General features: G+C 47.1%; 2 protein-coding genes and 3 non-coding genes across 5 annotated transcripts; 3 read left to right on the top strand and 2 right to left on the bottom strand.

Moving 5' to 3' along the window:
• Positions 1-163,770: 163,770 nt before the first annotated feature.
• MEGF11 (multiple EGF like domains 11) lies at positions 163,771-413,534 on the top strand. The gene is made up of 25 exons (XM_052646651.1): positions 163,771-163,868; positions 168,185-168,286; positions 172,856-172,956; positions 217,094-217,186; positions 331,079-331,325; positions 332,843-332,963; positions 339,444-339,580; positions 343,366-343,578; positions 351,169-351,343; positions 379,338-379,458; positions 380,389-380,552; positions 381,623-381,725; positions 387,564-387,710; positions 388,066-388,200; positions 393,418-393,546; positions 394,545-394,673; positions 395,161-395,289; positions 396,054-396,182; positions 397,524-397,760; positions 399,242-399,360; positions 401,613-401,679; positions 402,331-402,432; positions 404,962-405,018; positions 412,534-412,740; positions 413,374-413,534. The coding sequence occupies exons 1-25, from the start codon at positions 163,771-163,773 to the stop codon at positions 413,532-413,534; spliced, it is 3,423 nt and encodes a 1,140-aa protein (XP_052502611.1).
• TRNAG-CCC (transfer RNA glycine (anticodon CCC)) lies at positions 175,808-175,880 on the top strand. The gene has a single exon. It is a non-coding gene; the product is annotated as a tRNA-Gly (tRNA).
• On the bottom strand, positions 365,140-365,246 carry LOC128054875 (U6 spliceosomal RNA). Its single transcript, XR_008200026.1, has one exon. It is a non-coding gene; the product is annotated as a U6 spliceosomal RNA (small nuclear RNA).
• Positions 413,535-423,951: 10,417 nt separating the features above from the next.
• Positions 423,952-442,846, bottom strand: RAB11A (RAB11A, member RAS oncogene family). Its single transcript, XM_052646498.1, has 5 exons — positions 442,692-442,846; positions 436,160-436,355; positions 435,507-435,700; positions 434,491-434,571; positions 423,952-424,175 (listed from the first exon to the last, which is right to left on the bottom strand). The coding sequence occupies exons 1-5, from the start codon at positions 442,729-442,731 to the stop codon at positions 424,036-424,038; spliced, it is 651 nt and encodes a 216-aa protein (XP_052502458.1). The 5' UTR covers positions 442,732-442,846; the 3' UTR covers positions 423,952-424,035.
• A 356-nt stretch (positions 442,847-443,202) lies between these two features.
• Positions 443,203-443,274, top strand: TRNAQ-CUG (transfer RNA glutamine (anticodon CUG)). The gene has a single exon. It is a non-coding gene; the product is annotated as a tRNA-Gln (tRNA).
• The last annotated feature ends 73,327 nt before the right edge of the window (positions 443,275-516,601 follow it).

Below are 516,601 nucleotides of genomic sequence, written 5' to 3'. Positions count from 1 at the left end.
TATTGGGTGGGGACCCTCTTCTGGGTTTCAGACTTCTCTTTGACTCCTCATATGGCAGAAGGGGTTACAGATCTCTCCAGAGCCCACCCTTTTTTTTCTTTTTTAAAAATTTTATTTTTATTTTTAATTCATCGATTCTAATTGGAGGCCAATTACCTTACAATATTGTGGTGGTTTTGGCTATACATTGATTTGACTCAGCCACAGGTACACATGTGTCCCCCATCCTGAAGCCCCCTCCCACCTCCCTCTCATGCATCCCTCTGGGTTGTCCCAGAGCACTGGCTTTGAGTGCCCTGCTTCATGCATCAAACTTGCACTGGTCATCTATTTTACACATGCTAATACACATGTTTCAATGCTATTCTCACAAATCATCCCACCCTCGCCTTCTCCCACATAGTTCAAAAGTCTGTTCTTTACATCCGCGTCTCCTTTGCTGTTTTGCATATAGGGTCATCGTTACCATCTTTCTAAATTCCATATATATGTGTCGATACACTGTATAGGTGTTTCTCTTTCTAACTTACTTCACTCTGTATAATAGGCTGCAGTTTCATCCACATCATTAGAACCGACTCAAGTGTGTTCTTTTTTATAGCTGAGTAATATTCCATTGTGTATATGTACCACAACTTCCTTATCCATTTGTTTGTGGCATCTAGGTTGCTTCCATGTCCTAGCTATTGTAAACAGTGCTGTGATGCACATTGGGGTACATGTGTCTCTTTCAATTCTGGTTTCCTCGGTGTGAATGCTCAGCAGTGGGATTGCTGGGTCATAAGGCAGTTCTATTTCCAGTTTTTAAAGGAATCTCCACACTGTTCTCATGGTGGTGGCTGTACTAGTTTGCATTCCCACCAACAGTGTAAGAGGGTTCCTTTTTCTCCAAACCCTCTCTAACACAGACCTTCTTTTCTTTTTTTTTTTTCAGAGCCTCTTTTTTAAGGCACTAATTCCAGTCTTGAAGGTTCCACCTCATGACTTAAGCAACTCCCAAAGTTCCCACCTATTAATACCATCATCTGTGAGGGTTAGGATTGCAGCATATGAATTTGTCAGGGGGACACAAACATTCAGACCATAGTACTACCATAACGCTCTATAACAAACATTTGAACTCAATAAGTTATACTTAAAACCATAGTATTTATTAAGTTTCTGAGAGCAGCATAAATGACTTTCTTAAAAAAAGAAATGAGAGAACCAAGCTAGTAATCCAGAGGCTAAATGAAAGTAAATGAATGATAGATAATGCTGCTTTGGTTAATTCAAGCTAAGTAGGAGAAAACTCCACCAATACAAACCTACACTCTATTAATTTTTTTTTTTTAAGTGTTTATTTGGCTGAACTGGGTCCTAGTGTGGCATGTGGGATCTTTAGCTGCATCATGTGGGATCTAGTTCCTGAGCTAAGGCTCGAACCCAGGCCCCCTGCATTCAAGCACAGAGTCCCAGCCACTGGACCACCTGGGATGTCCCTCTATTAATCTTAAGCAGCACTGATTTACACGGAACCCAGAACCTACTAAGGATTCATTGCATAGAGCCCAGCCCCCTTTGCTAACACAGGATCATCTTGGAGAGGGTATCCTGGAGGGCGATCTGGTGGGTAGAACCATCTCCTTTTGTTTTACCCCTTTTAGCTGCTACAGAGGAATGATGCTATATCCACCCCCTCCCCCACCCCTGCTCCCAGATTAGGATCCTCTCTTAAAATCCCACTGTGACAGGTGATAGGAGGCCTTGGCATTTTTGAATATTTGAATTTTAAATTTAAAGTGTCATCTTCATTACAGGCGTCTTTCATTGTGTGGCTGGCTACCATCATCAAACCCAGGAGAGTGGGAGGCTACTGGTATGTGCTGTCCATCTTCCGTGTAGATTGTGAAGGCGGTCAGAGCCACGATTAAGGAAACTTCTCTGATTGCAGTGTTTTGGTCGGGGAGAGCAGGAGGGTTTTCTTTTCTTTTCTTTTTTTCTATTAAATCTGACATTTTAAGAGGGATCATTAAAAAATATTCTCCTACCCAGGAGAAAAAAAGCCTTGGATCTTGGATATCTTTCACTGAAACCATAAGGCTCTTGTTATGTTTATCATTTTAGCCTTCAAGGCCTTGTCTTTTCTGACTTAGAGAACTAGAGGCATTTTGATCCCCTTCCAGTTCTACAAACAATGTTCTTTAATCAGCTGGAGGCATCACTGTTGATCAGAGAACAGTACTTCCTCCCTCCCTAATGCGAACAGCACCTGCCTATCCCCCATCCAGAAGCAAGAGAGAAGGGCTCTTCTCTGAGCCTACAGAGGACTGTCATCTCAAACGTACATTAAACCTTAGAAAAGAGCCTGAAACCTCATTAATAGATGCAGAGCACAATGGTGCATAGAGATAGAAACCAAGCTCACAGACCCACATGTACAAACAGCATATTTGTTTATTTACGGCCATTGTCATATGCCTGATACTGACAGCATGGGGTTTTATTTCCACTAGCATTAAGCTCATCCTCTTAGTGAAAATGTTAAAAGGGTAAGTAAGTAAACAGTGTGTACACAGTAAGTACTGTGTATTGCTAATTGTATCGTTGATTAATACAGAGCAGGCCGTAATAAACCACACATTTTTCTTTCAAACCACTTCTTTTAAGCTTTCTCCAATTTTAGAAGGGTACGATACATATATGAAAACATATAAATGTATATAGGTATAAAAATATAAATGTGTGTATATATATATATCACGTATATATTGTATATGTAAAATCAGTTATGATTAGCTGGGTTGTGCTGCGGTAATAAACAACCCTCAAATCTCAGTGATTTAAAACCGCAAAGCTTTATTTTTTGCTCACACTATTTGTCTCTCCACTCTGGGGTGTCAAATGTTGTTTTTTGAAAGAGGGGCACACCGGGTGGCTTGTGAGATCTTAGTTCCCTGACCAGGTATTGAGCCTTTGTCCTCAGCAGTAAAAGCATGAAGCTGTAAGCACTGGACTGCCGGGGAAGTCCCTGTCCCTGCACTCTATGTCATCGTTACCAAGACACCTGGACTGATGGGGCTCCTTTTAGCACTTCTGCAATTACTTTGCAGGGGAAAAAGAATGAGACAGTTGTGGACTTGCTGTTAAAGATTCCAGTTGGAAATGACAGCAGTGACCTCTGTTTACATGCAAGTGTATGTGCTTAGTCGTGTCTGACTCCTTTGCAACCCCATGGACTGTAGTCTGCCAGGCTCCCCTGTCCATGGGATTATTCCGGCAAGCATACTGAAGTGGGTGACCATTTCCTTCTCCAGGGGATCTTCCTACCCAGGGACTGAACCCACGTCTACCCCAGTCTTCTACATTGCAGGCAGATTCTTCACCGCTGAGCCACTAGATCACTAGCTAAAGCAAGTTATTTGGTCACACGCAATCCCAAGGGCAGAAGATATCCAGAAGTATTTGGTGAACAGTATTAATTCTCTCTCTCTCACACACATATACATGCTATATATGTTTCATACGTAGGTTGAAAAGGGAGGGGAATAACTTCACTTGTAGCCACATGAAGAGAGTCAACTTTGATTTATCATTGCAATATTGTTACTAAGTTTAGAATCGTTGGAAACAATGGCATAAGCTATGTTCATCGAATATACTGCAATCATTTAGAAGCATCAGGCAGATCTTTATGTACAGACATGGAAATATCCCTCAGAAATACTGAATTTTAAAAAGAACAAATAGCAGAATATCATACTTCCATTTATTAAAAAAACACAGACATATAAATATATTTATGTGCATATGTCTCTGTGTGTGTGTGTGGCATGCACAGGAAAAGACCTAGGAGGGCTATTACCAGCAGTTACTACTAATTGGGAGCACAGAGGGATTTGTGTGGCAGGTAAGAGATCATCACTCTTTTTTACTTTACTTAATCCTGTATTGTTTGAATTAATTACATCCATTTGCTCATGTATTGTTGTGTTACTTTCCTAGGGCTGCCTCAACAAATTACCACAAAATTAGCAAAACAGAAATTTACTTTCATAGTTCTTGAGGGCAGAAGTCCGAAGTCTGGCGGGACCGTGCTCCCTCCCCCAGCTCCTGGGGAGAACCTGTCCCGTTCCTCCTCCAGCGTTGGTGGCTGTTGGGGTTCCCTGACTTGTGGCCTCATCCCTCTGCCTCCAGAGTCACACCGCTTCCTCCTCTTCTGTGTGTCTCCTCTGTGTGTCTCCTCTAAGGATATTTGTCACTGGATTTAGGAGCTACCTGGATAATCTATCACGGAGGGATGACTCTAGGTTTGGCGCTAGGAACTGGGACATCGGTGGTGCCACAGGCTAAATTCTCATCTCAAGACCCTTAAGACTCCTTTTCCAAGTAAGGTCACATTTATAGGTTTCAGAGATTAGGACGTGGACATAACTTTTTTAGGGGAAAGTGGAGTGACGGGCACCACCGTTCAACCCACTACACCTATGTAATGTGAAGAAAATTAGAAAGGAAGAGATTTTTAAAAAAAGAAAGGAAATCATTATTAACAATGATTACTTCTAGGAGGGAAAAATTTCCAAGTTTTCTATAGTGAACTCATATAGCATTTATAATCAGTAAAAGCAAACAAACAGACAAAATAAGAGAGCAGTAATAACCACCACCACCATAACATGAAGCAAAACACAGGCAGGTCCTAACTCACACATAAGCTGCTGCTAAGTCGCTTCAGTCATGTCTGACCCTGTGCGACCCCATAGACGGCAGCCCACCAGCCTCCCCCATCCCTGGGATTTTCCAGGCAAGAACACTGGAGTGGGTTGCCATTTCCTTCTCCAATGCATAAAAGTGAAAAGTGAAAGTGAAGTCGCTCAGTCGTGTCCGACTCTTAGCGACCCCATGGACTGCAGCCCACCAGGCTCCTCTGTCCATGGGATTTTCCAGGCAAGAGTACTCATACATGTATACCCTGTTATCTAATATCCCTGACACATTGGAAGGGAATGGAAAGGTCCTGTCCTCACACTTAGTGATGGGGCCAAGTGTGGGGCTTAGATTTAGGCCACAGGGTCCTATAGCAACCTTGGGCTCTAAGAACCCCAGAGATATTAGCCTTCAATCATGCAAGGTAGAGCCTTAACCTAGGACTGTACCCAGGAAGAGCCACCCATGTTAGCGGAAGAGAGAAAATAGTTTCCTGTTGGCTTGTAGAAATTAGATGAATGTCTTTTTCTCAAAGAAGCAACATTATTATTATTTCTGGCTGTGCGGTGCAGCATGTGGGTTCTTAGTTTCCCCGCCTGGGATTGAACTCACACCCTCTCCAGTGAAAGTGCAGTTTAACCCCTGGACCACCAGGGAAGTCCAGGAAGCAACATTATTAAGTGGAGGTTGTAAGCATGAGCCCAGTTTCAGCAGGACAATGTGTCTTATTTCATCTATACTGTGTATAAATATTTTTCTAATTAGTTGCCAACTATTTTCAGCTTAAGATTTGGTGTTTGGCTTCTCCTGATCTGCACTGGGCCTGTGGGCAGCCACATGGCAGCCTCTGCTGGGGCTGGGGAGGGGCTCCAGCATGTGCAGATGGGGAACCCATTTAGATGGGGCATGTGCAGCGGTCTCCCTCATTCCCTGGTCTCCTGACCTGACTCTCCTCATTTAAATTGTCCACCCCTGCCTCCGTGGCCACCGCAGGCATTTGAGTTTGCAAACCTCTGATGAATAGAATGAAAACCTTTGCGGTATTAAAGCACAGTACATTATGGGTTAAGTGTGCTTGGGCACACTCTTGCTTCCAGGGAAAAATGCCTTCTGAGTTCCAAATAGCCAACAAATGAACTTGAAGTGGGCAACCCGTTAATAAATTGGCGACTCCTCTACAGTGATGTTTTATAGTCTGCGTAAACAAGTAATGGAAAATGCATATCAGTATATGCACTCAGATATCAGAAATTCAATTCCATAGGCTATTTGGGAACAAAGTTTTAAAATTCTGCTGAGGATGATTATGTATGTCTGAATCTGCATGTAGGCAAGCATGTGTGCACCCTCAGGGTCCCAGAAGTGCTGTTGCTCGGCTCTGGCCAGAGCCTGTTCTCATAACCCTACCTGTGTGGCTTGTTGGGTCATGAGCCAAAATTAGTCTCATCGTGATTGGGTCAGATCCGGGGACCTTTACAGAATTTCCTCTCTTCTGTGTTGCCTCCTGGTGGGTGTTTCCAGTGAAGCTCTTGAATTTTTAATCCGAGTTGAGCCACGAAGGTGAGATGAAGTGGGTCATGTGGAGGGTTGCCTCAACCAGGGCTGAAGCTTTTTGGGAAGGCAGTCCTTTTCTGTAATTTCCAGAGCAGACTGCTGACTTTCAAGACCTTCGTGAAGAAGAATTCTCTGAAGGTTTTCCTCTCGTTTAATGAGCACCTACTCTGTTCATAGCAACTGATTAGGGCACACATGCAAATTAAGATGTGGACAGTGCTTGCAGACCAAGAAGCTTTCACACTGATCAGGCAGTGGAGACACAAGAAGGCAAAACGATGTCGTGTGAAACAGATGAGATGCCACAGGTAATGAGCCATGAATTGCCAAATGGACATGTATTTGAAAAAGAGCATTGCTAAATATACTTGGAGATTCTAAGTATAACAGTTCAGGCCAGGGGATGGCCAAGCAGTGGAGGCGGTGGCTGAACTGAGTGTAAGCAGAGAAGAAGGTAAAACATCAAGCCGACACACGACAACAAGGGAATGGAAGGTGGCTTTCGCTGAATGACCGGTTACCCAATCCTGGGCTTTGTGGTATAAGCAATGGAGACCCCTGGAAAGCTTTCAAGCAGAGGAGTGGTACGATCCCAGTCACACATTGAGAGATCAATCTGGAGATGATGTCAGGATGGTTTATTCGAAGAAGGAGGAGGAGATGAGAGCAGGAAGGAGACTGGAGGGACGCTCCTACAGAGGAGAAATGGTTTCAACTTGGGTAGATCAGAAAGTGAATTGGTAGATCAGAGGGGATGGGAAAGAAGGGATAGATGAGGGAGGGTCTTGAAGGACTTGAGAGCAGGCAGATTGCAATGAATGGGGAGGAGGAGGACCAGCAATGGCATCACGGAGGGATGGCTCTAGGTGTGGAGCTGGAATCTAGAAAACAGTAGTGTCGTGGGCTGAAAGATTGGCCAAGTGTGGCAGGAGGTCCGCTGAGAGCTGACGAGAAGAGCAGGCTGACTTGAGTCCTGCCCTGAGGCCCTCACGGGGCACCCAGACGGCAGTGACCCAGCTCTGATGCCATATTCTCAGCTACCCTATGGTGCTTTTCATCTGCACGTGTCCGTCTCTTTACTCACACTCTCTGGGCTCAACACCAATAAGTGGATGGAACTTATCGTAGACGCTGAAACTCACTTGGTAGATCTCCATGCCCCCACTGCTTCCTCCAGACAGTGGTCAGTAGTCGCAGGCCCAGCAGACCGAACTCCACACAGCATTGCCTGGTTGGGTAAGGATTTGTACCTGAATGATGTGAGAGATGTGGGTGGTTATTCTAGTCTGAATCTCCACCTTCAGGAAGACAGACCCACTGCTCTGAAATTCAGTGAGCTCTTTTATTATGCTTCCAGGGTGCAACATTCCTCACTGTCAGAAAGCCCTTCCTGATGCTCACTTTACATTGTTCACACCAAGCTTGGACCTTTGCAAGGAAATTTCTGTCTTCCTTTTTTCATTTTGGCTTGCTCTGAGGCTTGAGCGATTCTAATTCCCTGACCAGGGATCAAACCGTTAAGAGTCCAAACCACTGGGCTGCCAGGGAATCCCCCGCAATGGATTCTCAATATGGGCCTCCTCCCCTGCCCACTTTTCAACTAGGCCCCCTTGACATTTATGAACTCACGTGGAGGGGAGGGGGAGTAACTCCAGAAGAAGAAATTCCAGCAAAGACATTGTTATGTTCCCGTTGAATACGCATTACTGCAACACCTTCATCCGAATGGGGGAAAGCAAAGAAACCAACACCCTGACTGTTAGGGGTTGAGGCTAAATGCAGGGACAAAATCACCAAGTGAAGCCTGTTCTTCGATCGGATTGAGGATGCATTATTTAACGGGACTCTGAGTAAACCCATCCTCGTTCCTTTTTATCCTCCGCTTCCCTTTGTCCTCTTCAATTTCCTCCTGTTGGGCATCAAGTCATTTCTCTTTGCCCTTTGTGCTCCCTCCACTTCAATCCTCGCCTCCCTTCCTTACCCCTTTGATATTTATTCCAAAAAAATTACCCAGCCCATTCTGCAGTGGAAAGCCAAGCCCAGGGGCGGGTGCAACTGTTGGAATATATAACCATGACTCTTTTTCAGGTAGCATCTAAGATGCCAGTCTTAGCAGCCTCATTTAAAAAACTATTTATATTCACAAAAGTCTATAATAGCATTTTTATTGTGTACGCCTGCGATTTGGGCGCCTTTTTTTCCCCATGCCAGTTTCTTATTATCATTCAACACTGACTACAGCCCTAAATGATAATGAAAACAGAAATATTCTTTTTAAAAGGCGATGACTGCTTTCCATGTCCTTTACTATACGGGTGCTCCCCTGCCTGCAGGGGCTGGTTTAGTGTTTAAAACCATCCTCACCCGGCTCCCTCAGAACCCAAGTTCACATCCTTGCAGCACTGAGTCAGCCTTTCATTCTTCTGCAGAGAATAAATTGAATACCAGGCTATTTAGTGTGCGGGCGTCTTTCAGATGAGCCCTGAAAACCCAAAGGCTCTCTTTGGCCGCTGGGAATGTTGGAGCCCTTCCTGTCTTGCTGTCCTTGCCTTGGGTTCCAGAACCTGGCCTGCTCCCAGATGTCACACACTCGCCTTTGAAGACAGACCTTTCTTTGGGCCTTTTTTCCCCCCTCAGTTCCTGCTGTTTCTTTGCTTCTATATCACGACCTGCTGCTTTCACCCCTTGGTTTTCCCCTGCATTAAAAAGAAGAAAAAATAGAGTAACAAAACAGTTTTCCGTCAGAGTGAAAATGCTACAAATACAAGCTTGTTATCTTTATTCCATTCTTATGAATAACTCACCAACTCTCATGCCATGTGTATGATTGACTTACAATTATGGGTTGTATTTTTTTACAGCGACTCTGAATGGTATTCTTCCCTGTCTGTTCCTTAAGCCAAGCCTGGAACTCCTGGGTCACAAGAGAAAGGGTGGATTATATAGACTCCACCCTGTCTTCGTTGTTTTTTTACCCAAAGCCTAGATATTGGATCTGTAATTAGTAATTAGTGATGCAGTAATAATACCTTCCATTTGCCATTTTGTGCCTTTTCAAAAGTTCTTTATGAGTTCTTGTGATTGATTCTCACAAAAATGCTTTTGGCACAGGGAGTGCTGATATTATGGCCTGATTTTATAAGGAAACATACAAAGCGAGGTTAAATGACTTGTCCAAGTTCTTCAGTTCAGTCACTCAGTCGTGTCCGACTCTTTGTGACCCCATGGACTGCAGCACACCGGGCTTCCCTGTCCATCACCAACTCCCAGAGCTTGCTCAAACTCATGTCCATCAGGTTGGTGATACCATCCAACCATCTCATCCTCTGTAGTCTCCTTCTCCTCCTGCCCTCAATCTTTCCCAGCATCAGGGTCTTTTCCAATGAGTCAGTTCTTTGCATCAGGTAGCCAAAGTACTAGAATTTCAGCTTCAGCATCAGTCTTTCCAATGAATATTCAGGACTGATTTCCTTTAGGATGGACTGGTTTGATCTCCTTGCAGTCCAAGGGACTCTCAAGAGTCTTCTCCAACACCTCAGTTCAAAAGCATCAATTCTTTGGTGCTCAGCTTTCTTTTAATTTCATGGCTGCAGTCACCACCTGCAGTGATTTTGGAACCCCCCAGAATAGTTTCTGGCTGTGTCCATTGTTCTTATAGGGAGTTCTTATAGCAAGCCTGAGAGGGGCCCGGGATGGAACCGGATTTCATGATTTCAAGATGTGCGGCTTTCCTATGGCCACTGTGTTTGTGATGAACTCAAGGCAGTTGTTTTACATACAAGATTTCATTTGATCCTGTGATGAACTTACGAGTGAGCACCTATTATAACCCTCACCTTCCGGAACAGGAAGGAGAAGGCCAGAGAGGTCGAGTCACCAAGGTAATATGGTGATAAACAACGGGCTGGATTTGACCCCAAGGCTTCTTAACCATTTCAAAGCATGTAGCTCAGCAGGCGTACATTCACATTGTTGTGCAACCCATCTCCAGAAATCTTCATGTTGCAGAACTGAGCCTCTGTACCCATTAAAAAGCTCCTTAACCCTTCCTTCCCCTTATCTAGTCCCTAGCAACCAATATTCTAACTTTCTGTTTCTACGAGTTTGACGCTTCTAGTACTTCATAGAAGTGGAGTCATACAGTATTTGCCTTTTGGTGACTAGCTTGTTTGGCTTCGCATGATGTCCTCAAAGTTCATCCGTGTTTCAACGTGGGTCAGAACGTCCTTCCTTTGGTGGTTTCTGCCTTTGGGCTATTGTGAATAATATTACTGTGAACAAAGGTGTACAAGTAGCTCTTGAGGCCCTACTGTCAATTCTTTTGGGTATACACCCAGAAGTGAAATTGTTGAATCATATGGTAATTCTATTTTAACTTTTTTGTGGCACATCATACAAAGAAGATTTTAAAACATACATGTTGTCACTCTCTTGCTCAGAACCCTCTACTGACTTCCCATTACTCTTAGAATAACATCCAAGACCCCTACTCTGACCTACAAGGCCTGATGTAACCACCTCATGGTCAGCTCACCAGCCTCCCTTCTCCCTTTCTCTGCTCCAGGCATCCTCAGCATCTTACTGCTCCTGGTGACCGCAGGCATAATCCTACCACAGGGATTTTCCACCTGCCATTCTGTCTGCCTGAAATGCTCTTGTTACCAGCACGGCTCTCACCCTTATCTTATTCAGGTTTCAGTTCAAATGTCTTTTCCTTCAGAGAGAACTTCTCTGACCACCCCCATCATCTCTGTGTCTTTATTTTCAAAATTTTAAAATTTATTTTTATTTATTTTATTTGTTAGGCTGTGCCAGGTCTTTGTTGCAGCACCCCGGATCTTTTCGTTGCGGTATGTGAACTCTTACTTGCGGCGTGCATGCTAGGTCACTTCAGTCATGTGCAACTCTGCAATCCCATGGACTATAGCCTGCCAGGCTCCCCTGTCCATGGGATTCTCTAGGCAAGAATACAGGAGTGGGTTGCCATGCTCTCCCCTGGGAACTCTTCCTGACCCAGGAAGACCCATGTCTCTTGTGTCTCCTGCAGTGGCAGGCTGGTTCTCTACCACTAGTGCTACCTGCTGCTGCCGCGAAGTCCCTTCAGTCGTGTCCAACTCTGTGCGACCCCAGAGACGGCAGCCCACCAGGCTCCCCCGTCCCTGGGATTCTCCAGGCAAGAACACTGGAGTGGGTTGCCATTTCCTTCTCCAATGAATGAAAGTGAAAAGTGAAAAGTGAAAGTGAAGTCGCTCAGTCGTGTCCGACTCTTCACGACCCCATGGACTGCAGCCTACCAGGGTCCTCTGTCCATGGGATTTTCCAGGCAAGAGTGCTGGAGTGGGGTGCCATTGCCTTCTCTGGGTGCTGCCTAGGAAGCCCTTAGTTGTGGCATGTGTGGAATCTATCCCCGGCCCTTTGCATTGGGAATGCAGAGTCCTTAGCCACTGGACCATCAGGAAAGTCTCTGTACATCTTTATTTTTAATTCATCGCTTTATCCCAGCAGGTAAGTAGGGAATTTATATTAATGGCACACACACAAAACACTAACCATGTGCCTAGCTCTGTTCTAAACACTTTACATAGATTAAATGTAAATATGCTAGATAATTTCCCTAAGGCTCTACAGCTAGTAACTGACACAGGTGGGACTGAACCAAGGCAGCGGGGGTCCAGAATCCACTATATTATACTTACCTCAATATAAATGTCTCTGTGTAAAATCTGTTTATATCATGTATGTGCTTTGTATTGTCTGTCCCTCTCACTGGGTGTAAGCTCCAAGAGGACAGGGACTTTGCTTTGTTCACTGTTCCCCAGGGCTTAGGACAGCATCTGGCATGTATTAGGTTTTCAATAAAAATGCATTGAATGAATGAGTGAATGAATGAAAGGGTTATTTGTATATCATGAAAAGACTCTCCATAGTTTTTTCCAATAGTTTAAAAATATATATCTATTTATTTGGCTGCACTGGGTCTTAGAGGCATGTGGGATGTAGTTCCCTGACCAGGGATTGAACCCAGGCCTCTGCATTGGGAGTGCTGAGTCTTAACTATGGGACTACCAAGGAAGTTTCAGCTCTCAGTAGTTTTTCCTCTTGAAGTTGATGGCATCCCCAAAGCATTGCTAGCCAAGAGCAGTCACACAGAGTAGGTGTTCAATACTTACTTATTCAGGGAATGATTTGTCAGCTGCCTGCGGACACAGACCTGTGTCTGTTTTATCTCTGTCTCCCCCACAGCCCCAGTCCACGGCTGGGCTGCCCAGCCTTTGTTGCTGTCGTGGGAGAGAAGAACTTATTGAGGGAACCTCATCTCCTGTGTTGTGGTAGTGAATGGGGGCAGTTGCTTTGGCGGAAGTAGCTACAAGGAAACTGAGCGTGTGAAATACAGGCCAGAGACTATGTGCAAGAAATACCGTTTTGGGAATCTTTTATCCTTCTCAATCCTACACCCCTAAAACATCATTTTCCATTGGATTTAGAGTTAGCTTATTTTAGACACTAAAAAAAGTTTGTCAAGTGGTTTCCAAAAAGAGTGTTTCAGAAAATATCCATCATCTTCTTTGTCATTTTCCGCCTCTCTTCCATGATGCAAAACATATCTCCTCTTATTAGCTGTGGGAGAGCTGGAACTTCAGAGTTCTGCCTGGTGCCTTGCACAGAGAAACTGCTCTAGAATCAAATGCCAAAATAACAAATTTTTAAATAAATTGTTCTCTTTAGAAATTGCTATGAGGGATTCTGCTTTTTTGTCAACAAAGGTCCGTCTAGTCAAGGCTATGGATTTTCCAGTGGTCATGTATGGATGTGAGAGTTGGACTATAAAGAAAGCTGAGTACCAAAGAATTGATGCTTTTGAACTGTGGTGTTGGAGGAGACTCTTGAAAGTCCCTTGGACTGCAAGGAGATCCAACCAGTCCATCCTAAAGGAGATCAGACCTTGGTGTTCATTGGAAGGACTGATGTTGAAGCTGAAACTCCAATACTTTGGCCACCTGATGCAAAGAGCTGACTCATTTGAAAAGCCCTGATGCTGGGAAACATTGAGGGCAGGAGGAGAAGGGGAAGACAGAGGATGAGATGGCTGGATGGCATCACCGACTCGAAGAACATAAGTTTGGGTAAACTCTGGGAAGTTGGTGATGGACAGGGTGGCCTGGCATGCTGCTGTTCATGGGGTCGCAAAGAACTGGACACAACTGAGCTACTGAACTGAACTGAACTGAACTGATGAGGGATTCAGTTCCACAACTGGGTAGTTTTTAGTTGAGGATCTGGTTGTGGTTCAACATTTTTTTTTCTCTCTCTAATTTCTAATATACTTAGGAAAGTCCTTCCAGCTACATTTTTTCAACAGATTGTCATCAAAATGAAGGTCAGAATTAAAGGAGACAGGTATCTATTGAAGAGTGGCATCAATGCATTAAAAGGTACCCTGGTGGCCTTAAAGACTTAATGCGGCTTTTTAAAATAGCTAATTTATACACCAGGCTACTCTAGCTCACCCTGGCACACTAGATCACATTATACAGAAAAGTAGATGGAACACACATATAATAGGCAATGGCCAGGCTCCGTTATGACCTTATTTTCACTGATAAAGACAAATCTCATAATTCACTGGTAGCACTGTCAGTCTCTTATCTTTCCCTGGACTCATGAGGATACAAGTCACATCCACTGAGTCCGCTCTCTGTGTGACAAGGAAACTCAGGCAGCCAATCATCGCAAAGGTGATTCATTCATCTGCATTCAGAAATCCTGTTGGTTAAAAAGCAATAAAAGTGTTAGGGACTTTTTTTTTTCCCCCCCTTTCACTCTATAAAAAGTGGCTCACTGCTAAAATATATGTCTTCACTCATCTCTCAGAGCTGCTGTAAAAATAACATTTGGCAGTGGGAAGTGGAACTTTTGTTCAAAGAACTGACGTGTGTATATAGTATTTGTATATTTCTTAGATGTCCACGGACACTTGTCAGTGCTTTTGTGTTTCAGAGACTTGCATGGATAAAATTTACTACGGCGTGGGTTCTTGATTTTTAAAGTGTTTGTGAGGCTTTGTAGAGTGCGGGGTTGCAGAATGAAGTGATAAGAGAAACAAGGGGACCAGAGCAGTAGGATGGGCCACATGAAGTGAAATATCTAATTTGACTCTCACGGACCAGTTGGTTGTAAGAAAACCCTCTGCTCTCTTTCCCCTGCCCGCTGCCTGCTCTTGCTCCATCTCAGAGTCCTGGTTGCCCACCTCTGCTTCACCCTCTGTCCTGTTCTCTGAGCCCTGATTTGGCCACAGAGGCCAGTTGAGGGCCAAGCAACTCAGACATGGCCTCAGAACACACAGCAGATTCCAGAAGACCCCGAGTTGCTCAAGGGAAACAAGAAAGAGCATCAGAGGGGTGGAGGGTTGGGTGTTTCCCTGTTGCTGAAGGGGGGTGGGTTCCACCCAGCTCCCCTCTGCTGGAGCATTAATCCAATAGGGGAGCCTAGATGTTTATTTTCAAAGCAGGAGCTGCATCTTCCTTAGTGCGCTGCACTGTGCTAAGTGCAATGTTGGTGCTGGATAAATGTTAATAACAGCAGCCATAACGATGATGACAATCATAACGTGATAATCCCACTTCCTTCATGCCAAGGGAGTTTAAGAGACTTAACCATGTATTGTGATTGATGTTAATATATCCAAGGGCAGTGTTCCTTGTCTGGCAAACTCCGACCCACTGGTATTTTCCTGTTCTCCCATCTGATTGGGGAAAGCAGGTAGGAGGCAGGAAAGAGACCCCAGAGCCCAGGGTTTCATGGGCATTCATCTTTAGAACTGTCACTCTGAAAATGAGCAAATGCCTCTCATGTGTCTTGTCTGCCAGTCAGACCCCTCTGTCCGCTGAGACCCTATAAAAACAATAATGATACCTTCATTTTAATTATTCTCTCTTTTAGTTCCACTTCAGGAACCTGCCTTTAAAATAAGCTACACCAGAGCGTCTTCTCTCTCATCTTGCTCCTAATTAAGGACAGTAGGGGGTTTTCTTTGTTTTTGTTTTTTTTTTTTAAACAGTTTTAATTACACTGATCTTAGCTTAAAAGAGGACCCATTTAAATGCTGAGAAGATATGTATTTTCTGACTCAGTGAGGGTTTTCCCCTCCCATTCCTTTTAGAAGAGGACAGAGTTGAGGACCCTTCTCTGAACACCAAACCTTAACTAAGCTTGCCTGGCCCTGGATGAAGGACAAGAAGCCTGGGTGGGGTCCCGGGCTGCAGCAGGAGAGAGGCCTACAGCTTCAGGAGAAGTGCCATTTTGCCAGAAAGAGCAGCCATCATGCTGGGAAGCCAGAGTTGGGGTGTTAGCTCTAGGAAACACTGAAGCTGCAGCGGTGGCCATCTCAAAAAATGAATGATCCACTGGGTGCCCTTCCCTGCACTCCATGGCACTTGCCAGGTCATGCATAGAAAGGTAGTCACCAAGCCACTTCCTTTCCTTCTCTTCTTTCTTCTGGATCCTGGTCTAGCATGGCCTTGGAATACTGCTGCTTTCTGCTTCTTAGAGTCCATATGATTCAATGGTAAAAGACTATGAGCACTGAAGAAAGACCAAGGTTTGAAGCCCAGCCTGGGCAACACTGGTGATGTAGTCTTCAGCAAATGATTTTCCCGTTGAGTTTTGGGATCCTTTTCCATAAAAGGGGATGATGATGCCTTCTTGGGAGGGTAGTTCGGAAGGATGCATATGGTAACGAATGCTAAGTGAAGAAAGCCTTTTGGCACAAGGTTAGGGTTCCCTAGATGTTTGCAGCCCCTCTCCTTTGTCTGATAGGTATAAGGAAGTAGAAGGGTGGGCAGATATTTGAAGCCCTGAATAATAAAGACAGCAGTTCACAAACACACACACAATAGCTATCGCTGCCTCTCTGCCTGCCCACATCCCATTCTTTTCTCATGCCCTGTTTCACTGCCTCCTCCTTCATAAGGTTAATTCTGATTATTTTGCCTACATGGATCCTGCTCAACTCTTATGTACTTATTGTCTTAACCACGCAACTTAACATTTCATTATAAAAAGTCATGGTTTATATATTAAGATCTCTTTCTAATAAGGTACGGAGAAGGAAATGGCAATCCACTCCAGTATTCTTGCCTGGAGAATCCCATGGACAGAGGAGCCTGGCCGGCCATGGTCCATGAGGTTGTAGAGAGTGAGATATGCCCGAAGCGGCTAAGAACTAATAAGGTAAGCTCCTTGGGAAGGGACTAAGCATGCTTCTTTTTCCTGTGTCTTTGCAGCGTCCAGCACAGTGCCAGGCATGCAGTAAATGCTTAATAATTGATTATTAAGTACAGTGCCATTCCTAGTCCTACCTGAGGGTAGAGGCTGTATTTTATATGTATTTCTTGCATCTCCACAGTAGTTTGCCCAGTGCTAAGCATCTAGGCACTCATAGGTACTCAGTAAACATTTTTCAGGTTGAAATTACCTTTTGCTGTTGAAGGAAGGTGGGTCTGAAGGGTAGTTAAGCCACTGATATGAAAAGTATAGTAAGAGACCCAGGCAGTAAAAACTGAATCTACAGAAGGTTGTGAAATGCCTGGGATCTGGGGAAGACATAGCTTCTTTTATAACAGTTTGTAAATCATGTCCCGGTAGGGCAGAAAAACAATAGCAAAGGCAGTTTGGAGCCTTGGAATCAGGTTTCAACTGGGACATTTTATTGAATATTTGATATGCACATGGGGGCCAGGTCTGGAACCAGGTGGCCTTTGGCTTATAGTAAAAAATATGTTTTCTCCTGACTCGGGGGCCCCCTGGAAACTTGTCACCTCTTGGTGACCCTGGTGACAGCTCCCTGATTCTTCTGATAGCTTTGATCTTGGCCCGTAATCCTTAAATAGACAAAACTTCCAAAGAAGCCAATTTGCAGTGAACTGAAAGTCAATTGGGCCACCTCAAGAATGTGAAATTAGGCCTCTGGGGATGGAACGGTAGCTATTTTTCAATTATCCACAGGTCAGAGGCAGCAGTGGGGCTGTCCATCTGGAGTCACACTGAGAAGGTGACCTTCTGCCTCCCCTAAGTGTGACGGGAAACTCAGCTGGACTGCTGGACTATCTGTCCCCCAGCCCATCATGAGGCTCATTGTCCTGTGTGTGTACATAGCCCTGGCCCCATCCCCTTCCTGGACCCTGACTGAGGGTCCCCCTAGACTGGTGGCCAGTGTGTCCCCTGAACACGGGAGCTCTGTTCTACAGGCCTTTGTGCCTCTGTGTCCACTTAACACAGCAGACACTACAGGAACCTTGAAATGCAGTCTTGTAGGCTGCGAAACCCAGTAAAGTCATAGCCCCCAATCCTGCCTCGGTGCTAGCTTCATGCTGTTCTAGTGGCAACAGGCAAGGGTGGCCTTAAACGCGCAGAACCAGGGGTCAGGGTAAGTTCCACATTATTGTTGGTGTTCCACACAGCCTGGTTTCTCTTTCCCCCAGCCCAGTTTCTTCCAGCCGTCCTTCCCAGCATCCCCACAGTGAAGGGCAGCCAAGCTCGGTGGGAGTTCCAGGGCAGCCACGGAGCCGTCCTCTCCTCAAGTTCACAGCCTGCACGCTTCCATTAATTCACAAAGCGCTCTCCACCAGGGAGCCAGACAAGCTGCATTATTATCATCATCAATCCTCCCGCGCTGAAGAAACTGAGGCAGCTGAGGAGAGGAGGGCTGCCTGAGCTGGCTCATCCAATGGGAGGAGAAGGAGGAGAGAGCGAAAGTGCAGGCAGCCTGGGCTTGGCTCCCTCTGGGGAGCTTGGAGGTGGGCTAAGCGGCGGCCGCTAGAGCTGCATTGCAAATCAGGCACCTACCAGGGCCATCTTCATTTTGGGTCTTTACATCGAATACATTTTGATTCAATTTGGATGTTCTGGATTAGTGGAAGGGAATGAGGTTTAAAAGAGGTCAGTTCCATTACTCAGCGTTATTAATGATGTTGTCGGCCGCTAAAATCTCAAAAAAACTAGGAAACTAATAAATTTTACATATTGAAAAATCACAGATGGATCAGGCAAATGGATAAATTCTTAAAAGTATTTAATATCTGTTAAGAGGACAGAATGATAAATTCAATATTGAAAACCAATATCAGATTCACAATTACAGGCCATTTATCATAACCAACTTGCATGGACAGCATCTTACTGCGGGGAGCATGGTGTGATTCATAAGCAGAGACCCGGAACAAGTCCATATGAAACGAGAAATAAATCTGCTTTCCATATTGGAAACTTATTTCCACTTCCTATCTTTATTGCCAACAATAATGTTAGCTTTCAAGAACAAATTGTTACACATTAAATCCATGCATAATGAGCCCAATTGAGTCAGAAACTTCCCTAAAAAGAGCTTTAAATTATTCCAAATTGGGTTATTAGCTTTAATTCTAATTCCTCTGAGAGAGCCCACCAATCTTATAGTAAGTTTCATCGTTTCAACGGTTTGTTTCCCAGGGTTGGGCCCCATTCTGGGTTGTTTTTTCCTCCTTCCCCCCTTCCCCTCCCCTGAAGAATTAACACAGTCAGTCAAAAGAACAAAACATGATAACATTTAACAGAAGTGTTCAACAAGCTGTAAGAACATCACAATTTATATTTTTGATTTTAAGATGAATGATTCTGCTTTCTTTGAATCTTTTTTTTTTGTTGTGTTGTTATTTGTTTGCTCTGGGTTGTCGCTGCTGCACGCGGGCCCTCTCTACTTGCCGTGAGTGGGGTGTCCTCTTCAGTTTTTGAATCTTTTTTTTTTTGCTATTTCTTTGGTTGCTCTGGGTTGTCGGGGCTGCACGCGGGCCCTCCCTACTTGCCATGAGTGGGGTGTCCTCTTCAGTTTTTGAATCTTTTTTTTTTGCTGTTTCTTTGGTTGCTCTGGGTTGTCGCTGCTGCACGCAGGCCCTCCCTACTTGCCATGAGTGGGGTGTCCTCCTCAGCTCTGGCGTGCAGGCTTCTCCCTGCGATGGCTTCTCCTGTTGCCGAGCGCGGGCTCTAGGGCTCAGCAGCTGTGGTGCAACCGGCTTAGCTGCCCGTTGGCATGTGGGAGCTTCCCGGACCAGGGATTGAACCTGTGTTCCCTGCATTGGCAGGTGGATTCTTAACCACTGGACCACCGGGGAAGTCCTCTTTGAATCTGTGAGTGACTGGGATGATTTGAATTCAGACCCTTGCCTGTCACAGCCCAGATATCAGCTCAATCAATGTTTTGGCATTTATGTCCTGGCATCAAGTGGTGGGAGGGGATTTGGCCATGAATTCTCTCATTTTACCTACTGCTCAGGCTGACCCAGCTGACATGACTCCAGTCAAGATACAAGATGGGTTTTTTAAAAATTTTTTCTTGATTTCAAGAATGAGGTGCTCAAATGTATTAATAGAAAATCTGGATGTGTAGGGGGATAAAGCTCCTAACTTCCTTATGGAGGCCACTGCTTAATTACATTTTTGGGGGGCTGTGCTGGGTCTTCGTTGCTCGGGCTTTCTCTAGTTGTGGCGACTGGGGGATACTCTCTGTTGCAGTGCACACACTTCTCACTGTGGTGGCTTCTCTTGGTGCAGAGCGCAGGCTCCAAAGCACCTGGGCGTCAGGAGTTGCAGGCACAGGCTTAGTTGCTCCTCAGCATCTGGATTCCTCCCAGACCAGGGATTGAACACGTGTGCCCTGCATTGGTAGGTGTACTCTTATCCACTGTACCGCCAGGGAAGTCTTTGATTATATTTGACATGTGTTTTCCATTGTGCTTGTGTGTCTGTATTTTTTTTTTTCTGTGCATTTTTCTTTACACAGTTCAGATTATATACATACAATTTTCTATCCTATGCCAGCATACTTTTTCTGGTTATATAATACTCCATTTTATTAAAACACCCTTTCGCTAATGCTGGTCACTTAGTTTGTTTCAAACCTTCCTCTGTTATAAATAACATTGCAACAATCATCTTTGTGCATACATATGTGGGTGAATTTCTGATTTCTTTAAGATTTGTTCCCAGAAATCTCATTGCTAGATTAAATAGTGTGAACATTTTATGGTTTTTGATATATACTAAGGCTAAAAAGAGGATTTTATGTAAACCCCTCATTCCCAAATTTTTAAATTGTACAAGTTGAAGCCACAGCCTATAGGTTAAAATCATGGAGTTTGAAGTCAGATCCATTTGGATTGAAGTTCCAGGTCTGTTATGGATTAACTGGACGTCTTAACCACTCAGAGTCTTTACTGCCACACCTATAAGGGCATCATGATACCTACATCTTGGGGTTGTTGGGAAGAGAAAATGTGACGATGGTTTTCACCTGCTTAGCATAGCACCTCTTGACACACAGTAAGTATTCCATAAAAGGCAGATGGTATCGGGCTTTACTTTTTTGTGTGTGACAGAATATTATATGCATTTTAAAAACAAAATTGTATAATAATTAAAAAGTTGACGTATAGTTGATTTACAATGTTGTGTTAGTTTTAGGTGTACAGCAAAGTGATTCAGTTTTAGGGACTTCCCTGGTGGTTAAGAATCTGCCTTCCAATATACAGGGGATGCTGGTTTGATTCCCTGGTTGGGGAACTAAGATCCCATATGCTGTGGGGCAACAAAGCCTGTGTGCCACAGCCGGTGCCCCGGAGCTGGAGGAGATGCCCGTGTGCCACAGCGGGAGAGCCGGAGCTGGAGGAGATGCCCGTGTGCCGCAGCTGGAGAGCTGGAGAGCCGGTGCCCCGGAGCTGGAGGAGATGCCCGTGTGCCACAGTGGGAGAGCCGGAGCTGGAGGAGAAGCCCTTGTGCTGCAATGGATTTGCATGCTCCAACTAAGACCCGACACAGCCAAATACATAAATAAATATTTCTAGAAGTGATTCAGCTATACATATATATGTATATGTAATATATGCATTTATAACATGTATAATATATACATAAAGGCATCATATAATTTTAAAACACTTAAGCTTTAATAATAGTAATCTCATCTCCATTATCTCCAGAATAAAATTCTAGCTCCTTGTTCAACATCAGAGCCCAGCTCTTCTCCCCCGCCTTTTCCTCCCCTTTCCTCTGCAGTCACATTTGCTCCAGCTGCCTGTGGCAAGCATCCTTCACGGCCGCACCATCTGTCTCCAGTAGCTGCGCTCTCGCCACTTCTCTCTCCAGCCTGTCCTTTCCATTTTCTTCGCTGTTTGTCAAACTCTACTCATGGACTTCAGCTTGGCTTAGGCATCCCCACTTCTGTCATGCCTTCCCAGTGCCTCTCCAGACAAGAAGCAGATGCATGTCCTCTGTCCTCCCGTAGCACCCTGTGTGCACCTGGAGCGCAGAATCTCTCCCTCTCACATTTTATAGGAGGTAAGGTATGTTTCAATCTTTCCCACTACACTGAGAGCTCTCTAAAGGTCAAGATCATGTCTTATTAATCTTGGTTTTCTTTAATGCCTTCTACAGTGCCTGACACAATAGAAGGACTCAATAAAAGTTTGTTAAATGTAACATAGGTAGTGGGTTTGATCAAAGAAAGCCATGAATGGCATTTAAAGGCAAATTGAATTGCAACTGAATTGAAAGTTGATTGGACTTTAATTTTTTATTTACCATGAGATTTTAAATACAAATGCATTTTGCACAATTGTGAAGTGTTTTCTAAGCCTTGAAATACTTAATGCTATTTGCAAAGCATTTCTATGCAAATTGTGGAGATTTTAAAATGTGCAAGGAATTTCAGAGGACCCCATATAAACATTTATCAAAATATCTCATGAGAGAATACAGAATGTATTCAGTATGTGGGTGGGGACCCTGAAGCCCAGGGAGGAGAGACCATGGAGTTATTAGGACCTGGATTTCCTGCCTTAACTTAAATAATATGGTTAAAGCTGAAGTATAAAACAGGCTTCATATTGACTCTACACACCACTTAACTAGCCTGGTGAAATATCTGGGTCGTGTCTAATTGACAAGCACTATCATTATCATTATTTTTGTTTGCTTGACTCAGTGCTGGCTCTCCAATACCTAGATAGTGCTTGGCACATCATAGGCCCTCAATCAATATTTGCCAAGTGACCAAATGAATCAGCAATCACATTTGGTATGACCCAATCTGCATTCACTTGAAGTTGTTTAGTTCAACCTGACAAATCTTTATAGAGTGCTTTCCACGTTCTGGACACTTTGCCAAGGAGCTGAGGGTATGAAGATGAATAGCATATGGTTCCTGTCTTCACAATCTCAAAGTCTAGTGTAGAAAGCAGACACACACAGATAAGTGCAGTGTGCTGAGGTTGGTGATAAGAAGAAAGGCCTATATAGATGGTGTCAGGTAACCCAGAGGAAGGGTGTTCTGTCCAGCTCAGGTGCTTCAAGGAAAACTTCCTAGGGGAGGCCATACCTGAGTTGCCTTGCTGGATGAGCAAGGGTTAGGCTAAAGAAAGAGGGAAGGACACTCCAAACAGAGGAGACATCACTAACAGAGATAAAGGTATGACGTCTTGTCCATGAATTCATCTCATCCCATTCATGTTGATGGAATGAATGGCCTACTATGTTTCAGATATCGTTCTAGGTGCTGGATATATGGTAGCGAACAGAGCAAAGTCTCTTTCCTGGGGGACCTTGTGCTCTGCTGGATTCAGAGCCCACGGGCCTCTCAGTATTGCTGGAGGACCCACTGGAAAGCAGGGAGTGATGGTAGGGGACACTGAGGAGGAGGAGGACGGCAGTTTGTTTTCTGTGGAAGAATTGAATTGATACCTTACCTACTTCCACAAGGAATTTGAGGCACTTACAAAAAGCTAAGGATTTGCCAAGTCCAACTTTCACTGGGCAGGAATCCCAAACCCCTTCCTGAGGAGGAGATTCTTCTATCTCCCCCGAAGTCTCTTGATTGCTGCACGGAGATTGTCAATAGCGTTGGAGAAAAGAGGCTGCTCCTGGACCCTGTGCACTAACTAAGGGGTTAGGGTTGCTTCAGTCATTGGATTGCGACCCAAGGCTGTGAGTGGAGAATCTGGAACATAGCGAGAACTTCGTAAATGTGTGTTGAATGAAAATATGAGGGTGAGGACTTTATCTGTAAAGTAAAGGAGTGGTTAATTCTTTTGAGCTCTGACTTCAGCCTAAGACTGAACGGCATTATGAACTTCCTGGAAAGTCAGATGGTTCCTATACCAACACTCTGTTCAACTCAAGTCAAAGGATAAAAAAAGTCACAAGTAAAACGTACATGGTTTTATTTCCAAGTTCAACAAGCCATCCACCCATCCATGCATCCTTCCAACATGGCAAGGCACTGTGCGAGACACTGGGGATACTGAAATGACTTCATGGAATTCACCATCCAGTTCACCACTGTCAAATAACAGTGAGAAAAGTGCCAACTGAAGTAGGTGAACAGGTAGGGTGAGGGGGCCAAGGGGGGCTTGCCAATGAGCAGACTTTTGAAGAATGAGACTGGAATTTGCCAGGCTTGAGAGAAGCTGGGAAAGGCATTCAGATACTGAGAATAGAAAAAAATAAAACTAGGGGGCCCAGAACACTGTGTTGAATTCAGTACATGCAGGTAAACTGGTATGGGTATCCGCTAAGAATGTAAGGGTTGGTAGATTATTGAAGATGGGGAGAAGGGGGAGTGGTTAGAGATATAGGGTTTTTTTTTTTATTATCTATTGCATAGAAAATTAAAATACTGTAGTATTGAAGAAATATGGCAATATTGACTTGAGTCAGAGGCTTACTCTATCCAATGGTTTTATTGTAGCTACTATTCTTTCGGCAGCATTTGTTTACATTTGCTTTGGACCCCAAATTAAAGCAAGTAGGAATGTGACAAGGGTGTGTGGGTGAGATGAGTTATTAAGCAGTTTATATCCTGCTGACTGCAGACTGCTGTGGTAGAGGGGCTATTTCCTTTGATTTAACTTTTGCCCCTAATAAACCACATTTTATAATGACTTTTTATCTAGAGAGCATCAATGATATAACGATAACCTACGTAAAATCTGTGGGCTTCCCAGGTGGCGCTAGTAGTAAAGAACCTGCCTGCCGATGCAGGAGACAAAAGAGACAAGGGTTCAGTCCTTGATTCAGGAAGATCCCCTGGAGAAGGAAATGGCAACCCACTCCAGTATTCTTGCCTGGAGAATCCCCATGGTCAGAGGAACCTGGTAGGCTACAGTCCATAGGGTTACAAAGAGTCAGACACACCTGAAGCTATTCAGCACACACACAGGAACGTAAAATCTGCACATATGGATATGCTAAATTCATTCATTGATTTTCAGACTCTCAAATCCTCCAAGGATTTTCCTGAATCTCCATTATACCTCAGAAAGCTTGTTTTGCATCCAATTGTCTTAGTTCAGTAAAAACGATTCAGAAATTCACCTTGCTAGTTTCCAGTGTACAAAGCAGAGCTCTTTCTCTTAGACAAATTGGTCTTGGGCAAAGTATGCCACATAAATTGCTTCCAGATCATCTTGAGCCTGTGGGATGACTAAGGGCTTAAGACAAGATGCATTTCATAGCATCATTTTGTACTCTTCCTAGTAAACATGAAGGAAAGAGAACAAGAGATCCAATCTGAGTTTGCCTGGATGTAAGGAAATCTGGCATCTGAATGACACATTTCTTGGGACTGTATAATACTCTATAATAGCGGAGCATCAAAACAAGTAATAGCGTAATAACTTCATGATGATAACCTATAATTTAAAGAAACCCATGAAGTGTAGAATTCTGAGATCTCCAGCACTAGCCTCTGAGAGTGAGTCACAAACTCAATTCTCAATTCAAAGCAATTGGCACTTCTGACGTTTATGTGTAAATAGATCTCAACCAATCTCATTAAATATTCAAAGTTATTAAATATTGAACATGATTTAATAAATACAACCAAGTTAATCAATTCTTCGATTGGTGGTTGTGGGTTCATAAAAAGCCTGTGAAAAGAGTCATTTCATTAGAATTTTTCCTGTTTGTTTTTTTTAAGATGCATTTACTTATTATGGCTGCTCTGGGTGTTTGTTACAGTGCACGGGCTTCTCACTGCACTGGCTTTGCCCAGGCTCTAGGGCACATGGGCTGCGTAGTTGCGGATTGCGGGCTATAGAGCTCAGGCTCAGTAGTTGTGGCTCATGGGCTTCGTTGGTCCAGGTTATGTGGGATCTTCCCAGACTAGGAATTGAACCTGTATCCCCTGCATTGGCAGACAGATTCTTAACCACTGGACCATGAGGAAAGTCCTCTCCCCTGTTTTTAAGTGAGTGCAGGAATTGTACCATCTGCCCATATGGGCATTTTGTGTTGTGTTGGGATGCACGTAGGTGTGTTGAGCTGTTAGCTCTTAGAAAGTTGTGTCCCGGGCAGGATCATTGTGTGTAGGTCTTCTTGAGGATGTGCTGGGTGGACTGTTATTGTGTGTCATGTTAACAGATGTAACCCTGGTGAGTCGCCTTACATCCTGCCTGCTCCACAGCTTCTTCTTTGCACCTTGTCAATGGCTAGGATGCAGGGACCCCACATCCCCTCTAATTCTTTGGAAGTATCCAAAGGTTGATTTTTCTCAGGGTTGTGCAAGGGTAGAGTTGGCCCTTTGCTCATCTTACTCCAGCCCCAGCCCTGCAGTGAGAGACACTGTAGCATGGAGGACAGAGCTTTGAAAAGGCTGGAGTTCAAATTTGGGTTTGTCACTTTCTAGCTACATGAACTTGGGGAAGTTACCTCTTGTAAGGCCTTTATCGCACGCTTAGTTGCTCAGTTTTGTCTGACTCTTTGTGACCCATGGACTGTAGCCTGCCAGCCTCCTCTGTCCATGGGATTTCCCAGGCAAGAATACTGGCGTAGGTTGCCACCTCCTTCTCCAGGGGATCTTTCTGACCCACGGATTGAATCTGTGTCTCCTGCATTGCAGTGGATTCTTTACCCTTTGAGCTACCAGGGTAGCTGTACCCTGGTACCAGTCCCAGTCTTTAGTTTTTACTTATTCTTTTTACAAGGCAAGGCCTGATGTGAGGCTTTGTGATAGACATGTAATAGGCATGAAAATACCTTAGAGTCTACTGGGAAGATAGACATTTTTTTCAAGTGCTTTAATATGGCAGATGTCATTTCTGGGCTTGAAAGATCTTAGAAGTTCCAAAATTTTTCCACCATTCACAGATTCCAGCCATCCCTGGTGTGTGTTGGATGTTCTTCCCTGGGACTTTGAACTGGAACTCTGCAGGAAGAGGAAGGGGGGAAAAGGGATCCCTCAACAAAGAAAGGAGGGAGAAGGAAGGAAAATGAAGGGAATTTCCCACAAGCTTGAGCAAAGGGGGGTGTGGACCATTATGTTCTGAGCTTGGACACTCTGCCCAGCATCCTATCCTTCTACCTACTTCTGAGGAGGAGGACCTATCTTGGTGACCAGATTTTGACCTCCTTATCTCCCACCACTGTCCAGGCTGAAGGGTATAGAGGTGGAAATGGACCTGGGCTTCAGATGCCACCTCCCTGGGGAAGAGATACTCTAGAACCGTGTAGAAAGAAGGCTTAGAGAGGCTGGGAGAAGAAGGTGGAGGGTGGGAGCAAGGACTATGACGTTAATTCTGCTTGACCTCCATTTACTTTCTGTGTGACTCTCAGCTGGGGAATTCTTCTCTCTGAACCTTGGTTTCCTCCTCTGTGAGATGGGGGTGATAGCAGTGCTTACCTCATTATCATTCCCATTTTGCAGATGAGAACACTGAGGCATAACCAGCTCAAGACTACATAGCTGACAAGTGAAGGGCCTAGGCTTTGAACTCAGGCAGATGCTTCCAGCGTTCCTGCTCTCTGTCATCTCTGTCAACTTTTCTGTCTTATGTCTTCTTGCCCCAGTTAGAGTGGAAGCTTTTACAGAGCAAGGCTTATAGCTTGGAATAGTGGACTTTTGTCTTCCGTTATGCCTTCAGATGAATAGTCTGGTCCTAGATGTTGTCATAACTTCCCAAATAAACTTGTTGCAGTTGGATTGAAACTTATACAGCAAGAGGATGTGCACAGCAGTCCTTCCCATAAGCAGGCTCTCAGGGATTGAGAAATGAATGATGCGATGCTGGGCTCCAGCATGACCCAGAGCCGACCCTCAGAGATGTTTGCTAAAAGTGTTCCTGGCTCTGTTGGGACATGTGTCCTTGGAAGCCTGCCAGCTGGTGGAGAAGGTGCAGCTTTATAGATCCGTGTGGGTTTTTAGAGTATGGCAGAAAACCAGGCAATCCTTGCCCAGTGTGGAGGGCCCAGCAACCCTCAGCCAGGCAGTTCACACCAGGCAGTGTGGGAGTGTGTGTGAGAGAGACAGGGAAGTGGGTTGCTTCCCACGCATTTGCTGTAGGGGGGTAGGAAGAACTGCCCACCTCCCCAAACCTGTTATAACTGAAGTTTGAGAAGGTGGGAGTTGCAACTCATAATCCACAAGGGAATATGAGGATGAAGAAAAAACATTTGAAAACCTACCTTGCATAATATTAGTTGCTAGTAGTGCTAGCTGTTCTCAAGTGTGGCTACATGTAGCATTTGGCTTATTCCTCACTGGGCTCACAGGATTATCATTGTTCCTATTTTACTGATAGGGAAACTGAGGTTGGAGAGGATAAGTGGCTGTCCAATGCCACAGTTAGTAAGTAGTGGAGCAGGAATAGAAACCCAGAAAGTTAGAACCCATTCTTTTAACCTTTGGCATTTCTGATACCCACAAGCTGCAGTTGCTCAGAGCTGGAGAAACCCTTGCTGCTGCTGCTGCTGCTGCTGCTGCTAAGTCACTTCAGTCGTGTCCGACTCTGTGCGACCCCATAGACGGCAGCCCACCAGGCTCCCCCGTCCCTGGGATTCTCCAGGCAAGAACAATGGAGTGGGTTGCCATTTCTTTCTCCAATGCATGAAAGTGAAAAGTAAAAGTGAAGTCGCTCAGTCATGTCCAACTTTTAGTGACCCCATGGACTGCAGCCCACCAGGCTCCTCTGTCCATGGGATTTTCCAGGCAAGAGTACTGGAGTGGGGTGCCATTGCCTTCTCCTTAGAGAACATCTATTTCAGCCTCTTCAGAATCAGGTGGAGAAATGAAAGGCCAGAGAGGGGTGGTGATGGACCCAGGTGACACAGCTGCTTGGTGACAGCCCTAGGATTTGACTGCAGGACCCAGAGACTGAATGCATCCTTGACTTTTGTGCCCTAGGTGTGTCTCACTGGCTTCAATATAGTCCCAGCCCCGACCAGACGCTTCTTCTGGTTGTGTGATGTGAACAACAGAGGCCCAGGGTTTCTTTATTTGATTTGATGTCCCACGGCAGGGAACTCAAGGTGGTACTTGTGTGGGGTTTTGCCTGGATGGAGGGTCTGCTTCTGGGTGGTACCACAGAAGGGACAGTACTGAAGGGGAACAAATTCTGGCCCCAGCAAGTAGGGGTGAAATTAGGAGAAATGTGATCCTGTCTTGACCAAGCCGAGCTGCCGAAGGGGTTCCATGGGAACCAAGATGCTGCATCTCCTCTCCGGACCCCACTGGGCTGAAATGGGGGTAGTGCCCGGAAAAGCCTCTAGGGGTGGGACTTGCCCCACCAGACCCGGAATTAAGTCCCTTATGAATAGCTGACCTGAGAGGGCTAGGTGCTCAGACACATGTATAGACATGCATTTCCCAAAGCCTCAGACAATATGTCTGCTTTATGCACACACACACACACACACACACACACACACACACACACACTTATTCTCCTGGGGCTTCCCTGGTGGTCCAGTGGTTAAGACTCTCTGCTTCCACTTCATGGGGTGTGGGTTTGCTCTCTGGTCAGGGAAGTTCCACACGCCGCAAAATAAATAAATAAATAACAACAATAATAAAGCAATCTCCTGAGGGGTGTAGAGCACCTTTTCCCAGTCTGGGCCTTCCGGGTCTGTTGTAGTTCAAGGAGAAAAAAAGACAAACCACCACAGGGAAGCACCTTGCTGCTACTCTCTCCCTGATAAGCAGGAGTGGTTGGTTAAGTTGGTGGGTGGGAAGAAGGGGTTCGTCACCTTTGTCACTTGCCAACCAGGACCTCCCCTTCTGCCTGGCTTAGACCCCCTAACGCTGTGAGGCAGTGAAGTGGCCAAAGGTGCTCTTGGAGGAAGAAGGCTTTGTCCCAGTGGCCCTGGGAGCTTGGACCAGGCAGAGAGGCTGGAAGGAGTGGGTGGCCTCCGGCGGCCTGTCCCCCACTCCCTTTCTGGGGGTCAGTGGAGGAGACCTTCCCAGACCACGGGGAGCAGTGGTGGTCTAGGCCTTGCCTGTGGAGTGGGCCTCAGCAAGGCGAGTCCTGCCCTCTTCTCTCTGGGTCTGTTTCCTTACCCACCAGCGCTCAGTGCGGCTGGGTCTTGACTGTCTTGAGTTCTTGGCCTTCTAGCCTCCTCCCGCCCTGGCTCGTCCCTGTCTCTCCTTCCTCACCCTGTTAACAGCACGACCCCCGGGGGCTTCCCCCCTCCCGGGGGGTGGGAGTCCCCGACCTGAGCTGAAAGACTGAGACGCCTGGCAGGCCACTCTTAGGGAGGAGAGAGGAGGGTAAAGGTGGGAAAAGGTTAAAAGGAGGAAAAAAATAGTGAAACGAGAGAGAAGAGGAAACGGAGAGAAGAGAGTGAAAGAACGGAAAGCTGTGTATGTGGGGGGGTTGTTGGCGTTAGGTGAGAAGAGAGGTCAGGAAAGGTTGAATCGGAGAAAAGGGAAACCAAAGGAAAGCTGGAGAGAGAGACGGAAAGAGGAAAAAGAACAAGCGAGCGAGATCGAGAGCGCAGGGTCGGAAAGGAACGAAGAGGGAGAAGGGAAAAAAAAGAGGCAGGAGGTGGGGGTGGAGGGGTAGAGAACGGAGGGAGGGAGCCGCGAGCAGGGAGGAGGGAGGCTGGCAGGGAGGGAGGGAGGAGGGACCGAGGGACGGAGCGGGTGGGGGCAGGCTCGGTGGCGGCAGCAGCAGCCGCGGCTCCAGCCGCCCGCCGGTTCGCGCTCTCGCTCGCGGTTCCCGCAGCTCGCCCGCCGGCTCTGGACTGCCAGCAGCTCCGGCTCCTGGCCCGGCGCTCCGGCGCGGCTCGGGCTCCGGAGGACAGGACCGCAACTGGCCGGCTGAGCCCCGGGCGGGCCGCGAAGCAGGTAGATGGCTAGGCGGGGACGGCGAGGACGCGGAGCCGTGGAGCGCTGGGGGCACACGGGGCCGGGGGTGGGGGGTTCTGATCCCGGGGAGGGGGCTGTGCATCCCCTCGACTAACTTTCCACTGGCCCCGTGGATCCCCGATGCTCAGCCGGGGTCCGGGCTGCGGAAGCTGAGTTCGGTGCGGGAGGAGGTGAGTGTGGATAGAATGCCAGGGGTCCGGGCAGGACGTGGGGCGCCCCGGCGCGGGCAGGCGCGGGCTCTCTGTCCGCAGTCGGGACGCAGCACCGGCGGCCGGGGAAGACCCGAGCGCAGCGGCGCGGCGCGGTTGTCCCGGGGAGGGCGCCTGCCCGCCTCTAAGTCTGGGGACTCCCACCTGCGAGCGGCCCCGGGCGCGCCGACGTCCGCGCGCAGATCCCCCACGGTGGCTAGCCTTGCCCCTAGCTACATGTAGCCGAGCCCAGGCTGGTGCCACGCGCACTTTTGCTTTTTGGAGGCGCGAAACCGAACGTCGATTTCCTTCCTTTCTCGTCCCGGAGTCCCGACTCTCTTCGGGGAACTCCCGGACGCCCGACCCGGGGAAGTCCGGGTGGATTCCCCGGAGGTCTCTACTGCCCGCGGCCGTGACCCCAGATCCCGAAGTTCAGAGAAGCGAATCACTGACAGTGCGCGCCTGGAGCGCGGTGCTGAAGTTCCCAACTTGCCGTCTCGCCTTGGGGGGTGGTGTTGGGGATGGTTGGTGGTTGTGGCCTCTTGGAGCAGCAGACGCAGACGCTTCCCCCCTGCACTTCGTTTATTTTCCTGATTTGCTTGAAAAAATACGACGAAAAATATGCAAAACCGTTCCTCTCGGGAGTCAAACATTCATGTGTGGGACGGAGCCGCCCCCTCGGCTGGAACCTGGGAGCGCGGAGCCTTGGCTTGACCGTTCTTCGAGCCCCGGCTCTTTCTCCTGACCTGGACTCCCGAGGTCCATCCTAGGGTAGCCGCTTCTCGGGATCCGTCCCCGCTAGCCCGCGATGCGAGGCTGGTCTGACTCCCTCTCATGTAGTCGTGTTCTTTAGAAAAATATTTCGAACTGTCTCCGCTCCATCCCCCCGGCACTGCAAAGAACGCGGCCTCGGGCAGGTTGGAGGAGGCCTTCGGGTGGTTTGGGCTCCGGGCCATCTCAGCTCGCTCTGGCCAGGGTACTCGTGCCCGAACATCAGCGGCCCTTCTGCGCTCTGCCGGGAAAGCAGGGGTTAATGCTCCGGCCAGGTGGCGGCGAGCGCAGCCTTGCGTGGGTCGGCTTTCGGAGCTGCCCGGAGCGCGAGTCCTCTGGTTCTGAGTCCAGTTCGGCAGGCTGGACTCAGCACAGTTCGGCTTCCTCGGAGCTAGCGGGACCCCGGCTTCGCAGCCCTCTTTGTTGGGAGTGCTTGCTGTTGGAGAGGTTCTTTTGAAGGGTTTAGAGCCTGTTTAGTGGGACCGACAGCTGGGGGCTTTTGGAGAGGGTCCCTCGGCCCTTGTCCCCTGCCAGTTGGGCGGGGTCCCCGAGGGCGTCGAATCCACCGTCTAAGAGCACCCCATCCTCAGCTCCTTCGGCGGGTTTCCCCTAGTGCGCATACCGCTCTCCGCGTTGCTCACACGTTTTTTAAGCCGCTAGAAATTCAAGATCCACGACTGCAGTCTCCACCTCTTCCTCCCAATTCACAGATCTGCAAACGAGGGCCCAGAGAAGTTGGAAGGATTCGCTTATGGCTAGCTAAGGGTGTAAGGGACCGGTAAACCAGGTCTCTGGACTTCTCATTCAGGGATTCCCCGCCCGCCCCACCCCGCCCCCCCCATCACTCTGCGCTCTCCTTACCACTTTCTCAGCACAGGGCCAGTGTTCCCAGCCAGGCCACTGTCAGCCCTCTGCAGGCTGCGGGACTGGCTGTGTGTGAGGCTAGCGGCAGAGGGCTGGTGTCTTGTTAGGTGCTGTGCTTTGATCACCCCCCACGACAAATCACTTAGGTGACAGTTGGTCCAGTATCTATCCTGTGCCCGCACTGAAGTCTGGGGGTAAAGGGAGCTCTTAAGACTCTGCCCAGTCCCCAAACGTGCAGTCTATAGGGAAAGAATAGTCACTATTTCGTAGCCAAGGGAGGGAGTACAGGCTTCCCAGGTGAAATCACTGTTTGGAGGGGGAGGGGCTAGGGTGGTTCTTGGAGAAAGGAGGGTTTGGAATTGAGCCTTGGGTAGATTTCTAATTGAGGGAGTATGATCACCCTGGCATGGGCACGAGGCTGGAGTCCTGAGAGGGTAGAAAAGCTCTTAAGTGTTTGGTCAGAAGACAGCAGAGTCAGGACCAGTGAGAATTGGCCTTTGAGTGAGAAACAGGAGGGCAGTTAGAAGACCCACTGCTTAGAACTCATGCCCAGAACCTGTGGTCAATGCCTTCAGCTCTCACCTCTCCCGCACCGCACGAGGATTCTAGTATGCAAAAACAAAAGACATCCAGACCCCTCGGAAAAAACCCTGGCCCAGAGGTCTTCTAGTTCCAGATCCAAGGTGAGCAATTGGCTGAGTGCCCATAGAGCCAAGGGTTCTGGCTTCAGCTGGGAAATATTCAGGCACTTGCTTCTCCTTTTCCCTTTTCTCCTTGTTCCCTGGGGTTTGGAATAGTTTCCCTGCCCCTTTCCAAACATAACTTTTAGGTACTTGAGGTTTGGGGCTTGTGATTGGACTTACTATGGACAGGGCATTTAACATGCTAGGAAAATTTAGTCAATAAACAGTTCTTGAGCTCTTAACTTTGTGCCAGGCACTGGGCAGACAGCCAGGAACCAGTCAGGCAGAGTCCCATACCTCACAAGGCTGACATTCTAGGTGTCAGTTCTCAGGCTTAAAGTCTAGATGTAGAGTGGAGGCAAATATAAGCGATGAATGAAGAACTGCTGAAATGGGACAATAGAACAGAATAATCCTGAGCCTCCTCTCTCGTGGTTCAAGGCTCTGAGGTAAAAAGTCTTGAGGCTACTGGCTATGGCATTTCAAAATTCTGTGGGCTACCATGACTCTGGCTCCTGGTTGCTAAGGATAACCCAGAGGCAGCTGCATTGATGACCTTAGATGTGGCATTGGAGGACTGCTCTGCAGAGCTTCTGCCAGTCAGAGTGTGGTGGGAGGGAGCTGTTGAGTACTGGCAACCATGATCTTGCTAGGTATCCATAGAGACTGGTGCCAGGTAACCATGTACTTCTTAAATTCTAGCACCCACAGCTTCTTGGTGAACACTGTAGCCCCATTGTGCAGATGGGTAAATGGAGCCCTACTCTGCAGTTTGAGACAGTTATGCAGAGAGGATCCCAGGCCCTGAAAAGTCCAGGTATCCCTTATCCCTGATTCAATTTAGAATAATGCTCTTTCCTTCCTGTTTTGTAGACCAGTGCTTCTCAGACTTCAATGCAGCATGCTTGCTTGAACACAGATTGCTGTGCTCCACCCCCAGAATTTTTGATTGGGCAGGTCCAGAGTGGGCCCAGTAATTTGAATTTTTAACAAGTTCCCAGGTGATGTGGATGCTCTTGGCCCCAGGACCACAATGAAAGAACTGCTATGTGAGAACAAGGGAAAGTGAGTGATTTTCCTGAGATGATGCAGTGAGGGAGCCTGGAACAAAGACTGTGATTTAGCTCTAGGAACTCCAAGAATTTGCCTAGGGATGATCCCCTTCCCCTTACCCACGAGGAGGCCATAGAATTAAGAGAATATTTTATCTTCATCAGTACACATACAGAGAGAATATATCCAATATAATTAGGGAATAAATAGGTGTCCTGTGCTGGGATGTAGGCTCGATGCCCTGTGGCTCTGTGGGGGTTTATTTTAGCACTGATATAATTGAAAAGATGTCATCCACTCCAAGAGCCCCTCATGAAACTTTCATGGCCCCAGTGGTCATTGTCCAAAGACGCATCTCTTCTTCATTTAAAAGAAAGTCAGACAGATTGCTTCTCCTGCTAATGGGACTATCTTGTGTATCATTTGACAGCATCTATGTAATGTGTTCATAGGGGACAAAGAAAAAGTTGAATAGTTGAACAGAGAGGCATTGGAGGAAGTCCACCTCACGAGTTTACAGATGTTTGTGGAATATTTCATAATGTTTTGAAACTGTCTGTCTGTTTCACCTGTGTCTCTGATGTGAAGCTGTATCTCAGCAGGAGAGTTTGTTTCACCTTAGCTGGTTGGGTAAGTGTAACAACACATTTTATCCCCAATGTGTTAATTAGACCCAAAAGAAAAGAGTCATAAAAGAGTTGTTCTCCTAAATGCTAGCATTTTTCATCTGGATTCTATTTATTGATTATTTTACAGTTGAGAAGGAGCAAAAAAAAATCCATGTTTTTATAGCAAATAAAGCTGGCTGCAGTAATTATGCAGGCTCAACATGTCTGTTCTGGAGCAGGAAGTTGGAATTCAGCCTGACTCTCAAACATTTGGGTGAGATCTAATTGAGAAAGACATTTCAAAGAACAAATATTTAGGAATGCGGACTTTCGGTGATGGTCTCTGTGGGTGAAGCGGGAGTCCGTTGCTTTTGGCTTGATCCTTAGAGGTTGGGGGGAGGTGATGGGGAAGGACCTGGTAGAAATGTTGAGACCACAGTGCAAATGTGAAGCTGAAACTTAAAGATAATCAGTGAAGCTGAGTAAAGGGAAGAAAGATAACTGATGAGCAAAGGGAGAATCAATTAATCAAATATAGATTGAATACATATTGAAGGTCCAATCTTGGGAAAGGCACAATGAGGGCAAGGAATAGGATTTTACTTGTTATGTATCTCCCATGATGCTTAGCTCAGGCACCATAGTGACAAAGCCCTTGATTGGTGTGGGTATCAGTCAGGGTGCACGTAGCAAAAACCTGAATTCAACTGGCTGAAACAATTATGGCTTAGCATCTCCTACTACAACAGATGTGGGCCATCTGCCCCAAGCCTAGTTCTTTCAGTGGTTCAATACATCATCAAAGATACAAATTCTTTTCATCGTTTCTTGGTCTCAAGGTCACAAGTTGGCTGTAACAAATCCAGGTATTACACCCTTACGATTATGTGCAGAGGCAGAAAAGGCAGGAGGGGAACCTTTACCAGAAGGCTCAGTAGACTTTCCCTCAAGTCTCACTGGCTGAATTGTGAGTCACATGTCCATGCATAAGCCAACCACAAGCAAGGGAAGGAGACTACCATAATTGGTTTAGAATAATCTTGATTTGTTGAGTCTCAGAGATGAAAAAATTTCGAATGCTTTTGGAAAAAAGAAAGGAGCAACCAACAATACCTGCTATAGCAGTTAAGACTTGGGTTTTACTTTTCTGTACTTCTTCGTAGCCCTGTGACTCTGAGCAAAGTATTTTACTTCTTTGAGTCTCAGTTTATTCATCTGTGTAATGGGAATTTATTGGGAAACTAGATCTGATTTAACTCAATAATCGCACTTGATTAGTATGTAAGAAGTGGAAAGTTATTTGATCTCTGATGTCCAAGAACTATAATCAGTGCAGCAGACTTGTAAGGTCTAGACCATGTAGGCGATCAAATAATCAGAGAACAGAACCAGAGAGTAAATCAATGACCGCGACTTGCAGGCCAACCGTGGGGTGAGGAGTGTAACAGCAGTGGGGGCCACGGAAGTTAGAAAAGACCTCCCGGAGGAAGTGGTTCGTAGAGCATACTGGAACTGCAGCATCTTAGTACGGATGGGTCATGAGCTTCTGCCCGGCTTTCTGTACTGCCTCTTGGTTTTCTTCTCTCGGTGGTGAACTGGGAGCTTAAGCCAAGTTGGGTTCTCATCTCTTTTCTGTCTTTGACAGTCCAAATATGGTCTGCAGCTCTGGGAGGCAGTCACCGTGACCTCCTTGCCAGTCTTCAGTTCCTGGTTTCCACTCCTTTGAACGGCCCATCAGTCTACACCTCTCATACATTCTGGTTGCTGATTAGATACTATTATTATTAGGATATCTGGCTGCTATCATCAAGTCTATATGCTTAAAGTGGAATCTAATGTCTTCCCATCTCTCAAGCCATCTGCCCTTCTGGATTCTTCATTCTTGTTGTTGGCAGCACCATCTTCCCAGATGCTTGGGCTCAAAACCTTAGCAACACTTCTGATGCCTGCCTCCCTCTACTTCAAATATTAAAGCACCGACTTTCCTTTCTCTTCATTATGTTTCTTGAATATACGTCCTCCTTTCTGGCATGAGACGTTCCCTTTGTGCAGGTTCTTTCTATCTCATGCTGGGTGATGGCGGTAGCCTCCTGCTCTGATCACCCAGCCCCAAGCCATAGTGCCTTGGGGTCGTGGGGACAAACGACCAGAGAATAAACCAACAATTGGGACTTGCAGGCCAACCACGGTGGGAGGAGCATCAAGTCTCCTACAGGAGCATTCTTTTGTGTTCGGCAAATAGAATGGTCACTTATTCGAGTACAGAGGTGGTGATGAGCCTAGAATCCGTGCTGCAGACACATTATGTTCCTTGAGGTGCTATTTCGCAGCTTCTCATATCTCCCTCCTTCAGGTCATCCCCCAAAGTCATTTTTATCCACTCATTATCTTACATTTTCCCCCATAGTACTCACTGGATGCAGCCCAAACTCCTCAACAGACCCTGTAAGTCTCCACAACTTGCCTGCGTCCTTTCTCCTGGTGGTGTGGCTCACTATCACGTCTGACTCTGCTTCAAGTTCTGCCTTTCTCTGTGTTTAAGTCAAACCACCCTTTCCTTCAAGGCCAGGGTTAGAGCTGCATCCTCATTAGACCATCCCAGACCACCAGAGCCCACAGTGATCGCGAAGCATCAGTCTCTCCTTCCCCTGAATTTCTGTAGCAGTTATTGCTGACAGCACAAATTTGGTACTTAACAATACACTCTGGGGTCATTGTTCATACTCTGGGGTCATTGTTCAGCATTTTATTGCAATGTTCCTCATCTTCCCAATTGGATGTAAGGCCATCAAGGTCTGAGATGGGGTGAAAGCGAATCCTTCTTTGTATCCAGTTGAAATCTGCAAGCACAGGGCACTTCAGTGAATATTTATTAAATTAATAAATCAGGAATAAGGGGAATAAGATTATTTACCTGAAAAGTCAGTTCATCCTCACCCTTTTTTCCTTAACCTCAATTTGGAGAAAAGACTCACTTTGATGAAAGCCTGCCTGCTGTATGCCAGGCACTAGTTTAGGTGATTTTTAGGAGCTGTTGGAACTCAGTCTTGTAAACACCCTTGAGGCTGGGATTATGGTTGTCATTTTACAGATGAGGAAGTGGAGGCTGGGAGAGGTTAAGCGGCTTCCAGGCTTACTCAGCAGCGGGAGGCAAAGGGAGGGCAAAGTCAAGTTCTCTCCTCTGCGCTCCATTTCATGCATCTTCTGGATGTTCTCCCGACCTGTGGGTGCCCTGTTGTCCCAGTCTCTTTTCCCCATTTGCTCTGTCCCCCTACCTCCTTCCATCTCTCATCTGTGATGAGACTCAGGCCATCTCTGGTGTGCTGGGGGACTTTTAAAACTGTGATGTTTACCATGACTCTTTCCTGAAGACCTTCCACCCCCTGTTATGATGTGGCTTCTTTTGACCTCTCACTTTTTTTGAAAAGAGATATTTAATTTATTTATTTGGCTGCATAGAGTCTTAGTTTCAGCATGCGGGCTCTCTAGTTGTGGCTTGCTGGCTTAGTTGCCCCATGGTGTATGGGATCTTAGTTCTGCAATCAGGGATCAAACCCATGTCCCCTGCATTGGAAGGTGGATCCTTAACCATTGGACCACTAAGGAAGTCCTGATCCCTCATCTTCTTATTGATACCTTGACTATCTTTCCTGCCACGCTCAAGCCTGATCCTGAGATTCCTTTAAGAGCGAAAAAAAAAAAAAGATGTTCTGCCAGTGGGATCAAGCTGGATCTGAGCCAGCTCTTCTGAACCCCAAGCCCTCCCTTTACCCCCATCTGACCCTGTGTACCCATCCAACCTCACCTGGTACACTCCTGTTCTGTGTCCCCAGCATCTTACCTGTGGAAGGAAAACACTGCTGACTTACTAATAGGAAGGAGCTCTCTGCTACCTGCCGGAGCTATGAGTGGTATTCTCCCACCCTTTATAGCATTCTTCTTTCCTTTCATTCATTCATTCTGAAGACACTGATCATTGATCACATATTCTGTATAGCAGGGAACAAACCAAAGCCCTTGCCTTCAGAGTGTGCGCTGAAGTGGGGGAGACAGGTGGTAAAAAAGTGAACATACTATATACTTTGTGCTGGTTGCAATGAAGAAAAATAGCAAGGCAAAGGGCATAGATGGTGATGGAATGCAGTGTGGTCAGGGAAGGCCTCTCTAATGGTGACATTTGAGCAGAGACTGAGAGGAAGGAAGCCATGTGGATATCTGGGGGTAAAGGGCACCTACAATGCAGAGGGAATAGTGAGTGCAAAGGCCCTGGGGGGAGAATGCCTTTGGTAAGTCCAAGGATAAGCAGGAAGGTGGCAGTGGAGAGAAGGAGGGGAACTTGGGAGGAGGTGAGGGCTGCCCATCTCTAGCCTCTTCAATGCCTCAGAAACACTGTCACCTTCTCACAGCTGTGACCACTGGCTGAAATGACCACATCCGTCCACTCAGCCAGGTCCCACTCAATCTTCACATCTCAGCTTTGGCACCCCACCTTCTAGGGACTTCCATCTCTGCTCTCTCTCATTGATCTACCTCTTTCCTGAGTTGCTGTAACTCCCACCTCGCTACTGCACAACGTAGCTCTTAATTACCTGCCGCCTGGTTCACCTTCACTGGGGCTCTGTCTGTGTAGGTCTCACCTTTCTAACAAACTACCTCTTCAAAACTGGTTTAGTCCTTCTCCCCAGGAGCCAGTCCTGAGCTGGCCTCTCTGTCTACCTATCGGAGATGCTGGTGGCAGAAGTGGGAAAGGGCAGGCTCTGCAGAGATCTGTGGTGGAACCTTCTTCATACCATTCATTGTCCCTTCACAATAGACAGGAAAACATTTATTTTGAACCTCCTTGGGACACTTTGAGCTGGGAGCCTCTGCTTGCAGCGGGCATAGGAATCTTCCTTTCTTCAGGACTTGGATAAAAGTTTGGCTCTGCTCGGGGCGAGGGAAAGAGGAACCGGGGTGCAGAGAAAGTCACTTATTAGCCTTTCTTGTTCAGTCAGAGTAGAATAATATGCTTCAGGAGTGAAGGAGGAAGGAATTTACCTAAGATTCCTGAGACTTCCCTGACATCCAAGGTCGGGATCCTGAGTGTGGAGACTGACCGATGAGTGACCTTGGGCAAGTCACTTAACCTTTACCTACTGCAGTCGCCCCTCTTCCCATCCATTGTAGAAGAAAATGAACAATAACCCTGATTTTTAGGGACTCTATCTACTCCCCAGGTTGTTCTCTGCATTAATTTTTAGGCCAATGGTTTTAAAACTTGAGAAATGTACAGATGGTTCCATTTTAAAGGGAGAAAATGCTTCCCACAGACCTCTAATATTGTCTTAAATTACTAATATAATAATATTTAAATCTATATAAACAAAAAATTAGACAGAAAACAGCTTCGGCTTATAACTCATACATAATCTCAGTGCTCAAACGAGTTTATAAATTAAAATGCAAACTACAAAGCCATTAACATTCAGATTAACGATATTAATTTAACATGGTAGATGCCGTTATAGTGCTAAGACTAAATCAGCCCCTGTGACATGATCACGGTTTGGGTCGCTTGCTCCACCACATGCCCTGTGGTGACTCAACTCTCCAGTACTCTTCTTAGCTGGAATGTTTGTTCTTACAACATGCTGAGGGATCATCTGGCCAGACCTTGGCACAAAAGCATTTGTGTGTTAGGTGGCCGCTTTTTTTTTTTCACGTTAGCGCATGACAATGAAAGGAGCTTTAATTCTAGTGCACCAACAGACACTGACCCAAAGCTGGGTCTTCAGACTGAGTGTGGCTGCTTGGGCACTGAAATGAAATCACAACGCTAGTGTGGTGCTTTGGTGCCTAAGGAACTCTGGCTTGAGAAACAAATGTTGAGCGCTCCGAAACAGCGCCCCCAGTGGTTTGAAAGAGTTAATGCTAGAAGTGAGGCTGATGGCTCTGCAATCCTTTAATAGAAATGTTTGGTACTTTTGTTATGTAGCACTGTCTCAAGGGGTAGGTAGAATAGTGTTAGCCCCATCGCACAGGTGAGAAACCTGAGGCTCAGAGAGATTGAGCAGTCAGGGTCCCATTGGACACTGGGGTCATCTGGACTCCATGCAGGTCTGTGGACTCAGAGTCCCTGAACTTGCTAACAGGCTTCACTGCCCCCTCCCTACAGACCCTCACCAAGGTTCAAGGTGCTTTGAGTGATCAGAATACAAGGACTCTGGAGTAACTTGAGAAACACTAGACTGTCTCAGTAGATTCACAGCTTTCTGGGAGTAGTCAGGGTGTTATTTGGTGCAGAAAAGAGGAGTGAAGGCAATAGAGACGGGATGGATCATGGTTCTCAGATCCTCCAGTGGATGGCAGTAGCAGGAGATGGTGCCTTCCCTGACGGCACTTGGGAGGAGTGGATACCAGTGAGCTCAGGAGAGAAGATATCCTAGCAACTGCTACCTTGATTAGGGCTTCACACTTTAACAAGCAGTTTTTTGGTGCATTTATTTTCAAGTTTGTTCTTTTTAAAAAAAATTTATTTTTATTGTGATAAAATACACATAATATAAAATTTGCTACCGTAACCATTTTGAAGTGTACGTTTCACTGGTATTAGATACTACATAATGTTATGCGACCATCACCACCATTCATTTCTATTACTCTCTAGTGTGTATTTTACAACAACTTTGCAAAAAAGGTCACCATCCTCAGAAACGGGGGCTCAAGTGACTTGTCCAAAGTCACACCTCAAACCTGTGTCTGCCTCTCAACTGTGACCTTGAGTAATAATGGTGGGGTTGGTTTCCCAAGGGCCTGTTGGGGGGCCTTGTGGGATGGCCAAGCTTTCTGAGGTCGGGGCTGAATGGGATGACCTTGAAAGAGCCGTCCTGGAATTGATTCTGCTCATTGGTCAGGGTCAGGATGACTCACCGCTGTGTATCTGGGATATGCCTTTCCTTGGATCAAAAATTATTATCCTGCCCTTGGAAGCTGCCCTTCCCCTGCCTGACTTGATTGGTTTATCATCCAAGCTTAAAATAACTACAATAAATAAAAACACCCCAAAACTTTTTTATCCTGCAGTGAATGAGCAACAATCTACATATGCAAATAAATGGCAGGCCTGTCCCTATGAATATTAATTTGGGAAGAGAGCTCAAGGCCCTAAAATACACTCAAAACCATCAGTGTGGCATTTTGCAACTGTTCTAGCTTGCTCTGAAATCACAGCCTTATTATATCTTAAGGTATTATAAAATATAATAAGCTCTAAGCTGACATCCCTTTTGAACCTCTGAGGCTACCAAGAGGACATAGATATCTCAGGTAGGCAAGCCAGAGGCCAGGGTTGGTGGCTGAATCCTGACTCTGGGACTGTGGCTGACCTTGTCCTACCCTGGCAGGGCCCAGGCCTTAGCTCTTCTCAGATCCCAGCATTAGCAGTGAGTCCCCAAGGTCAGGGGACAGTTCTGGGGAACACTGAGGGGCAACTACTAGCCTCAGGGAGATAGAAGGTGGGAAAGGGAGGGTCCTTGAGAATTAGCTAGTCTTACCCCCCAAACAAGGCAAATGAGGGAATTGAGACCCTGGGTCAGTGGGTGACTTAACCCAAAGTGACATGGTGACTTAATAGAGAATGAGAAATCTTATTCATATTTTGGTCTGAAAAGCACATTTCCTTTTCAGTGTGTGTGTGTGTGTGTGTGTGTGTGTGTGTGTAGGAAGTGGTGGGCAGAGTGGCATTTAAAGTTTGTATACTTTGGGGGAAAGCATTATTCTTCTAATGTGAACGTTCACCCTGAGACAGGCAGAGACTGAAAATCTAGTCTTGTATTCCATTTGGATGGAAAGAAATGATTGCCTTCCTCCCCCAGGAAACCTCCAAATTAGATTATACAAAGGCCAGAATTAATGTAAGGTTGCATGGTAGGGCACACCCCAGGCAGAGTGATGAAAGGGCCGCATGGAGAAGGGCAGGAGTGCCTCTGAGGAAGCCAGAGGTTAACCATTGGCCAGGGAGGACCACAGGGTGGGGGAGGAAGAGCTGGCAGTGGCGTCTGTGCTCTCGTCCAGGGGAGGCTCTGCTGGGGGAGCGGAACGGGGTGGCTCCTTGGTGCCCTCCCTAGCCGGATCTCTCTTTTGTGCTACCCTACTGTAAGCTCGAGCCTATAGGCTCACCTTTGGGCCTCCTTTTCCAAGTCAGTATTTAAATATCGGAATATACGCGCCCACCACTCCATAACTTTGCTTTGTGAGGATCAACTGAGGATTTCAGGTTCCTGCACCTTGCCTGGTGCAAAGCAGGGATTCAGTTGTCCTTGTTGTTTAGTTGCTCAGCTGTGTCTGACTCTTTTGTGACCCATGGACTGTAGCCCGCCAGGTCCTCTGTCCATGGGATTTCTCAGGCAAGAATACTGGGGTGGGTTGCTATTTCCTTCTCCAGGGGATTTTCCCCAGCCCGGGATCGAACCCACGTCTCCTGCTTGGTAGGCGGTTTCTTTACCACCAAGCTAGCAGGGGGCACCTAGGCATTCAGTACCTCTAGATTTCTTTCTTTTCCTGGGAGATTTATTAGACTAGCTGTGCTGGGTCAGCATGGAGATGTGTGCTTCTGTGTTTATGTCTGTGTTTGTGTCTGTGTTAGTGGGTTTCTACTAGTGTGTGTGTGCATGTGTCTGCTTTCATCCATGTTTGTCTTCAAGTGTGTGGTGGAGTGGGTAGCTGTGTGAGTCTGCATTTTGTGAGTGACTGGTGTCTGTGTGTCAGAGTTTCATGGCAGCGTGTCTATTTATGTGTGTTTCTATGAGAGTTGTGTGGTGACAACAGTGTTGTGTGTGTGTGTGTGTGTGTGTGTATGTGTATGTGTGTGGTGCATTGTAGGTGTGACAGGAAGAGTGCATGGGGTTTGGAAGGTTCACTGTGCCATGGACCTGGGTCCCCTCTAAGGTGCTCCCACCCAAAGCCCTCACCTGGTTCTGACTGCAGGTCCTAACTGCCCAGGTCCCCTCGCCACTACCTCCCTCTAGAGGCCACTGGGTGCCTTCGCCCTGGCCTGGCCCTGGATTATTTGTATTTGAGTTTGCATATTACATGCATATTATTTGCATTGTCTAAATAGACTCTGCTTTCAGTTCTGCATTTTCAAGGTAAAATGGAGTTGCTCCTCTTCAAGGTCATTATATTAACAATTGCTTCTTTTGCTTTTACTCTTTCTGGTCCAGGACTCCCTCTCAAAACTGGGCGACTAGGGGAGGAAGAAAGCTCAGAAACCTCTGCTTGTCCCTCCGTTGAGCAAAGGGATAGGTTGGTGGGTAGAGGCGCTGGGACCCTGGGAGGAGCAGCTAGGGAGGACACTTTCTTTCTCCACGGTAGTTGCTTCTGACCAGAGCCAACTGTGTCAAATCAGAGCTGGAGACAAATACACTCCGACTTGTGCCCTATTGCCTGCTTCTCAAGCACCCACCAACACCCCCCTGTGGGGGTGTAAAGGAAGGGTCACTTTGGATGTTTCAGCACCTTTGTACCCATATTTGGCTGGGGAGGACCTTATGGGAAACAAAGGAGCCAAAAATGTTTTTTCTATTCAAACACCTAATACCTTATATACACATACACACACATTCACTTATTTTCTTCCAGTTTTATTGAGCTGTAATTGACATATAGCCCTGTGTAAGTTTTAGATGTGCAGCGTAATGGTTTGACTTACATACATCATGAAGTGATTACCACAGTAAGTTTAGTGAACGTCCATCATCTCATATAGATACAAAATTGAAGAAATAGAAAAAATGTTTTTCTCTTGTGATGAGAACTCAGGATTTATTCTCTTAACAGCTTTTGTATGTATCATAAAGCAATGTTAATTATATTTATCCGGTTGTACATTACATCCATACCTAGTACAGAATTAATAATATTTCTAACACCACAGTAAATATCAACCCCAAAAGCTTCCTTAGGAAGGCTATACTCCCAGTGTGTCTTCCTTATGTGCCATCACTGTGCTCTGCATTACCCATTTAGATATAAGCGTTGAGTCCTGGCTGCGTGCTTTCTAGCATGTGACCTAACATGTCTGAGCACCCATTTTCTCATCTGTGAAAGGGACAGTAATAATAGTACTTAATTCTTATAGCAGTACATAGGGTTGTTGTGAAAATTAAATGAACAGCGGAGGTAAAGGGCTTAGCTTAGTGCATGGGACCTAATAAAGACTCAGCAGATGAGAGCATCACCAGTTCTCATGGGCTCCATTTGAAAGCAGAGGCTCTGTAGTATGTCTTTTACTGCCTAGTAGGAATTGTTTATCAGATGCGCCTCAGCCTAGCAACAAGCCTGAGTCCCTTCAGTGTTTTTCAGGAAGTCAAGTTCCCTTGGCGGCGTTTACTTTTCCATGGGTGGAAGGATTTCCAGAAGCAGCATGGGAAGCAGGAGATTCTTGGCCTGTGTCTCCAAGGATTTGGGTCACTTCCCCCATCAAAGGGGTAGCTGTGTCTGGTTTCCTTCTCCAATTCATGATTCCTCTTCTCTTTGGATCGTTGAGTAAAGCCCTACTGGCACCAAAGGCCATCCACGATTGAGTGGAATTTAGCTTCCCAGAAAACAGAGATTAAGGCAAAACTTGGTGCTATTGCTTCCCCTGGGGTAGGGGTGCAGTTCCAGGGCAAGGAGGGTGAGAAGACAAGGGAAGCTATGCAACAACGGGGGAAAACAAATGCCAGCCAGCCACAGCTTCACAAGGAAGTGAGGGAAGAAGGCCAGCTGCTTCCTCACACGGGATGTTTGTGGCTAAGCCCAATGGAACCAGTGTGACTCAGAACAGGTTGCTCAGGGTGGAAGGGAGAGAATCTGTCTGCCAGCGTCTTGGCCTCTTGTTGCTCCAAGTTTTCCCCATGGGGAAACTCCCTTGCACTTCTGGGTCATATCACCTGGTCCCTCTGGGCAGCCACTGGGGAAGCCAAATCCCAGACCCTGTAGTATGGTGTCTCAGTGAGCCCAGAAGTGAGAAGAGCCAGCCCCTCTTCTTCCAGCGGACAGAGGACGGAGCCTGGGCTCTGCTAGGGGAGGCTGTGCCAGAGTCGCACCCCAGGGGAGCAGTGGTAGGGTAGAGGTGGTGTTAGAGGAGATGCTGGGGTGGCAGCCTGGTTCTCCTGTGAGAAAGCAGCTGGTGGATGGTATGGGAGGCAGCTGCGGCTGAGCAAGTCTGGGGAGGCACCAAATGGGCTCCGATTCAGCCACTGTTACTCAGTTAATTAGTGCACATTTGGGACCAGGTGCTGGAGTCTGGACCTTCCCCTGCAGGCAGTGGGGAGCCATCAGCTTTCCTGAGCAGGTGAGAGACCTACTCAGTGCTCAGCGATGACAGAGTATGTGAGTCTGCTCAGACCGCTGTAACACAGTTCCATACACTGGGTGGCTTAAACAACAGAAATCCATCTCCTCGCAGTTCTGAGGCTTGAAGTCCAGGATCACGATTCTAGCGAATCTGAGTTCTGGTGAGAGCTCTCCTCCTGGCTTGCAGACAGCTGTCTTCTTGCTCCGTGCTAGCTGGCATGGCTTTTCCTGGGTATGTGCTCACTCACAGGAGGTGGCAGGGGAGAGAGGTAGAGAGAGTGCTTTCTGGTGAACTTCCTAGAAGGATGCTAATCCTATTGGATCAGGGCCCTACCCTCATAACCCCGTATGTACGTGCGTTCTTGCTAAGTCACTTCAGTTGTGTCTGACTCTGTGCAACCCTATGGACTGTAGCCCACCAGGCTCCTTGTCCAATGGATTCTCCAGGCAAAAACACTGGAGTTGGTTGCCATGCCCTCCTCCAGGGGATCTTCCTGACCCAGGGATTGAACCTGTATCTCTTATGTCTCCTGCATTGGCTGGTGTGTTCTTTACCACTAGCACCACCTGGGAAGCTCTCTTATGACCTCATTTGACCATGATTACTTCCTTACTCCAAATACTTACTCCAAATACAAGACTCTTGAGAGTCCCTTGGATTGCAAGGAGATCAAGCCAGTCCATCCTGAAGGAAATCAGTCCTGAATATTCACTGGAAGGACTGATGCTGAAGCTGAAGCTCCAGTACTTTGGCCACCTGATGCAAAGAACTGACTCATTGGAAAAGACCCTGATGCTGGGAAAGATTGAAGGTAGGAGGAGAAGGGGATGACAGAGGATGAGATGGTTGGATGGCATCACCTACTCAATGGACATGAGTTTGAGCAAACTCTGGGAGTTGGTGATGGACAGGGAAGCCTGGTGTGCTGCAGTCCATGGGGTCACAAAGAGTCGGACACGACTGAGTGACTGAACTGAACTGGACTGGACTGAACTGAACGGAACTAAACTGAACTCCAAATGCAACTGCACTGGGGTTAGGGCTGCAACATAAGAATCTTGAGCAGGGAGGAGCACAAACTTCCAGTCCATCACACAGGGGTTATTTGGAGAAGGCCTGTTTTCTAGTCTGCTTGTCTTTGCCCACGAAAGGTCAGATGGGGGGCGGGCGGGACTGCTGCCAGAAGCCCTGGTATTCCCATCTCAGATCAGTGTAACAGAGGCTGAGAGATCACGGTTGCCCATGGAGTTTCACGGAGAAGGCAATGGCACCCCACTCCAGTACTCTTGCCTGGAAAATCCCTTGGACTGAGGAGCCTGGTGGGCTGCAGTCCATGGGGTCACGAAGAGTCGGACACGACTGAGCGACTTCACTTTCACTTTTCACTTGCATGCACTGGAGAAGGAAATGGCAACCCACTCCAGTGTTCTTGCCTGGAGAATCCCAGGGGCGGGGAAGTCTGGTGGGCTGCCGTCTATGGGGTTGCACAGAGTCGGACACGACTGAAGCGACTTAGCAGCAGCAGCATGGAGTTTCATTCAGCAGTGGGAGAAGGTCCTTTCTGGGTCAGAGACCAGAGTGTCTGGGTTTGAATGTCAGCTCTGCCATTTGGAAGCTGAGTGACTTTGGACAGGCAACTCAACTTCTAGTTATTCAACATGTGTTCATGGAACACTTATGTGCTGAACCCTGTTCTAGCTGCTGGGGATACAGCAGTGAATGACACAAGATGAACAGATTGAAACCCGTGCCCTTGTGGAGCTTACATTCTAGTTGAGGCAGCCAGCCTATGAGCAAAGTAAGCCAGTCGATGACAGAGCATGTCTGAAGGCGACAGGGAGTGATGGAGTGGGGATGGGAACACAGTTTTAGGTAGTGGTTAGGGAAGGTCTCAATTAAAAGGTGGCATTTGGGGCTTCCCTGGTGCTACAGTGGTAAAAAATAAATCTGCCTGCCAATACAGGAGACACGAGTTCGATCCCTGATCTGGGGAGATCCCACGTGCCACAGGGCAACTAAACCCACGTGCCACAACTGCTGAGCCTGGGAGCTGCAACCACTGAGCCCACGGGCCACAACTGCTGAGCCCGTGCACCCTAGAGCCTCTGATCCACAACGAGAGAAGCCGCTGCAGTGAGGGGCCCATGCACCGCAACCAGACAGTAGCCCGCACTCACTGCAGCTAGGGGAACGCCCACGCAGCAACAGCGCAGCCAAAAGAAACAGCATGATAAAGAAGATGAAAGCACCAAGGAGGCGAGAGAGGCGCAATGCTACTCTCTCGGGGAGATCTTTTTGCGCCTCAGTTTCCTCACCTATACAATGGGGTTAGGATAGCACCTGCTGCACAAAGCTGCTTTGAGGGGTAAGTCAATCCATGCAGGGCCTTAGCCCAGGCCTGGCACACCAGAGACACTCATTAATGTTGCCTGGTATTCTTGTCACTGCCCCTCAGGTAGGATCCTGTCCCTGCCACCTCCGGGCAGCATGCTACAGGGATTTTAGACTACAGGGGTTTCAGTGGCCTTCATCTCTCCAGGAGTCAGAGCAGCTCTCCTCCAACCCTCCCCATCTCCTCATTAAAAGGGGACACGCACCCTTGCAGCTTGAGAAGCAATACATGCATTTTCTTTTTACTCGAACATCTAACTCCCAGAGGGAACTGCAGAAGTGCCTTTAGCAGTATCCAGGCTTAGGAAGCAGCTTCCAGCCTTTCTCTGGAGCATCTGCAGACTGAGCTGAGCCGGCGTTTATGGCCCAGTTCAGGGCTGGGTTGCGGGGAGGAGTCACCCACCACGAAAATCAGACTCCCAGCAGTGGGGACTTGGGACCCTGTCCCGTTTTCCCCGCCCCAAGTGACTGAGCGGCTGCCCGCTTCTCATCAGCAGGCACCGGGAGTTCCTTCGGCAATTGGGACACCATTATTTACTGTCGCAGAGATTTTTGTGGCTGTAATTTACCATCACTGTGAAGCCAGGGACCTGAATCCCAGTAGCCCTCAGTATAGATATTGCATCTAATCAATCCTCTATTACTATGCAAATACATCCTATAGGTTACTGATGTCTTTTCCTTTCAAACACTTAATACATAATTAATGGTATTTCTAATGCCATGGAAGACACCAACCCCAAAAGCTTCCTTCTATAATTTATACCCACTCAGACAAAAAGATTGGTTTATTGGTTCACTTATCATGCAGTAGGGTACCTCTCCTTGCCCTCCCCAGGAAGGGCCCCAAGTGTGGATGGACCCAGGAAGCACTGGGAAGGCAGCCTACCCTCCAGGTGGCAATAGCAGAGCAGGAGGTTGGCTACGTGCGGGAGGGCACCACGTGCCAGCTTCTTTATTGATCGTCTCATTCAGTTCTCTCACACTGACCTATGAGGGAGGCCTTCCTGTTATCCCACTCTGCAGATGAGGAAACTGAGGCCAGAGAGGTAATATGACCCAAGGGTAAACGTGGGTCTCTCTGCAGGCGGGGGAATGCACAGGAGAGCTTGGAGGTCCAGATTCAGACTGTGACCTGTGTGACTTGGGCAAATGGCTTGACTTCTCTGAATCTTAGTTTCTTAACCTGTAAAATGGTGGCCAGATTTGCTCCTCTACAGGATTACTGGAGAATTAGAGATAATGGCATGTGTTAGGCACCAAAACCATGCTTGCCGTTTTCCTTTTCTCCGAGTGAATAGTAGAACATTAAGTTTTTTTGGCCCTGCCATGCAGCATGTGGGATCTTAGTTCCCTGACCAGGGACTGAACCTGTGCCCCCTGCAGTGGAAGCATGGAGTCCTAACCGCTGGACCATCAGGGAATTCCTGAGAACATCACTTCTGAGAGTATCATTTTGGCAGCATGGTGGTCGTTTTTGGCAGAGAAAGTGATTGGGACGGAGACAGGTGTTGGACAACCTGTCTTCAGGGAACACACCTTCTCTGGGCAGACTGGGCTCCATGAGAAAGAAACCCCATCACCAGTCCACGTGGGGAGGCTCTTCCCCAGGCTCTGAGCAGCACCAGCCTTAGGAATGAAGGAAACGTGGCTCCCATCATCAAGGAAGTGCAGCTGGTGGAGATGGACAGGCTCAGTACCCAGTGCGATGAGGTGTGACGGGGGTCAGCACACAGGCGTGGGCCCTGATGGTGGGGGCAGTCGGGTGGGGGCATCAGTGCATGGAAGAAGGGGGTGCTGAGTGGCGGGTGGGGTGTGGGCCAGGCCCAGCACGAGGAGGGACCTGAGAATAAGGAAGGAGGTGAATTTTGAATGTGAGATGGTAGGCACTGCAGTCCAGTCGTTCCCAGGCAGGGGGTTGGGGTAGGTTGCCCATCTTGGCTCTCTCTCTCTGCCCCTCTGCTCTCACAGGGAGGAAATGGACCTGGGTGGGCAGAGCCTGCTCCCCAACCTAGGGCAGGAAGAGAGATGGAGGCTGGGCAGAGGCAGGAGGGACTGCGGATGATGAGGAAACTGCCTGTGAACTGTGGCCAGCTAGGTGCAGGGGCTTACAGGGCACCCCCTGCAGCTCAAAGAACTGAGAGTCAAGTTGCTTTCCTTCTCACCATGCCCCTCCTCTCCCCAGCCTTGGAGCCCGCAGGCTGCCCCCCACTCTTCCTTGTTCGACCAGTCTAGACCCTAGCAGACGTGGCTTATGCCTCCAGAACAAAGAGCTGCTCCTCATTCAGGGGCCCTCGACTTTGCCTTGAGTCTTCCCCATGTTTTGCTGGGGGGCGGTCTCCCTCACTGCTTCCTGTCCCCCTAGTCCACACTCCTAATGGCAGGCAGAGGGATTGTTCTAAAGTGCAAACTGGACCATGTCCCTGTCTTGTCGGAAACTTCTTAATGGTTCCCTGTTGTCCTTGGGATAAAGTCAAAACTTATTAGCACAGCAGTCAAGGCCTGGCTGCCTCTCTCCATCCCCTCTCCGTAATCTACCCTGCGCTTTATGCTTGGTGATAACGACCTGCTTCCACTTCCCCTCTCCCAGGGCATGCAGTGCTGCGTCACACCTCTGAGCCTTGCTCAGGCTGTTTTCTGACTGCAGTGCCCTTCCCTGTTGCCTTTGTCTGGCTGCCTCTCACCATCTTTCAAAATTCAGCCCAGATACTGCCTCCTCCAGGAAGGCTTCCCTGAACTCCTCTCCCTCCACTGGGTGAAGTGGCCTATATTCCTGCTCCCTTGGCACTCTTCTTATTACAGTCTTGTAACTGCAAAACCATAGCGAGGGACTTAGAAGCAGGGATCTGGTCAAAAAGGGACTCAGTATCTAGTGCCATCCTTGGCACCTAGGGCTAAAAATGTGCTGTTAGACTGAACTAGGACAGTCCTCATCCTTGATATGAGGCCCTGATGCCGGCTTGTGGCTCTCCCTGGCTACTGGAGAAGAGGTGGGATTTGGCTGCTGGATTTTAGAGTCTGTCAGTGTTCTGAGCCCCTGGAGGGTCTTGGGGAGTGATGGGGTGGAATGATATTAAGGAACCCTCAGAGGCTGGAGAAATGAAGAGGATGATCCAGGAAATTGAGACAGCTGGGTGGGTGAAGTCATTTAATACACTGTTTCCATTTTCCCTTCTGTTCATGTCTTTGGATGTGTGATGTATCATATTTGGGATTTGAATTGTTTTAATCAGCTTCCTACTTTTGATCCCCAACTTGATCTCCTCTCCCCACCATGTACAGCAAAAGGGACATATAAAGAGGAAATCTTCAAAAAGTAGGAGCCCCTGCAATGGTCTTCAGGGAGACAGTGGCACCCCTTTTCCCACTTTGGGCAGAGTAGGAGTCAAGAGGTGGCTGCGGGGGAAGACAAGGCAGTGTGACATCACCGGCTCCTGAGCTCCAAGGTGGGAAGGGCAGAGAGGGCCTGGTTCTAGGCCAGGAACTGCTCCGGGGCTCCCCACCAGAGGCTCTGTGTCCTTCTGGGTATTTTCCACCTTTAATTTCTCAGCATTTTATGAACAGGGAGTAAATCAGGATCCCACACCGACTGCTTCATGTAAAGGATTAATAAACTGGAGATTTATGGGGCAGCGGCTGAGGAAGGCAGTGAGAGGGAGAATGAAATGAGGCTTGGTTCCAAAGGGGCAGGGGCTGGCTCCAGGAGCTCCCTCCATGGTGTGGGGCCTGCTGAGGGCCCCTGCTGGGACCCTTGTCCTTCAGGGCTTGATGGCCAGGCTGCACTTTGGCCTGTTTTCTACCTAGGTTTGACTCTGACAAGCCCAGACTCGAAGGGATGGAACTGTCCTGGGGTCTGTGGAGCTTGACAGACCAGGTTGGTATCGAATCTTTAGAGGGGCATAGAGATATAAGGTCTGGGCCTGGACTCTATCTAGAGTTCACATTCTCTTTGTTACATTGCAAATAACAGAAAAGCAGGACCCCATCGAGGTACACAACAAGAACCTAAATCCTTTCTGCCTCTTTGGCTGCTCTTCTCAGCGTGTTGGCTCATCCTCCTGCTAGCGCCTCAGGGTGATGAGATGGCTGATGTCGTTCTAGTCATCACCTTCATAAATGACAGTCTTCCTTGGAAGAAGGGGTTGCCCATCTCTTACTGGGCCTCTCCTTTTATAAGCAAGGAAACTCCTCCGATGCCCTACCACAGGCCAGAATTAGGTCATGTGCTCCTTCCAGTCACCAGCATAATGTAAGGAATTACTGTGATTGGCTTAGAGTAATAAAATTCCATTTGGGTTATGCTTCCCTGAGTCATGGTGGAGAGGAGGGGGCACCTGGACAAAAGTCAGGCACTCTGGGGATAAGGAAGTTGGCATGGCTACAGGGTAGGCACTTACTGCAGTGACTTTGGGTAATTTGTTTTAGCTTGTTGAACCTTAGTAAAGTGATAATAATAGTACCTGTCTTATAGTGTTTTGAGGATTAAATGTGATAATGCATGCTGAGTGCAGACCCAGGTGCCTGGCATACAGTATGTGTTAGTTAGGTGTTCATTATAGAAGCAGCTGAGTGAAGCCAAGCCCAGATTACCCTGTTTGTGTCAGCACTGTGTCAGATGAGGGTGGTGGTATCTGTGGCGGGCTCACATCTGCCGGGTTTATTATGGCCCTAACCCCATGGCATCCTTGATGGCAGCATGGACTGGGTCCTCCACTCACTTGTGGCTTTGGTGAAGTCAGTTCACTTCTCTGAGCCTCAGTTTCCTCCTCTGTAAAATGGGGACACTATTACCCCATAAGGTAGTTGGGCATGTTAAGGAAAGGAGGCAGGAAGTATGGTCCCTTGCAGGTGTAGGCCCTGCATGCTATGACCTCAGTGAAACTCCCTGGCCTTCCTCTCCCACTCCCCTCTTCCTCCGAGTGCTCATTTCAGAGACTGGAGGTCTAAGGTCATGGTCCATTCTCTTGGGGGTGATAAGGTGAAGCAGGCTATATTAGTCAGTGTTCAGGTCCCTAAGGGATTGGGATGCCAGGCAGCAAACAAGGCCAAAGCCCAGAATTTTAGAGGGGCCCACAGACCAGGGGCAAAGGGAAAGCCAGAGCTCAGATGCTGTGCAGCTGCCCAGAGCCCCCAGAGGACTTCACTTACCTGTTTGGCTTTGCTGGTCATAGTTGCAGGTAGGATCTTTGATTATTTTTTAGTTGTGACATGTGAACTCTTAATTGCATCAAGTGGGATCTAGTTCCCTGACCAGGGATCGAACCTAGGGCTCCTGCCTTGGGAGCATGGAGTCTTAGACCCTAGACCACCAGGGAGGTCCTTCTCTGGGGGTTAGATAATGAGTGTCTGATTGCACAGCTAATTCTAGCCCCCACCATCTGCTTTGACTGAGGCTGGTCCAGATGCAGGGAAAGGCCTTCGTGACTGTGGGTGACCAGGACTGGGTGGGGAAGGGGACAAAGAAGCCAATGGGCTGGGAAATTGCTGGGCTTGATGGAGGTGGTCTCTATAGCCTGGGGGTCTTGGTGCCTCTGGGCCATCCTTGACTCCTAAGACCTGCACCTGGGGCGAGTTCAGCTCTGCAGGCTCTGGACCAGAGACCGTCAGCTGGGGCAGTTGAGCGGACTGGTTCTGAACAAGGCCTCCAAGGCCTGCACCCTCTCCCTGGATTCAAAGCTCAGCTCTGTCACTCATCATCTGGGTGATGTGGACAGAATCCCTTCACCTCTGTGTTCCTCAGTTTGCCCAACTGTAAAATGGGATGTAAAACAGAACCCACTCCAAGGGTTACTGTGGGGAGTACATATGGGTAGACAGACACCCAGTGTGGGGCCTGGCACACAGTAAGTGCTCAGCGAGGATTAGCTGTTGTTGTTTGAGGATGATAAACAGATGTGTTTCCAGCTTTCATAGAGCAAATCATATTTTCTTTTCCATGGCCCATGGCTTTGCTACCGAGGAGGAGAAGGGTGGAGAGGAAGAATGGAAAAACCCTGCTTCATTAGTGATTGTCAATACAACTGTCCAAAGGGCCAGAAAAGCAGGTGTGAGCACAAAAGGGTCCAGAACTGGAGGATTAGCAAAGATGGGAGGGGTGGCACCTTGAATCAGCAGCTCAACTCCTGGCCCAGGAGAGGTTTGAAGCATTGCTCCTATAGAGAGCTCTGGGGCAGCCTGTGCATGAAAAGCACCCCCAGGCCTCTTCCTCCTAGAGGAAGCCTTGTGGGGCCCTGACATTATTTGGGAGCCCGGAGAGCCAGCCCCTGTTTGGGCCCCATGTACCCTCTCAGCGTTGCTGACAATGCCTGTTCTGACTCAGCCATTAGCTAGAGACTGTCCCGCATCCCATAATAGTCCCTCACTTTCCTGGCAGATTATGTTTGTCCATGTTTTGTCACCCAGGGCTCTGCACACACCCAGCAGGGCTCATCTGTGGTGCAGGTTTTCACGTGGGTTTTGCTTGCTTTGGGTTCTGATGTCTGGAAAGCCCTGCTCGGGGCTGGCAGGGGTCTGGGTGCACTACAGGGCTCTTCTGTGTCATGGGTCTGACGTAGTTCGACGTTTCCCAACTGTGTTCTGGGGAACACTGCTCTACAGAGCGCTCTATAAAGGTTCTGATGGGTCCTGCAGGAAATGGATGGGATTGCTTTGTTTAGCCCCTTTGTTGAACTTGTTTAATCACACATCTTAGTTTCTGGAGAACCCTTTTAACATTCTAAGGAAATGGTGCTAGTGGGACCCACTTTGAGTAACAGTGGTGTAGAAAAGAGAGCAACTGACAAAAAGCAGGGGCGCCACCTCTGCGTTCCCAGTCACGGGGGTGCACACAGGTTGAGTGATGCGGCCAGCCGATCCCTGTCTCTGGGTTTCAGTATCTTCAGCTTTAAAATAAGACTGGTGATGACCACGCCTTTTACTTGGCTTACATAGTATGGTGGTGGTTTTTTTCCTTTAAACTCTTTCCAATGGAAAATTTCAAATAGATCCCCAAGTAGAGAGAGCAGTGCAGTACACACCGCATCCACATCACCCTACTTCAGCGGTAATTTGCATTTTGCCTATCTTGTTTCATCTATGGCACCCCACAAACTTTTTATGAAGATGATTTTGAAGCTGATATAAAATTAAGTCCATGAAAGCGCTTTGCAGTCTTCAAAGTGCTATTCAAAGGTAAGACATCTATCTTTACTCTTATTAGGTTTATTATTTCTTATGTCTAAGGTTCAAAGAGCTGCATAAACGTAAGGCATCTTTCATTGTCATTATTATTCTGCTTATAATTTCTACCCAGTCATATCACCAAAAATGCCCAATCGTGTGGATACTTATGGCACTCCATTTGTAAGACGATATGGTGAGCTTAGATGGGGTGTAAACCCTAAAATCCAGCCCTGCTGCCGGAGGGGCTTACAATCTGGTGGAGGGATGAGACAGACTGAGTATCTAGAAGACAGCCTGGCAATACCTGGTGGGACCTGGGCAGTGCCAGATGAGGGATTCAACAATTCTGAAGCAATTCAGGAAAGGAAACGAGTAGAAGGCCCAGGGATGTCTAAGGGTTCAAGAGTTAGTCACTCGTGTCCAGCTGTTTCTGACCCCGTGGACTGTAGCCTGACAGCTTCCTAAATCCTTCAAGCAGGAACACTGGAGTGGGTTGCCATCTCTTCCTCCAGGGGATCTTCCTCACCCAGGGATCGAATCCATGTCTCCTGCATTGCAGGCAGATTCTTTACCAACTGAGCCTCCAGGGATGTCTGGTTGGAGCCTTTTCCTCCTTGGAGAGATTTTCCTCTCCTAGTGAGCCTGGAAGTTTGGCTGAGCCTGGAGACAGCTGGAGGGATAAGATGCTGTTTCTAGAACTCAGGCGTCTAAGCACCCAGTGATTGGATGGTTCTGAAGGAGGATAGACTACATCAGCCTTTGTGAATGATGCTGAGTTGCCTGTCTCCCAGGAGATAAAGATGCTATCATCATCTTCCCCATCAGGATGGGGCCTGCACCTCTGCAACTTTCAGAAAGAACTTGACGCATCCTCAAAACAGAGGTCGGTGCTAAAGAAGTGAATGAAAGAGCAAACAAGCCCCAAGTAACCCGGACCTTTCTGAGGCTGATTCATGGCCCAGTGGGTCACCCCTGCTAATCACTGCAATCCAGTTCCTCATCTTGCCCGGCTCCCTGTTCCTGACCTGGGGCCATTGGCATCACTGCTGATACTGCCCATCTTTCCTTGTGGTCTGAGCTTTGCCGAGGGCCTTCAGCCTCAAGGACCCTTGCGGGCCCTTTTCCTTCCCCGAGGCAGAGATTCAGAGTTTGCAGCCTTGGCAGGGCCACCAGAGCTATCATTGCTCCGAATTGTCTGCACGGAAGATGGAATCTCAGTATCAGAGTGTAACTTGTCAGAGAACAAACAACTCTCTGTTGGCTGCAGATGCGTTTGGCTTGAGTTTTGCTTTTAAAACATGTGAGCCAAGAGAGGATTTCACATAAAAATAGGTATTTCCAATTTCCTTTGAATAATTAGAAGATCTGCAACTCCAGGCCTGCATTCCTGCCTGGCCACAGTGGAGGGAGCTGAGTGGTGGCTTCCTGTCCAGCGAGGGTACATGCTGTCTGGGTCACCACGGTGCCTTGGGAGTCTTGGACTCACTGACATCTCCGGCTGGGTCCTAGTGGGCATTCAGAGCGAGGACCTCATCACAGCGAGCTCCGCTATATGCAAAGCCATAAGGCCAGGTAACCCCAGAGTTATTTCTGCCTGACTTTTTTCTGGTCATGATGATCTTGTCATGATTCGATCAAGAACATTCTCCCTGAGTGATATATTAGGATCCTGAGAGGAAGCGGGTGGCACACTCAACCTGGGTAATTTGATGAGAACTTAATAAAAGGGCTGTTCACAAAGGTTTGGGAAATTAGCAAAGGACAGTGCAGTATCCTGAGACCAACAACCGTGTGAGCAGTTAGCACCCCAACCCCTGGGCCCATGAGGACTTGGAGAGGGTACTGCATACAGAGGGCTGTCTGAGAAGAGCGCGGCTTTGCAGAAAGGATGCGGCCACATCTTAGTGATCCTGCTCATTCTCCTCCAACTCCCTGCTGGCTGTCCCATTGGCAGAACCCAATTGATCATGGGTGAACCCAGAGATCAAGGGAGCCTCTGATGCAACCCATACCTGTCAGCCTCCTGGAACCCAAAGCAGAGGGAGAAATATGCAGAGAAGATCCACAGGAATTCATGGAAAATGTCCAACACAGTGTTATACTAAGTTGACAAATCCAAATCCATCCAGCTGTAGTAGGAGATGGTTCAGTCTGCGTGGCCCAGTCTCAGGGAGCAGCCCCCTCTGTTGGGGGGGGCTGTTATTCCTGGAGGCTGAGGAGCTTCTCTGCTGCAGGCCCTGGCCTGGTTTTCATCCTGTCCTCTCCAGTGTGTGTCTGTGTGCATGTACAGGTGGGCGCTCACCCCCTCCACCAGCCACACCCTTCTCTTGGACTCTGTGGGTGTCCGCAAGTGGCCCTAAAGCAGCCGTCCCCAACATTTTTGTCACCAGAGACCTGTTTCATGGGCCAAGGGTTGAGGGCGATGGTTGCAGGGTGATTCAAGCATGTTACATTTATTGTGTACTTTATTTCTATTATTATTAATATATCAGCTCCACCTCAAATCATCAGGCATTAGATCCCGGAGGGTGGGGATGCCTGCTGTAAAGGGGAGCCCGGGGGAGGAGGAGGAGGAGCAGGCCTGGCTGTACGTGAGGGCTCTGTGGTTGGGGGCAAGGCTTGGGCAGGGCAGCCTCCCTTATGGACATTATTACCTGAACACTCTCTGTGTGCAGCGTTTTCTGAAGAGCCTTCCTGCTGTGCTGTGATTTAAAAAGCTCCCTCACCCCAAATTACCTTACTCACGAGCCTGCCTTGGATTTTGAGATTCTGGTAGCTTCCCAGCCTCCGAGAGTGTTATAGCGTGATAACCTTCTTGTCCCCTCATTGAGCAGAGGGCAGATGGAGACCCAGAGAAGGGAGGTCCAAGGTCGCAGGGTGGTGTTGGTCTAAAGCAAGAACAAGAACCTGGACTAGCTCTTGGGGTCTTGTGCCTCCACCCCTAGTTACTCTGGCGGGTGTTTGAGGGGGCCGGGGCAGTCCCAGAGGCTGGGTAGTTGAGCCCAGGAGGCCTTAGGAGGAGGAATCTGAAGCATAAATGGATCTGCTGTCTCGCTGGGCTAGGGCGATCCTTCCCCGGGAGGCTCAGGCAAGAAAGGGGATGAAGAAACGGAAGCTAAGAGCCATTTCAGAGCACGTCCCAGACAGCAGAGCATGGACCATGTCCATGGAATGAACTGGAAGGAAAGACATCGTCTGCTTTTTCCCTTCTCCTCTACCCCTCTGCCCGTTCTTCAGGAAGATGTGGAGAGGCAGGGAGAAGCTCAAAACGTGGGGCCAGGCAGGAGATGCAGCCCCCTGGGGGGCAGTGGGCATGGAGAAGAGGAGGGAGTTCCCTGAGGAAGGGGGCCCGAACCCAGTTCTCCCATTAAGCCGTGTGATCTTGGGCACAAATCATCTGAAGTGCCAGTCTTTTGTTTTCATTTATACAGAATGAGGAAAATAATGCCTCATGGGATTGCTGTAGGATTTATTCTTATTATTAGCCAATATCCATAATAATGTCAAGAATAAAAGCTATTGTTTACTGAGGCTTACTACTGCGGCAGGCACTGGGTGCATCAGTTTCCATGTATGGTCTCATTTAAGCTTCATGCATCTCCATGGGGAAACTGAGGCTCGAGATGATTCTCGGGTTAGCAGTAGAGCAGGGGTTTGAGAGGTAGTAACGGAAGACGTTCTCCATAAATGGAACTTCTGGCATGTTTTCTATGGACCTAAGGAAGCTATCTCATCCATATCAATCTTAGCTCCCCGCGGGCTGTGGGCATGCTGAGTCTTCTTCCACTGTGGGCTTTGTTCAGAGGTCTTTATGGACCTGTGTGTGTTTCCTGCTTCTTGCCGCCTCCCTGGGAATCTTGTCCAGGTAACAATTTTCTAAAGGAGGAAAAGGGCCCGGCAAATGGGAAAACAATCTTCTGACTTAACCACTGGCCCCCTGCAGCCAGTGTGCTCAGCAGAGCCTGGGGCCTGGAGGGCTGAACGGCTGCCGCTGGGTAAGTGTGTAAGTGTGTGAGAACATAGGTGTGCTTGTGGACCTGCGTGAGTACCCGCTTGCATGTTTATGCGAATATGTAATATATGCATGCGTGTTTGTGTGAGTCTGAGGCAGGCTGTGGGTATGAAAGTGTCAGGAAGTAGATGTGTGGTAGGAGCATGTTTTCATGTACGAATGTGTGTGTGTGTCTGACGGTGTGTGTTTTCAGACTGTGTGTACTTCAGTGTGTGTGCCTGTACGTGAGTGTGTGTCACAGTATAGCTGGGGTCTCAACCTCTGGGCTGAGCACTGGTACCTCCTGTCACATCAGTGGCAGCATTAGATTAGAAATAAAGTGGACAATAGATGTAATACACTTGATCATTCTGAAACCATCCCCTCCCTGCTGGGTTTGTAGCAAAATTGTAATTGTCTTCCAGGAAACCAGTCTCTGGTGCCAACAAGTTGGGGACTGCTGGTGTATAGGATAGTGTATTGTGTGAATGCATGCGCATGTATATCTGTGTGTGTGCATCTGTGATCATGTATGTGTGTGAACTATTTATGGGAGTGTATTGAGTGTGTGCTTACAGCTGTGTGTCTGTGTGTGAGTGGGTGTGACCCTGATGTGACCCTCCAAAGGGCAGTTGTTAGGGAAGCGTTTTAATGACCCACACCTGGTGGGTGGATGAAGCTGGTGGGGTGTAGAGTGGTGTCACCTGCTGAGTGCTGGTCCCCTGATGCCTCACTGGGGCTGCTAAAGCCACGTTGCCCTCTGCACAATTCCTCAGACATCACCCTTCCGGGGTGAGCACTGGGTTTTGATGCTGTTCTGAAGCAGTGCGGCGTGTGGACAGAGGGCAAGCACACTGCAGAGGCCTCTCTTTGGGGTGGGGCAGGGCAGGGCTGCTCGAGTTTCTCCCCCAGGAGGAGAAATGTCTCCTAGGCTGGGACTTGGCGCTGCTCCCTAACAGGCGCTGGTGGAGGTGCTGGGCTGTGCCCTAGTGCGAATCCGTGCCAGGCCGCTCACCTCCGCGGGGAGTGCAGATGGCAGGGCCAGGCTTCTCCGGCCGGCTGCTCCACTGCCCAGGGCCTGTCTCTGCCGCACACTTGCCTCCTGTCTCAGGGTCTCCGAGATGCCCAGGGTACACGGCTGCATTTTTTTCTTTCCTTTTTAAATTTTTTAAACTTATTTATTTGTTTTTGGCTGCACCAGCTCTTTGTTGCTGCGTGTGGGCTTTCTCGGTGCAGCGAGCAGGGGCTACTCTCTAGCTGTGGTGCTCAGGCTTCTCGTTGTGGTGGCTTCTCTTGTTTCAGAGCACGGGCTCTAGTGTGATGGGCATTAGGAGTTGTGGCTTATGGGCTTAGTTGCCCTGCAGCATGTGAGATCTTCCCGGACCTGGGATCGAACCCATATTCCCTGCATTGACAGGTGGACTCTTAACCACTGGATTACCAGGCAAGTCCTGCCACATTCTTTCTTGCACTCATATCCTCTATGACCAGGACCCTTCCCTGTAGGGGAAGAGCTAGGGGTCTAGTTCTTGGGCTAGGGGCAGAACTGTATACCTCCAGGAGAAATGGGTGCTTAGAAGTGAGATTAATATGAGTTTTTTAAGACTTGCCCATCACTAAACCAAGCCATGAGATTCACTTCTCCATCTTGGGAAATATTCTAGCTAATCCTTGTATAGCTAGATAATGTAAAGTCAAGTCTGATGCTATAAAAAGCAATATTGCATAGCAACCTGGAATGTTAGGTCCATGAATCAAGGAAAATTGGAAGTGGTCAAACAGGAGATGGCAAGAGTGAACGTCGACATTTTAGGAATCAGTGAACTAAAATGGACTGGAATGGGTGAATTTAACTCAGATGACCATTATATCTACTACTGTGGGCAGGAATCCCTTAGAAGAAATGGAGTAGCTATCATAGTCAATGAAAGAGTCCGAAATGCAGTACTTGGGTGCAGTCTCAGAAATTACAGAATGATCTCTGTTCATTTCCAAGGCAAACCATTCAATATCACAGTAATCCAAGTCTCTGCCCCAACCAGTAACGCTGAAGAAACTAAGTTGAACAGTTCTATGAAGACCTACAAACCTTCTAGAACTAACACCCCCAAAAGATGTCCTTTTCATTATAGGGGACTGGAATGCAAAAGTAGGAAGTCAAGAGATACCTGGAGTGACAGGCGACTTTGGCCTTGGAGTACAAAATGAATCAGGTCAATGGCTAACAGTTTTGCCAAGAGAATGCACCGGTCATAGCAAACACCCTCTTCCAACAACACAAGAGAAGACTCTACACATGGACATTACCAGATGGTCAACATCGAAATCAGATTGATTATATTCTTTGTAGCCAAAGATGGAGAAGCCCTATACAGTCAGCAAAAACAAGAACAGAAGCTGACTGTGGCTCAGATCATGAATTCCTTATTTTGAAATCCAGACTTTAACTGAAGAAAGTAGGGAAAACCACTAGACCATTCAGATATGACCTAAATCAAATCCTTTATGATTATACAGTGGAAGTAAGAAATAGATTAAAGGAATTAGATCTGATAGAGTGCATGAAGAACTATGGATGTAGGTTCGTGACATTGTATAGGAGGCAGTGATCAAGACCATCCCCAAGAAAAAGAAATGCAAAAAGGCAAAATGGTTGTCTGAGGAGGCCTTACAAACAGCTGAGAAAAGAAGAGAAGCTAAAGGCAAAGGAGAAAAAGGAAAGATACACCCATTTAAAGGTAGAGTTCTAAAGAATAACAAAGAGAGATAAGAAAGCCTTCCTCAGTGATCAATGCAAAGAAATAGAGGAAAACAATAGAATGGGAAAGACTAGAGATCTCTTCAAGAAAATTAGAGATATCAAGGGAACATTTCATGCAAAGATGGGCACAATAAAGAACAGAAATGGTATGGACCTAACAGAAGCAGAAGATGTTAAGAGGAGGTGGCAAGAATACACAGAAGAACTGTAGAAGAAAGATCTTCATGACCCAGATAACCACGATGGTGTGATCACTCATCTAGAACCAGACATCCTGGAATTTGAAGTCAAGTGGGTCTCAGGAAGCATCACTGCTAACAAAGCTAGTGGAGGTGATGAAATTCCAGTTGAGCTATTTCAAATCCTAAAAGATGATGCTGTGAAAGTGCTGCACTCAGTATACCAGCAAATTTGGAAAGCTCAGCAGTGGCCACAGGACTGGAAAAAGTGAGTTTTCATTCCAATCCCAAAGAAAGGCAATACCAAACTACCACACAGTTACACTCATCTCACATGCTAGCAAAGTAATGTTCAAAATTCTCCAAGCCAGGCTTCAACAGTATGTGAACAATGAACCTTCAAATGTTCAAGCTGGATTTAGAAAAGGCAGAGGAACCAGAGATCAAATTGGCAATATCTGTTGGATCATCGAAAAAGCAAGAGTGTTCCAGAAAACATCTTCTTCTGCTTTATTGACTGCGCCAAAGCCTTTTACTGTGTGGATCACAATAAACTGTGGGAAATTCTGAAAGAGATGGGAATACCGACCACCTGACCTGCCTCTTGAGAAACCTGTATGCAGGTCAAGAAGGCACACTTAGAACTGGACATGAAACAACAGACTGGTTCCAAGTTAGGAAAGGAATACGACAAGGCTGTATATTGTCACCCTGCTTATTTAACTTAGCAGAGTACATCATGCGAAATGCCAGGCTGGATGAAGCACAGGCTGGAATCAAGATTGCAGGGGGAAATATCAGTAACCTCAGATATGCAGATGACACCACCCTTGTGGCAGAAAGTGAAGAAGAACTAAAGAGCCTCTTGATGAAAGTGATAGAGGAGAATGAAAAAGTTGGCTTAAAGCTCAACATTCAGAAAACTAAGATCATGGCATCTTGTCTCATCACTTCATGGCAAATAGATGAGGAAACAATGGAAACAGTGAGAGACTATTTTTTTGGGCTCCAAAATCACTGCAGATGGTGACTGCAGCCATGAAATTAAAAGATGCTTGCTTCTTGGAAGAAAAGCTATGACCAACCTAGACAGCATATTAAAAAGCAGAGACATTAGTTTGCCAGCAAACGTCCAACTAGTCAAAGCTATGGTTTTTCCAGTAGTCATGTATGCATGTGAGAGGTGGGTTACAAAGAAAGCTGAGCGCCGAAGAACTGATGCTGTGGTGTGGGAGAAGACTCTTGAGAGTCCCTTGGACTGCAAGGAGATCCAATCAGTTCATCATAAGGGAAATCAGTCCTAAATATTCTTTGGAAGGACTGATGCTGAAGCTGAAGCTCCAATCCTTTGGCCATCTGATGCGAAGAACTGAGTCACTGGAAAAGACCCTGATGCTGGGAAAGATTGAAGGCAGGAAGAGAAGGGGATGACAGAGGATGAGATGGTTGGATGGCTTCACTGACTCGATGGACATGAGTTTGAGCAAGCTCCAGGAGTTGGTGATGGACAGGGAAGCCTGGCATGCTGCAGTCCATGGGGTTGCAAAGAATTGGACACGACTTTGCTGTCTAGTCAAGGCTATGGTTTTTCCAGTGGTCATGTATGGATGTAAGAGTTGGACTGTGAAGAAAGCTGAGCGCTGAAGAATTGATGCTTTTGAACTGCGGTATTGAAGAAGACTCTTGAGAGTCTCTTGGACTGCAAGGAGATCCAACCAGTCCATTCTGAAGATCAGCCCTGGGATTTCTTTGGAAGGAATGATGCTAAAGCTGAAACTCCAGTACTTTGGCCACCTCATGCGAAGAGTTGGCTCATTGGAAAAGACTCTGATGCTGGGAGGGATTGGGGGCAGGAGGAGAAGGGGATGACAGAGGATGAGATGGCTGGATGGCATCACTGACTCGATGGACATGAGTCTGAGTGAGCTCCGGGAGTTGATGATGGACAGGGAGGCCTGGCGTGCTGCGATTCATGGGGTCGCGGAGTCAGACACGACTGAGCAACTGAACTGAACTGAACTGAGTGACTGAACTGAACAGAACTGAATCTTTTTATAGCATTTATATTATGACCAGTCCTTTATGTGTATCAATTCACTTTATCTACACAATGGCCTTGTGAGGTGGATTATGTTATTATCCTTTCATTTAATAGATGACAAAAACCAAGGCTCAGAGACATAAAGTAACTTGTGCAAGGTCACACAGCTGGTAACAGGCAGAGTTGGGATTTGACACTAAGTGGTCTCATTTTAGAAACTTCTCTTCAGTTCTATAGTATTTTATTTCTCAAAGCAGCAAGTGGTCCTGTTGTTGATTGAAAGAGGTCAATCACTGTCTTGTTAGGCCAAACAGACATCTTGAGGGAGGTTATAATAGTGGACGAAAGAGGCTCCATACTTACCCACCCTGAATAGAGTTGCGTCCAGGGGCTCTGGCTACAGGGGCTTTGTCCTTGCATTGCCCTCTGCCCCCGCATAGTAAGTGCCCAACAAATGATTTTTAAAAATTTGGCAATAGCTTTATTGAAAAATAATCCACATACCATACAACTCATCATTTAAAAGCATACAATTCAATGGTTTTAGTGTATTATTTATATTTATACTTACTTATTTGGCTGTGCTGGGTCTTAGTTTCACTGTGCGGGACCTTTAGTTGCAGCATGTGGGCGCTTAGTTGAGGCATGTGGGGTCTAGTTTTCTGTCTAGGAATCAAACCCAGGCCGCCTGCATTGGGCTCATGGAGGATAATGCTGCAACGAAGTTTGTGTACACGTCTTTGCACGGATGTGTTTTCATTTTTGTTGGGTATATATGTAGGAGTGAAATTGCTGGGTCATATGGTAACTTTGTGTTTAACATTTTAGGAAGAGCCAGACTGTTTTCCAAAATGGCTGCCCCATTGTACATCCCCACCAGCAGGGTGAGGGTTCCGGTTTCTCCACATCCTCGTTAACACCTGTTATTGTCTGTTCTTTTTTTTTTTTTTAATTTAAAATTTACCTATTTTTTTAATTGAAGGATAATTATAGAATTGTGTTGGTTTCTGCCAAACATCAACATGAATCAGCCATGGGCATACATATGTCGCTTTCCTCTTGAATTCTGTTCTTTTGATAGTTGCTATCTTGATGGGGGTGAGGTGATATCTTGCTGCGGCTTTGATTTGCATTTTCCTAATGATGACTGATGTTGAGCATCTTTTGTGTGCATATTGGCCATTTGTATATCTTCTTTGGAGAAATGTCTGTTCAGATCCTTTGCCCATGTTTTGATTGGGTTCCAACAAGTTTGTTAAAGGAAAGAAAGGAGTGAGTGAGTGATGGAGATCCTGGGATGTCAAGATGAGTTAGACTCAGTCCTTGCCCTCAAGGAGCTCACAGCTCAGAGCTAGAGACACACACACACAACTGAGGATTCACATGGGTGTGGTGAATGCTTGAGAGGCAATGGGTGTGAGAGGCTGGGTCAAGGAAGGAAGCTTCCTGAGGGACTGACTTCTCCAGGGAGATGGGGGTGAGTGGGAATGAGGAAAGTCTATTGAGTTGGAAGAACTTGCCCTGGGAGGAGAAGGCATGGGTGTAGGTGGGGAGCAGCTGGGAAATAAACAGCAGGGGGACGGTGAGGCAGGTGGGTCCAGGTATCTAGAAGATTGTATTGAATCCAAGGAGAAACCAGGAGAGGTGCCAGCGTGGTTGATGGTGTAGAGTGGCAGAAGCTTAACATGGCTTTAAATTTGCCATCCAAACACTGCTTGTCCTCGAGCCCTCTTGACAGAATTGCTGAAGCTGCCGTTGTGGTACCGAGTGGGTCCTTTTATGTTTTAGTAATTATTCTGTCACCCACCAAAAATAATTTCATCCTGGGAAGAAGGAAGGTTGGGTGGTATTGAAAACTGCTGCCGCATAAGTGCAAGTGGCCTAATTGGGATTCATAAATCCACTTTTTAACAAGCACAATTAGGAATACTTCTTGCAGGCCAGCTTGAGGAATTCAGGAAAGTGCTATTAGCAGGAGCAGCTTTTATGTGGCTTTACATAATGGGGGTGGAAGACTTGGTTTGATCCTGGCATCCCAATTAATCACAAGGGGAGCAAGCCTCAAAAGTGGAATTTTACCCCAAAGTTTAGTTCTGAGTAGGTTATTAGACAATGCTATCATGGGATGAGGTATGTTCTAGACTGTCCTTTGGGGGCATGCATGGAGTGGCAAATCCCATAAGTGTGGGGAAAGATAAGAGAGATCCTCCATAAGCGGTATCATATGGACAAGCCATCTGTGTTCTATCCACCCTGCCACACTTTTTTGATTTTCTGTTCACTCAGGTAGGTCAAGTGCATTGGAGAGGGTGGTGGTCTGGCAGTAGAGGGAAGATTAAACTAAGGGTCATGATGATCGTGAAATCATATGAGACTTGGCGGTATCAGGGGAATGGAGGGCAGAAGCAGCAGTGATTGATGGAAGGAGAGACCCTTGTGGGCTAGAATAACCTGGAACACTTTCAGGGGAAAAGCAGGATTGAGCTGGAGCTGGGAAGACAGGCAGGATTTAGGAGTGTGGAAGGGAGAGGGAGTCCTGTAACCACTGTGAGCCCCTGACCCAGGCAGCCAGCAGAGATACCAGGAGGGAGACAGGCAGATCTGTTGGTGGTGATGGAGCGATGCTGTGTGGCGGCCTGTGTGGGGCTGGACATGAGCTAGGAGGTCTGAGGGCTAGGCCTGGTCCTGCCACTTGTCACTGTAGAGCTGGAGGCAAGTGCCTTGCTCTCTGGATCTCAGAGTCATCTTGAATGCTCTCTGAGGGTCCTTCCAGCCTTGACACTTGACACAGCCAAGCCTCCAGCTGTCTACAAAGTTGGGGAGCTGTAGGAGAAACTTGGAGGGCAAGGCTGAGAAGCGATGGTGGGGTCATTGCCTAGGGAAGGCAAAGGATGCTCCTGGGAGATCCCAGCATGGAAACATAATGCAATAAGGACAGGTTGAGCCTTTGGGGATGTAGAGTGAAGAGGGGCAGCTGATGATCCTCATGTGTGTGCTGCCAGAGCGCTCGTGGGTCTGGCCAGCTCAGGAAATCCCCACAGAGAGGAAGGATTTCCAAGTGCTTCTTGATAAAAGGGAGTGTAATGAATGAATGGATGGATGGGAGCATGATGGACTTGGTGCCTGGTGTAAAGGAAAAATCCCTGCTTTGGAGTCAGGCAGGCTTGGGTCTGATTCCCATTCTGCCTTTATGAGCTGTGTGTTGTTGGATATGTTACTTAACCTTTCTGAACGGAGGTGTTTGATCTGCAAAATGGAGATTTAATAATACTTCTGTCGTTGTTGTTGAGTCTCTAAGTTGTGTCTGACTCTGTGACCTAATGGACTGCAGCATGCCAGGCTCCTTTGTCCCCCATGAACTTATGGAGTTTGCTCAAATCTAACCATCTCATCCTCTGCCGCCCCCCTTCTCCTTTTGTCTTCAATCTTTCCTAGCATCAGGGTCCTTTCTAATGAGCCGGCTCTTTGTATCAGTTGGCCAAAGAATTGGAGCTTCAGCATCAATCCTTCCAATGTATATTTAGGATGGACTGGTTTGATCTCCTTGCTGTCAAAGGGACTCTCAAGAGTGTTCTTCAACACCATAATTTGAAAGCATCAATTCTTCAGCACTCAGCCTTCCTTATGATCCAACTCTCACATCCCTACATGACTACCGGAAAAACCGTAGTTCTGACTATATGGACCTTTGTTGGCAAAGTGATATATCTGTGCTTTTTAATATGCTGTCTAGGTTTGTCATAGCTTTCCTTCCAAGAAGCAAGCATCTTTTAATTTCATGGCTGCAGTCACCATCTGCATTAATTTTGGAACCAAATAAAATCTGTCACTGTCATAAACTTATAATAATCACATGAAAGAAAATGAAGTGCCTGGCATCCAGTACGTGGTTGATTGTGCTGGTTCTCTACTTCCTAGTCCTCACCCACCTCCCCGATGTGTACCTCTTTGATTTGGAAAAGTGGGATTCTTACATTTGCTCTGCCTCCAGCTAGGGTCTTGCTGGGACCCTAAGAAGGCATAACACATGTGTAGAAAGTACTGTGTACACTGTGTTTTGCAACCATAAAGGAACAACTCTTGTTTTGGCAAGACCATTGGAGTGATAGCTAGGGTCAAGATGGAGAAGAAGAAAGGGAAGGGATGGTAGTTGGGGTCTCTGAGCATGGAGGGTTATCAGCGGTACCCTATTAACATTGAGGGTCAAATGGCAGGGGAACTTTGCAAAGCTTGGCCTGCATTACCAGAAGGGGTGCTGATTCCACGGAGGTCTGAGCTTCAGGTGCAGCCCTGCCCTCAGGTGGACCAGGTGAGGGATCTGGAAGACCTGGGCATTAGAGGGACCTGGATTTTCGGGAGAAGCTTGTCTGATCTTGAAGAGTGGAATCAAACACCACAGTAGGACATGAAGACAAATTGGAGTTGTGTTGGTTGAGGTAAAGATGGACACTATGTGACTCCGTTACGGTTGCAAAGTACAGATGCTTTCATACGCAGCATCTCATGGGTAATATGTGCACTGCATGTCATTATTCCTGTAGAGGAACTTACATGTGAAGAGCAAGAGGCTCAGAGAGGTGAAAGGACTTGCCCAAGACTACAGAGTTTGTAAGTGGTGAAGCTGAAATGCTGGCTTGGGTTTGTCTGCCTTCAGAGCTTTTTAGGAGTCAACTTTAAATAGTAAAGACATCTTTTTCTTTACACTTGTAAAACATATTGAATCCTCCCAACACTCCTTTTAAAATATCTTTAATTTGAAATAATTTTAGGCTCATGTAGAATTTGCAAAAATAGTACAATTCTCAGGTACTCTTCACGGCTTCCCCCAATGATAGTATCTTACATAATCACAGTATAAGTAAGAACACTAGGAATTGACATTGCCACCATTCTAGTAACTAAACTACAGATCTTATTTGGATTTTGGCAGTTTTTACAAGGACGTACTTTGTGCATGTGTGTCTGTGTGTACCAGAATTTTATCATATCCATAGATTTATGGAACCACTACCACAATCAGGATACAGAACTATTCAATCACCCCCACAGCTCCCTCGTGGTCCCCTTTTATAGTCCTGCCCTTCCTTACCTGCTCCCCTGGTGACCACCGATCTGGTTTCCATCACTCTAATTTTGTCATTTTGAGAATGTCATATAAATGGAGACACACAGTATGTAACCTTTTGAGATGGGCTTTTTTCACTCTGGATAATTCTCTGGAGATTCATCCAGGTTGTTGTGTGGCTCAATTTGTTCCTTTTTATTGCTGAGTAACATCCCTTGGTGTGTTAGTTCCTAGGGCTGCTGTAACAAAGTACCATAGACAGGGTGGCTTAAAACAACGGAAATGTATTTTCTCACAGTTCTGGAGGCCAGAAGTCAGAAATCAAGGTGTCAGCAGGGCCATGCGCCCTCAGAAGGCCCTAGGGAAGAATCTTTCTTTGTTTCTTCCTAGACTCTGCTAACTGTTAGCAAAACTTGGTGTTCCTGGCTTGTAGGTACACTCACTAATCCATCATCACCTGGCCTTCTCATGAGGACACTGGTCACTGGATTTCAGGATTCCCTTTGTCCAGGATGACCTGATCTGTTTTATTTTTAATATAAATTTATTTATTTTAATTGGAGGTTAATTACTTTACAATATTGTATTGGTTTTGCCATACATCAACATGAATCCTCCACAGGTATACACATGTTCCCCATCCTGAACCCCCTTCCCTCCTTCCTCCCCATACCATCCCTCTGGGTCGTCCCAGTGCACCAGCCCCAAGCATCCAGTGTCATCCATCGAACCTGGACTGGCGATTCGTTTCATATATGATATTATACATGTTTCAATGCCATTCTCCCAAATCATCCCACCCTCTCCCTCTCCCACAGAGTCCAAAAGCCTGTTCTATACATCTGTGTCTCTTTTGCTGTCTCGCATACAGGGTTATCGTTACCATCTTTCTAAATTCCATATATATGCGTAACTATACTGTATTGGTGTTTTTCTTTCTGGCTTACTTCACTCTGTATAATCGGCTCCAGTTTCATCCATCTCATCAGAACTGATTCAAATGTATTCTTTTTAATGGCTGAGTAATACTCCATTGTGTATATGTACCACAGCTTTCTTATCCATTCATCTGCTGATGGACATCTAGGTTGCTTCCATGTCCTGGCTATTATAAACAGCGCTACAATGAACATTGGGGTACATGTGTCTCTTTCAATTCTGGTTTCCTCGGTGTGTATGCCCAGGATTGGGATTGCTGGGTTATAAGGCAGTTCTATTTCCAGGCTTTTAAGGACTCTCCACACTGTTCTCCATAGTGGCTGTACTAGTTTGCATTCCCACCAACAGTGGAAGAGGGTCCCCTTTTCTCCACACCCTCTCTAGCATTTATTGCTTGTAGACTTATGGATCACACCCATTCTGACTGGCATGAAATGGTACCTCATTGTGGTTTTGATTTGCATTTCTCTGATAATGAGTGATGTTGAGCATCTTTTCATGTGTTTGTTAGCCAACTGTATGTCTTCTTTAGAGAAATGTATATTTAGTTCTTTGGCCCATTTTTTGATTGGGTCATTTATTTTTTCTGGAATTAAGCTGCAGGAGTTGCTTGTATATTTTTGAGATTAGTTGTCAGTTGCTTCATTTGGTATTATTTTCTCCCATTCTGAAGGCTGTCTTTTCACCTTGCTTCTAGTTTCCTTTGTTGTGCAGAAGCTTTTGAGTTTAATTAGGCCCCATTTGTTTAATTTTGCTTTTATTTCCAATATTCTGGGAGGTGGGTCATAGAGGATCCTGCTGTGATTTATGTCGGAGAGTGTTTTGCCTATGTTCTCCTCTAGGAGTTTTATAGTTTCTGGTCTTACATTTAGATCTTTAATCCATTTTGAGTTTATTTTTGTGTATGGTGTTAGAAAGTGTTCTAGTTTCATTCTTTTACAAGTGGTTGACCAGTTTTCCCAGCACCACTTGTTAAAGAGATTGTCTTTACTCCATTGTATATTCTTGCCTCCTTTGTCAAAGATAAGGTGTCCATAGGTGCATGGATTTATCTCTGGGCTTTTTATTTTGTTCCATTGATCTATATTTCTGTCTTTGTGCCAGTACCATACTGTCTTGATGACTGTGGCTTTGTAGTAGAGCCTGAAGTCAGGCAGGTTGATTCCTCTAGTTCCATTCTTCTTTCTCAAGATTGCTTTGGCTATTTGAAGTTTTTTGTATTTCCATACAAACTGTGAAATTATTTGTTTTTAGCATGCATTGGAGGAGGAAATGGCAGCCCACTCCAGTGTTCTTGCCTGGAAAATCCCAGGGATGGGGGAGCCTGGTGGGCTGCCGTCTATGGGGTCACACAGAGTCGGACACGACTGAGGCGACTTAGCAGCAGCAGCAGCTCTGTGAAAAATACTGGTAGCTTGATAGGGATTGCATTGACTCTATAGATTGCTTTGGGTAGTATACTCATTTTCACTATATTAATTCTTCGGATCCATGAACATGGTATATTTCTCCATCTATTAGTGTCCTCTTTGATTTCTTTCACCAGTGTTTTATAGTTTTCTATATATAGGTCTTTAGTTTCTTTAGGTAGATATATTCCTAAGTATTTTATTCTTTTCGTTGCAATGGTGAATGGAATTGTTTCCTTAATTTCTCTATTTTCTCATTATTAGTGTATAGGAATGCAAGGGATTTCTTTGTGTTGATTTTACAGATTACTTATTTTGGGCTGCTCTGGGCCTTTTTTCTGCACGTGGGTTTTTCTAGTTGTGACAAAGGGGGGCTGCTCTCTAGCTGCAGTGTGTGGGTTTCTCATTGCCATGGCATCTCTTATTGTGGAGCACAGGCTCTAGGGCCCACAGGCTCAGTAGTTGTGGTACTCAGGCTTAGCTGCTCTGTGGCCTGTGGGGTCCCCCAAGACCAGGGGTTGAACCAGTGTTTCCTGAATTGGCAGATTCTTTCCTGAATTGGAGATTCTTAACCACTGGACTACAAGCAGAGTCCCTGACCTCATCTTAACTAATTATATTTGTTAAGACCATATTTTCAAATAAAGTCATATTTTGAGGATCTGGGTGAACATGAATTTTGGGGTCACCTCAGCCTCATCCACTTGGTATTGGCGCACTATAGTGTGTTTAACCAGTCACACACTGAAAGACATTGGGTTGTTTCCAAGTTTTGACTGTTACACATAAAACTGCTATAAACTTTCTTGTGAAGGATTTTATTTGAATATAAGTTTTTATTCCTCTGGGATAGGTACCCAAAAGTGCAACTGCTGGGTTATATGATAGTTGCATGTTTAGCTTTTTAAGAAACTGCCAAGTTCTTTTCCAGAGTGGCTGTATTATTTTCAATGCCTCCAGCAATGCATGAGTGATTCAGTCTTTCTACATCCTTCCTAGCATTTGTTCTTATCACTAATTTTTATCTTAGCAATTCTGAGATGAGATCCTGAGTGATATCTCACTGTGGTTTTAATTTTCATCCCCCTAATGACTGATGATGTCAAACATCTTTTCATGTGCTTATTTGCCATCTGTATATCCTCTTTGGTGAAGTAGTTCAAGTATTTTACCCATTTTTTCCACTTGGATTGTTGACTTCCTACTGTTGAGATGAGAGAGTTCTTTATAGTTTCTAGATACCAGTACTTGTTTTATGATGTGCAAATATTTTCTCCCACTCTGTCTTTTCATTTTCTTAATGCTGTTTTTTTCAGAGTGAAAGATTTGATTTTTTAAAAATTTATTTTGGCTGCCATGGGTCTTAATTGCTGTGCACAAACTTTTTGCTGTGGCACATGGGCCTCTCTAGTTGTGGCATGTGGGCCCTGGACCACATGGCTCAGTAGCTGTGGTACAAGGGCTTAGTTGTGGTATAAGGAATCTTAGTTCCCCAAGCAGAGATTGAACCTGCATCCCCTGCACTGGAAGGCAGATTCTTGATCACTGGACTACCAGGGAAGTCTTGTTTTTAGCAGTATCAGTGTATCTAAATAAGATTTAGGTCACGGTTCACTTTTTGCCCACGAATGTCTCATGGGTCTGGTATCATGTGTGGAAAAGGCTATCTTTCCTGCCCCAGCACGTTTAAGCTTCAAGTTGGTGGGATAAGCAGGCCCTTTAGAATGATTTTGCTGACAGGAAGTTATGCTGCAAATTATGTGGGAGCTAAAATCTAGGTTTCCATGGTCTAAGGACATCCCCACTTTAAAGATGAGAAAACTGAGGCCAGTTAGTGGCAAAACAGACCCTGGATTCCCAGCAGGGACTATCTTTTGTAAAGCAAACAGACAAGCAAGCAAACAATAAAAAACGAGAAGTTGGACACTTTGACAATAGAACCTATGACCCCCACCTTAGATCCCGGGACACCTATTGAGCCCCAGCCGGCAGAGTGGGGTGACGGGCGGTCAGCAGTGATCTGAGAAGTTGGTCCTAAATGGGAATGAGGTTCAGGTGCAGATTCCAGGGATTCCCTCCTCCTTGGCTTTGAGGACTCTTAACTCCTGCTGGAGAGCTGGTGTGCTGGCTGTGTTTGGGAACTATTGCCATGGCCCGAGAGCAGGCTTTTAGCTTAATTGAACTGAGTGTCTTAAAATGGCAACTCACCAGCCAGCTTTCATTTTGTTCCTTTCGTTTAATTGTATTTTCCTCTAGAGACTAACCAAATCAGTGTAAATGCTTGGTGATTCTGGTTTTTTCTGCCATCTTTAAATTTTGGGGACATATAGACAGGTGATTGTTGACTGTAACTAAGGCAGCTGCGAGCGAACAGAGTATCTCATTCCTTAGCTGACCATGCGTGCATGCTTAATCACTCAGTCGTGTCTGATTCTTTGTGACCCTATGGACTGTAACCCACCGGGCTCCTCTGTCCATGGGATTTTCCAGGCAAGAGTATTGGAGTGGGGTGCCATTCCCTATTCCAGGGGATCTTCCCAACCCAGGGATCAAACCTGAGTCTCCTGCATCTTCTGCCTTGGCAGGTGGATTCTTTACCACTGAGCCACCTGGAAAGCCCTTTAGTTGAGAAAGGTACCTAATAAGTCTCATAATAAAATGGTGGCACTGATGTCTCCTTCTGAGAAGGATGCTGGTGAGATGTGCCAAGAGATACTGAGAGATATGGAGAGTGTTTTGGCTGTAAGGGCCCACAGAATGGCGGAGTGAAAGCTGGAGTGAGTAGGGACTGAAAAGTGAACTCCCTTAATTACTCTTCTGGGGCTGAGCCTCCTTCTGGGGAGGCCTTACCTTTCTGGAGGGTTCCTGGGGAAATATGGAATCAGAAGGCCTGCATTCTAGGGTAGCTCTGCCATGGACTGGCCGTGTGGACAAAGGCAAGTCTCTTCCCTTCTTTGGGTCCCCTTGGCTCTGATGTGAGGGACTAGACTGGACAGGGGACCTCATGTCACCTCAACTTCAATGGTGCCTGCTACATCAGGGCTTGTCTGCTTCATGCCCCCAGTATTAGCATCTATGGAGGGTAGAGGCAGCAAAGTGGGGCAGAGGGAGGTGTTGGGTTGTGATGCAGTCCCAACAAAGGCTTCAGCCACCTGGGCTTCTCTGGTGGCTGAGTTGCGACCTGCAATGCAGGAGACCTGGATTTGATTCCTGGATAGGGAATGGCTACCCACTCCAGTTTTCTTGCCTGGGAAATCCCGTGGACAGAGGAGCCTGGTGGGCTATAGTCCACGGGGTCGCATAAAGTTGGACATAAGTTAATGACTATACCATCATCACCACCCTGTGGGGCAACCTTGCCGCAGGGATGGCCTATAGGATCATCCCACCTTGTGGCTAGAGGCCCACACTTTTATGACCATCCTTTCTTTGGCCAACTAACCAGCTGCCTTCAGGTTTGGGATGTGACCTTGAGAGCTCTCTCTGGCTGGGAACAGTTCCCAGAGAGGAACCTGGGAATGAATATCTCACTCCTGGAAAAGGCATCTGGATCAACAATCCTCTCTCTAGCCTCCCCTCTTTAGCTACCCTAGCCTGAGATGCATCAGTCTCTGGGGGGTGGGAAACCTGACAGTCAGCTGCCTCTCACCTGGCCCAGGGCCTGAGCAGAACTGAGTTCTAGGGCTTGCCTGTCTGTGGCCTCTCCTCTGTGGCTTGCCTGGGACCTGAGCTGAGACAGAGAAGAATAGGTTTGGTGTGAGTTTGTGCAGCAGGGCCCTGAGAAGACAGGCAACATCTTGTTGCTTAGGACCGGCTGGCTGCCAGGAACTGGGCATGATGTTACTATGGGAGGCAAAGTAGGTCCTGAGTGTGACCTGACTGCTCTGTGCCTCAGTGTCTCCTTGGAGTGATGGGGTATCTTTTACAACCAAAGCCTCAAATATGGATTCCTTACACTGGGGGGATTTTAAGTGTGTAGATCTCAAGGGGATCTGGTATCCTTCCCCAAAAACCCCACCAGGCCAACGACTGCCACTGAGCGGCCACCCATCTCTGCCTTAGCATCGATGGAAATTCCAATTTACAGACTGTGGTTCTGGAAACACTTTGTGACAGAAGCCATCAATCTCTGCATTTCAAATGTATTTTATTCTTCCAGCCTGGTTGCCTGTTCTGCTGTGAACTCTATCTGTCTAATCAGCTTGCAGGCAGTTGAAGGAGAGTGGGTGTCCCCTTGATCTAGGGGCTTTCTGTGCATAATTTCCTTTAATTCATCTCAGGCAGAGCTTGGAAAGCCAGGGTAGAGAGTGATTTTCAAAGTCTCTCACTGGAGTTCAAAGATGCATCTCTCCAGCTGGACCAGTAAATTACAGGAGTAATTGGCCATGAATTTCCAGTGTGAAATGATTCCCAGGTCCTCCCAGGGGCCCTGACTCTCTTCTTCCCTCCCTCAGTGGAGGTGGTGGCTGTGCCTTTGTGCGTCTGGAGAGCATTTCCTTCCAATGCTGACCAGACCCCAGGTACCCCAACCTGTTGGCCTTTCTGGCCCCTGGTCCCCCATACCCTCCTGCTCCCCATTTCCATTTGGTCTTGAGCCTGTGCTGATGTCTCATTTGTGGGAGGACTCCAGGTCAGTTGTGCACTCCGTTGCTGACAGAACCTTTATCCTGAAGGCATGTCTTCCCACTTTATTTGCCTGTATGACAAATGCAATTTCTGCATCAAGACTATCAGTCATTTTCTGATGTGATCTATGCAGCTCTGCGTGAATTGAATCAGTTCCTGTATTATTGTGACAGCTTATTTGGTAAGGAAATAAGATGTGTAAACTAAAGTGGAGGTGTGCATGGTGCCATGTGGAAGTTCCAGGGGCTCAGTCACCCCTGCTGGGCCCTTCCATTTCCCCTCTTCCTTGCCCTGGCCTCCCCACCCTTCTGCCCTTGAAGCTCAGGAAAACGATCAATGCAAGGACATGAAGGTGTCCTTTTCAGGAGAGGTAAATATGCTGGGATGTGTCAAAAGGCAGACAGATAAAAAGATGCATTGAGACTAGAATTTGGGTTTAGCATTTTGGTCTTAATGCAAAGGGGTGGGGAAGGCATTGTAGCTTCGAGTGTGAGTGTGAGTTTGTGTGTGCTCAGTCGTGTCCGACTCTTTGCAGCCCCATGGACTGTAGCCTACCAGGTTCCTCTGTCCATGGAATTTTCCAGGCAAGAATACTGGAGTGGCTTCCCATTTTCTACTCCAGGGTACCTTCCCGATCCAGGAATCGAGCCTGCATCTCTTGTGTCTCCTGCACTGGCAGGGTTCTTTACCACTGCACCACCTGGGAAGCTGTTGCAGCTCCAACTGGAAGTTAATGGTGGACAGACATCCTGACTCTTTCCCTGGATTCCCTGTGTGTCTGCCCCCACTCTACTCTTCAGCCCTTGGGACCATGGTGACTGGGGGTAGCAATCCTGTTCTTATTCCTTCTCTCTTCCCCCTGCCCCGCCATCATCCTTCCACACATATTCATTTTGCATCAGCTCTGAGCTGGGTCTTGGTCATGGTGTTATGTGGGAGGGAGGTGTCCACTCTCCATGTAGGAAGGATGTCCACAGCTCCCTGAGCTCCTCTGGGGAGAAGCAAGACTTGGGGGTTGAGCTGGTGAGTAAGCAGACACCACACAATGCGGCGAGGAGGAAGATGTGTGGGAGTCTGGAGGAGAGAGGAGGTCACTCTGCCCGAGGAGTCCATGACATCACTGGATTCTACCTGGCCGGCTTTCCACACAAGAAATCTCAATTAACCATGCCACCAATTTCCTTCTCCCTGAGGCCTGCCCCGTTTCTCTCTGCTATGCAGAACAGGCCTGGGCCAACCCAGGAGAACAAGGGATTGGTGTCCCCCCTGCCACTGGCCCCACCCCCCTGCCTCCCCAAGACCCTCCCCTGGCCAGAAAGCATGATGAGAATGCTTGCTCCCTGCAGTGAGAGGACCAGAGCTGGGAGAGGTCCGGCCTCCCTGGCTGGGAGGGAGAATCTGCAGGAAGCAGGGGCGAAGTTTTGCCTTCAGAAGTAGCTAGCTCATCCTCAGTCTCTTCTACTCCCTGGATGTATCCAGTTGTTTTGGAGTCCCAGATAGCGGGGTGGGTCAAGAGCCGTTTCCTCCATCTTGGACAGTGGTGGGGGACTACCCTGGGCCTCTGATTGTTCCCTGGAGGCAGTTGCTGGCAATGTTTCCCCAATGGATGGGGAAGCTGGTCTGCTCAGCTACTGGCAAAATAGAAACAGAACTTACCAGGCTGAGTTCTCTAAAATGGCATGGTCCAAAATTATAGCTACTAGCTACATGTGGTTGTTAAATTAAAATTAATTAAAAATAAATAAAATTTAAAATTCAGCTCTTGGATGGAAAGAGATATACCGTGTGAATGTTAATTAGCAGAAAGCAGGAATGGCTGTATTAATATTAAAGTCCACTTCAGAGCCAAGAAAATTACCATGGATGGAGAGGGATATTATATAATGATAAAAGGGCCAGTTCTCCATGAAAGTATAGCAGTCCTAAACATTATGCACCAAACAGCAGAGCTGCAAAACATATGAAGCAAAAATGTCAATGTTTAGTCACAGTAATTAAATTTCAAGTGCTCAAAAGCCACATGTGGCTAGTGGCTACTGTACTGGACAGCGATGGGAATATTTCCATCACAGTAGAGCATTCTATTGGGCAGCATTGCTCTAGATTGTTAACCCCATGGGGAGAGAAATTTTACCATTTTGTTCACTGCTATATCCCCACTACCATCTCTAAAAGTCCCCAACATATACTGTCATAGTTCAGTCACTAAGTTGTGTCTGACCCTTTATGGCCCCATGGACTGCAGCACTCCAGCCTTCCCTGTCCTTCTCTATCTCCTGGAGTCTGCTCAAACTCATGTCCAAAATCACTGCAGATGGTGACTGCAGCCATGAAATTAAAAGATGCTTGCTCCTTGGAAGAAAAGCTATGACCAACCTAGACAGCGTATTGTAAAAGCAGAGATAAAACTTTGCCAACAAAGGTCTGCCTAGTCAAAGCTATGATTTTTCCAGTAGTCATGTATGGATGTGAGAGTTGGACCATAAAGAAAACTTAATGCGGAAGAACTGATGCTTTTGAACTGTGGTGTTGGAGAGGACTCTTGAGAGTCCCTTGGACTGCAAGCAGATCCAAACAGTCCATCCTAAAGGAGATCAGTCCTGGGTGTTCGTTGGAAGGACTGATGCTGAAGCTGAAGCTCCAATACTATGGCCACCTGATGCAAAGAACTGAGTCGCTGGAAAAGACCCTGATGCTGGGAAAAATTGAGGGCAGGAGGAGAAGGGGATGACAGAGGATGAGATGGTTGGATGGCATCACTGACTCGATGGACATGAGTTTGAATAAGCTCTGGGAGTTGGTGATGGACAGGGAAGCCTGGCATGCTGCAGTGCATGGGGTTGCAAAGAGTTGGACATGACTGAGCGACTGAACTGAATTGAACATGTCCGATGATTTGACGATGCCATCCAACCATACTAGGTGCTCATTATTTGGAGACTTGAGGACTTTTGGCTGTGGGACTGCTACTGTCCTGCTTTTGTGACTTTGCTTTTAAGATTTCTTCTTTTTTTTTTTAATGTGGACTATTTTTAAAGTCTTTATTGAATTTGTTACCATGTTGCTTCTCTTTTACATTTTGGCTGCGAGGCATGCTCCTTGTCCAGGAATTGAGCCCTTACCCCCTGCATTGACAGTCCAACCACTGGACTGCCAGGGAAGTCCCTTGCTGTGTGACTTTATCTATATTGCTCCTCCTCCCAGTTTCTCTTCTCCCATAAATTGGAGGATTGTGCTTATCTCTGAGATCTTGTTCAATTTTAATGAGCTATGATCTTAAGTAACTAGTTGGCTGATTTTCTTTATTCACTAGCAAGGGGTCAGAGAGAGCAGGAGAGACTGAGGGGGCAATTTTTTGAGTTTTAATTTCAGGTCCGAACTAGCTATTGTTGGAAGTGTTAGTCACTCAGTTGTGTCTGACTCTTGGCGACTCCATGGACTGTACCCGCCAGGCTCCTCTGCCCATGGGGTTTTCCAGGCAAGAATACTAAAGTGGGTGGCCATTCCCTTCCGGGGATCTTCCTAACCCAGGGATTGAATCTGGGTCTCCTGCATTGCAGACAGATTCTTTACCGTCCAAGCCACCAGGGGCCAGTTCTCCTCTAATGTAGGGTTTTCAAGCTTTTCCTCCCATCACTTTTCCTTCTTGCCCTTTTCCCTGATCGTGCCAAACAGCTTCTTGGCCCTCTCTAGCTTCGCCCTATGCCCCAAGATATGCATGGCTGGGAAGTAGGGCTCACCCTGCTCACAGAGTCTGGCCTGCCCTCCCTTCAGCTGTCTGGAGAATGCAGCTCTTGTTCCCTCTGGATACCTCTTGCATCCTGTGGTTTGAGGCAACCTGCCTGAGCCTCTACTTGAGTCCTGATTCTTCCCCTATAGACTGAGGGGAGTCCCTGGCAGTGGAGACTCTGATCTGGTGGCTGCCTCAGTCCATCTGCCAGCAAGCCTCTGGGGACAGTCCCTGCCATGGGGACACTGTGTTTGTGGGTTGAGACCAGGCAGAGAGCTGGCACCAGAGTGGGGGCGGGAAATGCTGTGTTGTTGGGGGGCAGTGTGCCAAGAGGAGGAAAAGGTCTGTAATTACCTTGATTACTGGGCTTCTGGCAGAGAACAGGGCCAGCCCAGCCTGGCTGCAGGTCTCTGTGCGCTGAGGATTTGACAGTGTTAGAAGATACCCTCCTTCACCGTCTCCCTTTCCTGGGGGCCTGGGACAGGGAGGGCATCCTGTGGCTTCCCCTTTGCAGGCAGTTTCCCCTGGACACACCAAAGCTGTGCCAGGGACGACAGGAGAATGTGGAAGACGGCTGTGAGCTGGTGAGCAGGGTGAATCTTGCCGTTGTACCCCAAGCCTGTGGTCTTGGTGTCTAAGTGCCATGTGTGATGAGTATCCTCTGACCCAGGGGTCCCCAACCCCAGGATCTAATGCCTGATGGTCTGAGGTGGAGCTGATGTAATAATAATTGAAATAAAGCACACAGTAAATATAATGTGCTTGAAGCATCAGGAAACCACCCCCTCCCCCTTGTTTGTGAAAAAATTTTCTTCCATGAAACCCGTCTCTGGTGCCAAAAAGGTTGGAGACTGCTGCTCTGCCCTGCTAGGTCTCTGTCTGCCTCTCTGCCTCTTGGTTTGCCACTGTGTCTCCCAAACACATCCCTGCCCTTCTGTGTCCCTGCTCTATGCGTGGAGTAGGTCTGTTTGGCCTGGACCCTTGGATTTCTGCTTTCTGGTTGGGTTTGGCCAAAGCAGGCTCCTATGGAAGATTGGGGAGTGGAAAGAGAAGGAGATGGGGGGTGGGTTCTTCCTGACTCCCTTCCTGCCCTGGGCTTCTGCCAGGGGCTGTGTCCCTCCACAACTGCAGTCCCTTCCTCTCTGGCTCCTATCACTGATTCTTCACTTTGCTCCTTCAAAGTGACCAGTTATCAGGGTGGTCATGTCTTCCTACCTAGGCGAATCTCTGAGTGTTTTAACTAACATTCCATGTGGATTCCTTTATCCTACCCTCACCTGTGTAAATAGTCCCTTTCAGTAAACTCTGCTCAGTTAAACACTTCTGGGTGGAATACAATGATCTTTTTGAGTCGACGTATGTCTGGGGATATCTGTGTTTTTATTTAACCATGCTGCACGTGAGGATCTTTGTTCCCCAGCCAGGGATTGAACCTGCCCCTATGCAGTAAATGGGAAAAGTCTTTACCACTGGACCGCCAGGGAAGTCCTGGGGATATCTGATTTTGTTTTGCTAGGCCTGTGCCCTGGGTCTGTAAAGTGATCAGGGTCCTTAGGGCAGTGAATCAGCGTGTTTTTTTCTCTAACTCTGCTGGCAGGAGGAGTTATGTAAGGAAGGGAATATATCCTGGCATTTTGAATATACCCAGAGGAAGGGAGGAACTACTTCCACATGGCTCCCTTATGGACCATGTGGATCAGGAGAGTATCTTACCAGCATTGTGGTCAAAATATTTGACAGTACATCATAGCATCAACCAATCAGAATGAGGCATTGACCAATGGGAACGGGTTCCTGACAGAAAAGTGAAAGTCGCTCAGTCGTGTCCGAATCTTTGCGACCCCATGGAGTCCATGGAATTCTCTAGGCCACAATACTGGAGTGGGTAGCCTTTCCCTTCTCCAGGGGATCTTCCCAACCCAGGGAATGAACCCAGGTCTCCCGCATTGTGGGCGGATTCTTTACCAGCTGAGCCACAAGGGAAGCCGTTCTTGATAGAGTCCAGTACAAATGTTGGCCTGAACACAGATGCTTGGGCTAGTTTAGTCAAGGTGCGGAACATTTCCATAGCCACAAGGATCCCTCATGTTGCTGTTTTATAGTTACACCTACTTCCTTCCTACCCCCAGCCCCTCATTGCATGCACGCTAAGTCACTTCAGTTGTGTCCAACTCTTTGCAACCCTATGGACTATAGCCTGCCAGGCTCCTCTGTCCATCGGATCCTCTAGGGAAGAATACTGGAGTGGATTTCCATGCCCTGCTCCAGGGGATCTTCCTGACTCACGGATCGAACCAACATCTCTTAAGTCTCCTGCATTGGCAGGATTCTTTACCACTGCACCACCTGGGAAGCACATTATATGTACGTAGTTTATCATTTTTCCAGTTTGAGTGAAATATAGAAATCTTATTTCCCTTTACATCCTCATCCTCATCCTTATTTCCCTGTAACTCCTCATCTGTAATATAATAATCTTAAATATTTCCTCTGCACATATTTAATACCAACTTAATTTAAAGAGTATACAAAAACTTTGCTCCTGTGTAGATCCATTCCCCTTCTCCTTTGCGCTGTTATTTGTTATATAAATTACATCTTTATACATTGTGTGCTCATCAACATGGGTTTATGATTATTGCTTTATACAGTCGTCTTTTAAATCATATAGAAGAAAAAAATTACAAACAAAAATAGACTTAAACTGTTTATTTTATTTCATTTTTTAATTACATTCCCATCACTTATTTTGTAACTGGAAGTTTGTACTTCTTGACCCCTTTAAAACTGTCTTTTATCTTACCTAGGTACTTACATTTAGTGATGTTCTTTATTTCTTTATGTGAACTCAAGTAACTGTATACTCTTCTTCCATTTCAGTTCAGAAGATTCCTTTTAGTATCTCTTATATGGCAGATTTGCAAATGATGAGTTCTCTCTGTTGTTATCCGAGAATGTCTTAGTTTCTTCATTTTTCAAGGGAAGTTTTGTTAGGTATAGAATTCTTTGTTGATAGTTTCTTTTTCTTTCAGCATTCTGAATATATTATCCCATTGCCTTCTGCCCTCTGTGGTTTCTTATGAGAAAATAGCTGTTCTTATTGAGGACCCCAAGTAATGAGTTGCTTTTCTCTTGCTATTTTCAAGAGTGTCTCTAAACATTTTCTGATGTGTCTAAGTGTAAATTTCTTTGATGTTATCCTACTTAGAGTTTTTTGAGCTTCTCAGAAATGTAATAATTTTCACTAAATTGGGGACATTTTCAACCATTATTTCTCTCTATATTTTCCTGCCCTTTGCTGTCCTCTCATTTTTGGAGTTCCGTTATACATATATTGATATGTTTAACAGCGTACCACCGGTCTCTGGGTTCCTGACATTTTCCCCCATTTTTTTTCCCATTCAGACTGGATAGTCTCAATTGAATTATCTTCAAGTTCTCTTATTTTCTTATGCCTACTCAAATCTGATGTTTTTTCATTCCAGTTATTTCACTTTTTAACTCTTGAAGTTCTATTTGATTCATTTTTATGATTTCTGGCTGCTTGCAAAGTTTTTTTTTTTAAATTTTTAGTTTTCAGAAGTTGACTTATTATGCACCTTGAAGTGGATTTCTTCAGGTTTATCTTGTTTGGGGTTTGATCTTGAATGTATGGGTTTCCCAGGTGGCTCAGTGGTAAAGAATCCACCTGCCAAGCAGGAGACATGGGTTTGATTCTTGGGTCAGGAAGATCCCCTGGAGAAAGAAATGGCAACCCACTCCAGTATTCCTGCCTGGGAAATCCTATAGACAGAGGAGCCTGGTGGGCTAACGTCCATGGGGTCACAAAGAGTCAGACATGACTTAGAGATTAAACAGCAGCAACAACAGTTTGAATTTATGGATTGTATCACTTGGTGAATCTGGGATGTTTAGTCTGTTTTCTACCTGTTGTTCATATGGTAATTTCTATTGTTCTATCTTCCAGTTTACTGATTTTTTTTTTCCTTTGCCTTGTCTATTTTGCTGTTAAATCCATCTGGTGGGATTTTTATTTTATTTATTGTTTTTCAATTTTAAAATTTCCATTCCATTCTTTAAATATCTTCTATTTTTTGAGGCTTTTTATATTTTCATTTGCCTCAAGTATGTTCATAGTTGCTCAAGAAAACATTTTTATAATGATTGTTTTAAACTGTTTGTCATATAATTCTAATACCACTGTCATTTTGGAATTGGCATCTGTTGACTATTCTTTTTCATTGTTTGGGATCTTCCTGGTTCTTGCTATGGGGAGTGATTTTTTTTTTTTTAATTGAAACCTGGTCATTTTCATGTTATGTCATGAGCTCCTGGGCCTTATTTATACCTGTGTTTTAATTAGCTTTCTCTGACAACTCTCTGGCAGGGAAAGTAGGGATTCCTGCCTTGTAAATGTCAGGTAGGGTTAGAAGTCTAGATTTGGCCCCCATTGACACCTAAGGGTAGGGGTGGGTTTTTGTCCCTGCTGGGCAGCAGTGAGACTTCTGGCTCCCAACATGATCTTCACTTGTACTACAAGGGGCAGTTTGTTACCAGCTGGTAGGGATAAACATCCTGGCTGCCTACTTAGCCTTTTTGACATTATCCCTATGGTGGGGGTGGCACATTGGAGTGCTTTATTATAATCTTGCAAGGATGGAGGTTTGGGCTCCCCACTTAGCTTCTGCTGATGGGGACCACCAGTTGGTGTTTGGCTGGAGTACAGTGGGTATGGTTTAAAAGTTTTCTGCTTGCTAGACTGCCTTCTTCCTGGTCCTTTGGCTGAGAGAGCAGGCTTTTGTTAGTACTTGCTGTGTATGCACCCAGGGGCAATTCTGGGTTCCTGGTGTCTTCAGTTCCAAGTCTGGGACATATAAGGCCAAAAGAAAACCCAAGGAACTCATGATAGTGTGTGCTTGTGAACTCACTATCATGTGAGGTCTTGAAGTTTCTAGTTGTTCTGGCATTTTCTTTTTATTTTTCACAGTCTTCTTTGTTTTGCATATAGTGTCTGTGGTTTTCAGTTGTACTTAGCAGGAGGAATAGGGGGAAATACACTTACTTTATCTTCCTGTAAGAGAAAAATTCTTAAATTTTGCATCTCATTGCTACACACTAGGCCAACCCTCTAACCAAGCAGGGAGATGCAAAGAAAGGACAAGAATGAACATTTATTGAGAACCCACAGGGTGTTATGTGTTTCTATGTGCAGAAGTTGATTGAGTTCTCACAACTTAGTCATGATGGTTTTATTATTCCTTCTTTATAGATAAGAACAACTTGAGGCTCAAAGAAAATAAGCTTAGGGAGAGAGAAGGGGCTGAGCTGACCTTGAACTCAGTCTCTCCAACTTTGGTGCAGGTGCCCTTTCTACCAGAAGTCACTCAGCAGCTAACATCTGGGTTTGCCACTGGCAGCATGAGGCCCAGAAGCATCCTTTGGGACTTTTTTCCCCCTGCCTTTTAAATGGTACTGATGAACCAATTTGCAGGGCAGGAAGAGTGGTGCAGATGTAGAGAATGGGCTTGTGGACCTGGTGGGGGAAGGAGAGGTGGGACAAATTGAGAAAGTAGCACTGATGTATATACACCACCATGTGTAAAACTAGACGGCTAGTGGAAAGCTGACTCACAGAACAGGGAGCTCAGCTCGGCGCTCTGAGATGCCCTAGAGGGGTGAGATGGGGTGGGGGCGGGAGGGAGGCTCGAGGAGGAGCGGGTATATGCATATGTATAGCTGACTCATGGTGCTGTACAGCAGAAACTGACACAACATTGTAAAGCAATTTTATGCCAATAAAAATTAATAATAAAAATGAAATAATTTAAATTCTATTCCTATCTCATAAACTTAAAAAAGCATTTGTTTTTTTGTTAAACGTTTTATTATGAAAACCTGCAAAGGTATAGAAAATTGGAGATAGTAGTACAATAAAAATCCATGGACTGCAATCAACATTCAACAATTGTTAAGATTTTTCTGTTTGCCTCATCTATTATCTTTTTCACGGAATCATTTGAAAGTAAGTGACGAAATCATGATATTTACTTCTAATCATGTCAGCACAATCTCCAAAAAAAACCCCCATATTTTTAATATAATTATAAGAATAATATCACAACTAACAAAATTAATAATATCTAATGTCTTCTAATACCCAGTTCATATTAAAGTTTCTCGGTTGTCCCTCAAATGTCTCTTATGCTGCTGCTGCCAAGTCGCTTCAGTCGTGTCCGACTCTGTGAAACCCCAGAGATGGCAGCCCACCAGGCTCCCCCGTTTCTGGGATTCTCCAGGCAAGAACACTGGAGTGGGTTGCCATTTCCTTCTCCAATGCATGAAAGTGAAAAGTGAAAGGGAAGTCGCTCAGTCGTGTCCGACTCGTAGCGACCGCATGGACTGCAGCCCACCAGGCTCCTCCATCCATGGGATTTTCCAGGCAAGAGAACTGGAGTGGGCTGCCACTGCCTTCTCCGAATGTCTCTTACAGTTGTCTTTTTTCCCAAACTAAGCTCCAGTTAAGAATTGTGCATATCTGTGGTGACCTTAATGGGAAAGAAATAAAAAAAGAGAGGATATATGTGCATGTATAGCTGACCTGCTGTACAGTAGAAACTAACACAACATTGTGTAGCAACTATGCTCGAATAAAAATTAATAAATTTCAAAAAAGAATTGCGCACAGTTGCACTGCCTGTTTGCTCTCTTTCTCCTGTTTCATCTGGGCGACTGTTCCTAACCTTGAAGAGTCTAGTTTTGGTAAACTTGGATAGAGTGAGAGGAAAGAGCAGAGGTGATTGGGGTCAGAGCTGGGACTGCTTGACTCATTTCCCCCTGGAGTCAGAATTCTCCTTGGGATCATATCCTTCTTGTAAGCAGGTAATTGTGGCGCAGGAGGGGGTCTGAGAAGTAACCCTTCGTGTATTCACAGGACATTTAGGAGAGCTTAGATCTTGTGCTCGAGTTCCTGCATTGGGACCCCAGGGTTTCCCTAGAGCCCCCAAGAGCCCCACCTCCTCCTTCATCGCCAGTTTCAACTAGAAGACAGGAAGTTGAATCCTGCTGCCTCTTGAGAAACCAGATGAAGTGGTGGGTGCAATGCAAAGTGATCTTCCCCTCTTGCTGCAAAGATTTATCATGCTCCACAAGCACTGCACAGTGGCCTGTGTGTAAGGCAGACCCTCAGAATCAATGGATCCATGTTCAGATCTCCACCAAGGTCTCAGTTGTGCTGCCCCACCTGGGCATTGCAGGAGGTGCTTTGGGAGTGCTGGGGTGGGCAGAGGGGCAGGGGGTTGAGGTGCGTGGGAAAGGGGGCTGGTGTTTGCAAGTCAAGGCTCTCAGAGCCCCTCTCCCTGTGGCATGAACTGAGGGTGGGTTTTTTTCCAGTCGTGAGTGGGTTTTTCATGCATTGGAGAAGGAAATGGCAACCTACGCCAGTGTTCTTGCCTGGAGAATCCCAGGGACAGAGGAGCCTGGTGGGCTGCCGTCTATGGGGTCGCACAGAGTGGGACACGACTGAAGTGACTTGGCAGCAGCAGCAGCAGCAGCAGGGGTGGAGGACGGCAGCTGTCTTGCACGGCCAGATGCTTCTGGTCAGTTCTTTCAGGCCCTCGAGGGTAGGAGGACCAGGTCACCAGGGCTGAAGGAGAATGGCGTCTTCCTCTGTCACTGTTTACATGTGCCCTTCAGACGTATGCTCCGGCACTAGCTGTGCCAGACTGCCTGCCTCTGATGGGACGCTTGCCTCCCCTTGGGGAGCAGAGCTCCAGGGGAGAGAACACAGTCTGGCAGTCAGTCCAGAAGGAAACCCGACCACAAGTACCAGAGGAAATTTCCAGAGAGGGAAGGGCTCCTCAGAATCCTGTATTGGATGAACCATTGGGGATGGGGCAGGGCGGTGTTGCTGCTCAGACACTGAGAGAGAGAGAGGGCAGTTGGGGAGGGCCAGAGGCAGACGCTGTGGGGCCAGGGAGGCCCTGGGGAGGTTGGGAGGCTTTGGGGGCTGTCTGTCAGGCAGCTGCAGTTTGCTCTCCTCCTTGAAGGGGCAGGGGCATGCCCCCCTCTTTTCACTCTGGCTGCGGGGCTCTTATGAGGAGAATAGGACTTGACCTTAGTGTGGAAGGACACAGCACCAACTCCCCACAGGCATGATTGCCCTCCATTGCCATTAAATATGTTATTGTAAAAATGCAGAGGTCCATTTGGGCTGCCAGGAAGCTGGCACTGGGCTTTGATTGCTGTGAGGGCTGATGGCTGTGCTGAAGACATATGTATGTGTGCATGTGGTGTGTGTATGTGTGTGGTGTGTGTACACATATTAGTGCCTATGTATGTGGTGAGTGTGTGAGTGTGCATGCTTGTGTCATGTGTGTCTGGTGTGTGTGTGCATGTGTGCACACTTGTGTGGTGTTCATCGTGTGTGTGTATGTGTGTACCCACGTACATGAGAGCCCCAGCACTTACAATGGCTTTGGCCCCCATCTGCCATGACACTTTGCACCCCAGTGGCATCAATGTTAAGGTCAGGATGCAGGTTTTTAACCATAGGAAACATTACAGGGTGTTAAAGGCATCCTTCAGAAAAACAGTGTTCGGGCAGGGAGTGTTTGCATTCACTGCAGAATCACAAGTTCTTTTGTTCAGGCTTCCCTGCTCCTCAAGCATCAATGGGGTTTGTTTTTTCTTTTTTAATTGGAGTTTGGTTGCTTTACAATGTTGTGTTAGTTTCTTGCTGAACAGCTAAGTGAAGCAGTTATATGTACACACACATCCACTCTTTTTTAGATTTCTTTCCTCTCCATCGGTTCACAGACCCTTGAGCAGAGTTCTCTGTGCTGTACAGTAGCTTCTCATTAGGTATTCATTTTATACCTAGTTGGGTTTATATGTCAGTCCCAACCTCCCAGTTCGTCCCACCCTCCCTTCCCCTCTTGGTAGCCATAAGTTGGTGCATCAGTGGTTTTCACAACCCCTCACGTCCCCCCATCATCCATAAACCCCCTTAGACAGCTCTGCTTGGTCTCAGCACCCCTGGGCTCTGTGGGATTGCCCTGCTGTTTTTCTTTCTGGTATCTCCTACCGTGAAGAGGTCTATCCTCCCCACCCCATTCTGAGGGCAGCTACAGGGTGGGGGCTCCTTCCTTAGTCTTGAAACAGCCTCTCAAGGCCCCACTTTTAGTCTGGAGGAATAAGAGGAAGCAGGCAAAGATAAGAATGTGGGGAGGGGAGCTGAGTCCCTGAGGTTAAGGCCAGGAGGAGGAAGGGGCAAAAGAGTGAAGAAGGATGGATGCACTGGGGTCAAAGGTGGGTGAGTGAAGAAGCATGGGTTTTATTGGGGTCCTAGGAGTTGCCAGTGTGGGTTACCCAAGGTGCGAGGGCTTCTGTTTGGGCTTGTCACGGGACATCAGGTACTGCCCCTTCAGAGACGCTATTTTTAAAAAATACTTATTTACGCATTTTTTTCGGCTGTGTCAAGTCTTAGTTGCAGCATGTAGGGTCTGTGTTGTATCATGTGGGATCTTTGGTTGCAATGGGCAGGCTCCAGAGTGCATGGGCTCAGTAGTCATGGCCCAGAGGCTTAGTTGCCCAGTTGTATGTGGGATCTTAGTTCCCCAGCCAGGGGTCAAACCCACAACCCCTGCATTGCAAGGCAGATTCTTTAACCACTGGACCATCAGGGAAGTCCCCAGAGACTCTTCTGACCCCAGGTGGCATGAAGGCCGTTTGGTCTTGACCACAGCCCCTCTCTGATGAGGTGTGCATGCCGGGGCAGCCCAGCCCATTGGCTTTGGGTTTGTGCCTAAATACTTCTTTGGCAGAGGGGAGGCTGAGGGATGTGTTGGCTCTCAGCGTTATCCTTAGGGATAAGACCCCCGCCAGGACTCTGTAGAGGCAAATTGGGATCTTAGGGCTGGAAGGAGGCTCCATGCAGGCGTCCTAGACTTATCACTAGAACTTTGTACCTTTTGACCACCTTCACCCATTTCACCTACCCTACCGCCCCCACCTCTGGGCAACCATCAGTCTGTTCTCTGTATCTATGTGTTTGGTGATTTTTCTTTTTAAAGTCCCACATATAAGTGAGATTGTGAAGTATTTGTCTTTCTTTTTCTGACTTATTTCACTTAGAATAATGCCCCTAAGGCCCATCCATGTTGTTACAAATGGCAGGATTTCCTTCTTTTTTTTTAATGGCTGAATAATACTCCATTGAATATACATGTGACATTTTCTGTATCTGCTCATGTAGTGATGGACACTTAGGTTGTTTTTCCGTTTTTCAGCTTTGGGAATTATCTGCAGTGAACAGAAGTGTGTAGATATCTTTTCAAGACAGTGCTTTCATTTCCTTCGGATAAATACCCTGAAGTCTACCTTTTGGATTGTACGGTGGTTCTATTTTTAGTATTTTGAGGAACCTCCATACTGTTTTCCATAATAGCTGTACCAGTACACACTTCCCACCAACAGTGCACAGGGTTCTCTTTTCTCCACATCCTTGCCAACAATTGTTATTTCTTGTCTTTGTGATAATAGCCATTCTAACAGGTGTTAGACCTCAGTGAGGTGTTATCTCATTATAGTTTTGATTTGCATTTCCCTGCGATTCATGGGGTCGCAAAGAGTCGGACACAACTGAGCGACTGAACTGAACTGAAGTGATGATTAGTTATGTTGAATATCTTGTCTTGTACCTGTTGGCCATTTGTATGTCTTCTTTGGAGAAATAACACTTCACATACATTTTGAGTCCTGCTTTTGTACTTGATCTTATAGCTTGAGGATTTCTTCAAGTTATTAGAAATTTCTGGAAAAATGGCTGCAAAACAGACTTATCTTGTACATATACTGTAATTTTTCCTCCCAAACTCTACTGATAGGTATTTAGATCGTTTCTAGTGTGGACTGCATTATACAACATTTTAAGGGGCATTTTTATACTGTTGGTATGTTTTGACTATTCAATTACCCACTTAAGTACCAGTCTGGGGCTTTGAGCTGGGCTGTGGTCCCAGGAACAGGGACTGGGTGTGGGAGCTTCTAGGACTGGCCTGGGAAGAGAGGGTCCAGGCCCTGCTGATGGCCAGTGAGTATACAGGGGCTTCTGAAACACCATGTCTAGGAGACTGGGTAGGGAGCAAGTCAGAGGTCTGAAGGAGACAGGTATGGAGTGGAGATTTGAGAGAGGTAGCAGCCAGAAAAACACCCAGGCAGTAGGGCTGGGGGTGGGAAGCAAGGAGGGATAGAAAAGAGGGTGAGGGATGGGAGACTATTTCCAGCAATGGGATCCATGGTGTTTGAATGCCTGGGCTTCCCTGGCGGCTCAGACAGTCAAGTGCTTGGACGCTTAGATGTATCCGTCTCTTTGCCACCCCACGGACTGTAGCCTGCCAGGCTCTTTTGTCTATGGGATTTCCCAGGCAAGAATACCGGAGTGGGTTTCCAGTTCCTCCTCCAGGGGATCTTCCCAACCCAGGGATTGAAACTACATCTCTTGTGGATTCTTTACCACTAATCCCACCTGGGAAGCCCCAGATGGTGAAGAATCTGCCTGCAGTGCAGGAGACATGGGTTCAATCCCTGGGTTGGGAAGATCCCCTGGAAAAGGTAAGGGCTACCCACTCCAGTATTCTTGCTGGAGAATTCCACTTACAGAGGAGCCAAGCAGAGCCCTACAGTCCATGGGATCTCAAAGCATCAGACATGACTGAGAGACTAGACTTTCCTAAGAAAAGTATTGAGCTCCACTCTGACATATATAAATTTATTAATAAAGTATATGCATGTACTGCTTGTCAATGTACACTAAGTATTTAATAAAAATTATTTTTCACCTTTGAGGTAAATAATACAAATAGATTTAATTTTTTTCCCTGGAAAACCATGGGTCTTTCTGGTCACTCCTCTTGGGCAGGAAGCTGGGCCAGGGCCATGCAGAGGGTTGCTGGGACTCGAAACCATGAGGAGGACATCTGGATGGAGAGGAAAGGGCCCTTGGGTGGGTTCAGAGTCACACTCAGTGGGTTACTCCTGAGATGGTTATTTAACATTTTTACATGGGATTTGAAAGTCAATATTCATGGTGAGCTTCAGGCTTGCTGATGACATCAAGATCATGTGGGTGAGGGACTCCCCTGGTGCTTCGGTGGGGGTGGTGCCTGGGTTCCATCCCTGGTCAGAGAACTAGATCCCACATGTCACAGCTAAACATCCTGTGTGCCTCAACTAAGACCTGGCACAGCCAAATTTAAAAAAAATAATAAATATTTAAAAAGATGATGTGGGTGGTGAAATACTAAGATGGGAGCAAATAAACTGTAGGGAAAATGGAAGAACTTTATGAGAGATCAGAGAAATGGTAGATGAGGAACAAAGTGAGTGAGAATAAAGGAATATATTTAGCAGTGGTTTCCAACCTGGGGTCTCTTTAAGAAGTATTTCCAAAATTTCAAAAAGAGCTCCCTCCTACCCTGCACTGAACATTCGTGCACGTTAAGAGACCATTTTCTCTGCTTTTATCTGAAATGCTGTTAAGTTCACATGGCAGGTAGTTTCATGCTGATCAGAAGCTCTGGGCTTATGAATGCCTTTGATTAATTTAAAGTTGGAAAAACTATTTTAATTATTTCTTGGCAAGATTTCTTGAAATCCAGGGGACTTTGTTGAGGAGAGGGGCTCAGATGGAATTGACAAAAGGGGTTCTTATGGGAGGAAATGTTGAATTCTTGCAGGCTGATAAGATGTGAGACTCTGAGCTACCCATTGGGTCACAGTCAAGGACAAAGGCATTTTGAAGACTTGATAGGTGTAATTAGAACCTAAAAACACCAGCTCAATGAGAGACAATGGCCCAAAAGACAGAGAAAATTTACATTTAATGAATCTGGAGATGAGACTGCAAGTACTGTCCTACTGAGAAGACACAATGCATTGAATTGTCAGATCAGACTCTCATGAAGCACAGGTTTACCCAGTATGAAAATGTATGAATAATTTCAGGGATACGGGAGGCACAAGTGAAACAAGGAGAGGTGTGGGACCATTAAAGCAGCCCACTAAGTCCTTTTTCATCACCTTGGGATATGATCTGCCCTGATTTATATATGAGGACTCTAAGAGCTGTATGTCGGAAAAGGCAATGGCACCCCACTCCAGTACTCTTGCCTGGAGAATCCCAGGGACGGGGGAGCCTGGTGGGCTGCCGTCTGGGGATTGCACAGAGTCGGACACGACTTAGCAGCAGCAGCAGCAGAAGTGACTTAGCAGCAGCAGCAGCAAGAGCTGTATGTAACTACATTGCTCCCACAGAAGGCAACTATTTTGGCTTTGAAATATCTCCACTTTATACTCAGTTACATAGCTTAGGTGACAAAAGGGATCCATGCTCCATAAATTCGTAGATTTCTGTATTTATTTACCATAAGCAGTACTACCTTGCGTGTGTGCTAAGCCGCTTCAGTTGTGTTCTACTCTTTTCGACTCTATAACCCGCCAGGCTCCTCTGTCCGTGGGGATTCTCCAAACAAGAATACTGGAGTGCCACGCCCTCCTCCAGGGGATCTTCCTCACCCAGGGATTAAACCTGCGTCTTTATGTTTGGCTGGCTGGTTCTTGATCCCTAGTGCCACCTGGGAAGCCAAGCAGTACTAGACACCCAGGTAAACCAGGTACATATGTTAAAAAACATTCTGTAGATAAGGACTCACTCTTAGTAAACACCATCAGTTTATTGCCAAAGATGAGTCATTAGCCTGTCTCCTATGAGGTTTGACCAGTTGTCTTCTTTCTTTCCTAGGAGGCACCCCCCTTCTCCTGCTTACCATTTCCTTCCCAGGAAACCATTTCAAACCATGATATGTTTACAGTTGCTGCAGGCATTGAACTGTTTCTGGTTTTCGAGCTCTTAGTTCCTGGTTGAAAGTAGTTGGGATGAAAGCTACATTTTAGGAAAGTCACAAAATAGCCATTCTTTCTATTCCAGACCCTATCTTCATCAAGTAGGTAAACCTTTTATTTTCACTATGTATTTATTTATTTATTTTTGGCCATACTGTGTGGCTTGAAGGATAAACCTGGCCCTCAGCTTTGAGAGCGTGGAGTCCTAACGACTGGACCCACCAGGAAATTCTCCTAGTAAACTTTTTAAACACGAATTTGTTATGGGTCTCTCCTTAATAGTAGAAGTAGTGTTAGTTGCCCAGTCATGTCTGACTCTTTGCAACCCATGGACTGTAGCTTGCCAGGCTCCTCTGTCTATGGAATTCTCCAGGCAAGAATACTGGAGTGGGTTTCCATTCCCTTCTCCAGGAGATCTTCTTGACCCAGGGATCAAACTCAGGTCTCCTGCATTGCAAGTAGATTCTTCACCATCTGAGCCACCAGCAGAGCCCCTATGGGTCTCTCCTTACCGCTGCTTAAAACCCTTCAATAGCTCCCATCCCTCTTTAGCTCATATTCCAAATCCTTAAGATGGGTGTGTATTATCTGGTATCTGTCTGCCTTTCCAGCTTCATCTCCCACCACTGACTCTTCCTCTGAGCTTCATCTACACTGACCTTATTTTAGTGTTCTGAATAGCATTGCCTCTTGTCCCAGGGCCTTTGTACATACTATTTCCTCTGCTTGGAAAGCTCTTTCTGTTACCCACCCTTCTCTGGTTAATTCCTACGCATCCTGCCTCTCACAGTTTGTGCTGATGCCTCTTGGGACTCACTTCACGTTGCACATCGTCTCATCCCCACATCTTACTCTAGTCCCAGCTATTCCAGACAGGCTTTAACCAGCTTTGCCCAGATGTGATCTGACAGGTCTCGGCTTGGCCCATTCTGCATGCCTCTCACTTCCTGTCCCAGGACTTTCCTGACACTGAGGCGGGAGACTCCCAAAGCAACTTGTTCACTGCTGATTCTTGACCACTAACGCCACCTGGGAAGCCAAGCAGTACTAGAGACCCAGGTAAACCAGGTACCAGGTAAACTGAGGCACGTCAGGCTGGGAGCTCTTTCAGGGCAACACGGGGTCTCCCAGTCTGGCAGAGTGCTCCCCTAGGGCCAGAGGTGCTTCACAGAGGGAGTTCCCTGTAACAGGGCCCGTGTCTCCCCCATCAGACAGGGAGCTCCCTGTTGCAGGGACTGTGTCTCCTCTATCAGACTGGCATCTCTGACAGGCAGGCCCCTTGGCTCCCCTGTGACATGGACCCAGTTGGTGGTAGCGGCAACTGATTTGCACCACTGTCCCTTCAATGGGATGTGAGAAGCAGGGATGATCATTTTTAAAGTCAACTCCTTTCCAGGTGAGAAAAGCCATTTGTTTTCAGAAGCAGCATTTCTTAGCCTTTGAGTCAGTCTTCTTTTTCATAATGTTTATTATTTAGTTATTTGACTGTGCCAGGTCTTCATTGTAGTACACAATATCTTCGATCTTTGCTGTTGTGGCATGTGGGATCTTTCGTTGCGGCCTGTGAACTCTTAGCTGCAGCTGGCCAACTCTTAGTTGCAGGATGTGGGATCTAGTTCCCTGACCAGGGATCGAACCTGGGCCCTCTGCATTGGGAGCGTGGAGTCTTAGCCACTGAGCCACCAGGGAAGTCCCTGGGTCTGTCTTTGGATCAGGAAGCAGCGGAGGAAACAAACAGAAGTCCATGGCATCCTTTGAAGACAGAGGGCTGCGAGGGGGCTCCGGCAGGGCGGGGGCCTGGGGTTCTGCACTAGCAGAAGTTCACTGGTGCAGCTCAGCGCTTTCCTGCCCGAAGGGGAGAGAGACTAGGATCACAGTCACGCAGGAAAGGAACACGGCTCTCTTAAGAGGAGCGGTGCTGCCCCAGGCTCGGGGGTCAGGGGTTATGCTCTGAGCCCAGGGGTTCTGAGAGCCTGGTGGAATGAGGGGTGTCACAGTTCAGGCTTGCCCTTACCCCTTCCTCCTTAAGCAGAACTCGTTTCTCTCCTGTGGTCTCAGGGCTCTGCTTTGTGCTTCAGAATCCTTTACACTCATCACCCTCTGAGGTCAGTGGACAGGAAGTATCCTTCATTTTGTAGATGGGAAACTGAGAATCAGGGAGATTAACTAATCTCTTGTGGTATATACAGCCAGGAAGGGACAGAACTGGGATCAGGGCACTGAAGCTCATGCATTTTCTCCATCCTGTCATCTCCAAATACCATTTCCCAAATGAACAGCAAGGATGAAATCATAGACTCATTTGATGTTTGTAGTATCTGAAGAGGCAGGCAGGTACAGTGGAAAGGCCACCATGCTGAGAATGAAAATGTTTTTACCTGCGAGTCAGTGGTCTTAGGTGAGTCATTTAGGATCACTAAACTCAGCTTCCTTGTTCCAAAAATGATCACCTTCCGTGCTTTAAAGGACAGCTGAGGGGCTTGCCTGATATGATGTGGTGGCTGAGAGCCCTAAGGCTGGAGGCAAATCCTAGCTCTTTTACCTGCTAGCTGAGTGACCTTGGGCAAATCATGTAGCCTTTTTAATGTCCATTTTCTTTTCTGTTCGTAACGCATGCCCATTCGCTTCAGTCGTATCCGACTGTTTGTGATTTCATGGACTGTAGCCCACCAGGATCCTCTGTCCATGGGATTCTCCAGGCCAGAACACTGGAGTGGGTTGCTGTTTCCTTCTCCAGGGGATCTTCCCGACCCAGGGATTGAACCCGCGTCTTTTATATCTCCTGCGTTGGCATGCAGGTTCTTTACCACTAGCGCCACCTGGGAAGCCCCTTCTCTTCTGTAAACTGGGATAATGATGAAACCTATATTCTAGGGTTGTTATGAAGATTTTAGTATAATGCCTTTTCCAGAGGAAGCCCTAAGCATTTGTTCAACTGCTGTTCAGTAGATCTTTTTTTTTTCATTAATTCTTATTGGAACGTGGTTACTTTACAGTATTGTGTTGTTCTTTACTGTAGACAAGGTGAATCAGCCATATGTGTACATATACCCCCTCTGTTTTTGGATTTCTTTCCCATTTAGGCCACCGCAGAGCACTGAGTAGAGCTCCCTGTGTTTTACAGTCGGTTCTCATTCATTATCTGTTTTATACATAGTCATGCATTTATATGTCAGTCACAATCTCCCAATTCCTCCCAGTAGATTTCATTAAGAGTGTAACCCAGGCATCAGCTGGAGTCTCCAGGTCCTTGTGGTCTGGATGAGAGATGCTCTAATGCTCCTCCCGTGCTCTCCGCAAGATGTGTTGGAGATGACAGTGGTATACAGGTCACCTGAACTGGGTGGATGACTCAGTCTGAAGCCATGTAGAAGTGAGAGAGTCTTACCCTCATCACTCCTAGGCCTCATCTCATCTTGCCTTTCTCTCTCGTAAAGCAGGCAATAGTCCTCCCTTGGTGCCCTCTCCATGACATCCTCTCATGGTGCCCCTCTGGGCTACCGCCTCGGTGGTTGCCTGGTTTCAGTGTCCTCGGACCCTGAGGAGCCAGGTCTCACAAGCAGTATATCAAAGGCTCTTCTTCCCCTAGAGACAGTTCCCTCCCTAAGAGGGATTGTGGTGCCAGCTGTTAAGATAATGGATTTTTCCATTCAACTATGTGATGCAAAGCATCAATTCAAACCCTAGTGTAGGAGCTTAGAGTCAGGAGGGACCTTAAACATCAGCTGAATGGTTTGTGCTTAGGCCTTGACAGAGTGGCTATAATAAATTAAATGACCATTCCAAAGATCAGGACTTCACTCCAGCCTGGGCTTAGATAGGGGTGTGGTCCCTGCTGCAGGACAGAACAGCAAAAAACGGTGAAACTGCTCTGGTTCTCTATCCAAGGCAGCCCTCCATCTCACCCCTGGCCTGGTTTGGGGGGCAGAAACTACTTTTCCTCCATCCCTGGAAGCCCCACCAGGCCAGTGGTAAAATCTCCCCTGTGAACACTCAGTATGTTAGATTGGAATACAATTGCACCAGGGAAGACAATAAATAAGCCAATTTATTTTATCTCACCTGCTTGGAATTGGGGGTCTTTCTTGAATTGAAACAAGCAAATGTATGCAAATGATATGCAAATAAGACCCTTCCTGGATTAACAGAAAGGAAACTGATGCTCTGGGTAGAGCCCAGGGCCTAGCACTGCACTGGATGCAATGTGAATCGAAATGTGCCACGCAGGGCGGGTGAATGGAGGCCCCTGGGGATGGAGTGAATGTCCTCAGCTCCAGAGTCGGGTGGGAGCTGACAGGTCATCTGGAGTGGTGTCCCTCTAGGAGGCTGGTCCAGGAGGGGAAAGGGCCTCGCAGGTCTTTGTGGGAGCACCTGTCTCCAGGCCTGGGTTTACCGCTCACCAGCTTTGTGAGCGTGCGCCTAAACCCTGAGCCCGGTCCTTAGCCTCTCCATTGTGTACAATACTGGGCCCTTGGGTGGGTGTGAGGATTAGACAAAAATGAGAAAGTGCTTTGCCAACCGTGAAATGTGATACCCACATTAATTATGTTTCCCATGCTTCCCTTGCTCACTGTCATTCCTGTCACTGCCCAGCGCTGCTTCACTGTTCTGCGCCCCCTCCAAGACCAGATGTTTTGCAACTTTGATTCTCTTGGCTTCCCTTCTCTAGTGCCCGACGATTCCGCTTAATCCTTCCTGCTCGACAGAACACAGGCGACCTATCTCCCTGGGAGAGTTGGGTGGTAATTAGGTTAAATAATTTAAAGTAACTTTTAATTTTTAAATAATTCTAATTTGCATTCGCACAATTTACTTTTCCTCTCTTCCTATTCCTCTCCCCACCCCCACCGCCTTCCTTGTCTTCAGTTCAGTTCAGTTCAGTCGCTCAGTCGCTTCTGACTCTTTGCGACCCCATGAATCGCAGCACACCAGGCCTCCCTGTCCATCACCAACTCCTGGAGTTCACTCAGATTCACGTCCATCAAGTCCGTGATGCCATCCAGCCATCTCATCCTCTGTCATCTCCTTCTCCTCCTGCCCCCAGTCCCTCCCAGCATCAGAGTCTTTTCCAATGAGTCAACTCTTCACATGAGGTGGCCAAAGCACTGGAGTTTCAGCTTTAGCATCATTCCTTCCAAAGAAATTCCAGGGCTGATCTCCTTCAGAATGGACTGGTTGGATCTCCTTGCAGTCCAAGGTCTTACTCGGTCGTTTATTTATTTAAAAGTTTGGGGTATTTTGATTGGTTATCAATTTGCTCCTAATGGCAGCTCGCCAATTTGACTTGGAATAATCACAGACTGTAAAGCAAAGGCAGGAGGCAAAATCTGCTGACTTGGAAGCATCTGAAAGGCAGTTCTGCCCAGTCCAACAGTCCCTCTCGGGAAAGGGAAATAAAGGGGAAAAGTACAGGCGCTTAACTTGTAGCGTTCTGCCAGGGAGTTCTCGGTGGAGGCTGTGAGAAGCCGGGCAGGTGCCTGTGCGGCCCGCAGTGGAGCAGCGGCCCTGGAGTCCGAGCGCTGCGCTCAGGTCCCGGCAGCGCCTCGGGCAAGTGAGCTTCTCCCTCCTGGCCTTGGGCTCCGCATCTGTCTAATGGGTGTACCCGCACCTTGCCCTCGGTGGGCGGGTGTGAGTCTTCAGCGGGCACCTGTGATTGGAAGGTCTCGCAGGCTCTGATCACCCAGTGGATGCTGGCAGCTGCGGGAACAAAGTGATTTCGATCTTTGGGACGAACTGGAGAGAGCTGGGAACTTGACAAGGTGTTTTTCTTTCTTCCTTTCTTTTTAAAAATTGTAAATGCTCATAGAATTTTATTTTCTTAAATTTTTATTTGGAAATTGTTTCAGATTTATAGGAAAGTTATAAGGATCAAGGTTAACATTTTACTACTTTTGCTTTCTCCAGCTCACACTGGCTCACACTCTCTCCCAACCCCCTCCCTCCCAGCTATGGTTCTAAACTGTAAGCAATTTTACCCCCATTTGTTAATGCCTGGAGACAATTTTGTTGTCACACATGGGATGGAGATAGGTACCATTGGTACCTAGTGGGAAGAGGGCAGGGACATGTCACATATCCTAGGAGGCACAGGACAGGGGTCCCCTCACCACTCTGCACAGAATTATCCAAGCCAGAATGTCAATAGGGCTGAGGTTGAGAAACCCTGTCTTGTGTGTGTGTATCTGAACTGTCTGAGTTGCTGCTATACCCCTTAATAGTTCTTGTTTTAAACAGTACTTTAAAAAAAGTTTTTATTGGAGTATATTTGGCAATGTTACATTAGTTTCTGCTGTACATCAAATGAGTCAGTTATGCATATACATATATCCCCTCTCTTTTAGATTTTCTTCCCATTCAGGTCACCACCCCTTAATATTTCAATGCATATCTCCCCAAAGCAAGGGCACTCTCTTAATATAACCATAGCTCAGTTATCAAAATGTTGCGGAATTGACACTGATATAGGGAGGCTTAGGTTTGATGCTGGCTGGAGTCTTCAGGGAGCTTGTGGGACTTGGTGTAAAGGGCAGAGAACATGGAAGTGAACAGAAGCTTGGGCTCTGGTCTGTTGAGATCAAGTCCCATGACCCTGGAAAAAATTTTTTTGTGATTTTCCTTCCTGTAAAATTGGATTGACAATGGTTCTGTGGCCCTGCCAGGGCTGTAAGTGAGGTGCAGTGACTGGGGAGGAAGTGCTTTGTGTGTGAGCACATAGGACTACTCGGGACTTCCAAGAGGGTGCGGTGGTAGAGAGTCCCCCTGCCAATGCAGGAGATTCGAGAGATGCGGTTTCCATCCCTGGGTCAGAAAGATCCCCTGGAGAAGGAAATGGCAACCCACGTCAGTATTCTTGCCTGGGAAATTCCATGGATGGAGGAGCCTGGCGGGCTAGAGTCTATGGGCTTACAAAAGAGTTGGACACAATAGAGCGACTGAGTGTGAGCACACACACACGCACACGCACACACACATGCACACACACAAGACTACTATAACATCACCAACTTCACCTGGAGCCGTCTTGCCAGCATCACCAGAGGCTGGGGTGTGAGGAGCAGCCTCCCTCGCCCTGGTCCCTGATCATGAGACTCCAGTTGACAGACTTCCGCCTTCAGGGGCAGAACAGTGGATGTGCCCCAGTGGCCAGTGGATCAGGCTTCTGTGTGTGTGGAGGAAGGTGACATGGACCTGGGAGGGCCTGCTCTCTTCCCTGCCAGAGGAGAGGAAGGGAAAAGAAGGGGCTGCACCACCCAGGCTCTGAAGATAGAGAAATGCTTGGCCAGACATGTTCCTAGATTCCACTCTCTCTCCAGAACATGTTCCTTTTTCACTAAAAAAGTAACCTCTCTGCTGGAATTGTCCCAAAACAATATATTTTAGGATTTGGAATTGGAAAGAAGAAACAAACATTTATTAACTGCTTTCTATGGGCCATCAATTTCTTATATTACAGCTTATTTTTCATTCTCCTATGTACCTTGTGAGATAGATAGTAATTAAAACATTTGTTTGGAGAGGAAAATGGGGCTCAGAGAGGTTAAATAACTCCTCCAAGGTCACATAGCTGGTAGGTGGCAGAACTGGGATTAAAATGTTGATGGTATGTACATCAGAGCTGGTGTTGCCTGCAGTTTAAACCCTGGGGCAATCATCACCTAGCTCTATGACCTTGGACAAGTTTCTTAACCTCTTTGAGCCCCAGTTTCCTCTTTTGTAGAAAGGTGATAATTATGTCTGTCCTAGCTGCCAAGAGAGAAAGTGCTTTGTTCATAAGTTAGCATTTTGTTATTAGCTTGAGGGGAATTCCCATTTGGGTTTGTCTCATTCCCTAATACTTGGTGAGTGGGAGGAGGCTCAGTGGGTAATTGACTTAACAGAATCAGCACCACTCAGTGATAGACAGCCTGGTCACTCAGAGATGGAGCCAAGGGCACATCCATAACCAGATACATGAGAGGGAGTCCATGCCTTTCCTTAAGATCGAGCTCCCACCATGTGTAGAGACCTGGTCCGCTCCCTGACCTCCAGCTCTCTTTCTGGAAGCTACCTTCAGTGACCTGTAAACCTTCAGAAAATAATACCAGCTACTTTATCACAGAGGCCAGTTCTGATGGCTTGTGGCAAAGAAGGGATGCCTCAGCATTGCCGTCCTCTGTGACTTTGGTTCGGCAAGCCAGGAGCGGAGTGGGCGGAACCACTGCTGACTGCCCAGGGGGGTCAGTTGCTGCTCCTCCCAAACTCTGGGCTCCCAGCCCTCAGGGGCAACTCACCATGGATCGCTCTCCTTGCCTCCTAGAGGGTCTGTGCTGGGAAATTCCTTCCCTTCCCCTGTGACATCTCAAGTGGTGGGGCAAGTCTGAGAACTGCGGAGCCGTGTCAGCATTGCCCTCTCAGTCTTGGGTCTGGGCGCACGTGCATCTCATTCATGACCGAGTTCCCCTCGAGCCGGGCAGAATGGAACCTTCTGAAGAAAGGGCAGAAGATTAGCCCCCTCAAATGCCCCCCTCTCCGGCACCTGCTGGGGTGGTCCTGACACCTGGAGAGGATTTGGGTAGGACCAGACCATCTTTTCACTTTCATGCATTGGAGAAGGAAATGGCAACCCACTCCAGTATTCTTGCCTGGAGAACCCCACGGACGGGGGAGCCTGGTGGGCTGCCGTCCATGGGGTCGCACAGAGTAGGACACGACTGAAGCTACTTAGCAGCAGCAGCAGCAGCAGCCGCAGTAACAGACCATAGGTGCTAATGGGAGGGGGTCCCATGGTGGAGAGAAGCTCAGGGGTGGGAGTGGGGGCTGCTTGGGTTAGTCTCACCACTTGGGGTCTCATGATGCCTGGCTGTTTGCCCAACCCTTGGAGCCCTGTGTGTGGCCCCCCACCTCTTTAATTCCTAGGGCTCTTCAAGAGTCTCTGCAACCTGGCTCTGCTTCCAATGAGCCAGTGTACCTGGTGCCTGGTTGCTGACCCACTGCCCCCTGCCCTTTGTTCCCTATGAGGCACCCATTTCTCTCCTCGTGTCTCTGCTCCTGTCCCCTCTCTGACCATCACCCCCTGTTTGGGAGATCCCTCCTGATCTTCTGAGTCTTTGCTCCCGACTGGGAGCAAGTCCCAAGGCTTGGCTGCCTCATCTCCACGGCAGTGAGCCTGCCTGGCCCGAGGGGATGTTTGCAGAAGTCCAGATCATCCTCTGCAGCTTGTCTTCCTCCTCTCACCAACCCTGCCAGAGTTTGGGATACAAGCCCAGAAAGAAAATTATTATATCCAAACACAGTGATGTTGAAATTGTGAAAAGAAAAAAAGCCCCCCAAAGTGAATATGCTGTTTGCTTTATGCAAAGGGTGCTTTGAAAGGAAGATTAAGGATTGGGTTGGACATGAGGGAGACCTTTCAGATCTCTCCAGTCTCCACTGGGTACATCATCAGATCACCTCCGCAGAACTTGAGATAGCAGGGGCCTGCACGGGGCCATGCCCCAGGGGAGTAGGGTGTAGGGAAGGGGGTGTAAATGAGCTGCTGTCCTCAAATCCTATACATGTCTTTGCCCAGGGATGGCACAGTCCCTTTAGGAGCATTCACTAAACATTCAACAGCTGAGTATTTATGGTTCACCTCCTGTGTGTCAGATACTGTGTTAGGTGCTGGGCAGAGAGGTGAGCAAAATAGACATGGTTGCAGAGAAGGGACGGACCTCAGTCAAGCTCTGGACTGCGTGCTTGGAAGGAAAGGAACATGGTTCTAGGAAAGTGTAGAGCAGAGAAACTGGCCTGGATGGTGGGGGCCATGTAGGGGAGGCCAGGGGAGAGGCCGAGGAAGAGACACCTGTACCGGGACTAGAGAATGTGTGGAAATTCACTGGGCAAGAGGGATCGGGGTGGGGCGAAGAGTGTTATGGACAGAGATCCACAGTGGGGGCAAAGATATGATACAGCTTATATATGGAATCTAAAAAGAAATGATACAAATGAACTTATCTACAAAACAGAAATAGACCCACAGATATAGAAAACAAACTTACAGTGAGGAAATATGTAGGGGAGGGATAAGTTTAGGGATAAATTTAGGAGTTTGGGATGAACATATATGCACTACTAAATATTATATAGATAACCAACAAGGACCACTGTATAGCACAGGGAACTCTACTCAATATTTTGTAATAACCTGTAATTATTTTTAGGGAAAAAAAAAATGAGAAAATCTGAGACTTCCCTGGAGGTCCAGTGGTTAAGGCTCTATGCTTCCAATGCAGAGGGCATTGGCTTAATCCCTCCTGGCTGGGGAGCTAAGATCTCACATGCTGTGTGGTATGGCCCAAATTCTTTTTTAATTAAAAAAATGTGAGAATCTGAGAAGTTTTATATATACATATATAGATAAATCCCAGGTAGCTCTAGTGGTAAAAAACCCACCTGCAAGAGATGTAAGAGACGCAAGTTTGATGCCTGGGTTGGGGAGACCCCCTGGAGAAGGGCATGGCAAACCACTCCAGTATTCTTCCCGAGAGAATCCCATGGAGAGAGGAGCCTGGTGGGCTACAGTCCAGTTCAGTTCATTTCAGCCACTCAGTCATGTCCGACTCATTGCGACCCCATGGACTGCAGCAATGCCAGGCCTCCCAGTCCATTACCAACTCCCAGAGTTTACTCAGACTCATGTCCATTGAGTCAGCGATGCCATCCAGTCCGTAGGGCTGCAGAGAGTTGGACATGACTGAAGTGATACATCTGAATATATCTGAATCACTGTGTTGTATACCTGAGATTAACACAACACTGTAAATCAACTGTACTTCAAGTTTTTAAAAAAGATAGTGATCTGGGAGAACTAAAAGAAAGTCTGCATGGCTGGGGTGGAGAATGGGAGGACACGGCTTCTCAGAGGGTAAGAGGGGTTGGAGGGGGTAGGAGGTGCCCAGGGCAGGGCATGACTTGTGGTCTTGATATCCTGCCATCTTGAAGGATTTTAAGGTGGTGGTGGGAGGAGGCAGAATGGATAAGCAGAGGAGGACTGAGCAGGGTGGAATCAGAGCATGATTCCTCAGCAGACTTGGGGGTAGATGTGGCCCTGGAGCTCAGGTGGGAGCCTGGGAGGAGACAAAGGGACGGGTTCCAGCCCTGAAAGCCTTGGCTAGCTGAAAACTGCCCTACTCAGCCTGAAATGCAAACACAGCATTTTCGGTGTGGTGTGGGTGGAGAGGAAGGCACAGATCCTTGTTTGTTTGCTTTCAGTTTTGTTGAAGTACAATTGATGCAGAGTAAACTGCATATATTTGGAGTGTACAATTTGATGTTTTGACATACGTATACATCTGAAAAACCCATCACCACAATCAGGATATTCAATATATTCATTATCCCAAAATGTTTCCTTTGTGATTCATCCATCCCCCAGGCCCATGTCCCAGCTCTGTGGTTACAGAGCTGCCTTTCTTCATTATGGATGAGTATGCATGTTCTAGAAGTTTATATAAATGGAAGCATACATTATGATAATGTACTCTTTTTTGCCTGTCCTCTTTCATGAGCATAACTACCTTGAAATGTATCCATATTGGGCATGTAGGTTCTTCCTTGGACTTCGCTGCTCATTTTTTATCTTAAGTGAATCTCCTAAGCCCTGGCAGCTCAAATTGGGGTCTAAGGACCTGCAACCTCTTCATCACTGGGAGCTTGTTATCAAGGCAGAACCCCAGGCCCCACCACAACCCTACTTGCTCAGAACCTGAATTTTAACAAGATCCTCAGGACTCTGGTGAAGAATCTACCTGCTAATTCAGGAGACATGGTTTCCATCCCTCGGTCACAAAGATCCCCTGGAGGAGGGCATGGCCACCCACTCCAGTGTTCTTGCCTGGAAAATCCCATGGACAGAGGAGCCTGGCGGGCTGCCGTCCATGGGGTCGCAAGAGGTGGACCTGACTGAGCGGCTGAGCATGCGCACACAGGACACTGGTCTGCATGTTACAGTTTGAGAAGCTCTGTCTGATGCTCTCTGGTCCTCAGTCTGTTTATTTTCTTTGTGGACTGCAGGTGTAAGAAGTTGAGCTGCATTAATTACACTCAGTTAATATAATAGCTCATTGTCATCATCATGCTTCATGTGGCCTCTGTGTATTTTCTCCTCCCATCTTCCCTCTCATTCTCTCCTGTAGCCACCCACTCTAATGTGGTTGGAATATGTTATAAAATCTGCGTGTGTCCTGGTAAAATATGTAGTGTCATTCTGTGTGAGTTTGTGACTTGAAATTACATACATTTTATTGTGCTACAAACCTCCTTCCATTCCCAACTTTTCTCACTCCACACCATGTTTTGGGACCCACCGTATAGCTCTAGGTGCCTTCAGTACTTGGTTTCTTACTGATGCTGAGTGCTCCCTGTGTTTTTTCCACCTGTTACTTATCCATTCTCCCAGTGATGGATGAGGGGCCCGTAAGATGTCTCCAGCTCCCCTCTACCACAAATAACTTCACTTTTGTAGCTTGAACCTGAGTCTCCATCTTTGAAAAAGGAGTGTCTTTGACTGAATGACCCCAGTTGCCTGCAGCTCTGATTCCAGTCGCTTATTTTGCTGGTGCAAAGACAGCCAGTTGTGGGTCTCCAAACTGTCAGGCAGAAGATCTGAATAGTTGCTCTCCTTTGAGTTAAGTTTCTGGCTGACACCGACGATAGTCTGAAATCCTTTGATAGTCAGAGTCCCTAAGACCTTCTCTTTTCCCCTGAGCTCATGAAGTGCCTTAACTTCTGATTTTTTTTTTTTTCCCTGTGAATAATACACCACCTGCTCCAGGGAGCTGAGTGTTGTACCAGTTTGCAGCTCTGTTTAAAATCCCGATTCTGCAAACTCCTCAGAAGGGAGTGACAGCTCCTACTCCTGTTTAATCATTTATAGATCAGGTAATGATCTCCCTCTTGGCTTAATGACAGTTTTGTTCTCAGGGGAGCTGGTCAGCTTCTCAAGTACTGCTGACGTTCCTTCTGGTGGGGCCTGGTGGATCAAGCACGGTGCCTCTGTCTGCCACTCATTCTTACCCCTGGTGCCAACAATAGGCAGGAAAAGTCACTTCTTCCAAAGGAATCGCAGGGCCAGTGAGTCTGTGGAGTAAGCACGTGGTGGAGGGAGGCGAGGGGAGAAGTCTATTTACCTCTGGCTCTGGGGTCATTGGAAGACTTTACTTCCCTCCCTATTCTACATGCTGGTATCCTGAGAGAGACATCCTTGCAGAAGAGGAGGCTGGGAGCATCTAGGGGCAGGGTTCTTCTGTGGATAAGGGGACCACTCAATGACTTTTCAATGACATTCAGTAACTGTTATGTAGGATTCTGTAACATGCCAGGCTGCCTGCCGGTTTTGTGAGGCTTAAGGCAGAAGGCCTGGCTGGTTACCCAAGAGAACTTTGGGGGAACTCTGCCTCATTTATGGGCAAATAGGTCAGTGCTGGTGGCTTAGATAGTAAAGAATTCACCTGTAATGCAGGAGACACGGGTTCAGTCTTGGATTGGGAAGATCCGCTGGAGAAGGGACTGGCGACTCACTCCAGTATTCTTGCCTGGAGAGTTCCACAGACAGAGGAGTCTGGTGGGCTACAGTCCATGGGGTCGCAAGGAGTCAGGACACTGAGCGACTAACAATACACAGGTCAGCACAAGGAACCCAAAGACCAGGAGGTTTGTTCCTCTGGACTGCTATGAAAGTGAGCTCTGCTCTCAGTTACCTGGGCTGATGGAACCTGTTTCCTAGCATCATCTCTAAATAAAAAATTACTTAAGAAAAATCAGTCTATGCTAGTGGTTCCCAAGGGTGGTGTGTGGATTTGTGTTGGGCTGGACCAAGTTTTCACAGATGAGATTAAGAAAATGAAAACAGTGTAGTGATCATCAACAGTGTGAGACTGTCATCTTGCATCCCGGTATTCATGAAACTGGGATGATAGGAGAAGATTATAGAAAATACCGAAAAGTCCTTTAAGTCAGTGGTCCCCAAGATATTTCATGGACTGAGGGAGGGGGATAATTTCAGGATGCTTCAAGAGCATTACATCTATTGTGCACTTTATTTCTATTGTTATTACGTCCATTCCGCCTCAATCATAAGGCAGTAGATCCAGGAGTGTGGGGACCCCAGCTTCAAGTGACTAAATCAAGAACTGGTGAACAGTAGGTCCTCTAATGTACATGGGTTTTGGTGTGTGTGTGTGTGTGTGAGTGTGCAAGCAGTTGTGTAGCCATTTTACTTGTCGGTGAACCTCCAGAGCCTGAGACCTGCAGGCAACTCTGGAGTTAGACTTTGATTCCTTGCTTCCAGTTAGTCTATAATATACATTACTTTGTTTCTAATGAAACAGTGTTTATTAAGATCAAAATCTTACTTTGGAGAAAGGCATAAACGCCACAAGTGAGACTGATTTAGCACATGTTTATGTTTTAATGAAGATATCCGGTTAAAAAATCGCCTAGGTTAAAATGTAAATAAGCAATAGCGTGAAGGTGCTGAGATGTCGTCGACTGAGGGTAACTGAGATTCCCCGGCTCTTCTGCTGCAGATGGGTGGGCGTGGGGCCACATTCAAAGGCCCCCAAACTGGGCTGGGACCTGGGCGCCTCTGTGGTGTCCTGGCCTGCTACTGTATTTAAGTGGTCAGTCAGAGCAAGATCGTAATTAAATTGTGGCCGTAGAGCTAGACAACTTAACTAGAGTCCCCTCATGCTACATGCTCCAGAATTTAATTTTCCAAATAAACTCAGTGTGGCTTTGATGCCCGGGGAGGATCAATAGAATGGAAATTGCTTGCAGTTTCCCCTAAAGTGTTACAATGGATTACTCCTCTCACATTTCCCCTCTGTGCTCCTTTTTTTTTCCCTGCCAGAGAGAGCCTGGGATTCATTCTAGGCACATACTGTTTGAGGAAACAGACAAAAATAAATGAATACAAAGGGAAACTACAAGCCAAGTTGAAGAGGAGGATGAGACCATGACCTCCTCCCTGTGGGGTGAGTAAGGGCTCCTGGGTCACCGTGAAGGAGAAAAGCACCCCTACCCCACTGCTTGGGGTTTATGGAGGGGGTTGTGTGTGGGGTTCCTGTGCTCTGAGAAGGGAGTACCTGGAATGTCTGCCTCCCTTCAGTCACCTCCCCAGGAAGGTGAGCCAAATCTCAGGGATCAACCCAGGGTGCTTCCGGGCACTTCCCCACCTACTGATCTGCTCTGGAATCTTGGGGAATGTTCTAGGTCTTTCACTAGATGAGGTTTTATTTTTATTTATTTATTTTTTTTGGCTGCGTGGCATGTGAGATCTTAGTTCCTTGACCAAGGATCAAACCTGTGCCCCTTGCACTGGGAGCGTGGAGTCTTAGCCACAGGACCACCAGATAAGTCCCCTATCTGAGGTTTTAATCTGGAGTTTTCAACCATGGAGCTAACTGTACAGGATCAGGTCTCATGTTCTTTCCTGTTCCTTTGGGGGAGATGTCAGTGAGCTTGTATGGTTGGCAGGAAGAAGGGACTGTCAAAGCAAGGTTTCTAGGTCATAGGCCCCTCTAGTGAGGCCTCCGGGGGCTGCTCCCTGGTTTGGTGATGGGAGACAGGCTGGAGCCCTGAGAGGAGGAGGCTGCAGGGCAGTCCTCCAGAATTTTATTGGGTGTGTTTGTGTGAAGACAGAGGCACTGTGCAAGGGCAGCCAGGGAAGTGGGCAGAAACAGATTAGTCGAGAGCACGTGGCCTGAGTGCCCATCAGGGTAACATGAATTCAGGTTGAATATAATTGAAACCAACTGCATGCAATCTCTTTATTTTGCTTTTGGGGAAAACGAGGCAGGGAGGTTTGTGCTGCTGCACACACTGTCCTACCTTCTGGCATGCTGCTTCTCAGTGGAGCAGGTGCTGCAAGGATGTCACAGAAGAGGGAGCCTGAGCTTGCTCCGGGCACCTCTGTGCCCCACCTCCAGGTTCCAAACTGTGCCAGGTTGGCACAGGTTCCAAAACCACCAACTCCCCTTGAAGCAGGTGCTGGCAGCGCCTCCTGGGGCTGACAGATTAACCATGTTCTGTGATATCTGGAAAGTGAAAGTTCTAGAAAATTAATTAGTGGCAGTAGACACCGGCTACCCAAAGGCTGAGAAATTGATGGGGTTTTTGTTTCTTTTTTGTCATGGAACAAGTTATCAGCATGTGTGTTGATTGATTTCTTGCTAAATTCCTCTCTTTAAAAAAAAACACTCTTGCAGTTTGGAGTCCCTTGAAGCATTTTAATGAACTCTCTTCCTGAGTCACTTGTTCTTCATGGTGCTGAATCTCCCCTACCTCCTGTCTCTCTCTCTCTCCTGATTCTGATTCTCAGATCCGTAAGGCTTTCTGAAGAGCCAGGACCCAGGTGAGGCAGTCAAGGCACCTAGGGCTGAAAAATTTAAGGAGACCCTGGCTCTCACGGTCTGTGAGTGTAGAGTTGGCACCTGAGACAGGCAGGGTCTCCTTAAATTTGTATGTTCTCAGTGCCTGGCTTCCTCACCCAGGTCTTGCTATCCTGACTGCCTTCCACTCTTGTACATCTGAGGGGAAGCAGAGTCAACATCTGGGAATTCAGACACAAGCGCTCACGGATATGAACAGAGTCCACAGTAAACTAAATAGACCCTGGTGGAACCCGCCCCACACAAGAGCCTATTTCCCTGTGGCGGCCAGATGTCCTCCACTGACTGGGATGGGCCTTGACAGTTGCTCAACACTCCCTTTTGTGGTCTCTTAGGTTCCTGATGGCACCCCACTCCAGTACTCTTGCCTGGAAAATCCCATGGACGGAGGAACCTGGTGGGCTGCAGTCCATGGGGTCGCTAAGAGTCGGACACGACTGAGCGACTTCACTTTCACTTCTCACTTTCATGCATTGGAGAAGGAAATGGCACCCCACTCCAGTGTTCTTGCCTGGAGAATCCCAGGGACGGGGGAGCCTGGTGGGCTACCGTCTATGGGGTCGCACAAAGTCGGACACGACTGAAGCAACTTAGCAGTAGCAGCAGTAGCAGTAGGTTCCTGAGGCACATCTCATCCTCAGAGAAAAGGCCTCAAAAAGGCTGCCGAGCTGGGGATCCGGACAAACTGAGACTCCACCCCTATGTTGCTTTTTTGGATCTCGAGCTATTTACAAGGCATTGGTCCAGGTGAAATTGAAAAAACAAAAACACAGCTGTTACCAATTTAAAAAGTGACATTCCTCTCATCTCACCACCCCTGGAACCAAAGCAGAGGAATTATTGAATATGTGACATAGGAGGAGAAAGATGACTGTGCATGTTAAGCAAGGGGAAGAGTGACTGCTGAATACATGATGTAAAGGAGATCGTCACCACAAAATTAAACACAAAAATATTCAGTCAAAAATAGTTACTGTCTATACACTATAGGCTTGACATATGTTTTCTACTTTTAAAAGCTCTTGTAATTTCTGGATAACCCATTTAAATCTCTGGATCCTGCTACCCAACCTCGAATACTCCCAGACTTCTGTGCTATCAGAGAACGTATTTTCTTGGCTTTTAACCCCTTGTGGGGATTTTTGCAGCCATGTACATGAAAAGTTTCTGGAAAGAGGAGAACCCTAAAATGATCTCGGGGGTTTTCTTTCATTTTTCTCCCTTTTTTTTTGCAGCACCACATGGCATCCAGGATCTTAGGTCCCAGATCAGGGATTGAGCCTGTGCCCCCACGCAGGAAACATGGAGACAACACCAGGGACGGTCTTTCTCTGGCATTTTCTAAGCTTCTTTACTCACATCAGCAGAAATCTCTCAAATCATGGGACTCCAAAAATACTCTCTGGCTCCTTCTCTTCTGCCTCTTTTCAAGGTTTAGCATCTTTGAACAGGGGTATTAGCAAGGGACGTATCAAATGGGGAAGAAGGAGGTGCCTGGCTAAGGAATCCTCGTGAGTATTGAGTAACTTCTCTCAGGTACCAGATGATTGTTGAACTGACGGTCCTCCCCTCAGATGCTTCCATGGGTGACCCAAGTATCTAGGGCTACCTCTCAGGCAGATAGGAACCACCACTCCTTGGTCGCTTGTGGCCAAGGTCCATTCTAAAACCACCTAGGATCCTCCCCAGAGCAGAAGGCTAGAGAACATGGGCTGACTTTGCAGCAGGAAGAAATTAGGGAAGCCAGAGGAAGCCCTTTGTGAAAACAAAGGTTAATTTTTAGACCAGTGTTGTCCAAAAGAACCTTCCACAGTGATGGAAATGTTTTATATCGACACTTTCCAATATGGTAGCCGCTAGTCTGTGTAGCAACTGAGGACGTGACATGAGGCTTGTGTGACTGAGGACCTGAGTTTTACATTTTACTTGCCTTTGATTAATGAAAACTAGCTTAAATAGACACATGTGGCTGCTCGGTTGACTAGCGCAGTTTTAGATATTAAGGCTTGAAGGAGGGTGGCCTGGGGAATGGAGCAGAGACTAGGAAAGGAAGCACCTGCTGGGAAAAGGGGCTTTGAGTCCTTTTGAGAGGAGCCGGGGCAGCTCCTAGGAGCAGCATCTTCTAATAGCAGAGACATGTCCAGGGGTGGGGCTGGGCTGGGTTTCAGGAAGGATATAACTCTGGTTTTCCAAATTATAGAGTATCAGGGTTTAGGCCGCTGTTCTTCCCTTTCTCTGGAAAATTGCATAGAATCATATCACTTAGAGCACTAGGGTTCATCTGATCCAACCTGCCCTTCTACAGAAGAGGCCAGGTCGGGGAAGGACTCAGTGGCAGGCTTGGACAAAGATCCAGCTCTCTTGATTCCTAGCCCAGAGGTTTTCCCAGGGACCATGCCTCAGTTCACCAGGGCCAGTTTTTTCTTGACTCAGCCCTGCATCCATGCTTCATTCTCCTCTTGGAAGGGGTGGGATGGGGCTGTTCCCAAAGGTCTGTAATAGAGCAACCCTAGTCCTCTCTCCCCAGCTCATTTCCAATCTTTGGCCTCACTCTGCCTTTTGGGTGAGACTTTTTGGGTGACTGCCTATTCCACCTCCAGGTGGCAATGGACGCAGGATCTGCTGATGACTTTTGGATTTGGGCCAGGTAAATGTGGACTTGGCAGTTTCCTTAGGTTCCCAATCCCTCTGGAATAGAATGAGTTGCCAAGAATAGAGCAAAAAGCCCTGAGCAGGCGACCCATCACCAAATGTCCTGAAGCCTGGAGGGAGGATCCTTTCTCGGGGAGACAGCACGCGTGAGTGCATGTGTCTCAGACAAAAGGAGGGGGCGTGGCCAGCCCCTTTGAGGACAACAGCTTTGGAGGAGAGACCTCTGGTAATTGAAGGGAATACTGCCTTCATCTGCTGGGATGGGCTCTTGACTTGTGGCAAATGGTCCAAGGGTGATCTCTGCAGGTAGGTGGCCAGGGGGCTTTCCTGTGGGTCTCGCTGAGAAGGAGGGTTGGAGCCTTCCTGAACAGCTCACAAGGTTTGGTGTGGTCTCTCTGGAGCCCACTGCCTCATTCCTGGGGGGTTGAGCAGGGGAGAGAATCAGGCATTGGCCCTCAGCTTGGTAGACCTTATTTTATTCCACTGTTAGTTACAATTGGCTGTTTACATCCTTCACTAGTCTAACTCCAGTGCCTACAGTAGTTCCTGGCCCACAGGAGAAGCTGGAATAGAAATTTACTAACTAAATAATCATTTTTTGTTAAGAAGGGCTTTTGTAAAAAGAGAGTCCTTTGGTGAAATTTTGGACCCCTAATCTATTTGGGGTTTGATTGTGGTAGACATGGCCAGAAGTTTGGCATTTTGGGAGATGCACTGTGTCCTGAGTGCGCGAGCATAAAGACTCGAGGAAACAGTGTCCCAGGCCACAGAGCACCTCTGAGGGCGCTGCCCCAGCGTCTGGAAGATGCCGAGAAGGGGGAACATTTGAGCTGATATTACCTTCTGTGACAGGTTCCTCCCAGGATTCCCACCCCTCCCCTCCCCAGATGTGCACTGTGGTTAGGCAGCACACCGAACCTAGGGATCAAAACGGAGTAGACAGAATGGGCAGGCGGGCAAATCTTGTTAGACATGGTCAGAAGACATGAGTTCTGCAGCCAGCCCTGCCATACATTCATTGTGTGACTAACAGCAAGCCCTGATCCTCTCTGAGCCTCAGTCTCTTCACTGGCAAAATGAGGTATATTGGTCAGGGTCCAGTAGAAAAGAGATCTTGCAAAGGTGGGGGCAGAGTATAGGGACCCTGCACAAGAGATATGCAGTGTCCCCGCCCCCCAGAGAGTGAGAGCAGGGGCTGTTTCCAGCCCTGGACCTGAAGGATAGAGGAAGGCAGTATTAGCAGAGAGGAAAGGAGAGTCAAGTAATCACAGACCTCACTCTCTTCTCTCCCATTTGCTGCTGGGACAGGTTGCTCGTGGATGCCATCCCGCCAAGTCGGCCTCCCAGACCACAGGGTAGTCTGGGGAGGGAATGGGCCACATCCAGCCCATGAGGGGATGTGCAGTGCGGCCACTGGGAGAGGCTGTCCGAGGGAGGCAGGGCAAGGGGCAGGCGTCTGTTGATTTCCGCTGGCGTCCTGGGTCTCTGCTCCTGGGGACAGGGCCTCCCCTGCCCGGCTCCATGAAGGTACCAGTCATCCTCCCGCGGCAGGGCAAACTTCCACTGCAGCCCGGCCCTCTGCCTCCCCCGCCGTCCCCCGCCATCCGTCACTCTGCCAGCCGCGTGAAGTAATGATAGATTAGTGCACATTAGGCCTCCCATCCTGCGGGCCTAAAAGCCGGGGCTTTACCAATCAGCGAGGGGCGAAGCGGCGCGGGGTGAGCGGGCTCCGCACGGGAGCTGGAGGCGCCGGGAATTAATAAGCACTTGGAGACGGCAGGGATATTGAACTCATTCCTTAAATCAATCCTTAACCAAGAAGGATGAGGGAATGAAATTTTGGACAATTAGTGGGTAATGACGACCTTGTGAAAGGAGCTATTGACGAGAGTGTGACAAGGAGGGCCGGGGCGCAGGGAAGGAATGGATGAGGAAAGGGTAGTGAACCGTAGGTCCCGACCCTCCCAGAGAGCAGGGCGGGTTGGGCTGGGGGCGCCCCCAGGTTGGGTCTGGGGAGCCCGGTGGGTGGAGGAAGTCAGCGTGGTCTTCTTCCTAGGTTAGGAAAAGGGCCTCACTAGAGAGAATTTCGTGCCTGAGACTTGGTGACCCAGGACGCAACCCAGCACCGCCCCTGCCCCTCCCTCCTCTCCATCCCCTTCTCCTGGGACCCCCACCCTGTGCGAAGTACTGGGCAGTGTAGGGTTAGGGTCTCTGTATCTTGGACAGACCCACAGTTGAATAACAGATTTCGAATAAGGGACCCACAGTCCTCTTCATCCTTGGAATCTCGAGGGGCTTCATGGTGAGGGGCTTTGTCACCATCTTACATCAGCCCCAGCATTATGGGAGCAGGACCAGGGTCCCAGAGGCAGGGCCTTGCTTGCCCTCCATCTTGGAGGGAGCCCGCCCCTGCTCCCAGCCCCGGCTTTTCTGCTCCTTTGGTGTTTTCTGGACTTCTCTCTGACATAGTGGGTTGGGCAGAAACACTGGCTCCTGGGGGCCCCCTCCCCTGTCCTTCAGCGTGGCCTCCCTCCGTGCCCTGGTCTCGATGACCCCCACAGCAGCCACAGGCTCCCAAGAGGCCCTTTCTTTGAAGGAGGCGTCTTCAGTGGCTTCCTCAGGAAGCAGAATGGAGAAGGACATGGCAACCCACTCCAGTGTTCTTGCCTGGAGAATCCCAGGGACCGGGGAGCCTGGTGGGCTGCCATCTATGGGGTCGCACAGAGTCGAACACAACTGAAGGGACTTAGCAGCAGCAGCGGCAGGAAGCAGAGGCTGTGGCAGGGATTCAGAACGCTGGTGAGGGTGGGGAGGGACGGAGGGAGGGGAAGTAAAGAAGAGGGTTCTGGAACCTGAACCAGAACTCAGAGTGATCCCCTGCTCAGAGTGGGTCTTTTGTATCTGTCAGTTGCTGACTGTCAGGAAAGTGAAAGTTTAGTCGCTCAGTCGTGTCTGACTCTTTGAAACCCTGTGGACTGTAGCCTACCAGGCTCCTCCGTCCATGGGATTTTCCAGGCACGAGTACTGGATTGGGTTGCCATTGCCTTCTGCAGAAGATCTTCCCGGCCAAGGGATCGAACCCAGGTCTCCCACATTGTAGGCGGACACTTTACCGTCTGAGCCACCAGGGAAGTCCCAGGAAGGGGAGTTTCTAACCTCTTAGACAGGTGGCAGCAGTCAGCTGAGGGCCCTTCTTGTGGTGGGAGGTGGGGATGGTAGCAGGCCACCCAGAGGGCAGATGGCAGGTCAGAGTATTAGCTGCAAAGGCTTTCAGAGCCTCCCTGGCCACCCCCTTTCATTCCATCAGGGATAAGAATCAGAATCCCTTCCATTTGCCTAACGTTTCACAAACTTCAGGACTCCCTGGTGGCTCAGATGGTAAAGAATTCGCCTGCCGTGCTGGAGACCTGGGTTCAGTCACTGGGTGGGGAAGACCCCCTAGAGAAAGGAATAGCTACCCACTCCAGTTTTCTTGCTTGAAGAATCCCATGGACAGAGGAGCCTCGTGGGCTGTAGTCTGTGGGGTCGCAAAGAATTGGACGTGACTGAGCAACTAACACTGCCACCAGCTACAGGGTGCTTAAAAAAATTCTCATGTTATCCTCACAGCTCAGCTCACTTTGCAAGAAAGGTTTGATCTGCATTTTACAGTCAGAAGCCTGAAGCCCCGGGAAGCTGAACAGTGTGCCCAAAGACCATCCTTCTAGAAAGGTGAACTACTAGTTCAGTGGGACCTGAGCCACTGAAACCACTGCGTTGATTCAGCTCAGACTGTCCACCATCTAGGTGTTCCCTTTGAGAGACCCTGCTCTCTTAAGGGAAGAGTGACCCTAAATAAAGCCTGTTGTTAGTGTCTTGCTCATGATTCTCCCCACCCCACCCCACCCACCACCTGTTTAGCTCATCTCCTTTGCCAAATGCAGGAATCTGAGAGCTTTCCCTTTCTGGACCGAAATCCCCCAGAGACTGAAGGGCTTCAGGAAGGAGGCATTATCTCAGAGCTCTTCCCCTCTCAGTTTTTACTCCATCTTCCCCCTCCGCCATTGCCTTCCCCAGTTCTTGACTCAAGCCTTACTACAGCTGTTATTATTGTGTGATTTTAGGGACACTGCGTCTTTAATACAGCTTTTTAGGTAGAAAGATGACCAAAAGGAGCCACATTTAAGTTAGAATGACAATGTAGGTTTCCTACTGGATTTTTTTTTTGGCAGACAGTCTCTTAGTAAATTACATCTGATGACCCAAAATAAGTCATGCCCAGGATTTATGCTTTCTGTGGACTTGCAGAGCCCAGCTCCCAGGACAGCAGGAAAAAAGGGAACCTGAAGAAGGACTGACTAATTGCAAAAATTATCTGTGTGTGACTTATCCTTATGGTCCAGGTGCTGTCAGTCTGGCTTCTGTTCCAACACCTGCAGGTAGGAGGTATGGGACAGCACTGTCAGAATCGCATCCAATAACCTGATGTTGGGGTGGAGTTATTCTGGTCTGGGATGCTTTCTTCTCAAGACTTAACTACAAAAATTAAAATGAAACAAAACAGGGAAGGGAAGCTTTAGATAAGGAACCAAGGACATGGCATCTTTGAAAGTTTTCCCAAAGGAGATGTCAGTGTTCGCTGAGACCGCCAAAATTTACTTTAGCTATTATTATGGATGAATAATTATGGGCAAACCAGCAAGTAATGTGGGTTCACAGCAGGTTAATTGGGATTAATGGGTTTCATTCCAAACTATGAGAAATGATATTTCAGAGATATTCCAGGCAGAAAGGACTGGAAAGGCCCTGAGGTAGGAATGAGCCTGGCTTGCTGGAGGGAAAAAAGGAAGGTGTGGCAGTCTGGGGCAGGGAGAACAAGGTGGGCATGATATGAGATGAAACCAGAAAGATGGGCAGGGACCAAATCATGGAAGGCCTCGTATGCTAGGAAGGAATTTGGATTTCATTCAGATTATAAATGGAAGACTCTGGCGGGTTTTAAACAGCAGAGTGGTGTGAACTGATTTGTATTTTTTAAAACTCTTTCTGGCTGCTGGGTGGAGAATAGACTGAATGAGGGACACAGGAGTCCGTCGAGGAAGCTTCTGCAAGTGAGAGATGCTGGTGCGGGGATCCGGCTGGGAGCGGCAGTGGAATTGCACATACACTTTAGAGAGAGCCAGCAGGAGTGCTGATGGAGCGGAATCAGTGTAACGCTAGCATCAGTGAGAATGATGGGGTCCTCCTCATGGTGGCGAATGCTAGGGCAGGGGGAACAGAGGGCAAGGGGGGCCCAAGTTCTGTTTTGTTCATGTTGAGTTTGAGAAGCCTGTCTGCCATCCAGGGGAAGATGTCAAGCAGGCAGTTGGCGATGTGGATCTGGAACTCAGAGGCAAGGGCCCTGCTGTTATAATTCTGGGTGCTGTCACTGTACTGATGGCGTTTAAAAAAGGCTGTGGTGTGCCAAATCACTCGGGAAGTGATGCATGGAGAGCTAGAGGGACTTCACGGCATCCTTGTCTTGCTCTGCCAGGCAGGGCCAGCCCTGGCACCTGGAGCAACTTTGCTGAGAGCATCTTGTATCCCAGCCGTGTCTTCTGCGGGGTGTAGCAGTCTGTGGCTGTTCCACATCAGAGCCGAGCCTGGGCCAGGGTCTCTGGGCCAGCAGGGCATGGAGGGTGGATGGAGGGAGACCACTCATTTCATCTTCTTAGTGCCCCCCTACACTTTCTCAGCCTCCTGACCCAGGACCTCACAGGGAGCCGGGAGCTTTTCTTCCTGTCCTTTCCCTGTTAAGTCCCTGTAAATCCCCCAGCTGCCCTGAGTCTGGGAGATGAGGACACAGGTGAGAAGGAAAAGGAGAGGAAATGGAGAAGAAGAGAGTGAGAGAAGGGCAGAGGGTGGCCCTGAGAGGGCTTCAGGGGTCAGGAGGACCAAAGGAGAACCAGAATGAGCTGGGGGAGGACAGAGGTCGCAGGAAAGGGGGAGGACAGAGAGTTTAAAAAGTGCTCCCTTTTCTCCAGTGCTGGCTTTGGGGACTAGTTCCCTTTACCTACCTGGGAAGTAAACACTGCCCCTCATCTCATAAGGAAAGTGGTCTGAAGCTTTAGGACAAGGTCAGACGCCCTCTGGACCCCCACCTTATACCAGGAACTTGACCTACTCTCTGCGCTCTGCACTGCCCTGCAAAGGGATTGCACCACCTCATGGCACTGGCCTCAGGGCTGAAGCTCAGGAGGTTTACAGCATCTGCCTGAGACCACAGGGGTTTGGGGTGGGTGGAGGTGGGATTCAAGTCTTCATCTATCAGATGTCAAGTCTAGGTGCCTGTACCACCCACCTCCTTTTGGTTTATTTTTCTCAACAACTAAGCCTAAATTCTTTAAAAAAAAAAAAAAAGATGACTTTGGGGGAGAATATTATTCCTAACATGCTGGGAGGGGAAGGGCAGTGGTGTTGCCGTAGTTTGAGAGGATAAGCCTGCGCATGCTCAGAATGGGTGACTGGCACTCCTGGTGTTGCCCAGCCATTTGGAGGCAGAGTTCTGCCAGGAAAGCCTGGATTCTATTTCACCTCCTGTCCCCAACCCTCCCCCGCCCCGCCCCCGGTGGGCACAGCTGTTGGCAGCTGCAGTCACCTGCCTGGGATCAGCAAACAGATGTCCCTGGGTTTCTGGGACAGTTCCAATTTCAACTGTTCTTTCTAGTTGTTAAACAGATGTACTGCTTTTTAGTTCAGAAATTATGGAGCACCTTATGCATGGCTATAAATCCTGGCAGCTCTTGTAGGTTCTGTCCCAGAAAGGTGCAGCCCTAGAAAGTCAGGATGGTAATTTTTAAAGGCTGCTTAGCAACTGGGATTAGGGTCTGAATGGATACTGGAAGGGTCATCTATAGAAGAAGTGGCTTTCTGTCCAGAACTCCACAAAGCCCAGAGGAGACATGCTAGACCTGGTGAGAAAGATCCAGCGGGATAGGAATTATTGTTCCCATTTTACAGGTGAGGACGATAAGGCTTGGAGAAGTGAGCCACCAACTCAGGGCCTTCAGTAAGTCATAGATGAAGCTTGTACTTGAAGCCAGGTCCCCTAATTCTTGGTATAGTGTTCTCTCCATTATCTCGTTCTCAAGAAGAAAGACCTCTGATGTGGGTCCATCCAGCAGGACTGCCAGGTACAGCTATCCAGGCTGCGCACTGCACGATTTCACTTACATTGGTGTTGAATATGATAGGTGCCCACAGAGTTGTGAAATTTAGCTCTGGGTCCAGGGAAGTCTGGCCCTTCTCTGTCCATCTATTATCCTCCTACCTCAGTCCTTACTGGTACTACAATTGAAGACGTAGGAAGGGTGTTGACTCCCAACCTCCAGTAGTAGGTGGAATAAGTGATGGCTTCACCTTAGTGTTTTTCGCCTCGTTCAGGCTGCAATGGGTCTCCCACCCAGGCCAATGGTCCTGCTCCCAGGTGTACTGTGCTTTTTTGTCCACTCACCCAGCACCATTTGCTTAGGGATGGACGGGAAGAAGGTGGGTTTGGGGCCTCTGGTGGGAGATGAGGCCAGCTGCCGTCCTGACGTTTAGGACAGCTTCCTCCTCCCTCTCGCTATCCCCCAACCCACCCACCGACATACATACCTGGAATTAAAACTGTGGCACAAGCTCTTCTTAAATATGACACATCAGCTCCTGCTGTGCAGGGAGGGAGGATTTACAGGTGAGAAATCAGTAGGCTGATCTTCACTCTGCTCCAGTGGTCAGGCTGTCGCTGATTGATACCCCGCGCACAGCACAGCCTGGACGGCTCCTTTCTATAGGCTCCGCCCGCCTTCCCATAACTCAGGAGGGAAACTGTAAATCCTCAGAGGCGGCAGAGCAATCCTGTATTAGGACAGCCACCTGGAGTTCCTGACAGTCTCCTCTCTCCAACTCCACATCTCACTGTCAAGGCAGCTGTGAGCGGAGGGGATGTGCCCTGGACAGGGAGTCAGGAGGTCTGGCCAGCTCGGAAGCTGCAGGCTGGGAAGAGCCGGTAATGACCAGGGTCACCTGGTCTGACGAATGGTCAGCCTATGCATTCCTTCTGCCAACAGGGAACTCACTACCTACCAACCCATCCATCTTTGGAGAACTGCCCTACTTCGGGTCACAAATTTCTTCTTCTCTCAAGCTGGGATCCTTCTTCCAAGTGTTTTCATCTTTTTTCTTTTCTTTGGTGCTGAACCGAAGGAACCTGCTGCTGCTGCTAAGTCGCTTCAGTCGTGTCCGACTCTGTGCAACCCCATAGACAGCAGCCCACCAGGCTCCCCCGTCCCTGGGATTCTCCAGGCAAGAACACTGGAGTGGGTTGCCATTTCCTTCTCCAATGCATGAAAGTGAGAAGTGAAAGTGAAGTCGCTCAGTCGTATCCGACTCTTTGCGACCCCATGGACTGCAGCCGTCCAGGATCCTCCGCCCATGGGATTTTCCAGGCAAGAGCACTGGAGTGGGGTGCCACTGCCTTCTCCATGAAGGAACCTAATGGTAGAGTAATTGCCGTGTTTAACGTCTCTGCTAGAACCCAGCTCATTTAATTCTCCCTATAAAAAACAAGTCAGTACTGTATAATGAAGCATGTTGTAGAGGCTTGATATTAAAGCAGAATGGAACAAGCCTGGATGGGTGGGCAGAGCACTCTTGGTTTCTCCTGTCCTTCCCTGCTCCCCAACACGAGTGTGACAGTTACTGTGAAGATGGACCCATGCCTCAGTGTTCCCTTTATTTTAGCCTTTGTCAAACCTAGTGTTTCTCAATCATTAGAGTGTCTCAGCGTTAGGTTACAGGGTTGTATGCACCCATATGAATACATCTTCAGAAGTGATTTAAGTGATTTGCACAGGCAATTTTGACTATAGGCGATGTTTCCCTCGCATGATAGCTTTTGAACTTAACCTCCACCCAAGAAGTGATTTGATCATGTCTTTCTTTTTTTCCCCCCTTTCCTTTTAAAAAGTGTTTCCCCTTTTTTTCCCTTTTCTATTGAGGTATCACATGAACAGTCAAATGCATACATCTGAAGTGCACAGTTCAATGAATTTTTACAAATGGATACAGCTGTGTGATTCCCACCCAGCTCACGATACAGAGCATTTTGTCTGCCTGCAAGGTTGCTCAATCCCCTTCCTGGTCAATACCATCTCTCTTCCCAGAGGTGACTCTGCCCTGTTGTTGCTGTTGCCATATCTTAGCTTTACTTGTTCTTGACCTCATCTAAATGCAGTCACACTGCAAGCCCGCCGTCTGGCACCTCACGCTCAGCATAATGCCTCGTGGCACGCCACGGTGATTCCTTCTTTATTTCTTCTTTTTTTAGAGTATGATTGTCTTCAATGTTCTGTTAGAGTCTGCTGTCCAGTGAAGTGAATCAGCTATATGTGTACATATAACTTTTCCCTCTTGGGTCTCCCTTCCACACCCCACAAACACCTCACATTTCTAATGTGAGAGCCGTATTCCTAGAACCGGCAATGGATGGGCATATGTCCTTCCAAGTGTCTACACCTTCAGCCCTCTAGACCCTTCCTCAGAGAGCCTGGCCTCCCACCCCGAGCAGGATCCCAGCTTGTCTGGCCTTTTTCACTTGGATTTCAGCCTCTAATGCCATGTGATTTGACCCGTGTGAAGAGAGTGGGCCAGCACACTCATTTAAAGCATATCCCTTAAGAAGTAGGGGAAAAGTTGGCTTAAAACTCAACATTCAAGAGAGGTGGGAGGGGGGTTCATGTTTGGGAACGCATGTACACCCGTGGTGGATTCATGTCAATGTATGGGAAAACCAATACACTATTGTAAAGTAAAATAAAGTAAAAATAAAAATTAAAAAAAAAAAACAAAACAAAAAAACAAAAAACCTCAAGATTCAGAAAACTAAGATCATGGCATCTGGTTCCTTCACTTCATGGCAAATAGTTAGGGAAGCAATGGAAACAATGAGAGACTTTATTTTTGGGGGCTCCAAAATCACTGGAGATGGTGACTACAGCCATGAAATTAAAAGATGCTTTCTCCTTGGAAGAAAAGCTATGACCAACATAGACAGCATACTAAAAAAAAAAAAAAAAAAAAAAAACAGCAGAGACATTACTTCGTCTACAAAGGTCCATCTAGTCAAAGCTATGGTTTTTCCAGTAGTCCTGTATGCTTGTGAAAGCTGGACTATAAAGAATCTTGAGCGCCGAAGAATTATTGCTTTTGAACTGTGGTGTTAGAGAAGACTCCTGAGAGTCCCTTGAACTGCAAGGAGATCCAACTAGTTCATCCTAAAGAAAATCAGTCCTGAATATTCATTGGAAGGACTGATGCTAAAGCTGAAGCTCCAATCCTTTGGCCACCTGATGTGAAGAACTGACTCATTTGAAAAGACCCTGATGCTGGGAAAGATTGAAGATGGGAGGAGAAGGGGACGACAGAGGATGAAATGGTTGGATGGCATCACTGACTCAATGGGCATGAGTTTGAGTAAGCTCCAGGAGTTGGTGATGGACAGGGAATCCTGGCATGCTGCAGTCCATGGGATTGCAAAGAATTGGACACAACTAATTTATTGAGCTGAACTGAACTAAGTAGGTGGAGACTTGACAGAGGAATGGATAAAGAAAATGTGGTACATATAGACAATGGAATATTACTCAGTCATTGAAAAGAATGGGCTTCCCTGGGGCTCAGATGGTAAAGAATCCACCTGCAATGTGGGACACCTGGGTTGGAGACCTGAGTTGGATCCCTAGGTTGGGAAGATCCCCTGGAGAAGGGAATGGCTACCCACTCCAGTATTCTTGTCTGGAGAATTCCAAGGACAGAGGGGCCTGGCAGGCTGCAATCCATGGGGTTGCAAAGAGTTGGACACGACTGAGTGACTTTCTTTTTCATTAAAAAGCATGAAATATTGCCATTTGCAGCAACATGGATGGACCTAGAGAGTGTCACACTGAGTGAAGGAAGTCACACAAAGGAGAAATATCATACGGCATCCCTTATATGTGGAATCTGAAAAGAAATGACACAAATTAACTTGCAAAACAGAAAGAGAATCCCAGACTTAGAAAATGAACTTATGGTTGCTGAGGGGAAGGGATAGTTAAGGAGTTTGGGAAGGTCATGTACACACTGCTATATTTACAATGGATAATCAACAACACCTATTTATTGTAAAGCACATGGAATTCTGCTCAATGTTATGTGCCAGCCTGAATGGGAGGGGGTTTGGGGGAGAATGAATACTTGTATATGTATGGCTGAGTTCCTTCGCTGTTCACCTGAAACTACCACAACATTGTTAATCAGCAATTTGTTGTTCAGTTGCTAAGTAGTGTCAGAGTCTTTGCGATCACATGGACTGCGCATCGGTAGGCTTCCCTATCCTTCACTATCTCCTGGAGTTGGCTCAAATTCACGTCCATTGAGTGGGTGATGCTATCTAACCATCTCGTCCTCTGTCATCCCCTTCTCCTCCTGTCCTCAATCTTTCCCAGCATCAGGGTCTTTTCCAATGAGTCAGTTCTTTGCATCAGGTGGCCAAAGGATTGGAGCTTCAGCTTCAGCATCAGTCCTTCCAATGAATATTCAGGGTCGATTTCCTTTAGGTTTGATCTCCTTGCTGTTCAAGGGACTCTCAAGGGTCTTCTCCAGCACCACCCCAATACAAAATAAAAATTTGAAAGTTTGAAAAAAAAAAAGCAGTAGATGGAGATTGCGCTGTCAGCTTTCCTGATGTGGAACACTCCTGGGCTCTCTTTGCTCATGTGATTGCCATGTCTTTCCTCATCTAGGGCTGTGCTATTGATATTTTGCATCAAGAGCATACCCCTTACGTTCATCCCTGTTGTGTTTCATCTTCTCCCATTCAGTCTATTGCTTCAGCCTGTCAAGATCTTTTGAGATCCTCATCCAACTCTGTCAGACTTCATATTAGTCAAGGGTCCTGTGAGCCTGTACTCCAGATGTTTGTCCAAGTCATGAGAGCTGTGTGACCTGATGCCACAAGCTGACTTTGGGATGGCTGTATCCTTTAATCAGTGCATCCAGGCAGCTCTTCCCTCTGCCTGGAGCACTCCTCCTTTAATACCTGCACAACTGGCCCCTCATTTCCTTCAAGTCTATGCTCAAATATCAGTTTTTCAGTGAGGTCTTCCACACCACTCTATGTCAAGTTTCAACCCTTTCTTCCAATTCTGACATTTTATATCTCCTTTCCTTCTTTCTTTCTGCCATAGCACTTTTACCCACATAACATATTTATTATTCACTTGTTTATTTTCTTATCATCTCTAGAGTATAGGTGCCTCTAGGTATAGAAGTGTGTGTGTGTGTGTGTGTGTGTGTGTGTGTCCTTTTCAGGCCCAGGACAGCACCAGGTATGTGGTAGGCAGCTCAATTGTGTCCGACTCTTTGCCCATGGACTGTAGTCTACCAGGCTCCTCAGTCCACGGAATTTTCCAGGCAAGAGTACTGGAGTGGGTTGCCATTTCCTTCTCCAGTGTGGTAGGCACTCAACAAGTTATCTTACTCACAGTAATTAGCACAGAGTTCAGATGCAGGTTAAGGGGAAACTCCCACCAATCACAGTATTTTAAACAAATAGAGGTATTTATTTCTTGCATAACAAGATTTCTGGAAATTGTGTGTCTGATACTGTCATAGTCGTTCCACCTTGTCATTGAAAACCTAGGCTTTTTAACTTCCCTGACTTTACCATCCTGTGCATGTTGGCATGTTACCTTATGGTTACAAAGTGGCTGCTATACCTCCAGGTATCACAATCATGTTCCTGGCAGGAAGTGGGAAGAGAGGGAGAGTTTTTTCTCAGGAGGCTTTGTCTTTTTATTTATGGAAGAAAGTTCTTCTTAGCTGACTTCTCAATACATTTTATCCCAGAGTGGTGACATGTGCCCACCCTTATACTAATCACAAGCCAAGGGGGATGAGATCACCAGTCTTAACTCATCCTTTGGGGCTGGTGCCCCTCCTGAGGTGAAAGGGTCTCCATCTATCATATAAACAAATTGGAGTTCCATTACCAAAGAAAAGGTGGGGGGCGGAGGGAATGACTGTTTCATGAGAGACAGTGAACGTCTTTCAGAAGATCTGTTATGCTATTTTCTGTCCTTTGCTAATCTGGAAGGATGGCGCTTAGTCTGTCTTGCCTTGTCTGCAGGGAGGCTGCATCCAGTTCTGGGGACCATCATGGCCTCGTCCAGGCTCTCACTGACCCTCTGGAATCCAGCCCAGCCATAGGGTCTCAATAATCCTTCTCACCAAAGCTCTCCCTCCATCACTCTCCTCCCATCTCCTCGCACTCTACTTCCCCAAAAGGTCCCAGAAGGTACTATGCACCTAGACTTGCATCCCAAGGTCTGTCCCATGGTCTAGCCTGTGCCATCGTGGACCCTCTGGCATCAGTGCTCAGGCCTGGATCTTCCCCTTCTGCCCTTCCCTGTGCCGAGAAGCCCCTGAGAATCTGGCTGTGGTGGTGGGGAATGGCGGTGGGGAATGGTGGTGGGGAATGGCGGTGGGGAATGGTGGTGGGGAATGGCGGTGGGGTTGTGCACAAGGTGTGTCTAGAGCATTCACAGTGGTAGACCAAGTCAGAAGGCTGAAAAACCTGAGAGGATTTCCCCTCCAAACTCCCAAACAATGGAACCGAAGCATCTTAAATGGCCCCAACCTTAGGACTGGGGATGGGTCATTCCTTCCTGGGGTTTTTGCTTTGTCCTTGGGCCGTGGGATTCCTGGGCCCAGCTCTGGGGTGAAGGATGGGAAGAAAAACGTTTCTGGGTGGGCACAATAGGTGCTAGCACAAACTGGCACCAGGTATCACGTGGAAGATGGGCCCCATGGGCATTGTGTGTGTCATTAATTCACCAGCCCATTGCCGCCCTCATCACTGCCCCCTCAGAGCTGGTGCTTTCCTGGGCTCTCTGCCTTCTACCCGCTCGAGAGTGGGAGGGTTGGACCCACCCCAGGAAGTAGTGAGTTACCCATCATTGGAGATGTTCAAGCAGAGGCTTTGGAGCCCTTGGGCTGGAGTGTTATAGAGCAATTTCCTGCATCTGGGGAGGAGTGTTTCTTGCTGTGGAAAGAGCACTAGATCACTGGTCCCACAGCCTGAATTCTGCTCCCAGTTGTAGCACTTGCTGCCTGAAGGTCTTGGAGCAAATCTCTTAAACTCTCTGACCCTTGCTTTTCTCACTTAGAAAGTGGAGGTGCTAACAACTGTGAGAGGATTGTTTGAAATCAATGAGATTGTGGCCATGAAAACATTTCATAAACTTGACAGATTTAGCATCATTATTACTCAAGTTAAGTTTAGGCAATGGCAAGTTGGCAAGAAGACCAACTCTCAAAGGAAAATTCCATCCTCGTTTAAACTGAGGTATAAACCACAGCTTAAAATGTTTCCAGTAGGAGTAAGGGTATTTTTTCCAGCCCTTATTGAGATCTAACTGAGATATAATATTGTGGAAGTTTAAGGTGCCCAATGTGATGGCTTGATTCACGTATATGTTGTGAAATGACTTCTGCAATAAGTTAGTTTAATACTTCCATCACCTCACATAGTTACCTTTCTCTGCATGTGTTGAAAACCTTTATGGACTACTCTCTTGGATACTTTTAAATATACCATACAGTATTGTTAACTATAGTCACCATGCTGTACATTAGATCTTCAGGATTTGTTCAACTTATAACTGAAAGTTTGCATTATTTTGACATGTATCTCCCATTTTCTGCACCCCCTAGTCCTGGACAACTACTATTCTACTCTCTGTTTCTATGAGTAAGGCTTTTCTGAATTCCACTTATGAACAAGATCATACAGTATTTGTCTTTCTCTGACATTTCACTTAGCATAATACCCTCAAGGTTTATCCATGTTGTTCTAGATAACAGGTTTTCTTCTTTTCCTAGATGAATAACATTCCATTATACATAGGTGTAGATGCACGTCATAGTGTCTTTATCCATTTATCTGTCATCGGACACTTAGAGTGTTTCCATGTTGTCTTTGCTATTGTCAACAGTGCTGCAATGAACATGGGGGTCAGATATCTCTTCCAGATAGAGACTTTGTCTCCTTTGGATACATACCAAGAAGGGGAATGTTGGGCCATATGGCAGTTCTATTTTTAGTTTTCTGAGGGGCCTCCATGCTGTTTCCCATAGTGGCTGCACCAGTTTCAATTCAGTTGCTCAGTCGTGTCCAACTCTGTGACCCCATGAATCGCAGCACGCCAGGCCTCCCTGTCCGTCATCAACTCCTGGAGATCACTCAAACTCATGTCCATCGAGTCAGTGATGCCATCCAGCCATCTCATCCTCTGTTGTCCCCCTTCTCTTCCTGCCCCCAATCCCTTCCAGCATCAAAGTCTTTTCCAATGAGTCAACTCTTCGCATCAGGTGGCCAAAAGTATTGGAGTTTCAGCTTTAGCATCAGTCCTTCCAATGAACACCCAGGACTGATCTCCTTCAGAATGGACTGGTTGGATCTCCTTGCAGTCCAAGGGACTCTCAAGAGTCTTCTCCAACACCAAAAGTTCAAAAGCTTCAATTCTTCAAAAGTCCAACAGTTCAAAAGCTTCAATTCTTCGGCTCTCAGCTTTCTTCACAGTCCAACTCTTACATCCATACATGACTACTGGAAAAACCATAGCCTTGACTAGATGGACCTTTGTTGGCAAAGTAGTGTCTCTGCTTTTGAATATGCTATCTAGGTTGGTCATAACTTTCCTTCCAAGGAGTAAGCGTCTTTTAATTTCATGGCTGCAATCACCATCTACAGTGATTCTGGAGCCCCCAAAAATTAAGTCTGACACTATTTCCACTGTTTCCCCATCTATTTCCCATGGAGTAATGGGACCAGATGCCATGATCTTTGTTTTCTGAATGTTGAGCTTTAAGCCAACTTTTTCACTCTCCTCTTTCACTTTCATCAAGAGGCTTTTTAGTTCCTCTTCACTTTCTGCCATAAGGGTGGTGTCATCTGTATATCTGAGGTTATTGATATTTCTCCCGGCAATCTTGATTCCAGCTTGTGCTCCTTCCAGCCCAGTGTTTCTCATGATGTACTCTGCATATAAGTTAAATAAGCAGGGTGACAGTATACACCGTTGATGTATTCCTTTTCCTATTTGGAACCAGTCTGTTGTTCCATGTCCAGTTCTAAGTGTTGCTTCCTGACCTGCATATAGGTTTCTCAAGAGGCAGGTCAGGTGGTCTGGTATTCCCATCTCTTTCAGAATTGTCCACAGTTTCTTGTGATCCACACAGTCAAAGGCTTTGGCATAGTCAATAAAGCAGAAATTGATGTTTTTTCTGGAACTCTCTTGTTTTTTTGATGATCCAGCAGATATTGGCAATTTGATCTCTGTTTCCTCTGCCTTTTCTAAAACCAGCTTGAACATCTGGAAGTTCACAGTTCACGTATTGCTAAAGCCTGGCTTGGAGAATTTTGAGCATTACTTTACTAGCGTGTGAGATGAGTGCAATTGTGTGGTAGTTTGAACATTCTTTGGCATTGCCAAGAGAACGCACTGGTCATAGCAAACACTCTCTTCCAACAACACAAGAGAAGACTCTACACATGGACATCACCAGATGGTCAACACCAAAATCAGATTGATTATATTCTTTGCAGCCAAAGATGGAGAAGCTCTATACAGTCAGCAAAAACAAGACCAGGAGCTGACTGTGGCTCAGATCATGAACTCCTTATTGCCAAATTCAGACTTTAATTGAAGAAAGTGGGGAAAACCACTAGAACATTCAAGTATGACCTAAATCAAATCCCTTATGATTATACAGTGGAAGTGAGAAATATCTGGGTTGTGAAGCTCTTTTTTGTACAGTTCTTCTGTGTATTCTTGCCATCTCTTCTTAATATCTTCTGCTTCTGTTAGGTCCATACCATTTCTGTCCTTTATTGAGCCCATCTTTGTATGAAATGTTCCCTTAGTATCTCTAATTTTTTTGAAGAGATCTCTAGTCTTTCCCATTCTGTTGTTTTCCTTTATTTCTTTGCATTGATCGCTGAGGAAGGCTTTGCCGAAAAGTCCAAAATGCAGTACTTGGATGCATTCTCAAAAACGACAGAATGATCTCTGTTCATTTCCAAGGCAAACCATTCAATATCACAGTAATCCAAGTCTATGCCCCAACCAGTAACGCTGAAGAAGCTGAGGTTGAACGGTTCTATGAAGACCTAAAAGACCTTTCAGAACTAACACCCCAAAAAGATGTCCTTTTCATTATAGGGGACTGGAATGCAAAAGTAGGAAGTCAAGAAACACCTGGGGTAACAGGCAAATTTGGCCTTTGAATACGGAATGAAGCAGGGCAAAAGCTAATAGAGTTTTCCCAAGAGAACGCACTGGTCATAGCAAACACCCTCTTCCAACCAGACAAGAGAAGACTCTACACATGGACATCACCAGATGGTCAACACCGAAATCAGATTGATTATATTCTTTGCAGCAGTTTACATTCCCACTAATGGTGTAGAAGGATCCCCTTTTCTCCACATCCTCGCTGATACTTGGTATCTCTTAGTCTTTTTGAGAGTAGCTGTTTGAACAGGTGTGAGGTGATTGCTCCTTGTGGTTTTGACTTGTCTTTCCCTGATGCTTAGTGATGTCGAACATCTTTATATTTCTGTTGGCCGTTTGGATATTTTCTTTGGGAAAATGTCTATTCGGGTCCTTCGTCTATTTCTAAACTGAAGTATTCAGTGGTGGGGTTTTTTTTTTTTTCCTCTCTTGAGTTGTATGAGTTCCTTATGTATTTTGAATATCAACCCCTTATCAGGTGTATGAGATCAGAAATATTGCTCCCATTCTGTTAAAGAGCATTTACAAAGAGATGCCATGTAGACTTTTCTGAAAACACAGAGTTCAAAAGTCACAGGTAGTGGACTTAGAAATCTTTAAGTAGAAGTTGGAGCTGATTGTCTGGCCTGTTTTAAGAGGTTGTTTAATTGCTAAGTCGTGTCCAACTCTTTTGCAACCCCATGGACTGTAGCCTGCCAGGCTCCTCTGTCCAAGGATTTCCCAGGCAGGAATAAGATGTAGGTTCATGCTTGAGTGGGAAGTGCCATAGAAATGGGCCTCTGTCTGAAGGGGGAGTTTGAGGTGAAGGGAATGTTTGGGGAGCAGAGGCGTTTCCACTATTTACCTTCTCAGAGTTGACTGAGGGAGCCCTCACTTCCCCGCTACTCTTTAGGATCTGGGAGAAACTTTCCAACATTCAGCTTCCTGGGTTCCATCTGTAGAGACTGTATTCAGTGGAGCTGGGTGAGGGCTCAGGAACCTGCATCTTCTAAAGTCTCCTCTCTCCGGAGCCATCCCTGGGTGATTCTGCTGTGCTGCCAGGTTTGGGACTCGATTCAGAGGTGGGTGCGGAGGGCCGTCTGTGCCCAAGGCCAGCAGCTGTCCCTGGATCCTGGTACCCAGTTCTGTTCTCAGCCCGAGGACAAAGTGGGCCGGCTTTGAGGAAGCTGCTCCGAGGCGGGGTTCAGATGGCTCCTCCTGATGAGAGGAGAGGACTGTGTTTGTGCAAAGCCGCCTTTGGAGAAAGAACTTTAAACGGTTGGCTGCAGTTAAACCGAATTTCATTAGCTTTTCTACACAAAGCCTCTGACTCTTGGCTCTGCCCAGAAGAGGAACACCTGGGGTGGTACCAACTCGGGATGTTCCCAGCAGGCCTCTGGTTAGGGGATGAAAATGATGCAGGGCTTTAAAGTGACCTTTTAAATACTTAGACCTCTTTCTGGCCCCGTATTTATCAAAAATAATCTTTGGAATCTGCAGCGCGTTTATTTTCAGCCCATTTGCAAGTCGTTCACGCAAGCAAGCATTTCATCAGCCAAATGGGAAACGCTGTGTCTCACCCGGAGAGCCAAACATTTCAGAGGGGCAGCAGCAGGAGGGGCATCTGGGGATTAATTTAAAATAAAATCCTATTCCTGTGTTCCCATTACCACCTTGGAGGTTGGTGTGTGTATATACAACCTCACACCCTTCTTTCATCTAAAATTAAGAAAAAAGAGTTTGCAGCAGAACTTTAACCTTCGCTTTAGAAATCAGCCCAAAAGGTCAGAGCTGTGCCCCTGTAGATTTCCGGGGCTCAGCTGGGAACTGATTAAAACTGCCAGCCATGGCTTGTCAGCTTTGTCAGAGACAACTCTATAATTTCTTTGTTATTCACTTTGCTGTATGTTATAAATACATTTATCTTCCTCTGTCAGGCGTCTGCAGGACAGGTGCTAGTGGGCTGGCAGTCCTGTTTAAGCGCTTCCAACAATGTTCTCTTTCAGTGACATTAGTGCAGGGACAAAGATGGCAGGAGATTCCGGAAGCAGCGCCGCGGTAGGGCGGTGGGTGGTGATGCTGGTGGGACCTCAGGGAACACCTGGTACAAAGCCCTGTGTGCAGGAGGTGCTCCTCCTCCAGCCCGAGCGGATGTCCTGTGGCCAGACTGGTGGGGTCCAGTGGTGGGATTGTGTCACTTCCCTTACACACAGGGATGGTGTGAGATGATGTTGGTAGGACAAGACACATGTGCTTCTTCACTCACTCTGATTAAAGCTGAGTTTTTGTCCTTCTTGTTTGTTTTCCAAGGATTAGTACTATCCTGCCAGCTGTGATCAGGCAAGTGGAGAGTGGATAGGATGGCTCCCTGGGGGCTGAGGAGGGAGGGGGGCAGTGGCTGGGCGTGGAGTCATCACCGGCTGTGACACACCTGCCTTATCTGTGTGTGATGTGCCAGTACTGCGCATGTTCTGGTTCAGGGGCTGAAGCTGCTAGAGCATCTTCAATCCCCTTTATTCACCTCTAAAACCTGTAAGCGAGGTGCAGGGAGGTGAAAAGGCTTTCCCACAGTCTCAGAGTCTGGGCTTCCCCTTGAAGCCTGGCGTGTAAGGAGGGGAGAGCCTTGAGGGGCAGGAGCTCATGCTGGTAGCAGGCAGCTCCCAAGGCCTCATGTGAAGGGATGGAGCTGGGGCTCAGGGGGGTTTGGTCTTGGCTCCATGACCTTCCCAGGGCATCTCCGCTTGCTGAGCTCTCTTCTCTGAGTCCAGAGATAATGTGGCAGGGACCAGGTTTGGAGCAGTGGTGGTTGGGAGAAGGAACCAGATTTGGGCTACGTTTTGAAGGTAGAGCCAAGAGAATTTGCTGAGAGGTGGGGTGAGGGATGTGAGAGAAAGAGAAGAGTCAAGGATGACTCAAGTTTGTTGGCTCAAGTCCCTTAAATGAGGAAGGTTATAGGAGGGGCAGGTTTGGAGGGGAGATCAGGTGTGGGGTGTGTTCAGTTTGAGATGTCTGTTAGATGTCTGTGTAGGCAGATTGAGAAAGAAGGTAGAAACATGAGTCGTGAGTTCACGGGCAAAGCTACGCTGAAGTGAGAAATGTGGGAGTGACCTACTAGATCTAATAGGTTCTAACAGATGTTGCTTAAGCTGTGAGACTGGAAGAAATTAGTAAGGCTGAGAAGATCTGACTCCCGCCTCCTTAACCTCTGTTTGCCTCCTGTCCTGAATTTGAGGTATGCTTGCTTCCCAGACTCATAGAGGCTGGTTTCTTCGGGTCTGCCCAGCTTCTTTCCTGCCCCATGCTCCCTGCCATCCTCCCGAGGCAGAGGTGGGAAAATTCTTTGGCCAAGGGGCTCCCCCTCCGCGGTCCTTCCTCTAAGCTTCACTGTGTGCACATCCACCTGGTCACCGCAGGTGCGGTGACCTGTGACCTGGGGCTTGGCTCTGGTGACGTAGGCAGCACGGTGAGCACAGAGTGGGTCAGGGTCCCAGCAGGCCCTGCCTGTACATCCCAGAGTGACCTGGAGCAGCCTCCGTTTCCATATCTGCCAACTCAAGATTCAGACACGATCCACCTCCTTGATCCCTGCCTGCTCTAACATCCTGATTGTGGTTCTAATCTGGCCCTTGGTTTTCCCTGAGGGGGATCTTGTTGGCTGTCAGAGAACTTGGTGGTTTCCTGGGGAAAGAGGGAGTTGCCACTGGAGTAACCAGGGAGGAAGGGATGTGTGAGTATGTGTGTGTGTGAGAGAGATGGCTGTTAAAATATTGAACCACTTCCATACTGATTGGTAAATAGCTGGGTTGCTTCTCTGTCACCCCAGGCTCTCCCTTGGGACCCACAACCTTCACTGAGACCATACCAAGATCCATCAACTTAAAGGGGTACCTCCAGGCCCAGCGTGAGGACGATTGGTCATTTCTTCTCCCCCACCAGTTGTTAAAAGAGTTTAAGTATCATCCCCAGGGTGTGTGTCTTTCTCTGGTAGGTCCCAACAGGCAGGTGGCATCTTAGAGATGCCTCTGTCTCTCACATCCATCCAAAATCTGGGAAAACAAATATGATCCCAGTAAATAGATGCATCTTCATGACAGGAAGTCACAGGCAGTCTAATGGTGGAATCCCTGTTAAATCTCTGCATTACTTATAACCCAGATTTTGACAGATGCTGGAGAGATTATTTGAGCCTGTTTCCTTTCTCCTCTTCTCTGAAGACCCCATGTGCCAATTAATTCTGCAGCCTCTTGGCCCTTGGGGGCAAAGACTGTTTGCCACCAATTCTAGAAGGGATGGCTGGCTCCTAGTGAGGCTGACTTCAGTGTAGTGAGATGGAGAGAGGGAGCATGGGGGTGGGGGGAGAAGAGCAGCAACAGTTCAGGTGTTAAACTACTGAGGTGGAAAATTGCTCTGACAGTTATGATGTTGTTGTTTCAGGTAGCAAGGGTTACACTATCAATTACTTCAGCCACGCCTGCTGGCGTTGCCGGGCTGCCTGTCTCATGCAAAGCTGCTCATTGCCGGGTGTCAGAGCAGGGGCTTTGCCTGTCTCTGGGGAACTGGTTGGCAGTCCTGCTCCAGAGATGGCCATGTTCCAGGATCCGGGTTGATGGGACCCTGGGCATCACTGCCCCGAGCTGCTGATACCCATCGTTGGGCACTGGATGGGCCCCAGAACCAGCAGGGGGGAGGCTGAGGGGGCTGGCATTTAAGGAGCATCCTCGTGGGTTAGGCCCTGTGCCAGGCACTGTTTGTGCATGAGTTCCCATGACCCTATCTGCCACTCTGCAAAGGGAGGCCACTGAGGCTCGGAGAGAAGCCGCAGATTTCTCTGGGAGCCCAGCAGGAATCAGAACTTGAGCCTGGGGTCCTGATTCCAAAGCCCAACCCTTTACTTCTCCATGCCCCAGGTGCCTCCTAGAGGGTGGGATAAGAAGCGGCTCCTCCCTGTTCATTCAGTGGCCAAAGGGAGCAGGAAGTGCTTCCGGATCACACCATGACTTGGAGCTGGTTTCTTCCCGGGCATTTCATCAAGCCAAGGAGAACCTGCCTCACTCTTTCCAGCAGGCCATCCACTGAAGAGCTTTCATCCATCACCTATTCAGCTCTAAGTGAGACGGCAGTGCTGTGGGAGATGTGGAAACTGTGTAAACCAGGACCCTTTCCCCTAAAGAGTTGAGAGCCTGGGTAGGAAGCAGCAAGAAATGAGTGTGGAAGGGCAGTCTGCTGTGCTGGAGGTTTTCTATAAGAGGAGTAAGGCAGGAGTAAAGGAGACGGAGGCTTGGAGAACTTGTCCTGGAGGGGGTGGTAAGGAAGAGGGGAAAGTGGAGAGGGCTCTGGGGTGGGGGATGGTTGTGGGGAGGTGTGTATAGGCATGGAGAGGGTGTGCAGAGAGCAGCTTCCTGGGAGGCCTGGATCCCCCAGGAACCCATAGTCTGGTCCTGAAGGGTTCATTCCTGGGCTCTGGGCCCCTGCAGCCAACTGAGCAGCCTGGCCCCTGGGCTGAGCTCAGTCCCCATTGCCATCTGGCCTGGGGACAGGCAGGCTGGGCTGTGACTGCCTGCCGCGCAGGGACCATGTGCATCCTCAAGGCCACAATTGGGGGGGCAGTCCTCATAATGGGGATGTGCCCCCTTGGTCTGTGTTCTCCTGTCAAGGGGAGGGAGATTTCCAGAAAGTTCTCTCCATGGAGACTTCAAGCACAGAAGTGGTGCAGAGAGAAGCGCAGTCGGGCGCCCGCAGGGCTGAAGACCAAGGATTCGGGGAGGATGAGGCCTGCCATGCCCCCAGAGGATCCCAGGCAGGGCCCCTGTCAGATGTCAGGGGTCAGCCCAGGCCTCTGGGTAACCAAGCTGCTGAGTGATTTCTGTTGTGTCCACCATGGGAAGTGATGCTCGGAGGTGACAAACACAGCAAAGCAAAGTTCTGCATCCATGGGAAGTAGGGTGGGAGGAAGGGGAAGGTATGGTTTCTAGTCCTGGCTCCTTCACTGGGCCGCTCCTGCTTTTTGTGTCTTTACTTTGTCTCTGATAAATAGAGACCCTGTTTCCAGTCCTTTCTAACCCCCGAGAGCACTGAAGATCCTGTGAAAGGAGAGGTGTGACTTGAAACCACAGTGGGCTTTTATTGAACAAATGGGGATGCCTAAGCTCAGGAACGTGCTCGCCAGTCAACCGCCTCACCCTCCGTGGTAAGAGGTCTGTGTTTCTCAGGGGTCTGGCGGTGCCCAAGCTTGGCTGGGAGCTGGAGGAGGCGGTGGGTAAGTGGTGCTGCAGAGCTGGGCCTCCTGGAGGAAAAGTCCAGGAAGCAGGCAGGGGCTGCCAAGGCCGGGTGGGTGGTGGTGGGGGGTTTGCGGTGAGGGGTGTCCCCAGGCACATCTGCCTGCGCTCTCCTCACCCTGCCCCCCTCAGCCTGGGTATTGTCCCATTCAATGCCTGTGATTGAGTTTGGGATAGAGGCCAGTCACTGAAGAGCATCTGGGCAGCAATGGGGCAAGGAGGTGGCTCCTCCCTGCCCCCTCCTCCCAGGGCCTGCTGTGAATAGAGCCGGAAACCCTGCTCCTGGCCACCCCTCACCCCCACCCCCGCCCACAACATGCAGACGATGGGACTGGGGCTCTCTGGAGCCGGGAAGACCGGGAAGACCGACTCTCCCATAACTGCTGGGAGCTTTTGTCTGGGGATCCGCCAGACCTAATGAGCTGTTCTCTCTGGGAGAAGCATTTGCTGTAGAAGTAAGGAAATTCAGAGAGAGTGCGTGAGTAAACAAGGACCCCCCAGAAGACCAGGAAGCTGAAATTTCTTCCATCCTTTCAGAATCCAGGGATATCAGCCAGGAAGGAAGTGATTATCTGGGTGGTGAGCTCTCTTGATGGGTTAAGAAACTCAGACCCAGAGAGGGGGTGGTCTGCCCGTGGCTGGTGGTAGAGCAGGACCTGAAGCCAGCGTCTGGCCTCTGGGCCAGGGCTCTCTGCCCACGTCCCCATCTTCCCGCTGGGAGCGGTCTGGCTGATAAGACCTTGGTTCTCCCAGGGGGTCTGCCAAGGCTGTGAGCGAGAAGGCAGTGATGGTTTGTGGGTGCCCGGGAGGAGGAAGGTCCTGGCTCCTCCTTTTCTGTTCTCCCTTGAAGGAATCTCCTCCTTGGAGGAGTCTGAGGGGCAGGAGACCTTTTTCTGGGGACTTTGATCAGCACTCTGCAGTTTCCCAGAATGCAGCCTATGTTTTTTGGGGGGTTGAGGTAGTGTGTCTCAGCTGACTGGGACAGTCCATCCCCACTCAGGGAATTCCAAATAAGTCAGAGAGGTAAGGCTGGACAATTCTGCAGTATTCCCAGCACATTGGAAGGCTAATGGGCATCTCCTCAACCCCTAAAACGTTCCTTTTTTGTTCCTTGGATCTTTCCTAACTTCCAGCGAGACTAAGGGTGATGGTGGGGAGAAAGAGGATGGGTCTGATGGTCTACAGCTGAGTTTTCATCCAAATTTAGTCACTGACAAGAGGTGTGGTTTTGGAAAGTCCTTCCCTCTCTGAGCCTCAGTTCCCCCATTTGAAAAATGGGTGGCTAGATTATGATCCAGAGTATCCTTGCCCTTACATCTTAAGTTCTACTTGATTCTCAGGTGAACCTCTTCATCCATTTGTCTATTCTTTCTTTCAGCTGACAAGCCTTTATTGTGTGCCTACTCTATGTAAGTCACCCTCTTTTTAAGGGGTAGGTCTGTCCACCCATGGACAAGTAGAGTTGACTTCCTCAAGTTACTAAGTCACCACAGGGTGGCGGGAAAGCCCCCCCAAGGCTCTGAGACTCCTCAAAGAATATTAATTATTCTCCAAGGAAGTCTTATTTCTGAGTAGCTTTCTTTCTCTGGTAATTAACATTACATGTCATTAACAGTCAGGGAACATTGTATGATCAAAGACAGCATAATTTGTAGCAAGATTCTGAGGAATAGCACAATATTTGTTAATTATGTTATTGATTCTTATGGTCTGGAATGTCCTAATTATTCCCGATCCCAACTGGACCCCATGGTGCCCGCCAGGCTGGCTTTGAACTGCTGTCCTCCCCGTGGGTGGCCTGGCCCCTTGCTCTGGGGCTGGTGGGACCACAGCTTTCCAAAGGATCAGAGAAGCTTTGTCTCCCCAGAGCCACATGAAAGCGGGAGCTGCTTGGGACGTGGGGGCTGCCTCTCTGAGGCTCCCACTGCAGCTCTGACTGAGTCAACAAGAGAAATGTAACATCATGCTTTAATTAGCCAGATGCTGTTAATTGACTTCCTAGGGGCTCCAGCAGGCCCTGCTTCAAGGGGGCAGAGGGAGGGGTGTTCTTCTAGGCCCAAGGCCACTTGCTGCTTCTGATAATGTGATACTTGGTGGTGCCCTGCCAGCCTGGTGGGCACAGGAAAGCCCCCCGGGGTGGGGGGTTGGGCATCAGCGGAAGTGTCTAGGGTAAACCTTCCTGCCTGGCTCTAAAAGTGCTAAATGAGGTGGTGTACTTCTACCAGTGGCATCATTACAAAATGATGCTTGTTTCTTAATCGGCTGTATTTATGAGTGGGCTGAGCTCCCTCCCTCTTGCTGTTGAATCCTGCAATTAACCTTTGTAATGCGTGACAACAGACTTCCTACTCAAAGAGCTTTGTCTGAACCCCAGTGGGCTGCATTCTGAGTGATACTGACAGAGGGGTGTGGTCTGTCCAGCTCAGGAAGGTGCCTGGGGTATAGGCGTGGGAAGATAGACTTACCCTGAAAAGATCCAGGGACACCATCACCAATAGTAATTAAAAAGCAACTCCTCCCCAGGCTGAATGGGCTCTTCTTTTCTCACAAAGACCCATGAAGTAGGTCCTGCTAGTATCCCTACTTTACAGAGGGGGAAGCTAAGGATCAGAGAGATCAAGTGACTGTCAAGTTTACAGAGCCAGGCAGAATCAGGAATCAAGGCTGTCTAGACCATCTGGCGTTACTACTTGCCATGCCACAGAGGGTTTTTCCTAAGTTGCTCTGGGGCGTTTCTGGAGAGTCTACTGATGCCGCTAATCGGCGTTTCCCATCAGTGGAGCTCCAGGGTGCTTGTGCCTGTGGTTGTGGCTATCTGGGAAAGGGAGGTGAGGAGGTCGGAAAGGATCTGTGGAGCGGAGGGCAGAGGGCAGACGAGAAGGCTGGAGAGCTCCTCCTATCTGGCACAGACACTTGACTCCCTCCTCCCCTGGGCCTCTGCCTTTCCCTCTCATGCCTGGTCTTCCCAGCATCTTCTTGCAGCTTTGGACACTGAAACACTCACTGAGTGGCGAGGTGACTTCACCAAGAACCTGCTGCTGCTCAATGGTGAAACCACATCCAGGAACCAGTCGTCATATTTTGGCAGGGGAAATGAAGCAACGGGAGAGAAGGTTCCTGCTTCAGGCAGCCTCTGCCCTGACGGGATGTCAGACCAGGGGGAGGGAAGGCAACCAGAGACCTGGCCCCAGACCTGCCCACCCCATCCTCCAGTCCCTCAGCAACAGCTGCAACAGGAACAGAAGTGGGGGGACTGTCCAGGCTGTTAGGAGGGAGGTACTGGATGGGCAGGGATGAAGTGGAGGGCAGGGACACAGTGACCAAAGGGCTGCCAGCCCCTGGGACAGGCATGGGGTTAGCTGGTGTGGCCCAGAGATTTGACCAGAGAGGGATAGTCTGTCCCAGTTCTGCTGTGTGTTTATGTTGTGTGATAAGTCGTTCAGTCGTGTCTGACTCTTTGCGACCCTTTGGACGGTAGCCCGCCAGGCTCCTCTGTCCCTGGGATTCTCCAGGCAAGAATATGGAGTGGGCTGCCATGCCCTTCTCCAGGGGAGTCTTCCCGACCCAGGGATCAAACCTGTGTCTCTTATGTCTCTTGCATTTGCAGGCAGGATCTTTACCACTAACGCCACCTGTAGCAGCCCCCTTACCATCCTGCCTGCTCCAGCCCCACTCCATCAAATCGCCTCTCTTCATATCTCAGTCAGTGGGAGGTTGCTTATTTTTCTTTTTCCTCCTTTCTTTTTATATTCTGGGGCTACTGCCAGGGGACCCTGGGGAGGGGCACTGGTCAGAGGAAGGGGCAGATAAACTGAGACCTGAAGGTCTCCACAAAAGTAATTTCACATGAGAGCAATCATAACATACTTTTAAAAATTTCATTCTTTAATTTTTTTTTCTTTAACTTGCCCTCCTCTCCCTTCCCCCTGCATCATGCTCTTAGTCCCTGCCCACTCAGGGAGTCCCTCCTGTCAACATCCCTCTCTGTATCCCTCCATATCCTCTAACTCCAACAATTTACAAACGAGTGTGTGTGTGTGTGTGTGTGTGTGTGTGTGTGTGTGTGTGTGTGTGGACTGTTTGCTTTAGGAAAGCAGGATTATACTGTGTAGCCTCTGACTTTTCCCTCCCCAGTACCTCCTGGCGATCCTTCCAACTAGACCAGTGTTGCTCTCATGCATTCCTTCTAATAGCTGCCAGATGGTCTACAATGTGGGTATCCATCTATCATGTAAAAGAAATTATTTCCCTATTAATGAGCATTCACTTTCTTTTCACTTTTTTTTGTTTTTTTAATCAGAAGAGACCCTTTGGAAAATATAACCCTGGCCAAGTCGATCCCTGACTTAAAATCTTCCAGCAGCTGCCTATTTATCTGGGGGCAGAGTTGTGACTCAGAGGCACACTGTGTTCTGGGGTGACCCCCTCGCTAGCTCAGCAGGCACCAGTGCTGCTTCAAACTCTGTTCCAGCCAGAATGAGTCAGTTTTACTTCCTCAAATACACCCGTTCTTTCTCTCTCTGCCCAAAGCACTGCTGCCCTACCTGGCTAACTCTCCTGCTTCCTTCAGGTCTCAGCATATATGCCCCTTCTTCTGGCCATTCCCCTCCCCAGATCCCTTGACAGGGGCCTTGGGGTCTGGGTCTTCTGGAAGATACTGGGCACATTGTGTTCCTCCTCCCATCAGCCTCTGACTTGATATGTTATGTATCCAATAAAAGTGTTAGTCGCTCAGTTATCCAACTATTTGCTACCCTAGAGACTGTAACCCTCCAGGCTCCTCTGTCCGTGGGATTCTCCAGGCAAGAATACTGGAGTGGGTTGCCATTCCCTTCTCTAGGGAATCTTCCCAACCCAGGGATCAAAGCTGGGTCTTCTACATTGTAGACAGACTCTTTATTGTCTGAGCCATTAGGGAAGTCGTTACATATCCAGGGCCTTGCCTAATGTCTGTGCTTACTAGGTGCTTCTGAGGAGTGAATGATTGAGTGAAGGGTGACGGATCAGGCCCCGTGAGGAGGCTGGCGTGAATCTTGGGCTGGGCCACCATGTAAGGTGCCAGTGCGAGAGGGCATTGAAGATCAGGGATCAGGACAGAAGCCGGATTGTTAAGGCCTCCATGGGGAATGGGGTTGGGGAGGACAAAGTCAGGTTGGGGCTTTGCAACAGATGAGATCCCTGGGGTTCACTGTTGGGTCTCACTGGCAGATTCAGGGGGCAATTTGGGGACCTAGCAACTATAACTCAGCCACCATCCTCCCAATTCCAGGTCAGGAAGGGTGTCCATGTTATGCCTACCTAAGGAAGAATGGCTTCAAGAGTGGGACTTCTCAGTGTGTTTTCAGGTAGGAGCATTATGGGAACCCACAGGAAGCAGTGAGAGAAAGCAAAGGCAGAGGAGATGAGTGAAGAGCAGTACTGTGCATTCCTTAGGAGGTGTCCATCTTCATAAAGACCGCAGCACCAGGAGCTAAGAATCCCGGCTTGCTCCTCTGTGCCCACTGCCTTCCAGTGACTCAAAGTGCGCTCCAGGGACTGGTGCCAGCCAGCAAGCCATTGAGTCTATAATGAGAGAAGTCCAGAAATTGAGTGAAAGCACTAGAGCGTGTGTGCACGCTCAGTCCATCAGTCATGTCTATAGTTGGCCAGGTTCCTTCGTCCATGGGATTTTTTCAGGAGAAATACTGGAGTGGGTTGCCATTTCCTTCTCTGGAGGATCTTCCTGACCCAGGGATCGAACCCGTGTCTCCTGTGTCTCCTGCATTGGCAGGTGAATTCTTTACCACTGAGCCACATGGGTAGCCCTGAAAGCTGGAGATTTGATAGCAACTTGACATTGGTACAGTCAGTGGAGTCCTCTTATTGGATGAGGTATAGAGCAGCGTGGGAGGCGGGAGAGGGGAGTTACATGGGACATGAGCCCCATGAGATCATGCAAGTAGGACCACGTATTAGTCTGTGTCTTACTGCAAATTAAAAGCAAACTCTTCTAGACTATGAGGAACTCCCACCCAAACAATGACCAATGACTTGTCTCTCCTTCTCCCAAGGGCAGAGCAAGAAGACAGCAGCCAGTGGGAAGGGACATCGGTTAGACATCTGTAGGAATTAAAAGTTGTACCTTGCTGTCAATATTGTCTGGAAGAAATGTAGGCTCTTTTCCTCTGAGGTCTTGAGAGAGACTGTCCCTTGCTCCCTGGGGAAGAGAGGTCAATCATGGCATCAGAATAACCTTTCTGCTGGAGGTTGATGATGATAATTCCCCACTCCTGTGCCATTTATTATACATTTCAAAGCTTTCACTTGCTTTATCTTTTTGACCTTTATGACCATCCTCCACATAGATCAAAGGAGGCCTTATCATCCTCACTTTGTAGAATGGACAGTTAAGAACCAGAGAGGTTAAATCAGTTTCCCAAAGTTGCCCAGCAAATTAAAAGCGAAAAAGGATAGGAGACAACTCCAAGATATTTTTTTTAATCAGTGGCTAGGAAAGTGGGTACAGGGGAACTGAAGGAGCCCAAAATATAAACAGTAACTACTATAGTGACAGCAGCTGTATTTGCTGAATTGTGACTGTATCAGATACTGGTGTAATTACCTTATTTAATTTTCACAGTGGATACAATTACCACCTCCATTTGCAGATGAGGAAACAAAGTCTCTGCGAGATTAAATCATTTGTCCACAGTCACCCAGCGACTAATTAACAGAACTGGTGTTTGATTTAGACCAGCTGACTCTAGAGAAATTCTCTGCACCGCCACATGCTGAGCCAGGTGATACCCGCACATGACCCACACCCCCCGCCCCAGCCTGGAACATGAGTTATTATGAGTCCCACAGACAGAAGCTGAGGCTTGGTCATGTCGGGGGCAAGCAGATTTCAACACCCTGAGGCTGGGGTTCAAGGTAGGCCTTGCTGATTCCTGACCTCAGACTCCTGGCATTTTCTGCAGTCTCTCACAGCACAAGCTCTGCCCCGGGGAGGCAGGTGGGCAGGCTGTGTGGATGGGTCAGCCCACGCGTGGGACCTAGTTTGCACCTTCCCTCTCTCTCCTGGCAGCGAGGACCAGAAAGTCGAATGCATTCACTTCAGCACCTGGCAACTGCTAATTATTAACGCCCAGGCCGCCGGCAGCTCCTCGTTATGCCACATCATACAGAAGATTTATGGCCACTTTGAAAGTGGCTTTGAAATGAGACAAAACTCAATATTGAATTTTTTTCATCCCTTTCTCCCTTGGGGTTTCAGGGCATATGATATCAGCTTCCTCCTCATTAGCATATTTCTAATGAGCGCTTATTAAGGTGAATTTCACTGCCGCTCTCTGGGTTTTCATTAGAGGAGGGAGTAGGTGGGGGTGCCCAGCACGGCAGATGCAAGACCTCAGGGCTCTGGGACTGGGGCCTGTGCTTGGCTCCAACCTCGTGGTGAACTCTGTTCTCCCATCCCTGCGGGAGGGGTCCCCCTGTTTTCGCCAGGGGATAGGGCGAAAGGAGCATGGGTGGTTATCCAGCAGGGCTCACCATACTGGTGAGTGGGTTGCAAAGGCAGCAAACACCGGGGCTGACTGAGAGGTCGGAAGGTTCAAGGCACACAGAATCCAATGTGGCCCAGGAGGACCTCACCATCTCCTCGGCCCTAGAGTGCCTTGCCCTTCAAGGAGGCTCTGCTCAATGACCTCCTCTTTCTTGCCCAGTAGATGGTGGAGTGGGAGGGGCACTGAATTTGGGATCCAAAGACCTGGATTTGAGGTCAGCTCTGTCTGTCTGTTACCAGCTGTGTGACCTTGGTTGAGTCTCTTTGCTCTCAGTTCCATGCAAAAACAGAGACCTGTTCATTGATTCACTGATCCAGTCATTAGCTAGTTATCAAATAGTTACCAACATCTGGCATTGTGCCAGGTGCCAGGTGCCCATCCGCCCTGCCTTGGAGGGAAACCCTGCCTCCCTATTGTCTGTTCTTACCGCAGAGAGTCACTGTAGAACTTTTTAGAGCTATCAGGGACCTTAGCTAGAGTCCAGCTCTGGCTCTGAAAGCATAAGACTGTCAGTCAACATCCTTGTATAGATGGAGAATCTGAGGCCCAGACAAGCCATTAAGAGTCTTCCCATGGCTGGTGGGTGATGCTAGAAAGCTAAACTCAGGCCTTTAATCTCATGCCCTCTGCTTTGGCTGGATCATCCACTTGAGAAGTGATTCTCACTCCTCCTTATCAGAAAACGGCTCAGAGAGGGTCAGTGACTCAGTCAGGGTCACACAGCCAACTGTTGGTAGACCTGGGGGTGAGAGGTCTGGTTCTGGGTTTCCCTGTACCTGGCCATTTTTCTCCACTTTTGGTTGGGCGCTTGGCTCATGCCCTCCTTGGAGCCCACGGACAGCCTCATCAGCAGATCCTGTTCTCTCCTGGGCCCTCCCCGCAAGCTGGAGGTTGCACTGCTTGCTTGCTCTTTCCACCTTTATCCACCAGGACACAGAGAGCCACAGAGCTCTACCATTTGGCTTTAGTGATTGTTCCACAGTGGGTGAAATTGGTTTGAAATAAATGTCTCCGCTGCCTTCCTCCCTGGGGGTGATTTTATCTTCCTCTCCACTTTGTGGAGTGATCCAGAGTCTGACAAGCGCCTGTTCTGCCTAGATATGTCCTTTTAGATGCAAAGGTGTTGCCACGGCTACTGCTGAGCCCGAGGTTTCTTGAGAGCTGGGCTATGTTGGCTGCAGAATTCCGCAGTGAGCTGCCCCTTCCCCGTTGCCTCGGATGCATTTGGCATCTGAGCGCTCCATGAGCAGAGCTGAAAGTTAGTCTAGGCATGCTCTTGCTTGTTAAAGTATTCAAACATTTTCTGAATGAGGCCCAGAATGGGGCAGGGCGCTGCTCATTCCTGGGGCACAGGCCCCACTGCTTTGCCTTGCTGGAGAACTGGCCCTTTCTGTACTAAATTTCATGTCCTTGGAGGGCAGAGGAGGTACTCAGGAATCATGTACTCAATTATTGATCCTATTCAGAGCTCTTGGCAGTTATTGCTCCCCATACCCCCAATTAGGGCTTTTCTGATAGCTCAGTTGGTAAAGAATCCGCCTGTAATGCAGGAGAGCCCGGTTTGATTCCTGGGTCAGGAAAATCCTCTGGAGAAGAGAATAGGCTACCCACTCCAGTATTCTTGGGCTTCCCTTGTGGCTCAGCTGGCAAAGAATCTGCCTGCAATGAGGGAGACCTGGGTTCAATCCCTAGGTTGGGAAGATCCCCTGGAGAAGGGAAAGGCTACCCCACTCCAGTATTCTGGCCTGGAGAATTCCATGGAGTGTATAGTCCATGGGGTCGCAAAGAGTCGGATATGACTGAGTGACTTTCATTTTCACCCCCAATTAGCTAGCTTGAGGGGCAAAGAGTGAGAAGTAAGGCTCATCCCCTTGTAGGCCTGTCCCTGATTTCTCCCTTGATACCTCAAATAGGAATAGAGCTGAGATGGATACATTTAAAGAAGATAGGCTACGGGATGACACAGATACACCGAGGACACTGTAAGCTGAGATAATCTCGTCCCAGGGGTCTGGCATCCTTACCTGCCACCTCGGCTTTGCTCCGGGATCATCGCCCAGCTCTGTAGCGGAGGCTCACCAGCCCCCCACCCATCTCCTGATGTCACAGCCCTACAGGCCTTAAAGATCATCGTTCTCAGCTAGGTTCAAGAGCCTTCACACCCCTTGCCATCCACTGTATGGAATGGATGGACTTTTCTCTTGTGCATCTTATGGTACAAGTTGTGAACCATCCTTGGGAAAGCCGATAAAACAGTCGCTGAAATCATTTTCTGGATTCTTTTGTTCCGATGAGGAACCAGTTAGTTAAGAAAGCCTCCCTCTCAGTTATAGAGGACATTGGAGTACCACGGAGGCCAAAGACTGGCCCAAGCTCACACAGCTGGCCTACACAGCTCTTCCTACAAAAGCACAGTGTCCTTTCTTCCTCTGCTCAAACCTAGTGGGCGGAAGAAGCTCTGATCCAAAGAGATGACCCCCATCCCATATATAGCATGTGCACACACATACTTGCATAGCTGTGCACACATGCACACATACTTGCATAGCTGTGCACACATGCCCACCAAGTCAGAAGGGCAAAGACAGACCTGGAAGCATAGTACTAGAGAAGCAGGTAGTCCTGAGTTTGAGTCTAGTTCATGAACTTCTAAACTGTGAGTCTCTGTCACCTGCCAGTGGAGATCGTACCACCGACTTTCTAGGGCCACCGTGAGCATGGGGATTGGCCAGATACCCAACTCAGGGCCCAGCACAGGACAGTCTCTCGGGAACCACTCGTTTCCTGCTTTCTTCTGGGGTTCAGTAAGATGCTCCACGGTTGGTAAGTGAATGGAATGTTCACTATTTGAGTCAGTCTTCTTGCAGATTCTCATCCAACAGGGGATGTTAACAGAGCATCCTTAGTGAGAGCTGTTAGGTATTGAATACAGCATTGGTACACAATGCTCACTTGAGCTCAAACTTCAGCCCTGGTTTACTCGTCAGCTGGGTGCACCCAGCCCCTCATCGCCAGCTCCTCCCTGGCCCCCTATCCTTTTCTTTCTGCTCCCCATTTTGGCAGCACCAAATCTCCGTGTGTCAGAGGTCTGCGCCATGGCTTCACAAGCTCCTGGCCTGCCTCCTGGTCTTCCCATCTCACTGAGTCCCTGAATGTGTTATGACAAATTTAGACATTTGTGGGCACACCACAAATGAGGATTAAAACCCTGGGGAAGCATGGTTAGACTTGGCATAAGCTTCCTGTTTTCTACCTATTGGTGATTCAGCTCTTTGGAGGTTGGCACCTTGCCACTCAGCCTGCCTGCAGAAAGAGCAGAAAGCAACTTGAATTGGAGCAGCTGGAGTCAAAGTAGAACCTGCCCCGACCTCCACCCTGCCTCGAGGAATGGGCAGTTCACGGTTCTGAGTTTTCTGTTGGGTCGGAAGTGAGACAGAAAAGACCTTTCTGGGGTTCCAGCGCTTGCTACCAAAATACTTGTTTGAGACTGTGCCTGTTTCCTTTCCTGTCCTGGTGAGTGGGTTATGGTGAGTGGGACCAGATCTTTTCGGATTTATTGAGATTTGGCATGATTTCAGGGTCCTTATTCCTCAAGGCCTGTTCTTGTCCAGGAATGGGTTTGAAGTAAAGGAAATAAAACTGAATAGATCATCGGTATGGAAGCTAGCCTTGGAAACTGCTTTTCGGGAGGTGCGGGGGTGGGGGGGAGAACATCTCACTGGCTCTGGGGTGGAAATGCACCTGGAAGTGTGGGCAGTGGCTTGGCACCCCACACCTCAGTTAAATGAAGATTCGCAGGTTCCAGTTAACTGAGGTTGGGCTATGTATGCTGTCATACCCTGGTGCTCAGGGTGGCCTGTGCCGAGCTGAGCCTAACTCGGTGGCCTGGCTCAGAGGTCACCTGCCTAGTGCCTCAGTCAGCATTGTTCCATGGAAACCTCAGAAGGAACCGCTCTGACACATTAAGCTTTTTAATTTAGCACACACCACGCATATATGCCCCCAGACAAAACAGAATTGATTTATAATTCTCTTGATGGAAGCAAAGGCTTTAGTTGCTCCAGAAATAGATCGTTACCTCTGCCACCTTTTGTAATTTTTTCCCCCTCCCATTTTTTTTTTTTAAACACCACCGTGGTCTAAAAATAAGATTTTTCATTTCAGCCCTCTGTCGTCATCCACCAATGCCAGGCATTTCTCTTTAGACTCTTAATTTATAGCGTGTTTGTTCTGTTACACTTCATTAATTAATGTTCTTCCCAGGCCCCCATGCCAGAGTCTCTGTGTAATACTCTCTTACAGTAAGCAGGTGCTTTTATCCTTAATGAACAATTTCCTGGAAAATACTGAAATAAACAACGAATAATCAGGCCAGGAGCACAATGAGTCTGGGAGTTGTGTCCCATTCTGCAAATTAAACCCGGGAAGATGAGAGTAGATTTTGATCCTTCAAGGTGCTGTTTTTGATGGCCCGTTCCTTTGGGAAGGAGTGCAAAGTGCTGATGAAGGTGAGTGAGCATCTTGCCCCTCTAGAAAACCAGAGAGGAACCATTTTATCACGAATGCTCTCAGCCGTGGAGATGGTGGTCAGACATGACCTAGGCCAGAAAGGCAGCCAAATTGGCTTCTGATCCAGACTGGGAATCATCTCTTGCTGAGACTGTGGGTCAGCAGGGCCTGACTGGGCCAAATTGCAAACTTCCTGAAATTCATCTTGAGTTCCTTTCTCTGGGTCCTGGCAGACTTGTCCCTCTCCCAGAAGGTGGTCCTTATCAGAGGATCCTAATAATCTCAGTCTCTCTGTCTGTACACATCCCCCAGGAGTATTTGTATTGCATCCCTTCTGCCCTCGGCAAGAGGACTGACCACATTTGACTCAGTGTTTTATTGACTATAGTCACTTCCCATCATCCTCATCTCTTTGACTCTGTAGGACCCTCTGAGTCAGGTTTTCTTACTATTCCCACTTCACAGAGGAGGAAACTGTGACTTCCAAAAGTCAAGTGACCTGCCCAAGGTCACACAATTGGTAAGAGGCAGATCTGAGGTTAGGACTCAGGAATTGAGACCAGAGCTCCAGGTGCTTGTCACCTATGGAGGACCAGAGCCTGTGGGGTACAGGGGATGGAGCAGGTGCTGGAGTGAGGTGGCGTTCCCTGGGCTGCCCTGGCCAGGCTGTGAGCCAGGATTCATCAGTGTCATGGACAAAGTGCTGCAATAAATTTCTTTTAAAATCGGAATACTTGGTTCATTTATTATACCAGATAGAGCTGACAGAATCCTACATTATCCATCCATTTTTTGTGTCATCAGATCATTTTGGGTCTTTGAAATGGCATAATGTTTTTAATCACAGCATGTGTATAATCACAGCATGGACACAGACCACTCAGTTATAATGGCAATCCCCACCCTCCCCTCACCCACCCTGGCTTGATGGCTTCCAGGGCTGCCTGGAAAGCTCTGTAAAGTGGCCTGTGTCCCCAGGAGTAGTGAGCTCAGGGCTCGAAAAATCCTGCTGTTTGGGAATATGCACCCCAAGGAGCCTTGTGGGAGAGTCTGGGCATGGGGGAGGGTAAACTATAGGGGCACTGACAAAAGGTCCTGACTTTTTGGCAACATGAGGATGGCTTTATTAAACTGAGAAGCTGAGACCAGCTCATCATAGAAAATGTTGACAGCAAAGTATAAGGAAGAAAGTAAGTTACCTAAAATATTATCACCCAGGTGACTTTGCTAATATTTTAAGCATCTTTCTGGACATCTCTCTTTTTTCTTGCTTGCTCTCAGAACACACCTCACACACACACATACAATTCAGCTGCAATGTCCACGCTGTTTCGTAACCTGTTTTTCACATAATGATACATCAGGGTCCTCTTTCCATGGTAGTGAATGTACGTGTATTATCTTTTATTTGTTTTTTCCTAACCTTTTTAAAAATTGTAATTTTTTTAAAATTAAAAAGTTCTTTTCCTATTTTTTAAAAAAATTGAAGTATAATTGGTTTATAATATTGTGTTAATATCATGCATACAGCAAAGTGATTCAGTAATATATATATGTATTTTCAGATTCTTTTCCATTATAAGTTATTACAAGATACTGAATATGGTGCCCTGAGCTATACTATAGGTACTTGCTTTTATCTTTTTTGTATATAGCAGTGTGTATCTGTTCGTCCCAAGCTCCTAATTTATCCCTCTTGCCCTTTCTTCTTTGGTAACCATAAATTTGTCTTCTATGTCTGTGAGTCTGTTTCTGTTTTATAAGTTTATTGGTACAATTTTGTTAAGATTCCACATATAAGCGATATCATATGGCTTTTGTTTTTCTCTGTCTGACTTAATCTACTTGGTATGATGACCTCTAAGTCCATCCATGTTGCTGCAAATGGCAATATTTCACTCTTTTTTTAAAGCTGAGTAATTGGCATATATATATACCACATCTTCCTTATCCATTCATGTAGATGGACATGTAGGTTGCTTCCATATGTTCAGCTCAGTTCAGCTCAGTCGCTCAGTTGTGTCCGACTCTCGCGATCCCATGAATCGCAGCACGCCAGACCTCCCTGTCCATCACCAACTCCCGGAGTTCACTCAGACTCATGTCCGAGTCAGTGATGCCATCCAGCCATCTCATCCTCTGTCGTCCCCTTCTCCTCCTGCCCCCAACCCTCCCAGCATCAGAGTCTTTTCCAATGAGTCAGCTCTGCATGAGGTGGCCAAAGTACTGGAGTTTCAGCTTTAGCGTCATTCCTTCCAAAGCTATTGCAAATAATGCTGCAAGGAACACTGGGGTGCGTGCATCTTTTCCAGTTAGTTTTTGTCTGTTCTGGTTATGTGCCCAGAAGTGGGATTGCCTTACATATATTTTCTTAAAATATGTTTGCTTTTATGACTATGGTGATGATGATACTCATTATAAGAAATGCTAATAAGAGCATTGTAAGAAACACTAAGAAGAACAGAAGTGATTGACTTAGAAAGCAGAAGTCCTGTGGTGTTTCTCCCTTCCCCTCCTCTTACAAATGACCACTATTAATGCTCCAGTGTATAGCTTCGATATTTTTCCACATATCAATAGTTGAAATGTTTACATAATATTTTGTTATGTATACATGGTGGGATTTCTTTAGCAAAGACCACCTCAGTGGTGCTAGTGGTGAAGAAATCACCTGTCAGTGCAGGTAGACGTAAGAGATGCAGGTTCGATCCCTGGGTCAGGAAGATCCCCTGAAGAAGGCCATGGCAACCCACTCCAGTACTTTTGCCTGGAGAGTCCCATGGACAGAGGAGCCTGATGGGCTACAGTCCACAGCGTTGCTAAGAGTTAGACGTGACTGAGGCAACTTATCACACGTGCACACTGACTTAAGCATTCAGGTTTTTCAATGCTATAATGAATATCTCTTTATTAAGAGATGATGCAACATTCTTAAACCTACCTTTGGCCTTGGTAAGTTTTTAAAATTCAATTGCAGAAGTGGAATGCTGGGTTAAATATGTACATGAAAACATACTGTTGTGTATTGCCCATTGCTTTCTATGACACACCAATGACCAATTCACAGATGTGGGGCCCTTCAGGCTTTGAGACAGTTGATATCTGACTTCAGATTCTCCTGGCCTAGATGCATACAGAAGGTTCCAGAAGGAAACCTGGAGAGGCTACCCTAGTCTTAGACTAACAACCAAGCCCTCCTGTTTATGTTTAGCTCCTTAGTGGGGAGAAGAGGTGTCCAAGCAGTGATGGGGCAGAGACTGCCCTGGTGTGGGCCCTGGGCTAGACTAGAGCATGAGGCAAGAAAGAGTCCAGCCTTCAAAAGGGTGCTGAGGATTGGACAGAAAGGTGGGAGGAACTTAGGGCCCCCACCCTCACAAGGGCACCGACGCCTGCATTTCCAGGGTTGGGCTGTGGCTTGATATTCATGAAAACTTGTTCTCTTATCCTTCCTGTGTAGTCAAAGGAAAAGGAGGCTCAGAACAGTGAAATGAGTTCTCTGTGATCCAGGACTAGAACCTAATTCTCCTGTCTTCACTGCTTTATCTCCTTGCTGCTGGGAGAGGCTGCTAAGTCGCTTCAGTCGTGTCCAACTCTGTGCGACCCCATAGACGGCAGCTCACCAGGCTTCCCTGTCCCTGGGATTCTCCAGGCAAGAACACTGGAGTGGGTTGCCATTTCCTTCTCCAATACATGAAAGTGAAAAGTGAAACTGAAGTTGCTCAGCCGTGTCCGACTCTTAGCGACCCCATGGACTGCAGCCCACCAGGCTCCTCCATCCATGGGATTTTCCAGGCAAGAGTACTGGAGTGGGGTGCCATTGACCAACCCAATGTAGGGGGTGAAGAGAGAAAAGAGCGTGACGAGGGGAAGGGCAGCAAAGAGAGACACACTGGAGGGGAACTTGTAGAGTTCGAAGAGTCCTAGAGATGCTATAGCCTCTGAGCAAACTCGGAGTGAAGCTCAGAGATGCAAAGCAACCTGTCCCTGGTCACACAGCAAGTTAGTGACTTAGCAGGCAGATAGGAAGAATGGGGCCGCGGGAAGCTGAGTTGCTCCTGAGCTGAGCTGGACCTCAGGAGGGAAAACCTGAGGAAGAGAGGAAGCGCAGCCACTCTGAGTCCTAACGGAGTGGAGCTGGGAGGCTGACCAGACTCAGAGGCAACTGGAATTGAGATGGGCCTGATTCAACATGAGCAGGACCTGTGGGGATGGTATGCATCAATTGCAGCAAATGTCTCTGATATTTGCCTGAGGCTTCCTGCCAGGCAAAGGCCTTGGCACTTTGAGTTAAGCCGCATCCTGGGTCCATTGCCCTCTCGTGGCCACTCCCATACACCCTCCAGCAGGTGTTTGGGGTCTAGGCGCAGGGCCTGCCTGAATTATTGTGTCTGCAGTGACTGGCAAGTGTTCAGTAAATGTTTGCTGAATGAGTAGATGAGACCATTTAATAACTGTACATTTCAGACTGGCCCTGGGGTCACCAAATACATATAACGAAGCCCAGATTTTCCAGCAGAAGATTTTTCAATCAGCATTTCCCTAGATCCTTAGAAATTAGAATTCCATTTGAATGCAGAGTTCCAAAGAATAGCAAGGAGAGAAATAAAGCCTTCTTCAATGATCAATGTAAAGAAAAAGAGGGAAACAATCAAATGGGACAGACTAGAGATCTCTTTGAGAAAATTAGAGATACCAAGGGAACATTTTGTATAAAGACGGGCACAATAAAGGACAGAAATGATATGGACCTAACAGAAGCAGAAGATATTAAGAAGAGGTAGAAAGAATACATAGAAGAACTATACGAAAGAGATCTTCATGACCCAGATAACCATGACGCTGTGATCACTCACCTAGAGCCAGACATCCTGGAATGTGAAGTCAAGTGGGCCTCAAGAAGCATCACTACAAACAAAGCTAGTGGAGGTGATGGAATTCCAGTTGAGCTGTTTCAAATCCTGAAAGATGATGCTATGAAATGCTGCACTCAATATGCCAGCAAATTTGGAAAACTCAGCAGCGGCCACAGGACTGGAAAAGGTCAGTTTTCATTCTAATCCCAAAGAAAGGCAATGACAAAGAATGTTCAAACTACCACACAAGTGTACTCATCTCACACACTAGCAAAGTAATGCTCAAAATTCTCCAAGCCAGGCTTCAACAGTACATGAACCATGAACTTCCAGATGTACAAGCTGGATTTAGAAAAGGCAGAGGAACCAGAGATCAAATCGCCAACATCTGTTGGATCACTGAAAAAGCAAGAGGGTTCCAGAAAAACATCTACTTCTGCCTTATTGACTATGCCAAAGCCTTTGACTGTGTGGATCACAACAAACTGTGGAAAATTCTTTAAGAGATGGAAATGCCTGTCTCCCAAGAAATCTGTATGCAGGTCAAGAGGCAACAGTTAGAACTAGACATGGAACAACAGACTGGTTCCAAATTGGGAAAGAAGTACATCAAGGATGTATATTGTCACCCTGCTTATTTAACTTATAAACAGAGTACATCATGAGAAATGCCAGGCTGGATGTGGCACAAGCTGGAAGCAAGATTGGTGGGAGAAATATCAATAACCTCAGATATGCAGATGACGCCACCCTTATGGCAGAAAGCAAAGAAGAACTAAAAAGCCTCTTGATGCAAGTGAAAAAGGAGAGTGAAAAAGCTGGCTTAAAACTCAACATTCAGAAAACTAAGATCATGGCATCTGGTCTCATCAGTTCAGTTTGGTTCAGTCACTCAGTTGTGTCCGACTCTTTGTGACCCCATGAACCCCAGCATGCCAGGCCTCCCTGTCCATCACCAACTCCCGGAGTCCACCCAAACCCATGTGCGTTGAGTTGGTGATGCCATCCAACCATCTCATCCTCTGTCATCCCCTTCTCCTCCTGCCCTCAGTCTTTCCCAGCATCAGGGCCTTTGAGTCTGCTCTTCGCATCAGGTAGCCAAAGTATTGGAGTTTTAGCTTCAACATAAATCCTTCCAATGAACACAAAGGACCAATCTCCTTTTGGACTGGTTGGATCTCCTTGCAGTCCAAGGGATTCTCAAGAGTCTTCTCCAACACCACAGTTCAAAAGCATCAATTCTTCAGTGCTCATCTTTCTTTGCAGTCCAACTCTCACATCCATACATGACTATTGGAAAAACCATAGCCTTGACTAGATGGTCCCAGTGCTTCATGGCAAATAGATGGGAAAACAATGGAAACAGTGAAAGAGGCTTTTTTTTTTTTTTTTGCCCTTCAAAATCACTGCAGATGGTGACTGCAGCCATGAAATTAAAGGACACTTGCTCCTTGGGAGAAAAGCTATGGCCAACCTAGATAGCATATTAAAAAGCAGAGATACTACTTTGCCAACAAAGGTCTGTTTAGTCAAAGCTATAGTTTTTCCAGTAGTCATGTATGGGTGTGAGAGTTGGACTATAAAGAAAGCTGAGAACCGAAGAATTGATGCTTTTGAACTGTGGTGTTGGAGAAGACTCTTGAGAGTCCCTTGGACTGCAAGGAGATCAAACCAGTCCATCCTAAAGGAAATCCTTAAAGGATTTATTAGGAAATGAAATATTCATTGGAAAGACTGATGCTGAAGCTGAAACTCCAATCCTTTGGCCACCTGATGTGAAGAACTGATTCATTTGAAAAGACCCTGATGCTGGGAAATATTGAAGGCAGGAGGAGAAGGGGACGACAGAGGGTGAGATGGTTGGATGGCACCACTGACTTGATGGACGTGAGTTTGAATAAACTCCGCAGTTTGGTGATGGACAGGGAAGCCTGGCGTGCTGCAGTGCATGGGGCCTCAAAGAGTCGGACCTGACTGAGCAACTGAACTGAATTGAACTTAGGAATTCTAGAATTCAGAATTAGAGAGTTGGAAGGGTCTTGAGGTAGAAGGAGGGGATATGAGTTGGCAGGAAACTAATACTTTATTGAGTGCATTCTATGTGCTCGATTCTGGACCAAGCACTTTACCTGCTGATTCATTTGATATCCTCACAGCTCTGTGAAGTTGGTCCTTTCTCATGTGATTAATGTGAAACAGCCCCAGAGTAGTTAAATGACTTTATCCAGGCTATGTAACCAGTAAGGTGCAGTCAGAGTTTGAAGCCATGTCAGTCCAACTCTGCTATTCCCTTCCATGAGTGCTGGCATCAGTGTGCTATGTGACTTGAGGGCTTTAAGTCACCTGGGAGTAGTTTGTCCTTCTGTGGGATGAGGGGTTGGCACGTGATGCTCCCGGGTCTGTCCAGGTGCCAGTTCTGGTCCCACGTGGCTTGCTGTCCAGCCTTCACCTTCACAGATCAGTTTAGGGGGGAGACTTGACCAGGTGATGGATCATTCTACAGGGCCCCTTCCTCAGAGCTCTTTTCCCATCTGAGCATCTGTGTTTGCATCTCGTGTTTTAGAAATGTTCTTTGCAGAGCAGGAGGGAATGGGGACCAATCCCTGTGGGGCTGTACGGCCCTGAGTGACTGGCTTGTCTGTGAAGGTTTTAGGGATGTGGCCATGACTTAATGCCCGGGCGCAAGGGACTCCCCCAGTTCAGAGAACCCCACAGCCCTGGGAGCAAGTGGGAGAGGGGAGCCGAGCAGGCCTGTAGTGGGTTGGGTTGGAGGGGGCTCAGGCAGCCTCTGGGTTGGCCAGGCCAGATGGGTGTGCCCTGATTTGCAAAGAAATGGAAAGATGGAGATAATTGCTCTGTGAGAAATGGAATGGCCTCCGAACACAGCTAAGTTTTCTCCCTTCATCTTCAGAGGGGCTGGAGGCTGGGGGCGCAGCTGCTGCCTGCCTGGGAATGGGAAGGCTGAGGCCTTAAAGTCTAGGGCTGCGTCTGTAGGAGAGGGAGGCAGATGCTTCGTGAATTTGTCGGCTTCTACCCCTCTGCCTTCCTGCTTCTCCCCCGCCCCAGGGATATGCTGTGATTTCCCTCTGAAGCTGACTAATGTCAAGACCACTTGGTCTCCTCTGGGCTTGAGGGCACAGGGGCAGGCCAGCCTTCTGACCCTGATTAATGGGCACTGCAGTTCTCCGTGGTGCCGTTTTCAGGATTTGCAGCCCGAGCTTTCCCAGGCGAGGAGAAAGCAGAATTTACCGGTTTGGTGGAGCCCTAGGACGAGGATGTTTACCGTGTCTCAGGAGGTGACTCTAATCCCGATTGATCCCAGTGGGCAAACTCCTGGCAGGGCCTCCATGTTGACGCTGGGAATTTCTGCTGCTCTTCTGCGGTCACGGAATCACTCTTTTGGAGATTAAGAGCTATGGATTTATTTTTTAAAACTTTTTTTTTTAAGTGCAGGGAGATTAGAAAGCCTTCAACATAAGCCCGGCCCCTGGAGGGATTCCTGGAGGGTCGGAGGCTTCATCAAGGCGAAGGGTGAAGCTCTTAATTATGGGCTGATCGTGGCTCCTCTTCTCATCTGCACTAATCAGACCCCAGCAAGGCCAATAAACAGAGCGGGGCTTGGGGACTGGGGAGCAGCTGAGAGCAGTGGGGAGATGAAGGGGAAGGTCAGCTAGAAAGGATGATAACCTTGGCATTTACCCCAGTGATTGCAAACTTGGCTTTTTGTTTTATTCGGGAAAAAAACAGAGAAGTGTGTATGTGTGTGTGTGTGTATTCTATAAATAGAAGATAGAAATCTCTCTCTATACCCACACGCTGGGAAGAATGTGAGGTGTTTGCTTTATCAGTCTCACTCTGGGGTTTGCTTCTGCCGCGTCCCGAGCCTGAAAGCGCCTTTTCATGAGGCTCTCGGAACTCCGGGCAGTACCCCCCCACCCCTCCCCGCTGACTGCAGCTAGCTTGAGGTATTGAGTGGGCTTCAATGCCCGCCCTGTGCTGGTTCCAGGAGCAGACATCCCCCGGCGCTGCCGGGGTGGCCCAGGCAGGAGTCTGTGAATTGCTCTCAGGATGTCGTGGTGCCCGCTGTATCCGTCGCCAACAGATTGGTGTCTCTGCGGTGTGATGTCAGTGCAGGGTGGGATGCCTCGTACGCTGAGACCTGCTGGCAGTACAGGTTTTTGGTGGCCTCTGTCAGGACAGACACAGGCAGTGTGGCTGGTCCTGGGACTCGGGATGGCTGAGAGGTCCAGGGGAGGTGGTTAGCTGTAGAATCGACAATTTGTGGAGTCGACAAAGACAGTTTCAGCCCCCTCTCTGTACCAGCAATGCTCTGGGTGCTGGGGATGGCAGTGGACACAACAGACCAAAACCCCTGCCCTCAAGCAGTGTGTCTGTGTTTTAACTGTGTGCTAGGAGACCTGGGCTTGATCCCTGGGTTGGGAAGGTCCCCTGGAGAAGGGAACGGCAACCCACTCCAGTGTTCTTGCCTGGAGAATCCCATGGAGAATCGAACCTGGCAGGCTATAGTCCATGGGGTCCCAAAGAGTCGGACACAACTGAGCAACCAACACACACACACAAAGGGAAGGAAAATGATGGACAGGTTCCAAGGCTCCAAGAGAAGAGCTGAGGCCATACCCAGAAGGTTCATATACGAGAGCAGCACTTTTCAAAGTGAAGACAACCGTTCAGCAATGTAGGACAGGGACAAGTGCGTGGCACCCATGTGTCCCTCTCCCATCCTGCGCCTGCAACAGACATCACTAATCAACCGCGGCATGCTCCCTTCAGCCCCACTCCTCAGGAGAGCATTCCAAGTAGCTACTACCAATCGATCCCCAGCGTCGTGACTGGAAACCCCCAGGGCCCAGAGCCTGACCGCTGCCACCCCTGCTGCCCACGCAAAGTTGCCGAGAAGGAAGGGCTCCCGGGAGGAGGCTGGGATGGACAGAGAGCAGGTTCCAGGTGCATGGACCAGGTTCCAGTGTCCAAGATTTTGGCACATTCAGGATGAGAAGGCAGGTGGTGGAAGCGAAGCAGGTGGGGGACGATTTTTGCACAGATGGACCGTGAGGTCATCACAGCTGATCCTGGGGCAGAGGCCATCTGTCTGCCTGCCCTCTGCCCTGGTTTTACGCATCTTGCCTAACGTGAGCAGCTGGTGTCTGGCCAGGTGTTTGTGGCCATCAGAGAGACAAGCTGGATTCCACAGGTGCTGGTGCTGGCAGGGGCCCAGGAGAAGAAGGGATCTTCAGAGGATGCTGCCAACTCTGTGGTCTGCTCAGCCTGCAAGGCTGACCCAGGCCAGGACAGTAGGCCCAGGCGAAGCAGAGGGAATCTTTGCTGTGATGCCTCTTTAATACCCAGTGGTAGAGCCCCTTTAACACCAGATGCCAGGCACAGAAGGCTCTCAAGTGTTAGCATAAACAGGAGGATATGAACTCTGAGGACGCAGATGGTGGGACTGGGACTTCCTCCAGACTTGATGGAGAGGAGCAGAGTTGACCAAACTAGCATCCCAAAGAACTCTGTTGCTACAGAGGTCACTAGAAAGTTCTATGGGAAAGACTGAGTGAAACAACCAAACAGGTGTCTTTACTCTGGGTCTTCCCAGAGCCCAAGGTCTGCTCAGATACACTGAATATTTAAGATGAGGACATAGCACGCAGCATTTCCTGAACTTAGTCACTCATGGCAACTTTGGTCTGGGAGATTTTATCAGTAGCTCATGGGGCTAGTGCTTCATAGAACCCATATTTGGAAAATGCCTGCCAAAGTTTCCCATGTTGCCAGTGCAAACCCTCCTAGACTCTCCACCAGCACCTGCACGTTCCTGCCTCCACGTGCTTCCTTATGCAGTACTTGCCCCGAAGGCCCTTTATCTGCCCTCCGTTTCCGTATTCTGTCACTCAGCCATGTCTGACTCTCTGCAACCCCATGGGCTATATGTAGCCCGCCAGGCTCCTCCGTCCATGGTCTATCTTTAGTCCCATCTGCTCCACCAAGTTTTCTATAAGACTCCAGGGGACTCAACTGCTTGCTGCTTTAGCCTCTGCAAATGGACTGTAGTTAACTTGGGTTATTTCTTTGCATCCTGGAAGCATAGCCCAGGGCTGGGCAAGTAGCACTCCAGGAGTTTGATTAGTTAAGGCCCTGCCAGGTGTGCAGAGTAGCTATACCTGTAGGCAGGTGTCAGCCTCACCTCCAGGTGAGCAGGTGTAAAGCAGCCAATCGGGAAAGAAATTTCTCCACCTCCTGAACTTCACTCCCTTCCTCTGCGGCTTACTGTGCGGGGAGCATGGACCAGAGGGGAGGGGACCGGCTGAACTGTTTACATGTTTTCTTCCTCTGAAGGGAAACCAGGGGCATTTTATTATTTAATTATTAATGCCCCGAATCAGATAGTGCCCGCTGTGTTAACCTCTGTCACTCCGAATGGAGTCAGCCTAATAACCACCAAGGCAGGATTGATTTTCCCTCAGCATCTCAGAAGCATATGTCTTTGGGATCTGTCCTCAGAGAGAGAGCCTGGGGAAGCCCCATTAAAGTTAATGGCGATGAGTTGCCCCCATGTGGGGACGGCTCCTCTGTGGCTGCTCTTCACTCCACCTCAGCGAAGTGGCTGAGACAAGTAGAAACACATTTTCTCAAATCAGATCCCAAAAGGAACTGACTGGCAACAGCCTAGGACTCGACCTGAGTTTCAAAGCATTTATGGACACGTCAGAAAGATGAAGTCAACACTCTGGCAAAGACGTCAGGGCAAGATGGGAGGCGATGGGCACTGGACTGTGTGGCCAGGCTGTAAGCTAGATGAGTGCAGCGCGCCTGGCATGCTGTAGGTGCCAAGCCATGCAGAGGGGAGGGCGCCTGGGCATGGATGGTGTTTGGAGGTGCAGAACTGAGGGAGAAGGGCATTGAGGGCAGGGGAGCAAGGCTCAGGGGTGAGAAAAAAACTGAAAATGAGACTGGTGTGACCTGGGGAGGAGGGAAGGGTGGCAAGCTTGCCTCTTTTAGACTGGCCATGTTCAAAGAAAGAGCCTGAGGGCTGAGGGGGTCCTAGAGGGGTGGACTCTTGTACCCGCAGGCTGGCATCTTTTCCCCCAACCACACCACCACAGAGGCAGACTTGGCCTCAGACAGGGAACTTTGTGAATATTGGTGATCGGCTGTTCGAGGCTTGGGTGTGAGTCCTGGGGATCACCCTCTGCTCTGTAGCCTTGACACACTCCCACGACTGAGGAGCGAGGTGTCAGATCCACCTGGCGGGCTGTGTCCTGCGCTCCCGCCTCCACTCCCACCTCCTGCGCGCTTCTCCAAACACCTGTTACCCTCTCTGTGCCCGGGGGTCCAGGTATCTCAGTGGGAAATCAGCCAAACTGCCCTGTCCAGATTTGACTCAGAGGGAAAGGTTTTCACAAAGATTTAAACAGATCTCCTCAACTATAGCCAGGATCCACGTTACATTTGCCACCCCTCTCCCACCAGCATGGATCAAAAGCAGCCAGAGCACGATCTCCACTAGTCCAGGTGGCCTCACCCTTTGATATTCTAAGCTTCATAAATTTGAAGATGCAGCTGGGGGTGGGGGTAGGGCGGGGTGGGGTAGGGGGAGGTCCTCTCAGAAAAACGCTCGAGATTACAGCGTGGCCCTGGCTCAGATGGTGAAGAATCTGCCTGCAATGCAGGAAACCTAGGTTCGATCCCGGGGTTGGGAAGATCCCTCGGAGAAGGGAATGGCTACTCACTCCAGAATGCTTGCTTGGAGAATTCCATGGACAGAGGAGCCTGGCAGGCTACAGTCCAATGGGTTCCAAAAACACGACTGAGCAACTAACACACAGGATCAGCCAAAGTAATGAGACGGGGACTTCTCTGCGGGTCCAGTGGCTAAGACTCTGACCTCCCAATGCAGGGGGCCCAGGTTTGATCCCCGGTCAGGGAACTAGATCCCATGTGCCTACAACAAAGATCAAAGGTCCCTTGTGCTGCAGCTAAGACCTAGCACAGCCAAATAAATAAATAAATATTTTTAAAAAAAATCCACAACAGAGTAAGGAGACAAGGCCATGGAGAGAATCAGGCATCTCTGCCCAGCGGGCAGACATTGTACGCCTTTCTGTGCGTCCTTTGTTTCTGTATCTGATGCCTGATCAGCCCAACCTGCACCTGGAAGAAGATGCCCGTCCCCCAAACTCAATGCCTGTCTTGGGCAGTTCCTTCTCTTCCCAAAGGGGAAGGTCTCACCTTCTCTGGGAGGAGAATGCGTTGAAATGCCTGGCAGCCCTAGCACTGTGAGGCCCAGGGAGTGCGGAGCCATCTCTCCAGGTACTGATGGAGTTGGCAGGGTGAGCCGGTGGGGGAGTGAGGAGTGGCTGCGGCTGGTGACTGCTGGACACTGCGAATCGTGCAGAATCGCTTTTCTCTTTTGGTTAGCCGATTTTCAGAATCCATTTACCCAGATTATCTCCAGATCTCAAACAGAGAGAAAAGCCTCATTAATCATCAATTGGACCCCCATGGTTACATAGAATTTGTGACAATTTGTTTATCTTTGAAGGAGCTGCTAAGAAAGAGTTTAACAAGGAAAGTACTGAGGCAGGGGAGGAGAGAGTTTAACCTTTCACGAAGGCAGGCGCTCCATTTGGCTTCCCTCTGAGTGCAGCCTGGGGGCGTGTGCAGCGTCCCTGCCACTCTTCACTGCCCCCAAGAAGGCTGAGCGCTTCCTCGTCGGTAAACTCTGGGCCAACAGATGAGAAATCCTCAAGCTTTTCAAGCCTGGGGACCCCTTTTCAATGTCAAAATATTTTCTATACCATCCCTGCCCCCAGGTATTAGAAGCTGCCTTTTTTTTTTTTTTTTTTTTTTAGTGTGGCTGATTGAGAATAAAAGCTCCTCTGAATTCGGTAAAGCTTTTAAGCAAATCACAATCACATCTATGAACACATGAAATATAGCGCTGTCTCTCTGAGTCACAGTATTCTTTCAGTCTGTAGCTGATGTTGGAGCATGTATGGATTGCAGGTCCCCTGGAGGTAGCTCTGGGGCCCCCCAACGCCCCCACTAGAATGGGAACCCTCGGCCAGTTCTCTAAGGCTATAGCATGGAGTCCTGGACAGGAGGGAGCCTCGGAGGTCATTTCAGCTATTCCTACATTAATGGTTCTCTGCCTCTATGAGGAGCCCTCTGATAGGGAATCCTCAGTTCCAGGGACCCCAGGGGGTTGGCATCTGTGTAGGCCCACTTAACACCTGTCTTAGGCTGTCACTTCAGGGGCTGGGATCAAGCTACTTCCTCAAACCCCTTACCGGGCTGTCCAAGCCCTTCACCTGCCGGTGGGCATGATGTGCAGAGACATATTACCCTGGCTGTCAGTAGGTGATAGCCCATGGGACCAAGAGAAGCAAGGGCCAGCCTTCTGGGCAACTTGTTTGACCAGAGCTGCCAAGAAGGATTTTCTCAGCTTCGCTGTTCCCAGGGCCACACCAGATATCTTTCTTCTCTGTCTTCATTGAAGGAAAGAGTCGAGAGAGGAAGTCAATGGGCAAAGCATAACATAGATGAGGGACTTTCCTGGTGGTCCAGTGGCTAGGATTCCCCACTCCCATTCAGCGGGTATGGGTTCTCTCCCCAGTCAGGGAACTAGGATCTTGCATGCTCCACAGGGCGGCCAAAAAAAAGGTTGAGGGAGAAGGGACAGGGGAGGGTGCTGCTTTTAAGGTAATGGATCAGAGTTTCTTGGTCCAAGGATAGACTCAGGGGCTTCAGGACACCCTGAAATCACAGCCAAATGGTGTGCATGTGGGCATATTTCAGGAGAGTTCTGTGACTTTCACTAGATTCTAAAAGCAGTCCATGAACCAAAACACTTTGAGAAGCTCTGGCCAGAGATTTAACGTCTCCCTGACTCAGGCTTCCCACTACCCAGTTACTCAGAACTGGTGAAGTGTTACTGTGTTAGTCAAAGCCTGCAAGTGTGGAATATCAGATGCTCATTACATGATGATAATGCAGAACTTTGCAGCTTAGCGAACCTCTTCCGCCACTTCATATAAGGCGCCTCGGTGCCAGATGCCTGGGAAGATGCTGTGATTAATGACACTGCTCTCTTTGTTCTTCCTTGCAGGGCCCAGGATGGTGCGCTCAGTGGCAGGACTCATTGTCTGCTCGCTCCTGCAAATCGTCCTCTCCCTGAACCCCGAGGACCCCAATGTGTGCAGCCACTGGGAGAGGTAGGATGGCCACACACTCCCTGGGGGCTTCACCCAGGTCTTGGCACTGCTGGGAAGCCATCCACCAAGGGCCTGCAGTCCAGCTGGGGACACAGCACCATCCTGAACAGCAGGCCAAACCCACATAGATTCTGTCTGAGACTACGGGGGTGGGGATGAGGGTGGGGGCGCTGAGTGACAGGCAATGAGGCAGCCTGGTAGCTGACACCTTCTTCCCTGAATTCGCACTTCCAGCCACTTTACAGATGGGGAAAAAGAGTTCCAGAGGGGCTCAGTGACCAACCCCTATAAAGATGAAGAGAAGGGACTGTGGTCCAGAGGTTTTGTTCTCCGAGGCTGCGGTGCCTTCCTGGTCTCCCAGGACTGGCAGCAATGCAGCAGCTCGGATGTGTGAGCCTGGGGGTGTGGGCCGACCGGGGAAGGGCAGCTGCGTTCTGGCCTCGGCACTAGGTCCGGGGGAACAGGCCAGGGCCCTGCAGAGGGCCTGACTTTGAAGCACAAGGTGAAAGTATTGATTCTGGTGAGCAGAAAGACAGTGACCGGAGACCCAATCAGGAAAAACCGAATTAAACCCTGGAATTGATTGGCCATGCTGACCAGGATGACTCTGCCACTTAGATGTTAATAAATCAAATGAATAAAATTAAGATGGGGACCCGATGAGGGAAGCGGTGGTAGAGGAGGGCTGGTGAGTGGGGGAGGGGATCATGCTCCATGCCCGTGAGGGTGAATGTCCCAGCCCCACGGCAGGGAGTGTCCTCTCACCGGGGGACCTGGAGAGACTGGCTGAGGAGGCGGAGGGATGCTGTTGCCTCCAGTGACCAGGTGCTCCATGAGGGGTCCGGCAAAGTTGAGACTGGAGTGGAAAGGCTGGAATGGAAGTGGGCGGCCCCTTTTTGGGGAAGTGGGAAGAACAGCGATGCAATCAGTGATGAGATCTTGGTTCACGCCCATCTGGAGTTTTCCATCTGTTAGCCCTGTGACTTTTGGATGTCTCTGAACCACTCCCAGACTACCTCTGTCTCTTTGAAATAGGGGGCAGAATTACCCCTGCCTCACAGGCTTGTTGGATGATCAGGGTACCAGTTTCCTGAAAGGGCTTTGAGGACCACTGCTGCTGCTGCTAAGTCGCTTCAGTCGTGTCCGACTCTGTGTGACCCCATAGACAGCAGCCCACCAGGCTCCCCCGTCCCCGGGATTCTCCAGGCAAGAACACTGGAGCTCAATTATTGCCTTTTCTTGTTGACGACTCAGCTCTGCAGGGACAGTTAGCATCGATCCTGCTGCACATCAGGCCCCCTGAAGAGCAGGTGAAAAGCAGAGTCTCGTGGGTCCTCTCTGCCCAGACTTTGATCCCCTAGGTCTGGGGCGGAGCCTATGCAGATACAGTTTTATAAGCTTTCTGTGACTCTGAGGGGATTCCTGACCCTTTACCCCTCCCAGTTTGGGGGAATGTAAACCTTTTTTTTCCCCAGTGGGTGAGGGAGAAGGCAGGTGACTTCCACATTAGGCTTTGGTTTGCAGACCTCAGTCTCAGCAGCCTTGTCTCATCCACCTTTCCCAGCTGGGGTACCATTGCTTCCTGCTGAGTCTGTGTTGTATCCTAGCTTCTGGGAGGCCTCCTTCCTGTCTGCTTACCTCTGCCTTCCCAGTGCCTCCAACCTCTCCTCCAGGAAGCCTTCCCTGATGGCAGGACCCACCCTGACTTCCCTCTTCTCTGAGTGCCATGTGTACCAGTGGGTCAGTTCAAACTTAAATCAAACTCTCTAATTTTCTAAATCTGCCCAAAATGAACTCCTTTGGAATGTGAAAATATTCTGATCAAAACCTGCACTGAGCAGGCATTATGGGCTGTTTGGGCCATCAGCTGAATTACTGCTTTGATAGATGAAAGAGGAGAGACTCCAGCAGCTAAAAGGAGGTCAAGGGGTTCTCCAGCCTCAAGGCGGGAGGCTGTGCAGTGAGGCCCATGTCACCAGACCCCCGTTCCTTCGTGGTTCTTCCAGTTGAGCTCCACTGCCAGCTGCGCACGGATGAGTCTAGTCTGTGTCATTCCAGAAACACACCCTGCCCCCCAGAGACCACTTAGGGAGAATTTCCCAGTTGGATTAGTGCTTCTGGCAGGCTCCTCCTTAATTATGCCCCTCCACTGTAAAACCCAGCCGAAAGACCTCCTCTGGCGAGTAAAGCCCAGCTCTACAAGATTAATCTGGCCCCTCATTAGCATGTTGGCAAATGAGCATGTTAAACCACCCAGCCATGAAACCAGGGGCACGCACTTCACCCGGAAGCTTGGAGCTGGTTCAAGATCTGGTTGTCTGACTTCCTCGGCGTAGGGCCCCCCGGCAGAGCCGGATCTGTCCCCCATAACACTTTCCCCACCGCCTCTGTTGAGCTGATGCCCTTTCTCTGAGCACCCATTGTTCTTATCTGTGCTGGGAGGGACACCTGATCCCCTGGGTGGGGAGTCTGGTCAGCTGAATATGGTCTTGCTCCCCATTCCCTACTGTGGTCAGGGAGGAACTATCCCTCAGTGCCCGGCGAGGAGGTGAGTCACTGCCAGTCGTATAATGATGATGGCCAGCATCTATTAGGCACTGATGGTATACTCATTAAGCTGTGTAATATCTTTTGTTGAGCATTTCACCTGTGTCATCTTGCTTTACCTTCCCATCACCCTGAGAGATGCTATCATTGCCTCCCATAATCCTCGCAGTAACTGTATGAAGTCCCTGGTATTATTTATCGTCAGCTTACAGGCATGGAAATGGAGGCTTATACTAGTTAAGTATCATATCTAAGGATGTATTGCTAACAAGTGACAGAGTTGAAACTTGACCCAGAGCCCCTGCGGCCCTATCCATTTGTTCTCCTGCCCCCAAGACTCAGTAGAGATGCAGGAGCCCAGGGTCATAGACTTTCAGAGCTGGAAGGGGCTTGGGGATGTCAGGGGCAGGTGACGAGCTCAGTTTCTCCAAGCTGAATTACTGCTTTGATGGATGAACGAGGAGAGACTCCTCGTGGAGGTAAACAGGTCTGGGTCATTTCCGCATAGACGTGCCTCTGACGCATATCTATCTCTAAGGTGCTGGTATAGCAGCTCGGCAGGGGCCTCCTAACATCCTCTGTGCGGCAGAGACAGAATTTCCCACCACCAGAGTCCGAGTGCATTGCTGACAGCTCCTGGCTTCCTTTTCCTGAGCTAGAGACCTTTGACATTTCTGGTGGCAGCGAGCCTGCTGGGGATCCACTTGGAGGGGCTGGCCTGCTCCGGCCCTCCTCCCTCAAGTAAACTGACAGTTTCCTCAGCAAAGCAGACGGGCTTTTATAGCCTGAACCTGGCCATCTGGCCCAAGTCAGTGAGCCTTCTGGGGGAAAGCACTGAATAATACCAACTGACACAAAATTAATTCCTGAACTCTCAGCTGAGGTCCTCTCCCCTCCTGCACAGAAAGTGTGATCCTCACTTTCCACCCCGGCGTGACTGCTTTCTCATAGCATTCTTGCCAGTGCAGGCAGGTAGAAAGGCTTATTTTGGTAAAGCTGAGAGCTGCTTGCCAGTGGCTTCTACCCACTGGTCCAGTTTACAGCTAATAGAGAGGTAACAAGATGCCACTTTGATCAGGAGGTCTGGGGCATGGCCTCGATGCATCCCCAGCTATACTAGAGACATAATAGAGCAGAGGGTACCTGGGTGACCTTGAGGAAGTCTGTTTTGTCATTTGTAAGATGAGGCTAACAACACCACTACCTACCTTATAAGATGAGGATTAAGAGGGCTTAGAACACTTAACATAGGACATTCAAATATGAACAGTTACTGGTACCAGCTGTACGACCTGGGCAAGCCACCTTTAAGCCTTTGTTTCTTCATCTATAAAATGTGACCACTTATTTCATAATGTTGCAGCAAAGATCAGCTTTCATACATGCACTTTGAAAACCATAAAGATCTGAACAAGCATGAAGTATTTTAAAACTTTCTGGCTTTGGGCCTTCCAGAACCAAGTAGAATAAATGCAAACTTTATTCATTCTCTGTTAAATGAACAAATGAATTAGAACTTCAGAAGATGAGCTGAAAAGATGAGCTTCAAAAGATAGTAAGGGGGGTGTCCTGCACCTTTCCTGGGGTCAGGAAGGTTTGAAACCCGAGAGTACCCGGGGCAGAAGGAGAATGGAGTCAGGCAGGGGAGGTTGGAGCCCTGGACACTTGGCTGTGGGGCCTGGCTCCCCTGGGAAGGGAGACCCCATCCTGAATATCAGCTCCACCTCCCAAGAACTGACCTCAGCTTCCATCTCCTGTCTGGTTCTCAGCTATGCCGTGACCGTCCAAGAGTCATACGCACACCCCTTCGATCAGATCTACTACACGCGCTGCACAGACATCCTCAACTGGTTCAAGTGCACCAGACACAGGTGAGTGCCTCTCTCAGACAGTAGGTAGAGGGTGGGTGAGGGAAGGGAGGGGCAACCCTCAGGCTCACCTTCCTCCAAGTTAGTGAAAAGCCCTCCTGGAAGATGGAGTCAGTGCCCCCCCTGCATCCCTCTGGTACCCACTCCTGCTATTCACCCAAGAGGCGCTGCTGGGGGCTTCTTTGTAGTCAGAGCAGCTCATGGGCAGGGCAGGTGGAAAGTGCTCGAGAACGATTACCCTGGGGGGCATCCCTCACCCAATAACAGATGGGGAGTTAGTGGAAGAATATCTCGGCTTCCTTACCCTAGGGCAGAGGGGCCAGCTCTGAGGCCTGTTCTTAAAAGATTCGTGGTCCTCAGGGCGATGGAACCCCAGGCGCCCACAGCAGTGAGCTGCTCAAAAGGACACCCTGAGTGGCTGCCTTTACTTCCCTGTCTCATTTTCCATGCCCCTCCCAGTGCTTCCTGGGATCACCTAGATAAACTGCTTGCTTTTGAATCCTTGTCTCAGGGTTTGCTTCTGGGGGAACGCTAACCTCAGAGGGCTCCTGTTGGAGCAGATGTTGACCCACACAGGGGACAGGGCTTGGAGAACAGAGTGCAGGCTAGAGTCAAGAACCTCTTGGCACCTTAGCCAGGCTGCCCATGGGAAGAGCTCCATCTGCATGATTGCACATGGGAACCCTGCCCTCTGGTCTGCAGCCCTCCTGGAAAGTATGCTGTGCTCTCATGGCGCTGGAGAGGGGAAAGAGGAAGGAAGAGAGAACGTGTTTTGATGGATGACCCTGGGCTAGTCATTCTATTTTGGGATTCCCTGTGTACTCATCAAATATGTAATGACCCTTGCCCTACGTGGCTTCCCTGGTGACTCAGATGGTAAAGAATTCACTTGCAATGCAGGAGACCGGGATTCGATCCCTGAGTCAGGAAGATCCCCTGGAGAAGGAATTGGCTACCCAGTCTAGTTTTCTTGCCTGGAGAATCCCATGGACAGAGGAGCCTGGTGGGTCATTACATATTTGACGAGTACACAGGGAATCCCAAAATAGAATGACTTGCCCAGGGTCATCCAACAAAACATGTTCTCTCTTCCTTCCTCTTTTCTCTCCCTAGTGCCATGGGGTTGCAAAGAGTTGGACAAAACTGAGTGACTAACACTTTAATACTTGCCCTACATACCTGTAGGGTCCAGTGAGGTCAGGGATGTAAAAAATACTTTGAACAAAGCAGGGGAAAGTGGAGAAAACTGAGGGGTTAGTTACAGGCGAGGTAGCTTTGTTACTTAAGGGAGTGATAATTCAGCAGATGCAGGGTCAGTGAGAAAGAGGATGCCTGGTAGGCCCATCTCCTAGTTGCTGGGCATATGTGTTGACTCCAGACTTCTTTTGCTTCGTCTTTGTGGGCCTGGTTGCTCTTTGATGTTCTGTAGGAATCATGTTGGGAAGAAACATGGATAGGGAAACTTGCTCTGTGCTAAAAAGCCAAAGTCCTCATTTTCTTTGGGGGTTTTGCTAGTAACTTGCTGTGAAACATTGTGAAACACTGAACATAGATTTAATAGCTGCTTTAAAATCCTTGTCTGCTAATTTTAACATCTGGGCCATCTGAGAGTTGGTCTTCATTGATTGCCTTTTCTTTCATAAAGGTACAATTTTCTAGTTTCTCTATGTGTCTAGTAATTTTGAATTGTATTCTGGGCATTATGAATGAAAGAGACTAAATTCTCTTATGTTCTCTTATACTGTTGTTTCTGGTTGGTTGTTTTAGCAGCTAACTAATTTGGCTAAACTCTGAAAGTTCAATATTTTCAGGCTGACTGGACCATTTGTAACCTGCCCTCCACACATGCACTTCAGGGCCAGAATTTGGGGCAGATTTTTTTACAAAGAATATGGGACTTCCTCTTTGTGGTTCTCTCCTTTCTAGGGTTTTCTTTGTCACTTTCTAGTTACTGGGTTCACCCTCAGCTTGTCCTATGATTCTTCAAACTAGTAGGCAGTGTGTCCTCTGTCTGAATTTAGGCACCTGGAATGTTGTTGCCTGGAACCTGCCCCTGGGCTCATCTTGTCCTGTGTCATTCCCTTCTTTCAAGTGTCTCCTTCCCTCCAATATCTGCCTTTTTTCTCTCTCTAGTGCTGTTTAGGTAGGTTGTCCCTCTGCCCCACACACACAGATTGCATAGTTGTTTGCAGGAGGTGGGTCTCACAGGAACTACTCAGCCATTACTGCATCCCCTTCACCTCCCCTAATTTGCCGAGGTAACTGCCTGTCGCCCTGGTCAAAGGCAGAGGCAGAAAGAGAAGTCCCGCTCCCTCTCTGACTCTGTCAAGCCCTGTGCCAGAGCCAGGTTTGCTCTGAGGAGTGGCTTTGTGGCACTTGGAGGCTGGAGCTGCCGTCCATCACCACTGGGGAAGGGTGAGTGAGCGGCTGCTTATTAAAATAGGCTGCATTTCTGAACATGAATTATTTTGCTAAATTATTGAGTTGCTTTGCCACTTTCCTGATGCCCTGGAGTGTGCATGGTGACAGCTGCGCCATCCGTCTCCTTCAGTGTGGGATGGCTTGTTTGAACACAGCATCCATCTGATAGAAGCCTGGCCTCTGGCCCCTTCTGTCTCCTGTTTGCCACCCCAACACCGGCAATCAGCAAAGATGGGCAAGCAAGAAGCAGGGGTGGGACCTCTCTCCTGGGAGGCTTTAATGATGCTGAGACTGCCTCTCCACTGGAAGGGCTTGGGGATAACCCTGTTTGGTGGGAGGCGTGGACTGCATGACCTCTGAGTCAACCCTGAGTCATTCTTTATCTGGGAGGCTTATACAACTCCTGAGATTGTCGGGAGCTGCCTTCCTGCGCCGGGGAAGTAGCTTTGCTTGGAGGCTGGCTTACCTTCCATTATGGGCTTTTGACAAAGTAGAATGACCTTAGTTTACGACATTCCCAAATATCACAGATTTCCCTGGAGTCCACACTGTCATTTGTCATAAAGTGAGCACTGTAAGGACTGGGAGGGCCGGCCCAGCCCGTACTGTCGGATTCCCTGCCCAAGTCAGCCTGACCCTCCTTGTTAAAGCAGAATAAGGATATCTCCAGTGATGGGGCCCTGCTGCTCTGCCCCCGAGCAGGGGTCCCTGGGGCTGGCTCTCCTGCGGTGCTGGTGGAGAAGTAAAAGAGCTCTGGCTTCAAGTCCCAAGGACTTGGGTTGACTCTAACTTTGACCTTGGGAAGTTACTTCCTCTCTCTGGTCTTTAATACCCACTTCAAATCTCCCCCATTTTGACCTTGTGTGTGAGGAAGGGGCTTTGCCTGTCTACCCAGATTTGACTCTCTCTTTAAGGACTCCCTGGTGGCTCAGCTGGTAAAGAATTTGCCTGTAATGCAGGAAATCCGGGTTCCATCCCCAGGTCGGGAAGGTCCCCTGGAGAAGGAAATGGCTGCCCACTCCAGTATTCTTGCCTGGAGAATCCCATGGACGGAGAAGCCTAGCGGGCTACAGTCCATAGGGACACGACTGAGTGACTAACACCTTCACCTTTGGACTCAGTCCTCACACTATACCTTCCCTTGTCTTACTGCTTCACAATGATAATCCCATAAGCCTAGCAAGCCACCCAGTAGGAGCTGGCTCAGGGCTCAGTTCCCACTGGGTTAAACCCAGTGGCTCTGAAATGAGACTGACTTCCATTTGAATCCTGGCTCTGAAACTTTTAGCTGTGTGACCTTCAGCAAGTTATTAACTTCTCACTTTTCTCATCCATAAAACAAAGGGGGAGTTTTCATAAAACAAAATATGAAGAAAAACTCTAAGGAAGAAAAATAAATAAACAAAGGGGGGGCATACTAATGCTACTGTCTCAGAGAGAGACTGGAATGAGATTTTGCCTGCAAGTGTCTGGCACAGGGCGAAGTCTCAACGCCCCTGGAACTGGAATCCAGGCCTGACTCCCCACCCAGAGCTTCTGCTCTCCGGATATTAGCTGCTTCTTCTGCAGAGCTGGTGTTGGTTCTGAGCCTTCCCAAGATGGCATGCAAAGCTCTTCCCCAGGCGGTGTTATTTTTGGTGTGAGGGAGACTGATCTACTCTCTGGGACCCAATCAGACTCAGGGGGTCCTTTGGCTGATTTGGCTTCGGTTCTCCAGTTGGGTGGACCAATCCCCAAGGAGCCATCAGCAGTCATGGTTGGGGTGGTGGCAGTTCGCATAGAAACTCCTGCCCAGGTCACCCCGTGGGCTGCTCCAGCCCTGAGTCTGGAGGTTTTCAGGAGAAGCCTCCAGTTATCATCTACAATGTAACCCCCAAAGTATCTTCTACAGTCCTTCTAAATATCACTGAAGGGACTGGGGAAAAATCAGCAGGTGTAGCAAACACTGCCGAGTCAGTAATACATTCTGCCTCACGATGGCCCGGATCTCACCATCGATTTTTCTTTATTGTGTTCCTTCATAGTCGAAGCTGCCATGCATTTTAAAGTCATTATTGAATGGCATCCTTGATATAGCTTAACACAAATATCATTCTAACAGGAGTGATTGATTTTCAATACTTTCAAGTGGCTTTCTCTCCTGTGCCTTAGGATCAGTTATAAGACGGCATATCGGCGTGGGCTGCGAACGATGTACCGGCGGAGATCCCAGTGCTGTCCTGGCTACTATGAGAATGGAGACTTCTGCATACGTACGTGCGGGCGGAGGTGGGAGGGGCGGGCAGGGGGACCGAGGGGAAGGGAGGTAGGGCTGTCATCTAGGCCCTGGGCAGTGACCTGAGGGCTCCAGAAGTCCTTGCCTGCTGCCAGCTCTGGGGGGATAATGGGTCTGGTGCAAACACCTTAGCACAAATTTGTCTATCAGATCAGCCTCCTAAGAGGGTGGATATAAGCACATCAGTTCTAGGCTTTGACAGGATCAGGAGAGTAGTGAACTCTCCTGGAGTGGGTGCCTGAGGAGCAATGGGGAAGAAGTGCTGAGGCCTGGCACAGAGCAGGGGTGCTCAAGGAGAAAAGAAGAGGTGAATGGATCAATGGATGGAGGGGGAAAGAGATGCGAGGATGGATGGCCCGCTGGGTGGAAGAGAGGAAGCAGGGAAGGTGAAATCCTTGGATGGCAAGGTTGTAGTACCTAGAAGGAGGATGGCAAGAATAAGATTGAAAGAGGCTGGTTCCAGTAATTGGGAGGATTTCCAAAAAGGACCGGGAAATACTGAAGTTCATGAAAGATACTTGTCAACTCTTCCCCTCTTTGTCTACAGAAAACTGAAGCCTCGGTGTCCCCAGAGAGATGAGGGCTAGGTTTCTGGCAGCTGCAGGCCTGTGACTCCCAGGAGCCTGCAGGTCTGGGTTCTGGGTTTGGTCTCCCCCTCACACCATGTGGCTTTGGGCAAGTCACTCAACTTCTCTGGAAGAATGATTGTAGGGCCCTGTTGAAAGGCTCTCGGGGACTCTTTCCCACTCACCTCTGAACAATGGAGAGGGCCAGTATGGAGCTTTCTACTAGGTATTCGGGGTTCCCTCCACTGAAGGAGAGTGGTCAGAAAAGCTAGGAGCCCCCTGTTTAATGGCTGAGAGAAGAATCCAGCCCCAGAGCTTCTGCCTCTTAATTTGGAGAGTGAATTTCCTTGTTAGTATTCTCCTTGCGTTTTCAGAGGGTAAACCAGGTTAGTACTAGACAGAGAATTTGGGCAGAGTGGGCGTATTGACGTTGGGAATGAAATGACAATTTTCCCCTACTGATGTTACATCTCCCCTAATGCTGAAGAAACTCGATCCTAATTGCATTACAGGAATGAATGAAAAATGCTCTCACAAATAGGTTCAATAATGATGGTTTCCCAGGAAAAGTACAAAGATACTCACCCAAAGCAAACCCCAAAATATTGCTTGCCAGGAGCAGGCCAGAGGACTGGGCTGGAACAAGGCCTAGGTCGACACTTCTCTTGCGAGAGGGCCACTGAGGGGACCCAGGTGTAGAAGTGAGATCAGGACTAAGGCTTTACTGCTGCTGCTCTGTCTGCTCAAAGCAGAGCGAGAGTCAGGTGTGGAGTGGGACACGGGACTCATTAAGCCCGAGCAGGATGGATGTGAGTGGCCCGTTGGTGCTCAGGGCACAGCGAAATTATAAAGGAATTTTGGTCATCAGCAAGGGCTCCGGGAATGGATGAGCACATCACCTTTCTAATTTCCATTAGTGGATGTCGGTACAGCTCTTCGAAGATGAAGATGGGGCAGAAGCAGAGTGTCCTGATTGCACAGGCTCAGCCTTGCTGACCAGGAAGGGCAGCTTATAGCCTCCCACCCTCTCCTTATGTAACAGCCAGTGACTACCTGCTGAGTCAGTGCCACAGGCCTGTCACGTCCGGGAAGCCAAGCTAGAAAAGCCACTTTCAGGTCTGGAGGCTTTTCCTAGGAGGGCACCACAGAGTTTCAGCAGTGAAATGGGGTATTGTGCATGCTGGGTGATGGCTCCGAGGGGCAAAAGTCAAACAGCCTAGGTGTGCATCTCAGCTCTGCCGCTCCCGGCATCTTCCTCTTTATCCTCCTTATCACTGTCTTCAGGCTGCACACCCCATGTCAGGCACCATTCTGATCACTTTGCATACATTGAGGCATCAACTCCTCACAACAGCCCTCTGGGGTAGCTACCCTTAGTTCTCCCATTTTACAGCCGGAGAAACTGAGTCACAGGGCCATTAAGTAACACGACCAAGATCACACAGCTAGAAAGTGATAGGATTTGAATCTAGGCTGTCTGGCTCGAGTCTTCTCTGAGCCACTCTGGACGTGTTGCTTCTCTTCAGGAATTAAGATGGCCCCTCCCAGAACCTCAGTTTCCACTCGTGCAAAATGGGAATAGTAATACGTTTGCCACCAGGCGCAGCACAGGGTAGGGGCTTAACACGTGTCACCTCCCCACTTCGTGGTTTTGGGTCTTAACATTTTCGTGAGTCTCGACCTTTAATTTCTCAGAAGTCCACTGATCTTCTCACTGGGCAAATGCATATCACATAGATAAAGCTACGTGCACACACAACCCTTTGTACACAATTTCAGAGAGTTCATGGATTCCCTTGAAACCGTTATGGGGTCCTCTGGGCTGTAGTGAAGAGTTTCTGCGATATGCTTGTGTTTATCCACTCCACTTATGTTTGTTGCTTCCCATTATGAAAATGCTGGGGAATGTAGACACCAAGGAGTGATGGTTGTTGCCTTGGGGAGCCTGCCGCCTGGTGGGAGGAGGCGGTCTGGTTCATGAATATGTGCAACAGAGTGTTGTCCATGCTTTGACAGGCATCTCAGGAAAGCAGGGTGTATCAAGGAGTTAAGAGGAGAGACTGTCTTTTTAGCCACACCTACTTGTTGAGCATTAGTGAGAAATCAGCTGTAGACAAGGAAGGCATCACAGGGCGTTTCAACACAGTATTTATTAAATGGCTACGTTATCCTGCCTTGCAAACATGTTAACTGATGGGGCCTGATCAAGGGAATGGGTTTGGACTAGTGAGAGAGAAAGAGCGAGAGAGAGTAGGGGGAATTTCCTTGGTGGTCCAGTGGTTAAGACACTGTGTTCCCAATGCAGGGGGCATAGGTTCAATCCCTGGTCAGGGAACTGGATTCCACAGGCCACAGTTAAGAGTTCGCACGCCTTAACTAAAGATTCTGCATGCCGCAATGAAAATCAAAGATCCTGTGTGCTGCAACTAAGACCTGGCACAGTCAAAAATATAAATAAAAGTAAATATTATTTTTAAAAAGTGTGGCGGGTCATGGGAGTGAGGGGAGAGGTTCACGAAGCAAGTAGACCCTGAGGTGAGGTCATAAGAGTAAGTTTCTAGGGAAGAGTACAAAAATGATTGCAAACAAATATTATCTAGACTGAAAATGGGAGAATTTCACAGCCAGAAGGAAACTCTAAGATCATGGAAGTCAATCTGATCACAATACAGATGGGACAGTAAGGTCCAGAGTGAAGAAGGGACTTCTCCCAGGTTCCCGAATCACAGCTGGGACAGGGCTAGGACTTGAACCTGGGTCCACAGACTCGATCTAGATCCTTCGATGCTGCCAACTCTACCTACTTCAAGTTCATCCCTATATCTTCCTGGGGGCCAGTTCGGTGCTGGGGCACTTGTATTTATGTGCTGACCGACACTGGGGGGATGGAGTGCAGAGAGGGATGTCCATGGAGGTGATTTTAGGATGAACGGGAAACAAGGAATGAGGAGCAGGTTACAGGGCCGAGAGTTACCAAGCACCACAGTCTGGGTGGCTTAAACATTCTGGAGTTTGTGCAAGCTGAGTGTGTGCCCAGTCGTGTCTAACTCTGTGACCACACAGACCGTAACCCTCCAGGCTACCCTGCCCATGGGATTTCCCAGGCAAGAATCCTGGAGTGGGTTTCCATGCCCTCCTCCAGGGGATCTTCTCAACCCAGGAATCGAATCTGTGTCTCTTGCATCTCCTGCGTCGGCAGGCGGATTCTTTACCACTTCACCACCTGGGAAGCCTGTTCTGGAGGTTAGAAGCCCAAAGTCAGGCCATCAGGGTGTCCCTTCTGGGGGACCATCTGTGGGCAAAGATCTGTTCCAGGCCTCTCTCCCGGCTTCTGGGAGTCCTTGGCCTGTGGCTCCGTAACTCTGTTCTTCACATGACTTTCTTCTCCTTGTGCACGTCTCTAAATTGCCCCACTTAAAGGACACTAGTCATATTGGATTAGGGTACAGCCTGATGACCTCATTTTAACATGATTACCTCTGTGAGATCCTGTCTCCAAATAAGGTCTCATTCAGTGCTGCCAGGAGTTAGGACTTCAACAGATGGATTTTAGCAGGACACGATTCAAACCACGACAGGCGGGTGTTAGCCACTACCTGGACTCTGTTCCTGCTTGTTGTGATGGGAGAAAAGGGAGAGGGAACCAGCCAGTCCCCTGTGGGTTTTGTCACCTTTCCACAAAGAGTGGAGGCCAAGGTCTGGGAACTTGTGAGAGGAAGAAATAGCAGTGAGAGGGTGCAGGGTGGGCCAGGATGCGGGGTGCAGAAGAGAAGCCTGTAGAGCTGGGGGCATTCAGGAGCTAAGCCTTGTAGTCCCTGAAACTCTACTCCTCCCTCTCCACCCCTGGGAGGCCAGAAAACCTCCAAGCTCACCAAAGCCTGGGGGGAACCCATCTCACGCCAGAGTCTTTGGGACCCTGTACAAGAACATCGCCTGTGCTCTGGGAAGGGGCAGGGGGATATTGACTTCCCTCCAAAACCACCTTCCTGGAGCCTGTTTCTTGGCAGGTGCTAGGACAACACTTTCTTGGGAGTGACAGCCTTAGCTGATTCTGCCACCAACTTGCTGTGCAACCTTGGGCAAGTCCCTTTGTCTCTCTGCACCTACTGTGGCATAGGATGGATCACGCCTGTGTGTGGATGGAGGAAAGACGAAACAATAAATGGGTGTCCTAGAAAGCATAACGCTTGGTACAAATGCAGGTTGGCCTATGTTTCTCCTTTTTGTACCATTTCCTCTGGCCCAGAACTGCCATCGTCATCCCAGAGCCCTTGGCAGTCCTTCTAGAACCACCTGCACCAGAGCTACCCACTCCCTCCCATTATCTAGAGACAGCTGAGTCCTGGCCACTCTTGGTTGTCCAGGTATCAAATATTTCCTGAAGATCATTGAGTACGAGCACATTTCCTTCTTTCTCCTTTCTTGCAAGATAGGGCAGTGGGCATTTTAGGAAGCTCTGTTCTTTGAAAATATTGGCCCATATCAGACTTGATGAGCTGGGTTATGCTGCAGTAACAAACAGCACCCAAATCCCAGTGGCTTAAAACAATGAAGTTCTATGTCTTATTCACATTACATGTCCATTGAGGGCCAGCTGGGGCCTGCTCCTTGAAAACATCACCCCAGGACCCAGGCTGATGGAACAGTCACCCTCTGTGATGTTGCGGGTTGATTTGACAGAGAGTAGAGGGCTTTGGCTGGAGAAGGCAATGGCACCCCACTCCAGTACTCTTGCCTGGAAAATCCCATGGACGGAGGAGCCTGGTGGGCTGCAGTCCACGGGGTTGCTAAGAGTCAGACAGGACTGAGTGACTTCACTTTCACTTTTCACTTGCATGCATTGGAGAAGGAAATGGCAAGCCACTCCAGTGTTCTTGCCTGGAGAATCCCAGGGACGGGGGCGGGCTGCCGTCTATGGGGTCACACAGAGTCGGACACGACTGAAGCGACTTAGCAGCAGCAGCAGCAGCAGCAGCAGAGGGCTTTGGCATGGGCTTCCCCAGTGGCTCAGCAATAACGAATCCACCTGCCAATGCAGGAGACACAGGTTCAAGCCCTGGGTTGGGAAGATCCCCTGGAGAAGAAAATGGCAATCCATTCCAGTGTTCTTGCCTTGAGAATCCCATGGACAGAGGAGCCTGGCAGGCTACAGTCCATAGGGTTGCAAAGAGCTGGCCAGGACTTAGTGACTAAACAACAGCAAAGAGGGCTCAGGCAGACCTTGAAGTCAGAGGGCCAGAGGTATTTAGTGAGTAGACTCAATCCTTATCACAGGCGCCACATAGATGCCATGGTAATCACAATGCTTTACCGATCCCTTGATATCCTAATCTCAGAATCACCCGGAATGTTTGTTACCATGCATACCCCTGGGTCCCAGCCTCAGAGGCTCAGATTCAGAAAACCTGGAGTGGGGCTGGGGAATTTGCATTTCGAACAAGTTCCCAGGTGATGCTCACACTGCTATAATGGGACCCACTCTTTGAAAACCACTGGTGTTAGTTATGCTAAGGCATGATTGCTGTGCTGACCTCATCTTTTGGTAAATTGCAAAGAGCCTAGCTGGTTCTCAACAGGTGTGTCCCCTTGATATTTAGGGCTTCTCCTGATGGGAGAAGAGCATGTCTCAGAGTAGCCAGTGAGGAGGGAGTTTCTCTACACAACCCCCATGTCTCTTATCTCCCCTTGGTCAGTCTCCCCCAGAGGGAAGTAACCCCCCACTCCCAAACTTCCAGACTGTGTAGTGAAGCCCTTTCAGTGGCCACTGGGAATGCCAAAGCCTCCCCCTTGCTGTGTGAATTTCATCCAGATCCAGAAGTGGAGGGATCAGCCAGAAGTTCTGGGTATGTGGCTGATGGGCTGAGCTCACTGAGGGGTGCTCAGCATACTTGGGTAACCTGGTTGAACTGTCCCCAAAAGACAGACCACCCAGGCCCAATGGGGTCAGTCTGTGGGGTGACTGAGGGGGAGAAACCCACTGCAGAGATCCAGGAGGTTGGCTGCCAGGAGGGAGCCCGAGGGGTGCAGAAGACTTACTCCAGTAAACTCACGGCATTTTTTAAAGCGTTTTTTTTTTTTTTTTTAAGTTTTGAATATTTACTTATTTGTTTGTTTTTGGCTGCGTTGGGTCTTATTTGCAGTGTGCAGGATCCTTCATTGCAGTGCGCAGGGCACACAGGCTCAGTAGCTGTGTCGGGGGCGGGGGCGGGGGGGGGGGGGTCTTGGTTGCCCATGGCAGGTGCAAATCTTAGTTTCCCCGACCAAGGATTGAACCCAAGTCCCGTTGCTTTGGAAGGTGGATTCTTAACCTCTGCACCACCAGGGAAGTCCCTCCTCGTACCATTTTGGGATTTAGGAACCTCATATTTACTGTTGCAGTTGTTCTGCACAGTCAGCTGTCGTTTACCTTGAAATTTAACTCCTGTTGACTTCTTTGCTGCTATCTCTTCTTGCCTCTCACTTCTTCCTTCTTGGTTCAGCTTCATTGTTCTTGAAGGGTCTTTTTGTGTGTGTGTGTGTGTGTTTTCCCAGAAGGGTCTACGAAGTGATTGGCTCTAATGTTCTAACTTGTCTGAAGATGCCATTATTTTTGCCGTCACTCTTGGTGGGTGGTTTCCTGCGGATGAAGTTCCAGGTTCTCAGTCATTTTCCTTCAGTGGTCTGAGGATGTTTTTCTGTTGTGCTCTGGACTTGGTCATTGCAGCGCTCTGCAGTTTCCCTAGATTGTGTCTGGGTGTGAAGTTACTTTTATTAATACTGTTGGCTCCTCAGAGGTATACATCTTCCTCAAGCTAAAGAGTCATGTCCTTTATCAGTTCTGGAAAGTTCCCAGGCATATCTCTTCAAATATCTCCTTTCCTTCATCCTTCCGGTTCTCTCCTTTTGGAGCTCCCACGTGTTGGACTCTCTCACTGCAGCCTTTGTCTCTCCTAAGCTCTAATTTTTCATCTCTTGATCTCTCCAGGCTGTATCTTGGCCATTTTCCTCCAATCCATTTGTCAAATCCTTTCATTCTGCTAATTAACCTGTCTTTTGAGGTCTTAATTCCAATGACAACATGTTTCATTTCTAGTCCCTCTTTTTTTTTTTTTAAGATCTGCCTGTTTCCTTCCTGTAGTGTCCTATTCTTTCATTATAAATTCTAACCCTTCTTTTATTGCTTTAATTGTTTTAAACATACTCCTTCTGTAGTCTCTTTAAATAGTTCTCTCTTGAGCTGTTAGTCCTATTAGATCAAGTTCTTAGGATATCAGTTCTCCTGTTTGTGGAGGTAGCTGATTCTCCCTGATCATGTGTTGTTTCCTCACATAGGTTGTAATTATTTTTATATATTTTTTTTCTATGACCCTTTTTGCCTTTTTTCCCTTCCCCGTGTCCTGGGTTGTACAAGAGCCCCACACACTAGTTTCACATTCACTTATTAGGCACACTAATGGTTTTCACTGACTCAAGACCAACCTTTGCACTGATAATTTGGTTTGAGATTACAGTGTGTGGTGAAGGCTTAGAGTCTTTTCCCCGCTTAAAAAAAATTGTGAAATTCACATAACATAAACTATTTTGAAGTATTCAATTTAACGGCATTTAGTGCTTTCACTGTGTTGTATAACCATCACTTCTATCTAGTTCGGAAACTTTTTCGCCACTCCTGAAGAGACCCTGTACCCATTAAGCAGTCACTCCCCAGTCCCCGCTCCTGTTTTTCGCTTCTTGTGGGAGATATTTCTCCTCATCCAGAATCCTTGTTTCTTTCCTAGGCTGGTTAGGCAGCATTTTCAAGTATCCCATCCTTGGAGCTGGCAGCTCCCAAGGCCCAGTCTGCCTGGGCTGAGGACTAGGGGTAGCAGCTAGCCAGGGCTGACGTTCCCTGGGCTGTCTTAGCTTCAGCACCTGACCTTCTGCAACTCATAAATTCCCCCTACCCTTTTCTCACACTTAGGGATTTATCTTTCTCTTATTAGAGTTCAGGTATATATTTAAAAAATATTTTCATGATGTTTGGGAGGCATTTTTGTAGCAGGAGGTGCCTACCTTAGCGCTTTTTACCTTGTCACTGGAACTGCCCCTGTTTTATAGTGAGTGGCAGAATCAGGGGCTTTATAATCAGACCCTGTGACATTTAAGATTGCTAACTTCCAACAACGTAATAAAACAGTAGTATAACCTCTGGTGGTTTACCCAGCCTTTCCCATACAGAGTGTCACTTGGTGTTCCCAGGCTGGAGAGGTGAGTATTATTGTTACTGCCCTTGTTACAGTGAGGCTTCTCTGGTGGCTCAGTGGTGAGGAACCCACCTGCCAAGGCAGGAGACGCAGGTTCGATCCCTGGGTTGGGAAGATCCCCTGGAGGAGGAAATGGCAACCCACTCCAGTATTATTGCCTGAGAAATCCATGGACAGAGGAGCCTGGCGGGCTACAGTCCATGGAGTTGCAAGAGTCGGACATGACTTATACACTGAACAAATGCCTGCCCGCCCTGTGCAGCAGAGGGAACTTCAGCGGAGTGAGGCCACGTGATGCACCCACATGCACAAGTGCAGCCCAGGGTTTGAGATCAGCTTCCAATCCTGTATTTTCCCTTCCTGCAGTGGGTTTTCTCTTGGCAGGAGGGACCTATGGCCAGGAGAGGAAAGTGGGTTGAGATAAGAGGGCAGGTGGAGAGGTGTATAGGGAGAGAAAGGGACTGAGGGTAAACTGGATTGATCTTAAAATTTTGCTAAATGGGTCTGATAGGTGCCAGGATCAGGGTAGTGAGCGGGGGATGTCTGCGTGTGTGTGTGTGTGCATGCATGTGTACACAGAGCTGTGGGCTCTGTCTGAAACACATCAATACTAGGCGAAGTAATTCTCTGCTGATCCTCTGAGAGGCTCCCCGGGGAATCCTGCCTGCCACCATCACCAGGAACAGTATTGATGCTGCTCCCTGGGGTCACCAACCCCTGGTGCTGAGCTTTGCTGCCTAGAACAGCATTCATCTTTCCATTTATCCATCTATCTACCAACATTTACTCGATACCTGTGCCCTGAGGGCACTACAGAGTCCTGGGAATAGAGAGATGAATAAGAAGCATGTGGTCTAGTGGGAAAAAATGGTTATATATGTGTGTGTGCATTTAACTTTTCAAAAATTCCAGCACGATATAATCACACTGTAAAGAAGCAGGCAAAGACACAGAGGGTGTCACTAGGCTGCTGGAGGGGAAAGAATGGCTATCACACTGCCCCAGCAGGTCCTCGATGAGTGGCCAAAACCAGTGCAGCCATGAGCATCTCCTGCCTCTGTGGGCGTAGAGCACTGATTTAGGATGCCTGGAGTGGCTGATTCACACTGACCCAACTTATACAATACTGATGCCTAACCCTGCTGCCAAACAACTCAGGTGGAGGGAGAAACAAGTACCAAAGGCTTGCTATTGTTCACCTGTGAGTGCTTTTCAGGCCCTCAGTAAATAACTGTTGAATGAGTGAATTCATGGTCCAGGCACCCCAAGGCCCAGCAGATTCTCTGGACACTCATCTTGTTAGCACCTGGGTTCCTCGTTTTCTGACCTGGTAGTTTGGGAGGTTTGGAAGCCACGTGGTGGTTGGTTCCATATGCTGGGTCCCCTCGGTCACTCTGTCGCACTGGGTGTGACGCTGCTGCCCCGTCCATCTCTCCCACTCAAAAGTGAGTCCCCCAAGCAGAAGAATCACGTCTTCTACTCCATGGGCTACACACAGGACCTGGCACTTAGTACTGAATAATTATTGAATGAGTGACCAACAGAGTGAATGGATGAAACAGAACTCATTCTATATCCTACCCCCAATACCGAGAGACCTCTTAGGAAGAAGCAAACAATTCTCTCGGGGGAATCCAAGGCCAGGGGGGTCAAAGAAGATTCTTTGAAGCAGGTCAGTTTTGAGCTGAGCCTGAAAGATGAGCAGGAACTTGGGAGGAGGACAAGAGATGGGCTAGGAGTATGAGTTTTGAAGCCTTTCGTGCCGTGCCGAGACTATTTCACCTCTCTATCTTGGTTTTCTCGTCTGTAAAATGAGGCAGAGCTGTGTCAAGTGCCTACCCTTTGGGCTGTCGTGGGGATTAAATGAGTTACCACAAAGAGAGCATTTCAGCAAGGGCCTGGCACACAGTAAGAGCTCAGTAAATGTTAGCTATTGCTCTTTGTATTATTTTTGTGAGAGGGAGCATTCTCTGGAGAGGGGACAGCCAGAGCAGAGATGGAAGGGCACAGGATCAGCACACTCCCAGCAGGAGCACAGGTAAAAAGGTGGTGGGAGAAGGGGCCAGGGTGAGGCGGGTCTGGACCCTCAGCTCTGCACTGGGCGGACTGGACAATTTCAGATCACTGAAGCAGCCAGTGACATGCTCACTGTGGTGTCCAGGGGCAGCAGTGTGAAGAGCCATGGGAAGGGAATAAAGCCAGGTTAGGAGGTGTGTGCAGGGGCAGTGAGCCGTGGCTGTGCCCCCGACCTTGGTCCTCAGACACAGGAGATCTGGGGTCGGGCAGGCTGTGTTCTGCTGGCTTAGGCCTCAGCTTCCCTGCCAGGCGCCCCCTCCCTCCCCTGCCCCCACCTGTACCAAGCACCATCAGGGTCTTTTCTGTTGATGCAGCCGTGGAAGAATGTAGGTGCTGCTTCTGAATTATCAGCTGCAGCTGTAATTAAACCTCTGCTGTCCAGACTGGGCAGCCTCCGAGGTGCAGCCTTTATTGGTGTCAGAGTAGTTGGGCATTTATTTAAGTCCCCTTCCTGGTGTCCTGGGCCGTGTGAAGCCTGTGAGATAGCAAACCGGTCCCCAGCCTAACTCCCCACTTCTCTCTGGAAACTGCTTCAAGGTTCCCACTTTCCATCTTCTGAATTCCCTCGACATCACCAGGATCCCACCTCTGACTTCCTTCCGGTCCTTGCTGGGAGTTGACTGCTTCTCTGAGGTTCACACTGTGCGCTAAACCCCAGGACCTGGCCTCGGCTAACTCTGACCCATTGCTCCCCTGCGGCCTCCTTGCTCTTTCTCCTCGTGTCCTTGCCTCAGCACACAGGAAGCCCTGTTTACTGCGCTCTCTGCCCCTGGATACCACGTGGCTCCCTCCCCATTTCACTCAGTGTTTTCTCACATGCCATATTATCAGAGTCTTTCTGACCCCATGTCTGAAATAGCAGTTCCTTCCAGGACATCTTTCTGTAGGCCTTTATCCTGTTTTTTTTGTTGTTGTTTTTTTTTTGGTGTTTTTTGAAATATAGTTGACTTACAATGTTGTGTTAGTTTCAGCTGCACAGTTAAGTGATAGAGTTATCCATACATACATATTTCTATCTTTTCAGATTCTTTTTCCTAATAGTTATCACAAAATACTGAGTATAATAATTCCCTAGGATATAGAGTAGGTCCTTATTGGTTGTCTATTTTATGTATGGGCTTCCTTGATAGCTCAGTTGGTAAAGAATCTGCCTGCAATGCAGGAGACCCTGGTTCGATTTCTGGGTCAGGAAGATCCACTGGAGAAGGGATAGGCTACCCACTCCAGTATTCTTGGGCTTCCCTTGTGGCTCAGCTGGTAAAGAATCCTCCTGTAATGCGGAAGACCTGGGCTCAATCCCCGGGTTGGGAAGATCCCCTGGAGAAGGGAAAGGCCACCCACTCCAGTATTCTGGCCTGGAGAATTCCATGGACTCTATAGTCCGTGGGGTCTCAAAGAGTCAGTATATATATTTTATATATAGTAGTGTATATCTCTTAATCCCGAACTCCTAGTTTGTCTCTCCTCGCCCCTTTCTTTTTTGGTAACCATAAGTTTGTTTTCTATGTCTGTGGGTCTGTTTCTGTATAAATTCATTTGTATCATTTTTTTCAGATTCCACGTATAAACAATATCATGATATTTGTCTTTCTCTGTCTGAGTACACTTAGTCTGATAATTTCTAGGTCCATCCACGTTGCTGCAAATGGTGTTATTTCACTTTTTCTTTCAGCTGAATAATACTTCATTTACATAGATACCACATCTTTTCCATTTCTCTGTAGATGGACGTTTAGGTTGTTTCCATGTCTTGGCTATTGAAAATAGTGTTCCTATGAGCATTGGGGTGCATGTATCTTTCCTAATTAGTTTTCTCCTTTAATTAGCATTGTCACTACCTGACATAGAGACATAGGATCTATCAATATATTTTTTATTTTCTGTCTCTTTAACTAGAATATGCAGCGACATGGATGGACTGGCCCCCACCTCTCCCGCTCGCCCCTCAGTGCTGCTGCTTTCTCCAAATGCTGTGCCCTAGACTCCTCATCATTCCGTATTTCACCTCCCCAGGGTCTTGTCAGGTCTGCTGACCCTCTACACACCACCCTGGCACCTGACCTCTCCACGCACTCACTCTCAGGGACTGTGTACAGGCTGCCCCTGTTTCCTGGAACCGCTGGTCCTGTGTCCCCAGTTTCTTCCTGGAGGTTTTTGGAGACTGAGTGCAGAGCTGCTGATCCCTGGGAAGCCCCATGAATACCTCCCTCTTCCTCTTCCCTCTAGGTCCTGATCTCAGCCCCTTTTCCCCACAACTGCCCTTACAGTTGTCAGCTTACTTATCTTCTGCCTGAACGGTGAGCTTGTTGAGAGTGGAGGCTCAGGACCCCTCTGTGTCCCTAGCACCCAGCCCAGGGCCTAGCAGGAAACATGTTTTGTGCAGCCTTAGTTTATTACAAGGAGGACACATAGGCTGGCTTTTCCTGGGGGCCCTCCAAGGACACCCAAAGGAGTGGTCTCTGGGCAGGGCCTGAGACCCAGAGTGAAGGGTGACCTGCCCCAGTTAGGGTCCTCATTTCCACTCACTCCACTCCCGTAGGACCCCAGAGCCCAGTGTCGTGTGTGTGTGAAGAGTCTGGGGACCCTGCTCTGGGGCTCTGTGGGGATTGAGTCTGTGGCTCCAGAGCTCGGGAGACCAACTCTGAGTTGGACTGACCTTCTGGTCATGGGGAGGCAGCAAGTTTGTTCCTGTAGTGCTTTCTGGTTTGGGTTTAGAGAGTTCCTCCTCCCCTCCCGGCTCCTTGCCTTCAGAGCAGAGAGGTTTCAGAAAATGGCCATTCTGGGGTTTGCGGTGATGGACCTGCAATCCCCCGTCTCCTCGAATGCTGACTCTCTGATTAAGGACAGCCGAGTGGCTTCACTGAGAGTGGAAATTGAGACTTGGCACCTCCCCGCCATGGCCACTTCAGTACACTTGACTTTGAAGGGCTTTGATCAGCTCCCTGTCAAGTGGGTGGGGTGGGAGCATGCTGAGGGAGATGGCCAGCCTCTCCTACCACGCGGGCCAGGCATTAGCCAACTCTCAAGGCAGGCCTGAGGGTCAGGTCCCCTCGCCTTGTCTAACCCTGGAGGTGAGCATGAAAATACTTAACAATAGATACGGCACTTCTATGAATAGGTTAGAATGGAATAGTCTTGGAGGTCTGTTGTGGGGCCATGGTTAATCCTGTAGGTGCTGGATTATGGGTAGATGGGTGGGGGTAGGCTGGGAGCAGGGCAGTGGTGGCAACCACCTACCAACCAGAGCAGAAGTATTTCACTACTGTAATATTCAATCCCCTTCTCCCCCGAACCAGAGCGCCTGGGTCTCATTTGACCTGGAGACGTGATACATCTGGACCCTTGAGGAAGGGGCATCTCAGCTGGAGCGTCTGGCTGGGGGGCCTGCAGGATGCTGTGAGGCTACCTGTGTGAACGCTGCTCCCAGCTCACGCGAGGAGTGTCTGTGCGGCACGTAGTGCCTGACACTGTGAAGGTCATGAGCACAGACCCTGGACTGGACTGCTCCCTCCTGCCTGTGTGACTGCGGGCAAATCACTTAGCTTCTCCAGGCCTCTGATTACTCCATGGTGTAGCAAGACTGCCTTCCTCGTGGGGTTGTTGGGAGGATTAAATAAGCGAATCTATGCTAACCAAGCCTGTGGCAAGTGCTGTGGAAGAACTCGCTTTTATTCCATGTGCACGTGTATATTCATGAGTATCAGGTTTTGCTGTGTGGGAAGAGCTCCCCTTTTGTGTGTTGTGTGTGCACATGTACACACTTGCTGTGTGTGTGTGTCACCCACGGACAGGGCCCCCATCCCCCCCGTCAAGTGCAGATCTGCCTGCTTGTGTGTGTTGAGAATCTGAGCGCACGTCTCCTCGACTCTCCTGAGAGTCACCTTTCCCATCATCCTTCCCCACTTCACTTTCTCCTTCTCCCTTGCAAGCAGCCAGTGGTGGTGAATTGTCACCTGGGGAGCCAGATCCGCATCTTTGCTCCTGATGGGGTGGGAAGAGGGAGCTGACTGACACTATCAATCTCATTCCTCCGATGGAGACAAACCTGGAACCAAGGGCAAAAGCCAGAGGTGTCCTCCTGTCCCTCGTCAGACAAAAAACTGCCCCTCGAGCCACCTTTACTCTGGGCTGAGCCTGACCAAAGAGAAGGAAAGAGGATGTTCCAAATCTGCAAGCTGGGGGGTGGTGTCTCAGGGGGCAGCTGGAAGCCAGCCCCTTTCCCTCTGGTGTGGCCAGGCAGAGGGACCAAGGCCTTGGCCTGTGTTTATCCGCACGCTTCCGTCCACCAAACAAACTACAGGGGCTTGATGGTAAATCAGCTGCAGGCATGATTTAGAGGACTCTGTTTGCTCAGCTCAGCTTTTGGCAAGGTAAATGCACGAACTGCAGAAAATCTCTTTGAAACAACCGCAGGACTCCGACGCCCTCCATAAAGGATTCTCCAAATTATACGGACTAGATGAGTATCTCTATTACATAAAGCCGTTGCAGTGCCTGCTCAGGGCTCGGAGAATAACGTCACTGTACAGACTTTTTGTGACTCTGCCCCGCCAGCGCCTGGTAATTGAAGATCTCCCTTTAAAAGTGTGTCAGGTGGAAAGAGCGGGCTAATTTACTAAGTGGAGGGCCTTTGTTAGGGAGACTGATGCTTTGTTCTGCTTGTCCCTTTTAATCTTGTTTTTGTACAATAGCCTTACATAAAGCACTACCACCGATTTGATTCTGGGGAGGCGGATGGGGCAGGGCCGGGCCTGGCAGGAGGCCACGCAGGGCCTCCTGTGTGTCTGTCTTCTTCCTCATCTTGCGATCCCCTTTCCTCTTCGGGGCTCCTTCCTCCATCCTTAGGGGCAGGCCTGAGCCCAGGAGCAAACTCTGTGGCTGCCTTTGTCTTTTTCTAATCAGAGCACACCCTCCTCCTTTTTAATTGCCTCTCTGCATGGAAACCCCAGTGGCAAGATTCAAGTTTGGGACTCTATTCTCTGCCGGTTGCCACATTTGAATCTCACTGAGGTCTTCAGCCCTAAAGTCAAATGCCATCTGGTGTCTGATGGGACGATTTGGGTTGGAGGGCCTCCAACAGTCGAGGGTACTAAGCATTTGTTGTCAGAGAGTTCTCTTCCACACTGGCTTCTGGCTCCGAGCAGAGGGGTTCACTGATCGCCGGTTGAGAGGAGTGGGACTTTGCCTCGAAGAGGGGGGCCACCTCCTTGGGGTTTGAGGCCACCATGGTGCTGGTGATGTGAGCCCTGACCCAGCTTTCAGAGGTGTTCTAGTCACCCACTGGCTGTGATCTTGCTGTGCAACCGCATGCAGGCACCCACCTCTCTGGGCTTCACCTCACCCATCCGTCATGTCAGAGACCTATCCGCTCTGAACATCTGTGAAACGGGAGCACCAATTATGGTGACTGTGAGGCAGAAGCTTTTCTCATTTTGAAGTCAATGGGCAAAGTTAAGGCTGAGCGAGTATGGAAAACAGAAGCATGTGCCTGCAGTTCTTAGTGAAATGACTTGTTATTGTTTGTTCTTGTTTAGTCGCTAAGTTGTGTCCGAATCTTTGCGACCCCGTGGACTGCAGCACACCAGACTCCTCTGTTCTCCACTATCTCCTGGAATTAGCTTAGATTTGTGTTCATTGAGTCGGTGATTCTATCTAAACCATCTCATCCTCTGCTGCCCCCTGCTCCTCTTGTTTTCAATCTTTCCCAGAATCAGGGTCTTTTCCAATGAATCAAGGAAATGGCACCCCACTCCAGTACTCTTGCCTGGAAAATCCCATGGATGGAGGAGCCTGGTAGGCTACAGTCCATGGGGTCGCGAAGAGTCGGACACGACTGAGCGAATTCACTTTCACTTTTCAGTTTCATGCATTGGAGAAGGAAATGGCAACCCACTCCAGTATTCTTGCCTAGAGAATCCCAGGGACGGGGGAGCCTGGTGGGCTGCCATCTATGGGGTCACACAGAGTTGGACATGACTGAAGCAACTTAGCGGCAGCAGCAGCCAATGAATCAACTCTTTGCATCAGGTGGCTAAAGTATTGCAGCTTCAGCATCAGTCCTTCCAATGAATATTCAGGGTTGATTTCCTTTAGGATTGACTGGTTTGATCTCCTTGCAGTTCAAGGGACTCTGAAGAGTCTTCTCCAGCACCACAATTTGAAAACACCAATTCTTTGGCATTCAGCCTTCTTTATGGTCCAACTCTCACATCCATACATGACTACTGGAAAAATCATAGCTTTGACTATATGGGCCTTTGTTGGCAAAGTGATGTCTCTGCTTTTTAATACACTGTCTAGGTTTGTCATAGCTTTCTTTCCAAGGAGCAAGTGTATTGTTCAGTTCAGTTCAGTCTCAGTCATTTCCGACTCTTTGTGACCCCATGAATCGCAGCACGCCAGGCCTCCCTGTCCATCACCAGCTCCCAGAGTTCACTCAGATTCACGTCCATGGAGTCAGTGATGCCATCCAGCCATCTCATCCTCTGTCGTCCCCTTCTCCTCCTGCCCCTAATCCCTCCCAGCATCAGAGTCTTTTCCAATGAGTCAACTCTTCACATGAGGTGGCCAAAGTACTGGAGTTTCAGCTTTAGCATCATTCCTTCCAAAGAAATCCCAGGGCTGATCTCCTTCAGAATGGACTGGTTGGATCTCTTTGCAGTCCAAGGGACTCTCAAGAGTCTTCTCCAACACCACAGTTCAAAAGCATCAGTTCTTCAGCACTCAGCCTTCTTCACAGTCCAACTCTCACATCCATACATGACCACTGGAAAAACCATAGCCTTGACTAGACGGACCTTAGTCAGCAAAGTAATGTCTCTGTTTTTGAATATGCTATCTAGGTTGATCATAACTTTTCTTCCAAGGAGTAAGCATCTTTTAATTTCATGGCTGCAATCACCATCTGCAGTGATTTTGGAGCCCCCCAAAATAAAGTCTGACACTGTTTCCACTGTTTCCCCATCTATTTCCCATAGAGTGATGGGACTGGATGCCATGATCTTCGTTTTCTGAATGTTGAGCTTTAAGCCAACTTTTTCACTCTCCTCTTTCACTTTCATCAAGAGGCTTTTTAGCTCCTCTTCACTTCCTGCCATAAGGGTGGTGTCATCTGCATATCTGAGGTTATTGATATTTCTCCCGGCAATCTTGATTCCAGCTTGTGTTTCTTCCAGTCCAGCGTTTCTCATGATGTTCTCTGCATATAAGTTAAATAAGCAGGGTGACAGTATACAGCCTTGACGTACTCCTTTTCCTATTTGGAACCAGTCTGTTGTTCCATGTCCAGTTCTAACTGTTGCTTCCTGACCTGCAAACAGATTTCTCAAGAGGCAGGTCAGGTGGTCTAGTATTCCCACCTCTCTCAGAATTTTCCACAGTTTATTGTGATCCACACAGTCAAAGGCTTTGGCATAGTCAATAAAGCAGAAATAGATGTTTTTCTGGAATTCTCTTGCTTTTCCCATGATCCAGTGGATGTTGGCAATTTGATCTGTGGTTCCTCTGCCTTTTCTAAAACCAGCTTGAACATCAGGAAGTTCACGGTTCACGTATTGCTGAAGCCTGGCTTGGAGAATTTTGAGCATTACTTTACTAGCATGTGAGATGAGTGTAATTGTGCGGCAGTTTGAGCATTCTTTGGCATTGCCTTTCTTTGGAATTGGAATGAAAACTGACCTTTTCCAGTCCTGTGGCCACTGCTGAGTTTTCCAAATTTGCTGGCATATTGAGTGTGCCTCACATTGCCTCTATTTAGTTCTTCAAGTGTATTGTAGGAAGAACCAAATAGAGGCAATGTGACTGGCAAAGAATCATGGACCAGTCACAGCACTTGGAAATGCCATTTGCTTTGTTACAAGGTGGGGGCATCCATATTCCTGGGACACTCTTGACAAGTTCTGTGTGGGTGAGAGATTTATGAGCTTCCTGGGGCCAGGGCCCAAGGGCCAGCATAGTTTCTCCTAAAGACTTCATTATTTGGTGAGGTGGGGAGGCGGGGAGGCAGGGTGGCGGGCACCAGGCAAGGTGGAGAAACTCCTTTGGGGCTTTTTGGGACACGTCCTAGATAACTTCCTTTGGGGGACATTCACCCTTGCAAAGAGGGACTGATGGATGGAAGCACACTTTGGCATCCCTTGGTGTATGTGACCTCATTTTCTCCTCGAGGTAACTTCCCAGGAACGATTCCTCTTTTTGTGTTATTTTTTGTTTTGTTTTGTTTTCTGGCCACACCACTCAGCATGTGGGACTTTAGTTCCTGGCCCAGGGATCAAACCCACATCCCCTGCATTGGAAGGGTTCAATCTTTGGGTTGGGAAGAGTCCCTGGAGGAGGAAATGGCAACCTACTCCAGTATTCCTGCCTGGAGAATCCTGTGGACAGAGAATCCTGGTGGGTTATAGTCCATGGGGTCACAAAGAGTTGGACACGACTGGGTGACTAACACTGCATTGGAAGCGTGGAGTCTTAGCCACTGCATCACCAGGGAAATCCCCAATTCCTCTGTTTCCAGGTGTAAAACTGAAAGTCAGAGGAGTTGAAGACTTTGCCCAAGGGCACAGCTAGGAAGAGGTGGAGCCAGGTTCCCAGTGCCCTGATGTGGAGGAAGCCAGGCCTGGGAGCCCACAGGAATGCTACTTGTGAAAGGTTGCTCCCTGCCTGTGGCCAGAGTCTCCTTGTCTTAGTGTTCAGGCTCTGCTCAGGTCAGGGGCCTACTTTGCAGCCCAGCTCTGCCCTTTGACTCGTGAGTGACTCAGACACATCCTTCCCCTCAGAGGTTTGCTTTCTTTGTCTACAATGTAGGGTTTCTGCCCTGTCCTGTAAGACAGTGTGATGGGGCTGTGTAATCACCAGCCCCGGCTGACCCCAGTGTGCCCACTGGGCAGTAGAAATAACAATCTTCTCCTTCCCCCCATGTTACCATCACAGCTAACTCATCTAGCACAGCCTGCATGCTGCACCTCACTTCTTTTAATTATATGTGTGTCCGACTCTTTGTGACCCCATGGACTGTAGCCTACTACGCTCCTCCGTCCATGGGATTTTCCAGGCAAGAGTACTGGAGTGGGTTGCCATTTCCTTCTCCAATTTATTATTTTTATTGGAGTGTAAGTGTTTTGCGATGCTGTGTTAGTTTCTGCTATACAACAAGGTGAATCAGCTCTCTGTATGCATATAGCCCTTCCCTCTTAAGCCTCCGACACCCCATCCTACCCCTCTAGGTCATCACAGAGCAGCGATCTGCACTCCCTAAGCCATACAGCAGCTTCCCTCTGGTACCTATTTTACACACAGCAGTGTATATGTGGCAATGCTACTCTCCCAGCTCGTTCCCATATTGACTCATTTAATCCTCACCACAACCCTGTGGAGTAGGTAGGGTTAATATTCTCATTTCATAGATGAGAAAATGAAGGCACAGAATGCTTAGAGAACTTCTCCAAGGTCACACAGCAATGAAGTGATAACAGCTGGAAGTCAATCCCGGCATCTGGTGTCAGTTTCATGCTGATAACCATTCTGTAACAGCCAATGGCCTGCAGGCTTAGCTACAACAAGGCCGCATTTGGCCTTAGCTGACATCTTTGGAGTTTGAGGGCTGGTAGGATTTAATTGATATGCAGTTGGCTGCAGCTGCCTTTGTGACCCTTGCAGGTCACCCACTCCCCAGCCAGACCACCTGTCCTGCTCAGTTGCTACTCTAGTTGTTACTGCCTGATGGGATGAAGCCTGATCTGGGGAATCTATATATTTACTTTCAGAGCCTCACTTTCCTCATCTGTGTGATGGGAATAATAATAGTACCTTCCATTTAGGCTTGTGAGAATTAGGTGAGCAAACTCATATGAAATGCTTGAAATAGTACCTGGCACACAGTAAGTGCTTAATAACTTCAACTTTTGTCAGCCACGATGGCAGGATAATGCTTAGAGAACGTCTTTGTTAGGCCGAGGGCAAAGGAATCACAATGTTCAGAACGGGGAAGGAGTCAAGGGTTGGGAGGTACTCAAGCCCCCTTCCCTGGCTTCTTAAAGAAAATGTCTGAAACTGTCAGAAAGAATAGCAGATACATATTGTTGAGTACACAGTGCACGTCGCAAAGTGGGTGGAGACATCGAGTGTGCAGGAGATGAGCTTTGTAAGTGGTGAGGTCCCCGTCACGGCCCTGCTGGCTCCAGCGTGCAGCACGGACTACAGTACAGAAAGCGAAGGTAGGAAGTCCACATCACCATGGTACAGATATACAATGGGATGCTACTCGGTCGTCAAAAAGAATGAAATTCTCCAACTTGGATGCAACTTGAGATGATCATACCAAGTGAAGTAAGTCAGAAAAAGACAAACAAATACCACATGATATCACGTATATGTTGGATCTAAAATGTGACACAAATTAGCTTATCTGTGAAACAAGTTCACAGATATAAAGAACAGATTGTGGTTGTCTAGGGGAATGCGGGAAGAGAGGAATGGAGTTTGGGGGTTAGCACATGCAACCTATTATACAGAGAATGGATAAAGAAACAATGTCCTACTGAATGGCACAGGAAACTATATTAAATATCCTGTGATAAACCATGGTGGAGAAGAATATAAAAAAGAATGTGTATATAATATATGTGTAACTGAATCACTTTGCTATATGGGAGGGATTAACACAACATTGTAACTCAACTATACCTCGATTAAAAGAAAAAATAGGACATCTGCATCCTCAGGAGTTCAGCCTACAGCTGTCCCAGAGAGGGGTCGGAGAACCTAGGCCGCCAGTGACAGGAAGCTTCTCTGCCCACTGATGCTTTTAATCTTCCATTGAGAAGGTCCACAAATTCCTAAATCACAAGCTTGTCTTAAAAGTCTTTGCTAATAACTTCACAATTCAGATGGTGGAAGGTGGACTGTTGTCTGTCTCTGTTTTGAAATGAGCCTATATCAAAGGCAGACAGTATGAGCCCGAAGGTCATTTCCAGCCTGCAATTCAGAGTGTATGAGCAGAGAAGAGGTGAGCTGACTTCTGGGCAGCCTCCCTCTGAGTCTATGTAGAATTTCCCTTTGAGTAGGAGGCAAAGCCGCCATGCCTTGGCCCCTGTATTTGCCTTGATCGAGCTTTGAAATGCCAGTCTGACATGTGTACAAACGACACGTGGAGCAGTGTAGACACCTCAGCTGGAGGTCTTAATTGCCTGCTAAGAACGAGAGATGATCCTGATCTGGGAAGCTGCCTGGGGAAAATGGTCCATTTCCCAGAGCAGGACGCAGAGCAAGGGGAGCCATATGGCCCAGCGGTGGAACAGCTGTCTCTCGAGAAGGAACAATTTGGGAGCTTCCACCATCTGGGTGAATGATGAGACTTGCAATTTTCATGCATACGTTAAGGCAACCCACCAACAGAGCAGTCAAGGGGACGGATGATGGAGAGAGATGGAACGTCCCTGTGCCCTGGCCCGCAGCAGAGCCATCCATCTCCAGGAACCCTGACTCAGCGGCCGCCTCCTGGCCGGGCTGCCCTGGCCGGGGCTTATGTCTAAGGTCACGTGGGCTGATGCCCTGCTAGTTCCCCTGAGTTCCCTACCGCGTCAATCTTCCACTTCCTCCGGAAAATATACATATCATTCCTTTAACTGTGGCCGCCGCTTGCCTCTTTGGCAGGGCTGGGAAAATCTAGTTGAAGAGTGCTTAGTGGTTTGGGGCTGTTATATTTTCTCTGCTCTATGATCCATGTTGGGTTAAAAGGGCCAGAGCTGCTTTTCTTGCCGACAGAAGATAACTCAACCCAGACAGGCTCCCTCTGGGAGAATTAAAGGTGATGAGGGACTTCTGGTTGGCTGGAACTGCTAATACCCTTCCCTCAAAGAAGCCCTCTCCCTCCCCAGCTTCTCAGCTGGTTGGAATGAAGAACATATTCCAGCGTGTTTTCATTCTAGAGGTTAGCTCTTTTCCTTTGCACATGCTACACACCCGGGGGGCAGGGGACAGGGGCGTGGTGGGACCCGCAGCATGCCAGCATCATGATGGGTGACCTTCCGGCAGTGCTTTCAGGGGGTTGTGTGTTTCTCAGATCACAGATGAGGAAGCAGAAGCGTGGAGAGTTCACGTCACTGGCCAGAGGTCCTTCAACCAAGAACCAGAAGACAGAATTCAAGCTTAGGTATAACTGCAAAGCCAGGGCTCTTTCTTAGAGACTGTGCCAGACCCAAGTAGCAGGGGATCTATCAGTGTGGTGTTAGCTGAGGGTGTCCTCCTTAGGGAAAAGGCATCACTCAATTTGCTCTGTCTCAGGGCCTCTCGGTACCCCTCCCACAGACTAGCCAGGAATTTTCATGTTAGAGAGCTTCTCCTGCGTGATTGCTTGGTCTCCAGAAGATTCCTGCTAAAATGTAGCTCTTACCTGAGGAGGTAACGTGTTAATCTGCATGCTTGCTGGGATGGAGAGAGGATGGTATAGGGGAGCAGGAAGGGGAGACCTAGTCAGAGGATACTGGTACCTTCTCTGCTTTAAAACTTGATCTGAAGCCAGCTGTGTCCCCTTATCCTCCTGTTAGGAGGAGTCTCCAACTGAAGCCTCCGCAATTGAGGCATTCCCAACCCATGTAAGTGGGTTGGCTTTAGGTTTAGCAATTGCCCAAGTCCATGGCCAAGGCATCCCATCAGCGGGGGATGTGGCCGGTGGTCCCCTCCACATCCCTCACTCCCTGGCTTGTGGGGATGAGACACAGCCTTTAGGCTCCTGGGTCCCCAGCCAGAGGAATATGCTCTCCCCAGAAACCCAGGGCAGGGTCTGGATGCCCTGCTGCTTAACCTTCTGCCTCTGTGTCACTTTATATCTTCCTGTTCTTCCCCTATGTCCTCCCGGCAGAGGTTGCCCTGAAGGCCCACAAGGCAGGGCTTGGGGATGAATGTACTGTGGGGCTAATAGGCAGCTTATAGTGTTTGGCAATTTCAGTGTCTGCCAGGAGGGAACTTTGGGGTAAGTCAAAGTAGCCTCTCCCCCAGAGGGCTGGAGTCTTGCTCACTAATCCTCAGCAGTAGAAGGGATGATCTTGGCCTTTACGGTATAACTTCTCAGATCCATTCCTTCTCTTCACCCCAAAGTCAGTGAAGCCTGGCTCTGGGATTTAGCCAGTGGATTCAAGCTCACTGGGTCTTCTGTGCTGGTGCCAGTGTAACAGTGGCCTCTGATCAGTAAAGCTGAGGCTGGAAATGAAAACGTCTTCCTGCTTGGCTTCCCCCATCTGCCATCCCCTTCATGATTTCCCTGTTGCTTGGTCGACCATCCCCACTTCCTTCCTCTTCATGAATTTCCCTTTTGCCTGGTGGAGGCTATTTGAAAGTTCTTCTCTTGTAGTGCCCACTGAGGAGGAAGGGCCAGAGGTGACAGCTGTATCAGATGACCTTCAGAGGTGGCAGGGAGCTGGCACTCAGCCGCACGATGGCTGCCTCCCTCTTCTCTTCTTCTCAGGTCCAGCTGGGCCTCCTTCCAGCTGCACCCTTTTCTCCCCTGCTCAGGGGCTGCTACGTGCTGGCACCCGGGAGTTGGCTATCAGGGCGATAGCACCCAGCACCCTGGCTAGACTTTTGGGGGTTGTGTGTGGATAAGACTGTGTGCCCAGATGATGGAGGGAGAGGAAGAGGCACCAAGGGGACAGTGGGTACCAGGGAACCCACACTTAAGGGTGGAGGTTCAGTTTTCTAACCCCAGCATGGTCATATTGGGAGAGCAAGGGCCAGGAGTAAAATGAAGTAGCTGAAGCTCAGAGACCAGCTGTGAGATCCTCTGGACCTGAACCCCAGGCCTCATGTCCTTGAGGCTGAAGTCTTCGAATCAGGAGATCAGGGTGTGGATCCTGACCTTTCTCTACACCCAGATCACAGAACCACAGACTCTCAGGGTTGGGTGGGACCCTGCAGTCCACAGACCCTGGACACAGCTCTCTGGATACTAACCTCTGCCTGGGTGTGTTGGCCATCATTCACACATTCTTCACATGTAAATGGAAGCCCAGGAAGCTGTGTAGCCTGGAGGCCTCATGTTGTCACAGCCAGAGATGATTATTCAGACTCAATTTGATTGCATTGATTGACAGGGAACTCATTCTCTCCTAAGGAAGCCCAAGAAGATTTGGACTACTCTTGGTGAGAGAACGGTATCTATTTTGGTCCCAGAACAAGTTTCTCTCTTCCATATAATAACTTTCTAGATGTTTATGAAACCTCTCTTCTCTTTCTGCCCTCCATTTTCCTTTCCATGCAAAATATCATTTATTGATTTAGCAGCTGATTTTCAAGCATGTCTATGTGCCAGGCTCTGGGCCAGATGATGGGGAAAATGGACACGATCCTTCATTTAGGGAGCTCACTGTTCAGCAAGGCATCCTTCCCAAACTTCTCTACCCTCCTTTGGCATTGTAGGAAGGGCTGCAGGTCTGGCTTGATCAGGGTAGCACCATAGCTGTACTTTGCTCTCCATACTTCCATGAACCTCTGTGTGAAGCTGGGGGAATTGTTTATTCTCCTTGGGCACCATCTGACAGCAAAATTTGCCTACCTACCTCACAAGATGAATATGTGGGATCTGACATGAATTGGATTTTTACTCTGTTACATACAAATGCAAGGTGTTATTTATATCCAGTCCTGCAGAGGCATGGAGGAAGTCAGGAAAGCAAAAATGTTTATTTTGGTAGTGTCCTTATGACAGTAATTACGGCACCTTTTCAGAAATAGGGTCATCCGTTTAACAAACATTTATTGCGTGCCTACTCAAAAGGCTGAACAATGTGTTCATTTACTTCTTATTCAGACAGCATGTATTGAATGCCTGTTGTACTCAGTGCTGACACAATGCGTGGATGTTCAGGGATGAACAAAAGAGATGGGGGTCTCTCCCTACCATGAAGCTGATACCTAACAAGAGACAGCCTTTCAACAGTTGCCCCCCTCCCCAAGTAAATCGAGAATGACACCTTCAATGGGGTGATGAGAGCCAATACTGGGGAGATCTTCAGATGAGAGGATGGAGAAATTGGGGAAAAGAGTAAGGGGCTGAGAGCTGAAGGGTGAATCATGAAACCCAGGGATGGCGAGGAGCTCCAGCCAGGGGAACTGCGTGGATGAAGACCCTGAGGTGGGACTGAGCTTTATGTATCTAAGAAACTAGGAGGTGGAGGGGCTCCTATGGGAGTAGAACCCCTGGCCTTGGCATCGCCACTGAGGTGGGGCACGCAGGCGGGAGTCTGGGGCAGAGCTTGGGGGGCATGGAGGCATCACTGCAGCTGTAGACAGGGGTGCCCTGCCCCGAGACTGCCAGACCATGCGGACCCTCGCGGGTCTCACCGCTTCCCTTTGTGGGAACAGGTGCCCAGAATGAGCAGGCTTTGGTGGACTGGATTCTGGCTGTGACTCTGTTAACTTGCTGTGTGACCTTGGCCAAGTCACCTGCCTCCTCTGAGCTGCTTGGGGTTCTCATCTATTTACACTGGACAAATAACCCTCACTATGAACCACACATGGGGAGGGGAGCAGAACAGCAACAACAGAGATCCTGGGAAAGAAGGGTTTTTACAAACTAAATCGCTGGGCAGATAGAAGGTTGCCCTGGTAACTGAGACCTGCCCTCAGTTTCCTTTCCATCCCCTCCCCTTCTCCTCCTTTTGCCAAGGTCAGGGGCTGCCTTTACCTATAATGCAGGCCTGTGGGGGGACAAGGCAGCCAGCAGTAAAGTGAGCACCCTAACAATGAGTGCCTAGCTGGGAAGTGGTGGAGTTGGAATTTGAACACAGGAACCCCAGCTCTGGAGGCCATGGTCTAACCACAAGGCTGTCCTACCACACCTTGTATTTCCCCCACAGCACTTGTGACCTGGTCTGTGTACCTTGTAACAAGGAAGTCATTGCCATGCTCATTTTTCAGATGAGAAATTGGAACTCTAAGAAGCATCCACCCAAGGTCACACAGCCCAGTCTCCTGAATGAACGGTTTGATCTTGCCTTCCAGAAGGCCTTGTTCTGGGCCTGCAGGAGGCGGAGCCCAGGCCTGGGGGCTGTGTGTTTGCACATGGGTGTGTGGGGAGCCGTGGAAGCATGTGGGTTGCAACCCTGACTGCTGCCTTCCGAGGGCTTCTCGGACTCCATGGCAACCCACTCTGGGCCTGATCTTGTGTTTTGTTTTGGTAAAATGTTTTGTTCAGTGCCTGCCATTTGTGTCCCCTGTAGGCGCTCTGGGATAAGGAATGAAAGAAATGGCATTAGGGGCTTAAAGAGCTGAATCACTTGTCACTTTTCCTGTAGTTTTCTACCTAGGAGGAAATGACTGTCTTGCCATTTTGGGCTTTCTGATTTCTGGAAGCGTGTGTCCTTGGGCCCTGGGGAGCCAGCTCTGCCGTGGGCTCGCTCTCTGCAGTGTGAGGCTCGGGCTTCCATCCCAGCAAGCGTCCACCTGGCTGCTGTGCAGTGTGGGCCCTGGGCTGCATCTGTGTACTGGAAAGACCATCAGACAGGTCTCTGCTCTCCAGCAGCTGGTAGCCCAGCCTGTGAGATGAGCCCCCCACATTCAAGGCACAATTAATCATGAGCCAGTTGCTCAAGGAGGCAAGCTGGAGGAATAATACAGGTAGCCAGGGAGGCTGTACCAAGGGCCAGGGCTGAGGAGCTGGAAGACCCAGTTCTTGGCCAGCTCAGGTGTGGGTGACCTTGGGCAAGTGCCTTCAAGTCTTTGAGCCTCAGTGTCCCAATCTGTAAAATGGGTATAGTAACAGCCCTGTCTTGCTGACTTTTTGTGAAAGTTGGGAAAGCAAATGAATGACAAACATAAATGAGCTTTAGAAATTATAAAGTGCTGGATGAATAGTAATATGGTATGCTCTGAATATTCAGAGGCAGAAATGTTTTATCTTTCTTTAATCTCTCCTTCTCTATCTTCTTTCCTTCCTTCTTTCTGTTCTGCCCATCTGCGGATACCCACCAAATTTTTTTCCTTTGTAAATACTGTGCTAGGTAACAGGACAGGGCTTGGGGGGAGGAGAGCAGGGTGCTGATAAAGAACGTCTGGTCCATCTTTTAAGGAGTTGGAGATGGGAGCCAGGAGTCACCAGAACTGAGATAGGAAGTAGCCCCCTCCTGGCCAGCTGGAGTTTCTGGCAGGATGCCCTGAGCAGAGAGGCAGGGGCTGAACCTTGAAGGAAAGGTGGGAAGGTGGACAGGCAGGAAGAGAGAGGGTAAGGACCCTCTGACATTTTCCAGTAGGCTCCACTGTCGGGTACAGAAAAGAAAGGGTACAGCAACCCAAAGAGGATGCTCAGGTGTCAGCGTGCTCTCGGCTGGAACACAGGGTTCTCTCAAGAGCCCATGCTGAGCAATCTGGGGGTCCCATCAGCATCCCTCCCTGGGGCTCTGACCGGAAATGACATAGCCAGCTCACTACATGCTGCAGTCTCTTCCCCTCTCTCCTCCCTCCTTTTGCCCCAACCCATCTTCCTGAAGGGCCAGAGGGGCTGGATCTGGATGACCAGAAGACCATCACTAAAATGGAAGGAACAGGGGGCTTTGTCACTTCTGGGCCTGAGGAGATGCTTAGAGTAGGGCTGTGAATTAGTTGTCTCAGTGGTAAAGAATCCACTTACCAAGAGGAAGATGCTGGGTCAATCCCTGGATCGGGAAGATCCCCTGGAGAAAGAAATGGCAACATGTCCAGTATTCTTGCCTAGGAAATCCCATGGACAGAGGAGCCGGGAGGGCTACAGTCCATGGGGTCACAAAAGAGCTGGACGTGACTGCGCAGCAGCGGCAGCGGTGGATTGATTAGTGAAGAGAGAAGGGGAAAGGAAATGGGGGCGTATATGAGAGGAGTGGGAGAGAGGGAAAAACCCAAGAAGGGAGGAGGGAGGGAGACAGAAGGGGACAGAGCAGGGAAAGCATCTTACAGCATTAGGTTGATGAAAGTTGGGACAAGGGAGAACAAGGGCCTTGTTTGGGAAAATCAATACTCCTCAGCGTGATACAAGAGTAAACGTCATCTCAGGGAATTCGGGCGATGATGTTTTATTGGGTCACATTGTGCTGAGGTCGGCAGCTGCTGGGAAGTTGGGACAGTGCATCTTTGCCCTGCCAGCCTCTCCTCTGCCTGGTGCTGCAAAGCCCCCAGGGACCCTGCTGTCTTCCTAGGATGGGCCAAGGTGACAGAGACTAGGCTATTGCTAGGGATGCAACTTCTCAGGCCCTAACTCAGCAGGAGAACTGACCTTCAGGCAGGGGCCAAGGTTTAGCCACTGGATGAGAACAAACCTTTCTCCAAGCTTTTCAGCCCGGAGTCCCGTCCCCTCAGGGCCCTGCTGTGATGACAGTTATTCTCACTCAGGACTAATAAGGCTGACACTAATGTGTTCTCTCTCCCAGAGGAGTCTCGTGTATGTTAACAGAGGCTTTTGGAGAGAGTGCCTTATTTCTACAGCTTTAATGGTATTTATTTTCTGCACAGATAATACATTCACCTGGTGGAATATTTAACAGTTTACAAAATAGGGTGTAATAGGAAGCCTTTCTCCCAGTTCCCCCTTCCTGAAGGGAGCCAGTATTAGTTTGGGGGCATCTTTTCAGAGATAGTTTATCCACATATAAGGAAGTATGTATACGCATTCTTCCCCTATGCTTTTTAATTTTTACACCAATGGCAGCATATCCCAAACCCAATGCTCTGCCTTTATGTCTCCCACTTCACCTCTAGCTTTGTGTACATTATCAGTACACGGAGAGCTTTCTGATTCCTCTTTATGACTGTGTAGTCTTCCACAGAATAGCCTTACTATGCCTGTTTCCCCTTCCCCTTGCGGATGGGCGTTTGGCTGTCATAGACAGCGCTGCTGTGAATGATCTGGGGCATTTGCCGTTTTCTCAAGAGCAAGTATATTGAGATGGTGCCTTTCCCCAAAGATGTGGGGACAGGCCCTTGGATGAGATATTTAGGAGAGAATCCCTGCTCATTTTCATGCCAGTTGTTGCTGTTCATGGCTTAGGGCTGCTCATCCTACAGGAGATCAGTCCTGAGTGTTCATTGGAAGGACTGATGCTAAAGCTGAAACTCCAATACTTTGGCCATCTCATGCGAAGAGCTGACTCATTTGAAAAGACCCTGATTCTGGAAAAGATTGAGGGCGGGAGGAGAAGGGGATGACAGAGGATGAGATGGCATCACTGACTCGATGGACATGAGTTTGGGTAGACTCTGGGAGTTGATGATGGACAGGGAGGCCTGGCATGCTGCGGTTCATGGGGTCGCAAAGAGTCTGACATGACTAAGCAACTGAACTGAGGGAGGGGTAGGAGGGGGCGAGGGCCAGGGCCATCCTGTAGAGCAAGGCAGGGAGGGTCAGAGCAGAATGTCTGCTCCCCACCCCGAGTCACCAGGGCTGGGTTTGTTCTTTGCCCCAAACAGTGAGAGGCAAGTGACTCTAGCCTGACCACTGGAGTCAGAGGAGAGAACTGGTCAGGACTGTCTTTGAAACCTCTGTCTGTTCAAGAGAGGTGCTTCATTCACTCTGCCCCTCCCAACACACCAGGACCCCTCTCTGGGAAGCCTTCCCTACTCACCAAGCCTGTGTGCCCACATAGCTCATTTACTGGCCACCCTGAAGGTTTAGGCCCGCTCAACAGGCCATATTGGGAAGTGGGGAGGACCGTCAGCCTGGGGCTTGCATCTTGGCTTTGCCACTTAGAAACTATGAGACAGGTGATGGTGAGTTTTGTTTTTTACATGAAAAGGCTTTTTAAGAACTAAAGTACTCAATGTTCAAATAGAGTTATTTGAAATGGAAGGAAACAGCCTTGACCCTGGGTCCAGGGATCGCCGGGTTTCATCAGGGAGTTGGAAATGAACTTCTCTAAACTCTATTGAGGGAAGAACTGCAGATGCCCCAATCATAGAATGTCAGGCTGTAAAGGCTCTAAGAGTCTGTCTTGTCCCCTGCCCCGTCCTGAGTTGTTCAGGTGGAGGGTGTGAGTGATCCAGGGGACAAGTAAACCACAAAGCGGGGTCACAGGCCTCTAGACTCTTTGGACCGGGGATGTTAAAGTGTCTTTTCAAAGAGGAGAAGTGTTAAGTTCCCAAGAAGTTAGGATATTCCTAAATATAACTCAGCAGGAAACAAATACAGCCCAGGCTACGAAGGAATGTGATTTGATAAGGACTAATTCATAAAAGGCTTCCCTGGTGGCTCAGTGGTGAAGAATCCGCCTGCAGTGCAGGAGACCCAGGAGATGAGGGTCCGATCCCTGGTCAGGAAGATCCTCTGGAGGAGGGCATGGCATTCCACTTCAGCATTCTTGCCTGGAGAATCCCATGGCCAGAGGGGCATGGCAGGCTATCGTCATAGGTTCACAAAGAGGTGGACATGACTGAAGTGACTGAGCAGGCACGCAGTTGATAAAAGCACCGACTCCTGTGTGTGGGCTTCAGGGGAATTTAGGGATCCTCGGCTGGGTAGAGAACCTCACAGGGATGGTGGTAGTGAGAAGGGAGGAGCAGCTGACAGTGACCTTCACAGCTGCCTTTCCCTTCCACTTTGCATTATTTTTATTAAAGCCCTAAATCAGTGATGCTAAGTAGCTCCTGATTTAGCTCCTCATTAGGAATGAGATTTAAAACCAGCAGGACCACAGGCTGCTCAACTTCTGGGGCACATGGCCGTGACGGTGCTTGTAAACCCTGGCGTGGGTTTCCTCACACCAGCTGCTGGCAACAGCCTGGCCCCAGAATCCAGCACGAAATGTTAACTTTGGAGGTAGGAAGGATGCTTCTCCACACGTGTGCACCTTTGGTCCCGGCCCCACCCTCCTTAGAAGCTGTTCCTGTCACTGTATCTGATCAGCTTCAGTCTCAATAGAGAAAAGCTCCCTGAAGGCTTGTCATGTGGAATCAGGATGAAACATGGGCTGGGGAGCAGAAAGGGGCAGACTCAGCAGCAACACAGGCAAGTTCTGAGGAGGCAGATTTCAGTTCAGTGAAGCAAAAAAGCTTTCTAGTAATTAGAGTGGTTCACAGACAGAAGGGGCTTCATTGATTGATTCATTCATACATTTTAGCAGATGCTTATGAAGCTTCTGCTCTGTGCCAGGTCTGTGCTGGGCCCTAAGGTTTCAAGAGAGAAAGGGAGCGAGCATCTTCCTTTCCGAGGCTCCTGGTCCAGAGTTGAAGACAGTGAAACAAGCAGAACAGTAACATTCAACCTGTACTTTGACAAGGAAGGGCAAGTGCTAGGAGAGCGTGTATCAGGAGCACCTAGCCTTTTGAAATGTCCAGGGGTGGCTTCCTGAAGTTGGCCATGTTTAAGGTGGACAACAAAGAGGAGGGGAAGCGTGTCTCCGGGAGGAGGGGACAGCATGCGCAAAGGCCCGGAGGCAGGAGAGAGCCTTTCTCTCTTGAGGATGTGGGTGTCACTGAGTGACACTGGAGCAGAGTGGCTGCATTTCCTGCTACTAGGAGTCTCTCGGGAGGGGTTTGGCATGGATTGCAGGAGAGGGGCTCAAGCACTGGCTGAGGTGGTGGAAGTGGGGTTTCTAATTACGTGGCCCCTTCTGCTCTGAAGTGCTGTGGTTCTGAGTGCCTGCTGACTTCTCTGAGTTCTGAGTGTATGAGGGTCATGTGTAGGCTGCCTCCTGCTCTGCCAACCACCTTACAGGCATTGTTTTATTTAGCCCCTCATAGCCACCCTTTACTTAGGAGACACTGTTGCGGCAGTCTTACAGTTGGAGAACCCAAGGTGTTGTTAGGGTATCCTAGTTTGCTCAAGGCCACACAGCTAGCCAAGTGGAAGAACCAGGATGTGAACCTGGGTCTGTCCAACCTGAAGCCCACATGCTTAACCATGTCCCTCTGCCCGGGGTCTCTCTAATGAACATATTTTCACCCGCCAGCACCTCCCGTGGGACTCTGTCATGTGTGGCTGGGAGAAGCAGCTAGCTCCTTCAGGGAGGGCAAGCCACAAGGCAGAACCAGGGGACCAGTTTTTAAATCAGAGCATTAAAAACATGCTCAACAAGCCCCATGTTTTGCTTTCCTTGTAGGCGTTGAGGATCAATTTCCCAAAGGAAAAAAATAAATCAGTTGGAATGTGTCTTTCTGGAGAAAGGCTGGCATCTGTCAAACGGTGGAGGGGGGGCGGGAAACAAAAACCCAGAAAAAGATCTTCTTGGGTCGTGTGCTGGGGGTTGCTGACTCAGGCCGTATGTTCCAACATCATTAACAAGTTGAAAAGCTGTTGCTCCTTGCAGGAATGCCGGATTGGTGGTTTGAACAGCTCAGCTGGGAAATCCTTTACCAAGTGAGGAAGGCTGAAGGTCCCAGGAGCGTCCACATGCAGATCTGGGCCCTGCAGGGTTGGTTGTGGGAGCTGACTGTGACGCTGGTGTTTCTGTCAGGCCCAGTGGCCACACATGTTGTTTTACCTGCAAACCCAATAGGAACCTTCTGACAAGTTGGCAGTTTAGTGTTAGTTGCTCAGTCGTGTCCAACTCTTTGTAACCCCATGGACTGTATCCCACCTAGCTCCTCTGTCCATGGGGATTCTCCAGGCAAGAATACAGGAGTGGGTTGCCATGCCCACCTCCAGGGGATCTTCCCAGCCCAGGGATCAAACCTGAGTCTCCTGCATTGCAGGCAGATTCTTTACCATCCGAGCCACCCAGCAATTTTAACTGATGAACAATTATTAATGGGAGAAGGAAGTGGCACAGGAAGTAGGGTACAGTCCATGGGGTCGCAAAGAGTTGGACAGGACTGACCGACGTCACTCACTCACTCAAGCTATGTGGAGACAAGCCCTGAGAGGCAGGCTAATATATTGGGGTGACTAGTGTAGATACAAGACAGGACCCCAGGGGCGTTTGTGATCTGATCCTGGCATTTGATGATAAGTGGCCCCCAGGGCTCCTGGCTGGAATGTGAGGGCCCAAACCCGACTGAAATCCTTGTTGAACGTTGCTGGAACAATCCTTGACTCTAAGCTGGAGAGTCCCTGGAGTTGTTCTAAAGGGCATTTCATTGTCCCACCATGGGAAGACCTGGGACTTGGCCTCTTAGCTGAGTTACATCTTCAACCCTAACCAGCTTGGTCCACATTAGAGACGGGCAGAGTGCTGGGAGAGGGGAGAGATGTTTTACAGATTCAGATACTCAGTCATTTCCGTGTATATTTATGGGATACTTGCTGGGTACCAGGCTGCGTGCTGGCATGTAGGATGAATTGCAGAGGCCCACCCCGAACTGCTGTGGTTCCAGGGACACCTTAGTGCCCTCGCTCACTCACTCACTGTCTCCCTCTCCCGCTCTCACGCTGAGAAAACAGAGGCTGCAGCTGCTTGCTTCAGGTATTTCTAGCACGTAGCGGAGTGTCTGGCATGTAGTAGGTGCTTAATAAATGCTTTCTGGTTGAGTGAGTGCTCAGAGGCAGGGCAATGTAGTAGGTGGTCTCGAAAGAAATAATAGTGTGGTTCTTATGCGACAGGCACTGTTCTAAGCAGTTTATATATACTGATGATTTAACTTTGCAACCAACTTCTGTGGGAGAGCATCATTGTCTCAATTTTATTTTTTATTGTAAATTTTTTGAGAGTGTTTTTTCCCTTTGTTAATGCTTCTAACAACCATGGGACAGTGATTGAGCAGGTTTTATTTATTTATTCATTCATTTATTTATTGGCCTTGCAGCACGTGGGATCTTAGTTTCCTGACCAGGAATTGAAACTGTGCCCCCTGAAGTTGAAGCACAGAATCTTAACCACTGGAGCACCCAGGAAGTTCCCATTGTTCCCATTTTGCAGATGAGGAAACTGAGGCCCAAAGAAGTGAAGGAACTTGCTTAGGGGGTCACACAACTAGGAAGTAACATTCTTAGACTCTCTTCCGAGTCCATTCTCTCATTGCCTCATGCTCCTGGACTGTGGAAATCAGAGCTGAGCCCTTGCTCCTCTGTGTACAGCTCTCTGAGGGGGTGCTCCAGGCTCTTAGGGGCCAGAGGGGCTCTTCGTGGGGACGGATCAAGAGCAAACTGGAGGAGTGTTGACTGCCTGGGAGTCCCAAGGGCAAGGAAGACCTGGCCAGTTCCTCATTTTGGATTCCTCTGCATAAGCCCTGCCCGGGGAGCCTGGGATACAGCAGGGGAAGGCGGGTGAGGGTGGGTACTTGCATGAATAAGCAAAGGGTGCTGGGGAGCAGGTGGGATCCCCAGGCTGCAGGTGCCACCCCCAAGTCCACATTTCCCCCCAAAAGTACAACCGCTAGTCTGCCTTGAGAGAAAGAGCCTGGCAGCCTGGGGCCTCCTCGTGTTCCATGCTCCTCTTTTCTGAGAAATGGAAGAGGAAGGGGGTGTGGATGGTGCTTCCCTGGGTAAATTATAATTCACCAGTGAGCTGAACCTGGACTGTCTCCTCCCTTCCTACCCTCTGTCTCTGCAGTATTCGCAGGGCTTGGCTGCTCCCCTCCCTGCCTGGGTAAATGAGAAACCAGGACACTCTGTCACCTTTTGAGCTGTAAATGAGCCTCAGGATACTGTGGGACCACATATCCCAGCTGCCCTGGCCAGTCCTGGGAAGAGGAATCTTAATAACACTAGCATTGAAAACAAAAACAACCAACAGCAATTATAACCAACCTCTGGTTCTAGGCACTTTGCATGAATTACCTCTAAGTTCACAACTATTTTGTAGATGAGGAAACTGAGGACAAGATAAGTGGCTCAAGGACACACAGCTAATACGTGGCAGCACAGGGACCTGGGCTTTTAGATGATGCTGGATGCCAAAGGATAAAACTCAGCTAGGGCACCACTGAATTAAGATGAGTGGCTCTAGGCCAATGTGTCTGGTTGAGTGGGGGTGACAAGCCCCTGGTTACCCACCCCAGGGTCCTGTGGGAGCCTCCCTAGGACCAACCCCCCCACCCATTGGGAAGAAAGGGGACCTGGAGGCCGCAGACCAGGAGAGCGTTTGGCCCTTCATGTCCTTCCATCCTATCAGCCCTGCAGGTGAAATGCTTCTTTTTTAAAAAGATTGAGTATTCATGTCTCGGAGCCACAGGTGACTGCAGCAATTAAAAGCCAACTCTAGATGTGTTGACCAGCTGTTTTGGCTCTTTCTGGCCATGGAAGGGGTGGCAGGCTGGTAACTGGAGAGGAAATGAATGATACACATCTGATGAATTGTTTTAGAACTTCCTTTGGTGATTCTCTGACACAGACACACAAGTACCCACCCCCACCACCCTCACATGCTATGTGACCTTGGCCACGGCAGGATCACTCATGCTAAGTGTGTTGCTTTGGAACTGGCACCTAGGCCTGTTTGGATGTAGGTCATTTTACCTCCAAGCCAAATCACATGACAGCCTGATCTGAAGCTCCAGCCAAGAATGCTGATGAAGGGCTGGTCAATATGCCTTGAAACACCGGGGAAAATGGGGTTAGTGGAAAACTCTGGAAGCTGTGTGCTATAGAATTCTGGGAGGCTACCACCTCTTTTCCTTGGCTCCCAAGCCTTCTTTTGTCCTAGCTGGGTATCAGGCTAGCTGGCCAGGGAGCATGGAAGTTTTCTTTATTTATCTTGACCTTTTCATGTAAGTAATTTTTATAGTTCCATTAACTAGAAGACCCTTTGCAAACCACCAGGCAAAATATATTACTATGAACACCTCAGGGACTTGCATGGAATACTAATAGGATCGGGAGATTGATTCAGAGGGCTCATCATGAGCGAGAGACAGCCTTGACCAGGGAAGGGCTAGTGTTGACTCAGGAGTTCATTTGCAGAGGAGACCCCAAGTCTGACCTAGACCCTTTGGTTCAATGCCAAGATCCCCATGCTGGCTGCTTTATATCAACCCGGCTCAGGACTGATGCTCTGGCCTTGCCTCCGTACCTCGGATCACACTTGTTCCCATGCCGAGCTATGCATCTACATTTGTGGAATGGATTCTTCTCAAGCTTGGCTTGAATCAGTGAGCCAAAAATTCAAACCCTAGACTCCCAGAGCCGGAAGGAACATTCGAATCATGTCATTCAGCTCCTTCATTTCATAGATGAGGAACTGAGACCCAGAGGGAGGGAGGGGACTTGCTAAGTTGGTGACAGATTTGGCACTGTACTAACTTATCTCAGCCTGTGGTCCAGGTGGTGGTGGAGCATGAGGTTAAGGGCAGACCTTTTAGAATCACATGGATGTGAGTTTAAACCTTGTCTTGGCAACTGGATCAGCTAGGTCCTGGTGAGAAACAGATGGTATGTTAACTGAGGAAGGTTTAATAAAACTATTTACAAAGGCTTGAGAAGGGATAATGAACCTGTTGGGTTGGCCAAAAAGTTCATTTGGGTCCCAAACAAACTTTTTGGCCAACCCAATACCTGCCTCAAGGATGAAGTGGCACAATGGATAGTCAGTGTCCAGCAAAGAAGGAGGACTTATATTTGGCCTCTTTCACTTACCATAGCCACTAGTATCCACCTAAGCAACTGCAGCATGAGTGGCTGCTAGCTTGTCCATATTCTTTGTCCCTCTAGGAGGAAAAGAGAGGACAGAAATAGAGGGTCAAGTGAGCCTTTGGGGCTGCTGAGGGTTATGCTTCCCAGCCTCTTGCACCTTCAGGGGGACCCAGAGGACCACTTGAGAAAGGAGACTGGGCATCACTGGGTGTTTCCTAAGCACACTTTGGGCTTTGTTTTACCATCTGGTCATACTAGGGAATGAGTGAATGATGGAAGTATAGAAGGGGGAAAGGGACCTGAAGAGTCCCAACATCCAATTTCCTACCAGATTGGGAAATCTAGAGCTGGAGGGTTCCGTCCCCTCTTGAGGAATCAGGTAGCAAATAGTTTCAGCTTTGCTCACCATCAGTCTCTGTGGCGAGGACTCAGCTCTGTCCTTGTAGTTCAAAAGCAGCCTTGGACAATATGTCAGTGAGTGGGCACAGCTGTGCTCCAACAAAACATCTGTTTCTAATAGATGGCAGCAGCATGTGGCCTGAGAATCCGACCCCTGCCCTCCAGCTTCTGTAGGTCCTCTATACTCCACTGAAATGTTCCCAGGGATGGGCTGCTACCTACCTATAGAAAGAGGCCTCTGAATTACTGAGCCATCCAAGTAATAGAAAATCTTGCCTTGAGTTTGGCTGAAATCTGCCCCTTTGTCTCGTGTGCCTCTGAGTTCCTATTTTGTCTGGGACTGAGTGGCTCCCACTTCTCTTTGACAGCCTGTCAGCTTATTTCGACCTGCCTCCCACTCATTACGTGCTTCTCCAGGCTACACTTGCTCCATCAACAAGCCCCAACCTTCACATGATCATCATAGGTTATGGTTCCACACTCTCTGCATCCTGGTCCTTCTCCTTGGTCTTGTAAGTTTCCCTTGCAAAGCACAGGGTCACCAACAGCCACTCATGGAGTAACTGTGAGGCACGGTAAGTTCCAGGGATGTTTATGACTTTGGATTTAACCTCAAGGAGCTCACACTCTACTGGGGAGACCAGATCAACCCAAGCTAATTGGGGAAATGGCAGGGCCGGTCAGGAGGAACCTTGTGTGGGTAGGGAGGTTCTGGTGGGAAAATATTTCACCTTCCATAGCTGTGCAGACTGGGCTGGCCGTAGCCCTCTCAGCTTCTTGGTGGAGCTGAGTGATGGAGGCTGTGCCTGGCCTTGCTGACCCAGGTGACTGGGACTGGGGAGCCGAGAGGAAGCCTTTCAAGCTTTCAGCTCCTGTGACATGGTGATGTCCCAGCATCAAGGGAGTGTCAGCTGTCGAAGAAGCCTTTAAGGGTGATGTGCTTTAATGCTCTTATTTTATAGATGAGGGAAGGGGAAGCCACCTGCCCAGGCTCATGTGTCAGGTGGCCTGAGCCTAAACTCATACTTGGGTCTCCTGGCTCTTCATCCAGTGTCTTTTTCAAAGGAATGGAGGACAGATACCATGGGTCCCTGTGAGATTGAAAGTAGAGATTTACTAGATCACAGGAAGGGCTTCCCTGGTGGCTCAATGGTAAAGAACCTGCCTGCTGATGCAGGAGACTCAGGTTAAATCCCTGGGTCAGGAAGATCCCCTGGAGAAGGAAATGGCAACCCACTCCAGCATTCTTGCCTGGGCAATCCTGTGGACAGAGGAGCCTGCTGGGCTACAGTCCATGAGGTCACTAAAGAGTTGGGCACAACTTAGTGACTAAAACAAGACCGTGGGAAGAGGATGGGGCTGGGGGGTCAGCGAGTGGGACTAGAGCACTGGCAGTAGCCCAGGTCTTTCCTGGAGGACAGTGGGCAGAGGGCAGCTTCTGGAGACTCTCAGTGAATGGAACTTCAGACCTCCTCTGGTCTAATCTGAATTCCAGGGGAGGTTACAGGCCTGGAGAGGAAAGTGAGTTGCTTGATAGCACTGAGATGGATGCTGGTAGACACAAACCCGGGTCTCCTCACATCTACAGCTGGGCTTGTTCTACAGCCCCCACCATCCCTAAGATCACCCAGCATCCTGTTCCCACAGGTCCAGCGGTAGCCTGAGCCGAGAGGCAGGGTCTAGAGATATGGCAACTTCCCTGCGACCGACCTCTGAAACCAAAGACAACCATGCCCTCTCCATGCTTGCTTTGGTCCTCTCTCCTTGGGACCTACAAACATTGAGCACCTACTGTGTACCAGGCATCATGAGAGCTTTAATAAGCCCAACTGAAAGTGGCCTCTGTCCCCCAGGGGCTGGAGATCTGCAAAGGAGAGACAGGTACTGACAGAGGTAATTCTCTCAAAGTCTGTGTGGATGGCCTGTGATAGATGTTGAGGTAGCATGTGGGGAAGCCTGGCACATAGAGGGTGCTCAGAAACCGGTAGCACACAGGAATTGGCACTAAGTGGTGAGCACCATCAGCTATCTCTGACATGGGATCCAGACCCCAGGGCGTGTGTGTGAGAGACAGAGAGTTAGTAATAGCAGGTCCTGTTTATTGGGTGCTCACTGGGGGCCAGGCCAGGTCTAAACACTCATTATGTATCACTGCTTTATATCTTTGCAGTAGTCCATGACATAGATACTATTATTGTCCCCATTTTACAGACGAAGAAACTGAGGCACAGAAGGTTAAACCATTTGCTTATTGTCCTGTAATTGTAACTGTAAATAGCAGATAGGGAGTTTAAACATGGGTCGTCACATTCTCTTCCATCCTGGCCTCTCCACAAGGGGGTGGGAATGGGGCTGCCCTGCAGTACTCCGCCCCCATGTCCCTTAGAGCTCACCCCCCGTGTTTATGACCTCAGAGAAAGATGAGAATAAGAGAGACAGCCTGGGGGTGGAGGATTAGGGAAGCTCAGGCATGGCCAAGACCCTGCCGGGGGGCTGAGGACACCCTGCTAGTAACAATGCAGAACTCACTCAGCACTGACTGGACCCAGGGTCTGCTCTGGGTACTTTGTCAGCTCACTGAATCCTTGCACACAGCCCGAGGCCCAGCCTGTCACTCTCCCCAGCTGAACAGACGGGGACTGACACAGTGGGGGCAGTAACTCGCCTGAAGTCCGGAGCTGATGGGTGGCGCCGCCGGCTCCAGCCCCGGCTCCCTGGGTGCCATCTGTGCTCTTAGCCGCTGTGCCATGCGGCTCATCACTAAATGCACCTCTAACACCTAGGAGGGTAGAGGCAGGACTGAGGCGGGACGATGGGGTGGCGATGAGGGTGGGGGGAAGCTGAGAGGGCAGAGGTTCAGACTTTCCCGCAGAGCCCTCGGCAGAGCCAGCCTCAGGGTGCCCATGACAGCACCCGGGTGTGCAGCAGGGAGAAGGGGGTTTGACAGAATGCCCCCATTTCAAGTTACAAGAGCCTGAGGAGGGGTTGGGGGTGACGGAACCATGACTCAACCTCTCCTGGGGGGTCAGCTGGCATGAAGGACTGGGGTCAGAGAGAACTCAGGGGACCTGTATACTCTTGGGGTGGCTGCCGTGCAAACCCCGGCCCTGTGTGGAGGGACAGCCCACCTTGGGTTCCCGTAGAATCTGGTGTCGAGCTGGCTGCCCCTGCTCCAGGTGGCGTCGTGGGTCTTGCCTCTGTTCCCCTCCAGGAGACTCGCCTTGCGGCACCGCTGTCCTGTCCCCTCCCCACCAGATACATAACACGTAGTGGCCCAGTTGCCAGATATGGCTATCTGAACCTCAGAAATTTGCTATCAATATTTCATGCTTCAAACAACACTGTCTAAACAACTCCAATGAAATATGAATGAACTGAGGTTTTTGACAAGCAGATAGCCAAGACAGAATACCAGGGTGATAAGAAGGAGAGGGGGACAATGAGGTCTGGATGGACTGCTGGGACAGCAACCACATCCCTGGACTCAGGCCCAGGGACTCGGCTTGTAGAGTCACCGGGAGCCTGGGTGCTGGATCCAGGGCTGAGCTGGGGGAGGTCCTCAGCACGCGGTCCTAGGGGTCCCTGGGAGAGGCCACAGGAAGGGAGAATGGGAAGAGCTTGCTCAGAGCCCCCGAAGATGCCTCCCTTGCAGGAAGGAGAGGGTACAGGACAATGGCCAGGGCTTATGTCTCTAGGGTCAGAGGACCAGAGAGGCGAGGGTTGGCAGGGCACTGGCTAGTCTCTGCCCTTTCTCCCTTGAGTTGCTCCAAGCCCCTGCTCAGCCCACAGGGCACTTGGCACATTGACACAGCTTTCTCTGGCTTGAACTTTCTGGGAGGGAGAGGATGTCCAGTCTGGATGCAGCATGAAGGCCACATGATCGTGGTCGCCTCTCGCCTCCCTCAGCCTTCAGAGGCCTCTGTCTCTGGGAGCCTCCTCCTCCAGCTCCTTCCTCCCTGACCAGAGATCACACAGTTCATGGGATCCCAGACCCCCAGGCCTCAGTTCCTCCATGGATAAAATGAAGCAGATGGATGGATTTTCTGTGAGGTGGCTTTCAGACCTAACATGGGACAAGTTCCCCGGTCCACTGCCTGCCCTCGCCTTCCGCAGCAGAACCCCTGTGCAGGGGTCAAGGCGCTGCTGTCTGCAGTCAGAAGGTGACTGGAGGTATCTGGGCTCACCTGACAAGCTAACGGGAGGGTCTGCTGGAAGGTGAGGGGCTCAGGAATGGAAAACAGTGGGGCCTCAGCCTAAGGGGGTGGGATGGAGGGAAGAGGGAGCCGCTGAGGACAGGGCTGATGGGGAACCAGGGTATAATGCCTCGTGTCTGGTGTACGCTGGGGACATTGAACCTGAGCTTGTTTAACAAATGCAGTGGGAGCGGGGAAAGCCAGGAAGCAGGGAGGACTGACTGGCGTCTTGTTAGCTACTGAGTGAGCAGCTCACTGTGGCTCTGAGTGGAACTGGTCACTGAGGCCAGGGTTCAGCTAAGCAGTGGGTTAGCCAGTAGGCCCCAGCCACTGCCCAGGAGCCGTGAAGTGACGGGCTCTCAAAGTCTTGAGCGCAACCAGAACTCTGTCTGAAAGCCATCTGTACCAATGAGAAGGACTCAAGGGCCAGGGCTCCCCCGAGACACACTACATGCCAGGCTGGCAAGGGTGGGCTGTCAGCAAAGGACGAACCAATGGGGCGTCTGAAATGGTTCTTTGGGGTCTGCCTTGCCAGGAGGCCTAGGTAAAGCTAAGGCAACAGCTTCAGAGCCAAGGTTTGTATTCAGGAGGGGCCAGAGGACCCCATGGGCTTCCTCGGTGGCCCAGTAGGTAAAGAATCCACTGTCAATGCATCAGGCGCAGGAGATGTGGGTTTAATCCCTGGGTTGGGAAGATCCCCTGGAGGAGGGCACGGCAACCCACTCCATTATTCTTGCCTGGAGAATCCCCATGGACAGAGGAGCCTGGCAGGTGACAGGCCATGGGGTCACAGAGTCAGACGCAGCTGAGCAGGCACACATGCAGAGGACCCCCCACCCCCCACAAAATGAACTTTCCTGTCTAACCTGACAGCACCCTCTCGCTCCATTCGGCCAGGCAGCGGGCATGGAAGCAGGGTGGGTGTTTGGAAGTCAGTGGCAGGTCCTCTCAGCTCACCATTGGGGGCCACCTGCTTCCCCGGCCCAGGCCATTTCCAGGCAGAGAGAAGGTGTCTAGTTACTTGTCAGGAAAAAAGCTTCATCTAGATCCCTTCTGAAAAACTGACAGTGTTGATGGTAGCCACTGATCTCCCAGGCTTACAAAATTGAGGGGATGGGGTGGCCAAGGAGGTTTCTGTAATCCCTCACTGATGGATTAGATGGTGGGGCAGATCTCTCAGGAGCAATGGATGACCTTGAGAAAATGTGGATGTCAAAGGGAGAGAGAAATAATCTCCCTTCCTCAGACTGCTGCCAATAAGCCTTCTCAGCACTGGGGCAGTTGATGGAAACTATTCTGCTATTGCCTCCCAACTCAGGAGGCTGTAGCATTTGACTGAGTGATAAGAATTTGCCAGGCACTTTCTAATTACAATTATCATCATGGCTGTCTCTCTTAATTACTTTCTTATAATTAGCTGTTGCTTTTTCCTCAGCATTTGTGTACTTTGCAGATTTGCTGACATTTGAGAGCCCCCAAAATAGGGCCATTTGGGGAGGAGGGCAGAAAGGTGGGGAAAATGTGAGGGGAACAGATTCTTTTCAGGCAACCTGATAAATGTGGGGGCCTTTGCAGAAAGAAATTGGGGAAACCAAAAGATGGGTCATTTTCTGAGCTGATGGGGAAAGAGAACAGGGGTGGGGTTGTAGGGATTGGGCTTTGTGGAGGGTCTCCTAGGGTTAAACCTTGGAGGAAATACTCTTTTTTAAAACTCGTTATGCCTTTGCCTGGAGAATCCCTTGGACAGAGGAGCCTGGTGGTCTACAGTCCATGGGGTCGCGAGAGTCGGATACGACTGAGCGACTGATACACATATTCTATGAGATCAGAGTCTATGTGCATGAATTGTCCAGATTCCTGTACTCTCGCCATCCCCATCAGCTGTTTGTTTTTTTTTTAAAAAGACAGCTTCTAGTTTGATAGCCAAAAATGAGTGTTTCCTTTTTTTGGAGGAAATAACTCTTGAAAAGTCACCACGCTGCCATTTCTCAGGCTTGGGTTTCATTTTAGGAAACAAGGCTAAGATGAAGCACACCCTGTTGAATCCTTTTCAGAGTTAGTTAAATAACTCAGGTCAGGAGTAGCTTGCTTGTCCCTGAAGCCAGAGATGCGTTCTGAGCATCCTTACAAAGTGGATTGTGCTCCTTGACCAGAAGGCTGGTTTTCACACTGGTCTTCCCTCTCTTCTGACCTCCCACAGCCTTGTGTACAGAGGAGTGTGTGCACGGCCGCTGCGTTTCCCCGGACACCTGCCACTGTGAGCCCGGCTGGGGAGGGCCTGACTGCTCCAGCGGTGAGTCTGGGGTCTTTGGGGTTTGGGCGGGGCCACAGCTCTGGCTGGGGAGGGACTTTGCGTGGTTGGATGCTGAATTCTTTGTTCTGGGCTTGGGGTGCCTAGGCAAATGTGGGCATCGGGGAGGAAGCATGCCTACATGATGGTACTTGGGGTGGAGGGCTCTAGGGGCATGGTGGCGGTCTGGAGGGGCATTGCATGTTGTATGTGGGGGGGGGGGGGGAACTGTGCAGTCATCTATGGATCATCTTTGGCTGATCCAAAGGCTCAGTGGGTGCTCACAGCGACTCTGACTTTTGATGGATGAAACACCTCTGAGTAAGGTCTTTGAGGCTTAAAGTGAGATTGAGATGCCACCCATGGGTGTCAACCCAGGACGTCACAGTAGTCAAGGTTTGGGCCTCAATGTGGCTAATTCAAAGGCTCAGTGGGTGCTCGCAGCGACTCCAGGGACTGATTTATGAGACTGGAGGGCCCTGGGATGCCTCTGTGTTCCCCAAAGGTAGAAGAATGGCATGCTTGTAGGGGGCGGTTACTGTGTTCTTACATCTCTCTGGGTGGACCGTTCCCACTCCCTGGGGAAGGCTCTCTAGTGAGCACGAGTGAGGCGACGCTCTTGGACTGACCGAGTGACCCACAGCAGCACAGACACACCTCTACTGTGGGACTGCAGGCCGCGTGCTCAGGGGCTTCTCTGCCAAGAGTCCAACTGAAGACGAGGGCGTCCCCTTTGGCTCATTTCCCCTACGTCCTCACAGACAGCCCTCTTTCCAGTGGCACTGTTTGGGATGAGTGGTTGGCTAATGTCATGGTCTTGCTTGATTCCTGAGTCCTTGATTAGTGTTGAAGCCTAGTTCCCTTCCTGCTTTGAGCTGGGATAGGGTGTCTTTCTGCGTGTGACTCGAGTAGGTAACATAGCCAGGCTGATCCAGGAGGGGTCTAACCCCTATCAGTGACCCGTCTTGGGGAGCCACCTCCCTGTTCTGCAGTGGTCCTGACAACTTAAGGAATGTTGGGTCCACGCTGGCCCAATATGGTGCCCTTGCTGTCTTCTACTCTCTGCTGGGGTGACACCTTATTATGGTCCTTTTTTCCAAAGGCCTTGACTGGAGTCTCCCTGTCCATCCAGTCTATGGGAACTTACCAGGCAAAGCAAACTATTGGGTGTGATTTTGTTTGGGCCTTGTTTGGGTGGTTCTCTAGGCTTGGGGAGCCCAGGGTCACTTAGAGGTGCTCCAGAGACTCTCTAATGTGTTGGGACTTCCATTGACTGTACTATCTTCTTCCTTCCACCCATTTCCCTGCTTTGAGGTAAGTTGTGCTGAGAAACAGGGCAGGGACTCCCCCAGGCAATGAAAAGTACACCTGGGGGGACACGTAAGATAAAGAAATGTGTTCAAGCAGTCTTTCTGTGAGCACCAGAAACATGTTGGCTGAAATGTTTGAGAGCTTTTCCCCCCCTTATCTTTGTTCTGCTTTGTGTAACTTTGCCTACAATGAATCTTTGATGAGGAACTATCCAACTCAGATTCGGTTAACCCTTCTGGGACAGGTTTGCTTGCTGTTGCCAAATTATGATGTCAAGGGCGGTCTGCTGGAGGTTGAAATAGAGCATGATTCTTCAGGTCCTGAGTGCATACAAATCGCCATTCAGCACGAGTGTGTTTGACGCTCACTGTTTCTGGACTGTGGTGGCTGCGGGACCTGGAGGGTTTTCTCAGACAGTCTGTCACTTCGGGTTTCATTCTAGTCCAGTGAAAGAAATGGAAGGGCAGCTGCCTTTGATCAACGGGACTAGGCAGTTAAGAGTAAATCTTGTGCCCAGAGTGTTTACCAAGCATGTAGCCCTGTTACTTCACAGTGTGAACACAAGCTGCCCAATTGCCATTCCCAATTCAGTCATCAGACTTGGTGCTGAGCAACTCACAACCTGTTTCCTCAGTAAATCCACCCTCGTGGGTTCAAAAGCCACCACCTTTGCATCTACTCAAGGCATGTACTCCTAAACTCACAGAAAGTCTTAAAAGAAGAATTCCAACCCTCCTCTGAGAGATGGGAGGATTGAATGAAGGGAATTCATAGATTCCCATTCTCAAAATCAGTCAGAGCACTGACCATTTAGATGCCCTGCCAAGAAATTTCCAACCACTGCTTGAATCCCTCTATTAACAAGGAGCTCACTGCTTCCTATAGAAGCACATTCTGACTATTGAAAAGTTTTCCCTGTGTTAAGTTGAAATCCGTTTCTAGCTTCTACGAGTTGGTTCTCACCCATGATAAAGGCCAGGGCTGGGTGTTGGATCTCCATGACCATCCTTACCATATTTGTGCTTTCTCCCAAGGAGCTCAGTGGACAGCAAATTGTGTGTGGACAGATAGTCATCTTAGAGCAACTGACAGTAGTCACTGAAACCGTACAGATGATATCAGAGTCTCCTTCCACAGGTCAGGCCTTCAGGTACTAGAAGACAGCGATCACCTCCTTTCCCCCAGTTTTTATCGTCAAAGCTTCTTTGTTTCTTATATGACACTGTCTAAACTTCCTTCTCTATTTAGTTTCTCTCCATTGGCTGTGGCCTTTATTCCTCTTGACTGTTGTTCCTAGATCTGACCACAGATGCAAGCTCGTATGGAAAAATAATAATAGATATAGGTACCCTTTATTGAATTTTACTATGCACTAGGTACTTTATTCATCTTCTCATTTACTCTTTGCAACACAAACCCTATGATATGAAAATTATTATTAGCCCCATTTTACAGATGAGAAAGTTGAAATACAGAGAGGGTAAAGAACTTTCAAAGGACACACAGCTAGTAAATGATGAAACTGGGACTACTGATCAAGCAAAAACCTAAGCCTGGACATGTAATTATTATGCTCTCTTTCCTTCTGGATGCTCAGCCTCTGTTAATACAGCCTGAGGGTGAAACAGGTCCTTGATGAGAAAACCAAGTTGCTCACAGGGGAAGGAAGGATCTGCTTGAAAGATGTGGCCCTGAGGTATTGTTGTGGAAGTAGATGAATCAGCCATGGGACACAAATTGTGAATTTGTTTACTTCCAAGCAAGCTGACCCTCCCTGCTATTGTGCCTTTGGACACCTGTCTGCCTGTGTGTGCTCTGTGGCGCCTCAGGGACTTCATGGGGCCCCTGTCAATGGGGATGGGTGTCTCCGTCAGCACAGTATCTGGAGATTTCTGAATGGAGTCTCTCATTTGCATATCTATACATGTGACATACTTGCAGGGAAGCTTGGATTTTTTATTTAGTCAAAGGCATCATTCTTGTTGGTGTTTTTTTCTGATTCTAAAAACATACCTATATGCTGTGTGCTGAGTTCGCTTCAGTTGTGTCTGGCTCTTTGCAACGCTATGGAAGGTAGCCCACTAGGCTTCTCTGTCTGTGGGATTCTCCAGGCAAGAATACTGAAATGGGTTGCCATACCCTCCTCCAGGGGGGTCTTCCCAACCTAGGGATCAAACCTACATCTCTTATGTCTTTGCATTGGCAGGTGGGTTCTTTACCACTAGCGCTACCTGGTACCTGTTCATGTTTAAAAGGAAATTCAAATGGCACTGAAAGTATAGACAAAAAGTTAAACCCATACACCCAGTGATAACCTCTTCTGGCCTTTGAGCGGTTACCTTCCCTGTTCTTTGCATATTTGCTCTTAAAGCTAGATGAAGACACATTTTTATTAGATCAAATGTGCTATTCTGTAACTTGCTTTTTAAATTCAACTTATATCATATACTCACTTCCTTATCAATAAACATGAATCTCCCTTAAAATTTTTAAATGGCTTTATAGAATTTCATTCGATGGATTACTAAAAGTAACCAGTCTCTTGGTGATGGACATTGAGGCTGTTTCTGATTTTTCAGTATGTTAGGCTCATCATCTTTTATCCAATATCTTTGTTCCTTGTTGCTTTCAAAATGTAGATTTTTTTCAGAGCTCAGGAAAGTTTATGGTGACTAGATCATGTATGACATATGCCTCCAGTGGAGTTTGGGCAACACCTTGGGATGAAACATAGTAACATTTCTGAAGTGACATATAACTGATGACTTCTAGTGATATATAGATGGTATATAACCACAAATGGCTTCCACAAAGATTGTGCCCCTAAATAAATTTTGGGAAATTAAAAAAAAATTCCTTTGGATTCTTTAGAGATTTGGGGGTTGTGGACCTATGGATAAGGGGCTGTGGTCCTGCATAAAAATGCTGCAAGGATTCTTCCTACACGTGTATCTTTGCCCACATGTTCCAGTTTCTTTTTAGGATAAGTTCCTGGAAGTGGCAGGGAGGATTATAAAGATCCATCATCTGCCTGCTCCTGCCCTCTGTGGTTGCCAAGGGATTTATGACTTTGATAGACATGAAGGAGACGAATCCAGTAGTAGTATTGGGGGGAACTTTTCATTCTTTTACAGACTTATAACCCCATAGCCTAATTTCTTGAAAGCCTGGATGAATTTCTTTCTGCTCCATAAAGGAAATAAGGTGATGCTGATTTTTCTGGTAGGTAGACACGTCAGCTATTATGGAGAATTCCAAGATGTTAGATGAACCAATATGGGCAAATGGAGTGGCTGTATGCTTGGTCATAAAATCCATCCTATATAATAATGAAGAGTAAAAGGATGAAATGTCAGTTTACACTGAATAAAGACGACAGAGTGACTCTTATTAAATTGCACTAATCTCACAAGTAGAGATAAAAAGAAAAAAAGTTTTGCCATATTGAATATCTAGCTTTTTAAAGTAATTAAGAATATTAAAGCACTGACAATGATTGAGATAGAAACATTATTCATAACTTTTATTTCCGCACTGGGCAATAGTCCAGTATATTTCATTTATGAGGTTTCAGCTGTAAGGAGAAGGACGTGAGCCAATTCCTAAATTAAATACGCCCTGTTAACTTTTATAAATGATACCCAAGAATCAACTTGGAAATTTCAGCCTTCATTGTATTATTTAATTCTTGTATTTCTTGGGTCCTGCTTCTCTGCCTCCCTCCCCAAGGTGCTTTGCAGTTTGGATTCTGGGTTATAGAGTGGCATTTTGGTTTGGGTTTCAGGCCACCCCAGAAGGGAGGATGGCGGGGTAGACATGGAGAGAAGTCCCACTGCCTCTGCTTTCTCCGTAGTCTCCCATATTTTTAGATTCTACTGAACTGGTTGTATCCATGTGCACAGAGTGCAGGAGAGTAAAATCTCATTGCACAGTCTCTCACTATTTGTGGAAACCAACTCCCCCCACCCCGCCCACCCTCCAGGTCTGATGCTCAGCATGAGACAGGACTGCAGAGCAGGCCTGAGCAATGAAGGCAGCGGGAACCAAGCTGGGCCACTACCAAGAGCAGCCTCTGCCAAGTCAAATGTGTTCTTATCTTGAATGGTGTGGGGGACCCCTGGCTGACTTGGCTTTCAACTATCCTTGCAGATGAAAAGATAACATTTACCAGCTCAGAAATACACTCATACTCCTCAACTAGCCAGGGACTCTCTAGGTCAGTCCTTGTCAAACCACAATATCTATGTGCTAGGGATTTGTGTGTGTGAAAATATACATAACATAAAGTTTACTATTTTAGCCATTTTAAAGTGTACAGTTCTATAGCATTAAGGACATTCACGTTACTGTGCAACCAACGTTATTATCCATCTCCAGTGCCTTGTCATCTTCCCCAACTGAAAATCTCTACCCATTAAACGCTAGCTTCCCATTCCCCACACCCCCCAGCTACAATCAATCACCATTCTATTTTCTCTCAAAATTTGATGACTCCAGGTACCACGTATAAAAAGGATTATATAACATCTGTCCTTTTGTGACTGGCTTATTTCACTTTGCATAATGTCTAAAACTTGCGTCCATATTGTGACATGCATTAGAGCTTCCTTGCTTTTTAAGGCTGAATAATATTCCATTGTATGTATACACTATCTTTTCTTTACCCCTTTACCCATCAGCGGACACTTGGGTTGCTTGTACCTGTTGGCTATTGTGAACCATGCAGCTATGGATGTACAAATATCTCTTCACATTCCTGCTTTCACTTCTTTTGCATAGGTAGCCAGAAGCGGTTTGCTGGAGCATGTAGTAATTCTATGTTTAATTTTTTGAGGAGTCACCATACTATTTTCCACAGGGTCTATACCATTTTACACTCGCATTAGCCAAGTACAAGGTTCTAATTTCTATATAGCCTTGTCAATATTTGTTAGTTTCTATTTTTATTTGTTATTGGTTTGGCCAGAGAGTTTATGTAGGTTTTTCTCTATCATCTTATGGAAAAACCCAAATGAAATTTTTAGCCACCCCAATATACTGGTCATCCTAATGGGTGTAAAGTAGTATCTCATCGTGGTTTTGGTTTGCTTTTCCTTAATCATTAGTGATGTTGAGTCTCCTTTCGTATACTTGAGTGCCCTTTTCTTCTTTGGAGAAATGTTCATTTATTTTCAACTGGGTTGCCTTGTTGCTACTAAATTGTAGGTGTTCTTTATATATCCTGGATGTTAATGCATTATATGTGATTTTAAAATATTTTCTCCATACCATGGCTTGCCTTTTTACTCTGTTGTGCCCTTTGATGCACAAAACTTTTAAATTTTGGTGAAGTCCAATTTATCTTTTTTGTTCCCAGTACCTTTGATGTCATATCCAAGAAAGTATTGCCAAATCCAGTGTCATGAAACTTTCCTCCTATGTTTTTGTCAAAAAATCTTATAATAGTTTCAGCTCATGCAAGTAGGTCTTTGATCCATTTTGAGTTAATTTTTGCTTATAGTATAAAGTAGTCCAACTTCGGTTTTCCTGCATGCGGCTATCAAGTTTTCCCAGCACCATTTGTTGGAGTGACTTTGGTAGCACTAGTGATAAAGAACCTGCCTGCCCATGCTGGAAACATAAGAGACTCGGGTTTGATCCCTGGGTCAGGAAGATCCCCTGGAGAAGGGCATGGCAACCTACTCCAGTATCCTTGCCTGGAGAATCCTATGGACAGAGGAGCCTGGCGGGCTACAGTCCATAGTGTTGCAAAGAGTCGGACATGACGGAATCACCTTAGCATGCACGCTTGAAGCTATAGAGTTAAAATTTTCACCATGTAATGGCACATTAGTTACCTGAGCAGTGATTACTCTGAGCCTGTTTTCCCATCTATAAAATGGGAAGGTCAGCATGTATATTTCAGGTCTACAAATCCCAGGATGCCATGTTTCTGGAAAGTGAAAATCCAGCATCATCTCGCCTAATCAAGGGCCTTCATGCCCTTCCAGCTGCTGACTTCTAGAAGTTGTCTGTTCTTTCCCAGCACCCCTCTCCTCCATGCATAGCCCTCCTGGGATTCCAGGACCTGGAAAGGACTGAGGGTCGGGGTGGTGGGCAGCCCTGAATGGGGACAGTGACTCATACCCTTGCCTCCCCCAGGTGGGGGCACCTGGGGAGCCTTGGCTGCCTCCTCTGGGAGGGGGCACAGAGGGGCATCCTGCCAACCCAGAGGCTGCCGCTCACTCAGTGTTTTTCTCCCTACACGAAGCCGGCTGTCAAGGTTAAAGCAACTTCAGATGAATCACCAAAAAAGCAATTACGCTTGCTGCTCCCGCGTGCTGCTCTGCCCAGCCCGCGGCCCCTGGCAGAACCGCCTGGGCCGCCTTCTGCCGGCATCTGGTGAGCCCGTGGGCCTCCCCGGGCCGGCAGGCTCCGTGTCAGCGCACGCTGGGGCGCAGTCACCGTGACGGGGACAGAAGGGAGCTGCGGACGTGGCAGCAAATGCTTTTTCAAGGTCTGCATGAGAGGGGCTGCTCTTCACCACAGAATCCTAATTTTAAACAAAAAGGTATTCAGTAGCCGGGCTAGTGCTGCGCTGGCTCTGTGTTATCTGTCCCTTGAGTTCCACTTAATGCGCATGTATTGAGTACTACTCAGAGGCCCACACCGCGGGGGTCTGGGGCTGGAGGGGGGTATTAGGATGAGGGGGGCATGGCTCCCATCCTCGAGGAGCTGTGAACAGAAGCCAGACCCACCGGTACCAAGAGGAGGGAGGAGGAAGAGTTGGGAGAGAGAAAGTTCTGACTTCAATGGGAGATGAGGGGACCGAATGGTTCAGAAAAGCCATATTGGGAGGAAGGAAGGAACCAGGTGTGTGCTGTGTCCCATTTTGAAGGAAGAAACTGAGGCACAGAGAGGTTAAATGATGCCCCAAGGCCCCACAGCCAGTGAGCATCTGATCTGGGTCTGTCAGACTTTCCCCAGGCCACTGGGGGTGGGCGTTGGGGGTGGGAAGTTGAGAAAAGTGAATGCCAACTCAATTGTGAGGAGCCTGTGATAGAGGCTGAAAGAGACTTGAGCAGGGAGGGACTTAAGAGGGACTTTCCTGGCAGTTCAGTGGCTAAGACTCTGAGCTCCCACTACCGGGGGCCTGGATTCCATCCCTGGTCAGGGAACTGGATCCCACAAGGTGCAATAATGAGTTTGCATGGCTCAACTAAGGATCCTGTGTACCTCAACTAAGACCCAGTGCAGATAGATAAGTAAATACATTTAAGAGAGATCAACCCAGCCCCATCCCGAGTCCTGGGGGTGCTGTGGGCTGCAGGGGAAGGGCAGCAGGAAGATAGATCTGCTGGCCTCTCCATCTCTCTGTCCTTGAATGTCACCTCCACCTCCCCTTGCCTCTCTCTCTCTGAGACACCCTGGCCACGGCTCTGCTCTGGAAGCTGGTGAAGAGGATGATTTCCCCCTCTCCAGAGCTCGTTTCTTCCAAAAGTGCCTGCCAGGAAGAATGGGAAATGATGGGGAGCAGATGCTGGGGGTGCTCTGTTCTCACGGGGGTCCAGGCAAGTGTGGGGGTGAGGATGAGGCTGGGCAGGGGGCAGCCTGTGGAGACCCTCAACCCCAGGACTGAGGACAGCTGGTCCTCCCACCCTCCTTCCATCCTTGGACCAGGTTGCTCTCCTGTGACAATGCCCACAAGGAAAGGAGGGGAGACCTGCTGAGAGAGCCCCCTTCCCAGGTCCAAGGGAGGCAAGTCATGGGGCAGAGGGGGCGTGGGACCACTGCTCCTCCTGCTCGTTGGGAGAAGGCGGCATCTCGGGCCTTTGGCCCTTCTCCCTCTGACTGTCAGACGAGGGGACATGACAGGACCAGTCAGTGCCCTCTGAGCAGGGCCAGGGGTCAGCAAAGCCTCGGCGCATGTGGCCTATAGGAACGTCAGGTTTTGCACCTGAAGCAGCTGGAAACCGGGTGGCCTAGGATCTGTGTGCGAGCTGCCTGTTCAAGGGGCTGTCACAGCCAGGGGCGGGAGGCACATTCTGCCCACCCCAGCTCTGGCCATCTGGCTCCCTGAGAACGAAATACATTAATAAATGACATGCAGTGAGTCTCAAGGACTAGGAGAGGAAGGAGGCTGGGAAAACCCGTCCCAAATGTGACAAAAGCAGAAGAGAGGGACAACAGCCAAGCTGGCATCATTGATTGGGACTGGCAGGCAGTCCCGCTGCCCCTCCAGAACACCGCTCAGGCATGGAAAGGACGCTGCGCGCCCCACTACATACATGCGCACACGCACGCGCACACGCACACACACGATCTGTACTGCCAGGGTGGGTGCGGGGGCTGGGTCTCCATGGGAAACACAGTTCCTGGGGGAAGGGAATCACGAACTGCTCGCACCCGCGCCCACCAGCCCAGAGGACTGGCCTGGAAGCCTGACAGGGAAGAGAGGCGCGCATTCGCTCTGGAGTCAGGGGCCGGCTGATGCCGCTCCCACTCTCCGAGACCTGCCCCCGCCCCCGAGGACTTTGAGTTCCGGCCCAGTCAGCCCAGACCTGCTGTGCACCCAGCACCACGCCGGACGTGGACGTGATGACCTCATTTCATCTTCCCCCTGCCCCGTGAGCTGGGGATTATGACTCCTGTTTTGCAATGGAGGAAGCAGAGGTCAGAGAGGTTTAGCCATGCTCTGAGGTCACTCAGGACTTGCCTGGTGGCTCAGGGAAAGAATCTGCCTGCCAGTGCAGAAGACTGGGGTTTGATCCCTGGGTCAGGAAGATTCCCTGGAGAAGGAAATGGCAACCCACTCCAGTATTCTTGCCTGGGAAATCCCATGGACAGAGGAGCCCGGCGAGCTACAGTCCATGGGGTCGCAAAGAGTTGGACATGACTGAGCGACTGAGCAAGGTCAGCCAGCTGCTCCTGAGTGTGTGCAGAACTGCGGAGTAGGTGGCCTTTGAGACTGACTGGGAGAGAGGTCTGGGCTGGCCTCATACTTAGATTCTTGCCTAACTCCTATCCAGCACTGACTAAACATACTGTCCTATTCATTATCGTTTGTTATTACTATTTCTATCTTTCAGCTGAGGAAACGGGTTTGTAGAGGTTAACTAGCTGGCCCCAGGGCACACAGCGAGTATGTGGCAGAGCCAGGATTCAAACCCAGGCCGTCAGTCTCTGGCAGCCACATTTGCAGCTCTGGTTAACCCTTCTTTCCAGGGTCCTCTGCCTTCCCTCTCCAACCCCTCCCGCACTAGGAGGTGGAGAGATAGCTATAAGGCAAACCCGGGTCCAGTCACTTCCCTGCTCCCTTCTGCCTGCCTGGAAGCGCCCGATTCCTTGCCCAGGCCTTCAGTGGCCCTCTGGGTCTAATGCCTGCCAGACTTTCAGCCTTAATTCCTTCCCATGACCACCCCACCACCACCCCTTCCTCTCTTCTAGCTTCCCTTTATCCACTGATCCACTGCACTTCTGCCTTCGAAGCCCAGTTCAGGCCCTGATCCCCATAGACCTTGACTGTGTGTACATAACCAGTGTGGTCCGCGCCACCCCGGACGCTTGTTGTTTGATTGTGTTTCCTCTCCTTCCAGCCCCCAGGCCCAGAGACCTTTCTGTGGCAGGGCCCATCTCTTCCTTGTCACTGTGACCCCAGGGCCTGCCCGCTGCAGGCACCGTGCACACTCAGCCTGGGGCTGATTGGGATCCAGAGGATTTACTCTCCCTTTTTATCATGTTTTCATTCTTCCAGATGCTCTAGTGGTGGTATTTGGACCAGGGAGGAGTGTGGGGTTCTGGGATGGATGTTCAGGAGTATTCAGTCCCACGTCCCTTGATCTTCCAAAGCTTCTCACATATCCATGTTGTCCAAGGATTAAGATGGGAGGCCAGGAGTCAGACTGGTCGATTAAAGAAAACGAGGCCACAACCAGCTGAAAAGTGGGAAAGATGCCAAGAAGGCAGTGGAACCAGAGCTCAAAGAAGGATGAGATTTGAAGTTTTGATAGTCTGGTATGGAAAGAGAGGCCATTCCAGGCACAGACCCACAGAAGCAAGAGTACCAAATGGCAAGCAGGTCCGTGTGGCTAAAGCAGAGTGCCTGGTGTGGAGAGTGGGAGCACCGAGAGGCTGGGCCAGGTGCTGCGGAGCTCTCACACAGCAGTCCAGGGAGCTTGGGCCTGAGTGCGTGCACCATGGACTCCTTGGCTCCCTTTGCATCAGCTGAGTCTGCACTGTGGACTGGGAGCAACTTTTAAACTCCTTCTTCTCCTAACTAACCTGGACTCAAGGTCTGGTAAGGGAACAGAGGGCATGCTGGGGGCTCTGACCTGCCCCTCCAGTCCTGGCTAGTCCCTCCAGGCCAGCTGGGCCACACTCTCCTTCCCCTCCCTTGACTTCAGGCGACTGAAGCAAGCTATCTAGGCATGGTATGGGAAGCAGATTGGATGGCTTGGGGGAGGGGAGTCTGCCATGATTCAGAGTTAGAGAATGGATCTGGGCAGGGGCTGACCCACAGAGGCCAGGTTGGATGTGTTGATACCCGTCTGTCTCTCCGGCCAGAGCAGGGGAGGCAGATGTGATGGCCAGGAGAAACATCTAGAACAGCCTAACTGGCTCCCAGGACCTCTGACTTCCAGCCAACCTCTCAGGGACCGCTTGACCCCCCAGCTCCAGGCCTCAGACACCAGTGGGGCCCCAAGGCAGGCAGCAATCACCCAAAAGAGCTGCAGCAGCAAAGGCCGTGGCAGAGCTGAGAAATCTGTCACCGTCTAATAAGGAAAGTCCGTTCTGGCAGCCTGGGTAATAGGCCTCAAATTGAATAATTAATAAAGTTATAAAAATATGTCTACTATATGGCCAGAATAATTCAGCCCAATTAGAAGCAATTATTTCTTGCAGTTAATGCCACTCGTTTTTCCTTGTGAACAGCTCTCTTAGCAACAGGATAGGATTCGTAGCTTTTGGCTGCCTACTTGATGGGTTCTGTTGAGACCGAATCCTCCGCTTGGGCTTCTTTCTTTCAGATGAGAATCCCAAAATGTCCGTCTTTCCATCCATCTGTTTATGCATCTCTCTGTGAAAGTGTTAGTCGCTCAGTCAGGCCCGACTCTTTGCGACCCCGTGAACTGTAGAGACTCCTCTGCCCATGGAATTCTCTGGGCAAGAAGACTGGAGTGGATTGCCATTTCCTTCTCCAGGGGATCTTCCCGACCCAGGAATTGAACCCGGGTCTCCTGCTTTGCAGGCGGATTCTTGACCCTCTGAACCACCAGGGACGCCCAACCACCTCTGTGACTCTCTGAAGCCCAAGCATCTCTCTGACCATCTTTCAGGTTGTCCATTCGTCTGTCCATCGTTCCATCTGTCTATTCATCCCTTCACTCACTCCTCCATCCATCTGTCTATCTACACATGCATCCATGTATTCATTCATTCATCTACCCATTCATTTAGCAGATACTTCTTGAGTCCCTTCCATGTGCCAGACACTGTTCTAGGCCCTGGGCATGTAGAGATGAGTAAGACCTTGCCTCTGCCCCAAGGAACTCCCAGCCCAGGCAGGTGAACCTTTGAATGGTGTAAGCTGTCATTCCTGTTTCTCTTCAGAGGTCCTGCTGAATGGTTTTTGTCCTTCATCTCTTATGTATCTCAGGAATATATATATTCCTGAGATACATACATTCTCTCTCTCTCTCTCTCTCTCTCTATATATATATATATATATATATATATATATATATATATATATATAAACACTTTTAAAACACATTATAAAACATTTCATTTCAAAACACATTTCTCTCTATAGAGAGAGATTTGGAGTTACAACTGGCTTGAGTTACTTAATAGGTTCTTTCCCAAGATGGTTCAGCTTATTCCCTTATGTCTGAGAGTGTAAGGATCTTGTGGCTTCAAAATATGAATACCCACTGCTCTGGGTCCCAACCTTTTATTGGGCGGAGGTCAGGGGGTGCGGGTTCCAGCTCTGCCCTGGCCCCTGCATTCACTGACCTGGATGTGACATTGACTTTTTATGGGTCCATCTGTAAAATATGAAGAATCACTGTGCTATTGTGAGCTCACAGGGACGACAGGTGTCAAGATGCTTAGGGGCACCCATTGGAGACCCAAGTTTGCTTCCTGGAACATTGGCCATAAGTTGAATTCTGAGATAAATCAACTCATACTTTATTGCCATCTTGCTGGAAATCCTTCCACAAAGCCAGTGCTCTTTTCACAGTGAAGATGCCCTCCTCCTGATTCTCTGCCGGGACACTGAGAATTTTCTCTCTTTTTGGGGCTGTGCTGGATCTTTGTTGCAGTGTGCGGGTTCTCTGTTGTAGCACATGGCCTTCTCTTATCGTGGAGCATGGGTTCTAGAGCATGTGGGTTCGGTATCTGTGGCACACAGGCCTCTCTAGTTGCAGTGTACAGGCTTAGTTGCCCCAAGACATGTGGGATCTTAGTTCCCCAGCCAGGAATCAAACCTACATCCTCTGCACTGGAAGGCAGATTCACAACCATTGGACCACCAGGGAAGTCTCAAGAGACTTTTCTTATCCTGCACCATGACTCGATTCTTTAAGTCTCCATAGAGCCCTTGTGGTAAGCCCATCACTGTGCTAGATTAATCTGATAGAAGTATCTACTCAGTTATATTATAATCATCAAGCATTTATTAGGGGCCTGCTTTATTCAGGGCTCTGGAGATGTAGAAAGGTCCAAGCCTCCAGCCTGTCCTAGAGTTGGCCTCTCTGATTTGGGTTCCCTTTTACCTTGTTGTGAATCAGGATATCAGAACTGACAAAACAAAGTGAAAAGGCAAGGTATAGGATTGGTACCCAGAATATTTTTTGAATCAGATCAACCATTCAAACACTGGCAAAGAAACATGCACTTCATAGGAAAAAAGATATTTTGATGGGCAGTAAGCATATAAAAAGATGTTCACCTCACTGATAGTCAAGGAAATACAAACTGAAACTAAGAGGTGCCGCCTTGTCACACCCAACTAATTGGGGGAAATCTATTTCTGATAATACCAAGTGTTAGTAAGGATACAGGCAAATATGGACACTTATACGCTGCTGGTGAGTGTGTGAACCAGCAGCACCATTTCAGAGAGAAATTTGACAATTTTAAACAAAACTGAAAATTATACAGGGACTTCCCAGGTGGCTCAGTGGTAAAGCATGTGCCTGCAATGCAGGAGATGCGGGTTCGATCCCTGGGTCAGGAAGATCCCCTGGAGAAGGAAATGGGAACCCACTCCAGCGTTCTTGCTGGGAAATACAACAGAGAAGACTGGTGGGCTACAGTCCCTGGGGTCACAAAGACTCGGACACAACTTAGTGACTAAACAATGAGAATGAAAGTAATACCCCATCATAACATGTCTCTCAAATATTTTCTCTATCACAACCTGTATTAGGAAACACACTTCATATTGTGCCCAAGAACATAGATACCCACACACTGATATTTTAAAATCTCTTTAATTTATTTAAATGGTAGTCATAACCCTTTATATTGATTTCATGACTGTCTTCTGGGTTACTCCCTGTAGTTTGAAAAACTGTGCTCCAGAGAACCTCTCCAACATGTGGATCCCTGCCTCATTTTTTGTAAAGGTAAAAAGCCGCAAATAACCTCCAGGTCCCTCAGGAAGGAAATGAATAAATTCTAATATATTCATACAATGGGATCTCCACAGCAGTTAAAAGGAATGAAATAGCCCTATACCTGTCTACTCAGATGAATTTCAAATATATAATATTGAGTGAGAAAGGCAAGTTGCAGAGGGCTACATGCATACCATCTGATATCATTTATATAAAGTTTTAAAACATCCAAAATAATGAATATGTTATTTATGGGTACATTCAGATGTAGTAAAAGCATTAAAACAGACATGGTAATGATAAACACCAAAGTCAGACTATACTCAGGGAGGGAGGAGGAAGGGATTTGGGAGTGATACACGAGGCGTTTCAGCTGTGCAATGTTTTATTCTGAAATAAAAATATCTGTAGAAAAATAGGGGAAATTAAGACTTGTTTGATGAATACACTGGTTTGATTTTCTCTGCATTTTGAAATATGCTTGAAATACTCCCCATGCAAGACAAAAAAGACTTCTCCACCTGTCCAGTACCCAAACTCATATGAAGCAAAAAATGTGTTTGTGTTAAACTGACTTGCTCATTTCTTTCAATTTGGCTTACCAGATGTTTATGGAACACCTTCTATGGGTCTGACAATGCCAGGTGTGAGGTGTGTGGGATAAGCAGGAAAGTGGGGAGGATATTACAAGCAACAGTTTGGAGCGCAGCAAGGGCACAGACTGCTCTCCCATTCTGGCCATAAAGAACAAATTAAGGGACTTCCCTAGTGGTCCAATTTTTAAGACTCCGTTCCTCCAATGCAAGGAGCGAAGGTTTGATCCCTGGTGAGGAACTAAGATCACCATATGCAATTGGCCAGAAAAAAAGAAAATAAAATCATCTTTAGGGAAAAAAGAGCAAGTTAACACACATGTCACAAAATAGGGCCCAAAGATTATAGCCTGTGTCCTCCTGGGGAATCATGGAGGTCTTCCTGGAGGAGATAAAGACTGAAATGGGCCTTGAAGAATAGAGAGGGATTGACTGACAAGACACTCAGGAAAGGAACCTTGAGTTCCAGAAAGCTCTGGGTCTGCGTGGGAAAGGACGGGTGACAGAGCAGCTCCGGCCTCTGAATTGGGGTGCTACAACCTGCACGGGACATGCACTTCTGACGGCAGGAAATAGACACACGGAGCGCGGAGGTGAATCTAATTTACCACAAATGCCGAGGACGGCTAGAGTCCTGGAGGCTGCAGGAGATGAGAGACAGCTTGCCTGCTGCAGAAAGGCGCTGCCTCTCAGGGCCAGCCCACTGCATCACCCATCTTCCCATGAGGGCCCCTGCAGGGAAGAGGGGGGTTGAAACTCTGCTGAAATTCCAGACCCTTAAATTTATTTGACCAGCTCTCAATAAATTGCTCATGCCAGAGGCCTCACCATCCATCTCTGGGTGGACTACATAGGATGTATCTGTCTTTGATGGCTCGGGGACATGTCCACATGTCTTGCCAGGAAGCAAGCCCCTAAATCCTCCTCTGACTTGCTCCTCTCCTCCGACCTTGAGGCTGGTGCCAACTTTGTGTCATCTATCAGCCCTGGCTGGTTTCCTATTAAGGTTCTGCTGTTCCCTTGGAAAAGTCGCCACCTTAAATCAAAGAGTGCATAGGACAAGGGTGGGACAGGGGAGCTGGGGCCAGTGGGGCGAGAGCAGGTCAGGGAGATGAGGTCCTGGTCCTACTGCTGGGGTAAGCGGGAAACTTTTCCCGGACCCTGGCTCTGCAGCCTGCCTCGGACATACTGTCTAGGACATGCTGTCTAAGGACAAGTTGCCTAAGCCGTGCGTGACTTGAGAAGACTGCCCCGGGAGCAGCAGCTCAGAGGTGAAACAGCTTCCTACAGTTCTCATGAGAGCCAGCAGGGAGATAGCTTAGGGAAAGCGGACCTACAGCACTGATCCGCATTCACCCTTCATTCATTCACTCAGTACATTTCACTGTCATAATACATTTGTATTAGATGCCTGATACTGTGTGCCTATTCTAGGTGCTGGGGAGACAGCAGTAATCACAGAGCTTACTTTCTAGAGAGGGAGATAATGAAGAAGCACAGCAATAAATCTGGTAATTCCAAATGTTGGTATGAAGAAAATACAACAGCAATGAGTTAGAGAGGGAGGCAGAGTGGCCAGGGAGGCCTCCCTGAGGAGGGGACCTTTGAGCCAAAGTCCTGAACAATAAGAAAAAGCAAAGCCCAGAAAGTTTACGCATGGGCAAGCCTTAACACGTGGCCTCTTTCTGACTCAGAAGAGCAGAATTTGCTTTATGGGTGGAGAGAGAAAGAGTTAGTTGTGTCTAACTCTTTGTGACCCCGTGGACTGTAGCCTGCCGGGCTCCTTTGTTCATGGGATTTCCCAGGCAAGAATACTGGAGTGGGTTGCTGTTTCTTTCTCCCAGGGATCTTCCCAAACCAGGAATTGTATCCAGGTCTCCTGCATTGCAGGCAGATGCTTTACCATCCGAGCCACCAGGGAAATCCCTATGGGTGGAGGACAATTGCTAAGCCAGGCTCTGTTGATTTACAGATGGATAGCAAGTCTCTGCCCACACAGGTGCCTTCACCTGTATTCTAGTAGGCATGATGGCCCAAGCACCCAAGGAACTCCAGGGCAGGGTGCTTGGGACCACAGCACTGAGCTGAAATCTCAGAGAAGGTGCAGGTCCCTTCCAGCTGGGAAGAGCAGGGAAGGGCTTCCAGAGGCCAGAACGCATGCAAGGCATCATCTGGCAGACAGGCGTGAGAAGGGCGCTAGGCCTTGATTGTCCTCACTGATTCCCTTGGCTGCTGGCCCCTGGGTGGCTGCATGTGTCCTACTAATTACCCAATAAACCGAGTTGATTCTTGGAGCATTGGGCATGCAGATGACACATATTACCTCATCGGCAAAAGAATTACGGGCAGGGAGGAATTTGGAGTTGGAACCAGCTTTCTTTGAATAACTGGCAGCAGGATGAACAGCGTGGATTGTTTTTTGCCTTGCTGTTGCTGTGCCAAAGGAAATCACCGAGGTTTCCCCTCGTTTCTGCCGTGCATGTCTCCCGGCTCCAGGTCACAGCCCTGACTAGGAAGCAGGAGCCCTGGATGGTCCAGATCACAGGAGATGATGGGTCTCTAATGTAGCTTTGGGGCTTCTCTGGGGAGAGCATAACCCACCAAGGCCGGTCTGCTGTTGAAATGAGCAACTCTCTTTTATGAGTCAATATCATTTGCTTAGCAAATAAAGATTAGCAGTACAGACTTCTCTGTTTTTGCTCTCAGCTCTAAATGTCTCATGTACACCCGTGGTGGATTCATGTCAATGTAGAGCAAAACCAGTACAATATTGTAAAGTAATTAGCCTCCAAAAAAATAAATAAATAAAAATAAACAAATGTCTCCCAATGTGGTCACAGTCAGAGGGTCAGGAGGACAACCAAGAAATGCAGTGACTTGCCATGCAGCTTGGAAGCTGATGGGCTGATGACTTCAAAGGGAACTCCCGGAGCGCAGATGCTAGGCTAGACCCTGGGGACACCAGGTGGAAAGAGGTAGCCCTGTCCTTAAGGAATATAGAGTCTAGGAGACAGGCAGGTGAATCAGTGTGTGACAGTGTTACGCAGGGCAGGGGGTGGGTAATGAGGGAGGGGGCAATTCCATAAGGTGGACCTTGGGTGCAGTTTCCCCGCCTCCCAGGGCAAGTGTGGGCAGCTGAGGTTTGCTCACAGATGAGTTGCCGTGTAGCGGGTAACATCTAGAACGAATGTGCCTTGGAAGTTTTTGGAGCCCAGCTCTCTGACTGCTCACCACAAGCTCTGACTGAAGGGACAGCCAGGCCTGCAGAGTTCCTGCAGCTCCCACGCTTGTTTCTAAACCCAAGTCTCTAAGTTCCTTAGCCAGAGCTGGGCTTCCCAGACCCTGACCGTCCGGGGGGGTAGCCTTGGGGTTGATCCTCTGGCGTGCAGTCCACTGCCCCAGAGATCAGATGAATGACTTTTACCCCGGTCTTTCCCTGAATGTCGTCCCCAGATCACCAGGGTCATTTCCCCAGGGCTTGAGAAAAAAAGAGGGGTCTAGTACTCTTCCTAATTAGGTGCATCACCCACAATGGAATAGCGATTAGGCTGACAACTGACTTCTCGACAGCAGTGAGAGAAGCCAGAGAGAGCAGAATGTCTTCAACAGGCCAAGATAAAACCACTGGCATCTACTACCTTTAAGAAAATAATTCTCAGACCAATAAAAACAGAGAGAGGGTACCACCAAAGAGCTCACTAAAGCGATATTAAAGGAAGGACCCTCTTGAAAAAGAAATGGTGGACAAAGACATTGGTAATATGTGAGCAAGATAAAGCAACATTGACTGTTAAAAAAATTTTTTTTTCCTCTTTAAATAGGAAGTTACAGCCCACGGGCCAAGTCTGTTCCCTGGCCTGCTCTTATAAATAAATTTTCATTAGAACACAGCCACACCCATCTGCTTCTGGGTATGTGTGACTGCTTTCTCATTATAATAGCAGAACTGAGTAGCTGTAACCGGGATTGTCTTGCCCACAAGGCAAAAATATGTACAATCTGACCCTTTATAGAAAACCTTGCTGACTCTTTTGTTAGAACATTAGAATTTTGGGCCCCAGTGTTTTTGCCTCAAAGTACTAAATGCCTTAAAGACAGGATGATCAAACCTTTTCACCACCTCAGAGAATATAGTAATAACAACAATAATAGTAGCAACAGTAAGGCTGGGCTAAATGCTGACCCTGTTGAATTTAAGAGCACAGGTTCTGGAAGCAAGTTGGCTCCTATACTAACTTCACCATTGTCCCACTTGTGGGACCTTGGCTAATTATACGATGCTTCTGTGCCTTGTTTTTCTCTTTTTGTAAAATGATGGCTACTCTGGGGAGTTGTTGTGTGAGGTGACTAAGGTATTATATGTAAATAAGTTGTTACCTGTGCCTCAACAAAGTGAAAGTGAAAGTCGCTTCGTCATGTCAGACTCTCTTCAACCCCACACAGCCCATGGAATTCTCCAGGACAGAAGACTGGAGTGGGTAGCTGTTCCCTTCTCCAGGGGATCTTCCCAACCCAGGGACTGAACCCAGGTCTCCCACATTGCAGGCGGATTCTTTACCAGCTGAGCCTCAACAACTTCAGTTCAGTGGCTCAGTCGTGTCCGACTCTTTGCAACCCCATGAACCGCAGTATGCCAGGCCTCCCTGTCCATCACCAACTCCCAGAGTTTACTCAAACTCATGTCCATTGAGTCGGTGATGCCATCCAACCATCTCATCCTCTGTCACCCCCTTCCCCTCCCGCCTTTGATCTTTCCCAGCATCAGGGTCTTTTCCAATGACTCAATTCTTCGCATCAGGTGGCCAAAGTATTGGAGCTTCAGCTTCAGCATCAGTCTTTCCAGTGAATATTCAGGACGGATTTCCTTTAGGATGGTCTGCTTTAATCTCCTCGCTGTCCAAGGGACTCTCAAGACTCTTCTCCAACACCACTTAAAAGTATCAATTCTTTGGCACGCAACTTTCTTTAGAGTCCAGCTCTCACATCCATACATGACCACGGGAAAAACCATAGCTTTGACTAGCCAGACCTTTGTTGGCAAAATGATGGTTCTGTAAATGCTGGTCTGCTCATGTTGCCCTCATGGCAAACCTATTGTTGCCAGGTACAGGACCCTGCCGTCCAAACCTGCCGATGCAAATTCAGAAGCAAAAAAGAGTGATATACATTTCTGAATTAAATACTCAGTCTGGGGACTTCCCTGGTCCAGTGATTAAGACTTCATCTTCCAAAGCAGAGAGTGTGGGTTCAGTCCCTGGTCAGGAGTTAAGATCCTACATGCCTTGCAGCCAAAAAGTCAAAACATAAAAATATTGTAGCAAATTCGATAAAGACTTTAAAAATGGTCTACATTAAAAAAATATCTTTAATAACAAAAAATAAATAAACACTCGGGCTGGCAGCTTCCTCTATGAACTTAATTAGACTTGGATAGTGAAGGACACTTGCACTTGGGGTCTTTAACTTGGTGTCATTATCATTCCCATTTTACAGATGCAGAAACTGATGTTGAGACAGGGTAAGGGGGCATGAAAAGCAGGACTGGATCCAGGCTGTCTGACTCTGGAGCACCTGCCACTCCCTGGTGACTCCCGGCCGACTGAGTCCCTGGCTCATTGCAGACGCCCGTGCTTGGCGGGTGAATTCCTCTACCCCAGGGAGTGTCACCGGGGCAGGGGGCTTGGTACAACTGATTACCCAGTCCCACTCCTGACCAGCATCCCCTTACAGAAGGACTGAAGAACAGCCCAGCAGCATCTGGTCTCCTCTGGTTTGGAGCCCACGACCACTGCCTGATGGGAGGGGCCCTGACAGCCAGACTTTGAACACAAAGGGGGAGCGGAAGGAGCACTGGGCTTAGGATTATGATGCCTTGATTTGAATCCCAGCCCTGCCACTAACTTGATATGTGACTTCTGGAAGTCATTTTCCCTCTTTGGGCATCAGTGTCCTCATTTATCAGATGAAGACTTTATATTTCATTTGATCAGTGGTTCTTAACAGGGAAGGTAGTTTGCCTCTTGGGACATTTTACGTCTGGAGACATTTTTGGTTGGAACACTTGGTGGGGAGGGCGTTACTAGGATCTGGTGGATAGAAGCCAGGATGCTGCTTAGACACCCTGCAGTGTACAGGGCAGCCCCTACCAACAAAATTACCATGGCCCCAATGGTGATAGCTTCAGTCTTGAGAAATCCTGCCATCTACAAGGGTCCATTCAGCTCTAAAATTCCATCCTTCATTTGTTCATCACAGATGTATTTATCAGGTAGGTGCCTTTTGTGTATGAAGCAGTAAACAGTTCAGAGTCCCTGTTCTCTAGGGGCTCACAATTTATAAGGAAATTGGTAAGAAGAGTTCATATTGGTTAAGTGCTAAGTACATACCAAGTTCTTTACATAAATTGACATCTTTGAGCCACAAAAACTATTATTATGCCCATTTTACAGATGGAGAAACTGAGGCTCAACAAAGTAAAGCAGCTTGCCTAAGGTCACACAGCTAGTAAGCAGTGATATCAGCATTTTTATTCCAGAGTGCATGCTCCTAACCGCACAGACCTTCAACTGCCCCAGAACAGTGAAAAGGAGGACAGGTCCCCATCTGGCACTGGAAGAAAGCCGGCTTGAATACTGAGGCCCTGTGGTCTCTTTATCATGCAAACCACTTAGCAAACTGGAAAAGGGCCTCATGACTATAAACAAGCCAGTAATGACCTGACAGGCAGAGGGGCTGGAGTAGTGTTAGGACCACAGAGACATTAATCTGCTTCCAGCCACTGCTGCTAGAAAGACATTTGTTAGAGTGGTTATGGGAACCATAAAAGGCTATTTGACAGCAGCCTTCCCTACAGTGGGAACCTCAGTCATTGGGAAAAGGGCCTCGTGGGGCTCAGGTGTTACAGGCCCTGTTGGCCAGAGGCAAATCCTTCCATCTGCCACAGATAGGATGCCGTGGAGATGACAGGAAAAACTGTGAGGTTGCCCCAGGAGAGCTGGATTCTGGTCCTTTTAATGACTCTCAAACAGCTGCAAGGCCTGTAAGTCCTGTAGTTGCTCTGGGCCTCAGTTTCTCCATCTGTAAAATGGAAACATTGATGTTTATCTCACAGGGCTGTTTGAGGCTCTAAGAATGCAACAGATGTGGCACCAGATGTGAATGCACTTTACAGAGGTGTGAAGTATCACTGTTGCTGGTGGTGTTTGTAGGAGTAACAGCAGCTGCAGGAACGCTATGCAGGGATGTGTCTCTGAGATTTAATCAAACCTTAGACCTGGGTGAAGCTTTATAGATCCATCTGGTTCAGCTTCCCCACTGAGGCAGTAATAGCTTTCATTCTTCACACACTTAGTTTGTGGCAAACACTGCTCTAAGCACTTTGTCTGTATTAACCCATTTAATCCTTACATCGAACCTGTGAGTCAGCAGTGAAAAGTGAGGGGGGAATCTTGGTGTTTGCCAAGTGGAAAAGATAGGAAAATCGATAGAGGGGGGGAAATGGGGATACTCTTCCCATTTCACAGATGAAGATGCTGAATTCCAGACAGTACCAAGGTTGCCTAGCTGGTGGCGAGCAGGCTGGCTCCACCTGGGAACACTGCTCCACCCTCATCCATGGGTGAGAACTAGAGCCAACTGCAGGGTAGCAGATGGATACATACATCTCATCTCCTTCCTGGGGACCTCCACTGCCTCCTGATTGCTGGGTCACGGGGCATCTCATGACTTCAGCTCCCCTGCAGGGAAATGGCGGCAAGATGGCTTGGATTAATGGGGTTTGACTTTTCTTAGGAACTGGGATGACTCTGAGCCTCAACTCAAAGTGGAATGGGCTGACTGGGAGTGATGCCTTCAAGAGACATCCCTACCTCATCAGGAGCCTGGCAGGGAGATGGAAGGACCTCACCTCCTGGGAGCCTTGAAGTCTGAGCAGTTTCTATAATTGGAGTTTGGTGTGAGGACAGTGCAAAAGGCTTGTCTCAGATTGGGACCCATGGGGGATGGGGGTCTCCACTTGGGAGTAGGCTGGAAGCATGGTGGAAGGGGGCCCCTCCCCAAAGAAATACAGGGCTGAGGCCAGGGAGGGCATTGCAATGCTCAGTTGCAATGCAGTCAGCTGGGTTTTGCACAACAATCCAGGTTTTGCTGATGTTTGTTTTTTTTTTTAATTATTATTGAAGTAGGCGCATAAAATTTTAAATTGCTGTAGATTCCTTCTGGGCCTCTAACAATACTATACAAACATTATGTTGGATGAGTCCCAGTATCTATGTGGGAAAGATTGAAGGCAGGAAAAGGGGACGACAGAGGACGAGATGGTTGGATGGCATCACTGACTCAATGGACATGCGTCTGAGCAAGCTCCGGGAGATGGTGAAGGACAGGGAAGCCTGGCGTGCTGCCGTCCACGGGGTCACAGAGTTGGACATGATTGAGCTGCTGAACAACAACTATCTATGTGGGTGATGAGGAAGCCTGGAGAGGGGAGCGAGGGTCAATGTCTAGGGAGATGGTTCTGCAGGCTCTGGTGTCAGTGCGGGGACTCTCAGAACCATGTTCCGCTGCCCCCGAGTCCCCTGCTCTCAAGGAATTGTCTTCCAGACGCCTCTCACGACCTTGTAACTGAGCTGTCGGAAACCGCACTTTGCGGCCTCCCCTTGTTAGACAGTCTCTTCCTAGGATTCGGGGAGTCCTCAGGCAGAGGTCAGATCTCATAGAGCCCTTCTCGTCAAGTTTTCTGCCCTCTTGAATCCCTGTTCAGAACTGTCTGAAATGAGAGATGGGCAAAGTGGCTTTTTCCAGCCCCAAATCCTATCAACTTGGGGTGTCTCTTTACAAAATGTAGGGGCCAACTGGTCACCCCAGTTCCAAGGCATGTTTCCGGAGCCCTGGGCCCCAGCCCTTCGGCAGCAGGGCACCTGGGTGGAAGTTTCCCCCTTCCCTTAGAAGATGAGGGGAAGCCCAACAGCCCCCCACCTCATTGTGCCCTCCTCAAGTACCCCCAGCAGTGAAAAGAAAGGGGGAAATCTTGGTGTTTGCCAAGTGAAAAAGATGGGAAAATCGATAGAGGGAAAAAAAAAATCTCATTTTCAAGCTTCTAAGCAGGGATTGCAATCAATAATGCAAAGAGCAGCAGGAGGCCATTAAGCCATACTTGGCAGTGTCCTCCCGCCAGGGTAATGTTTGCTGAGAAGCAAACTTCAAGGGCACCTCAGCACCTACCCCTACCCGCCCCAGCTCACTGCCTCCTGGGGAGCTGGTGTGAGGGGGTGGAGAGGGGATGCCACTTAGAAATAAGCTAATCAATCCCCCGACCCCTCTGTAGATCCCAGTAACAGGCCATCATATCCAGATGTGCAGTCAAGGGCAACCAAAATGCCCCGGCCAGGGTAGGCGGGGGGCATCCAGGTTGACTGGGTGTGAGAGGTTGAGTCAAGAGAGGGCACACGCCATTTTCCCCTTTGCTTTTCGTTTCAATCTCAGAGATAAACTCGACTTTCTTTTTTTTAACCATCACCGAATAGAATAGACTGGTAGTTTACAGTCTATAATTTCCTAGCTTATTTGGCATACAGCAAATTTTCCATTTCTTTTATTGGAGTATAATTGCTTTACAATGTTGCACTGGTTTTTGCTGTACAAGGAAGTGAATCTGCTATATGTGTGGATATATATTTCCTCCCTCTTTGGCCTCCTTTCAATCTTCCCCTATCACACCCCTCTTGGTAATCACAGAGCACTCAGTCCCTTGTGCTATGCAGCAGCTCCCCACTAGCTATTTCACACAAGGTAGTATATATACGTCAATCCTAAACGCCAGTGTTCAAGGCAGCACTATTTACAATAGCCAGGACATGGAAGCAGCCCAAATGTCCAGCAAAGTTTCGTTTTTATATTCTATTTCTGACTACTGTTCCAAAGTATTAGGTGTCAGGGCGTGCTCTGATGGTGAGCACATTATGTCCACGTTCCCTTCTCTTGCCTCTGTCCGCGGTGTTGGTGCTTTCAAAACCTGTGGGATCGTTATGGATATGCAGCCCAGCCAATGAGGGCTTGTGGATGAGCATGGTAGGAGGGGCTGGAGTGTGGAGGGGAGGGGCAGGAAGGGGTCTTAGAAGGAGAAGTGCCTTTGCGACCCCATGGACTGTAGCCTGCCAGGCCTCTTCAGAAACTTCCAGGTTGGTGTGGGAGGCTCAGACTCTGACTCACAGAGCTCCCAGTCTCATGGGGGAGTCTAGACCCTGCTATAAAAGACAATGAAATAATAGCACTTAAAATAATTATTCAATATGTCATTTTACAAACCCATACCCTCCTAAGACATTGTCCTAATTCAGCCATTGTCCTGGAGTGCTGTTACACTATGTATTGCTTGGGGAAACTGGGTTATTGGTGGGGTTTGGAGTTAATACAGTGTTTTATTTTCTTGCAATAGTATTCCATCAAAGCACTAGGTGCCTGGTATGGTGGTAGGTTTGAACAGGGCCTTTGGAGTCAGATGGATTGGGTTCAGATCCCTACTGTGGAGTTTTTCTGTGCAACCTTGGGCCTGTTACTTGACTTTTCTGAGCTTGTTTCCTCATTAGGAAAAAAAAATTGAAGACAGTCACACCAATCACATGCTTCACTTAGGAAATAAATGCTCCCAGCACAGTGTCTAAGTAGTGGGTTCATACGACGTACTTGTTTTATTCTCTTTATGTCTTTCCTCTGTGGACTTTAATCTGCCTAATGCAAAGTTAATGGGGAACTTTGAAGTGTGGAGATCTTTCAGGATAAGGAATACTGTAAATTTGGGGCCAATCAAGAAAGGCTCCCCAAAGAAAGCTCAGCATCTCCCCAAGCCCATTCTGGGATCCTCCTAACTCAAGCAGAAATGTCAGAATGAGGAATTATGGCCCAGGGCACAGGCCTTGCACACAGTAGGTGCTTATGGAATATACGGGATTGCAGCCTGCCTTGGGGCTGGAGCTGTGACCTGTAGCTTCTGCTGCCTAAGGACAAGGACCAGGCTTTGTCCTTTGCCCAGCCTTTGCAGACATCCCATGGGCCCACCATCCAGGGCCTGTTGGTGGGAAAAGACCACCGTGTTCACCATGACAAGTGCAGCCGCCCCCACCTGGGCCCTGTGTCCATTCACTTTCCCCCTACAGCCTCTTTTCCACCCAGCAGCCAGCATGCACTCTAAAACATGGACGAGACAAGGTCCCGCTTCTGCTCAAAACCTCTTGGAGGACTGCCGGTAGCTAAGATTCTGTGCTCTCGATGCAGTGGGCGCAGGTTCAGTCCCTGATCAGGGAACTTGATCTCACATGCCACGGCTAGGAGTTCACATGCAGCAACTAAGATCCAGCACAGCCAGATAAATACTGAAAAAAAAAAAAAAAATCTCTAGGCGCTACTTGGAAATGATATTTAAGTCTCCAAATACTTAAAACTCCAGGAGTCCTGGAGTGTTTCCAAATATAAGTATCAATTTATCTAGGTACAAAACCATTAGTTGGAAATTATATAACTTGTTAGTATTTGAATAAACATGAAATTTTGAGAGTAGTAAATATATACCTTTTTACCACCCTAGCTATGGTTCAGGGGACATTTAAGTTCTCTGAATACATATCTGTCCTAGTTGTTTTTGTAGATTGTATTTTTAAAATTCACCTCTGAAATATACTTCTTCATTATTCAAAGAGGGATTTTAACAAAAATGTCTATCACACCAAAAAAACAAAGCCTCCATGTCACTCTGTCATGTCATTCAATTTCGTCTTCTACAATTGTTCCCTTGTACAGCTGCCATTCTGACTTCTGTGAGATTGCTCTCCTGCCTCAGGGCCTTTGTACTATCTATGCCTTCAGCCTGGAACTTCCTCCCCCCAATATCCACATAGCTCACATTCAGCTTATTTTGTTTCCTATTGCTTTGTAACAAGTTACCACAAATTTAGTGGCATAAATATAATTTCTTTAGGTCAGGAGTTCAAACGTGGCTTAGATGGGTCCTCTACTCAAGGTCTCAGGAGGCTATAACCAAAGTTGCAATGGGCTGCAGTTTCATCAGAGGCTCAACTGGGGAAGACCTGCTTCCCAGCTCCCTCCAGCTCTTGCAGAATTCAGCTTTTTTAGTCATCAGACTGAAGCCCATTCACCTGCTGTCAATTAGGAGCTGCTAACATCTAGAAGCCGCCCACAGTTCCTTGCCATGTGTCCTGGTTTTAAATATTTTTGCTTTAAGAATCTTTGCTGCAAGCAGTTTCAGCATACAACTAATTGGATGTAAGACAATTTTGCCATGAAAATAAGATAACAAGAAATAGAATAGAAGACATTAAAAAGGACATAATGAAACATGAAAATTAATTGAAAATTTTAAAGATTTTATTGTGAAAAATGAAAACACAAATAATATTTAAATACATTTAAAGTGAGTAGATTCATGGTTATAGTTGTATTTGGGTATATCTCAGAGAAACTGACAATACTTTCTCAAAGTTAGTCATTTAAGGACTCAGGATCTAATGTGGGATGTAAGTAATTTATGATGTAAAAATACCTGCTGTAAGTCAAACCAAACTGTCAGCCAGTTATTTTACCCGTTATGGCAAGACTGCCTTAGAGCCAATTAGTTGTGCAATGAAACTGCTTGTGTCAGAGAGGCTTATGGTGACAGTGCTGCACATTCCTTGCCATGGGCCTTCTCTGTAGGTCGCCTCACAGCATGGCAACTGGCTTCTGCCAGCAATGGAGGAAAATCTCCCTAGTGCATATAGCAAAAGGGAGCCTTCTACATAACGTAACACATTACACATGTCACAGTGGAGTGCCAGCTAGTCACCCCTGTCATGTTCTATCAGCTAGAAGCAAGTCACAGGTCCCGCCTCCACTCAAGATTGGAGGGGCTTTTCCAGGGCAAGAACAGGGGGCCTTCACACTCACCTTCTTCAAGTCTTTTCTCAAATGTCACATTCTCAGAAAGGTCATCTGGATAATTGTAGTTGTGAAATTACAACCCTCCTGTCTCCAGCAGGAGGGCTCTTCCCTGGTGGCTCAGATGGTAAAGCATCTGTCTACAATGCGGGAGACCTGGGATCGATCCCTGGGATGGGAAGATCCCCTGGAGAAGGAAATGGCAAACCACTCCAGAGCTCTTGCCTGGAAAACCCCATGGACAGAGGAGCTTGGTAGGCTACAGTCCATGAGGTTGCAAAGAGTCGGACACGACTGAGCAACTTCACTTTGTCCCCAGCATTGCTCATCCCCTCTCTCCTGCTCTAATTTTCAAAGAGCACTTACCGTCTTTTACAGTAATGAATATGTGCTATATTCATTTTCTGTCTCCTCCCACTAGAAAGGAAGCTTCATGCGGGCGGGGACTTGTCTCTGTCTGGCTCACTGACGAGTCCTCGGTGCTTACAGCTACAGCAGCGCCTGGCACGTAGTGGGTGCTCAATTACTATCACTGGGTAAATGAGTTAGATCTTATTTCACCGGCCAAAAGCCTTCCAGTGGCTCCCCATGGTCCTTAGAAAAAAAATCCAAACTCTTGGCCTTCCTGACAAGACCTGGCACACCCTGGCCCTGGGCTGCCTCTCACTCCCTCCACCCATCCCAACCTCACCCCTGCGGGCTGTGTATCTGTCATGAGGGCCTCCTGCTGTCCCACAAGCCTGGCAGGACTTTTTCTGCTGTGGGGCCTTTGCACTTGCTGAGTTCTCTGCCTGGAAGGAGCTTTCTCCAATCTTTGCAGAGTTGGCTCCTCTTGATCCCTCATGGATCAGATGTCCTCTTCCCAGAGAGGCCTCTCTGACCACCTGACCAGAAGGAGGCTCCAGAATCCCTGCTCCCTGCACCGGGGCCCCACTCCCCACCCTGAGCAGGTGACATGGCTGCTGTCTGTCTGTCCTGTGGCCTGTAAGCCCACTGAGGGCTTACAGTGTATCCATCAGTGTATCCATCCCCAGTGTCTGGAACAGTGCCCTATGCTCAAGAAATATAGAAATGAATCAGTGAATGAGTCTGAGGCTGAAATGTGGGTGGTAAAGCCTTCCCAGTCTGGGGTGGGAGGGGCTGGGGATGCTAGGGGAAGGGGACAGTGTGGTGGGATATCAGCCTCGGCCTGCATGCCTGGGGATGGCCTGGGTGACTGCCTTCTCCCCCCACCATTCAGTCTTCTCTGTGGCCAGAATAGAGCGTTCTGGGCTCCCCATCTTCGGCTACTCTGGCCTTGGAAGGGTGGTGTCTCTGCTTCCTCCAGTCCCCAGTCCAGGCCCTGCCTCCCACAGGGGTCTGGGAGCCAGTACCGCTGGCCCTGGGCACCAGCGGTGCTATGCTGTGCTTAGTTGCTCTGTCGTGTCCGACTCTTTTTGACCCCATGGACTGTAGCCCACCAGGCTCCTCTGTTCATGGGGATTCTCCAGGCAAGGATACTGGCGTGGGTTGCCATGCCCTCCTCCAGGGAATCTTCCCAACCCAGGGATAGAACCCATGTCTCCTGCATTGCAGGTGGATTCTTTACCATCTGAGCCACCAGGGAAGCCCAAGAATACTGGAGTGGGTAGCCTATCCCTTCTCCAGGGGATCTTCCTGACCCAGGAATTGAACCAGGGTCTCCTGCATTGCAGGCAGATTCTTTACCAGCTGAACAACCAGGGAAGCCTGGGCACCAGTGGTAGTCTTGCCCAAGCCAGAGGCAACCAGCTGCCAGGTATCAAGGGTGCTGGCCCCAGGGGTTCTCTCTCCATCCCCCTGGGCTGTTGTCTCTGTGTATTTGTCATAATTCCTAGGTCTTGGTCCACGTTCAACTCAATGCCGTAAGGCTTCACTGCTCACTCACTGCACCAGGCACCTGGGGCGCTAAGGTACACAAGTGTGGGCTCACAATCTGGAGGTAAGGACAGAAATCCTCATGCACGAGGGGGACACCTGGGAGCAGCAGGTACTTGGGGCATGGAGATGAGTCTGCGAGGGAAGAGACTCTGGTCGACTTGGGGGACTTGAGGGCCATGAAAACGAGTTTGGGGCAAGAGTGTTATCTCTTTTCTTGACCTCCTGCTCTCCTTCCATCTCTGTTTCATGGGTGGCCTTTGCCCTGTGTTTGTCTCTCTGTCCTCTTTCTCCCTAACTTCTGTCCCATCCCTGTCCCCTTACTTTGTCCTCATCCCAATCCCTCGGATCTCTTGTCCTTCAGTCCCTTCCCTTATCTCGCTGACATCATCTCTTTTATCTTTTAGCATATTTATTTATTTATTTGGCTTCACTGAATCTTAGTTTTGGCCCATGGAATCTTTTTTAGTTGCAGCACTCAAGACCTTTAGTTGCAGCATGAGAACTCTTAGTTGCAACATGTGGGATCTAGTTCCCTGAGCGGAGATTGAACCCAGCACTCCTGCACTGAGAGCTCGGGGTCTTAGCCCCTGGACCACCAGGAAAATCCTCTGTTATCTCTTATCTCACCACCCACAGTCCCTAGCTCCCTGTTCCTCTCTCCCCTGCCCCATCTCATTTCCCTTGCCTCTCATCTTTTCATCCCCATCCTCCTTCTCTCTGCCCTCCAAGCTATTTGTCCATCTCTTGCCCCCCTGCCCCATCTCTCTGCCCCCTGCCTCTGTGCCAGTTTCCAGAATTCAAATACATGCCAATACCCCATCTGCCTCTTCCGGGTTTCTGCTCAGATCCTTGCCTGCCCTTCCCTGCTGCCAAGTATCCCAGAAACCCAGGCAGAGAGGTGTGGCTGCTTTTTGAACAAGAGTACAAATCTGCCTTAGTCTCCAGCTTGTTTGTTTTACTATAATTAGGTAAATAAATCAGCACATTAGCTTCATGCTTGAGAGCTCAGCTTCTAAGGAGCGGCTCTATCTTATGCACAGAGCGGGCACAGAAGTCCCTGGGGGTCTGGGACATGTCCCCGGCATCTCTCAAAGGCTAGCAGGCCAGTCGATCCTCTCCTGATCCTGACAAATGGGAATCCCTGGATCTCTGTTTCTCGCCATCCTCTACTCCTGAGCCTGCACAGCCCATGTTTCTCTGCCTTTAAGAGCCTGGGGCTGGGGCAAGTGGTTTGCCAGTCCTGTGGCACTCTCTGGGACTGGGCAGGCAGGAGGGCCAGGGGCTCCACTGAGTCAGAAGCAAGTGGGTCATGAGGGCGGCAGGTATCCCTTATTAAGCTGCACTCCTGCTTTTCCAGTCTCCCCATCTGGACTGGAGCCCAACATGGCAGCCGATGAGCCCAGGACCATTAAAGCCCAATTAGCAGAAAGAGGACCTGCTGAGCAGTGGGCTCTCCTCCTCTGTAGGAATGCCAGAGGCTGAGAGGGGACAGTGGGGTTCTAATGAGGCTGGCAGGATGAGCCAGAGAAAGTGGTACCCAGGAGCAGCAAGACTCGGGGTAGAGTCAGGGAGGACTTCCATGTGGTGAGGATGGCGAGGTTGGGTACAACACCAGCCTGGGCTACCCTGGAGGTGCCACCAGGCTTCTGAGTGAGCTCAGGGGCTTAGACAGATAGTTTCTAAGTGGGGCAGGTCCAGAGAAGGCTCCCTGGAGGCAAAGAGTGGTGATATTGGAAATGCGTGTGATGAAGGGGTACTGACCTACCCACCCCCAGGCTCCAGGCTTTAATTGCTGAGGGGATGGGCGTCCTACAGGCGGAGGTCCAGTGAAGGGGCTGGGATGGCTGGGGCAGCCAGGAGACGGACTTGAGGGCTCACGTAAATGGCTCTTTACTGACCAGTATGGGAACATCTTAGGATGTTAGTAACTGAAGCAGGGATGCCGATGTGTTAAGACCATTGCATGCGTGTGTGCTCAGTTATGTCTGATTCTTTGCAGTCCCATGGACGGCAGCCCTAGGCTCCTCTGTCCGTGGGCTTCTCCAGGTGAGAATACTGGAGCGGGTTGCCATTTCCTTCTCCAGGGAATCGTCCGGACCCAGGGATCAATCTGGCATCTCTGATGTCTCCTGCACTGGCAGGTGGATTCTTTACCACTAACGCCACCTGGGAAGCCCTAGTAAAGCATTGCATGGAACTGATGAGGCGGTACCTTCTCTTTCTGGAAAGGGGGGTGGGGGTCGCACTGGAATGGGGCCATCCCTGGAAGGAGGAGACAGGATGCAGTGACTTCTTGATGTCTGCCTTCTGCAGAGAGGGGATATGGCTGGGGGCATGCAGAGGCAATTTTCATCCCTTCCTTGGGACCTCTGGAGCTATGGAAGGGCTTGGGGATTTGGAGGGACTTGTCCCAGCCCTGCGAACTGTACCTGAAATCTGTGCCTGCTTCACCACAGTGGAGAGCCTCCAGAGCCCAGTGCAAGGCAGCCCCTCTTCCCCTAGAGGGATGTTTCCAATGGATCTCGAAACTGCTTCCTCAGCTCCTGGCTTGTCTTACCTAAGTAGGCCTTTTGGATTTATTAGCTCTGGGGGTGGAAAGAAAACAGCTTCTCGAAGAAGTGTCTTTAGTGCCACATTTCAAACTTCAGGCTTGATTGAAACGGTAGTTAAAACAGTTTAAGGCTCTTAGGTAAAGTTGCACTTACCTCCCGGCCTCTGTTCCGATATTAGCCATTTATGGCGGTGGCCCTGCTATGCTGCTGAGAGGCCGTGTTTTCTGGAGAGGTGTCAGCCTCCAAGGATGTGGCCCCCACTTCCATGTGTGAGCCTGTCTCATCGAAGCCACCATGAGGAAAAGTCACGAAATAATAGTGCATTGTAATTAAGCCTCATTGTGCACCCTCTTGTGGAAATGCTCATGTTAAAGAATTCTTTTTACTTTGCAGGAAGCTGGAATATTTGTTCCCCATGTCATTTTTATATTCCTTTTGCATGGCAATTAATATTTAACTCCTGGGAAATAAAGCTGCCACCTGATACCGTCTTTATGGCCTGGTATTAAAATAACTGTTCCTGATAAACTATTGTAATAAAGCATGGAGAAGACCCTCTAGCTGGAAAGGGGTTTAGTTCACGTATTAATTCTACTCAAGGAGCTGGGTCCTAGCAAGTCTTTTTCTCCTAGTTCATTCCATTTTTCATGATGACACGTCAATGAGCCTAAACATAATTATAATAACCGAGGAGAGAGAATATGGTGTATTTAAGAGATGGGGGACTCACTCTGCCTCTCATCCCTCCCATAAAGGTATTTCCAATTAGCGCGATCGCGCTGTAATTATGGTGCCCATAACTTGGCCTTCATCGGCTTCCATCACCCCCAGCCAGAGCATGTCCTTGATGTAATAGAGAAGGTGAAAGCGGCCCATTTGTAGTCACTGGTGGAAGCCCAGCTGTACCTGATATCAACGGTATTTAACTGGGAGACCTTATTTGAGTTTACAAGTGATTACAAGCTGTCCTGTGGGACTCTGCTTACCGACGAATTCTCAAATAAGTTGCAAAACAGTGACGAATTAACTTGTTATACTGTCAAAATCAATTATTGCGGAAGACAGCTTAACTTCCCGGCCCATTCTCAGGGCCCTTGAGCCACCACCACTCCCCTCGGCCCTGCCAGAGTGGGCCAGGACAGTGTGGCCCACCCCAGCCTCTGTCACCCCCGACTTCTCCTCCCCTCCTCCTCACCCTCACTTGGCTTCACTCAGAGTCTCCAGTTTGAATTTGGGGAGCTGAATTCCCAGGAGCAGGGAGTGGAGAGAAGGAGAGGAACATCTCCTGACATACCATCTCCGCCTTGAAATGATATTCTCCGCAGTGAAGGCTGGGGGAGATTGATTCTAGCTGGGGCTTTAAGGAAGATAAACATCTGAAGGCCCCAAGATCTTTACTCCGCAGCATTGAATGGAAGGTGCAATTTATAAATGTTCCCTTAATATTTCTGAACCAGATTGGCCAGTAATTTATGGACTGCAATGTTGAGGACTGAATTAATTTTTCCAGTGAGGAAAGTCTGCATGCAGCTTTTGGCGAGAGTCGTTCCCTGCATCTCCGGGCAGAATCAGAGAATGACAGGGTGAGAAGGGACTTCGGTGAGGATGAATTCTACCCTCTTCCTGGCACAAGGAGGGAAACGGAGGCCCAGGGTCACATTGTGAGTCCCTAGCAGAATCAGATCTGGAGCCCTGGTCTCCAGACGTGTTCTTCATTTCGTGCCCTGAATAAGTGAGTGGTGTCTGTATCATTGGTAACTAGAGCCTCATAACCCTGAGGGGTCCTGCTTGCTTCTCTGGCTTTTATTTCTTTTCTTCTCAGCAGACAGATAGCAGTTTCTTTGTCTGAATTAGGAGCTATAGGCCTAAGGCTCAAGATTGGAGCAGGCTAAGGTTCTTGTCTGCGTGGCTGTCCACCAGGGTGTGTGAGGTTCCAATAGGCAGGGAACTTGTATTTATTGAGTTGAGCACCTAGTATGTGTCAGGGCCAGGGTTGGGCACCAGATCTACATTATCTTGTTCATAATCTGCACAACCACCCTGAGTAGGGTGGGTATTTTGACCTCCCATTTTACAGATGGGGAAAATGAGGCTCAGAAGGTTAAGTCCTATTCCCTCTTGCCACCCCTCCCAACTTCACCCCCTTCTCAGCTCTTCCTGCTTCTCCCCAGGCCTCAGTTCAGTTCAGTCACTCAGTCGTGTCCAACTCTTTGCCTCCGTTTCCCTCCTTGTGCCGGGGAGAGGGTAGAATTCATCCTCACCAAAGTCCCTTCTCACCCTGAATCGCAGCACGCCAGGCCTCCCTGTTCATCACCAACTCCCGGAGTTCACTCAAACTCATGTCCATCGAGTTGGTGATGCCATCCAGCCTTCTCATTCTCTGTCGTCCCCTTCTCCTCCTGCCCTCAGTCCCTCCCAGCATCAGGGTCTTTTCCAATGAGTCAACTCTTCGCATCAGGTGGCCAAAACATTGGAGTTTCAGCTTTAGCATCAGTCCTTCCAATGAACACCCAGGACTGATCTCCTTCAGAATGGACTGGTTGGATCTCCTTGCAGTCCAAGGGACTCTCAAGAGTCTTCTCCAACACCACAGTTCAAAAGCATCAATTCTTCAGCGCTCAGCTTTCTTCACAGTCCAACTCTCACATCCATACATGACCACTGGAAAAACCATAGCCTTGAGTAGACCGACCTTAGTCAGCAAAGTAATGTCTCTGCTTTTGAATATGGTATCTAGGTTGGTTATAACTTTCCTTCCAAGGAGTAAGCATCTTTTAATTTCATGGCTGCAGTCACCATCTGCAGTGATTTTGGAGCCCCAAAAAATAAAGTCTGACACAGTTTCCATTGTTTCCTCATCTATTTCCCATAGAACAGCAAAAAATGAAATGGGTCAGAGACTTCCCAGCAATTGAGAGAGTTCAGTGGGGCACAAACTAGACTAGAGCTGCTCACATGAATCATCTAGGCATCTTAATAAAACACAGGTTCTGATTTAATAGCTGGGAAGAGGCAGGGAATCTGGGCCTGAAACCCTGCATTTCATGCAAACTCATATGTGATGCCAGTGCTGCTGGTCTGGGACCACATACTGGGTAGGAGGGGCCTGGATCACCATGCTTTCCAGAAGTCTCTGGCCCAGTGTCATGAAATCACACACTCTTGCAGCTGATACAGCCTTCTGGTCATAGAGTCCATCTGCCTCTGGAAATTTGGGGATTCCTTCTTTTCTTAGAGAAAATTGTGCACATCTGCAGAGGGGGCTGTGTTTTTGTTTGTCTGTGTTGGCTGCCCTGGTCCTGGTTGTGGTATGTGGGATATTTCATTGCAGCATGTGAACTCTTGGTTGCAGCATGTGGGATCTAGTTCCCTGACCAGGGATCAAACCTGGGCTCCGTACATAGGGATTATAGAGTCTTAGCCACTGGACCACCACAGAAGTCCCTAGGGATTCCTTTAAAAAAAAAAAAATCATGAACCATCTCTAGGAAAGAGATAGAAACCCCTTCTCAGAGACCCCCAAATCAGATGGAGGCTGTTCTGTATTTAAAACCTAGGCATAAGGCCACATAAGGCTCCTCACCACTGTGATTTAATGACTAGCAATTGAACAGCAAATTGGTCCCCTCCAATTACCTGATCTTTGAATCACAGAACTTGCTTTGGGGGCAAGATATTTACTATGAAAACTGAGTTGAGACAGGAATGTTACCAAACATTATAAATAGCACTGGGTTTATTTTCCAAATGCTCCATACTCTGAAATGAGAAGGATATTCACAGAGCATCAGAATCTAAGAGGCTGCCTCTTTCCTCTCTACTCACCGCAGCACAGATACACACTGCTGAATAAGACATCCTTATGCAATTAGGTTGTGGATCACGTCTGAATATCTCCTTGTACATGACATTTACGGAGAAAAACACTTGCAAATTAAATGTTTGATTAACATTACATCTTTTTCTGTTGAAAATGGGTGAGCATAATTGAAAGCTGCATTAGCTAAAGAATATGAACTTTATAGGGGCTTTATTCTGGGCCTGAGACTCTCAACAGTTTTATTGTATCCTTAGAGCCAATGGCCCAGAGTATTTATACACCATGTTTCATGAAATAATCTGAAGTTTCAGAAGTTGGCACCCCATCAGAGGACAATTAGCAGAGTTTGAGTGTGATCTTGTCCAGGAGACTTGGGTAATATATGTTGGAGTTTATGGTGTGTTTTATCAAGAGTGAGTAGGTGAAATGTACTTTCTGGAGTGGGAGGGATGATTTTCCAGTTCCCAGATTCTATGTTTATATCCACTACTTATCCAGGTTCTATATCTACACCAGCAGCATCTTCTTTCATTGTCTGCCTCTTTTATAACCACTAGATTTAGACACATTGTCTGAACTAGTCCTACTTCCCTTTTATATTAATAGCTCATTCTCTTCTCTTTGTACTTTTCATTCCTCTCTTCTGTCTTCCCCTCAGTTCAGTTCAATTCAGTTCAGTCGCTCAGGCGTGTCCAACTCTTTGTGACCCCATGAATCGCAGCACGCCAGGCCTCCCTATCTGTCACCAACTCCCAGAGTTCACTGAAACTCATGTCGATCGAGTCGGTGATGCCATCCAGCCTTCTCATCCTCTGTCATCCCCTTCTCCTCCTGCCCCCAATCCCTCCCAGCATCAGAGTCTTTTCCAATGAGTCAACTCTTGTCATGAGGTGGCCAAGTATTGGAATTTCACCTTCAGCATTAGTCCTTCCAATGAACACCCAGGACTGGACTCTTTTAGGATGGACTGGTTGGATCTCCTTGCAGTCCAAGGGACTCTCAAGAGTCTTCTCCAGTACCACAGTTCAAAAGCATCAATTCTTCGATGCTCAGCTTTCTTCACAGTCCAACTCTCACACCCGTACATGACTGCTGGAAAAACCATAGCCTTGACTAGACAGACCTTTGTTGACAAAGTAATGTCTCTGCTTTTGAATATGCTATCTAGGTTGGTCATAACTTTCCTACCAAGGAGTAAGCATCTTTTAATTTCATGGCTGCAATCACCAGCAGTGATTTTGGAGCCCCCCAAAATAAAGTCTGACACTGTTTCCACTGTTTCCCCATCTATTTCCCATGGAGTGATGGGACCAGATGCCATGATCTCCTTTTTCTGAATGTTGAGCTTTAAGCCAACTTTTTCACTCTCCTCTTTCACTTTCATCAAGAGGCTTTTTAGTTCCTCTTCACTTTCTGCCATAAGAGTGGTATCATCTGCATATCTGAGGTTATTGATATTTCTCCCGGCAATCTTGATTCCAGCTTGTGCTTCTTCCAGCCCAGCGTTTCTCATGATGTACTCTGCATATAAGTTAAATAAGCAGGGTGACAATATACAGCCTTGACGTACTCCTTTTCCTATTTGGAACAAGTCTGTTGTTCCATCTCCAGTTCTAGGTGTTGCTTCCTGACCTGCATACAGATTTCTCAAGAGGCAGGTCAGGTGGTCTGGTATTCCCATCTCTTTCAGAATTTTCCACAGTTTATCATGATCCACACAGTCAAAGGCTTTGGCATAGTCAATAAAGCAGAAATCAATGTTTTTCTGGAACTCTCTTGCTTTTTTTCCTTGATCCAGTGGATGCTGGCAATTTGATCTCTGGTTCCTCTGCCTTTTCTAAATTCAGCTTGAATATCTCGAAGTTCACGGTTCACATATTGCTGAAGCCTGGCCTGGAGAATTTTGAGCATTACTTTACTAGCATGTGAGATGAGTGCACTTGTGCAGTAGTTTGAGCATTCTTTGGCATTGCCTTACTTTGGGACTGGAATGAAAACTGACCTTTTCCAAGTCCTGTGACCACTGCTGAGTTTTCCAAATTTGCTGGCATATTGAGTGCAGCACTTCCATAGCATCATCTTTCAGGATTTGAAATAACTCAACTGGAATTCCATCACCTCCACTAGCTTTGTTCACAGTGATGCTTTCTAAGGCCCACTTGACTTCACATTCCAGGATGTCTGGTTCTAGGTGAGTGATCACACCTTCATGATTATCTGGGTTGTGAAGATCTTTTTTGTACAACTCTTCTGTGTATTCTTGCCACCTCTTAATATCTTCTGCTTCTGTTAGGTCCATACTATTTCTGTCCTTTATCAAGCCAGTCTTTGCATGAAATGTTCCCTTGGTATCTCTAATTTTCTTGAAGAGATCTCTAGTCTTTCCCATTCTGTTGTTTTCCTCTATTTCTTTGCATTGATCACTGAGGAAGGCTTTCTTGCTATTCTCTGGAACTCTGCATTCAGATGCTTATATCTTTCCTTTTCTCCTTTGCTTTTCGCTTCTCTTCTTTTCACAGCTATTTGTAAGGCCTCCCCAGACAGCCATTTTGCTTTTTTGCATTTCTTTTCCATGGGGATGGCCTTGAGCCCCATCTCCTGTACAATGGCACAAAGCTCATTCCATAGTTCATCAGGTACTCTATCTATCAGATCTAGGCCCTTAAATCTATTTCTCACTTCCACTGTATAATCATAAGGGATTTGATTTAGGTCATTCCTGAATGGTCTAGCGGTTTTCCCCACTTTCTTCAATTTGAGTCTGAATTTGGCAATAAGGAGTTCATGATCTGAGCCACAGTCAGCTCCTGGTCTTGTTTTTGTTGACTGTATAGAGCTTCTCCATCTTTGGCTGCAAAGAATATAATCAATCTGATTTCGGTGTTGACCATCTGGTGATGTCCATGTGTAGAGTCTTCTCTCGTGTTGTTGGAAGAGGGTGTTTGCTATGACCAGTGTGTTTTCTTAGCAAAACTCTATTAGCCTTTGCCCTGCTTCATTCTGTATTACAAGGCCAAATCTGCCTGTTACTCCAGGTGTTTCTTGACTTCCTACTTTTGCATTCCAGTCCCCTATAATGAAAAGGACATCTTTTGGTGGTGTTAGTTCTAAAAGGTCTTGTAGATCTTCATAGAACCGTTCAACCTCAGCTTCTTCAGTGTTACTGGTTGGGGCATAGGCTTGGATCACCGTGATATTGAATGGTTTGCCTGGGAAATGAACAGAGGTCATTCTGTCGTTTTTGAGATTGCATCCAAGTACTGCATTTCGGACTCTTTTGTTGACCATCATAGCTACTCCATTTCTTCTAAGGGATTCCTGCCCACAGTAGTAGAAATAATGGTCATCTGAATTAAATTCACCCATTCCGGTCCATTTTAGTTTGCTGATTCCTAGAATGTCGACGTTCACTCTTGCCATCTCCTCTTTGACCATTTCCAATTGCCTTGATTGATGGACCTAATATTCCAGGTTCCTATGCAATATTGCTCTTTACAGCATCAGACCTTGCTTCTATCACCAGTCACATCCACAGCTGCATATTGTTTTTGCTTTGGCTCCATCCTTCCTTCTTTCTGGAGTTATTTCTCCACTGATCTCCAGTAGCATATTGGGCACCTACCAACCTGGGGAGTTCCTCTTTCAGTATCCTGTCTTTTTGCCTTTTCTCTCTGTTCATGGGGTTCTTAAGGCAAGAATACTGAAGTGGTTTGCCATTCCCTTCTCCAGTGGACCACATTCTGTCAGACCTCTCCACCATGACCCGTCTGTCTTGGGTGGCCCCTTAGGGCATGGCTTAGTTTCATTGAATTAGACAAGGCTGTGATCTGTGTGATCAGATTGGCTAGTTTTCTGTGATTATGGTTTCAGTGTGTCTGCCCTCTGATGCCCTCTCGCAACACCTACCGTCTCACTTGGGTTTCTCTTACCTTGGACATGAGGTATCTCTTCACGGCTGCTCCAGCAAAGCACAGCTGCTGCTCCTTACCTTGGACAAGGTCGTCCCTCCTGACCTTGAATGTGGAGTAGCTCCTCTTGGCCCTCCTGTGCCCGCACAGACGCCACTCCTTGGACATGGGGTTGCTCCTCTTGGCCACCGCCCCTGACCCCTGTCTTCCCCTACCACCCCCCATAAACCTAGCCAGGCCTTAAGTTTGAGGCCTGCATCAAATCTCTTCAGGCAATTCCCTATGGGGTACCATTCAATGACCGTGCTTAAAGCAGGGAGAATCCCTGATTACGTTTTTTGAACTTTCTGATATTGAGGCTTTTAAAAGAACACACCTGTGTGTTCATCTGTTCACACCCTCACCATTCCCTAGGTCACTTGTTCTGCTCAGGCCAGTGGAGAGCATCTCCCTCCAGAGGGCCCTAGCGTGACTCCCAGAGACGGCGCTGAAGCTTGTCAGGTGAAGAGGCTGGAGTGGGGGAGGGGAGGAATCCGGGCAGTGCGAGCAGCACATACGGTGGCCTGGAGTCGGAGGAGGGCGCAGCACAGCCGGGAGATGTTCAAAAGTCTGTGCAGAATGGGCAGAGGTGGGGTGGAGGTAAGGAGCTGGAGATGGAGGGGGCCTGTTCCGATCAGGCAGTGAGGGCCCTCACAAAGAAGCCCACAGAGAGTTTTAAGCCAGAAGTCCTAATCAGCTTTGCGTGTTCAGGATCCATCGGTGGCTGGAGTGCAGGGTGGACCATGGTCCATGAGCTACTGCATTAGTCCATCAGGCAGGCACATTGGAGACAGGGCCAGGCCAGGGGGCACTGCCAGGAAGCTTGCCAAGAACTAAGGGCGGGGAGCCAAGCACCCAGGGGGAACAGGGACACTGGGGAGCAGGGGAGAACTGGTGAGGGAAAGGTGAAGGCTTCATGTGGAAGGGCCGAGATGCCAGGGCGGCTGAGTCCTGGCCTCCTTTCCTGAGTCAGTGTCAGGCTTCCAGGGCTCCCAGAAGCTCGGCGCTCATACATCTGTGAGTAGAAACCTGCGCCCTGAGGGAGGTGGATAAAATGCCACCAGAGGCAGGACGGCCACTGACTACCAGCAGTGTGCAAAGGGGGTTAGAAGCAGCACTGCTGAGCTGAGGAGCTGAATAGCAGGGACCGTGGTGGCAATAACACTATTCTCCGTGTACACTGTACGTTTACATTCACCTGACTCACTCGACTTTGTTGGCGGGGGGGAGTCGGGGTGGTTGTTTTAAGACCATGAGGAACCTAAGGCAGGTTGACTTGACTAAAGTCACAATGAATGAAGGATATAATATTTAACCCCCCAACTTTCCCCTGAGCTTCCCAGGTGGCACAGTGGAAAAGAATCTCCCTGCCAATGCTGGAGATACAGGAGGTATGCCTGCAGTTCCTGGATTAGGAAGATCCCTTGGCGTAGGCAGTGGTGACCCACTCCAGTTTTCTTACCTGAAAAATTCCATGGACAGAGGAGCCTGGCGGGCTACTGTCCATGGGGTCACAAAGAGTTGCACATGACTGAGCACAGTTTCACACACAGCACACATCTTCCCCTAGTCTAGTGTTTTTAACGTGCAAAGATATTAGGACTCCTTTGAGCATTTGTTCTATCTGGCTCTATGCTGAGAGCATTGTGGGAAAACATAAAGGATATGAAAAATCCTTACCCTAAGGAAACTCATAGTCTTAATGAAAAGACAAGGTCAACTCAAGGAAGGTAGCAAACAATTGCAAGAAAAAGTATCATTTATCACCCATTCAATTCATCTATCCACCCATCATCCTTCTACCCTCCACCCACCGTTCATGTCCCCATCATCCCACCCACTCACCCACCTACCCATCCATTTATCCATCTATGCACTTGCCCACATGTCCACCCATCAACTCACTCATCTACCTGCTACCTATGCATCTAGCCATTCATTTAGCATTCATTATACTAGTTATAAATTGGATTGTCCTGATCCCAAGGGGGTTCTTCCAACTCTTGCTGGATATTAGAATCATGTTGTTTTGGTTCAGTCGCTCAGTCGTGTTCAACTCTGTGACCCCATGGACTGTAGCTTGCCAGAATTTCCTGTTCTTCACCATCTCCTGGAGTTTGCTCAAACTCATGCCCATTGAATCAGTACTGCCATGCAGGCATTAAAAATTACCAGTGCCCAGGCCCCACTCCAGAGATTCTGATTTATTCAGTTCAGATGAAGCTGAACTTTGGTTTGTTTTTTGTTTTTAAAGCTCCCTAGGGATTCCAAATATAGCTAAGATGAGGACCTTCTAAAGTGTTTTAGCAGTTCAAAGGTGGATGGGCCAGTGAGGCCTGGGACACACTGTGAACTTCAGAGCTGGAAAGTCCTAGAAGCCCTCTGCTACAGCCCACCCATTTTAAAGGTAAAGAAACTGAGTCCCATTGAAGAGATACCTGGTTCATGTGAAGTCAGGACTTGGCCCCTCACTAGTTTCGAGCACCTTCTCCTACCCCTGTGCTATCAGAGAGGGAAAGTGTCAGGAAGGAGCATACTTTTTAAAAGCTTTTTATTTGCTCACTTATTTTGGCTGTACTGGGTCTTCGTTGCTGTGCACGGGCTTTCTCTAGCTGCTGAGAGTGGGAGCTACTCTCTAGGTGTGGTACTCTTGTTGCAGAACATAGGCTTCAGGCACACGAGCTGTGGTGATTGCAGCATGCGGGCTCGGTAACGGCGACTCATGGGCACCAGAGGGTGGGCTCAGTAATTGGCGCACAAGCTTAGTTGCTCTGCAGCACGTCTGATCTTCCTAGACCGGGAGTTGAACCAACGTCCCCTACAGTAGCAGGTAGATTCTTAACCACTGGACCACCAGGGAAGTCCCAAGGAAGCCTGATTTAAGCTGGGCTTTGAAGAATGGGGAGGCTTGAGGCAGAGGGAGGAAAATCATTTCAAGTAGGAGCAACAGGTCCATGTACAAGGATGTGGACCAGGAATGAGGGTGCTGTGTTTGGACCTTTGTGTGCTTTTGAGGACTCTTTTGATTACAGAACAAACCCTAACACCCAAGCATCCCTTCTGAGGAGCACCCCAACTGGGGCCCCACACTTTCACCATGCACCACGCGTGTGCACTCGTGTCTGACTCTTTGCCACCACATGTACTGTAACCCACCAGGCTCCTCTGTCCGTGGAATTTTCCAGGTAATAATACTGGAGTAGGTTGCTACTTCCTGCTCCAGAGGGTCTTCCCAACCCAGGGACCGAAACTGCGTCTCCTGCATGGGCAGCATCCCTTCTGAGGAGCACCCTGACTTGGGCCGCACACTTTCCTTTTGTGACAGTACCCAGGGCTATTAGGCTGCACCCCATCTGGCTACCATGGTCCACCAAGAGGTCTGCTGTTCTCGACCAGGCCTGTGCCCCAAACCCCTGGACAGTGCAGCCCCACCTGAGAGCACAGGGGAGCTGAGCCTGTTATAGGCAGGAAGTTTAAACAATTACTTTGCTCTGATTAAGAAGGGTAATAATGGCTCTCTTTGAGGAGCAGCATTAATGCGAAAGTGGGATGATGGATGCTCGCCCCCCTCCCCCACCCACATAAATCTCACCTGGGCGCCTTTGTTGCTTCCTTATGATGCATGTATGAGATAAATTCTCCAAATCTATTTTTGTGCCAGTGCCAGCAGCCTGCTGATGGAGTAAATAAGAATTATGGCTACCATAATGGCATCACTTATGAGGGGCGAGAAAAAAAAAGCAAACATGTCCACACAGTTCTTATAAATCTATTATAAATGTGGCCTCAAGTTTCCGAGGAAGTTCCAGCAGACTGCACAGCACCCTCACTGTCCCTGGAGCCCCAGTGAGTGACTCCGCAGGCAGGTGCCCGCAATGACAAATGGTCCCATCCCTGTAGCATCCTCTCTCTGCCTGAGTTCTAAGCCCGGGTCAGCCACGAGAGCAGAGCCACAGAGCCATGGCCCAGGAGCTCCAGTCCCTAGAGGCAGAGTGCCTGCCCCGATAACCTTCATTCAACATCTCTGGGACCCAGCAGCCCTGAGGAGGGCAGGCCATGCTCTCACTTGCTGGGCCAGGCATGAAGAACCCTTGGAGAAAGAGCTGGCTATGGAGAAGCCAACCCATGTTATAACTCTGCCATTTTCCTCCTGGACAGAGTTAAACCCAGGCTCCTCTGTGGGATAAGGGGTCATGGACCTGGCAAGTCTAGGAGGGACTGGGTGGGGTTCCATGGCCAGAAGGAGACCTGCCTTTCTTCTTGCTTCCCTTTAGGGAGAAGGGGCTTCTTCAGGATGGGGAAGACAATGAAACTCAGGACCCTCCAGGGTCTGGCCCACTGCCCACTCCAGCCTCATCTCCCAGCCTCTCCTCCTGGTCCTCACTTCTGAGAAACTCAGAATCCTCCACCTGAGACCTTTGCAGACCTTTCTTCACCTGCAAAGTGTGAACAATAATAATGAAACAATAATAATCATCTGCAGGGTGATCATGAGATGTGCGGGAGATAGTGCAGCTGAAGGCCCTCTGTGAGTGCAGGGAAGCATAGGTTTGCCATAGATGTTATCCCTTAGGGCTCATGCCTGTCTGGGAAAGATGCCTGAGCCCTGCTCCTTGGAACTGGTGGCCCTCAGTGATTCCTTTGGGGAGAGTGCCCAGCAAATGCTGTGGGTGGGGCCAAGTATCTCTTAAGCCAGGTGTCTTCTTGCCCAAAGATGACATTTAAGCCACCAGGGGACAGCACCAGCCTCATTTGTTGTCATTTAATTGCTAAGTCACGTCCAACTCTTTGCAACCCCGTGGACGTCAGCATACCAGGCCTCCCTGTCCCTCAGTGTCTCCCAGAGTTTGCCCCAGTCCATGTCCATTGAGTTGGTGATGTTATCCAACCATCTCATCCTCTGCTGCCCGCTTCTCCTTTTGCTGTCAATCTTTCCCAGCATCAGGGACTTTCCCAATGAATCAGCTGTTCGCATCAGGTGGCCCACAGGATTGGAGCTTCAGCTTCAGTATCAGTCCTTTCAATTAGTATTCAGGGTTAATTTCCTTTGGGATTGACTGGCTGGATCTCCTTGCTGTCCAAGGAACTCTCAAGAGTCTTCTCCAGCACCACAATTTGAAAGCATCAATTTTTTGGCACTCAGCTTTCTTTCTGGTCCAGCTCTCACATCCATACGTGACTACTGGAAATCCCAGCTGAGCGCACAGTGGAGAACTTCCGGATGGTCGTGACCTGAGGGCATCTGTGGGCTCACTTTCTCCGAGGAGATGTAGGACCTCTCACCTGGATTGCTGCCACAGCCTCCTAGTAGTGCTCCACCCTCTCTCTCTGACCCCCTAAAATCTACTCTCCATCAGCTGCCAGAGTGGACCTTTTAAAGCACCAGCCAGCTCATGCCATCCTCCTGGCATGACTGGCTCCCCAAGGAACTCAGAGGAAGAGCCAAACCCCTGCTGGAGGCCTCTGTGGCCCTTCAGGATCCCTGCCTGCCTCTCCCCTCCTTGCCTGCTCATCAGCTGCTGATCCCTCTGCATATTGCCAGTCTCTCTTGGGAACCTCAGGACCTTTGCACTGGCTGTTATTAGGTGGCTCACCCCTCATTACTTCAAGTCTTTGCTGAAATATCTCTGGGAGGCTTTTCCTGACCACTGTGTTAAAAGTAAGCCCCTCACCACAATACTCCTTTCCTGCTGTGTTGTTCTGCTAGGCCCATCCCACAATTGATATTCCACATGTTCCACCCATTTATTTGACCTCTCCTTTGTCTCCACTAGCATGTAGGCTGAGGATGGGGGACCTGTCTATTTTCTGCTGCAAACTCATTGCCTAGAACAGTGCCCAGCACATAATAAGCCCCTAGTAAATGTTAGTGGCTTGAATGAGCTCATGGATGCATGGGTGGATGAATTAAAGACCCAGAGAGGTCCCTGGCTAGGCTACAGGAAACCAATCACCATCTAGGGGCAGGAGGCTGAACACAGTAATCACTGGAAAGCACAGTCTACCCTAGCCAGAGGCAGGCAGGAAAAATGACCTTGATCTTTCAGTTCCTTGGATGGTGAGAGACTGAAGCCTCTGGCCCACCCAAGCCTGTGCCATCCTTTCTGCCTACTCCTCAAGAGCAGAGGGAAGGTGTAAGGATGCAAAAACAACTCCATCTGGGAGCCACACGGGTAACAATCCCCACAGTCATGGCCGCACTCACTTTCCCAGGAAGCCAGCAAACCTGTTAAAATGCAGCTCGACCTCCACCCTGTAAAGTATGCAAATAGCACGGGGCCAGAAAGCACATCCATGGGCCCTGAGTCCCCATTAAAAAAACATCACCTCCCGCACCACGGCACTTGGCTTGCAGATTCTAAATGTCAATAGTTCCCCCAGTGAAGGCAGGCAGAAGGTTGAAAGGTTAGTCTTCATAGGAAGCTAATTGCCATCGGTAAATTACAACTATGAACACACCATCCTTTTTCCTTGCCACCTCTCACCCCACCCTGACCCTTTCCCTGGCTCAGGGGTCCCAGGAACAACACAGTGTAAAACCCAGAGGGTGAACCTCAAATACTCTTTCTGTGACGAGGAAGATAATGGGGAATAAATTCTCATCTTCCTCAAAATAAATGGATCCCAGCTCAGTTTGCCACCAGTCCAGAAAATAACAGCCAGTCCAGAAGTCAACACTCACCAGTTCCAAAGGCAGGGATGACTCTAGCTTAGGCCTCTGGTTCTGTGGGGCTGAGACCCACAGAAGGCGGGGCATACTCTCTGGGTACCATGGCTGCCTCCCCCAGAAGTGCCCACCATGGGCCTTCAGCTCTCTTCTGCAACCCTCTCTCCTGTTACAAGAAAAGCCCTTGGAGTCTTTTCTGAGAGGAAAGAGAGCCTCGATTTGCCTGTCTGTGAAATGGGGATGATGAGAACTTGCTCCTCTCAGGGCTATTTTGAACAGGGTAAGGCCGATAGGGTGCTTGGCACAGGCACTGGGAACTTTCCTATAAGTGCCTTCGGTTCAGTTCAGTCACTCAGTCGTGTCCAACTCTTTGCAACCCCATGAATTGCAGCACGCCAGGCCTCCCTGTCCATTACCAACCCCCGGAGTTCACTCAGACTCGCATCCATCGAGTCAGTGATGCCATCCAGCCATCTCATCCTCTGTCGTCCCCTTCTCCTCCTGCCCCCAATCCCTCCCAGCATCAGAGTCTTTTCCAATGAGTCAACTCTTCGCATGAGGTGGCCAAAGTACTGGAGTTTCAGCTTTAGCATCATTCCTTCCAAAGAAATCCCAGGGCTGATCTCCTTCAGAATGGACTGGTTGGATCTCCTTGCAGTCCAAGGGACTCTCAAGAGTCTTCTCCAACACCACAGTTCAAAAGCATCAATTCTTCGGCACTCAGCCTTCTTGCCTGTCCAACTCTCACATCCATACATGACCACAGGAAAAACCATAGCCTTGACTAGACGGACCTTAGTCAGCAAAGTAATGTCTCTGCTTTTGAATATGCCATCTAGGTTGGTCATAACTTTTCTTCCAAGGAGTAAGCATCTTTTGATTTCATGGCTGCAGTCACCATCTGCAGTGATTTTGGAGCCCAAAAAAATAAAGTCTGACACTCTTTCCCCTGTTTCCCCATCTATTTCCCATGAAGTGATGGGACTGGATGCCATGATCTTCATTTTCTGAATGTTGAGCTTTAAGCCAACTTTTTCACTCTTCTCTTTCACTTTCATCAAGAGGCTTTTTAGTGCCCTATGTGATTGCAATTAGGATCTTGTCAGTTAGTCCTGCTGCTGCCTGAGACTTACAAAATCTCTTGTGGGGCAAGTTAGCCTCCTGTGGTCTTGCTTGCCCACTTGGGACCCTAGGATGGCCAGGCAGTCCCCTCCCTGTCTGCTGCCCACCGGGTGACAGGCCAGACAGAAGGTTCAGTCCATCAGCCAGCAGAGGCCAGGCACTGGGTGTCAGTGGTCCAGTGGCAAATGGCCTCCATGCATCATTTCCTTTGCTCATCACAATGAACTCTGATGTGGGTGGTATGGGATGAGAAGAGATACTGAGGCTTAGAAGCAGACTTGCCCCCCCACCCCTAGTCACATGGCTGCCATGCCCAGCAGAGCCCTGGGCTGCAGAGAGAATCTATCTCAGACTTGTCAAAATCCACACAGATCCACACAGTCTCTACTTTTCTTTGAACCTCTCAGAGAAGGGCACCTTCCAGGTGTCCCCTTGGTGATGTTGTGCAAAATCTGGAATTTTGGAGCCGTGAAGCTCCCCCTTGAGTCCTCTAATCCCCATTCCCCTAAGGCTGTTCCAAAGGCAGGTGGGAAAACAAACACTCCTGTGGGGATATCTGAATGGCCCTCGAGTTCTAATCCCCCTCCTGGGGCCAGCATGGCATCGTCTACTTCAGGCCATGCTGCTGCCCCTCTGGAGAGCATGTTGGCTGCAGGGCGGGCAGCCTGGCTGGCATATCATGGAAGCTGTGCTGCCCGGATTCTTCCAGGCTCACTGGGTTTCTTCCTTCCTGTCAGCTCCTTTTGTTCTCACCTTTTCAAACAGCTTCGCTGGCAGTTTGGATGGAGCTTGTGGGCCAGGGGTAAAGGAATCTGAAACAGAGAGGAAGTGAAAGGAACCATACAAAGTGTCTGTTCTGGATACCAGATGGTATTCTCTGCGGAGTGAAGCGGGCCATTAATAGGTCAGCCTAGAGACCAGAGAGCCAGCACTAATTATGCCCTAATGCTTGGTGTGGGCTCAGATCTAGTTCGAGCCTAAAAAACAATCTGTGAGGTGGCTAAAATCAGTTACATTTTGCAGATGAGGAAACCAAGGCTCAGAAAAGATAAATAACTTGCTTGGCTAGTTCTGGAAGGAACAGAGGTTCCGAGAGGTTTAGTAACTGACTCAAGGTCACACAGCTAGTAAAGTGCAAAGCTGGGATTCAAACCTGGTTTTGTCTGTTGGGAAAAAGACTCTTTTCATTATGCCGTGAGAGGTCCTAACTGAATCCTTCCTCTGTGGGTAGGGTGTTTGCCTCCCAGGTCTCTCCTTTGAAGGGCACGGGGTCAGCACCACACCCTGTGTGGCTGCCTTTGGACCCAGCATCTTGGAATCTACTGAGCTGAGTCAAATGAGCTTGAAGATGCACTGAAATCCAGTTTTGATTTAGTGCAATCACTGGTGACAGGACCTTACCTGCAGAGGGCAACTGAGGAAGAAAGCCCTCCTAACCTTATTTTACCCCTTCCTGGCAAGTGATGGCAGGGAGTGGGGTATTGGGTTAACCAGCTGATTGTTACCTATGGAAGCCTGAGCTCTTAGAGTTCATACTCCACAATAAGAAAAGCCACCCCAGTGGCCCACAAACCACAATGAAGCGTAGCCCCTGCTGGCCACAACTAGAGGAAACCCAGGCAAAGCAATGAAGACCCAGCACAGCCCAATGAGGATATGATCACCTTATTGCACAGGACTGTGACAGGCTCGAATGAGATCATGGTGGGGAAAGTGCTTTGCGAACTGTAAAGCACCGTGCCCCCATGGAGCATCGTTTGGGTTAGAGGGCAAGGGAGCCAGAATGTGTGCCAGAACCACACTACTCTTCCCTGCTTCGGTCAGTGGTGACACGTGGCACTCCCCTCACAGCCCCCTAGCCAGGACTAGTCCCACAGCCCCTCCTGGCTATGAGGGCCTGGTAAATGTGGCAGAGCATGGGACTATCTGGTGGGCATGATTACCGCAGCTACAGATGGTGAAGCTGAGATGCTGTGCCAAGGGACCCTGAGTCAGAAGCAGCTTATGCAGTAGAAGGTTCAAGTCATGAACGAGTAAGGTGACCCCTGGGCAAGCACCTTGAGTGGACAAGCAAGAGGGTCCCCATCCCATCACCCTCTCCTGCCAGGCCTGAGCCCTCCAGTGCAAGACCGTTTTGCAAAAACCCTGCTTCATTCTACATCCAGGAGCAGACAGGAGAGGAAGGAAGTGTGGCGTGGGTGCTCTCCGCTCTATGGCTGGCTTTGTGCTAAGGAAGCTTTGTGTTGAGATGGTGGAGCCTCCTGGATTGCTGTCTCACCGCATGAAGGCCAGCTGCCCTGGAAAGCTGCCTGGACCCACAGCAGAATTTGTATGAGCAAAACATGAATCTTTGTTGTGTTAATCTACTTAGATTTGAGGGTTGTTTGTTACATAGCATGACCTATCCCAACGAATTCATTTTTGTACTGTTTGGGCTTTATAATTCAGATTGCCGCCTCTGCAGGGCCCTGCTGTTAAGACTTTACTCTAGTTCCACATTCTGTGGACACATGCCTCTCAGTTAATACACCCCCCCACCCCAGTCTTCTCATCCTCCAAGCTAATTCCTAAGAACAAGGCAGATGCAAGAGAAATTTCCATCAGGCATTTACTCTTGTGAAGAGAATCACGGAGCACTTCTGGGGCATAGGCCCTGTGCGTGGCATCACAGCAATGAATGTGTACACTATCCCTTTCTGCTGTGAAGTTGATCATGGTGTAGACTGGAGCACAGAGAGAATACAGTGTGATGATGGATGGAGGGATGACTGGATGGATGGATGATCGCTGGATGGATGATAGCTGGCAAGATGATAGGATGGGTGAAGGGGTGGTTAGAAAGATGATAGAGGGATGTGTGAATAGATGATAACTGGATGGATAGATGGTTGGATGGGTAAGTGAGTGGATAGATGCTGAGTAGATGAATGATAGAGGGATGGATGGGTGATAGATGAATAGGTGGATAGATGGATGATAGCTGGATGGATGGGTGATATCTGGCTGGGTGGATGGATGGTGGGTGAATGACGGGATGATGGGTGGAAGGATGATGGATGGATGGGTAGATGGATGATGGGTGGAAGGATGCATGCATCAGTGGGTGGAGAGATGGATAAAATAATCATTGAGTCAGTACCTATTGTGGCCAAGGCCCCTTCTCATCCATTACCTTCCATAATGCTGATAACTGTCCTATAAGATAGGTACTATTTCCCCAAATTTACGGGTGGGATTTGAAAGAGGTCTCACTGTTCTGGAAACCAGCTTCTTTCTATAACAGCAATCTCTGTATGCTTTGTGTAAGCTCCCCAAGCGTGGAAAATTCCTCTGCTTTCTCAGATTAGACCCGGATGACTGCCTCCTCTGGGGAGCACTCTTCATACTCTTCCTCCCCGCTACCCACTGCCCACGCACCTTTTCTTTGTACCAAGTGCCCCTTGCGTCTTCTCCATTTTCATTTCTCAAAACTTACGGACTCTTTCAAATATATACCCAAATAGAAGGATAATATAATTAATCCTATGTCACTATCACCCAGCTTCTAGAAGTATCAACCTGCTGACCACTCTTATTTCACCCACCTCCCCACCGACTTTCCCAGGCATCCTATCAGTTTATCTGTAAATATTTCAGCGTACGATTACCTGCTTCTGCAGAGCTTTCCTCCTCAGGGGCTGGTATCACGGTCTTTTTCATCCTTAAATCCCCAGTGCTTAGTTGACTATAGGCTGTTCAGGGTGTGTTTGTTGAGAGGATAAGTGACTGAGACATTAGTAGGTGTCTGGTACATGTTACTGCCCCCAAATCAGCTTCTAAAGAATGCTGTTTCTCAGCGGGGCCAGACCTGCAGCCAGCGCTTTTGGATGGAATGCTTGTTTGCTTGTGTGTCTGTGAGAACCTTTCCGCTGCAGTGACCTGGGAATTTTAAGTTAGCTGGTGAGACCTTCTCAAATATGGTTCCTTTAGTGGCGCTATCCCAGGGGCATAATTACATTGGCTGTGCAAATACAGGTGAAGGGCAGCTGGGCCACATGTTGTTTGGCATTAGTGTGGTCTCTGCCCAGACGTCCCTCAGACGCCCTGCTAGGACCACAGATGGAGCTGGTTTGGGGCGCTCCTACATCCTGGCATCCCAGCTGGCCTGGCAATGCCCGGTTCATTTGTTTCTGATTTCAGCCCAAGAAGCGTCCAGAGCCACTTAGCCCTGTGGCCTGGCTACTTTTCCAACAGAGGCATCGAGGGGCAGTTGATATGATCATTGGGTTGGCACCTACTATGGAACACCTACTATGTGAGACAGAGGGAGTAAGACCCAGCCTTGGCCTCAAGGAGCTCTCAATCTGCAGAGACAAGGAAAGTTCTAGACGGAGACATTTTCAATGGAAATATCCAAGAACTAACCTCACCCTAGTTTCCTGAAGGCCTCTGCTCTCTCTCTATGTCTGGCTGACTTCCTGACTCAGAGGAGGGTTGGAACAGCTCCCCCCCAGACCCCCATCAAGCATTTTGAGACATTCTCTGTTATAAGCCTAATTGCGTCCCCTCAGAAAAGATGATGCCCCAACCTTCAGAGCCTCTGAATGTGGCCTTACTTGGGATAGGGTCATTGCAGATATAATCCTTCAATCACCTCCTGCAGTCGATTGAACCCCTGATCCATCATGATTCTGCGTCCTTATAAGAAGCTGGCTGTGTGAAGACAGAGACACACAGGGAAAGTGGCTTGGGCCCTTGGAGGCAGAGATTACAGTGTTGCAGCTGCGGCCACCACAGAGGCCAGGAAGAGGCCAGAGAGGATTCCCCTCTGGGTTTCCAAGGGAGTGTGCCCCTGCCAACATCTTGGTTCAGGCCTCAGCCCCCGGAACTGAGAGAGAATGTGTTTCTGTTATTTTTTTTAATTAGTTAATTAATTTTATTTTTGGTCCAGTCTCAGTTGCAGCATGTGGGGTCTTTTGTTGAGGTGTCCAGGCTTTTCTTTAGTTGAGGCCTAGTTGCCTCTTGGCATATGGAATCCTAGTTCCTTGACCAAGGACTGAACCTGAGTCCCCTGCATTCTTAACCACTGCACCATCTATTTCTGTTGTTTTAAGCCACCCTGTTTGTGGTACTGTGTTCCAGCAGCCCTAGAAAGCTGGTATGTTCCCCCACGGTTCTGTCCCCAGGAAAGAGGTCTATTTCCTGGAAGTTTGCCTGAACCTTTCCTGGCTTCATTCCAGTCCTGACCAGCTCCCCTAAGAAGTGATACCTGTGCATGAGCAAGGATCTCCTTCTGTTTGACTTTGGGTCGTTGTTCCCAGATCCTTCTTGTCCTTGGGGTCTGGGGCTTTGTAAATTGCCTTAGGAGCAAGCGAGCAAGATGGTTTTGTGTTTTAGAGTATGGACTCGGGTCCCTGCCCACCCTGGTGTGAATCCCATCTCTGCCCCTTCTCTGTTGTGTGACCCTGGCCAAGCTACTTAACTGCTCTGGGTCTCAGTTTTCTCATCTGTGAAATGGAGGTGATAATATTAGTACTTAACTCACAGGGTAATTAGAAGGCTTGAAGGAATTAACAGAGGGCTTGGCAAACTTCTTCTGTCAGGAGTCAAGTAGTAAATATTTTAGTCTTTGTAAGCCACATAAAAGGTTTCTGACACAACTACTGTGCCATTGTAGAGCGAAAGCAGCCACAGACAGCATACAAATGAACGGCCTGGCTATGGTTCAATAAAACTTTATTGACAAAAACAGGTGGTGGGCCACATTTGGCCAACTTTTGAATAATGTATTGGAAGCATCTAGTCCAATGTGTCGGAGAAGGCAATGGCACCCCACTCCAGTACTCTTGCCTGGAAAATCCCATGGATGGAGGAGCCTGGTAGGCTGCAGTCCATGGGGTCGCTAAGGGTCGGACACGACTGAGCGACTTCACTTTCACTTTGCACTTTCATGCATTGGAGAAGGAAATGGCAACCCACTCCAGTGTTCTTGCTTGGAGAATCCCAGGGACAGGGGAACCTGGTGGGCTGCCATCTATGGGGTCGCACAGAGTCAGACACGACTGAAGCGACTTAGCAGCAGCAGCAGCAGCAGCAGTCCAATGTGTAGTACTTTAGCAGTTACAAAACCCTTTCTCATACATAATTTAATTTGCTCTCATAAAAACCCTGTGAGATCAGGATTGTGCATAACCTTTCTTCACAGACAAGAAAACTGAGGTCCAAAGAGGTTATCCACCTTACTCTGTAGGACACTTGATAGAGAGCGTGTGTCTTCTCAATAGCATATGTTTGCTCACCCTTCCAGCTCACAGTGTGTCCTATGACGCAGTTTCTTTCCCAGTGGATCAGTTTAGCAAGGCCCTGTTGTGTGCTTGGAACTGTGTTTAACTTAGAGAAAGAGAACTGGGGACGTAGGGAAATACTCAAGAAAAGTATAAGCCACACTTTCTACTCCAGGTTTCTGAAAGCTGGCTTTTAATTTGTGAAATGGAATGACAAACCCACCCATATCAGAGTTGCTCTTTCTTCCATGCAGTCATGCCTGGATTCTTGCTTATGTTCATGCATTTACTGATGCAGCAAATATGTACTAAGGACATGCTATGTGCTCAGTGCTGTGCCAGGAACAGGAATTCAGCCAGAAACAAACAGGCACAGCCTCAGGCAGGGACACTACCTCCTAAATGGACCCTTTGTGAAAATTGCTGAAAGGTGGTCCATCCTCTGAGTGGACACAGCTCCAGTGGCAAGTTGCAGGCAGGCTGTATTTTAGCCCATCTGCCCTTTGGCCTGGCACTTTGAACAGTGCACAACTCATACACATGTACATGGTGTTCCTGCTCCCTGGAGCTTCAGTCTAGCACTAGAGGTTTGAGGCATGGAAGTGGGTGATTATAGCAGTGATATGAGTGCTCCAAAAGAGACGTGAGTAAGATGCTCTAGGAGGCCTTCAACTTCCCTCCCCATCTGCCAACTTCAGCCTCCCCATTTGGAGCTGCACTCTCTGTGCCCACAAATTCAGACCTCAGCTAGACCTCCACTGCCACCCTCATGGGAGAGTGCCTGCCTCACCTTGCTGGGGACGGGGGGTAGGGTCCTAGCTGGAGGACTGGGAGCACATTTGCTGTGAAATATACTTCCCAATGTACCTAATTTGCATTAATGTGTGCCATTAAAAGGTAATTATTGTATAAGAAAGAAGCTGGGGAAATATCAGTGAAACATCTGGAATTGTTTTAGAGGCTTGATGGAGAGGCCGGCTGAAGGGCCAGACTTTCTGCAGCCACCACAGACCCCCTGCTGCTGCCCCCCAGAAAGCCCTCTCGAATTGCTCCAGGTCACACTCACCTCTCCCTCCCCCTCCAAATTGTTAAGCCATGCATGTTGGTATTTAACCACACACTGGCTGGCATTAGGAACTGTTTGCAGCTGGGTTACATTATCTCTCCCCAGTTGGACTGTCAGCCCTTCTAATGCCACATTTGGCTTTCTCATCCAGTAAGCCTCAGTGAACATTAAAAACCCAGCAGCTCCAATGCCTTAACTGAAACTTGGGAGGGTGCGCCGACAGGTAGAAACTGGAGAGAGCTGGCTCTCGCGCATGTCACCTGTTGCAGCTCAGAACCCTCAGCCAATGGCTCAGCCCTGCCCCCTCGGGAGGTACCAGGGTTTGGGACAGTGGCGGCTTCCTAGACATTGTGGTCCAGGGGCGAGAGCGGAGCGGGGCGGGAGGGGAGGGTTGGGGTTGAAATTATCTCGACATGGGTTTACACTGAAACCCAGGGGTGGAGGCACTTGGGCCATCTATGCAAGCTCAGTGGGGACCCCTTTCCCAGTCTTTAAAATGGAGATCGTGTCACCTGCATTCTGTTCAGGAGGATGAACTGAAATGCTGAAAGTGAAATATCCAGCTCAGGCAGGGCTTGGCACATTCGAAAGCCACCACACACGTGCATCTCCCCTCCTTGTCCCTGAGTTGGGGGACTGGGTTTGCAGATTAGAGTTCCGTACAGAAAATGGTGAAGTCCCCTCTCTAGCCATCATTCCCTGCTCTGAGGAAAGTATCCCCGCCACCTCTCAGAGCACAGGGTCTCTGGAATCTTGCTCCTGGGATGTTTCTCCTGCTGGTCTCATCACCATGGAATGAAAGCCTCTCCTGTTCCCTCACACCTGCTCCAAGGAGATGTTTTTCAGTGGAGTAATGAATCCTGGCATTCCTAAAATTATATCAGATAGCCACCTCATTACCTTGTATAAAATGGACCCATTTCTCATTCATTTCTGATTTAATAGATCTGAGATGGAGGCCAAGATTCTGCATTTCTAATGAGCTTGTGGGGGGATCCCCAAGCTGGTGCTGCCGTCTGAGGACCACACTTTGAGAACCAGCAGGAGGATGTGCTGGGAGTAAGCTGTTAAACCTTGCTGGTGGTGAAGGGTTAAACCAAGCCTTCCTTGCTCCTCCCGCTTCTTTTTTTCCCTTCCTGCTTTGGCTTCAGGTGCTGTGCAGCACAGTGCCAGGGAGACCCAGGTGATGGGATTAGTGAGTTGGCTCAGTGCCCCATCATCTGCTCTGGGAAACTGCGTCATATGGTGGAAAGAACACAGGCTTGGAGGCGGAGCCTGCGTTCAGCCTGGTGTCTGCTCCGTAATAGCCATGACCTTGAGCTGCTGGTAGTTTGTATTTGAAGCTGTGGTGACCTAGCTCATCTGGGCATCAGTGTTTCTCATCTGTGTAATGGAGAGAATAATGTTCTCCTGGCATATCTCCCACATTGTTATAGAATGTGCTTAAAATGGGTTGTTCAAAATGCCAAGCAAAACTATAATCTTGTTGGCTTTAGTTCGGAAGAAGAAGATGGAGCGAATTTTAACAATATAAAGATACAAGCCATAACCACAGAAGGTCTTGTGGGGGTAGGGGAGTCAGTCCCTTAAACATCTCCCCATTTTACAGAGGAGAAACTGAGGCTCAGACGTAGGAAAGTGACACACCCATGGCCAAACAGCAAAACAAGAAGAGACCAGCTTTCCCCTGAATCTGGTTCTCTTCTCCATCCCAGAGTATTAACTTTCTACCTCTTCCTTTTACCCCATCTTTGAAGAAAAACCAGGTGCATGCCTCAATCAATCATCCTTGTCCCTCTTGGGAAGATGCCAGTTTTAATTGTGGTGTTTACTCCAGTCTTTCCTTCCCTGGTTCTGGGCTTGTCTCCTTTTCTGCCTCTCTAAGCCAAGACTGAGACAATAAAAAAGTTTTATTACATATAAAATTGCTCTGGTAAGTGCTGCCATTAGCTGATAATAAAAAGAAATTTTTGAGTGGTGCAACCAGTTGTTCTTACCTTTCCTGCAAATTGCTCAAAACTCCAGGTCTAGGGTGGCCATGAGGATGTCAGGTTGAGGACGCCCCTCCAGGCCCCTGCCGCCCACCCCTTCCAGGAAGGCCTGAACCCAGGGAGGGACCCCTCGGTCACACACTGAGGGCAGCAATCAGGCTAGTGAGGACTTTGTTTCTACCCTGGGGACCTTGATCGGCTAAGTGAGATGAGCTTGTTTCTTCTCCACCTTTGAGAAAATCTAATCTCATAGGGGAATTAGGCCCCTGTCTTCAGAGAGCTCCCAGGATGGTGGGAGAGCCCTGGAGGGAACTGGGGCATTTACCCATTGTTCTGGTCGGAGAACTCTTTCCTGAGTTTGAGACCCTCCCCTGCCCCTCCACAGTCAGCACAGGGTGGAGGATTTTCAGGCTATCATAGCTATCCTTCAAGCAGCACTATATGCCGGGCACTGTTTGAGGTCCTTGCACGTGAGAACTTACTTTGACTTCACAACAACTCTATGAGGTCCGGACTATTCTTATCCTTGAGGAATAGGAGGCTGGAGAGGCTATACCACCTGCCCCAAGGCAGCCACGAAGAAAGCAGCAAAGCCCAGATGTGAAAACTGACAGATGGCACTTCATTCATCCCCTGACTATAGTAGACGCTTAACAAAGGCTTACTGAGCCATTGACACAGCAGGTATGAGATAGTAACCCTAAACGCTATAGGATTTGGTGCCTGGGAGAGTCAAGGAAGCCTTCCTAGGGCACGTGGGTTTTGATCGGGGGGCTGGACGCCCCTGGGACTATCTCTCCTTCACCTGCCTAGTGTGACCTAGGCCTGAGGAGTAGCAAGAACTTGGAACTGCTGTTTGCAGGCCTTCTGCACACAGGTGAACAGGCAGCATGTCGTTTTAACACCAGCTCACGTTATTGCTGGAGATGCTGGCAGACCCACCTTTGCCAGTCAGGGAGGGGACCCAGGTAGTCTTTGCTTCTGCACTTCTGCAAGAAGCCCTCCTGACTCCTGGGGAGGCAAGAAAGAGGGAGAAGAAGGGAGAAGGATGAAATGCAGGAAGGAATTAGAGAGGAAGATGAAGGGGAAATTGGTGAAAGCTTGTTAACCGATTCAGTGTGCCTGGCACGTGTGGATGAATGACTGGTTCGAGACTAGATGGTGGTGACCAAGCTGGGTCCAGTTGGTGCTGAAGTCCGCCCACTCCCCCTTGAGTGAATCCATTTCCCTCCCATCGTTCCCTGCTCTGCCTCTTAGGGCTTTCCTTTAGGTAGGGAGACGTGGACTTCAAAGAGTTCAATGGGAATGGGAGGCGCAATGGGACCTGGGGTCAGAGAGCCTGATGGAAAGCACCAGGGTGGTCAGGAAACGGCGGGAAGGATGGCTGCAGTGCGGTTGGTCATAGCGAGACACTGGAGGCCACGTAAGCATCCATCAGCCGGAGAAGGGCATGTATTCAGACCTGCTCATTCTATGGAATACTCTGTGGCAGTGAAGATGGATGAAATAGAGCCGTATGTCACAACATGAGTGATTCTCCAAAGCCGTGTTGAGAGCAGAAGCCATACTGTCTCAGCTTGGCTTTCCCAGAGCGAAGCCTCTGTGCTGGGATTTACTTTGGGAGCTCTCCCAGGAAGAGCAGGAGGAGGGGGAGGGGAGGGGAAAGCCAGCCCAGAGGGGTTATGAGCAGGTCACTGCAGGGCAGCTGCAGACCCTCTGGGGAAGCCCACGCACGGAGGAACCGGTCTCTGATGGAACTGGGCAGGTAGCCCCAGGGATGCTAGCTCCTGGCACCTCCTGCTGCGCCTGCACAGTCTGAGCTGCCTGCTGGGACTCGGGAGAAAGCCCCAAGCAGAGATGCCACGGGCTGAAGTGGGAGGCTGGCGGAGCGCCGGGAGCAGTCCCACAGCAGTGTTGAGAGCAGATGGGCTGAGGGCTTTGGCATCGAGTACACGGCGCCTGCTACAGCTTCCGTACATATATCTCAACCTTCAAAACATGCAGCACCACAGCTAACACCGACTAGGGGTCTAGGTGTGGTAAAAACTCAAGACCCTCTTGGCAGTGATAAACATCATATGCAGGAGGCCAGTTACCTCTGGGAAGACCAAGAGAAGTGCAATCAGGGAGTAAACCAGGAGACTTCCGTTGTTTCTGTGATTTTTTTTTCCTTTTGAGCTAAGTGGTGGGTACATGAGTGTTTGTCTTGTTACTTTTTGTATGTTTACAATATTTCATAATAATAATAAACACCATAGAAATCCATGTGGAGGGGCCCTGATGTGAGGGATTGGAGCAGGTGGTTCATGGTGAAAGTTGGATGAGAATGTTGGCTTTGAAGGAGGAATAAGGCTTGACCAGACAAAGTGGGGAGAAGGGCTTGCAGGCAGGGGCACCTCGTGAGCAAGAGCCCAACGGTTGAGACCAGTCTAGTTCCTGCGAGGGAAAGAGTCATGCCGGGGAAGGTAAATATGCACGGTCATGCCCCATCGCAGAGGATGTTCAGAGCCACGCTGAGGAGCTGAAACTCCAAAACAGAAAGACCAGAGTGGCCGAGTAGCAGCAGCAGCAGTAGCCCCAGTAGGAATAATAATAATAATAATAGACTACTAATAAAAACAGCTCTGCACCATTACTGATTAAGCTCGTGCTCTGCGTCAGACACTTTGCTACATGCTCTATGCACATCAGCTCAGTTAAACTGCACAACCGGGGACTTCTCTGATGGTCCAGTGGTTAAGACTTGGCCTTCCGGTGCAGGGGGCGCAGGTTCAATCCCTTGTCTGAGAAGACCCCACATGTCTCGCGGCCAAAAACCAAAACATAAAATGGAAGCAATGTTGTAACATTCAAGAAAGACTGGTCCACATTACAGACGTCCCTGGTGGTCCAGTGGTTAGGAATCCACCTGCCAGTGTAGGGGATATGGGTTCAATCCCTGGTCCAGGGAGATTCCATGTGCTTCAGGGCAGCTAAGGCTGTACACCACAACTAACGCCCACACGCACTAGAACCTGGGCTCTGCAATTAGAGAAGCCCTCTTGGGATGAGACGCTCACACACCGCAACTGGAGCAAGATGCTGAGCAGCAACAGAGACCAAGCACCGCAAAAAATGTAAAATGTTCCACATTGAAAAATAAAAATAAAAAGACGCACAACAAGCCCAGGAGGGAGGTACTATCAGTACCCTATTTTACACACATTTGGAAGCTGAGGCCCAGAGAAGATAAGCAGCTGCCCAGGATCACAAGCTTAGTGGGTGGCAGCGTGTGGATTGGAGTCCAGGCTGACTTCATGCCAAAGCTCAGTTCCTTGACCCTGCTTCCTTATTGCCTTTCCACGGTGGTTGTATCTGGATGGTCTCTCCCCCCACCCCCACCCCAATAAATTCCTGGATGCAGTGCTTCTCTTGGAATAGCCCATAGGTTCCATTCTGCCCACCAGCTCTGGTCTGTTGATGGTGGAGTGGTGGGGCTGGTGATCGGATTGCAGCATTTACCAGAAGGGTCTCATGTTTGCTGACCCATAGTGCTCAGGCCCCTGCCTACAAGGCAGTAGCCTTGCATGTTCTATGCTATGTCCCACAGAGGAAAACCAGCCTGGGCATTGGGGCTTTTTTCTATCCCAAATTGAAGGGATTTTTACTTGGATGGAGCACAGGATACATCGGAAGATGCTCGTAAAACATCCTAACTTTGAAGATGTGGTCCTGATGCTTCAGAAAGGTGGTCAGAAGGGAAACCCAGCTGCCCTACCACTTGGACACCATCCACTGTTCTCACACCAGGTGTATCAGCCCAGTGATTTGGATTTGGGAACAGGATGGGCAAATGCAAGCGGGCCCTAAATCCCACTAACCCAGCACATAAGCCCTCTTAGCTCTCCATTTATTTTTTCCCTGAATGGAAATCAGGCCCCAGGTCAGATCCTCAAACCAAGCCTGGGAATTAATTAGGCATGTAATGCTCGTTAGCAGTAATGAACACTCCTTGCTGAAGTCCTTGTGCATCTTGGTGGGGGACATGGCCTCTGCGGCAAGAATGAAGCATCTTTCCCTGAGCAGGACCTGGACAATACAGAAGCCCCGAAGCCTTCCTGAGGGATGTGCATGCATGCATGCATGCTTGCATGTGTGTGTGATGTGTGAGCGGTGTGTGTAATGCATGTGTGGTCTGAGGCTTGCATGCAGTATGTGTGGGACGTATATCATGCATATTGATGGCATAGTATGAGTCCATAAGGGGTGAGCGTTTCAGGCTGTTTCGGATTATATATGTGGGGTGTGTGTGTGATGTGGCAAGGTTACATCTTTTGGACATGTCATGTGCTTGCTGCATGCTAAGTCACTTCAGTCATGTCCGACTCTTTGAGACACTATGGACTGTAGCCTTCCAGGCTCCTCTGTCGATGGGAATCACCAGGCAAGAATACTGGAGTGGATTGCCATGCCCTCCTCCAGGGCGTGTTAATGGCTGCAATTTTGCATATGGCGCCTATGTAACATGTGTATCACAGATGTGTAGTGTGGGGACATGAAAAAATTCTGCCTAAATCTGTGAGCGTGCGCTCAGGTATCTGAGCCTGAAAGACTCTGTCACTGTCAGTAGCAATAGATTGCCGAGAATTCCCATGACATTGGGCAGAATTATGATCCCGCTTAGCACTGAGATAACATTGGTTGGAGAAAGGACAGATGAAAAATGTCCCCAGGAACAGAGAAAGAAATTCAACTGGCTCAGCAGAGGATGAACTGGGGCCGTGGAGTCAGGGAAGAACATCCAATTCAAGCTGAAAATCTCTGTTAGCGGGAGGGAGAGGTCCAGAGGACGGAGAGGGACAGCTCATCCTAGACGAATTCAGGACAAAAGAGACACACAGTCACTGGAAGCACCGGGAGGGCATCGGTGTTGGTGGAGAGATGCAGAAAGAGGATGTGAGGGGGAGGATGAAGGCATGGGTGCCCCCCATGAAGTGGAGGAGGCGGGACCACCTAAAACATTTGCTGACATCTCTAGTTCTGGACTCCCCAGAAGAAAGACACCCTCCCTGCCCCATTCATCAGTCACAGAAACAACTTTTCCTCTCCTTTCCTTCTTGCTCTTTATGCTTTGGGTAATGTGACTATGTCCCAGGTGGGACGCTTTGGAGATAAAAAGAGCTATTAATAATTATGCCAGGACAGCAGATGAAAACTGGGACTGTCTCAAGTACATGAGGTGTGGTTTCTCAAAGCCTAGAGGAGAGAAGGGGTGGGTGTGGAGGGAAAGGTTTCTCATTCATTAGCAGGCTCAGTCTATCTCCTAAGCAGGAAGACCGTGTGCACCTTCAACCCCTTGAACTTGAACATCCTCTAAACCTTTCTCTGGCCCATTCTCCATAGGTACACTGTGTGGTAGCAAGGACTTCTGGAAGACTCTGAGAAAAATCTTACCATCCACAAATATACCCCGAATCATTTAGGAGTACCCAAAAGGCAGGCCACACTTCTCTAAGGCTTAGCCTCGTCCAGGATGCCAGGATGTTTATTTGGACCACAGGAAATCTGGCCCAAGATACTCAAACAGGGATAAAGTTGGATCCAGAGACCACCCCCTCTCCCGCCCTGAAAGGTCACCACTCTCTTCCATCTCTCTCCCCTCACATTCATTTGACCAACATTTATTGTTTGTCTATTTAAACATTTTTATTGTGAAACTGACATTGTAACAATCTTACAGAAACTGTTTAAAATTAAAAATAAATCACCTCTTGTCTTCTCATGTTAACGCAATAATTAATTTCATTTTTCCTGGTCCCTTCTGATCCTTGCCAGCATGCCTACATTTTTATTATTATGTAGTTATAATGCACATGGAATTTTACATTCTGAGTTTTTACTTCACATCTTATCATAAGCATTTCTCCATTTACATAGTTTTCATAAATATTTTAAATGGCTGCATAATCGTTTGTTCAGTTTATATACCATAATTTACTTAACAATTCCTCTATTGTTGAGCATTCAGGTTATCTTCCATTTGGGATTATTATAGATAATATTGCAGTGAGTATGTCCATACATATATAACACTTGTTATTCTTTTGAGTAATTTCCTTTGGATACTGTATTAGGACTGGAATCACTGGGTCAAAGTGAATAAGCATTTTTATAACCCTTGATCTGTATTGCCATATTGCTTTCCAAAACGATCGTTCCAATTTTCGACATTATCAGTAATGTGTGTACCGATTTTAACATAACATTGTCAGTGGTGCACGTTAGCATTTTTTTCCTCTAAATTGCTAATTTAGGAAGCATAAAATAGGACCTCTGTGTGGCATGAATTTGCATTTATTGGCTTTCTAGCCAGGGTGCACATTTTCTGTGTTACAAGAGACTTTTATTGGCTCCTTACTATGTGCCAGGATCCCTGCTAAGGGCTACAAGGGCTACCAAGATGCTAAGACAAGACCCCTGTCCTCAGAGAGCTCATGGTCCAATAGAGGTACAAATGGTTCCAAGAAGAGGCTACACTTCCTGAGGAAGGTGCTATTCAGGCGGGCCTGGAAGGGCTGGCTGAGCTTTGAGCCTGAGAAGGGAGGAAGAGCAACCTAATGCAGACCTTGCGGCTCGAGCTAAGTCATGAAGGTGAGAAAGCATAAGGCGTATGCCTGGAACTGGATGGAGGCTGGAGAGGGAGGTGGCTGCAAAAGGGAGGCATAGTCAGTGAGAGGAGACTGCACTGTCAGGCCAGGAGCCCTTGGAGGAATGGTGGGTGCTTACTGGCTGGCCTGGCCTGGGTTGATGCTGAGCCAGGCACTCCAGGAGAATGCTGGTAGATGCGCTTGTACCACAGTTCTCAGAGCGCCTTGATGTGTGTGTTGCAGCCATCTTACCGGAGTGTTTCTATACTCTTGATCTCTTCTGACCCTGAATATTCCTCCAAGACAACTGGCTTCCTTATCCCCATTTTGCAGATGTGGAAACTGAGGCCCAGCTCTGTTAAGTGACTCATAACAGGTCACAGTTTAGGGTGGAGAGCCAGAACTTGAACTTGAGCTTCTGATTCTAAACCCAGTGCTCTCGAATGGGGAGTAGAGAGTATGGAGCATAGTGGTTTTCAGTCCTGACTGTGTGTCAGCACCGTGGGGAACTTAGAAAGAGAGAGATAAGACTCTGGTCACCCCAGCTGGTCTGAACCATGGCTCTGAGGCACTGCTGAGGCTGTGGCCCACTGAGATAAGGTGTGACAGGATGGGGTGGGGTAAAGGGTGAAGCCGGGGCTTTGGCATTGTGAGCAGAGAAGAATGAGTCACACCATTGCTTCAGAACATGGTCATGGTTCACTGAAATAAGAGGACTTCCAGGCAGCCTTGCCTTACCATGGGTCCCGTCTGCCCTGCCTTCCTACCTGTCTGCAGGCAGGGCAGCTCGAAGAGATGCACTCACGGGCAGGCACCGCAGCCCAGAGCTGCCCCACGAGACAGTGACTTGGAGGTTGATTGCTTACCAGGACTGCTGGGAGCCCGAATGTGGACTGGCATGGGGCGAGATTTGAACCCAGGTTCTCTGAGTCTTTATGGGGGTCTCTAAAGCTGGAAGCACACTTGTTTCTGTGAGCGTCCTGGCCTGACCAGAGCTCCGGCACTGTGTGGGGAGCCCCGAGAGCATCTGCGTGGTTAGCAAGTCCGGTCCATGCTCAACTGCAGAGCTGCCAGAAGGCTGGGGTGAGAGGGCTGCCCAAAAGATAATCCACCAGATTAGAGATACCAAGAGGTCACTGAGGTTGGAATATGTGTTCTTTGTGCCCTTTGGTGGCAGGTAAAGGCATAAAAAAGAACATTAATACTAATTTCTATTTTAAAAAACATTTATTTATTTATTTTTAATTGGAGGAAATTAATTTACAATGGTATGCTGATTTCTGCTGAACAACATGTGACTCAGCTATGAGTATATGTAGATCCCCTCTCTCATGAGCGTCCCACCCACCCCCCATTTAACTAATTAATTAATTAATTTGGCTGCATGGGGTCTTAGCTGTGGCACACTGGCTTCAGTAGTTTGCAGCTCTTGGGCTTAGTGGTCCCTCGGAATGTGCAATCTCCAGGGATCGAACCCATGTCCCCTGTGTTGGAAGGCGGATTCTTAACCACTGGACCACCAGGAAAGTCACCAGTTTACATTCCACAGGCATGATGCCATTTTATTTTCCCACCCGTGCTACAGACTCCTGGGGCAGTGACAGCATACCTATTTTAGAGATGCAGATACTGAGGCCCAGTCGACAAGTGCCTTGCCCTAGGAGAGCTGGAACAGTAAAACTAGGAGTCAAATAGAGCCCAGCAGGCTCCAGATCCATCGCTGCCTTAATTATGTGCTTAGTTGTTCAGTCGTGTCTGGCTCTTTGCAACCCTGTGCGCTGAGTCTGCCAGGCTCCTCTGTCCGTGGGGTCCTCCAGGCAAGATACTGGAGTGGATTGCCATGCTCTCCTCCAGGGGAATCTTCCCAGCCCAGGGATAGAACCTAGGTCTCCTGCATTGCAGGCAGACACTTTACCATCTGAGCCACCAGGAAAGCCCAACAAATCCCACAGGCGTTTACTGAAAGCGTACGCTGGGCAGAAGCCTGTTAGTGCTGACAAAGAAGAAAGACAATAAAGCCAGGGTTCCTTCACCAGGGCTGTGCCACCCAGAGTGTGTTTCCCGGAGCTGCAGCATCTGAGTCACCAGAGCTCATTAGAGATCCAGAATCTCAGGAATCTAAATCTGAGTCTTCACAAGACCTCCCAGGTGATTCTTGAGCACATTAAAATTCAAAAAGCCTCGTCTCTAGACAGGTTCTGCACCCTTGCTGCACATTAGGGTCCCCTGCCCTGGCCCCTCCCCAGAGATCTGAATGAGATCTGGAGCTAGAACTTGGCGTTGACTTTTATGTGTCCCCCCAGGTGATTCTAAGATGTAAGCAAGGGGGAAGAAACTGATCTTGGATGTTCTAACCGATTCTGGTCAGGTCTCTCCCTCCCGGCTCCCCTGCTGTTTTCTGCTTCTAAATATTCAGGGCTGTGTGCTGTGTGGGTGGAGGCATTATTGTTAATTATCATCTCAGGGAATAGGTGGGCCAGGAATTCTCCCTTGTTGTAGGGTTTGGAAAGAATGATCTTCAGATGCCTAGGAAGATGGTGCTGGAGGCTTGAGTTAGAAGTTAGAAAAAGTTTAGGTCTGCGAGCGCAGTCTGGGTCTCAGGGACAGTAGGGAAGTTCCGGGAGGCCTTCAGGTTCATCACTTAATGACTCACACAGCATGGATCTGGTGGGCAGGCGTCATTTTTATTCCCACTTTGAAAATTAAGAAACTGCAGCTTGATGGGGCTTCCCTGGTGGTCCAGTGGTGAAGACTCTGTACTTCCAAGACAGAAGGCACAAGTTTGATTCCTGGCTGGGGTAATAAGATCCCACAAATCTTATGGTGCAGCCAAAAAATGTTTTTAAAAAGTAATCGAGGCTTGGATATTTTTAAGTTTTTAGCTTACTTAAGTATATAAGGTCACTTAAGCATATAAGAGCTAGACTTGAACCCAGGTCTAACATTACAGTGCTACCCCTGTTCTGGGGGTAAAAATGGGAGACCTAGGTGATCCCCTTGCAGCAAGCCCCTCCCAGTTGGGCTTTGTCCATCCCAGCCCTGCTCCTCTCCCCACAGCTTCTGTGCTGATTGAGAGGGGTGGCTGCCAGCAGCCAGGGGTGGAGGGGGCGCAGGGAGATGAATGTGTGCATGTGTGTGGGCGTGTGTGTTCCCCCTTTCTTGGGCACCAGCCCAAGTTTTGCATCTACATGCTGGAAGAGAGAGATCAATTTGGCCCTGATACAAACTCCACAGTCACTGAACTGCCATCTTCATTTAGTTAACGTTCTTTCTGGGCAGACCTGGCTGGGATTCATCTTCATTATTCAGTGAGGGAGCTTACTCTGGGCCAGGCTTTGATCTCGGAGCTGCAGAAAATCACCTCTTACAGATGATTTCTCCTGCAGGCCATTAGCATGGGTGGGGTGGGGGTGCTGAATTACAGGGAGGGGCCTGCCACCATCCCCTACCACAACACCCCCCCCACCACACACGGCCCCACTCCACCAAGATAGGCACCCAGTTAACCTCTGGCTCACTTAGCTAAGTCGAGCGGGAGGGAAATCCTGGTTACTTCCTCTCTCTGCTCGTGAGAGGACCCCCTATCGAGTCCCAGTGCTGATAACTGACCCCACAAAGCACTTTACAAAGCTCTCTTCACATTCGATTTTCGCAAGCTCCAAAGCCAGACCCACCAGGATTCAAATCCCGGCTTGGTCACTTACACACTGTGTGGACCTGAGCAAGTCCCTTCACCTCTCTGAACTACAGTTTCTATGTCTGCAGCATGAAGTAATATGCCACACCATTGTTGAAATGATTCCATGGCACAATCTGCATTAAGCACAGGGCTCGGCATGGAGTAAGTGCCATGTTCGCAATCACTTCTGTGAGGCAGATGTTGCCTGTTACACAAACAAGGAAACTGGGGCTCCTGCAGGCACCTCTGATTAGCTTTGTGACTGTGTAAAGACACTTCTTTCCACCTATGGGCTTGCTGTGAGAGGCAGGTAAGAGTTGTGTGTGTGTGTGAAGGCTAAGGAGCCCCAAGGGCTGCCTGCAGGTTCAAAATTCTCCCCAAAGTATCTAAACACTAAATGGAAGCCTGAGGCTTCTAGAGACTTGTGGCTCTCTTTTAAGGTGCTCAGAAGGGCAGACAATGCTGGGTCAGCAAGATTCAGAGTCTGCTTGTAGCCCCCCAGGAATAATCTAGCCCCACCTTGAGCCCACTCTTCCTTTCTACCAGCCCTCTGCTTGCTTTTGCTGTTGACCTCCATCCCCTCGGTCCCAACCCTTTCTTGCTCTAGACTCAGCCCCTGCTTCCTCCAGTCTCAGCCCCTGCTTCCTCCACCCTCAGTGGGCCAAGGGCAGCCAGGTGCCCCTCCCCCACGGCCTCCAGACTGGGCACTGCCCCCACCACCCTCAGCTCCATTCTTGACTGTTAGCCCAGTTTCAGGCCTTTCTCCCAGGGGCTGCACTTCAGGCTGGTTTTAATCCCCTGTGATTGGCACTTTCTGACAGTGCAGGGTCAGGTCACTTGGTCTGAGAAACTGGCGCTTGGCCGCTATTATCCACCCACTGCGGCAGGGTCTGTAATCCAGACCATTGATTCTGCCATTGTTTGTTCCTTACACACTCTCCAGCACTCCGACCCCACTTGGATTTCTGCAAACTCTGCCGCCAGCAAAGACAGAGGAGGCTTTTTGCCACTGGGGCTGTGAGTCTTTGGGAGGCTTCTGCATTCAGGAAGGCCAACTAGGAAAGATTCATACAGTGCCTTACAGATCCAAACAGATGCCTTGTGTTCCCCAGCGTGCCGCCTTGGCTGGCTTCCTCGCACCTGACCACCCATTAGTCTGCCTTTTAACTGTGTCTGCATGTGGCCCGGGCACTTGGTTACTTTCTCCAGTCCCAGCTGGGCCTCAGACAAACTGGGTCACCCTGCAGGGCCACGTCTAATGGCTCTCATGGATACAGCCCTGCTTTTTCCAGGCAGGCTTCAGCCCCAGGCCCCGAGCTGATGGGCAGTTTACTGCAACCTGGAACACAGGGCAAGAAGCAGCTGCCCCTGGAGTCTGTCCAGAGGATGATGAAAAAACAGGATCTCCATCTGGGCTTTTCTTTGAGCCCAGGGGCCCTAGAAATTCAAACAAAAATTCTTTTCTTTCTTTCTCCGGCTGTGCCATGTGGCATGCAAGATCTTAGTTCCCTGCCCAGGGATTAAACCCATGCCCCTGCAATGGAAGCTTGGAGTCTTAACCACTGGATCACCAGGGAAGTTTCCAAATAGAAATTCTTAACCTGGAGTCTGTGATCCCCAATAAGATCATGAACTCCTTGAAAAGATATGCAAAATTGTATGTAGGTGTGCATTCGGATAGGAACAGTCCAGTTTTCATCAGATTCTTCTTTTTCATTGGAGGATAATGGCTTTACAATGTTGTGATGGTCTCTGCCGTAAATCAACGTGAATCAGTCATAATTATTTATATGTATGTATATATGTATGTATATCTCCTCCCTGATCAGATTCTTAAAAGTGTCTGCACTGACCTAACAATGTGGTCAAAGGGCAGCTGCCTTAGGCCATTGTCATGACCATCAGCATTAAGGTGAGGACTTAGGGGTCACCCAGACCAGGATCCTCCCTTTACCAGGAAACCAAGTGGGCTGGAGGCCAAGTTCAGAGAACACCAGGAGGGAAGAGGCAATGAGCTAGCTGTCAAATTGGGGAGCCTGAACAAAAGCAAGGGGGTGCGCAAAGGGGGACATTCGGGGAGAGTAGAGTTGACAGAATTTGGTGACCAGTTAGTTCCAGAGAATAGGGACGAGGCAGGCGTCCAGACTGGTCCCCAGGTTGTACCTGATTTGGGAGTTAGGGGCTCTTTTGGTGGTTCTGAGTGGGAAGAGAAAAGGAAAGGGGAGGGGACGAAGGAGGAGATTTTGTGAGCTGGATTGTCCTTTCCTTTAAAAAAAAATCTTGTCCCCACCGCAAGCAAGGACACCTCAGAATGGTCAGTCCTGAATTTCAGTCCCAGCCCCTGGCCAAACAGAAATTCGGCACTGTGCCTTTCTCTTTGCTTAGGTAACTTTCTACATTCCGCTGGGTCTGGGCAGGGATGTATTTGCTGGGATGGTAAGAGGTGAGAGGACTAGCTCATAGTTTGCTTCTGGGAGAACAGGGTCCTCAGTTTGGACAGATAGGGAGAGGGGGCCAGAAGCGTGTGCTCAGGAGAGAAAGTACTGTCAAGCCCAGCCTCCAAAAGGAAGAAGGATTTGCCCACGGTAATGGTCGTGGTCATCTCGGCCCCAGCACCCCTGTCTATCCTCAGGATTGTCTGTTGCTCATACCTTGAGAGAGAACACAGGGCCCCCCGCCTTGGGGCACCTCTCCCTCTGGAAGAACCTAACCCTGTGCCGAGGCACACAACCCAGCAAGTGACTTACAGGTTGGGTCCAGCCCACTGGATCCTCCACCGGGCACTCTTGCAGTAAACACCCTGCATTACCTTACTTGATGGTCCAAGAAAGCTCATGTGATGGCATCGTCAGCAGACCTGAGGTCCCACACCTGCCACCACATCCAGAAGGGGCCCTGAGCTCAGCTAAGTGTGACCCAGGGCTGGGCGGCCCCCTGTTTGTGTGCGTGCCAAGTTGCTTCAGTCGTGTTTGACTCTTTGAGATCCTATGGGCTGTAGTCCACCAGGCTCCTCTGTCTAAGGGATTCTCCAAGCAAGAAGAGGGTTGCCTTGCCCTCCTCCAGGGGATCTTCCTGACCCAGGGATTGGACCTGGGTCTCCTGCATCTTCTGCACTGGCAGGCGGGCTCTTAACCACTAGCACCACCTGGGGAGCAGGGACCTTTGTATCCCTGATCTAGAACCTGGAAGCAGCCACCAGACCTGCCTGGCTAGCCCTAGCCTCCTGGTCTGCCCCACACCCTCCACCCCCAGCTGACCCCCTCCCACGCTTGACCCTCCCCGTGCCTTCCCGTGACTTCCCCTGGCCCCACTCCAGCTTCCAGGCACCCTTGACTCTGGAGAGGCATTTTCTCTCTCTGGGCAAAAACTACTTTGAAATTTGCAAACTCTTGCAAATGGCAGAAATAGCAAGCAGATAGGCGCTCCCACAAGTGCCTGCGCTCCCTCCCTCTCTTCTCCCAGTCTTCCTCCTGAGTTTTCACACCCACCCACCTTGGTTCCACACTTTGCCAAGCCAACTCGAGGAGCTGGGGCATCTGGGAAACTCCTCTGATGCCCAGAATCTCCTGGAGAAAATCCATCAGGCCTGCAAACAGAGGTACTGGCTGCTATCTCAGTCTCCTTGAGACACAGCCTCTTGCCTTCTCATAGATTCTCAGGCCACAGAAGAGCTTGCAGACCACCCTGGCCAGCTCTCCTCTACTTCAGATTTGCCTTGAGAACAGCATTACTAATTTTTTTTTTTTTTGCTTTATTTTAATGTGTGTCTTCTACTCTCAAAGAGATCATGCAGTTAAAAACAGAGACCTTCTTTACTTTTATTTCCACAAGTCTAAATATAATAAAGACTCATACATATAAATGATATTAGAGCTGGGTTGGAGTTCATCTTGTTCAACCCTCCTCACCTCCCTGACAGTGAGACTGAGGCTCAGAGGGGCATCTGACCTGCTGAAGGCTTCCTAGTCCTGCACCCACCCTTCCATGACACCTTTGTTGTTGACTGACTAATTGATTGATTGATGATACCATTGAGGAACACCAGTAGCAGGCTAGAAAGGGGTGGGGTAACCCCGAGTTGTCCCTATAAGGCCCTACACCAGTTTCCTGAGGAATGATGGGAATTTCTCAGAGGAGCCAGTACCATTGCCTCTGATTGCACCTGAATTCTTAAAGATATCTCCAGGGGTAAAGGGACTAGGGCCAGCCAGCCTATCAGCACCATCATTTCTTCTGATCTGATGTCCCACTTTCCCCAAATATTTTCCTGGGGATGTAGAAGGCTTTAATTAGTGAAATGAAAAGACACACTTCAGATCCCGGGCATCAATCAATACCTTTTCATTGTAAGTGACAGAAACCCAGCCTAAGATGGCTTAGGCAGAAAAGAGGATTTGTTGCCTCTTGGAACTAGAAAGAACAGGGGTAGATGTTGCTCTGGGCACGACTGCACTGTGAGAGCCATAATCTGTCTCCACCGTGGCTCTGCTTTCCTGTGTTGGCTTCATTCTCAAGTGTTCTCTTCCCAGAGGAATGACGGAGATGGCAACCAACAGTTCCAGGTCTGCAGTCTTCCGGCAGAACATCTCCAATGGGGAGAAAGCATCCTTTCACTCAGTCATTCCAGCAAAAGCCCCAGAATGGAGTTGCACTGGCCTGATAGGGTCACATGCCTATCCCAGGACCAATCACTGTGACCAGAGAATGGAGTATTCTGATTGGCCAGGCTTGGGTCATGTGCCCTCCCCCTGGGACCAGGGTGGTATCAGCCCCACTCATTCCATGTTTCCTGAGCCTGGGGAGGAAGATACCTTTGTACTGTGAAAACAGTTGCCCACTATCCTTTTTCCAGTTCCACTCCTCCCAACCCCACTGGATTTGCTTAGTGAAAATGTCCTGGCTTAGTTTAGGGTGGGTGGATAAGGGTTTAGAGGACAGGGACAATGGTGGAAGTGGCTTAAAAGCATGAATCCAGAAGGGAGTAAGTTGTTGGGGAGATAAAAGCTTCTGGATAACTCATCTCTTGGCCCTCAATCCCCAGAAAGGATAATAACTGATGAATATAAACTTATTCACATCCATTGTATGTTTATTGATCCTCATTAAAATGTCATAAAAGAGAAGAAACTGAGGCTCAGAGAATGAAGTAACTTGACCAAGGTCACCACCCAGCAATTCAGTGTTAATGCGAGGGTCTGAACCCGACTCTCCATCTCAAAGTCTTCCCTGGTGGCTCAGATGGTAAAGAATCCACCTGCAGTGCCGGAGACCTGGGTTTGATCCCTGGGTTGGGAAGATACCCTGGAGGAGGGCACGGCAACCCACTCCAGTATTCTTGCCTGGAGAATTCCATGCACAGAGGAGCCTGGTGGGCTACAGTCCATGGGGTCACAAAGAATCGGACACAGCTGGGCAACTAAGCACTCCATCTCAATCTCTAGGCATTGCCCTGTTCTTACTACCAGGCCAGGTCCCCTGAGGAGCTGCTCTGGTGATGGCTGAAAAGCAGAGGTGGACAACTGTTTCAGCTACTCTGAGAGCTGCCCAGGGTGCTGGAGCACGGGCGTGTGCTGCCCCAGGGGCAGGAAGGGCAAACTTGGCTGGAGACCAGTGCAGACTGCAGGAGGGGGACAGCCTCTTGCAAATGAAATATTCATGGTGGTTATTAAATCAAGTTTTATTGGAATAAAAATACACTTGCTGAATGCATTTATTTCCCCTGGTTCCTTTCAACCCCCTTCTTTCCCTGAGTGATTTGATTTGGGGGCCAGGAAAGATTTTTTTCCCCAAGTAAATTAGACTTCGGTCAGCAGAATTAAATACCACGTCAGGATTGGCGCTTGACAAGAGAGGAACCCGCTGGGGGGCCTCCTGGATGACTGAAAGGTGGGGGATGTAGGTAGAGAGGAAGGGGGAGGGGATGCTCCTGGTTCACGTGCAAAACCCTCCACATGCTCACAAACACGGGGGCATCCCTTTTCTCTCTTCCTGTGCCCTTCCCCAGCGAACGATGAGTGGCTGAGGCCAGCATTTGGAACCAGAGAGAGCTCCGCAGGGGCTGTGGCAGCGGCTCTCTTTGTCTGGCTGACCCTCCAATTTTTCTTTGTTTGTTGTTTTTAGTTGCAAAGTCATATCCTATTCTTTTATTACCCCATGGACTGTAGCCTGTCAGGCTCCTCTTCCATGGGATTTTCCAGGCAAGAACACTGGAGTGGGTTGCCATTTCCTTCTCCAGGGGATCCTCCCAATCCAGAGATTGAACCCAAGACTCCTGCGCTGGCAGGCAGATTCTTTACCACTGAGCCACCAGGGAAACCTCCAGTTCTTCCTAGGGGGACCCCAGTCCAGGGGGACATGCAGGAATCACTGACCCGGTCCTCCCTGCTGGTTATCCTTCCGGTGCTTCTCTTCTTCACCCAACTCTCCTGTGTCTCTTCCTCCATCTCCACTGATCTCCATCCTCTTTATTGGAGTTCTCAGCCCCTCTCCAGAGACTGTCTCTGCAAATCCTCTCTTGATGTCAGTGTCTTTTGGGCTCTGTGTGTCTGCCAAGTCGGCTGTCTGTTTGCCTCTCTATCACCTCATATTTAGAACTGTTCCACGGGCACACACACAGAGAGTCTCACACACACACCTTAACACACTGTCTCACACTCTGACACCATCACACCCTCAGTTTCACAAACACACATGCACACGCAGAGGCACTGATTCTCTCGTGCCTTATCCCTCACACTCACACTGCCACTGTTTGTCACACACATGTTCGGGCTGCTGGCTGCCTCAACAGACAGAGCCAGGGTCCTCTGTCTCCACTCCGTGGCCTGGGGCAGGCATCAGGGGGTTCTCTGCTACTCGGCACCCACTCCACCAACACCATAGGGTGGCTCTGGGGCCGGCCCAGCCACCCGAAACCACCCTGTCCCTCCACAGGGAGGGGTCAGAGGTGAGAGTCAAGAGAACAGGGCTCAGGCAGGTATCTCCCGTCCTACAGGGACACCATCGGACGAAGTGGAAGGCCCCTCCCAACTGGGCCGTGCCACCTGCATGATCAACACCCTGCCCAGTCCCTGGGATGAGAGGGGGGCTTCATGTGACCCTGAGATAGACTGTCGAGCACCCAAGGGAGACAGATGTTCCTGAGAGCAGAGCCTTGCTTCGCTCACTGTCCGTCCCTGACCATTGCCTGAGCCCCAGGTTTGTCCTGCAGGCACCCATGCTCCTGAGGCCTGGGGGACCTGCTCGGGTCTGAAAGGCCCTGCTGGGCAGGCCCCGTGTGTGGGTTTGGCTCCTTGGGGTACCTTTTTCTTATCCCTGGTCTTGTCCAGGCTACATACTTCCTGGCGCATCTGGTGCCCTTCTGCTCACCTTCCGGCCTCAGCTGTTTCTTATTTAATCCCTCTCCTGAGATATTTGAAAGCCAAGATCTTTTCTTTTTTTTCTTCTTTTTTCAAAATATTTATTTATTTATTTGGCTGCAGCGGGTTGCGGCACCTGGGATCTTTCATTGCGGTGCGTTCTCTGCAGCTCTCAAGCTTAGTTACCCTGTGGCATGTGAGACCTTGGTTCCCCCACCAGGGGGTGAATCTGCATCCCCTGCCTTGGAAAGCAGATTCTTAACCACTGGACCACCAAGGAAGTCCCCAGGCTCTTTTCCTGCCAGGAACCCCTCCCGAATCTTGTCTCTGAGGGCCTGTCACCTCTCTTTTTCCTGGGCTTTAAGTCTGGTCACACCCTGGGTCAGGCTCTGTCTTAAACTCTGCTCTATAGACTGGCCAACAAGTTAGCTTCTTGCCCCTCTCCCGCTTTCCAAGCACGTTCGCCCAACACTCTCTTTGGGACACCTTTCTGCACCGACCTGGGCCTTAGAGGGTAGAGAATCCAGCCCAGAGTCATTTCTGTGCCTGGGACAAAGACTAACAAAAATGCGCTCTGGGCTACAGCTCCCTGACCCCTCCAACAAGCTGAGCTGGTGGGTACCCAGGAGAAGGGTGTGATCCTCAGGCACCAAAGAGCAAGCCAGCTCCTGGGGGTTGGGGGAGGGCAGGAGAGGCCCTCTGGGAAGAAAAGATGGGTCCACCTAGCAAAGAAGCTTGTTCTAGGAATCATTAACTTACTGACTCACTGGGCAGGCTGTAGGTCTCAGTCCACCATTGTTTTATTGTTTGGGGACATAACTCATGTTTCTATTGCATGGTTTTGTTGCTGAGCAAGCTTTCTTGGTTTTGTGATTAAGCAAACCTGCTTTCTTGGGTGATAATTAACTTATAGGATCTCCCATACATTTTCTCTGTTTACAAGCCCCTACAGGATTAATTATTTAATCACCTACATTGTCCCTTTACACTGTTCTATCAAGTGGTGAGATAAGAAGAACCAGCTTTATCTGAGTGAGAAACTGGTGCCTAGACAGACCTGTCCCTATTCCAGCTTCTTCACTCTACTAGCTGTGTGACCTTGAGGAAGTCACCTAGCGTTTCTGAGTGTCAGTTTCCCCTTGTGGAAAATGGGCACAGTGATACCCATTTGGGGTTAAATGTGTTTGGCCCAGAGGAGCCCAGCTCATGGCAGGTGCTGCTGTAGCCATCATGAGCAGCAGCATCCTGAGGACCTGTGAGCACCAACAATGCCCTGAGGTGGCACCGAGGCCTCCTGCCAGGTCTACCTGGCATCCAGGTCTATCCTACCATCTCTGCCAGGCCCGACATGCGGCTATCTGTTGGCAGATGACAGCTCCATTACAGTAGTAATGGGCCTGGCTTGGGAGTCCTCCCCTCCTCATGCCCCTGCTGCTTATGATAATTTAATTGATCAAACTGCACCGGCTGTGCCTCTCCAGAAGCTCTTTCTTGGATTAACTCTGAAAAGATTAAAAAAAAAAAAATCAACCCTGCCCAACATCTCTGTAATTAGGAGTCTGGACTCAGCCCTGAGTCCGGTGACTGTGAGTGAACCAGAGGGAGCTGCAGAGCTTCCCCTGCTGGGAGGTGTCAGAGGAGGAAAGAAACCAGCTCCAGCCCCAGCCAGGCCACCTTTGGGACAACTTCTTGTCTCCATAGGCATCCCTTTCCCCATTCACAGGAAGCGGATAATTATACCAGAGTAATGAAGACTCATTCATTGCTAATTCCTGCAGTGATGAAATGAATTCACTTTCCTATGCAAAGGAAAAAAGAATTTAAAATGTGAAAATAAATAAAACCTCAAATAGTCATATAACGCTTACTATGTGCCAGACACTCTTTTAAGCCTTTTACAAATAATAACTCATTTAAACTTGTCGTTTTGAAGGTGATATTCGGCTGTCAGCTTGGATTTGTAGCTGGAAGCTTTGTAAAGACAGGCAGTTTGAATCAGAGACAGTTTGTCAATGTTGCAGGCTGTCAAGGGCGTTGCTCAGAGGATGCACCGTATTTAAATTTTGTTTAACTCCTTGCTTCCAGAATAAAAGTTGGATGTGGGAAAGGAGATTTTTATTTTCAAATTAAAGAATAGAGTGACAAATTTTTCGTTTTTATTAGAAAAGCCAGGGTTGTGATTATGATTTCAGATAAAATTCCTTTAACCATGTAAATAAGACAGCCTGCTACTCTCTGGCGGCAGCATGTATTACAGGAAAAGTACTCAAGAGGAGGTGATTGTGCAAGCCTGAGTGAAGGGAGGTCGAGGGTGGGGTAGCAGCAAAAACTCCACTGATCTTAATTGATCGTTGAAATAAAAAGCATGGAGGGTGAGGGTGGAGAGATGATAAGTGAAACAAGATTGGCCATATTCTAATGATTACTGAAACTAAGAAAAAGCTGTGTTTTTTCAAGTAGTTTAAAATAGAGGAAAATATTTTATAAATACTAAATTCTTTACCCTATCCCATTCTATAATGAGGCCCAGAAATGTTGAAGGGTCTGTCTCCTATTCTCAAGACAGTGATCTGCCCAGTTATCCCAAGTGGGTAGGTTCTGATGAATCTGCCAGTGGCTTTGCCTTCATCCCCACCTACCTCCCACAGCAACACAAGGAAGAAGATGAGCCCTGGATGAGCAGAGATTCAGGGCCAGGAGAAAGGTATGACCTTTCTATCATCCTCCTGGGCTGCAGCCCCCACGGCCATCCTGTGGTCCCCAGGGCTTCTAGCCCAGGGCTTCACTAGGTTAGGCAGGTGACACCTCTTTGAGGATTGTCCTGCCCCATATTTGCTTTCCTGAGGTTAATAAACATTTGCTAAGCCCCACTCTCTTCCAAGTACTGTGTTGGAAACTTTCTGTGTGTGTTCTCACCCCTTTTCTGGGGTGAACCCCTTACCCCCATAGGTGAGGAAACGGCTCCCTACCCCAAATTCTTATCATTTTTATGACTCTCTTCTCCACCAGATGGTGAGTTTCTTGACCCAGGGGCTGTGCTCTTTTTCATCTTTATTTCCCCATCTAGTAACAGTAAAGAGTCAATAATTATTGAATGAAAGATTAATTATTCAAAGATTATATGACTTACCCAGGTATAATCATACAGTGATAGAATCTGGGTTCAGATCTAGCCCAGAGCACCTTTTGCAACACCGCAGCTTCTCAAATGACACTCAAATGCCTCAATTAATAAGATATCTGTAACTTCTAAGCTTGTATCACATGACCACTGCAAGGTGACTAATCCAAAATGCTGTCGGCTGGTGGGAGAGGGGTCAACATGTGTAGACCGCTTCCCGTGGCTTCCTGGTCCACAAATGACTATGTGTAGTGGTGTTGTGGAGTTGGCTCCCATTGGCTCATGAGAGCTGACTGTGCTGATCTCGTCCCAGCTCTGTGTTCTGTCACTTCATATAGGCAGCTTGAAGTCAGCCATGAAAGGAGTACTTCCTCCATGGAATTGGCAAATACTGCATATGAAGGTTCTGGTGGGGTTTTTTTCCTCTGCAGACCTGATTGTTAAGCCTTTGCAAGCACCCCCACTGACTAGCTTATAGCTGATAATAGGAAGCTCTGGAGGGAGGTGTGCATCTCCATGTCCTTATTTCCTGTGGTTGGGAGGCAGGGGGCTAGTACACCTCGTGGTTCCCAGCTGCACGTGTACAGATTGCTACACATCTGTGATGCTGTCAGGAAGTCCATGAAGTTGAAAGAAGAGAACTCTCATCTGCTTTAATTCACTTGTCTCTCACAGAATTGAGTAACACCATGATGAGGAATTGCAGGGCTGGGGGTGGGGGGGGGAGGGCGGGGGGAGGGCGGAGGGGCTCCCCAGAGCACTTGATGAGTGACAGGCAGTGCCAATTCTTGTTCTTGAGGTGCTCAGGGAATCTCAAGACAGTTTTTGGTGACTATCACTCTCTTTTCTGGATTTGTCCTTCTAGAGTCTTTTTAAAAGCTATTTATTCATGTATTTATTTCTTTATTTGGCTGCACCAGGCTTCAGCTGCAGCACACAGGATCTTTGATCTTTGTTAAGCATGTGGGATCTTTAGTTGCAGCATGCATGAGCTAGTTCCCTGATCAAGGATTGAACCCAAGTGCCCTGCATTGGTAGTGTAGAGTCTTAGCCACTGGACCACAAAGGGAGACCCCTCAAAGTCTTTCTAAGACTTCCTGGCTGGGGATTATATGCCTGAAAGAAGAATAATGAAAATCAGGTAGTTGTATCACATAATTGTATCTCATTTAGCTCTAGAAAAGAGCCACCCTATGAGAGAGATATTATCCCCCCATGTACTGAATTGAATCGTTTCTCCCAACGGCCATGTCTACTTGGAGCCAATCAATGTCACCTTATTTGGAAATAAGGTCTTTACAAATTTCATCAAGTTAGGACGAGCTCATACTGACATACATCCCCCAAACACAGAGCCTAGGAGTCCCACATTGGATTCGCTGCAGGTGCCATCAACCCTACTCATCTCCGTGCCTTCACCATCCCCACCACCACTGCCTTAATTCCAGGTCTCCTTAGCTTGTGTTTGGACCACTGTGGTGACTTTCTAATGGTCTCTGCTTAATCTGATCTCTTCTCACTCAGACCCATCCTATAAATCAGATCAGGGTCCCTGGACCGCCATCCTGACCATGGCCCTCCTCTGTTCAAAGGCTGTAGTCACTTTCACTAGTCCCAAGGAAGTCTAGATTCTCCTTCCGGAATTTGGAAGTCCTCCATGATCTGGCCCCAACCTATCTCTCCAGCTTTGACCCTGCTTTGCCCCTTCATTCTCCCTTTGAATATCCAAATATCCAAATTGAACTGTTTTTGCTTGTTCACCATGCTTCCCCGTCTTTGCGGGGCTCAACATGTCACTCTTCTATGGATTGACTGGGTTTCTCTCTGGACCCTCTCATAGCATCATTATAGGACCATGCACATCCTACCCAATGTTCACTACTTTTGCTCACCCTCCAATTTCTTTCCTTTTTTCTCTCCTGCAAAGGCATCCTGGTGAACCAATGAAGTCCCAGACTCAATTCTTTGCCCCTGTTCACTGTGGGAATGTGGCAAGTTACTTGACCTCTCTGAGTGCTGGTTCTTCATACATCTGTTCTTCAGCGTGTTGTGGAGATTCAATTAGATCGTGTGTGTCAGGCTCTCAGCACAGAGAAGACACTTAGGAAATGAGGGCTCATCTGGATCCTCTAGGACTCAGGATTACTGGGACATGACAAGTCAAGGGCAGGGGCTCTGGGTGCAGCAGACCTGGGTATGGCATAAGCCCTCGTGGGGGAGGTTGCCATTTACCCCACCACAGACCACCAGACCTTATACAGGACTAGGGAAACAGACTCTTGGAGTGCACAGACAAAAGCTTGTGTGCACCAGGACCCAGGAGAAAGGAGCAGTGACGCCACAAGAGACTGACCCAGACTTGCCCGCGAGTGTCCAGGAGTCTCTGGCAGAAGCGTGGGTCGGCGGTGGCTGCTGTGAGGTCGGGGGCACTGAGTGCAGCAGTGCGTGCACGGGACCTTTTGAGGGAGGTCACCATTCTCTTCATTACCTCCACCATAGTGTGGCCAACCAACAGGGAGGGAACACAGCCCCACCCATCAACAGAAAATTGGATTAAAGATTTACTAAGCATGCCCTCCCCCATCAGAACAAGATCCAGTTTCCCCCTCAGTCAGTTCCTCCCATCGGGAAGCTTCCATAAGCCTCTTGTCCTTACCCATCAGAGAGCAACAGAATGAAAACCACAATCACAGAAAACTAATCAAATTGATCATATGGACCACAGCCTTGTCTAACTCAATGAAACTATGAGCCATGCTATGTAGGACCACCCAAGATAGACGGGTCATGGTGGAGAGTTCCGACCAGACGTGGTCCACTGGGGAAGGAAATGGCAAACCAGTATTCTTGCCTTGAGAACCCCATGAACAGTATGAAAAGGCAAAAAGATAGTACATGGAAAAATGAACTCCCCAGGTGGGTAGGTGCCCAGTTGCTATCGGAGAACAGTGGAGAAATAACTCCAGAAAGAAGGAAGAGACAGAGCCAAAGCAAAAACAACACCCAGTTGTGGATGTTACTGGGATGGAAGTAAAGTCTGATGCTGTAAAGAACAATATTGTATAGAAGCCTGGAATCTTAGCTCCATGAATCAAGGTAAATTGGAAGTGGTCAAACAGGAGATGGCAAGAGTGAACATTGACATTTTAGGAATTGGTGAACTAAAATGGACTGAAATGGGTGAATTTAACTCAGATGACCATTATATCTATTACTGTCGGCAAGAATCCCTTAGAAGAAATGGGGTAGCCCTCATAGTCAACAAAAGAGTCCAAAATGCAATACTTGGATACAGTCTCAAAAACAACAGAATGATCTCTGTTCATTTCCAAGTAATCCAAGTCTATGCCCCAACCAGTAATACTGAAGAAGCTGAAGTTGAATGGTTCTATGAAGATGTACAAGACCTTCTAGAACTAACACCCAAAAAAGATGTTCTTTCCATTATAGGGGACTGGAATGCAAAAGTAGGAAGTCAAGAAATACCTGGAGTAACAGGCAAATTTGGCCTTGGAGTACAAAACGAAGTAGGGAAAAGGCTATACAGTGGAAGTGAGAAATAGATTCAAGGGATTAGATCTGATAGACAGAATGCCTGAAGACCTATGGAGAGAGGTTCGTGGCATTGTGCCAGAGGCAGTAGCGATTAAGACCATTCCCAAGAAAAAGAAATGTAAAAAGGCAGAATAGTTGTCTGAGGAGGCCTTTCAAACAGCTGAGAAAAGAAGAAAAGTGAAAGGCAAAGGAGAAAGATATACCCATTTGAATGCAGAGTTCCAAAGAATAGCAAGTAGAGATTAAAAAAAAAAAGCCTTCCTCAGTGATCAATGCAGAGAAATAGAGGAAAACAATAGAATGGGAAAGACTAGAGATCTCTTCAAGAAAATTGGAGATGCCAAGGGAACATTTCATGCAAAGATGGGCACAATAAAGGACAGACATGGTACAGACCTAACAGAAGCAGAAGATATTAAGAAGAAGCAGCAAGAATACACAGAAGAACTATACAAAAAAGATATTGATGACCGAGATAATCACGATGGTATGATCACTCACCTAGAGCCAGACATCCTGGAATGCAAAGTCAAGTGGGCCTTCAGAAGCATCACTACAAACAAAGGTAGTGGAGGTGATGGAATTCCAGCTGAACTATTTCAGATCCTAAAAGATGATGCTGTGAAAGTGCTGCACTCAATATGCCAGCAAATTTGGAAAACTCAGCAATGGCCACAGGACTGGAAACAGTCAGTTTTCATTCTAATCACAAAGAAAGGCAATGCCAAAGAATGCTCAAACTACCGCACAATTGCACTCATCTCACATGCTAGTAAAGTAATGCTCAAAATTCTCCAAGCCAGGCTTCAGCAATACGTGAACCATGAACTTCCAGATGTTCAAGCTGAATTTAGAAAAGGCAGAGGAACCAGAGATCAAATTGCCAACATCCACTGGATCATCGAAAAAGCAAGAGAGTTCCAGAAAAACATCGATTTCTGCTTTATTGACTATGCCAAAGCCTTTGACTGTGTGGATCACAATAAACTGTGGAAAATTCTGAAAGAGATGGGAATACCAGACCCCCTGACCTGCCTCCTGAGAAATCTGTATGCAGGTCAAGAAGCAACAGTTAGAACAGGACATGGAACAACAGACTGGTTCCAAATAGGGAAAGGAGTACATCAAGGCTGTATATTGTCACCCTGCTTATGTAACTTATATGCAGAGTACATCATGAGAAACACTGGGCTGGAAGAAGCACAGCTGGAATCAAGATTGCCGGGAGAAATATCAATAACCTCAGATATGCAGATGACACTACCTTTATGGCAGAAAGTGAAGAAGAACTGAAGAGCTTCTTGATGAAAGTGAAAGAGGAGAGTGAAAAAGCTGGCTTAAAACTCAACATTCAGAAAACTAAGATCATGGCATCTGGTCCCATCATTTCATGACAAATAGATGGGGAAACAGTGAGAGACTTTATTTGGGGGACCTCCAAAATCACTGCAGATGGTGACTGCAGCCATGAAATTAAAAGACGCTTGCTCCTTGGAAGAAAAGCCATGACCAACCTAGGCAGCTTAGTAAAAAGCAGAGACATTACTTTGCCAACAAAGGTCCGTCTAGTCAAAGCTATGGTTTTTCCAGTGGTCATGTATGGATGTGAGTCCAACACTCATGTTGGACTACAAAGAAAGCTGAGCGCTGAAAAACTGATGCTTTTGAACTGTGGTGTTGGAGAAGACTCTTGAGAGTCCCTTGGACTGCAAGGAGATCCAACCAGCCCATCCTAAAGGAAATGAGTCCTGAATATTCGTTGGAAGGACTGATGCTGAAGCTGAAACTCCAATGCTTTTGTCACCTGATGCAAAGAACTGACTTATTTGAAAAGACCCTGATGCTGGGAAAGATTGAAGGTGGGAGGAGAAGGGGACAACAGAGGATGAGATGGTTGGATGGCATCGCTGACCCAGTAATGGACATGAGTTTGAGCAAGCTCTGGGAGTTGGTGATGGACAGGGAAGCCTGGTGTGCTGCAGTCCATGGGTTCGCAAAGAGTTGGACATGACTGAGCAACTGAATTGAACAAGTCCCCATGTTGATATCAACAGCAAGTGTGTAGTCTAGAGACCTGGGGTAGGGATGGGAGGCCTGGTTTCTTAAGGCCCAGGAAGATGATAGGAGCCAAGACAGAACCAAGATGAAAGGGAGAGATCAAGAGCAGACAGGGCTGGTTCCTCGGGCTGCACTGGGTGTCAGACTACCCTGCCTGAAGATATGGGCCCCATGGCAGAGGACAGAGACACGAGACAAAAGCTGCCCCTGCCCTCCAGTCTCAGCTGGGACACTTTCCACTCCACGTGAGTGGGAATGGACATGAAGACAAAGGACTTGATTTCCAGCCCCAGCTGTGCAAGGACTCCGTGGGCCATCTTGGGCAAGACCCTGCCCCTCCATGGGGCTCGGTTTCTTTATTTATAAATTGACAGGGCAGGAGGGAAAGATTTGCAAGGTTCTTTCTACAAAGGGGACAGTGAGATGGACATTAATATCTACCTACTGATACAGCAGCAGAATTCTACATGGATTCTAAGGAAAGCCCAGACCTGCTGGCTGGCAGATGCCACATTGACCCTTTCTTATAGATCCCTCTGTGCCAGGATAGCCCATAATCAGTCACCTTCCTTAAGGAAGCTAACAATAGGATGCCTCAGCCCCTGGCCCAGAGCTCCTCTGGAGCAAGAACTAGGATGCCACCCTACCCAGAACTCCTCGGGGAAGCTCTGTTGCCTGGTGGCCGTGGCAGCTGAGCCTTGTAGTGGGGAGGGAGGAAAGACAAGCGAGCAGCAGCTGCTTCTGGGCCGAGTTTAGGACACAACAGAGACAACAGCACATCTGCCCTACGTGTGTTTTCTTATTTGTTCCCAGCAGGAAATCAATGATGTCAGAAACCGAGGGATAACTCTGCAGCCCCAATCAATAGACCCTGACTAATTCAGTCATGGCCGTTGGGTAAATTTGCTGCATCATAATTAGAATTATTAATGAAAAATAGGAAATCGATTGACACAAATTAAGCAAAGGAAGAATCAGCTGGGCTTCTTTGACATTGTTTAGGCAGGAGTTGAGGACACTGCATGCTCAGCTCTAAGTTGGGGGGCCCACATCCTATGTGACCCCCACCAGACAAGTCCAGCCTCCAGGCCCCACAATTAACAAGGGAGCAGAGTGAGCCCCTGAGCCTCCAAACTCCAGAGCTGGAGGTACCCCAGAAGCATCTTATTCAATAATCTTATTGTTAACATTGAAAAAAAAGAATTTGAGGAGAAAAAAGTATTTCTGCTCATTACTTTGCTTTCTCCATTCACATGCATACATCATTTTATCGTCAAAATGTATTCATATGGTATGTGGTCACATGCTCTTTTTCCTCTCAACAGCAGGGCACAATCGCTTATTCATTTGCCACACAACTATCGCTTGAATGGCTGCATAATATTCCATTCAGTTAGGTACCATAATCTGCCTAACCAGTTCTCTATTGTTGGCCATTGAGTTGTTTAATAATAATAGCAGCTACATTCATACAGGGAGGCGGGGTGCGGCGGGGCATGGTCCTTCCTTATAACTTGTACTGCAGGGCATCCTAGGCGGCGCTAATGGTAAAGAGTTCGCTTGCCAGTGCAGGAGATGTAAGAGACACAGATTCAATCCCTGGGTCGGGAAGACCCCCCAGAGGTGAGCATGGTACCCACTCCAATATTCTTGCCTGGAGAATCCCATAGACAGAGGAGCCTGGAGGGCTACAGTCCATAGGGTCGCACAGAGTCAGACATGACTGAGGTGACTTAACATGCAAGCGTGGGCTTTACAGGCATTGTTTTGTCTAATCCTCACAACAGTCCTGTGAAGCAGGTACTATTTTTACTCCCATCTTATAAACAGGGAAGCCAAGACTCAGAAGAGCGAATCTGATCCAAGTCCTACAGCTGGGCAATGGCATACCCAGGAAGGGAGCCAGGCCTCCAGCTCCTGGTCAGGCCTCCAGCTACCCCCTCCTGGGCCCCCTTCCTCCTCTGTTCCCCCCTCTTCATCGCTTCCTCATGATCCTCTGAAATCTCAAGGTGGCCACATCTGTTCAGAGCAGTTCCTGGGAGCATCTGTCCTTAGCTGACTACAGAGGTTGGAGTTGCTGGAGGGATGGATAGGGCAGGTCCGGCTGTACCTGGCACGGTTTCCATACCAGCTATGGGAGAGCCACCGCCTGTGACTGCTCCTGTCAGCCCTGTTAAGCACATGCCTGTCCACATCATGCCACATAGCGGGCTGCTGGGACCCCAGAGCTTTAGCTGAGAAATTCCCTCCCTCTACCTTCTGCCCCACCCCCATGGCCACCCCTAAGCCTTTCCATCTGACCACGTCCGTGGGAGCAGTTTTCTAATCTTTAGTCCACTGAGACACGGTGGCATACACTGTTCATATGGGCTGGGCCCAAGACAAGTTGCCCATGGGTTTCAGGCCATTTCAGTGGCTCCTGGTGATGGTGCCCCACATTCCCCCGCCTCTCCTCCCGCCCCCCGGCACCATCATTTAAGAAAACATCTAGGAATGCAAGTCACACAGATGGGAGTTATCAGGCACTTACAATCTTGACACACTGTTATTTAGTATGAAAAATAAATTATTCACCAGCTTTGTACTACATTAGTAGCAAATCACTGTGACAAACCTCATAGTCTATGGTTGGTCTCTGGTCTATGGTTGGTTTGTCATGCATGATACAACAGTAAGTGTACCTAGTCTAAAATACACAGATTGTTCGGCACTGAACAAAAATTACTTTCTAAAATGTCTGCCGCTTTGTGCAAAGTCTTTCAAGCCTCCTTTTTTTCTCTCCCCTTTGTTTATAAGGCCAAATATGGCCCAGAATTTTCACTCACTAGATTCTGCTCAGTGGCTCGAGCCTCTGCTTCTGAAATGCCTGCACTCTGCCCACTTCCTTCCACTCTGACACCCCTCCTCTCAGGCCAGAGTCCCTTGGTCTTGGGGAAAATAGTCTTGAGTTACAGATAAGAATCTGCCTGACAGCCTCCCAGTCCAGCACACATCTACTCTCCCTTCTCTGCCCCTTTCTTCTACCCCCACAATCTGCAGTCCTCCAGCCCCTTGGAAGGAGAGAGGTGCATGGTCCCTCGTGACTCCCAAGAAGCACCGTTAAGGGATCAGTCTTCCCTGTGCTGATAATTTACAGGACTTGTATGCCATAAAAAGTTAGTTTGAAGTGTTCTCTAGCCAACTTAATTACCACGAGCCTCCTTCTGAAGATTGTTCCAGCTAGTTGAATATTAATCTACAATTCAAAGAGTCCCCAGGCACAGATTGCAAGATCTCGTACACACAAGTAATTAAGGCCACAAGTAGACAGACTCCAAAAAACTGGGAATTTTCTCCCAGAACGCAAGAGTGAAAAGCAAACTTCTGTCCTCACCAGCGCCCCCAGCTCACCTGGCAGGCCAGGCTGGGACAGGAACTTGGGTTTTGCTATTTCATAGGTTCTAGAACATGGGATTTTGTTACATAGTGGCAGGATGATGTAGTAAAAACAGCACTGGACTGGGAGTCCAGGGACCTAGTTTATAGGCCCTAGGACTCTCTTATCTTGGGCAGTTCACCGTCCCTCCCAGAGCAACAGCATCCTCATCTATAAAAGAATGGAGTTAGACCGGCGTGTGTGTGTGCGTGCACATGCCTTTATTCTCCTAAGGTTGTTCCAAGTATGGCCTTGGCTATTGAGGCTAAACTTTGCATAAGCCTCATGCTGACAGTGATTAACTCTGCCATCAGCAGGAGAATGTAGGCAGAGCTGGCAGGAGTACCAGGTGACTCACCTGTGCTGACTCAAGAGCCTTTCGGAAGTTGGCTCGTTCAGTGCTGGAACCATGGACCCCTCAGCCCCAGGCAGGTCAGTGGTATATGGCTACTGAGTCAGAACCTGAGTTAGCTTGCTTATAGCCACCGAATCAAGAGAGAAAGAATTCAAACCAGGAGAGTAGAAAGCATGTGGGGAGGTGCAGTCCCTGGGAAGAGTGAGGGGTTTGTGTTTGCTTGCCAGGCTGGATCACCAGGCTCAACTTCCTCCACTTCCCAGGGAAGCATGAAGGTCCCTGTCCCATTGTATGTCCATCTGGGCAGGATCCCTTTGTGTGGAGACCAGATGGATACCCGCGAGAGCTGTTCTTGGCTCTCGCTCCTCCCTGGAGCCCACCTCTCTGTGCTTACTGCTCTGGCTCTTAGAAAGGGCTTCTATATACAGGTTATTTAATGTCATTCAGATATCTTATTCCTGGTATATAGACTGGAACAAAAAGCAGAATGACAACAGCAATTAATTTTCCTGTCGAGGATGCCAGCAGCTTGGAGAGAGCCAGACTGGAGCCAGGGAGCTCAGCAGAATACTGAGATTTTGAATTCACAGCTCAGAGTCTCTGGGGCCCACCCTGTATAAATCACATCCACTTTGGGGCTCAGCCACACGTGAAGGACAGAGTCAAAGGGAACTCTGTTTACTCTCTGGACACTGATGCTTGGCCTTTCCAATCAGAGAGGAAATGGAAATGAGAGTTGTTGACTTGATCCCTTCTCACCTCCCTCAGAGAGCTCTAAGCCAGCGATCCTTTAGCCCTGTGTGCTTAGAGAACTCAGTAAGGGAGAAACCCTGGGCTTAGGTAAGTAGGACATTTTAGCTGGCAGGAACCAAGTCCCATCCATCATTTTAAAGGTGTAGAAGTTGAGGTCTAGTTACCTGAGGTTAAGAAGAGATGGTAAGAATACACAGAAGAACTATACAAAAAAGATATTAATGACCCAGAAAACCACAATCACTCATTTAGATCACTCATCTAGAGCCAGACATCCTGGAATGCAAAGTCAAGTGGGCCTTAGGAAGCATCACTACAAACAAAGGTAGCGGAGGTGATGGAATTCCAGCTGAGCTATTTCAGATCCTAAAATATGATGCTGTTTAAATGCTGCACTCAATATGCCAGCAAATTTGGAAAACTCAGCAGTGGCCACAGGACTGGAAAAGGTAAATTTTCACTGCAATCCCAAAATAAGGCAATGCTAAAGAATGTTCAAACTACTGCACAATTGTACTCATCTCACACAGTAGCAGGAGAAGGAAATGGCAATCCACTCCAGTATTCTTGCCTGGAAAACCCCATGGAGAGAAAAGCCTGGCAGGCTATAGTCCATAAGGTCGCAAAGAGTCGGACATGACTGAAGTGACTTAGCACTGCACACACTAGCAAAGTAATGCTCAAAATTCCTCAAGCCAGGCTTCAAAAGTATGTGAACCGTGAACTTCCAGATGTTCAAGCTGAATTTAGAAAAGGCAGAAGAACCAGAGATCAAATTGTCAACATGTGTTGGATCATTGAAAAAGCAAGAGAGTCCCAGAAAAAGCCTACTTCTGCTTTATTGACTACGCCAGAGCCTTTAACTATGTGGGTCACAAGAAACTGTGGAAAATTCTTTAAGAGATAGGAATACCAGACCACCTTACCTCCCTCCTGAGAAATCCGTATGCAGGTCAAGAAACAACAGTTAGAACCGGACATGGAACTACGGACCGGTTCCAAATCAGGAAAGGAGTACATCAAGGCTGTATATTGTCACCCTGCTTATTTAACTTATATGCAAAGTACATCATGTGAAATGCCAGGCTGGATGAAGCACAAGCTGGAATCAAGATTGCCAGGAGAAATATCAATAACCTCAGATATGCAGACGACACCACCCTTATGGCAGAAAGTGAAGAGGAACTGAAGAGGCTCTTGAGGAAAGTGAAAGAGAAGAGTGAAAAAATTGGCTTGAAACTCAACATTCAGAAAACTATGATCATGGCATCCAGTCCCATCACTTCATGGCAAATAGATGGGGAAACAATGGAAACAGTGACAGACTTTATTTTTGAGGCTCCAGAATCACTGCAGATGGTGACTGCAGCCATGAAACTAAAAGAGACTTGCTCCTTGGAAGAAAAGCTATGACCAACCTAGACAGCATATTAAAAAGCAGAGACATTACTTTGCTAACAAAGGTCCATCTAGTCAAAGTTATGGTTTTTCCAGTAGTCACATATGGATGTAAGAGTTGGACTATAAAGAAAGCTGAGCACTGATAAATTGATGCCTTTGAACTGTGGTGTTGGAGAAGACTCTTGAGAGTCCCTTGGACTGCAAGGAGATCAAACCAGTCCATCCTAAAGGAAATCAGTCCTGAATATTCATTGGAAGGACTGATGCTGAAGCTCCAATACTTCGGTCACTTGATGCGAGGAACTGACTCATCGGAAAAGACCCTGATGTTAGGAAAGATTGAAAGCGGGAGGAGAAGGGGATGACAGAGGATGAGATGGTTGGATGGCATCACCAACTGGATGGACATGAGTTTGAGCAAGCTCTGGGAGTTGGTGATGGACAGGGAAGCCTGGTGTGCTGCAGCCTATGGGGTCGCAAAGAGTCAGACACGACTGAGTGACTGAACTGAGCTGAACTACCCGAGGTCGTGCAGTTGAACATAACAGAGACTGAAACCCCAGTCTCTTGACTTCCAGCTCAGCATCTCTCCTGTGCCCCATCCCGCCTCCCTCATGATGATAACAAAATGTGTGTGTGTGTGTGTGTGTGTGATTCTTCTCCTCATCCTTATCCAATTACACAGTCAAGCCTTATTGCCTCCATTTTGCAGATGATGAATACTGAGGCTCGTACAGTGCTCCAGCTCACCTAGCAAGCCTTTTGTCATCCAAGAATTCATTTCACTCTTATAACCATCCTGGTGGGTAGGTTTTAGTGTACTCCTTTTCAGCAGAGAAAACTGAGGATTGGAGAAGTGAAGTGACTTTCCCAAGGTCACACAGCTAGTCAGTGGGTACGCAGAACTTGAGCCCAGCCACTTTGCACTACGTGAGGAGGTTAGTGACAGAGACGAGGATAGAACGCGTGCCCTGACACTCAGCCCTCAAACCCCTTATAATGTCCCGGGAGAACCCATTTTCCTACCTGGTGAGACTGTCCCTCAGTTCAGTGAGTACCAAATGACACCACACCATTTTTTCTGCTTAGAGATGCTTCACTACTCACCTCCAGACTCAGGTTCTGTGATGCTTGCAAATGTCACCAGGTGCCATCTGAAAAGGTTTTCATTTACCCACAGGGATGCCAACTGGACAGTTTTTGTCAAAACATTCTCAAGAATCCTCTGAGCTTAACTCACCTCTCTCAACCTGCTGCCTGCCACACTCACTGCCTTTTTGGCTTCCTACCCTGAGAGATCATTCCACTTCACACATACTGGAGCAGGAATCACCACAGTATTACCAGTTAATAATTATATTACACTTAAGTGTTTTTGCAAGCATGTTTTCAAGCATTCTGTCACCTGATGCAATTATCTCCATTTGACAGATGAAGAATCAGAGGCTCACTGTAGGGAAGGAATTTGCAGTGGGTTGCAGAGTCTGTAGTGGCTGAGCTAGAACTCAATCCCAAGCTTTCTGGCTCCCAGTTCTATGCTTTTAGCATAAGGTTGGGAAGGAACAAGCAAATACTACCAGAAGCTGGAGAGTAGGAGAGAATTTTCAGCAGAGCAAATGCCAGAAACCCCTCTAGGAAGGACTTCTTCCTGTCATTTTGATCACCAAAATGTCCTGGAAATTGAAGGATGAATTTGTATCTTAGAGTGACGAGAATTATGGGCTCCATAATACTTAGAGCCCGTCTGACCTTTGCTTGAATATCTCCTGCAATGGAGGAGTCTTCGCATTTTCAGTCCTTTGAACATGCCCACCACCTGAACTGAACTGATTACAAGTGGAGGAAGGCAAGGAAATGGTCACCCTGAGAAGAGGATCACCAAATTCTTTTTAAAACTACTAAATACTTGTGACATACAGAAAAATAAAGAAAATACTATGAAAAATACCCTCCACTCACATTGAAAAAATATATAAAAAATCACTGCTTTTCCCTCAGATCTTTTTTAAAGAAAGAAAATGTTACAAAAGAACTTAATGCCCCCTTTGCTCCTTCCCCTGTTCAAATTCTCCTCCCTCTATATCCCCAGGGGTCATCTGTATGGTTGTTAAGATCCTTCAATTCAAAAAAGTTATGTCAGAGCCAAAAGAGTTCCTGGAGACCTCCTTTTCCAACCCACTCATACAGCCAAGACCTGAAGAAGGGATTTGACTTAAGATCTCAGTGGTGGTCCTACATGGCCATTATCTTCTCTTTAATTTCATCCCACTCTTTGATGTGGGGTGAGCCATGGATTAGTACATCCATTTTATAAGTCTTTGGGTTGTTTGCCTTTTTAGCTCTCTACCTCATCTCAAAGGTATCAAGTCACCCTCTTTTGCATGTGAAAAGATCAGGAAAGTTCTAGAATCTTCTGTTTCTTCATATGAAAAACTTGAGTTATGGTAGAGATAACTAAATAATAAGGGAAATCAAATTGACTTGCCATATGGGGTTGAGAATGGGGTTGAATGGAGCGGAACTCAGGGTGATGGAGCAGGGCGAACAGCTTCAGCAAAGCATGAGGCACATGAAGGCAGAGGCTGCTGGCAACAGGGTGTGAAGGGTGTCAGAGGGATTTGGGCCGCGGGGTGGCTGGGCCTGAGTGTAGAGGGCTCTAAATACGATGTCCCCATGCATCTGAACTTGAGTCACTGGAGACCATGGAAGAGCTTTACACAAGGCAGTGACCTCATCAGATTGGTCATTTGGAAACATCACTCTGGAAGTTAGGCACAAGTCAGGTGGAGGAAGATACTATAAGTCGGGCACTGGTTTTGGACGCTTGTCACAACAATCTATAGCCACCCATAGCTGCTCTTTCTCCTGGTGCTGTTCTTTGGCAAATAACAGAAAACTCTCAGGCCCTGGTGGCTTACCCCAGGCCAGCTTCTCCTCCCCACCCTCCATTCAGCCACTCTCTGAGACTGTAAGTTTGTCTTCATGAGACATGAAAAGAACATGGGAAGAGAAACTGCCATAACCCACTCTCACATGGCAGGGAAAATGCAAGCAAAGAGGAGAGTTTTGTTGCCTGTTTCTGGCTTGTAACTGTGGTTCGGCTCTGATGATGCGGTAGAAGCAGCTTTGGCCCTCTGGAGACCTGCTCTGGACCCGGCACTGCCTCCAGTTCATCGTGTCACCTTGAAAAATCACTTTCCCTTTCGAGACCCCCATTCTTCACCTGCAAAGGGAGAGGATGCGACTAGCTGCTTGCGAAGGTGGCTGTCGCGCTAATACTTTGTAATTGCATCCTCTTCTTTGCTACCTATGAATCCTCTATGGGGCTCAACTCTGAGGCCTGCAAAGAGTCTCTGCTCAGCCTTGGTCCCTCATAGTCATAACTGCTACAATCCACTGTCCATTTATCATCTACTTGCCACTGTGCTAAGGCCTGTGTAATTGCATTTCATCACTACAACTACCCTACTAGCTGGTGATATTATTATTTTCATTTTACAGCTTTGGGAAACTGAGGCACAGATTTAGTAACTTGCCCAGGGTCACCCTTAAGAATTCAGGTCTGTTAGCCTCCACAGCCATGTCCTCAATGCCTGTACCTTAATGCCCAGCGCCAAGCTCAGATCCATGCCTGGATCCCTTGTTGCTGCTAAATCACTTCAGTCGGGTCTGACCCTTTGTAACCCTGTGGACCATAGCCCTCCAGGCTCTTCTATCCATAGGATTCTCCAGGCAAGAATATTGGAGTAGGTTGCCATGCCCTCCTCCAGAGGATCTTCTCCACCCAGGGATCAAACTCTCATCTCTTACATCTCTTGCACTGGCAGGCAGGTTCTTCATCACTAGCACCACCTGGGAATCCCCCTGATGCCCATAGTAGCACCTTCTAAGTTCTCTGTGGTCTGTATCAAACCGTGAGGGAAAAACTTGTCTGGGACTCTTCTCAGCTTTGTGAGTGTCCAGACCCCACCCCCACCCAGAGAACTCTGCTGAGGAGCTTGCCTTCTGTTTGCTCATTTTAATAAGATCGTTCCCTCTCTTGATCTTGAGTGATGACAGGTAGCCAACTAGAACTAACTACAATGTTAACTTTGCCTTGAAAGCCTCCACCTGCTCCCCAACTGGAGACAGCTTGAGCCATGAGCTCATTAAGCAACAGAAGCCTGTCTCCCCATCGCCTGGATACCAGCAAGAAAACCCGTAATAGACCTGCTTTTACATTGAGTTGAAAGAGCATCACTCACCCAGTCCTAAACAACTTGCTTTCAGCCCCTCCCCTTCTCCCCTCCCGCATTCAATTAGCTGCCAATTAGGCATCAAGGGTTCCCTAGCCTCCTGCCAGCCCCTGACCTGAAACAGGAGAGGACCTCAGAGCTCTCAGCCCAGGTTCAAAGGCATTTTGATTGTGTGCCTGAGTTTACCCCCACTCTCTTCACTTGGGCCTGGCTTCCTTTCAAAGTGAAATGCTTTAAAGGGAAAAGAAAAGAAAACCACACACACTGGGGAGGCCCACTGGGACCCCTCTGGTTCAAACATCCAGTTCAGAGGGCCTCCCGATCACCCTCCCACACATCTCCCAGCACATCCTGGGATTCAGCTCACCTACGCCTCCCACTCCAACCCCTTTGGCTCCTAGTTACTGGGGGAGGGGGATGGAAGGGAAAGGTGGGTAGAGCAGAGGAAAGGAGGCTGGGAGTGGGGAGGGAGGCAGTAAAGATGGAAATGGAGACAGATAGAAATGGGGGAACATCAGAGGAAGCACCTGCTAAGTCTCCGGTCCTCTCTGGGGAGGCTGAGCTACAGATGAGAGTCACCTTTGTGGTCCTTCAGCTGCCAAGGAATCTGATGCTTGGTAACGAAGAACAGCATCCTCTACTGGATTCTGGGGTAGAGTCGCAATCATTCCAGCCTGGGGAAACAGCCCCTCTCCTTCAGTTTCTAAGCCCTTCTCCCCCTTTATACCAGCCAGGCAGGGCTGTTAGGTACAGGTGTTCAGGCTGTGTGCAGCATAAAGCTGACATGGAAGGACTCTTATGGAGGAGGGAGTGTTGGATGAATGTGGGGAATCCAGCCCTCGCAGCAGCCCTGGAGGAGCCTCTCGCACACAGTCAGAGGTGCACACTGCCTGGAGGCTGCTCCAATCCTGACTCTTCCGAGCCATGCCCCAAGATCCCTTCCCTAGCGAGCTGTGCTGTGCTTAGTTGCTCAGTCGTGTCCGACTCTGCAACCCCATGGACTACAGCCCGCCAGGCTCCTCTGTCCATGGGATTCTCCAGGCAAGAGTACTGTAGTGGGTTGCCATGCCCTCCTCAGGGGATCTTCCCAACCTAGGGATTGAACCCAGGTCTCCGGCATTGCGGGCGGATTCTTTACCAGCTGAGCTACAGGGAAGTTCCTCCTAGTGAGCTATCTGAGGGCAAATTTCTGTCCCTGCCGCCCAACTCTTAAAGAAGGTAGAGATGCTCCAAAGAAACCCTTCTACCAATTGTCTCCCTATAGCCCATGATGACATCCCTGTCTCCAGGCCTTTGCTCATGCTGCTGTCTCCAGCCTCCTCCACCACTCTCCATTATGCCTAAGTCCACTCTTCTTTCAGGCCTAGGGAGTCCCATCTCCTCCCTGAAGCCTTCCCTGCCCTGGGGGCCACACCTTCTGTGTGTACCTGAAGTTCACAGAGTAGGCATTCTCCCTGGGCATTAGCTCCTTTCTTATGTGTCATTGTGACTACCATCCCCTCCCATCCCAAGCCCCTGGTCACAAGGACTGAGAGCAGGAGCCATGTCCCCTTTTTATCCCCAGCTCCTGAACCGTTTCTTACATCGATTTGTTGGTTTGCTCATTGAATCACCATACAGTAATACGGGGCTCCCAACACACAGCAGACAGCCTGCTGGTCACTGCATGTACAGTGAGGAACCAAGTGGACTTGGGGCCTAACAGAGACGCCCTCGCTTCCCCAGGCCACTTATAGCAACGCAGCAAAGGCTACAGTGACAAACAGCTGTGGCTCTGCCACGGGCACAATCCATGGAGCCAGTGGGACGTGGGGCAGAGAGAATACCCACCCTGCCGTCCTCCACCAGGGCAGGAGCAAGGGGTTAATGGAGAAATGCCCTGGCTCTCTTGCCCCTCAGTTGGGGTAACTCCACTCTGTGTGCTTGGTTATCTCCCAGAAGTCCAGGTGGATTAACACCTGCTGCTCTGCGTCTTCCTTCTTTCCCCCTCGCCACGGAGTCACCTTAGGGTCTGTTTCCACGGAAGCACAAACCAAATCCCTCCCTGAAGGTGGAGTTGAGGACAAGTCATGTGATGATGATAATGACCTATTATTAATCCAGCTCAGCTCCCTGTGAGTTTACCCCTGCATGATACCTGGATCAATGGCTTTGTTTATTCATTTATTCATCTCCACACTTTCTGGGAGGGTTTGTTACACAGTACTGAGCACCTCCTACTTGCAAGTTGTTAAGTGAGGTACTTTTACACCATACACTGACCCCAGCTCTCTCCGGCCTGTAAGACCCGTTGTATAGGTGAGGTGAGGAAGCTAAGTCTCAAAGGGCAATTACAGCTTGCCCAGGGTCACACAGGTGGTAAGAAGCAGAGCTGGGATTTGAACCCAGGTCTGTGTGATTCCAAAGCTCTGAGGCCTGATGGGTAAGCATCCACTTCAAACAAGGCAAACAGCAGTAGGCACAATGAGTTTAGAGTGAATGGGGAGAAGGAGGGTTCCTAAAAGCTTCCCTAAGAGAGAGGCATTTAATCTGAGTCTTAATGGATGGGAGGGTTTCGAGAGATGGAGAAGTTTCCTGGGTGGGGTCTGCAGGGCTTTAAGGAGTGAGTTCCACATGAAGGACAAGGAGAGTTTCTCCAGCGTAGGCTGAGCCACCCTCCACCGGATAGAATGAGAGGTACTGAGGCCCAGGCCACTTTTGCTAAGTTCAGCTCATTAGATTCCCTCTAAAACCCCAGGCCCCTGTGGGCTCAAAGGGTGTCCCAGAAGCTTCGAGTGTAAATATCCCACTTAATGAAGCCACCTGCCACTGCCCACTGCAGGCCACACCCGTGGTCATCAGAAATTCAAGGCTCATTAACCACGTTCCGTTTGCTTGTGAGCTGCTGTGTTTCTCACCAGCTGACTGACTGGGAAATCAGCTCCCAGAGAGGCCCTGGCCTTCCCTGCAGCCCTGAGTCTCTTCCTCGTGGCTCGCAGCTGCACGGGGTGCCCACCACCTTGTAACGGGACTCACCTCTCTGACTTCTGGCAAATGCAGCACTCACGTTTAGGGATGGCTGAGACAGTCTTCAGGAGTCATTGCTTGATGCCCAGAGACATAAAGGACAATAAGGGGACTATATTTAGTCCCCTGGAGGTGGGCACATGATCTATGGGATCTCAGCCTGTGTGCACTGTTAGCACATTTTCTGAGTCACCTAGATGCTCAAGCGTGGAGCTGCCCCGACTGGTGCTTCTCCCCATTCATGCCCAGCTGTCTCCTGCCTGGTGGGATGATGAGGGGAGCCTCTCAAAGGCACCAGGCAGAAGGGGGCTCGTGTTCACCCCCTCCACCCACGTCCTCCTAAACCAGAAGGTCCTGGCTGACCCAGGGTGTTGATGGGCTGCATCGAGGGACCATGTCCCTCCTGGCTCAGGGTTGGAAGTCCTGCCCACAGGGAGTCCTGCTTGCCTGCTTTCACAGAGTCCTGGTGAACCCTCCAAGAGCATCCCATTGCTCTTAAGAGAAAAGCTCAGCTCCTGTCGCAGGCACACCTGGCCCGTCTGCCTCATGGAGTCCCTCCCTCTCCCACTTCTCTCAGAACTTACCAGCCGGGCTGCCCCTTCCAGGCTCGGGTCTGCCAACCTTTCCCCACCTCCAGACATCTGCCCACGCTCTTACTTCTACCCCGAAGGCTCTAACTGTCACCAGGACTGCCTTCTTCTCATCCCTCAGCTCTTAGCATACATGTCGCCTCCCCCTTGACCTCTCAATGAAGCCCTATCTTCATTTACCATCAAGGTATTGTTTGCACCTCCATACCCTTGTTGTAGCTTATGATTCTTGTTAATGGATTCACTTGTTGAGCAAGGGTTTACTGAGCATCTATTGTATGCCAGATGCTGTCCTAGGTGCTGGGGATACAGAAGTGAAGGAAATAACTCCTGGGGAGCTGACATCCTAGTGGGAGTCCCTGACAGAAAACAAAAAGGTGAAAATACATATATGGTACAGTGGTTATGTAACATCAGATAGAATAAGTTCATGAAAGAAAAAATAAAGCCAGGGGGATGGAGGAGAGAACTTGGAGAGGATGGTCCATGATGGCCCTCAGGAGGTGCTGTTTGAACAAAGGCCAAAATAGAGGCCTTTACTACTTTTTTTTTAAAATATTGGCTATATTCACTATGTTACACAATGTATTCTTTTTTTAATTTTTACTTATTTACTTACTCTTGGCTGTGCTAGGCCTTCGTTACTGACATGGCTTTCTCTCCTTGTGGCAAGCAGGGGCTACTCTAGCTGTGGTGCGCGGGCCTCTCTCTGCAGCGGCTCCTCTTGTTGCGGAGTGCAGGCTCAGTAGTTGCGTGGTGCGCAGGCTTAGCTGCTCCGCGACGTGTGGAATGTTTCCAGGCCAGGAGTGGAACCCGTGTCCCCTGCATTGGCAGGTGGACTCCTAACCACTGGGCCACCGGGGAAGTCCCTTCACTGTTTCTTGTCTGTCTCCACTCCTGGACTATAAGCTCCTTGAAGGGACCCTGGATGCTTTATTCCCCACTTGATCCACAGTGCCTGGTGCTCAGTAAAGCCTTATGAAGTGAGTGAACAAATGGACAGCTGACCAGACCTCCTGCCACTGCCGCAAAAGCATCTTTCCTTCACTTCATCAGCAGACCCCAGGAGCAGCTGGTCCCCGTCCTTTGATAATAACTCTCAATAGACAGGAAGGCCATTTGTCACTCCGCCCTCAGGTCTCCTCTCTCCAGGGAAACTGGAGGTCCTCACCCAGCTGTGATGGATAGAGTGTCCTCTGACTGGCAGGCCCAGCTGGGAGCTGCTCTCAGAGTCCCTCCCTAAGCAGGGACAAATGGACCATGACACGCTGACACAAATAGCAAGATGGGATTGAGTGGGAAACCTCAAATACCAAGGAGACACGGCTTCCTGCTGATAGGTGGGTCCTGGGTTGAGTGACCTCACTGGGGATGTGGTACCAGGGAGAATGGTGGATGGGATCAGGGCCTAAAGATGTGGAATCTCAGCTCTCCAAAGTAGGCAGGGGCCTTGGGCAAGCAGCTTTGTTTCTCTGGCCCTGTCCATCTGAGTAATGGGAGTACCAATGTTTGGTCTGATGACCTGTAAAGCATAAAGGTGCTTTGGAAAGTCAAGGGTGTACAGATAAGCAGAGTTATTCCAAATAACAAGTAATTTGTGCAAAGCCTTTAAAGAATAGTTGCATAAAGCAAGGCAAACCTGCATGTGTTGTCTTTATTGTCAAAATTCTATTTATGCCTATAATTCAGTGGGTGCCTGTGAGCAGAAATTCAGAGCACACACATGTGCCACAAGATTCAATGCTTATTTCCTCTGGCTTTGCTATTCTCTCCATCGCCGAGTCTTTGTCTCTGATAGTTTCTCCAGGTGATTCGGAGATCACAGCGTGTCTGAAATGCAGGGACGCTTAGGGCTCCTCTAGTGCTGCCCCTTAATTTTATGATGAGGAAATTGAAAGCCAGAGAAGATAGGTGATTTGCCTAAGGCCACACAGAAAGTCTGGTGTCCATAACCCCAAGATAAGACCAGAGGCCAGGAAAGGATGGAGGGTGGAGGCTCTCCTTAGGCATGATATCACTTCGTGTTTCCTCAACTGACAGTGGACATTATGGGGGGGCGGGGGATTGCTGTTCAGTTGCTGACTTTTTGCAACCTCATGAACTTCAGCAGGCCAAGCTCCCTTGTCATTCACTATCTCCTGGAGTTTGCTCAAACTCAGTCTATTGAGTTATTGATTCCATTTAACCATCTCATCCTCTGTCATCCCTTTCTCTTGCTCTCAATCTTTCCTAGCATCAGGGTCTTATCCAATCAAAACGCGGTCTACTGGAGAAGGGAATGCCAAACCACATCTGTATTCTTGCCCTGAGAATCCAATGAACAGTATGAAAAAGCAAGAAGATAGGGAGTTGTTGGGAGGATTAAATGAGATACTACTTATAAAGAATTCAGACAGAGGTTCATCGATAACAGGGCTTACTCTGTGTTAGCTGCTACTATCCTGACCATACCAGCAAGCGCCAACGTCACCACACAGCCATTCTGATCAGTGGGTGCCCTGCCCTACCAGTTATTGAGTATTCTTAGTGGTCACATTCATTCCCAAGCCCCTAGCCTTTTAAGCAGCACAGTAGTTCATAGGACTTCCCAGAAAAGACAGAGAGGACAGAAACCTTGCCCAGCCTGGTCTCCAGTAAAACTGCCTATAAACCCGTCTTGGTTTGCTCACATCCCTCCTCTGAGCTGTGTTCTAGCCCGTGCCATTCGGGGTGATTTTCTGTGGACCCGAAGTCCAGGACCTGTCGCTGGCCAATGATAAGTAAAAATATCGATTGTAAACGTTTAGAAACTTGCAGCTGTTTCGACAGCATTGTGAGAGCCAAGCCTGCGGTTGGTGGACTCCTCTGCTGAGCAGGACATAGCTGTGTGAGTGTGTCAGAGGTTCATGGAGAGGCCCACATGGTGTGACCGTGGAGTCATGCCCAGGTAGGACCATGAGTCTCAGATGGGTTGGAAAACAAAACTGTTCCTTTCCCAAGGATAGTTTGAGAAGCCATGATCTAGCCTTCCTTCAGTGAAGCAGACTCCTCAGCCTGCTCACCAGACCTTCTGCAGTCGGGCTGTGTGTACCCACCTCCCCCACTGAGGGCTGCTCTCCACTCTGAATTCTCCCTCCCTGCCTTCGCAGCCCACCACTCACAGTGTCTTCCCCTTACTTTCCCACCTATTGAAATCTTATCCCTCTTTCTAGATCTGAAGCCAAATCCTCTCTCTTCCCTAAGGCCCTCCAAGGTCCCCCCCCCACTACCCCCCCAATCTCCCCGTGCCCTTTCACCTCCAGCAAGCGCTGCTCCCAGCCTGCTCACGTGGTCCACAGCTGCTGCCTATGTGCCTGACCTGGGTCACTCTGTGGCCCCTGAGGACCAGCTGGGCCTCCCAGCCTTTTGAAGCCCCCCCGAGTCTAGACCTTACATCTAAACAGTTTTCAACAAACGCCAGCCCAGCTGATCCAGAGCACCAAGGGTACCAGTTGGCTCCAGGTGCTACCTTTGCCAAAAGGAGAAATGGCTCAGATGTGAACCCATTACATTGGAACTGTCATGGCGTAAGCCCTGCAGGACCACCACTACATCTGTGGCTGAGAGCAGCCTTCCGTCGGGCCTCTGGGGTGTGACATCAGCTCTCAGGATGAGTGGCTGGGCAGAGGGTTCCAGGTCCATCCTGGCCCTGGCCCGCAGCTGACTCTCCGCATGACTCTCCAGGCTGCCCTGGCCCAGCTTATCACCTCAACTTGCTCAGCTGGCTGCTTGTGCCCGTGACCCAGGAACAGCTCTACACAACCCCGCCACCCTCCTCCTTCTGCCTGCCTGATGAGAAAGACCCCCTCCATCATGAACAGGGAACAAGCGAGCCTGGCTCTAGCTCGGAAATGCTCTTTGGCCTCACTAGGGAAGCCAGCCTCCACTTTCGCTGCGTCTTTTCCTGCTTTCCGCATACTCCCTGTGGGGACAGTGCCAGAAAGTTCCGTCAGAACAGGGACCCCATGTGCCCCTCTGGCTGCCTCTCATCAGTGTCCATTGCAGAGCGGGCTGGAGGTGGCTGCTCACTGGATCAGTGTCCATTGTAGAGCTGGCTGGAGGTGGCTGCTCACTGGGTGAGACGGAGGAGAAGGTACTACCTTAAACTGCGGCAAGAAATTCCTCAGCTAGACCAATGGAAGAGCTTTCTGACTGTGAGAGGAATTAAACAGACATTTAAAGGCAGAAAAGATCGTAGAAGATGGGATTCCCCCCCCCCCCCCCCCCCCGCCCCCGGCTCCATTCAGCTGCTTAACCCTTTGTCCTTGGGTGAGAACCCAGAGGAAAACTCAGCCAGCTCTGGAGCTGTGGAGGTGGGCCATCCAGAGCCCCTGTCATGGCCCCAGCAGCAGGCATAGGACCCTTTGGACTCTGTGGATTGCAGCTTCACACCCACCCATCTAGGCTACTCCTATCTCTCTGCCATGGGAGACGCCGAGGCCTGGGTGGGCGGTGCTTTCCAAGGCACATGACAGAGCCTGAGAGGGGCTCTCCCACCAGACAGACCTCCCTGTGTGAAGCAAGTCAGAGTGAAAGGCTCGATGGGAAACGGCAGATGAGGCTGTGGGATGAGTTCACACCTCATGGGAAACAGACTTGTACCCCATGACCTTCCGATGTCCTTTCCCACTCGCCCTGCATCTTCCTCAGACCCCACATCTGGGGGTCCCAGTCCCACCTCACAGAGCTTCACCAAATTCGCTTTGATTCCCAACCTCTCCCCCAGCTCCCCAGCCCGGGGTTTGCTCTGGAGCTTTGAAAGGGGGGTGAAGGCTGGGCCCCGCTGGGGAGGGTGCCAGCCTGGGCAGCGGGACCCCTGGCTGCTCTGTGTGTCTTTGCCGCCTTTGAAAGGCCCTTCCAAAGAGGTAATTTCTTTGTGCGCAGACATGATTTATGAGACTTTCTAGGCAAATTGCAGAGATAAATGGTCTTTGGGGCTGGGAAGCTTCAAAGGCAGTGATGCAGGCAGATCAGAGGGAGCCAGGCAGCTGGGAGCTGGGGCCTCATTAAAAGCCTCTGGTATGGGGAAGGAGGCAGGAGGCTTTGAGCAGAGCCGGAGAACCTCAGACCAGCACCTGGCCCATTTGGGGCAGCCCCAGCTTACCGCCGTGTACCTTACTGACTCCACTGCTGAAGTGCAGGAGGTGCGAGTGCTGGGACCACCGAGGTGCATTTATCCAGAGGCGGGTGCTGCCCAGGGCAGAGGCTTTGAGGACAGAGGAGAGTGGCACATGAATTCTGGAGTCGGCTCTGGGAAAGAAGGGGGAGATAGGGCAGGGAGTCCACGAGTCAGCACCAGCCTCTGCTCCAGGGACCTCACAGGCCTGGGGTCTCACCCCCTAGCCTGTCACTGATGACCTGGAATCCCTCTTCCACTCTGGTCTCAATATTATGTGTGTATAAGGACAGCGCAGGTGTAAACGAGTTCTGCTGTGCCTCCCGTCCGATGCTCTCTGGTTCAAGGCCCTATTTTCAAATGTCCCCATCTGAGAAACAGGCCAGAGACCACACTGGCTGCGAGGTGATGGGTGAGTCGCCTAACCACACTTGACCTTGGTTCCTTCCTCTAGAGGATGTGGATGATCATAGCTATGGTCAAGAGTCACGGTTTAAACTGAACAAGTACCTACTGCCAAGTACCTACCTCACACCTAGTTTTCTTCCGCATTACCCGACCACACGATATTGCAGTAGTCTTTGTCTGGAACAGTCCCTGTGAAGTTGATAAACTTGATTTCCACACCTTCCCATCTCCTCTCCCTGAAAGCAGGTTAACACACATGCACATACGTCCTTCCTAATCTGGAGCCTGGGTCTGCTAATTGCTGCTTGAATGTTCACAGATAACTGGGGTATGAATGGCTGGCAATGCCCCGTGATGTCACCGACACCCTCCCACACACTGTGTTACAAACGTGGGGTGATGTGCAGTTTAACAGGGGATTGCCTCAGACGCTGAGGAATGGAGTCCTACCAGGGCAAGGCCAGGCAGCCTCGGCAGTATCTTGAAGCAGAAGTTCAGGGCTGATTTCCAGATGCATCTATCCACAGAAAGATGCAGGGTGCTGTCTTCTCACACCTGCCTGATATTATGATGGTGTGATATCTGGTTAAAATGGACTTGGTTGCCTGGAGCTGTGGTGGAAGCTGTGGCGATGAAGATGGGGAAGGTAATGAGCCGAAGCCACTGATTTTGCTCAGGGCGTTTTGATGTACCTACTGGCTTTGTTCCCTCCTCCTGCCCTGTTACCCAAGACCCAGCCAGCACCCAAGCCCTCTGACCTGAGAACAGGCAGTCTTTCTAGTTGTAGCTGCCCCAGCAACAGCCTTCCCAGCACCTCGCCATCATCCCCAGTCCTGACGGGCCAGTGTTTCTGGTTGCCTGTCTAGTTCTCAAATCAGCTATTAGAACATAGCGAGTGCTCAAATGTTGTTTGACAAGCAGATAAATGAGCCTAACTCATCGCCCTGAAGCTGGTTTGGGGGGTTGGAAAGAGTTTTAGATCGACCTGAAAAAGTAGTTTCAAATCTAGTTTTCCGTTGTGATCACAGGTAAATCACTTGGCCCCTCTGATCAGTTTCCTGACTTGGAAACTGTAGAGGGTACACAAGATGCCCACCAAAACCGAGGGCTAAGACAACCTGTCTGACTCTGAACTCTGCCTTTTGGAGTTTGGGGTACCTTCCCCCCAAAGGAGACATTTGTCAATATCTGGAGACATCCTTGGTTGTGGAGGAAGGGGCGCTACCAGCATCCAGTGGGTGAAGGCCAAGGATGCTAGTAAGCATCCTATAGTGCACAGGACACTCCCATGACAAAGACTTTTCTGGCCCCAAATGTCAATCATGCTGAGACTGAGAAACTCTGATTTACTTACTTCATGTCTTTGAGCCTCAATTTTCTTAGTTGAAAATGGGGTAATAATCCACCTCACATCAGTTCAGTTCAGTTCAGTCACTCAGTCATGTCCAACTCTTTGCAACCCCATGAGCTGAAGCACACCAGGCCTCCCTGTCCATCACCAACTCCTGGAGTCCACCCAAACCCATGTCCATTGAGTCGGTGATGCCATCCAACCATCTCATCCTCTGTCGTCCCCTGGTCCTCCTGCCCTCAATCTTTCCCAGCATCAGGGTCTTTTCAAATGAGTCATCTCTTCACATCAGGTGGCCAAAGTATTGGAGTCTCAGCTTCAACATCAGTCCTTCCAATGAACACCAGGACTGACCTCCTTTAGGATGGACTGGTTGGATCTCCTTGCAGTCCAAGGGACTGTCAGGCGTCTTCTCCAACACCACAGTTCAAAAGCATGGTTTGTCTTAAATCCTCTGAAACAAGGCAAGGTATGAACTAACGGCACAGGTTTAGTAAAAGGATTAGGTGAAACAACCCCATGAGAATACAGATGATCCAATAGGAGGCTCACGGGGTTAGGGTTTTGCTGTGTGTGTGTTTAGTCCTCCACCGCGGCGGCCTTCAGGAACCAGCGGAAATGGAGAGGCAGCCTGCATTCCATGCAGCCATGGCGGATTCTGCCTTCCCTCAACAGGAGATGTAGACAGCATGGTTAACTAGCACAGAGTAACAGACGTAATAAACAGATCACTAAGAGCTAATGGTACATCGTTATAATCCTGTGCTGTAGGCATCTGCTAGGCTTAGGGACTGTGTCAGGAGATTTGGGCTTTAATCTACAGCGCCTTAGTCTATTAATATTTAATTCCAGCCGTTTAAGTGGTGGAGAGATAGGGAACAGAGCCATAGCTTGGCTCAGAGCCTGGGGAACCACCTCGAATTTTCCTTTCCACACAAGGGCAAACATACCGTCTATCCTGTCCCCTCTGGCTTGTTCTCAAGTGGGGACAGTGAGCAACCAAGCATAGACTCACCCCAGAAGGGGAAGAGACCCCAGCACATACCTACTGGTGTTTTTTTTTTTTTCTTTTCCACTCTGGTTTCTCACAGGATATTGAATATAGTTCCCTGTGCTATATAATAGGACCTTGATGTTTATCTGGTCTATATACAGTAGTTTGATTTGCTAACCCCAAACCCCAATCCAACTCTCCCCCACCCCATACTGATGTTTCTTACTCTGCAGCTAAAGTTCCAATATTTTGGCTACCTGATGCGAAAAGCTGACTCACTGGTAAAGACTGATGCTGGGGAAGCTTGAGGGCAGGAGGAGAAGAGGGTGACAGAGTATGAGATTGACTCGGTGGACATAAATTTGATCAAACCTCAGGAGTTGGTGATGGACAGTTGATGATGGACAGTTGGTGATGGCGTGCTGCAGTCCATGGGATCACAGTCGGACACGACTAAGCGACTGAACAACAACGACAACAAATACAGACACCCCCGGCACTTGGAGGGCATAGTTCTTCATTGTGCAGTGAGCTGATCACTTGCGACAGCCTAATCCCTCCCTCCCCCATCTCCAGGTGCCCTCTTCGGGAGGGTGACCCACTCTGAACAAGAACCACTGGTCCAAATCTGTCATTTTCCGCATTAGAACACAGAGGCCCAGAGAGGAGCAGGGCCTGCCCAAGATTGTCCAGCGTCGGCTCCAACCCACCCTTTAATGCTCCCTCAAAACTGCATCTTGGGTCTGGAAAAAGCAGACAGGCTTGGCCTTTGAGGATTTGCCGGGGCTTTTATTGGGGCCAGTCAGTAGACAAACAGCCCTGCTCACTGGGAAGTGACTTTATTTAGCAGCTGAAATGGTTTCCAGCGGCTGCTGTGCTGTCTCTGCCTCCACGCCTGCTGCTTTGTAAAGTCAGGAGTAATCCCATGAACTGGCAGCTCGCCCACTTCTTCTCGGGGTGGGTGGAGGCATGGGGACTCAGAAGAGCAGACTCGGGGCCGTGGGCCATTCCTGGGATATGCTCTGACTTTCGCTGCTAAGGAGGAGGGTGCATGGGGACCTTGGTCCAGACTCTTGTACAGGCCAGGGCAGCTCAGGGCCGTTGGGTTCCAAGTTCCTTTCTACCTCTTGACCTTCACATCAGCAGGCAGTCCTCCTCCTTGCTAAGTCTCAGGATTGCCATCTCTGGAATGGGAGGAACCATCCATCTCTCCCATCCCCCACCCCTCAGACTCAGCATCCTCCTGCACATCTCCCTGAAAGGACCCGTGAGCACGCAGATCACCCTAAAGACAGTAGTCCTCACCTGCTGAGCTTTTTAAAGTGCCCTGTCCTTGGACGCTGCCACTCCAGAATAATTATATCAGAATGTCCAGGGCTGAAACCTAGGCCGGAGAGGTTTTCAGAATCCCCAGGGTAATGCTGGCAAGCAGCCAGGCAGAAGAGCACTGTCTGAGGACATGAGTGACTGGCGGAGGCTCTGGGTCACTGGAGAAGGGCTGGCCAATCACCCTTGTTGGCACAACCAGATGGCCTGGGCCCAGCTCTGGGGTGGACAATGGGTGAGACTGTGTGTGCACATGGGGGACAGGGGAGCTCACCCCAGCTCCCCCTGCTGTAACCCACAGGGATCCCAAGGCTAGTAGAGACACCTAAATCTGCTTATATAGAAGCGGTGACAAAAAAGCAATGGTCAACCAAGTTATTGTTCCTAATAGAGAAAGGCAATAAAGGTGTAAAAACATAGCAAACTGTGCCTTTAATAAGTGATCTTTAGGGGCTTATTATCTAAGAAGGTCCTTGAGACACCCATGTTCATAGTGTCATTATTGACAATAGCCAAACTGTGAAAAGAACCCAAGTGTACCTCAAGAGGTGCATGGATAAACAAAACGTGGCAGATAGTAGAATACTATTCAGTCATAAAAAGGAGTGAAATACAGGTACATGCAACATTGTGGAACAACCTTGAAAACGGTATGCTCAATGATAGACGCCAGACAAAAAAGGACTAATTTTGTATGATTCCATTTATGTGAAATTTTGTATGATTCCATTTATGTGAAACATCTAGTTGCAGCAAATTCATAGAGACAGAAGGTAGATTAGAAGCTGCCGGATGGGAGGAGGGGATGCGGAGTTATTGCTTCATGGTTCCAGAGTTCCAGTTGAGGGTGATGGCAAAGTTTCGGAAATAGCGGTGATAGCTGCTTAACACCGTGAGTGTCATTAATGCTGCTGAATTGACTGCACATTTAAAAATGATTCAAATGCCTAAATGTATGTTATCCGTGTTATATGACAATAGAAAAAGTTCAGAAGAAATAAATTATCTGAAGAGGATAAAATTACAGGAAGTAGGGCCAGTCATGAGAAACCTAGGCTTTACGACCACCACTCCCACCTGAACCAGTTCCTGGATAAGACCCTTGTGGAAAATAAGCCTCTGTTCTCACATCTTCCTGTGAGTCATCCACGGTGGCCATCTAAGCCCAGGCTGGCCACCGACATCCCACGTCCCCTCTTCCATCAACACCAGGCCATGCCCAGCAGGACAGCAGGGGTTAGAGCTCAGATACCTAGTCACTCCCCAGCTGCATGACCTTGGACAAGATTGTTCACCTCCCTGGCCTCTGTTTCCTAATCTGCAAAATGGGGGTGTAAATAGCACCAGCTATAAAGGGATTGTTGTGAGAATAAACAATATTTTTAATGATATTTTATTGTTTTATAGGCTCCTGTTCTTTTTTTATGTTTATTTATTCACTTGACTGTGTTGGGTCTTAGCTTTAGTGTGTGGGATCTTCACTGCAGAGCAGACTCTTTAGTTGTGGCACATGGGTTCCAGAGCGTGTGGACTCAGTAGCTGTGGCACACAGGCTTAGCTGCTCCGCAGCAATGTAGGATATTAGTTCTCCAACCAGGGATCAAACCTGCGTCCCCAGCGTTGCAAGAGAGATTCTTAACCACTGGACTATCAGGGAAGTCTCCTGTTGTGAGAATTGAGAAATTTTACTTTACGCATTTATCTTATGGCCTGGCACGTATTCACTGCTCCTTCGAGTGTTGTTAGAAATTTGAAAGTATGTCTGTGCTGAAGGTCAGAGGTTGAGAGAGAGAGATGTAGCCCCTCCCCTTGTGGGGGCGGGGGAGCACCCAGACCTGGGCCCCACAGCACAGAGAGGTCAGCTGGGGAGGCACGGGCCGAGAAGGGCAAGAGTTGGCCGGACTAAAGGAACAGAACAAGCAGGCCACAGACTTTCGGGTGCCCCTAAGCCCTCACTCACTGTCCAGAGAAGATAACCCACTTGAAAAATTCACCCAAAGCCAAATATAATTAGGAGGAGCATCTGTGACTGAAACAGAAAAACAGCCGGCGAGGGGATGACATTCCAAGGCCAAACTGGAAAGGGTTTGCGATTGTCTGTGAAAGAATGCGAAGTCCTGTTGTAATTTTAATAATGATAGTTTTTATTCACCTTCAACAGGGTAGATAATTGACTTACTGCCTCATTTCTCTGTCATTGTAGGGAATGAGGTGTTTTTAAGTAGATTTTCTAAGATAACTGAAGCTTATCCCTGTGAACCCTAACTTTTTTTTTTTTCCACTTAATCACTCTAGAGGGAATGTCTATGGAATGGATTACACACTTCCCTGCCTCCTTAATCAGAATATTCTAAATTGAATGGAACTACTTCCTGTCAATTTAGATGTGAGGGGTTATTTCCTTTTATGTAGTGACTTCGAGTTACTTTGCTTTTTCAGTCTACAGATGTTTTCTGTTTATTTCATGGGCTCCTACTGTGAATAGAGCTCTTGCTTCTTTTTTTTTTTGAAGCCACATACAACATACATACACACATATAAATATACCATATATGCATGCGCACACACACTCACACCCCACAGTCTGTGATCTGAGAACCCAGACCAGGCTTAATGGAACCGCATTTCCATGTTCTCTAATGCCCTGAACTGCCCTTATCATGGCACTTTCATAGCATTCCATAAATGCTGCTCCCGAGGCTGTGTCCCCACTCGATTGTAACTCCAAGAGGGTGGGACACTTTCTGACCCTAGTAGGCGTTTGGTAAATATTGGTTGAATGAACAAGTAAAAGAATGAAAGCACCCAAGTGCTAGTCCATGGACTGCATGAAAATACCCAGATCCCTCATCAGAGACGTAGTTTTACTTGTTACTGGGTTTTGGTTGTGACACAGTGAATGGAGGTGGCTTCTGATAAGTGAAATGTAACTGTCTGTCCTGGGATGCACCAAAGACTAGCTGGCTCTGGACTCCAACAGTTCAATACAGAGCCAAGGTCTGAGGGCAGTGACCTGGCCTACCCTTGACTATAACCTCGGGCAATCACATAATTTCCCTGACCCTTTATTTCCTCATCTGTAAAAATGGAGAAATAATAAAATCTAATTCACACCATTTTAAGTGTCACAAGTGAGCATTTAAAATGTGGTGGTTATTATTACTACAATGGAATCACATCATATGTATGTTAAACTCATGCAAATTTAGCTATATGTGCTTGGCAACAAAAAGAGAGAGAGAAATGAGGCACTAGGTAATTCTGCTCGTCTTTCCATTCACTGGGCAGATGTTCCAGAGAGAAGGTGACATGGGAGACACGTGACTGCTGCGTGCTCCCCCTCTCTCTGTCCTGGGAGCCTCTTACAGTGTGAGTGCAGCTTGTGATGATAACTGTACTCAGTTTTTTATTGAGATATAACTGACATATAACTTTATATTAGTTTCAGGTCACAGCAAAATGATTCGACGTTTGTATATATTGTGAAATAATCACCACTGTAGGTGTAGTTAATATCACATGCAGTTACAAATTTTTTCTTGTGATAAGAACTTTCAAGATCTTCTCTTTTAAGCAACTCTCAAATATACAATACAGAATTATAAACTATAGTCACCATGCTGTATGTTACATCCCCTGAACTTACTTATCTTATAACTGGAAGTTGGTACCTTTTGACCACCTTGCCCCCTTTACCCACTACTTACCTTTGACAACCACCAAACTGTTCTCTGTGTCTATGAGCTCTATTTTTGTTCATTGCTTTTTAGACTCCACAGATAAGTGAGATTGTATGGTATTTGTCTTTCTCTGTCTGATTTATTTCACTTAGCATAATGCCCTCAATGTCTACACACATTGTCACAAATAGGAAGATTTCCTTCTTTTTTGTGGCTGAATAATATTGTTTTGTAGGTGTGTGGGTATACACATGTATGTGTGTATACGTGTGTGTGTATACATGTGTGTGTGTATACAGATTTTCTTTATCCATTCATCCACTGATGAACATTAGGTTGCTTCTGTATCTTGGCTTGCGTGAATAACACTGCAATGACCATGGGGATGCAGATATCTTTTCAAGTTAGTGTTTTCATTTCTTTCAGATACATACCCAGGGGTAGAATTGCTGGATTGTATGGTCGTTCTGTTTTTAAGTTTTGGGGGAACCTCCATACCGTTTTCTATAGTGGCTGTACCAGCTTACATTCCCACCAACAATGCACAAAAGTTTCTTTTTCTCCACATCTTTGCAAACACTTGCTATTTCTTGTCTTTTGGATAGTAACCCACCAGGTGTGAAGTAATATCTTAGTGTGGTTTTGATTTGCATTTCCCTGATAATTACGAGCACCTATTCAAGTACCTATTGGTCATCTGCATGTTTTCTTTGTAAAAATGTCTATTTAGATCCTCTGTCCATTTTTTTAATCAGACTGTTTGGGGTTAAGTTTTTATTTATTTTGCTACTTAGTTGTAAAAGTTCTTTGTATATTTCAGATATTAACCCCTTATCAGATATGTAATTTGCAAATATTTTCTCCCTTTGGTAGTTTGCCTTTTCATTGTGTTGGTTTCCTTTGCTGCATAGAAGCTTTATAGTTTAATGTAGCTCCACTTCTTGATTTTGCTTCAGTTGCCTTTGCTTTTAGGGTCAACTCCAAAAAATCATTGCTGAGACCAATATCAAGGAGATTATTACCTATGTTGTCTTTAGGGATTCTTTGGTTCTGGTCCTACATTCAAGTCTCTAATCCATTTTGAGTTGATTTTTACATATGGTGTAAGATAGAGGCCCAGTTTCATTCTTTCGGATGTGGCTGTCCAGTGTTTTCAACACCATGTATTGAAGAGACTGCCGTCTATGGGGGTCGCACAGAGTCGGACACGACTGAAGCGACTTAGCAGCAGCAGCAGCAGCCCTTTACCCACTGTATATTCTTGGCCCCTTCGTCGTGAGTTAATTGACTATATATGCATGGGTTTCTTCTGGGCTCTTTTTCTGTCTTTACACCGGTGTCACACTCTTTGTGTTACTATAGCTTTGTTTGGAATTAGAAAGTGTTATGCTTTCTTCTTTCTCAAGACTGCTTTGGCTATCAGACTTGGTTTTTGCCTCACTCACTGTAGTACCAAGTGGAAAATGCAGGGTGAGGCCTACTCAGAATATAGCAGCTCAGCTTGTATGTGTATTGGGGGCACAATGAAACAGGGATGAGGCAAGATAGGGTGATTGGGATTCCAGGCCTAGGGTGGTTCCATCTACTAAAAGTGACGGACAGTTTCCATGACTTTGACCACTTGACTTTGGTTAGCAAGTGGGAGGTAATGGAGGAGGATTGGTGGGGCTGCTAAAGTGATTCTCCATCAACCTTGTGGTCCCAAAGAGCCCATGGACTCATTGGCTTCACTGGAACCTTGTGCTTTTGTCCGTATCCAACACTTGGGTACCACTGTCTGTTTGCTCATACTGAGCCTGCCCCTGGGACACCTTCTCCAATCCCACTCGCTTGCCCCCTTTTCTTTCTGAGTGTCTAAACCCTAGAATCACTGGCGCACAAAGGCCAACTAACCGTCTCCTTATCTTCAGGCAGTAGGGTCTCTAGCCATTCCAGTTTGCCCAGCACTGAGAGATTTCTCAGAATAAGGGATTTTCCATGGTTTAACACAGGACATTTTGGTCATTCTGATAGACAAGTGAGACATCTTTTATGGTCCACTTCAGGGGCCATCTCTTCTAGGAAGGTGCCTGATTCCTTAGCTGGTAGCAGTGTTTTTCTCCATTGAACATCTCCTAGTACATTATTCATGCCTGTCCTTGCTTGAACTCCACGTGCACCCCCTACTCCAGGATTTGAGAGAATGAGGTTAGAGTCGAGGACATCTTGTTGTTGTGTGTCTTGTACGCATCAGGTGATGGTCAGGCTAGGAAGTGGTAGCAGGCTGGGCGGCCTACCTGAAGACTGCCATTCAGCCCCTCTCTGCAGCCGCAGAGTGTGAATTTCTGCAAAGCTGGCTCAGCTATCACTCTGTGAAACATTTAATTACACATAAAGATCTTCAAGGCTGTCTGTCACCTCCCAGGGAAACATTTCTTGTTCCTGCCCCTTCTGAAGTCAGCTGCTTAGAAAGTAATGAGATTGAACTGAAGATGAAGGAAGCAGGGGGTGTCAGCATTACTGGTAGGGAGACGCTGCGTGAAAGGGAGATGGGAAGGGTGACAGGGAGTGGAGCCCAGGGAAGGGCAGGGAGTTTGGAGACGTGTTCACAGTGAGTGAGATGCAAACCGTGAGACAAAGTAGTTTCAGGAAGAGATGGAAAGAGAGAGATGGGAGCTGGGCTGGGGCAGCTCCAAGAAGGGGAGTAGAGTCTCAGAGAAGAGAGGAGGCAGACTGGAAGAGAAAGGGCCTGGCTGAGAGGAAGAGACTACCAAGTAGAGTTTGGCAAAGGTTAAATAGCTTATGGTGTCAGAGTTCCAGTACAGAAGAAGGGTTTGGGAGACTGGATTGACCAGTTTTGGTTGGACTGGAATGACCCTGACTAAGAGATGCATTGAGAAAAGAAGCTTCTGAGCTTGTTTGATTATTTAGGGGAGGGGGGTAGAGGTTGATGACCAGCTGATGGAGGCTATTGGTGAATGCTCCCACCGGAACGCCCTTGCTGCCTCCTGTCCAAGGAAGAGTGATGCAGAGACGGGAAGGCTGGTCCCAGCCCCCATCCGGAGAGTCCACGGGGATCCTTCTGCCCTGACCCGCTCCTCTCTTACAGGCTGCGATAGCGACCACTGGGGCCCGCATTGCAGCAACCGGTGCCAGTGCCAGAACGGGGCCCTGTGCAACCCCATCACAGGCGCCTGTGTGTGCGCTGCTGGCTTCCGAGGCTGGCGCTGCGAGGAGCTCTGCGCGCCGGGCACCCACGGCAAGGGCTGCCAGCTGCCGTGCCAGTGCCGCCACGGTGCCAGCTGCGACCCCCGCACGGGCGAGTGCCTCTGCGCGCCGGGCTACACCGGCATCTAGTGAGTAAAGCCCACATGGGATGCATGCAGAGGGGTGGCTGGGAGGGTAAGATGGGGAAACTCGAGAAGGATCAAGAAAGCCCTGGCTGTAAAATCTCCCGCGCTCTGGCCCCAAGTCCTGCAGAGGCTGAACTCCCGGGCCTCACCCACACAGGCCTCAGATCCCTGCTGTCCAGGGCCCAGGGTGACTGGAACTGGCTTGGAGGACTCGTGATGGATGCTCTCATGGTGGGAGAAGTTGGCTAAACCTTCTTCTAGGAGACCCTTCCTGATCTGGGCTCCAGATTTTGGCTTGGAATTCTCTTCTGATCATAATCCAAGTGCCATTACTGAGCCTTCCAGGCCATTTGAGACAGACGGGGTGAGGGCCCTGGGCAGATATCATGCTTAGATTTGGGGAGATCACTGTGCCTGGTCCTCTTCCCCTGCTTTTTCCCCTCAGCCAGTTTTCAGGAGAGAGAGTCTGCATGGACAAGATGGTTGTGACCCCTCAGAGGCAAGAGTGACATTCTCCTCGCCACCCTTTTTTCTTTTTTCAAAATCGATTTTATTGCAGCCAAAACAGTGGAATTAACTGTATATAATAAGCTATTATATATATATACACATTTTAAGTTATAGGGAATAAAGTTTATTTTGGCAGAGAGTGTTAAACAAAATTAAAGTTGCATACATTAGTAACATAACTCAACATCCTTAATTTGGTATAAGTGTGACACATTTTCTTGCTTTCCTGTGATCTGCTAAATCACCATAACCTAAACTGCTTTATGAAACTGATACACTGAAATTTAACTGTACTGTTTTCGCTGACGCTCTGATTCTAAACAAAACTTTTCATAGGCTTTTCAAACTTATCAAAGGCTCAGTGGCTGTCTCAACAGCCCTAGATCCTGAGGGAGCACCCAAGCAATCTGGCCACAGACACATCTCTGATGGAGGGTGTCCCCTGCCCCCATGTCTGACCAAGGCATTGAGCTCAGGCCCAAGAAGACCACATGCAGAGCCTCCCCTGCATCTCAGCAGTGCCCAGTCCTTCTAGAGAAGCCTGTTGTGGGGGCTGAGAGCCTTCCAGAGCCTGGAAGAGAGTGGAGGCCTGCCCCACATTCCCTCTCTTTCGGCATCTAGGCAGATTCTCGAAGGTTGGACGCGTGGCTGCGTCTCATGGCCTTTGTTTGTGCTGTTCCTTCTGCCTGGCTCGGCCTTCCTCCCCTTCTCCCGGTGAAACTAACTTTACCTTCAAGACTCAAGTAAAATGCCTCCCTCTTAGGGAAGATTTCCTCTGCTCTCCCACCCCAGAAGAGCCCTCTTCTTTATACCGAAAGCCCTTAAGTCATCTCCCATACTGGCCCAAGCACACAGCCTCCAAGGACACTACTGAGTCCCTCTTTCCCCTCCTGGGCTTGTGCCTAGTATAGTTCATATCGACCAGGAACTCACTAACTTCTAGGGAGCCCAGGAGCCTTGGGACTGGCTTTGCATGCTGCCGCCTCTCACACCTCTGCTTCTCTCTGCAGCTGCGAGGAGCTCTGCCCACCTGGGAGCCATGGGGCTCACTGTGAGCTGCGCTGCCCCTGCCAGAATGGGGGTACCTGCCACCACATCACTGGGGAGTGTGCCTGCCCTCCAGGCTGGACGGTAGGTGGCCCTGCAGGATCTGGGTGGGGCTCTGTAAGAGGTCTGAGCATCCCTGGTTCACATGCACCCTGGAGAGCTAGATTCGTCTCCCATCCTGAATAGCCTCCCTCCTCTTTATGGTCTTGGGGATCATTAGACACTGCCGGGGGGCCATGGACACAGCTTTGACTGCTGGGGCTCGTATCTAAATGCTGTGTGATCTGAAGCAAGTTGCCTAACCTTTCTGAGCCTGTGGTCCCTTGTGTGCGAAGGGGTTGAATTCTTCTCATAAGTGGTGTGTGTCTTTCAGCATACTCACTTGAGCTGCCGTGGCTCTCAGATGTGGTGAAGGGCCATGGTGTAAGGATGGAGGTGGTGCAGGGGAAGGGAAAGAGCAGGCATGGCCCCCCTGCCTTTATAGAACTTCAGATTGCCAGCCTCCAACCCCTATACTCACAGAGGCACACAGTTACTCTGATTCTGTGGGCCCCGGATCTGTATCTTACGTGGGCTCCGGGTGATTCTGAGGTAGCCTCCACCAGTCCAGGTCCCTTATCTGGGAACAACCACTGTGGGGAAGTGGGATGGGATTAATCAAATCACAGGCCTGAATCCAGGCTTCACATACAGTGTTGGCCCTGAAAAAACAAAGCCCTCGATCATTCTAGTCTCTCCTTCCCTAACTGTAAAACTGGCATAAAATCAGGGGCTTCCCTGGTGGACCAGTGGTTAAAATTCCACACTTCCACTTCAGGGAGGGAGGGTCTGATCCCTGGTCGGGGAACTAAGATCCCATATGTCATGTGACGGGGCCAAAATGAAAACCATCTGGCATAAAAACAGCCAGCCCTGCACTTCAGAGCGGCACGGTTGGCAGAAGGCTCAGATGAGGGCAGTATAGGACCCAGGTGCCCTGCAAACACTGAAATTCTCTACTGTCATTCATTTTATATGTCCCTGGATGCCACAGGCAAGCCACAGCCTCCCTTAAGCCAGCCTGTCCCCCCGTCAGTGTCCCCACCCTCTGCAATCCCAAGCCCCTCAAAAGCAGGGGGTCACCAAGGCTGACTTTCCCGTTTCAGGGAAGCTCAGTGACACAGTCGGCTGCCTCCCCTGGGGCCGGGGCTTTGTGGAGCCAGGAAGGGACAGGGCTGTGGAGGAGGAGCAGGATATTTCAGGATGCTGTGACCGCGAGGTCACGGCGGGGGAGCAGCAGGAGGGACGGCTACAGGGCCTGTGACGCAGGCAGATTGGCCAGAATTCTTTAGAGCAGGAAAAAACCTGGGGGATCATATGGTCCAGCCTTGTCCCAACCTGGCTGCGCACCAGAGTTGCAGTGGATGGGGGTGGGGTGGGGTTAATACAGATTCCCAGACTCCACTGTAGACCATCCTGGGCCCAGGATCTCTCTCTCTCTCTCTTTTTTTTTTAATAAGCTCCCCTGATGATTCTGAAGCAGCCGACCCTGACTTCAAGTCTTCATTTGGAAAAAATCAATCCAGACTATAGGATTTTCTTCTGTGTTTCACAGAACCCGAGGGTTTCTTGGAGGTGAAGGTGGGCGCAAGTAGCCTAACAACTGGGGCTCTGGGACCCACACACCCCCATGTCTCCATTTTAATCTACCAAGAGGTCCTAGGTAAGATTTCACATAAAAACAGGACCTCCCAGCTTTAAGAGGCTTGAATACCACTGGTCTGTCAATACCTCCCTTTCTCAGATGAGGCAGCGGAGGCCCACAGTGGCTAAGTGGCCTGGCCGAGGCCATGCAGCTGGTGGAGAGGGAGGTGGAGCTGGAATGCTGACTCCTGAATCCAAGGTCTTGGTGCCCGGCTGTCTCTGTCTCTTCTGAGAACAAAGTGGCCCCGGCCTCTCCCACACCTGCCCGTCTCTCCCACCCTGAACCACCCTCTGTAAAGGCCCTTCCATCTCCAGCCAACTTCCGGAATCCCATCACTCGCAGGCTGGGTCCTCAGAGACCCAGCAGCAGGCAGTGAGGTCAGATCAGGATGCGGTAGGGGGAGAACAGGCCACAGGCAGACCCGTACCTGTAAAGTCCTCTCTAGAGAGATGGAGGCTGATGGAGGCTGGTGATTAAAGAGGGCAGCGGGGAGGAAACCAACACAGAGAATTTTTTTCCCCTCCCAATACAGTGAGAGGTTTGTTCTTTCAGATGACAGGAAACTCTGTCAATAGCAGCCTTTGGATTTAGAAACTTTATGTTTTTAATTTTATTGTAGACAATTGCATTTCTATTTTTGACAGAGCATTTAACTTGCAGATTTGTATGAATTATTAATACCCCTCATGCATGCGGTCACAGTGTAATGAAGCTGCTGCTGGGGCCTGAGGCCCCTCCCAGGGAGAGCGCTGGGGCCAAGGGGACGGTGCAGGGCAGAGCGGTCCTCCCTTTATTATCCTCCATTGCCTCATTTGCCTGCCAGGCCCACATGGCTTTAGCAGCACTCAGAGATCTAAAGAGTACGACTGCTCACACAGAGAGCAGGTCCCCAAAGAACCAAGGCTTCATGCATACCTGGAGAGGAGCTGCCTGGAACCCTGGCCCCCGGGGCCCCTTCCTCGGGGACCCCTGGCCAGTAGGGGTATGCCCACAGGTGTATGGGCAATCCGGTGTATGCCCACAGGACACGACTCTTGCCCAGTTGTGGTAAGCCCGTTCCCAGAGGGCCTGTGCAAAGAGCCTAGGGGGCTGTTTCGTCTCCCTTTCTGGGCTTTGAGACCTTTCAGAGGAGGAGACCCAGGTGTGAGGAGTTCACTGTGAGTGGGAAGTGCAGACAGATGGGAGGTAGGAGATATGATCACCTGCCTTAGGCATTCCCAGTCTGATGGTGGAGGCTGGACACACATATGTGCATGCACACACATATACACTCAGGAAACAACAGGCCCCAAGAGCTGGGAGATAGAACCAGTCATCATGGAGGAGCAAAGAGAGGTATGTGTAAAATCCTAGAAGCTCAGGTCTGGGAAGTTTTGTACATGGGGCCCCAAGCCTGACCTGGATGGCCTGGATCATTTCCACAGTACCCAAGCCAACCCCTGTTCACTTTCCCCTGAGGGCATCCATGCCACCCGGGACAGCAGTGATCATTAGAGGCTTAGAGAGGCTGCGTTGTCTCATTGGCTTAACCTCAAGTCCTTCACCGTCTTGGCCCCCTCCTTTCTTCTTCTCCATTTATCCGTGGTGTTCTTTATGTGCAGCTGGTTTCCAGATTTGGACAGAACCATTTGGTCCATCCAGTCCTGAGGAACAGGACTCTTGCCTCACTGTGTCTCCCCTACCTACTAAATGCCACACAGCCCGAGACCCCGCCGCTCTAGGAGACATACTCTCAGCTGACTATGGGGCAGGTGTATTAGGGCTGTCATGACATAGCAGCACGCACTGGGGGGCTTCGACAACAGAGATGTGTTCTCACAGCTCGGGAGGCCAGAAGTCCGAGACCAAGGTGTTGGCAGTGTTGGTTCCTGCTAAGGCTTCAGCCCCTGGCTTGTAGCTTGCGGTCTCCCCCTGTGTCTCCACGTGGCCTTCCCTCTGCCCTGTCTGTGTACTAATCTCTTCTCCCAATGAAGACATCAGTCATATTGGACTAGGGGCCACCCTGATGACCTCACTTTAACTTTACTGCCCCTCTAATGGCCCTGTGTCCAGCCACAGTCATATTCTAAGGTGCTGGGATATTTGAACCTGGGGGACAGGATTCAGCTCATAATAGCAGGAAAGAAACCATAAGATCACAGCCCTCTTTCTGGCTGAAACTCTCCTGTCTGCTCTCTCCCCCATCTCTCCCCCAAAGCTATTCTCCTAACCAGCAGTAACCGATCGATTGTGTGGTTCTCCCCCACTCTTCCCTGTCCCATGTGATATGGGGTCCTACCACCTCCACCTCATCAGGGGTCTGTTTGGGTTGAATATTAATGAAGGGCCCACTCATCTCTAATTTAATGAAGGTTGCTTCCCATCTCTGATCCCACTGAATCTTTACAACCACGTGGGACACTGGGGGTTACCACTCCCATTTTAGAGATGAGGAAACCGCAGCTCAGAACTATCACATGACTTGTCCTCGCTCAGCCATCTGGAAGGAGGTAGACCTGGGGCTTGAGCCCAAGTCCTGACTTTGAGTCCAGTGTTCTTCCCACCCTATCAGGCAGCAGCCCTTCAGAGGTAGCAGATCCTTCCAGCCCCAGGAGCTCGAGCCTGAGGAGGACCGAGCTGTGGGTGGGGAATACTGGGCAGGGGCTGAAAGAGGTGCTCACCGTCCCATCCAGAAAAGGCTCAAGGATGCTCAATTTCCCCCAGGAATTCTTGAAAGGAAGCAACCGTTCCTATTGGTCTCTTCAGGAAACGCTGATCATGTCTCAGAAACTCTTAAGAGAAAGGGAGTCTGTGGTCTACAGGATGGATGGATGGATGGATGGATGGATGGAGTGTGTGTGTGTGAGTATAGGAGGGCTCCACTGTGCTCCATGATGAGGACGTAGAAGGTATAAACACAGCCCCCTTAATCGTCAAAGTGGCCTCATCCAGCCCAGGATTGCAGAGAACTGGCCGTAAAGACTCCTCCCTTCCCTCAAGAATCCCTAGAACTTTTGGGGCACAGTGAGAAAAGCAGGCCCAAAGTACCACCCCCACCACCTCCAGGAAGAAGAGGGACCCCTCACCTGAGTAGCTTTACCCTGCGCCTCTCCTCACGTACACACTCATCTCACCATCCTCGGCTACTGCCTCTTCCCCTCAATCGTCCATCTCTGCCCCTCCTAGCCCCCGTCTCAGCCCCACACTATCTGACATATATGTAGGGGAGAAATCTGAGTTAAAAGGCCTACTGCTAAATTCATTACAAGTAAATTGGATGATATTGATAGATGACTCTGGTCAGCAGGATTTTCCTGACTAAACTAGCTTCCTCAGGGTTGGCAATTATTGGTGCTTAATAATTGTGAGTTGAACTAATTGATTAATTAATTGTGGGAGAATCCTTGATCTTCATAAGAGAAATGACCATCTCTGGTGTGGGAGAGGCTAGAAAGGCAGCAGGAAACAAAAGTAAGTTTGGATTCCTGTTTGATAAAGACCAAAGAGTCATATGTATAATTTTAAAATTATATACAGTATCTCATACCACAAGGCTACTACTGGAAGGAAGGGCAAATAGTCCTCTTTCCCACCCCCTGACAGGTCCTACTCCTGAAAGATACCAGATTCAAATCTTTTAGGTGTTTCTTCTGGCATTTCCCTCCATATTTCTCCAAAACACGCTTTACCACCATCTCACAATTCATTAGAGCCTCATTTCAAGTATCTGCTGATTCCTGGTCTCCTGTTCATGTTTTACCGTAATCCTTGGAAAAGCTGGCTGGAAGCCTGAGGGGCAGGAGAGGTGCCAGGCTTGTTGACTGATACGAGCCTTAAATATCAGTATCTGGAGGTCTTTCCCTTTGACCTCTCAGTGTTCTCAGAAAGAAATCCTCCAGGACCCTGCAAAAGGGAGTAGAGTCTGGTCACGAGAATCTTCGGGGCCGAGCAGGGGAAGAGAGCAGAGGGTCTGACTGTTAGGCAGGCAGATCCCACAAGATCCCCATTTCTGATGGTTCCCCCTGCCTTAGCTGTGCTTGGTGTCCCTGTGTCTGAAGCATTGATGGGCCAGCCTCCCTAAAAGTAAACTGCTGGTCTTGGCAAGGCTATTTGGAATGAGGGTAAAAATCTGGGGACTAATTCCCTCTTTTATAAACTTCTAAACACTCCTCCTGTTCTGCACACCAGCACCTTGGGCCTCCAGTATCTCTGAATCCTGAGCTTTGCTGAGCGTTGTCTTCCGGCTCCCTTTGCAGGCACTCGTCGTTGCTGAGAAAGCAGAGGCTCCAGCAGGCCCTGTTCCTCCACCTGCCAGCCCCTCTTCCGCCGCGTGACACTTCCTGCCCTCTCCGGTCCCCTCTCCCCTCCCTTTCCTCCTTGTAGGTTTAGAGGTGCCCCCTGCTCCCCTTTACTCTTCTGGTAGCTGGGCTTGGGAAGGAAGTAGAGATAAATGTAGGTTTCCACACCACCGTGCTAATCACGTCTCTGCTTCCTTTTTTCCTCAGCACTGCCTCCTGCACCAGCGTGAGGGCACCTAGCGCCACGCACTGGTTATCTGTTTTCTTGTCTCTCTCCCCAGTAGGTTGGAAGGACAGGAATCGAATCCTACCTGTATTTTTATATCCCTGGAGTCTAGTACAGGGTCTGGTATACAACAGGCACTCATTAGATATGTGCTGAAAGATTGGATAAGCAAACTGGTCTCAGTCTGCCCATCTCTAAAGTGTGGCTTTGGAGTCATGGTGTCCAACTTTCTGTGCTTCTGTGACTGGGGAGAAGGTCCCACTAAGGGATGGGGTGGTCCCTTGGGCTGTAGCAACCGTGCTACTTCTAGAAGAAGGTGGCCTCAGGATTGCATCTCAGAAGCACCACCTCTGCAGGTCTTCCCTCCTGTGTTTCAGGGAGCAGTGTGTGCCCAGCCCTGCCCACCGGGGACATTCGGCCAGAACTGCAGCCAGGACTGTCCTTGCCACCACGGAGGGCAGTGTGACCACGTGGCTGGGCAGTGCCACTGCACAGCCGGATACATGGGAGACAGGTAAGGATGCTGTTAGCTATCGTCCTTACTGGTCACGTTGCTCATGTTCACGGCAGCCTTGCAGACAACAGGTCAGGTTTACCAGCCTTCTGCCAGCTTTCCTGTTCCTTTCTCAGAAAGCACTCTGAGTCCTCCTGCCAATCCATCCTTCCTGGCCCTCAGCCTGCTGAGGGCACCCACCTTCCCCAAGCCTGGAATTTGCATTGACTCACCTGGGGAAAGAGGTGGGCACCTACCACCACCCTCTACTTGCTGCCCTCCTGGAAGGAGGCAGTGGCACCAATAATCCAAAGAAGCTGAGCATGCACTCTCAGTTCACACATTTTGCACTATTCTTTTTAGAAGTGGATTTTTATTCCTGATATGAGTTCTGTCAAAAGGATACTGACATCAGTTTGCATCCTCTGAAGGCCTGTGGCCTAAGAGCAGACTGAACAAGGCTGCCAATGTTCTGGAATCAAACTAACCTTGCCAAGTGGGTAACCCACAAAATACATAATGGGAGGGTTACCGGACGTGTGTGTTTGCCACGGCAAGAGGGATTTCATGATGATAGGGAAGGTGCTCTGGGAGAAGGAGAAAGGACAGCCAGGGTGTCTGATGATGAGTGAATTCAGACTTGGTGGAGGACATTTGTCCACAGAATCTAGGTGAATCTCCTCCCTCTCAGACTGAACCGCATCAGTCTCTTTGAGCAGAGAGATGGGCAGTAGAAAGGAAACTCTCACGCCCCTTGCCTGCTTCTGTGGGATCCGTGTTTCACCTGGACTTTGTTACTCTGCCTCCCCTGCCCAGGTGATATCAGGAAGCAGGAGTCAGGGCTGAATTAACCAATGAGTCCTTCTGGCTCTGACCAACATAGTGGGGCCCCTCCAACTCTCACTGGAGTCAGCCCCAAATCCTAGTGATGTCCAGAAAAGAGATTTTCCATTTTCAGCCTGAAGCCCGTTTACCCCTAGCCTGGAGCCCTTTAAGCCAGATCTGAGCTCTTGGTGAGCGTGCTCAGCTCGTGGGCATCCCTGGTGTAGAATGTGGGGTGTGGCATCAGGGCACCCATCCCTCTCTGGCCTCTGCTGGAGTCTGCATCTCTGAGGGAAGAAAGGGTGGCAGGGTTGTGCTGCCTCCACCTTCCCGTCCCCACTGTCTCTCCCAGTGGGAAAACGCTCAGGTTGAGCCAGCAGGGGCAGGAACTGGGAGGCCCTGGAACTGACACAGGACCCCTTCGTCTTGGCCACTTGCACATGATGGCCACCAAAACCCATTCACCACTGGAGACAAGCAGGTTGATAGCGCCAACCGGCTAGATCCCACACCAGGAGACCCAGCCTCATCGGCGCTCTCCATTTCCACCACCAAGACGTACCAAATGGAGAAATAACCCTAATCCCCCTTGTTGGGACCCAGCCCATGAACCTGAGACAGAGCGAAGCCCCTCAGACCTTAGCATCCTCTGGCAAGCTTTGCCCATCAACTCCAGAAGAATTCAAAAAGAGGGCCCAGTAGCATTTGGGTTTCCCACCTAAACAGGCTGCCTGGTGTTTAATATTTTGTAAAATTGCCTCCATTAATTTTGTAAGTGACAGCTGCATGAACCCACCCCACATCGTTGCAAGCATATTAAAGTTGAGTGGGTATAATAACGTAGGCCTCCCCGGATAGGCAGAATCCAGTGCAAATTAAACATGAAACGTAACGAGGGTTTTGCAGCTCATTTTGTAATTTAATTGAGCAATGTATCTGGTTGTTAATGGTAATATCGGACACATTAGATTGATATGTTGCAAAGGAAGGATGTTTAAGTAGAAAACTAATTCCTGCTGTGATTACCCTTCTGTTCCACAGGCCCCGTTATTAGTGCGCTTTGTGTAAAATTCATTAGCAGTCGTTGCTTGATCTCTAAATAAATAAGTTGTTTAAATTGTGGGTAGAAAAAAAAAGAGGCTGATTATGTAAATGGATTAGGTTGTCAATATTTCATTTCCAGATTCTTTTTCTGGGGCTATGGAGTGTCACTTTGTAAATATGACATGGGTTGGAGACATGCCCTTCAGAGAAGGGAGCTCACACTCTAGGACTCTCTGCTCAATCCTGCCAGAGGGGAGGGAGCAGGAATGTTCCAGTGGGAGAGGAGAGTCTGGAGGTGTCTCCAGGCTGGGGTTTCTTCCCTGATGGCCTAAGACATCCAGGAGAGGCAACCTGAGTGACTTCCGGGGAAATCCACTGTGAGGCAGAACAGGCTGGCGGTGTCCAGTTCTTACGGGCACTGTGTCCTCTGCGCCTGCCTCAGTTTCCGTCCTCACCCCTTCCACCATATTCCCCTCTTCCTCTCTTCTACCTCCCATTTCTTCTCCACGCATCCCCTTCTCTCTTCCCTCTTCCTCTGTTCTTTCCCTCCCTGAGGCCTCAGACGGGCTAAAATGCAGCAGGACTTGCAGGAAGACAATCTGGGTGCTGTGATGAAGAACACTGCTTCCAACTCAGGACTCACCAAGATGTAATAAAGAGGCTAAGGCTGTATTTTCTTTTTCCCAACATCTTTTGTGGCTCCCCTCTGCCCTGATTATTGTAGAAGATAAATAGAAAACCTGAAAATGGAAAAACATAATCATTAAAGCATCCGTAATTCCTTAAGTCCACTCCATTGTTAACATTTTGGAAGTCTTCCCTTTGAGCCTTTTCATGCCGAAAGGGCTCTGTTAGAACTACAGAAAACAGTATTAACAAGAGTAATAATAAGAACTAACACTGCTTATTGAGCGCTTACCATTCATGGGGCACCTTTCTAAATGTTTATACGCGTTATCTCATTTAATCCTCAAACACATGGTGAGGTTTAATTATTACCATCCCATTCTGTGATGAGGAAGCAGATGTCAGGGCAGTAAGGCCAGTTCCCCATTCTCCACACCTTTGAAGCAGCGTGGGGACGCAGACAATCCGAAGTCCATAGGCCATTCCTGTTCATTTGTCTCTAGGATGCAGGGGTGGCCCACCTCTTTCCTCAAACGCCCCCAGGTTTACCGCTTAATTTGTCGCTGTGGCAATGGATCTGCATCCGTGCATGCTCTATACTAAGTCATGTCTGACTCTGCACGCCCATGGGCTGTAGCCTGCCAGGCTCCTCTGGCCGTGGGACGTCACGTAGCTTGTTATTTAATGGGTATGGAGGTTTCAGTTTGGGAAGATGAAAAGGTTCTAGAGATGGATGGTGGTGATGGTTGCACAGCAACATGTGTTCTATGTATATGCTCACTCAGTCATGTCTGACTTTTTGTGACCACATGGACGTAGCCCCCCAGGCTCCCCTGTCCATGGGATTTCCAGGGCAAGAATACTGGAGTGGGTTGCCATTTCCTCCTCCAGGGGATCTTCCCCACCCAGGGATAGAACCCACGTCTCTGACATCTCCGACTTTGGCAGGCATATTCTTTATCACTGAGCCACCTGGGAAACCCACACAATATACATGTATTTAATACCACTGTATGCTTAAAAATAATTGAAATGGCAAATTTATGTTATCCTTATTTACTGCAGTCAAAAAAAAAATACACAAAGCCTACAATCAGTGAGATATGATAGTATGAACTCACTCCTGGGGACTGAGGGGAACTGGCCTGGAGAGGGGAACGGACTAGGATGGTGAAACCACAGAACGTTTCCTGCAGGAGGCAAGGCAAGAGGGGAGGAGGCTGTGAGGAGGTGCAGCGCGCCAGGCCCAGGCCCGGAGGACCTGGAAAGGCAGGTAAGGGGGCACCGACTCACCACACTCTGTTGTGCTGCAGGTGCCAAGAGGAATGCCCCTTGGGGACCTTCGGCTTCCAGTGCTCCCAGCGCTGTGACTGCCACAATGGAGGTCAGTGTTCACCTACCTCCGGCGCCTGCGAGTGCGAACCTGGCTACAAAGGCCCGCGCTGCCAGGAGCGGCTGTGCCCTGAGGGCCTGCACGGCCCAGGCTGCAGTTTGCCCTGCCCCTGCGATGCTGACAACACCATTAGGTATGACGTGAGGGGGGTAGGTGAGCCCAGGGACAGGGATTGGGGGGGCCCTGGTGGAGAGGGGGCTCTCAGAGCATAAGCCACCACCTCCACCTGGGTTATCTGGGCAGGCAGTAACAGAGCTGGGACCTCAGCGATCACCTTCACTGGCCAGTCTGATCAAAGAAGGGAAAGCCAAGGTCACTCAGTCCGTCAAGATGAGGACTGAGGTCACATGCTCTGTCCACCACCCGCAGCTGCCAACACTGAACCTGGCTGCTGGCATTGAAAATGGGCCACACATAGGAGCAAGAGGGTGCCTGGTGAACCCCAGGGAAGCAGGGTGGGAATGGGTGCAGCCATGCAATCCTGGGGGGGAGCGCTGAGGCTGAGCTTGGGGTACCACAGGCCCTGGGGGCATTTTCCTGGAAAACATTTCCCCTCCACACAGTCCACATCTAACCAAGTCATCTCCCAACCCCAAGGGGCCCAGAGACCAGACTACCAGGGCAGAAGTACAGGGCTTTAGCCATAGAGGGTCAGCATTAGAAGAGACCTTAAAAACCAGGATGGCTCACCTGAGGCCTGCAGAGAGTGTCCCCTCTGGCCCTGGCTAGGGTAGAAGAGCAGGAGGGACAGAGGGCAGGCTCGCATCAGGGTCTTGGCTTGGGGCCAGCCTTGCCTTGCTCTCTGCCCTTCAGGGCTTGGGGACACCTGAATTGATGTTGGCCCCACCCCTGCTTCCTGGAAGTAGAGAAGCCAGAGCTGCCCTGGGCCACCGCCCCCCTGCCCCAGCTCCCTTCACTTCCCGCTTCCTGCACCAGTTGGCACCACCCTCTGGTAATAGATGAGGCTGTCAGGCCCCAGATTAAAGCTTCAGATGAGGCTGTTGGGCCCCAGATAAATGCTTCAATAGCCTTTTATGTGGCCGACTCTTATTAGGATGGTGCAGGGTGAGGGAACTCTCCTTCTCCCCTCGGGCCTACAGGACAGCTCAGGGGAGGACCAGCTGCCCTGGGCCATGGGTTTTGCTGCTGTTTTCAGGCCAGACAGAGAGGCCTCTGCCTTGTAGCCTTGTCTCTGGGTCAGCTAGGACTTAGCCTTAGCTCCTCCTCACTTCCAGCTTTTGCTTCTCCACACATCACCCAGGAGCCTCTGGTCACTGTAAGCAGAGTCATCTTCGCAAGTGTTACGGCTTAGACAGAATCTGTCCTCAGTTCTTAGTTCCTAGAGCTGAGTGGCTCAGGCAGTGCTGTCTGCAATGGCAGAAGGCTGGAAAGGAAACCATTAACAGGGGGCCTTGGAGCCAGTGGAGCTGACCTGTATATGACTTAAGCATTGATTCACTTATTCATTCAACGAACACCGAGAGCCTGAAGGGCCAACCATGAGAAAAGAAAGTACCCCTTAACACGTGCCCAGCCCTCAGGAACTTGAGTCTGGAGCACATACCCTTCGTCCCCCTGCAACACCCCCCGCGCCCCTCCCCCCACCACACGCACACACATTGAGCATCTTCTACCATATTTCTTCAAATACAAGACAACACCAGCAGTGAGGCTCTGCTTTATTGTATGTACTACTACAACTGAACCATGACATACCATTGACTGCATAGTGCACTCATCAGAGCTATGAAATGTGGGGCAGAAAGCATCTTAGAAGCATCGAAATATATCTGGCTGGCCCTGTTGTGTCATGTGCTCGAGTAACTGTGACCAGGGGCTGTGTACAGAAAGTCTTCCTGGAGGAGGTGGCTTCTGGGCCAGGTCTGGAGGGCACAGTGAGAGCTCCCGGGCTCTAAACACAGGGTTTCCACATGGCTGGTCGGGGGTACTGGACAGCTGCCTCAGACTGTCCCGTGGGTGGACAGGCAGCACCAGGAACCCCAGCCGCCACCCCCCCCCCCCGTAACCCCCCAGCAAGCCTGCTCTGCAGGGAAGCCAAGGGAGGTCCGTGTCAGGGACAGGAAGCAAGACTGTTCTGAGATCCAGTGCAGGAATAGTCCCTGCCTTGGAGATCCAACCAACAACCCCCAAATGAAAGAGCTATTGTTTTCTTCCCAAGCCCGAGCAAGCGTGCCCTGCATAATTTTCCCCTCCTCTGAAGGAGTCCTCAATGCATTATTAATCTGGAAGGACTCCCTCTTCTCCGTCGCTAATCTCAGCCCATTCAATATTGATGATTATTTGCTTTACTCTCTATCACACGTGTCGCATTTCAGGGCTTGGGAGCAGTAGCACTTCTTAGGCATGGGGACTCCGAGGGCACCTGGCAGCCAAGCCCCCAGGTCGGGTTCCTCCGGGTCCACTTGACACCTCCTTGCTGGAGCAGTGTCAGCATGGACTTGCCCAGCTCCGCAGCCTCAGCACTGCATGATGCCTGGCACACAGCAGACCTTCAGGAAAAAGAATCACTGAATTCACCTTCAACATCCCATTCCTCTAGGTGGTTCTGCCCAAGCTCTAAAGTTTCACCACTTTTTCCTGTCACACTGCCCCCAGGGACTGAGCCCCCAGCACCCACCAAGTTTTTATTTGGTCTAACTCAAAATTTCTCAGCCTTGCCACTATGGATGTTTCGGGCTGGATAATTCTTTGTCATGGACGGCTGTCCTATGCATTGCAGGATGTTTAGCAGCATCCCTGGTCTCTATCCACTAGATGCCAGTAGCACGACCCTGACTGCAACCCCAAGTTCTGACAACCTGGATGGGATAGGGAGAGGCAGCGTTGCCCAAGGTGGAGAACCTCCGCTCTCACTCACCCTCTCTCTCGCTGCACTTGGCTTTGTTCTCAGGGACACAGAGAAGAGCTGTCTTCCTCTGTGTGCACACAGGTCACTCTCATGAGCCTTTGTCCCATTCTAGAGCCTTCTCTTGGGATCGAAGAAAAGCAGAGGAATGACTCTAGGACTCCTACTCCTAAGGCAGTTAAGCCGCAGGTTTTGGTGGGTCTGGGGCCCCTGGATCCTGGCCTTAGAACTGCCTGTGCCTGAGCCAGTGTCCTGAAATGTGTACTTTCCCCTCTGTCTCAGTTTCCCAATCTATCACCCTTCATCAGGCCAGTGAGGGTAAAATTTCTTGTGGCCTTTGCTGCTGAAACTTCCACTCAGCTCCCCAAAAGATGCAGTGCGGGGTCCTCAGCAGCCTTGCCTCATTGCCCCCCTGGCTCTGCAGGAGCCCTACCAAGACAGCTTGCAAGGAAAGCCCTGAGCATCTTTCTTAGAGAAACAAAGACCTCCCAACCCTTGACCAAAGAAAACTCTCCTCAGCTCGCCCCAGCCTCTTTCTGCTCTGTGGCCCTCTGGAGAGGACGCTTCAAAGAGGTCGAGCCCAAGTGCCCTGGGAAGGAAAAAGTGGCCAGAGAAATTCCCCAGTGTTTCATTCCCTTTATAAACGCTTTGTAGCACACACAAAGCAGCCTCCTTCCTTCATCAAGGAATAACCTTGAGAAAGTGAGCGCCCATGTGTCAGCCCTTGTCCATGTCCCCTCCACAATTGGATTGTCATAGACGAATTCCAGTGGCCATGATCGTGGATTACCTTTGAAAGATTTGATTTAGCCAACAGATGCAGCATTGATAGAAATCTCAGAGCAGCCAGGAGAGAAAAAGGCAGAAAATTCCACCCTGAAAAGGGTCCTGTATTGTTCAGCTTTCCACTCCTATTAACTTGTGATTAATCTATGTCTGGGGGAAATGGAGAAAGGTGAGGGGGTGGAAAAAAAGCTATGCAAGTGAAGTAGCATCAGTGTTTGCGACTTTTGCCTGAGCCGAACCAGCAGTCGTTTGCCCACCATGTGACCCAAGGGAATGGCTCTGCCACCAGGCCAGGGTGGTGGGGGTGGCGGGGTGGGCAGGGCAGGGGACACCAGGGAGGGGGAGTTGTGACGAAGGTGCTGAGAGCATAGTGGTGGCAGTTTTCTGAGTCAGTGACTGAGTCAGCGGTCATTCCCCACTCTCTCTTCAAAAGGATTTTTGGAGTTTCTATAACAAGTAATCAAATTAAGAAAATAGAAATTATATTTTTAAAAAGAGATTTTTAGAGACATGAAAGGAGACATAAAAATGATTTCGGGTTTGGTTTTGAGCTTTCTGGTTTCTCAGAGTAAAAGGTAAAATTGGTGTTGAGATCTACCCCTGTGCATCCAAAACGCCGGTGGGCTGAGACGGAAAGTGGAAATGCAGGAGGGCTTAGAGGCCAATGTTCGCCAGCTCACTGTTCATCTAGTATGCTTTTCACGAGTAGTCTTCACACCAGAGCAGGGACCTGTAACAAGCGAGTCTGCTGAAGAGAAGGGCAAGAGGGCGCCTGAGACCCTTCAGAATCTTCAGGGCGGTACAGAGCTGATTGTGGCAGTCAGTGCTGCCCGCCACATGCTTGGATACTTCCAAGCCTGTCAGTCTCCATGACTGTGGATTGAGCCAGGCCCTCTGACCCTAGATCAAAACTTCAGAGGAGGCCCCTGGAAAGTTGGAACTGAGAGAGGCCATGCCTAAGAGCTTTGCTGGAAGCATTGATGACAGAGAGGAGTGCTCCACAACTGTCTGGCTGAGAGTCAGGCCCACCAAGGCGGGGGTCCCTGCCCCACGGCACCCGTGCAGGCCACTATCTCCCCTTACAGTGTGGGGGCCAGGGAACCATGAAGGTCGGGAAGTCTTCAGACATCCATCCTTTGCACACATTCTTTTCTATATATTTGTAATTTTATTGCTTTTTATCTGTTTATAATAGAATAGATGCTCAGTTTGAGAAAGGGAATACACAGAAATTTAAAGAACAAACTCAGAGTCCTTCATAATTTCTCAACCCAGAGGTGAGCACAGAAGCCATTCTGTTGTAATTGGTTCATTCGTCATCCACGTCTGTTTCACACTTTTTTCATACTTTAGCTCATGACTGTGTCTTGATAAACAGTTTGCTTATTTCATTTTCCCTTATGTCATATCAGTAAACAGGCTGGAAAACATTTGAGTACTTCTCTACCATGCCTTCATATGAATTGTCATAATTCATTTAACTGGTATCCTGGTGTCAGAGGCAGCATGTGACGGTGACTAGAACATGGCCAGACAGACCTGGGTTTGAATTCCAGCTGCCACTGAGTTATCTTTGTGACCTTGGGCCAGTCATATAACCTCCAAGTGCCATCTGAAAAATAGAGGCTCTAATGCCTAACTCACAGGCTTACTTGAAGATTAGAAATATAGGTGTAAACTGCCTGGTGCTTTAATAGCCTAGTCACATATTATTTATTATTATTTAAATTACTTCAATTTTCCACTGTTATAAATAATGCTTCGGGGAACATCTCCATGCATAAATCTTTCTCCACAACTGTGATCATTTCCTTAGGATAGATTCTTAGAAATGGAATTACAAGACCAAAGGGCCTGAATATTTTTAGGACTCCTGATACATAACCCCAAATCGTTTTCTAGAAACCTTTACCAGCATTGAGTATTGTCCATTTAAAAAAATAATAATAAAGAAAGTAACTTGACATTTTTGGTAGAGAAAGCATGATATCCAGTTGTTGTTTTGACTTGAACAATTAATGAAACTAAACATTTTCCAAAATGATTTTTATCTACTTGTACTTACCATTCAGGAACTGTCTGCTCCTGTCCATCCCTCATTTTCCACGAGAAAATCAGAGCTCCCAGAGGAGAATTGGCTTGGCTGGGCTTCACGCAATTAGTTTGTTCATTAATTCATTTGCCAAATACGTATTAAGTATCTTCCCGGTGCCAGGGACACTGCTGGCCACTGGGGTACGATACAGAAGTGAAAGAGACAGACAACTGCGCCCCCCCACCACCACCATGGAGCTGCCACCTGGTGGGGAGACAGATGATAAACAAGTCAACAGAGAGAAAATAATTACTTGTAGTAAAAGTGCTATTCATTCCCGAATTCTTAATAGGGCAGTGAATATGAGCCTGGCACTGGGAATCCACCAATGACCCAGGGAGACGAGGCCCATATCCTATGTGGAACTTCGCAGAACCAAGATTTGTATGTAGGCTCCTCCTGCCAGCCCAGAGTGTGCCTTTCAACCACAGCCCTTGAACTGGACTTTTAGCAGGGAAGCAGATGACACAGGACATCCAAAAGGCTTGTCTCTACCATCCAGCATCTTCTCCACAATGTCAGTTGGGATTCTCCCCAAAAGAAGCAGATGCCAAATGCAAGAGGTCTTATAGGAACACAGCTGTGAGGGCAAAGGGGGAAAGGGCTGGGGAGGCTAGAAAAGCATCAACTGCAAGGCAGATCTGACCTGTGTGAAGGAAACAAAGGAGGAAGGAAGGCTAGATGCAAAGTCTTAAACTGAAGCACAGTTCAAAGAAAGTTTCACAAGATGGGGAGTCTTTCAGCCAAATTGCCCATCAGAGGAGTCCCAGACTTCCCAGGAATATGTCGACCTTAATATATTCCTGCTGTGCTCTAGCTGAGAGGAGCCCGGGGCGGGAGTGTGGTAAGCCTCCTGCTTTGGTCTCTGTGGATTTGTATTGTAAAGAGCACTTGTTTGAGAGTCAGGAGATCCGTGTCCAATCCTGATTTTGCAATTCCTTGCAATGTGACTTTAGGTAGATTATCTGGATTTCAGACACAGTAGGTGGGGCCATCAGTCAATTACACTCCCCACAGAAGCTCTAAGAAGATGGCCACCACACTCAGCATCTCCTCTAACATGAATGTATATTGGCTATTGGATCAGACGCTCCCAGCCAGAGGTTGCCCACCTCTCTAGAGGTCGTGCCAGGCAGCCCTTGCCTCCAGCCAAGGGTTCTTTCTCTGGGCTAGCCAGACCAGGGATGGAGATGATCTTGCTCAGTCTTAAAGAGCCCTGGCAATGCATGAATGGAGGGTGTCCTCTCCAGTACAGACTTTGCCAGAGAGGGGAGGCTTCATCTGGCCAGAGGTTCCATTTTAACTCAGCAAATGCTCATTAAGTACCTACAGTATACAGAGCCACTGGGTCTCAGTGCAGCCCCCTAGTACCTGCCCACACACTGGGCATCTCCTTTGGGTGCAGAGTGGGTAAAGCTCTGAACCTCACAGTACACAAGGGAAGGACCTGGAAAGGCTGGCTCCTACTTTGGTCTCTGTATTTGTATTATAAAGAGCACTTGTTTGGGAGTCAGGAGACCTACATCTAATCCTGATTTTGCATTTCCTTGCGATGTAACTTTAGGCAAATTTTCTAACAATTACAAGCCTCAGTTTCTTGGGCTCATAAGACCATGTAACCTTGGCATGTTCTGACAAATAAACAAAACATTAAGCTAAAAAAAATTTTTTTAAAGAAAAAGGGACTTCCCTGGTGGTTCAGTGGCTAAGACACCATACTCCCAATGCAGGGGGGCGCCCAGGTTTGATCCTTAGTCAGGGATCTAGACCCCACATGCTGCAACTAAAGATTCTGCGTGCTGCAACTAAGACAAAGTGCAGCCACATAAATAAAAAAAATAAAAACATTAAGCAGTTTAACATCAGAGGCTCTTTGATCCTGCACCATGGGCAGCCCAGACCTGGGGTGGGCAGAGGGTGGGACATGGCCGCATTCCTGACCAGACTGTCCTCTCATCCTTCTCTCATCTGTTCAGCTGCCACCCCGTGACTGGAGCTTGCACCTGCCAGCCAGGGTGGGCTGGCTCCCACTGCAATGAGTCCTGCCCTGTTGGCTACTATGGTGATGGGTGCCAGCTGCCTTGCACCTGTCAGAACGGTGCCGACTGCCACAGCGTCACTGGGAGCTGCACCTGTGCCCCAGGCTTCATGGTAAGATGGGAGGGGGCTCCCATGGCCTCTCTGCCCACCCCCGCCCCCACAGAGGAGGAGAGGGGCCAGAATCAGGGATTGCGGCCCTGTGCCCGGGGATGAAGAATGAGTGTCTGCATGGGCCGCTCGGAGTCTATGACCAGAGAGCTGCCAAGGCTGTTCTCCAAGGCCAGTCCTGCTGAGGTTTATAACTACAAAATGAAATTGAAGGAAACTGTCTTTCCATTGTCTCTTCACCCTGGAACACCAGTTGTCTTCTTTGTACCCAGCTCCAGTCTGTCCATATCGTGCGCACATAGTATTTTTCCATCCAAATAACCACAGAGCACCTAATAACCACAAGACTTTGTATTTTGCTGTATTTCACCCACATTTGCTGCTGGAGCTTCTTGAGTATCCATTTTTATGGCTGCATAACACAGCAGGAGTTGGTGAACCCCCACCCATGATCCTCAGACATTCCTTTAGTGCTGAATACTGAGTTGTTTCCAGAGTCCACAGCTCATGTGCAGTGAGCATCTTCCTACCAAAGGCTTTTCCCCTCCTGTTGAATTATTTCCTTAGGGTGACTTCCCAGGGTCAGTGGGCATCATATATTTGTGGCTCTTGATGGATGTTGCCATATTACGCTCCTCAAGGGTTATGTAAATCTACACTGCCATCAGTCGTGTATGCTTGTACCTATTTCAAAACAACTCTGCTGACATTCTTGTTTTAATTTTTGCTAATTATATAGCTAGAAAATGGCTCCTCAATATTGCTGTAATTTGCATTTCTCTGATTACTAGGGAGAGTAAAACCTTTTCCCTACGTGTTTGTTTACTATTTGTATTTCCTCATGAATTATGCTGGTCTTTTTGAAGTTTGATTCCAGAGAACTTGACATTGCAAGTGGAATCCTGTTTAAAGGTGGTGCATGCCCAGTGAGTGTGAGAACCCAAACATTCAGGCGACCCCCGTGGTCATATTTTTGTGCTATAAGATGTGGTTTGTGTAGTCCAAAGTCAGGCCTTTGGAACAAGCCCAGGGTCACATCTTGCTGTCCTACTCCGCAAATGTGTGACCCAGGGCCAGCGAGTTAACCTCTTTCAGGATCGGTTTCCTGACCTGTGGAATGGGACACCTGCCTTGCAATGTTGCTGTTAGATGTAGAAACGGGCTGTATGGAGTACCTTTCCTCAGTGCTTCTTAGACTTTAGTGAACTCAGAAACCACCCGTGGTCCTTGTTAAGTGTAGGTTCTGATGCAGTAGAACTGAGGCCTATGGTTCTGCATTTCTAACATGCTCCCAGGAGATGCCAGTGCTGCTTTGAGTAGGAAGGAGATGGCGCTCACCTGGGGCTGCCCATTGTAATCACCTGGAGAGCTTTGCAAATACTGATGCCTGAGCCGCCCTCCTGGAGATGCTGATGCACTTGGTCTGGGTGTGGTCTGGCTGAAGCCAGTGCGCTGCCGAGATGATCCAAAGACCTGCAAGGAAGCGCTTGTCGTGATGTGAGAGTGCAGGTTTGCCTGGTGGCGATGTCTTTTGTGGGCAGGTTTCCCCTGGTCTATAGAACAAAACTCTGTTCAGCTGCCCCCTTCATCTCCCCAAGGCAGGTAAGACTAGATGGAAATGATCCCAGCAACATCTTCAGAAGAGAAAGAGATCTGTCCTCCTGAAGGTTTCCTCTCTTGTTTACCTTTATTGCTGGGAGCTTGGTTCACAGTTCAGTTCAGTCTCTCAGTCATGTCTGAATTCTTTGTGACCCCATGGACTGCAGCACGCCAGGCCTCCCTGTCCATCACCAACTCCCCAAGTTTACTCAGACTTATGTCCATTGAGTCGGTGATGCCATCCAACCTTCTCACCCTCTGTCGTCCCCTGCTCCTGCCTTCAATCTTTCCCAGCATCAGGGTCTTTTCCAATGAGTCAGCTCTTCGCATCAGGTGGCCAAAGTATTGGAGTTTCAGCTTGGACATCAGTCCTTCCAATGAATATTCAGGACTGATTTCTTTTAGGATGAACTGGTTGGATCTCCTTGCAGTCCAAGGGACTCGCAAGAGTCTTCAACACCGTCGTTCAAAAGCATCAGTTCTTCAGCGCTCAGCTTTGTTTGTAGCCCAACACTCACGTCCATACGTGACCACTGGAAAAACCACAGCCTTGACTAAACAGACCTTTGTTGGCAAAGTAACGTCTTTGCTTTTTAATATGCTGTCAATGTTGGTCATAACTTTCCTCCCAAGGAGTAAAGTCTTTTAATTTCATGGCTGCAGTCACCATCTGCAGTGATTTTGGAGCCCAAAAAAGTAAAGTCTGCCACTGTTTCCACTGTTTCTCCACCTATTTGTACACAACTTCCGTAGAAAAAATGGGGTGCTCAAGGTTTGGGGTTTGGGTAGGAGAGAATGGCTGTTCAGGATTAAAAGACTCACCCGGGTGAGTGATCAGGTGACTGAAGCTGAAGTGAAGTGACTGCAGAGGACCTGCAGACCCAGTCCCAGCTCAACTACCAGGGCAGGGATAGACTCTGGGCAAGTGGCTACCCCTCCCGGGGTCCTAGTTCATCATCTGTAAACAATGAGTATGCGGGGGGGGGGGGGGGGGGGGGGAGGGGGGTGAATGCCCCCAGGTCACGCCTCGAGCAGTTTGGAGGCCAGGCTACTGTCTCTATTGCTTCCCTCTGGGATTAAAATAACTTCCTGCCCTTGAACTTTGGGAGACTTGACACTTGTAGGAATCATCTCCACGTGGAGTCCTACCTGCTTGGGGCTCAGGGCTGAGACAGACTGTGAGCCAAGCAGCCCTGCTGCGACCCCGTGGATTTCCATCCATCTCCTCCTGTGCAGGCTCACTGTACCTGCAAAGGCTCTTCAGGGCCCTGTCGGGGGGTGAGCAGGAACTACTCAAGGTGATTATAAGATGGTCAGTTGCTCTCACCCAGCATGACTCATTCCTGCACACACCAGGTTCCCAGGGCAGGAAACCAAGCAATTGCCCTCGCCTCAGCTTCGGAATGAATCCAGTTTCTTGCAATTAGTCAGCTCTGGTCGGAGTCAGGCATTAGGGCAATTAGTTGAGCAAACTTGGCTGAAACCCTCCCTGAAACATCCCGCAGTCAATGATAATTAGCAATGCCTTTATTTGTTCTTTGGTTTGTGAATTTATGCACCTGCCTTTTTCCTTGAAAGAGAGTTCAGTTCAGTCGCTCAGTCGTGTCCGACTCTTTGCGACCCCATGAATCACAGCACGCCAGGCCTCCCTGTCCATCACCAACTCCCAGAGTTCACTCAAACTCATGTCCATTGAGTCAGTGCTTATGGAAATGAACATAGGGATGGAAGTGGGAAGAGAGTCTGGGCATTTTACATGTTAGCTTGGCAGCAGCAATGGACTCACTTGGGCTATGAATTGCTGTACTACACTGGGGCTGCAGAGTAAGAGGAAAGAGCCCTGGGCTGAAAGACAAGAAACAAAGTTTCTAGCTCTGGTTCTTCTCACTTTGGAAGCTTCCATTTCTCATCTGTAAAATGGAAATGAAGTTCCCTACCCAACAGGAACTATGATGTAGGAGCTAATCATTAAAATGGCAGTGTTTAAAATTGGGTGTGGCATTGGTTCAGCACCTTGGACAGTTCCCAAGAGCTGTTGTTCCTGCCTCATTAGAACCCGGGATCTTCACCCAGCCAGAGCACCCGGGTGAACGGGGGTAGGGAATGTAGAGTGAGGATCACATGTCAGGGGGCTCAAGGTGGCAGAGTCCTGGCACTGTCCAAGTGAGGGATGATTCACGAACTAAGGGAGGAGTCTCTAAATTGTCGTTGAGGGCACTAAGTGGAGGTTTCCATCCACTTGGGAGTTGAGGGCCCCATCACCCCTCTCCATGGCTTCTCATTACCCACCAAATAAAGGTCAAACTCCAGTCCTTGTACCTTGCCCTTAAAACTAGTTAGTTCACCCTAACCTCATCTGCTACCTGCTGCAAACCTGCACTGTGGCCACACACATTCACTTTCCCCAAACACAGTGTCTGCTTCAGGACTCCACCTATGCCATTTTTTCAGGCTTTTCCCTCTTCCTGGAACACCCTCCCCACTGTCCTTATCTCAGTCTGTGAAAATCCTTCTCAGCCTCTCAGGCTAAAGTCAAAGACTGCCTTTTCCATGAGGTGTTCCCTGAATATTCCTCACTTTAGAATTAACCCTTCCATCTCCTCTGTTCCCACAGCACATGGCTCAGAGTCTGAGTCCCTCCAGCCTCCTGCTGCCTTTCCCCGTGCATGCCTGCCACATGAATATCTTGCTCAGTACACTTTGAAATGAATAAAAATCTTGGGAAGGGTGATGAAAGGCCCGTAGCAGAAGTTCCAGAACTGACCTTTATAGGAAGGAAATTCATGGCATTTCCAAAGGGGCTTGCCAGCAGGGTGGGAGCTTAAGTCTACCCATGGGCTTCTCTGCACATCAAATAAACAGGCAGCTGCAGGGGGGACTGGAGCAGCTAGACCCCAACATCAATTCCAGGTTCGCTGGGCAAATGATGCAAGTTTCTACCTTAGCAATACTGTAGAGTGATGTTACTCAGAGATGCTGGAGGGAGATTCTCTGCCTTTAAATACCAGCTTTGCTGAGTATTAGTTGTGTGACCTTGGGCAACATACAACCTTTCCGTGCCTCTGTTTTCTCATATGTGAAAGGGTAATAATAATAAAGCCCAGTGAGTTACTGGGCTGATTAAATTAATTCATACATATAAAATAACTAGAATACCTGGCATATTAGTCATCCTTCAACAAGTATTAGCTATTTTCATCACCACTGTTGTGGATGCTGCCGCTGTTATTTTTGTTGTTATTTATCCAAAGGGGTCCCCCACCTGAAGAGGTTGACTGGTCCTGGCCAGAGTCCCCTGCTGGGGGTACAGGTGGAAATGGAAGTGAGAGGAAGAGCAGAGCTGGAACTTCCTCCCGACTGGGAGCGGCAGGGTTCCCAAGGGCTCCAGGGTTCCCAGGGACAGCCGCAGAACCAAGAATAGACTTTCTCATCACAGCGAGGAGAAGACCGGCTCCTCAGCCCCTCCATGCTCCTCCGTTGACCAGCCTTTCCTTAATTAAGGCCTCACCTAGGTGGCCAGCCTGATGAAGCCTTCTCTGCTGCTCTAAAACTAATTGCTGCCACGTTGGTGCCTGGAGTGAACAACCTGTGAGGTCACTGCCAGAGCTACAAAGACTTGATTTCCCAGACCTCCTCCCCCTCATCAAATCCGTGTGGCTGGGAGATAAGGGACCTCCTGGTCATTCCTCACACAGATGCTCCATTTCAGCTCAGGCTATAATGGGGACGGGGAGTGTGGGAGGTAGGGAAGGGGGGCCTGGTGTCCCCTCCCCTGGGACTCAAGGCCTATATTTCTCCCCTGGATGACAGAATTTCTATTACCTTAAAGGGCTCATCTATTTATGCTGCAATTTTTTGAAGCCCTGTCTGCCGTTATTGAACCTTGCATGCTGGCAAGGGGAACGGGCACTCCATCACCCAAATGAACAAACTCGTTTCCCCATTTTTCTCCCCTTTCTCTGTGCTGTCGGTAGGTCATATGCAAACCTCAGCCGCTCAGGCCGGTGAAGGCAGGAAGGGGATGAGAATTACGGAAATCCAGATCAGTGGAGCAGTGATTGAATTTTCCTCCGAGGTTTCCTATGTCCTTTAAAGACGTCACCATCCCCCCGTGCACACACAGCCCCCACCAGCTGGGTTAAGTGCGTGTCTGCTTCTTGTATGGCTCCTGAGCTGAAACTAGGGAGCAAGCGCAGCTACGGGGCCAGAAAAGGTTGACTGAAAATTAGAGCCAGGTGACATGTATAATGTGTGTGCATAATGTGTGTGCGTTTCCTGTTGTAATTGTTTTGTTCTTCATCAAACGGAGGTCTGCAGACAGCAAGCCCTATGCCTAGGAAACTAGCTTCTCATCCCCTGCCCCCCACCATTGACTAGCTTCCTAATTATTACACTAAAAGGTTTTCCTGGATGCTGAGCTGGGGATGAAGAATTTACCCTCTAGCTGCCATGTGTCTGTGAGCAGAGGAACACAGGGAAATAGCAGAATGATCCAAAAATATAAACAGACACACACACACACATTGTCCAGTACTCAAACCCTAGCTCTGTAGTCATCTGCTGAGTGCCCTTGGCCCTGTTATTTATGCTTTGCAAGCCTTAGTTTTTTCATCTATAAAACAAGGGAAATAATGGTATTATGTCCTAGAATTATTTTTAGGATTGGATTAGATAAAATAGGCATGATGCTTAAGAAAAAGCCTGGCAGGTGCTGAATGTTTAATAAGTTGTTGAGGTTCCTTCTGTTTACTGGAGGCAAAGGGCATGGACTATGGGGTCGGACAGGTCTGGACTGGAATCTTAAGTCTGCTGCTCAGTAGCTGTGTGACCTTAGGCAACATGTTCAGCCTCTCTGAGCCCTAGTTTCCTGTCTCTTAAGTGGGTTAAACACACCTGCCCTTCCTGGTCCATGTGAGCACAAGACAGGAATTCGCCTTCATAGTGGCAGAGTTGAAAGAATGCTCAGTGCTTCCCTAGTGCACCCTCTTATTTTATAAACTGAGGTCCAGACAGGGCAAGTGACTTATCTTAGGTCACACAGCAAATCATGGCGGACCTGGGATGTGAAGCAAGTGACATAGCTCCCAATCCGATGCTTTGTCCACCTTCGCCTCTGTCTCATGAGTTTGCTATCCCCACAGCAAACACCTACTGATTTTTCCCAGGGCAGGGAGGGATGGGGGCATCGCCAGCATGTTAAATCATGTTGGCAATTAATCCACAGAGCAGAATAGAGAAAACTGGTTTTATGTCGCAAAGGCTGAGTCCAACCATCCCCCTCTGGGACTCCATGGTTCGTGGCCTTATTAGGGAAAACTGTTGACTCTTCTGTTCTAAAAAAATAAACAATCCCCATGTCACACCACCTTCTCCCTGCCGTGCTCCTCATGTCTCCATCACTGCCCTCGGACTTGGGTCTCAGGCCTAGCACCTGCAATTCTCTCAGTGCAGTAGAAGCTATTGGGGCAGGTCTGAGGTGTCCCTAAACAGGCCTTAAACACTCCCAGTTTTCCTTTTGTCCAAGTCTCTGGAGAAGGGAATGGCTACCCACTTCTTGCCTGGAGAATTCCATGGACAGAGGATCCCGGCAGGCTACAGTCCATAGGATTGCAAAGAGTCGGGCATGACGAAGCAACTAACACTTTCACTTCTGACAGTGATGGGGTTTCTTCCCCTGCCAGCTCCCACTCCTGGCCACCCCGCAGACTCTGGAGGGTGGGTGTGGCTGGGCCATGAGTCAGAGGAGCTCCCCCAAAAGGTCTGGAGGAAGTGGATGGTGGAGTGGGGTGATAGTGGCCCACATTTGGAACATTGAGGAAGTGTGGCAGCCCCTAGGCCAGGCTCTCTCGTTTGTTTCATATATCAGTTTATTTAATCTTTACAGCAACCCTATAGGTAGGGGATGTTAGGATCCCCATTTTACGGGTGAAAAAACTGAGGCTCAGAGAGCTGAAGCAACTTTTCTAGTTGGTCAATGGCCTCCAGGAGTTGAGTCTGTAGCTGTTTGAACTCAGAATCTGCACTTTGAACCGCAACGGAAAGTTATCTGGAGAGGAGAGGGCTATGGATCTGTAGTAAATAATTAGCAATGATGCTCCCTCAGGCCTTTTCCCAGGATGTGGGACAACCCCAGCCGCTTTATTTCACTGTTGGAGCCTAGTGACTTCCTGCCCTTTGTCATCAAGGGCAAGTGGCTGGCACCTTCAGTATCCCTCCCTTCCTGTGGGGCGGCACTTTATAGTTTACCCAGCTAGCTGTCCCGCCTAAGCTTGTTAATCCTCACGGCTCTCCTGTGAGGAAAGCCAGGCCAGTATGGGGGGCTGTATCTCACGGATGAGGAAACCCAAGTTCAGAACAGTTATGAGAACTGACCTGTGAGAACCTCGAGCTGGCCTAGAACCCAGGCTTATGGCTCTAAGGCCAGGCTCACCCCAGGACAGCCGTGCAGGAAGGGGGAAGTCAGTGCTGAGCGGACACTGGCTGGGACTGAGACCTGACCCCCCAGCTCCATCACCCTGCTGCCTGCTGCTTGACTCTCCCCAAGTCCCTTAACCTCTCTGTGTCTTAACTTCATCTTCCGCAAATTGGGGCACAAACTCTGCTCCTAGTATCCTCGGTCTGGGGTAAAGTTGAGATGAGACACATTGTCGAGAAGGCTGGAAGCAACGCCCGGGTGTCACCCAGGGGCGTGAGGGAGAGCACTGGCCCCGGGGCCCACACTGACACCCTCACCAAGGCTTCGGGTCTGGAACAAAGGAGGAACCACTCCCCTCCTGCTACCCTCGCTCTGATGCTCCAAAACCCCACCCAGCCTGGCCGCTCCCCAGCCATCTCCTCGCTAAGTCATTAGCACCAATAATCCATCTGCAGGAGTAATTATGGACCCCAGGAGGGGAAGGGATTCCTGCCAGAGATGTGATTATGTCTGGAAAATGAAAGATGTTGCAGAAAAAGGTCTTGAATAAATTACTTTAAGGTGGGGCTAACAGGAAGACTAACATTGGGAGTAAATGAAAACAAAACTCAAAAGTTCTCTCCAAAAACACTACTAAATAATTTTTCTCCCTTCTCCTAAAAGTTCTGAGTACGAATTCCCCGAGACAAGCCCACGGAGTGAGGCCCAAGTGGCTTTGCCTTTGACAAAGATGGCCCAGGGGAGCAGGGGTTAGGGAATGCAAAGCAAAGAGTGGGAGCTGAGCAGGCTGGGCCCTGCCTGGTAAGCACGGTGCTCAACCCGGCAGGCAAGAGGGAGTCGCAGCAGTCCTGGGCAGGGCTGTGACAGCAAGGTGCGGTGCCTGACCTTCACCCCTTGTGTGGGGAGATGGCGACATCACAGTCTAGGGACCCAGCACGCAGCAGGTGTCCAGTAGATGCTGGTTCCCATGACTCCCCATGGTGCTTCAGTGGAGGCTGCTAGCTGAGTAGGGAGAGCATGAGCTGTGAGTCAGGGAACCTGAGTCTGAATCTCAGCCTTGGTGCTCACCAACTGGGTCACTGGCTCGCCAGCAGGATCACCTCTTGAGCCTCCCTCTGCTTACCTCATGCGTGGAGTGTCTTCTAGGCTGGTATGAGGATGAAACAGGCAAGCAACACCAAAGTGGTGCAGAGCGGGTAAATCTTAAATTTCTTTTTTTTAATTAACTTAGTTTTAGCTGTGCTGGGTCTTGGTTGCTACTTTTCTCTGCTTGTGGCGTGAGGGCTTCTCATTGTAGCAGCTTCTCTTGTTGTGGAGCACAGGCTCTAGGCATGCAGGCTCAGTAGTTGCGGTACTTGAGCTTAGTGGCTCCTTGGCATGTGGGATCTTCCTGGACCAGGGGTTGAACCCGTGTCCCCTGCATTGGCAGGCAGAGTCTCAACCACTGGACCACCAGGGAAGACCAGTCTTAAGATTCTTTCCTCCCATCTGCAGTGGGCTTAGGTTCATATTCAGCTGCATGTAACAATCAAAATGCCTAAAGCTTTTATAGCAATTCCTCTGGGTCAGGCACTATCCTAAGAACACTATGTGTGTTAATTTACTTAATCATCACCCCTACCCTCAGAAGAAAGTACTATTATAATCCCATTTTTGCAGATAGGGAAACTGAGACACAGGCTGGTGAATGACTTGCAAAAAGTTTGTTCATTTTACCCCCAATAATGCTGAAAAGAAGAAGTTGCCCAAGGTCCCGTAAGTGTCAGAGCCAGGACCTGAATTTAGTAGTCAAGTTCCAGAGCCCACTGGCTTGATCAGCCTTCTGCTACTGACCTGCCTCTCCTGTGGGCAACCCCAGAGTCCCCTTACTAGGAGGAGACCTGAGCCACGGCCACAGGGTGCCCCAGCCACATGAGCTGAGCTAGGAGGGGGTGCCACACTCTAGGGCAGGGCTTCCCTGGCGGCCCCATGCTAAGGAATCCCCTTGCCAGTCCAGAAGACATGGATCTGATCCTGAAGACCCCACATGCCTGAGGGCAACGAAACCCACGAGCCACAACTATTGAGCCTGCGCTCTAGGGCCTGCACAACTACTGAAGCCCAGGTGCCCTAGCGCCTGTGCTCCGCAACAAGAGTCACAGTGAGGAGCCCGTGCCTCATGGCTAGAGAGCAGTGCCTGCTCACTGCAGCTGGAGAAAACCTGTGTGCAGCAACAAAGACCCAGCATAGCCCAAAATGAGCAAATCGATAAAATTATTTTGAAAAAACCACTATAGGGCAACCGGGCACCGGTCAGGGAGCTGAGGGGAAGTGTTAATTTCCCAGGCAGTGGTACGGATGGAGCACCCAGCCATCACCATGACACTCACCCGTTTCACAGTTCTTCCACTATAACACGCGCCCACATCCATCACCACAGGAGTTCCCACAACCCTCTGAGGTTAAATGCCACTGTTGCCATTTCACACACGAGGACACAGTCATGGCAAGGTTACCTAACTCTGAGCATCTCAGCTCTCAGACCCAAGACCCAGCCACTCCCCAGACAAATGCTGCCAGGATGAACCTCTCCTGGCCTGTCTCCCTCTGAGGCCTCACTGCCCTCTTCTCCCTCTGGCCTTTAACCCCAGACAGCCTCTGCCCGAAGCTGGAAGCCACCTTATCCCTTCCTGCAAAGAGGTCTAAACTGAGCTCCCGTCAAACCTGCCTCCCTGAGGCCTCAAGTTCTTAAAGGAGGAGCACATCCCAGGCCCATATTATGTGTAATGATGAATTCTATGAGAACTTGTCTGAGACACCTCTGGGACCCAGAAAAATCTGGAGGAAAGCAGCATTATAAAGACTTGAATAATTTATAGAGTTGGGGGATGGAAAGGACGGACAGCTTGGACAGTGTGTGCTAAGTCGCTTCAGTCGCGTCCAACTCTTCGCAACACCATGGACTGTAGCCTGCCAGGCTCCTCTCTCCATGGGATTCTCCGGGCAAGAATACTGGAGAGGAGTTGCCGTGCCCTGCTCCAGGGGATCTTCCCAACCCAGCGACTGAACAGTGGAGGCACCCTTTCCCACCTCCAGTTCTTTTTGTTCACCAGTAGAAGCCTCTCAGGCTTCAGCTTTACTTTCTCTGCATTCATTCTGTAACTTTAAAAAAAATGATTCTACAATCAATAAGCCATGGGATTTGCCTGGGTCTGGACTCTCAAACTCTCTTAAACAGAAGGGAGTAGACCAGACTCCTGCCTTCAGGGGAGGGGTGTTCCAAAAATAGGTTGGGATACTGAGGCACTTGCCTGCCCTTGGGGACCTGCCTTTGTCTATTCTTTAAAGTTTTAAAAAGCCTTTATTGAAGTATAGTTGACTTATAATGTTGTATTAATTTCTGCTGTATAGCAAAGTGACTTAGTTGTACACATATATATGTGTGTATATATATTTTTCTATTCTTTTCCATTATGGTTTACACAGGACAGTGAATGTAGTTTCCTGTGCTAAACAGTAGGACCTTGCTGTTTATCCATCCTACACGTAACAGTTTGCAGGTGCTGTTCCCAAACTCCCAGTCCTTCCTTCCCTTACCCCTCCCCCTTGGCAAGCACCAAGGGGTTCTCTCTGTTGTCTCTCTCTCTGCCAGTGAGTCTGTTTCTGCTTCATAGAAATGTTCATTTGTGCCATATTTAGATTCCACATATAAATGATATCATATGGTATTTGTCTGTCTCTTTCTGACTTGCTTTGCTTAGGATGATAACCTCTAGGCCCATCCATGTTGCTGCAAAAGGCATTATTTCTTTCTTTTTAATAGCTGGGTTCCATTATATGTATACACAACCATATCTTTATCCATTCATCTGTAGATGGACATTTATGTTATTTCCATGTCTTGGCTATTGTAAATAGTGCTGCTATGAACATAGGGGTGCATATAACTTTTGAATTGTAGTTTTGTCTGGGTATGTGCCCAGGAGTAGAAATGTTGGCTCATATGGCAACTCTATTTTTAGTTTTCTGTGAAACCTCCATGCTATTTTCCATGGCGGCTGCACCAACTTACATTCCCACCAACAGTGTAAAATGGTTCCCTTTCTCCATACTCTCTCCAGTATTTATTATTTGTAGACTTTTTAATGATGGCTATTCTGACAAGTGTGAAGCCGTACCTCATTGTAGGTTTGATTTGCCTGTCTGTAATAATTAGCAACGATGAACATCTTTTTGCATGCCCATTGGCCATTTGTATGTCTTCTTTGGAAAAATGTCTATTAGCTCTTCTGCCCATTTTTCGACTGGGTTGGGTTTTGTTGTTATTGTTATTGAATTATATGAGTTGTTTGCATATTTTGAAAATTAAACCCTTATTGGTCACATCATCTGCAAATATTTTCCCCCAGTTCATGACTTGTCTTTTCATTTTGTTTGTGGTTTCCATTGTTGTGCAAAAGCTTATAGATTTACTTAGGTCCCATTTGTTTGTTTCCACTTTTATTTCTATTGCCTTGAGAGACTGATCTAAGAAAACATTGGTATGACTTATGTCAGAGAATGTTTCGCCTATGCTTTTAGGAGCTTTATGGTGCTTTTTCTTATTTAAGTCTTTAAGCCTTTTAGAGTTTACTTTTGTGTACGGTATAAAGGCGTGTTCTAACTTCATTGATTTACATGTGGTTCAATTTTTCCAACTGCACTTGAAGAAACTGTCTCTCCCTTATCGTATATTCTTGCCTCCTTTATCAAAAATTAATTGTCCATAGGTGTGTGGTTTTATTTCTGGGCTCTCTATTCTGTTCCATTGTTCTATATGTCTGTTTTTGTGCCAAGACCACACGTTTTGATTCTTGTAGCTTTGTAGTATTGTCTGAAGTCTGGGAGAGTTATGCTTCTTGCTTTGTTCTTTTTCCTCAGGATTGCTTTGGCAACTCTGCATCTCTTATGGTTCCTTATAAATTTTAGGACTATTTGTTCTAGTTCTGTTTTTAAAAAAGTCACAAAAATTTGATAGGAATCGCATCAAATCTGCAGATTGCATTGGGTAGTGTGGCCATTTAAACAATATTAATTCTTCCAATCCAAGAGCATGGGCTGTCTTTCCATTTCTTTGAATCATCTTCCGTTTCTTTTATTAATGTTTTGTAGTTCTCAGCATACAAGTCTTTCACCTTGGTGAGGTTTATTTCTTTTCTTAGTTATCAAAGATTATAAGTGTATAATATGGAGAAGTATAGAACAAAATACAATTATTAGAGGGCAATTGCTCCACAGTCTTGTGTTGGCCTCTGGCACCCATCAACACGAATCAGGCACAGATGTACACGTGTCCCCTCCCTCCTGAACCCCCCTCCCATCTCCCTGTCTGTCCCACCCCTCTAGGTTGTCACGGAACACTGGGTCGAGCTCCCTGCTTCACACAGAAAATTCTCCCTTGCTGTCTGTTTTACATATGGTAACGTATATGTTTCCACGCTATCCGCTCAAGTTGCCCCACCCTCTCCTTCCCCCCTGTGCCCACAAGTCTGCTGTCTATGTCAGGACTCCATTGCTGCCCAGCAATTACCGCATGCATACAGAATCTAGAAAGATGGTACTGATGAATCCATTTGCAGGTTTATTTCTAAGTATTTTTGATGCAGTTTTAAGAGGGATTGTTTACATTTCCTTTCCGATACTTTGTTGTGAGTGTGAAGAAATGCAATTGATTTCTACATGTTAATCTCGTATCCTGCTCCCTTGCTGTGTTCATTTATTGTTTCTAGTAGTTTTTGTGTGTCGTCTTTAGGGTTTTCTATTTATAGAAAACTATGACCACTTCACGGATTTGCGTGTCATCTTTGTGTGGGGGCCATGCTAATCCTCTGTGTATCATTCCAGTTCTGATACACGTGCTGCTGAAGCCAGCTCCTGCCTTTGTCTTTAGGGTAAAGTTTGAAGCCTTCCCAGGTGGGACAGTGTAACCTTCAGGCCCCTGTGCTGCTGCTACCCTTCAGGCTTGGCACTCCAGGAAATCCAAATGGATTGCCTTACCCTAGAGGCCCGCCCACCCTCCCACGTACAGTGTCTCCTCTATGCCTCTTTTCAATCTGGCCTTTGCCTGGAACGCCCTTGCTGTCTATCATCCTGGCTGAATTCTGCCTGTGTCCAGCTCCGTTGTGATCCCCTCATAAAGCCTGCTTGCTTTCTTCCTGTGGGACACTACCTTCCCATAGGACCCTGGCACACCCACTCTAGGGGCACACTGCGGATGAGTCTGTCCTCTCTACCAGACAGCTGCTGGGGCAGGCCTGTCTGATTCCTTCCTATCCCCTGTCCTGCCAGCCTCCTAACCCAAATTCACTGCCAGGCCTGCACAGAGAATGGTCAGTAAATCTCTTTGAATAATATCCCAGGTCCTTTAGAAGCATCCCATGAGTCATGACAGTGCCACATTTTGCTTGGACCCTAGCAAACACCCCCATCAGTCCCTGCAGGACCCTCTGTCCCCATAATCTGGTTCCCACTTGGGACATTATCACTGTCAATATAGTTAGCCTGCAGCTCTGTAGGCCACTGCCCCGGGCCCACACCTCCCAGCCACCACCTCAGAGGAGCTGGGTTCTGCAGTACAGATGCTCACATAGCCCATATACTCAAGCCTACAGTGTGAACCCAGCGTGTCCATGCTGTGCACACCATTCTCCAGGCCATTCTCCAAGCCCCCTTGAGGCTTTATGACCAGGATCAGCCCAAATGGCCTGCATCAGGTGCTAAGCTTACCTCACAGCTGTCATGCCGCTGACACAGGACACGCTCCACCAGAGTCACTGCATAGACCATGCAGTTGTGGAGAGGGGAGCCCATAAGCTGCCATTCAAACCGAGACACTGGGACAATAAGCCAAATATGCCATCCCTAACCTGCTCTTCCACACAGGCAGAGCATCTGTGCATAGGGCCCACGAGTATTATTTACACCACATATATCAGCAGTTTATGTGTTTGCATAAACTCACTGTTTGCACACACATATGCACCACTCTTATGACAGAAAGTGAAGAGGAATTAAAGAGCCTTTTGATGAAGGTGAAAGAAGAGCATGAAAAAGCTGGCTTAAAACTCAGCATTCAAGAAATGAAGATCATGACATCTGGTCCCATTGCTTCATGGCAAATAGATGGGGAAACAAGGGAAACAATGAGAGAGTTTATTTTCTTGGGCTACAAAATCACTGTGGATGGTGACTGCAGCCTTGAAATGAAAAGATGGTTGCTCCTTGGAAGAAAAGGAATGACAAACCTAGATAGCAGATTAAAAGGCAGAGACATCACTTTGCCTACACAGGTTCATATAGTCAAAGCTATGCTTTTTCCAGTGGTCATGTATGGATGTGAGAGCAAGATGGTAAAAAGGCTGAGCACTGAAGAGCTGATGCCTTCGAACTGTGATGTTGGAAAGGCTTAAGAGTCCCTTGGACAGCAAGGAGATCAAACCAATCAAGCCTAAAGGAAATTAACCCTGAATATTCGTTGAAAGGATTGATGATGAAGCTGAAGCTCCAGTACTTTGGCCACCTGATGCAAAGAACTGACTCACTGGAAAAGACCCTGATGCTGGGAAAGACTGAAGGCAGGAGGAGAAGGGGACAACAGAGGATGAGATGGCTGGTTGGCATCACTGACTCGATGGACATGAGTCTGAGCAAACTCCAGGAGATGGTGAAGGACAGGGAAGCCTAGCGTGCTGCCGTCCATGGGGTCACAAAGAGTTGGGCACGACTGAGCACCTGGACAACAACAAGGCACACATACCCGCAGGCTTACCGAGAACAGCCTCCAGAACATCTGGGTGGAACAGGGAGGCAGCCCACCACACCCCTCCCCTGCCACAGTCGCATCCTGTGCCTCTGCCCCCTCCACGTTGTGCTCACACACTCTAAATGCTCATGAAGACCCCTCTCCCCACCAGCATGGGATTTCCCAGCAGTTTAGAGGCAATGGTTTTTGGCACTTTTTAAAAAACTACTAAGGAAATCACGAAACCTAATGCAGAGCAGTTGGGGCCATATGCTGTCAGTGTTTGTCCAGGAGGTCCCAAAGATTCTAGCTGACTTTGCAGGGACTTTGCCTGACTCTGTCCATGGAGGGAGTCAGGCCCAGAAGGCCAGTAAGAGATGACCTGATCCTCTGTGGCCAGAATCACCCCCACCCCCAGGCCCTCAGGAAGTGCCAGAGTGCTTGACAGGGCTCAGTCCTGGGAGAGCAGGAGCAGGAAAGGGAGGCTGCCGTAGGAAGCTCCTTTCTCTTAACTAAGACCTGAGGTCTGTGTGTGATGTTGCGAGCGTCCCCAGGCATCAGCAGCAGTAGCCGCAGCATCCCTGTAACCAGCTTTCTCTCTTTCAGAAAATGTTTACTATTTGATGGATCTTGGCACAGTCCCCAGTCTGACTCTCACTCCCACTACCTGTTATTCCGCCTTAGCTTGGTTCCATCAAGCCTTGAGGGCTTCTGGTTTATTTTTTAAATATTTATTTATTTGGCCACAGTGGTCTTACTTGTGGCATGTGAACAATTAGTTGCAGAGTGTGGGATCTAGTTCCCTGACCAGGGATTGATCCCCAGAGCCCCTGCTTTGGGATCGTGGACCACCAGGCAGTTCCAAGCGTTGAAAGCTTTTGGACTTCAGGAGCCTCCTAACATAAGATACAAATGCCGCATAAGAGTTCCCACCATAAGCCCCTAGTAGCCATTCTCGCCCCCACCGTCAGCATACATTTAACAACAAATCTGTAGAGAAGCACCTAGGACAGGGCCTGGCATATGGTAGGCGCTCAGGACACTGGGGTCCCTGTCACACAGCTGCCCTGTTTGCAGGCAAGGCGGCCAGGTCTAGAGGAAAGAGACTGGGCTGTGGGGTCAGTTGGCCCCTTTCTCACAGCATGACTAAGAGCAAGTGACCTCTCCAGCCTCAATTTGCCCCCTCTCTAGGCTGGTTCTCTCTCTAGGAAGGTCATTCCTTCCCTGAAAGCCTGTTAGTGCCTGGCACAGGCTGGCACCAAGGGGTTGGTTAAAAATCTGAGTCTCCTTCCTCCTGTCTCCAGCACTGGGGATTGGTCAGTCTGTCCTAAGCCAGTGGCTCAGTCCTGTCTATAGGCATGAAGGGGAGTGGACAGGGGTAAGGATCAGAGTCCCTACTCCCTCTTCTTCAGGTCCTTCCCACTATGCATATACCTTTGTGCAAGAACTTTCCCAGGAATTTTAGATTTGAGAGCCTCCCGATAAGATACAAATACCTCTCAAGAGTGTTCAATAAGCTCTTATCACCCTGTGATGCCTTCTTGGAGCTCATGAGAGGGAATAGTTGGAGAACAGGAAGGGGCTATAGATAGGACAAAGGCATCAACAGAGAGAAGAGAAACTTGGTTTTGCCAGTTGAGTCTCCTGGAGGACCCCAGATCCTGCAGCCAGTACGTGAACGTAGCCTGAACTTGACTCTAAACATCCTCTTTTGGCCACGCTCACTGTGTCTCAAGTCTTCCTGAAGTGTCTTGGTATCTGTTTAGGGACTATTAGGAGTCTGTGCTCCTCTAGGGAGACCTCCTGAGGGGTCAGTTATGTAGCATATTTATGCAAATTAGAAAATGAAACATTCCTTTATCAAGACAGTCTATTGGCATCTGCCCAAAAACTGATGTAATAAATACACAAGCTGTAGTGACTGCCATTTGAGCAGCTCCTGAGGGTTGTGCAGTGCACAGCCTGAACAACTATACAGAGCAGCCTCAGATCACTGATAGCCTACTCATGTTGGACAGATACAGGGTTTCCAGGCCTAACCTTCAGCCTCTCTTCAACTATCCCCTGGGGGGCCAGATAGAATAACTCAGCCACACAGGCCCTCTGCGATATCCGCTTGGCACAGGGAAACAGGAATGGGAATGGGTGCAACAAGAGGCCTCCATCCCTCTCCCCCTCTCATTTCTCTGGCCCTCTGCTCCTCATGCCTTATGCAGAGTTTCTCTTCCCCAGTGTTCGTTGGCTGTCAGTTGCTGCTTTATCAGTTACACACTAATTAGGTCCAGTGAGGTTTGCTCTGCATTGGAGGGGCCTCTGTGGCTGGTGTTCAGTCCAAGCTGTTCTCTTTGCCTTATGGACCTCGTGTCACTCTTTCTCCCTGGAAGATCACACATGAGTCTCCCCACCTGGGAGTCCCACTGCCTGAGCCCTTCGAGCTGATCGAGTAAAGCCTTAGCTGCTGCTCCCCACTGCTTGCATCATTGCCCGAACCATCTCCTGACCCCATCCTGCCATCCGTGGAAAAATTGTCTTCCCCAAAACAGGTCTCTGGTGCCAAAATTTGGGGCCAATACTGTAAACAGTGAAGTGCATGCCACATGTGTGCTTCTGGTATTGGGGTGACATTGGGCACCAAATCAGCCTGGTGGGTGACCCTGAAGCTCTGGAAAGAGCATGGGAGACAGGGAAAGAGGAGAAACCAGAGGACTGGGGAGGCCACTGCGGAACATCGGGAAGTAGGGGGGGACCTAGCCTGCAACTTCTCCCGCCACAGCCTCGTCATCTGCCTCACCCTGCTCCCCCACTGAAGGATAAACTCCATGAGAGTAGTGTATGCGTGCATGCCAAGTCACGTCAGTCGTGTCCGACTCTGCGACGCTATGGCCTGTGGCCACCAGGCTCCTCTGTCCAAGGGATTCTCCAGGCGAGAATACTGGAGGGGGTGGCCATGCCCTCCTCCGGGGGATCTTCCTGACCCAGGGATCGAGCCCACACCTCTTACATCTCCTGCACTGGCAGGCAGGTTCTTTACCACTAGCGCCACCTGGGAAGCCCCGTGAGAGTAGGGACGTGCTCTGCTCTGCTCACCCAGTGTCCTCTGGCCTAGCACAGTGTCAGACATGTTCTGGTGCTTCCAAAACATCTCCTGAATGAGTGAATTAATTTGATCTGTACGCAGTGAGTGCTGACTGTGGTCAAGGTACCATGCCAGGACCGGGGCCACGGGGCTGAGGAAAACAGACCGAGTCTTTACACTCATGGGACTTAGCGTGAGGATGAGAATTCTAGCAGGATGAGAGCTGATTTTAGTTCATCACAGTTGTGATATGTGCCACCAAGGAGCAGGTAACAGAAGCCTACTCTTCAAGTGGGAAGACAGGGGAAGGCAAAGAATATGGGAGCTGAAGGCCCCCACTGTGCTGCGTGCTTAGTCGCTCCGTCGTGTCCAACTCTGTGACCCCGTGGACTGTAGCCCCCCCGGCTCCTCTGTCCATGGGATTCTCCAGGCAAGAATCCTGGAGTTGGTGGCCATCCCCTCCTCCCGGAAGGGCCCCCCAGGCCGCATCGGATTTAGTGTGATGGTTAGTGAGTTCATGGCCTGCCACCACACCTGATCTACGGCAGACGCTCAACAAGCGTTTGAGAGGACTTCCCTGCAAGTCCAGCGGTTAGGACTCTGCAGGGGGCACAGGTTCAATCCCTGGTCAGGGAGCGAGACCCAGCATGCCACGTGGCATGGCCAAAAAGGCAGTTGAGTACTGAATGGGTAAATGAGTGAGGCTGGGTCACTGTGAGCCAGTGTCTTTGCCTCACTGTAACCCACATACTCTGATGCCAGGTCCAGGGCCCTTTCTTGCCTAAACCATCCCGACTCCGCTACCAAGAAGACCTGGGGGCCAAGCTGACTCCCCTGGCTTCCTGTCCCAGAGTCCTCTCTGCTGAGCTCCACGGCCTGTAGAGCATGCCCACCCCCTCTGCCTGGACCCAGGGAACCCCGTTCACTCCATTTACACTGCCTCCTACCAACAGAACGTGCGGAAGGGGACCCTGAGGTGAACTGGCACAACTGCCTACCCCTTTTGTGTGAGGGAGGATCAACCACTTTCCATCCTTCTCCTCCTTTCATTCCAAGAAGTACTCATTAACCTCCTGCCCATTACAAGGAAAACGGATGATCAACACAAGGAGCCCAGTTGTTGACGAATTCTCCCAAATACAGCCGAACTACAAAGCAGCATATTGCAGGAGAGAAGATTCAGTAAACAGTATTTGAAACCAATGTAATAGAGCATATAACTCATTACCCACCCGGGTCCAGACCCCTGCTGCCACGTTGCACATGGAGGCAGGTGGAAGGCGGGGAGGAGACCTGCAGCTCTGCAGTGGGACCAGCTCTGGGGCTTCCGTTCAGCCAGCCGCTCTTTCAAATCAAGTTCAAGGTGTTAATAGCCTAGGCTGCATCTATAATGAACAGGCCTCTGGATTGAAGGAAGAATTCTCATCCATCCTCCATTTGCGGAATGAAGACACTGAGCAGGAGAGGCAGGCTTCCCCCTACAGGAGCTGGAACCTTGGGAGCCTGCCTCTGTGGGAGGTGGAGGGCTGCCCTTTCCCAGACGGGGGAAGGGGTGTTGGGAGTGGGCTCTGCAAGTGTAATGGGGATAGGTAACAATACAAGAAACACCCAGATATCAACTTCCAGGTGTTGAGAAAGAGCAAGTGTGTCAGCTTGGCAGGTGGCCTTTCCTCAAAGTCAGGGCCATGTCTTCTGGATGCTCTGTGCTTAGGTGGTGAGTGTGCCGTCAATAGGAGTGTGCAAGGGCAGCTACCCCAGAGCTTTACCACACCTAGGCTCTTCGCATACTGTACTGAAATAAGAGCCAGGAGATTCAAGTGCCAAAGCCATCCTTCCCAGTGTTGGCTGTGTGACCTTGGGCAAGTTGCTTTCCCTCCCTCGGCCTGTTTCCTCAAGTGTAAAACAAGGCAGCCAAACAAGGTGACTTGCAACATCTTTTCCAGTTCCGGTACAAGGAGCTATCACCCCACTGAGAATCTAGATGTGAATGCAATGAGATCCTGGCTCCCTGAGCTTACAGCCCAGGGCAGAGGCAGGATATGTAACCAATCCCAGGCCGTGCATTAGCAGCATTGGTGGCCACCCAGCCGGTGTGATTCTTAGATTCCAGGAGGGCTCCCTACTCTGGGCCTGCATTCCCATCATTCCTCACTTCTTCGGGTTAAGACCCCCTACTGCAGGCAAGAAGATGCTCAGAGAGGCAGAGCTACAGGGTCCTTAGAGATGATCCAGCCACTGGTTCCCAGCTAGACACGTACAGAAGCTGCAGCAGGTTGCCAGGAGCGATTCCGAACATTTTACAAAGCCTGCAGGCAATTTTCCATTACCTAGGATGAAGCTCACTAAAACACCAAGGTTTTTCTTCTGCTGTTAATTAGAATTAAATTAACTCTATGTGATCTTCCAGGTGAGCGTGCGCTAATCAGAAGCCCTGATTGGTTGTAGGTGACATCATAGGAATTTCTAGGTCATGGTTGGTGGACAAGATGCTGCCACCAGCATCAAACGGCATGTGGTCACTGGCCAAATTGCACCTGTTCATTACGTGACTGGCCTTGGACACCAGCGCGTGGTGACAGCAGTGTCTCTCAAATTGGAAGAGCTTTGCAGACAGGGGACACTAACAAAGCTTCTTGATGGTGAAAAGATGGGGAGACTGATTTCAACAGCTGCCTATAATTGATAAAGAAACCAAGACCTGTGTGTTACCTAGTGTGAACATGAGTCAATCAGAACAGAAGATTGTTTTCCAGCAGTAAACGTGCTTAGTTGCTCAGTTGTCCGACTCTTTGTGACCCCATGGGCTGTAGCCTGCCAGGCTCCTCTGTTAATGGGATTCTCCAGGCAAGAATACTGGGGTGGGTAGCCATTCCTTTCTCCAGGGGATCTTTCTGACCCAGAGATCGAACCTGGGTCTCCTGCATTGCAGGTGGATTCTTTACCATCTGAACCACCAGGGAACCCCTCCAGCCATAAGGTGTATAGGAATTCTGGATGGAGATTTTGGCCAACAACTTGAATAAAGGCCTTAGGGTACTCCTGGCTGAGGGAGTGAGCAAAGGTGCTAGGCTACGTGAAGCATGTAAGATGCCGAATGCAACCCCCGCTACTTTCTTGGGTTCTTGTCCTGTCCTTTTTGTCAGAAGGTGAAAAGATCAACAGATGTGGATTCAAGGCTGGTCTGGGTCAGGCACTGGGCTGGGGAAGATGTGGTAGATAAATCCCAGCTCTGCCTCATGGGCCTACTCTGACCTTCAGTCTCTTTCTCATGATGGCGATGAATCTGATCATCCCTAATATCCTATTCAGCTTGGAGGGTCTTGTCTTCCTGAGTGGATGCACTTGAGGCCAGCAGCATAATTTTCTGACTGTATGTCTGACCCTCAGCCTAGCCGGGGAGGGTTTGCACAGGAGATGGCAGAGTGTGACATGAAACCACAGACCAGGATCTGGCCCGGCTTTCCATTTGCACAAGAGCCCCCAGGGAGGCCCAGAGTCGGTGTGGCAGCACGGGACTCATCCTTAGACCAGGCAACAGTCTGCTTCCTGTGTGTAATGGGAGCCGCAGAACCCCGGCCCACCGGGGCCCCTCACTCATCTGTCCAACAGTAAAGAATACGTCCACTCCATGCCAGGGACTGAGCTAGGAATCCTGGGGCAGCCAAGACAGATAAAATCCCTCTTATCACAAAGCTTCTTGGTCTAACTGGGGGAGCCAGTAAATAAGTGGGCAAATAAATGCCTCCAGATGCAAGCATGAGTGTGCTTGTGTGCACACTGCCTGGGAGCTGCCCAAGGGCAGAGACCAGGTCACAGGCTCCTGTGTGTCCCTGGAGCCCACTCCCAGGGCTGGCTCAGAATCAGCCCCCACTCAGCAAACATTTGTTGAATTGCTTGGCATGAGAAAGAAAGCATATGGAGATTGCTCAGTCCTTCTGGTTCTGTCCACGGTAGAAGCCAGCATGTACACACAGACATCTCATTTCAATTAAACAACAGTTATCGAGGGCCCATTATACACCAGAAGGACCCCAGGCTCTGAGAATCTAGATGTGAGTACAGTGAGGTCCTGCTCCCTGAGCTCACAACCCAGGGCAGACACAGGCATTAAGAGCTAACCAGGAGCCACCCCAGTGGCTGTGTGTGCACCCAGTTCCTACCAGGGCAGCACGGGTGGGCTGGGAAGGGAACACACAGGAGGGAAAGATGAGGAAGGAGTCACAGTTTTATACCCAAATCCACACAGATGGGTAAATAGACACCCCCAGAGACAAACGCACACAGAAACTCATAGGTGTGTACCCTGACTGCCTAAGCATGCATGCATACTAAGTCACTTCAGTCATGTCCGACTCTGTGCAACCCCATGGACTGTAGCCTGTCAGGCTCCTCTGTCCATGAGATTTTCCAGGCAAGAATCCTGGAGTGGGTTGCAATTTACTTCTCCAGGGGACTTCCCAACCCAGGGATTGAACCTGTATCTCTTACATCTAACCTGCACTGGCAGGCGGGTTCTTTACCACTAGCACCACCTAGGAAAACTGGGAAATGCCTAAGCATGTATAGGCATAAATAATGACCCCTGTAGGCTCGGGTACCACACAGGCCATCATAATCAAGGCCTGTTAGTGGTGCCCCAAACTGGGGAGATGAATGTGTAAGAGAATGGCTTATTGCAGGGGGGCTGTGGCAGTGGGCACCCTGATAATCGCCAGACCTTGGCCAGGGGATACTTTGAGGTAGGTGGGGCTATAAGTCTAAACCTGAGAAGCTAGGTTGATTATTGGCTTGCCGTGCATGCCCATCACCAGAGACAGCCAATCAATTGTATGCCAGGCCTGACCCCGCAGATCAGAGGACACAAAGTAGGGAATGTGATTAAAAGTTTCCCTGTTTGTATTTGTGCTTATTGAGGAGTTTGAACCTGGTTGGGTCAGGGCCAAGAGGTGGAGGAGGGGGAGCTGTACCAGGCTCACATTCCTTCAGGGCAGAACTGTGTACTTTAGAAACTGCCCACTTCCCCATTTGGGTTTTTTTGCCATTCGGAGCTAACAAATGGGAAGTTTTGAGCACTAACAGCATGGGGCACATGGTAGCCCCTCAGTGAGTGGTCATTTCATCCCCCAGAACTGTGGTAAAAGTTCAGGCCTGTTCAACTGTGGTAAGGGGAACCAGGAAGACAGCCTGGAGGAGGAGGCAGGAAGCTGAAACTGGGGGAGTGAGGTCACGTGCCCCCTGTGAACACCAGCTCTCCTCCCCTGCACAGGGCCGGCATTTGTTCGAGTGAGAGATGGAGCCCTCTACCAGAGCTGCCTTCTGCTGAAACCTTAGAGGGTTTTGTGTAGTCGTTTCATAAGAGATACTATTTCTTTGTAGTAATGACAGCTTTTAGCGTGCTCTCTGCCTGCCAGGCCCTCTTCTATCTGCTTCACGTGCTATTGTTCAGTCAATTAGTCATGCCCAACTCTGCGGCCTCATGGGCCGCAGCACATCAGGCTTCCTTGTCCTTTAACATCTCCTGAAATTTGCTCAAACTCATGTCCACTGAGTCGGTGATGCCATCCAACCATTTCACCTTCTGTTGCCCCCTTCTCCTGTCCTCGGTCTCTCCCAGCATCAGGGTCTTTCCCAGTGAGACAGCTCTTTGCATCAGGTAGCCAACTATTGGAGCTTCAGCTCCAGTCCTTCCAATGAACATTCAGGGTTGATTCGTTTAGGATGACCTGGTTTGATCTCCTCGAAGTCCAAGGACTCTCAAAGAGTCTTCTCCAGTACTACAGTTAGAAAGTATCAATACTTTGGTGCTCAGCCTTCTTTATGGTCCAACTCTCACATCTCTACATGTGGAAACTACTGGAAAAACTATGGCTTCATATGTAATAACTCATTTAATCCTCTTAACAATACTATGAAGTAAGGACATTATTATTCCCATTTGACAGATGGAAGAACTGAGTCCCCAAGAGGTTCAGTAAATTGCTCAAGGTCAGGCAGTGAGTCAGTGGTAGCAGCAGGATGGCACTAGAGTCCATTCTCTAACCCCCAGGCTCTGCCACCTTTGTGGAAAGATCTGGTTCTTCCTCCTTCACCCCTCACTGATACACCATGGGGCCCTGGATAAGCCCCTGCCCTGCTCTGTCTCCCTCTCCTTCTCTGGGAAGCAGAAAGTCTTCTCGCCTGGTGACTTCCCAGGGCTGTTGTAAAGCCAGGCGGACTGTCCATATACCTGTACAGGCTGCTCTGGGAGAAAATGGGACCTGGTGCAGCCTTCTGGGGACAGATATTCTGGGCTGGGTGCTCTGCATCTTGCCCCCTGGAGCAGGGCAGGGTGGGCAGTTCTCTCAACCCCGCCAACAGATCCACAATTGGACTCACAAGCCCCTTGAATTCTCCTCAGAGAGCAGGGATTGGGGACACTAATGAGGATTCCAGGAGAGAAACCCCTTCCTCTTAAACTCATGCAGAGAAAATCATAGACTGAGCATGCAATTTACACCCCGGCCAAGGGCCTCAGAGCTTAATCATATTCTTCTGGGCTATTTGTAGTCCTGGAGAAATTAGAATTTTTCTGGGTAATGGGAGCACTAATAGATTACAGCTGGTCAGGATCAGCCAAAGACTGGCCTGGGAAAGAGTGGGAATCATGGAGCCATCTGGTGCAGGACTCCACACTGCCCAGTCTCTCCACCCTGACCCAGCCTGGGCAAGCGGGAGCAGAGAGAAGGGCTAGAGAGGAGCCTCTTCACCAAGGGCCAAATAAGATCTCTCTGTGACCTGAATGGGGATAAGGCCAACTGCCTGGGACCCTGATAGTTGAGAACTGAGCTCCCCTACTTCAAGGCTGTCATTTCAAAAATGCTGGAAGTGAGGCTCAGAGAGGGGCAGTAACCTATCGAATGTCACACAGCCAGTGGGGCCCAGGTGAGCTCTGGTGTCCTGGCCCATGCATCAGCATTCCCATAGTAAACCTCAGCATAAGACCTGAGAAGTTAGCTGGAGATACTCCTTGGGGGGAGATGGTGGGAATTAAGCATCCCAGTATGTGCACCAGAGCAGACATCCCCAACGAGGGTTCCTGAGTAGGGAAGGCGTGTCCTGGGGACTCTGAGAGCCCAGATTCCCTTCCCTCGCATTCCCGGCTACCAATGTCCCGCTTTTAAAAATATATTTATTTGACTGCACTGGATCTTAGTTGTGGCATGTGGGATCTAGTTCCCTGACCAGAGATCGAACCTGGGCCCCCTGCATTGGGAGCACAGAGTCTTAACTGCTGGACCACCAGGGAAGTCCCCCAACAGCCTTTTGAAATATCTCCCTCACCCCTCCTTACAACAAACTCCCTCCTCCTGCTACCCCTAGAACATTCCCAGCTCCCATACTCCTCTGCACCCTTGTTCACACCCTCCCCTCCTAGACTGCCTTTAACCCTACTTCCTCTGATTAACTGAATTCTTCCACCCCTCAAAGCCTCTGAAGTCCCCAGTCTTGGTAGCCCTGTGACTTGCCCTCACTCTGAATGCCTTACTAGAGCTAACAGCCCACCCAAGGAGGTCTGGTGCAGTGGATCCTGTAGGGTGTCACCCAGATACACGATTCAGGATGAAGGCGTGCAGTTTCCTCCCAACTGCAGGAAACTTAGTAGCTCCCAGATGAGTCTCTCTGCAGAAATTGCCTTCCATCAAAGAGCACAGATTCCCCTGAAGTTATGCCCCCTTCCCCGGGGCAGTGGATACCAATGACTGGTCAGGGATATGGAGCCTCTCTCTCCCTTTCCCCTGGCAGGACAATTCTAAGGGCCAACCAGCTCCAGAGCTGCCTGGCAGATCAGCTGAGGCTATTGTTGCAACTGTACCAGAGTTCAATTTCTGTCTGTCCTTCTTCCTTCCCTTTCCCCTCGTAGGGATTGTTCTCAAGAGCCCACTAATTGTTCTGAAATGGATTGTCCCCATTTCAGAGAATGTTGGTTTTTTTTTTTTTTCATTTCAGAGAATGTTTTCCAAGGAAACTGGTTGCCAACGCTAAAAACAGAATGGTTAAGCAGCCAGCTTGGGTTCAAATAGAGATCAACCATAGTTAGCTCCGTGACCTGGAATGATACTGAGGCTCTAGTTCCTATCTCTTGAGGATATTGTTAAGATTAAATGAAATGATGGTACCTGATATTGAGAAAGTGCTTAATACATATTAGCTGTTATTATTTACATTTAACTTCTTTGAGGTTAGGATATTGTTATCTGCTTCAGGGGGTTCCTGGTAAGAATCAAATAAGATTGAGAAGCAAAGGGTTAAATTTTGTGCCCGTGTGACCTAATAGAGGTTCAGGGGTCAAATTCCTTGAGGGCTTTGCCCACTCTAGAGCAGTGGTCTGGAGGCCTGACCCCTCCCCCAACTGGTGAGACTCATTGTATTGCGATCCTATCACTGCTGTAGCAAATTCACACATCAAACAAAACAAGTGTGCTATCTTACATTTCCGTAGGTTGGAAGTCCAGTATGGGTCTCACAGGACTAAAGCCAAGATGTCATCTGGCTATATTCCTTTCTGGTGGCTCTAGGGGAGAATCTATTTTCTGCTCATTTGGATTTTTGGCAAAATTCAGTTCCTAGGGTTGTGGGACTGAGGTCCCCATTTTCATGTTAGTTGTAAAATGAAGCCTCTGGCTTCGTGTGTGTGTGTGTGTGTGCACGTGTGTGTGTGTGCGTGTGCGTGCATGTGCGTGTGTGTGTGCACACGTGAGCACACGCGCTCAGTTGCTTAGTCACGTCTGATTCTTTGTGACCCTATAGACTATAGCTTGCCAGGTTCCTCTGTCCATGGAATTTTCTAGGCAAGAAGACTGGCTTCTAGAGACCGCTGCATTCCTTGGTTTGTGGCCCCATTCCTCTGTCTCCAAAGTCAATGCAGGCAGGTGGAGGACTTCTCAGGGCTATCTTTTTAGTTATCGTCTACCTTCAGGACTTACATGATCAATTTGGGCCACCCTAGCTAATCAAAGACACTCTCCATCTCAAAGTCCTTAATCACGACTGCCATGTAAGGTAACATACTCACAGGTTTCAGAACATGGAGAGGGGCAGGGGGAGGCACTACCTACCATAGCCACTCACCATGGGGCACCTCTGACCCCAAGTCCCCCTCCTTTTCCAGGGGGAGGTCTGCGCCGTTCCCTGTGCGGCAGGGACCTACGGCTCCAACTGCTCGTCTGTCTGCAGCTGTAACAACGGCGGCGCCTGCTCCCCAGTTGACGGCTCCTGCACCTGCAAGGAGGGTAATGTGCCTGCTGTCTCATCCCATCCCCTCACATGTGCACACAGAAGTTGCCCAGGTGGGCTGCCAGCTGCCCACCCACCCACATGCAGAGTCAGGGAGCCTGCATGTCAGGTTCCAGCCAAGGAGACTCATGCCCGGGACTTCAACAGCAGGAATGTAATAAAAGGGATTTGTTACCAGAGTGTTAGAAGAGCTGCAGAGATATGCAAGGGAATGTGAGCAACCCGGAAATTTGTAGCTTCTCTCACAGTTGCTACCACTTCTAGGGTGAGAGGGACGAAGGGAGAAAGTGGAGTTCCCAGAGCCTGTGAGTGAGGACCACCTGGTAGGGACTGAGACAGGGGCAGAGCGGCTGCAAGATGGTGCTGGAGTACTGAGACAGCCACCCCCAGAGGCCCTGCTCACAGCAGAGAAAGAAGAGAAGATACCTGTGCCTCTCCTGCCCCCGCCCTCCCGTCACTGGCCAGGTCTCCCGCTGGCAAGCCCACCTGAGAGCAGCTGCAGGGGTCAGCCCCCTGAGACACAGAGCAGGGGAAGGGGAGAAGTGGATCTGAGGGGACACAGGCCAGTAAGCAGCCTCAGAATGGGAAACCAGCCTGTTCCAAGCACAGGGCCCTGAGATAAGCTTCCTGAGTCCGCCCTGGGCGCAGAGAGGACCCCCACCTCCGTTGATGCCCTGTCTGGGTGAGATCATCCACCTACAGCAAGAACAGGGAGAACCCGCAGGCAGGAGAGCCAGCTCCTAGCCCCTGTGCTCTCAACAACCATGCTGTGCTTCCGAGTGGACTCAGCAGGTGGGATGCGTGCTCTGCCCCAGCTACCAGAGAAGGGGTGGTTTGGGTGCCTTGTCTTCTACAGAGCCGGGGGAAGTGGGCAGAAAACTGCTGACACGTGACAGAGAGGTGACAGCCTTGTTCCTTCCCCTCAGGGTGGCAGGGCCTCGACTGCACCCTGCCGTGTCCCAGCGGGATGTGGGGCCTGAACTGCAATGAGAGCTGTGCCTGTGCCAATGGGGCAGCCTGCAGCCCCACAGACGGCTCCTGCTCCTGCACCCCCGGCTGGCTGGGGGACACCTGTGAACTGCCCTGCCCGGTGAGTGGGGGGCGGGGAAGGATGGGGGTGACCCAGCAGCCCCCTCAGACCTTTTCCCTGTGGTTATTTTGTCCACAGAAGTACAGAGAAGAGCATTGGACCAGGTGATGGGACACCCGGATTTAGATCTCAGCCCCAGTTCTAATCACTCTGTCCTACTTTCAGCCTCAGCCCTCTCATCTGTAAAATGGTAGATACTGGGGATATGGTGACGTGGAGTCACTTTCCCCAGGGGTCTCTTGGTAGCCATTATTGACTCTGGCACAGTTAACCTGAGCCCAGATGCAACTCCAGAATCCTTCATGACACAGCGCTACAGGACAGCCCTTCCCAATCCATCAGAGTTGCCAGAGTTGATAATGGCTAAGTTTCTTTCTAACTCCAACAGCCTATAATTTTATGATCAAGGTGTGGAAGGACTAAACCAAGCATTATCCAGCAATAACCGCCTAGACTTATTCCCTGGATCTTAGCCTATGATACCAATAAGTTAAACTAACCTGATGGTCTATTGAATGAGTCCTACAGTCCTGGGTTCCAATCCTGGCTTTGCCTCATCCTAGCTATGTTGCCTGGAGCGTGTTACTTCACCTCATCTTTAAATTTTGAATATAATGAAACCATCTCATAGAGTTGTTGTGAAGATGAAGAGAAATGAGTTAAATAAGACTCTTGATAGCTAATGTTTGAGCACCCAACAAACATCGATTGCCATCTTCTTACCCAGTAACCAAGAATAAATCATAATCCTTCTTTATATGTGATCAATGTTCTGAAACTGGCAAAGTGCATTTTTATTTCCAATGTTAATTGATGATCATTATAGCTCTCTGCAAAGTAGGAAAGGACTATCACTTCCCTCCTTCCAGACTGCATACTCCTGTTAATGCAGCTAAGAACATTTTTGGAGTGACTTCATTGAATCCCCAATTATAAAAACAGGCCTTCACTTTGCCCCGGCCCCAGTTTCTCTGCATCCTTGTTGGGTAGCAGCTCAGTTTTGTCATCAAAATCCCACAGAAGTATGAGAACCTCTGGGGGTCTGGATCTCACCATTTCTGTCTCCACAGGATGGCACATTTGGGCTGAACTGCAGTGAACGCTGTGACTGCAGCCACGCAGATGGCTGCGACCCCGTCACAGGCCACTGCTGCTGCCTGGCCGGATGGACAGGTAACCCCCCTCAACCGCGCCACCTTCCAGGTCCTGGGAAACTGAGCTTTTGGTAGTCTGCCACCTTTTCTTGACTTTTCCTTCTTTTCTCCTTCACTTTCTATTTTTATTTCCTAAAAATCATCTTTCCTTTATCTCCTCTGGGCTTCAGTTCTCCATTCCATTCAAATTAACAAACGTTAATTGAACGCCTGTTATGTACAGGCTCTTTTCTAAGGGCTGGGGACAGACCAGTTTTTAAGTCAGACAAAAGTGTGGGTGCTCAGTCTGTGCTTACAGAGGATGTGGTGGAGACAGACAAGAAACTTTTGCCGTCCCCCAGGCTTAGACTCCTGGTCCCTACACGTGTCCTGGCAGTCCACCCCCTAAACATACTGCAAATCCATCCATTTTTCACCAGCCGCTGTCACTCTGCTTGTACACTGAGCACCATCCCTCACCCGGCACTGCCTTGGCCTCCTTCTTGTCTCTGGGCCTCCCCTTTTGTCCAGCTGCCCCTACTCTGAACATGGTGACCAGATCCGTTCACATCACACTGAGGCTCAGAATGCCTCAGTGGCATCCCATGACATTTATCCAAACGCCATCCAGTGACCCGGGGTCCACGTGGTCTGGCCCTCCCCAACTCCTCTACCTCTCTTACGCCCCTCCCATCACTCGCTTTACTTCAGCCACGTGGGCCAACTGTCTCCTGACTCCAGGCATCAAATGTGCATTCCCTCTGCCTGGATCACTCTTTCTCCTCCTCTTTACCTGATAATACCTTCTCATCCATCATATTTCAACTTAAAGATGACTTCCTCTGGGAAGGCTCTATGCTCGGATACTACCACCTCCGCAACCTGGCCAAGATTATGAAAGAACTCCTTTAATTAATTCTCAGAATACCCTACAGTATTTTAATTCTCAGAATACCCTAACAGCGGTACTTACTTCAATTGTCACTGAACTCTGATTGAGTAACTATTATCTGCCTCCCACATTGACCATCAGTTCTGTGCAGGCAGGGACCAATCCACCTTGTTCGCCACTGTAGCCAGTGACTGTCACACACTGAGAAATGGTTAAGGACACAGAGCTGGAGCCAGGCCACCTTGGGCAAGTCCTTTAACTTCTCAGGGCCTGAATCTTCCAACCATAAGATGCAGATAATAATAATCCTTATAACTCAGGGTCCTTTGGAAGTTTAGATGAATTAATACCTGTAGGTGCTAACAGTACCCAGCACAATAGTAGATGTTCAGGAAGTGTAAGCCACAAACACAATGTTAATAACAGGTTGCATGAATGAACCCACTGGCCATTCCCAAAGTGGTGGACAGCAAGGAGTGAAAAAATACAGGCGTGGCTGGCAGGGTGTGTCCTCAGATAAGAATTCATGCCAGGCTGCTCAGCAACCTCTGTTCTCCACAACCAGAAAGTCAAGGACTGGGGGCATTGCTTCCTCTGTAGCATCTTCAATCTGACCCCCTTGTCCTGCCCCTTCGTACAAAGCTGGACTCCACCCTGGTTACCAACACCCTACACTCTTGGCTGGAGTCAAATGGAAATCCACTTTAATTTTTCATTGCCTTAATTTTGAGTGAACCGATAAGATTTTAATGACATCTGGTGCTTAAAAATTCTGTCTTTGATGGACAACCTTTCAGCAAGCTCTCTGCTGTTCTAAAGCTAATTTCCCCAAAAGTGGTCCTGAAGTCATTTCAAAGGAGCAATTGATGTTCTGAAATTTGTTCAAGCAGAAGAAAACCAAGGAAAGATAGGGAGGGCTTGGGGTACAGGCCCCAGCCTCCTACTCAGCGAGCCCTCCCCACCTACCCCTGACCACCTAGCCCCTGGCATACTGCTCGTCCCTTGAGTCAACGGTTTTTAAAAATTATCATCATTTTGGCTGCACTGGGTCTTCATTGCTGAGTGTGGACTCTTCTCTGCAGCGTGTGAAGTCTTTGCTGCAGCACAGGCTTTCTCTGGTTGTGGTGCGTGGGCTTTCTAGTTGTGACGCGTGGGTTTAGTTGCCCTGCAGGATGCAGGATCTTAGTTCCCGGACCAGGGGCCAAACCTCCCACGTCCCCTGCATTGCAAGGTGGCTTCCTAACCACTGGCCCACCAGGGAAGTCCCTCAACACTTTTCTTTGCTTTAAGCAAGTGAATGTCTTCTCCCCTCACCCCCAGTTAGCCACAGGCTTCTTGACTTGCATAATGTCTAAGTCATCTTGCCTTGTACATAGTAGTTGCTAATTCAATGTTTATTGAAATAAGTTGAAAGAAACTGGCCTGTAACCATATATGGATTTTTCCCTTGAAGTGAGGCGATCTTGATGATTATCTGCTCCCATCTCCTCCTGCTACACAGGAGGAAAAGGAGCTGCCCCAGGTCTCAGGACATTACTGCCAACAGGAGGCACAGGATTGCACTGTAAAGGGGAACCATTTCTTCATTCAACTAGCATTTATTGACCCAAACCATCACCAAGTCTTTATTTGGCAGCTACCATGTGGCTGGCCCTGAACTAGGCCCAGGAGTAAATGGCAGAATTCAATAATAGTAATAGATCCTGGGCACCTATTGTGTGCCAGACACTGTCCTGGGTGCTAGAGATGCAGAAATGATGATGGTTTCCCTGCCTATTGGGAAGACCTGGATAGAGAGTCAGAAGTGTCAATAAACCATGATCCCTGTCTCCCCAGGGCACATACATGAACTATTCAAATGATAGGTAGGGACAAAGCTGTATGCCACTATCAAATATATGCTTGAATCCCTGGGCAGACATCCAGGAAGGCTTCTTGGATGAAGAGGACCTAAAATAGTCCATGAAGAATGTGGGCTGCTGAGTTGCTACTGGCCTTATGATATGAACTAGAGGTTCATACATGGACTTTTAGTCTAGCTGCACCCATCAATATAGATGTGTAGAGAGCCCCAAAAAACAAAATCTTAGATTCTCTAAGGTAAAAAGGAGAGGGCCCCCAAGAGGGATTATTATCCCCAGACAGGGCCTAGAGAAGACAGCTAACTGAAGACACCATGCCTCTTCAGAAGCTGTAGTTCTGAGAGAGAACCTCCCTTTAGGCCAAGGCCAGCCGCTCTGACCTCACCAGTGCAACTGACTTTTAGATTCTTCTCTCCACTTAGGTGCCAATGTCTGACATTCCAAGGTCTTAGGACATAAAAGAACCTCAGACAAGAGCCTTACCCACAGCACCAGACCTAGACTAGAATAACTGGCAGACCCTAGAACCCAGCGGGCCCTTGCAGCCATCTGCAATCTGAGCATAATCACCTTACACCTATGATTCTTAATCTCCAAAAAAAAGGAGGACACATTTTTGACACGAAGACATTTTGAGGATCCCAGACAGGAGAGTAGCTGTATTTCTACTGTCTACTGATTTGGGGGAACATGAGAGTGACCGGCTGCCGTGAATTCAGGGGTACTTTAGCGTGCATTGTTTTATTAATCACAGTAATACCAGCTCATAGTGCTAGGAAAGAGCTGTATCTGCGTGTGATGCACGTGCCTTGGGCAGCCTAACAAAGAGCACTTGATGCACAGGTGGGGTCGGAGGCCCCTGTCCAATAGTAGAACTCCGCCTTAGCCCAGTGTGCCTCCGGAGAGCAGCAGGGCCCTCGGCCTGCGGTCCAAATCTCACATTTTCAACATCCACAGGCACAAGAATTCCTTGAGGCACATCATGGCTTTTGGTTTTGGGGTTTTTTTCTTTTAATATTTATTTTTAATTGATTGATGATTGTTTTACAATATTGGTTTGATTTCTGTCATGTATCAACATGAATTAACCATAGGTGTACATATGTCCCCTCCCTCTTGAATCTCCCTCCCCCCTCCCACCCTTTCCCACCCTCTAGGTTATTACAGAGCCCCAGTTTGAGTTCCCTGAGTCATATGGCAAATTCCCATTGGCTATCTGTTTACATATGTTCATGTATATGCACCCATGTTACTCTCTCCATTTATCTCAAACAGCTTTGTGTTTTTTCCTGCCCCAGCCCTTCAGTCCATTCATGCTATTTGCCACCTCTTGTGAACCTGAAACTCCGCTGAGAGAGACCTCCATTGCGGAGTGAAATGTGACCAATGGATTCTCACTGGGGAAAGATGGCATTTCCTGGGAGAATCTCCCCCGACCCCCTTCCCTCCACTGTTCAGTCACTCAGTTGTGTCCAACTCTTTGCGATCCCACGCCAGGCTTCCCTATCCTTCACTATCTCCCGGAGTTTACGCAAACTCATGTTCATTGAGTTGGTTCATTTCATCCTCTGTTGCCCCCTTCTCCTCCTGCCCACAGTCTTTCCCAGCATCAGGGTCCCTCCATACAGAGGCATCAGACATTTACTGTCATTTTCTGCAGAGTGGCATCAGAAGCCCCCACCCTGCTGTAGAATTGAGCCGTCACAGGAGGAAAGCCCAAGGAGGGACAGGGAGCCGGGCTGGACGGAGGCGTTGGAGGGGAATGAAGCCAGTTGATCCCCTCTCCCCAACTCTCTGCCTCTGTTCTGCCCCCTCCCCTTTCCTGCCAGCCCAGGTGGGCTTGTGCATTCCAGCCTGCCTCTAAATTGGTCCCACCGCTCTCCTGCTGCTGCTAGGGCCGGCTCTGTTCACTGAGCCTGAATGTCTTCCTCCCATTTTCTCTTTCTCATGATCCCTGTCCTTATAACAAGGCAGACATGCTTTTTAAACTAATTCTGCTCCTCTCTGAGCCTCTGGATATTCACTTTCCAAAGCCAAGTTGGTCTCCGGGGCCCCCACAGTCCATTCACTTTATGTATGTCAGACTAGCAGCCTTTCTGCCTGGGAGGAAGCCCCTCCACAGAGCTGGGCATCCAGCCTCAGGCCTTTTAAAATTCCTTCTCAGCCTGCAGGCTGTAATCACCCCCAACATATATTTCCTTTCTCTCAACTCAAAAAGATTGTGTAGGCCTTGTTCTTCTTTCTGACAGATTCCATCCATTCCCCCTTAGGCCACTGTTTGTCAAACTGAAGGTCATTAAATCAATTTGTTGGGTCATGACTAGCTTTTTTTTTCCTTAATGAAATAGAATACATCATAGTACAGAGAAAATATCAGATTGCATCATAGTCGGTGACAGTAAATGTCATTTGCAGAGCACTCGTTCCTATTATTCATATGTATGCACATTTGGTATAAAATACGTACTACACTGAGGACTATGGTCAAGAGAATCTGAAAAGAGCCTCCCACTCTCTGGGCCACTGCCCAGGGGCTGGTTGGCTGGGGCCCCGCAAGGACCATTGGCCCCTGGACTAACATGGGTGAGCATGCAACTCTCTCCTAGCTCGTGTAGCCCCCACATCATGGCGCTTACTTGCTCCACTAACCTTTGCTGTTCAGTCACTCAGTTGTGTCTGACTCTTTGTGACCCCATGGACTGCAGCACGTCACTAACCTTGGATTTCAGCCAACATGTCAAAGACAAAGGAGACCTTTCATGATCCAGCCCCTTCTGATTCCCACAACCTCGTCTCTTGCTGTATCCCATCGTGTACTTTATGCTCCAACACACTATGCTATATTATCCTTCAAGGCATGATTCTCTCTCTCGCCTCCTGCTCTTTGCACATAGGACTTCCTTTACCTGGTCGATTCCTACTTGGGTCTTCAGGACTTACACTTCAGTCATTCGCCTCTCCCTAGAAGCCCTCCCTGACCATCCAGGCCTGTTTTTCCCTCCACATTTCCAGATGCGCTTGCCTCTCCACCCCCCGCCCTCTCTTGCTGCATAGTACACCCTCCCCATCGCTCTTCCTTTCGCCCTCACCCCTTACCACTGACCCGAGTCTGTCTGGCCCACAGGCATCCACTGCGACAGCACATGTCCCCCTGGACGCTGGGGCCCCAACTGCTCTGTGTCCTGCAGCTGCGAGAACGGTGGTTCCTGCTCCCCAGAGGACGGGAGCTGCGAGTGTGCCCCGGGCTTCCGAGGACCCCTGTGCCAGAGAGGTAAGGCTGGCCCCCACCCCACAGACCTTGGACAGCTCTTCCTCCCTACTCCTTCCCAGCTGGAGAGAGGCTGGGCTTACAGAGTTGGCCCCCATCAAATCCCTCCCTCTAATCCCCTTTCTCCCAGCCTTAACTTTTCTGTCCCCAAGTTCAGGGCCCAGCCTGACTGCCCTGTAGAAACAGGACCACCCCCACTCCTCTCTGTAGAAAGGAACAGGCCCTCCGAGGTGTGGGTGGATGCGACTCTCCCGGTATTGTTGAGAAGCCTCTCTCCTTCACCATGGGGGACTGGACAGGTAGCCAGGCTGGCTGCTGCCCCTTGAGCTGCTGACCACCGCCTCCCCTTCACCCCCAGTCTGTGCCCCCGGCTTCTACGGCCATGGCTGCACCCAGCCGTGTCCCCTCTGCGTGCACAGCAGCGGGCCCTGCCACCACGTCAGCGGCATCTGCGAGTGCCTCCCCGGATTCTCCGGAGCCCTTTGCAATCAAGGTATTCTCTCCAGGGGTGGGGAGAAGGGTGTTGGGGGGTGGGGATTCAGGGAGACGAGGAGTCCTGAGAGGAGAGTAGAAGGAAAAAAAGGTTCAGGATTTTCACCAGGCTCTGTGGAGGCGGTTCCTCGGCTCTTCAGGGTTTGTTGTTCAGTTGCTGAGTCATGTCCAACTCTTTGTGACCCTATGGACTGCAGCATACCAGGCTTCCCTGTCCTTCACTGTCTCCCAAAGTTTGCTCAAACTCATGTCTGTTGAGTTGGTGATGCTATCCAACCATCTCATTCTCTGCCATCCTCTTCTCCTTTTGCCTTCAATCTTTCCCAGCATCAGGATCTTTTTCAGTGAGTTGGCTTTGAAGGGCTTAGAGCTACCTTAATGAGAATTGGATATCATGGGCCATGAGAAAAAGCCATTATGCAATTGAAGGAACAGGCTCAGAGAAGATAAAAAAGACTTCTCCATGGTCTCACGGCTAGCAAGTAGCAGAACTGAAGTGAAGTGAAGTCGCTCAGTTGTGTCTGACTCTTTGCGACCCTGTGGACTGTAGCCTACCAGGCTCCTCCATCCATGGGATTTTCCAAGCAAGAGTACTGGAGTGGGTTGCCATTTCCTTCTCCAGGGGATCTTCCCGACCCAGGGATCGAACCCAGGTCTCCCGCATTGTAGGCAGACGCTTTACTGTCTGAACCACTAGGGAAGCTCAGCAAGTAGCAGAGGTGAGAATCAAATTCTGACTCCAAAGCCCAGTCTAAACAGATGAAAAATGAAACGAGCATAGCTGAGGTCCGCATACGAAGTGGCCACAAATGGCTAGTGCTGCATGTCAAGTGGGAAAGGCAGAAAAGGCTGTGGGAGCTCAGAGGAGATGGTTCGGCTTCGCTGGAGATGGCAACTTCCCAGCCCTTCTCTCCTCGCACTCAGGCCAACATCACTAATCCCCCACTACACGCTTTCATGTCTCAGCTGCAGAATTCACAGCTCCCACACCAGCCAACCTCTTCCACTCACTGGGAGTTGAAAGGGGGGTTCAGCTTATTGCACTGACCTGCAGTTAAAAAAGCCCTAATTTGTGTCGTATGCAAATTTCCATGCTGTAGATATTCCCACCGTGGCTGATTTGAAGGTACTAGTGGTTTAACACCAGTTGTGAAATTCCTAAATATTTAACAACCAGGGTGATGGTAGAAGCTGGCTTCAGTGCACATCATTACTTATTGCTGTTGCTGGCTTAGTTAGGCCAAGGCAGGGTGGATTTGGGGTACAACTCCATCCCGTGCTGGATTTCAACTGGGACTTAGCCTAAAAGACAGATGGAAGAAAAGCATTGTGGGTAGAGGAACCAACCTGGGCAAAGCACAGGGGGGTGGGTCTGTGACTGTCCAGCCATAGGAAGTGACAGGAGGATTCAGGGGCTGTGGGTGGCAAGGGGACTGGGAAGGTAGTCTGGGGACTCCCGAAACGTTCTGAAGACAAGGATGCAGAATTTGTACTTTAACCTGTAAGAAGTGAAGAGATCTTTGTCTAAGGTAACCTTAGAACTAAAAGCAACTTCAAGGCCATCTATGAAAGAGTTTCATCTGGCTTCTGCTTAAATACTTCCTTTGAGCACTCACTGCTTCCCAGGGGACTGAATCCTTCTGATGAATAATGACCACTGAGCTCAGCTATATTTGTAAGTGTGTGGGCCGTTAATATGTATGAGTGGGAAGTTTACTCCATGTTGCTTTGAGGTCATGAGAAGTTTGGAACCCCCCCAGGAAATGTATGTGACAGTTTCATTTGCTTCCATCCCTCCTAGGACAGTTTAATCATAACCTGACACGTCGAGGTTTACTTATTAAACATCAGAGACCCAGCGGTCAATACAGATAGACTGGGTCTAAATTAGGACCTAAGCAGCTCGAGGAGTAACTCTCAGATCCTGCAATGTCTGATTTATCGCCCGCTGGCCTAATGAGTATTTTCCACATATAGATCTAATAGAGTTTGCTATTAATGGCAACTGCCCTGGTTAAGTCTCAAACCTTGTAAAAAATTGAACTGACAGTTTCTAATGACCGGCTTTTCAGCAAGTTACAAATTACAGACATTGCTTATGCAGAATCATTAAACATAGATTAAATATAACCAGATGTTTTCTTTTCACCAGCCCCCCAGCCTGCTCCCCCCACCCCCTTCTCTCCACCTTTCCTCCCTTTGCCTCACTCTTGATTCGGCTAAGAAGCCAACCAATTAATGCATTAGACTGATCACATTAGCAGCTCTGTGGGTGAATTTGTCAGCCTTGTGTATGTGAGAAAGACTTCAAAGATAAGACTGTCTTGTTAGCGAAGATGAGTTGGTTTTAAGAAGGGGGTCAGTGGAGCATCTCTGGCACCCCATTCCCCACAGAGGGCCAGGACTAGGGGATGGATTCCCAAAACCAGGTACCTCCCAGAGGCTGACCTGTTTTTCAGGAAACAGAAGCAAGAGGCTGAGCTACAAACAGGTGATGTACACGCCATCCTCCTGGCAGTGGACCTGCCCTGGAAGGAGCTAACGGTTTTGCTAGGGAAGAGCACAGAGGCCCAGAGCAACCGGGGTTCCCACAACCATTAACTCCAGCCCAAGGCCCGTGGGTGAGGGTTATCAGCCCCATTTCAAAGATGAGGAAACAGACGTGCTCAAAGGTACTGGGACAGTGAGTGGCAGAACTTCCAAGCTGTGGCCAAGTTACTTAGCCTCTCAATGCCTCAGTTTCCTCGTCTGTAGACTTAATGATAGGGAGTAATAACGAACATGTATAATGATGAGTATTACAAGGTTAATTGCACTAATAATATTTGTGACGCACTCTGAACAGTGGTACATGAAAGAGACATAGAAGTGCTTACTGGATACATAAATAAAACTAGCAGCCGAAGTTTTGGCTGGTGAGCCTGGTACACCATGCTGCCTTTATCATTTGTCCCAATTGCTAACAATGTCCTGGAGAGACACAGGGTGGACACAGATCTGAGGCAGCTGCTGCCCACCATCTAGTCGGGGGTGGGCTGGCAACATGGGGCAGTGTGGCATAGGGAATGGAGAGGGCAGTGGGCCCAGGGAAGTCGCTTTTCTTCAAGAATCAACACCTTCCCGTGATTCTCTGTGTGGCCCAGCCAAGTGAGGGCCTCGGGGATGCAAGGACTTCCTCCCCCACAACAGGGATGCAAGGAGGCCATCCTGGAGGGTGTAGGGCTGGCTGGAGCCGGGCTTCGAGGGGAGCATGTCGAGTTGAGAGGAGCTCTAAGGGACAGGGGCCACTGATTCCAGTTTCAGAACCCACTGGAAGGTCACTGCTCCTGAGGCCAAGTTTGGCCATCTGGGGAATAGTTCTTGAGTGTTTGTTGTACGTCGTGCACTGTGCTGGGCACTCAGACACAACAAAGAAAAACAGAGGCAAGTTCCCTGCCCTCACAAAGCCTGCGGTCCAGAGGGGAAAATCCTGAACTCAGCCTTTTCGCAGAACTTGGCGGGAGGCAGTGGTGGGGAGAAGGGGCAGCAGTTTATTTCCGCATGTTCAGCCTTGAGCACCTGTTGTTCTTCCAAGTGTGGTGGGGATACAGACATGGGTGGAACCCAGGCCTGGCTGGAAATGGTTCACAAGCAGAAGTAACACAAGACCACAGTAACAGAAGACCAGGGAAGAAACTAATCGACTAGGGTCCGAGAAGCTCAAACAGGGACGTAGCCTCCCAGAACAGAGAAGGGGGTGGGAGGATTCAGTTCAGCTATAATATAAAAAAACAAAATAACTGAATCGAAAGTGACAAGCTTTGTTTTCCTCATACATTAAAATAAATAAATAAAAAGATCCAGAAGCAGGTTACTAGGAAATGGCGGGGTAGCTTTCAAAGGTGTCAGGGACCCAAGCTGCTTCTGTCTTGTTCTGCCATCCTCAGCATACGGTTCACCTCTGGTGTAAGGTAGCTGCTTGAGCACCAGCCATCTCACCCACAATCTTCCTCCATAATCCACGTTATTCTTCAATAGGGAGGAATGGGCAAATAAAGACATGCATTTCCACTTACCATTGGCCAGAGGGTAGTCACACCTACCCAGCTGTGCAGGTGGCCGGAAGCCCAGTAAACTCTACTTCTAAGGAACAGAACTGGTATTAAAGGACTTCTTGTCTACTGTAGAGGGATCACGGGGAAGGTGGCACTTAAGATGAGTCTTGTAGGCAGGGTAGGATTTCCACAACTGGGCACAAGGGTCAGGGAAACTCTGGGAGGAACATTTAGAGTAAAGGCGTAGACAGGAAAGGCATGGGGTGTTATTTGGAAGATGGTGTGTAGTCTGGTGGCTCATGGTTTTTGGGTGAGGTGTGTTTAAGTGCTGATCTCTAGGATCTAGGTTTTATTCTGGGGCAGCAGGGAGCCACTGAGGATGTTTGAGCTGGGCACAGGAGTGCAACGAAGAAGGCTGTGCTTTAGAGAGCTCAGGCTCTAGGAAGCAGGTGGAGGATAGATTTCAAGAGAAATGAGAGGTGGGTGCTTGGTGAACTCATATCTAGTATTTAAAGGAGCTTGCAGCTTGGTTGAGGAAATCAGCCCTTCTTCCAGCAACCAAAGACTGACTCCTCCAGGAGGGGCTGGGCCCAAAATCCTGCAAGTGACTCAAAGTGGAAATACGACTGGAGCTCCGTCCGTGTTGGAGAGCCCCTTACGGACTCAGGAAGGTTCTCCTGAGGTGGCTGAGTGGAAGCTCAAGGAATAGGTTATATTTGGGGGGACAGGGACAGACATTTGGGGCTGGCCCCCTCTCCAGCTAACTGCAGACAGACCAGCCACCCCACATGTCCCTCTTCTCCTGGCTATAAACATCCTCTGCCCTGAGGCTGTGGGACCGCAAGTGCGGTCATGGACAGCTGAGGGCTGCAGGCAGGGAGCAGTAGGGTGCAGAGGTGTTATTCCCAGCCTCACCACTTCTGTCTGTGGGACCTCAGCCAAGTTATTCCACCCTTGTGGGCCTCAGCCCATTCCTGTCAGAGGCGGTCAGGAAGAAGGCAGCTGTGGGCACAAGAGGAGGAACTCACTGCTGTGGAAATGGGGGTGCTGAGGCAGGCAGTTCCCACCTGATCCTTGACCCCATAGGGGCCACGACTGTGGCCTGGGAAAAGTGGTGTGGCTGTGGGTGGTGGTCTGAGGAGTGCAAGTGGAAGAGCAGGTGCCAGGCTATCCTGTGCCCACAGTGTGTGCTGGAGGGCATTTTGGGCAGGACTGTGCCCAGCTCTGCTCCTGTGCCAACAACGGCACCTGCAGCCCCATCGATGGCTCCTGCCAGTGCTTCCCTGGATGGATCGGCAAAGACTGCTCACAGGGTAAGCTGCTGCCCCCCTGGGAATGCCCCCCAGAAAAGCCCCCACCCAAGGTCAGGCCCAGAACCTCTCTGCCCCTGGTGCGTCCACCTCCCAGGCTGAAATCTCCTTCTGCAGATAGGAGTGTTCACCCGAGTCCCATAGAGTCTCTACAGCTAACATGATGAATTCCTAGGAGTGATCACTGGCATTAACTGCTAGTTCTAGAGATGAACATTACTGGTAATATCATTAACACGGTAAATGCTGCGTATTAATAGTCCTAGAACCTGAGCAAGGAGTAGCCGCTAGGTTTGCATGGGGAGGAAGAGGAAGCAGGGAAGTAAGGTGAGGCCAGGGCAATCTCTGGGTAGGGGTGAGGGCATTCTCTGGGTAGCTCGTGTGAATGATGTCCTGGGCATCATAGGCCCAGACAGGGCATTGTAGGTGCTGTGAGGTGAACCCAGTCTGATACAGAGGTAACAGGGACCTCCAGTTCAAAGGCAGAGACCCAGCCTCTGCCCTGTGGAGTCCTTGGCTGATGGGTGAGACCCAGCCGGTATTCCTAGCAAGGTCCCAGTTAGATAGCCTGGCCTGAAGGCATTTCCGTGCTGACGGCGGTGTCATCCTCAGGAAGCTCACCAGCCGAGAGAGACTCTGCCCTGAGAAAATCCCCATCCTCGTGGGGAAGTCAGCACACACAGTGTTCACACCATAAACACGTGTTTACCATTTACCACAGACACCCACACGCTCCAAATCACAGTCAGTCCCCAGAGAGGGAAAAGTCAGAAACCCTCAGAGCTGGGAGAGTGGACAGAGAATTCCCAGGAATCCGGGGTGCCTGGGTCAAGAGGTGACTGGAGGAGTTGTGGCCAGTGGTTAAGGCCCTGCAAGTCAGGAAATGCCAGCGGGTGCATCGTGGCACCTGGGCTCTGACATGCACTCCCCCTTCCCCTCCCTCCCTCTCCGTCTGCCCCTTTCTGCCTCGCCCTCACCCTCTGCATCCCACCCACCCCCAGCTTGCCCACCTGGGTTCTGGGGCCCCGCCTGCTTCCACACATGCAGCTGCCACAACGGGGCGAGTTGCAGCGCCGAGGATGGGGCCTGCCACTGCACCCCTGGTTGGACCGGACTCTTCTGTACGCAGCGTAAGCCCCGCCCTCCAGCCTCCCAGCTATTTGGAATCCCATGCTGCAGCCTGCTGGCTGCCGTGGGCATCGTCCGGGCCTGCAGTGGAGGGAGGGAGGAGACAGGTGCCCGGCTGTGAGCTAACCACTTCACCCTCCACCCCTGGGATTGGCTGGAGAGGGTGGCTGGCTTCAGGGGATTGATGGGGCCCAATCCTGGAAGGTCAGGGCCATTAGGTACCCCAGCAATCACCAACACCAGCCGCTCCCTGGACAGGGGGCCCTGAGTGGGGAAGAGCAGCCGGTGGCTGCGCAGCAGAGAGACACCAGCCTGGCCTCTGGTTCCAGGGCACCTTTGTCCAAAGGACTCCCCTCCCGCTTCAGTGTGAGGGTTGAGCATGGAGTGGCTTGGTGCAGGGTCTCACTGGCCGTCACCCCGTGCTGAGAGAGAGAAGGGAGGTGAGACGAGTTTGGTCCCGACGCAGACTGCCACCCTGTTTCTCTCCAGGCTGCCCAGCAGCGTTTTACGGGAAGGACTGCGGGCGTGTGTGCCAATGTCAGAACGGCGCCAGCTGTGACCACATCAGCGGCAAGTGCACCTGCCGCACAGGCTTTACCGGGCAACACTGCGAGCAGAGTAAGCTGCCCTGAGCCCGGGTGTCGACGCGGGGCCTCGGCCTCCTGCCGGGGGAGCCTGCCCCTTCACGGCCCACCCCTCGGGGCCCTGCACCCTCTATTCTCTTGATTTGGGGAGCAGCTCCCAAGGAGAAAATCTGAAGGTTGGGCCTACATTGGTGTTTGAAGTTTCTTCCTCCAATTGGGGTGGGGATGGGCAGGTTGGGGCAGAGCAGAGGCTTTACTGGGGGAAGGAGCTTAATGAGAGAAAGCAAAGCGGACCTTGTTTGATTCCTCTGAAACCCCTGTGGCACCCAGCTTGGGGCCTGGCGCTGGATGCTGTGTAAATATGGACCAGGTGAGGAGGTAGGGGTGGGCATCCCCCACCACAGGGTTATAGGTGTCATCTTGCCCCAAGGAACAAACCAGAACACATCAGGCACCACAGAGAAAGAGGCTTTACTCCACGAAAGTGAAAATGTTAACAGCTCAGTTGTGTCTGACTCTCTGCAACTCCATGGACTTTAGCCCGGCAGGCTCCTCTGTCCGTGGAATTCTTCAGGCAAGAACACTGGAGTGGGTAGCCATTCCCTTCTCTAGAGGATCTTCCCAACCGAAGGATCAAACCCAGGTCTCCTGCCTTGCAGGCAGCTTCCTTACCATCTGAGCCGCTTACCTGGCTTACTCCATGAGGCAGAATAATCACCGCTGCCCAGGCGTGGGATGGGCGGGGTGGAGAGTAAGCACATTGCAGGGTCTCTGCCACCTCCACTTCGTGCTTCACAGGATGCGCCCCAGGAACCTTTGGCTACGGCTGTCAGCAGCTATGCGAGTGCATGAACAATGCCACCTGTGACCACGTCACTGGCACCTGTTACTGCAGCTCTGGATTCAAAGGGATCCGGTGTGACCAAGGTAAGGCACAGATGGCAGAGGTCCCAGGGGCTAGGAAAGGTTCCACAGAGGGAGGCTCTGGGGAGATTCCAGCGGGAATGACTGAATTGCGTAAGGACCCTTTGTGACTTCCTTTCATTCACATCTGGGAAGAGACTGGGAGTGGAATGGGGTGGGCTGGGGAGGGGTACCCAGGTGCCGGAGAGGCTGATGGAGCAGGCAGCCTCTCAGGCGCTGCTTCCCTCTGCTCATCCTTGACAAGTCTTGCAAGCCAAGGAAGGGTAACCGCAACCAGTGCTGTGGAAAGGTGAGATGAACGAGCTGGAACCACTGCCAGATTCTGGTCCTGCCATGACCCAAGTGTGCTTGGGCAGGTCACTTCCTTTTGCTGGGGATCTGTTATCCCCACGCAAAGTGGAAAGACACAGGGTTCTGCTGAGACCCAAGGAGCCCAAAGGGGCTCATCCTTGGCTCCAGGTCTATCTATGGTCAGACAAGACTGCAGCGTGTAGTTGTTAGCGACCAAGTTGAGATTACGTGAGTAAAGGACTCAGCACAGTGCCTGGCTCGTGAGCGAGCACTGGATGAATGGTTTCTGCTGTCGGTTCAAGGAGCCAGGGATGAGAATGGGCATGCAAGCATCCACAGGACAGGAAAGGGGCAAAAGGCATTTCCACTGCACTCTGGCGGGGGCTGGGGGCCAGCCCGCATGTATCACTGAGAGGGGTGATACTTTACTTTAGGAGCAGCAATCCTGAGCACACTGGTTCAGCACTCACAGCTTTCATTGCCAGTCTGTGTTTAGTGCTCACAGTGGGATTACTGTCCCCGTGTTACAAATGGGCAGACCAAGGACTCCGAGTCATACGGCTGGTAAACAGGGAGAGGGGCTGAATCCAACATTTCCTGACTCCTGAGAAACTCAACTCTACCAGTTACTGGCTGTGTGATCTCAAGTAAGTTACCTAACCTTTCAGTGACTCAGTTTCCTCATTTGTGAAAGGGAAATAATTAGTCTTTATTTCTTATAGGACTTATAAACATCCCTTTGCGGGCTACCAGAAAGAGTAAATGGGTTAATATCTGTAACTCAGTTTTAGAACAAAGTAAAATACTCACTAAACACCTATTGTTTGTTTTCCATCTATGATCACATTTGCTCCTTGTCATGACCCTGGATGGGACTCCACCTGGGTAGACAGACAGCTGAGCACACGTCCAAACACGTGATGCTGAAGGCACTGAGGAATAGGGCCAAGACCTAAACCAGGGTCTCTCGACATTAGAGGAGCCTAGCCACAGGCTGAGGCGACCTGAGAGGAAGCAGGCCTGCCTCCAGCTCAGCCCCGCCTCTGTCTGCAGCTGCCCTCATGATGGAGGAGCTGAACCCCTACACCAAGATCAGCCCAGCGCTGGGTGCAGAGCGGCACTCAGTGGGCGCCGTCACGGGAATCGTCCTCCTGTTGTTCCTCATCGTGGTGCTGCTAGGACTGTTTGCCTGGCGCCGGCGGCGACAGAAAGAGAAGGGCCGGGACCTGGCTCCCCGCGTCTCCTACACGCCCGCCATGAGGATGGCCAGCACTGACTACTCCCTCTCAGGTGAGAGCTATGCCCCCAGCGCCACACGCTGCCCACCCCCCCAGCACACGCACAACCCAGCAGGAACCCCGCGGTATTCTTGGGGACCCCGGGTTTATTGGTGCAGGTGGGTGGCGGTGCCTGCAGGGCTGGCTGCTTAGACTCGCCTAGAGACAGTGGCGGCGAGCAGCAGGAGCTAACTTGGAAAGGTAGACAGGGTCCCCAGGGAGTGTCACAGCTACGGTTAGCAGGCTTCTTTCATTTCTCCAGAACTTCCCCTTCTCACTGGGCTTCAGTCGCAGAACGTCCACACGAAGCAGTAACTTGCCTAAATGCTGCAGGGGACCCTCTCCCCAGCCTGATGTCTGCACCACCTCAGGAAACCAGCCTTGGGGCCCACTGTCCAAGCCCCGTCTCATTTTTGCTGCCTTGGTGAAGGCTTCAGAGCACCCCTCCCTCCCAGTTCCCAGAGTTAGGAGGGCCCCATCTGCAGTGAGACGGGACAGTGCTGAAAGTGTGGGCTATGTCCCTCGAGACAGGTCTGCAGGAACCCAGCCTGTTCACAAATGTGGTACCAATGCCAACAGGCATTCGATCTGGGAGTCCAAGAGGGGTGGGGATGGGGCTCTTGGGCCAACCCTTCCTCTCCCCTAACCCTAGACTGCTGCCTTAGAAATAAGAACAGCTTTTTGCTTCATATTTTATTAAACTGAAAAGGTCAAAGTGCCCTAACACTGCCCCCAGCCCTGAGCCACAGGAGGGTAGGCCTGCTGGGGGAAGCACAGGATGCCAGCTCTCCATAGCTGGCTCCACGGCTCACGGCTGCCTGAGAAAGCCCAGAGATCACGTCAGCCTGCTGACACGCCATTCCTGCTAAGTGCGGCCTACCATTTGCCCAGCTCTGTGCTACGCACGGCACATCACAGGCCTGGGCACAGACCCTGCCTGAGAGAGCTGCTGGTCTGGGTGCCGCCCTGAGTTTCACCCAAAGCTGAGATCCTCTGATGAAGTCCCAAAGCTTACAGATTTGGGGACTTTCTTCTCTGACCATAATAAGCAAGGTTGGCTGGGTTTTCCCAGACCATCCCACTGGAATTCCCCAGCCCAGTGTGGAGGTCCTGGAATTTGCAGGAGGGCAAGGCCAGGAGTGGGGTTCTCTCTACAGCCTCAATACTGGGATCTGACCCCGGAGGAGGCAGGGGAGGGTCAGCTCAGCCCTACACAGCGACTCAAGGATACTGAGGCTGTCAAACTAACACTTCTCATGCTGGTACCACTGCCCACACTGGCACACTGAAAGCAGGGCCAACACAAGGAAAGAGGCAAGTCAGGCTCTACAAGTTTCCAGGGGGAACAGTAGACGCCAGGAAGCTCGGGGGATGGGGGACTTGGCTGCCTCTCTGCAGAGCACTCTCAAGGCGGCCACACCAAGCATTAGATTAGGGCTGTCTCGTGACAGGGGCAGGGGTATGATGGTATGTGGCACCTTGTTCTCTTCCCAGATTTGTCTCAAAGTAGCAGCCATGCCCAGTGCTTTTCCAATTCCAGCTACCACGCACTGGCGTGCGGGGGGCCTGCCACCAGCCAGGCCAGCACTCTGGACAGGAACAGCCCCACCAAGGTACCGGGCCCCTGACTCTCCCCAGTCCCCATCCACTCTCTTCCCACTGAGCCCTCCCCTCTGCCCGGGGAAGAAACTGCACCGCCACTAACCAGGGTCTGCATGGAACCAACTGCCAATACAATAAACAGAGCCCCGTGACCCCACGTCTACACTCTATGAAGCGTGTAAGAGGAAGCCAGCAGGCTCTATGGAGCCAACACGGGCCATGTAACCAGTACACGCCACACGTGACCAACCCACAGCATCACTCAGTGAACACACACCCCTATACCCTGTGTGTAACCAGCGGGTGCCAAGTCATGTGATCATCTTGTAATCATCTGTAGCCTTCTTGTCACACACACAACCACGTGACCACTTCTGCCTCATGTTAACACATATAATGAAAACACCCCACCACTCATCACTGCAGTATGTTACCAACACCATGTGTGCCACAAGCGCACAGAGCAACTGCCAGTGCTCAGGTACCACCTGACATCCTCGTACCCTGGACACACTACATGTTATCAGCACACACCCACAACTTACGTTGCTATCAGAACCACCACACGGGACACGGAAACATCAGCCACAGCCCGTGTTCCCACTGACAGTCGGGCAGCACTTCAAGGTCAGGTGTATACCACCCTGGACAGGGCCCTCCCTCCCAGCTTCCAACATAACGCTGGCTCATGGCACGATGTCCTTTTACATAAGTCACAGGCCCTTGGGCAAGGACGTCTCAGCACACACATGTACTAACCCCCGCTCCCAGTATGCCAGGACCTATAATGGGCAGAGAGGTTCAGAAATGAGAAACAGCCCCAAAAGACCACAAGATCAAAGGGCTCACACTGCACGCATGCAGACATGCAGACCATGGATCATGGGGAGGTTGGGGTGGGGGGGGGATTGGTACAATCCCAGGATTCCTGGCTTCTTGTACCTCTGTCCTGGGTCAGAAACATGTACAGGAGCACAGTTTTCATCCTCTAGGCCTGTGCCTTAGAGCTATAGGGATCATTTCTCCCCCTCTGCCCCACAGAAAACATCCACAGACCACAGATCTGGTAGGAGTGTATCCTGAACCCCCCCAGCAACAACAACACAGACCCCGTACAGCCCCAAGAGCTACTACTATCAAGCCAGCACCCAAAGGTCACTCTTCAGGGCTCTCATCTTCAGTTCTCCTATGGAATGGGAGTGCTGCATGCAAGGGGACCTTGAAGTCCACACACAAAGCCTGTGACCATCAGCTCAACCCAGCCTCACAGCTTTAGGCCTATCTGAGGAGCCAAGGGAAAGGAATCCAGAAGTTTCCCAGTAGGAGGCCCTTGATTAACAAGAGCCACGTTATCAAGGCTACAGCGGACGCGAGGGAAAGGATGCCAGGGATGAGGGGCCAAGTCCCTGTGTCCCTGTCATTCTTAGTCTCATTCTAACAGCAAAGTACCAGTCACCTTCTGTCACTAAGTCAGGGGGTGGAGTTACTACAGTGCAGCCCACTTGGTGATTCTCTGGCTCACTTCACCCTAGGGCCCCAAAGCAGTTCCGTGTAGTCAAGAACCCTCAGCCTAGCAGATGTGTAGCAGGGGCAAGCAGCTGTGATGACATGGAAAGGACATGGGTCTAGGAGCTGAGACCTGAGGTGTAGACCCAGCTCTTCTGTGTGTGACCCCGCATAGGGCCCACGAGCAGGACTCAGGTCCCCATCTGTGAAATGAGAACAACGATGCTTGCCTCATATGAAGGGCAGCTGTGAGAGTGCAGGACGCTATCCTGACGCCTTCCCCTCGTCACATGAAAGGGAGACTCTCCCTCAGCCTGGATCAGGCAGCAGAGGGTATGCTGATGCTGCAGGCAGCCTCGGTGCCGTCCCCTCTGCTGGGAATGGCCTCATGCTGCAGCAGAGACACTGCCACACACCCTGTCTCCCGCAGCTCAGCCCCACCCACTGACCTGCCTCCCCCACCAGGGCCAGCTTGGCTCAGGTCAGTTCTTGGCTCCCCTTTGTCCCAGGGGCCTGGAAGCCCTACAGCTTCAGCCAGACAGCTTCGATGGGGACATATGCTCGGCTCCCACTGGGCCCAGCCACACCATGGTGGCCTGTCATGGAACACTTACCTTGTCCATCCCCCCAACGACCTAGCACCTAGGTGGGTCAGAGTCATCACAGGGGTGGTACAAGAGGGTGGGCAAAAGCAAAGGCTGGGCAGGGGCATCTCAAGGGCACTAGATATTAACTCGTTCTCCTGCTTTCCAAACAGCTCAGTAACAAGTCCCTTGACAGAGACATGGCAGGCTGGACCCCCTACAGCTATGTGAACGTGTTAGGTCAGTAGTGGTTTGAGTCTGGTCCCTGGCCATCATGCCCCGCCATCTTCTCCTTCTCCCACATTGACAGGGGCCCTGTCCCAGCTCCAAGAGAGAGTTAGTAGATAAATCTTAAGCATGATTTCCCCCAGGAAAAAGGGGTGTGGGGAGGAAACTCAAGCCCCTATTTCAGTTCTCATAAGCAGATAAAGCCCAGGGCCCCTTTCATTCCTATTAGGGGATAGGTGAGGGTGGCTGTGACCAGGACCACAAGGGAGAAAGCTTGGGTCCAGGTGTGGGGATTCAGGTTGGAGGCAAAAGATGCACTTACCATCTGGGAAAGGGACCCCCTGCCTGAGCCAGGCCCTACTACCAAGGTGCCCCATTCAAGGCTTCTTCCCACTGCCCCACTGCCCTGGTGACACTAATTCCTGAGGGGGGTGGGGTGAGGGATGAGGGTGAGAGGCAGCAAGGCCATTTGGCCTCACCTCTAGCAAACCCCCTGGACCCACTGGCTCTAGGCTCCCTCGGATGCTACACGGAAGCCCTAATTCCCTTCAACCTGCTCCACCCTGCCTCTTGTCCCCGCTCCCACCCCTGTATTACGCACCCCTCCCCTGCCATACCAGGGCCCTGGGAATAATGGCTGCTCCCTGTCATTCCTCTCACTAGACTCCCATTTCCAGATCAGTGCCCTGGAGGCCAGGTACCCGCCCGAAGACTTCTACATTGAACTTAGACACCTCAGCCGCCCCGCTGAGCTACACTCGCCAGGTTAGACTCCCAGCCCTATACCCTCTATCCCCTGGACCCCTGAGGCCATCCTTTCAGACCAGACCCAGCACCTACCCCAAATCCCCTTCCTATCCCTTAACCCACCCCCATGGACCCAGAACTCTCCCTGTTGAGCCCCTTCCCTCTGACAAGCCTAGTTCCCCATGGGAAGAAGGAAACCTGTCTGGATTCCTCAGTCATTCCTGCTATCATGCTCAGTGGATATGTACAAACTGCAACTGGTTTTACGTGGAGGGAACACAGCGTAACCACGCTCCCTGCAGACCATGGACTACAACCCAAAACCACTGAGAAACGACTTGGGGGTGGCCACATCTTTGGGCCCAAGGGTGTGGATGACAGAGAGTAGACTGGCCAAAAAGCCCAGAGTCCCCCAGAGGCACAGCCCAGACCAAGCACTCCTAAATCCAAGGGCAGGTGGTCCAGGAGGGATCTAGAGAGGCTGAGGCCAGATGTGCCAATCAGCATCCTCTGGGCCCATACATTAGGCTCAAACCTGGTAGCTTGGGAAAGATGCAAAAATGAGACTTTGAAGGTCAGTCCCTACTGTGGGAGGAGGTGGGGTAGGAGTTACAGAAGTAGGTCCAATGAACAGAGAATTTGGGCCCCCAACAAAGTGCCCCTGCCCTTGAGGGCACCCTGAACACCCTTGGGGCCTAAATTCAGGCTCTAGCTGGTTCCTAGAGCTCAACTGAAATGCAGCTCTAGCAACCCCTGCAGGTCTCCAGGTCCAGGGAAAGTAAAAAGAGCAAAGGTCTGAACTCATCTACCCAGTAAGTAGTTATGGGCTTCAGAAACCCTGGGCTTATACCCAGGAGGCTGTGCTCCCGGCTGTGTCAGCCCCTTGAGCAGTGCTCAGGACATTCAATAATCCCACAGAACACAATCCCCACCCCCTGCAACATACACAAACACACACACACACACACACACACACACACACACACACACACACACACACTCACCACCCTGCACCCCTTTCCACTTGGAAGCATCCTCTGGGCTCAGCCCAGATCTCTCTCTTCAACTACTATAGACAACGCCGCCACACGTCATGTTTCGGCTTACACTGGTAGGCTAGTAATCAATGGGAGAGTGCACTTCAGGACATCTGGGTTCTACATGGAGCTCACCTTCTCACTTGTTGGTGTGGTCTCAGATAAGTCATTGCCTTTGAGTCTGAATTCTGTTCTATAAAAAGGGGGTTAACTTTTTAATAGCCTAGCCTCCATCCCTCAGGGAGGGCAAAGGAAGCCCCTGGTCCCAGAATAAAAATGCCAGGGGTTCAGATTGTTGCTGCCCCATTTCTGAAGGGCACAGGTACCTACAGGTCCTTTAGAAGAACAGCAAACTTGAGCAAGCTTGGACCTGGCTCTACTCTATCGCTCAGCACCATGTGGAAGGCAGGGAGACAGGAGGCGGCTTCCACAGATTCCACTACGGAAGTCTATACGGAGGCGGCGTGAGGAGGTATCAGAGCAGCCATGTGTTGGTCTTCGGTGTCAGACACCGGGGAGAGTTAAGTGGAGTCTAACTGTATTTTAGTAAGTACTTGCTGCATCCCTTGACTAATACTGCAGCCTCAGTCAAAAGCTGGGGGCGGGGGGTGAGGGTGGGGGCAGAGGCGGGCGGGAAGGCTTTGACTGTGAGCTCAAGTCATTACTGTCCAAATTCAAAATATCATATAGTTTCTTTTCTGGGATCACCAGCAGCGAAGAACCTGAGCTTGGTCCCTGAAGTTTCATGTCTTTCCTACCTCTGGCTGGTGCTGAGGACCATGCATTGTGGGAGCCTAGGATAAACTGTGGTAGCCAAAAGGGAAAAGAGAAATCCTTGGGATTGAAAAACACTGGTAATATTGTTCAAAGACAACTCTCAATTATGTGCATATAGTCCACCCAAAAAAAGTGGGGGCAGGGGACTAAAAGAGCTGACTGGCTGGGAATGACTATATAACCTGTAGAGAGGACAAATCAACCTCAGCTGCCTGTCCACCTCCCTCTGGCTCCCCTCAATCGAGTATCGGATCCACAAGGGGAGAGACAGGCAAGACTAGAGCTATGAGGTGAGAAAGTCTTCACCCTCATTCCAAAATCCAACAGAATTGGGATTTGGAATGTCACACACCCTTCCCCCAAGCTAAGAACTGGTCCCGATTCATTCCCTATCCTATATTCTTGGAACCTGGAACTTCACTCACAGTGACTGTAGGTGGCATCAGAACTGCCTGTGATCACCTCCAGGAAGACATTCCCCTCAAAGAGGTTCCAGAGCAGCAGCGCTAAATATGCGGGGGGTGCTAGAGCTCACCACTTAGGCGTAGGAGCTTTTTAAAGAACTCTCATATGGTCAAGATGACTTAGAGGACATTAAACCCCAAGTAATTTTCTAGAACTAAAGAACTATTTTCTGGGTAGGAGAGAATAGGAAAAATAATAACAACACATGTAGTCTAAGTAAACCTCATTCACCCCTCTATTTTTCTTTCCTTTTTCTATTTTTACACAGGTGCTTGTGGAATGGATAGACGTCAGAACACATACGTTATGGACAAAGGCTTCAAAGGTAGAGTATCTAATCATGATGTACCGTTAGGAAGGCTAAGAAAGATAAAGAATGCAAATCTGAAATTGCCAGGGTTTCTACCAGAGACAAAACTACGCATTTCCTCCCCCCACTCCCCAAAAAAGTTAAAGACCACAAACCTAGAACGGCTGGGTAGCTCTGCCCAGGAGAAGCAATCATAATAATAACGATTTCATCTTTTGATTTCAGTTGCACCTGCTTAGGAAATGCTTGTGGGATTTTTTATAGATGCCAACTAAATGTCTTCGGAAATGCAGAACGTCATTATCCTACCAATTAGTATGAGTTCAATTGATTATGAAATCTGAAATAAAGTCTATCTACTTGCCCCAGAGGCCTCCTGTCATTGCGCTGGCGAGGAACGCCACCCTGTACCTGCTGGCTTTCTGGGGGCGTAAGGAATGAAATGACACCTAGTGTTACTGTTGTACGATGCCCCATCTTTACGAGGTCTCTGTCCCATAGAGCAGAGAAGCTAGGACTAATCCCCAGCACATGAGAACTGCAAGTCAGATCATCCCTCTAGGAAGTATACAGGTGAAGCCACAGATGAAAGGTCAGGTCCTTTCCCAGGCTTAGGGCCTAGGTTTAAAATGAAAGAAGGTATGAAATACGTGGCTTTGAAATTATGTCACTTATTAACTATGACAAACCTCTCCAAGGCCCAGTTTCCTCAATTGCAACATTGAGATAAGTATGCATGTCTAACAAGGTTACCCTGAGTATGCAATAAAAATCACAAATTGGAAGAGTTTTTGCATACTGTACAGGATTATACTGATGTAACAGAGTTGTCCCTTTGTCTCTGAAATCTATTCAAGAATCTCAGCCAGGGACTTCCCTGGTAATCCAGTGCCTAAGACTATGCTCCCAATGCAGGGGGCCTGGGTTCTATCCCTGGTTGGGAAAGCAGGCCCCACTTGCCACAACTAAGACCTTGCATAGCCAAGTTAAATTTTAAAAAAAGAAACTCAGCCAAACTGAAAGAGATAAGACTTACAGCAACGATCCCAGTGGATATCCTACATCAACCTGTGTACCACAATCACCTGGAAAGCTTGTTAAAAATACAGATGCCCACACCCTGCATCCCCAAGATTCTGATGCAACAGATCAAGAGTGCTGAGTGCCTCAGGGCATCCTTATGTAGCAGATAACCTAACACTTACAAACCACTGGTCTAGACTGACTCAGATTTCCCATCAAATTTAGCCTAAGATATTCCTGAGACACAATTATTTCCTAACCAAGGAGAGCTAGTCATATACAGCCCTTTGTGGGGTGGTTACGAGAAGTAGGGGGTGCTTACTAGAAGTAGGGGGTGCTAGGGGCAGGTGGCGGTGAGCTCTGTGTTCTGAACACAACAAGGGCAGGAAGAACAAGTCTCCACCAGCACATGTTAAGATGTGCATTGCCCAAGAGAACTATCTGGGGACAGGCAGCCACCCATAGCCTCCTGGTCAGCAAAGAACCCTATACCCTTGGGAGCATCATTCTGGCAATTTTTTTTTTTTTTTTTGGACTTAAACCACCTGAATGAAAGCGAGCACCATCATAGTAGATGAAGCTAAACAGAAAGGCAACTAAACTGTTTCATCACCATGATCCTGGACCTCGGTTTCTCCAAGAGGCATGGGCCCTTGACAGCTCTGAGAATACCCATTACTCAAGCCTAAATGAACACAGACAGGCCCAGACACCGCAGTACACGAACACACATTTCCCAGCGCACTTCGTGTCCTGCGCATTGTGGTGAGAGCTGTTACTCGCAGCCACGAATGCGAAACGCAGTTAAGGACAGCAGTGTCCCAGCCTCGGCATCACGCACTCCTGTTCTGTGGGATCATCCATCTGAGTCTGAGTGCAGGGGAGGCCGAGCAGGCCTGTGGCCAGGTTTCGTTTCACCACCCTGACTATAAATCTCATCCTCTAAATTGGAGAGAAAAGAGGGCTATATAGGCAAATGTACCGACAGGTATTAGGGATCAACATACCAGAAACCAGAGGTCACAGCTTTACACATATCAGGGACATGGAATAAACCCCACCAACTGGATGTCCCCCAAAACACAGTCAATGAACAAGTTATGTCCCAGGAGTGGAATTATTTCCTAAAACTGCTGGGCCAGACCAAATCAGTGGTTATCAGAGTTAAGAGTGTTAGTGTTCTCTGAACTCAGTGGGAAAGAGACCTGATCTGGGAGTTAAAAGATTTGGGTTCTATGGGGCAATTCCCTGCGAGTCCAGTGGTTAGGACTTGGCGCTTTCACTGCCAGAGCCCCCGGTCAATCCTGAGTTGAGGAATGAAGATTCTGCAAGCCCCAGAACTCAGACAAAAAATTAAAAGAAAAAGAAAAAAAAAGCACTGAGTTCTAGTCTTGGTTCTTGCTGTGTAGCGCCGATTCGATCACGGTGCTGTTTTCTGGGTCTTGGTTTCTTCCTCTGTTAGGACAGGGTCTCTAAAGCCCTTTCCAGCTCTGACATGCTAAATCTTAATGTAATTCAGTCAATGCTCCCTCTCTCCCGTTACTTCCTGAAGACCTTCCCTTGTCATCCAGGAGGTTGCATGAGGCCATTCATACTGCTAACCCCATTTTCTCTCCAAACACCTTTCCATCTCTCCTTCCCCTTCCTGACCCTCACAATTATTCTCCAACAAACTGCTTCATGACAACACTTTTCTGTCATGCATTTCAAAGTGCTACGGAAGAAATCCTGCCCACTAGTCCCCGTCACCCTGAACCTGAAACCCTGGGTCCTGCTGCTGCTCACTTTCCCCACCTGTACGCCCCTTGCTCATCCAGCCTTCAGGTGTCTCCTTGCAGTAACCTTGGCTTCCAAGCTAATCAGGAGCCCACTGACACCGTGACACCTTCCATTATAACATGAAGACTTTTTTCAGCCAGTTTTTTCCCCCTCCCTCCAGTTCTCCTTCTGGCCCTGAAATCTCCAACTCCTCTCCCCAGTCCTTATCTCTCAATCAAGAGAAAGGTGGGAAGTCAGGGCCCAGGAAGAGAAAAGGCAGTGTGGCCTCCTAATATGAGTAGGCTGAGAAGAAAAGAGATGGGTATTTGGTGCCTGGGTTTTCAGCAACAGTGAAATATTGGCCTTAACTAGATGATAATGTGAACCTAAAGGCTGGGGTTGGGTTTCCCTGGTGAACCAATGTTAAAGAATCCGCTTGCCAAAGCAGGAGACTCAGGTTGGATCCCTGGATCAGGAAATCCCCTGAAGAAATGGCAACCCACTCTCGTTTTTTTGCCTGGGAAATTCCATGTCAGCTATAGTCCATGGGGTTGCAAAGAGTCGGACACAACTTAGTGACTGAACAAAGGCTAGTGTTAAGTTCAAATCCTACTCACAAGGTGGCCTTGGAAAGTCATTTCCCCTTCTCGATTTGCTGCTTCCATTATAAGATGAAGATGTTTCAACCAGCTCATTTCAGAGACCCCTTCTGCCTCTGACAGTATGTGGCTCTATGTGATTTGGGAGAGGTAGGAAGTATGTGAGAAGCAGTACCAGGGCATTATAGGGCTACATCTGCCGGCTTGATGCTAATTACAGGCCTTGAAAGAGCAACTCCCCAGAGCTTGGGTAGCCTTTCTTGAAGCTTCCCTTTTCTTTGCAACACGCCTGAAGTGCAGACACTGGCACAGAAGTGGGGCTATAAAAAGATGAGGAAGTGTCCTAAAGCAGCTGGTTATTCTTCGCCTTGCCCTGCCCTCCCTCAGGGCAGGCAGGTAGATGACTCATCTGGAGAGGAAGGGCTTCCTGAAGTATAGTTTTCCAGCTGGCCTTGCCCTTCCCCTCCCTCCAGTCCTTAGAAGTAGAATCCAGATTATTCTGTATTTCAACACCCTCCCAACGCTACCTCAAAACACACGCGCGCATGCACACACACTCTTCTCTATCTTCTTGTCTTTACCTCTGGTCCCTTTATGGATGATACAGCTGCTCCCTGAAACTAGCCCCCATTCCCACAAAACCAAGCTTCTCTTTTATCCATTTAGGTGCATCCTTTGCTACAGAGCAAACTATCTCCCCAAACTTGAAAGCAGCCAGCTTTTCTGGTGGATACAAGAGCTGCACTACTGGTAGGCTGAATCTCTGTTCAGCAAGGAGCGGGAGTGTCAAGGCTTGCCCAATGCTGTAACAGTCGGTCATGGGATGGCCACAAAAAGCCTACAGCTTGGCTTTCTCAGCAGAACTGGGCCCCATAGGTCAAACACCCTCCTTGTTGAAGGTGAACTGTACCTTTCGATACAGATACAGTTTGCAGTTAGTTAGGATATGAGAGAGGAGGCTGTTGTCGTTAAGTCAGGTCCAACTCTTCTGTGACCCCCTGGACTGTCGCCCACCAGGCTCCTCTGTCCTTGGAATTCTCAGAGCAAGAATACTGGAGTAGGCAGGCATTCCCTTCTCCAGGGGATCCTCTTGACCCAGGAAGTGAGCCCCAGTCTCCCAAACTGCAGGAAGATTCTTTACCATCTGAGTCACCAGAGAAGTCCATAGACAGGGTAACAAAATGTGAGGGGAAAACATCTTGATTGGGTATCAGAGAAGGTAGGGGTTGTCCTAACTTACTAGCATTAGGCAAACTTTATGAGCTTCAGTTTCCTCATGTCTAAAGTAGTAATATTAGTCCTTACTGCGTGGGCCCCCGGCACAGATGTAACAAGAATCAAATGATCTAACTAGAGTGAGCAGAGACCAGCTATGTGTGTATAAAGCGAGCTCGAGCTACCACTAATCATCCAATTTTAGAAAATATGTAACTGAGTCAGGTGCCAATCAAAGCAAAAGGATGTGCCTGCATGGGGAGGAGGGGCGAGGTGTAGGACTTTCCACTCAGGGAGCAGCCCTTTAAGCAACACTGGAAGTCCTCAGCTTCCACGTGTGCAGCTGAGTCATGCTGCCTTACTACTTGGCTGGGAAAGTCAGAGAACCTCAAGTGGGAACAGTTGGCCAGCTGGGGTTCTTAGACTTAATTAACCCCAATCCACTTATACTAAGGAACAAAGTATTCACTAGAAGCAATTTAATGTGGCTCAGGTAGGTCATGACCAAGGACCCACAGCCACCTCCCCCCGACGAGCACCTCACCAGCAGTTAGGACAATCCAGCCTCCCTTTAGCCTCCGCTAGGGCTGGCTGGGACTGCTATCTAGCAAGGATGTTTTCTCGGGACTTCCCTAGTGGTCCAGGGGTTAAGAATCAGCCTGCTAATGCAGGGGCATAAATTGGACCCCTGGTCCAGAAAGATCCCACCTGCCAGGAGCAACTAAGCCTGTGCACCACAACTACTGAGTCTATGCACTAGAGCCCGGAGTCACAATTACGGAAGCCAGCTCACCTAGAGCCCATGCTCCACAACAAATGCCACCCCGAGAGCAGCCGGCACACCGCAATGAAGAGTCGCCTCCACTCATCACAACTAGAGAAAAAGCCTGAGGGCAGCAACGAAGACCAAGGAGAGCCAAGAAGAATTTTTAGAAAATATTTTCTCCTCTCTAGGGTTCTAGGCTAGAGAGGGCACAAACTATGAACGGACCCAAGGCTCACATCTCTCTCTCTCTGCTTGTGGGCTAAGTTGTGACACAATGTGCTCTGAGCCTGGTTTTGGAGCTTGCTTTAATACCGACGACCAGTGTGACCCTGGGGAAGTCACTGCCCTATTCAAACCTCAATTTCCTCATTAAGTAGTAAAGCGGAAGGGGAAATAATTATTACTGCTGTGCCTACACTAGAAGGAACTAATAGGTGAATGCAGTTTTGTACAAGATTGAGGAAACGTTAATTGTGAAAACAAACGTAAATAACCCTACACTAACAAAGAAGTGTTAGTCGCATCTGACTCTGCGAACCGATGCACTATAGCCTGCCAGGCTCCTCTGTCCATGGGATTCTCCAGGGAAGAATACTGGAGTGGGTAGCCATTCTCTTCTCCAAGGGATCTTCCTGACCCAGGGGTCAAACCCAGGTCCCCTGCATTGCAGGCAGATTCTTTACCAGCTAAGCCACCAGGGAATCCCAACCAAAAAAAGTAAATCCCCTACAACCAGTTCCCTGTTGTGGGAGACTCCTGCGGCGGCACACATGTCAACTACTCTGCAGTCACGTGGAGTGTCCTCTCCCTGGAGGTACCTCCAGTCACCTCCTGAATTACATTACCACTTCCACTTCTTTACATTTTTATTAATTTCACAAGTTGGAGGCAGGAGGCATAGATAAAGAGCGGCCCAAAATGTAATCTATGGTGGTTCTAGGGAAAGATCATCTGAAAATTTTACCATCTGCTACCACTTATAGAAATTTAGAGCTGAGAAACAGAAATTTCACCATCTGCTACCACTTGAAAGAAATTTAGACTTCTAAGATCACTCTTGACTAAAGTCCCTGCAACTCAGTGCTTATTTCTAGAGCCCCCTGGCTGGCAGAGCCTAGAAGGAGGGCCAGAACTGCCAGATTAGTCTTCTGCTTTTTCTGGGCAAATTCTGCCACATTTGAAACGATCAACAGGAGGCAGGAATTTTCCCCCAAAAGGTGAAACAGCAGAGAGACTGAAGGAAGGGTTCCCTTTCCTTGTGACTCCCAGTGACAAAGAAAACCTTCTTCCTCCAGGGAGCTACAGTTACCTTGCTTCATATTTGTAAATTAGTTTGCAACCTTTCATACCCTAATATACTCGAAAGTCTTAGGGATGACGCATCTGAGAGGCACTAGAAGCAACATGAGTTCTGGTATCAGGAAAAGATTCTGTAAAATTAGATTTCAGTGAGCATTCACAAGAACAGGAGTAAGTGACCCCACAAGATATACTGCAGGCTTGCTAGAAAACAGGAACTTCCCAAAGCCTAGCTTGAAACCAAGGTGCTTTTTAAACCTGTTACACTTCAATCTGCCCTGCCTCTGATCATGAGCTTCCCGAGAGCACATACTACCCGTGGGCTGTCTAAAGGTTGCCAAATTGCTGACACTTGTGCCGAATCACACACCTACTGCTGAACCTAAGCTTAGTCGTCAAAAAGAATTCAGAAAAATGATGTCACAGAAAACAGACAAGCCAAGGAGTCCTGAGGCATGGATTCGGGTTCTGGCACTGCCATTCATCTGCCATGTGACCTTAGCCAAATCACTTCCGCTCCCTGGGCCATCATCCTCTAAAATGCAAACAGTAAACTATCCTTGCAGGATTTTATAAAAATTAAATAACAGATGTGAAAGCACATTATGAATATCTTGAATTAATCCCTCTCTGATGCTCTGCCTACTAAAACAAAAAAGTTCTTATCCCCCAAAAAACATGTTTCTTTAAAAAAAAAAAAAAGAACTCTGCTTACCTCAGAAAGCATTTCTCAACGTAGTTAGTAAACGAATCTTAGCCTGTCATAGGCGTTTACAACTTCACAAGTCTGACAGCACATTAACTGTACTCTGCTTTTGGTATTTAAGCGTATGTCCTTGTTTGTCCTAAGAAATTTCTCTTGCCTTGCAGATTACATGAAAGAATCCATGTGCAGTTCTAGCACTTGTTCCTTGAATAGCAGTGAAAACCCTTATGCCACAATTAAGGACCCACCCATCCTCACCTGCAAGCTTCCAGAAAGCAGCTATGTAGAAATGAAGTCGCCTGTGCACAGGGGGTCTCCGTACACAGATATGCCATCCTTGTCGACATCTAATAAAAATATATATGAAGTTGGTAGGTGTCTCAAATAAGTAACTTAGTGAAAGCAGGGCATCAGTGCAGCATCTGATGTCAAATCAGCCCTCTCCAGTCCCCATTTTGAAAACATCCCCTTCTTTTGTTGTTTTTTTAAGGAATTCAAAGTGAACTGTCTTTTGCAGGACCTCTATCCACTCTTATACAAGAAATCAAATTCTTGTGCCAACTCTGCTTTTTAAAAAACACTTAAGTATGAAGCAGAAATACTGGGGGTGGGGAGCTGATACATACACACACTCCTCAACTGATTGTTGACACAAATTCCTGTTTAAAACAGAAAACAATCAGAACAGTTAGCAAGTTTTGAAATTATCTTGTTCTACTTTCTCCCAGTTGAATCCATGTCCCTGGGTTCACTGATAAGACTCCTACCGCTAAGGTAGGAGGGATATTCTAAGGTCCCTTGGTTTTGACCAGAGCTTGGGATTCTGACAACACACTCACTTAAATTTTCAGTCTCTTGAACAAGCCTCAGTCCTAACCCTCATACAATTATCCTAAGTCCTTGGTTTCTCTCCCCACCAAGTTAAATAGAATTCTCTTCCCCCGCCCAACGAGGCAACTAAAGCTAAACTGCTCTCTGAACTCATTTTTCACTATATTCCGTAGAGCCCACAGTCAGTGTGGTCCAAGAAGGCCGCGGTTGTAACTCCAGCTATATCCAGAATCCATACGACCTACCTAGGAACAGCCATATTCCTGGTCATTATGACCTCCTCCCAGTAAGAAAGAGCCCTGCCAGTGGGCCATCCCAGGACAAGCAGTCTTAAGAGGGATAAGCCTCTCTCTTGCAATGTGCTCTGCTGAATATTCTCTGACTCTCTGAAAGAAGACAATCCCTTGACTTGAAATAATGGTACAGACTGACTCCAGCTGCGTATTAGTTATAACATTCACCTGGAACTAAAGAAGAGCTTCCAAGGGACTGGGTTAATTGTTCAAAAAGTCTGTTCTCAAAATCAAAATCTACCACCCACCCACCCCCAACCCCAAATGCTCTGGATGATATGATCTTTGAAAACATTTAAGATACAGCTACTCATCAGCATCAGCTAAATATATATATTATCTGAAACATGTTGCTTAGAAAGCATGTAGAATAGGTTTTACCAACTTTCCTAAGAGGAAAGGGAACTGGGGAGGTGAGGGGACTACTTTGAGGCACCTGAAATGTATATGTATCTTTAGTTCCTCAATTATCTGCTTTATTGCCGAAGATAATAGTACATAGACACAAACTGTGTTAACATCAATCCTAAAGCACCTGTACATGTATGTCAGGTCAAATAAATGACAATAGCCAAGCTTACAGAGTTTAATATATAGTCTAATGCTGACAACTTCAATTTTTTTTTAAATAAAATACAAATTAACTCTCCCTCTTCTGCCCCTGGTAGTAGTAGAAGAAAAAAAAGTTTACAGAGCACAGCAGCCTCTTTCAGTCAAACAATGATTTCTAAGCCAGCTTTACCAAATCTTGCCAATTCAAAGTTCAAGAACACTGCAAGCCGATCCCGGCCTTGTTGTATCTCCTTAGCTATCCAATTCCTGAGTCATTTCACATGAAATAAAACTCTGAGATGATGCCTTTCAGCAAGCAGTCATAGACTGGTAAGAAGTATCCCTACAAATGGTTATTTGGCCTCCGGAGTTTATTTTGGTTGGCATTCCTTGACTCAGAAAAGTACATGCTTTCAAGCATTTCTTCACAAATCTTGAGCTTGATGTAGTATGGAACCTAAAACTGCAGAAGAGATTAGACTCCCATTTTTAGGAAGTAGAAATCCACTCCTAAAAGCAGATATAGGAAGTTTAAGTTGTTAAAGTGTATTATGCTTTCTGATGGAACTAAATGAAATGATTAAAGAATGGACTGTAACAAATTACTGTGACATGATGTAAAAACTTTAAGTATATGAACTACTTCCACCTTCCAAGCACCACCTACTGAGATAGCCAAAAATGTATTACAAGAGCTTAATGCCCCCGATTCCAGTATTTGGTGTATCTATATGTTCCACTTTAATGACTATAAGTAAACAAGAGCTCAGATGGGTCAAAAAGCCACCACTCCCAAGCCCTAAGGAGGACCTCCTCACAAGAACTGAACACCCAAAGGGCAAACTGAGAAAACCAACAGCCACCCCAATACCACTCCATTCCCTGATTAACAGTCCAGGCCATAAAAAATACTTCCAAACAGGTATATAGAAGAGGAACCAAGTGACTGTAAATGACTGCAAAGCTGGAACAGCTCTACAGGAAATGTGGGAGTTCTGCAGCCCTTGACACACACTGGAAGTCTGCCATGGAACCCATTAGTTTGGCAATAACCAGCAAAAGCAAGAAAATAAATGAGTAAATCCTCCCTCCCCCACTTCACTCAAGGCGCAAACAAATTTTATTGTTAGGGGAAAATATAACACTTACATGAATGCTGCATGTGTGCATGGGAGCAAGTGATCAGCAATAGCAGATTTACTTTCCAAAAAGCCTTATTAAAATATAAATACTAGAAAATTACTTTGTAGGCCCAAGGAAATGTTTCTCATACATATGTAGAAATATAGATAAGAGACTTACCTCGGTATTTCAGGGCAACAAGTGCTCAAGTATCTTGTCAAGTAAGGATCTAGAAGCATGGTGAAGTCAGATCAACAGGAAGGAACGTGTCTCAGTCCCAGGTTTTACCTTCTTCCCTCACCCTGCGTGTACAATAACTGCTGCCTGGCAAACAGCAAACAAGCAGCATCACTCAAGTTTCAAGTTTCACCTCTTTTTTGCTGAGTATCTTCTGGGCAAAATTCAGCAAGAGATGACATGGTGAATTGCAAAAGCACTGGGTCAAGATTAGTGTAACTTGCCCTCTCTGGGTTCCTTTTTTTCCCCATGTATTAAAAAAAAGGGAGAAGCAGAGAAAGGCAAGGGAGCTCCAACCCTAGCTCTAGTATTCTATGATTTTCAAAGAAATGTAATACAACTCTAATCAGGCAATACAATGGAGAAGGGGAAGGCAGAGGGTGTGATTAATCTACTGTGACAATAGCAGCTTCACATAGCTAAAAGTTACTGATGAAAGACATTTCAATCTAAGAGAGCAACTGCTAGGAACTTCTGTCTAGCACTGTCACAAATAGGTTCATGGTCAACCTAAACACGTGCACTGTGCATTATATTGGCAACTTGGAAAAATCTGTTCCATTACTTTACAGAAATTAAGTTTTGACTCAGTGATGTGCATACAATTCAAATGAATAAGAAAAACACAATTACTGTACAATAGCATAATGCAACTGTGAAATGGCAATACTTTTTTAAACAATCCAGATTTGTAATATATTTGTTCACTGTGCAAAGGGATCATACCTTGTACAAAATAAAGTGGATTTCTCAAACTAATTTAACAAGAATGCCTACTGTTGTGCTGCACACTGAAAATGTGTCTATAATCTACACCTTAGGTTTAAAGGTACAACTAACCTACATTTTGTGTGGTCACTCTAGAGAGCCAGAAAAGTGAAAATCATCCTGATAAGGGTTTGAAAATAAAAGTGAAACGGTTCGATCAAAGTTATAAAAGAGTCTTTTCCTTTAAAGTAACAAATGGGAACAACACATTCATGCCCCAAAACGGTGAAAAACTGCACACACATCAGTATACTCAAATAGAGAATTTCTCCGCTTTCACAAATATCTGGACTCAAAGACAAGTATTACAACTTGTGCTCAGCTCCAGAGGCACAAAGGTACTTCTATGGAAAGGAATAAAGGCAAGTGTAATGGCCACCTAATTTGTATAAGTGCAATGAATAGCTGTGGAGAAGGAAATGGCAACCCACTCCAGTGTTCTTGCCTGGAGAATCCCAGGGACGGGGGAGCCTGGTGGGCTGCCGACTATGGGGTCGCACAGGGTTGGACACAACTGAAGTGACTTAGCAGTTAGCAATGAATAGCTGTCTGCCAACAGACGTTATCACCCACTATAGGACACTGGGTGCATCTGTTTTAGGATCTTTTAAAACATATGCTTGTGACCTAACTGGTAAAGAAGCAGCAGAATTAATTTTGTAATAAAATACAGATGCTAAAAATAGCTTACTGAATGCATTCAATGGTGTATGTTTAAAATTTCTCCCTTATATTTTCAAAGTTTTATATGTACTCCTCATACTTTAGCCAAACTAAAGCCTTTCAACTTGTCTGTCAGTTCACAAGCCTTAATGTGGTAGTCAAGTCAACTTAATAAAATGCCTATCCAATCCCAAAGAAAGGCAATGCCAAAGAAGGCTCAAACTACTGCACAACTGCACTCATCTCATACGCTAGTAAAGTAATGCTCAAAATTCTCCAAACCAGGCTTCAGCAGTACGTGAACCGTGAACTTCCAGATGTTCAAGCTGGTTTTAGAAACGGCAGAGGAACCAGAGATCAAATTGCCAACATCTGCTGGATCATGGAGAAAGCAAGAGAGTTCCAGAAAAACATCGATTTCTGCTTTATTGACTATGCCAAAGCCTTTGACTGTGTGCATCACAAGAAACTGTGAAAAATTCTGAAAGAGATGGGAATAGCAGACCAGATGACCTGCCTCTTGAGAAACCTATATGCAGGTCAGGAAGCAACAGTTAGAACTGGACATGGAACAACAGACTGGTTCCAAATAGGAAAAGGAGTACGTCAAGGCTGTATATTGTCACCCTGCTTATTTAACTTGTATGCAGAGTACATCATGAGAAACGCTGGACTGGGAAGAAGCACAAGCTGTAATCAAGATTGCTGGGAGAAATATCAACAACCTCAGATATGCAGATGACACCACCCTTATGGCAGAAAGTGAAGAGGAACTAAAAAGCCTCTTGATGAAAGTGAAAGAGGAGAGTGAAAAAGCTGGCTTAAAGCTCAACATTCAGAAAACGAAGATCATGGCATCTGGTCCCATCACTTCATGGCAAATAGATGGGGAAACAGTGGCAGACTTTATTTTTGGGGGTTCCAAAATCACTGCAGATGGTGACTGCAGCCATGAAATCAAAAGACGCTTACTCCTTGGAAGAAAAGTTATGACCAATCTAGATAGCATATTCAAAAGCAGAGATATTACTTTGCCAAGAAAGGTCCATCTAGTCAAGGCTATGGTTTTTCCAGTAGTCATGTATGGATGTGAGAGTTGGACTGTGAAGAAAGCTGAGCGCCGAAGAATTGATGCTTTTGAACTGTGGTGTTGGAGAAGACTCTTGAGAGTCCCTTGGACTGCAAGGAGATCCAACCAGTCCATTCTAAAGGAGATCAGTCCTGGGTGTTCATTGGAAGGACTGAGGCTGAAGCTGAAAACTCCAGTACTTTGGCCACCTCATGCGAAGAGTTGACTCATTGGAAAAGACCCTGATGCTGGGAGGGATTGGGGGCAGGAGGAGAAGGGGACGACCGAGGATGAGATGGCTGGATGGCATCACCAACTCGATGGACATGAGTTTGAGTGAACTTCGGGAGTTGGTGATGGACAGGGAGGCCTGGCATGCTGCAATTCATGGGGTCGCAAAGAGTCGGACACGACTGAGCAACTGAACTGAACCAAAAATAATGTATTTTTGCAATTTAGAAATTAAGACTCATTCAGAAAAGATGTAACAGACAATCCTCAAAACAGGGAGGCTGGGACTTTGACATCTAAGTGAAAGATAATACATAATCAAGAGTTGTAAGGTATCTACTGAGAATAACAGTGTTTTAAGTCTATGACTTTAAGACTCAGAATACCACGCAATACCATAAATGATAAAGGCAGCAGGTTGTGCACTCAATCACTGCAAGCTGTGCATTCAATACAGAAGATTCTAGAATGATACTACTAGCCATTCATGAAGCCAGAGGAAAGACACAAGAGGCTCAATTCATCTGTATATAGCAACAGATAGAAAATCTCAGAAGGGGTGGATGATAGCTACACAAAGGATTCATTAGACTATTATTTATACTTGCATATAATTATTAGGGCTTCCCAGGTGGCTCAGTGGTATAGAATCCTCCTGCCAATACAGGGAATGTGGGTACAATCCCTGGACTGGGAAGATCCCCTGGAGAAGGAAATGGCAACCCACTTCAGTGTTCTTGCCTGGGAAATCCCTTGGAGAGAGGAGTCTGGTGGGCTACCGTTCATGGGATGACAAAGAATCAGACTGAGCATGCATGTAACAATTGCTATATACTATTTATGTAGTAATTTTCGATAAATTTTTTTAAAGATGCTTAATCTAAATGGTAATTCTCAGACTACAACTCCCAAGCTAAACTAGAATGAACCCTAGGATTTGGCCCTTCCCTCTTTCCCATGCTCCTTCTTTACTGTTTCAACACAGGGTTGTAGGAGAGATAAACATTAGGAATATTAAGTATGAACAAGGCACCTTCCCTACCTTTGTGGTTCTTACAATATAGCAGGGATAAATAGAGGGCCCTGGTGATTCAGTGGGGTGGTGACTATATATTTCCTTCATTCTAGCTTTCTGCAAAGCTAGAAAGACTCTGAGCAGTAGTCCAGTCCAAACCCACAGGAGGAGGAAACTCTAGTCTATAGCACAAGCTGTCAGATTACCTCTTCATTCCAGTTTCTGCCTCCAAGGCCACTGTTTAGCCTAGTAGATGGCCCTGCAGAGCCTTGGGAGTGAGTGCTGAAAGCAGTAATCTTGCTCATTTGGATGGGGATAACGTGGTCTGAGATTCTGTGGTCTGAGGCAAGGTTAAGTTACATTGACTGAAACACAGAAAAGGAATCCTGTTGGCTATTTTCACCACCATCACTGGTATTAATAACAGAGTAGTTAACAGCCAATACACATGACATCTGTGCCAGGACCTATCAATTCTATGCTTAATTTTGTTAAATAATTCAATTCAAATGTGGAGACTACTAATAATTAGATTACCAATAGCCAATAATGCCAATTATATCATGTGTGTGAACACACAAACCTATACACTTGGATTTAATCATTGGTTCTATTGGAATCGGTCCATGAACTCATCTACCTTACTAGATTCTTCTTAGAGATAATAATAATTAAAAAAATTAAAACACAAAGGTTTTTAAAGGTTCTCTCTCCCAAACACAAATATATTTCAAAGTATATATTAAAAGCCAGCGGAATTTTAACAGTAAAAGCCCCAAAAACAAGCAATTCTCAGTTCACAGTTGACAATGCAGCCCCTCAAGTGTTTCTCCCCTCATAGTACATACGGTACTTTGATGCATATTGTTGAAACAGTCATTCTGCAAATGTTCTGAAAGCTTTTGTCATATTTAATGGCATTAACATAGGATTTTAATCAAGTTATTGTAAGACCAAAAACATCTTGCAAAGTGTACATCTGACTTTAACTTAGCTATTAAATTTAAATTTTAGTTAGAATGTATAATAATTTGGCTCTAGTACCTGAAAAACACGTACATTCATAGGATTACTGAATCAAAGCTAGGATACACCCCCAAAAGGATCTAATCCAGTCCCCTGGAGAAAGTGAGGCTCAGAAAGACAATGACTAGAAGACCTGTGACTAATATCCAAGTTTTGTCACCCACTCTATTATACTTACCATGTTCAACCTTTTACCTCAGAATTTAACATACTTTCTAATTGTATGCCTAGTATCAACTTCCTTTCAAATATTATTTCTCTACCCAATTCGATTTTTAGGAAAATGGATACTTCAATAAAAATTCTCTCTCAGTCTAATCCTGATGGTCTCCTTTACTTAAGTGGTAGTCAAGGCTGTGGTTTTTCCAGTGGTCATGTATGGATGTGAGAGTTGGACTATAAAGAAAGCTGAGCGCTAAAGAACTGATGCTTTTGAACTGTGGTATTGGAGAAGACTCTTGAGAGTCCCTTGGACTGCAAGGAGATCAGTCCTGGGTATTCTTTGGAAGGACTGATGCTGAGGCTGAAACTCCAATACTTTGGCCACCTGATGCCAAGAGCTGACTCATTTGAAAAGACCCTGGGAAAGATTGAGGGTAGGAGGGGAAGGGGACGACAGAGGATGAGATAGTCAGACGACATCACTGACTGAACGGACATAGGTTTGGGTGGACTCCAGGAGTTGGTGATGGACAGGGAGGCCTGGTGTGCTGTGGCTCATGGGTGTGACTGAAGTGAACGCCATTAGCATTTTCTATTAGTTCACTGTTACCATCAGCCTCCTACAATTTAAGACATTAGAATGACAACTCCAGTTTATTTGGCATATTGTATAGACGAGTGGAAAAGCTGACCTGCCAAATCCCAGGAAGGAAGGCAGCTCCAGCACTGACCCAGCCAGGACAGAAAGCAGCTTTGGGGCACTGGTTTGACTGTTATGCTAACCCACTAAATGTAACAGTGAAAGAAGGTCCTTTCATAGGTTTTGTTCATCTTTTTTTCCACACAGAGAATAGATATCCTTATGAATTTTGCATGACTGTGGATATTTTGTTTTGAATTTTTTTCTCAGGCTTATGATGTTTGTGAGACATCAAATATCCAGCCTTCACTTTTTTCCTTTAAAAAAAAAAAAAACTCCAGAAATTAAAATTTAACAGGTTGGAATTAAGTTCTAAATTATCCACCTAACCTTTGAATTATTCTGCTTCCAATGGTGGCCAAAACTATCTGAACAGTAGAGCTTTTCTTTTTCTAGATAGAAGAGATGATCACAGTAGCTCAAACCACTGAGAGTATTTGCATTCTCTTAAGTACAAATCACTGACAAATATTAGGATGTCTATTTCCCCAATGACGAAATAAACATGACTAGCTCTAATGAGCATTCCCAACTCTTTAAGATTCTTGTCTACCTGCAGAACCCTTTGGCCTAAGTCACCAACTGATACCTCTTCTGAGAATTAGAATTTCGTATTCTCAGTGTAATGACTAAAGAAATTCACCCATACCGAATAATTACTACTACTGGACAGAAATCATAAGTAGCATTTTCAGAATGACGACATACAAGTTTAAATAAAGTCAAGATGGCTAAGTGACTTTTCAGGACAATAAAATAGGTTTTTAGAAATTCAAAGTTAAGTAAATGAAAAGCAAGGTCCAAAAGCAAAATACTTCTCAACTGCCTTGAGCCCTAGATTGTCATAATATTTAAAAACTTAATGTTTCTTGAGACAGTCCGTCTCCTGAGATACTATTCAGAATGAAGATACTTCTTGAAACGCAATCAAATTCATTTTCTAACACTGCTTAAGGTTTCCTGGAATTCTCCCAAGATCCAATCATGTCCAAGGCAAGATTAACTCTACACTTGGTAAAAATTCAAAGTTACTTTATTCATTTTCAATTCACTATCTAGTCTCTCCTCTTAAAAAATTTTGTAAAAACTTAACTACCAATTTTGAGTAAAATAGCGATGGAGCCTCTTCTTGGGTCACGTGACAATGTTACATACCAAAGTACAGAGATTACTTTTCTGATGCTTTTGGTAATACTTTTTCCAAGAATAACTGAACTCTATGTCTAAAATCAAAGCTGAATTCACATAATGATGCCTCCAATTCAATAGTTTACTCTGTTATCCAAGGACCTATGTGCTTATCATCAGAAGCAAGTATTTCATGGCTACATCCATCCAAAGCACTCCAAGGACAAATATAATCTCACAACATAAAGAATAGTCCCCCTATAACTGTTTATTAGAATGTGAATATATTCCAAATCAGTAACTTTAAAAAAAAAAAAATCAAGTTACAGAGCATGCATAAAATACAAAGTAGCAATTTACAAGGAGATAGTAGTATCTTCATAACCAATACACCAAAATAATAAAAGGGCTACAAAGGAAAACTAAACAGACTGACCACAGCAATGCCTTCCGTGCGCCCCACACGTCATGAGCACCGCAAAAGACAGAAGATTAACTATGAAACATAGTAATCTAGGCAAGCCCACACACATGTATATTTTGGGGATATTCCACCATCCTGAATAGTATCACTTTAGTTGACACAACTTTCAGAACACTTCAGAGTTAAGTGCTTAATATTATCCACAAAAAAAAAAAAAACAAACTAAATATTAGTGTGCACATTTTGGAATGAAAAATGAGTTGCTCCATTGATTTCAATAATGTAGTGGAAGAAAACTTTCAGGTTTGTACAATGCCTAAATGCATTCTATTTAAACTCAAGGTACTATTTCATCTTATATACTAAAAGAATACATGCCTTTTAAGTGGTACCACTTGAGCAGAAATTAACCTCTCTTGTATTCTTTAACATACTGAAACCAGATATTTAACTGGACTATATTCCATAATATACTACAAAACTCAAAAATCAGCATTGTTAAAATAATTATCCATGCCTACTGTGGCTATGGTGGTAAAACTAGGTTGCATTTACTGGAAGGGTTTTAAGACAAAATTAACACTTCATCATCAGATACTAAGAGCATTAAACCAGTTGTTGCTTGAGCAATAAAATGCCACATAATATACTGCTGGGAAATTAGAGAAGTTAAATGACTTAGGCTGCCTGATTACTGTAACAGAGGGACCTCAGATGGAATTCCACCAGTCTCTCCCGTTCCCAGCCTGCCAGGCAGCATTGTGTGACTTATGGCCCCGTAACCATGCTACTACTGAAATCATCACAGTCTTTTGTGTTTATTAAGATAATTCTTGTCCAGAAAAAAGTGTTCCCCCCTCTCTAATCAACTTTGATGTTTACAAAAATTAAAAAACAAAATTTACTAAACTACATAACCCTATTAAGGCATTTTAGAAATTGACTTCCAGAATAATGGAAAATTTATAAGCTCTCAAAATTCTGCTATGTTTATAGGGCAATTCTTAGATTTATGGAAATATACTCTGCACTGAGAGAAGAGTATGTTAATTATAAGCTGCTCTGTGGCAAAATGATAGCTTATTTCTACAGTCTTCTTAATTTGATTTAATCAAGACCAATAGGTCTGACCTTCAAGGGATCAAGTTCTATTATGTCCTACAGTGACAGCTTCCATGATGAAAAGTAAACAATAACTGAGGAATCCAAACATTCAGTTTATTAAACTAAGGCTAGTGAAGCCATAGCATGAAAAAAAGCTGCAGTCATTCGGGACAAATGGATGATTTTATAAAGCTAAAATCAAAAGACTTGAGACATGGAAAAATTCATAAGTATGAGGAAGTAATAAAACACAAAAATGACCACAAGAATTACAAATATATTTAAATCTCAGACCTGGGAATTGGACTATACACAGCCTTCTAGGGGAGAAGAGAAACGCCTTATATGTTCTGACAGCACTGCACCTTTGGCTTGTTTTCAGTGGTTGGTGGAACATGAATAGGAACCACATTGTTGCTTGGAGACATGTCATTTTCACGTCTGTCTGACATTTGCTTCTGAGAAACAATGCGGTATATCTCTGAGGGGAAAAAGAAACAGCAACACTCACTGTGAACAGACCCATAAATCAGTGATTAAAAATTAAACATACACAGAGGTAGAAGTTATATTCACAAGAGGAAAAAAAATGCAAATAAACCGAACAGAGACTGCATATATTCAAAGCTCTTTTTTCAACCAGCCACTGATCAGTCAACCCATTATTTCACAATTTTCCTTAAGGTAAGAACAGAAACAAAGGCTTTCCATTCCAGAGGGAAAGGTTTACCAATCAGTTAGATAAATCTTGGTCTAAAGAGATTATATACTTTATGGGCTTAGATCTAAATTTCTAACCTTATCAAAAAAACCTACATATATTGACACTGTACCACAGAAAAATATTTAAATCTGCATTGTCAGACGCAGTAGGTATTTCTGTATGTAGTGAAGAATACAACTTCATAAACAAGTCAAAATCCCAAAGAACTCTTAGAAAAGAATGGAAAGATACTGTGTATCAATGCCTCCTGAACTGAAGTTAAATTGCAATGAGATAATTATTCAACACAGGCAACTGAAGATTTTCTGTGACACTTAGCAAAACTAACTGTTTAGCATCCACCTCTTCCACTAAATGTCCCCTGCCATATCAGTAAGCAGAAGATGCTGGGGCCATCAGCCACCACACCCACCCCCTCTCCCCAACGAAGCACCCTGAGGGAACTGAGGATGGAGAGAAGTAATATACTGGCACTAGCTAGTTAAGGTGCATATCAAAAGAATGATTTCAGACTTCCCATACATAGGAAAGCCCTAAACTCATTAACTTGAGATGTCTGGTTTTCTTCAGTTTTAAATCCAGACTACCTGATTTTTGTTCCAAAACCTCCTATATATCCTGGTTCCTCTCCTAACTCTTCTGAACAGTTCCTCAGAGCTATCTGAGAGGCTGCCTCATGGACTTAGGGCCTCACCAAGTCTACCAAAAAAATATATAATTCTCAACTTTCAGATTGTGCCTTTTTTGTCAATCAACAAACTATAAGGACCAAAACTGTACTATTCACTGCTGTCTCTCCAGCATATTAGGTTGGTGCAAAAGTAACTGTAGTTTTGCATTGTTGAACTTCATCATTTGATACTGAAACACATTCTTAAATAAATGTGGTTATCAGTTCAGTCACTCAGTCATGTCCAACTCTTTGTGACCCCATGGACTGCAGCACGCCAGGCTTCCCTGTCCATCACCAACTCCCGGAGCTTGCTCAAACCCATGTCCTTCGAGTTGGTGATGCCATCCAACTATCTCATCCTCTGTCGTCCCTTTCTCCTCCTACCTTCAATCTTTCCCAGCATCAGGGTCTTTTCCAATGAGTCAGTTCTTCATATCAGTGGAGCTTCATCTTCAGCATCAGTCCTTCCAATGACTATTCAGGACTGATTTCCTTTAGGATGGACTGGTTTGATATCCTTGCTCAAAGGTTATGTTATACATCATTTTAATGCACATTTCTTGCATTTCTTTTTTTTGGCTAATGACTTATTACTTGCTATTTATATTTATTTTAGACTTGGCAAATGTTAGACAAAAAGCAAATTTGAGTGATTTTTATTCAAGTTCAAAATGGGTTGTAAACCAGTGGAGGCAGCTCGCAGCATCAACAGTGTGCTTGGCCTAGGAATTGCTAATGAATGTACACTGCAGTGGTGGTTCAAGAAGTTTTGTAAAGGAGACGAGAGCCCTGAAGATGAGAACCACAGTGGCTGACCTTTAGAAGTTGACAATGACCAATTGAGAGGATCACCAAAGTTGATCCTCTTACAACTACTTGAGAACTTCCTGAGGAACTCAACATCGACCATTCTACAGTCATTCAACATTTGAAGCAGATTGGAAAGGTGAATAAGCTAAGTAAGTGGGTGCCTCATGAGTGGACTGAAAATTTTAAAAAACATCGTTTTACAGCGTCTTCTCCTATCCTAAGCAACAACAAGAAGCCATTTCTCCATCAGAAATTGTGACATGTGATGAAAGGTGGATTTTAGATGTCAACCAATGACAACCAGCTCAGTGACTGGACCGAGAAGCTCCAAAGCACTTCCCAAACCCAAACTTACACCAAAGAGGGGTCCTGGTCACTGTTTGGTGGTCTGCTGCCAGTCTGATCCACTACAGCTTCCTGAATCCCAGCAAAACCATAATATGTGAGAAGCATGCTCAGCAATTAGATGAGATGCATGGAAAACTGCAATGCCTGAAGCCAGCATCAGTCAACAGGATGGGTCCAACTGTTTTCCATGACAAATCCCAACCACATATCGCACAATCAAACGCTTCAAAAGTTGAACGAACTGGACCACAGAACTTTAGCCTCATCTGCCATATTCACCTGACCTCTCAACAACTGATTACTACTTCAAGTATCCTGAAAATTTTTTTCCAGGAAAGTGCTTCCACAACCAGCAGGATGCAGAAAATACCTTCCAAGGTCTGCTGAATCCCAAAGCACAGATTTTTATGATACAGGAATAAAAAACACTTATTTCTCATTGACAAAAATGTGATTGTAATGGTTCCTAGTTTGATTAATAAAGATGTGTTTGAGCCTAGTTATAATGACTTAAAATTCACAGTCCAAAACTGCAATTATGTTTGCACCATCCTAACAGTAGGGGATCGATAACTAAGTACATGAATAAATTATTATTAAATTCCTCTACAGCAAGTTATTGTTGTTCAATTGGTAAGTCATACCCAACTCTTTGCAACCCCACAGGCTGCAGCACACCAGGCTTCCCTGTCCTTCACTATCTCCTGGAGTTTGCTCAAAATCATGTCCTACAGCAAGTATCCGTATTTTTAATAAATTGGTCTTACAGTGCACTGCCTAAAAGTAGCTTCTGCTGACTATCTAAACTCCTTACAAAGAATATATCTTACTTTGTTTTCACAGTGCTTCCTCAGAAAAAAATACCCTCTAAAAGTAAGGGAATTCTAAAAATGGGGCAGATTGACATGATATGCCTCCTATTATGTGGTACTGTGAAGTATAACATATTCCTATGAATGACACCTATGTATTCCTAACAAAAAATGTTTAAAATGAAGTTATCACGAGAAAATACTGAGATAAATCCAGACTGAGGGACAGTCTATAAGACAACTGGCCGAGATTCTTTTTTGGCTGTGCCAGGTCTTGGTTGAAGCATATCTTTAGTTGCAGCATGTGTGATCTAGTTCCCAGAACCAGGGATCAAAGCCAGGCCCCACTGCACTGGGACACAGAGCCTGAGCCACTGGACAAGAGAAGTCCCTTGGCCAAGACTCTTCAACAAACGTTAGTCACAAAATACATTAAAAATTGAAAATAAATGCTTTCAATCTGGGCTATGGCCCATCTACATCTAGCTTCTACAAGGGAAGCTACAAGGGCTTCCCTTGTAGCTCAGTTGGTAAAGAATCAGCCTACAGTGCAGGAGACTCGGGTTCAATCCCTGGGTTGGGAAGATCCCCTGGAGAAGGAAATGGCAACCCATTCCAGTATCCTTGCCTAGAAAATCTCATGGACAGAGGAGCCTGGTGGGCTGCAGTCCATAGGATCACAAAGAGTCGGGCACGACTGAGTGACTAACACATGGCCCATCTATTTATATTAAATATGCATTAACTGCCTATTTAAATAAATGAAATTTAAAATCCAATTCCTCAGTCCAATAGCCACATTTCAAGAGCTTAATAACAACCTATAGTCAGTGGCTACCCTATTCAGTACCCAAATATGTAACAATTCCATTAATGCAATGTGTTTTCCTTGACCAGATCCCAGGTTTAAACTGTAAAAACCAAATCTATAAAACACAAATCTGAATACAATTTGCACATTAGATAATACTATATGAACATAAAGTTCTTGGATATATGATATTGTGATTATTTTAATATAAAGTTATGAGGTTAAAAAAAAAGCAGAATCATATTTTCAAAATGTCCAATACAGCAACCAAATGCAATGTACAAACATCATTTGGATTTTAGTTTGAACTATTAAAATTTGAGACAGGAAGTTTTAATATTGTTTGAGTAATAGAGGACAATGAGGAATTACTGCCAACTTTTAAGTGGTTTTACTGTTACGGGTTTAAATTCTATCTTTTAGATATACATCATGAAATGTTTACAAATGAAATGACATAATACCTTGAATTTGTTTCAAAACAATGGGGGTGGCAGTAGGTGGAAGAAAGACAGGCTCTGAACTGATGGTTATTGATGGCTACATGGGAGCTCATGACAGTGTCCTACTTTTGGCATGCTGAGAATTTTCCATAAGAAAAAGTTAAAGGAAAGAAGATACATTAACTAAATTAATACTTTTTTTTTCCAAATTAGAAACTAATGTTCTGAAAGCTGAACAAAAGCAAACTAGAATCAACTGTATACGTAAACTAACAAAGACACTGACAGATAGTGTACCTTTTCTTATGCTTTTCTGAGGGAGCAGGTGGCTACAATTTATGCTTTAAAAGGCTGACAGTGGTTCAAAGAACCAAGAGAAAAAAATGAGATTATAATAAACACTGTTGACTGAGTTGTTTTTTTTAAAGGATATGAAGGCAGAGCCTTCATTTACATTCTTTCCATTAAAAGGGGATGGGACTAGAGTATGTCAAAGGTAAAAAGGAAAAATAATTCAATCAGGCGAGTAACTAAGGACAAAAGATAACCATCAACTTACTATGAAACTAGACTCTTCAGTCTTTATTATGTTTTCTCTCTAATCCCAAATTGGTTGGCTCTTCTTCTTCAAGTACAAATGATTAAATGAAACCCTCTATAAATTTAACAAGCAGTTTTGAATGTTGTTAGGGGAACCAAAACAAAAAATATTTTACAGGTTCTTACATGAAAAGCAAATACTGGACACGAGGAAAAAGCAGAGTTCTCAGAGAACACAGCAAGTAAGTAATTAAAGAGATCTCATTATAAGGAAAAAAATGTGAGCAGCATTATAAAAGTACCTGCAAGTACTACATACTGTTTGGCAGAAATGGATTACTCCTACATTGCTCCAATCACCGAAAAGACGCCAACCAAGGCAGTGAAGAAAAAGAAACTATTGATCAGAAAATGAGGAGAAAACTTTCTTTCAGGTAGAATGGGCACTAAGAAGCTACACAAGGAATTTACTTAACATCTCTTGCGGCTGGATGTGTCACTTAGAAAAAAACTTCAGTAAGAAAATAGGAAGCAGGTACCTTCAGACGGTAAAGCATCTGCCCACAATGCGCGAGACCTGAGTTCAATCCCTGGGATAGGGAAGATCTCCTGGAGAAGGAAATGGCAACCCACTCCAGTATTCTTGCCTGAAAAATCCCATGGACGGAGGAACCCGGTTAGGCTACAGTCCATGGGGTCACAAAGAGTCGGAGACGACTGAGCGACTTCATTCACTCACCTTCCAGCTGGGATCTGATTAAGGAAGTTTATTTAAGTGGGGGAAGGGGTACAGGACTAAACCAGCTAAACGAGATGCAAATATTTTCCTCTATCAAGGGCATGTTAGAACAAAGTGTATGTGATATACCAACTCCTGTGCAGACCCTTTTCAAGAAATCCAAAGGACAGGTAAGGTGGTAAAAAGAAGGAATTCTGCTTTATCGTTCATACATTAGGATCTCTTGTAGGAGATCTAAGTATAAAGTAAAATATTAATATAAAACAGCTTTAAATATAACCAAATAAAGTTAAATAAAAGACATATGCCCATTTCTACTCTAATGGAGTATTTATCAAGATGCAAAGTAAATTCTAAGTTAAATGCAATAGTTTCAACCTGGTGAATTAAAAAAGCTAAAATTTTTCAGTCCTTCCAAAACTTGTGAAAATAAGAGGCCTGAATTATCCTATTAATACTACAGTACAGCTCACGTTAGAATTTATTAAAACTTCCTCAAACCCACTGCTCATGATATAAGTTTCCTGAAGGTCAAAAGTGCTCCAATTTGAGTTACTTAAAAGGCCGCCACATGCAAAGAACCAAAGCTACTATGCCTCATTAAAAGATCCTCACTACTCCAATAAAATCAGTGTCTGAAAACTCTAGTCCCACTTTTAAGAGACAATATGCCAAACGAATTAAAACTCTTTCAACTGGGAATTCCCTGGCGGTCCAGTGGTTAGGACTCTGCACTTCACTGCAGGGGACAGGTTCAATCTCAGCTTGGGGGACTAAGATCCTGTTAGCCACACCACAGGACCCAAAAAAAAATTCTTTACCACAGAATTTAGAATTTAGCCTCCATACTACAAAGATGCCTTGGACTTATTAATCACATGGAGAAACCTGGCAGACACCATAACCAACATCACCAGTTTCTAATCAGACAAACCAATATTGTGAGCCTCCTGATATGATGCGCTAAGAACACTTTGTGGTATTCCTACTGAAAGCAAATAACCAGAACTGAATCAAACAGAAACACCAGACAAACCCAAATTGAGGGACATGACAAAATAACTGACCCATACACTTCAAGAAATGTCAATAAACCGAAAGCCACACTGGGGAACTATTCCAGATTAGAGGAGACTAAAGAGTTACGATACCTGAATGCAATTATGATCTGATCAGACTGTCTTTTGCTAATAAAGACACAACTGGAGCGGCTGGCAAAATCTGAATAAGACCTGTAGCTTAACCATGATGAGACACTATTATCTCTCTTTTGACCACTATACTATGGCTATGAGATACTATATCCTTGTTTTTAGGAAAACACACACTGAAAAAAAGCTCCTAGGGATAATGAGCAGCATGCCTGTCACTCTCAAATGGTAAAGCAAAACAAAACAAAACAGTATTGTTTATATATTTAGAGAGAGGAAGAAAAAGAATAGGAAGTGTGGTAAAATTCCTCACTATCTGAGGAATATAGGTTAAGGGTATTTGCAAATACTTTGTACCACTATTGCAACCTTAAGTCTGAAATTGTCAAAATTCAAATTAAAAAGAAAAAAAGTAATACAGTATGGAAGTATGGATTAATAACATCGCTTAATGAACTTGAAGATGAAAGAAAACAAAGCTGCACTGAAATCTAGAGGCTATACAATGTATCAGACTCACTCATGCACTAACCAACTACCTCCTAAAAAGACCATTAGCAAAATTATGTCAGGAAGTTACTGTCAAATTCACAGGTATCAAGAATGCCATGGGTCTATTCTAAAATAAGCAACACAAATTAACTTTGAAGTAACAATGGAGATACATTTTCTAATACTTAATTTCGCATCTTAAACAGTAAAAAGCTAGTTTTTTCTTCCAGTAACATCAAAATACAATACAAATACTCCCTTAATACTGTTAACCTGTAAGTCAGAATTAAACCTAAATGAGAGTTCAGTTCTATTTCCTGTTTATTTTCTGTGCATTAATACTCCCATTAGTATACAGAAAAGTTTAGATCCTAACACCTACAAAACAGATTTCCCTGGTCATATGCAGTGATCTCTGATCCTACAGATCAACACTGAGATTTATTGCAGAAAGTTGAGGAAGTAGTGACTAGAGAGAGGAAAAGTGGTAATAAGTGAATCTTTTGTTTGCTTTCAAGCAATATTAATTAAGCAGTAACAAAAGCTTAATCAAGAGTGAATTTTAAGAGAAACAGCCAGATGTTCATCATTCAGGACAAAACAGTTCAATTTTAAGTACAATATATATCACTGCTTATTGATTAGTTCATGTTTGAATGGATCACAAGTTCGACGCTACAAAATGACACATAAAATTGTTAACCACAGATGAAACAAGACACTTGGCCTCATTTTCCTTAAATAAATGGGCTAGAAATTGAGATCGGAATGGGCTAGAATTATAACAGAAATTTGATGGGACGTAAAAAAATAACCCAACAAGGACTGACTAAAGTTTTTTCAAATGAGCTTTCTCAGAGGGCTTAAGATGAAGATGACTCACATCTTAAAACACTGAATCTTAGGACTAGGGAGGTTCACTGACTTTAATTACAGAGGAATGAGAACAAACTGGTAAAAGGTAAAACCTACAACTCCTGGGTCTCAATTTACAACTCCTGGGTCTCAATTTAGTATTTAACACATTGACTCAAGAGAAACCACACAAGTGCTTAAAATGAAAAAAACAACAGTTGAGGACATGGCATATTCAGTCAAATCTTGCCTGCTTGAAACAATCTGCAGTGAAAGTTGACCAAAAGATTTAAAAAAAAAAAAAAAGCTACTATGTTCTAAAGACTGTTTATCCAACCCTAGCACCAACCTTTATTATTTTTCTGATGAGAAAAGAATTACAATAAAATAGATATGGAAATCAATAGTTATGAGGTTTTTATTTCATACCTTAATTGCTACTTAGCTAATATCAAATGTTTACAATGTACCAGGCACAGTTAGGTATTTTCCATATACAGAACTCACTCATTTTTGGAGTCTAGATTTCCAATAACAGTCAATTCTTTTCTATGGATTAGGTTAGAGACAAAACCTTTTCATTCACAACATTAACAGTCAAGTCAAATTATACCACATTAACAGTCAAGTCAAATTATACTACAAGGTATTTATCAATATAAGCCTTCTCTTGAAAATAACCGAACTCCCAAAACATATTTCCACTTTACATATGAAGAAATTAAGGCCTAGAAAGGTTAAGTAACTTGCCTAACATAGCTCATTAGTAAGTGAAGGAGCCAGGTCTAGAACACAAGTCAGGCTTCCAAGCCCATGCTCCTAAACCCTAAGTTTTACTTGCTACATTTTTACAGTAAAATTAAAAGCTAAAGGGCTTCCCTGGTGACTCAGATGGTGAAGAATCTACTTGCAATGAGGAAGACATGGATTCGATCCCTGGGTCAGGAAGATCCCCTGGAGAAGGAAATGGCAACCCACTCCAATATTCTTGTCCAGAGAATTCCATGGACAGAGGAGCCTGGCAGGCTACAGCCCAAGGGGTCAGTAAGAGTCAGACTCGACTGAGTGACTAACACTTTACAAGTTAAAATCTGTTGGCCTCTAATACAAGTGCTGCATACCATGAATGAAATCTTATTACATTATAATTAGAATCTCATTTACTTAACCATTTCTCCATATATACTTTTTAGAACATCGCATAAGAGCACTATATATGAAGACTACACTCTATTTAAATTATGAATTCTTAATATACATTTTTAAAGTACTTTGTATTAGACTTCCCTGTGGCTCAAATGGTAAACAATGTGCCTACAATACAGGAGACCAGGGTTTGATTTCTGGGTCGGGAAGATCCTCTGGAGAAGGGAATCGCAATTCACTCCAGTATTCCTGCCTGGAGAACCCTATGGACATAGATGCCTGGCAGGCAACAGTCCACGGGGTTGCAAAGAGTCGGACATGACTGAGTGACTAACACACACACATTTATTAGAGGATTAAGACTGAACTTTCAGATAAATTGTTCATCCTATTAAAGTAAGGGTAAATATGCTCAGTTGCTCAGTCGTGTCTGACTTTGCAACAGCATAGACTGTAGCCCGCCATGCTCCTCTGTCTATAAGATTTCCCAGGCAAGAATACTGGAGTGGGTTGCCATTTCCTCCTTGAGGGGATCTTCCCAACCCAGGGATCTCACTCCCCTCTCTTGTGTCTCCTGCATTGGAAGGTAGATTCTTTACCACTGAGCCACCTGAAAATCTCCAAATTTGAGTCACTGTAAATAAAATATTCTCCAACCCCTGAGGTTGACATGGTCCACACATCCACATTCCAAAAGACCATGAATTTTATTTCTTTTCCACTACTTTTTAAAACTTTTCAATATGTAATCACTGGCTGATTTTCTCCACAAGTGACACTTTGCTTCTTATACAATAATAAATCATAGGAGAATTTTACCTTTTGTTTCCTAAGTTTTTAAGAATATGTATTTTCCGAGGTGCTTCTATAACACATCAGAACCAAGAACACCTTTTCTTTACTGAATTTCAAAAGAGCATTCATCTTTTCATAAATGGGATTTCAATATTAATCTTATAAAAAAGTACCATTAAGCACTGTTTTGTGTTTATGACCAGGAAGCATGGTATGCACAGACCAAAGCAATAACAGAAGTGAATGCGTTATTTTCAAAGTATTTTTCCCACTATAAACCAGATGAATTAGGATGACTAAAGTTCAGCAAGCAAGGGTTGTAATTTAAGTACAACAGCTCTCAAATGACAGTCATTCTTAGTGCGATTTTACAGTTTAGTTTTCTGATTAATTTATTTAGATTACCTTTCTACTACTTCTAATTCCCACTGGTCTAATCTAAAAATGCAAGTCTTACCTGTCAAGATTGTCTGAAAAGCAGCTTCCACATTTGTAGAGTCTAGAGCAGATGTCTCAATGAATGACAAACCATTTTTTTCTGTAGGGAGACACAAAACTTCAGTCTTGTCAAATTTAAAAATACAAGGGACATAATACACTCAGACCTTCAAAAGGAAAATAACAACTTTTTAAACCCCAGGTTCTCCCCTACTTCTTCAGCAATAAGAACACCATGCTACTTCCACTTTAGTAGATTAACAATGAGAATTTTCATTGGCTTCTTAATTAAAACAAATACTTGCTACATCTAAATACTACCATTAGCAATGAATAACACTGGGCATAATGTAGTAAAATTGTCAAATACCCAGCAAATTTCATCCCTTACTGAGCTTCCCCCTAACACATAGCTATGGTGTGAACAAGGGTGGGTATATGTGATTCACTTAGAATTCTGTTACTATTGTCTGAAACAAAGCTTCTTGACTAGAAAACAGAAAATTTTATTCACAGCATAATCAACAGTGAAAGCTCACAACTTGCACTAGTCAAGAATGTACAATGTTGCCCTCTGGTAGGCTGCCCCTACCACCAATACAGAGTCAAGATAGGCAGATTCTCTATTAAGCCAAGAAAGTCGTAACTCCAAAGCAGCTACATCCCTGTTGGTCCTTTAAACTCCCTGGGCCACTACTTTTCAGACCCACATAGAACAAGTCTTGGTAAAACAAAGACATAATGAAAAAAAGCAGGAAGCACAGAACAAACATAGATTTTATCTACCACTTCCAGGGAGAGAAAAGATAGTATTTATATTCAATTTTTGGCAGCAAAAACTCAATACTGCAAGTCTATTAACTCAAAGTTAAGCAAGAGAGTCATACAGTCATCATGCACTTTCAAAACAACAAGATCTGTTAAGCATTCATGTTTACCTTTCCAAAACTATTGCAACCCATTATCCTCATTGGAAGGGTCATGAAAACTAAGAAATACAGAAGCACTGTAATATCATAGAATTCGTACACTAACCTGCAAAAGCTCTTGCTTCATCTGTAGGAACTGCCCTGAGATGGCGCAAATCACTCTTATTGCCCACAAGCATGATAACAATGTTACTATCAGCGTGATCTCTTAGTTCTTTCAGCCATCGCTCTACATTTTCGTATGTGAGATGTTTAGCAATGTCATAAACCAATAAGGCACCTACAGCTCCACGATAGTATCTGAAAACAGAAAAACGTATTTAACTATTAGAAAACAACCATAAGATGGGAGAGAACACCAGGAAAGACTAAGTATATGAACTATATATGTATATATACACACACACACTCTCACACTTTTTTAACACACAAATTTTAGAATACTAATACAGGAATTCTTTAAAGGAAACAAAACAGTACTTTTTTCCAATACCAAAAGTCAGCTAATCCACTTTGGCAGCTATTTCACAGAACTTAAAAACGCCAAGAGACTTCCCTGGTGGTCTGATGGTTAAGAATCCGCCTACCAATGCAAGGGACACCAGTTTGATCCCTGGTCTGGGGAGATTCCACGTGCTGTGGAGCAAACTAAGCGCATGAGCCGCATGCTGCAACCAGAGTGCCACGCGTGTAGCAATGCAGACCCAGCACAGCCAAAAATAAATAAATAAAATTAAAAAAAAAAATGCTGAGACTTACGCTGATGTTATAGCACGGTATCGTTCTTGCCCTGCTGTGTCCCATATTTGTGCCTTTATTGTTTTCCCATCAACCTGGATGCTTCTTGTTGCAAACTCTACTCCAATGGTGCTCTTGCTTTCAAGATTAAACTCATTTCGAGTAAATCGAGACAGGAGATTACTCTTTCCAACACCAGAATCTCCAATAAGAACAACTAAAAAGACAAAGTACTTAATGTCAGATGGATGAGGCACACATATTCAGAATACCATCATGTTTTAAAGCAAAAAAGATAGGGCATCCGATTTTTAAAAAAGGAATGAGGGTAGGGAGGAAGAGTTGAATGCCCTTGATACCAATCGATAAAATCAATTTATTCTTTTAACATGTTTCTACCTGCATAATGACTTCCACACATCATCTACTTAGCACAGATAAAGTATCCTGTCTTACAAATGCAAATTATTAATCATAGGTCTACTAGGCACTGATGACGGGCTAATGAATAAATTAAACAATCAACACTATATCAACCTTATTACCTTACAAGGTTATACTTGAGAGATAGTTCATTTGATTTAGGATTTATCTGTGATATGAAAATGTATTAGACATGAAAGCAACAAAGGATGTTAGTGCCCTAACTATGTTTCTACTTAGTTTCGTCAAAGCCTGGGTGTGACCTCAGGACTCATACCTAGGCAAAATGAATCACATTTAACATAGTAGGCAGCAAGTTTATAAACTTTGCCACCCAGATCACAGAAACTACACTGACCCTCTCATAGTTACATTTATCAGACTAGCAGGAAACTAGAGACCCCTCCAAAATCAAGGAACCCTAGAAAGCTGACTAATAATTCTGACTTACTCTGAGTCAAAGGCAAAGGAAGTCATAACTTTCACTGATGACTTGAAAAAGAAGAAGAAACAGGTTTGACTGATTAGATGAATTTATATTCTCTGATTACCATAGGAGGTAGTTTATTTTCAAGCTAAATACAGTAGATTCTTTCTCACTTAAGGTGATATCACACTTCAAAAACAATGGGGAAATAGGCAGTTAACTTGTTTTAAAGCATTTCTATCTGAATTTAAAGAACAAAATGAGTTCACAGGTTTACAGAATCTGAGCTTGATAACATTTTTTTCCTTGGTAGAAGTTTTATTTATCAGTGTTTCAGAAAATATTGTGCTTATTCCTACTACTGAGTGCTAACGCATCTTCTTAGTTCTTACGAGCTAACTGATTTATTAGATACCAGGAATAGATAATCAAACACTCAAGAGTAACACCAAGGAACAAGACCATGCCTTACTAAAGAGACTGGTATTTCAGAAGGGGGACACGGCAAGGGAAGGAAACGCTGTGAGAGCTCCCTGCACTCAGGCCAGAGGGCAGACTGTCCATTATGCACGAGAACGGATGTAAGCTGGCCTCTGGACAGTCTTGGAGAGAGTACACTGTCAAATGCATATCTTTCTGGCTTCCTCTATCAGCTGATTCAGCAAAAAAATCACCCAGGCAGCAGTGACTCCATGCAGCAAAAGGCACAGTTATTTCCAGTCAGTCAATTAGAGACTGTCAAAAGTACTACAGCAAACACAGACAATACAGTAAACGCTTCTACCAGAGAACATGCTAAGGTCGTGAAAGAAACATCTAGAAACAATGCATTTCCAATTTTACAGTATACTACAGCTGGCTCGTAAGTTAGTTTTCAAGGTCCTCCATTCTACGTGAGGTAAAATTCCAGTGTCGGTAATAAAAGTCTACCTTATTAGCAGAGTATACTCACTCAGTAGGGAACTAAGGTTGCCTCTCAGTTCAAAAGGCTGGATGTTCTGCTGATGACACCTCTTTTGAATCTTTCCTGGCCCTACACTAGCACTAAGGTATGAAAGCTTCACTTGAAGCAGGAATAGGAAATGGAAAAACCAAAAAGTTGAACATTTCTACTTCCAAGGCACTCAGATTTATCAGTCAGATCAATCAGTTTAGAAACCAACCTCTTGGTTCAAAGCGAAAGAGCAAGACATCTAGACTGACACTGCCAGGACTTCCCTGATGGTCCAGTGGTTAGGACTCCACGCCCTTCCACGGAAGGGGGCGCGGGTTTGACCCCTAGTGGGGGAACTAAGATCCCAAATGCCACACGGTGCAGCCGAAAAAAATAAATAAAAATAAACAGAATGGCAATACTTTTGGAAAATAAAATAAATAACTCAAAGAACTCAGTAACTCCATCCCACAAAAACTCTAGTACTTTCAAGTTTTGGTTTCTTGCCTTTTAACCTCCACTTTATCGATTATATTCTCTGTCTCCCCATTCTCAAATCTTTGCACTGTCATAAAGACATTTAGAGAGAACATTTTTTCCCTTGCTATAACCAATTAATTTTAACATAAAAATCATTACTAGACCTTTATCTGAAAATAATTCAAGATACATTAATACTTTATACAGTATAAGTTATCTCAAGTCGACACCGGCAAGGTTGACAAGAATTATGACTAGCAACTTGTTAAAGGATTATACCTTAAGTGACAACAGAAGATATTGCTTCTTTAAGAACAGCACTGCCAAGATGCTGCTGAGGAATGACACAATATGGAAAACCTCTTCTATGCAGTTACCAAATGAGAAACTGCACCAAGAAAGGTTATATTTAGGCTCACTAAATAATAAACAAACTAGAATGGATTGTTACCTAAACAACTGAAAAGAATTCACTGTGATTTTAAAAACAATTCAAAAGTTCACAGACTCAAACTTAGTTTCTAATCAAAAATAGTTTCATTACGATGACAATATTCAATTGCCTTTTTAAAATATGACCCACTACATGATCACATCCTATAGTTCAAAAAAGGAATTTGTAGTGACTTTCCTTACTTTTTATCACTAGTATCTTAAAGTTTTTCCACTTTAAACATTTTGTAACTGTAGCCATCTACATAAAATATATATATGTGTATGTAAGTATAAATTAAATAATAGAATCTGTATATGAAACATCACATTTCTTAAATAAATCTGATAATATTATCACTTGGTTAACCTCATCTAATACTAAATTTGGTTCATTATATATCAAATACTAGGCTGCTAAAAGCTATAAAAAGAATATACGCATTAACTGACCATTATTTAATAAGAATTTCCAACTCTTCAACCACATTTAGTTTTATACAGTCTGTTACAAACTAATGTACTAGACAAAAATTTCATTCAACAAATCATAATATCTCAGACCTAACAGTTATAACCTGAAGTAACTGATAATTTTCACACTGGTTTATAAATAAACTTGGAGATCTTTCTACTTTCAACTATATTCATAGTCCAAACTCACCAAGAGTCTTTTTTAAAATTAAATAAGGCCGAAGTCTAGACAAGTTTTTCTAGATTCAGCAGAACCCAAATTGCTCAACCATAAGTTGTGAAAGAAAACTATCAAGATGCAAGACAGCAAAGTTCCTCTGATCAGCCCCACTAATAATCAGCTGATGGTTAATTACTACTGACCTTCAATTAGACTGAAAAGAAAATGGTGCAGACTACGTACACGGATATTTTCAGAATATGTGACTCTGACTGAGTTAATGTCTACCACAATATTTGCCAATAGGAACTATGATTGATTTATACTTCACTTGTGTGTCTGTCCCACAGGGACACTGTTGTGTAAATGTAGAATTAAAGTTTTTAAAACAGTCAAGTTTTAAAATTAAAATTCACCACCACCAGCAGTCTCACTGTTGAGCTAAAGATTAATGTTCAAGAACAAATACATAATTTAAAATTTTCCTACTCTCCCCAGATTACACTTCCACTTGAACCACTCCATCTTACACCAATCAGGATATCCTTTCATTCTCAACTGATTAGAGCTACAAACTAATTTACAATTCCCTCAACTATTAAGTTTGCTAGGTTCTTTTTCCAAGGAGACAGCTGCAGCTCATCTCAGGGAATATCTACATAGAATAAAACCATTTAAAAATGAAATTATTGTTCCTTCTTTTTAAATTAAAATTGTATAAATAAAAAATTGGCTATATAATCATCAAAGAAGTTAAAAAGTGACTCATATCCTATTAAGAGCTTTTTTAAAAGTGGAAATCTTTCTCAGCAGAATTTTTAAAAACATTCTGTCAAACAGCAAAGTGTACAACAAATGAAACCAAAACCTGTGGAAATATAAAGTACTTTAGAAGGCTCTAGTTTTAAGTTTCTTTACTAATACTTAACTGCTCTTCCAGTTATAGATTTACGGTTTTAAGGGAAAAAAAAAAAACTGTTGAGAACCACAGTAACTTCTTTAACATTATCTGAGTTCTCAAAGAAGCTAAAACTTTACAGTCTCACTTAATTCTCACAACAGCCCTGAGAGATACTATTTTCTTTTTACAGATGAGGGAACTGAGGCTCAAAAAAGTCAGCTTTCCCAAGGTCACAAAGCAAATGTAAGACCTGAGGCAGTAATCTGAAACCAGGCCTGTGCCATTCCAAAGCCCTGGGCTTTCTCAATCATTGTTAGCAAAGTGGTCTAAACCCCAAAGCTAAGTTAAAATCCCTTAAGCCAATCCAAGGTACTAAGTATTTTTGGTGAGGAAATAACTAGGTTCTATAACCAACATTCAAGTTGTAAACCAAACAAGAGAATGACAGTCTATCTTGTCCTAAATTAATTACTTCAAAAGCAGCCCTTATGTAAAAAAAAACAAATCTCCCTTTAATGACTAAACCCCAGTCTCCAGGGTCTCACTGAAGTAATTTCACCAGACCTCAGAAGCCTTCAGCCAACAGTATGTAAACTAATCCATGTTTCTTTTTTGTATTTGTAAAATGATTAAGTACCCTCTTCTCTGTAAACAACTTCCCACTGTCAGGCGGTGGGAGGGGATACTGAAGGTACTCACTCTGGGCCAGAAAAATTTCTGGCCCAGAAGAGTTAAGTGGCGGTAGGCCCATCAACTAGTAGGCCAAGGTTTGCAGAGTACTGGTAAAGCAATGTTTCCTGCTTTGTTTAGTCAACCATACTTAGCACCCAGTGGCAAAGTCAGAAAGAGTCATTAAGCTTAACATTCTTTTCAAACTCCACCCTTCACTGTAAAGCTTTAATAGTAATGGCTTCTTCCTCCCTGGTAATGATCTTTGTTCAGCATAGTACTGATGGCTGCCCTCCTAACTCAGGACCAGAGAAACAGCATCAGAGAGAGAGCATTCATCCAACAAAAAAAGCATTTACTGTACTTTCCTCTCAAGGAAAACTGTCCCCATTATCTTTGTCGATTAAAAAAAAAAAAAAAACTATTTGGATTCTTTCCGGACTAACCAATAAGCAAATCTTTTTTTCACTCCCCATCCTCCACTATGTTTTGTCCAAGGGCACTACATGGTTCCCTATCTTATGAGAAATATTTAATTTGACCAAAGAGCACACAACTTCCCCATGCTCCCCCACCTTTGGGGAAAGGTATGTGGCCAACCAGAACGCTTCCCTTCCTGTTCTAAAAACACCAAAAGGCTGGATCCTCCCAGTGTTGCAGCAGGAAGCAACCAGTCCGTAGCGATAAAGCAAGCTATTTGTGCAGCGTACAACCTTTCCTGCTCAGGAACTGGGCCTTCAGGTCTGGCAAGGATAATAGCCACCACCCATCCGTATCCCCTAGTCTCGGACACAGTCAAGAGTTATCCCAGGCTGGTTGCCTCTGGGGAGGGAGGGTAGGAGAAAAGAAGGCTGGGTGGGAAGTCACATCGGTCTGCCGGGTCACTGCGACAAGTGCGCGCGTGGGTGCTGGGACAATCCCTCCTGCCCTACCCCCCACCGCCGGGGTCGCACGAGCGACGTGGGAGAGCTCGTAAACTACTCGCCGAGGGAAGGCAGAAAAAGAGCTACCAATGCCGGGGGCCATGCGAGGTTTCGGACCACGAGAAGTGTGGGGCGGGTGGGGGTGGGGCCGCCGACCCGCTCGGATTTTTAACCAGGGCCTGGCCCCGGGGATAGAAGAGGGCGAGGAGAGGCGGCTGTCCGAGGGCAGGGGAGGGTTCGCCCGAGGGAAAAGGGAGGCAGATAAGAAAAAGATCTGCATGGGAGAGTGCGCCGAAAGAAAGGTGAAGAACGAAGGGAAAGGCCTGTCGGAGGGGCTCAGGAAGGGTGTATACCGAAGGGGAGAGGGCGCTGAACCCGAAAAGATGGATGGTGGGGGGTGGGCGCCCCATTAAGGGGGCCCTGGAACCCGGGGAGGAAGGAAAGCGATTCGAGAGACGGCAGTCGGCCGCGAGAGGGGCGCAGGGTAGGGACCGTGAGGCTTCCTAAGGCCTCTGGGGAGGTCGCTATGAGACCGCTGTGTGGTGAGGACCCCCATCCGTGAGTGGAAGGAAAGGGGCTGAGCTGGGGGACCTCAGGATAAGCTGCACAGAGAGGAAGCGCTGAGGAAGGCCGATCTCAGGGCAGGGGCAACCCGCGGGCGGGTCCCCCGGGAGTGTCCCGGGCCCCCAAACCGGGACTCCAGGGAGAGTTCCGGAGCCCACAGCCTCACCTTTGAAGAGGTAGTCGTACTCGTCGTCGCGGGTGCCCATTGCGCGGCCGAGAAGCGAAGGGGCGGGAGCAGCAGTGGTACCGGTGGGACCAGGGGGCGTCGCTGCAGGGGTAACCCGAACGCCGAGCTTCAGCTGCCGGACCCGGTAAAGAACCCCTCCCTGCCGCTACGCCACTTCCGGCAGGCCCCCACCCATAGGGGGAAGTACTTCCGGGGGCGGCGCCCCGCCCCTCAGCCCAATAAAGGGGGCGTGCGCAAGTTTGTCGTCTGTCGTCCAAGCTTCCAGGGTTTGGAGGGGTTTCGAGTGGCTTAATGAGCACTGTACTCCCGGCTTACCTCACTTACAGAGGCTGCTCTCCATACATAATAGTCTCTCCCTCACTCCACTCGCCGCTATTCGGGGAAGTGGGGCACTGGAGAGAGCTTCAGCACTGCCTCTGGTGGTCGGTTTGTGGATGGGGGCGGGGTTCTCTAAGGATTAGAGAGTCGAAGGCAGAATCGTGAGCGTGGCGGTTCCATGGTGTAATGGTTAGCACTCTGGACTCTGAATCCAGCGATCCGAGTTCAAATCTCGGTGGAACCTGTATTCCTTACACTTTTGGTTTGGGTTTTGTTTTTTCTCTGGCCACGATTTTATAAGTCATGTACTTATTCACAAGGTGACTCTTGTACACCTGCGGGGTATATGTGTTCTTGAACTGAGTAAGGGAGGGAATGCCACGAAACTCAGTTGCCTAGGAAGACCACATGCATTTCCTTCAGTTCTGTACTCTGTTACCTAGGTGTCTCCTAAGTATCCTCTACACTTCACCCTTTTTGTTTTTTTAACCTCGGCCGTCTTCGAAAGCTTCCATGAAAAGTTGATTGCTATTGTTAGAATTTTCAGCCTCCAACTTCATACGAGGGCAGGCCCTTTCCACTCCTTCTCTCCAGAAATCTCTCAAACTGTCTCCAGATGTATTCACAGAACCTCGCCCACCCTCCTCATCAAAATTCATCAAGAACTTCTTGAACCCTATTTGTCACCCTTTAAGCTGAACCTGGTTACATAGTTATTTTCTTTAACATGCAAAGCAAAGGATGACAATTTCCATTTTTGCAGAAACGTGGATGGGGAGGTTCAAGTGATTTCCAAAGATCACACACCAGGGCCTCCCTGTATGTGAGGAGACTTATTATGGCTCAGTGGTAAAGAATCTGCCTGCTGATGCAGGAGACTCTGGTTTGATCTCATTCCCTGAAGGAGGAAGTGGCAACCCACTCCTGAAAAATCTCATGGAAAGAGGAGCCTGGTGGGCTATCCAGTCCATGGGGTCCCAAAGAGTGGGACACACTGAGTACACAAGCACTATGTTTATGACAAAAAGCTTTACCCATTTATTGTCAAACCTCACTACACCTGTGTGCAATTTAGAGTTTTCATCAAGGGTGCCTGTAGTAAGTAGAATAAAGGCTCTCCCAAAATGTCCACATCCCAATCCTTGGGACCTGTGAATATACTAGATTATGTGGCAAAGGGAAATTAAGGTTGCAGGTGGAATTAAGGTTGCAAATCAACTAACTTTAAAACAGGACAATTATCTTTGGAGTCTCCATGTGGGCCTAATGTCCTCTCAAGTGTCCTTAAAAGTGGAAAAGGGATGTCAGAGTGTTATGGTGTGAGAAGGCCTCAACCGGCCCTTTTAGCTTTGAACATGAAGAAAGGGGGCCAGGAGCCTAGGAATGCAGAGGCTTATAGAAGATGGAAAAGGCAAAATATAAATAAGAGGAGATGGAAAAGGCAAGGAAACTGAGTCTTCCCTAAGGCCACCAGAAAGAACACAGCCCTGCTGATACCTTGATTTTAGCCCAGTGATACCCATGTCAGACTTCAGATCTGTAGTACTATAAAGTAATAAATTTCTGTAGTTTTAAGTCACCAACATTGTGGTAATTTGTTACAGCAGCAATAGAAAAGTAATACAGTGCCATTTTCAGTGCTTTCCAAAGAGGTATATAGCAACAGAAGGTTTACCAAAGGGTCAATAACAGTTCTGAAGGAGTAACTAACGAGCAGAATGAGCAATTCTGGCAACAAATGCCGTAGTTCAGAGGAACTGAGATAATTAGGAAGAACTCCCTGGGGACTTGCCTGGCAGTACAGTGGCTAAGATTCTAAGCTCCCAGTCCGGGAACTTGGTTGGATCCCTGGTCACAGAACTAGATCCGAATGCCATAAGGTAGACTGAAGATCCCATGTGCCACAACAAAGACCTGGTGACCTGGTGCAGTCAAATAAATAGGAAAAACAAACAAACAAAGAACTACCTGGAAGAGGAGGAGCTAGCATTGACTCCTGAGTTCAGCTGAGTTGCTCAGTCGTGTCCGACTCTTTGCGACCCCATGAATCGCAGCACGCCAGGCCTCCCTGTCCATCACCATCTCCCGAGTTTCACTCAGACTCATGTCCATCGAGTCCGTGATTCCATCCAGGCATCTCATCCTCTGTCGTCCCCTTCTCCTCCTACCCCCAAATCCCTCCCAGCTTCAGAGTCTTTTCCAATGAGTCAACTCTTCGCATGAGGTGACCAAAGTACTGGAGTTTCAGCTTTAGCATCATTCCTTCCAAAGAAATTCCAGGGCTGATCTCCTTCAGAATGGACTGGTTAGATCTCCTTGCAGTTCAAGGGACTCTCAAAAGTCTTCTCCAACACCACAGTTCAAAAGCATCAATTCTTCGGTGCTCAGCCTTCTTCACAGTCCAACTCTCAAATCCATACATGACCACTGGAAAAACCATAGACTTGACTAGACGGACCTTAGTCAGCAAAGTAATGTCTCTGCTTTTGAATATGCTATCTAGGTTGGTCATAACTTCAGTTCAGTTCAGTTCAGTCACTCAGTCATGTCCGACTCTTTGCGACCCGATGAATTGCAGCACGCCAGGCCTCCCTGTCCATCACCATCTCTCGGAGTTCACCCAGACTCACATCCATCGAGTCCGTGATGCCATCCAGCCATCTCATCCTCGGTCGTCCCCTTCTCCTCCTGCCCCCAATCCCTCCCAGCATCACAGTCTTTTCCAGTGAGTCAACTCTTCGCATGAGGTGGCCAAAGTACTGGAGCTTCAGCTTTAGCATCATTCCCTCCAAAGAAATCCCCAGGTTGATCTCCTTCATAATGGACTGGTTGGATCTCCTTGCAGTCCAAGGGACTCTCAAGAGTCTTCTCCAACACCACAGTTCAGAAGCATCAATTCTTTGGCACTCAGCCTTCTTCATGGTCCAACTCTCACATCCATACATGACCGCAGGAAAAACCATAGCCTTGACTAGACGGACCTTAGTCGGCAAAGTAATGACTTAGGAAGAAGCAAATAAGGAAGCTCATTTGGGGAAGTGGAGAAGATTAGATGATAAGAGCACGTTAAGTAAGACCATTAATGCCAGAGAAATAATCATGAACTTTTTCCCTTAAGTCATTATTTCTCAATGTGCATCCTGAGAAGGTCAATAGTAGTCTTCAAAGGAAGGATTTCATGCTCAAATAGATTGAAATGCACTGTACACTGTCTCTCCTGCCTTAGAAGTTCCCCTAATACTCTGCCTGTTGTTTTAAAGTCTAAATATCCCACTCTGAAGGAAAAAATTTTTTACTGTATGAAACAGAGCATTTCTCAGATTCACCTGTAAACAAAAGAAGAACAGAGTATCATTCATCATTCATTTACACAAGGATTAAATCACAACCCATTGCGGTCACCCACAGTGCAAGAGTGCATCCTGAAGAGAATTTAAGATGAAAAAAACTGGATAAGGCATTCTGTGCTTTAGATAAACAGCCCCTAGATAGTTAAGATGCTTAAGATGGTTAAGCATAGTCAAGTTTTTTCCCATACGGAAGTTTTAACTTTTTACTTACTCAAATCTCTCACAGTCCTTTGGTTTCTGAATGTTGCATGTCACATAAGAAGGCTTCCTCTCCACACAAGATTTTTTCAAAAAACTTATTTCTTCAAATATTTTTAAAACTTTTTTCTCCATCTGAATTTTATGTAAATTGAGAGTGAAGTAGGGATCTAAATTCATTATTTCCAAATGGATAGCCAATTGTTTCAACATCATTATTTGAAAAATCTTTTCCCACTGTTACAAATGTCTAATTTATTATAAATAAATTTCATACATATAAATAACTCTATTCTTTAATCTTCATAATATACCTCTGACAACCAGAGAGGAACACTGCTCAGATGTCCCTTCAAGAAAGAGGCTGTTGGGGACTTCCCTGTGGTCCAGTGGCTAAGATTCGGTGCTCACAACGCAGGGGGCTCGGGTTCAATCCCTGGTCAGAGAACTAGATCCCACATGCCACAACTAAGAGTACGCATACCACAACTAAAGATCCTGCTTGCCACGACTAAGACATAGTGCAACCAAAGAAATAAAAATAAATATTCAGAAAGAGTCTGTTGTGAGAAGTGTAGTTTGCTGATGGTTCCCAGTTACCACACCTCCAAGGCCCACACTCCCTCTAGACTGTTCCCAGACAAGGACTGAGCACCGTAGGATACTAGAACTGGACCAGTTCTGTCCAAAATGGGACTCTTCTAATAGGCACTCTTTCTCTAGATCTCTCCATTGCACTGGCTGAGATTTTCTCAGAACTGCATTATAGTCCGAGGTTCTTCCTATCCAATCCTTCTTATTTCCCAATCTCCTTGCGTAGGTATTGAACCTAAATTGTGGTCTAAACACGCTACTTCTCCCTTTTGTCTTTCCCCTCAAATTTATGCTTCCAGTTCACCGGGTCATCTTCCAGAGGACCTGACCCCGATACAGTCCCATTGGTCAACTTTTCTCTTCCTATGCTGAGATCACATTGCTTGGACTGCAAGGAGATCCAACCAGTCCATTCTGAAGGCGATCAGCCCTGGGATTTCTTTGGAAGGAATGATGCTAAAGCTGAAACTCTAGTACTTTGGCCACCTCATGTGAAGGGTTGACTCATTGGAAAAGACTCTGATGCTGGGAGGGATTGGCGGCAGGAGGAGAAGGGGACGACCGAGGATGAGATGGCTGGATGGCATCACGAACTCGATGGACGTGAGTCTGAGTGAACTCCAGGAGTTGGTGATGGACAGGGAGGCCTGGCGTGCTGCGATTCATAGGGTCGCAAAGAGTTGGACATGACTGAGCGCCTGAACTGAACTAATCCCACTAAACTTGGTTCCTTGTCTGCAAAATGGGGGCAAATGTGATTGAAATAGTATATAGCTTGCACCGTACCTGGAACATAGCAAATGTTCATTAATGCACTGGGTCTCAATTGGGGTCAGTTTTGACCCCAGGACATTTGAATATCTGGAAACCATGTTGGTGTATACTTGGGAGGCACCACTGGCATCCTGTGGGTAGAAACATTCTATAATAGATAGGACGTCTCCCCCACAACAAAAAATTATCTGGCCCAAAATATCAATAGTGCCAAGGTTGAGAATCATGAGTTCATTTTAAGGATTATCCAGAGGCCAGGCCAGGACCTATGATGGGAAAAGGGCAGGATGCAGTGAGCATCACCTCTCCATCCTGCCTCATCTTCAAAAAGTTGAACATATCCCTCAAACATCAGAAAGGATGTCCAAGACAGACATACCTCTCTTCATAAAGCAGAGCTCAGGGACCCACCAACCTGGTGCAATACACTTCCATATGAGGATCCTATTTGTTAAGTAAACAGAGCTCAGTTTTCTATTTCTTGACCCAAAAGGATTTTTTACAGTGTCATTCACTTTGTAACTATTTGTTAAACCCTACATATCAGTTTTGTGCACATTTTTGTAATAACATTAGGTTTGCTTCACCATAAAAAGAATTTTGTGAGAGAGAAAACTAAACAGACCTAATGAAGTGATGAGATTTGTTTTCTGTGCTTTTTGCCTTTTCTACTGAGTATATTGTAAGGTCACAAATTGTATACAAAACCTGGAAATTCTCAACTTTGATTCTGATTATAGTCACTAGAGCACCAACTAGTCTTAAAGAAAGAAATAATTTTAAAATATTTATTTATAAACATATTCTATATATATATACATGTATATTATAAATGGCTTATTATTTATAACCAAATGCTATGTAGCTCAGCATAGATTTTTTTTTCCATATCATGAAATCTGTATTAGAATAACTTCTAACTTTTATTTTAACAGTTTACTCTTCACATATTCTTGGCCTTTTAGCTTTGGTACTCATAGATTATAAATCATATGGCACAATCATTTTTCACAAATCAAAAGGAAGGACACCAAGAGAGTGAAAAGATCACCTGTAAGAATGGAGAAAATACTTACAAATCACATATATGATAAATGATTAATATCCAAAATATATAAAGAACTCTGACAACTCAACAATAACAAAAAAACAACCAAAGTCAAAAATGGGCAAAGGACTTCGATAAACATTTTCCCAAAGAAGATTTATGAACCACCAGTAAGCGCGTGAGAAGATGCTGAACATCATTAATCATTAGGGAAATGCAAATGAAAACCACATGAGATACCACTTCACACTCATAAGGATGGCTTTTATTAAAAAAAACAAAACAAAATGAGACAGAAATAAGAAGTGTTGGAGAGGATGTGAAGCAATTCGAAATCTGTACATTGCTGATGAGAATGTAAAATAGTACAGACTCTGTGTCAAACAGTTTAGTGGTTCTTTTAACAATTACACTTACAATTACTATATGATACAGCAATTCTACTTCAAAGAAGTGAAAGCAGAGACTGAAACAGATACATGTTCACCAACATTCACAGCATGGCCAAAAGGTGGAAACAACACAAGTTGCATCACAGAGGAATGGATAAACAGAATGTGTTCTATACTAACAATGGAATATTATTCAGCCTTAATAAGGAATGAAACTCTGATACATGCTACAACATGAATGAATCTTGCAAACAGTATGCTAAGTGAAATAAGCCAGGAGCGAAAGGACAAATACTGTCTGATTCCACTTACATGAGATTCCTAGATTGAGTAAATAAATCCTTAGAGGTGGCGGTAGTGGTCAAGAACCTGCATTTCAGTGCAGGAGGTGTAAGAGACATGGGTTCGATCCCTGGGTCGGGATGATCCACTGGAGAAGGGCATCGCAACCCACTTCAGTATTCTTGCCTGGAGAATCCCATGGACAGAAGAGCCTGGTGGGCCACAGTCCATAGGGTCAGACACAACTGAAGCAACTTTAGCACAGCACAGCACAGAAAGGGAATAGGGAGTTTTTGTCTACTAGGTACAGTTTTCGGAGAAGGCAATGGCACCCGACTCCAGCACTCTTGCCTGGAAAATCCCATGGATGGAGAGGAGCCTGGTAGGCTGCAGTCCATGGGGTCGCTAAGAGTCGGGCACGACTGAGTGACTTCACTTTCGCTTTTCACTTTCATGCATTGGAGAAGGAAATGGCAACCCACTCCAGTGTTCTTGCCTGGAGAATCCCAGGGACGGGGGAGCCTAGTAGGCTGCCGTCTGTGGGGTCGCACAGAGTCGGACACGACTGAAGTGACTCAGCAGCAGCAGCAGCAGCAGGTACAGTTTCCGTTTGGGATGATGAAAAAGTCCTGGAAATGAATAGTGATGATAATTATAAAATTATCATAAATGTACTTAATGCCACGGAACCATTTAAAATGGTTAAAGTGGTCAATTTTATGTTATGTATATTATTTATTTATTTGGCTGCAATGGGTCTTGGTTGCCGCATGAGGGATCTTCATTGCGTCATGTGATATCTTAGTTCCCAGATCACGGGTCGAACCTGCATACCCTGCAATGCAAGACAGATTCTTAACCACTAGATCACCAGGGATATCCCTGTTAGATGTATTTTAACACACACATAAAACTAAAAGGAGTTGGATCTCAGTTTTTAACAAATGGACAGAAGCAGGAAACAGAAGGTCAAAATAAAAGGAAAGATAGTTGTAGAAAACGGATGCCAGAGGATGGGGAATGCTACTGTGAATCCCTCAGTCTTCCCAGGAACTCTGTGTGCCTTTTCCTGACAGCCTCCCAGAATTCCTGTGGGCTAGCTGCTTTCCAGCAGCTAGAAAGTTAGCTTGTTCATCCTCATCCACACCCAACCCAGAAATTCCACCATGGCAGAGAAATTTCATTGAATAAATACCAATTATCAGCCCCCTTTCATCCTCACACTCCTACCCTATGCCTACTGTGTGCTTACTACTGCATCTCAGAAAAGGGAATTTGCTTTGGCATTGTGGGACTCCACCAAGTCTATGTAATCATCCATGTGAATAAGAGCCATGCTCGCTCGAAAGAAAAGAAAAACCTAGCTCACCACCAGAGTCTCATTTTTGTTTCTCCATCATTTACTTGGAAAAAAGCTAGGACTTTTAGTAATTTAAAAATAAAAAAGCTGCAATACTAAATTGGTCAGGGTTGCCAAAAAAGACGATAACAGTGACCCTTTTAGAACAGAGGAATAATTACTACACGACCTAGTCAATCCACTCCTAGGGATTCATCTAAAAGTTGTGAAAGCATATATACATATTAAAAGTTGCGTGTGAATGTTTGTAGCAGAGTTATTTGTAGTAGCAAAAATTGGAAAGAGCCCAAGTGTCCATCAACAAGTGGATAGAAAGGTAAATTTTGGTATAGTATATCCACACGGTGGAACACTATTTGGCAATAAAAAAGGAACAAACCGCTGATACATACAACAAGCTGGATGAATATCAAAATTATCACGCTGAGAGAAAGAAGCCAGAGAAAACAGGACATAATGTATGATTCCATTTGTACAAAATTCTATAAAATGCAAAAAAGCCTCTTGATGAAAGTGAAAGAGGAGAGTGAAAAAGTTGGCTTAAAGCTCAACATTCAGAAAACAAAGATCATGGCATCTGGTCCCATCACTTCATGGGAAATAGATGGGGAAACAGTGGAAACAGTGTCAGACTTTATTTTTGGGGGCTCCAAAATCACTGCAGATGGTGACTGCAGCCATGAAATTAAAAGATGCTTACTCCTTGGAAGAAAAGTTATGATCAACCTAGATAGCATATTCAAAAACAGAGACATTACTTTGCTGACTAAGGTCCATCTAGTCAAGGCTATGGTTTTTCCAGTGGTCATGTATGGATGTGAGAGTTGGACTGTGAAGAAGGCTGAGTGCTGAAGAACTGATGCTTTTGAACTGTGGTGTTGGAGAAGACTCTTGAGAGTCCCTTGGACTGCAAGGAGATCCAACCAGTCCATTCTGAAGGAGATCAGCCCTGGGATTTCTTTGGAAGGAATGATGCTAAAGCTGAAACTCCAGTACTTTGGCCACCTCATGTGAAGAGTTGACTCATTGGCAAAGACTCTGATGCTGGGAGGGATCGGGGGCAGGAGGAGAAGGGGACGACCGAGGATGAGATGGCTGGATGGCATCACGGACTCGATGGACGTGAGTCTGAGTGAACTCCGGGAGTTGGTGATGGACAGGGAGGCCTGGCGTGCTGCGACTCATGGGGTGGCAAAGAGTTGGACACGACTGAGCGACTGAACTGAACTGAACTGTGAGACCACCACCACTATCGAGATAACAGATGTATTTGTTATCCCCTCAAATGTCCTCTTATCTTTTAATCCCTCTCTCCCTTCCTTCAGTTCAGTTCAGTCACTTAGTCGTGTCCGACTCTTTGCAACCCCATGAATCGCAGCACACCAGGCCTCCCTGTCCATCACCATCTCCCGGAGTTCGCTCAGACTCACATCCATCAAGTCCGTGATGCCATCCAGCCATCTCATCCTCGGTCGTCCCCTTCTCCTCCTGCCCCCAATCCCTCCCAGCATCAGAGTCTTTGCCAATGAGTCAACTCTTCACATCAGGGGGCCAAAGTACTGGAGCTTCAGCTTTAGCATCATTCCTTCCAAAGAAATCCCAGGGCTGATCTCCTTCAGAATGGACTGGTTGGATCTCCTTGCAGTCCAAGGGACTCTCAAGAGTCTTCTCCAACCAACACCACAGTTCAAAAGCATCAATTCTTCGGCGCTCAGCCTTCTTCATAGTACAACTCTCACATCCATACATGACCACTGGAAAAACCATAGACTTGACTAGACGGACCTTAGTCTGCAAAGTAATGTCTCTGCTTTTGAATATGCTATCTAGGTTGATCATAACTTTTCTTCCAAGGAGTAAGCGTCTTTTAATTTCATGGCTGCAGTCACCATCTGCAATGATTTTGGAGCCCCCAAAAAATAAAGTCTGACACTGTTTCCACTGTTTCCCCATCTATTTCCCATGAAGTGATGGGACCGGTGGTCTCACAGGGTACACAAACATTGTAATTAATCAGATTTCACACTTCCTATGTGGAGTTTATTGTTTTTTAAAAAGAGACAACAGGAAAGCACAAAAGAAGACAAAAGTTTTTCCTTCATCCCTAATATTCTTTTTTTTTTTAATTTTGAATAGTCTATTTTTTAGTACAAATAGATTATTTTTTTCCCCTAAACTTTAAACTTTTTATTTTGTATTAGGGTATAGCCGATTAACAATGTTGTGGTAAATTCAGGTGAACAGTGAAGGGACTCAGCCATACATATATAAGTATTTAATATTCTTGAAAGCAAGGTTGGAATACCCAGATGCCACACACACACACACACACACACACACACACACATACAAATCCTTGCAGCTCTCACACTCACTAATCACTAGTCAACAGCATATTTCCTTTACAGTATCTCTGAGATGCATCCGTTCCCATTCTTAGCCACTGGCCCACTCTAAGCCCTCCACCCCCGTTGTTAAGTTACAGCCTAGTCTTACCCTCCATCCACCATGCAGGTGGCTGCCAAGATAATCTTGACAGAGGACATCTCCAACTCCTGTTTTTCAGTCATCATAGAAAGCTATCGATGTACATCCATGCCTGAAAACAAAAGAGTCAAAAAAAAAAAAAGTTAGTAGTGGTTGTCTATGGAGAGAAGGTGATTTTTATTTTCTCTCTTTTTCTATATTTTACAGTAGTTTTTCTTTAAAGTGAAAATAGCCTTACTGGTTTTGCTTGTTACAAAAAGAATGAGTACTCACTGTAAAATATTCAAATAATATGAACAATATGAAAGTATAGTAAAAATAGAAAATGAAATTTGTTTCCTCCTTGTGATCAACATTGTGGTTTTGTCGCCAACATCCACTCTACGCCTTCCATCCAGGAAACAGCCAGGCAGTTTGGGTGGGATTATCTTCCCTCACAGCTTTGGAAATAGCTTCTGGAATGGTCTAAACCAGCAATTCTTAACCCTAACATCCAAACCGTTATATCATAACAAGCATTTCATAACACTGCCCTACCATCCTGACTTATAAAATCAATAGATCATGTATTGTGATATACCTTCTATTATGACATAATGCTATAACATAAAGGAGAAATAAGAGGAAAATAATACCTTATGAAATATTATGTATTTCAATATGGAAATGCTTGGGCACAACTATAATAGAAGATATAATGAAGTAGTTAGATGTTTGTACCTAATGGCAGAATCACCATTTGTTGGACAGTTTTTGAGAACTATGTGTCAGGCCCTGGCTTAAATTTATGGGGCAAACAGACAGAAATCCCATTTCATGGAGCTTACATTCTAACAGGGTAGTGGGATACAAGCAACAAACAATTGGCATAATACACCAGAACATGTAAATAAATTATATATTACATTGTAAGGTGATAAGTATTACGGGGGTAAAAAGTAGAACAGGGTAAGGAAAAACCAGCATTCAGAACAGTAGGGAAGGAGGTAATAAGTTGCAATTTAAACTAGTGGTCAAGGCTACTACCCAGACCGTAACGTTCAGTTTGAAGGAAGTAAGGGAATGAATCATGAATGATACTTCCAGGGGGAAGTATCCAAGCAGAGGGAATAGCCATGCAAATGCTCGAAGGTGAAAGCCTCTGTAGCGAGAATCTGGGCTGTAAGTAGCCAGTGAGGTGGCCTGAAGTGAGTAGTAAGAAAAAAAGCAGAAGTAGGAGATGGGTCAGAGAGGAAGCAGAACCACGTCTCCCAGGGCCTCAAAGCACACTGTAAAGCTTGCATTCTGAGTAAAATGATGCAACATTAGAAGGTTGAGAAGCGAGGAATGACATGCTTTGACCCACATTTTATTAATAAAAGGAAAAATCTGGCTACTCTGTTGAGAATGGATTGGAAGACCAGCTGGAGAGGTTGTCATAAGAATCCAGGTGAGAAATGAAAGCAAGAGCTACAAATGCAGACTAAGATTCAGTAGAGTATTTCATCTGAGATGTCACTGATGGTAGGATACATCCTGGCTTCAGAGATAAAATATGCGATGTGAATTGCATTATGCAGTGTGAACTGCAATATTCAGAAGTGGTGTCAGCTGTTCAAAACATGATTTTCTGAAGTAATGAACAAGTCTTAGTTAAGTTCCAAATGAAACAAAATACTATTTTCTCTCAATTTACCCATAATTCTCCCATCTTAAAATTCAATTCATCTTAAGACCATAAACAAGTAGTTCATGTTCACATATAAAATGGAGTTAGGGTCTAGGTTCAGATTATTATAAACATGTTTTTAAAATCTACATTAAAAGCCATGCAAGATAAGGGGAAAATCTGTGATGTTGGATTGTTCCATACATTGTGAGACTCTTGAGAGTCCCTTGGAATGCAAGGAGATCAAACCAGTCAGTTCTAAAGGAAATTGCTCCTGAATATTCATTTGAAAGACTTGCTGAAGCTGAAGCTCCAGTCCTTTGGCCACCTAATTCGAAATGCCGGCTCATTAGAAAAGACCCTGATGCTGGGAAAGATTGAAGAGGAGAAAGGGACGACAGAGGATGAGATGGTTGGATGGCATCACCAACTCAATGGACATGAATTTGAGCAAGCTCTGGGAGCTGGTGATGGACAGAGGAGCTGGTGGACTGCAGCCCATGGGGTAGCAAAGAGTCAGACACAACTTAGCGACTGAAAAACAATACACACTATGAAAAATCTATTCTCTTTGGCCCATATTCTAAATACTCAATCACTGTGACAATCAAAATTTACAAAGAGATCCCTAGGATGATTCAGGAACAGACACATGACCCTACATACCATCATGGTCCAGTCAGAGCAAAGCCTAGGGCTGCTGTTTGACAAAGAGAAAAAGGAAAACCAGTACTTCTGGCAGGGCCTGAATGAAGAAGCCCCATGCCCGAATGCGCCAGCCACCCTCCCACCGCCAGGGGGAGCCCTCCTTGGGATGAGTCTTTTACCTTTTTTTTAATGTAGTATTGTATTTTTTTTTAATTATGGTAAAATTTTTCACTTTTATGCATTGGAGAAGGAAATGGCAACCCACTCCAGTGTTCTTGCCTGGAGAATCCCAGGGATGATGGAGCCTGGTGGACTCTCGTCTATGGGGTCGCACAGAGTCGGACACGACTAAAGCGACTCAGCAGCAGCAGCAGCATACATAAATGTAATACCTTAACCATTTTAAAGTTTACATTCACATTATTGTGCAACAGATCTCTAGAACTCTTCCCATCTTGCAAAAAGAAACTATACTCATTAAACAACAACGCCCGTTTCCCCTTCTGCCCACAATCCCGGCCAACCACCATTCCGCTTTCTGCCTATAAGAGTTTGGCCTTTCTAGGGACCTCAGTGGTAAAGAATCCACTTGCCAGTGCAGGAGACATGGGTTCCATTTTTGGGTTGGGAAAATCCCCTGGAAGAGGAAATGACAACCCACCCCAATATTCTTGCCAGGAGAATCCTATGGACAGAGGAGCCTTGTGGGCTGCAGTCCCTGCTGTCACGAAGAATCAGGTGTGACTGAGCACACTGTCACAGGTACCACATATACGTGGAATCATATGGTATTTGTCCTTTTCTATCTGATTTATTTCACTTAACATAATGTCCTCAACAAGATTTTACCTTTGAAGGCAAGGCCAAGAGCAAAAGCTGGCCGCTGAATTACATTGTTGAACGCCTGCATCAACCCTTTACCAAAAGCCCACTTCACCTCTGAACATTTTGGTTACTTGGTCAATATATTCCATGTATTATTTAAGCACATTTGTGCTTATATTTTCTATTATTTACAGGTAAAAAGATGATAACTGATACCCTCCCTTTTTTTCCTCAAATAGAATTATCAGTTTGGTATATATTCTTTTAGACTATCTAATATACAAACAGAGATATTCATTTTATTTTTACATATGTGAAATCCTGTAATACTGTTAAGCAACCTAATTTTTCCTCTGACTTCTTTCAATGTTAATAAATACAGATTTAGCTGTATTTATTTTAAATATTAAATTAATTTAAAATTAATTTTAAAAAATTCTTTTTGAGGTCTATTTTATGGATGAACAATAGTCTATTTAACCAATCGGTAAACATTTAGAATCTTCTTAGTGTTTTGATACTTATAAACATGCTGTAGTGAACTTCCTTCTTCACATTTACTTCCTTTGAATACATATCTAGAAGAAATGCCTTCCCCACAGTTGTACAAATTTCTATTCCTAACAATAATTTAAGCATTTCCAATTCTCTATATTCTTTAAAATATGGAGTATTGTCCATCATTTTCATCTTCCTAATGTAATATATAAAAATAATATCTAACTTTCATTAGATTGGGAAAAAGTGGAAACAGTGGCAGATTTTATTTTCTTGAGCTCCAAAATTACTGCAGACCGTGAGTGCAGCCACAAAATTAAAAGACGCTTGCTCCTTGAGAGAAAAGATATGGCAAACCTAGGCAGCATGCTAGAAAGCAGAGACATCACTTTGTCAACAAAGGCCCATAAAGTCAAAGCTACGGTTTTTCCAGTAGTCATGTAAGGATGTGAGAGTTGAACCATAAAGAAGGCTGAGCACCAAAGAACTGATGCTTTCGAACAGTGGTGCTGGAGAAGACTCTTGAGTCCCTTGGACTGCAAGGAGATCAAACCAGTCAATCCTAAAGGAAATCAACCCTGAATATTCACTGGAAGGACTGATGGTAAAGCTGATTATTTATTTAAAATAATCACCCATAATTAACTACTCTAACATAACTCTTCATTTTCCTGTGTTCTCTCCCAGTCTTTGCTTTGTGCATACATATTTTAGGGGCTTCCCAGGTGGTGCTAGTGGTAAAGAACCTGCCTGTCAATCAGGAGACATAAGAGACATGGGTTCAACCCCTGGGTCAGGAAGATCCCCTGGAGTAGGAAATGGCCACCCACTCCAGTTTTGTTGCCTCGAGAATCCCATGGACAGAGGAACTTAGTAGGCTACAGTCCATGGGGGTCACACAGAGACAGACACGACTGAAGCAACTTAGCACACATACATATATATTTTAACTACTAGTTCTAATTATTCAATTAAAAAAAATTTAGTGTAACTAGTTTTAAACATATACAAAGTAGGCAGAATAAAATAGTGAAGCCAGGTACCCTAACCCAGCCCCCAAAACATTAAACTGAAATCAGTCATGTTCCATCTACTTCACCTGCTACTTGCCCCCACCCACATTTTCTGAAACAAATCCCAGACATCATACCTTTCCATCGGTAAATATTTCAGTAGTAACCATTCAATTTTTCATTCAACTTTTTTGACTTGTAGTCTAAGGAAGACAAAGACATTAATAATTCAACTCAAAAAAACAAAGTATTCTGACGTTGGCAGTGAGGATTGATTTGAGGTGCAAGGGAGAAATGTCTAAAAGCTACTATGTCTGAAGAGCTTTATTAATGAATCTTTTCATTTTTTCCCCCATCCTTTTTTTAGTGGTAAGGTACAAGAGAATCCAACTAAAATCCCACATGTTGTCACCTACACACCAAATCAAATATAACACGGGCCAAATCACGGTATCTCTACACATGAAAAAATACCCATCAAAACAGATTTTGTTTAATACAACTAAATCTCAAAGCAGTTATTAGTCATCTTCTCCAATCAGCAATTTTAAAGGATTTCACTATAAACCACCTTGGACATTGTGAGTTTTTTTTGTTTTTTTTTTTTTGGCCTCACCACAAAGCATATGGGATCTTAATTCCCAGCCAGGGATCAAACTACTACGCCCTGCCTTGGAAGACAGAGTCTTAACCACTGGACTGCTGGAGAAGTTGCATATTTAAGTTTTTTAAGATTTCAGTATGATTATCCACTGGTTCAACATTTCTTGGAAGACAGGTTCCCATCTTCCTCCCTTGTTCCATTAATTTCTGTTGCAGTATCGTGGATAGTGTCACCCCTCAGCCCTTTAGAGAACAGCAGTATCGAGGAGGTGATATTAAAACCCATCCCTGAAAGAGATTTGGCAAACAAGAAATCGTCATTATTCCCACGCTTAACACACACAGCACTAGGTATTCTAGTGGAGTAACTCGCAGTGTAAACTGGGGCTGGGGGGTTGCTACAGACTTGTCTTTATCAGTTGTATAACCTTTTTAGACTACTGGTTACAGTTCTGAGTCAATACACCGTCCCTTATCCCGGCTCTACCCTACAGGACAGATTTTACTGCAGATGAGAAAAACCAAGACTCAGAGAGATTAAAGATCAAACACTGGCGGGACTTCCCTGGGGGTGCAGTGGTTAAGAATCCGCGTTTCTACTTCAGGGGACATGCCCTCGATCCCGGGTCAGGAACTAACGTCTCACATGCCAACAAGGCAAATAGATCAAACGCTGGCATGTGGTGGAGTCATGATCTGAAGCCCAGCATATCAGTTGGGATGATTTGGTTGCAAGCCAAAGAAATTTGCTAAATTCAGCCCAAAAAGGGGAGCATTAATTAGAGGCATATTGAAAGAATGAATGTAGCTGAAGGAGACAGGCTGGAACCAGGGCAACAAGGATGACCCCATCGTCTGGTCTGGAAAGTGTGAACATCAACCTGTTTTTCATCTTCGATTAAGTACTTTGTACAAGATTCGAAGTTCAGGAAAAGAGATCTTGACTGGTTTTTAACTTCAGAAGGAGGACAGAGCATGTAATTTATTATTCCATGAAGAAGCTCATGCTTTAGAAGAATTAATTCTTCTAAAGGAATTTAGAGTGCAGCTTTGAAGGGTGAAATAGATGCTGGGTTGCAAGAGAAAAAGTTCTGTGGTGACATCTTGAGTGCACTGTGAAGACCTCTCTTCAGGGAAGGACTTGTCCCAGCTATCAGAGAGTTGCTTGCAGACAGCCTTTGCTGCAGAGAGCTACCTCATCCATGGTTACACCCTTCCAGGGACAGCCCACATTACTGAAGTTAGGTAGAAAGGCCTTACTATAGTCAAAGCTATGGTTTTTCCAGTAGTCATGTACAGATGTGAGAGCTGGACTGCAAAGAAGGCTGAGCGCCAAAGAACTGCTGCTTTCAAACTGTGGTGCCGGAAAAGACGCTTGAGAGCCCCTTGGGCTGCAAGGAGATCAAACCAGTCAATACTAAAGGAAATCAAACCTGAATACTTATTGGAAGGTCTGATGCTGAAGCTGAAGCTCCAATACTTTGGCCACCTGATGTGAAGAGCCCACTCTTTGGAAAAGACCCTGAATGCTGGGAGAGATGGCGGGCAGGAGAAGAGGACAACAGAGGAGGAGATGGTTGGATGGCATCGCCAACTATGGACATGAGTTTGAGCAAGCTCCGGGAGTTGATGATGGACAGAGAAGCCTGGCGTGCTGCAGTCCATGGGGTGGCAAAGAGTTGGACACAACTTAGTAACCGAACAACAGCATTTCAGCTTAGTGCTGGGACAACTCTGTAAGGCCATTTTTGCTCCAGAGTCCCAGAAGGGCTGACTGAGTCTGTTGTACAGCCTGTAGCACAGCACAGCTTTTCCCTGTACCCTCTTCTGCATCCCTCTTCTCCTTCCATAGGTATTGATTCTGAGAGATTATTTATTTATTTATTTATTTATTGGCTGCCCTGCCTGGGTCTTAGTTATGGCATGCAGGATCTAGTTCCCTAGTCAAAGATAGAACCCAGGCCACCTGCATTGGGAGCATGCCATCTTAATCACTGGACTGTCAGGGAAGTCCCCTAAGAGAATTTTTTACAGTAAATATCCTGTATGATTAACTCAGTCTCAGAGTTTGCTGTTCAAGAGCCCAATCTGTAAACATCTGCATTCACTGATTCTGACTCCCAAGTTTTCTACATTCTTACCCCACCAAATGTAATCATGGAATCAAATGGAATTAAGACTTTTTTGGTTATTGTAATATATATACACATACATAAAAAACATAAAATTTATCATTTTAACTGTATTTTTCAGTAGCATTCAATATATTTACACTGTTGTGCAACCTCATTATAGCTTTTTATGAACATTTAGAATTGTAAACCCACAGAATATTAGAACTAGAGAGATCTTTATATACTAAAGCATGCAAATTCATCTATCAGAACCTAGCAAACATAAAGAGAAAGAAACAGAAAGACTGATGGGTGATGAGAGAGAAATAAAGCAGGCATGCCCCTTTTTTCACATGCAAGCAAGAAGTATAAATTCACTGCTCCCACACAGACTCCAGTTCCCTACCACTTCTCCGAGGCAGGCATCTCTCCACGATGAAAGTGATTGTGGATTTAAGATTTATATTTTGCTATAACATGGCACCAAACACAAACCAACCACTTCATCTGATTTCAATCAAAAAAAAATTATACAGAGGTCTGCCCTCATACTGGACAAAAACAATTATCTGGCTGAGACTCAATAAAAGTTGGTGTGTCAGGGCAGCTTAAGGCCTTCCTAAGGGATTCTCAAAGGTAAATTTCACTATATTTAATTTCATCTTATATGCTGACCTTATAACCTCACTTATGCGAAATACAACCCCTTTTAAGTTAACCTGCTTTGCAGTTATGGCATTAACTTACATAAAAAATCATGATATTGCGAAAAGAAAAGAAAAAAATGTTTAAGGTGAATGGAAGTATAGGGTGAAAATAAACTAAGTTCTTATTAGATTTCTTATGGGTTTCCCTATTTGTGAGACTCTATAGCAGCTAGCCGCAGAAGGCAATGGCACCCCACTCCAGTACTCTTGCCTGGAAAATCCCATGGACAGCGGAGTCTGGTAGGCTGCAGTCCATGGGGTCACACAGAGTCGGACACGACTGAGCAACTTTCCTTTCACTTTCACGCATTGGAGACGGAAATGGCAACCCACTCCAGTGTTCTTGCCTGGAGAATCCCAGGGATGGGGGAGCCTGGTGGGCTTCTGTCTGTGGGGTCGCACAGAGTCAGACATGACCGAAGCGACTTAGCAGCAGCAGCAGCATAGCAGCTAACAGCGCTGTTCAATAGAAATACAATGCCAGCCACCTAAATAATTAAATTTTCTACTTAGCCACTTAAAAAAATTTTTTTTTTTGGCCACATTGCACAGCTTATTTCCTCCACTAGGGATCAAACCCACACCAGATAACCAGGGAATTCCCAGCCACATTTTTAAAAAAGAAACAGGTAAAATGAGTAACAATTCACTTATCCCAATACATATCCAAAATACTGTCCCTTCAACATGTAATCAATGTAACACTTGTTAATGACCTATTTTACTTTTTCGTAATGCGTATTTTGCAATTACAATGCATCTTGACTTGAACCAACCACATTTCAAGGGTTCAGGGGTCGGTCACATGTGGCTGGTAATTTCCTTATTGAACAATGCAGGTGTCAAACGTTCTCTGATAACAGAGAAATCTCTCATTCCTCTGCAAAATTTGGTCTAATTGGGTAATGTTTGAGGGAAAGATGTGCAAATATATGTGGCTCTGTATCAAAGCTTTATCTGCCAGAACTGAGAAAGACTTCCACACATCCTAGATTTAAAGTGGACAACAGTCTGACTTTTGGCAGAATGAAAACCCAAACCCAACTCCTTAATGCACCCTTAGCAGAGAGAAGCAACATCTCCCCAGGCAGAACATGAATCAGTAGTTTCCAATTCCCCAACAAGCAGTGAATCATTAAAGTTTCATAAGGATAATTCTTGGTACATTCCAATCAAGTCTGTGAATTATAGACAAGAAGTCTATTCTTCAAGGCTCACTGCCTTCTATCCCAAAGGAGAAAACAGCAACAGCTAATAGAGAAGGCATGAAAAAATTACCCAAGTATTGAACTACTGATTTGACTTAAAACAACAAGCTCAATTCTTTACAACAACATAGACAAATAAAAGCAAGAGCTCAATTTTTACTGCCTTGAAACAAAATTGAAATATGGAACTGCAAACAGCTTTAAGGCAAATGATACAGATTTTATAACCTTTTACTCCATTCTGTTAATTCTCTGCCTACATAATACCAAATTAAAGAGAGGACTAATTTATTCATATACACTTAGGCAGGCAAAAGCGCACACACACACACACACACCACACACACACACACACATTTGATACAGAAATCTTGAACTCAACATAAAAACTCTCCCATAATTAGTGAAACCTGCAGGGTCTTGGCAACAGCAAACTGTGAAGCTGACCTGTTAGAACCACCTTCAAATCCACAGCACACAGAACTCCCTGGGAAACTCTGCTGCAGAAACACTCAAAGTCAAAATACTACAAATAGATGGGAGGGAGGTTCAGAAGGGAGGGAACATGTGTATACCTGTGGCTGATTCATGTATGGCAGAAACCAACACAACAGTGTAAAGCAATTAGCCTCCAAATGAAAATAAATAATTTTTTAAGAATAAAATACATGATAACCTAAAAGAATTATAAATTACTAAGAGGAAGATTAAAAGGGGGAGAGGCAGAAACAACAAACAAGAGAAAGTATACTCCTATACTCCTAAAACTCAAGATAATCAAGCAATCTAGAGAGATTTTTAAATACGTTGCTCTCAAATTTTTTTAAGAATAGATACTTTATGGAAAAACAGGACACCATACAAAAAATAACAATATAATAAAAACCAAATAGAAATTTCATAGATTAAAAAATAAAATCACTGTGTAAAACACTTAATGGACAGATTACACAGAACAGTTCAGTTCAGTCGCTCAGTTGTGTCCAACTCTTTGTGACTCCAAGGACTACAGCACTCCAGGCTTCCCTGTCTGTCCATCACCAACTCCCAGAGCTTGCTCAAACTCATGTCCATTGAGCTGGTGATGCCATCCAACCATCTCATCCTCTGTCATCCGCTTCTCCTCCTGCCTTCAACCTTTCAGCACCAGGGTCTTTTCCAAGGAGTCAGTTCTTCCCATTAATGGCCAACATATTGGACCTTCAGCTTCAGATTCAGCATCAGTCCTTCCAGTGAATATTCAAGACTGATCTCCTTTAGGATGGACTGGTTGGATCTCCTTGCAGTCCAAGGGACTCTCAAGAGTCTTCTCCAACAATTCAATTCAAAAGCATCAATTCTTCGATGCTCAGCTTTCTTCATAGTCCAACTCTCACATCCATACATGACTACTGGAAAAACCACAGCCTATGTCAGCAAAGTAATGTACACAGAATAGTAGACATAGCTAAAATAAATTAATGGATTGGAAACTAAATATAAAGAAATCATATAAAACATAGCATAGAAAAACTTGAAAGTGAATCAGGTTACTTCCCTGGTGGTACAGTGGCTAACCCTCTGCGCTCCCAGCGCAGGGGGTCTGGATTCGATCCCTGGCCAGAGAACTAGATCCCACATGCTGCATCTAAGATCTGGCACAGCCAAACAAACACATGATTTTTTAAAAAGTAAATCAGAAACATAGAGGATAAAATGAGAAGAGCTCACATATACTCAATAAGCGTTACAAATAAAGAAAACGGAAAGGGAGATAGTATTTGGAGAAATATGGATGAAGTTTTAAGGACTTTTTTTTCTAAATTGAAGAAGCCCACCCAGCCAAGCAGGAAAAATAACAACACACACTTACCTAGACACTTTGGAGTCAAACTATGGAACATCGAACTCAAAGAGAAAAATGTTAAAACCATCAGAGAGATGATAAAGCTTATCTTCACAGTCATGACAATTTATTAGACTTATAGCAGATTTCTCATGCGCACGTTTAGCCAAATCACTAGGTAGTCCCTATATCCATCCCTATCTCTAAAGACTGTTAATTATAAAGGAGAAAAAGAAACCACTCTCTTTTCAAAAGCCTACATTATAAACCTTATTCTAGGTGTTGTCGAAAGCACATTATGTAGCTACAATCTCAATATTTTAGGTAATATTCCACTCCCATGCCAGATTTGGCTCTTAATTCCACTTAACACATAGCACAAATATCAGACCAGTGAGTGTGTGCTCAGATTCTTTGTGACCCTATGACTGCAGCCCACCAGGCTCCTCTGTCTATGGGATATTTCAAGCAAGAATACTGGAGTGAGTTGCCATTTCCACCTCCAGGAGATCTTCCTGTCCCAGGGATTGAACCTGAATCACCTGGGTTTCCTGCATTGGCAGGCGGATTCTTCAGCACTGAGCCCAGCTGGGAAGCCCATCAGATCAGATATCATGACTGAAAATCTCAACAGCATCTGGTCTTGAAAGTCTAGATATTCTAAGGGCCCTTAAGATAAGAATGATTTTCTGGGACCATTGTCTCATATGGAATGTGGCACTTTATATTTTCCAAGAAGAACAGTAAAAATTTTTCTAACCAAAATTCATGAAGATACTATTTCAAAAACATCTGTACTTTCCAACTTGACCTAGAAATAAAAATATTTTAACTGATGATTTTAGCTATGTTTACCTTTGGGATTATTAACTTAAAGACCTACATTTTTAAAAGAGGGATATCTTTGTGCATATGTCAGTTGGCTTTTGTATATTTGTCTCCATGTGCAAAACTCTAGGTATTGTGTTTGAATTTTTAAAAAATACATATCTGTTTCTATGACTTTCTTTCTTTCTTTGTACATCTCCATGTCGCTGTCTTAAAACAAACCAACCCAGGCTTTCTCACTTGGTTCCTCTGTCTGCCTTTCCCTTTCATGCTCTAATTATGTCTCTTCTCTCACTTTCTGTCCTTATCTTCCCTCTGTTTCTTTTCCTTAGCTTTGCAATATTGAAAAACATTTTTAAATAATTTGAGAAGTAATATAGAGGACAGAGCACAGGCTTCAGATCAGATAGTGAGGTGAAGTGAAGTGAAAGTCCCTCAGTCCTGTCTGACACCTTGCAACCCCATGGACTATATACAGTCCATGGAATTCTCCAGGCCAGAGTGGGTAGCCTTTCCCTTCTCCAGGGGATCTTCCCAGCCCAGGGATTGAACCCAGGTCTCCCACATTGCAGGCGGATCCTTTACCAGCTGAGCCACAAGGGAAGCCCTCAGGTCAGATAGAGGGAGTGAATGAGTGAAAGTCGCTCAGTCATGTCTGACTCTTTGCAACCCTATGGACTATATACAGTCCATGGAATTCTCTAGGCTGGCGTGGGTAGCCTTTCCCTTCTCCAAGGAATCTTCCCAACCCAGGGATCAAACCCAGGTCTCCCGCATTGCAGGTGGATTCTTTACTAGCTGAGCCACAAGGGAAGCCCAAAAATACTGGAGTGGGTAGCCTATCCCTTCTCCAAGGAGTCTTCCCAACCCAGGGATCAAACCCAGGTCTCCCACATTGCAGGCGGATTCTTTACCAGCCGAGCCACAAGGGAAGCCCAAGAATACTAGAGTGGGTAGCCTATCCCTTCTCCAGGGGATCTTCCTGACCCAGGAATCGAACCGGGGTCTCCTGCATCACAGGCAGATTCTTTACCAACTGAGCTATCAGGGAAGCCCCCAGATCAGATAAACAGGGATTCAAATCCTAGTTCCTCACTTTCAAGGACTATGGATCTTGAGCAAATTATTATCCCTCTAAACTTTACTTTTTAACTGTGAAGTGGGGAAATGATGCCTACCCCAGAGTGTTGTCAGGATTACTAGAGATAAAGTATGTAAACAAGCCAACACAGGGTAAGTATCCAAGAAATACTGGTTCACCTTTTCACTTGAATCAGGTTTTATGTTCTTTGTTCTTAATTCTGAAAGCAAATAAATGAAATGTTTTCTATTTCTCTCCAAAAATTGCTTTATGCTTAGCCAACCTGGACTTATTTTCTGCTACTAATAATTAGTAGGTTTTTCCGATGGGAAATTATTGCCCACCTATCAGTGTTTCTCAAATTGTATTCCACAGAACACTAGACATTAATAGAGGTCAAATCAGTTTGCATACGATGTCTTCATCTTGTAGACTCACAGTTTACACTAGCCTATTAAAAGCAACTCTACCAGCAGTTTCCGTGAGCAACTGTAATTCAGTGTTTTCTGTCATTAGTTGACCATATTCATTTTTTTGTGTAACACCTAATTAACATCTTGCACAGCCAATCAACTCCTTTTAGAAAATGCTAATTTAGAGAGATGGATGGACTTTTTATGTACTTGAAGCAATTTTCCATAAATATAACTTCTTTCAACAGAGAGATAAGAGCTAAATAGCATCAAATTGCAATTATATTCTTTGAAAATAAATAAAATTATATTTTTGGCAAGAGTCTAAATAACTCTAATTTGGAGTTGTGGATTATATTGGTTTTGATTGTTTTGTTCTATTTTTTAATGTGGCTATCAAACGACACTAGCTGAGCGCATCCACAGAGTATGAATCACAAAGACAAATCACACATGCTTTCTTCAAACCTCAGTTTTCTTGTTACTAATGTGGGAGATTAGAGGCTTTTCTACAGTCTTGCTGTGAGGACCCAATGAGATCATTCACGTGAAAGTGCAATCTATACCAGCACAGCTTGGACTGGTTAAAAATTAATGCCTTTGGGCTATTGTTCATTGTTAAGGCGGGAGGAGGGAGGAACATTTAATGGTTCTAAAGAGAAATAATCAAGGATGTCCAGTTGGGCAAGAGGAACTATCTGAGCTCAGACCCAACCAGCATGAGACTTTTCTTTCCAAAGGCTTTTAAGAGTACACAAACCCCACAGATTTAGATCAGTAATATTATAGACCATTCAGGTATGTAAATTCCCTGAGCTATCAGGGAAGCCCCCAGATCAGATAGACAGGGATTCAAATTCTAGTTCCTCACTTTCAAGGACTGTGGATCTTGAGCAAATTATGTTTACATAGTATGTAAACCACTAGATCATTGAGGTATGACCTAAATCAAATCCCTTATGATTATACAGTGGAAGTGAGAAATAGATTTAAGGGGCTAGATCTGATAGACACAATGCCTGATGAACCATGGACAGAGGTTCGTGACATTGTACAGGAGACAGGGATCAAGACCATCTCCATGGAAAAGAAATGCAAAAAGGCAAAATGACTGTCTGAGGAGGCCTTACAAATAGCTGTGAGAAGAAGAGAAGCGAAAAGCAAAGGAGAAAAGGAAAGATATACCAATTTGAATGCAGAGTTCCAAAGAACAGCAAGGAGAGGTAAGAAAGCCTTCCTCAGCAAACAAATAGAGGAAAACAATAGAATGGGAAAGACTAGAGATCTCTTCAAGAAAATTAGAGATACCAAGGGAACATTTCATGCAAAAATGGGCTCAATAAAGGACAGAAATGGTATGGACCTAACAGAAGCAGACGATACTGAGAAGAGGTGGCAAGAATACACAGAAGAACTGTACAAAAAACATCTTCACGACACAGATAATCACGATGGTGTGATCACTCACACTCATCTAGAGCCAGACATCCTGGAATGTGAAGTCAAGTGGGCCTTAGAAAGTATCACTAAGAACAAAGCTAGTGGAGGTGATGGAATTCCAGTGGAGCTATTTCAAATCCTAAAAGATGATGCTGTGAAAGTGCTGCACTCAACATGTCAGCAAATTTGGAAAATTCAGCAGTGGCCACAGGACTGGAAAAGGTCAGTTTTCATTCCAATCCCAAAGAAAGGCAGTGCCAAAGAAGGCTCAAACTACCGCACAATTGCACTCATCTCACACACTAGTAAAGTAATGCTCAATGTTTTCCAAGCCAGGCTTCAGCAATATGTGAACCGTGAACTTCCGGATGTTCAAGCTGGTTTTAGAAAAGGCAGAGGAACCAGAGATCAAATTGCCAACATCTGCTGGATCATGGAAAAAGCAAGAGAGTTCCAGAAAAACATCGATTTCTGCTTTATTGACTATGCCAAAGCCTTTGACTGTGTGCATCACATAAACTGTGGAAAATTCTGAAAGAGATGGGACCACCAGACCAGCTGACCTGCCTCTTGAGAAACCTATATGCAGGTCAGGAAGCAACAGTTAGAACTGGACATGGAACAACAGACTGGTTCCAAATAGGAAAAGGAGTATGTCAAGGCTGTATATTGTCACCCTGCTTTTTTAGCTTGTATGCAGAGTACATCATGAGAAACGCTGGACTGGAAGAAGCACAAGCTGGAATCAAGATTGCTGGGATAAATATCAATAACCTCAGATATTTAGATGACACCACCCTTATGGCAGAAAGTGAAGAAAAACTAAAGAGCCTCATGATGAGAGTGAAAGAGGAGAGTGAAAAAGTTGGCTTAAAGCTCAACATTCAGAAAACTAAGATCATGGCATCCGTCCCATCACTTCAAGGCAACTAGATGGGGAAACAGTGGAAACAGTGGCTGACTTTATTTTTGGGGGCTCCCAAATCACTGCAGATGGTGACTGCAGCCATGAAATTAAAAGCCTCTTACTCCTTGGAAGGAAAGTTATGACCAACCTAGACAGAATATTAAAAAGCAGAGACATTACTTTGTCAAAAAAGGTCTGTCTAGTCAAGTCTATAGTTTTTCCAGTAGTCATGTATGGGTGTGAGAGTTGGACTATAAAGAAAGCTGAGTGCTGAAGAATTGATGCTTTTGAACTGTGGTGTTGGAGAAGACTCTTGAGAGTCCCTTGGACTGCAAGGAGATCCAACCAGTCCATCCTAAAGGAGCTCAATCCTGGGTGTTCATTGGAAGAACTGATGTTGCAGCTGAAACTCCAATACTTTGGCCACCTGATACGAAGAGCTGACTCATTTGAAAAGACCCTGATGCTGGGAAGGATTGAGGGCAGGAGGAGGAGGGGACGACAGAGGATGAGACGGTTGGACGGCATCACCGACTCAATGGACGTGAGTTTGTGTAAACTCCAGGAGTTGGTGATGGACAGGGAGGCCTGCTGTGCTGCGGTTCATGGGGTCACAAAGAGTCGGACATGACTGAGTGACTGAACTGAATGCCGTAGCGCATAAGCACTCAATTGTGTCCAACTATTTGCAACCCCATAGTCCGCCAGGCTCCTCTGTCCAGGCAAGAATACTGGAGTGGGTAGCCATTCCCTCCCCAGCAGATATTCCCAACCCAAAGATCAGACTCAGGTCTCCTGCATTGCAGGCGGATTCTTTACCATCTGAGCCACCAGGAAAACCCAGTAAATGCTGTACTGTTTGAGAAAGATATATCTAGATATATTATGAAAGGCATAAATGTTCATTTACAGAATTAAAAGCAAGCAAAACTACCCTCAGAATTACCAGAAAGACAACAGAGAATCTACTGAAAAGTCAAAAAAAAAAAAGATATTCCAAAGAAGAAAACAAAATAAGAGAACTAAAACTATATATAATTACAATCATAAATGTGAATGAATTAACTTATGAAAAGAAAAATACTCAAATCTGTCAAACAAACAGACTCAGTCTACAAAAGCCACAGGTAAAACCAGAAGTGGGGAAAACTCAGTGCTGGTGACAGTGAGGCAAAGATGTTTTTAAGTTCAGTGTTAGTGGGAAAATAAATCGGTATAACATTTCTGAAAGGAAGTTTGTATCAAAATGTAAAATGTCTACAACACTGTATTAAGCTAGCTCACTGAGAAATTAGCCTGAGGAAAAAATGGCACAAAAGCAAATAGCCAGGCCCAGAAGGGCTTCTTGTCTGGAGAGAGCAATAGGGGCTGGTCACGCAGACATAGCTACCACGCCACCACTAAGGCAGTACTGAAAGCTACTCTTAGGGCCAAAGTTGAAGAGTTACTAAAGGCACTCCCTTCTCTTTTTGTTCGTGTGCTTGTCTATAAACATTTCTTAGTTTCTCTGGTGTCTATAACAGAGCAAGGAAGGGATTTTCGCCAAGTTCAAAATCTACAGTGACTCATCTCTGGGACTTCCTGAGGCTACTCTGTGCATTGAGCAACTGCACACGGATTCTTATGCTCTGCTGCAGCAGTGAGAGACGGCAAGCCTAAGAGAAGCCTTCTAATGCTTTTATTAATTGTTCGAGTCAAAAAAAAAAAAATCATGTGAATGTATGGCAAAACCACTACAATATTGTAAAGTAATCCGCCTCCAATTAAAATCAATAAATTTATAAAAAACAAAAACAAAAAAAGAGCATCGGGGGGAAAAAAGTATCAGTTACTTTTTAAAAACAAACAAACAAAGGACAGAGTGGTCAGTGGTGTCAGAGTAAGATAAGGACTGAGAAGGGTTCAAAGGACGTAGCAAACATCGAGGTTAGCGAGTGACCTGGCTGAGAACAGCACCTGTGTGGTGGAGGGAAGGGTGGCTTTGAGAGAGAGGAGGGAGTGAAGACCCAGAGAGAGTGAATTTGGACATCTATTTCTGGAAGTTTGGCCATGAAGGAGAAGTGGGAGAGTAATGGGTGCTTGAAGGAAGGAATGAGGAGGAGGCAGGAAGAGGTGTTTAATTTTTGTTTTGTTTCTGTTTTAAGATGAAAAAGGAGCCTATAGATAAAAAGCAGATGATTCAGAGAAAAGGGCCTTCAACAGAAAGAAGAATGTTGTAACTGTGGGGAAGGAGGAAAAGCCACAGAGAGGTCAAACGGAGAACTGCCTCTCCAAATCACCGATTGGAATAAACATTTCCCTGCAGGGACCAGAGCCACTATTTTGAAGAGGAAGGTCTTGCTTCTACCAGTTAGTGCTCACCCAGTTTGATCCTAAAATGGAAAAATTGTGATGAAAATGTTCATTTTCTTGACTGTGGTGGTTTCACAGGCATGTGCACAAGTTGAAGCTCATCAAAGTGTGCACTTCAAATAGCGTAATGTATAGTATGTCAGTTTTCCCTCGGTCGAGCTATAGAGAATATTTGTGTGCTGCTAAGTCACTTCAGTCGTGTCCAACTCTGTGCAACCCCATAGACGGCAGCCCAAAAGGCTCCCCCGTCCCTGGGATTCTCCAGGCAAGAACACTGGAGTGGGTTGCCATTTCCTTCTCCAATGCATGAAAGTGAAAAGTGAAAGTGAAGTTGCTCAGTCGTGTCCGGCCCTCAGCGACCCCATGGACTGCAGCCTTCCAGGCTCCTCCGTCCATAGGATTTTCCAGGCAAGAGTACTGGAGTGGGGTGCCATTGCCTTGTGTGGGTGGTTTTAAACTGGCATGCCTCAGTCAACAGGGGGCTTGGTTGTGCACAGCAAGATGGGAAAGGGTTTGCCTGAATATTGGTTCTACGGTTGTTTATCCTGATCTTTTCTTAGATGACAGCGCTCTGATTTATAGGCAGTAAAAGAAAGCAATTAAATAATTATAGGCGTGAAGATACAAGCAAATGGATATGTAAAGGTTAGACTAAAACTTGGAGCTGATGCAATATTCTTGAGTGCCTGTGTATCCCGTATTCGCAGACTCAGCAGAGAAAGGATGAGATAGCAGGACAGAACATTTCTTCACAGTCCCGTGGGACCCGTATATGGGATTCTCAGGTGGCAGAGATTACAGTTGATGCCTTCCAGAGGACAGAATTTTGTTGCAAGTTTTTGGGACTAGGTCAACACCCGCATAAATACCACACTACTGGCTGATGGGAGAGATGATGGGAACAGAACACAGAATAAAAGTGGAACACTCCAATGAGAAACCACTGAAAAGGTAAAATGAGCTGTGAATGTGAGATCTTTTTTTAAATTTATTTTTAATTGGAGGATAATTGCTTTACAATGTTGTATTCGTTTCTGCCATAAAACAATGTGAATCAGCCTTCCTCCGACCCCTAACCCCATTCCACTCCTCTACGTTCTCACAGAGTACCAGGTAGAGCTCCCCGTGTTGCACAGCAACTCCCCACTAGCCATCTATTTTATACGGTAATGTACATGTTTCAATGCTACTCTGTCAATCTGTCCCAACTTCTCCTTCTCCTGCTGTGCCCACAAGTCTGTTCTCTATGTCTGCATCCCTATTCCTGCCCTACAAATAGGTTCATCAGTATCTGAATGTGAGATCTTAATGCAACTTCAACAGTTGTTAATGCAACACAGGTGTTAATCCACACCCTGGGTTTTGCAGGAAGGGGGACCCTTTCCAGGGCCCAAGAGTGGGCTCTTGTCTAACACTCAGAAATGAATTGTCTGAGGAGACACATGTGCTGACAAAGCAGGAGACTTTATTGGGAAGAGGAGCCCCAGCGCAGAGCAGCTGGGTAAGGGCATCCAGGACAATTGCTCTGTCACATGGCTTGCAGTCTCAGCTTTTATGGTAATAGGATTAGTTTCCAGCTTGTCTCTGGCTAATTATTCTGACTCAGGGTCCTTCCTGGTGGCACGTGCATCACTCAGCCAAGATGGATTCCAGAGAGAAGGATTCTGGGAGGTTGGTAGGACGTATGGACTGGAGTCTCCTCCCTCTTTTTGAACTTTCCTGGATTCTTCTGGTTGGTGGTAACTTGTAAGGACCTCCTATTGTAAGATAACTCATGCAAGTTGTTACTGTGGTGCTTGGCCAGGCAGGGCGGTTTGGGTCAGTGGTTCCCCTAACAGTTTGTGAAAAGGATACACATCTCCTGGGGCTCCTCTGCCTCTCCCAGATATTAATAATGTGTGGCCAGTTTTTTTGATTGAGTACACCAGAAAATGGCTCCTTCCTTCCACCCACGTCCCCATCCGTCTTATCTATCACAACACCACCATAAAGTAGACGTTATTAGCCCCACCTCATAGCTGTGTAAAAAGAGGTACAGAGAGGAAAATAGCAATGTCCTACTGTATAGTATAGGGAACTATATTCAATAGCCTGTGATAAACCATAATGGAAAAGAATACAAAAAAGAATATAAACGTGTATATTCAGTTATTCTTTTCCTTTCTTTTTTTTTTTTTTTTTTTTTTTTTTTTTTGCCACACCATGGGACTTGTGAAATCTTAGCTCCCTGACCATGGATGGAACTCAGGCCCCCTGCTATGGAAACTTGGAGTCCTAACCATTGGACCATCAGGGAATTCCCTTCTCTGTTATCTTTTAAAACACTAGTGTCTCTAATGTTTTAGTCATTAGTGATATGTGACTATTTAAATTAGTTAAAATTAAAACTCAATAAGAACCTGAGTTGCTCACTAGCCACACATCAAGTGCTCAGTTAGCCATGTGTGGCTACAATATTGGACAGTACAGGTGTAGAACATTCCCCATCATCACAGAGTACCAATGGACCATGCTGCTAGCACATTGCTATCATGTATCAAGAAGAGACAGTTATGAAACAGGAGGGAAGTGGGCAGGGACAACCTTTAAAAGAATGACATAGCCATAGGATATAACAAAAACTGGTTAGAACCAAGTAGATCCAAAGTGGCAAGGAATACGATTTCCAATGGACCTTGAGCTCACTGTAATATATTAGCACAAGCTAAGTGACACACCCACCAGTGCCATGACAGTTCCGAAGCTGACCATAAAAGGCCAAAAAATGGGTGGTGATCCAATTCTTGTAAATCCCCTTCCCTGAAAATATTAATAATCCTCCCACTCATCACCATGAAATTACCCAGCCCATAAAAACTAACCACTCCATATTTCAGGGCCTCTCTTGCCTTTTGAGATGGCCCACACTTTGTCTGTAGAGTGTGAGTCTCCCTAAATATTATAAATCCACTTTTTAATCTATCACTTTGTCTCTCAATGAATTCTTTCTGTGATGAAACATCAAGAACCTGAGCTTTACTAAGTCCCGAGACCACGCGTGTGATCTCAGTTAAAAGACCGTGGGGGTGGAGGTGGGGCTTTCTTGGCGGCTCAGTGGTGGAGAATCCACCTGCCAATACAGGAGACACGGGTTCAATCCCTGCTCCAGGAAGATCCCACATGCCTTGGAGCCACTAAGCCCATGTGCCCCAACTACTGAGCCTGTACCCCAGAGTCTGGGAGCCGCAACTACTGAGCCCGCACACCTAGAGCCTGCGCCTTGCAACAAAAGAAGCCACCGCGACGAGAAGCCCGCACACCACAACTAGAGAGTCATCCCTGCCTCCCGAAACTAGAGACAAAGCCCACGCAGCAGGAAGACCCAGCACAGCCAAAAATGAATAAATAAGTACAAGTATTTTTTCAAAAGGTTAAAAAAAGCAAAAGACTGTGGGCTCCAGTCCCAACCTGAGTTACAAGCTTTTGGTTAGACACGTGAAATGCTTACCTTTACCTGATTCTGCCCCTCTTTTATCTCCACTGTCTAGTTCGGAGTAGTCTCTACAGTCCCCTCTTCAGGCCAAGTACCCAGAGGGCATGCCCGGGGCTGGTCTGCCGGCTCTGCAAGGTACCCAGCACACAGGGCAGACACCCGGATTGTGATGACAAAGACGGATGCCCGACACTTTGTCCAAGCCCAGGAGACACCAGCTCTGAAGCAATTTGCAGTGACAGCACCAGGGTGGGAAGTGAACAGCCTGTTTCTGCAAATTTCCTGTATTTTTGCCAGCTATGTCAGAATCTGACAGAAGCAGAAAGGATTAAGGGAGAAAGTCAGAAGTGAAGTGAGGGGAAGACAGTAGTGGTGCTAAATATACCAAAAACTTGCTAATCAAATGGCCTTTTTCTAGTTCTTCCAGGCATTGAAGTTCATCCTCCAAAACCATGAAGGAGAGAGACTCATGTGCCATTTCTATAATGGGAATAATGTAATCGTCACTCGCCCTCTTAAAACACCCACCAAACATGAATTTATACAATTATACAATTCTGGATCAACTTCTGTGTTAAAACCACATCCTTCTGATGATTAAGACTCTAGAATAAGCCTTGACATAAGATGTTGCTTTTTTTTTTTTTTAAGGAGAAGATAAAGGCCATTAGTGACCATTCTCCTCCCCTACTCTTATCAACCCCTACTCCTTTGTTCTTGAGTTATACTGGGGATTTGGAAGCCCCAACCTTGGTACTCACCCCTCCCCAGCAGTTCTTTATACCCATGGGAGAATTATTTGAGGACCAGCAAAGCTTTTGGCAGTCTTTAGCTTTCTCTATCTCTTTAATACTTTAATAAATCTTTATTACACAAAAGCTCTGGGCGATCAAGCCTCGTCACTGGCCCCAGATTGAATTTCTCTCCTCCAGAGGCCAAGAACCTCAGTCTTTCATGGCTCAACAACAACCTTTCACTATAAATTATCCACCCCATCTAAATGTAACAGTTACCCACACATTGCTTTGCTGACTATGTTTCTCCAGCTCTTCCTGTAACTTAGGAAGTAACATCTTCAGAACATTATAAAACACTCCTTAGATAATTTAGAAGCCCTCTTTCAAGGCCCGCCTCACTTGTATATTTTTTTTAAATACTGCCTCTGGATTCTTGGTCTTCAATTTGAAACTTTTACAGCTGCTTCAGCACTTCCTTCCCTGAGAGAGCCTGTGGCCTTGCTCCAAACAGCACTGCATGTCTTCCTCTAAGTATCTGGGTTTGTTTTGGTTTTCTACAACTGAGCTGTTGCTCTCTGAATGGCTGGAGCCAAAGCCTGCTGGGAAAAAAAACAGGAATAGGCCCCTGCAGCTCCATACACAGAGCCAAGGAGCTTGGAAACTTCTGGGAGGAGCAGCTGGGTGAAAAAGGCAGGCCTCTATGGGATTCCAGATCACATCCTACTGGGACACAAATGACCCTGGAGGGCTGTGCTTATAGTTTCTCAAGGGCCTGGCACTTAGCTCTGCTGTCCCAGTGACTCACATGATAATTTTCCAGGCCTTCAAACTGGGTCAACAAGCTTTGTTTGTCCAGAGAGCTCCCCTGGGAGGCACTGGAAGAAAAGCAGACTGAATGGGGATGTTTGGCCAGGTGATTCTTTCTGCTGACTTTCAGCCGGAGGAAATATTACCAGTATTCAGGCCAAAAGTTTGGAGAACTGAAAGCTGCCAAGCATCTGGACTGGATCAACATGCACAAGAGTTATTAGTTAAGAGTTAACCTCACTGCTAATGGTGGGTTTTGTCATTCAGGAACAAAACAGATACCGTGTGTGTGTGTGCACGCGCACACGCGCACACATGCGTGTGCTCAATCAGTCGTGTCCAACTCTTTGCAACCCTATGGGCTATAGCCTGCCAGGCTCCTCTGTTCATGGGATTCTCCAGGCAAGAATACTAGAGTGGGTTGCCACTCCAGATCCTCCTCCAGTGGATCTCCCTGACTCAGAGATCAAACCAGCATCTCAGGCAGATTCTTTAGCACTGAGCCTCCTGGGGAGCCCCCAGGTAACTTGGGAAGACCCTAAATCAAAATGTTCACTTCTCACAGATAAGAAAGACAGCAAGCTTGTGCTATGAATCATAGAAGCTTCTTTTAACTGTGTGACCTAATCAGCTTATTTATTAAGCAATGGAATCATCCTGGGGCAGTATTTCTCAGATTTGAGAAATCACAGGCCCCAAGAACATATCTGAAGAAATTTTATAACTTAGAATTAACAGTTTCTCATCTGCCTGCAGTGCAGATCTGGGTTTGATCCCTGGGTCAGGGTAGACCCCCTGGAGGTCGAAATGGCCACCCACTCCAGTATTCTTGTCTGGGGAATCCCATGGACAGAGGAGCCCAGTGGACTACAATCTGTGGGGTCACAAAGAATCAGACATGACTGAGTGACTCAGCATGCATGCATAGAGGCATTATTCACAATGGCCAGAAAGCGGAAACAAACTGAAACTAAGCAAGACACTGTGGGGCTCTCCTGGGTACAAACCCTTCATGTTTCTTGTTTGTAGGATATAGGCTTCATTCAGTGCCCTAGACCTTTGGTGAGTTCCAAAGGGATGATTCAAACGGTTGCTAATCAGGGAGGAGAGGGAACAGAGAAACAGCGGAGGAGCAGTCAAGAAACAAAAATGCAGGGACTTCCCTGGAGGCCCAGTGGTTAGGTCTGCCTGCTTCCACTGCAGGCAGCACGGTTCCATCCCTGCTCAGGGAATTAAGATCCCACATGCCCGTGGCATGACAAAACAAACTAACTAACAAAAAACAACAGCACAGGGGTAAGGTCCTTATCCTTTTGAAGAAACATATAACAACATCTCTGAGTTCTTCTGCAGGAACCCAGGTGGAGGAGGGTATCTTCAGGTTGAGCACAAGATTCCTAGAACAACCACCTTGTTACTTCACCACCAACCAACCAGAAGAAAGTCACACAACTTTCTTTGAGAAGAACCCTCATCCCAAATTTTGCCCACTGGGGAGTTCAGGTTTTCTGAGTACAAGCTGCCCATTCTCCTGCTTGGCCCTGCAATAAGCTGCCTTTCTCTGCTCTAAACCCCGATGTTTTGCTAGTCTAAGAGTTAAATTTACATGAGACAGATTAACAGGAGAAAATCATATAAAGTTTACTTACACAAATATGTGGGCAGCACCCAGGAAAATTGAATAACTCACCAAAATGGCCTCATTTTAAATAACTTCTTCAACTAAAGACAAAAGATGTTTAGGGTAGGGAGAGTCAGTTTTGGAAGGTTAACAGGAAACGCACAGTAAAGTGGTGCAGATTTAAGTGGCCTTCCCACCATGGTTTCTAGAGTTTGGGGTTCTTCCACAGAGAAGGGGGAGATTTCCCTTACAAATGTAAATATTTCTTCCAAAAAGGCAACTTCTACTTGGTTTTCAGAGCCCTTCCTTGGCTAGGGAACTGACACCCTGCAAACTGTGTGGTATGACAAAAAAAAAAAAAGAACCAGAGAAACTCACCAAGAAATGACCTGAGGCCAGATGAAAGGAGTACAGGCCCTGCACACACCCAAATCTAATCAGCAACCCTGCCCTTGAACCATTGCTATAAAATTCCTCACCAAATCCTTCCTGGTTGGGACACACAGTTTCTGAGGCATAAGCCCACTGTTATCCCCACTTTGGCAAAGCAAAGCTACTATTTTCTTCTTCAACCACATCTCTGTCTCTGAGATTCAATTCACCACCGGTGCATAGAGGTTGAGCTTTTGGCATCAGTACCAATTAATCTAATGTGGAAAATTCTTTAAGAAAGTCTCCTGCTGGGGCCTCACTTGGGTCATGGGTTGACCACCCCTGATCTAAACACTATGACCTTCCAAAAGTGTCTGAAGCAATGGAATAAAAATGGATGCTGCTAACTGAAGTCAGAGGGGGAAGGGCAACAAGAATTTATGTAAGCAAGGGTGATAGGAACAGAGTAAAGGAGCAAAATAGGTGACTAAATAGCTAATCCCACTAGGGGATTGTAAGCAGAAAATATATAGGAGACCTCTGTAAGTTAATGATTATTCAAGAAAGCAGGTTTCCCTAGCCACAAAACCATCAGGCTCGCTTAGCAACAAAACCATGCAGCAGAAGCACTAGCCGTGCCCCCAAACAATAAAACAATGGTCACATGAAACCCACATACTGTCCAGTGAGCTCAATAAGTTAGTGATCGCTAGGACATGCTTTCTGCACACATAAAAAACTGTAATTTGTGGACCTCGCTTGATTATGTAAGGACAAGAAAACTCCCCTACCCAACCTGAGGGGGAACAGATGAATGGAAGCATGATCTCTACTCAGAAAGACAAAGAAGTTCTCCCCCTTTCCACTTTTCCTTTGATTATAAAAATGTAGTCCAGTAAGTTCTCAGGTTGTGGCATTTCTTGTCCACCCTTCTTGCCCCGCCAAACCCCCCAATTCTAATCTGTCACTTTGCCTCTCACTGATTCTCTTCTGCATTGCAACATAAAGAACTATGGTACCAGAGCTCTTCGGAGCCCCTGAAATGACACCAAACAGTTGCAAGGGAGGCTTTCCCACATGGTTGGTTTGCACAAGGGCAAAAGTCAAGGAGTACAGGATGTGGTTCACAGCTGGCTCTTCTATTGTTTAGCTAGCGGACAACTGTCTCTACTCTCTGATCTTTTTTCTCCTCATCTAGAAAAAAATCAGACAATATCCCACCCCTTTGGGCGGTTGTTCGGATGAGTTCAGTTAACCAAACTTTTACTGGGCATCTGATTTTTATGTATTGGACATTGAGATAGTGCTGGGAGGAAATCAGAGTGGCCCCTACCTTCAGGGGACTTCTCTGGTGGCTCAGTGGTATAGAATCAGTCTGCTAATGCAGTAGATGTGGGGTTTGATCCCTGGGTCAGAGAGAACCCTGGAGAAGGAAATGGCAACCCACTGCAGTATTCTTCCCTGGGAAATCCCATGGACAGAGGAGCCTGTCGGGCTACAGTCCATGGGGTCACAAAAGAGAGAGACTTAGCAACTAAACAATAACAACTACCTTCCGGGAGCCAGGGTCTAGTGGGGGAGACTACTATACTGAGTGCTATGGAAAGAAATTTTAAAGGACTGAAAACTACTAAAGTTCTACAAAATATATGATAATAATATACCTTTATTATCTAATATGAGTCAATGGTTGATCTGATTCCTGACTCTGGGTATTTTTCTAATAAGAATATTTTTGTAGGGACTTCCCCAGTGGTCTAGTGGTTAAAAATCCATGCTTCCACTGCAGGGTCACAGGTTTAAGCCCTGATTGAGGAACTAAAATTCCACATACCTCACAGACCAGCCAAAAAAAAAAAGAATATTTTTGTAGAATTAAGCATTGAGGCACTTATTTAATATCACTTACCTGGGCGTTGACTGAACTCACCGTTTTCCATAAAGACATTTTCATGTTGTGCCCACTAGGTGTCTCAATATTTTGCAAGAAAATAGAAAAGCACAATGTTTTCACCTGTATCTTGAGTCAGCTGTAATATAAAGATATTACTCAGCTAAAATCTCAACTACTTTCTAGCAACCATTGTGAAAAATGCCAGTAAGTATAGTTTCCTCTCTTTGAGAAGGGAAGAAAATTTCTTTGTGGATTCTCCTAATCCATGTATCTGCAAATTATTCTCCTAAGAAAACCAAGAAGAAATTGGCTTGGAAGATGAAGAATAAGTTTTTCCACCAAGTGAATACTAAGACCCTGCATGCAAGAAGAAGATAAAACCAAACAAACAAACAAAAAAACACCCTACAGGCAGCAGCATTGCATCCCCACTGGTTTCCTGGGCTAGAAATTAGTTGTCATCTACATATGAGGCGACATCCCAAAGTACATCATAGTATTTGTGTACCCAGGCAGAATGTGTTCCTCTCTACTTTCACAGGTGTCAGTCAAAAGATTCATTTTCACAATACAATCCAGGGTCCCTTGCATTGTGAATTTCAGGGTTGTAAATGACACATAACTGCTTATCCCAATGTTTTCACTTTTGTTGTGCATGACTTTTCTTTAGATGGCCTGTGGTAGAACCCTTTGCCTTGTGAGTGACATCAGAGAGGAAGCTACCAGATAATAAACAGGAGACCGAATGCCCTCAAAAATCAACTGCTATTTTAAAAGCTCAACTCATCAGGCTTTCACAAACTACAAATGGAAGTATAACTGGATATAACCTTTCTGCAATGCAATTTGGCAATATCTAGTCAAGAATATATTTAACAGTGTGTGTCTGTCAGAATCCCAGAAGGAAAGGGATTTCTTCCAGGATGGTTCAAATGAGGAGACTTTAGTAAAAGGACTACTTACAGATGGGTAGCCCCGGTTAAGGGAGTAAACAAGGGTTGTTGAGGCCAGTCAAAGAACAACATCCCTAGAGATAAAGGGACAAGGCAAGGAAATAATCTTATGGAACTCAATAAGGGCAAGAACAGTGGAGGAGGAACCACTAAGAAAGGAGGGGGAGGCAGGGCTTGGAGGTAGGGACAGGCACACAGCCACCGCCTCAGAGCAGGAAGACAGAGAGGAGGAGAAACCTTGACTTCTCTCTTCTTGCTTCTTGATCTCCTCCTGGTGCCACCAACTGAATGAAGCTCAAGGAAGCCAAAGGCACGAGATCCCAGACTTGCAATCTATAAAGAGACAAAGAAGAATGAAGAAAAGCAGAGAAGGGGTGGGAAGAGGACTGGAAAATAACCAGCACAAGACAATAATCCATTTTTAAGAATATACCCTAAGGGACATAACCAAACAGAGAAGAAAAGATCATATGAAAGTACATTCTTCATGGTGAAGCGTAACAAGTGAACAAAACGAAAACAAGCTAATTTCCTTTAATAGGAGAACGGATAGATAAATGGGCTTCCCTGGAGGCTCAATAGGGGCTTCCCAGGTGGCACTAGTCGTAAAGAATCTGCCTACCAAGGCAGGAGACTCCAGAGACGGAGGTTTGATCCCTGGGTTGGGAAGATCCGCTGGAGTAGGGAATGGCACCCCACTCAGCATGCATTCTTGCCAGGAAAATTTCATGGGCAGAGGAACCTGGCAGGTCACAGTCCATGGGGCTGCAAAGAGTCAAATGTGACTGAGCACGTACAGACAAATATACTGCAGCATCCATACTTCAGAACTGGTGCCATTATTAACATTTTTGAAGAATCTGTGGTGACACGCAGAAATGCTTACAATAAAATGTTAATTAAGAAAGAAGGTACACAGCTATATGCATAGTATTAGCTCAATTCCATTAACACCTAAATGCAAAGGGAAAAACACCTAACAATGTGGGGTTTTTTAATTTAAAATATTTAAATTTTAATATAAAAAAGTAAATGCTACTTTTAAAATATAAAGTTAAATTTTAAATTTGATTTTAATAAATTAATGGCTACAATAAAATTTAAAATTATACTTGAAGATGTGTACAAAAATGTATTACTCCCTTATCCTCCTCCCTGCTTGGAACTCCTAACAACATTAATAATCTCTTTTTGATGATGGGACATTATAATTTTTTTCTTCACAACTTCCAATATTTTTCCTTTTCACAATAAGCATAGAATACTTTTGTGATCAGGGGAAAAAGTCAATGCCAAAAAAAGAGTCGATCTCAGTGAAATGTACTCTACTCAATTTAAAATATTAATAAGGGATACAACAATTGTTTAAGTAAGTTAAAACCAGTGACATGATAGGTGAACCTCAATCTATGTCTACTTGATATCTGGACAAAAATGAAAGAAACATCATCAATTTCTACATGATATCAAATATCCAGTTATTTTAGATGATTTTGGTTTTTGACTACATTTTTCACTCTTCGCTTGGATGACAAGCATCATATTAATTCAGCTTTAGTTGAACTCATTCTTATCTTGCAACTCTGAAAAATGTAAGAAATTCCTACAACCTAAAAGTTGTTCCTCACATTGAAATAATTATGCTCTCTCTTTTAAATTTTATATTTTACTCTTCAGTATCACTTTTAACTATATTTTATTTTTTTAATTATCAAATAATAAACCAATACATTCTTGTTTTAAAGATCCAAACAATATAAAGAATACAAGTGTGCCTTGTTCACCTGCTCACACTTTGTCTCTTTCCCCTAGGTAACCTGTTTTCAGTTTGTCATGTAACTCTCAAGACATTTGCTTAGTATTTTCGTGCATATATCTCCAGGATCCTTGGATTTCCTTGGTGGCTCAGATGGTAAAGAATCTGCCTGCAATGTGAGAGACCTGGGTTTAATCCATGGATTGGGAAGATCCCCTGGAGGAGGGCACGGCAATCCACTCCAGTATTCTTGCCCGGAGAACCCACGTGGACAGCGGATCCTGGCGGGCTACAGTCCATGAGGTCGCAAAGAGTTGGACACTATTGAGTGACTAAGCACAGCATATGCATATAGAATATATAGTTTTATTTTTATTTTCTAAAAAATCAATGCTGTATTGTACATATTATTCAGCAACTCACTTTAAAAAACCAGGAAGGTTTTTTTTTTTTAATTTTTTATTTATTTTGTGGTTGTGCTGGGTCTTCGTTGCTGTGCAGGTTTTTCTCTAATTCCGGCAAGCAGGGGCTACTCTCTCTTTTTGGTGCACAGACCTCTTTTTGCCGTGGCTTCGCTGTTGTGGAGTGTGGGCTCTAGAGCATATGTTATGGGCTCTAGAGACTCAGTTCAGACTCAATAGTTGTTGTGTATGGACTTAGTTACTCCGCGGCATGTGGGATATTCCTGGATCAGGGATCAAACCCATGTCTCCTTCATTGGCAGGTGAATTCTTCACCACTGAGCCACCGGGGAAACCTGAAACTCATTTTTTTTTCTCATGTTGAAGCGCCGCTTCTTTTTTTTTTTTTTTGTAGCGGTTACACAATTTCCATTGTTGACATGTTCTAGTTTTTCTGATCACTCCTGGTTGATGGCTCTTTGGATTGTTTTTAGTTGTCTGCTATTTCAGACAATTCTATAGTGAAAACCCTTACACATGCCTCTATATCTATATGCAAGCCTTATTCTCTAAAGGAGCTGATGAAAAATGGACCTTTCCTGGTTTGAAAAGTGTGTGCACTTAAATTTTTACTTGGTACTATTGAGCAGGCTTCCATGAAGGTTTATCGATTTACACTTTCAATAAGAAGATGAAAAGATGCCAGCCTCACTAATAATCAGGACAATTTGAATTCAAATAAAATAGGATACCATTTCTACCATTTAGGGTTCACAAATTCAAAAGGATTGATAATGCAAAGTGTGAGGGAAGATAGAGACATGTATCTTCACATAATGTTCTTTTTACAGCCAGCATCCACACATTATGGAAGATTCCTTGGAGACTTTCTATTAAAAGTGATTATGCTAGACTGTTACGATAAATAAACAGGATATTTCTGTTACAGGATCATTGATTTTTATATGTGCTAATAGCCACCCTCTGTTAACATATACTCACCCAGAGTTTTTATCAGGTATTATTGTTTTGCAATTACTAATTTCTCTTTCTTTTTTTTTCTTTGGCCATATCATTGTGGCCTGTGAGATCTTCGTTCCCAAGGATTGAACCCCTGCACTGGAAGTACCGAGTCCTAACTACGGGGCCACCGGGGAATTCCCTATGATTACTAATTCCTTAATTTACCAAGTAGATAAGAATTTCTTCTCTTAACAACCACACTTTGGTTTATAATTTATAAAATACTTTTACATTCTCATAGGTTACTTCGGTTGATTTCTGCCTCAGTGACAGTGTGAGATGCTATTTCAGATGAGGAAACTGAAGCTCAGAGACCTTAAATGATTTTCCAAGGTCACAGTTAAAAGTGGAAGGGCTCAGGTCTTCTGACTCTGAGTTCCATTAGCTTCTCACTTTCTTAATTTTTTTAAAACAAAGTACAGCTCAAGTCCTCCTGTCTCTTCCATGGCATCCAGAATGAACCATAGGGGGCAGTCTGGTGCAGCAGAAGATAGAATAGGGTGGAAGCCTGTTGCGTGAGAACTGGCTTTTTGTTTCTACTCTGTGCTCCCCTAGCCGTATGATCTTAAAGCAAGTCATTTAGTCTCACATGGCCTCAGCTGTCTGTTTCAAAAAACAGACGTGATGGGACTTCCCTGGTAGCTCAGTGATAAGGATCCACCTGCCAATGCAGGGGACATGGGTTCCTTCCCTGGTCCGGGAAGATTTCACATGCCACAGAGCATCTAAACCCCGTGTGCCACAACTACCGAGCCTGAGCTCCAGGGCTCTCGAGCCACAACTACTGACCCTGTGAACCTAGAGCCTATGTTCCACAACAAGAATACATGCTGCTTACTTACCAATATTGAAAAAAGAGATGATGCTGTGCAGTTCCTTCCAGTTGTGAGATTTTATTTAAGCCAGATGTAAGCTATTCCTGATGCTGAGGTGAAACTCCAATATTTTGGCCACCTCATGCGAAGAGTTGACTCATTGGAAAGGACCCTGATGCTGGGAAGGATTGGGGGCAGGAGGAGAAGGGGACGACAGAGGATGAGATGGCTGGATGGCAACACCGACTCGATGGACATGAGTTTGGGTAAACTCCGGGAGTTGGTGATGGACAGGAAAGCCTGGCGTGCTGTGATTGATGGGGTCGCAAAGAGTCGGACACGACTGAGCGACTGAACTGAACTGAACTTAAGCTAGGGTTCTTTCTCTGCTCATACATTTTATAAAATACCATTTTTTGCAATGAATTTATACTTTGAAAATATGAATTCACGAAGAAAGAAATTTACCATACAATGCTTTCTTTGAAGTATAAAAATGTTCCCTTATCTTTTTTCTTTCTTTATATGTATATGTGTGTATATATATATAACATTATATGACAAAACCCTTGCTGAAGGCTACGGAAATCCCCAGGGGAACAGCCACTGGTTTCAGGTAGCTGACTGTGTCTGAAAAGACATTTTCTGCCTGGATCTCTCATTACTTGGCATGATTCCAATTCTGCTTACATTTCTGTTGCCTATTATTACAGATTTTTAAAGTGCTTATTTTCCCCTTCTACTCCCAATAGTGTGAAAGCTTTAACCCCAGTTGTTCTTTATAGTTCCAACTTCCGTAAGAGCCAGAAGGAGTCTTAAGAGAGCACTTGATCCGGTCTTCTATCTTTGAACAAATAAAATATTTTTCCATTTAACAGAGGCAGCATCCAATGCCCAGAAAGCCTGTAACTTATTCAAGGTTTCATAACTAGGGAGTCTCCTTGTGCGAAACTTATTCCATTCTTAGCGCATGACAATTTATTGGTGATCCTGGCTCTTCCACCAAAATCACAACAAAAGTCAAAATAAGTAAACCATCAGATCATTGGATGTTTTTATTTTATCACACACTATAAATTTTTCTATTTCTAACCATATTTTGATGCATTATTTATGAGGGCCATCTGGTCACAGGTTTACCAAAAAAACTAGAATTTTAAGTGTGCTTCGTTTTTTCCAGGAAAAACACTGCATAGCTTGGATTTATCCTTAACCTGCTCATCAGTAACTCAGGAGGCAAACAAATTTGTTAATGACATTCTTAAAAAAAAAACTGATGTATAATTAACATATAATAAAGTGTTCAAATCTTGCATATAAACTGCACACATTCTTACATGTGCATACACAGTATAGAGAATTACCAGCACCTCTGGACACTCTTTGTGCCTGGTACTAATCATCACCCTGAGGGAAACCACTATTTTAACTTCTGTCGTCAGAAATTAGTTTTGATGTTTGAAAAATTCTGGATTTGAACTTCATGGAGTCATACAGTATGGACTGTTTTGTGTCTGCTTTCTCTCATTCAGCATTCAGTTCAGTTCAGTCGCTCAGTCGTGTCTGACTCTTTGTGACCCCATGAACTGCAGCACGCCAGGCCTCCCTGTCCATCACCAACTCCCTGAGTCCACCCAAACCCATGTCCGTTGAGTCGGTGATGCCATCCAACCATCTCAACCTCTGTTGTCCCCTTCTCCTCCTGCCCTCAATCTTTCCCAGCATCAGGATCTTTTCAAATGAGTCAGCTCTTCGCATCAGGTGGTCAAAGTATTGGAGTTTCAGCTTCAACATCAGTCCTTCCAATGAACATTCAGGACTGATCTCCTTTAGGATGGACTGGTTGGATCTCCTTGCAGTCCAAGGAACTCTCAAAAGAGTCTTCTCCAACACCACAGTTCAAAGCATCAGTTCTTTGGCGCTCAGCTTTCTTTATAGTCCAATTCTCACATCCATACATGACCACTGGAAAAACCATAGTCTTGACCAAACAGACCTCTGTTGACAAAGTAATGTTTCTGCTTTTTAATATTCAATCTAGGTTGGTCATAACTTTCCTTCCAAGGAGAAAGAGTCTTTTAATTTCATGGCTGCAGTCATCATCTGCAGTGATTTTGGAGCCCCCCAAAATAAAGTCAGCCACTGTTTCCACTGTTTTCCCATCTAGTTGCCTTGAAGTGATAGAACGGATGCCATGATCTTAGTTTTCTGAATGTTGAGCTTTAAGCCAACTTTTTCACTCTCCTTTTTCACTTTCATCAGGAGGCTCTTTAGTTCTTCTTCACTTTCTGCCATAAGGGTAGTGTCATCTGAATATCTGAGGTTATTGATATTTCTCCCAGCAATCTTGATTCCAGCTTGTGTTTCCTTCAGCCCAGCATTTCTCATGATGTACTCTGCATATAAGCAGGGTGACAATATACAGCCTTGATGTGCTCCTTTTTCTATTTGGAACCAGTCTGTTGTTCCTTGTCCAGTTCTAACTGTTGCCTCCAGACTTGCATACAGGTTTCTCAAGAGGCAGGTCAGCTGGTCTGGTGGTCCCATCTCTTTCAGAATTTTCCACAGTTTATGTGATCCACACAGTCAAAGGCTTTGGCACAGTCAATAAAGCAGAAATAGATGTTTTTCTGGAACTCTCTTGCTTTTTCCATGATCCAGTGGATGTTGGCAATTTGATCTCGGGTTCCTCTGACTTTTCTAAAACCAGCTTGAACATCTAGAAGTTCACGGTTCATGTATTGCTGAAGCCCGGCTTGGAGAATTTTGAGCATTACTTTACTAGTGTATGAGATGAGTGCCCTTTTGCAGTAGTTTGAGCATTCTTTGGCATTGCCTTTCTTTGGAATTGGAATGAAAACTGACCTTTTCCAGTCCTGTGGCCACTGCTGAGTTTTCCAAATTTGCTTGCATACTGAGTGCAGCACTTTCACAGCATCATCTTTTAGGATTTGAAATAGCTCAACTTGAATTCCATCACCTCCACTAACTTTGTTCTTAGTGATGCTTCCTAAGGCCCACTTGACTTCACATTCCCGGATGTCTGGCTATAGGTGAGTGTGTATGTCTATGAAATTGTTAACTATATTCTAAAAATATGATTCACTTTCTGGCTCAGTTTCTCAGAGAATCTCTCAAAATTAGGCACATAATACACCACTACACACAGGTGTGTGCGTGTGTGTTTGTGTGTGTATACACACACAGTGCAGCTGAGAAAACTTTTAAAATGACTAGCCTAGAATACGGAGGAGGCAATGGCACCCCACTCCAGTACTCTTGCCTGGAAAATCCCATGGACGGAGGAGCCTGGAAGGCTGCAGTCCGTGGGGTCGCTGAGGGTCGGACACGACTGAACGACTTCACTTTCACTCTTCACTTTCATGCGTTGGAGAAGGAAATGGCAACCCACTCCAGTGTTCTTGCCTGGGGAATCCCAGGGACAGCAGAGCCTGGTGGGCTGCCGTCTATGGGGTCGCACAGAGTCGGGCACAACTGAAGTGACTTGGCAGCAGCAGCAGACTAGAATAAGCGCCACTGCTTGTGTCACTTTCTATTCTTGTATCATCAATTTCCGTCTTCTTTTAAATGACCTCTGATCTATCCAAGTATTCTCTTTTCTTTCCCCATTAATGGATAAATAACTTGTACAATTTTCTTGATTTATATCCAGCATTCCCCATCAGGGCTCCACAAGCATTGGTCTAGATGTTGGAAATGGCCTCAAGCTATCATCTGACACAGACCTCCCCCATTAGCAAGAAAAGCATTATCATTCCCTATTTTCACACTTAACAGATAGTAACTGAGTATACATAATCTTCAATGTACTTTTCTAGGTATTATGAAGAGAGTACAAAAAATAGCAGGAAGAGCACTACCCTTGTGAACTTCCAGACTATCAGAAGCAGTGTACTATAGATAGCTACATGAAGGATCACAAGACAAGCCATAAAGTACCAAATGATACCACTAAGTTCAAAGAGAAAAAACTTGTGAGATCAGAGGGAAAGGTAACTTCTAGTTGGGGTGATGTCAGGAAAGCTTTCTGTTGTTGGTTAGACACTAAGTTGTATCCAACTATTTGTGATCCCATGGACTGTAGCCCACCAAGCTTCTCTGTCCATGGGATTTCCCAGGCCAGAATACTGGATGGGTTGTCATTTCCTTCTCCGGGGGCTCTTCTTGACTCACAGATTGAATCTGTGACTCCTGCATTGGCAGGCAGATTCTTTACTGCGGAGCCACCAGGAAAGCCTCATAGGGGAGTATTTGTATTAAGAACTAAGAGGACATAGCTGGTAAGGTTAGTCACGCAGTGATGGAGGAGGACAGTTTAGATAGAAGACTGTAAGGATGAGGACGTTGCATTGGGAAATCATGCATTATGTGCAGGGAGCTAGAATGCTCTTTGACCCAAGAGTAGAGCAAGTGATGAAGCAACTGAACACCCAAGGCTATATAGCACTACAAGGCCCTAGAATAGGGACTGAATCCCAGGACTCTTCCTTCTGTGGTGTTCTTCCCATAATTTGATCAAATAAACATTTTAGCCACTGCATGCTTTCCTTACAACTGCCCATTATATACTGTCCATTAATTAATTGATTCAACACTTATTGAATATCTACTACATACCAACACAAATGGACTCTGTGGTCTCCAAGGTTGATTTGGTGTGTTATAAAATAATTTTTTTTTTCCAAATGGAGAGTCAAGCTAATATAATATTGGGCCAAGACAGATTTCCTTTCCCTTTAATTGCCAGAATTTTATTGAATTATGCTTCAGAACAAATACTCTAAATAACAGAGAAAATTAAATAAACCACAAAAAAGGATCTCTGCATCGTTTTTCTACATTACGTCAATACCCTGAGTCTTACACGTGTTTTTTCCATTACTACTTTTGCTTATGTTTGAACAAGGCGTAATACAAGAGGATCTGAAACCTTCCATTCTTGAGCAAAAGCGTAAAAACATTCCATATCATCTAGTACAACAAAACTCACTTCCTTTCAGCTTATCAACCACCAAAAGACATTTCCCCTTTGTACTTGTTATTTTTAATGTAACTATGGAGACGCAACACTTTTTATGCAACTGACACACATGATTCTGGTTTAATGTACTCATCTTCTAAGAAACATTTTAAAAATTGTGGTCACTATTAAAGTTTTGAGCTTGGTTGATTCATGCCAATGTATGGCAAAACCAATACAGTATTGTAAATTAAAATAAAGGAAAAAAAATTATTACAAAAAAAAATAAAAATTAAAATTCATCCTAAAACAGAAAAAAAAAAACCCTTAGTTTCCTTACATTTTAACTCTCTGAATAAATAAGCAAATGTTATTTAATCTTCAAAAAAAAAAAAAAAGTTTTGAGCTACTTTGGTATTTCAGTATAAATCCAATACATGTGTTAGTTAAATTCATGAGGGAATAGTTACTTCAGAGTCTTAATAATTCCAATGAATTGTTCCTAATTTAAACTTTGGGGCCAGAAAATTATTATTTGAATAAATTAGGCTGTTAGATAGTTCTATAAGTTGTAGAGTTTATAAAGCTGAGTTTTGAGAGTTACATTTCCAGGCATATGGCAGGCTAGACATTCAGACTGTCCTTCCTAGCGGAAACAATTTTTTTTTCTGGCTGCACCATGCAGCTTGCGGGATCTTAGTTCTCCAACCAGGGACTGAACCAGCCCCGGCAGTAAAACAGTCAAATCCTAAACCATTTGAACGTAGCGAATTCCCTGAAAACAATTTAAAAAGCTGAATTAAAAAAAAAATCCTAACCCTCTTAAAAGCACCAAAACATGGACTAGAAAGCTAGGAATTATAAGCTCAAAGAGAAGTGAAGTAGAGCCCAGACAAGTACATGGACAACATTGTCTAGGTGGAGAACACTAGCAGGCACCATTTACACCCTATTCACAAAAATGATACCCCTGGAGTTGCTCAATCCTATGTCCTGAGATCACTTTTGACCTAAGGCATTTGCTCAAGCTGGTGAACTTCAGCTTTGGCTTCAGTGGGGCTGCGGAGCGGGGTCGGGGGAGGGGAGGTAGTAGGACAGAAGGTAAAGCCTAGGCATTAGAGAATCCTGTAGGAGACCTCTCTTCCAATAAAACTTAGACCTTATGGGTAGGGATGAAAAAACCTACACACCCAATTATCCTCAGATGATTATGAGGAATACTCCTGTGGTGCTGAGCAGAACCAAGGATTAAAAAAAAAAATCTGTCCCTGAAAAATTTTAACTTATGATACAGCTAAAATAGGTCCAAGGAAAGTTCTACCACTATAAGTTAAGTAGGCCCTGGTATATGAAAGAAATAAATGCAAATCTTTTCTGGAGGAATGTACTTCAATAATACACAAATGATTTTCTAAGGAAAATGAGCATCTCCCAGTAACAAACACTAAGCCTCTCAAGACTAAAGTTACTATTGATTGAGGACCAATAGAAACAATATCCAAGAGAAATAACAGAAAACTCCCACAAAGAATTCAGATATTTGAATTATGGAACAAAGAAGGTAAAATAACTGCTTTATTTTTTTGAAGAAATAAAAAAGTGGAAAACATCTATTCAAATTAAGAAACTATAGAATATTTTAAATTCTACAGTAGATATTTTAAAAATAGAATTTCTAGAATATAAAAACAATAACTGAAATCAATGATACAATGGACTGGTTTAACAATAAGTCAGACATTAATGAAGAGAAAAGTAATAAGCCAAAGAATTTGACTATAGCAGATATCCAGCATAATTTAAAGAGAAACAGAAGAAAGGGAACTTGAAAAGAGTAGTTAATAGATATGGAGGATAAATAAGACATTCTGACATACATCTATTTAATCGGAGTTCTCAGTTCAGTTCAATCGCTCAGTCGCGTCTGACTATTTGGGACCCCATGAATTGCAGCATGCCAGGCCTCCCTGTCTATCACCAACTCCTGGAGTACACCCAAACTCATGTCCATTGAGTCAGTGATGCCATCCAGCCATCTCATCCTCTGTCGTTCCCTTCTCCTCCTGCCCCTAATCCCTCCCAGCATCAGAGTCTTTTCCAATGAGTCAACTCTTCGCATGAGGTGGCCGAAGTATCGGAGTTTCAGCTTTCTAGAAAGAAAGAAAAGAGAAAATGGTGCTGAGGCAATATTTGAAGAGGCAATAGCTAAGAATTTTCAAGGATCAGTCTGTTTCAAAACACAGATTTAAGATACCAACTAAATTCCAAGCAAAATAAAAACAAAACAAAAAATAATTTCATTTTAACACAACATAGTGAAACAGCAGAATAGCAAGATAAAGAGACCATCTTAGAAACAGATTTCTAAGTCCCTTCAGGAGAAAAAAATATCTGCCAACTTAGAATTTTACCCCCAGGGAAAAAAAGTTTCAAAAAAGAAGATTAAAAAAATGATATTTTTAGATAAGCTAAGTGAGTTTGCTTCCATGATTTTCATAAAAGGAAATTCTGAAGCATGTACTTAAGAGAGAAAGTGATCTCAGATGAAAGGTTTAAAAAGTAATGAATGAAGAGCAGAGAAAGTGGTCAAGATGGATAAAGCTAAACTAAACAGATCTTGAGTATGTAGAACAAGAATAAAGTTTTCTGAGGTTAAAAAAAGATTTCAAATACAACAGTAACATAAAACTTGGAGGCGAGTATATGGATTTGAAGTATGTAAAGTGCTTGCTATCTGGGAAAAGGGGAGAACTTTGATAAATATGTATGCTTTAATTTCAGTGCATCTGAAATTGTAACACACATCAGAACAATCTGAAGGGCTTGTTAAAACACGAGTCTTGATTTAGTTGTCAGGTGGGCCCAAGAATTTACATTTCTAACAAGCCCCCAGCTTGATATTGATGTTCAAGACCACAGTTTATTTTACTTTTTTCAGATTTTTTAAAATGTGGACCATTTTTTAAGTATTTATTGAATTTGTTACAATATTGCTTCTGTTTTATGCTTTGGATTTCTGGCCGTGAGGTATGTGGGATCTTAGGTCTCTGACTAGGGATTGAACTCACATCCCCTACGTTGGAAGGCAAAGTCTTAACCACTGGATCTCCAGGGAAGTCCCAAGACTACACTTTAAATAGCACTGTTGACTAGCCATAAAACAAAACAAACAAACAAAAAAAACCCAAACAATACAAAATCCAAACTAGTAGAGGGGGAAAAATTGAAATAAGAAAAAAATAATTCAAAATAAGGTGAAAAGCCAAATAAAAATAGAACCAGAAGAACAAGTGGAAAGGAGAAAATAGGACGATAGGTACAAATTCATATATATTAGTAATTACATTAAATATGAAAGGATTAAATCCTTCAATTAAAAGATAAAGATTGATACAAAAAAAATGAGCTCAAAATGGATCACAGACCTAAATAAAACTTTTAGAAGAAAATAATAGGAAAAAATATTTGTGACCTTGGGTTAGGCAAAGAGTAATTAGATACAACATCAAAAACATGATCTGTAAAAGAAAAACTGGTTAATTTGGATTTCAGCAAAATAAAGTATTTTTTAAGATTATGAAAAGACACAATTGAAAGAATGAAAAGATGGCTATATAGGAAGAAAATATTTGCAAATCACATATATGATGAGTATATAAAGAATTCCACATTCAAAAAAATAATAAGGAAAAAAACAAGCCCAATAAAATATTTACTTCACCAAAGAAGAGGCGTGGATGACAAATAAGCAATGAAAAGCTTTTCAACATCATTCATCATTCAGTTCAGTTCAGTTCAGTCGCTCAGTTGTGTCCGACTCTTTGCGACCCCATGAATCGAAGCACGCCAGGCCTCCCTGTCCATCACCAACTCCCGGAGTTCACTCAAACTCATGTCCATCAAGTTGATGATGCCATCCAGCCATCTCATCCTCTGTCGTCCCCTTCTCCTCCTGCCCCCAATCCCTCCCAGCATCAGAGTCTTTTCCAATGAGTCAACTCTTCGCATGAGGTGGCCAAAGTACTGGAGCTTCAGTTTTAGCATCATTCCTTCCAAAGAAATCCCAGGGCTGATCTCCTTCAGAATGGACTGGTTGGATCTCCTTGCAGGCCAAGGGACTCTCAAAAGTATTCTCCAACACCAGAGTTCAAAAGCATCAATTCTTCGGTGCTCAGCTTTCTTCACAGTCCAACTCTCACATCCATACATGACCACAGGAAAAACCATAGCCTTGACTAGACGGACCTTAGTCGGCAAAGTGATGTCTCTGCTTTTGAATATGCTACCTAGGTTGGTCATAACTTCTCTTCCAAGGAGTAAGCTCGGGGAAATATAAATTAAAACCATAATGAGATACTACAAAACACCTGTTAGAATAATTAAACTGAAACGATCTGACAATACCAAGAGCTGGTGAGAACAGGGAGCAACTGAATTCTTTCATGCATTCTCATACTTTGTTGGAGGCCAATGCGCAACAGTAGAGCCACTCTAGAAAACAATTTGGTAGTTTTGCTTTGTTTTGTTTTTTTTTTTATAAAGTTAAACATAGAATCACCACAAATGCAGCAATCTTACTCCCTGGTATTTACCAGAGTGAAATTAAAGCTTATGTTCATTCAAAACCCTAAACACAGATGTTTACAGTAGCTTCACTTGTAATAACCAAAAATTAGAAACAGTCCAGATGTCCATTGACTCGAGAATGGTTAAACTTTTACATCCATAAAAAGAACACTGTTCAACAATAAAAAAAGAGTAAACTTTTTTTTTGCAGGGGAATAAACTCTTGAACACAAGAACATGGATGAATCTCAAAAGCATTTTGCTTAGTGAAAGGTGTCAGACTCAAAAAGTACATATTATTCAATTTATATGACATTTTTGAAAAGGCAAAACTATAGGAACAGAAAACAGATTTATGATTATCTTGGTTAAGGGTAGGGTGAGGGTCTGCTCACAAAGGGGTATCACAAGGGAATTTGGTTGGGGCTTGTATTCCGTATCTTGATCATAGTGGTAGTTTGAACACTAGGCATTTTGCCAAAACTTATTTTTATCGTATGTTAAATAACTCTTGTTTTTGTTTTTAAGACAAAGATTGTCAGATTGAGCAAAAATTTAACGGGGTCTCCAACAGCCTTTGTTAGCCAAGTGCAAACTTTGGTCAAGAAAAATCAAATTCAGTTCTCATTCTGAAAACACTTATAAAATTCTGTACAAAACCTCATTAAAAAATGAATCGTATTTCTATTTTTAGATTGTTAACCTATAGCAGGAAATAAACACCAATATATACCAGACTTAAATATACTTTAATGTACCATAGTTTTTTAGTATTTTATACCACTGTAAAACATAAGATTAAGAATCAAAAGAGGTGGTTGAAACTGTCTGTCTAAAACTGTAGGAGTCCTTGAATTTTTTCACTTTGCATCCAGCTGTTTTGCCATCATCAGAGGGCTAATTTTAGAATGAGTAATCTTCTTATAAAATACAGTGTAATTAAGAAAGTCGAATTTTTTTTCTGTAATTAAGAAAGAATTTTTTTTTCCCGGAGACTTCTAATTCAGAATTGTACAGGGTGTTCGGTTTTCTAAACCAAGCCAGCAAACTAAGAGTAATCTGAACCATAAATCTGAGGCCAAGTCAAGAAACTTTTAGTTAAAGAATCATATTTAACTTCTACAAGAATTGAATTCCAGCTCCTTTATATCAATATACTTTGAAATGAAGATAAAATTACAAATAAAGTTTTTACTCAATCTATGAGAAGCAATACGGAAATCATAGCATGTGATGGTTTATTCTTTCCGGCAAATTAAATGACTACATTTGCTTTGTAATGCAAGTAAGCGAAATCTCCTTGCTTACTGTTGCTAAAGCTGCTTTCCTTGTTTTCTTGTTCTGATGGGAATCGTCAGCAACATGGAACATGCTGCCGCATTCTTAAAGCAATGACGTATATTGTGATGTAAACAGTCAAACCTAAACCTAGTAATTTAGAGCACATTGTTATAGCTTTCCCTATTTCTCAAAATAACTGGAACTGAGGGCACACCAAATCTCCACCTTTTGTTGTGCCATGTAGACACTGCCACAAAATAAAGAAATTCTTCATTTTTCAGGTCAAAATTAAGCCATCCTTTTCGGTCTGCTATACAGGTGAACAATGACTTTTCATTAATTACCTACAAAACAGATTAAGAGAAGACAATTTCATGCAACATCTCACAGTTTCAAGTGCTACATGAGGAAGGATGTAAGCGTGCTGATAAAGCTTATATAGTGTATGAGTTTTCTGTTAGATTATTAATAAAAATGCTAATTTCTAGAATAAATCAACGACCCCACAGTCATCTAAAGTAAGTCATTCCAGTGAGTCAATAACCCAAGAAACTTCTATAGAAAAATAAAGAACTGAAGGAAACTAGCACCTTTGAAATTTTTTATTTATTTTTAATTGGAGGATAATTGCTTTATAGTGTTGTGTTGTTTTCTGACATACTTCAACACAAACCAGTCATGGGTATCTACAAGTCCCCTGCCTCTTGAACGTCCCTCCCTTATATGGCCCTGGAACCATGCTTTTTCTGAAATTTTAATGTCACCTAATTACTATAAGAGTGCTCCCGGTCACACAACTAAAGTCGTTAGAGAGATCATGATCATGAGACCATTAACTGGCTGAACACATTTTTGCATGGTTAGGAAAACTGTATTACAGTTCAGTTTGCCCCTGGCTTGTGACATTTTACGGGTACCCTGCAATTTACCCACTGCTACTAAAAAAAAAAATTTTTAACTTTCTTCAAGTTTCCCCATGAAAAATGATCTTATTTGGTAGACATGGAGAAAAATGTGGAAGAATTACTCTCATTAGGCTGGCTTTGAGTGGATATCCTATGTTTACAAAATGTTTTGAGAGAGTCAGATCAGCAGTTCCAATGACAGCATATCATACCGTTATCAGGAGGCACGTGCAGCCTAAGGAGAATTTTCAGTCTATCAGAGTGGCCCATATGTTGCTTATTTATCATTTCAATTTCATATTAGAATCAAAATTGAAAAAAGGAAAACTTTGAAACTCAAGCAAGTCATCTGTGACCAGAATAATGAGGTCTCTTGCCAAAAAAACCCCCAAAACAAACAAAACAGAAAGCCCCAAAAACAGAGATTAACAGTTTTGAGAATCAGGCTTTGGTTTCAGAGTATTATTCCAGCTGTTTAATTCATTTGCTGATGCGGATCAAGTATGCAGACACAGTAAATTTTTAAAGGGTTTATGTGCCCTCAGTAATTTTACCATTTTTAAGAGAAATGAGAAATACTATAGTAGTGACCAAGTAGTAGCAATTACTTATTTTCAGAAGCTGTATTTTACTGACTAAAGCAGCACTTGTAGATAATAGGATTATTTCTTGGCTGTAGCACTATGACTGTACGTTACAAAACCAAAAACTCTCTGATATAGATAAGGAATGGGGTCAATGAAAGAATAACATTCCTGGACTTTCCTGGTGGCCCAGTTGTTAAGAATCCACCTGCCAATAAGACACAGGTTCCATCCCCAATCCAGGAGGATCCTACCTGCCACAGAGCAACTAAGCCCATGGCCACAGCTACCGAGCCCACACTCTAGAGTCTTCGAACTGCGACTGCTCAGCCCATGTGCCGCAACTGCTGAAGCCCATGCACCTTAGAGCTCCACAAGAGAAGCCACTGTAATGAGAAGCCCGGGCACCGCCACTGGAGAATAGCCCCGACTCGCAGCAACCAGAGAAAGCCGGAGCACAGCAATGAAGACACAGTGCAGCCCAAAATAGTAAATAAGTAAATAATGTTTTAAAGTGAAATATTTTTTTAAAAAACTAATACAGTCTTCCAAAAAGGTGATAACTTCCTTATAAGAAGAAACACGTGACGCCTAGCAGTCACCATTTCGTTTATTCCATACGATTGCTTAAGTTTTCAAGTGGGCAGTATTCTATTTCAAGGCCATTCTGTTGCAAAACTTTGCTATGTGGTTGTAACATAACTGTGTCTGTTGTAAACCAAAGAGGGCAGGGGGAAAAAAAGAAGAAGAGACCACAGGAAAAGGTACTTCGTGTAACTTTTCATGTGAGGGTCTTAAAGTAGATAACGGATTATTAAAACAAAAATTTTTAAGTTCTCTGAGCTGCTACCTTGAAGGTTTTCACCAAAGATTAAAGTGGCCTTTCCAGAGACTCTAAAGTTTAGCACAAAACTGGATTAAGGACAACTAATGGTCTAAATAAATGATTGTCATCGTTACATGAGAACTGCAAAGACCAACACAATAAGAACAGATGACTGTTTCCTAAATATCAATAAGGTATGTAGTCCTGTGTGATTCCTTTTGAGGTTTCACGGTTTGAGATGGGTGTTAGTGATAAAAATAGACCAAAAATTTATTATATAAAATAATTGTGTTGAGGCTATTTTTGGTTGATGGAAGAAAATAAATATGTCTGAGGAATTTCTTTCGTAAATGCCAACTTGTGTGGATATATGTAGAGATCTGAATGTTTTTATTAATGATGATAATTAACCATTATTCTACCCAAATACATAAATTGGTATAAGTCATATAATTAAAAACTGGGATAATACATATTCACAAAATGAAAGATGAAAGATATGAAAAGTCCATCAGATAATTATAGACTTGATCACAAAATATTCAAAAGGACAAAATGATTAAGATGTAGTTGGCAAAGGCCAACACAGTATTGTAAAGCAATTATCCTCCAATAAAAAATAAAAAAAGATGTAGTTTGGCTTGTAGGAAGGGAAATGGTTAATTGAAAATGAAAGGTCAGGTATTTACCCCTCTGTCCCAAAATCTGGACTAGGATTTGCTAATGTCTTAATAGATTCTCAGCTGTGAATAAAACCAAACAAATAAACAGTCTGCCCGAAAGCTGCCTCATGTGCAGGCCTTCTAGTCTTCATCCTTCACAAAAATTCCTTTCCTTGTTCCCTCTAAATTTACAGATATTTTAAATTAAAAAAATTTTATTGAGATATTGTTGATTTACAGTACTATAGTAGTTTCAGGTGTCAACATAGTGATTCAAAATTTTTATAGATTATACTGCAGTGACAGGTTTTAAAGGACAAAAGTTTCTCGGAGGCATTTGCACAATTCTTGAAAAAATTAGCATCATAACTTCCTATTCCAAGAAATTTAACTAGGTCAAATAGAAAAACATTGAGTAAGGTTTCTTAGGCCCTGAAAGCGAAGTTTCCCTGGAACTATGAGCTAATAACTATGTTCCAAAGGCACAGCTTTTTCACAAAGAAAACACCCATCTCAAGTGTCTTTCCTATTCTAGTTCTACATCTAGTAGACGGATCTCATTGTAACAAATCTTATTTCATTGACAGTGCACTTACTCAAGCAGTAATAGTGACAAGAACAAATTATTTTGGAAGATATTCTCTGACCCACCTTAGTTAGCAGCATACATGTGTCCTGTCTAAGTGATATTCTTATTCATCCAAATCAGCTTATGGTCCAGTTACTCAAATTTTTTGGAATTCTTAGTTCTGAGGATGGAGGTAGGCATTAACAATTTTCCCCAAACTTCCATCTGCAACTATTTCTAATAGACTCTAACCTCCAGATGTGCTTGTTTCAACTTCCTTGTTGCTTTGGAAACCCCTATGTAACATCATTTAGAGTTATTTTGCATTAATGTAGTTCCTTATAAAAAGATTCATTCTGTTCTCATATTAAGCTATGAAGATTTGCTTTCTTTTGGTTGTTTTTATACATAAGACTTACTAATATTCCAGTTTTTCTTTTCCCTAACTATATGCATGAGTTGAAGTATTAAAAAAGCTTCTGTATTAAAGTTTGTAAATCATATTAAGTCTACATAGGCAAAGGGTTGCACTTTGCATATATTCTATAGAAAAAGAAAACCAAACCTAAGAAAGTAAAATGAAGGGTCAAGTAAGCAATCCAGCAGAGACTCTCCCAAAGCCACAACCACTTCTTACCCTAATTCATAGTTTCATTACTGGCCACACTTTTATTCTGCTTACTTCTTTTAGTGCATTCCTCAGATCTGTTACACATGCTTTTGGATAATAATACGAACCTCTACTGAATTCCTCATCTAATACAACCTGGCCAGTTTCATTTGCGTTCTAGGTGTCCTATATGATACAAAGGCAATGTTGTGAAGACTCAGGAATGTAATGGTACTAATATTTCTCCTTTTTAAAAAAAATATTTATTTTATTTTGCTGTGGCAGGTCTTAATCGTGGCACACGGGAATCTTCAATCTTTGTTGCAGCATGCAAGATCTTTTAGTTATGGCATTCAAACTCTTCGTTGCCACTTTGGGGATCTAGTTCCCTGACCAGGGATTGAACCAGGCCCCCTGCTTTGGGAGTGTGGAGTCTTAGCCACTGGACCACCAGGGAAGTCCCTGGTAATAATATTTCTACTGTCCTTTCTCATCTTCTCTACTTGAAGCCTATCACCACTAATGTGAAGCTACTATTAAACCAGAGTGACCTTATTTATATGGTCAACCAAATACCTTGCTTAGTATTTTTTTCAATTCCCTCGTTTGGCTTCACAGGCTTCCCTGGTGGCTCAGCTGGTAAAGAATCTGCCTGCAATGTGGGAGACCTGGGTTCAATCCCTGGGTTGGAAGGGAACAGCTACCTACTCCAGTATTCTGGCCTGGAGAATTCCATGGACTGTACAGTCCACGGGTTACAAAGAGTCAGACATGACTGAGCAACTTTCACTTTTGGCTTCACAGAGTACAACAGACATATTGATGAACTCCTAAAAGATTTCAGTATTGTTCTTATTACATGGAATTTAGTAGTAATGAAAATGAGGGGGGGGGGCATAAATAATGTAATTAAACCAGCCAAACAGTTATAACTAGAATATCTGGACTCCATGAGCCATTACATTTTGACCAAATGGCTTGTGTAAGAGGAAGTGACCCTGTTAGCTGTTCGTTCGTTACTTCCTGATAGTAAGATAAAGGTAAAATGCTTTTCTTTTGTTTTAATGTAGATTTTCTGCAGTAATAATTCATTGAACAAAATTCAATTTTAAAATATTTTAAACATTCAGAAAAGTGACAAAACATATGTACTCTTACAAATTTAATAAATGCTATCATCTCACTGTATTTGTTTAGATACTTCTTTAAGAAACAATACAATGTCACAATTGAAGCCCCGATTTCATTTCGTTTCCCACACGCCTTCTTCAGAGGAAGCCACTATCCTAAAGTTTGTAAGCTTTCCTTTATTGTAGAAATTTGTTCATGTTGCTAGATGTCAGTAGATTCACTAACTTTTCTTAGACAATTTTTTTTAGTTTTATTGGAATATAGTTGATTTACAATGTTGTGTTAATTTCTGCCATATAGCAAAGTGAGTCAGTTATACATATATCCACTCTTTTTAAAATTTTTCTCCTATACAGAGTATTGAATAGAGCTCCCTATGCTCCCTATACAGTAGGTCCTTAACAGTTATCTATTTCATATATATTAGTGTGTATATATTAATTCCAATCTCCCAATTTATCCCTTCCCCATGCCCCGTTTCCATAAGCTTGTTTTCTAAATCTGAGATTTCACTAATTTTAAGTATTATATAAGATTCCATTGCATGACTGTGGACATATAGTTTTTGTCATCGTCACTGTGAACAATACCCTAACATCTTCATAGTGTCTCCTGGTGCATATGTGCATGACTTATCCTAAGTGCAGGAGTTAAGTTTTTATGGCCAATACACATTAAGAAATAATTTTATATTAAGTTCCTGTACATGCATACATGCACATATCACCACAGGCTGAGCTGCCTAGCAAGTAGATCTGAGACAGAAATTTGTGTACAGCTGTTTATGAGGGAGTGTCCAGGAATCAGCACCTGCTGGGAAGTAAAAGAAGCAGGAATACGGGCAGAGGTAGTTTTGTGCTCTAACAAAGTGATAACAAAGGCCTCAGTTGATCCCATATTCACTGCAGTGATTATTCAGAGTCATTTGGAATCAGGGCAAGGGGATCAGGCTTTTTTTTATATATACCTGCACTGCTCAGTTACTGAATATAGCTGCACCCAGGAAGAGGGTGTGTGTGACCTTGGGCAAGTAGCGCTCTTGCAGGAGACAGTCCTACAGAGGGACTCACCCAAAAGCTGTAGGCTGCAACACATCTAGCAGCTCAGAGAATTAATCATTTAGTCCTGGAAAGGGAGAATCTAGGTGGTGCACAAAAATTCACAAAATAATCCTTACCCTGATACTTCTGTTCTATTTCATTTGTTTAAAAAAAATAAATGTTAATTATAACCCTTAAATTGATTTCACAATTCACTAATGGATCATGAATCACAGTTTGAAAAAACTGCTTTAGCGTATATACCCAGAAATGGAACTGATGGATTGTAGGGTATATGCATTTTAAATTTTAGTTAAGTATTGTCAAACGGCTTTCCAAAGGGGTCAGGCCATTTGACATTCCCCGTAGCAGAGCATTGAGTTCCAGTTTTCCTATAGTCTCAAAAACCTTGGCATTGTCAGATTTCATATATATATACAAAAATACAGTAGCAGGTACTACAGTAGACACTTCGAAACCCATCCTTTGGTGAAAGTGAAAATGTTTTCAATACTGTATTATACCAAGACATACTTCCTGCTAGCTTATCAACTACCAAAAGGCATGTGCATTTCCCTGATAATTAGGTAACGTTCAAATTTTAGTCTTGCAAAATAGAAATCTATTCTTGCAAAATAAATCTTTTAACCTTGTGATCTTTTTTATGGCACCTAGAGGAGTGCCCAGCATATAACAACAGTAAAATACCTGCAGATTGAAAGAGTGAATGCCTAGACACATGGCATTTTTTTTGTTTTCACTTTTTTTCTTTTAATCTCTGAAGCAATGTGGTTTAGTAGATTACTGGCCCAGGAACTGTGAGGCCTGGGCTTTGATCCATTCCACCCATGGGATTTGGTAAATTTACTCCACCTTTCTGAGGCTCAGTTTTTTCATCTCTTAAACAATAATTTCCTATGTATCCAGCTTACTTCATGAATACTGAGTTCTCAGAACTGATTTCATATCTTTGTAATAGAGAAAGCAAAGAATTTAGGGATCTAGATTCTAGTCTTCAAACTCCTCTCACTATTGTATGTTTATGACCTTGGACAAATCACAAGTAGGTAAATGTTCACTTTTTGGAAAATAAAATGCTCACTAGATGATCTCTAAGGTTCTTTCTCAAAAATCCTATGTTCTGGGTCATAGAAACATGAAGTCAATTTATGAAAATATCATTCTTATAAAGCCAACACCACATGGGTCACATGATACATGTTAAATCCACTTCTAATTGCTGGCCCCACCTCAATCACTCTGTAATCCAATCCATTTAGCCCTACCCTTGTCCAATTGCCCTATATGTTACCTGAACTCCACCCTTAAGATTCTCATTTGCAACTGATGACCATTTTTATTACTGCTAGTATTTCAATACTTTGTTCTAACCTTGTGGCAAATAGAGCCTTGTGCTGTGTGATTACCAGGAGAATCTGAAATGGAAGAATACGTTCCTTTTTTTTTTTATGACTCCATTAACTCCTCATTCCCTTTTATCACAACGTTGGTTAAAGATGAATGGTATTGTTACATACTCTCCTCAACGTGACATCAAGGGCTTTCCGGTTGTGCTTTCTTCTCTGTAGGATTCGGTACTCTCCGGACAGCATTGCACAGGCGGGCGGGGGTTTGCCAGCACTGCTCTATTTTGCCTTCTCTAAAAGCTATTCTTCCACTTCCGTTCTAATACATTCAAATAAAAGATACCTCATCTCAACTTCTGTTTCCTTTTTAGTATAATTTAAAACTCTGTAAATTATTATTATAACATCTAAATTCTATTAAATCAATATGCTGATTTTATTAAGTTTCAAATGCAGTTAAGATAATTACAATCAAACATGAAAACTTGCAGACTTGTAAGTAGAGAATGTAGAGGAAGGATATTTGTTTCTAGGAGATAGTAAAGTGACTGACATAAGGGCCTAAACCAGCCCTAGGAGAGGCTTTGGAGATCTTTATGTTTGCTTATTTCTAATTTACGGAGAAGGCACTGGCAACCCACTCCAGTACTCTTGCCTGGAACTCCCATGGATGGAAGAGCCTGGTGGGCTGCAGTCCGTGGGGTCGCTAAAAGTCGGACACGACTAAGCGACTTCCCTTTCACTTTAAACTTTCATGCATTGGAGAAGGAAATGGCAACCCACTCCAGTGTTCTTGCCTGGAGAATCCCAGGGACAGAGGAGCCTGATCGGCTGCCGTCTATGGAGTCACACAGAGTCAGACACGACTGACGTGACTTAGCAGCATTTCTAATTTAAATCTTTATTATTAGTCTAGTATTCTCCAAATCCTGAATAAACTAGTTGCTAGAGTTTTTCCCTTCTGGATTAACTTTATCCTTAATATAACTAACCAATCCATCTCTTTGTATGCATATATGTGCTCATGGACGGTAGAGGCTTAAATGCTTTCTTAAGTTCCATTAAGAGCCTCCTCTCATGAGCCTGAAAGTGTTCTGAATGAGAGGGGTCAACATGCTGGAGAAGAGAAGCGAAGAACCAGGAACAGATCCTAACGCCCTGCTCCTCTTAGGTAACATCGAGACTGAACATTGATGAACTTTTCCACCCCGAGTAGAAAGAAAGGAAAATAGGAAGCTAGCAACCTCAAGCTATCTCTGGAAAAAATGATCATATTTCTTCTTTAGAAAGATCAGCCTGGGAACCAAGGGAGGGATGGATGAAGGAGAAAAGACAGGAGATTGGGAATCCAATTAGTTGATTGCTACAAAATTTCAAGTAAAAAAAAAAAAAGCCGAAAAAACAGGGATTTGAACTGGGTCAGTAGGAATGTAGATAGAGAGGTGAAGAAGGTTATGCTTGATGTTAAGGAGATGGTATCAACTGGTTTTGTTGTTACTGTTGTTTGGCTGTGCTGGATCTTCCTTGCAGTGCAGGGCTTAGTTGCATGCACAGCTCCATGGCATGTGGGATCTTAGTTCCCCAACCAGGGATCGAACCTGAGTCCTCTACTCTGGAAGGGGAATTCTTTACCACTGCGCCTCTAGGGAACTCCCTTCACAGGTTTTGACTTTTCTGACTACTGTATAGTGAGTCCTATTCAAGAAGTTAGAGAATATAGGAGAAACAGGTTTCCGGTCAAGATAATGAGTTTACCTTTGAAAATGTTGCGTTCAGGTGCACTTGGGACTTATTTGTCTGGAGGCAAATGAATATACAATCCTGAAGCTTAGAAGAGATGTATAGACTAAAGATGTGTTTGTCTCCTAGTCTGAGGGATTATAAAGAAAACAGAAGTATTATATTTTTAAGCTTTTTTTTTCATTGCAGGTGTTTCCCCTTGCTGGCAGCGTTCTTTAAGCTTTGACAATAAAAAGGGCGTCCCTGTTGTCTACCCTTGCAGGACGCATGTCTGGGCCAATCAATTAAAAAAAAAAAAAGACTCACAGTGTCTGATTTGTTTAGCTTCGTGTTTCCCAAATATCCTAGCTGTAACAACAGTGCTGAGTACATGAGAAAAGATGACTCATATTTCCTGCAAGTCAGCACAGATATCCATCCTTCCAAATTATTTGAACCTTTGGCCACTCCCAAATAGAGTCAAAGTGTTGGAACAATTTATGAGCATTTGTTTCATTTGTTGAGAACAATTCTAGTACATCTGGAATAAAGTTTCAGAGAAAAAAAAGAAAAGCTTTTATCTTGTATCACCCCAACCCCCATATCCCAAACAAGGTGCTGTCACCATTTATAGAGGGCTGACTCATTTGAAAAGACCCTGATGCTGGGAAAGATTGAAGGCAGGAGGAGAAGGGGACAACAGAGGATGAGATGGTTGGATGGCATCACTGACTCAATGGACATGGGTTTGAGTAAACTCCAGGAGTTGGTGATGGACAGGGAGGCCCGTTGTGCTGCAGTCCATGGGGTCACAGAGTTGGACATGACCAAGCAACTGAACTAACTCCCAGGTGGTGTTAGTGGTAAAGGACACACCTGCCAATGCAGGAGACATGAGAAACACGGATTTGATCCCTGGGTAGGGAAAATCCCCTGGAGGAGAACATGGCAACCTACTCCAGTATTCTTGCCTGGAGAATCCCATGGACAGAGGCACCTGGTGGGCTACAGTCCATAGGGTCGCAAAGATTCAGACGTGAATGAAGTGACTTAGTGTGTACATGCATGCGAACGTGCACACACACACACACACACATCTTTTATAGAAAGTCTAAGTTCTCTTTTGATTGGTTCAAATGTCATCTATCCATCACCTTGAATCCATACACTCTGAATTAATCAACTTCCCTAAGCTCCCACAGCAACAAATTTAAACACCTAGTGTGGAACTTCTCAGTCTGCCTGGGAGCATACTTTATGCCTTTAATATGCACTTATCTACTTTCATTCCCTTTTGTGCCCAGCACAGTGCTTTGTGTATAAATGCCAACTGAAGTGAATTCATAAAATGTTCTGAAAATATTCAGCCATGGAAAATGATAGTCAAGATATACTACATAAAAATAACTTCCTTTTGCAGATCATTTAAAAACTAAATGTTGGATTTATTAATAGCAGGAATTGTTGAGAGAAGTAAAAGCATTAACTTGAGGAAGATGTTGAGAGGCGATAATTTTCAAATTTGTGGGAAAGTGCTGACTCAAAGATATGACTCCTCAGCCACAGAGAGGGTAAAGAGAGCAGTGTCTCAGACTACTGCAGCCCTCTTATCCTTAGACACTCTAGTATCAGGTTTAGAATTTGTTATTTGCAACAGGACATTTCTCACTATTATTCTTACAAGTTGTTCAGATAATTTGTCTTTGAAAAGTATTTCATCAGGTTTATGGGTTTGTTTTTGTTTGTTTCTTTTTTTGGCCACACCTCTTGGCATGTAGGATCCTAGTTTCCCAAACAGGGACTGAACCTTTGCTCCCTGCATTTGAAGCTCAGAGTCTTAATCAGGAATTGCCAGGGAAGTCCCAGGTTTGTGTTTTTAGGAAGAAAGATGATAATCTGACAACACTGCCAATAAATTTCAGTTTGTGGATTAAATACACTGGAATGTCATTCTAACACTTTCACGATGAATAGACCCATGTGTTCTGCTTTGGGAGATATCTGAAGATTTTCTAAAAGACCATCAATTTTTGGTGGAAGGCTTTCTCATCCATAAGGAAGCTGCAAGGGACAGATATCAAGAACAGCTTTCTAGAATACTCTTTCAAAGACATGGATAAATTTTTTTTAAAGATATAAAAAAAACTTCTGGTTTAGCAATTAAATAGATTAAACAGGTGGTGAGCATTAGGTGGTACAATAATTGAGTTTCCAGTGTTTTAAACTGTTACTGGTTTCATAGTTTTCCTTCATGGATTTTTCAAGCCACAGCATTAAAAACAAAATTTCTAAGAAACAACCAGATAGAGTTCCAGGTGTGAAAGCTAATGTAATCTCAGAAAAGGCATGGAGCCCAAGTTTCTAAGGCACATTTAAAAAAATCTGGCTGTGACAGCAAGGTTAGACTCCCTTAGCCAAATCACATTTAGGGTTTAACTGTGACTACTGTGACAAATTCTGAGAGGACTCATGATATGACTGTTAAGGATTCTAAGGTACTTAAATGCATTTCCTGAGCATGCGGTCAAATGCTCCTTATTGTCTTTCTACTGCCTTTTAGTATGTTCTTTCAGAAAGTGTTACCTTTGATTAAAAAAAAGAAACATTCAAAACTTTTCAACTTTTAAATTTTGTTTTGGCTTGTTTTGGCTGTGCTGGGTCTTTATTGCTTTGTGTGGGCTTCTCATTACAGTGGCTTCTCTTCCTGCAGAGCACGGGCTCTAGAGTGTGTGGGCTTCAGCAGCTGTGGCACATGGACTCATTAATTGCGGTTCCTGGGCTTCAGAGCACAGGCTCAATGTTGTGGCACACGGGCTCAGGTGTTCTGTGACATATGGGATCCTCCTCAAAACCAGGGATCAAACCCCTGTGTTCTGCATTGGCAGGCAGATACCCAACAACTGTACTGCCAGGGAAGTCCCAAAACTTTTCAACTTTTGAAGCTTTTTAGAATTCCACTCTATAAACTACGCTTACAATTATATGTCTATAATATTTTAACCCTGGAGAAGGAAATGGCAATCCTCTTCAGTGGTCTTGCCTGGGAAATCCCATGAACAGGGGTGTCTGGAGGGCTATAGTCCTTGGGGTTGTAAAAAATCGGACACACCTTGGCAACTGAGCATAGTCAATACTTTAATTGGCATTCTTTAACGCAGATGAAAATATGTGAATTTGTTTGACAGTTAAGAGTGACAGGTTCCCAACTGAACTCTTTTTTTTCACAGCTTTATTGAGAAGTAATTGACACACAGTGGACTACACACATTTAAAGTGTGCAACTTGCCAAGTCTGATCTGTGTATACATCTGTGAAACCATCACTACCATCGAGATAGTGATATCTAGACATCCATCCATCCAAAAGAGTTCCCTCTTGCCCCTTTATGTTATAATCCTCCCCTTTCAATCACGGATTGACCTACAGCCATGCCCTCACATTAGGAATAAGAATCCTGTGAATGATATGGGCAGTGGGGAGGAAGGATCTATCCTGGAAAAGAGACTTAACATTTTGTTTAGTAGAGTTAAAATGCTGCATCTGGGATGTGCTCAAAAATACAAAAAAGTGGTTGACTCAGTATTTTCAGGTCAAGATCTTGATCTTTTGAACTTTATGGAATGCTGGGTTATCTGAAATGTGACAAAAATAGGCTTCCTTCTCTCTTGCTCTTTTCTAATCCAGTCTTCACAGAAGATTTCTTTTTTAAATTAAATTTACCCAGAGCTGGAAAACATTTATTTTTTAAGGAAAATTAATAGCATTAAAAAGATACATAGTTAGAGTAGTTGTACATAAATAGAGCAACAGGTTGTCCGGGCCATCTTGGAACGCACATTTACAAGACCAAAGGGCACATTTTATGGTAACAGAACACACCTTTTCAGTGCTGAAAATTAACTGATCCTACATTAGTCCTCCTCATTAGTATGATGTGTTAACCATCTGAGCTAAAAACTGACACTTATTTCTTACTCTTATTTCTCAGTTGGTGATTTCTAAACTTATATGGGGGAATTCCCTGGCTGTCTGGTGGTTAGGGGCTTCCCAGGCGGCACTAGTGGTAAAGAACCCGCCTGCCAATGCACGAGATGTAAGAGACGAAAGTTCGATCCCTGGGTTGAGAAGATCCCCTGGAGGAGGGCGGGCAACCCAGTCCAGTATTCTTGCCTGGAGAATCCCAAGGACAGAAGCGCATGGCAGGCTATAGTCCACGGGGTCGCAAGAGTCGGACACAGCTTAGCAACTAAACCACCACCACTGGTGGTTAAGACTCATTGCTTTCACTACTGTGGATCTGGATTTGACTCCTGGTTAGGGAATTAAGATCCCATAGGCCACCAGGCACAGTCCCAAAAAAAAAAAATAATAATAATAAACTCACATGGGGTAATCCATTAAACCCTCAAATGGCAGTAAACAATCCTACTGATCACCAAGGCTACTGCCGTTTTGAGGGGCGTGGGAGAGGAACTTACCAGATACCTTTCAAAAGTACATGTCTTATAATGTAGAATAGGATTTATAATACACTCGCTACAGAGTTTCAGCTTGGGATGATGAAAAAGTTCTGGAAACGGCACAGTTCAGTTCAGTCACTCAGTCGTGTCCGACTCTTTGCGACCCCATGAATCGAAGCACACCAGGCCTCCCTGTCCATCACCATCTCCCGGAGTTCACTCAGACTCACGTCCATCGAGTCCGTGATGCCATCCAGCCATCTCATCCTGGGTCATCCCCTTCTCCTCCTGCCCCCAATCCCTCCCACCATCAGAGTCTTTTCCAATGAGTCAACTCTTCGCATGAGGTGGCCAAAGTACTGGAGCTTCAGCTTTAGCATCATTCCTTCCAAAGAAATCCCAGGGTTGATTGCCTTCATAATGGACTGGTTGGAACTCCTTGCAGTCCAAGGGACTCTCAAGAGTCTTCTCCAACACCACATTTCACAAGCATCAATTCTTCGGCGCTCAGCCTTCTTCACAGTCCAACTCTCACATCCATACATGGCACACACAGCCAAAAAAAAGAAAAACACATGTGGAATTACAGCATCAGTAAACTACATATTCATAACAGTTCATATTCTTTTCCTTAGTAGCACTCTGTGCAAAAACGAGTAAGAATCACTGATTCGGATTACTACTTGCAGTAAGTAGACCACTAAATGTACTTACCAAATAGCATTGCGCTGATTAGGGCTTCCCTGGTGGCTCAGACAGTAAAGCATCTGCCTGCAATGCAAGAGACCTGGGTTCTATTCCTGGGTCAGAAAGATTCCTTGGATTAGGAAATGGCAACCCACTCCAGTACTCTTGCCAGGAAAATCCCATGGATGGAGGAGCCTGGTAGGCTACAGTCCATGGGGTTGCAAAGACTCAGACACGACTCAGCAACTTCAGTTTAGGCAACTATATATGACATAAAAAACACTTAGAAATTACATTATTTAACAATTGTCAACGAAAGTGGTATTTCTCCATATGCAGTTTTATGTGATGTTCACTTTTTTTTTTAATAAGGGAACTGAAGACCAGAACATATAATTTGAACAATTTAGTGTTGAAAGAGGCTCAATCCCAGGTTTTTTATTTTACTTTAAATCCAGTTCTTTGGCCCATGCTGTGCAGTGCCAAGTTGTTCCAGTGGTGTCCGACTCTTTGTGACTCTATGGACTGTAGCTTGCCACGCTTCTCTGTTCATGGGATTCTCCAGGCAAGAATACTGGAGTAGGTTGCCTGGCCTTCCTCCAGGGGATCTGCCCGACTCCGGGATCCAACCCACATATCCTCACGCTCCCATACCGTAGGCGTATTCTTTACAGCTGAGCCACTAGGGAAGCCCCCTTTGGCCCATATACTGCTTGAAATACAGATACAATGTCATACTGCAAACATCACTGTTCTCAATTCCCTGCTCTAACAGGCATCTCTTCCTCTTCAATAGCTTTCAGCTGCAATTACAATAAAATCCAGTCTTGTTTCTTTGTCTTCCTAGGGCCTGGGGAAATGGGCCCTCACTTGCTTACACACTCACCTCATCAGTATCAGGGCAGACTCCTCTTTGCACCACAAATTCCCTGGCACTATGGACTCCACTCAGTCCCAATAGCCAAGTCCCTTCCTACCACAGATCTTTTGCATACCCATTCCCTCCGCCTTAATTCTCCAGGGCATTTCTCAGATTACTGGCTCCTCATTCCGCCTTAATTCTCCAGGGCATTTCTCAGATTACTGGCTCCTTCTCATTCCGCCTTAATTCTCCAGGGCATTTCTCAGATTACTGGCTCCTTCTCATGCCTCAGATGGACCTTTCCTTTTTTTTTTTTTTTTTTTAAACTATCCTGGTATTTGCTGTCCCAGAATTCTGTTCATAGCCTTTATTCCATGTAATAATATTGAACATTGATTGAGTACTTTCAGGTACTACGTTAAGCACTTCACATGTATTATACCATTTAACCTTCTGAGCAACCCAGTAGCAGTAATCAGTCTTTATCATCCTCATTTTTCAGAAGCAACTTGCCAACAGCCACTCATGGTGGCACCGTAGCCAGGTGTATGTAGGCCATAACCCATTAATCCAATGTAACCTACACCCCTTCAGTCAACAATTGGTGTTTCATCGATGTACTTTTCAGAGAACCCTCCTGAAATCCCTATTTCACCTGACCTGCAGTATCTTGGTACCGAAAGCAACTAGCAGGTGGTTGCTAACCCCTGAGGGGGTTTCCTGGGGAATCTGAGTGCCCTTTGTAGAGGAGCGGCCGCTCAGGCAGACGCCGCGAGCTCCGGCTAGCCAACGTCTGGACTGCTGAGACTGTTGGGGAGGAAGGAGGAAATAGGTCAGTTGGCCCATGACGGGTCCTGACCCTCGCTGTGGTGAAAGGGGAAGGGAAGGTGTGCATCGCCCACGCTCGCCTCGGTTCCACCCGAAGGGGAACCACAGCGCACTTCCCCAACTCCACTGCGCGTCACGAGAGAACACTGCTCAGCTCCGCCCACCTTCTACGCCTATCGCGTATCCGGCGCTAGGACCCCGCGACCCTCAACGCGTCCCTGTGCCGCCCCCTCGAGCCAGGGCCTGGTCCGCTATTGGTGCTAGCAGGCCGCGATGCCCGCCTCCGTCCCCTCCGTCACTGTCAAGATGGCGCCGGTCGCAGCGGCGGCTGCCGCGGCGGCTGGAGCCAGAGCAGGAGGCGGAGGCAGCGGCGGCCGCGAGGGGAGGGGGAGTCCCGTCTGACTGAGACGGCAGGCCTGGGCGGGCGGGGGTGCCGCGCAGGGCGGAGCGCCGCTGGGGATGAGCTAAGCGGGTTCGGAGCGCCGCGGCATTCAGCCCCTCGTGTCCCGCCGCCGCTGAGTGGACGCCGCACCGCTCTCCAAGCTCTACCCGCTTCTCGAGCGGGAGCCAGCGGTGAGGTGAGTGCGGGGGCGGCGGCGCGGACAGCGGTGGCATGTGGAGCTGTCACTGCCCGGAGCGGTGACAGCGTGGGCTCGGGAGCGGGGCCGGCTGGGCTCGGAGATGTGGCGTGGATGGCCGCGACCTCCGCTCGGGGGCTCCTCGGAGCCTGGCTGTCCTTCGCTGGCTGGGTCGGCTCCGGGCGGCGCGGTGGTGCTGAGAGCAGCTCCCGCGCCGCTGCGTCGGCAGCTGGGGGTCTCCTCTGTTCTCGTTCGGGCTTTTCTATTCCGGGCTGGCCTGGGGCTCTTGTTGGGGGGTGGGGGCGGGGGCGGTGAGAGGGGAGGTCCTGGAGCTGGGATTTTGACAAGCTCGTTACGTAAGACGGAGGTGGCCTCACGGAATCCCACCTGCTCCACGTTTTAAACAAGCGGCAGCTGGAGCCTGGCGGGCCCCCAGAGGCCCGATTTTCCTCGCGGGGGTCTGCCTAGCCTACCTCGGCCAACGTGAGCCTGCTCAAGGTCCAAGTTGGCCAGTTTGGGGTTTTTCCCCAGTCTTTTTTTGGGGGGGCGGGGGTCGGGGAGGTGATAAACAATTCCTGGTCGCCACCATTCCCTTTGAAGTTTACCGCTTTCTAGGGGGAGGAGGGGAAAAAAAGCTTGTGACCTAAAACTGGGTCGCAGCAACGACTTTTCAGTATCATGCTTTTAAATGATAGATGTACTGGAAGATTTTTGTTATTGTTCCAGTGTGTTTTTAATTCAAACGTATGGTTACGCCTGGAGCCGTAGAGAAGGGTTTTTGTCTCATAGGACAGTTATTTCTTGTTTGCAACAGTAGGATAAGCATCAGTCAACAGGCATGTATTTATCTGGGAAGAAAACGCGTGTCAGCTAGCTAGAGACCCGTAAGGGCAGGAATTGTACTACTCCGTGAATATGTTATTCTTTAAAATATCCGACAATGACAATAATAGTCCAAGTTTAAAAGAAGCAATTTTACAAGATTACAGGCTGTTGTTTGGTGTACATAGTCCCTTTCTATTTTCTGCTTGCCCTAGTCTACCTCTTCTCTCCTGGTGGGGGAAGGAGGCAGAGACACCTGTGAACAGCGTAGCCCAGGTTACATTAATCTGTTGTAGTGCGTTTGAGATTATTGTAAAAAGTAGTCTCCGGGGGACCTAAGATTGGGTAGTAAATAAGGACTCTTGGGCAAGTTATACAGTTTTATGTTTAGATACTAAGATTTCAGCTTTTGAAAATCGAAGTATACAAGATTTCTGAGATATTTGCACCCCTTTTGAACTTGTAATGAAACAAAGAATTATTAGGCCTCTTTTATGGGAACTTTGTTTTGTTTTGGCCAGAATTAAACATTTTGGGTAGCTTTTACCTCATTTTCACATTTTCTCTTTTTGAACTGCAGCTCTCAGTAGGTGTCCAGAATAGCGTATATTATCATCGTCATCATTACACTACTGTATGTTACATAACTTTCTTTTTCTGAATGATTAAGCATAGACTTCATTGTGGAATTTTATAAGAATGTATTTATTAGGAAAGTTAATTGCTCTTGACAGTAGCCCCGTACTGGGAATAAATAATAAGTAAAATTTGCCCTCAGTTTTAAATTTATGTACACAAAGTTACACTTTTGAAAATTGGTTAAGCAGTATAAATTTTATGTTTGTGCAAGAGAGCCAAGAAGCTGATGCTGATTTGTTCTGAACTTTTCCACATGAGTTACCACTGGCTTAAATAGTTATTGATTCTTAAGCTCATGGAGCTGTTGACCTATTTATGGCAACTCGAATAAAATTTGGAGTAATTGGGAGGCTGTGAGAAGGAAGAGACAGAGTGTATGACATTTTCTAATTAATTCAAAAAATAATAAAAGTATGGAAGAATTGTAAAAGAAAGCTAGTTTTTCATTGAGTGATAAAACTAGTTAATGTTATCTTTTGTTTGCAGAACTTTTCGAATCATACTTACTATTTATGTGCTTAGATTTAAGCACCAATGCAGAGATGTTTGATATAAATATATCTTATTTATTCCTATTTAAATTGATGGTTCATTATTCTAAGTGGAAAAAGAAGTGGCTGTAGCAGAGAAATTAACTTACTATTCTTGTCCTCTCTGATATCAGAGAATTATTTTGTGGGAATTTTTCCTTGTTCCTATCAAATGTGGAAGAAGAAAATGAAGAAAAGTCAATAAAAATTTCTTTCTTGTTTGTTCAGTGTCCCATTGATTATTGCTCAGTAGAAATTGTGGGGGCAAGTCAGGTACTCCATGCTTTATTACCGTGTGTCATAATTACCACTTTGAATTCTAAAATAGCAATGTAGAGCTTTATATATAAGAAGGGATTAATTTATGTAGTATGTTACTATAATAGTGAAAAATCTGTAAGTTAAAATGCCATATCCTAGAGGATTGGTAAAATTAATGGCAGTTCAGTTCAGTTGCGGTAAATGCAATTATTAAAAGTTGTATTTTTTTTAAAACTTTACTAACATGAGAAAGCACAATATAATCTTGAGAGAAAAATAGGAATAAAAGAAATTACTATGTTACTATTTTTTATATATCATATATATGGCAAAATGATTTTCAGGAAATGCATACAATATTAAAAGACATTATTTCTGGATGATAGGATTTCAGGTAATTTCTATTTTAGTGTTAGCATTTTCTTCTCTCTTCTGAATAGTATTACTCTAATAATCACTAAAATGAAACTAATATATTTTCAAGAGTCATAGAAAATCCTGAAAATCCCACATAACCACTGCCCCAATAGAGACTACTTTATGCCTCATTGTTAGCAAACTAACTGAAAATATGATGTTTATGCAATACACACAATAATAGAAACAGCTAGTAATACAGGTGAAGGCATTCTCTTAGCTACCAGCACCAGCCTGATAACAGTTTTCCATATATGGATGCTCCTATTACTGCACATTGTTACTCTCCAACATTTTTTCTATTTCTGTCTTAACCCTCACTATTCTGTGTTGCCAGTGCCACCAACTGATGAACAGTTTGACTCAAGTCTTGTCTTCATTACCTCATCAGTCAGTAGGCAGCAGGTTTTTGAATGTTTATGAGGTACCAGGTACTTTGGTAGTCACTGAGAATACCAAGGTGAATGAATGACACATGGTTTCTGACCTCAAACACTGGTAGAGAAAACCCTTTCTTTTCTTTCTGGTTCATCGGTGCATATAGTGTGCTCTGCTTTTTCTGTCTCACTGCCTGGCACCTCAGGCAGTATCTTTTTTCCTGGTAATTACATCCTCTTTTAACTTTCTCTGTGGGAAAATATGTTCTGAGTTCCAGACAGCCAATTTACAAGTAAGTTTTTGGAATGTTACTTGATTGTATGTTGGGAAATCTTAAGTTTAGAAGGACTCCACATATGTTTATCATGGCTGCTGTTATTTGTTAAAGTATGTGACAGTTTCTTGGGACTTTCTTTTTGCTTC

The sequence above is a fragment of the Budorcas taxicolor genome, chromosome 10 (assembly GCF_023091745.1).
Source record: "Budorcas taxicolor isolate Tak-1 chromosome 10, Takin1.1, whole genome shotgun sequence".
NCBI lineage: Eukaryota > Metazoa > Chordata > Mammalia > Artiodactyla > Bovidae > Budorcas > Budorcas taxicolor.
This window is presented reverse-complemented; position numbering and strand designations above follow the sequence as displayed.

Coding starts and splice junctions, on each gene's coding strand:
- MEGF11 (XM_052646651.1), top strand. CDS start 163,771: ATGGTGCGCTCAGTGGCAGGACTCATTGTCTGCTCGCTCCTGCAAATC. Junction 172,957..217,093: donor GAATGGAGACTTCTGCATAC/GTACGTGCGGGC, acceptor GACCTCCCACAG/CCTTGTGTACAGAGGAGTGT. Junction 397,761..399,241: donor CACTGACTACTCCCTCTCAG/GTGAGAGCTATG, acceptor TTCTCTTCCCAG/ATTTGTCTCAAAGTAGCAGC.
- RAB11A (XM_052646498.1), bottom strand. CDS start 442,731: ATGGGCACCCGCGACGACGAGTACGACTACCTCTTCAAAG. Junction 434,572..435,506: donor TGAAGCAAGAGCTTTTGCAG/GTTAGTGTACGA, acceptor GTCTCCCTACAG/AAAAAAATGGTTTGTCATTC. Junction 424,176..434,490: donor TTTTCAGACAATCTTGACAG/GTAAGACTTGCA, acceptor TTTTCCCCTCAG/AGATATACCGCATTGTTTCT.